We start from the raw sequence: 570807 nt of genomic DNA on the forward strand, positions 1-570807 counted from the left end.
AAACAAAGTGCAACGTCACTATGACGCACCGTGACCCGCCTGTTTTGGTTCCTAAACATTCATTCATTGCCTTAACCAGTTCAAGCTTGTCCTCCTTAAATGAATGTCACAGATAGATTCTCCGTAGTTCGCTGTTTCGCGTCATTTTCATTTACGTCATGGGAAATGCCTTTTATCTGTTTTTAGGGTCAAACGAACACTTAGTAGGTACCTACAATAACAAACTTTGTACTTCTTATTAAAAAGTTTTCAATGATATCTATAAATATAATAAAACAGTAAAAAAATGGCATGTCTACCTGTTCATTTAATATAATTACAAAATAATCAATCAGGAGGGTTTAAGAATTTGTAATAAGTGAAATATCAGAGCTGAGAAAATTATATCATATCCTAAGGCTTATTTTGTACAGTATGTATTGTAGCCACATCAGAAGTGATTAATATTTGATATGCCGTGAAATCATAATCCGATTGATATGTACCAATTACACGAACTCGATATCCGCAAACACAAGCTTAACATATTCAACTTGAATAACTACACTTAGAAATAGGCAATACAGAATACAGTTGAACAGAATCTTTTCAGCGAACTATCAAAACAGAAAAAATAGTTTTATCAGATTTTACTATTCAATATTATGTAATGAAATCATTCGGACAGCAGTGTCAAGAGTACGCAATCCGCAGGTCGCAAATCCAATCTAAGCGAAGTGCACATCAATGGATCTGATTATCGATTGGTGAGAGGAAATGAGCGTGGTGAGTGGCGGCCACTTGACTACTTCACTGCACCGACGTCAGTGTACAAACGGTACAAACTGTACAAGTGTACAACTACAGGCAAGGGTTTTCATGCTTACATATACCATTAGAACACTAATAAATAAAAAGTCATGTATGTGTTCTATTAATTAATTCTATCTTATTAATTAATCCAATTAATATCATGAATGAAAAAGTTTATGTATGTTAGAATACTCTTTTTCTAAAAATATTTACTGAAATAAAAATAAAAATATTTATTTGAATGAAATTTTATACACAGATAGTTTACAATCTAGATCAAGACAGAGGATACTATTTACCGCGGGAAATATTTGCTAGAACGAATTATATCATACTTTCAGCTTTAGTATCATATCACTATCAGTACCAATCTATACCTATGATATTATGACACACCTATGGTAAAAAAGTTCACTAAATATGAATCACTTACATGTGGAACATATGTAATAGTGAATCATTCGATTATTTCTGTATCGTTTAGTTTGTACAAAATAAAGTATCTAATACCACATAATATACGAATCTCTAAATTACAAATTTTGCTTACCTACATTATACCTCTTAATTATGAATTACTAATCGACCATTAAACGCCACATAATCTTCTTTAGCGATTAGCAATATTAACAGTACACTTAAACTACACATTGAACTATAATATGCTTCAAAGTAACTAGAAGTGAAACATTCAATTAACACTGCAATTAACGTCTCCAACTAAGTCTATAATGTGTTCTTAATCCGCTAGAGCTAATATCCCAGTTATAACTTAAGCTAACAGTCCTTCGACTTGAACAATCTTCTTGCAAACACTCGAATCTCACTTCTCTTTTAAAGGCAAAACTATCTATTGAATTGTTATTGTTTGAGTGGTGAAATTTATTGAGAATAATTTATTTATTTAAAAGTACATAAGCTTGTTTATCAGATATCTGGTTAGCATAGTACAAGTACTGCATAGTTTAGAATCAGATAACCGTGTGTGAGTTGTCCAATGATGTTTTTTTTAAGATTCAAATCGGAGCGATTTTTTGTGAAATACTACAATTTTAATGTACAGTGTGCATTAAATAGCTCTAGCCCGTGACTCTGCCTCCGTGTACTATATTAATATAGCGGATATAGAAATATAGACCTATGTACTATTCGTGTACGCTACAACACAGCCAAGTTTCATCAAAAACCTTTCAGTAGTCATGACGTGATAGAGTTACATACAAACATCTATCCAAACGCATTTCTAATATTATAATATTTTAGTTTTAATTAGTTTTGTTATAGATATGTCGAAGTGTGTGCACATGAAGCATCAACAACGCACAGGTAAGTACAGCAGGACTCGCAACAACTGAGCTTGACCCATATTTTAAACCTATTGATCGCGGGAGGTTTCGCAAAGGCCCTCACACACTGAGCAATTTCCCGTATGTTTATCTGACTCAGTTAGCGGTCTTCTCCGGGAAAAGTACCTAGTTCAAAACTCTATACAAGTTATTTCAATTGTGAACGTCCACTTCTATCAAATGTTTGGTGCAATATTTTACGAAAACTTCTTTTTAACACGAGATAAAAATATTTTTAAGAGACTTTCAAGTTTTTGTATTCACTTCTGAATTTTTGGATGTCAATTAATATAACTTAAGAAATTAAAATCCTTCGTTTACTAACAATTAGCTAGCGTCAAGATTAGATAAAATATTAAAAAATAAATTACATTAAGACAACTTTAACGTCAGACCAAAATTATAATTTAATTGGTGGTACACACTACAACTGTGTCTGGCTATAAACACTAAAACCTCTTGTTAGTATAAAAGATATATCAATCTGACTGTAGTGGTATTCCTACTAGAGCAAGGCAAATATGAAATAAGCATCTAATATCATGATATGAGTATCAAAGGCAACTCGTGGGATATTAAATTCCAAGCAATAGAAAATAACTTTCTTTGGTTGCTTTCACGTGATATAAACTCCTAGACCGTAAGTAAGTGTTGTACAGCATAAAATATATTGTAGAACATATTGTTCTGAAAGAAAAACTATTAAAGAAGAATAGCCGTAGCCAACGCACGGGTAATTTGCAAACACCGCCGCGGCGGCTATGACGTCCTCAAACCGCAAATTCCAATAACTTGTATGTATCATTTACCTATGAATAATGAGTATGTTAGTAATTATTTCCCGTTTCTTGTTACAGAGTTAGGCTTAAATCAGTCTGTCCGGCGACATCGAGCCATACACAACGTGTTTATAAGTGAATTAAACTGTAAAATAGTGTAAATTATAAATGTGCTCAAAATGTCAACGGACGTCACGGAACCCGGTGTCGACGTCGACAACAATGCTGTTCCTGCGACCGAAGCCGTGGATGCTTCAGGGGCGCAACTTAATGAAAGTGAATTAATACCAACACCGAGTTACTCTGAAGAGCTGTTTGCGAGCGGAGCGAGTGTTCTCAACAGTACAAATGTTGAAAATACTCTCGAAAGTGAATATCAGTTGTTTGAAAATTTTGTCATAATTGAAATTGTTATGACAACTTTGGAACTAATTATATCGGTTCTGGCAGCTACCAAATTGCCAAGGTGGAGGAAAAATTACAGAAATCAAATGTTAATGCAGTTGACGTTTGCAAGATTTTTGAAGAGAGTGGTACTTATATTTAAGTTTTTGGAACAGTACGGTAAAATACCGTCGTACAGCTGTGTTACTAATATCTTAAGTTGTTGTCAGATTTATATAGATTTTGTTATCGTTATCCTAGTGTTCTTCTTTATCAAACATATGTATAATAGTTTGATCATTGTACTCGTAAAAATAAGTCAGAACAAATTCTACAGGGTGTTGACATGTTCGTGGTTGATACCGGTGCCGATAAGTGCCGTGTGTACGACAGTGATTGCGACGGGCGTGATGGACGAGTGGCTCGTCTATTTACTTATCTGCAGTATATTCCGGTGGCCTTTAATATTTGTGGGCACAGGTCTCTACATCACAATAGTGTACAGAGTTGTAGTAGAGAAAATAAGACAATTCGCTCGAAGCTTAGCAATTGTTACGTTTTTACTTTGTTTAATTATAAACGTACACTTATTTTCTAAGGACATCATAGAGCTTTGGTGTATACAATCATTTTCTACGAAACTGATCGGTTATGCATCTGGTTTTCTTCTGAATCTCCTGATACTTTGTTTGTATGTAATTTTAATAATATTAAATTTCAAAAACAAAGCACAGTTGTCAAGAGCTGATTTACCTGATTATAGCATAGCAGAAGCTAAATGTTAAAACTATATTTTTTACGTATATGTAAAAATGTTGACTGAATAAAAATAAACATTGTACAGAGTAATATGATGTACAGATATTTTTAAGATATAAATCGAACTTATTGTCGGCCTTCGTTGCGCAGTGGCTGAGGTGGTTGCCACGCCACTAACAGTGTTTCGGAAGGTCGTGGGTTTGATTCTCAAACGGAGCAAATGAGCAAAATATTTGTACCTCCCACGAATAGTTGTTTCGAGTTTGATTGTACCTACGTTGTGTCCGTTGCTTGTATGTTTGTAAAAATCAGCGCGACACAATAGCAATACTTAGTGCATAAGTTGTCTTTTTAAAGCAAATAAGTGATAATTTATTTTGTAATATACGTGTAAATATATTATTTCAATGCATAATGACTTTGTTTATATGTTTTACCCGCGGAAAATTATTCCAACAAATAATGCCTATACACTCTATACAGGTATTTAGGTTTAATTGAAACTTTTCCTTAATATTGTTATTGCGTACATATTGACGTCAATCTTAGACATTTTAAAACAATAATTAATAATGTTATAAACAATGATACCTCCGCCCAGTAACCCGATCCTTGTGTACAGTCTACGTGTGCATCAGTTCACTGGGGTTATTATGTATCATTCGTATAACGTAACAGGAAATATTGTTGAATATACACAAGTAAATACCAAGTAAACCTGTACATTTCATTAAAAATCCATACCCGTAGCCTGTCGAATAAAACGAGAACGATTAAGATAACCTCCTTAAAATATTCAATCATCGGTTTGAGGCGATAATGGTTGGGAGTGAATATATTTTTTCCAATAAAAACTCGAGGGGCTACCTTCCTCCTGGTAATTTTCTCACACAACAACACAATTAGGCAGGGAACTTAAACGTGAGCCGTGGAACGGCCTCTCTGGGGAAAAAGGGCAATAATCTTTGTTTGAACATCGGAAATAAGCCCTGGGAAAAATGATGCTATATTACAGCGTCTTTTCTGTAAGCACAAAATTGAGAGATTTCCTACAATTTCAAGACTCCGTTTAAGAAAAGATCTTTTAAATCATTTTATTTTGTCTCATAAAGAGGCTTTAATGTTTTACTTAAAGATCATACTTAATAATGTAACTGCGTCACTGGAAGGACGGACGCAAAAGGGGCGAGTGGTTGTTTCTTTTTTAATTAAGCGTTTAATGTCTAGATGCTATCTATGTAAATTCTCAGTCGTTTCGAACCAGAGTTTTTACCGTACTCTGCAAATGGTACACTTGTCTTTTCATATTTGCGCTCGACCATACGGAAATACGGCCGTGGTCCCTGTTTAACACGTCATTCTTGTAACACAGTTTTCCTAAATAACATAGCTATCAAACATACTCATACATTTTCAATCAGCCTCGTTATTTCCTCAGTGGTGGAGCAGCTCGCACTTGACGGTGTTATTCATGTCGGTTGCAACGTCGCTGCGATGCTGATGTAATAAAGCTAATGAAATCACTCGGGTAACAACATTGGCCATCAATACGACGTTGTTCTGCTTTATGTTGGTGCTTACATTCAATTATACTAGAGATGCTACGTAAACACAACAAATAACTACCTGATAATATAATGTAGTGGAAACATATCAGTTTTTGTACTGTACCTAGTTTGAAACGTAGAAACATACTAGTCTATGTATTTCAATTCGAAAAGTCAACAGGCTAAATAAATTTTACTACTATGATCCTCTTTTTTTGTTATTTGTGAGTAACTCAAGTTTTGTTAAGGTTTAACTTAATTACCAGTGAATTGTGAGTGAGTGATTTCATTTATTTAAATACCATTATTTTATTTTTACTTGTCGTCAGTGCTAAATATTTATCAAAAATCTATTGAATTATTTCAATTTATCAGAGTTAAGACGCAAAACGTATGTGCGCGCGTAAATTTTATTTCGACGCCCGATTATGTGACGATAGGCTATATCAATAGCGTTCATCGACCTTATTTAACTAAAAGGTGACCTGACTATGAACTTTTGACAACAAAGACATTTTGTAGAACCTATTACTTAAACTTTAGCCAAAACAATAGTTTCAAAAACAAAATAAGACAACAGTCTCAGTTTTCTTTTCTCGTATTTCCGTCAAACAAACTCGATAACATGAGTTTTATTTTCTGAGAAAATCTCGACATGTTCGAACAAATACTTAAAAGTGGACACGAATACAACATCCGAATACTTAATACTAACTTACGAACTTTTTATTTTACAAGTTTCTCTTACCCCCGGTTTCTGAGTACATTTAGCGGTAGTTTATCTATTCAATAGCTTTTTTTTGTATGAGTTTTAACGCTATTGAATAGATTCAACCTCAGAAACCGAGGGTGAATCTTGTACCTAGTTTTCTATGATTCGTGAAATAAAATGTCATCAAATATTGAAGTGTGTTTTATAACCTTTTCCTATTCTGTTTTGAAAGGAAATAAGCAGTATAGGATAATCTTGCCTAATATTTTTGTACCATAGATCGACCGACGTTTTATAACGAATAAAATTGTGATAGGAAACAAACGAAGTTTCACCGAAAAATCGAGATTGTTGATTGTATAGTAAGGCCTCAGTAGCGCAATTCTCCACAGTCGGTACTGTAGAGAATCGAAAGTTTGACATTTAAAATGTACTGCCAAACTAGTTCTTACGACGCCCGTCAGAGGCGCTTATCAGATTTTCATACAAAATTTATCGATAGCTAGCCGTTTCTCGGTAGTCGATAGTAGTAGAGAATTGAGCTACAGTAAAGTTGGCGATACTCCCATGTTCCACGAATATTGTGTCATGTTGAGATTTGTGCGAACATGTCCACTTGAACTGTTCCGAACACTTCGTCATTAGTGGTTAGAGCAACAACCACGAGCGTTCAATTAAAATCTAATAGACACTTTTCAATCACACCGACGCAATTATTTTAATGAACTGTTAATTGTTTTATATAGAGACTAAATAAATACGTTATCATACGATCATTATTTAACTTTATGTGTACTCAATTACAATTGGTTTCATTTCATTCACAATTTTCATTTGATTTTGTTATAGCTATCAGATCGCGACCACCCGAGTGCAATCCTTTATCCAATCAGGCAAACGTCTGGCAGATTTACAATTTCTTTATTTGACACTTTCTTATTTATAAATATAAAATTCTCTGCTTCAAAAATTGCTCTGTATATTTGACATTTATCTTACTGTACAGAGGCTGGCAATATTCATCGATCACTAATACCTTGTCACAGTTCGTGATATTTTACAAGCCCTACGGATTATATCCATCTCAGTTTGATTGGACAATAACTGGTCGCCAGTGCGTATACTATTTAACTGCAGTAATAAATCCCGAGATCAAACGTTACATTACTCTGTGTACGACGTATGTTATGCTTCAAATATTTTGTCTCGCAATATACGAATAAAACGGATTTTGGACGTAGAGCAATATTCTGGCAGCGGCCTCTATTTAGGTTGACTGAGCATTCTAGGCAGTCCATACGATTTCTATACGACGACACATTTGTTTTAGTACTAGTACAACTGTCTGTATGCCTGATGACACTGGACTGGACATTTTATTTGAAAAATACTACGACTAGTCAATCTTTCTGTCTATTTTTTTTTTCCTTGAAACTCTGAGTAGAAGAATGCTTCATCTCATAAGGCTTTCCAGAAGATTGAACGAGTTTATCAGGGCTTACACCATGTAGAAGTACATATGGATACAACAATCAGTCACGTGAAACGTCAAAGAGTTAATCAATCACCGCCCACTCGTACCTCGATGTTATTCACTATAACAATGCTAACACGCGTTCATATCAACACGTGGGAAGAAAGAGTGAAATAAGTAGTTACTTTAGTTCCAAAGTTTCAATCCTTTTACTGTCAATGTCTAAATGATAAAGGCGACATTTTGAATTTATTTTTGTTATACATAATATAAAACTGATGAAACTATGATTTTTTAATGAGACTAATATTCAAACGACACTCAAATTACAACTTACACTTAAGTTTTATGACTCTACCGTGTGTTGAAGCAATAACTATTGTTATAATTTTCAGCACCACTTAAGAGGCGCCCATAGCCAGTTGCGCTCACCGGTCGGTAAACGATCTGCGGGTTAAGCAACCTTTGGCGCGGTCACTACATAGATGGGTGACCGCATAGTGGTATTTCAACAGGGCGTCTCCGTGCTTCGGAGGGCACGTAAAAAGTCGGTCCCGGTTGTTGTCAATTAAGACAACAATCGTTAAGCCATGTCAAAGGCCTTCGGGCGGCTTGAACAACTTTGACACTAGGTTGCCCACTAACCATACGATAAGAAGAAGAAGCATCACTTAAAATTTGATTTATTTCCAGTTTATGACCATTAAATAAGGATTGAGGAAAACACTGAGGACACAAATTTTGACAGATAAAAGTGCAGTACAAATTTCTGACTACTACAAAACGTTGACAGTGTAAAGTAATATCAAGGTATCGACTATAGTCGTTGTGTTCCTTATTAATCACCTTATAAAGAGTAAGTCGCCTTTAAGCTTCATCGCTTTATTTTGAAGTAACTGTTGTTATGAGATAGTTTAATTATTTATATTAATCACTGGATATCACCAATGTTATGTTTTTCCTCAGTTTGTCATATTTTCGTCTTGATAACAGGGTTTTTGCGTTATTGTGTAGATGTGAATCATTTGATGTAGGGCAGGCAGGTCATGGACAAATACTTGTATGACAAATCAATCGTATCAACCATTATCTTTATCATTCACTTTATCAGATAACACGCTGTTTAGATTGTACCTCTTCTGCGTACATTATAATTAAAAGAGTCAATCTAGATAATAAAACATATTGAAGCCGATGACACATTTATCTAAAACAAAAATAATCCGCACCTGTAGTGGAAAAAACGGTTTACATAACGTTACGAAATGAAACCAACGGCAAATTAAAACTAGTAAAAATTTAATTTAGGATCACAATAATAGAATACATGTATGATTTAATTTTACAATATCACCACTCGTTATTAAAGGAGCAAGATGTGCCTAAGATAGAATTAACTCCTGTTATAAATGCATTTATTATTTAAACCCAAACAAATGCAGAACAGTATATTCTTATCTTAACAAATCAGTGTTATTTTCTCTAAGACCAATATACCACAAACAGAACTGGAATGTGTTCGATGTTGTGAATTTAATCTTGCAGATGGATATTGCATCGCCGACCTCCTCCTCCCTCTGACCCACACAATTACAACATGCACGTATGCTCCTATACATACGTATCTAATGTTACAACTATTATTATACCTTACATATTGCATTCTGGAAACGTAAACAGTCGATAGTTAAATCCGTTGGTACATTGAAACAGGAAAACGAACTATAAAATTTATAATTATTTAACAAACATAAAAATTTCCCATAAATACAACCTCTATGAAGCGACGGGTAATCAAAGACCATCATCGGAAGCTCATGGATTAACAACTTTATTTACAGAAATGTTAGAGACAAGCCGTAATTATGTTAACTAACAAGTTTCTTAAAATGTTACAAAATATTGAGATTGAAACTGGACGGAGAGCGGCGCGTGGTGCGCATGCGCATGGGCATGCATCGCGGCGCCTTCACTGCGCCTTCTCTAATCGCAGCTGCATGCGCAGCGCTTCACACGCTTCTGGCTGTTCACCAGCGCGTCCACGCTGCGGACCGAGCGAGGCTGCAGGTCTGCAAACAACAACAATCACGTCAAAACTTACCCATGCACAAAATATTACGACAAAACTTAAACATCTACTATCACCAATTCACAGTATTATGACTTAAATACTATGAAATTACCGCATGTTTTTTCGACTCATTTTCAATGACGAATGTCAGGCTAATATTTCGTCACTTAGTCGTGATTTTGTGACTAATTTACAACGTAAAATACATTAAACATTCAACTGGGGACTGAATTCATAATACAATAAGTAGGGAGTAACATTATAAATTCATGGACACACTTTGCTGATTTTCTTTAGGCGCCATTTGTCTCTACAACCGGTTAGGCAGTTTATAATCCTAAGGGCAGTTGCGATATGTCGCTGTCGAGAACCGAACTCGATAGTGTGCTATAGTCATAATAATACATCTATCCTGTAGCAATGTCAACGATCGACAATGACATACACATGCCGTTCAGTCATAACCTGAGCATCCATTCATATCAACGAGGCTCAGTACGGACATACTCGTAACATATAGTCATTGATGATATTGTAAGCCGATATTGTCATCCCATAACTGACTTGCCGGTGAATTGTTAAAGCATAGACACAAAATATGGTGGATATGTATGCAACATAATAATATTATTATGCATAAAACTTTTTTTTTACCCATTACTGTCCCACTGCAAGGCAAGGGTCTCCTCCCAAACTAGGGAGGGATTAAATTAGGTCTTGAGTCCACCACGCTGGCCTAGTGCGGGTTGGGGACTTTGCATGCCCTCAATAAATTAATAAAACATATTTTGGATATAAATAATCTTAACCTATAATATGGCTTTCGTCTTTTTCAGCTGTGAAAACTTGTAAGAGATGACAAACTAGTTCTTAACATCTAATTATGCGCGAGTGGGTGTTGTTCGTAGCGTTCTCATGAACTTAATACAAGTTCGCTGATAAAGTTTCAAAGCAAACTAGCGTTACCTTCTGTTACGTGTACTCAACTGTACTCGTGTACTGAGTGCTCGTCGTGTCGATGTGCGACATTGATTTATTGGAATTGTGACGAATCACTTGCGTTGTTCTGCGGTAGACAACTTGTCTACTCATTCATTTTATATAAGGAAACTATGACTTTAACAATCATTCTATTAAATTCTAGTCCTAGATAAATTATTACCAATAAATAAATTCCTGCTTTTTAACCTATTATTTTAATAAATGAATGAATGAATTATATTTGTGTTGCAATTTGCATTTTTCACACGAGTTACAATTTCATCTTGTTTGATAAACTTATTAAAAATGCTGTGAATGTTCGTGCATTTTTTAACAAACTTACAAACATGTTCAATGTGCAACGTAGAAGGTGAATAGACGTGTTTACTAAGTCAGATGGTATAAACAAGACGCGGTTTATAATTAATGAACCATAAATTAAAATCTTCTTTTATGTTATTTGTCTTTGTTCTCTTTACATTGTGTTTTGTTTAAGCTTGTCATGTCTGATACTCTGTATTCGTAACAATTAGATTCTGTAACTTAATATCTTGAAGCAAACTTAACTTTATAATTAATCTTTAAAATAAATAGTCTGCGTTCGCGAGTGCTTTCAAATCATTTTACATTTTCAGAAATGTTACGAGTAGAATGCAGAATTTAATTAAAGTTATAAATTTAATTTCAGTTTCTAGATATCATATTATAAAAATAGAGTTACATGACACTGATTGATTAAACAGAGCAAGGACTTTTGACATTTAAAATGAACTGTAAAAATAGGACATACGGCGCTCGCTAGAAGCGCTAATTAGAGTTTCATACAAAACTTATCGATGGCTATCCGATTATTGATAGATCATAGTGACAGAGAATCGCACAACAGAAGACAGAATCTCATCGATAACTTGATTGACTTAACGATCTATTTGAACTGTAACTTGATTCTCTACTACTATCGACTACCGACGACCGGCTAACTATCGAGAAATTTTGCACGAAAATATGATCAGCGCCTCTAACGGGCTCCGTAAGAACTATTTGGCCGTACATTTTAAATATTCTCGATACTCGATGGTACCGACTGTAGTGAATGGCGCTACTGTACCTCGATTCTCTACCACTGTCGACTACCGGCAACCTGCTAGCTATCGAAATTTTTATATATAGAATGTACTGCCATAAAAGTTTCTGCGACGCCCGTCAGAAGCGCTGATCAGATTTTCATGCAAAATTTCTCGATGACAGGTCGGTTGTCGGTAGTCGATATCAGAAGAGAATCGAGCTGCTTTAGCGGTTTCTTAGCACTCTGTACAATGTGGTACTTACAATGCGGCCTCTCGTCGACGGGCATGTCCTGCGGCAGCAGCAGGGTGCGCGGCGCTCGCGGCGCATGCGCCATGTCTTGACGCACGTCCTCGGGCTGCTGCTGCTCCTCGGCCTGCGCGCGAGCCTCCGCCTCCGCCTCAGCCTCCGCCGCGGCCGCCAGCGTGTTCACAATCGTCTTAACCTGCAATAATAGTAACTTAGTTTTACTTGTTTACTATGCATTCTTTATTGTACTAATATCCGTTCAAAAAGGTTTGGTAAAGAGTAGGATTGAGTCTGGTGCCTGTACGACAAAATGTATGAATGTGAATGGAGCAAAAGATGTTAGTTTGATCCCTGCATGTGCCGTTCTTTGGTCTCCTCTTACCGTCATGTGAAAAGAGTGATTTTTTGCAATTATCTGACGAATCAGTCAGAAATATCTGTGAGATAAATTTAAAGCCTGCCGACGGCATTTAATCAGATAAAAATTAGGTATTGTACATACGTAAATGAATTGTCACATGTTGACCGCGAAAGGGTTAATGACTAAGTTATTTGGTCATAAACATGTCTATATAATAAGTATTAACCTTCTACGATGTGAATATAATAATATGTACCTTGGATATTTTGTGAATGTCAACTGATAAGACAGTAACGTGCTGGCCCACATTAATTACATTATATATCGAAATAAAACTATATACAAAGGTAAATTACAAACAACAACTTTATATGACGCCATGTAGTTTGTGAGGGAAACCGGAACGAAGTAATGTCAAATCGATACAATACTAACTATATTTTACCTGTATTTTAATGTACCGTCAAGAGTACATGCTACTTAATCTGGGTATGGTTCAGCCATCCTTGACACACGGCTGGAGTAAGTACACCGTACAACATACGCTCTATACATTTAACTAATACGTGTCTTAATAATCTCCCACGCACATTTACAGGTGCTATAATTCCTTAAAGGAAATGGCCATATGAATATTTTATAGATCTCGGGAGACATCGGACCACAGAAAAGCAATAACCTTTTTAAGCCCAGCGACAAGTCCAAATAGCACAAAATTTTACTTTGACTTAACCGATCCCTTAAGTTTTTATTGACTTTTTACTTATACCCCTTCTTATTCAAAAGATCGTCTCGCGCTCGCTTTAGTTTCTATTTACGAGAAAATGTATCAAGTCTTGAAAATATAGAATTTTATCTAGCATAAAATATTTTGTAAATCCTAAAGTGACATTGAAAAGCTAAATTTACACACGTGAGTGAATACATGACTTGATATAGAAGATAATCAATAAATATAGTGATAGTTTTCACCTTCAGAAACAAAGTAACTGCTGAATACAAAGTACATTACAGGCGGTATATTGGTCGCTATCCCACGAGAATAGACAGGCTGGATCTACTTAATGTAATACCGGCGAATATTGAAGTATAAACCGCACTGATATTATAAATATATTTTGATAAAGTTATACAATAAATAAGCAACCTGTTGTGTACCACGTTAAAGGTCACGAGTAAGGAGTACCTCAATATTGAAATGTTACGCTAACATTGTTTTGAGTTCACTGCGCAATTGAACGGAAATGGAAAACGTTGCCATGTAAACAAAACCGTTTTTTCTAAACACACCCAGTAAACCAGTTTTCTCTCTCTTTGCCAGAACAAAATCCATTCGTCGGATTCATTTCAAGTGTTATGCCAACTCTTAGAATATAAATTACATTAAAGATCGATTCAATCTGTTATAAATTACTTTATAGCCGTGAAGAAAATATTTTAGAATGAAAAAGCGATCGATTACGACACTTATCGTGGTGTGTTTGTTTCGCTGTATTAGTAAAATGGTCAAATGAAGCACTTTCCACTTTCACTTAGTAAGATTTTTTATCGGCTGTTATTTAACGTGTCATGTTGAGCGAGAGCAGCACATAGTATGATCCGGGTCCGGTCGTAACGCGCTCCCTGAGGCATGTATAGGGTTAAGTGTTATAAATACTTCTACTACGTTCTACTGTTACTCTGCCTACATACTACATTGTCTGATACGTTTGTAATACTAACACAGTTATATATACATCGTACGCACGTTATTCTGTTGTCAAGCTAATGTCTATTTGATTTTATCCGTACAAATCCAGAATATGATATTTTTCCTAGAAACACGAGTTGCTAAATTTAAATTCGTACATGAATGGATAAAATCCGGATTTTTTGTTTGACAACGTTTTATCCACTCACCCCAAAGTTGATATTTAAAAGGGATAGGATGAATATACAAGAAGCTTATGTTTAATTTACTAATTTCATACATCGCAGAATAAAATGTACCCAATGGAAATATCTATAAGAATATAACGGTGTTAATTGAAAACGTATGCAATAAAGTGAGTGCAAACTCTGCTCTTATGGATAGTAATGTAAATAAGAGATTCAAGTTAAAGTTAACACAGACGTTAGAGCTATATTATTTAGTATACAGCGTTGATTGACCCAACAACCTTCGTATGAAGTCGCTTTGCGAGTACGTTAGCACTTTCCAACTTTCTCGTTAATTACTTGCACAACAAATATCTAGTTTCTATTAGTGAATAAGATAATCCATACTAATATTATAAATGCGAAAGTAACTCTGTCTGTCTGTCTGCTACTCAATCACGCCTAAACTACTGAACCAATTTGCATGAAATTTGGTATGGAGATATTTTGATACCCGAGAAAGGACATAGGCAATATATCAACACGCTACGACCAAAAGGAGCAGAGTACCAGTAATTAATGTTACAAAAACGGGGAAAAAGTTCACCCATTCTCTCTTATTGGACACAAGCGAAGTTGCGCGGGTCAGCTAGTAGTTTATAACGTGACGTCATCACGTTGATTCAAATGTTTGTGTCGGTTCATTTTCCTCTTTATTAAATCTGTATCAAACGGCGCGCGTTCATTTAGTTTAATTAATCAATAGTAGCTGCGGTTACTGTCATGTGTTCGCTTGTTTTCAATTAGTCTGCGCGATATTGTTATTAATTTATATTTTTATGAATCAATATTTTAAAATTTGGTTCCAAATGTTGATTTATTTATGTGACATAAGTGTAGGTGTATTTTATATACACATATGACTCATTGACTTAAAGCGCGTATAGAGACTACTTACATACACGATCACGACATCTTTTTGTGAAATACATCCACAATTTTAAGTGAATTTTACCGCAGTTATTCCACATCTATTTCTAGTTTTTATATCCACGAGCTGACCCGCAACTCGCTTGTGTCACATAAGAGAGAATGAGTCATTTCTTCACCCGTTTTTTGTAAAAATAATTACTGGTACTCTGCTCTTGTTGGTCGCAGCGTGATGTTGTATAGCTTATAGCCTTCCTTTATAAATACGCTATCCAATCGGGAAATAATTAACAAATCGCAACAGTAGTTCCTGAGATTAGCGCGTTCAAACAAACGAACTCTACAATTTTATAATATTAGTATAGATTAAGTACTAACCCCCGGTTTCAGAGGTACATTTAGCGGTAGTTTATCTATTCAATAGCGTTTAAACTCATATAAAAAAACGCTATTGAATAGATAAACTACCGTAAATGTACTCGGACACCGGGCATAAGTAAATAATTTAATTGTCGTTTACCTCCTGCATGTCATTGTCGATCTGTTGGTCACGGCGCTGGTTGGCGGCGACATCCTCGGCGGTGCGGTGGATGGCGTGCAGCTCCTCAGGGCTCAGGCCCCATGGCATGTTCATGTTCATCTGGATGGGAGTGCTGTCCATGGGGATCTTCTGTACTTGCATGCCCTGAACACATACCACGGTATTAGTCAAGCTTAGCTTTAGGAAAAACGTAGCAGGACTTGATCATCAGATCAGCCTTAGATCACTAAGGCATGTCTCATTCCTGTGCCCAGCAGTAGATGAATGGGTAAAGTGAAACTTCATTCGCATTTCATATCACGTGAAAGATTCGGATGAATAAAGTAGCCAATTTCCTTCACAGACACTTTTCGTGGAGCCAATTTTTTTTTTCTTAGTTTTAAGAACAGTCAAAAGAAGTTTAATAAACGATTCCGTTTACTATATAGTTAGCTAGAATAGAATATGAAGTAAAAATGACAAAAGCTAAAATTTCTGACTTCTGACTGTACTGTCTGAAGGACAGGATATAGTTTGTACTAATCTATTTTTCCCAGCAAATTGTAAACCGATTATATGATATTATCTAACACGTGTTAAAATCGTTTTATTTTAGAACCGGTCAGTATGACCTGTGACTAATCGAAATAACGAAAACCGATTGATAATAAGAATTTTGAAACATGTCCACTAAGTTTTGGTCTTTATTTTACCAAGATAGCACTGAATAGAATCTCAAGCACTGAATACCTTCTATTTCATCTACCATGTTTCCATATATCTAATATGAAAAATACATTTGCTTTATTATACAACATTACAAGGTCAACGACAATAAGCAAAGTTCAAAATCAAAATGTCAATTTACTGTTTTTCAAACAAATAAGTGCTAATAATGTTATTTTCATCTCGGCTACGTATAAATACTATGTTGAACTCAAATAAGTGTTAATGGAGTATTAAATTGTTATAAAGGTGTAAAGTAAACAAAGAGAAACGTATTAACAATTTCGCGGAAGACTTCAGCTGTTTGAACATGTTGTTAAATACGAATTGCTAAATGAACATGTCAATAATACATTTTCATGTGGATTAATATAAGACGATTTGATCTAATTATATTAACAATGGTTTATTAATTCACAAATAATTAATTATTGAACGAATTAAATTATACGCACTGGAACAATAGACCATCTTACTTTTAAACAATGAAAAATGTTAACAGAATCAAGTCTGTTAAACACAATACAATCCTTAAAAGTTGTCTAATTAAAACTGCTAAAAAGCTTATTACCTTGAGTTGTACAAAGAAAGTAATAATTAGCCTCAAACCAAAATTGCGGAAGGTTTTTCTTTTTTAAATGATGCATTTACTGAAGTTGTGTGGGAAAACCCACGTCTTTACAATATGTCGTCTATTTCAACCTGTTACCCAGCTATAAAACTGAATATCCTTAACCCATATCGGTGATAAAACAACACAATAGAATTCCCATATTACAATGTCATAATTGCTCACTAATTAGCAAACGGGAATTTATTATTTTATTTATAAATACCTCGGGCTGTTCGAGCTCTTGTGTGGGGGCAGACTGAGGCACAAATTGGTGGAGCATGGTTTGTTGCTGAAATAAGAAAATATATATTTGATTTTGTTAATCACATTGTCGGAAGTTTTTGGCTCTTCTTATCGTATGGTAAGTGGTCAACCTAATGTCAAAGTTGTTCAAGCCGCCCGAAGGCCTTTGATATGGCTTAACGACTGTTATCTTAATTGATAACAACCGAGACCGACTTTTTACGTGCCCTCCGAAGCACGGAATCGCCCAACTCAAATACCACTATGCGGTCACCCATCTATTTAATGACCCGCAGATCGTTTACCGGCTGGTGAGCACAAGTGGCTATGGGCGCCTTAAGTTTTTGGTAAAACAAATACAAGATGGTTGACAACAATGCAGGTAGGTAAGGAACAATCGTCGGGCACACATTGACCGCGCCGGTATGCTAACAACTTGCGAGTTCTTTAACCTTTACAAAGAAAACGCTTCAGTGATTTCAATGTAAGGTTTTTGTGAACATCCACCATATCCACATTACTTTGTAATGTACTCACTCATTTACAGACACTATAAAATAACTATGTAAATTGTTAGTAATAACTTAGTCTTTACTTCTCATTTATGAAAAGGTTAAGTCAGTATTCGTAAGAATTTTCTACATAACTTTAATTTAGGATTCGTGGCAGTGACTCTGAGTAATTTATCACTGCAACTTAAATTTTAATTTGAAGGTGGATAAATTGCGAAGTGCAATTAGTTTCATAAAAAAAATGTTTTTAATAATCACATTTTTTTAGTTTCTTGATTTCTCCGTGACTTTTGTTCTATGCATTCAATCATTCGTAAAAATAATATATGACTCCACGGCAATAACAAGAGACTAATATGTAAGCTGAGTAATTATTTGTGAACTACTTATTATCTCACAATACTGTCCTATTTATAAACACCTAATAAAGATGTACCGATATTATAAACACATTTTCAAGCATTGCATAAGCATGATTTTCACGTGATATTTATATTTATTTAAAATATCCAGTATTATTGGCAAGTGTTATTATCGAGACACGTCCATAAATAATGTTATACATTAAACTTCCGTATAAAAATAACGTCTGCAATTTAAGCTTGTTACTGAACTTGTAAATTGCCTGCTAACGGAATATTTTTTGTATGGTCTCCATAGTTTTTCGACATCGGACAACTCGCTTGGACTCGCTGTATTGGCATGCCGAATCACTCATCGCACCAACGCCTTCGACGCATGCACGCATACTTCAGTTTAAAACAAAATAACCAACCTTACTGTACTTTAAATATGGTAAAGTTCCCAAGACAATAATACCACTAAAAGATATGAAGTAAACCAGGCCACGTACATACGTAGTTGACTACATTAAATAATTCTTTATACATTTATGCTGGACGTGTTTTAACGGATAACTGCGCTAATTATGTGAAGGTAACCAGTAAAGCAGTTAATTTATGCTTATCTGTGTATCCTACGCCTCTTAAACGATATGAAAACCAAACCATTCTGTACTCACGTCCATTTTACAAAACTACTTACAATCCTAGAATCATAACAGGACAGTGCATCTTGTTGCAATATCAGATTTTTATAGGACTGCTACAAAATGATCTTGAATTCCATTTTTCTTACAATTTAATGCAATCAATGTTGATTGCATTTCGCATCAAATTGTTTTGGCAACAAACATAAAGTAAGTTTGTACCTAAATAATTTAACATTTATAAACAAAAAAAAATAAAATACCTCGTTCTGGTCATGGTTCTGTTGCGGTAGTGGTGGAGGCTGGAAGGGGCTCATGTTCTCAGGTGGGGGCGGCATGTTGTGGGGCGCGGGGATGGCGATCACTCGCTGGACGTGGATGCGCATCTCGCGGGGAGCTCCCATCTGCTCCTCCGAAGAGTCCCATGGCATCTGCAAAAATCGCGATTGTGAAATCCAACGCTCATGTTAAAACATAATGACGTTATACATATTCTTACATATTTTAATCTAATTTTAATTAACCTAGTGAACTCTATCACGGTGAAGGTCGTTGTATACAAAAATGAGACCTCTAAATATAATCTCGGCGACGCAAATCTATTCATACGCAGCCACCTAATAAAAGCACACAGAATAATGTGATAAATGCATTAGCATAGTAATATGAAATTACTAGAGAACAAAGGATAATGGAGGCTGGATCGTGTTTGTGATGAATAATGCATGCGAGTATCATTGCGCAAACGCAGCAGGAGAGTCACATGCGCATGTGAGTGAGATAAACACGGGCGCGGGCGATCAGGAAGCAATGACCGCTGACACCCGAGGACACGCGCGGACGCACTCCGCCGCGGCCCGCGATCCACCACCGCGGCACCGTGCGCAAAATAAAGCCGACGAACTTTGCCTCAGGCTCTCATATGTCAAAGCTAATAAACGTCCCGTATAATTTAAATGACAAATCAACGACCCGAAGCACAGCTCGAATAAATCTATCAGCCCATGTGTAAGTGTGAGTACTTTGTTTACTCATATAATGCAAAAATCAAACCGTAATAAGTTTTTGTCGAATCTTGAAAGTGGAGTTTAATGTTTATTTACCCATGAATGAAAAATCATGTAAGCATGAGTAATAATCATTAAAAGCAAAGGGAACAAAGAAGCTGAGCGCGCGATGAATGAATTAGGATAACGAATATTAATATTCTAACGATGATGCCGCGCTTGATGCGGAACGAAACAAAAACACGGAAGCGGCGACGAGCACAGTATTGTCCATTCATCCTTGGACGTTTGCTCATCACTAGTTTGTAACAGAAGTATGGAGACGAGCCATTACTCTGTCGACAACACATTGTCAGATAATTGATCAAACAGAACCGGCGGCCACCGCTCCAACACCGTATATCAACAATAATTGAATTAATTAACGTCATTAGTTTTGCTGACAGTTACTTTTAAACAGGCTTTACCTATTCAATAACTAGATAATCCCTAAAGCGACTTTTTTTGTTCAACTTCTTCGCTGCTCAGTTTAAGTTTATAAAAAGGATTTAAGCTGATTTTTCTTCCCATATGATTATATTTTTTATTTTTATCTCTTACGGAAGCAAATGTTCTGAAAAAAATGTACATCATAATATTGCACAGCTCTTAATCATGTTTTTATGTACCCCTGAACATGATAATTAAATAGTTAGAAACTCGATCCTTATAATATTGCAGATGCAAATAATATTGCTTTTTTCGTGTTGAACGATGACTTGACATTTTCAATGTTGTGTATTTAATATTCTTTCTTAATTTCAACGCGTTCTGGCCTGTGCTTAAAAAGGACTACACATAATACATGGTTATACCTCACAATACTTTACAAGTAACGAAATGTATATAAATCGAAACCAGAACTACTATCTGGGGATCAACCAAATTATTGTTGCGGATGTGAAACGAACATGATACCCGCGGCTTTATTGGCTTTTCACACACATTTATTGCTTGTATAAATGCATGAAACAGCTTAAATTCTATTAAATGGAAAACTTAATATGCCGAGTCTATAACGAATATAAATATAATGTCCATCCTTGTGTTTCACGTTACATATTAGTAAATAATATGCAAATATAACATATCAATGTCAACGCTATATCTTATACCCTTCTAATTACTCGGCTACGTATTAATATAATTAGGTAACTGTTAAAAATAAACAGTTTTAACGGGTTAATTGTTATGTCGCAACCGGTGTGCCGGTAACAATCCGAGGTGCCTCTGTTCATAAGTTCTCGCCTTGGCTACTTCCACTCCTTTCAATACATTAGCCCACGAGTTCATACGTAAACTGTACTTCCGTTTCAATAAAAATATTTCCGTACTAACCAAATTCAAAACCTGTTCCCTCGCTCATTACCGTTTAATATAAATAGACCAGATTTTTAACGCGTTATAAATGCTAAACAAGTTTACTTGACTTACGCCATAAATAATAACTGGCTATTTAATCGTGCTCAATTAATTATACTATGATGTAAGAACTTCTGTACATATGTTTGAAACATAACTGCTGTTCCGATTGAGGTGCCCTCAGACTGAAATATACTTTTAGCGTTTATTTGTGCGATGTTTGACGGGAAGTTAAGCCATAATTTGAAGAAATCCAAACCAACACTATCAACATTTTTATTAATAGTCGTAGAGCCTATTAATGGATAAAATTGCTCGTAATATCAAAACTTTGGAAGGAATATAGTAAGTATAACTGTACCAATATGAAGCACATTGGAACAGCTATATCTAAAATGAATTCAGTAACTAGTATTAAGTACTTGACTTTAAATCCTTCACATACGAAGTGTTGTAAAGGTAAAAATAAAATTAATGAATAAGAAATAAAAAAAATAATTTAAATCTATGAATATCGAAAGTATTTCGACAAAAACATTTGACAGTAAACATTTGCATCGTTTATTTCCAAATATATCGTCCAATTAACATAATCATTTGGCTGCATTCTAATAAAATATCATAAAGAGACACACCTAAGCGGTATAACCACTTTCGTCCGAATATAAACATTTCAATGTGAGCGATGAATATTTTAAGATTTCCCACAAACCGTGGAAAATGAATTCTGTTTACCGTAAGTATTTACATTATCATTATTTTTTATCTCTATTCATTATTATGTAATCAACGGAGCAAGACTGATCTCGGAAGGTCGACAGCTTGCTCTGTGCTTCCTGCACACGGCACACGGTACAGTGTTAGCACAGACAAACAAACGAGACGTCTACACAGAAATTCGGATACGACCTCGGATATATGATTCCGGATGCTTTCTATTTTGATATATCAGTATAATTAATGCTTCATTAGTTCACTGCCATAAAAGGATGAAGAAACGAATTTTTAATAAATATGTGTCAGGCAGAAGGACATTTTTAATTACAAAGTCAAATCAACACAGCACGAAGCGATCAAGTTCGATGCACGTAAATAAATAGTCGCCTCACCCTGTCCTTCTTAATTATAGACATTTATGATGTACTAGCTGACCCGCCAACTTCGCTTGCGTCACATAAGAGAGAATGGGTCAAAATTTTCCCCGTTTTGTAACATTTTTTACTGGTACTCTGCTCCTATTGGTCGTAGCGTGATGATATATAGCCTATAACCTTTCTCGATAAATGGGCTATCTAACACTGAAAGAATTTTTGAAATCGGACCAGTAGCTCCTGAGATTAGCGCGTTCAAACATACAAACAATCAAACAAACTCTTCAGCTTTATAATATTAGTATAGATTTACGAAAAATAGACTACACGATGTCATCGTATTCCAACGGACACAACTGCCAATTACAAGGTATTGGATTCGATTCCTGGGTGTGGAAGGATGTGTCAATAAATTAACCTCTGTCCGTTGAAAAATTCCTACAACAGCCGACAAGTTATACGTTTATAAATTTTAATATGAGTGATGGTAATCATCGAGGCTATATTAATTTAACTCCCAATTCGGAAAATGTATATGACCAGCTTGTAGACAAAGCATGATATGGTCAACCCTTTATTTTTAACATAGTACGTATATTCGTGAGTATTTATATTCCCAAAAACGATTGAATATTTGTATATTTGTCTCTACCTAGGACTCTCTAGTAAATGCTGAACTAATTTTGATGGGACAGTGGGGACAATACAATAACCTGGATACCTGGTTCCCAATAAGTCTTTTACACGGACGGAGCTGCAGACAAAAGCTAGTAGAGTAAACATAACGAAAACACAAACATAACGAACTGTATGTGTTAATCTCGGAACAGTCAAAATAACTTTTTTGTTTGATGGCGTTAAGCTGGTTGCGACTGTTTCTGCGGTCGCGACTAAGTCCTAAAGGTTTGTAAAAACAAAACGTTACTTAAAAACATTTAGCAAATGCTTAAATAACTATTGTGAGTGTTGTCACTTTTTGACATAAATTCGTTCTTACTCTAGCAGTAACTAGAGTGGTAGAAAAGTGGTATTATATTGAAATAAATTGTGTTAAATATTAAAATAAAATTAATGCACATAGTTTTGTATTTTATAAAGCTGGAATTAGGAAATTTCATTCATTACTTTCAAATTGCAAGGATATTTAATAAAACTTTTGTAACCGGGACCTTTTTGTACTTCTACTACTACTGTTAAATCGTTGGTCGAAGTGACTTCAACTTGTAATCGACCACAAACGAATAAATACCAAACAAATTATCTTGATAACTGGCAATAACAATTAATAGCTATTTGTGACAATAAAAACTCAAAATTGTGAGAATAATATGTGATTAATTTATTCTTGTCATAAATCATATTGAAGGTTGGAAAACTCACATATACGCGAATACTTTATACAAAATCATAACATAAATTGTTTGAGATTCCAACAACAACAGAGAAGCTCAAGTAAGATAATATGCGTAAGACAAAGTATGGCGGTGCTTTAAATGTTTAACTGTTGTCTGTGTATTATCCTTGAACAGATCGTGCTTATGTACGTAAATGTGCAATTTGAAGTTGTTGTATGCCCTGTGCACAATTAAACTTTTAAATGTGTAAACATTTTTATAAATAATATTATAATAGATGCCGTGCCGCGGTTAGAACAATGTCTACACAACAATGCTTGTTAATTGTAATTACGAAATACTCCTGACTCACTACTTAATGAGAACGAATAGTTCACAAAAGCTATCTTGGGCCAACATTGACTTTAATCACGATTGATATCACATTTAATGATACCAATCTAAGCACACTTCAACTATGTAACGGTCGCCTTGTGCCGCTGCGAACATCTCTTAATGTTGGTTAATGTAAGTGGAACAAGGTTCATGAGCGTTCGTAGCCACCGGTGCATCAAATTATACGAATAATTGCACCGGCATGGCGGCAGGCGACCGCGCCGAGCTCCCGGCGGAGGCTCCGACTCCCTGAGCCGCCATTGTCGGCCTGCATCTCCGCAATAAACTACCAAGTTCAAGAGCGTCTCGCGCGTAACGATCACAAAAAAATAAATAAGTACCTACACAAATTGGGCACGAATATCGATCGGAGGTAGGTATATATAAAAATGTGTTGGTCGTGCGCGGCTCATACACTCGACACACACCGCATCATGCACGCGTTCCTCGCGCTTGTCATCGCGCTCGCCGCGCCCGCGCTCGCAGCGCCCCGGGACCGCCTCGGCTTCGAGAGGGAAATAGACTCCTCCAGCTTTAACCAAGTGCCTCATCCACACGGTTACGTCCTCGACGCGGAATACCTAGCTTCTCAGAAGAATAAGGCGAAGCTCATCACCAAACCGTTGCCCAATGACGCCGTCATCGCCGATAATGTGATATTAGAATCAAATGTGCTAACGATAGTGAGACCGGCCAAGAGACAAGTAGACAGCGAAGTGAGTCCTCAACTAGTGCGACAACGACGAGGATACAACCTGGAGAACGTGAGGGTGCCGGCGCGGTACCCATATCTGGCAGTGCCGAACTATAACCGCTCCCGTCGCTGGGGCTAGTGGCCGCTGGGCGATTACCCGCGACTCGCCGGCGCGGCGATGCACGCCTCCACCAAATGTCAAGGCTGCACTGATGGTACAATGGGACGCCCGGGCACCGCGCCGCGCGCCGCACCGCGGGCGCATCCCCTGTACATGCGCACACGACGCACGTAGACTGTACTTACACTTTACGTTATTTATATGAAGTGGCTGTGATCGAACTCTCGAGTTATGCCGTTACCTAAACGGTTAGGAGGCAACGATTGACAGAGTATTAGATTTAATATTGATTAAGAGTGTAATTAGAAATTGTAGATTTAAGTAAGATAATATACAAAATATAAACATACAATAACTTTGATTTCATCAACATATCAGTAACGCCTGACGAGAATATCATTAAGAAAGTTCTAAGTGGAGTGATCTACAGGCTCTACATAAATTTCCCCGATTTCCCTAGTTTTCAAGGGATTGTTATTCTAGTTTATGTTTGAAAGGTAAAAAGTAAGTGTTAACTATAGTTATCTTAACTGAACGCGTAGACAGTGTTTTGCAATAATAATATGAAGTTCATCGAAGACCAACAAACAACATATAAACAAAAACAAAATTATCATATTTTTATATTTAAAATATGTATTGCGGAATAAATAATTTCAAATTCAAATTCGTTCACTTCAATGTTCAAACATTCACTAGTTTTATATTAACAAGTATACATAGATTCACGTCGTCATTTTGGTCTATAAGGTCACGTATTCAAATTTTTTGTGTTCGATATCATTTAAAGTATTATAATTGTATAAGAAACGTGCCAAGATATAATATCTGCAGTATAATAGAATGAGTACCTATCAATATTGTAATCAAGGCATCGCGTGTAAATATGAACAGTCTCGCACAGTGCATACCTATTACAGTAATTAGACCCTATCATTTAGTAATGAGGACAATGAAATATAATGTATGCGAGGTTAGAATGCAGTTGTTACAATCGGTGTCAGCGAAGCTGTTCAGACGTAGTACACAAAGACCTGCGAGGTACTGAAGCCATGCTTGAATTGCTGCAGTAATTATCGAAACTATCGTTACCCAACACAAGGCGACTGGATATGATTAGCCTTAATACGATTACCTTCAACCATCAATATAAAATGGCTTTCCAACCGACATATTATTACAACAACTTTAGTTTTTGCCAAATATATGCTAACGAAAAGTACAGAAAACTGGTGCGTCTCGAAGATGACAACTATTTTTAACTTACTTATATTATAGAAGCTCGTCAAACCTGTCTACTGGTTCGTTTGCATAGTACAATATATAGTTAGATTTATACAAAAGTATAAACATATTTATTATAACTCTACATTGTATCTATTCCTTGACACTTGGCTCTTAAACTTACTAAGTTTATAGCATATACAATTGCCTTGCAGGTAAGTCAAAGTCAAGTCAGTCAAACTAGTTGAATACCTAGTTAGTTTTTTACTATTCATATCTTTAAAATAAAATCATTATCGACATATTCGTATCATTTTCAACACACAACAGTGTACGTAAGTGCCATATTATATTATTTCCTTTTCGTTCGTTTTATATTCCAAACATTACTCATATCAGATTTAAACAAAAAAACTCGACAAGTGTCCCGAATAAAAAACAAAAAATACATTATGTTATAATATGTTTTCAAATATAACGTAATAGTTAATATTCTAATGTCAATATACTAAAAAGACACTTCAATAAAAACAAACAGAGATCATAAATATTGCGTGCTTTAACATTACACAATTCAGGAGTTACCGAAGAATAAATGCGGTTTGATACTTTTCATAGTTTAAGATCTATTAAAACTAAACACATACTCAAATTTGATGTTCGTTAATCTTCTATAATAAAAATATATGGATTTCGTAGTTCGTTATTACATAACTAAGACTGCCAAGGTGTTTCTTTTTTTGGTAAAATTCTTGTTAGTAGCTGGATACTTCCGAACGCGCAGGGAACCTTGACGATATAACCTCACATGTAACTAGACTGGAGTTTTACAAAAAGATCTTGTCATATTTGACTGACTCCGTGGCGCAGTGGTTTTGGTTACCACGCCACTACCACTGCGTCGGGAGGACGTGGGTTCGATTCCAACACGCACCAATTATTTGTGCGATCCACAAATAATTGTTTCGGATCTGGTTTGTGTCCGTTGTTTGTATGTTTGTAAAAGTCCCCGCGACACAAGAGCAATTCTTAGTTTGGGAGTTGTCTTTTTCAAAGAACAAAAAAAAATATTTAATGCTAAAAATCGGCACTTGGCACAACGCCTGTGACAATGTTTGTCTAAAGCATATAATTGAAACAGATTTTGAGATAACATTAAGAATGTTATTCGTCGTTTTGGCAGCTTGTTGACAGGCTGTCAGTGTGCAGTGTACTCCGCTCCGGGCGACTCTACCCTCCGCCCTTCAACTCGCAAACAATTACTGTCAGATGCTTGCGCTTAAACGCCCTAATAAAAACATCTTAATATTTTATGAGATGTTAACATACTAAAACCAGTGAAAATATTTAATTAACTGTTAAATGTTTGTTTATTATATTGAGCTGTGTATCGTGGTCAAGTGAAAATAGGCGTAAATATTCTATACAGATACAATATACATAGTACATAGATATGCAGTATTATATAGAGAGAAAACTACTCTAAAATAAGAAATACCTAAAGAAAAATAATCAGTAGGTAATAATTTCATAGTTTTGCCTTCAAAATGATGACCATATGAAAATGTAGGTCTAGGAAAAGTTGCATTTTACTTTCAAACCGTTCGAGAAAGGAAAGTCGTAAACGACAACTTTCTTTCACGAGTACAAAAATATGTTTGTTCTATTCAAATGTCAACATTAGCATTAATTATTCGCTCGAAATAACAACAAATGAGTCTTGGATTAGAAGCTTTTATGTTCAACGCTCTTTCATATAGAAGACACCAACTTTTACCCATTGATCGCAGCGCTGTGACAAAGGTGAATCGATCGATAGTAATGTACCGTGTAATAGCGCTGAGATTACTCCCCTATTAGAATGAGGACTTGAAGCCACAACTTGCCCCACTTGATAGGTACATACATTCTATAGATTTATCTTAATCTTTGAATTGAATGCCACAAATAAGGTAGAGTTTCGGGTATTTCTAGAACTGGGAAGAATTGTAATATGATTCTTAAATTGAGATGTCTGATAAAACGAACATATTACCTATCAATATCGGAGTAATATTTTATCGTATGTAGATTTGTCGAGTTCTTCAGACATCAACAGACTTCTATGTGTGGGTAACAAATGTTTCATGTTTACATTTTAATGAATATTACTAGAATCCATGACACCGTATCGTATTTGTTATTCATTGCAAAGGTAAGTGCTTTTGATTATAATTCAAAGACTGATCAGGAAAACATACAAGAAAGATATGCATATTAATGCGACAACAACTTCTTCCGCGATACATCAGAAAAATACAAATGAAAACAACCCAAAGAATAATAAAAACCTTTGAATCACAACATAACATACATTTATAATTGAACGCGTACAATTTACAAGATGCTCGTCTCCACCGACGTTTCTTTTGAGGTTACATGTCTTTGAAGTATAAAGGCGAGTGCTCATTTCACTTGGGCAATTGTTAAGCTGTCAAACGTGTAAACCGTCAATGTCAAGTACAGTTAACTTTCTTTGAGATGAACGATCAGTCTGTCGGGCGGCCGACTGACACCTAATAATTGTCTTCTGTACCCTCACGATCTAGTCCCGCTATTCTTGATCTGTGCTAGCAAGTCTACGCCCCTTGTTCTCATTTACCCACTCATTTCAATACCTACGTGAAACACGTTCTATTTATTTAACCACAATTTAGTGCGCGCACCGACAACTCTACCAACTGAATAAACACATCGATTAATTAATTATGTACTTCGATTACCTGTCAAGCTAAAACGTTTAGTAAATACCTCATTACGCTTATTCAAATTGGCCTTATTTTTAATCAGTTATCCTCCACCTGTGCTCATTTAAAATTAAAGTAGCCAACAGCTCCCGCGCGCCATCTAAAAACAAATTTGTTTTCATCGCCCCGGGGACGGTAACACGAAACGCCTTAGTAAGAGCTTATATTGAAATCACGCTGTATTTTTAAGGATTATATCTGTAATAACAGTTTATCTAGGCTAGGAATAATAGTTTGCTATGATAGATCCCACGACCGAGTTTCTATTGTAGACCTGTGTATACCTACAGATAACTGTTGGCTTTCATAAGCTTATTCTAGTTCGGAGAAATTCTATAATAGGAATGTACTTGATATATTTAAATTATTCAGCTAAATTATTAGTACGCTTTTTTTACTTGATTGAAATACTACGAGCAAGAATCAGCATAACAGTGTGGGTGACTAAGTGAGATAACAATTACCATCTTTAGGACCATACACCTGAGAATGTGTGCTAGCTGTCTTTGTTTACTTCAATCAATAAATAAATAGAATAGAGCATCTAAAAGAATTTTATATTCGCTAAGTCCAAATAAATTCTTGCGATGAAACTACGAATAGAGTTCAGACAATTGTGTGAGCGGGCGTCGACACAGCAATACATAGCTATCTGAAGGAAATATCGTCCGCGGCGTGCCACGGCGGCGAGCGTGGTACGTGATCTTGTTATAGGTGATACTTTTCTGTGCCAATCTGTTATTTATATCCTAAAAAGACTATATACACACACAAATAACAGTATGAACATAACACTCCTCACACCACTTAGAACACCGCTATGTAAACCTATGACTTGTGAAATCAAACGGAACAAATCTTAGACAAAAACTGTACATGAATAAATAATTTTATTGGTACAACGTACGCTTGCAGTAGAGCCGACCTATTCAAGGCCTAACCTATTAATTTGAAGTACTTTACGTGGATATATTATAAAATAATAGTATTATTATTCATGTTATAAATCAAAATGGAAGTAATCATTTATCAGGTATGAAGATGAGGTCGGGATGTAATTATCGCCGCAGAAATAATCTACATTGAACAGGAAGTCTGTAAGCTATTATGTTGTCCTGTGGATAAAACTCGATTGTTTGGTGTGGTATCAAACTGTCACGAACAACTTTTATACGTGTTGACAGTGAAGAGAATTGTTATATTTTTTTTCTATTTCATTAGGCGTGTTGTAGGAGTGGTGCGGCGTTATATCGAGACAACCCCCGTCGCTCTGTTATTGTAAATGTCACGTCAGTAATGTGATGTCGTGTCGCGACTATTACTTTACCCTTCACAGCAATTTTATGTCGGACTTCAACTCATTATTTACAGTACATAGAACTGTCGGTACACCTACTTACGTCAACAAACACGTACTTAAATAAAGGTTTATTTTATTTCCTATTTTATTTTATAGCGCCAGGTAGTCATTTGAAGGCGTCGCGCGATAAAAAAGCATATCAATTGTATGTTTTACTAATTTCTTGATGATCTGACCTTAAATAATGACGAAGACAATGTATAATGTTGTTCACGATTATATCTCAAGGCTGCTCTACCTGGAACTAATTAAAGGCTCGGCATCCAAATATAACATCCATAGCTAGTACAAAAACACCACAGTCGTTAAGCATATTTACATTGTTTCGTCATAACTGTAGCAATGTACCGAGGCATCGCCTATTCGTTTAATATTCACGATATAACAGAAATATTATATACAGATTCACGAAGCATGTCTACTAGATCAATAATATTCAAACTTAATTTGAAATTTGTATCGTTTTATTGAGCGGCCGTGTTAAGCCTTCAGCGTCGCTGCGAGCGTCTCGAGAGCCCGATTGTTTGTTGTGATCGGAAACGTTTACATTTGTTTACTTTCGCGCCTCCCCCTTCGTGTCCAAATTCTAAATGTCTTGTTCCCCACCCTCACACCACAACGTAGCGTCCCCCACAAGCGCCTGTCACCACACGAGATGTCCAGGAAGAGGCTTCATACATTTGAAACTACGAGACTTGAATCATTTCATTCATACAAAAGTATTTTATCTACGTCTTACTTTAATTTATGTTTTATAGAAGAATATATTATTATTATACTAATTTTACGTGTAAATTCACGTCTACGTATAAGATTACCTTAAAGTATAAAGTTAACGTTGTAATTACGCAAAACTTAAATTTTGTCGGTTCAAGTGAATCAAAACGTTGTAGGCGTGAGACATTTTAAGTTTTAGAACTTTGATCCTTTGCAAAAACATAATTACTTAGCGTAATCTCAAGTAACCGCTAGTTTCTTTACAAAACTATATTTACTTCAGTAATCATAGCAGTAAAATTAATTTGTTTCTTCTAATAATAAACCTGGACATAAAATATTCATTGAAAGCCATTTTCTTTTTTGTTTAGGTTTATAAACAGAACAAGTTTGTTAAGTGGTTTTGAAAGTCGCTACTTGTCGCTAATAACGTATAATCTTTCAATACTTTCTTTTATCTCAATTAACATAGTCGTGGTTATGTATTATACCTATATTTATTAATACATCGATTATCGATTTCGAGAGTCATTTTAAGTTTATTTCCACACGTCAAGGAAATATCGCCAAAAAGTAAACAGGAAAAACGATTATACGAAAACAGTAACGGGAACAAAGAAATCGTTTGTGCTCCAACACGTACGTTTTTCTAACATATACTCTGGAGAGCAATATTTATTCCAACTTACACTTTTTACTTTCCTATAAACGCGTGATTTTTGTATATATTATCCAATCGTGTACAGTAACTAACACTTAGAACAGTTAACCGTTACACAAGCTATTACAAAGCTTTTTGTACTGCAATAATTTTAATGGTAGGTACCAAATGTTCCCTAGATAATAAAGTCAATTTCCGCCGTTTCATAAAATGGTCACACGCAACGATGAAGCAATTTTATCGTGTTTTATGGTTCAGCTATGTTGTTTTTGTTCTTGCGCTCGATAATGATAAATGAAAGGGTAAAACAAGTAAACGCGAACCGAAAACCGGAACGAACGTGATTGCATAAGCCCATGTGCACTGAACAACCGGTGACGGGGTCAATGACCGACCGACACTGATTTTTGCACATTTTTTGACAACTGCAAGTTTAAAACTTGGAATGAATGATTCCAAGTAACTAAATGAAGTGAACAGTCTTCACATACACTACGGCTAATGATACACCGGATTTATAAATATTTATTTATGACGAATTGAACACGATCCGGTTATTACACATCTGCCAATTAACTTTACTATCTATTATTTATAAAATTAATCAAAGAGGAACGACTTCATGTTTGTTTGATCAGTTGCTTCCTGTTTACTTTACATAATCCCGTATCATTGCTATTATAAATTGAAACAAAAAAGTTCACAAAACAATTGGATTCCAATTATTCTCATCGCCGTATTTTTGTTTGCAATAGTGGTTTATGTATTGCAACGTTCTGAAAATAGCCTCGCGATATTTGAACTTAGATGCTTAAATGTGAAAACAACCAGTTTATCATTATTATTTATATATTTGAAAGGAATCCAAATTCCAAAGCGCTAATAATATATAAGTTAATAAGACAAAACAGCTTTGTTCGTTATCCTCGTACTAAATATTTTCTATCGATTTACTGGTACATAGACAAGTTACTCTGCCATTAATACTGTGCTCACAACAGTCACAACTCAACTAATTTCTACATTTACATGTAAATGACATACAAAACTTTAGATGTACAGAACAATGATAATAGACGCTAATGGTAAATGGCTCGTATGATAATTACAGAATATGAAAGGAATATACTCAAGGAATCATCTGATATAATATATGGAAGGCATGTATTGTATTCTCCATTTTTTCAACAAAAATATTCTCGCATTACAGTGTGAAAGTCTATGCGAATGCTCCATTTATGGGAAAGCTCCCGCGAAATAAAAACATTTTCTTACTTTTACTTTGTATCCGCCTTTGGGCATACTAAAAGCATCGTGTGAAATTTCACCATAATCGTTGGCAAATTGAAGAAACTACGTGCCCGTGACAAAGGAGGTATATTACGGAGTTGAGGCTTTCACCCCACACAGTCACACAGCGCGACCTACGTATAAAGTTCACGATGTCGACTTTATATAAATCCTATACTCACGTATGAGTAGAACTTTATCAGATAAGCAGATATTGTTGTTGCGTTTACTTTGTTGACGATATCTATTGTGGAGGGTTGAGAACGAGCGCAACACGCAACGACTTATTTACTGAAATAGACTCTTTTATATTGCACAGCTTACACTTTGTTACTTTATGTTTTCTTTTCTGAACTAAGTGCTTCCATAAAGGAAATATTCAATTATTTGCGCAAAGTGGGAGTTCTAAGACTTTCTATGTATTTAAGCTCATACTTGGAACTTAAAATACGCCAAAATTGTTTTATAACATTATATTGACACACGAAAAGTATAAAAGATTTTTTTTTAAGCTCTAAATTGAACCAAAAATATGGTCATAGATGTGGTGAATGTATAAGGTAGGTGAAATGACAAAAAGCGTTTCTCTTTCACTTTGTGCGGGCGGGGGAAATGGAGACGCGTGGTTGGATTTCAAGGCAGCTTCCTCTTTACATAGCTTTGCCATACTTTCAAATGAACCCGGATGTTCCCGACGTTATTTCACGGAAAATTCATTTCTGACAAGACACTGACTACAAGTGCTTACACAACAATAAACGTGAAAGTTTGGATGAATATTAGTATCTCTATATTGCAAAAGATGAAAGCTTCAAGGAGTTTAGTAGTGCCTGTATAGTACCTCCATGCAATTACTTGACGTCGTCGTATTCCTTGAATACACGCTGTTATCAAAGTAACAAAATGTAAACTTTCATTCCATCTTGCTCGTACTTATGTCTAATGCATTTTAACGCAAGAATTTTAAATTGCACCGCGCACGTATCTTGTTAGAAAAGTGGTAATGATGTAAGTGGCTGTAAAAATATGTCCTTGGTAACCACTTTGTCTCGCACCATAACTTAATTGATTGATCGTTTTCACTATTTTACAAACCAGAACTATATGTACCGTTGCATGATAATCGTAAAATACGGCAGGCGTAGGCGTTAATTTCCTATATGTAGGTGAATAAATTAATTAACTCAGTGTCCAGTGGATCACATGCGAACACGCTAATTGTTTTAACTATTGTGTCTGCTACACTGACAGTTAACCTGTTAATACATTTACAATTAACCAAGCTAGGTAATTTCAACCAAGGCGGTGAACAACGGCGGCAACCTGGGCGGACGGACTATCGCTTACCCAGAACACAATTAAAATGTTTTGGCTGTAAAACTAGCATTTTTTTTTGTTTCCATTATTTTTTAACGTGGCTAACACCGACATCACTGTTGCCCAACCGGCGGTCTGCAATTAACCTCTTATTACTAACAGGCAAAAGGATATAATTATAAACTACACGTAAAACTACAAAATTCTAAAGATAATTATACTAAAAGCTACTATAAAATAACCCTAAAGTGAATTATAACCAGTATTTTCATGCATTAAGCACTTTTATCGATCGATTCCAACGTTAGGTACCTACTAACTTAAGCTATATAAAAACAACAAGTTTCATAAAGTCAACTAATAAAACCGTCTGAGATCTCTTCAATTTGAACAAAACGCCCCTTAAATTTGGAGACGTAATTGGTTACGCATAAAGCTGATTTAAAATGGATCTCAACGGGCAAATCCTTAAGCTGAGTTGAGTCTCACCTGATTAACTACGGAACAGTCAGAAAACTGGCTCGTAAAGAATTCATAAGTATCTACCATCCATTAAACTTCGATCTTAATCTGGAAATGAAACGAGAACGTGGGCTGCTATCAGCTGTTTATATTCTCGCCAAAACTTACTCATTTACATACTTACCTGCCAAGTTTATTCGATGAAACACACAACTTTTTATAAAGTATATCTATCTACCTATAAACTCCATCTTACTTTACTGTGTTACTTTCGTACCAAGTACATAATAAGTAATTAAGAAATATTCTTTTGCTATTCCGCCCACTGGGGCGCCTAATATAATCTATGTTATGAGCGCGGTAACTAGGCGGGACTGTATTTGCCAAAAAAAGAAAAGGTGGAAGTGATTCATCTTCGCGAAATTATTTTTGTAGCGAACACGTGCCCATTCATAATTCTCAGCTTTCACACAATGTCCGATGTTTGTGTTTGTAGATGAAAGCGTGAGACCTACGGATCTTTACACATCGTGGAGGCCAACATTTGTTTAATACACACATTTTTCAGGTTGGAATTTTCTAATTTAAGAAGGGACGTGGTGATAACAATAAGAATATATTTTTATTATTTTATATAACTGTTTTGTTGAGGTCGTTTGCTTTCAACTTGGACGTAATGTTATACAAAAATTGGCTTTACATTTTAGTTATGATAAATCTTACTGAAGACGTCAAAACACAACTATTCTTTAAATATTGGTGTCTTTCTATGTTATCTGTTTCAAAGATTTCCTAGTATCACGCATGAACTGCATTTTATTAAAATACCAATAACGCGAAGAATTAAAAAAAAAAAACTGCACAAATCCATAACGAAACATGACAGGTAGTCGATAAAATCAATCAGTGAGACATATACTAGTTGAAAGTTAATTATCGCATAACGGGGTTGAGATCATTGGAGCATACGTGTTTGTAGTTAGTAGGTAGGTGGCTAGGTGCGCCAACGACCTACGTACGGGTTTGTTCTGTAGATTGGAAAATTGCGCATCGACTTCATTGAATTACATCACCGCAACGAGTAGCCGACCTCATCATCCCGTTATCGTGTTAATCGCAAATTTAATTTCATCTAGTCTAAAATATACATGTTCTATGTACCTGCTTAATTAAAATCGTTTTTGTGCCGATATTATGCTCGCATACGTTATTTGTTTTAATTATACGGTCGATCAATATGATAGTTAGGATTTATGATATTGTAAATGATCATTTGCAAGATTTTAAGTAAATAGTTTTGCAAATAAGTACTGTTAAGCATGAAAGTATGTTATTAATAATCCCTAAGCCCTAACCTTTCAGATCTTGAACATTGTGTTACTTAATTTTATTACATTCCAATATATCGTAGTGCTTAGGAACAAACAAAGCTTAATCATATTATTTACAAAATTGGTCCAAGGAAAATAATAATTGAGTTATTGGGTGGGCGTTACACTAATCCGAGGCGTCTATCATATTGTGACGTGATGTAATTAAATTATTATGGCGGCCGTAACATGGGAGTTTACACGGCACTCGTCATAAACGTTCTTACAATACACATTGCACGGACAAACATTACTTTCATTGTTTATTGCACATCATGTCTACTGACCAGAAGATTCTCTGCTATTAAAATAACAATCAAACTCTCGAAACTCCAATAAAAGCAACTTTCCCTGAATCGCTAACGATCGTCGTCGCCATATTTGTCTTAACATATCTATTTATTTATGTACGTGTGGGAATATCGTGTGTATGAATATTAAGATAGCAACAAGCGGTCAATATAGCCATGTTCCTGTAGGTAGGTACATATCAACAATAACAATAGAAATCATTAGTTCGCCGAAACTACGTCCAAACTCTTAAAGAAACACAATGGGCTTCGTTTTGCCGGTGTATTACAGCGGTCGACATTACACGACTCTAGGGAAGCGTGCCATTAATTTGATGAATTTACTCTTATGTACGTACTTACTGAGAGAATTATGTTGTTCAAAGCTCTATTATATTGTAAATTGTTCGTATTTCCGTATCAATCGTATTGTTAAGAAACGAAGGTAAAATCTGTTTATGGTTGATCTGTAATTTATTGTTATTTAACTGAAACTGCTTATTTTCTTTTTAGACAATTTAGTAACATTAGTAAAGGAATTTCAAATTTCCAAAATAAACGATGTATATAATGTATATTCCTTTTCGAGACATGAAACAGTTTTTGGCTAATTCGGTTTAACATAATTTCTAAGGTTTATTTCGGAAAGCACGTCTCATAAATCTTACTGAATCCAAATTATTGATTGAACATAAATAAAAATGTAACAGCTGTTTTAGTAAAAAAGCATGGCCAAGTGCGTGTCGGACACGCATTAATTTTCGGTTCCGTATCTGTTACCCAACCTATAACTTTTGTAGACATTTTATTTAGCTGAAGAAATTAGTTGTGCAACCGTAAACGTTCACAAATTTCGACAAAAACTTTAATGAGTATTACTTTTTTAACAATGGAAAGTAAAAACAAACAAATTTATGTTAAATTTAATTTAAGAGGGATTAAAGCCTGTGCAAATGAATATTTATGTAAGAATTTGTGGTAATCGATTTTTTAAATTTAAAGTAAAACAACCCTAAAGAGCAATCTGAAAATCTCTAAGAAATATTCGACTATTTCGCTTGACGACATGGTGTAGTTTTTTACCAATAACAATAAATCTTCTTTTTCCGGAATTAAAGTACTCTGAAAGAAAAGTGGACAGCTTCCTTTTTTAAATCAATACTATTTTTAGAAGATTATTTTTATAAAAGTGTACTTGGTGACTGAGAAAATATTTAACATTCCAAAAACATTTTGGTTTACATTATTCTCGTTCAGATTTTCGGTCTAGTTAAAATAAAATATTAAAAGTAAATTATTGGTTCTATTATCGTGTTCGTTTTTCCCTCTCGGGGAGGAAAATTTCTAAAGAAAAGCAATAAATAATGAAAGAACGTCAGGTTGACTGTCGGTATTGTGCATTTCACGGTAAACCTTTGTCTTAAGCCTGATCGATAGTGAAGAACTCACGGCGTTAGAACACTCGGGTAGAATACGACACGACCGAAGGATAATCCTCAGCAATCACGATCTCACTTGACCTAAATACCAATTCATATTATGTACCATTTTCCTACACACACGGGATGAACGTAATGAGTGTACTAAAGAGATACTACTATAACAAAGAAATAACTAAAAGCTTCATAGAATAATACCGGATTAAGATGGCGGGACGAATCATTTGTGAATTGTCGCAATTTACTTCCTGGAACATTAAATATCGCTCCAAGCGTTAATCAAAATTATCAATTTAGCTCGGAGAACCATGATTCTGTACGTCAATCGACTACCACAACCGGCTAGCTATTGAACAATTTTGTATGACAATCGCTTTAGCGCCTCTAGCGGGCGTGATAGAAACTATTTTGGCAGTACATTTTAAATGTCCAACTCTCGATTTTGGATGGTTCCAATTGTAGAGAATCATGCTACAGAAGTCCAACTGTTGCATTCTATATTGTATTGTTGATATTTGCGTGCCGGTACTCTGGCTGCAGCACAATCTTTTATGGTTTACATTCCTTTGTGTAATACAACTTACATGAACGTCAAGTGACATCCATAAAAAACATTACGATTGAAGACATTATCCCGACAATGTATATTTAGTTCAATCGCTTTATACCGTCATCCATTATCTCTACTATGTGCATTAAGAAGTGTTCCTCTGCCATTAATTTAATTACTTATAATGGTCTTATTCTTTATGACACGGAAGACAAGGCAGGTAATGGTCAATTACAAAGTTCTGATCTCCACATTAAGATTCCTCACTCGTTCTAACCGCAAGGTGATTTTAGCTTCCGAGTTTTTATAGTACCTACCTATAAGTACATGTATGCACGTTTGATAGAACATTACGCCTTATAAAGCTCGCGAGTGAAGAGATATGTAAAGTGGAGTATAAAAATTGTTAAACACGACCCTAATTGATAACCCTGTAAGGAAGCTTGAATGGAGACTACCTTAGAACCACGTTAATTACTGTAATTTTATAGCACCTTGTGTGAAAATGTTGATGGTAAATTGGTTCAGTCAGTGTCAATCAATCTTCTTTTTTTAACTATCCTTTTATTCTAGCAATGCGACGTGTTTATGCACTTTTAAAATAATCCTTCGTTAAATCACAAAAAGCTTAATTGAATCCGATAAATCCTGGAATCCATTGTTCACGATTGCCTCTTAAATATGGCTGAGGTAAATCTGAACTGCAGTAAAATAAGAATAAATGTCAATGCATTCAATAAAGTGTACTTACAGGTAGCGGGAAAGGTGCTGGGCGGTGAGAGATGGGCGCGAAGGGTGGCATGCGGGGGCCGGGGGCGGGTGGCGGAGGTCCGGGCCTCTCGGGCTGCGGCCTCAGGGGCAGCCTCACTGGTCCTGTCAGGGGGAACGCGAACACCTGCGACTGAGGCTCCGGGAAGTTCATGGGTCTGAAACAATCACATCCATTTAGTAATTCCACCATAGATTTCAAATTGGATTTAACAATAAGCTTTCAACTGTCCAAATGATGTCCTCATGACTCGATTATGCATATATCTTTATCAGAGTAAATACAGGTATGTCTTTTACCTAGAAAAAGTATTATACCTAAGCTACGTATTTCTTTTTTTTCTAATTGCCCATTGTCAAGGCTACAAAACAAAAGGCAATTATAAATAAATTTTCAGCGATTACGCTTACGTAAATCGATTAGCTAACTATGATTGTATTGTGTGTAATAAACATGAATTGTTATTGCAACCGGCAGATTAAATGCAAATAAATATTTAACATAACATAAATAAAATAGTAAGTCGTAAATACATTTACTTAGGTATGACTAATGACTAATATGGCTATTAGAAAACTACGTCAGAAATTAAATCAATATTGAATTCAATGATTGTCAAGATTTTTTCATAATAGTATTACGTAATAATTGTTTGAGGAACATAACGAGGTAATTGTTCTTTATTCATTGTCTGTTCTAAATCAATCAAATCGAGTTAAGTGTACAAACAACATTCAATTCAAAACAAACACCTTATTTATGAACATTGCACGTGTAATAACAGCGGTACACGTGTACTATTTCAAAGAATTATAATTTTCAAGAATCCTAGAAGCGTAGGACCATTATCATATCACTATTTAAGTTTTTTATACCTCCGGAAAATTTATAGGCTCTATTTCAGTAGCCAAACGTTTATTTAAACTACTTCTAAATATTATATTCTAATGCTTTATACGAATATGACACGATGCTGATATTTTGTGAGCTTTGAATGTTTGTTGCATTGTTGACATTTTGTGAAAAATAAAATATAGAGAAATCACAACAAATTCATGAAAATATGAATTACATAACTTTAACTTAAGGCTACAACGATTAAGAAAATCAAATGCTGTTCCTGCCGTTCCAACGCATAGTTTCCTTTGCGTAAATAATTCCTAATTAAGAAATAACTAGTAAACTACGGGCACTAAATATATTCTACCGTGTCTAATACACCACCTACGAATTAGCGTCACTTAGCTAATTGGCTCGCGTAGGTGTAACATATAAGATGTCACCTCTCTATACTCCTTTGTGTTTTAGTCAAGAGATATATCCGCTTTTACAACCAAAGTCTCAAACTAATAGTTTCTAAACATGTCTTTGGCTTTACAAATTATTCAAAGTTATTTCAGTACTACCGTATAATTAACTTCTTACACTCAAGTAATGCGTCTGCAAATCGTTTTATTTTCTCCTCAACGAGGAATCTTCAAAGCTTTCACTTTGTCATCATCATCGAGGGGACATAATGTTTTGTAATTTGTTTCTTGCGAACTTGTCATTCAGGCGCAATTTACTTAAGAAGTAAACATTCATTATTTATACATTTAACATTGAAACAACGAGTCTCGTAACGAGAATGTTTGTGTGACTCAATTTCATTGTTAGCGCAGTACAGGTATATTTGCGCCAAGTACACTAGGAAAAATCAACTCAATGGTAAATATAATTACAATTATTTATAGAACAAGATTGTTTCAACATCACGTCGATTATATCATGCACGTTGGATATTGGATTATTTCTTGTGCATTATATTACATATAAAACGTCGTTACGTAATATTATGAAGTTCTTTAAGCACCGATTTTGTTTACATAATATTATCTGTTTTAGGAGATCAGTGGTTTTGTTTCATTTTCAGTTTGCTTTTTCTGTTAGCGTTATTTTCCTTTCCAGGCATAATAACGTCACTATAACCATTCAAATGGCAAAAACCGCTGACCAAAATAAATATGGGGTTTCACTCACATAGAACATACGTATTATATTCAAATATAAAGAGAATGGAACTCCAAGCTCTGAACTTCTGAGAAACAGGAATAATCGGTCCACTCCGCCGCATTTCAATGCGAGCCAAGCAAAATACCCAACAAAAGAATTTGATCCCTGTGCTATATGTTTTGTACGCAAAATAGACATTGTAAAAAACCTCCCATACAATATTATTATTCATACTATTTTCTGAAGCTAAAAGTTGTTAAATATATTAATAGCCAGTCGCCCTTGACAACAACATTTTATTTACACGTGACTCACGAATGATCAATATTGGTTATTACGTAATTTTATTTTTAATCTACTTACGAAATGTAAACTAAAGCGAGCAAGCTGTTTGTTTTTACTGCTTATGTAATAAATCAACACGTTACATAAGTTTACAAATATATTACATACGGAAACATTGTTAATTATAGTTTCCATTCACGAAGTTCTGTGATTGAGGAAGCATGTCTAGAAGCTTAAACAGAAATTTCTAACCGGAGACTACACAAAGCTTGTAGCCGATCTTTGATGGAATCAGTAGCACCAATATATTGCGATTGGTAACTATTTATGGCATGTATGTTTCCGTTTGTTGAATATTTTATACAAACGTAATCCAATTTACCTAGGCTCATCTCCTCCGTGGCAGATGATGGCAATGCGTTCAGCCTGAGAGCTGCGAGGTGCGAAGGCTCCGAGAATGTTGAAGGGGAATCGTTTCTCCATGGGGTCTTCACGACGTCTCTCAACCATGCAGTTCATACGACCTCTGAAAAAAAATTACACTCCATTACTTTCCAGTTTGCGAAGCCTCTTTTTTCATTAGTTCCCTTAAATTCTCCGCATCTTTATTTTTCTCTTCCAACGTAAGAGGTTAAGTGAAAAATTTTCCGCACAAAAGCGAGGAAAATTTCAATAAAAATCATTCAACCTTCACCCCAAGACGCTAGAACAAACAACAATAATCAAAACGGCTGATTGGTTGCTACCTTTTATGTACAGTCTATAAAAAAACTCTCTCTTTCTGTGTTCTCAATTAATTGCAGACTTTTCCTTTTGCCGATTTTATTATAATAGACCTACAATTATTAAATTTACTTTCGTGGGGACGTTTTGTGAACCAATGCTACTAAATTGTAATTGGTATTTATATCGATATCTTTTCTTACGTTTGAAATAATGACCGTGTTGTTCAATAATGCGAACAATTAAATTTACAATCAGTATACTTTATTGAAGAAATAAGTGTTTTACAAATAAGACATTAAGAAAAAGTGGAACGATATTATTGAGCTGTGTCTATATTTAGCCCACAATTCGCCGAATAAAAAATAAATAGCGATAGCTAAACAAAAGATGGTTTCACAATAAGTATTTGAACAAAGAGGAGGTACATCGCACATGAGGAGGTATTCATCTAAGCGTGTTAGGTCACACACCTATGCCAGACTACCAATGAACTTTTATGAGCATGTTACACAAGTTTCAAGAATTCCCTTTCGTCTACCTTCGACGGCGGCGTTACGCAACTAGTCAAAGCAACACGGAATAAATACAAAAGGAACTTACTCATTTTTGTTAAATATTCAGTTGGTAACTAATTAAACTGCATAGATGTATAAGTATTATTAAGCCTTAGCTATCAGCACGTACATTTTATTCTCTCACAACTAGTCAGACTTGATGAATAGCTCTAAACCCGGCAGTATTCGGCGAGTCTCCGTTATTACGGTGCTTTCATCGATAAACATTCTTATTGAAATGAGTTCTAGTTGTCTCATTCGCATTCAAATTTCGTTAATTAGGTAAGTAACGGTCGTCTGGAACCACTTCTGCATTTATACATTTATTTAACTAAAACAAGGAATTCATATTTGAACATTTTAGACTAGCTGCATAGTATGTCACGACAAGCAAACTTTAGCTAGCATTTTAAAGTATTTACATAATTCAACGTGTCTCTCGTGTTGCTATTATGTATCTAGAAAGGTGCTTCAACTGGCTGCAATTCATACTTACTGCAGTGAGTCATGACAGTAAAATATTTACAAAGTTATGCGCGTGCTGAGATTCCTCAATCAACTTTAATGTATCTCAAACACAATAATAATATAAAGTGGTAATAAAGTCAGACAACATATCGAATATTCATAAGCACTAGGAATCATCTATTCTGAATGTGATCAACAACCTACATATGTAGAGCAGACTAACATTCAAGGTTTCCCAATCTGTGTTTTTATTATAATTAAATAATATATTCAGCAGCTAATTAAGTAGGCACTCGTTGAATCAAGTCGGTTGGAGACGATAGCAGGATGTTGGGTAACTTACTTCTGATTGTTCGCCAGGAAGGCGCCGGCCAGTTCGTCGAGGTCGAACTGTACTGGCAGCTTGAACATGGGCCTGACCGCATCGAGCTCGTCTTCCTCCTCGGCCGAACTGTCAGACTCCGAGCTTTCGTCGCTCGCTGAGTTCGGGGAGTCATTCCTTTCATCATCGATTTTCTGGAAATACCAACAAAATGTCCATTTAAATATTCAAACTTCAACATGATCTATTTGCAGCGGGAAATAGAAATTCCACTGAGATTAATGTAATCAAGTCAGTAAATCGAAACAGGTGGCACTGCAATCAACGAGGGGTTATAGCGGACTCGATTTCATTTATTTAGAAGTGCTTTAAATAAATATTAACACAGCGATACGCTGAATAAACATTTCTTTATAATCGAATTGGTATGGAATAAACAATCATATGGTGAGTTATGCTAAAGTGGGTAAGCGATGTAATGAGTGCACAAGAAGGTTGGGATGCCGGTCGACCCCGTGTACCTCTGACCCGAGTTCATCCCTAGAAAGGAAACTTTCACTTCGGTTACATCGGAACTGCAAGCGAAAGCGTTGACATTTATAAAATAAGATTAAAGATCTGCTCTCATATTTTACAAAGATAATAAAGAAGAAAGTTTATTTGTTAGAAATTCACATAATTACTGTTTATCCGTTTAAAGTGCATTGTCCTCGCTTTTATCATCTACATAGATTTAGATCATTCGTTTTGGTCTCTTTTTTTAACTTTTGTTAATCCTTGATACAAATTCATAGATTTGCATACAGCGTAATGAATCATTTATGCTGCAAATTTTATGATTAAGGAATTCTATAAACTTTTTGTTAAATCTGAAACAGATATAGACTCATCGTGGCCATATTTACAAAAATCGTTTTGGCTCTATTGCTACGAGATAAATAGTATGCAGGCACATATACCAAACAGCATTTAACACTTAAATAGAAAAAAGTGACGTGTGAAACAAGAACGTTATATATCTCGTTCTGTGCTGTTTAGCCGGTACAATGAGTTCGGACATCCTGCGCGAGACAATGCGCCCGCGCACCATTGTTCCAGCGCCCTACGTTTGTAAATATCACTAACATTCGGATAGATAGCTCATCATTGAATCAGCACGAGTCAATGCAAATTTTATTATTGCATTCAATGAATAAGACACTATGGTATATTGTTTCTTCAACGTTATTACGCAAATGTCATAATATTTAAAATCATTATCCATTTGTGTAATGATGGACGTTAAGTAAACTATTACTGTGCGGGCACCGACCGGTTTTATTAGGTAATCGTTTGAGTACAGTACCACTAGTTTCCTCGGTAACTATTGTTTATTATTGATGACAAGCCCAACATGTTATTCGATACACGTTTGCTCTACAAAAGAAATATAACAAAGGCAATTACATTCCAAATCATTGTATCGTTCAGTAAAACATACGTTGTCAAAGAGGTTGATATCTCGCAAGCGAAATTATTTACTCAACCGTGTGTTATTTGTGACAGATGTATGTAGGTATATAGATCTGCGTGTGATTTCATATGCATGTTCGTTATCTGGGCAATACAAATAATACAAAGTGGGCGCTTTCTCGTGGTGCAACAGTGAAGCGGGGCCGCGACACCGCCGGCCGCAGCGGCCCCACTCACCCGCCAGTGAAAGCTATGAGCTGTGACGTCACCACTTGCACCAGCTCACCAGTGCATACTCAACTGTGTAAAACCCACAACTCATGCATAATCAAACATTCATTATATTCACTACAATAACAAAACTAAATAACGACAACTTCATTGCTTGTGAAATGCTAATATCCAAATTAAGTTAGCCTTATAATTTCATTTTTATATCTACGAAATCAAAATTACTCGCTAAATTTATAATGAAGTAAATTGTGTATAACACAATTTAAATGTTTCTAGCGTTTCACGTGTAAGAGCAACCGAGTGAAACCGTTCAGTTGCAGTGACCTTAACTAATCGGTTACCTATTTGGCAACACTTTTACTATTTCCCACTACAGCTTTGAAAAGATAATTCCAAATTGAGTAGCGTATGTTCTCAAAATCTTTGAAAGACAAACGACAATCGGTGACAAACCACAGTTATGGTGATTAACCACAATTTCTACAAACAATGAGCCTTTCACAATAACTTATCGATAATGCACAAAGACTTTAACATACCATTCATGTCACGGAACTTATTTTATGACAAACCTTATCTGTGTGTAAGCTTCTTGTGTTTTGTCTTTGGCCTGTAGATTGGTATCAAGAAAGCGTGGTCGAAATGTTTCTGGTTTCTAGAAGCTTTGAGTTTGTTTAGATATTCACCTGTAACTTGTCTTCGTCGATCTTGGACTCGGCATGGTTGAGTGCGTCGTCTTTGACGTGGCTGGCGGCGACCGGCGCCGACTGGCTGGGCTGCGCTGGCGTCGACTCAACTGACACCGAGAGAGGAGGCTCGCCGTGCAGGGCGTGCGCGTTGTGGACTGGCAACGGCTCATCCTATAAACAACATTAATTTAAATATTTTTTACCATCCAGTAAAGTTATACGCTTGAGCCGAGGTAAAAAACACACTCAAAAGTAAAAAATATACAAAGCTACACATTAAATTAAAGCTAATGTTCTCTTTATGTTAAGATGGTCTGAGCCGTTTGTGTCCGATTTTTGATTACGACGTCTTAATTTTGATTTCCGTGTTCGGCTGCTATTCGATGAAAAATCCTCAATGGCCAAATAATAAAATTACCCATATCTGAGTTCTTGCACGCAATTCGATATCATAAACAATAATAAGTTCGCCCTGTCTGAAAACCTCTCCTAGCACCTTTGAGTATAACTGGCGTAATATTATAGGGGTAAATAAGAAACACAATTGGACTCATCATCTATTATTATGTGATATTTATATCAATCGTGATATTATTATGTTTAATGTCAATATAAACGACAACACAGTGCTTAAATCATACAAGGACACAGTCTATCTCTAAGTTCTAGAAACTGCATAAAAACCATGACTGATTAGTGTTATTTTCACGTAACAGCTTTTTGTGCATTCATTATTATTTAGGAAATCTTTGATAATGGTAATTTCTAGAACCAATTACGAACTTAAACGATTGCGAACGTCGCCGCTCACTTTTAGCGCAAAAACCACCAGTGTTCATCGCAAAATGGCGGACGCCTTTTGCATGTTGCCTCTTACGTAACCTATGTACGTAGGTATGTTCACGTACCTATTTACCCACACGGTATCGCGTCTCGTCATTGTTCATGTCAATTGCTGTATTCTCATTGGATAATCACAGGAGTTGGCCGATGTCACAGTCATGCAAACCGCTTAAAAACATTCATAGAGCAAAGTGCAAGGCTACCGGCCTACAGTCACACGACACATAATTATTACTGTAATCTGATAGGACACACACTGAAGCCTTTATACCATTGTAGACAAGGTATTAAATATTCTAAGTGGTTGTTTAAAACTGCATCAGTCGAGACAGTAACGATGTCGTCATTTGTAAAAAACATTATCATTATCACGAAGGTTGAACTTGATCAAGCCAAGAGATTACCCTTAAAAGTCTTCAAATATTTATACCGACCCAAATGTTACAAACTTTACGAAAATCATTTATAGAAGGAAAAAAACTAAGTCATTGTAAATTCCTTAAACTTGTTTGTGTATCATTCATCGCCTGAATGTATAATATAAATGTACATAAAAACATTAATTCAAATATATTTTCTCAAACGCTATAATTTCTGTATAAACAAACGTCAGTTGATACTTGTTCGTCATCTACCTGTGCCTCTGCTAATATTATTTGCGTTTCAATTGTCGCTCTTGATTTAGGATCAGAGTATACAAAGTGTTAATGTACACCGACGTAAAGCGACACTTGTCAAGTGATCTCTGACTAAGTAAATAAGAGGATGTTTAATATCGCCAAGTCTCATATGCAACTATATCGTCTATATCTTCATGTGCATATTCTTCAATAATACTTATATGCAATTGCGTCTTTGAGTAGTTTTAATTCGATACGAAAATTATGTACGCCACGAGAGATCGCTTACGCCTACGCCATTTGGTTGAAATCATGTAAAACACAACAATTAGCTTGGATCGCATTGCAACACGCAGTAGAATTTAGTCATCTTTAAAGTTGCGTGCGTCGTTTATATGTTGATAAACGCTGTACAGTGACGTGTCGTGAAAACTAGACAGATGATCGCTATAGATAGTTTTCTTACGGTGCCACTGATGCTCCGTATTGTGTGTATGCTGTCAAGTATCAGGCAGCGATCAGCGGAGCGCAAAGTGTTTGCGACCGCAACTGATAGAAAACGACGATTACGTCGCCAACTATTGTCGCATTGTGCACAACGCCCACCATACTTTTACTGGATTTACGAAACATTTTAAACATTTAATAGTTATTGTTGCCGCCGAGTCGAATGTTGCGTGATAACGAGGAAATTACGTCTCTTGTAAAAGACAGAAAGTAAGCAATACAAGTATTGCGCTACATATAAGCTAGCTCAGATTGATGTGTAGATTGTGTAGGTAGAGTCGACGCTACATTATCCCCGAGACAACTCGAGATCAGGCGAGGATGAGAGTGTAGCAAACACACTTGCCTAGCCTCGGCTTTCTTCTACCGTTAGTCGCTTGTATACAAGCTCGCGTTGCCTAGTTCTCTTCATAGAAAACCGCTGTGGGAATGCAGACTCACTTCAATACTTGATCTATTTAGGTGTTTTGCATGCATAGCCTTGAACATAGTGTTCTCAACATATTCACTTTGTATGAATTTGAATTCTCATTTGGCTTTTGCATTATGAATACAAATAGTGTCCGTGTAAGTACCTATATTTGAATTTGAACAACAATAATAGAATAAAACTGTTTTATCTTTGATTTGAAAATACAGGAGTAAAGTATACAACAAACAAAAATATAAGTACCTAATATTACTACAAATCTACTTAACAGCAATTTTCCATTAAAAACGAATCTATATGTTTGAACCAAAATATTTATTCGTAGATTTATAACGCGCGTCTGTCATGATGAAATAATATTCTAATTAGTATTCATGCCAGCACTATATAACAATATAAGTTATAAACAATTCTTTGATAGACTCGAATAACTTTCACTTTTAAATGCGTTTCAGTTTTTAAAAACCGGGGTCAATGTCCTTAAGCAACTTTAAATTTAGAGGCTTACATTTTTAATTTCAATACGAATATATAAACTTTTTTTGTTTTTCATTTGTTTATTTTACAAACAGCCAAGTATATTTCTGTAGTAAATTGTATTCTCTCATTAAAATAAAGCATCGCATTCATTGAATGTATCCGCACCGGCGCAGAACCACTCCGACTAATCTATTTGCTAGAACTAAGAGCAGATTTACGTCGATAGTGAAATGGCTGTTGTTCGAACTAATGCGTTTGTTCCCAACAACGCACTGAAAGTAGATCTAACCGTTGTAACTGTACAACACCACTAAACATTATAGCACGCATTGTTTAAAACTTTATAGAGAATCTATACTGATATTATAAAGCTGAAGAGTTTGTTTGTTTGAACGCGCTAATCTCAGGAACTACTGGTTCGAATTGAAAAAATATTTTTGTGTTGAATAGACCATTTATCGAGGAAGGCATATATAACATCACGCTACGACCATTAGGAGCGGAGTCGCAACGAAAAATGTTACAAAAACGGGGGAAATCCTCTCTTATTTGCGGGGGTCAACTAGTAATCTATATGGCAAACAGTTTAATTATGTAGGTACTACCCAATTATAAAATACTTTAGTTCTATGTTTATAAAAAATAACTATGTACCAAATACCTAGAACGCAGTGAAGTATTTTGCCGCCGACATTTCGTGTAATTTGTTCACTGAAAGGTCAGTTGGATGTTGCAAAAACATCACTAATGGTCCTATTGAAAGATGAACTTTGATGTCATTAAATCAACTTAATATTATTGAAATATTTGCCAAGTTATTTCAGTAATGATATTTTTTCAACAGAATGTTATTGTTTTTGACAACTGATGCCAATTAAAACTTATATAAGCATTTTTTACCTCAATGTTTATGTTCCTACATGTTATTAAAACTACGAACGGACGTAAAGAGGAACATATAACCATAGATTTCAAACAAACTCTACCGACTTCATCACATCGTCAAGTTCCAAACAAAAACAAAGAAAATATTTTTGATGTACAGAAGCAATAGCGATTGTGTGCCACACCGGAGAAACAAAAAACTCTACAATGGCTTTCCTCGACGCATATGTACAACGTTCACCCATTTCGTTCAGTAATGAGTAAAAGGAAAAATCTACTGCTTTTTTATTCTCAAATAACAACCTTCAAGCACAGCTAGTGTACCCACGCTAGCGCTACTTTTTGTTAGCATATCCTTGTCGATTGTGCTGACATTTAGGTACGCACTCCTTTGTATTTTTGGTTTATAATTATAAACATGGATTATGACAGGGCCGAGCATCCTGAGAGGATAATCGTTGCGTTTGTGCCGGGCACATGAACATTTTATAAATAACGTTGGTATTTATATCAAATAATATTGGAAAAGGTCAACATGACGTCCTAACTGCGGAATAAAACACAAAGGAACACGAAAAGGTCTAGGTACTGTAAGTTGAGTAGTTACAATCAATTTATTTTATTGCCAGCAGCAATCTCTAGAATTATGTGTTCCAAAAAAATCTACGAACGGTTGAACAAAATATGATAAACTAGCTGACCCGCGCTACTTCGCTTGCGTCAAATAAGAGAGAATGGGTCAAAATTTCCCCGTTTTTGTAACATTCTTTACTGGTACTCTGCTCCTATAGGTCGTAGCATGATGATAGCCTTCCTCGATAAATGGGCTATCTATAACTTGAAGAATTTTTCAAACCGCACCAGTAGTTCCTGAGATTAGCGCGTTCAAACCAACATACTTTTCAGCTTTATAATATTAGTATAGAAAATGTAACATTTTCCTAGAATTCTTTTAAATGAAAAGTTGTGTTCACAAAACAAGTAGTTACAATGTGTACATAAGGTTACTCCACTTCTGTAGGTAATTTAGATTAGGTACGAGTTAATTTCTTAGCGAAGTTTCTTGTTGAGTTGTGTGTTTTTGTTTAGTTCTGTTTTGGGTATTTCAAACTGTTATAACTTGCTTGTTTTTAGTTCGAAACAATCTAAGAAAACAAAGTATTATACCTTACAATGTTGTAATAAAATTTAACTATATTATTCAGCTCAAATATAATTTCACTATATGTAGGTATAGCCGTATAATTATACATTGATCAAATATCAATATAATGATAGCTATTATAAAAACTTTTTTCAGATTATAACGATAACTCCAGCTTCACGGATCCCGATGAGTGTATCAAATGAAAATGCATTACGACAAAAACGAAGAACGGATATGAAAACTGTACAGCAATTATAAGCAAAACCATTCATCATAAAATAGAAAACAAGTTATCTAATGAAAGAATATCTTCAGACACTGAAACTGGAGACCTAGTGTAATATTACATTTTGATAATATATGATCAAGTGTCACGTGAAGCCGGTTGAGGGCAGTGAAGCATATAGAATGTTAATTAAACTATGATTGTAAGTCAATAATTAGACGATGACAGCGCTGTGGTGGGCGCGCGGGTGGACGGACGCGCAAGAGCATCATTGTGATGCGCATGCGCGGAAAATCGCCGGCTTCCGTTACACACGCACACTAGCGCAAGACACATGACACACGACAATCGCGCACATGAATTAGGCGTAAGTATACCTATTTTTGTTGGTCAGAAAATTGTTGTAGATAAGCATTTCAGCGAATACTTATTAGTGTTGCATCGTTAACGTGTACTTCAATCTTCAAGTTAATAATTTACATGTTGTTAAGTTGGAAAACCCTTGAATTTACGGTTTCATGTTGGGTTTTTTCTCTTGATTCTGTATTGTCATCGGTAAGGATGTAGTCTTCATCACACCAGCATAACAATTAATAATGTCATCTTTGTATATTAGCAGCTCAATGAATACAGTACGTAGATGGTTTATAAACAACTTATAAAAGTACTTTATTTATTATGATATAGACTAGTTCTTTGAACTCTAACTGGCTGCATTACGTGATCATAATAACAAAGCATAAGCACTTCATAAATAATGCATTATGAAAAGTAAACATCTATATATTGTTCAAATAAGATCTTAATGAAAGAAGAAAAAGAAACCAAATATAACTGTGACATCTGTGATTTGTAAGGTTCATGGTTTCATGGGTATGGGTTCGAATCCCGCTTTGAGCAAAGTGATATTGGTTTTTTTCATTATTCCTTTTATTGCTACCCAAAGTTTAAGCTAGGTTCAGATTCCACATAAATAGTGATATCAAATTCAGCACAATTATATGACCAAATAGAAGTACAGCAAAAGTAAATTATAAAAATGGAAAAAAATAATTAAAGGGAACATGTAACAATCCGCATTCCCATATAGAAACTAAAAGTTTCCCAACAGAAAGGCACCGTATGGCTCGGTAATTGACCTCGTCAATACCACCGCGTCGCCATCTGTATTCTCCATTATATTTCCAACACACAATTAGATTTCGAACCATAACTGTTACAATCAATGCTTTTCTATTTCTAGTGGAACAATTGACTCTTCGTAAAGGCAGCTTGTCGAAAAGTTCTCATTGTAAACAGTAGGCCAAGTACGTGTTAATTTTCAATACAATCGGTCATGGCGACTGACTCAAGGACTTCATGCCTTTTAAATGTTTACACTCCGAGTCACCGGTATTGCCAAAAACATTCATATTAACTATATTTAACTTGGAAATTAACATTTTTTAAAACGTCTCGTCTGTGTTCTTTGTAAAGTGCAAAGATTTATTAATGGCCTCGTGTAAGTCCGTTGAATTGGGGACAAATCTATTGTTGTTGACTAGGTAATTCAGATACTCATAGCGCTACATAGTATGGAAGAAAAAAGCCAACTCACTTAATATTTAGATAAACTCAATACTAAACATTCATCAGATTTAAATGGATTGAATTGGATCGCTATTTTTTTATTATTGACCTCGAAAAGATTGAGCTACAAGTTAAAGAATAAGTAATATACAAATATATTTGCACGAATTGACATTACTTTTAAATATTATGAGTGTTTTATAACCATAAATGAGGCAATTGCATATAAAACAGAACAATAAGATAAAATATTTTAGCGAAACTACAATATTTTACATAAATCGGGCACAACATGCACTAATGTCAAATCAAACGAAAACACAATTAAAATACCCATACTCGTACACAGACGTCTGAAAGAATAATATAGACGGTAATTGCTAGTCATTGTTGCTGAAATTGCAAGAGTCGGGAGAGCGAAATGAGTAATTAACCACTACTGTACCACAAGAGTATACTTTACTTATCTCAAACTTTACGGAACATCTAAATTGAAGAGCGGTTCAAACAAAACATGCAATAACTATTATTTGTTATGTAAAACAGTACATAACCAATATGTTTAATCACTACAAGATCATTTAGAGTATGATATAAGAGAGAAGTGAAATTTAACAGCAGGTATTTAGTGCTAGAGTCGTATCATGAGGAAACTGTAAGTGCGTCTGATCTGTAGTTATTATGCTAATATCTTAGAGGACTAAGTATAATGTAAGCTGTTAGGAACGTAAACATATATTCGGTTCGGGGAAAACAGCGTTGACAGGCTCAAATAAATGTTCTACACGCAAGTTGCTAGAAGTCAAAAGGCTCTTTTGCGTAGATGTTAATTCGATGTATTTTATTACTACAGTATTAGTACAATTTCATAAGTAGCTAGCTGTCGATAATAAATCTGATCAGCGCCTCTAGCGTGCACGGTATGAACTATTATTCAGCATATTTTAAGTGTCAAACTTTCGATACTCGACTGGACTGGACTGCATAAAATTAATTTACTATAGTATAGTTACCACGCAAGTTTCTAACAATTAATTCAGCTTTTATAAATCTATTCTATAAATAGAGCTCGTTTTTATCCCTATCGATAAATCACCTGCGATATGTAATAACAAGTGTTTGAGTGACAGATTACCTTCCTTGATTCTCAATAAAAGATGTGTAATCATCGATGTTATGCAAAGGAAAATATTCTTCCGAGCAGATGCAATATTACTTGGCACATCCAATGATCTGATTCTCAATTTTCTGTGTCGTTGAAATTGTAACAAATTGAGACATTTTATATAATAAGTTCAATGACCTAAGGTAATCAGTGAGGAAAGCATGAAAAATATCACTTAATTCGGTTACAAAAGAGAAGATCACGACTTAAAAATGATATCTATACTAACATTATAATCTATACTAATATTATAAAGCTGAAGAGTTTGTTTGTCACTTTGTTTGTTTGTTTGTTTAAACGCGCTAATCTCAGGAGTCCTGGTCCGATTTAAAAAAATATTTCAGTGTTAGATAGTCCATTTATCGAGGAAGGCTATAGGCTATATAACATCATGCTACGGCTATTAGGAGCGGAGTAGTACTAACGAAAAATGTTTCAAAAACGCGGAAAATTTTGACTCATTCTCTTAAGTGACGCAAGCGAAGTTGCGCGGGTCAGCTAGTTGTTGATAATCGTAAAACAGCCAATAAACAAACGTACGACTTTACGAAAGTCACACTGACATTCTGCAGTTCCGCCATAATGGTAGGTACCTATACCCGATATGTCGACGGACACATGTATATCGCCACTAATAAATAACTAGGCTTATCGATTAGAATATAATTGTCGGTGTAAAAACCCAGGTCTAATTTTAGAATCACGACGGAAGAATCTCTCAGAGGTACTTTACTGACGTCATCCCAACATTGTGAACCCGCGCCACGCTTATATATAACCACATTATGTACAGACATATGTACATACTAACACAAGCTCGTTTAACATAACAATGGTGTATTCTACGAAAAAATAACCATACATAAAAATAGATTTTTCCATAATACATAATATGTCATTATGGTAAACATAAGAATGACTTACATACACAATGTTTACAAAGAGAAAGGAAAGTCCAACTGCGGAAGCGGACCACTATTCAAAGACCTGTGCCAAAATAATGCAGATAACAGTACACACTAGTTTTCTATTCAATAGAGAAAATGTTCTTAACACCTCTATAGGTAACATTTGCTAAACTGTAAACTACAGCGCAACTAGAACATAAAAATCGCGTCTGAACTCGCTTACAACATTTTATAAACAACGACTTGACAAATGAAGACAAAACAAACACTTCACCTCGTAATGGATTTTCTAAAGAAAAACATAAAAACAAAACAAAACTACTAAAATGCTCGTTTATTCTTAAGTAGTTACATTAATTATATTCCTTTTGAAGTTGTTAGTTTAAAAATGACAAAACTGGTAGCTAGTTTAAATGACTAATGTTCCTGCACATTGAATTTCTCGGTCTATTTCTTATATTCCTTTTCTATCTGAAGCCAATTTCTAAACTAGCTAATAAGATATTATTTTCTCTGATTTTAACATCAATAGAGCGTGACAGTTTATTAGACTCTGTATACAATTCTGGTGAGTCAAGAATGCTATGATTGGTTAATTTGATTAATACACAAGACACACGGAACTTAAAGGTCACCAGGCAATTTGAGCTTATTGAAATGAACGCATCTCTTGTTACGTACCTAATACGAGGCTACTTATCCTATTTAAGTTTCGCGTTACACTCTCTAAAAGGTTGTTAAGACAAGTAACGAGTGTATGCGATACTTGAAAGGCACGGTATGACATTTCCATGTGTCACGAAGTGATGCATCGCCGTCAACGGGTCAATGACCGCACCAGCCAGTCGCTTTCGCTACAAATACTTATCTATACAATCCACGAGGTATTTGTGCATTACACATAAATCCTTTAGATGAAGCGCCGACCTTTGACTTAACCTGACTGCAATCCGCTTTGAGCGGTTAAATTATACCCTCTAGCTACAATGAGTACATTGCTTCATACCATATTCTCAGAAACAATTAATCTCAAACGAAATTTCTTATCTGTTTGCTGTGAATTCAGTTGATAGTCATACTTGTTAAATTCTAAGATATTTCAAAGCTATTCCATTTGTCTCATATGCTTTAAAGTTCTACAAAATAAAATCTTTTTACTAAAGTTATGTATGTGGCAATAAATTTATTAGTATTTTGACCTCGGGCTAAACAACGAGAAGTTGAACCGTCACGAGCGGAATCTCGTCCGAATATCCTAATAAGTAGGTACTAGAGATACATCAACTTTCGTAAGAGCACGTTACAGAAAACGTTAGATTAAAAGGCACAAGTCAACTCCACGTTCTGAGTAGAAATTCAAGGTGATCAAGTCGCGACGCAACTCGCTGCGTCCTCAATGCTTCGCGGACTCTTAGATATCAAACGTATGTATATAAACAGTTAGGCCGCCACTCACTGCCGGCGTGCGAAGGGATTTTGAGCGATGAATAACAATGCCGCGGTTCCAAAATAATATCGCGGTGAGATAGAGGTATGCTGAATGTATAACTTTAGGAAGCTTCTGTATAGCTAGGTGTGCTTATGCAACTTTGAAGATGGCTGGGCATTTTCAAGGCGCTTAGGCCCTTTTCAGGATGCCAAAACCAAAAATTAAAGCATAGCATGGCATAGCTGCCGTCTGTGTATGCTTTTATGGATGGATCCCAAAAGATTCCCTAACATGCCTTACCGCCAGTGAGTGCCGAACCTTATATGCCTATGCCTACCTGTGTGTTTGATATATGTATGGTTAAGTCGAGATTCGGCCGCAAAATCCCGCATTCGGTATGAACAAAACATCATGTTGCTCATTATGAAACTTTGACCCAAGCTGATGGTTAAGGGTATTACGTTTCTAATTATTACTCGCATTGTACTTACTTTAATGACCGGTTGAATGAATGCGAAATTAATTCAGATTTGAATAAATAACACCATATCTGTATTTTAGACAATTGTGGTTATGTTAGAACTCTACAATATGCATTATGTAGAGTTGATTGAAATTGGGATAAACTAATTAACTTGTCGTTGTAACGTACCTATCCCCTGATTTATGCAAGCAACAATATTTAATATGCTGATATAAAATAATAACTTTAACTTTATAATTATTATTGTGTCGATTAACAATATTTTTGACGAAAAAATTCGATTAAGTTCTTATTTACTAACAATAAAAATGGCACCTACTGATTTAATTAAAAGAGACTTTACTTTGTTGGCAGAAGTAACATAAAGGGATCGCACTGAATTTAAATATGTATAACAGGCAGTTGTCTGCAAAACCATGAATTCAAACCACAGTCTCTGCCCGGAATGGATAAAAAGCGCATAATAAAATGTTGTTGATCATGCGCATACTAACTTATGTAGGACCGACTGTTTTACTTGTAGCCGTGTCGTGGACGTCGACAGATAATATCAAGAAAAACCCAAGTATATCTTGATAGAACCAGGAAAAAGAGGTTGATACAGTAAAGTAGACACGAATTTATCTTAATTTGTGATTAGGTATACAAAACCTACGCTCGAATACCTTTTTCATCTGCACAAAAAAAAATAATCGTCATAGTTTATGAGTTTGAAAAATATTGGTATAGTTTGTGATTTAATTAGGTAGATAACTAAGGTAATCCAATTAGCTTTGTTCTTTTTTTACAATTCAACTATAACGGACTTATATTTTCTCGCTGATTCGATGCTACTACAGTTCTATTGTAAATACTCATCAACTAAACGGTGTACATTTACGAGCTAAGATTACGAGGATATGATCACCATCTTCACATTGTTATATAGTTTCCCCGCGCAGTAATTACCGCACCTGGGCACCGGCACCGGTCTCAACACGGAACAAGCACTTCTTATCTATACAACGATTACATAACAACTCATGTAAACATTAAATACATAGGTACTAACTACGTGTCACGGTTGATGGACATCGTATACTTATTCACATCATTTTATTGTCTGTAATGTTTTCCACGCTGGAAAATTATACTATATGTCAAATTAGGTATACCTATGTAAAAACTTAATGATATTTTCAAGGTTTCTAGAAATAACTCGCGGTTTTTATTGCACATAAATTAAGTAGTAAATAAAAAGTGTTATTATTGTCGAAGTTTAACGTATTTATGAAACGTGATTAATTGCAAGCACATAAATGCAATGAGTTATTATTGCAGCTGTATTAACGGTGACTAGTATTTATTGTATATAAAGATGTCTTCATACATTTTAATAGGCGTCATATAATCTCCTCACAACTTTCTCGTATTCAGCAATATTGTATATTTAACAACCCAGCAACATGCATTTCTCCAGAGATTGTATTTAAATGGCGCGACGAAAAATAAACAAAAAAGACGGACGCATTAAAAGGAATATACACCAAAAGGACAGTTTTTGAGTATATAGTCATTGTGAAGTAGGTATGTACAGAGCACACAAAGGAAAGTCGTATCACGAAAATACAAAACGTTTGACTTAAGAAACGTGACTTAGCCTGTTTTTTGCGAATTGCAAACTCAATCAATATGTCTCCTTGCGCAACACCGAGTTAAATAAGTTACATACACAATTTACGTTCGTTTCTTACTTCCTATTAATTCAGTCTGATCCGATTCAACGCGCAATAAACATGCCATAAAACTTTCTACTTATCCTTTCCTTTTAAACAATACATAAGTACGTATTATTGAAATTGAGTACTTACAGCAGTTTTATAAAATATTCATAATATATTTTGGTATGGTATTGGTACTCTGATATCACTGAAACGAAAGTCTTTTACTACCAGAATTTATTAAATATTGGAGATTTCCCTTATCGCTTTGCATGCATGAGTCCAATGTAAACGTTTAGTTTAAGTGCTACTAAATAACATGTTATGAGGTGTAAAAACTTACCGCAATCAGTCCATCGTTTCCGTACGATCTTCCTTCGAGCGCGAGTTCCTTGTCGAGCATAGCATCAAGCTGCTCGAGTTGGTGACACGAGGCGCGAGCCGCCACCCAGCTCGAGGCCAGGATGAACGATCCCAGGATAAATGAGGCCGCCACCACCGTCAGCGCTGCTATTCTTGCTATTTGTACTGATGAGGATACCCTTTGCCGGTACGCCTGTGACAAACAATAACACGCAGTAAGTATAATAGCCCTAGAGTACATGAACGAATAAAAACAACATTTATAGAGTTGATTTCATGTCAATGTATGCAAAATATCTTCTATTCTGGTTTAATAAGTGTTCGTGCTATTAGATCATGATTTGTTAATTATGCAAACAATGGTATTTAATATTCAATCGCCGCTATTATATTATAGGTAGGTACCCTGTTTGTAAAATAATTGATTCTATTACGTGGCTACATCTTAAGGAAGGAAAGTTTTTAGAGTTGTTTGAGTGACTCAGTTGAGTGAGCACGAAACACGAACAACTGCGTTATAGAACTAAAAAAGTGTCACCTCGGAAGCAGATTGCCTTTTAATACGCAGTTGTGTAGAGGAGCACCGTTCGTGGTAGTGAGCGACGTTGTCAATTTTAGCCATACTGGCCCTTAGCTGGCGTAAAGTCGTCACCGAATGTTTTGTAATATTGCGCTTCTGCTACGGTTGTTTCGTAACTGTTTACCGTTTCGTAGCTACATGTCACAGATTACGTGTATGGAAAAAGAGGTGCATGCTCTAGATTTGCTAAAAACATCAGATGACAAGCCACGTCTTGAATTAAATGAACCTAGGCTAATATGTAACGAGCTCTGTGTGTGTAAGATTTCATGTGACAAACATTTTCTCTTTTTCTGTTTCAGACAAATGGAACTAGATTTAAGCTAATGCAATTATCGTTTGTTGCCTTAGTTTTGTCAATATGTATATTTAAAACAAAATATATATGTAGGCAAAGTAAATATCTGCAGCAACAAGCATGCGAGAACCATAGCAAGTGGTTTTCTTAAATTTCAATAGGAACTTTATGGCAATGTTTACCTACATTAAATAAGATATCAATTCATACTCAATCATAAAGCTGCTACTGGCAATATTACCACAATACCAGTTCACATGAAAATTAATTACAGTTGAGGTTGCGTATGAGTGGTTTGTCCTTAGCAAGTTGTAGTTAATGAAGCCGAGAGAGATTTACTAACAAACTCAAGTAGCTGTACACAAAAATTACATAACTGTGTGAAGTGTTTGGTAGGGGCGTCGTCAGCGCCGGCGCAGGTCCGCTGAGACCACGGCACGGAGAGGGGGGCCGGGGGAGGGTACCTAGTGAAAGTGCTTCTTACTGTTGCATTTGAGAAATCCATCATATTTATCCAAGTGCGAAATAGCGTTGATTTTTATCTATACAATCAGTACTATATAGGTACTACTTCAGGCTACGTTTCATTTAGGATTAACTTGATTATTGATATTGATCGTATAGCTTAGTGGATAGTGTTAAATATAAAATAACACATATCCGAAAGTAACTTTATCTACATTGTAAAATTATAGTCTATCGTGGATTTTCTTTATATAAAATCTTCAAACCAGCTTTCCGCCGATATCCAATAGGACTAACAATATAAAATAAAGCCCATCCACTTAACATGTACGACACAGTGTTCGAGTCGCTAGTCTGACTCATTCCTGACCACACAGAGCCTTTTTATTATATTCCGAGCATTGCTACGTATTACCTTCGAAGCATTGCTACATCGGTATTATAAAGTTAACTCGAGTACAATTACATAGAACAATAGATTGAGAAAAACTTCTAGAATAGCATTATTAATAGCTCGGTTTAATAACGTTTAAACATAAAAATAATTTATCTATGTTAGTCAATATAATAAATAAACAATAACGGTGCGCTCGACACAAGGTTGACCGCTGACCACACCAAAGTAGGAAAGAATGTCACAGAGCCACGATGTTGCGAATATTCCATTATATAAAACCGTCGAACAGGTTGACAACATAAAATACTCGTCTATTTTAGAGCGATCCGATAAAATATCGTAGCCTAAAAACTATGTGAAGCAGAACTATACACGGCAGACTTTAATACGACGCGAATACAAGTTCAATATTCTAACTTTTTTGGTATTTAGAAGTAATGTTAATCTCACAAAACGGCAGAATTTGAATCTATAATACACAGTTAATAATATACATGCGCTGAATACATTTCTCTAAGTACTATCCGATAGTAAACCTTCATTAAAATAATAAAATCTAACCTTAATCAATTAAACCTATATTTTATTATGTTGTTAAACATTGCTATTATTTTCAATGCTGCAGTTAACAACTGGCAATTGTTCAACTAAGCTTGAACGAGAGCCTAAATGCATACCGCTCAGGTAGGCTTATGTACTTCACAATTTATAGCACGAAAGGATGAACATAATTGGTTTAAAATTTAATATACGCAATAAATTATATGAAGCTACTAATGTGTTAGTAAAACACCGTGAAAATGCATAATTAATTTAAGCTGTTCCCGGTCACGCTTTTTTATACCACTATAAGTCTAGATAGTATATTGTCGTATAATAATAATATGCATGCAAACGATTGCGGTTCCAGTTGCAGGTCAGCACAGTATGATCACATGATTGAGTAATAATTTACTTAATACATGCGGGGCCTACATTATTATGTAGGTAATGCCATCCCCCATCACAATAATGTACTCTACATAGTTACATGTAATACATAAGTGTATTCGTATAGAAGGTTTTAATGCAATAACTGCTGCTGTCCACAAGTTCCGCGTTAATTTTCATGTTTTTTTACAAGGATGTTATTGTATGCAGATATTTTTAAGCAAATATCTATTTGTGCAGAGCTGTCCGGCTCGGATGTGACGCAAGCACCATTGTGTTCATTTTGACCACTGACCAATAACGATTTCACTAAGATTGTGGCACTTTGTGTTTTTTGTTGGTCGGACTTCGTACTCACTCACCTTGCGTAAAACTTAGCTTTGTTATTTACTTTAACACAACTTTTTGAATATTAAATGTTTGTTTTGTAAATTGACTTTATTTACGAACGTTTTTTTTGTTACAACAACAATTTGCCTTTAAACTAAATTAAATTATCTTATCTAGAATTCAATTTGATTCTAAACGATGCGAGATCAAAATTAACCGAGGGGTGAATGAACCTTACAATACCTCTAACCTTTATAGTCTTACTTATCTATCCACATATTTATTCAGAACATTTATTGTGTTCATCTCAATCAGATAAAACGATGCGATGTAGTTATTTGCATCATGTTAGCACAAAATTTAGGTATTTAATCGCTGATATTGCGAAGTAGGCCAGGTGATTATGGTCAATTGTAACTTGTAGGTTGGCAAATGGGGTGCGATTGTGGTCAAACACAAGCCGTAAACAACCTGTGGCCGGCCTGTACCTACCTACATCCAAAATTGCAAGTGTTTTGTACATGTATTGCAACATCATATTTATTTCAGCGACTGTGTGGTCATGTTACCAAATCAAAATTGTACCGATATATTATTTATTAAAACTTAAGCAATTTTACCGTGTTTAACAGAAATGAACATTTTGAATGGATTATTTTTCTGTTTAAGTATTTAGAAGGTATGTAATGACTACATCATAAGCACACATCAATTTAACGGAGCGGTCAAAATTTCAGATGTAAAACCTTCTTCTATTGCCACACTTGGCTACTACTAAGTTTGTTTATCAAGCGAAGTTAGTGAGGTATAGTTAGGTAGGTACCTAACTATTTATTCAAAATAAACATTTCCTTTTTATTAAATACCTATTTACTAGAGCCTGATGAAGTTGCGTGATAACAACGATAAGTAGCGAAGGCTATGTTAATGGATGGCCAGAGACAATAGAACAATGATTTTCCCACATTTTATACATATCACAGTTCTTGGAAAGGGACGTATACCCGGTTGTGTAGGTAGCTATGCGCATGCTTAAGAACCATTTGATTACTTAAATAAACGTGATACAATTATCGGCTACTATGTAATTTGTACGTATAATAAAAGGACAAACAGTCTGATGGAATTTTTTGCTTAAAAACAAACAAATATTCCTAAAATAGCCAACAAAATACAAATTAAATAAATTTACATTTTCAGTTACCATTTACTAAGCTATAAAGAAGGTTTTGACTTGCTTACAAATAAACATTTTTAAGAACTCAATAATAGATTCAAGTCGTCACTATTTTCGTTCATACGACACCGTGATTATGACTGAATAACTAATACAAAATGATGTTATGACTTGAATTGGAGTGGGAAAAGAAAACATTATGCTGTCACACAAGAAGTCATGCTCGAAAAAATATTTACGAAATGAATGAGTATAGAAGATCGAATTAGTAATGGTACGTTTGAGATAATATTTTATCGTAAGATCATCAGACTTGGTAAGGATTCGTAGGGTCTAGGGTGGGGTAACCGATGTCGTAACCATCCAGCTTATCCCGCTGATTTATAGAAAAGTTATTCCTTCGGATGATTTATCACTTTTAAGAGTGTAAAAAGAATTTCTAGAATTAATGCTGTATGCCGCGGTACCCGGTACAATAACTTATGAACTAAACCAAAACATTTTTTTATTTTAATTTAAACGACGCACTGTTTTTAATTAAATACCTTCAATGTACCAGTTGCAGACATGATTTTAAACTATTTTCTTGAAAATATTACTTCGAATAACAAATTGAAGTAGATCATAATGTAAAGAAAGGGTCCATTGAATTATATGGATTGGTAAGAAACTCTAGAAGTAAAACGGATCGACAGGAGCGGATAATTTATCTACTGCTAATTCTGAGTTACAGGATTGTGATACATAAAGAATACTCGTTCTTTGTGCAAGTCGACGAAGTATTGTTTGGTGGTAGCATCCGCGTTAAATACATAATCCCCGTAAAGCTACATGGCATGGTCGGGTAAAAAAGAAAGTTGCGATGTTATGAGATAACAACATAACTACAGTGACATTCTATTGTTACAAGTTAATTTATTTTGCGTTACCGTTTACCGCAATTTTTCCATAACATTCATCATCAAACATTACCATTAGATATTTATTTTATTTACCATAGCAGGAATATTTTTTGTGTATTTCCTGTGCGATCATTATTTTTAATCTACCTAATCAGTTAGTCCATCTTTACATGACCCACTCCAAGGTTAAAAACCATCATTACAACAGGCAAAAATGATTCAAACATCAAACATTTTTGTTTGTTATAAAACCATTTTAGTTTAACTGTTATTAGATACCAGACATAGTAACTTTCCACATTTGACCATGTTCGGAATGCAAATTAAATTAAGCCGGTATCGTACTACAGTGTATTTTGTAATGGTACCTTGAAGGTGATGAATATTAGGGTGCAATTTAATCAGTCCGGTGTATAGCGCGTTGATGTTACTAAACTGTGTTTACAAACAACCCGCTACGCGCCAGCGGCCTCACAGCCACGAAGGCTGAGAGAAAGGCGCTTTCCCGCACTTATATCCCGCACTTAATGGATACTTTACACTCAATTAGTATCACTTTATTACTAAACAACCAGATGAACATCTAGAAAGTTACACGAACACTTTAGAGATCGAGTTAAGTCTACAATTAATAATTCAAGACTTGGATATCTTCAAATAGAGGCAAACATTGGAACAAAGGAGTTCCAAGTAATAAAGCTCTGTATGTAAAACAACAAAGCTTAGAGTTTCCAGTCACGATGGTGACTGGCGACCAGAAAACCTACACGTTACGTGTTTAACATTTATTCAAAGCGAATAACGGATATTATCATACCGGTGGTGGTTCCGACGTGCTGTACACTTCAGAAGGGGGGTACTCCGGTTTCATGGTGATGGTGGCCATGGAGTCTGGTTGATGCTCCTTCTCCATCACGTAAATTACTCTTCACAAAAAAAAATGAGCCTAGCTGTTGCTGCGCGTGTTATGTTTGACGATCGAAGTGGAAGTGCGGCCGAGTGAGCGGTGGAGCCCGGCGACGGCGTAGGCGCACTCACAAAATACAGACGTGGTGTGGTGGGGCCGCGCGACACCAACGCACTCATACGATTGTCAATGCAACTGTACACGTGATTATGGAGACAACAGAGAAAACTCTTCTTCGTAATGCACATACTGTTATTAAATTCATTATATTGTATAGGACTTTGGACTTGGTGCACTACCTTGGAACCAGAATTCAGAAAAAAAACAAAAATAACAAAGATCTGCCTCATGAGCCTGTATTAGAGTGCATGGATCTGTAAATGTAACCAATTTTAGTATTCCCTACATTATTATTTAAGCAGCATATTACTCAAAAATTACTAAGTTTTCAATAGGGAATCTTGCCCCTGAGAATATTCGATCAGAAATTAGAGAAACCCAAAAACAATTTTGCCCACCTCCTAAACAAAATCCAGAATTTTCGTAATCAGTAGCGTCATATTCACATTACTAATAGGACAATAGGAGAGGTATCGTTTGTTTGATTTAACTAAAGATATACTCTATACCGAAACAAGTTTTTCATGAGCTAGTTTAGTCACGACAGCTAGGGATAACAAACGACCAACTGATTTGAGAATCAATGAAGACTTTTCTGGTACGTTTCCCAGCAGCAGGAAACCCAATCAAAAAAATAGTACAAATAAAAGAATTGATTATCTCTCTAGGTCGGTCAGTGTATGCGACCAACCTGTGGACGTGCAAACATTAATTCCTGAGTTTTATTGTCAAGAAATGCTTAGTAGATTTCCCTGTTACAAAGTTGAAGTTGTACACCTTCGAATAGAACGTAAGACCCTCGGTCCTACCAAACAATTACAGTAAGGGAATAGAGAATGAACCTGTGTAATGTACACACACACTTGGTCACTGTAAACAAACACCTAGGCAGATGGCTGGTTTCAATGAAACTGGCCGACCGTCGCAGCCGAAAACGACTACAAATAAAAAAAAGGTTTTTAAATTTACCTAAGCTTTAACCTTGCCTAAGAAACAATACAGATTATCGTATAGAAAAACTACGGATAAATTATGTGAGAAATGCACGTCTTCTTGCAATATTATAATATTTCTTTTGAAATCGTAGCAACGCGTAGTTTTTAGAAAAGATACGGCAACGCCCAGCAATGCCATTACCCGTGACTGATCATTGCAGATACCAAAATTTAGGAGTTTACTAGGTTGCGGAAATCTAATGTCCAATGATTGTTAATAAGATTGAGTATAATGATAAAAATAGTTGACGTGGTTCTATAGTGGTCATCTAGCCAACATTTGCACCTTTGTGAGATGAGCATCTGTAGATGGGGCCAATGAAAAGTTTTGACTAAATAGGTACTGGATGTTTATTAGTTATGTGAATAGTAGAAGTTCTGCTTCATATAGGTAAATACCTTTTAACATGTACCTATGAGTTGTTAAATGAATTTACTCGGCCATTTTTTTTATTGAACCGACGAGTTAAACAAGCGAGTGATGACCTAAAAGGCATGTGTATGTATATAGTAAATAATAATGCATGTTTACGGGAGTCTTTCAAAACTGCTGTGTATAGGTAGGTACCTACCAACCAATAATATTCCTATTTTGGTCTTTAAAATATGTGAGGCCTTTCAGAACTCCTGAAGCTCTCCTAATTGAGACTATTGTAAGTGGCGTTGTTTCATACAGAACAATTTATTAATACTCATATAACCTATGCACCCTGTATATTATTATAGTCATCATCATCACAACACGCGTAACTCTATAAATATACTTACAAACTGCGTATACTTTTCAGTTTTAATATAAATAAAATAATCTTTCCATGTTTATTTATTACTTGCAAGTTAACTAAAATATTAACTGTTACAGGCTCAAAAAGGCTCACAGAGCCGTAAAATGGATTTTTTTAACATCAATGTCAAAGTGAAGCTTTGCAAATGTCAAGTGTCACTTGGATACTGTCAGAAGCCGCAATTCCATTTGAAAAATAATTATAATTTAAGTAAATTTGTCTCAGCAGTTTTGTATAAAAATCTCTAAAATGGCGAATTCAGGAAAAGGTACATTCAAGCCCGTAAGTAGTTCAGACAGTTTTAGCTATTTTGGTAAAATGAGGTTATATTCGTTACTCAGAGCCGAATGCTTTTTCTAGGACTCAGATGTTCATATTTCATTCGAAGATCAACAGAAAATCAACATATTTGCTCGTCTTAATGCGAAAGTTGATGACTATAAAGAAGAACTGAAAGTTAAACAGAATGATATGAAAAATCTAGAGGAAGCTGTGGAAGAACTCAGCCTTGCTGATGATTCCGACAAGATTCCATACTTGATTGGTGAAGTATTTATTTGCCAAGGCTTAGAAGATACACTGGTAAGCTGTAGTTATGTTTTAATTATATTATAGTATAGTATCAAATAGTATGCATTAACTTGTAACATTTTTGTAAATTCCAGATTAAAATTTATTTCTCATAGACAATCATAATTTGATCTTTACTCATGACTGCAGAATAAAAAAACAAGTCTAATTCGTATTTGTTTTTTTTCAGAGTTCTTTGGAGGGTGCTAAAACGAAAAAACAGAATGAAATAAAAGATCTTGAATCCAAATGTGAAGAGCTTAAAGCACAAATGGGTGAATTAAAAGCACACTTGTATGGTAAATTTGGCAGTCACATTAACTTGGAAAATGAGGAAGATTAATAAATAAACTATATTTTAACACTATTGTTAGCAATCTTTTCTGTTATGTGTCTACTAAAATTAACTTATTAGTTTCTTTTTCCTGAAAGATTGAAATATTTAAGTCTTTTCTATAAAATAATAACATTTTCTGAAAACGCTTGTTTTATGGTTAAAACCTGCTTTGTTTTGTATCCTATGTATAGGTAGGAATGTTAAAAAAAAAACAAGTCTGCATCATATAAATATTTAATTCATCAATATTATATTATGTTCAGTATTTTCATTATATTTTAAAACAACTGAAATTCTTAGTGATACCCAAGATTATTTCCAGATAAACAGGCTTAGCCTGGCTTATAAAACAATGCCAATATAATAATATTAATAAAACATAATTCTTTGTATATGGAATCATATGAATTATTCTGTCAATCATTACAAAATAACGTTTTATTTTGCACACATGTATACTACACAAGATTAAACTAATACTATGGCTATAGTGATAATAAGATTTTTACACTGACAGCCTGATTTCATATGGCCAAGAAACAAGCTGTTTAAAAAAAACAAGCAAAAACATTTATCAGCTGAATGAAACAAGTGTAGAAAGAGCCTTGTAACTTGCTTTATAAATAAACATAAATCTAGAATTAAAGCTATAACACAACACTTAAGTATGCAGTTTTATTAAGTACCTATATTTTACACACCCAACTCACATTTTATGTGTATTTAATAATGTACAACATATTGCACCTTCTGAGAAAGAAAGACATAAAATTTTGCCAACATTGAGTCGTTAAAATCTTAATTTTACTAAATGTGTGTTATTATATTAAGACAATATGAGGCAGATTGGCACAGCACCAGAACGTATATGCTGATTTTTGTAACTCATTTCATGTAATTACAAGTAGTGGTAAGGAATATTTACAATAATTGCTGTTCAGAATTTTTTTACATCCATCTGACCAATTAGAAGAAATGTTTTCTGCTAACTTTTTTCAGATTTATTCTTCCTCATACCGACTTAGACAAAAACACTTAAAGTACATTTACTCATCATCATTACAATACATTTGTAGTTTTACCATTTTGCACATCTTTGGCGTGTGTTTATATTATTTTTAATCTATTTACATCACAATACTCGCATTATCACATTTTTCTGACTAAAATGTAATGTGTATTAGGAATCAGAAATAAAATCATTATCACTACACATACTATAAATATTAAACAAGTTATAGTTTCCTTTAGGAAACAACTAAATGTAAAATTTTGCTAAAGCAGTAGGCATAATAACTACTTGTACCATTGTCACTTATTAATCAACGAAATATAATTGTTGTGCATTTAAAATTAAAATATCACAAACATTAATACAAGTTATAAACAACTGGCAACACAGATATTATTTCCAAATTCCAATATTCACAATTTAAATTACATTCATCTAATACCAGTTGAGTTTACTATATGCAGCCAGCACTTAAAAAAATTAGACCCTGCTAATAAACTTGACGAAAACAATGATATGCCAGAATTATCCTAACACTTCTATTAAGAATCAGATAAAATAAAACACACTGAGGTACTTAGATATAAATCTATATGTAGTACCATCTTGTTTTATTTTAGGACAATGAGGGAAAATAATGTTAGAGACTCGAAATGAGACGGTTTTACCATAAAACAAGGGTTAGCATCAGTTTTCTGAAAACAAAATAGAGTGCTATTGATATTATAGGTTTAAAAGATAGAAGAATAAAGATAACTTAACAATTTATGCGATCTAGTTACAATAAATAGTCGAAATAAATACTAAGACCTTTCACCTCTCTTGTACGATATTACGCTTCTGAAGGCTTGAAAACGAATACAATAAAAGTATTTTAATACTATAATATAGGAATAAGTCGTGTACACAAACCAAATTAAAACGTATTGATTCGATCTTCGTACACATACTCGTGTAAAAATACGTTTGCGGTAAAAAGGCCTTTGATTAACATAAATCTGTAGACGAACAACAGAATGTTAAAAAATTAACTAACTAAACTAATATTATGCTCATATTTCACTATTCAACAGCGCGATTCAAGTATAACTATTCAATAACCTATAATACTTTTACACGCCTCTCTGTAGACTGGTGTGAGAGTTCGAGAGAGAACTTTGTTGTAAACTTTCCTCTTCGTCCGTTTCTCGGTCATTTGATATCCTAATGGCTTGATACCATTGGTTAGTGAGATCAGTCATTTGACTCTTACAATCTTTCAGCTCCTGAAATAAAAATGGATAAATGTCATAAAAAAGTTCAAGTGGAACTCATTTCAACTATTATTTAGTGTGAAATCGTGTTTGGATGACAGCTGACTGCAGTATCAGGGGTTTATGTCCTTATAGCCTTTGTCAACATCAATAAGAAGTTTGCTTATTGAAAACAATGATTTTGTAAGCATGTGGTACAGTTCTTAATGTAAAATATTCCTATCAAATTATTCACAAAAAAAAATGTATTACAAGCACTAGAGTTACGGCAAGATCAAAATACCTGGTGCGTGAATCGCCTCGTGAAGAATGGTGTCAGATACTTCATATCTAACCGCACGAAACCGCGCAGTCTTGTTGCGTGAGAGTAATTTACCTGAAATATAATAAAAAATGCATAACCGAGGTATATTTATCAAGTCAAAGTATTAAAATTAGTTGATAATTAACTTTCTTTATAAGCAGAGACATTAAAATTTGTCGCTATGAAAATAATATGCCAATATATTGTTTTCAATTTAAAATTTCTCCCAACATTATTTCAACTGAATGTTTCGTTTAGGGTAGAGACATCATGCGACTTATGTAATGTTGTCTTCATGTCAAGCGAAGTCCAACAACGTCCGTCACCTGACATCATGGCCCATGGGCAATATTTTCTTCGATTTCATATTTACATTGAATCTCTTCTTAGAAAACGATTGCAATGTCATTCCATTATTCATATCTATGTACTAACCTCTAGTTCCTCTTCCGTAATCTCAGACAAATGTTCCGAGTCTATAGCCTGTCCCCATTCTTTAGTTTTGGACAAACTGACTTCCTTTTGTTTACGAAGAGATCTCGATCGTTTAACCTTCTTGTTAGCCTGAAAGCGGAAGATAAATAGAATTAAGAATAAAATTACAGTAAAGAAAACTCTGTTTGGAAAAAATATTATTACTATTGTAAAACACTTTTAATTTTATTAGTGAGATAGTTATCTTCTCTTTCTTGGCAATAAATAAATACAATTTATCTAATGAATATAGAGCGAACCCACCCTTAAAAACTTCAATAAAGGCATTGTCGATCCACCGAAGAACAGAGTGGTAAACAGTACAATAATAAGTGTGGTAGTTATAATAACATGGCGAGTTTCGTCAGAAAAACCAAGATGAAGTGATAGCGCGTAGGAAATCGCTCCTCTTAGACCTGTAACAAGGAAAGTACGCGTTACTTAACAATACATTATTTATTAAAGTTATCGTAATTTTATGAAATTATTAAACATTTTCGTATGCTATTTTCAAAAGTATAGAGCAGAACGTACTGGAATGAAATTTGGACTGGATTTTGTTTAGCAACTCCTCGCCCTTAACATAAATAATTAATTCCTGTCTGTTCTTTCAGGCACAATACTTTTTTATATATTTATGTTGATAATAATGTCTTATTTAACCATTAGGCTTATTGTGCAACACCTGAACCTACACTTAAGCATAATGATCTAGAAATTACGTCTATGTAAAATCGTACATAAACATATTAACAGCATGAAATAGAAAGGTGAAATTGAGGTCAATGATAAAATATAACGCATTATATGCCCTTGGAATTCCCGTCAATGTCACTCGACACGCCTAACAAAAGCTATCGATTATTGATATGCTGTCAATGTATTTACCATCATCGTAATACGAGTGCAGGAACGAATAAGAATATAAAACACTTGACTGACGCTAACAATGGGTTCTTACACAGGATATAGCCTTATTTATGGTCGCGTTTTATAAACAGCCAGGATTCGCGTGAGTCAGGAGGACGAGTCAAGGGAATTTAAAGTATGAGTGGTATACTAACTATATTTTTAAGAACTTCTGCACCAGAAATGACTTGTGTATCGGGGGACTTTATTACTTTATCAATTAAAAAGGTAATAAATTAGAAAGCCATACCAAATATTCTTATTATCATCTAGATAACTCAAGCAGTCGTTTTATATACGAAGCAAACCCACGAAACTGCGTGTTGTAATTGTTTAAAAGCAGCCAGCGTGGACTTGATTGAAATTTAAATAATAAGTTGTTCATGATTATACCTACGTACCTAGTTATATTTTGATATGTTCGTGAATCGTGACACACCATAACAGATATAATCTTAAAAGACTTCGTTGTTAAAGATAAAGTAATTTTAATCTATACTAATATTATAAAGCTGAAGAGTTTGTTTGTTTGTTTGTTTGAACGCGCTAATCTCGGGAACTACTGGTCCGATTTGAAAAATTCTTTCAGTATTAGATAGCCCATTTATTGAGGAAGGTTATAGGCTATATATCATCACGCTACGACCAATAGGAGCAGAGTATCAGTGAAAAATGTTACAAAAACGGGGAAAATTATGATTCTCTTATGTGACGCAAGCGAAGTTGCGCGGGTCAGCTATGAGTAATATACGTTACCACTAAACCACATGATAAACATCATCTTCTTAGTTATCTTGTGTTCACGGAATTTATTGCACAGTAACGCCAAAGGAAAGATATTAGCCGCTCTACCGAGCAAACACATAACGATGCTCCACACCACCAGGGCTGGTTCCACACGGTGTCTGAAGCTGCAATAAAATATAACATTTACAATAAACTACTACGAATCTAGATAGGTACCTAGGCACAAATCTACTTATGATTTCTTGAATCATGACAGTCTTATTTATACAAGCATATTGCCCCTAAATGACAGACGGTCACAAAAGACGACAGAACTCTAAGATTAGGTACAATAACCAACATTTACATTTCCTACATATAATATGAATGGTTAATCCTTTTAATTTTTTCATTTAAAACGCTAAATTTGATAAAGTGGCAATTGGCACGGCGAATATAATGGCTATAGAAATTCAGTATTCGCATAGGTTCACTATCGCTTCGTTAATAAACGTAGAAACTTTATACCTAGGTAGGTACCTATCAATATAACGATACAAGAACGATTTATATTGTTCGCAAACGGATTTTGTTAATTACATTTTCAGCTGCAGCAAAAGTACGGGTGTAACTTTATTTGCATAAAATGTACCCGTACCATACCAGCACTGGATTTTTATTTAGCCTTTGACCATTTAAAAACCTCTACATAACATATTAATTTTCGTAACAATCAAAGCGAATACGCGGTCCCTTGTAAGCGCACACATGCCTCTACATAGGACTTATTTGATAATAATTTGAGGCCTTGTTAAAGTGATCCAAGGTTACGGTTCACTACGGAGTTCATGCGGCCGCACTTAAAGCGTAATTGTGGTGTTGCAATATGCAGACAACCTGTTCGAACGCGGCCTTGAATGTACAAAATACAAAACTAGATCACATTCTATTTACTGCAATAATTTGTCAAATGCTTTCACATTACATATGTCGTAATTATTTAGTTCAATAAAATGATTGTCATAACAAAATAAATACCTACTATGCACTACTTATTTTATTTTAATAAAAATGTTAGGTTTATCCTAGGCATCTAATTGTTGATATTTAGATGGGGTAGAAACAAAAACCTCTATGGCATATAATAACCTAAGTTGTAGTGTAATAGATTACCTGAATATAGCAAGTCCTAAGTAAGCAAACACGCAGGTCTCAGCAATGAAAGCCAATGTTCTCATGGTCTGTTGCATAGTGACCTGAGTCACTGTCGACAAGTTGAAATGAGTGTAGTGAGACATCACAATCCCACAAAACAATATTGCCATGATTCCTGAAACAAATAATGAACAAATTAACTAGTATTCAATCATTAAATATAGTAATCATATTGTAAGTCTTGTTACACACATATCTGGTTCGGCAATATTAAGCAAACAACAAAACCAACTCAGCACTGAGTGAAGCAAGACTAACACTTAATAATAAGTGTTATTTATATTTACCTGATAAATGAATGCCTTCAGCTAGCACATAAGGTGCATATGTAAACACCAACATCATTCCGAATTCAAGAGAAGGATTTTTTCTCAGATCAACATGTTTAAGTAGAAGAGCACTAACAAGAGCAAACAATACACCAATACCAGCTGATGCAAAGAACATCAACCAAAACCTATTAATTGCTGAGAGTATTGCTTCACCAGTAGACATGAGAGGATCATTGGAGTCCAACACAGCAGTTGTCAACACAATGGCAACTGCATCATTCAATATACTCTCTCCAAATACCAACATGTTGAGTACTGGGTCAACATCAAGAGCATGAAAGATGGCCACTGTGGCCACTGGGTCCACTGCAGATATCAATGATCCAAATGCAAATGATTCAACGAAACTCAGCTTATAAACCACTTGTGCCAGACCTAGCAAGTAAATACCTGCACCAATAACAAATGCCGATATAGCTGTCCCCACTATGGCAAACAGTAAGATTGATCCAATATTTTGGAAGAAATTACCCTTGTGAAGATTATAGCCAGATTCAAATATAATAGGTGGCAATAGTACTAAAAAGAACGCAGTTGGAGAGAAGGCTTCCTCTTTCCTCCAATTAGCAATATTTCTGATGGACATTAAGTTGATTAACATTCCAATCAAAGCACCAAGGAAAACAATAACTACACTCTCAGGCAGGTAGGAGAACCCAGTTTGTAGCATGAGATGGATGAGTAGAATACCCAGTGCCAACACACATAGCACAAAGAATATAGCCATTGAACTGTTGTGTTCATCTTCAGCAGAACTTTTTTCGGGTAAAGGAGCAGCATCTGAAGGGCTAACGACAGACGTGTTGGGTGTCGCCGACGATGATATATTCACGAGAACTATAGACAGCAACGATTCGTTTTTTTCAGAAGCGTTGTTGGAAGATTCCGTAGAAGAACTTATATTGGAGTTAAGGATTTGGTTGTTGATAGTAGATTCACTGGAACTGGACACACTTTGTATGCTCGCTCGTTTATATCTTGATATTTCAACTTCACGATCACTGTTATATTTATTGGTAAACACTTCCGCATGCCATGACTTAGACGGCTCAGTAATAATCGATTTATGATTGCTTATTTCATTTGAAGTAGATGAGGATTTCAGATGTTGTCCATAACAGAAACTAATTAAACATATTATGGCTATCCAAAACACATTCTTCCGTATACAAGCCATGTTTTATTGACTTAAAACTTTATTTCGGCACTTCTCATTAGGACTCAGTAATCTATACGTATGACATGGCCACTTGTAATGAGAACCTTGACGTCAAGAGTGACATTAGTGACATAGGTAGTTGTCAGATGACCAAAACGTAAATTGACATTCGAATCTCTTATCATGACTCGACATAGACAACGAGTAGAACCGTAATAAATTGAGTCGATTTTGAGCCGATACAACCGAATTAACTCTCAGGCAAAGTCATCAAAAAATATTCCACAACGTCTAAAAGCGAAATTGTAACTAGGATCTTTTGTAAGCGTGATTAAGATTGTGATATCACTGATTTTATGTTCATCCGCCTGAGATTCGTCTCGAGACTTGTAGTTGGTATTTTTTATATCTGTGTAATTTTGTTGAGTCATAAACAAATTCATAGTCATAGTCACAGAGTAGTCAAAGTCAACATGTGAGTGAATGAACATGACGTAAACAAAATAAAAATATCAAAGTATGTTCCTTCGAGTTATTTAATCCTAAAGCAAATCCGATAATAGCATTACAAACGGACTTAACAAATTGTAATTAGTGTAGTGGTGTGTTAATTATTTTCATGGATCGTTACATAATAAATAACACGAGACCCTGATTTTGTGCTTAAGCCAAACAAAGCGTTGTCATTAAATGCGTTTGTTTTGCTGCTGTAACGTATGACTTACATTGAAAATCTAGGTAAAACTGAGTTTTTATTTTATACTGTACTATAATCATTTGCTACACATATTACTATATATATTTATGGCTATATTATGTATAGGCAAATGTTTGAAAATATATTATCAACAATGTTTTGGCGTCTTCAATCTTGACATTACGTTACTCTGATGTACTGTTTATTGATTACAATACAAACAACTTGAATCAAAGTGTATTTTGATCGCGTGACATTAGGTAAATTAATACATTTTTAAGCTATGCTTTTTACTTTACAGAAAAATTACCATGGAGAAAGACGACCTACTGTTGGGAGTTGAAATGGGGAGGCTTGAAATAGAACCAGTTAAAATAAATAAGAATAGAAATAGCGAAAACCCATTTATAAACCTATTGCAGAAAAGGAATTTCTTCAAAAGTCCTGTACTTCCAAAGGAGTCAAAATGTACTTGTAGTGTACAAAAAAAGACAAAACCTTCTGGAATACACAAAAAGAAACACAACAAGATACTTAAAGAACCAATACTAAAAATATTAAAGAATTGTGGAAATAATAGTATTATTTTGGAAGCCGAGGAATGTCAAGAGTCGTCTAAGAAAAATATTTCAGATATTGTGAGATGTGACCCATTAAATTTATGTACACTTGTTCACAACTGTAATCAATTAACCATATCATCTAACTCAAATGAACAAAACTCGTCGGGTACTGATGTTAATTCTGACAGGTGGTGGAAAGATGAGCCATCATGTTCACAGGAATCTAAAGAAATAAAACCTCAAAGCAGCCGGTCTGGAACATGCTCACAACAGGCTCTCAATCCACCCTGTGATGTCACTATTGATGAACTAGCAAGTTATTTTGAAACATTGGTCCATATACCAAAGAAGATGTCCTCTATGGCTGAAATGATGTATATCTAGCTAAAATTACTGTTCTATCATAAATATATGTGGTTAAGTAATTTCTATAGCATTTTTCTTTTGCATTATGTGTACCATTTGTAGAAGGTTCGCATTACAAATAAGAACAACTCTTAAGTTTTATTTTAGATACTTATGTTTATTATTTCAATGCAAATATAATCCAATGTCCATTTAGCTACATATTTCAATTACAAGAATGAATCCTTTATTGTAGTAAGTTTATTTTTACTTGGTGTCATTTGATTTTATAAGTGGAATGATTTACAAATATTTTTAAGATGATTATTGATTGGTGTAAAGAATACAAATTAATGATTCCAAACAGGTGTTATTTTTTCAAGCCCTGACTGCCCGATAGACCTATAAGCTGTCTACCTTACCTATTTTACGCTTATTTACTTATAACATGGTTTTCAGAAAGTGGTTAGGTTATAGTTAGGTAGTTATAATATTCTCGTATTTGCGCTGACGCTAACTCTATTTGAAACAACTATTTATTTTTTATTTTCCAACCCGGGAATCGAACCTGAGACCTCATTAACAGCAGTCGCATACACTGCCTCCCAGACAACAGGAACAATCAAACCTACTTTTAATATAATTTATTAAGGTTTAGCTGTGCGTAGGTACACACACTATGCAAAGTAACGTGTTGTATACCATCTTACAATGTGTACTCATACAATGAAGTATTGTGGTGTACGCACCATATACTTAAGTTTCACCGGAAAACGTGGCGGCGCAACCGGTCTCCGCTACCAACAAAATGTATAGAGCTCTATAGAGTTACTAACCCTGGTCTCCGCTTGGTAGCGCAACCAATCTGGTAGCGTGACGCGCCCAGCTCGGATGATATGATGTCTCACGCACTCAGCTGCCTGTCCGGCCGCCAGTGATGTCTTTTTCTCTTGAACTCTTATTTTCTACTACTGTACATGAAGCAGTAGGTAGTGCTACCTTTCTAACTTCCCCGTGTACTCTTTGTGTCAGCTCGCCTTGATACTTAACTTTTAAATTAAGGAAATGACCTGCCCCCTTTTTTGGATTACTGAACTTAATAAAACCTATTAAAAACTTTTTCAAATTTTGCTGACTTTCATCATAAAGTTATATACCTAGATACTTTGTCTTTGGCGATTGGCATAGACCATGTTGAGTGGTGTTTTTATTTAGAAAAGTCAAGGGAGTCATATAAAAATATAAACATTTTCCTGTCTGTGTAAAGCGGATTTAGAGAATAGATTCAATGTTAATATCACAATAAATACGTAAATATTTAAATTTCAACATGTTGAGTTCTTGTTGGTATAGTATATTCTTGGACGCGTACACATATTCTTCTAGTTATTTACTTTTTACTATAACTATAATTATTGCATCTATAATAACGGTGTGGCTTTATGAGAAACCTAGATTTTACAAGGTATTTAAGTTACAAGTCGTACAGTGATTAATAATTCCAATGAACTATGTACCAAGTTCGGCGGGACGGCCTACTCAGTGATTAAGGAGGTCGCCACGCCAGTGCATAGGAAGGACGTGGGTTCGATTCCCATCAATATTCGTGCGATCCGCAAATAGTTCTTTCGGGTCTGGTTGTACAGACCTACTTTGTGTCCGTTGTTTGTAAGTTTGTAAAAGTCCCCGCGACCGAAGGGCATTTCCTAGTGCGGAAATTGTATTTTTAAAAAAAATTGTGTGGAATTAAGTACCGTTGTTAGATAGTTCTTGTATTGATCACTAATTATTATCGACGGCTATTTATCAAAATTACATACTTGCTAACTTAAAGAAAATGTTGTTATATAGGTAGTTTTATATTAAAATTGGTTGCAGGAAATGTAATGGAAAGGATTTTTCAAAAAGATTTTTTTTTGTTTTAGTTATTATTCATAAGGAGCAAGCACTCGAATATTTTGAGTTCTACTGAAAGTGAGGATACTATGAATTATAATGGCATAGTAGATCGTGAATTGTCCAATATCCATGAGGAAAAAAAGATAATAGAAGTTGCCCTAGACTCTCAATGTACTCTTAAATGTAAAACTTAAGACATTCAAATATATAATAGAATACCATATTTATCCTTTTTTCTTATTTTATAGCAGTTGGAAGTTAATGTTAATTATTGTATATCGGTATATTTAACATGACCGAATTATTGTCTCGCTTATGGAAGTGGTACCCTCTTTAGTAGACCGAAGGGTGAAGGGCTGGTATTAAATGACATTCTGTGTCATACATACCAAATGGGCACGATCTGAGTGAGCCACTAACATATATTGATTATGTTCAACTGTTCTAGAACAAATTTCATGATTATTTATAAATCCATATTTACATAGGCACTAAATTAACGCTTTGTTATCAAGGGGGTACGCAGAGACCGCCACCGGTTAATATACCTATAAATTAAATTCTGCTTCTCATACATACATGTTAGAACACATGTCCGCCGGTTACAACTGAACTTTTTGAAGAATACCACCAAAATTAACTTGTCGACATGACAATCTATTTGATATATTAACTATATAGTATTTCGTAATCATTATCTTTATTGTGGAGATATTTGAAACACAAGCTATAATACAATCATTTTTATTCGTGACAGCCGAAAAAGCAAATTAGTGTCTTATAAAAGTAAGACAATATGAAATAACACTATAAAATAAAAAATATGTAATATCAACATTGAGAAAACATACAGGTGCAAAATATGCTATGGCTACTAAGGACAGCTCTTTCGTTCTTTTATTATAATGTAGGTAATTTGATACACATAGAGAATTATGGTACATATTTAAGTTTATCTATATAAACAATGCAGTACTTTAACAAGAAAATATAATTAATTTTAATTTATCTATGCATATTCCAGTATCTATGATAAATGTAGGTACATCAAAAATACACCAATCTTATATTGATGTAGAAGTGCAATTTTTTAACAATTTTAATACTTATCTACATAATATTATGGTTACCAGACTAGTATGATTCATTATAACTTTGTAGATTAAAGGATAATCCCAAGTTTTAATTGTTTAAGGATCTATTGTTTCTTCTCAAAATGAATAACACAACCTTGATGTTACAATTGAATTCCATTTTACTATAGACAGTGGTATTAACCACTTTGGTGGCCATTGAAGTGTTTCTTTTATTTTTTTGGTGATGAATGGAGAGTCCCTAATGTAAACAAAATTTTATAATAGATACAAGAATATCACGATATTATTTTCACAATTTATATTATCTGCATAATTTTGCAGCTATTCAAACTGGTACATCTTGAATTCATTATGATAAATTGCCTCTGTCTGTATAATAATATTGTTATTAGACAAAGTCATCTTATCATACTGAGTATAATTGTCTGATTAGCTCTATGATACATGGTTTGTCAACATTATAACATAATGCATTATGCGAATAAGTCTTTACAATTGTTATTAATTATACTTAAAACTATTTTAAAATTTGAAATGGGTCTCATTATTATAAACTGGTTCAACTTCACAAAATGTATAAGGTATTCAAGATACACTTAATAATTAATAAAAAGTATTTTTTACATCATAGGTTTTGATAGAAAATTCTAATTCTGAACTGATGATTGCACAATATTCATGGCCCCAGCAGTCAATTAATAAGTAGCAAATTTAAATGTATTTTCTAACAGTTTTCTAATAGTTATATGTCAAGGGATACACTTTTTAGAATAATGTGTAACTTGTCAAGTGGATTATTCACACTATAGTCATTACTGAGAGATTACCAACACAGTGACAACACCTTTAGAAGCTAAAGCAAAGTTTTCACTCTGTATGTTATTTTATAGTCATGATTATTTATGATTCCATTACAATTTTCGTTACAATATTTTTTTACAATCACATATTAAATTTCGATTACCAAAAACTAACACAATTCGTAGGATTTTTATTGTGCACATTCTGAAACCACTGTATACATATAAACATGTAGAATACGATATTTTGTAATAAATTTAACATGATTGACTACAGTACAGCACCCCAAATATTGTCCAGCAAACCAACGCTGCTATAGGGTGTTTACTAAAGTAATATACAATTTCATACACAATTCCACAGCTCACATTGCGCACCATTAGAAAAATAAATTATAGATGCTCCTAAACTAATACCTTCAAATTTATCTTGGCATATTTTCGCTGCACATCTGAAAAAGAAACAATATTTAGTTTATGTTATTGCACTGTTAAATTTAAATTATAGGTAAAATTTATTATCGATGAGCTATGGTGCAGACTCCAGGCAAATCCATTGTTAACGAGAAAACCGAAAGTCTAGATTTTGATAAGAGTATCAGTTCAAATTGAGTCGGATTGGATGTTTCTTTTATTGTATCGAAAATCACAAAAACTGCGATTATAATAGAAAGTAAGTAAGGTAAGGTAATACATACAGCAGTTGAGCAGGAGATTGATGAATAATTTGTTTGAGAATTTGGGGAGCCCTGAAACATGTTCATCTGAACATGTGGCGGAGGCGGAGGCGGCGGAGGATGCGTCGCGAGCGGTGACACCGGCGGTGCCGCGGCGCCTACGCACCCTCCACCCGCGTTGTTAGGACTCCCCGTTGTCGACAAACGAGAAAATGCCGCTAGCGCATCAGGGAAATTAGGTGGAGTAGCTGGAGTATTGCATGGTGTCATCAATTGCTGAAATAATAACATATTTACTTTTGAAAACAATCATAATAATGTTTTCAGTAGTTTTCTATTCTATTTTTCATAGATTCCTGATACTTTCTTTTTTAATATCAGTCTGGACCCCTTTATACCTAATAATTTGAATGCCTACTACTACATTTACAATGTGGTATATGCAAGGGCACATGCATGTATGAGCAGAAACAATAGTGAACATTTTGCTATTACAATGTGGGTGCTGCATTGTTGTAAGTTTAGGGAAGGCTGTACCCATTCTGTAAGAAGATAATTGTATTATTTCTACTGTAGCAGCAATGACACATTCTTATCATATTGTGTTTTTATTTTAATAATACCTGGCGGTAATGTGGTGCAGCAATTCCATTAGCCCCAGCGGGTATGGCCACTTCTTGAAAAAATATTGATAATGCTGTCTGTAAAAGAAGTTGAGTTGCATTATATACCAAATATTTGTTGGATAAGTAATAGTTGTACTACACATATTTGTAAAGATATATTTTTTTGTTAATTATATCATACATTCAATCTTGACTATGAGCAGATTTGATGTGTTGTTGGTTAGTAGATACAACAACACAACATTACAGATATCTTCCAATTTATTCAGTTCAGCCATCAGCCATGCCATTTGTAAATTATAATTGGTTGATAGAGTTAATCAATAGTAGGTATCATATTATTAATGAAATTTCAAAATATTTTATTCCCTCTGTAATAAAAACAACAGTCAGTAAGTCACACTGTCAGAATTTACTCTAAATATAAATCTCAACTAATCTTGATCTCTATGACTCAAATATTATTTTTGTTTAAGTATGTACTAACACAATTTTGAAATTATGCTAGCTATTTAATTACAGGCCTAAATCATTTTTCTCACCTAATTTTTTTTAGGACTACACATGTGAAGGCTAATTTAAGAATGAATTTAATTAAAATTGAGCAAACCTTTTTGACTTGAACTTTGAGTTTTAGTTTGAGTAACCTTATTTCCTGGCGGGTCATAATAACCCAAAAATAAATATGATACATTCCAAAAAATCTAACTTAACTAATTTTAGCTAAGAATTTGATACACATAGTATGCTTCATGAATACCTGTTTTAGTATTATAAATAATAAATAATTAGGGATGAAGCATACTCTAAGTTAATCCAAGAAAAATACTATATGTGTGCCAAAATCCATTCCGTAGTTTTGGCAAACAGTATTTGACATTATTTAATTATACATATAATTTTATCTGTTATTGTTTTATGTTAGAAGTCAACTCCAAATTGTAATCAATATTGTTGTAGTTCCATCACCCCTTGTCATGTTGTTGATAGAAATACACTGCTCAACAAATAATGTACTATGTACCTACTGACATAACCCTATCAAATCATATAATAACAAACACTAACTAAAGTAAAATTACATTGGTATTGATTTATATTTCAAATCATTAAATGATTTCAACAATAAGTTAACTAGCCTGCATTTATAATAACATGTAAGCATTTCATGGTGTACATAGGACATAATAAGACAATAGACACGACAATAATTAATAAACAATTATTTCACTCTTATCAAGGTTATACAAGTTGCTACATTCGCTTATTGCGTGTTATTTCATCAATATCAATATGTATGTTTACAGATTATCAAAATAATATTTTATCTCATTACACCAACAACCTAAGAACAAAGACTGGGTCATTAATTTGTCCGTAATAAAAAAAAACAACAGTGGCAATTATATTCATTATTCGACTGCGGATTAATAATAACAATGTGTGACAACTAACAACCTATTGTAAATCAAAATAAGTTAGCAGCCATTTCATGATTACATACTGTTTGTTTACATATATTATAAAATTTACCTCGAATTGCCAATGAGCGGCTTGCAATAATTGTTTTGCTTGTTCCTGTGCACATCCTGCGGCTAGCACAAATTGATTTATCATAACTTGTTCACGTAAAGTTGAATCCATTGTAACAAAATTCAACAAAATATAAAAAGAAGTCCTTCGACTATCCAAGAAATAACAAGCAATGAAAATAAAAGCCAAGAATGCGTATCTAATCTACTAATGAGCGCTAGTGGAGCAGGGTAAACGGTGAGTGTAACAGAGAGGTCCGATAAATTTACGTAACAATCACTGTTGTGGACATAGTCACCAAAAACACCATTTTCTTTTCCTTATTTTTCCATCCTGTATTGCCAGAATGATACCTAATTATGCCATATTATTTTATGTCTCTGAAATAAATAGATAGATACATAGATACGTAAGTACTAGTTACCTAACGTATAAAATAGGTACCTACTGTATTTGCTAAGCTTCAGATATGTAAGAAATAAATAAGTATCAAAAGAAATATAGTTATTAGGTATTCCCATTCACTTTAAATGCTACGTTTTTCTATTGATTTCGCCGATTATTCACAACGCGGCTACCATATCTCATGAATAAAATGATGTTTACAGATTTGTGTACCGTAACATGTGTTGTAATTTAACGAGGGTACACTTTGTTAGGACTATTAGGCATTTAGAACTAACAAAATTAATAGGGTGGGTATTGTAATTTGTGTAAAAGAAAAAAATTAATTGTAATTTGTGTAAAAAATAATCTGGCCACGAAAGATAATCACGTAAAATGCGGGACGGAGACTGCAAAAAATATATGTTAAATTAAAAAAAAATATTGCAAGTTGCAATTTGATAAAGTTTTTTTTAGTTTCATCTTTTCCTGGCAAAATGTTGCATTACATGTTACGCTACACCTGTCTGTGGGTACATGCATTATTTATGCAGCTTTTTGATTGTCGAAATTCGACAGGTAAAAAAATAGACAGAAATATGATACGACTTATTGTATTGTGCGTCAAATAACTCATATTTTGCCACTAATTTGAAATGAATGCAGGCGTAAATGAGGCCTATCGCGTTATTGAATTAATTTTCCGAATTAACTAGGTACCTATCTATGATAGAGTAGCGCTTACGGCTAGTCGGATTATTTCACGTCACTCACTGTCATTCGCTATTTCACTTCCCTACTGTAGGGTACGTACTTTGTTGGATTGTAGGAATTTTGTTGCTCATACTGACTGGTACTGTTTTGCGGATAGAAAGTATTGATTTTCACGTAATTGTTTAGATAATGGAACCGAATCCTGTAATTATCGCTGCTACAGCAAAACAAACAGCATCTGTAAGTTGAATTATATATTTCATCTAAGATTAGAAGTGTTTTGAGTTTTTTAATTGTTATTTTTGTTTATTTCAGCTTATATTTCTTCACGGCCTCGGTGACACAGGGTTAGTATAAGATTTCTTTACTATATAATATATCTTATATGTATATCAACATAAAGGTTTAGCTGTCGATGATATTATTTGATATGATTAATTTAATAATTTCAGTCATGGTTGGGCTAGCACTATTGCTGCAATTCGCGGGCCTCACGTTAAGGTGATCTGTCCCACTGCATCGGCGATGCCGGTCACTCTCAATGCAGGCTTCCGTATGCCATCGTGGTTCGATCTAAGAACCCTTGATGCCACTGCTCCTGAGGATGAAGAAGGCATTGTGAGGGCTACTGACTTAGTTCATCGGCTTATCTCTGATGAAATTAAAGTAAGTGGTTTACTTTATCTTTTGTAAAATGCGATAATAATTATTGTTTTAATATTTACAAAAAGTTAGTTCTATAAAATATATTAAATAGTGTATTCATATACAGTTATCTTGTTCATTTTCTATATACCATCTATTGTGAAGTAGATAGAAATATGACCTCATAGATAAAAGTTGTGAGCTTGTTTCTGTGGTCAATAATCATGAAACTTTAAAAAAGTCATGTATAGTTTAAAAAATGTTTGTTATAATGACAATAATTTCTATTTAGGCGGGACAATAATTTTCAAATTAATGGTTAATCAATTAATGATGAGATAACCTTTAAGAATACTTCACACTAATACAATTTCTTATCTCAATATTATTCATTAAGCAGTTTGTTGAGTCTTTGTAAAATATTTAAACATTAGACCTATGCATTAATTTAAGATATAGCTTAGAAATAAAACCTTTTTTCAGGCAGGAATAGCTCCAAACAGGATATTATTGGGAGGATTTTCTCAAGGAGGAGCCCTGGCATTGCATGCTGGGTTGACATTTCCTCAACCGTTGGCGGGCATAATGTCACTGTCCTGTTGGTTGCCTCGGCATGCACACTTTCCTGATGAAATTAAGACCTCTACAGATTTACCTGTATGTATTAACATTTTATTATACAATGCATTTACATTTTATATAAATACTTTACTTAATGTAATTATACTTTATGCAAATGATTTTTATATATCAGATGATATACGCATGTACGCTAAAATTAGGTTTTTTAAAAATGAGAGTGTTTATCTCTTATAGTATTCAAATGATACTATCTTTCTTAGTGTTGACTTACCCATAAGAGATCAACACATCTAGTAATAGTAAGTAGTAGTAGTAATAGCTATAATGGCATGAAGGCCATAAACTCAAATGATAGTTTGAACAATTTCATGGATTGTGGACGTAATGTCTTCAATAAGTTCAGATACTTATGAATGAGTTTAAAATTTTAAAAATACGTACTATACAAATTGATTTATAAATATTAATAGATTACGCATTCAAATGTATGCTTTTCGGCTTAGTATTCTATTTTCCATTTGCGTAGTATAGAACAATTAACATGTTAATTTTCTGAATAATCTAAATAATGTCTGATTATGTAGTTTAATTAAAACAGTTGTTTTACAAAATATTTATTTTTCGCCTTGGGTAAGGCCTCTGTAGCATGATTTGTTGTGTAACTAGGAGTCGGTAGAGTCACAAGGCCTCGGTTTCGATTCCCGGGTCAGGCAAAGTGCTATTTATATTGTAGAATATAATCTCAAAAGAAAACCAAAGTCAAATGGCAATATGCGGGTGTATTTCATACACCTTTGGGTATAACATGTGTAATGTTCTGAATTAATTATTGAACTATTTTTAACTTGTCCTTGCCCTGAGAATTGAAGAATTTGTCGAATCAAGTTTGATTTTTTCTACCACTCCCAAATTTTGTGATCCGTGTCTAGAAGTCTACATGTCTAGAGTCTTAGCAGTTTAACACTGACTAAGGATGAACGCGGATTCCGATTGCGACTTGGGATTCCTTAAGGTGATAGCCGAGTGGTTTAAGTTGGCACCTCCCACGCAAGTGGTCGCAGATTCGAATCCGAGGCAACACACCAATGTCTTTTCGAAGTTATGTGTGTATTAGAAAATTGGCTTTGTAGAAAATGTCTGTGATTGTATCCTCATCAACCCAGACACAGTCACTATGGTCACGCTGCGTATTGACACGAATGGTATACAGAGATGGTCTGTCAACGCTCTGCAGAATGATCAAAATTAAAATCAAATTATTATTCATTTAGGTCAAATATTGACACTTATGATAGTCGTTACAATTACTGAATTTACCACTAGCTCGGAAAGGGGGATCATAAGTACATAAAACGTGCGCAGCTTCGTTGCGCAAGGCATATGTACATAATAATATATACTATGTGGGATTACAGTTTTTATAGTCGTTAGTATTTAGTTACATTGCCCTGCGTTTGACAGTAATAAACTCCTACAGCCAAAATCCCCTTCGTGCTCTTGCACGGAGTACGAAGCGGTGGATCTCCGTTTGAAAATTAGCGCGAGCGGAAAATTATTTCTAAAAGTTGACAACCCTAGTCAAGTGATATATAACAGTAAAAGTATAGGGAAAACATCATGACACGCTTATCACTACTAGAAATAAACAAAATGTACCAAATCAGTTTAAATGAGCCCTAACTCAATACGTTTTTATAATTACGTCCGCGTCGTCTCCTTGCGGTCACTTGAAGGTGGTTTACACAATTTATGATAGGTTCATCTAAGTACATAATTGGATTTCACATTAAAATCTGTTATTTAAATGTACATTGTAATAAGGATGAATGTGGCATTGATTTAGCAAGTATGGCAAGTCATTGTTTTAAACTGGAAATGTTTAACCTTTTCTTAATTTAAAGCTGGATAATTTAATTGATTATTTTAATTTCAATTTTAAGTTACCGCTTCCATTTACATATAAAGTTAACATTAAAGTTACGTTTTGAGTAGGTATATCGAAATAGTTAATATTATTCTAGGACCAAGTAATTAACAATAACCAAACAAATATTTCTAAAACCCAAATAGGATCGAGTGAGTTACATTTCATGATTTGTTTCAGATATTTCAAGCTCATGGCGATTGCGACCCAGTAGTACCTTTCAAATGGGGACAAATGACGGCATCATTTCTGAAGACATTCATGAAGAATGTAGAGTTTACAACATACCAAGGACTCTCTCACAGTTCCTCTGAGGCAGAACTTAAAGATATGAGAGTATTTATAGAAAAGACATTGCCTGCTATAAAATAAATTGATTTAAAAACAAGATGAAATTACCTTAAAAGTACAGATCATTAAATACCTATTTTTGTTTAAAAACTTGTTACTATAGTTACACTAATATTAGTAAATATCCCGGCTATTAAACCTGCAATGCTAACTTCTATTTTCATAGTACCTACCCAGTTGTACTGTATAGTAGCAATAACCATTACATGCCGTAGTCTATTATTGAGAACTTAGTTTGAAAATATTTTTATTGTAATATAAATCTACGTAAATATTAATATAATTCTACGCGTCCAATATCAGCGTTTATTTTCCTTGACAGCAACAATGAAGTAATTAACAATCATCCAAGGGACTTACATTAATGAATGGCGTCAAAGGAAATGAGCGCTTGTTAGATTTTTATTCACACGGCTGGCACTTACGTGATGCGTGCTCTTAGACCATCTACTTATATCTCACCATTAATATCTAGCAGTTTGTTATTCATTTTATTTTGTGGCTGATAACAAGTTTTACCAAAGTGAACATTTTAAAGCACTATTTTATTACGATGAATTGTGTAAATCAAATTATTTTTAAAAGCACCAATATTTTTGATCTCTGAAGTAGGTATTTCATTCACAGTAGAAGGGTTGGGCGACTTCAAGATCAACCAGGGCATGTCTACATTACCTTAATTATGTGTGAACCCGCCTAATAAGTACGGGAACACATTATTGTTGTAGGTACCTATAATGGTATGTGTGTAATTAACTCATGTCTGGCCTAAGCTTAACGTAGGACATTAATTAATGAATTACAATATGGAAATGATGTTAAAAAAATGACAGATTAAGAAAATATATTTATGGTGAAAAGATAGAGCCCCACCTTTGTTATATGAATGTTTTACCAAATGCTCAATTGAATTTGAACTTATTAGCCTTATTAATTTTAATCAATAAATCCGGTTAAAGTACGAGCAAAGAGGAATAAATATTAACATAGTTGTTTTAACACGGATGAGATGCTGTACAAAAATACCTATTAGGTAGGTACATAATATCGCTAGAATTGTCGAAAATATACATTGTGTTCAATTGGTACAGATTCAGGTTCAGATACGAGCAAAAGCTATGTCTAGTAAGTAGTTATATTCCGTGTACCTATCCATTCTTATAGATTATAAATATCTTCTTAAATACATAACTACTATTTTTCGATAAATAAACATAGGACATGTGAAGTTTAATAACTTAACTAAATTTTAATAAATCGTTCATTACATAGTTGGTCGTAGGTACCTAATTATTTGATAGCAGGAGATGTCTATTATGTTATTCTTGAATACAATTGTTAGCTTTGCATTTTCTATCCCTTACTGCTTCCTCCTAACACTTTTAAAATATACTTAATTAAAAGTTGGCGAAATCCGTCTGCGCTGCAAAAGAACTAAAAAGTTAATTTCAGAATGCTGACTGCTAAATTATAGTAGTATTAAAAGCAAATATTGTAATAGAAAAACTGACGTGTTATTATTACATCATATCACATCTTAGTAAATGGTTATGTTTTTGCAAATCACATAGGTAAGTATGTTTAGTTAACGTCTTATATTATTTATTTGTTTGTAAGTTCAATACATATTGTAGAGACATAATTATCTAATGTTAAAGCAGGAAACGCTAATAAATAATTAAAAAATGTTAGAATCTGAAGTTTCATTGTCCTTGGGCTAAGGTGGATTAGAGTGATTGGATTGGAATTAAATGAAGCGCAGGTTTATTTATGTGTGTGTACAAAACCTTCAGACTAAAATTACATCGGGATCATGTAAGAAAATAAACAGGTAAAGACCACCTCAGAAGTCAGGCCTTTATTGACTGAGTAGATAACTAGTTACTTATTCATAAAAATACCATCCAGTAAGAAGAGCAAAATTATGTGAATAGAAAATCCGGCAGGGGGCACTCTGCAAATGAGTTTTTTTAAAAGAGGCAATATCATATGTATTTTATCCCCGCTGTCCCCTACCTGTGCATCCGGGACAGTGTCGAAATTAAAAAATTGACCGACTTCCACTGACCTCCAAGTGTTGGCCAGTAAAGATGATTAATCAATAATCAAATCTCTTTTTTTGATGTGTCCCAAAAAAAAGGACTATATTTTCTAAATACAACAATTATTATAATTTTCATCTTAATGATACGTTAATCAGTAAACCTTAAAGACTTTTCGTGTTTCATTCGAAACCATGCACAATCTTGACTTGACCTTTTTGCATATAAACGTGGTTTCATTAATTGTTACACTTAGCTTCTACCACCTTAAAAATTAAATGTTTAATGTATATTTATTAGGATTTATTTGGTTCACTTGATAGAATTGGAATATATCGTTGGCAACACTCTTAAACTGTCAATGTCAAACGTGTCACTGTCAAATCTTGACGTGCTCTGCCTATGAAAGTGCTGCAAATTCAAACAAGGTTCACGCGTTCGGCGCTCATGCTGCAATTTGTTTGATATGATCAATGTTGTTATTACCAATAAGATGAGCAATAATAAAACTAAAATAAGTTCCTCTAAAAAGCGTCGTCCTTGTAATGAAACCGACAAAAGTAAGTACCTACCTAGAAGTTAATTCACTTTTAGCAGTTCACTACAGTATACAAAGTTCTACAAATAAATTATCCATATCCACATACAGCTGTAAAATTGTTGATTTTGAAAGTTAAGACTACTTGTTTTGAATTTTTACGTAGTTATAGTGATGAATTAGTATGCTATGATGCTTTCCAAACAACATTATAACCTCTAAAAACTGTAGTAAATAGCAGAAAGAAGCAGATTTGTGATTACGAGGTCTAGAGCAGTTATGTTCTCACTATATTTGCTTCGGATTATTTTTCTCTTTCAGATAATATTGTATGGTTAGCAGAAGGCTCATTATGTATAATTGATTTTCTGCTAAGTTCTTTTTTTTTGTTTACTTTCGTGACTCTCCCTGCTTTATGCTGAAATCCACTACATTCGCATTATTTGGACCGTCTATACCTAGCTCCTAAAAATTGCAGTCATGATTAATACAGAATAACATTCTGATTACAGATTCACCACAAGAGAATGACATTCATAGTCAAATTGTAGATGTTGCCTTGAAGAAGCGTAAAAAGGCAGAGCCACAATTTCGTCTAAAAACAAATGGTGAAAATGCATCCTTGTCTATGGGAAGTAATGAAAGAGTTCCTTTAACTCTGACTGATGTCCAATATTTATTGCTTCATTCTCTTCTTGGAAATCTCAATTTAACAGAATCACCAAGATGGTATGTTTTAGATAAATGTGAAGGAATCAAACAGACAGTATGTTTTATCTTAGAAGGTGTATCCATCAAGCAATGGGAAAATTATTGTGATAATTTTGTGTGCACCAAAACTATATTCAGTGATTATGTAGAAGTGCTCACACCTTCAGTGTATGGTGGATCTTTAGTTCAAGAGCTTGCTCTAGTACCATTATCAGAAGCAGAGAAAGAAAGTCTAATACAAAAATATGGCAGCATGAACTTAGCTCTTGAAGCAAGGAAAGATTTGATGGTAATGATGAGAGCTGTGTTTCCTATTGGAGATAACAGTGACAATGAAGTGAATCAATTTACTCAAGATAAGTTTCCAAGAACTCAACTTATTTTGTCAGCTTGGCAATTGATTGAAGAAAATTACCCAGTGCCACTTAAAGGAAAACTGAGCCATGCTTATTCAGATTATGTATTAACTAAAGATGAATATGCTCCTGTTACTGCTAAGTCACCTCTTTTTGGAGTGGACTGTGAGATGTGTTTAACAAGTGCAGGATCTGAGTTAACCAGAGTCTCTGTTGTCAATGAAAAACATGAAGTAGTGTATGAGTCATTGGTGAAACCTTATAATCAGATAACTGATTACTTAACTCGCTTTTCTGGTATCACAAAATCATTGTTAGACAATGTTACAAAAAGGCTTGAAGATGTGCAGAATGATTTAAGAGAATTATTACCTCCAGATGCTATTTTGGTTGGCCAGTCACTAAATACTGATATGCATGCTCTAAAAATGATGCATCCATATATCATTGACACAAGTTTAGTGTTTAACTTTACTGGTCAGAGAACTCGAAAACCAAAATTGCAAACATTAGCTAGAGAGTTTCTTAATGAGAAAATTCAAATGGGTAACAATGGCCACTGCTCCACAGAAGACTCATTAGCAGCACTGAAGTTAGTACAATTAAAATTAAGTAAAAGTTTAGAATATGGTGATGCAGTTCATACAAATAGGCAACAATATAAAGATAATATTACTAAGATGACAAAGACTCCACAATATGCCTTGTCAATATTCAATCGTATGCTGGAGAAGAAGAAATCATCCATGATAGTAGGCTGTGATGATTTGACTGGTGATTATCACACATACTTAATGCAAGCAAAGGAAAGTGTGTCAGTGCAACTGAAGAAAGGAAAGCCTAAAAGAATAAAATTAGTTACTGTTGATGGAGTAGATGAAGTGATTTCCTCATTTACAGACTCTGTTACTGAATTCAATTTTTCCATGGCACATTTAAAACTGAATATTACAAATGAAAATGAATTAGAGCAAATAGGATTGATGGACAGATGGATTAAAACTATCTGGGATAGTCTAGTGTCATCAACTTTGTGTGTGATTCTATTTGGAGGTACTACTGAAGACAATGGCTTAGCTATGATTAAAGTGAAAAACAACTGATATTTGTATGATATTTGTTTGTTAATATTTAAGTAAAAAGAACATTTTATATTTAACTGTTCTTGAATTTTCCACCTTTATTTTATAAGGGATAAGTAAGATCAAATCCAATAAAACAGGTGTATGTAATTGTAAATAGTTACCTGTGCCTACTGCCAGGTCGTCTCACGATGAGCCCAGCCACGAGTCCGCTCATATTAGTAGTCGTCTTAGCTTTGTTAGGCATTATTTGAAAAGGTACGAATGAAAAAAAATATTATCTTAAATATGTGACCTACGTAAATGATCAGTAAGACCGTGTCCACAAGGAGCCAATTCGCTGCGAATTGGTTAGCGGGAATTTGTTAGCGCGTTATCGAAATACTAGGTACCCATACAAGTTTCGTGCGAGTTCAAAACGCGCAAAGCTACGCTGCTTGTGAAAGGAACTTTCGAATAAAATACGCACGAAAGGATCGCGGCAATTTGCCTCTTCTGGACAAGGTCTAAGAGGGTATGAATAAGAGTAGTTAAAATGATCAAAATTTTTATTTCAAAATTATAAGTAAGTTCCAGTTGAGACAATGTTAGAAAAATATAATAAAAAATTACATTTTGTAGGTTACTTATGGTACAAACATTATTTGAATTTATTTTTAAAATTTAGACGATTATCACGTGAACATAGCCAAGATTTTTGCTTGTTAATAAATGTAAATACAAAGGCAGTTCTTTACCTTTCTGAGAAGCGACATATACCTAAATACCTAGATATTTGTCGCACTCGATGAACGCTCCCAAGCCAAATCCTAGCTACGGCCACGATTGTTAACGTGAGTACCCAGTATGAAAATCGAAAGTATCCAAAATTTTGTGCAATAGGTACGTGTATAGAAATACAAGAAGTATGCGAATAAAGGTACCACTAAGAAATTTGCACCACATTCTAATTTCATTAATACGAATCGCACCACACATTAATTCTTTTCTTCATCATGATTATGAAAAGCTATATTTATCTTCTCATAATAGCTCCTTCACACAAGGCGCGCAGAGCTGTCAATGTCTAGCATCACCGCTCGAATGTGGCATTGTGTGTAGGAGCCCTAAGATGTTTTAATCGTACAAACGTGGAATAGAAAATCTATTCAAAGTTCGTCTCAGCTTTATTTTGCTACAAAGATCTGCCCCGTGATTGGATCAACCTTGAGGGAAGGTGGTAACTCTGCAGCAATATCAGCAAGCGCTTCCCATCTAGTTGCACGACTACTCTCCGATTGACTAGGACTTAACTTTTCCTCAGGGGTCTCCTCTCTGTAAATATGTATATACTTTTTACTAATTCTGACAATATATTATGTCTATTTATTAGGTAAGGAGGTACATCCATGTAATTAGAGAAAATCCTAAACCACAAAAAATATGGGGAAACCGTCTTGCAACCACGTAATTTTGCTTTTTGATAATACGATAGATTGGTACAAGTTAAAAATGACATCGGTATAGTTATAGTAGACCTAGTTTCGTGACAATTATGAACGTCTTTATTTTTTAGTTCTTAATTTGGTGTACATTTATTTATCAACTTACTTTTCCGTCTCCTGCCCTTCGGTGGAACTTTGTTTATTTTCATCGGCATCATTGCCATCTTTGCTATGTTTGTCGGTATTTTCTTCAGTTTTAGAATATTCTTCTAGGTTCTTTGATACTGTCGGTGTTTTATCATCTGGTTCTGTTGTCTGATGTTTTTCTACAACTCTTTCAACTAGCTCTTCTAAACTAGAAACCTTAATATTATTATCTTCTTGGTTAATTAAATCGGAAGATTTAACTTTCTTAATACATTCACAAATATTTCCCTCATCTGATTTGTCTGAAAGAATGAAGCACCGTAAAGCTGTATTTTTGCATTAAGTTTTCTTTTACATATGATTAAGTTTCCACGCCACAAAAAAGAAATGAATGCATGTTGGAATGTGCTTATGCATGCACGTAGAGGTTGACTATTTTCATTAATCTAATCTAGTTTGTAGAAGTACTGGCATGGCACTCGCGGGGCGTCTCGGTCTGGACAGTTCCGTTGACAACTTGTCACAGAACTAACCCAAGGTTTCTTAAATGTCACTGAGGTCGCCGTCTCGTCACTAAGGAAGGTAGTTTAACAATGCAAAAACTAAGTTGTGTAGGCACAGGCGCACAACATAGTTAGGAATGAGAGTACATATGAGTGTTAGATAGGTAAGTCGGTAGGTATATCAATCCAAAGTAGGTACCTAGCTTGGTATAATATGTACCACGTACCACTACTACGGTGTACCTACCTACCACTAATGAAACAACAACTTTAAATATCAGTTTGGGTTGTAGGTTAATAACAAATTAGGTATTATCTTACCTTTTTCATTTATAAAACTAGGAGTAGATTTGTTTCTAACTAAGTGGACAGGTTCCGGTAAAGTATCACACGAAGGAAGCACGTTTGTATCATTAGCCGCTCTATAAATAATTTCTTCTACATCTTTGGATTGGTCCTCACTACTTTCGTCCTCAAATTGTATGCTTTTTTCTGGAACAGAAATAAAAACATCAGTTTATTCACGCCTTCTTTCCACAGGGCGAAGCAGAGAGACCTAGACTTAATTGCCACGGTACTGAACGAATATTTTTAATTTTTCACTACCATAGGTTCTCATCAATTTTGGGTTTACCAATACTTATGTGTAGGTATACCTAAGTAGGTACTTAGATGAATTACGTGTGTTTAATAAGAGCTGGTAAGAACACTTTTATTTGTGGACATAACAATGAGTAGGTACGTAGACTGAAAACAGTGATAGTGTCCAAGGCTTCAATAACCAGCTCAAATAGGAAAAGGTTAGTGTCTTAAACTTATTAAGGAAGAAAGGTAGGTATATACCTACCTACCTACTTAAATAAACATAGGTATTAGGTGTAAAGATTTTTTCTTATTTATTACACGAGAAAAACTTGATTTATAACCTACTTTTTGATCTCAGCATCCCGATATAATTTGTTACGCAATACTTAGATACATATTTATATGTTTATTATTGTTCGGTACACAGGTACCTAAACTTTTTACTTCAGCGATAATATTTTTATTAAGTACGTACGTATGCAAACAACCTACATACTTATTGCAAGATAAAATGAATGCCCGAGGTCAATCTTGATATAAAACAAGGTTGTACTGGACTTTTTCAGTAAAAACTTTTTGTTGTTTTAGATTCATCGAAAAATTCAAGAGTTGTAGTGTTCTAAGCACCTAGTAGGACGAAAACTAGGATTTAAAGTAGTCTAGACTAGTGTCTACCCAGCAAAAAAAAACTATAACCTCCTCCTGGAAAAGGATAATGCATTTGTTTAGTATGTATAGACAAGGATTAAATATTTATATACTATACCTATAGCCAAGTAGGTAAGTAAGTTATTCCTACCTTCAACTTTCCATGAACTGTATATGGACCAATTAGCATTCGTATTCCGATTAGGTGCATTAGCTTAATCTCAATTTCTTCCATATTCAAGAAATTTCATTGATTTCCTAACTATTTCCGGGCAACCTCCACTCAGTTTCTGTGTGAGACTGTTAATTGAGGTCTCCGGTTCGTTTTGCATAAATAAATTTGGCTTTATCAATAAATTCCTATTGGAATACTCCCAATAGCAGCGAGTGTTTGCTAGCCCAGCTTTTTTTCCAACTATATCGGAGTCGGCTTCCAGTTTCAATGGAAGCAGCTGAATACCAGTTTTTTATATGGAGCGGCTGCCTATCGGACCTCCACAACCCAGTTACCTCGGTTATAACAAGATACCCTTCGGTAAGACTGGTTGTCAGACTTTCAAGCTAGTGACTACTGTTAACGACAGTCAAAGATCTTTGAAAACGACATCCGGAATCCAATATCTAATGTTCCTTCCGAGACACGGACAAACTCGATATGTATAAGATGGTCACTCATCCATGGAAATAACTCTGCTAGCATATATAGCTTAACCTCAGAGATCGATCTGCGCTGCTTTTGTTAACAAAGCCACGAGCTCATTAATGGCGTAATATTGTAGATGAATTAAAAACCGTTTGCCTTAACAATTTGAATTTTAACAGTTTTTTCTTACATTGACTCTGCCATTATTCTACTAGGAAACCCACCCGACAGGCGACGCCTACTACAAATGAGAATGAAATTAGATTTTTATGATTTTTACTTTATTGATATCAACAGTGGCGGTCTCTGGTGCCTGCCTAGGTATCTCTATGGGAAGAAGGTGTGATTTTAGGCATGTATTGTATGTATTCTCCATAATATCAACTGTAAATAAAAAAAGGAAGGAGGCCGGTAATATATCTAATGTCTAGGAAACCAAACCGTCACACTTTAGTAGGAAGGTACCTACCTACATGTGAGGAGTTTAAATATCTTGAATATCTACTAATGTGCCAATTTTTATGAAAATTTCGTGAAATTCCCGAGACTTAGATAGGTTTAGACCAGGTACTTACAAAAATACATCTATGTTTAAAATACTTTATTTAGAAACTTTTCGAACGATAATTTTAAATGCTATTAAAATTTGTTTTTGCACTAGTGTAAGATCATGTACCTAATCCGCAACAGCGACCGTAACCGCACGCGACTTCTAAACATCCGCACCCCCGGTTGACAAAATTTCTGTATTCGCAGCATCTTTAATAGGTACTCGGTTATCGAGGGCTTCTACTAAGAAAGCTAAACAAAATTAACACTGCTTGTGTCTAGTAGTATATAGCAGGTAACTACAATGTACATACATTGTTAGTACTTACTTAGTTACTGATATAATTTGTTGCTATTCCGTTAATTTATTCCATTTGTAAAGTGAGTTAGTTACTAAGCTTTTCATTTTCATAACCAAGTAAGTAGGTAATTCTGTTAAAATATACTTAAGCAAGTACATTATACTGCCCCTTGAAAAAGCTTATCAGTTAATAAAATGTTAGACGTAAAGGGTTATTGCCCAAATGTCACATTACCATACCTGCTGTACTCGAATTAGCCATGTTTTGAGCGCTGCTGGTACAACCCATGATCGAGGGGATATCGGCTTAGACATTGGCCATGTGTACGATGATCAAGTTAAAAGTGTTTTATGTGATAACTAGCCGCGCTATGTACGTCGTATACGTAGGGTCCGCGAGCCGCGGCGGACACTTGACCAACCGCTCTCGACAACTCCGGTCGACTGCCCGTTACGCGACCACCTCAGATCGTATCATAGCTCTACCTATTATGGAAGGAGGTAGCCCGCTAAACTGACCTCGCACCCCCATCGCGTTTTTCCTATTAAAACGAACGTAGTACATTCTTTGACTCGCAAATGGTTTAGTGAAAGAACTTCTTGGACACAATGACAAGACGTATGAACTAGTAGGTACCTGATGTTTTTGCACTCTGTAAAAATAATTACTTACATATTAAAATGTTGCAATAAAATATTGAGAACTTAGATAAGTACTTATCAAAACAATTATTGATTTAGGTAGCTAATGGTCATGATAGGTAAGGTACCTATATAGTGCACCTACTTTAAAAACTGGTACCTACTTGCACCAAAAATTAATGACAAGAATTGGCAATGAGTAGCAGCCAGAAGCGTTACTTGTTTTATATATCTGTATCTTCTCATTTATGAAGTAGATGAAGGAGGCACTTACTTAAAAAATAGGCATGCTGCTTGCTTTTATTTAATTACTCTCACCTATAGAGGTGCCCAACGCTTCACTTTTGTGAAACGTATTTATAGCATTTATGTAAAACACCTAACGCTTAGTTAGAGCCACCTTGGATTTTAATTGTTCCCGGCTGTTCACCACATGGTCTATTTTTAAATATGTAAATACGTAATTCCTAAGTATAGTTTTTATTGATAGGTACTATAAGTAGGTATTTCTATTAAGCTTGCAGGGAAACGCAGATTTCTTTTCGTTTTCTTCTCTAAATTATAAAGAGTCACGAATGTCCACTTTTCGTCCTTTAGGTAAACTACAGACTGCACATAACCTATGTGCAGTTTACTTTTAAAAAATTAAGATAATGACAATTATTTCTAATCTAACTACGAATAAGGACGCTGATCATTTTAACAGACTCGATTACACTGAGGAAGTTCTCAATTTATTTTTTACTTCGGAATTCTTTTATACTACCTATTTGATGCAGGAAGTATTATCTTTAGATTTTTAGGTGTTGTAGAAGTATTTCATAATACACTTGCACTTAAATCGAGTTTTTTTTTAAATTTATATTGGTCACCAATACATTCACATAAACCTACGTAACTACTTACTACCTACTTACTTGCTACTCCATAAAATGTTGTTAAGCATTATGGTGAGAAATCAAAATAATAATGTAGGGAATAAAGTTTGCTACGATGTATTCTTACAAGTAAAAGACCTTTATATCAAGATAAGAAGAAATATGAGTATAGGCTGTACGTTCGTAATGTAATCGGTCAATTAGCGATTTGACTTACGCCTTAAGCCCGGACTTTTACGGAGGTGAGAGAACTTTACCAACGGTGTCAACGTATTCAAATCAAATAGGTACCTGAGCTACCTACCTACCTACTACATAATTATGTAGTTACCTATATTTATCGCGTTTGAATGCGAATTGTACTTGCTAAGGAGTACCTACGCTGTATATATATAGAATGGAGAAAATATATGTTGTATCTACTTTGACGACCAAATAATGAAGTTTCAGAGAGAGGAATCAATATTTATGTCCTAATTTATTTTCATCACCTACCTACACAATATACGTAGGTACCTATCCCAAATAAATTCGCAGTCAAACTAAAAATCACCAAGTGAAAATAATACACAAATGCAAGTTGACAAATATAGTAACAATAGAAGAACACGTTAAAGTATGTAGTTAATTCTTTTGTTTAAACTGTGATTAGTCTGCTATAAATATGTAAAGTGGGGTGAACTCACACAAATAAAGCTTACTGGCTGGTTAACGGCAAAAGCTCTTTGTTCTTAAATACACGCAATACTTGGCTTACGGCTACTACCCAACATACACGTATAAATTATACCGTCTCCGCCTTACTCGCGCCTTATAATGTGCCATTCTCAGGCCTACAAGTCGACCGCGACTTAGTCCAATTAATAGTTACTCACAATAAAACGATATAGCATTTCGTTTTCGTTATTCAGTTGTATGTTTATGTATTTATCGACTTTTTTCCAGATTTAGACCTTTAAACAATAGTTATTTGAATAATAGCGCTAATAATTAAGACTGCGGTAACTAACAGCCTTTTGTAGAAATAATATTTTATACCTGGAAGCAGTAACCAGGGGCTTTTTCAAAGGTCCAGAAAAAAGGTAGCAGTCCAGCTCGCTATACATGGGATATTTTTAGCTCTGGGAAAAATAAATTCAAATGCATGCATTTATAATGCTTCTTTCAAGTAGACCGTGGGCTAATATCTTTAGTAGCTTGCATTTATAATTAATTGTGCATAAACTCTTGACAGCCAGAAGACATGCTACCTACGTGTCTAGCAGACGAATCGTTACGTGCATGTCTACCTTTATGTAGGTTGGCCGACGAGGCCCTCTGTAACCTACCGTTTTCATGACCACCCACTCTAGGTCACAGATTTAAAAATAGTGTCTTATTTATTTGAATAATAACTAGCCACTTACCTAAACTCGATTATGTAGTGGGTACATAAGTATAAATTAAGCGATAGTGCCTTTGCCTGCTTTAATTGCGTTTACACGAATAGGTACCTACTTAACAAGTCTTCGCCGCGTGCTAAATATAAATATCGCGGCCGAATTATATGTTGATATAACTTATGAACCTATTTATATAAGTAGGTACCTACACCTATGGTCTGCATTTGAAGGAATATTTGTAAATAGTTCATTTAAACTACGATCAGTAAGTTAAGTTGGTGGAGAAACAATAGTAAAGTGCGAGCTCAGATTCAAGACCAGAAAAGGAAGCTGAGATGAGATAAAGTTTTATTGAGATTTTAAGTCCGAGTGACAATGTTCTCTAGGGACGTATAGAGTTCAGGGTCATTACACTAGCAACCTAATCATCACAGAGGGCAAAATGGCTAATGGTTAGGTACTAATTATTTGAGCAGATATACTTAAAGTGATACTTAAGCAACGTACTTACCTACCTAGTACCTACTTATTCTAGACATATTTCTCGGTATCACCATATTATTATCTGAATAAGCATTTATCAGGAGGAATTTTGACAGATTTATCCATACATTTGCAGCAGCTTTATCTGGCGGGTAAGATACCCGATTAACTGTGATGGGATATTTTTATATGGATAACTAAGTCTATTTACAAGTTAACTACATTCGGTTGATTGTTGGTTAGTGTTTTGGTTGCTTCACAGTGCACAGGCACATGCATAATAAAACTTATTTTTTTGTTAGTGCCTGCATTCTCACTTTTTATTTTGAAATGTCAAATATCGTTTCATGAAAAACTCAGGCCGTACTACAAACATTGCTTGATTAACAGTTTGTTAAGTTTATAAAGCAATAAAACACAGGGCGACCTTTTTGTTAAAACACGCATTTACTTTTTCTGTACCAATTATTGTTAAAATTGCGTGCGAGGTCTTCGACCTTTAACACTTCGTCTGATTGCTACCAGGGGCGGAGTCCCGCCGTGTCAGCCGTATTAATAATACACAGACCGCGGGCTACCGTAGGTACGCAAAAATAACTAAAATATTACCCACAATATCAATCAAGTGCTTACATTAATCTAAGGCGTACCACCTACTAGGTACCTACCTGGCGTATCAAAACTCCACAACGATAACCTAAACGCTAGGTAATAGCACCAGTCGTAGATACAATTAATACCTATTGCACCTGTGCAAGCAGACAGTGATAGGTTTCACCCTTCTGTCTGTTTTGTCTTCCACACAATGTCATACTTTTCTATTAAACTTACTACTCTCAATACCTTTGAATACATATTTAAAAAAATATATTCATATTGGTCATTGAGAATCGAACCCACGACCTCCAAACTGTCTTGAAATCACTCTAACGTTGCGGCGACGGTAACCTACACTACGCTATGGTACGCTACGCCTGTCGTAAGTACTTGTACCTGTTTATCTATCTTTCATTTACATTACTAAGATTTTCGGACGATTTCACCATCTAGGAATGTAAGCGCACAAAATAATTGTCAGAAACAGTCATAAAATAAATAATACTTTTTCAATCATAGTTGTATAAATTACATAGTAACATTTATTAAGTCATATCAGTATGTATAACAATCGACATTAAATACAAGTATTAAATTACAATATTTCCTCAGGTAGCTACTATGTGCGTGCACAAGGGCAGGGTCCCGACTCGGCGATAACGAGGTCACCGCTCAGCGCAATAGCTTCGATCTCCACCGCAGCATCCCGGGGTAGCTTAGCCACTTGAAACGTAGCACGAGCGGGATGATCCTTCGTGAAATCTGATTAAAATAACGTCGTTTAAATTTCAATAATGTTTATAATAACCGAGATAATACGTAATGGAGGTGTTTCATAAGTTAATTCAATAGGTGCATAAAAACTCCGTACCTATTGTTTCTGATAAGATAAGCGAAGTAGGTAATTATGATATCGACATAAAGTAGTCTTTCAATGCTTGTTTTAATAACTTTACGAAGGAAATATCAGTTTGCAAATAAACGAGACGCATTAAAAGATATTACTAAAACAAAATGGGTCTTAGCCATAGTAGATCCGAAAGGATAGAGGGCCAATTTATACGATTTTTATGACTTAACACGATATCCGGGAAGAATTCCCAACGTTCCAAAATATCCATCTAAGTGATATTATACTTTTATTAAACTTACATTCAGCATATACTTGATTAACCACTTGAAAATCGTCCATCCTTGCCAGCAAGATGGTGGTCTTTACGACAGACTCGAGGGACGCTCCACCGGCCTCAAGGACATGTCTCAAGTTGTCAAGTGCCTGCTTTGTTTGTGCTTCAGCACCGCCACACACCAATTGTGCATCAGGGTCCATACCAAGGACTCCAGATACATAAAGGGTTTTGTCAGCTAAGATCGCTTGGCTGAAAAATACAAATTCATTTTAATCAAACTGCGTCTGGGGCGCGGACGGTAGTATAACCAACTGCTGATCATGAGAGCTCGGGTTCGATTTCCGGGTTGGGCAATGTACTAAGTAGCTTGGAACTTGGTGACGTGCCCGGTATATGACAAAAGCTCGCCCCCCAATAAATGGAACTTAAGTTGCTAATGGCTAAACGTGAGTGTATTTTGAACACTTTCAACAACCTTTGTCTTCGGATACCTACATATGTATACATACCCAATATGAAAATAAATTATTGATCCGTTGTTGCAGCTCCGTCTAGTTGTAGGTATATGAAAGTGTACAGCAACTTGAACAATTTCACCACCTCATAATTTAGCTAGTTAATTAACGATTTTTAAGTCCGCTGGGCAAGAATTGCAGGGCGCAATGGCGAGGGCTATTGCGCTTCGATCGCCCAATTGGTATAACAGTCCACCGTCAGAGCTAAGCACTGATTCTACGGTCAGTTTGCTTTGTAAAACATTTACTTACTTGTATAAAAATTGTTTGATGATATCTATAGCCTACCCAACTAGCACACAAGCGCTATAACAAGCTGCACAATGGCCGGTTAAAGGATTTTTATAACGCCTTAGGCTCCTTAGTAAGAAGTATAGTGGTTCTATAAGCGGCTACAGATCTCTTGTAGCGTCAAATAGGCCCATACTGTCCAGCTTATAGCTCTAAATTGGATCTACAGTGGTCGTAAATGGTAATTATAATAGTACGTAGTATAGTAGTAATACAGGAGCGCTAAAATAAGATGAAGGTGGTATAATCGCGCTACAAGAGCTTTTTCGCAGCTTCGTGGCGCATACCAGCTGTTGTACAGAGGTGGTTAGCGCCACGAGCGTTCGAAAAAGCTCTTGCAGCGCGATTATACCACCTTTACCTTATTTTAGCGCTACTGTGTAACGGTTATAAATGCTAACGCTCTAAATTAGTAATATGGTCGGTTTATTATGGTGTAAACTAAATATATTGTATTAAAATGAATCATCAGTGACAAATGAGGAGACATTTTATTTTTACGGATTGGATTATTAAAATAACAAGTAGTCTATCGCTTTTATTTCTTTGTGTACGTGATATGAAAGTGCGAGTTCCAGTTTGCTGTCAATATATATGTATATTATCGTCAATATTTTCATGCGCCCTCAAAATATTCAGTTTTAAATGCAAAAATTATATAGATATGTGGATTTGGAAATTGTATTTTGAACATAAATAAGACTTTGAGGGTTACAGATAGTTTAATTAGGGTTATAGGTAATAAAAAATGATTTTAATTATGTTAACGTTACCAGGCTATAGATTTATATGATCTTCAAAAGATCGTAATAACCTCAAAAAATATGTTTACCAAATGCTGTAATGGCGTCTCGATCAAGCACCTCTCAGAGTTGGTTACATCTGCTCTAGCGCCTTAAGCTGTACAAAGGCTCTAGTGTTTGCTGTTGTAGACCTCAAGGTTCTGCAGTTGTGGTATAGGAGTGCTTCAATAATATAATTGTTTTGGTCGCACACCAGCATTTTACTCGTACTTTTAGGGGTCAGTCGTTGAATATTAAAATAGTTTGAAAATCATTTTTTTTTATTTATTTTATTAATTTATTTATTTTATTTATTTTATTTATTTTATTTATTTTATTTATTTTATTTATTTTATTTATTTTATTTATTTTATTTATTTTATTTATTTTATTTATTTTATTTATTTTATTTATTTTATTTATTTTATTTATTTTATTTATTTTATTTATTTTATTTATTTTATTTATTTTATTTATTTTATTTATTTTATTTATTTTATTTATTTTATTTATTTTATTTATTTTATTTATTTTATTTATTTTATTTATTTTATTTATTTTATTTATTTTATTTATTTTATTTATTTTATTTATTTTATTTATTTTATTTATTTTATTTATTTTATTTATTTTATTTATTTTATTTATTTTATTTATTTTATTTATTTTATTTATTTTATTTATTTTATTTATTTTATTTATTTTATTTATTTTATTTATTTTATTTATTTTATTTATTTTATTTATTTTATTTATTTTATTTATTTTATTTATTTTATTTATTTTATTTATTTTATTTATTTTATTTATTTTATTTATTTTATTTATTTTATTTATTTTATTTATTTTATTTATTTTATTTATTTTATTTATTTTATTTATTTTATTTATTTTACTTATTCTTTAAAAACAGTTGACAGACTGAACCACCACTGCACCTATGTAAATATATTATGATAATAATTTTAAGCTTTAGTATAAAGGTATATTACTCGGTTATAGCGCTTTAGGTGCTTAACATAATTCTGTAATCCCCATGGCTGTAAAAATGTTTCGAATGATACCTTATACATCTATTTGCCGTACAGAAGCCATATAAATATCTGATATAACGCTCAAGGCGCTTTTAAAGACCTACGCAACTCTTTTATAGATGAGTAATACACTAGCCCTAAAAAAATCTGTTATAGAACCTAAGGCATTACAAAAAGCTTATTTACGCTCTTGAGCGCTATTAGCGCAACGCATAACTCCGTTTAAACTCCTTTATCTCCTAAAGTCCCCTTATACAGTTAACGGTGTTATAGAAGATTCCATTAACTCAGTTATACTTCCCTAGGCTGTCTAGCGATGCAATTACATGCTCATATATCACTATAAGTCATTAGTTTCCTACTAAACGGCTACTGTCCCGCCTAGCTGTTAAAGGGTTTTTTAAATAGCTAGTATACAACTTGTAGAGAATTGTACAGCATTTGAACGACTCTTATGCAACTATCAGGCTGTATAACGACTGTATAAGCAGCTTGTGTGCTAGTTGGGTAGCTACGCATATATTCAATACACCCAGCACACTTTACAATTAATATCCAGAAGTTAGAATCATTATAATGCTCTTGAACACAACACGGATAATAGACGTAGAAAATAAGGAAAACAAATAATTGTGTGTGTTTTCCTTTTTCTTGTTTTTCTATCAAATAATAATGCGCACAAAATGAACGTACACGAAAGAATAAGTTAAGTTTAATTATATGCTCAAAATATCCATACCTGTAAGGTCCAACAGGCTTATAGATGTCTGGAGAAGTAACAATTGTTTTAGTTACTTTATGAATATTAGTTTTTGAATCTGCCTTTGTATTCATTTTGGAGAGAACGTCGGGCTTGGTCTTCGTCACTAAACCTTCTGAACTCATTGCTAGTCAATTTAGTTAGACACCGGGGTCATAAGTTCAAACGTATGAATAATATTTGATAAGCATTTAAGTAGCTGATATTATTATTCGTGTGTGTTGATAAAATGTTTACATTATTAATATTACACAATAATTTTGAATAACATTTCTTAATTACGTCAAATATAATATTACTTCCAAAAAGGATAAAATTGATAAGTTTTATACAGAACGGTTTGATTTCATATTCTAGTTACGTGGCAACATTGCTGATCGCTGAATATAGAAATATTCAAATAAAATACAATATCTGCCTTCTTGTAGCATCAGTGGTTAATTATAACATATCTATTGATTTCATTTCAAGTTAATATTATCATCTTATATTTTTTGGGCCTTAGGGCTAGATCACAGTTCACAGTACCTACACATAGTGTGAACTGTGATCTAGGAAAACATCAAATAGCCAACTGTGTTATATTTTGCTAAGTTTGCGTCTTCTAAAACCTATACAATCTCAATGCAAATTTTCACCTAAATCGTTACAGCGCTTTATTTTATAATATTACTTAGGCGCTTAACACACTGTCCCGCACCACGCAGCGTAGCGCGTGAATGCGTGTTCGAACGTTGCTTGTAAGTATCTCCGTTTGTATGGAAAACACGCACAGTCTAACACACAGAAAATGCATCCACGCGCGTTCATGCGGATCACGCGCATACACGCGTGTTTCCATACAAACGGAGATACTTACAAGCAACGTTCGAACACGCACTCACGCGCTACGCTGCGTGGTGCGGGGCAGTGTGTTAAGCGCCTTACTAGCTGACTCGCGCAACTTAGCTTGCGCCACATAAGAGAGAATGGGTCAACATATTCCCCGTTTTTGTAACATTTTTTTCGGGTACTCTGCACCTTTTAGTCGTAGCGTAATGATATATAGCATATAGCCTTCCTCAATAAATGGGCAATCTAACACTAAAATAATATTTCAAATCGAACCAGTAGTTCCTGAGATTAGCGCGTTCAAACAAACAAACAAACTCTTCAGCTTGATCATCATATTAATATAGACGATGCTTACTCAAGTACTGGTGCATAGGATATCTGTCTAGGTTTTAACTTTGATTATTTATTTAAATAATATGTTTTTATAACATTTTCTGGAAAAGTAAGACAACTACAAAAAATATTTTCAATTTTTTTTTTACTGATAACACTGTTAAAAACTTCAACAATGTCAAAACTGACAACATTCAATTCAATAAGTGTCAAAACTAAAATCATTGTTTTGAGGTTAGGCCCCTTACAAGAAGAAAAACACATAATATAAATATAGTCTAAGAGGAGCAAAGGACCTAACAGGTAGTTGAAATTCAAGACTCTATTACCCATAATCTATAATTCTAGTTTATAATGCCGACCCTTTCTTTCAGGAAAAATGCAGAGACTCTTCTGTGCTGTTAAAACATTAGCAAGTTTACCGACGAAAAGCTTTCAGTTACCATCGTTAAGTTCACCATTTCAACAATTTGCCAATACACAGTTGTTACAACCCACTCTTCCGGTTGTTAATCCCATTTGTGGGTTTAAAGTGAAAGGAAAGGTTCGGCGGCGATGCAAATCCTGTTACTTTGTTGTTAGAGATGAAAGGTTGTACGTTATTTGTCCTAAGTCACCACGACACAAGCAAATGGCAATGAAACCGAAGCCCTTGAACACATGGGTTCTTACACACGCAAGTCAGAGTCCAGTAAGACCTTGGTAAACTTAATTAATTTAGTCATGTTGTTTAGAATGTAATATCTAGTTATTAAATAAAATGGTTATCATTTAAATGTTTTTACTTTCATTTGAGATGGTGTATGAGGTCTTCAGTGTTGAGAAGCAACTATTTATTTGCTTTTTTTATACAAGACATAATATGCAAGGGTGTTATTTTTAGACAACTGCTAGTTTATTTTTAGGCAAGTAGCTGATTTTATCCTGCATGTGTTATTCCAATAATCCTGCTATGATTAATAAAAAAGCCACAGTAGGTATAACAGATCTATATTTTATGTAACATACAAAAGCATACAATAAATATTATGTAAAGAAAATACATATTACATTATAATCAGGTATCTTCATGGTCTTGAGAAACATTTTGTTCTGCTAGATTAACAGCACTAAAAAAAAAACAAAAAAAAAGTTGAATAAAAAAATTAAGAAGTAAAGTAAGCACCATTATTCGTCAAACAAAATCATACATATTTTACCTCAGACTATCAACAATCTCAATAACATCATCTGGCTGTTGATGTTCCGTTTCCATCACATTATCTTCACTATCCGTAATCTCTATAACTTCACTGACAACTTCAATTATTGCAACATCATCAGATTCATCATCACTCTTTGATTGTCTTATATTTGTATTATCAGTCTTTATTCCAGCTATTCCTGTTAATATACAGTAGTATTAATACATTAGCAGATCATGAACAAAACAAGTACCTGTAGCACAAAATTTTGTATCTATACTAATATTATAAAGCTGAAGAGTTTGTTTGTTTGACGCACTAATCTCAGGACTACTGGGCCGATTTGAAAAATTCTTTCAGTGTTAGATAGTCCAGTTATAGAGGAAGGCTTTAGGCTTTATAACATCACGCTACGACTATTAGCAGCAACAAAAAATGTTACAAAAACGGGGAAGATTATGACCCATTCTCTCTTATGTGATGCAAGTTGAAGTTGTTAAGCAAGAAGAAGTTGCACGGGTCAGCTATATAAAATGCATCATGAGAGTATTTGTACATAAAACAATGTTTTTAACATTAAAGTACACTAATATGGTTATTTCACTTCACTAATATTCCAATTCTATACCTTTGGCCGGGAATGTGGGTGAATCTCGTCGTACACGTCGGCGCCTCGTTTGATCACTTCTCCTGACCTGTGTCATACTTTGGAAATCTATATTATACAAGGTTCCAGCAAGGAGAAGGGTACAAATAGGATCACCAGCATTATATGCTGTTTCTAATTCTGTATTACTACGCTCATCATATTTCCACCAACCTAAAAAAAAAACACTATAAGCAAACAGTCTTTTTGCTAAGTTTGTATGAAAAAAGAATGTTTATAATATGTACCATTTCTTCCTTCATAAAACCACTGATATATTTCTGGAGAGTTATCTGTGGTGACTTCCTCGGGAGTTACTGTTTCTAATAATACTGGATTATCCAAGTAATTTGCAGGTATTTCTGCACGACACATTGCACATTTTTTGCTTTGAAACGCAATGCCCTGTAATATTATAATGTTAACATACAATATTATTTTAAATACATGTGAAACATATGAAATAAGTACTACATATGGTAAAAAAAACCCACATAATATAATATAATAGGTACATAATTAGAATGAGAAAGTTTTATTTTAGTAATTTAGTACCTTAGCCACAGAAAGGTCTGACATTCTGAACTGAGGCCCTACTATAATCATCAAAAGTAAATGGAAGAAATTTTGTTGGTTTCTCTATTAGTCTCAGGATCTCATTCACAAATGTACACAAACTAAATCTTATGTATTCATTAACAATGGCTTTAAGAGGACTGATTACAATGCAATTAGAACAAGTGCTTAAAACACAACTTGGTGATTATTTATACTGCATAGATTAATTAATACTTATTAAAATTACCTTTACACAGAGAAAACAAAAAATATGTCCGCATGGCAGTTGAGTAGGGTGATTACACTTTTGTAAACAAACAGCACAATCTGCATCTGTAATCATTTGAAGAACCAAGTATAAAACATTTTTTTTAAACCCTTTGTTTAATCCAGATCAAATAACTAATATTATGAGTGCAAAGGTTCGTGAAGATATTTATTGTGATTCATATAAAAACATATGTAGTTAATGGATTTTGATCAAATTTGGTTCACAATATAATTTACAACAGGGATCACCCAGGGTTTAGTAATACTATGAGTATACCAATACTTTTATGAATCTTGCTTTACAATTGAAAGTACTAAGTCTGGAAATATAAAAGTATAGCTAATGTTTTTGTTTACGCAACAATTGCCAGCTGTTACTCAGCTTTCTAAAATTGATGGCGAACATGCATCGATATAATATTGGTCGATGGCTGATACGGAAATATAAGAAATATATCTAAGCAATAATTACGCATACATAATAAAAACAGAGTGTATATGTTTACCGAGCTTGATAGTGTCTTCGTCATCATTCATCATAATTACGCTTTCAACAACTCTTTTCTGGACTTTATTCTTAAACGTTATAAGATGAACATCTCTATCAAAGAATAGTTATGAATTTATGATGAAACGAGCTATTTTTTCAATTTTCTGTAATTTTGTAGGACTTCATCAAGTCAATAGATAAACTCTATCAAATGTCAATGTCAAACTCAATGTTGTCAAGATTTGTCAACTTTGTTCTTAATATATTCCGTTTTCCGATTCTGTTACTGTGACTAGTTGTGATTTGACTGCGTAAATTAAATATTATAATACTGTATGCGTAAATTAAATATTATATACTTTTTGTCTGCTATCATTATATTCATAACTACAGCGAAATGTGTCGTCAACTTTTTTTATTAAATGTATTAAAAGCAAAGTTTTTACAATACTATCTCTGTAAATTCCAAAACAAATAATTATACCTTAATAAAATCTTTACTTTTATCAAATATATATAACTAGCTGACCCGCGCAACATCGCTTGCATCACATAAGAGAGAATGGGTCAAAATTTTCCCCGTTTTAGTAACATTTTTCACTGGTACTCTGCTCCTCTTAGTCGTAGCGTAATGATGTATAGCCTATAGCCTTCCTCAATAAATGGGCTATCTAACACTGAAAGAATTTTTCAAATCGGACCAGTAGTTCCCGAGATTAGCGCGTTCAAACAAGAAAACAAACTCTTCAGCTTTAAAATATTAGTATAGATTGATATTTTATAATTTAACACATTAGGGTAAAGTCTAATATAACAAATCAAATATGTGGCTACTGTAATAGGTCCAAAGTACCGGCGGTTGAACTCCACGCCCCAAAGCTAGGAACCTCCAGGAAATCCGCACCATGCCGAGAATAGTCATCTTCTGCAGAGTTCTGCATAAGGCACTTAATTCTGCTGCCCAACGCACGTATCTGGAGATATCGGTCGAGGCTCTTAGTCAATTCTTAGATAACTGACACAACTATCTGAACAAAACCTGTTAGATCCATATTCCAACTATGTCGACAATTTTATTAGTCAGATCAGAATATTTATTATTTTTACTTATTCTACAGTAAGTACACCCATACCTAGACTAAACGAAAGATTTCAGATTGATCGGCGTTAAATAAAAAAGGTAATAGTCGTCTCAATACAATCGCTCTTTATCAGGCTGGCCAGCTGTAGTATGTTTTCCAAGCCTAGGTGTAAATTTATCTGCATAAATCATTATGTGTTTTATATATAGAAGTATATAAGCATGCTTTCACTTATCTGATTACCATAGTACAAGCTTTGCAAAATTTGGAATTATATGCCAACTGCCACGCATGGTTGACTGGCTCGAATCCCGTGTCGAGCCAAAAAATCGTTTTTCTATTCAGAAATGTTTCTTAAATTTATCGTCTTTCCTACCTCTGAGAGCACACCTCGTGGGTACTGCGTCTAACCTCTCACTGGTCGTGGCGGTTGTTTTCTATTATAGCAGGCTAAGAGTCAGGGAATAGCGTTCATTAACTAAGTCCTACCAGTAGATTATTTTGTAAATATTAACACTGAGACTAGTGCCAGCTACCAGAAAATATTGTTGTCTGTTACTTAATCACAATAAAGAATCTTACTAATTTTGATCAAGTTCAACACTTTGATAGCTTTGAATCAATTATGTATTATATTCTTTTGTTTAATCCTAATTCTTTGAATGCAAACTATGTAGGTCAACTAGTACTTTGTCAAGAAAATTTATCAGTAATAAAAATGAAACAAACAATAAAACTATTGTAGAATTGAACATTTAATCCCCAGCTTATAAAATATTACACAAAGAAATCTGGAATGAAATTGAATTACACAAAGTAATCAGGAATTAAAGAAATATTATTAAGTTTACTTTCACTTATCTAATTCAATTAAGTAAAAAACACCATGGATTTACTTGTCCCTTACTCTGATAAGATCATTTAGATCTAATGCTACACATATTTCCTTAGAGTCGGTGCGAGGATTCCTGTCCAGTATCTCAGTGATTGGATAATAATTGTCTCTGTTGTCCACATTCCATCCAGAGTACTGAAATAATACAATATTTAATTAAGTACAAAATGCAAATTATATAAACAATAGATCGAGACATTAGAATTATAGGTTGCACAATATGACTTCATGAATCTGTGATACTAACTAATACTACCCTGCCTCTGTAATAAGGAGATGTTACAATATTTGAATTAAAATACTAAAAGAGATAGTTATATTTAAAATAACTACTGTAAAGATTTTTTTAAGAAATAATACTCCCACATCTTGTCACAATGCTAAAAATCACAAACATACCAAAGTCTGCTGTATATTAGCAAAAAAAAATACCTAACTAAAATCCAGAAATTGCTGAACCAATAAGAAAATGATTCTAATCAAACAAATTAATTAAAAACAGAAGCCTCTAATTTCATAAATATGAATCTTACCACACATGTGCATTTGTGCAATATTTTTCCATTTGATTCCATGGGTATAAACTTCTGAAGTAAAGCTTTTCCATCTATTTTCCACAAATTCAGTTCATCCAGCTTAGATATTACAGTGTCACCATTCCATTTAACATCAGATTTTAATAAGACAAAGTTTCCAGACTGTAAGAGAAAGAATTTGTTGTTATTAGTTTGTTTACAAATAAAAGTATCCATACAAAACAACAGTCTAGCTTTGGGGCACAACATATCTCATTTATATCAATTAATTTATAGAAACTTAATGAAAAATTCTCTATTAGCAGCAATGCCTATTTATTTTATGCCAGAACCTAGTTGTATTTTAACCCCAGTATCCAAAATTGTAGAATTTTCGAGTAACATCAAAGTTGAAGACCTTCTAGTTGAGTATTTTTGCATGGCAAAAATTGTAATAATATTATGAACAAATCAATGACTCACATGGAAATGCTTTGGTACATCTTTAGATTGACTTGAATCAGACTTATTTCCGTCAGAACCATTTTTCTCATCATCTGAACCTTCTTCTTCGTCAAGTTCTCCCTCCTCGTCTTCTGCTTCCTCGTCTTCTTCACCCTCACCTTCACTTTCCTCTGATGACGAGTTTTTACGTTTCTTTTTAGTGTTATTCATAGATGGCTTAGATGTACGTTTACGGGTACCTCGACCCGGCTGTTCGTTCTGTAAACAATATGATAACCATATTAGAATTCACTTTGACTGATAATAAAACTAGTGATACAAACTACAGCTAGGTTATTGCAAACATTTCAAGCCGTAACGCAAAACACTTCAGCGCAACGAAATTATGACGGACAATAATTCAATAAATGAACTAACTCAATCCAGACGACGAATATAATGTTGTGTCTACTAACAAACTGCACTTAACCTCACCCTAGGTATTATCTAGGTGATAAGTAATACATTGAGAGTGCATCAACTGAAATTGTGTCATTTCAGTTGACGGTTTTTATCAAATTCCACATAAAATGCGAAGATTATTTTAATATTGCTTACATTCGTAAGAACAAATGAAATATTCACACATTAGCGATAATTCTACACTTACAGAATCGGCATCCGGCGTCCAATCTTCCCCTGAATCCTGAAATTCTTCTGGTTCACCACCAGGTTCAGAGCCATCAGAGTCTTCGTCAGTTTTCTTTACGGATTTTCGCTTACGCATATTAGATGAAATTATTAAAAATTGACAAGAAACAGAAATTCACAACCCACGCCAAAGCCTCAAATAGGCAAGCAAGCAACAAGCAAACGAAAACGAACGAAAGGCGCTAGTATCGGCACTAGGTAGAGCACCAGCAGACAAACCAAATGAAAAGAAAAAATGTACAACTGAGCGATATTTGACAAATGAAATAGTTATATGGCGGGATACTTTAGTCTTCAAAATTAACAAAACTATTTTGCTATCGTCAACGGTAGATATTTGTGTATATTCAGTGTTTGATTTGTTTAAGTACATAGGTACATAATATTATATTTTACAATATAATATGAAAAGAGACGAGAGGCTTATAAACGAAAACTGTTATCCTGCAACCGATAATGTGTGGCTGGTGGCTTCGAAATAATGGATGCCATCAAAAACATTCTGTAAAAACCTCAAGTCTCGCCGTAAAAAGTGGTGAGATCTATATAATACCAAGTCGATTAATCTATTTAGTCTCTACTTAAAGGACCTTCTGTCTTAAGTTATTACGTATGTTATTATCATGCCAATTTAAAAAAAATACCTTTAAAACAAATAGACCGACCTGGTCATCGCATGATTTGATTATTAGTATGTATCACACTACACAGCACGACGAGAAGTTAATGCTCCTGAAATGTTAATGGCGAATTTGTGTTTTCTTGCGATGACCAAGTCGATCTATTTGTTTTAAAGGTTTTTTTTTTAAATTGGCATGATAATAACATACGTAATAACTTAAGACAGAAGGTCCTTTAAGTAGAGACTAAATAGATTAATCGACTTGGTATTATATAGATCTCACCACTTTTTACGGCGAGACTTGAGGTTTTTACAGAATGTTTTTGATGGCATCTCACTTCTTTTTGTAGAGCGAACATAAGTCCAATTTGTATGGAAAGACGTTTTTTTTTCATAATTCAACATATTTTCCTATGGGAATGTTGTTCAGTTTCATGAGCTAAACACCCTTACCCACCCTATACCCCCCTCCCGTTATGCCTTATATAGTAGGTAGCTATTTATTTTATTTTCTACAGTAATCATAATTCATTAACTGCAAATGTAACCTTGTAATCTTATACATTTATATGGGATTACAAAGTTATTGTTGCAGTTAGTGTATTTAAAAAACTGGATCGAAATTAAAAAATATTTGATTTTTCCCATGATAAAGACACTAAACCCTATTTGTATTCTAAATTTTAAGCTTCTAAGTCTGCTAGAAGTACCTTAGACTTTTGATGATCGGTGAGTCAGTGAGTCAGTGAATCAGTGAGTGACAAAATTCAAAATTTTAACAAGTTGTCATTCTTAAACTACTGGTTCAAATTGACTGAAATTTTAAATATACCGTATTTATACAATTACTGATTAGTTGCTGAAAATCCAGGCTTCTTGTTTTATCCACAACGAAATTATAGGGGTGTCAAAAATAGCCCGAATTGCTTCGAGAAAAGGATGTTACGGCCGTGCCGCTTTTTTTTTGCTCGACTTGCGGGGGCACTTCCGTGCCCCCAGATAATAGGCTATAGCATTGAATGAGTCAAAATACAAAATACCTACTTTATCACTTTTTTTTGTTTCTGACCCATAGAAATGTTATAGGTATTATTGCACCGGGTGGGTATTGAATTTATTTTGTAAACTTCTGAATATTATTATGGTTTTTATGTAGTAAGGCCTATGCTTTTTTAAACATTGAACATTACCAAAATATTACCCTAAACTAAACAAATGGAGAATAAACCACCGAGAGCTTTTTTTGACGAAAAAATCGCAGTTCCTTTATTAGAAAAATAAAATCATAATTAAAATTTAATTGCATAAGCTAATTAGGTACATACCTAAAGCGCTTTAAATAGGTATTCAAGTGCAGAAATCATTCAACGAAAAAAGATAGGTAGGTACTATTAAAAGTAAATGTTTGAACTTCACCTTGACCATCTTGACACAGGCAGTTCTTTCCGTGTTTATTTTTTATAATTTGAATTATAAATTTTATCATCTACTTGGTTGCCAATGTAAAAAAGGTTGAAAAATGCTTTGTGTTGCTTGTCATATCAGCTGATTGCGTCACGGCTCTAGAGTCATAAAACGCAAAAACAAAAAACAAGTCGCAGTAGATATCGGATCCGACTTTGCTGGTGATAGTTTTGCAAATTGTGGAGTGCGCAATAAACCGAAAATGAAATTCCAATACAAAGAAGAACACTCTTTCGAAAAAAGAAAGACGGAAGGCGAGAAAATTCGCAGGAAGTACCCGGACCGTGTCCCGGTCATTGTTGAGAAAGCACCAAAGGCTAGACTCGGAGACCTCGACAAAAAGAAGTATTTGGTGCCGTCTGATTTAACTGTCGGACAATTCTACTTTTTGATCCGAAAACGTATTCACCTACGACCAGAGGATGCGCTGTTCTTCTTCGTCAACAATGTGATTCCTCCTACATCTGCCACAATGGGCTCCCTGTACCAGGAGCATCATGATGAAGATTTCTTCCTCTATATAGCATTTTCCGATGAAAATGTTTATGGATATTAATTATCTTAATCTATTCAAATATTTTCATTATTATTTTAATTGTACTATGATACTGTGTTGAAATATCTGACCATATGGTGGAACTTAATTTTAAGGCTTAGCTTTTAATGATGATGTATTATGTTATAATGGTGATTATTATGATTATTGGCACTTTCACTTTGTGTTAAGATAATATTATCACTAAATATGGAGCAAATATTGCAATGTTTCTAATTCTTTGTTTGGTTTAGGCATGTAATTATTCCTGTATCAAAACAATAAACAAAATAAATACAAATTGTTTTTAATTTCTTTACACATAACACTTTAACCTTGTCTTTGTGGCATCCTCTATAATCAATAGTAATGGAGTAGAAAACGAATTTAAGCTATTAAATTCTCAAGGATAAATGTTCAAACATAATCTCTAAATAGTGAATTGAGATTTTATATGATAAAAACGTTAGAAGACCACTTAATTATTATCATTTTTATTTTTGATACCTACCTACCTGTTTTTGTTATTGTAAAAAAACAAAGACTCATCTATTTTACAATTGAGTCTTGTATGAATCAGCATTGAGCAGATATTGACTTGCAGCATGTAGCAAGAAATCTTGTGCTTACAGCCTAATAAAACTAATGATGTATCATTTTAGTCAATTTGCTATGGATTATGCCATGTTGGTATTTCTTGATATACATATTATGTGTTCTATATCTACCTTGAAAGGAAATACGTAGTTAAAAAGCAGATAGTCTGAGTTTATTCAACAAAAACATGCAACTTATTCCACGGTTAGCAGATTAGTTTGTGGATTTGTTGGAAATAAATATGCACAGGCTCGTCTCATTAGTTGCTCATGAATGAAATAGTGACCGGGGACAGCCCTTAACATTCATAATATGGCCTGGAAGAAGCAGAATACAGTCTTGTGGTGCATTGGGTAGTATAGAAAACTAGGGAAAAAGCATCATCTATAAGGATTTAGACGCAGGACACCGAGCTTCAAGAAATTATGCTTTATATGCTAGCAATGTTATAAGGCAGATCAAGTTTTAATTCCATAAGTCTTTTTATCTATAGTAAGCAGCAATAATAATCTTGTAAGCGGGGTAGTACCCTATAAAAGGTTGGGAACCTACAATTTAATTAAAATGTAGTAAGTAGTACTACAAAGTATGTTCCTGTTTTATGGTAATTGTAATATTATTTTTCATAACATTACAGCTTTCCAAATGATTTTGAAGTTTTTATCTTCCCATGTTTCCAAATATTATACTGCAGTTGATGAAGCAACTTCGAGTTTGTTACCAGGATATATACACCATTCCCATGGGAAACATAATAATATGATTGTTTTGATTTCTTGAGGTGAATAGGTGGGGTAAGGGCAGGATTTTATCAGATCAGGATAAATAAGGCAAAATTTTTATCATTATCTTACATTTATTTCAGTTGAATAATTTTTATTATAAATGGAATTCGTTTCTAAGACTATCATCACTTTCTACCGTTGTTTCAGATGTCACATGCGTTAAGTATATAATAATGTAGCGTCCAGTTATTTTTTTGTAGTAAGAAACTGTATTTACTTAATCATTTTGCTGAGTTGTTTCCATTTACTTTAACCAGGCTTGGGAAATACATCTGCATGTCTTTTTGATTATTATATCAAACAAATTTATGTTTAAATATCTATAAACTCCTTTCAATTATTTAATAAATTAAAACTTATACAAGAAGTAGTGCTACATACTTTAAAATTTTAACAATGACAAAGCAAAATTATATTCATTACACCATATACCAAATGTTAATGAACAACCAATTGTCCAAATAGCCATTACATTTTCACATATCATCACTTGCAATCAATAATGTTTTATTTGTGTATCAAAAAGAATACCTACATATTTATAACTAAGAACATACGTCATAAAATAGGGTTTTGTTTGCACCGCATTACTTTTTTGTAGGGTCAATACATTAAACATAAATTTATTTGCATTACGCTGTGTTACTTAAATCACTTCAAACATTTTACAAGTTTAAGAAAGTATGCGTTACATATCAATGTCGAAAATATTAAGGATAATAATAATATGAAGGAATTGAATTTTTTTGTTACTTTACTCTACTAACAATTAACTATGGAAACTGTATTACTGTATTGTAGTTATTTTAGCACGGAAAAATAATTGCGCTTGCAGTTTTCTTACCTGCAGGTTTATTAAAAAAATGTTTAAAAATAAGTTAATATCTAACTTTAATGTGTAGATGAGTGCCCAAAAAATGAACTAATCGATACGTTTTTACAATCTGACACCACTATACTTATAATTAAATATTAACAATTTATAATTTCTGGTAACCATAATACATAACAAACTTTGAAAACACTGTATGATGGCTACCTATTTTTGATTTTTAAATTCTGTTTAAGAATCTTGTGTCTACAATTTTAAAAGAAGACAACAGTTTTAAATTACCGAAAAAGTTATCTCCACAGTTATAATTTATTTGATCCTTTGTTATCTGTATTTGTTTATACGTTCATTTATTTTTACAAGGTGAAATCAAGTGCGTGGAGGACCAAATCTGTACAATTAACAGCGAATAATAGCTGAAACCGGTTAAAACCCAATATGCGTATCTGCTCTTACTGCATTACACGTGACAAACATTTGTTTTTAGGGTTTCATACCCGAAGGGTAAAATAGGACCCCATTAAGAAGACTCCGATGTCCGTGTTTCTGTTACCAGGTTGTAACCATTAATCAAGATAGTTAGTCAATTTTTAATAGTAATGGGACAAAACCTTTTGTCGGCGAGCCCAACTCGCATTAGGCCGATTTTTTGTGACTGGATAATTAGAGTTTATTTTTCAAATGGCATTTAAAGGGTGCGTGTGGTTACATGGACATGGGGCACCACTACAGTGAAGCTTTTAGGGCTAGGGCCGATTTAGATAAAGCTAATACTGCATATAAATAAAACTTAACCATATTATTACAACATTTGAGTGTCATTATGAAACAGGGGCTACGAAAAACTAACAAACAAAACATTCTTGTTTGTAGTTTATAATATTTTGGTTCGAGATATTGTAAACTTAAATAACATAATGTTAGTAATACCTGAAGCAAATTTATTTTTTCAAGATCGTAGTAGGTAGGGGCCCACCCACTATCTAAGAGAAAAGGCGTGGCTGTATGTATGTTATATCTTTTCTAATATCTGTTTGCGTTGTAACACATAACATTAAAAAAGAAGATCATCAAGAGTCATGAATCAGAATTTTCAGTATGTTATCATCACATAAAAATTACTATAATCCATGTAATACCTAAACACTCGCTTTGAATGACGCAATAATACAGTTATTGTGATCTGGGCGGTTATTGTATATCTCATTTGATAACTATTTGATAGCCGCGATGCTGTACATCGGTTTTTCCTTAAAAAAAGAGTGAATAATACTTGACGTAAAAGCAGCAATGTAATGCATCGTGCCATCAATTAACGTACACTAGGTATTCATTCGGTTACTCAATACGAAAACAGGAGTTCTTTCTATCTAGTTTTATTAATTAAAAGTCAAATGCAGTATTCGTTTTATTAAAATCAGCTCTGGAACTTTAAAGTACGTATAAATTGCCATTTCTAAGCTTTAGATTTGATCGTCACCACACTTGAAATATATTACTTGTACTTTTGCCCAACAAATGTACGTAAGAAACGTTGATTTCCATCAGCACCATTCCAAGTTAGTTTAGGCAATAAAATAGAAAATTATAAAAGTGTTTTATTTCAATATAGAATCTACACACCTTTATTAATAACTTAATATAATATCTGCTTACTGGCCAAAGGGCGGATCATATTTGTTTTAATAACCCGTTAGTGAACCCGGAAAAACCTTAAATTTGAAATCAAATGGACTAGTTGACGAATAAAGTAAATATTTATTTTAATTGCTGAAACCCGTGCCAAAATAACGACAAACAGTTTTTCTTAAGAATGCAGATTACCAATTAGAATTAGAAAATCGAACTATGAAATAGGATTTCGTCTTACATGCTATACAATATTAAAACCTCATATAATTATGGGATCTTCTAGAAGGTCGGCCGCGCGATCGCATGCCACGTCCACGTGTTCCACTCTCGCTGTCTGCAAAAACATTTCAATATTTAACCAGCTGATAGATAATTAACACAAATGTATGGTAGATTTTTTTAGCGTCATCATGCTTCAGCAAATTCTGTATCTTAGCACATTTACATAAATTAGTTGAATTTGGAACTAAGCTAATCTTCATGATAACTATTTTTTTTATTGTTATTAAACAGGTTCTTTTAATATAAGGGTGTTTTTATTTTTGACCAGACCATATTATTATGTTTTTTTATTGTGTTAGAGTAAGTATCAAATAGTGTACGTGAATTATAAGTATGATAAAATACTTAATTGATCTTATTTAATACAATGGTATACTAAAAATGAATCTAATAATAATCAACCATGATGGTGGATCACTGGGATATTTTTTTTATAAAAAAATGGTCATGCAATGAATTATTTAGTAATAAGTTACCAGCAGCACGCATCCATCTTTGATTCTGTGAGTGTGGTGAATGCGGTGAGTGGGCATGTGCCTGTGCGTGGGCTCGACGCGCTACTCCTGTTGGAGCACTCGCTTCTGCTTCGCGTCCTTCTTCTGCCACCTGCTTTATGGTCAAATAATAATATAGTCAGTCATTGAATGATAAAATTATGTAGTATTACCACAAGAATATGTACACAATAATAATGTCCTAGTCTAGCCAACCACGCCAAGTTTCAATAAAAGCAGCTAGCTGGTAAGTTTTCTTATAGCGTCACATTCTGTTACTCTCTCTATTCAAACACAGCCCCATAGGAAATTAACTGCCATGTCCAGCAAAAGGTCAAGCATAGGAATAAGACCAACTTCAATGCGTATTCATGAAGGTATGCAACCTTAAAGTCCTATTTTCGAGTAATGCATAATGTTAATTTTAACATTTTATTCATATCAAAATGTTGCAATATTATCAGATAGTATTTTGTCCATAGAATTTAACTTTTTTATTATGCCCGATTTCTAAGGCTATATTTTGTCATTTAGGTATAAAAAATGTACTTGGTTTATACTAGTAAAAGTTTTTAAATTTAACACTATGAGAAACTGGTCAAAAACCGTAAGTCGAAAGCCCTTAAGTGGAAAGCCTAGGCGCTAGATAACACAAATTCATCGTATAATTACTGACATAATATGACACACTTTTATTCCAAACCTTTAAGTGAATCTCTAGTTATATCGAACATCTTTATTTAAAATAATTTAGTTCACGAACCAGAGATCTATGCGATCATAGGATACTATACTAGTATTTGCAGCACTTCAGTCATACAATCCAATTGAATTAAACCAGTTTCATATAAATTAAAACTGGTTTTTGTAAGACTATGTTACGTAGAAGTACTATGTTGTACATACTTCAACATTTAATTTACGAATTGCAGCGAAAATGTCGTTCGACTTTGAAGTTCTGAGGCTACTTAAGAACTAGAAAAACTAGAGGTCACTGAGGCACTTTGGCAATTACCTTTTTGTAATTTCGGGACTTAACAATATAGTCTTCCCTTTTAAAAAAGAAGTAAAAAGTTTTTTTTTTATTCTAGAACACTATTTATTTTATTAACGCATTGTATGGCCTGTTTTGTGGATGTTAAATAGTAGTTCAATCAAATTTGTACGCCCTAATAACCTAACTTGAACAAATGGATGGAATAGGAGGCTGATTGCAAAATACTATATTTTGGAAACAAGATTTTATCGTTATGGACAATTAATTTATTTAGTTTCAATAGGAATACTAAGAAATCCAAAGATACAATATTCTAGCTAAACTCAGAGAGAGCTAAAAGATAGTGGTCTCAGTAAACGTTAAATTAAATTTTACTTTACATGTTGAACGAAAACATTTTGTTGTCTTCAGTTCAGTTAATCTGACGAAATTGATGTATTATTAGAAATTGTATATTGCCTTTGATATAAAGCATATATCGAACCAAAATTAACATTGTATTAACTGCTAAAAGAAAAAAAGAGAATATAGCAGGTAATGTCTTTTTGCATCATCATTGGTCGCAGTTGGACGCGGCACCTGAGACCAAGCAGAAAATATCATCCTCCCAATTTAAGATCGTCTTTTAGTCCTCAAGTTTCATCTGTAGTTGGTATATTTCACAATTCATATATTTACCGGCGAAAATTAGATTTAAATTACAGCACGAACAATTCTGTCATGAGAAAATGTTGAATACATATTCATTGCATATAAAGTTGTAATGAACAATTTATTTCTACGATAACACACGTCGTGAATATGGCGTCCGCAACGGTAATTATATTTCAAAAAGAGGTTAATTGTTTCATGCGCGTTATACCTACTATTGAACCAAAACGATGATAGGAAGTGTCGAAACAACAAATTATGTAGTAAAACGCGATTATTAAAGAACAAAAACACAATAATCGATACAAACAGGTTTTCTGAGGAGTAACTAATTTTGGCTTCCTTGCAAAACAGGTACTGTTCAGAAAATATAATAAATGGAAGTGGTTCTATTCTCTACTCACAAGATTATCTGAAGCCGTTGTAAACTAACTACTAGGCAAAACAAATGTTCAGTTTACGGCTTATAAGTGTCGGATTACCTATCCCATAGATAATGTGAATACATAATTCCACGTGATAAGCAGACCGATACTAACAGAAATGGTGATATAGGGCGTATAAAGTTGTCTTTACGGAACGTCAAAAATGCTAATTTGTTTGAAAATACTTGAATAATATTATTATGATCTCACAGGTTTGTGTAATCAAATGCCTGGTTGATAAATACAATTGATGTTTTTCCCGTAATATAAGTGTGATATCATTTTTTTGACTGTTTAAGATGATTAAATATTGAAACTACAGGACACGCCTTCTATTGCCGTATTGGAAAACATAGTAAACCGCAACTTCGTAGATAAATCACTCTATAAAATATAGTCTGTATGACATCCACCTAAAAAAATATACAAACAATAGCTATAATATATACGTCTAAAAAACTGAAAACGTCACGCAAAATAATTGTCACAACAAATCAGGTAAATCATCCTGGTTAGAAGTTTTTTTACTCCTCTTCCGCTACCTATTGGCTCCATTGGGTGTTACTGAGTCATAATCTTAGTAGGCGTAGGCTCTTTAATTGAGGGACCCAATAAGTAAATTTTTGGTACAAAAAAAAGTGCTAAGGTATGTGGTTTCAAAAACTGAGTATTTCTGTGTACTAACCACACCGCATGTTCAATACCCTAGGTTTTTTGAACTGTTTTCGGTTTCAGACCTAATGTCGCATATTATTATGTTATCTGTAAACACAAACCTGATGTGGGGACGACGGCTCACTGCCTTGAGAGCTAACCGCCGTAGCCTCCTCCTCGGCTCTAGATTCTTCCCAATCGCGCGTCTCGCCTCCTTCTGCACCTGCGCGTAACAATCGTTTAGATAAAACGTTCGTTGCAGTGTTCGTCTCAATAGAATATCGTTAACATCATAACGACGAAGCGACCCAGTGTAGCGGTCGGTTACAAGTACACAGGAGAGACGGTTCATGTTCCAGCAGTCGCTATAGGAACGCGGCACGAACCGACCGAATGCCCCACGTACGCGTAAATTGAAACGCTCACGAGTCTTCGGTCTGCGCTTTGGGTCATAATATAAGTATGAAATTGCAGTAAGTAGTGTGCAGGGGATACTGACGCTCGTCGGCATGCGGCGCGTGGGGCGCGTGTGCGGGGTGCGTGGGGTGCGGCGGCGCGGCGGGCGGCAGCGCGGCGGCCAGGTCGGCGTGCGTGTCGTGGTGCGCCGCCAGCGCCGCGCCCGCGCCCGCCTCCGCGAACGTGAAGCGCGCGCCCGCGCCCGCGCCCAGCGGCGACACCACCGCCTCGCCGAACCTACGGGCACCATCAAACGTTACGAGTGTACTGCGAATATCGTTTGAAATGATTTTTACGTTCAATAGTAATTATTTTAATTTTCTGTGCCATTTTCATTTATAGATTGGAGATTGGATCGCGCATAGCGCGTTACGTACCCGTCGTTGCGTCTCGGAACATAGAGTGTGGGCGTTGAGGGTACTATACTGTCGTCACCGTCGTCGCCTCCGTTGCCGCCGAGAGATAGTGTTCCACTCGCTAAAAACAAATATATACATCTATAATTAAACCCATTTATGTAATCAAGATTTTTTTATTCAGAATTTATCTTATAAGGGGCATATATATTTTGGGATATATATATTTTGATAAGAATTTATATTCAACTTTGTTAGGGATTTTATAGACTGATCACTACAGAGACCGCCATCATAAGTTATATTGGATGTTTTTAGAGATTTTATCAATTCGATCCAACTCCTCTGCCAGTTGAATAATAACAAGAGGCCACCGCGTGTACGAGACAGTGGCAGTTACGCCGAGTGGATGAGATATGTAACGTACGTTCAGTGCCGCTGCTGATAGCTTCGATCTGCTGGATGGCGGGCGCGGGCTCGCTGTCGGCCTCGGCGGCGGCGGAGGCGCTGGGCCGCAGCTCGCTCTCCTCCACCTCCTCCGCGTCCTCGCCCGCCTCTGGTGACTGCGCCGGAGATTCCTGCCACGCCAAACGTTTACAATCAATATTTCGTACAGTCAAGAAAGTTTCATTTAATTTTCTCATAGACAATGAGAAATTATCTTTAGAGACATAAAGGAGATACGCAACAACCCCATACAACAAAGGCTATGTTATGGACAAAAAAACCAAGCTTGGTTTTATGAAGAGACAATAGTCTGCTATCCTCTAGTGTAATTTTTATTCTGCTAACTAGCAGGGTTTGAAAACAATAGGGAATAAAAATTATCAACATTTCTACAACGTTACGATTGCTAATAAGTAACAGATAGAATTTCGTTCGAATCCAACGGATGTCTTCTTTCACGGTTCTGTCCTCGACTTAGGGCTATGCCACAGTTTATACACCGTTCATAATCCATTATACACGAGCCAAATTCGTTAGTCAGCACTACGTAGCCAAGTTATAATGTAAAGCGTAGATCCAAAGTCCAAGAAAGCCGAAGTCGGGTGGTTAAGCAGTAACAGAAATCCAGAAAAACAGGCACAAATCGTCTATAAGCATAAAAACACCGCAAAAAAAAACAACAACACGAAAGTCGGGAATGATAAATTCTGTTGACAATCGATATCGCGACAGAGGGCAAGTGTTGCAATTTCTTAAAAAAAAAAGCTATTTATAGATTCGTGAAATAATTCAAAATATTGATTAAGGGTTATTGTAGTATTTATTTATTATTTAAATATTATTTTTGTACTTAAATAACTATTTCAATTACATATTCTTGCAGATATATGGTAATTGTACAATTATTTATATACTAACAATACGAAACTGTATGTCTTAACTGACAACACTAAGCTTCTACCGGTTAGCTTCCGGAATCCATTCGAGTCAAAAAATATTAAATAAAATTAACTATGAATAACGGCTTAGTACAATAAAACAAAATATGCGGCAATTAACTATATTTTAAGAGATATTTAACCAATATAATTTCTTTTTTGTCCATCGCAGCATGATTATAGCCGTAGATTTCATATGTCCTTTAGGGCAGTAAAATGATGTCTTTCTAACCGATGTTCGGCTGAAGGTCGGTCGAACACTTTTCTACTTGATTTCAGTTTTGTGTGTTATATTGGCGTGACATGAGTTAACAAAAAGAGCAACCAAATAACAGTTAGTGTATTATGTACCTGGCGAGCTACATTCTCTGCGTCATCACCCTCAACTTCTTCCTCCTCCTCGCCACCTTCCACTTCTTGTTCTTCATCCATGTCTTCTTCGTCCTCTTCGCCCTCCTGTTTAGAATGCGAAGAATTTATTATGGTTTCAACAACTTGTATACATTTTATTGAGCCATAAATGAACATTTTTAAAGATAGTAATTATTACTAAGTACTTATACTATTTGACAATATAATGTTTGGTCAAATAAAACTTCAACCTAAAAACAAATGAATTACCCGATACATAGTGCCGGTACAGCGCTCGTCGTCTTCCTCGGAGTCGACAACTATGACGCCCTCGTCGTCCTGATCGCATCGCGACGACGTCGGCACTTGGTACTCCACTTCGACGGACCGCTCGAATCCCTTCGTGTTTAAAAATTTTGGATATTTATAAAATCCTGAGGTAAGGTAAAATATTTAGGCTTAGATATATTAAATGAAAGGTACCTGTACTCTAGTTCTTTTAGCGGCTAACGGACGTTGTTGAAGCCTGCGTTTGGACGGGCGCGACTCGGGCGGCGCGTGGGAAGTGCTGACGCCGGGCGGCGGGTGAGAAGTGCTGACGCCGGGTGGAGCGTGGGACGTGCTGACGCCGGGCGGCGCCTGTGACGTGCTGACTCCGGGTGGTGCGTGTGATGTGCTGACACCCGCGGGCGCGTGCGACGTGCTGACGCCGGCCGCCGGCTGCGACGTGCTGACTCCCGGCGGCGCGTGCGACGTGCTCACGCTGCCCGACGCCTGCGACCCGGCCACCGACGCTCCCGCGCCCGTGGTACCTGTATCACGAGGAACGAGTTATGAAGTGCTTCAATTGTCATGACATCGGGTAACGAAAAGAACGACTTCCTAGCCGCCATAAGTCACCGGCTTCAACGATATTCGCGCTTATGTATTTTTCGTAAACGGTACTTAGTATTCGTTTTCCTGCAGACATATCTTAAGATTCCTTTCACACTTACCAGTCGAGGGAGGAGCGGAAGCAGCCGGCGTAGGCACACTGGGCGTCGCCGCCGAGCTGGCTGCAGAAACGCCAGATACACTGACGGACGCTGCCGCACTCGGCTGTTCAATGCGAGGCATGACCATTGCGACTGCCTGCACATAAAATCAACATTTAAATTGTAGACAAGAACTCTAATTTTGATAATAAAGACAGTTATTCATGCAACTTATAAAAACATCTATCTCAACGGACCTGTTGTGGTGGCTGAGTATGTGAAGATGGTTGTGCAGTACTATCACTAGAGCCGGAGCTACCCATTCCTGCCTCACTGGTATCCATATCCTGTAATCAAATAATAATATGTCAAAACTAGCTGATCCCACGGCATAGCTTGATAACAAAGTATCCCCTATGACAACCTGTCTTCAACTATCATAAGAAAAGCTTTATCAAAATCCATTTAGTCTTTTTTGCATGAAAGAATAACAAATATACACCCATCCTTACAAAATTTTAAATTTGTTATCCATACTAATATTATAAATGCGAAAGTAACTCTGTCTGTCTGTCTGTCTGTCTGTCTGTCTGTCTGTCTGCTACTCAATCACGCCTAAACTACTGAACCAATTTGCATGAAATTTGGTATGGAGATATTTTGATACCCGAGAAAGGACATAGGCTACTTTTTACCCCGGGAAAATAACGCATTTCCCGGGAAAATTCAGAAAATTCAACGAAGTCGCGAAAAATCAATATTATAATGACATTGAATCAACAAAATTCCGTTGCCATGGCAACTGTTTTAATGGCGGATATGCCTTAGCGCGACTTCGTTATACTAAGAGATATAAATATTTTGAGAATATTTTTCGTGAAAAAAAAGCATATTTTATATCATCACGCTACGACCAATAGGAGCAGAGTAGGTAACAGTAAAAAGTGTTACAAAAACATGGAAAATTCTGACCCATTCTCTCTTATGTAACGCAAGCGAAGTTGCGCGGGTCAGCTAGTGATTAATAAGTCTCCTTACGCACAAGCGGTTAACCGCGGGAGAAACCGCTTGAAATTTCATGGCGGTTAAAGTGCGAAGTCACAGGCGATTTCATTATAAACTGTAAAAGAGGATAACCGACAGAACCGCAAGTGCGAAAGAGGGCTAATAGGATTTAGGATCCCAATATTTTCTTAGCTTTTTTTCAATGTAGATTAACTTAATCATCCTTAATACAAAACAAGTATTTTTGGGTGTAATTCTTAAATCAAATGTTGTTCTGCGAAGGTATTATATGATAGATAATAACCTGAGTGGATTCTGGAGGCGCCGTGGAAGCAGCTAATGCAGCTCGAGGCAGAGGTCGCGACGATGAGGCGGGCATGTACTCCGTGGTGTGAGCGTCGTGCGGCGCAGTGGGCCCGACCTGTGCCATGGGCCTGATAGAGGCCAGCGGCGTCTCACCTCCGCGTCTACTCGCAGTCACACTTTGTTGTGCTACTCCTTACAAATACCACGTTATTTTTTTATTACATTATTACCTATAGAGTACGGAAACGAAAGTATAGCACTGAACTCATAATATTTTTAACAGTGATTGCGAACAGTAATGACTTACGTAAAAGAATTGTTTTGAAATTTTTAGCAACAAAATTGTTAACAACTTACATCGTAAGCTTACAGTAGCATAAAAAAACTTACAAAAGCACATTTTGCATTTTATTTACTAAGGGAACCTTCTATCATATCTACATATTACATGAGTTAGTATAAGCTATAATGTCTCGTGGAGTTTAAACAAACATCAGTATCTTACCTGCCATCGGTTTTATGTTAGCGGTAGGTGGATCTGTGGTTGTCTTCTCTGCTGTCGCTTGCTGTTTAGATGCCGACGCCTGACTGGCTAGTTGTCGCTGAAGCATGGTTACTTTTTGATGCAAAGCCTCTACCTCCCTGGTCTTTTCTGCCTGAGCTTCACTTCGTTCTTTCTCTAGTCGCGATAAACGACCTTCATACTGAGATTTAATGAGTGCTACTCTAACATCCTGCTCATCTCGAGTACTTTGCTCAAGAGCACCTATCTTGTTGCGGGACTCATCTAATTCACGGCTTAGTGAATTCTTTAGCTCAGTCAGTTGAACAATTTTACTTTTAGCTTGTTTCAAAACTTGTTTGGATTTCTCTTCCTTCTCCATATTTGCTGTTCGCAGAGTTTCTAACTCTTGTTTTAATTTTTCAGTATTTACTTTTTCGACTTCTAATTTAGCTTGAAGCTCAGCTATTTGCTCTTCGAATTTCTTATTACTTTCCGTCATCGCGGCATCCGCTGCAGCTATGCTTCCTTCGTTTCTCTTCTTATCTTCGTCAACAGTCTTCATCAACTCTTCATATTGGGCTTTATATTTCTTAGCAATTTTTCGTATTTGATTTTCCTTATTTCTAATATCAATCAATGATGCATCTTTAGTGGCTAGTTCTTCAGTTAATTTGGTGTTTGTTGCACCCATCAAAGAAAGCTCTGCTTTCACTTTAGCTACTTCTTCAGTTACGCGAGCCATATCATCCTTAAGAGTTTGCAACTCTTCATTAAGCTTCTTGTTTTCTTCTGCCAAAGCATTTTGTTGACGGGATACTAGGGTATATTGTTCTTCTAACTTAGATTTTTCAATTTTAATTGCACTGAGTTCTTCATTTAGTTTTCTAACATTTTCTTTTTCATTAGTTAACATTTTGGCTAAAGTTTCCCTTTCATTTTGAAGTCGTTTCCAATCCTCGGGACTTGTCTTGTTAGCACGCTCAACTAAAGCATTTACCCTAGTCCTCCATCTAGCACAGTCTGCTTTAAGGGCACTATTTTCAGACTGCAAGGTTTCGTTCTTCGATGTTAAGTCAGATATTTTATCTTGTAAGGGTGCCAACTGAGACTCTGTAGTTTTAGCTATTGCAGCCAGTTCTTCAACTCGAGCAGTCAATGTGTCACGTTCTTCTCTTAAGATGCGGTTGCTATCCGTCAAAGCATTAAGCGTTTCCACTTTCCTCAAAATATCTGACTGTTTATTGACTGTGACCATGCTTACCTCTGACTTTTCTCTTTCAGCCGCCAGAGATAATTTCGTATCATCCAGCTGTTTCTCAACGATTTCTAACTGCGATTTCAGTCGCATTGTTTCTGCCTGGAGTATATCAAATTTAGCCATTGCTATATCTTTTTCTTTTCTCAAAAATTTAACGATCTGGAATAATTGCTCTGAGGACTTTCCGTCGTCCTCACCAATTGAAATATTCATGCCAGATTCATTTGCAGATTCATTTATGCTTTCTGATCGTGATCTGGACGCATGCGATACTGAAAGTTGTGTACCTAATGCTTGTATCTGATCATGTAAGAGAGAATTCTGATCATTTAAATCTTTCAAACGCTCAGTGAGCTGTTCATTTTCAGTCATCAATATTTTTTGTCTGTCAAGCCAGGATTTTCTCTCAGTTTCGAGCTCTTCTACAGCACGATTTTTCAGTGCTATTAATTCGTTTATTTGGTTCTGTGCTTTTTGCAATTCTTCTTTTACTTGAGATAAGCACTGTATATCTGAAGAATGTAAAATCATTTCGTGTGTGTACTTTTCTTCAGCGCTTTGTAAAGAATGCGACAACTTAGTCATCTCAGAGCGCGCCGTTTCCAGTTCAGTGCGATAACTCTCCATGTTAGCTAAAGCAGCGTTTAATTCTTCACGCACATTAGCTAATTCATTCTTCAGTGTAGTGTTACTGTTTGAATGTTCTCCATTAGCATGGAGAGACAGTTCAGCTTCCAATTCTGAGCACTTGTCTTCCATATTCTGTAGCTTGCTAGTATAAGCAGCCAATTTCGCTTCAGTTTCGGCCTTGTAGGATTCATATTCAGCACTGAGAGATTTTAGTTCTTTTTCAGCGCTTTCCGATATATCGCAATATTGTTTGATATGTTCTTTGGCTACATTCAACTGTTCTTGTAGTGATTTTACTTCTTCTTGCCTGTCAGATAACTTATTCTCCAGATCTCTTATTTTCTTCACAGTGTCAAATGATCCATCTGTATTGGGAGAAAGAGCTATTTTAAGCTTTTTGGCCAATTCCTCATGGGCCTTAGCCTTTTCTGCCAAATCTTGTCGCATTTCGGTAAGTTCTTTTCTGAGATCGTCCGCTGCTTTCTTTTCTTCTTGCATTCGTTCTTTTGCAGTGTTTGTCTGTCGCTCTAGATGAGCTGCTAATTCTCTAAAACGATCCTGTTCTTCTTGCAGTCTTCTTCTCAATGCTGAACATTCTCTAGTGGCTTCATCTAATCTGGATTCAAGTTTGATGCGATTCTCGGCTTCGACACGTTCCAGACTAGCTTTGATCAACTCCAAATTCTTTAGGAGGAGTGATTGACCTTGCCTTTCTCTATTCAACATTTCTTTTTCTGTTTGTAAACGCGCCTCTGCGTCTTTCAGTAGTTTTAACTCCAGTTTCAAGTTATCTAATTGAATTTCTGCTGCAGCTAATTTACTTTGAGCATTCAAAGCTTCATCTCTAAGATGTTGGAGGGATACTTCATGTTTAGCTATTGTTGCATTGTACGCTTTGTTCTTTTCTTCTAAAGAAGTTATTTGCTTCTTGTAAGTTGTTATATTTGTTTGCAAAATTTTTAATCTCTCATTGTTGTATTCCGAAGTTGAAGAGCATTTACTGTTTGCAGCAGTAAGTTTAGCTATTTCCTGTCTCATATTATCTATTTGTTCAAATAACATTCTTTCATTGGTTATTTTCTCTTCTTTATATGTCTTGTATTCTTCTTTCAGAAGTTCAAGCTGCTTTTCCGTTTCTTTGTATTTAATTTCAAACGAAGATGGTTCAGGAATGGCAGGTTTACTAACTATTTCCGGAGACTGGACATCTGTGGGAAACATGCCACTCTTTTCTAATTCTGCAACTTCGAAAGCAGATAATTCATGTCGCTTTCCTTTCATGTGGTCGTGATACAATTTTTTAAACATATCTCTCTGTCTAATCAAGCCATTCACCATTTTAGTTTGACGGTCTTGGGCCTCAGTCAATTCCACTACCCTATTTTTCAAAGATTCAATTTTGTTTTGCATTTCTCCACTTTCAAATTGTTCTTTGTGGCGTTCAAATTCTTCCTGCTTGTCAGTCATTTCGCGAATCATTCTAAGTAGCTTTTGGTTATTCGATTGCAACTCTTGGATATCACTGAATGTCACCAAAGTTTTAGAAATAATACGCGAGGAGTTCAAATCTGATGAGTTGGTGGTATTAGAAGTTGTTTGTGAAGAGTCATGATCGCCATTAGGTATTGCTCCACCACGACTATGCTCAATTTCTTTGAGCAGGAAGCACACTTGCCTGCCTAAATCAGCTAATTCACCTTTCAATTTGCCATTTTCGCGGCTGTAGTGATTGGCAATTTTAGAAGATTCACTATAATCATCCCGAAGTCTGTTACACTCTATAACAAGAGAGTCAATCTGTTGAGACAGAGCAGTGTTGCTTTCTAATGTTTCCTCAAATTCGGCTTTTTGTTTTTGTAACATAGGAGCCTTTTCCTCTAATTCTTGAACAATGGAATTTATAGTAAGATTTAAGCGTCGGTTTTCTTCTTTTTCTTGTGCTAATTCATCAGTAACTTTCACCAGTTGTGAATATATTTGTGTAAGCGACATCCCTGACTTAAGTAACTTACTGGCAGTAGCTGCTGATGGAGCCAAGTCACTCAAAGCCAGGTCAAGATTTTGGGCATTGGCAGCTTTTAATAAATCATTTGCATGGTCTAACTCTGTCTTTAAAGAAGCAATCACCTCGTTTTTCTTTTCCATTAATTCTTCATGATCTAATTCCGCCTGTTTGTACCTCGTCTCTAAGTCACCATACTTTTCGGTAGCTTCATTCAATAATTTTTGTAATTCTGCAATACCTTCTGTCATCTCCAATGTTTTAGATTCAGCATCATCATGCATTGTTTTAAATAAATCAGCTAATTTTGTTTTGGCTTCTAATTCTTTTTTATAATTTTCAGTCATTTTAGTTTCTACTTCTCTCTGTTCCATTAGACGCTGAGAAAGATTCTCAGCTCGATTGTTTAAACTCTTCTTTACCTCGTTCAGCTGACTGATTGTTTCATTTGCAGCATTTAATTCCTCTACCTTCTCAGCTAATTGGGTTTCCAGGCTCACTAATCTACTTGTATTATTAAGCCTTACAGTTTGCAGCTCTGAAGTGAGCCTATTAACCTCTTCAGTTAAACCAGCAATTTGTGAGTTGAGTAAAGTCCTCTCCTGTTCGATACGTTTTTCGCGATACTGTAGTGAAAGTTCTTTACTCTGAATTTCGTCATTTTGTGCTAGCGCTTCGCATTTGGCGTCAATCGCAGCACGTAGCTGTTGAGATAAAGCAGTTTCGCTAGCGGTCAATCTTTCCACTTCGGCGTCGCGCCTTTGCAAAATTCTGGTCAAGTCATTCCTTTCATCAACAGCAGCATCTCTTGAACTTTTAATAGAAATGATGTCATTTTCCAGTCGGCTTATTTTGTCACGAGCCTTTTCAAGTTCCGCATTTAAAGATTTTACTTGCTGGTTTAGTTCAGAGATTGTTTCATCAGTAGTTGAGAGCTTCTTCAAAGCATCTTCATACTTGGCTGTCACATCCAGGAGCTGTGTCTCTAATGTAGTTACTTTGTCGCCTATAAAAACAAAATAATTTATTGTTTAGTCATTTCGGTTTATTTGATAGATTCTGTGCATGCAATATGTTTGTTTGGAAAAATTACATCTAGTTTGGTTAACTATGTACTTTTGGTGGAACCTGGCTTCATTACCTCTATAGTCAACCATATGGACAGTTTAAACAAGAATAACACCATAAAATAACCACTCATGTAATATTGTTATATTTTTAAAACACAATTATTGTTACACTTTCAACACTCATACTCCTTTCTGTGGAAGTACTAACCAATGCAAAATACTATGTATTTTTTATCTAATATGTTGGCTTTCAAAAGTTTTTCCTCAGTGATCTGGGTGGAAGAATATGGGACTGCTAATTTATATTATCTAACTATTCTAAATAGTAGTCTGAAGTTTGATAAGGAAGAATAGAGGACTGCTAATTTATATGAGCTAAATATTCTAAATAGTAGTCTGAAGTTTGATAATGTGAATGGTAAGTAAAGGCTTGCCAGTATTACATAGGACTACCTTGCAAAGGTGATTGAAATACACCCAACACTCCACCATTAGCAATGTTAGTCCCATGTAATAGAAGGCGAGCTTATTGCCACTAGCCGGGCATATCACCAAACTACAGGCTATTATATTGAAATAGAAATTAGAAAAGCCTGAAAACCTGATTGGCAATTATAAACTACTACAGTGGCAGTCATTGCATTATCCTTTTCTGTTATAACAAAACAGTTCTATTTCTAACACACACATCACTAAAAAAAACACAAACATGTTGCATTAGGTTTGAACCCTCAACCACTTGAGCGAGAAGTGAATGGTAAGATTGCTTGGCTATCACTAACACATTTTAGGTAATTGGTTGTATGACATGGGGATACAAACTTACTATTTGCTTAGTAAGTAGGTTAGGTTACTTCCACTTTTGTATTGCAATACTAACAATGAAATTATAAAGTCACATCATTATTAGAATTACAAAAACAGTGTGTATAATTTATGATTTTAAATGTACATAACAAACTTACAATGATCATGTTATTGATCAAATTTAAAGTTTGGATACCTATCCAAACTTTAAATTTGTTCAAAAATTTATACCTAGTCAGCAATAAAAGTTTTGTTTTACTTGAGGATAAACTAATTTCTATTCAACATCCATGTGCAACTTAACAAGTATTAGTCATGCCTTACAGTGTAAAAGTGAATTGTAGCAAGAAGGGACGATACAATGAATATTACTCCCCGCCACACACACCTATTGATAAGTAAAACCTAAACTTACAATGACCCAAAAAGTCCAATTAACCCTGGCAATAATAAATCACTACCAATTTATCGACTACCCCACGTGTTAAATAATATAACAAACACTAAGATCAATCTTATACATCTCACAAATATGACAAATTTGTAAAATTATGAATTTTGTTTATTTCACAAGGTTATGTATGTATAGTCGTTCATTTCAGACTATAAACAATGAGGATATTTGTTAGGTAAATATTGAGCATAAGTCACAAAACTATAGTATATTCAATATTTGTGAAAAGATTGATGAAAATGGGACACAAATTTTCTTTGTTCTATGATAAACGAAAACCAAGCATTGAGTGAAAGCGTCGGAAAACACCGGTTTCATTACCTATCTGAGACTTGTTAGTTTCATGTAAAGCTTTGGCCGTTAAGTATTCTTCGAACTTCTTGTCAATATACGTATTGATCTTCTCTGCAACGGGATTAGGTATAACTGCAAATTCTTCCTCTGACAAAACATTATTTAAATGATTTTTTGCACCGGCTTCAGATTCTGCAGCCTCCATCTTCGACCGATATTCACCGACAGGGTTGCCAATGTCAATTTGCCACACTTGCTTTTGCCTATAGACAAGAAAATACAATAAACCATAGACACAACCTTATAGAGTTTAGCGGAGTTAATATAGGTACTTACCTATACGACTTTACAATTTTTAATGCTTTTTTCCAAACACGGAATACCGAGACCTTAGTGTAAGGATATAGCCCATCATATTTTCCAATTCTGCTTGCTGCGGCATTCATGGCACGGGGTTCGTAGCATCCGTAGCAACTAGCATAGAAAAAGAGCCTGCTCGTGAGCAAGTCATGACCATTAACAAGCGCTGCCCCTTTTTGATAGGCTTGTTGATAAATAAGCTTGATAATACTAAAAACTCAATAGTTTAGTAGTCAATACTTTAGAAATTAATTAGAGTAGATGTGTTAGAGGAGAAGTGACAATAATTATATCTTTAAAAAAAGTAAAAATATACTCTTTATGATATAGAGTGTCACTACTGTCACTGTCATTCTCAGAGTGCCAGCCAAGCCATAGTGAAATGCCAGCGAAAACTGAGCCTTGGTGTAATCAGAAATGTGTCTAAATTAATCGTGCTACGAGTATACTATAATGAAAATTCCATTTGCCAATCACGAGCACTGTTATTGTATAATGACAAATTGACCATTTTATTTTACAACATACATAGATCTGTGCACCAGAAATCAACATAAAAACAATTATTGCGACCCATAAATTGTGATTTTGAATTATTTACAAGTATTTCAGGAGTGTTAATTGAAAAAATGGAAGAAGAGCAATGTTTACATGATTGTGAAAACTACATTCGGAGCCACAATGTCTCGTTATTGCTAAAAGACTGTATCGTGCAATTATGTGTAAACAAACCTGAAAATCCTGTGTCATTTCTTAGACAATATTTTCAAAAATTAGAACGGGTATGTTAGTAGTTCTAAGTAAACAATAATGCCCAAACTTATGTAAATTGACCTTCTATCAGTCAGTCTATTAGTCAACAATGTCTGATGTCTCTTCAGGGACTTTAATATTTTAAATGTGTTTCCTGTATTTAGGCTAGTTGTGATAACTGTAATTCTTTGTATTAGAAGGGTGGTTGCAGTACTATGGTAACTTCTAACAAACATTATTCAATTGCTCAGTAATTGTTTGTATCTCAGTAGTTAGTTTTCCAATCAATCATTTGCCCCTTAATTTAGTAAGTCCAACTAAACAAAATTACCCTGATTTATTTTTAAATATTGATGGCTTGCAATATCTGCAATTTACTCACAGTTTTGTAGAGAAGCTGTCTACACAGTCTAACTTTACTATCAGTACATATAATAAAACCTGCTTATAATAAAAACTGTGTCTACTTTGGTCTTCAAGGCAATAACCCAAAGACTACCAAACAGATTATTATTACATTATATTCATTAATGGACTATGATTCATAAGGAAGGTTTATTGTAGAAACATCATGTACCTGAGAAAATATGATGAGTGGAAAAGGGAAATATATGTTAGTTGGCTATATACAACTCTTTTTTTTAGGAACAAGTTAAGGCAGCAGCAGCAGCTGCTGCCGCTTCTGAAGGTGAAGCTGATGGTGAGCTGTCTCCACTGCCAGTGCCCGGTGTCCAGCCTCCTCGCAGACGTGGTGGTATCAGTGCTGAACCGGTTACTGAAGAAGATGCTACCAGTTATGTTAAGAAGGTTGTTAAGACCTTGTTTGGATGGTGATATTTGATTCTTAATGACAGTGCTATGCACAACAGTTAAAATGATTGTTGTTAATTTCTTGTCATTTATTTATTAATGTTGATGACTACACAGCCCCTTTGGTTTTATTCCAGAGTTTGGTTAAGTGTTATTGGAGAATTCTTAATATATATTGAGATTTTAGTAGTAGCTCATTCTTAAGATGTATTGTGAATAACTATAAAATAATTGGCTGTCTATGCATATGGCATGTCCAACAATATATTTTAAAAATGAAATAATCTACAGTTTTAGTTATAACAGGCATGTTATAATGAATCGTAAATTATATTATTTTTAGGTGGTGCCAAAAGATTACAAAACAATGGGTGCTTTATCTCGAGCTATAGCATCCAATGTGTTGTTCACCCACTTGGATGAGTCTGAGCGTGCTGACATGTTTGATGCAATGTTCCCTGTACAATGCTTGCATGGTGAAACAGTCATCCGACAAGGAGATGAAGGAGACAATTTCTACATTATTGACTCTGGTGAGGTTGAAGTAAGTATATCGTAAAGATAATCAAATAATTATTTAGAGTTACTTCTCATTCAAATGTTGCAGTTTTTAAATTAAACCATTGGCAATTTTACTTATGTGTGATTTGTCCAACAAGTCTCTTTTCCTAGAGGTAGAAAGTGACCAAAGATTTTCCCAATTTATATTACAAACTTTAGTAAATCCAAGTTTTCAAGTTTACCTCTTCCAGTCCAGTGACTAGGTACTTGTGAGAGAATTAAAGACCAAATTCTGTATTATGAATTGTAGCTCACGGCGTATTTAGTAAGGCTGTTATATAATTAAATAAGAATATTTTATATTAGCGTACTAATAAACTAGAATAGTACTTTAAGCTTATTTACTTGCTGATAATATAATAATATAATCCCAGGTTCTAGTAAATGGAGAGCCTGTTACAACTATTGGAGAAGGAGGCAGTTTTGGTGAGCTAGCTCTTATATACGGCACTCCTCGAGCAGCCACTGTCCGCGCGAGGACTCCGCTCAAACTGTGGGGTTTGGACCGTGACTCTTACCGCCGCATACTCATGGGCTCTACTATAAGAAAGCGACGTATGTACGACGAATTCTTGTCGCGCGTATCAATTTTGGGTAAGGATTTTTTTGTTCTATTGTATTATTTCTACCTCATATCATTGGAAGGTTTCATCCATAGTTGAGTTATTATTTTGAAATTTAGTGCGTTTTTTAACCAGTGAAATACAAAGTAAGCTATTCACAATTTAAAAGTTCAGCATTAGGTATAAGCTTACACAATTTAAGTGAATTGGCTAGAATTTTGAAAGCTAAGCTGGTATTAAAGATTTATTGGTAATTTGATTTATTTCAAAAAATGTTTCTCAATTCGATTTTCAAGCTTAAGATTAGAGAGAGTCAATGAATTTTTACATGTTAATTTCTATTGTTCTAATTTCAGAAAGCTTAGAAAAATGGGAACGTCTGACAGTAGCGGATGCCTTAGAACCTGTATCTTTCACTGATGGTGAAACAATAGTACGTCAAGGTGAACCAGGGAATGACTTTTATATAATAGTTGAAGGTAAATAGTTTCATTATATAATACGAATTTCATTCAATCTGTTTTAATTGGTATAAAGTAGTGTTTTTTAAAGCTGTATAACTCAAATGTGTAAGTCAAAACAAATAGGGATTGTTTATTGATTTCAAATCATATAATGTTGTAGAAACTTACATGTAAATTGTACATCAAGTTGTAGATGTGGTCTAACATTATTTTGTTGTTTCAGGAACTGCAGTAGTGCTACAGCAAAGAAATGGTCAAGGTGAAGGCTCCGCTGTGGAGGTGGGGCGCCTCGGGCCATCGGATTATTTCGGCGAGATCGCGTTGCTGCTGGACAGACCGCGAGCTGCAACTGTGCGCGCTGCTGGCTCACTCAAATGTGTTAAACTCGACCGTGCCAGGTACACTTTTTTAATATTTTCTTCTTGATAAGTTAATTATCTTTTGATATTCACCGTGTGAAATATGGCAAGCGCCATCCAACAGCTTATGCAAATAATAATATTTAATTTATTATTACTTCATAATGTTCAACTTTTTTTCTCTTTTTCCAGGTTCGAGAGAGTGCTAGGCTTGTGTGCTGATATTTTGAAACGTAACATAGCGCAGTACAATAGTTTTGTGTCATTATCTGTCTAACATAGTGGTCACGATCGGAGTCGGAACATTTGTGAAACCAGGCAAAGGACGATATTGTGCAGTAGGTACTTAAGTACTTTAATTATATTTATAAAATACCTTTGCTACCATCATTGTAAAATTATACAAGATACTTGCCAACAATAATGTTGATAGTACCTAATATAACGATATGAATATATAGCACTTGCCATATAACTAGAAAATACGGCATTGGCGCATACAAACTTATAATAAAAATCACATAGTTCAGTAGATGTTGGTAACCATTTTCTTATTTCTTTGCATCCCTATCATCGGTTTGAATGAAGAGACGAAAGTATCCATGTAAGAAGAAAAACATACAGTGATACGTAAATAGTATGGAACATAATGGAGCATGAATACTGTTACCAACATTTGTTATCACTACCAAATTTTCAAATCTCTGCGCAATTTCTAGTTATTGGTGAGTAATATATGTTTTTCATACTTCCAAACCTAGTGTACTCACCGTTGCCGCTACACTAGACTTACAAGAATACTTTTGCAAACAAAAGTCCTTATTCATGAATACAATTTACACAGACGATTTTATAATAAGATTTTTTAGGCGATTATTTCTTCAATGAGTACGATTAGAATTTTGTTTGAAGCAGCATTTAGAATCCGAATAAACACAAGGTGATCTATAGAAGGCTTCCATCTCAAAAATGGAACACTTTAATATCTCGACATGCAGATTTGGTCGTCTCAAAATCGCGTCGTAGGTAAAAATATAGGTATAAAATATGGTTATTGTCGAAGATTATGTCATTGTAAGCTATGCGTTTATTCATAGATGGAACAGTATTATGTAATTAATGTTTTGAATACAGTAAATTTGTCAAAATTGTTATGTAAGTTTAGTTATAATAATAACATTACATTTATACTAATGAACCTTGTTAATTACATAATTTGATTTTAAGTATATGATTTATATTATAATGCATGGACATCGGAAAATAGCTGTTCGGATAACTAACTGCCTTGGGTGCATGCTGAAAAATGCTAGAATGTCAGGGGTGGCCGATTTAATTACACCCGAGGTAGACTTATGGACTAGACTTCATACGATCGTCTAATTCCTGTAATATGAAATACCAGTACGTCACATTTTGGTTTGCCTTACGTCATCTTCACCATGAGGTTGGCCACCTCTGCTTATAATATACATATTACGTACTTAACTGACGCAATTCCACAATGCTCCTCACCGTGGATGTGTTGTAGTTCTGGGGACAATTATTTAAAGCATGTCTAATGAATACAGCATCGATCATGCATAGCCATGAATTTTTGACGTTACCACATACAGACTGGAATTAATTATTTTCATCTATGTTATCCTAATAGTACAACATTAAGCTGATATTTTATATTGCATTAATTATTGTCACAAGATATAAGGTACGTATCGGTTCCAGAACAACTACAGATTCACCTTAAAGAATGTATACCTACACTATTTATCTTTATGTTTTACTGGTATACTCGCCAGATGTTTTTAATGTTTTTTTTTGGGAAAATCCATAGATACATCAATACCTGCTATATAATATAACCTTTCGACTGTTCCCAACATCCGATTATTATTTACATACAACTGCTGAGTGCTAACTTTATTGTACAAATTAGTGGTATAATGTAAATTACGAAAGCACAAGCTTTTTTCATTGTTAACACGGCATTATTATTTTTGGTCAGAAATAAAAAAATATTTAATAATTTAATATTGTATTGATGTTGTTTTTGTGTACGCATGCAAAGCTGGTGTATAATTATTATTGTTGTTTTATCATTATGTTAAATGTACCTATTTATTTTAAGTTATAATGTTGTGTTATACTTATATGGAGATTCATTAATAAAAACTTAATTTCGTTTATGAAAGAGATAATATTATATTATATTAGTTTTTTTTAAACCCTTACTTATTTTTCGCAGATATTAGTAAAGTTGTTTTTAACTTAAAATAGGCAATAAAAGTTCAAATCTGTGGTAAAACGTCTTCTTAATTTGTAATGGTTTTATCACTAGGCTTTAACAATTTTGCTTATTAGCAGGTCCAGAAAAAAATTGAAATGGCAAGACGCGTAAGTTTAACGAAGTAGTGGCGACGAATTGCTTTAGAGTTTAGACTATGTTCTCTCACAATAGGAATTTACTGTTTTGATCGGAGTGAAAATTGACGAGCAAGCGATCCAGCTTTTGGCTTACTGGCTCAGTAATACTACACTCAGGATACAAGTGAACAGTTAACATCTAGCAAGACCTCTCTATCTTTCTACTGCTAACGTTTACATACACCTCACCCAAACCTTCCAAATGGCTGAGTCACAAAACTGAACTATAGTCACAAAGAGATGATGATAACATAAATAAATAATAAAAATACAAAAAGAGGCATGAGCATTAGTCTGCGGTTTGTCGTTCATCCAAAATGCAAGTGTGTTATACATGTGAAAGGACTAAGATTCATACTAAGTTGGCAACATTAAGCAACCTGTCAGTTGAATTGTCAAATGGGAGACAGATGTTACGACTTGACAGTTGACATAATAAGTCTACGGAATAAGGCGGGAATGTGAGTTACTGAGGCACAACACATCAAATATCTGGAAAAAGGGCATTATTGTGCGACAAACGCTGAAATAACTGACTTCATACTGCAATATATATACTTTTACTATTGATAACGTTTACCTAATTGCAAGATATGGATATAATTGAAACAATCAAGAAGGACAAAGCCTATGTGAAATGCAAATTGATAGTCAAAACATGGGAAAATGATTTTAAAACAAAGCATAGCAGGACACCATCAAAATTTGATATAAAAGAAGCCCCGGCAAAAATTAAATATGCCTACAAGAAGTACTTTCAACTTAAAAGTAACGCTCTCGAGAACTCTCTGTCAATCTGTGATATCGACGACGGTGCTATTCTGTCGCCGGAACTTGTTCCAATGGAATCCATCGAGACTGAACCTCTCAGCCCTCAAATTGAACTTCCAGCTTTACCCACTGGCAAAGAGTTGCAAAAGTTATTATCAAGTGCAGACACTATTGAACAAAATATAAAGACTTTAACTCCATTTACGGAAAATTTGTCTAAAAAGCTGTTTCAAAGTAGAAAGTTTTCTCTGAGGAATCCAAGAAAGATGACATTGATTAAGTCCCAACCAACATTACCTAACAAATCTGATACTCAACCTGATTACTGTGATATTATGAGCCAAAATTTAAATGAGTATGAAGATGCTCACACATCTAAATCAGCTGACTACAATGAATCTCAAAACTTTAGTCCTGACAATTTTATAAGTCAGAGTATAGGTTGCAATGAAGGCAATGTTTCTACAGGACAGGCTGACATACAGAATACATTTACTGAATCAATCCTTAGTAAATCTATTTCTGTTTCTAATTATACTATTAGCTCATCCGAGTGCTCTTCAAAATCTTCTATAAGACAAGTAGACACAGCTTGGCTTGATCGAGTTAGTGGCATTAATATACCAAAAAAGTCACCTTGTAAAGAACCTAAAAAGTTTGGACTCAGAAATATTACTGTTCAAGACACCACAGAGAAACAAAGTGACTACGTAGAAAATAGTGAATCTGATGATGAAGATACTGTTATTGCGAAATTAAAGCCAGCTCTCAAGAAAAGGAAATTAGATAACACAGCACACAAAATTCCTCAGTCGGGATGTGAAAATGATAATGTAAATCAAAATACGAGTACCAGACCTAGAAAAAACAAAACATCCCGCAGTCCACAATTAATTGACAAGAAAAATGTAAGTAAGTGTGAGAAACAAAACAACTTGAGTGAAGAATTAGAACCCCCTGACATAAGAGAGTATCTTCCTTTTGGATTAGAAAAAGACATCAGGCCCCGTCACACTCAAATTACAAATGTTCTTAAAAACATCACTGTTACTGATAGCCATAATAAGCTTGACGATTCTGGAGAGAGTAAAAGTTTAGAAAACAAAATTAAACATGGAACATTGAATGATAATTTTGTAAAAATTAACATAGAGAAAAAAGTATTTGTAAGGGGTAAGAAAAGTATAAACTTTTCTAAGTATAAGAAACAACAATGGAAGAATAAGAAAAGTCTTCATGGTGGTATGGAGTTCCCAGAATCTGGAAAGATTTCCTGTTTCAAATGTGGTGATACTGGTCATATGGCTAGATACTGCAGAGCACACAAAGGCGAAACACTTCTACCACTGGAGAGCTATAAAGAGGTGGAACCACCAACCTTAGAAGATATGCAAAAATATGCATCAGATCCAAATAGTCAAAATGAGTCTATTACTGAGCAATTACAAATGTCTATATATGAACCAAGTCAAATCCCGGATTCATTTATGAAAATGTTAGCTGAATCATCCAATGGGGAAAGTGATGATAGTTTACAGCCAATATATAAAAATTTTGATGAAGACATATCAAATGATCTCATGAAAACACTGCAAATGTTTGGACATGAATCATTTAGGCCTGGTCAAGAAAATGCTATCAAGCGTATTTTATGTGGTATGTCAACTCTTCTATTATTATCAACAGGAGGTGGGAAGTCCTTGTGCTACCAACTACCTGCATATATATACAGTCAACGTTTCAAATGCATAACATTGGTTATCTCCCCATTAGTCTCCTTGATGGAAGACCAAGTGATGAATGTTCCGGAATTCTTGAAGGCAGGATGTTACCACAACAATCAGTCACAGACCCAACGACGGAAAATCTTGCAGTATTTAAAAGAGGGACTTTTAAATATTCTTCTCATATCACCTGAAGCACTAGTAGCTGGTGATTCCTCAAATGGATTATCTGGTCTATTTAAGTCTCTCCCTCCAATTGCATTCGCTTGTATTGATGAAGCACATTGTGTATCACAGTGGAGCCATAACTTCAGACCCAGTTATCTAATGATTTGTCGTGTTCTAAGAGAAAAATTAAATGTTAAATGCATACTGGGTTTGACTGCTACTGCTAGTCAGACAACCATCAAAAGCATTATAAGTCATATCAATATTCCTGATGGTGTCCAAGGAGTAATAAGAAATCCTGCTTTGCCTGACAACCTGTTTCTATCAGTTTCAAAGGAGAAAGATAAAGATAGGGCTCTTGTATCTTATTTGTTTTCAGAAGAAATAGTATTATTTAACTCAATTATAGTATATTGCATTAGAAGAGATGAATGTGAAAGAATTGCTGCAATACTCAGATCTTGCTTACAAGAAACTGGAAAAGTTAATATGGAAAGTAAAAGTAATAAAAGGAAAAGAATGTCTTATATAGCAGAAGCATACCATGCTGGCATGTCAGCTTCACAAAGAAAAAAAATTCAGAAACATTTTATGGATGGCACTCTTAGAATAATAGTTGCAACTGTTGCATTTGGTATGGGTATCAACAAATCGGATATTAGATGCATTATACACTATAATATGCCAAGTAGTTTTGAATCTTATGTGCAAGAGGTGGGAAGAGCAGGCCGTGATGGAAAACCTGCATATTGTCACTTACTACTAAGTAATAGTCAAAATGATAAGAACGAACTTTTAAAGCATATTTATGCTAATTCTATAGACCGACCAACAATTAGAAAATTACTTGCCAAAGTGTTTGTTTCTTGTGAATGTAGTACATCTCGAGATAATTGCTGCAATGGACATGAAGTTGGGATTCCTATAGATACAACAGTTGAAGAGCTGGATTTGCCGTCTGAAAATATTGCCACATTATTATGTTATGTTGAACTTCATCCTAAACAGTATATAAAGATTCTTAACAATGCTTATATAAATTGTAAAATTTCGTCATATGGAGGATCACAGAAAATTCATGACGCTGCGAAGACTTGTCGTCCACTGGCTATGGCGCTTTTATTAGAAAATAAAAAGGACCCTGACGTAATGACAAAGAGTGTTATAGAATTTAATGTTATAGAAGTTGCAGCCGCTATTGGATGGGAAAGTGGTGTAACAAAATATCAATTAAAAAATTTAGAATGGAACACTGAGACTGGAGTGTCGCAAAGATCCTTTTTAAAAGTGGAATTTAATACATTAGGATTTAGAATAAGAGCTAGGGGAGACTTAAATCCAACAGAACTTGACGGCATTTTGGATGATTTGCATAATACTGTTATCTCTCAAGAAAGAGCAAGATTATATCAATTAGAAGAGTGTAATATGGCTTTTCATCATTTGGGAAACTATTCAATAGAAAATACTCAAATGTCTAAAGAATTACTGCTTAATACTTCAAACAACTTAAAAAGTACTATAAAAAACTACTTTGAAAGAGAAAAATTACCAGATCACATTACATTGGAGGAGAGACCTTTAGACGCAGAACGGGTCGCATCTGATGTTCGTGCCTTGATATGTGCGTATAAAGATTGTAATTTCACTGGTAGAAGTATAGCAAGAATATTCCAGGGTATATCATCTCCTAATTATTCAGCTATAGTATGGGGCAGATGTAAATTTTGGAGATCCCATTTACACGAAGACTTCAATGGACTGGTCAAAATAGCAACGCAGCAAATTATTCAAATGAAATAGAAAATGTGCAGCAAATGAATGTTAATACTCGTATTATGTTGTATGGAATTGAAAAAAAAAATGAGTAGTGCCCAGTAAGGAAAGAAAGTGAAGGGCTTTCGTTTAATTATTACGAATTCCAAATCAGGAGTCAACGTTAGTGGGAATCTCGAAAAATCCTTAAATGTAAACACCCGTGAAAATTAATTCGCGCATGTCATTAATATAATCAGTGTTCTTTTTTAATAAAATATTTATTCTTCATTAAGTGAAGTTTTATTATACCTGTATCGTTAACGTGCATATTAGTATTATGTATATGTCTTTTTATTTTTGAGTCTGCTGATAGAATCCTTGAATAACTAAAATGTTAGAGCTAATTTAAACGGCGTATCTGAATAGTAAATAATACAGCAAGCCACTAAGCGGAAAGCAAAAAACAAATACCTACAACAAGCGGCCTTTTTCTCCCTTCGGGGTAGCACGCAATTAGCGGCCTGCCATGCCATCGCGTATTGTTGTTTTATCCGGTCACACTCACTTAATCCTTTCTCCGATGGGACCTATATTCTCACGTTGCTTGAAAAAAAGTCAGAGTTGCAGGTCCTCTCGTAGAGCTACAAGAGTCCCAGAATATTAAGAAGAATAAGAATCTGCTTATCAGGCAGTTCCTTGGTGTGGGCTGGGTTCTTAAAGGAAAAACAGGAGAAAATGCTCAAATTGTTTCACGTGCTATCAGTCTTTATTAGGTAATGTTCATGGTTGTATTTATAAGCGAAAATACATTTTGATCTGTGCTATCGTTATAGGTAAATATGGCAAAGCTGAGCCAAATTAATAATTTATTCACATAATATACTGTACAGGTAATACCTACTATACGTTATAGGTCGGAGTATTATTATTTAAAGCCTTGTACATACTAACCCCCGGTTTCTGAGGTACATTTAGCGGTAGTTTATCTATTCAATAGCGTTGAAATATCATATTAAAAAAACGCTAAATGTACTCAGAAACCGGGGATAACAGTACCAATGAACGCGTAGCTTTTACTAGCGCTAGACTGCTTCTGCAGTTGTTGTATGTAGGTGCCTACGGACTGGCGATCCAATAACATAACCGACTCTTACCCACTACGCGGACATTGGGAAGCTCGGTTCGTACAAGGCTTACACAAGCGGAGGATTTTGCTAGTCTTAAACAGGTATACCTACTTACCTAAGAATATTAAGTATACAAATTATACAGTCCCAACATGTCTCATAATTCTCAGGCCGTCAGCGCAAAAGTGGTTTTAGCTGTTTAGGCAATTACCTACTTAATTTAAAGAGAGAAAAATAAATGCAAAAATAACTTATACAGCGCCACCTATTAACAATTGTATAAACAAAAAATAGGTTCGTTAGATTTCAAATTAATCAAGATTCAAAACGTGCTTTGCCGTGATGTATGATTCAACTTATTATAAAAAAATTACGGTTAGGCCGCTTTTGCACTGTCAGTGTTTTAACATTCAACAAAATTATTTCTTTTACACAATATGTAGGTAAGCATCTAACTATCAACAATGTGTTTCAGAAACGGTTACTCATAGATACTAGAAGGCAGTGGCGTGGTTAGCTTGCACAGTTACCCGGATTAGTAGTATCACCGGGAGTGTTAAAGAAGACATTTAGAATTGATACCAATATACTTAAATATAGATTACAGGAGGTCACTATCATGAAAAATACTACTGTTTCACTAAAAAGTGAAGTACTTAACTGCCAACATCTGTCTATGATCCTGAAATACTTACGTTGTACTCATTATTTCTAGTTGTTCAACTTTACATTAAAATATTTCTAAATTTGAGTGTTTGACAGAAATTCATCTGCATTATTAGTTAGAAACTGACTAGAGCAGGGCATAGTAAAAACAATTTTGGCTTGTAGGTATACTAGGTATATGTTATGTGTCGTTAATTGTTTATCTATAGCTGCCACGACTGCTAACGACTGCCAATGGCTATTCTTTAGTAAGTTTCTGCGTATGTATAATTTTATATGATTCTTACACAACAATCCTACAATAAGAATATTTGCGCATTAGCAAGAAGTTTTTAGTCTTCTGGTCAAACCTTCCATTACGCACCTACCTATTGTGTAGGTAGGTACCTATGCATTATTATAACCGAAATATATACCTGTGTCATACTCTCTCTAGTCGCCCAGTTACTTTATTTAATTTACCTATTGACCCTTTAGGATCTGGTGACAATGAACTCCATTGAGTAGAAATACAACTTTCAAATGTATGATGGCCACAGGCCAATTTGTTTTCAATATCGCTATTAGACATAATACATGACCCTAAAACATTATAAAAATCTGAACTTAGTCCATCTATCCATTCTCTCAAGTCTTGATTTATTCTTTGAATATTAGAAAAAGATATTTTGTGTAACAATATACTCTCTTGCTGGTCAGGTAAAAAGTTCTTTGGCTTAAGATTTGAATAGTTTTTATAAGAATTTTGAGATCCACTATGAATTATATCAGATTCTTGGTGTGATAACTCTTTACCTGAGAAATACTCTAATGGTGATATTAAAAACTTAGTAGATACTATTAATCTATTTTGTTCAAATAAGCCTACTTTCCACACTCCTGGTAACAGTGGTACTTTTAAATTTGGTTTAATAAAATTAGTAAGGTTGTTTTCGTCTACATGAATGCCATTGACATCACCGATCGCTCCAGCTGGATCTAGCCAAATTATAGTTAAATTTTCGCTTTTCTTATCTATTTGTGATGCGAATTGATAATAAAGCACTGGTTCTGATAAAGGTCCTAGAATATTTGCTAAGTTTCTGAATGTCATTTCCTTCTGATCATATTCAGAACTAACTTTAAACATTTTAATATTGTCTGCATATGGGCTTTCAAAGTTTAATTCCATATGTTTTTTTGGTTTATACCAAGTTTCAATCAATATTTCTATGTGATCATGAATGATTGCCTTGTGCAATATAAGATTTCCTTTATAAACATCTGCATAGTTATAGGAGCTTATTTCAATGATTTCTTCAGGTTCTATCTGACAGCCTTCTTCTAATAAAATCTTAGCATTCAGTCGAACAATACTTCCAGCATGTGTTAGTATGATATCATCTGAACTGGCTGTTAGATCTTCAATATTATAAATGCTCTGCCAATATGCTTCCAAATTATGTACCAAGTAGTGATCCTTAAATCCTATATGTTGTTCTACTCTATTAATTATTTCTTGATTTATAATAGGTTCGAATTTTCTCGCAAAAAACAATTGTCGGTCCTGTGTATTTTGAATCCTGGGCCAGTCTTCAGTTCGAAAGTCGTTAGGAGAACATCCACACCAATCTACTACATGTTTATACTGACATTTGCAACCTAATTTTCTTTTCCAATTTGTGACATGTAAATTATTGTCCACATATGTATTACAAAAGTGTGAATTCCTTAAAGCAGTGTGAAAGAAGGATTCGGCTGGTAATAAAGTGTGCTGAAATATGATATCCAAACCAGCCAATAGCTCATCTTGTTTTCCTGTTACATATGTAACGAATTCTGGCGATAACGCAATCCAATCACTGCCGCCGTCAATTACTATTCCGCGCGGCAACTTTCTTTCGCCGACGCGCCACATATGTGTGTCACACTCAATAAATGTTTTATCTAAACCTTGTTTCTTTATGAATCGCTGCACTTCGCGTCCATGTGACTTCACAAAGTTAAGACCCTTATTTGCAGAAAGAAAGTTTTCTAATTCTTCTAATGACTTAATAGGAAAATCACTTTCACTTAAGTTAATTACGAAATCCCATTGCCAGCCAAGTGACATGAAGTCTTTCATAGAGGTCAGTAACATTTTCAACAATGATGCTCCACCCCATATTGTGGAATATCTTTTAGTTGCTAGCTTGATGTTAGAAAATTGCTTTTCTAACACTGATAGTTTTCTATGTAAATAATCTTGACGCTGAAACAGATAAAAACGTTAATTAAATGCAGTGAAATGGAATTATAGACAGCAGATGTTGCAACTTGCAAAGTAAGGGAAACTTGCACTAGTGCCACTGTGGCTACTGAGTTGAGTTGACTGTAATTATGAATAAACTTATCGTTTTTCAGGGGTTTAAGATGAGTTATCATGAGAGCAATGCTTCCCAGACATATAGTTAGTGAATGCAACTATCGTACAAGGTCTTCTGGTCGAATGACCAAGCTGTCAGAGCCGAATCTCGGGTAGGAAGGAGTCAAAGCAAGATTGCGGGAGTTTGTCTATTTTTAAATACAAAATGTATGAGTAGTTAAAGTTACCAATTAACTTGACAAAAAAGTAATATTAAGAAAAATAAATGTTGACATCACCCACCTTATCTACATGAATATAAAAGTAGTGATTACTCTTATACAAAGTGTTAATTAATCTATGAACTTGTCTTAATGCTCTTCCATTTAAAGTCAACAGGAACACTATTTTTACTGTATCTTTCTGAGTACTTGATGTATTTGGTATCCTTGGTGTGAATTCTGTAAAAATGATAAAAAATTCATATTAATTGATGCAATATACCATAAAAAAGCAGCAACACTAATCAACTATAAATCTGCTTGATTATGATTAGGTACTATATTTTTGTTTTATTTTTAATTAACCCTTGGGTTAATCTAAAACTATATAAATATATATTTTTTCATTGTCTTAAAAGTGTATAATACAATTTTTATAATGCCCTGGTCAAAGCCAGTCATATAAAAAAAGTCAGTCATATAGCAAGTGTGTAATAAATTATAATTAAACTTACTAGCAAGGCCAGTTTCATAGACATTCATAGTAAAATATCCTCCACAATATTGTGTTGAATCTCCAGGACACTTCATATCACATAAGTTTTTTGCAATGGCAGATGATTCTAGAGGCTTATTTTCACCACAAAAGCATTCAGATCTGTAACAGAGAAAAAAAAAATAGGTATACGTTTGTAAAAATCAAATTTTAATATCATAGAGATTGGGATACAAATTTAAATTTTTTTGTTAGGTATTAAACCCCGCATGTATAGTTAATGGGTTTTTTAACTAACTAAACTTACGCATATTGCACTCCGGCATACATGAAACCAGCTTGTATACAAATATCCAAACAAGAAGATGGAGAATTTGTATTTGCATAGTTGCCATAAAATCCTGATAACAGTCTCATCTTCTTCTCATCAGCATAACATCCTAAATGTCGACCATACTTTGTTTCCCCGTGAAGGCAGTAATTAGGTAGAGTCTCAGAATAGAAGTTTCCACTTTGTATAAGACAAGTTTTATTTACAATTTGTTGTTTGCAATTTTGCGTTTTAGCTCGATGTATCGCAGATATAGCCTCTCTACTTTTTATTTCACACGGAGGTTTGAAATCCAATTCTTCCAATCTTAGATGTGCTGATACTTTATTTATATTTCGAGTATTTATAGACTGTAGGTCTTCATCATCACCAAACCCAAAATTATTTTTTCGAGCTGATACTTCACTATCTGCTTGTCGCACGTTCGATGCATAGTGACTATTTTTTAGTAAATTATCATTTACAGATGGAAAAAAACTTAATGCAATAAAGATATGTATAAAAAAAGCAAGTAATACTGTTATCACCAAGCACTTTGTATACTTGTAATATATTCTTCGGAAAGAAATCGCCATCTCAATTTTATATGTCTATGAATATAAAATATTGTAGTAATATAGCTACATAATCTTACTTCAGCAGATTATTTAAACAAAATTAATAAATGCCTACATTGTCTATTTTTAGGTTATAAACATATCCACTGATAACCGTGTCACTGACAGCTGACACTGACAGTCACTGTCAATCCGACAGTCAAGATCATAGAACTAGTAAACACAAAGATATGCTATACCTAAACATAATATCCTGATAAAGACGTACCTAGCATCTTTGAATTTTTATAAAACACTTACCTTGTTCAAGGACGACAGGAAACTTAATAAGATTTAAATGATTAATGTGTGTTGACGCATAAATCACTTAAATTAAGATTTAGAGAAGTTCAAAACCGAGACATTAATATTTTTATATTAATTTATCAATTCCAGATTAAAAGTATGAAAAGGTTTGAAATCTATAGCACATCTACGCAAAATACCTCTATGGCAAATTCAGCACAGCAGTGCTGCCACTAAAATTAACAAAAATAGGTATACCCAGGGTATCGAACATAATCATAAATAATTCGAAATTCCTAGGTAGGTACCTAAGTTTAAATAAATAGTTTAGAATGTATTAATGTACTAAAGTACGTAAAACAAACCGACGGCTTACAATTTATCCTCTTAAAAAAATGTGGGTTCGGGGAATGCGAAATTAAAATGATGATATGTAAGAAATTCTTAGCTAAGTACACGCGTCTTTATCCATAAAGGCATGATAACGAACGTGCATTTGATGCAGATTTCTTGACGATTCGGCGCAGTGGCCGCAATCTATATTATTTTTTATCAGTATGTGCAGGTGCTTAATGATTGGTTTGGTACATATTGAAATGGTTTTTTTACTGCTCTTATCATAAAAAAATGGTTAGTCAATTGCTATTATCTTGGCAGTTTCATACTTGACACAAGTTGCATTGCAATTAAATTAGGTGTTAAAAACACAGTTGTATTGTTTTTTTTTAATTATAAATAAAATGTTTATGACATCAAAAATGCTCAATTCTACTTCTTTTATGAAGATTACCCCATATGCACATAGTATAAGCGCTCGCAATATTAGCAATGGGAGACTTAAAGGAAAGGTTGCTATTATTACAGCGTCGACCGATGGGTGAGTTAAAATATTTATGTAATGTCATTATTTAGGTAATAGGTATTACGACTTTTATTAAACGTTAAAAGGAGTAAAACCCTGACGTATTTTTTTCTATTATTAGGTAGGTATCTATCTCGCCAAGTTTTATGATAGTTTGTTATCTTGTACCTATTTCATGTTTTGATCAACGAAGTTTGACCGGGTGAACAAAGTTCATCTTTGTTTATTTTCATTTAAGCGGTATTTTTAAGTCTTACGAATTTGAAGTTAACTAAAGTAAACGAAAGGTTTTACTTACTAGAAGTTCATGTTAAGGTTCTCGCTCGAACCCCGCACTTGCATTATTCCAACCGGTAAATGCCACCTCAAACCCGGCAGCTCTAGTAGCCTAAGTACATACCTACTTAATATTAAACGAATATAGGACTATGAATTTCTTGTGTTAAAATAGGTACGCCTGAAATATGTGCCTATAATGTTGTAAAATTATTTGCAGAATTGGTTTTGCCATAGCTCAGAGATTAGGAAATGAAGGAGCGTCGATTGTTATAAGCAGCAGAAAAGAAAATAATGTACAGAAAGCAGTAAAAAGTTTGCGCGATGATGGTATTACCGTGGAAGGAGTTGTATGCCATGTAGGCAATGCTGAACAAAGAAAAAAACTGTTCGATGCTGTAAGTACCTACCTATAAATTTATTTTAATAATAGATGGAAAAACCATGTCCCTTACGGCGATTGAAGTACCTAATTAAAATTCTGATTTTAATTGTAGGCCAACAGCAAATTTGGAGGCCTTGATATTCTCGTGTCTAATGCCGCAGTTAATCCAGGTGTATCGCCAATTCTTGAGGTATGTAGAGGTCATAATTTATTATTATACATAATTGATTGCATATTTTGTTTGGTTTTTAACATAAGCAAACGCTCTGCTTGCAACGATTGTGAGTAGAGCGAGCGCTCCCACCATAGTGCACCCCTGCCTATTTCTAGGAATGCATTAGTAAATATTCAATATTCGAACCTGAATTTTACTCTGAACATAACTTACAAAAATGTTTTTTTTTTAAATTGCGTTTTTCTTTTTGCAGACAGACGAAAATGTTTGGGATAAAATATTCGAGATAAATGTTAAATCCTCCTGGCTCTTAGCGAAGGAAGCGTATCCCGAACTTGTTAAAAGAGGAGGAGGCAATATTGTGTTTATTTCGTCGATAGCTGGCTATCAACCAATGGAAGTAAGTATTTGTACCTAATAATCCGTGTCTTGTATGTAGGCAGTAAACATTTTTAATCCCTCTCAATTTTTATATTCGTTTTGGGAAGTCAAATTAGGCCCCGTACGCTAATGACATCATAGGTACCTAGTTGGGTTTAAAGAACAATCTTAAGCCGAGTGGTCTATACATTGGCCTCCAATGTAAATGGTCGAATGTTTCTGTCCCTAATTGCGGGAGTAGAGGCCGTATTTATTTGTCAAAAATGTATAATGTGTATTAAATTTTTTAGCCTCTAGGTCCTTACAGTGTGAGCAAGACGACTTTGCTGGGACTAACAAGAGCCATAGCTACAGAAGTAGTTCATGATAACATAAGAGTAAATTGTGTAGCTCCTGGAATAGTTGCCACAAAGTTTGCGTCTGCCGTAAGTATATATTATTATTCCGCTATCTATCACTATCTGCTTGAAACAACTTCCCGTAATCTTATCTTAGGAATCGTCTTATTTATGTAGGTATGTCTTCGTCGTAGAATTTAAAATTAATTTTGTTTGATGATTGGAAATTTAAATTCGTAGGTTCTTCGCATCGTATCCTAGGTTTTTCCCAAAAATAATCGATTTTAGATCACTTCCTCCCACAGTTAAATACTTAAATTACTGTCAAAATTTGTGACCTCTTTTACTGTATTTTTAAGATAACAAGCTCCGAAGCCGGCGCAGAAAAAAGTTTGTCAATAGTGCCCATGAAGAGATTTGGAAAACCTTCAGAGATTGCGAGTACTGTGGCTTTCCTCGCTTCGGATGATGCGAGTTACATTACTGGAGAAACCATTGTCACAGCAGGTGGAGCATTCGCTCATCTTTAAACCACACGGATCTTAAGGGATGATTTGTAGAGATCAGGGATTATAGCAAGTAGCGTTCTTTGGTCTCTGCTTACCCCTACGGAATATAAGCGTGAATTTATTATTATTAGGGGTTTTACAGAGAAGATTTTTACAAGTTAGTCTAACGGTGTTTTTGATAACGTTGGACCTTCATGTTCAGCTAAAATGCGTGGGATATTTTTGATTGAGGCTGAGTTAGTAAAAAGCGAAGTTGTATATAAGAGGTGAATGGTAATGGTTAAGGGGTAATTTTTATATGTGAATGTAACTGACTTGAGAGTATAATTATGATACAAAACATAATGGATAAACAGTGATAATAACATGTTAATAATTAAAAACTTTTTGTTAATTTTTTACTTTGTTTTAATAACCTGTTTTTGTTAAAATATTGTTACACTTGCCAAGTGAATAATAGTACCATTATTCTCATTGTTAGCTGTGAGCAGCTTGTGGCTTGTAACAATTTTCATAATACTATTTAAAAACGAGTTATTGTGGGGCCATTGGAAATTATTCTTATTATTACCAATAACTACATAATGTAGATTACTTCTATCGCTCCTAAGAGCATCACTAAATAATTACCTAATAAGTATCCATAAATAACTAATAATTGTGATCAATCAACATCATCATCAGAATCTATTATATCTGCTTTATGTACACCCACTGATTTCAATAAATTACTTGTTGGTCCTGTTGATGCTTTCTCCTCTTTCATACTCTGTATCATATTTGCCATTATAGTTTTACTATCATGCAAGTTTTCTTGACCCTGCAGTTTTTCTCTTAATTCTTCGTCACAATCGTCACTTTCAACCTCATAGTTCATCATGTCGTCCGAGTCTTCATCACTGTCCGCACTGTTAGCATTATGCTCACCCAAGCTTATTATATTCAACATTTTTTCTATACAAGACATAAACTGATCTGATTCAAAGTCTATAACATCATCTTCAGACTTGTCATCGGTACATTCTATACCTTCAAAATCTGATGTTTGTTTCAGAAATGATGATAATTCAGTAGCTACCGCTTGAGATGATATAACATCATTGTTCTTCAACTTGGATGTTTTGCCATAACGAGACAAAAGTAATTCATTTAAATGATCAGGATTTATATTTAACCATTCTTCACTATCTCCTGTGTATTCAGGTTCAGGAACATGTTTATCTCGTACAGATTTCTTTATGGATATGAAGTCATTTGATGACATTAGCTGTGTTATTTCGTGACACAGATATGAATTAATTGGACATTCTGTTATTGTGAAATATTCTTTTGCATTTTCTAACAATTGGCAGTACTCTTTAGACCCTTCTATATTATTTTTGAAATATCCATTCTCTTTCAGATTGCTAACAAATTTCTGATAGTCCTTTGATGAAAATGGGTCAGAAGATGCTTTGTTCATAATCATCTGAAATCCACACATCAACTTCGTGCCCAAAATACTTTTCTTGTCATTTTCAGATACCTGATGTTTAGCCAACTTGATAAGTTTTGAATGCATAAGAGATGCATATAAAAATTTGGTGAATTTTACTTTGATTGTTACACAGTCATCAAACTCAACTGTTTTACAACCCTTTAGATCAATGACATCATGATTACAATATGCATTGACTATCGGTGAAATAAGTGAAGGTTTTAATATCAATAACGCTGCAAGCTTCACTGGCAGGTTCACTAGTGTTGTATGCATCATTTCTGTTAGTTTTTCAGGGTACTTGCCTATTCTGCATAATATTGCCTGTTCTATTTCATAAGAAGCTTGAGTCAGTTCAGGTGACTTAGCTATAATACTCAAGGCAGTACTTATATCTAGTTTCTCCTCTATTGATGCCACTCCTGGTGGAATTATATGTATGTGGTTGTTATAAATAAAAACCTAGAACAGAAAATAATATAAATTAGTTACAAAGAAACTAAATGATAAATCATCATGATACTGTGGTACCAGGATAGATATAAAGGATATTGTTAAATTACCGCCATAACTTTACAACATTGCAAATGACTTGAAAAAAATATGATATTTAGATGGAATATTTAAATATTACAATGAATGCTGGATGTAACTGGACATTGACATAATAATTGTATACAATGGGCTACTGGTCTGTAGGGTGCAAAAATATTACCTAAGTTGCAGAAAGGAAGGTGTTTTAACAAGTAAACTTTAATTCCATTAATGATATTTAAGAACAAACAAGTTACTTACTCTATTTTCAGTATTTTCTGGATTTGCCCAAGCCTGCAAATGATCTGCAGCTTCGATTAGGAGAAAGTCCCCATCATTGTCCGTTATTTGAATAATTACATCTTTGTATATTTTTGATATTTCCAACACAATATGTACAATGAACCACTCATCTTCTATGTTATCACCAAAATTTGTTGCACTGCATAGATGGAATGGGGACTCTAAAAAAATTCATTAATATTATAATACACTAGCTGACCCGCGCAACTTCGCTTGCGTCACATAAGAGAGAATGCGTCATAATTTTCCCCGTTTTTGTAACATTTCTTGTTGCTACTCCGCTCCTGTTGGTCGTAGCGTGACGATATATAGCCTATAGCCTTCCTCAATAAATAGGCTATCTAACACTGTAAGAATTTTTCAAATCGGATCAGTAGTTCCTGAGATTAGCGCGTTCAAACAAACAAACAAACAATCAAACAAACAAACTCTTCAGCTTTATAATATTACTAGCTGACCCGCGCAACTTCGCTTGCGTCACATAATTTTCCCCGTTTTTGTAACATTTTTCGTTGCTACTCCGCTCCTAATGGCCGTAGCGTAATGTTATATAGCCTATAACCTTCCTCGATAAATGGGCTATCTAACACTGAAAGATTTTTTCAAATCGGACCAGTAGAACCTGAGATTAGCGCGTTCAAACAAACAAACAAACAAACAAACAAACAAACTCTTCAGCTTTATAATATTAGTATAGATAAGTAATAAGTATAGATAGAGATTGTACATAGTTACAAATGTAATAGTGTCACAGTCAACAACACAATGGCTTATTTAACTGATTGTTAATTATTAAGTTATTTAGATTTTAAATGGTTATAAAGAACATTGATGTGTTTTATAGTAAATAATGCCATGTGCATAAACGACTGATAAGACCACAGGAGTCGAAACTCACCTGCATCATTGTGCTCCACAGGAATAAACACTTTAAACTCATCTCTTTGCCAAATGTAATCACAAGACAGTTGTTCTATGGTGCTATTAATTTGTAAACACAATTCTTTCCACGCTGAAATATCAGATCCGAGAGACACCGGAAAAAATAAGCACTGAATTGTATCCTCCGATTGTGAAGTTATCTTATTACTTGCCATTTTTGTAATGATTGTCAACAGACTTTTTGGTAATTATTAAACATGCATAAAATCTACATGTCATACAATTTAATATTATAATCGTCGATATACAAATACCGCGTTGGAGTAATATTTATACCAGTTTAAGACAATGTGACAGTTTAACTTGACAGTTTTGAGTTTTGTTTGACATGGATCATAGACAAGACTATTAGACACTCGACATCAGTGTTGCTACCCAAACGCTGTCGTAATGCTTATGGCTTCGCAGCTTAGTAGATAGAATTTAATAATTAAAAATATTTATTAGGTACATTATAGTTAAGTTTATCTGCGGTATTCATGTTTTGTGATAATTCTAGGCGTTTCTAGGTGCCTTTTAATATTTCGGCATCCGTTACCATAGACACCTTTTCGTTGACGCAGGCAGTGACAGTGACATTAGTGTCATTAGTGAGTAGTGACACTGACAGCTGGCAATGACAGATGTTCAATCGTGGATTATTTGTTATCTTGATACAGAAAAATAATTTCTTATGAATATTATTAATCCGACAAATAATTGACTATCACGATCATCTATATATGTACTTTAAATTCCAATGTCAGCTTTGGCTTATATAAGTGAATACGGATCAAACTCGGACGATAGTGACAGTGAATTTGATAACATTGGATGCATGAGGTAGGTAAAAGCAAAAAATCTATTCAAAGTATCGAGTTATTTGTACTAAATACATGATAATTGAAAGGCTTGTAGACCGAAATAAAAAAATACTAATGTCGCCTACTGCAATCACATGATAATTTCATGTTTTCTTATTCAAAACCCATTCGCTCTGAAGCTCACACTTCATCAAATCACTTAGCAATTTTACTAGTGTAGCGATTATATTAGCTGTATGACGATTTTATAATAATAATTTACATCCGTGGTTTAGGCTATGTATTTCTGGAAGTTCCAACTTTAGTAACAATTTGTTTATGTAGGTTTAATTAATTTTGGTTTAATTTTGGCGATTTATTGACACAATTTTTAGTGTCTGAGTTCCAAGTTTCTAATTGTTATTTAAAAAAGTAAATCTATGAAATGGACAACTGAATTTATTTTCGAGATACCCCAACTGTTTAGCATACAGCTTTGATCCAGAATGACTGGGTGTTATAAAAATATATCTCCCAAAATGTATTATTCAGCTGCGGGAGAGTCATCAAGTAGTAGTACAGATTGTGCAAACTTTTAAGTATTTTTATTGACACTTGAAATGTGAAAATTGTATATAGGTATACAGTTCTAGAAAAATATGTGTTGTTACAAATGACAAATATATTTTTTTAAACTAAGTTTATGATTATTTACTTTATTGAGACAGAATTTTATAATTTTTTTGTGTTACAGAACAAAGCTTCCCACACCCAACCTGAGTAAAGTGGCAGTGGTGCCTGTATATGAGCATCAAGATGATCCACAGCTTCATGATGGCAGAATTCGTTCATTTCCTCATGTAAGGGGAAATTGGGCCACATTTGTATTTATACAATGTATGTAACATATTTATCTTTATTTTTACAATTTATATGATTGTTATTGGAAGTTTAATGAAGTTTTTCTGAATATAATCTTTGTTTCAGATTTAGAATCAGATGCCTTACATGATCTTCTTGACAAACTGCAAGAAAAGATACTGTCTGTAGTTGAATCTTGTCAAAAGTGTAATGATTTCCATATCAGTTTGTCTATGACTGTTGTATTGAAGTATCATTTGATATCGTCATTTCGTACATCACTACAATCAAGTTTTAATAATATCAAGAGGTATGTCCCTATCCTATTACTATTATACTTTTCCTATGTCATAATTTTTTCTTACTTACCTTTGTATTATTGTGCACTATGTACAATAAGTAGTACTTCAGGCTATTATAAACTGAAAAAAACAATGCAGGCTCATATAGAATAAGGGGAAACTGAATTTCCAGATTAGTAAGGGTAAATATTCAGTAATGAGTTTCAATCATTGTTAATCATAATAAAAGGGTAATTCAATAGATAGGCAATAGTTGCTTTCACTGACCACAAATCTGCACTGGTATAACCTATTTAAAATGCTTAGCTACCCAAAGTTTTACAATTGTGTCTGCTTTCTGTATCTTAACTTAGACTTTATTTGTTATCATTTCAGTTTTGATCTCGGCTTTGCAGCGGTTAAAGTGTATTGTAACGAGGAAAATTCAAGGACCTTTATTTCTTTAGATGTAGATCCATTCACTCATAAATTTTTGAAAGTTATATCTAAGAAAGTGGATCAAGCTTTTGAAGAATATCAGTTGCCTACATTTTATGAAGTAAGTGTTTAACCCTTTGACTGTTACAATGGTTATACTCGACAAATCAGAAAGTACTCACGACGTTAAAGACCCATGTAAAGCAAACTTTGTGAGTTAACTTGATTTAAAAAAGGTGAAGTTTAACTATCTCTTAATCTAGTTTTATTTTTAGAATATATAAATTAAATTAAATTCAAAGTCAAAATTCCTTCTTCTGTTCCAGGACCCATCTTTTCACATGAGCGTTTTGTGGGTAAAAGGAAATAAAAAAACGGAGCTTAATAATATTATAGAATCTTTGAATGAGATTTTGTTTCAAGAGACTGAAAATTCCCTTAAAAACATCTTTGTTGAGACAATAAGTTGCAAAGTTGGGAACAAATATTTTCAATATACATTAACTTGATATGGCGTCTTATAATAATTTTGTAAGAATGTTAGAGGATAGTGTTGTAGACCAAACAAAGAACAAAGTATATGTCAACCCTAATTTTAATAAACCTCAAGGAAGTAAATATTCTAGTAGTGCAGTAATGCACGTAAATCCTAAATTTTCACATCTCCTATCTAATGTTCAGAGCAACGCCCATAACAAACCTAGAATTTATGTAAATCCTAATTTCGTAAAAACTAATAGTTACCCTGATGAAATGCAAATACCAACTCACAATGATAATTATTTTTTGCAAAACACAGTTGTGAATCAATCTAATGCCTATTCTTGTGAAGACTCCACAACTGAAACTGAGAAAAATCAACTGACAGTGCCATTTGCAAATTCACGTTACAGTTTAGTTAGACAAAGTACAAGTCAAGTAACACGTCAGGTTCCACAAGAAGCAGTGATTGGTCAAGTTAAAAACACCATTCAAATTAACAAATATAAATCTATACCACTAAAAGACATCAAAAAGAATCTCGATAATGTAAAAAAGTTAAATAAGTATCCTTCAATAGATAGTGCCAGATCTAATAATCGAGTAACAAGTAATAAAATATGTGTGAGTTCTTCAACCTTTAGTCGCAGCAGATTGATATATCGTAACAGTGGCGCTAAAGTTGCTGTCGATAAAAGTAAAATAAGATCAAGTATTGATTCGCCTGGAAAGCCTGTGCTCAATCAACTGAGAGGAAAAATTAAAGGAAATTTTAAGAAAAACAACATACCATGTCCATTGTTCCGAAAATTTGGAAGATGTTTGAGAAAAAGTCGTGGAAAATGCGAGTTTCTGCATGATAAAAAACATGTATCCATTTGTCGAAAATTTTTAAAAGGACTTTGTCATGATAAAGATTGTTTGCTTTCACACGATTTAACTACAAAGAAGATGCCTACTTGTTACTTTTATTTACAAGGAAATTGCACAAAATCCGACTGCCCTTACTTGCATGTAAAATTAAGCGAAACGGTTAAAATCTGTCCAGATTTTCTTAAAGGATATTGCGAGAAAGGCAGCAAATGTTCACAACGACACGTTATGCAAAATGAAGAGAGGAAAGGGACTTTAAAACGATCGTCCTTAACATCGAAAAGAAATTACAATAAAGTTCAAAACAAAACTGTAATTTGTGGCGATCATAAAGAAAAAGAAAAGAATACAAGTTCTGCGCCTACGGATAATAATGATAAGTCTGATCATAGATATTATCAAGAAAATGCAAATGACTTGAATGAAACTGAAACCTGTGACATCATTAAACCCACGAGGTGTAAGTTAGGTACATTGCCATCGTTTATCCAACTATAATATATTTTTTTAAGTAATACTTGCCTTTTTTATTTTTCTAAGCCAACCATAATGATTATGAAAAACCTCACCCCAATAATGTTGTCGGTACCATTACAGGAGCCCATAAGAGAGACCGGTACATGCCACCTGGGCAGCTGTAAAGCCAGCGTTAACTTACATGCGTAATCTAGATTTTATAATATAGATGCTTCAATGCCAGTTATCGCCTTACTTAAATCAAACAATGTTTACGAATTGCGAAATATTTATATTTACTACAAATACATATAAAACCAATTAAAATTAAGATGTTATGTACATGTAACGAAAAGTAGTATTAACACAATAAAATTACATTATGTTTCAAGAGGGCATTCTTGTGTAAGTTGACAACAGTTGTTCAATACAATAAATAATCTTTGATATTCTTAGGTGGGTATTTATAAAACGTCGCCCATTGTATGGGACTTCCCGCCAAATTGAAGATGTTGCATAGGTATATTTTCCTCTGCTCCTTGGACAAACATCAAACATAAAAAAATGTAACCTAATATTATAATAATGTCGTGGTATATTTTAGTAAATCTCACAAAATTATCTTATCATTTAAATTTAATAAGGTTAAATGGTTTTTGCACTTTTAACATCATTACATAAAAAATCTAATTAAAGCTTTCCATCTACATACCTTTTGAAACCTGTAATGTTGTTTAATTCTTGAACCACCTGGGTACTTTACTGCCCTTTGAAGTTGACGGTTTGTCAGATTTTTGTGAAGTATTTGTGTCTTCTTGTTTTCTTCTGCTGGGAGCCCTGTTAAATATGATTTTATTTTATGAATAGTCTTTCTTATGTCTAAGTGTCTTATTCTCAATCATAGGATGCTTATGTTTTGTTAAATTGTACAAGAGTATATTGTTATCTTTTTTAAAACAATTTAAATTTAATAAAAATAATGCAACTAAGCAGAGCTTGTACTATGGTACCCAGATAACGAACATAAATACAAGGTAAATAATGATGCATCTAAACTCGTGCTCATCACGGAAATAATCATCCTAAATAGTATCCGAAACCACAACACGCAATGGCGATCATCAAGGCGAGGTAATCAAATTTACGCCAAACTCAGTCAAATGTGCACACGAAAAGAAAAAAAATGTTTAGGTACCTATATTTAGAAGCTAATATGCTGGCAGCATCTGGTGCAGTTTTCTTTGCATAAATCTCTTGTTTAAGATATGGTTCTCTAGTTTTGTCCTCTTGTAACCATTTGAAGTGCATATGAACACATGGCACAAATCTTGCCTCAAGTAAAGTCATTTTAGGTTCCAAAGTTTCTTTTAGAGGTGTGGTAACTGTAACATTAAAGTAACACGTACATTAACGATAATTCTAAATATCATTATCACTATCCTACAAATATCATAAATACGAAAATTTGTTGTGATATTAATTGTTGCAGAATCAGTTAATATATTATAAAACAAAAAAACTGGGTACTGGATGAATTTGCTTGAGATCTTTACCAGTCGACAGAGTAGTTCCTTAGGTAGGTATAATTTATTAAGATTGCCTGAAGTAAGATGATTATTGATGAAGATATCGAATTTTTACTATTTTAAAATCAAACAGCATTATAGTATTGCTTTTTAGTCAGAAGAATCATAAGAAGGTTTTGAGGCAGAACATCTGCTAGATCCCCTAGCATATTAATAATATAGTTATGTAAGCCATACAATAAGATGAGTGCATAAATACTTATGCATCATCATTACTTACATATATGAAAGTCTTTATTTGGTGTCTGCAAATGCTCCTTTATAAAATTTGTAACATCTTCAATGGTGTTGGTTGGTGCAAAAATTCCTTGAAGTATAATATGATCAGGAAACTGAACCCTTACAACAACATTCTTGTATTGATTCAACTTCTTTTCTAGTACCTATAAACACATAGTAAATATTAAATACACATACAAACACATTTACCAGATTAATCAAAGGTAAATGCAGAACAACTGAAGGCTTATTATAATATCATATTTACTTACATCCTTATTTTTATCTTCTCTTTGTGTAGAAGTGGACAGTGGAGTATTTTCTAAGCTTATTCTATTCTGTTGTAAGTCATGGTACAACCGTCGCACTTCCTCAATTGATAATTCATAGAAGTCATCGGGAAGATCTTCAAATACTTCTTCACTACTATCTGGCTGCATAAAAGCTATGGCTTTTTGACTTCCAAGCTAAAATAAATACATGTAATTTTAATATTGGTCATATAATATTAAGAGAATTCCACAACATTAACACCAAATAGAATTATTGATACTCAAGGCTAACATCATTGTAGTGAATAAATTCTTCTTAGTTTTCATTTAAAAAAAAAATGAATTCTTACAAAAGTAACTTCTTCCTCAATTTTGAGCCTTCTTTCTAAATTTTCCTGTGTTGGTGCTGTTACTGAAGTAGTGCTACTATCACAGTCTAATTCCATTGCTTCTTGAATAACTTTTTGTTCTGGCTCTTGTGATGAGCTTTCACCTTGTTCCATGGGTTTCTCCTCTATTGCCTTGTTCATTTGGCGTGCATCTTCTTTGAACTTTGATAGAATATCAGGTTGGTGAGGTTTGTCATGCTTGGTATGACTGTCTCCTGTTGTTGCCCCTGATATTGATGGTTGTTCAGGTCTTGGCTCCTCCATTGCCATATCAGTTTTTGTGTCTGCAACCTTTGTCTCAGTAACTGATTTTCTATAAACAGTTGATACATTTGCCTGTCTAGAAAAAAACATTGTCTGTTAAATATTTTCCTTGTTATTATATAAAGTATAACAAAAGTAGAATATTGACTACCTTGCTTCTTCTTGTTTGTTAAGCAATCTTAAAATTGCTCTACCTTTTATTAATCCTAATTGCCTTAAGGTTTTATCTCTAAGTGCTGTCTCACCAACAACTTCTTGGCGCATATATAAAATCATAGGCTGTTGGATTGAACCTATTTCTAGAGGAGCCAATGATATCACAAGGTCATATAAAGTTGTAGTCGGAGGAAATTCTGCTGTGCGTCTTTCACCTTAAATGAAAAATATGTTTTAAAACTCTATTCCTGACTATAGTGTTAAACATCAATTATTATAATCATGAAGTAAAATTAATTATGACGTGAAACTTCATTTTTAAAACAGAACTATATCTTATTTTAAAGAACAGCTTTCATTGAAAATTGTGATCAATGAGTTCAAGAATTAGTTCTAATGATTTTCAATATTATTATCATTATACTACATATTGAAATAAGGTGTCCATAATATAGTTATTTTAATTTACCATCTTCAAGCTGCAAACCAATAGTAACATTTGATTCTTTTCTTTTTTTCTCTGCCTCTACCATTTCCAACATAGCCTTATTTGGAAGATTGGAAAATCGAATAGTAGTTGTAAGGTCCAGAATATGATTATGATGTTTTAAGTCATAGTCGGAGGCCTGAAAACCTTGTTTATGACATACATCTTCTAAAACCTGAAATTTTATGATATACACATCAATGAAATAAGATTTCATATTTAGTCCAAGAAAAAACCTTTATATTCTTGTTATGTAATTGTTTTTTTATAGAAAATTTATTAATTTAACTGCAGAAAAACTAACTTATATTTATATGTTCAGGAATTATACATAAATAAATACATAGTGACCATTTTATGATATTACCTGCAAAAAGCTTGTATCAGGGGTACATTGTATCTTTTGCCTTCTTCCGTTCGGTGTTAATACGATTATGTCTTTAGACATGATTTTGTTATTATATTTTTAACGTAATAATTCTGTAAACTAACTCGCTACTTCGCAATTTACACGAATCATCAGCCAGATACCGGCACTGTACTTACGTCAAAATCAAATGTCACATGTCATCGATGTCAAAATATTGTATTTGCGTTCCAAAGACAATTCATACCATACCGTACCAAAGAGAAATATATGCCTATTGTTGCTGGCATACTTAATCCTTTTACAGCATGTAACTTGTAGGTAAGACGTGACGATCAAGGGGTTTTGCTAACAAATAGTCGAATAAGCTAATAGTAGAATGCAATTTTACTTGTCATATCTTTATAGTATCCACAATATACAGAGGGAATCGAACCCACAATCCCCACGCATAGTGCTTTGCAGTAGTTTTCTCAACCGCTGCGCCATCGACATTGTCAGTACAAATAAATGAGATGAGACTGATAAACAGATAATTCCATAAGACAATTAGTTTATTATTTGCTTATGAAATAGTTGCTCTACTGAATGATGTCCATGTCACATCGTCACTGTGGTTAAGGTTCTCTTAAGTCCATGCAGCAATTCTCACACGTAACAAATATTAGACGTGCCTGTTCTTAATAATTATGTCCGTAAAATTCCTCGCGATATAAGACAAGTTCTTAGAGTAGGAGTTGTAATATTAACCACAAATAATAAAAAGCTTGATATTGTCCAAAAAATATATTTTATTGTAGTAGACAACACGAGGGCGCGCGCCCGGCACCCAGCCCGCACCGCGCGCGCGTCCCACAACAACGCTTCGCTATCTACGTCCAGCTCTCTGTTTTAATAATTGGAATAGTTTATTTAATAATTACAACGTTTTTTTATCTGTCCGTATTTTAACATTAGGTATAACTAACTTCGTCTTGTATAACTTGGTGTAAGAACAGCCTTCAGGAATTGAAATAGGGTGGCGCAATACACGCCTCACAGCACTGTTTCCATTTCTACTCGTGTCCGCTCCCTAAAACAATAAAAATATACTTATTTTAAAATAAGCGGACAGAAAACGTCCATATCGCACTACAACCCCGCGACACGCCCGCTTTAGATCGCACTCGGGGTGAGTTCTAAACGGCGTGTGCGGTTTCAGGCGGGCGGGAAGGCATTACCTAGCGCGTAAGTCCCCGCAAGAGAGCGGACGGTCGAGGTCGGGCAGCAGGTCGGCGGGCGGGCGCAGCGTGCGCACGTGCGTGGCGTCGTGCGGCCGCCCGCCCGCCAGCAGCGCGCCGGCCGAGGCCAGGCGGCGCGGCGGCGCGCCCAGACCGTGCGCCGCCAGCGCCGCCGCCAGCTGCCGAGCGCGCGCCACCGCCGCGTCGCGCTCGTGCCGCGCTCGCCACACCTGCACACAAACAATGTTCCGATGCTTATTACACTCCTGCTGCAATTTTATAATTACTGATAAACGATGATACATAATATTCTGCTCGACACCTTTAAAAAAGAAAATAGAATTTGTAGACCTAAAGCTGATTATTACGCCGACATTTGTCGGTGATGGGTCCATCGACAGTATGCGGCATGCGCCTAATATTGGATCCGAATGATGACCTGGCTCTTGCTCACGATCTGTTGGCCTGGCTACACATTTCTTTCCATAAGTCGGCATTTACTTACATAGGATAAACACTTTACTGGATTGTGTGAAGAGATCACGACTGTGCATTACCTGTGCAGCGCAGACGGCAGAGCGACAATGACTCCGACCTCCGTAGCCCCGCGCCGCAGCCTCCACTACGGCCCCGTGGAACGTTAAAGATTGTCCTGTTAAAAGAAACACAATGTTGATATTTACCATTGTACTCTTCGATCTGAATAGGAATAAGTATAAATATTTGGTAATCCATACCCATAGATAGAGACACGAGGGCACAACAGGAGCCCGCACTAGAGGCAGCGAGATGTGACCGGAGGTATCGGAAGTATACGTGCTCGAGCAGCAATAGAAGTGCCGCGAGCAAAATGCCAGCCATCAATAGTAGAAATGCTGACAAGAATTGTTCCAAAGCCAGGGGGTCAGATGACTTGTGTTCTTGTTTATTAGGCTTACATGTACCCGTCATCCAGTATCTACGAATTCAACATTGAAATTAGGTACTTAGCGCTTCCTCTAAATTTGCCATTACACCAAGATTGATTGGTGCAATTAGCAAGGGACCTCAAATGTTCGCACCGGCTAGGTTCAAAAAGCTTATAATGCCACACATCAGCCGGGAGGACATTATCATCATTATTCAGTTATTAAAATAGATTTTGTAGGCAGGAATTCTGGCAAACATCCCAGAGAAACCTACCTACATACTGCTGCTACAAATTTGTTACAATTTCAGGTTGTTGAGGGCGTAGGAAAAACAATCGAATATCGGTTTTTAATCTCATACGTACCTCCGTAATCTTTCAAGATCACCATTAGCTCTTAAATCGAGTAATCTTTTATTAAACATACTGACATATTTAGAATTACGTGTAAATGCTAGTCCGTACCCGGACATTGCATACCAAGACCCTACAGTTAAAAGTCTGCAGTCTTCGTCCTGAAACGGAATAATTTAAAATCAACTTATCAATTTCATTAAATCGGGAGTACATAAATTACATTTCGATCAAACTATGCAACTTACTTGTGATACTAAGTAATCTAGTACAGTGCCGTCATAAATGAAGGCATCTAGGTCGCCCGTGAGCACACTTGTCACTCCAGCACTTACTGTACTTCGATTGTATCTGAAAACATTCATCACAACACTCAATATACTTAGCTTATTTTATTTAGAAACAGTCATATTGAAATGTTAAGAAGAGCATAAGTATTACTAGTATTTGACGATAGGATTCTACTCGCCCTTGCGTTAGCGAGGACGGAATACTTACATTTACATTTAAGAGGAAGGTCCCTTTTACTAAAATAATACTTATTTAAAAAGTTTATCATTAACACTTACTGAGCCATATATGCATGGGGTTCAGAGAAGTATTTGGCAAGAGTAGCGTCAGTGTGCGACCACGGCACTGTACCGAACTTCAACGGTGGGCGCTGAGTCAGCGGTCGTGATATCCGAGGATCATCGATTCCACTCAGTTCGTGAAATTCTTCTCTAGTGATCATGAAGGCAGCCAAGTTAGCTGTATAAATGGCAAGAAATACCACTGCGAACATCGCCCACATGTTCGTCATAAACCGCGCTGTGAACCCTCTAGGAGAATCTACGTGGACTGACGCCTGCAAAAGAAATTATTTTAAACATGGAGTAAATTGCAAAACTGGTAAGTAAAAATAAAGGTTATCACTGCATCTTTTTTTTCTTTCTCGCGTCCAATAAAGTAGAAGCACTATTGTAACCGTACCGGACACGTGCGCTTCAATGATAAATTTATGATAACTGCAATTATTTCATTGATATCTTACCTGAAAAAGAACTGCCCAGACAATCCAATAAGTTCGACAAAGAGAAAACCGGTTTTGTGGAACCCGTTTTGAATTATTTCCAGTAGAGCAGTCAAATCCACTGGGTGACAACCACTCAAAGAAGAATATTGAGAAGGTCGCAGCTTGTATCGCGACAGCACCCACGAGCATCCACGACGCAGTATCAAAAGGTTCTAAGAAAGCTGTGGGGGAGATAATACCCGTCCGTTTTGCCACCACTATGGCGACACCCGTTTCCATGAAGGGTACACTAAAATCCACCACAGCTTCTCTGTCTGAATTTATAATTAAAGATGTTAGTACCTGAAAATGAGATAATAATATGACCTAATAACTACTTGCTAAGAAAGTAAGATAGAATCAAGTAACCTGGACATTCTGATGTGGGTAGCTGGTATTATAATAATATGTTAGCACTTAAAGCAAAAGCGAATGCAAATTATAGTTACATTTATCGAGATAAGAAGAAAAATTGGTAAGATGTCTACTAAGAGGGTCTACAAGAAATTCGATTGTACAAAATAATGATATTACTGGTCAAACTAACAACTACTCACCTACAGAAAGTTGGAGGGAATGGATAGAAGGAAGTTGTTTTACTGGGTAGGTTTTTTAAGAGATACAAAACAAATTATCTGAGTCATTGCTTACCATATCAGTTTTTTTGTTGACCAAATCTGCTATAAGTCCATTCCACTTGCCATGGTGGAGAGTGCCCCACCTTCCATCTTCAACGCGCACAAGCTCGTAAGTGAACCCGAGCTGCTCTGCCAGTTGTTGCAGTAAGTCTATGCAGAATCCACTGCAACACTGGTACAGTGAACTGTTCCCATGTGCCGCGCCAGCCTCCAAACTAAACATACATACGAGGTTTACTAAAGCATACTTTTAAAGGTTTGAAGTCGAACGTAAAAGCCAGTTTGAGATAACCAGAACATTAAATTATATTAGTGCAAAGGATTTTGTATTGCATGCTTTTGATACCATGATACGTGGATTTACAAAAAAAGACTCTTCAAGACAAGTGAGCTGCACAAAAACACAGTAGAAACTACTGATTGGGTGAGGAACGTGAATAAATGGAGACTTACCCGGCAACTTCTACTTCGGGCGCCACACGACATATCACCCCCCGGTCTAGTGAACATCGTCCGCTAACCGGATCCGGTGGCGCTAAATTTATGTATGGAGGCTCTTCCAAAAAGGTAATACGCATATGAAATTTTTCCGGCACTCCCTGTGGCGGAGTGTGTAATCCTCCCGGCCACACAATGTCTTTAATTATGAGCCTCTCCCGCGGATAAGAATTCCATGTGCCTATTTCTTCCCACACCAACTGTAAACCATGAAAAATATTTATTGCGAACATTCTGGAAACCCGTCTAAGATAGGCAAACGAGTCAAAGATTGATGTCTATATTGTTTTCCATGAATGTAGTTTTAATCCAAAGCAAATGCCAACAGCCTACTTAAAATATACAAATCAATTAATTACAAATTTGCACATACCTGTTCACCTATAGCAGGTCTGAGATTCATAATTTTTAGTTCTGCCGCTTTTAGTTCACCATCGGGTGTGAACTCTATACTTGGTCGACCCGTTTCTCCGTCTACACTTACATTACGAAGGTGTCGGTAGAACCTCTCTCCAGTCGACCATCGCGCTTCACCCGCCACTGCACCACTACAAGATAGCCGTGTACCGAGGGGGTAGCGAATATTTTCCGGCTCCGATATATACGACTCGACGCCGTATGCGAATACTTTTACTGCGGTAGCAATTTCCGCTATTAATGATGAACTTGATGTATCAAAATGTACACCTAAAAGAGAATTTTAAAATCAGTTTACAGAGAATTTTGGAGATGTCTAGCAGGCAGCATTCACTCTCGAAATTATGTCGCATTCAAGTTACAGACCTAACATTCCAACCGGAAATTTATTCGGTTGTTGGAGTGAACCGAGAACACTTTGTGTGACTATCCAAACGAAATTCTCGCCAGTAAGATGTAAATCCCCAGCTGCAGAAAGAATATCCGCCGCCTCTTCGCGTGTTGCGTATAGCAACATCACGCGCGCTTCACTGGTCACCAACTCGTTGAGATCAGATGACCGTTTTACCACAATGGCATTTAAAATTGTGAATTTGAATCGGTCCTGCAAAATTAAAAATAAACTGTATTATTTATTTCAAACAACTTAAAAAGATAATGGGCAGTATGAAATAAAATGGTAGAGATATGTCATTTTAATAAACAATGTAGGTATTCCTTTCTGCTATAGTAAACAATCTGAAATATTTCTACGTTGTTACATAACTTGAGTACATATGCATCGGGTTTTCAAGTAGGTAAGTATAGTGCAGGAGCTAAGAAGACTTGCGAATAGGTACATGAGAATAGAGATAAAATTAAAGCATGCGAAGTGCAAGCAGTTTAAATAATACATGTAGTAGGTACTTGTATATTATATTAGTATTAAATAAAATAATAACCTTTTATACTTCGTTTCCTGATTTCCTTTTTATGGAACTAGCGCGAAGAGACATGAATTAAGGCGATTAACTAAACATTGCTTCCATTTTTCTTTTCTGAGTTTTAATTTGAATGTTATAAAATTAAATACTTCTATGCAGATTATTCTTTAATGAACGTTAACGATAATTTATTAGGTACCTATACCGAACAGGTATGTACCTACCATTATTGAGGTAGAGCGGTTGTGCTCGTCGATATTGTATCATTTTTCTCAGAAGGTTTGAAGCACACCCTGTGGTGCTTCAAACCTTCTCCATATCGGCATAAAACGCTTATAAATATTTTTGACAAGAATGTTGATATTTAACACATTGCAAGTAAATTAACACAAAAATAGTATTTCTTAAAATATATTTTGTATTGTGCATAATTTGAATACATACTTGAAGGGCAATAACTCTTTCACGCACGGCCTGTATAAAATCATCATGACCCGCTATCGCTGAAGTAACAACACTGAATTGATGCCACTTGTAACGTTCTAGTATGGATAACATGGCAGCCGTTTGGTGTTCAATAGACGGAGCCAATTGAAGACGCAACGATGCATGTGACGCTCGCTTTTCGAGGCCACTGTTGTCTGCGTTCCACGCTATGACCTATGGATAATTTTCATTATCGGCTTAAAATATCTCAAAAAATATGTCACTGTGTCATTTAAGTTCAGATTAATTTTATTTCAATAAACATGCTAGGATATAAATGTTTTACCGGTATGCCAAGATAGCCGGCGAGTTGTAGAAAATACTGTGCAGAGGCAGTAGAGCGCCCGTATTGTTCATGATTCATAAGATAAAGGATAGCAGACACATTGACTGCTAGAAATTCTTTACATAGTGAATCCAGGATAGCTGAAAGCGTTCAGAAATTAGTTAACAAGATACGACAGCGTTCGCAATGACGCGTGTCAGTCTAAAGATAGATAATGAAATAATGACAAGGCACAAAATTCAGAATTCACTTACACATAGGACTAGGCGTCAAGCCTTGCGTAGAAAGCGTTATGTTTAGGCGCACGTGCGAAAAGAGTTTGAGTTTGCGCGGCAATTTGGAAAGTGCTGCCTTCTCGGCCTTAGTGTAATCGCGCGTGCCGAAGGCTTTATGTGGCACGACAAGCGCCGCCGTGATCGAAGAGGGCTGCCTCGGCAGCGGCGGCGCGGGCGAGGTGCGCGGGCGCCGCAGTCCGTCGATGCCGACGCGCACGCCGCCGCCGCGCCCGCCGTCGCGCGCGCCCCCGCCGGCGCCGCCGCCGCCCACCTTGATGCCGCTGCCGCGCTCCGCCGCCGCCGCCGTCGCCGCCGCCGCCAGCGCTCCCAGCGCCGCCAGCGTCATCAGCGCTGTGCGCGTCTGCATCTCCACTCTTGATGCTGTATCAACAAGCACATTTAGCTACATATTTCAAATTCAAATACGCTTTTATAATAAGAAGTTTGTTTAAGAACGTTTTGACCTAAATAAAACATAGGCACAGTTTTTTTTAAACATTTGATACCTATTCATTTAACATGAACATTAACATTTAATTTTAACGTTTGGCGCAGTGGTTAACGCGGTCATCATCTCGCCTTCCGCCGCCGAGGGTTCGAATCACACCCGGGCCAAATATCAAATAGTTATTTGTGTGATGAGCATGAGTAGAGTAGAACCTATCTGTTCTGTGCCTAGTTTTTAAATTATCCATACAAGTGAATATGTATTAGAAATATACACGTCATAGTATGTAGACATATGCGTATGTTTATCAGTTATTTGGTTACTTATAGTACAAGCTCTACTTAATTTGGAATTAGCTGACCGTGTGTGAGTTGTCCAATAATATCAGTTTATATATATTTTTTTAATATGATGGGCGTATTTACAGTGCGTAGGTAAATACCTACCTAACTATGTTGTTTAGATCCTACCTAAGTATGCAGGTAGGTACTATCTAGGTAAGAATTGATAAAGAAATAAAGCACTTTACTTAGCTGCCGCCAAATTTTCCGATAGGGACATATCAAAGAAAACAGTAAACTTGATAATTTCGAACCCTAGCTAGGTAGTACTAGGTACATATCTTTGTTATATAGATACGTGTCCTACTTAGATTTAATTAATAACGAATTTGATCATATAGTAGTTATAAATATTAAAGTAGGTAGGTAGGTATAGGTATATCTGCTACGTGCCTTCTTTTAATATCAAATTCAATGGCAATACAATACGATCAAAATCAAATGATGGCAGTGATTGCTTCGTTAAGCGCCGCTGTTTTTAGTTCTGTTTTGTGTTGTGTATTTTTTGTTTACTACAATAATTGAAGGCATGCAAAGTCCCCAACCCGCAATTGGCCAGCGTGGTGGAATCGAGGCCTAATCCTCCTTCGTTCGGGTCGGGTGGAGAGACTGGAGACCCTTTCCTAGCCTGTATATTAAAATGCGTTGCTTATCCTTAGAAAATTTATTTTTGTCTCAGCCGAAGCAGTTCTTGTTGTTTGTCACCTTATGTAGGTATGATCACCACCAATCAAACATGACAGTATCATCGATGCAGGCAAAGTTACAAGTTAGTGAGTACCTACTTATGAATAACCACATGAGAAGTACGACTTTTTGAATAAAAAAAAGTCAAAATCCAAACAAACACTTAAAAAAATACACGCACAATAAATTCTGTCTCATTTTTTGAAGTTAGGTAGGTAGGTACCTACCTAGTTAAAAATACCAACATAGGTACCATCCGAGTTTACAATTAATTATAGGTCGGAAAGTACCTAACTTATAGGTACCTACTATTTCGTTTCCTACGAATAACTATGTGTTAAAAGGTTGGTATGCAGTGAGTAAATAGTATGGAGGGAAATCACATGCAAAGAATTTAAAATGCCCACATACGTCGGGGATGGAACTCACTAAAATTATTGCTATAACGCAAGCATAGGTACTTATTACAAACTCAACATTACTAGTAGGTAGGTATTAACATCTTGCATTTTCTTAAACGCGTATAAATCACTGCCTAAAAAATGCTTGTCTTAACTGTGCAGTAAAATTATTCTGATACAGATTACCTACTCACTAATCAGTTAAGTAGGTAAATAATATCTATTTAAATCATTTCAACTCTGGAACGACGATTGTTAGGTATTACAATATGCTTTTTATTACGTATATTAGTTACACACCTAGGTGCCTATGGCCGAATTAGGATTGCAATAGGTACACTACGATGATATCCCAGCTCATAAATCCACAAATTCTTACATAGCTAGGGTAGTTATAGGTACCTAATACTCGTACTGTCATACAGTAGGCACTATGTCTACTATTATCTACCCTATGCCGATACACAGCTCTTATGAACACATTATTGTCAAACTGTCTTCATCTAGCTAGGTACTTACTTATGTAGGTACTCCTTATTTGCATTACATTATGTCTAAAGTCTATAGTAAAAGTAGTTACTGTTATGGTAGGTAAGTCATATTTTATTGCCTTGCAGTAGCTAGAGCGGAATTTCAAGTTAGGACCCTGCCATCCAATTTTCCATCAACATTACCGAGGCAGGAGGAAAAGATAGGTGTTCGGATTGGAATACCTCGATTTAAAACAATAAACGATTTAAGTTGCACTGATCTGTTGTGATTAGCAATGAATGCACATGAGTATAGCAGTTTCAGCTATCAGTTAACAAAATATAGATATGTACCTATAAGCGCGTTAATCGGCGATGGTGACAGTGGCAGCGGCGGCCGCACGGCAAGGCGCGTGCTACTATCCACATAAACTTAGGAGGCGGCGCGGGCCAACATGGGGTCGATCTAGGACGGACAGTGGCGCGGCACCGCGCCGCCTGCAACACGAGCTGTGTGCCACGCGTGTTTACGTAAGCGCCACGCCCCGAGCCACGCTCCGGCTGTTTGGGGCGCGGCGCGAAGCGCGAAGCACCTCCAGACGCCGAGCGCCGACTGACGCGCCCTCACCCCGCGCGCGCCTTCTGACCTCGCGCCTGCGCCAGCTACTTACAATATCCACGCCTCCCGAAGTCCCGAATCCTGTTACATAATACCATTAACAATTATTCAAGGATCCCTGTTATCGGGCAGCACAGATCGACTTGATAATAATGCCTCCAAGATTTTATTAGGACAACTACTAGCTGTGCTACTTACCTACCTACTTATTTCATAAAACTGAAATGTACTTAAAGCTAAAACCTAGTAGATATAGATATATTTAATTATTTACAAATTCAAACATTATTCTTTAGGGAACAATAAGTGTATGTACCTACTTGTACTTACATACCTACCCACCTGCTTATTTTCAATAATCTTATTACCTATTTGGCGTGGTTCTTGGTAGCAAGTAGATACCTATGGTATTCCTCATAACGACCCATCCTGCAGTTCAAATAAATCAATCGAGGTACCTACATACCATTAGATACTACGACGCGACTAAGGACATATAAAAGGCTTGGACAGATTCTAAAATTATGGAATTCAACTGAATAGATTGGTTGATTTAAACTATTTACGTACCTACTAATAAGCAATATAATAATATGCTAATTATGCATTATTGAAAACAACAGATGTACCTATAAATTTTAATTAAAATTGGAAACGGATTCATTGAGATACAAATATGCTTTCCTTTCTGTATGTGTTTATGTACTAATGGACCCAGAGATGTGCCAGTGCATGCTTTCTACACAGGTGATAATGATAAGTTACTATGAAGTAGGGGTCATCGGGGCTTTGGCCGTTCACCTACGTGTCAGATCTGTGAAGACTCGGACTGCTGGAAATGGTGACACTTGCTTAGCAGCTCATCATTCTTTCTTACGTATTTGTGTAAAATCGTGCACTGGCAAATTTTCAGCTATTATTAAACGAAGGGTGACGATCCCAGGTTCTGTCTAAAAGGTCGTTCACAGAAATCAGTGAGAATCAAAGTGTTTCCCGCTATACCTACCGAATGGTAATGAAATTATATGCCATGTACGGAAACTACATTAAATATTGAAGACATGAAATTACTGCATTTTGCCTAGTAGGTACCTACCTACTTATAATTATTATTAAAGAATAAATAAAACTACTACCTGCTGTAATTTTTTTTAAGGCGTAAGTGAAATTGTATGATCAAAAAGTTTTTAGATGTCATGTTAGTTCAACTTTATACCCAAATTAGCATAATAATAATATGTCACTACCTAATAGGCACCTTTTTAATTCTTGCTCAGCTATTTAGTTTCCACTGTAAGAAGGTAGGTACCTAGTTATCTAAGTAAATGTAAGCTAAGCACAAAATTAACGTAGGTATGAAATGTAGTGAATTAATTTAAACCAAAAGTAATACTTGCATCTTACAATATGATTTTAAGGATAGGTATGTCAGTTTAGTTAGGTCCTGATTATATTCCTAAGTTATGGAGGTTCAAGCTAAGGACGATAACATACGTACCTGCTATGAATTACGTTCTTCTCGCAGAGTATCGGTACTCAAAGTACGACCAGACTTGTAAGACCTTAACAACTATTTGGTATTAACATAAAAAATATACAGCCTTGGACATAGGTTCCCAAAAAGTCAGTCAAATCCAGAAAAGCATTGAAATTTATTAACTGAATAATTTAAATGCCAAATTAAGCATAACGTATATTTTTAAAGACAATCCTTACACTTAATTTGCTTTAAAAAAGCCATTTGAGCCTGCTTAGGCCCGCTAACAGATACAAAATGCGTACCTGCAACTAAAAATATTTTTCGAGCAGAAATCGAACCCACGATTAATCCAGTCCTACCGCAAAATCTGCTACGAAAGTTTTGCACTTGTCGCTGTCTACCTTCCCGGCAAACTTTCCTGTGTATAAATATTAATGGAAAATAGACCATAATTATTTACATACTACCTGAGCTTTGAATTATCTCGCTTTTAAATCCGGCTACGGCGGCCGGTTTTGTTGAAACCAGCCTACAATGTAAAACTTTATTTTAATTGTTGAAAAATGTGTGCACAATACACAGGTACACTCTCCATCCCGTCACTGTGTAATAGAAAAATTCAGGAAAACATTTTTGGTCCGACCCCGGATTCGAATCTGAAACCTCTGCGCGGCAGTTAGCACGCTTAGCATACAGCTGCCAGCTGTGCTATAGAGACCGTCAGCCTATAATAACACAGCATCAGAAAAAGAGGAAAGGCAATGAAAGCTATCTATGACATAAATAATGATACATGAGCGTCATTACTCGTGCCTTGATAAAATAATAACGATTGAACAGATTGTTTGCGTTGATCAGCCTTAAAACGTTGTCGTACGTCAAAACGTACAAATCTAACCATTAGGTATAAAATAAATGATCTGTCTGCCTGGCAAGACCCAAAGCAAAAGGCGAAGATATCGAGTTGAAATAAAAAAACATATAACTCTACAGTCCTATAAGGCTTTGAGTAAAATGACAATTTTAATAAGTATAAATAGTTAGTTGAAATGGCCGTTTATGCCATAAAAAACGGCACATCAATCAGGGAAAATAAAATTATCTGCTGTAGACAGTTGGGAAAAATTATATCTTTCTACTAAATTACTTACCTCCGTAATAACGAAAGGTGTCGCAAATACACCTATAATAAGCTCTGGTAGCGACATTTTTCTTGGAATTTAGAGTGAACTGATCCTTGGTGCGCATTTTGGATGACGGCCCAGATGCTAACAATCTTTCATCTGATCGGTAAGCCCGAGGTCATACCCTCATAGAGGTCTACCAGGGGAATAAGTTTTATTGCAAGAAAAAACATATTCATCTAGTCAGTGTAGAGGTCGACCTGAAGCAAATTTGACTAAGAAGAATGACGATACCATTTAATCAAAGTCAATCGATGTGAAGGCAGCAGCCGCTTCCATCACAGTGCCGTCAAAAACAAGCCTGGGAGTAGCAGAAGTAAATAATCAGCTCATTTACTTAGCTAGTTCTGAAGCAATATGACCATTACAATGGATAAGAAAGGAGCAACCATCTACCATAATACATTTGCAGTATTAATGTGTTTTGCAGCAGTAATTTAAGCTGTAATATACTTATTAAGACAGACAGTTGCCGATTGCTACATTACCTTCTAATTAAAGAAGAGTAACCATCTTGCAGACTTAGTTATGTGACCAAACAAAAGGTAATGAATGAATTTCTATAAAATATAAACCACAAAACAAAAAATCACATGGAGTTGATGATACCTAATTAATGAGTTATGTGCAACAAGTTTTATCATTAAGCAGTCTAAAGATAATTAAAAATGCCTTAAAATTATTAAAAATGCAATTTTGGGATCTATTTCTTTGGTTAATATAGAATTAGCCACAATGGCCATACATGTTTATATAACACGTAAAATAGGTGGAAATAATATCACAGTTTACACAACCACTGTTCGTTGTACAAAAATTGTCTCAATTTTGTAGCTGTAACCGATCATTAACAAATCTGTAAGAGCAACCAAGACCTAGATTACAACTACAAATAGTATTATTTGGTTAATGTTACAAGTCTTTCAATCAAGAAAATTTACACTTTTATAATATACCCTGTAAAATAATTTTCTTCATAACATAATGTTATATCACTGAAAGTACCTAGTACCACTGGTCCCTTTCGGTTACCTATTTATTTTCATTGTCCAATTTGATAGCATGTCAGAGTTCCGATTTTACAACCATTCTCAAAGTTCACCACAGCACTTAAATTATTTGATTCAATAAAGTTCAAAAGTTCAAACACAATTTTTTATTAGCAATTATTAGATAAATCAATACATTAGGGATTGGTACAGTTTCATCGTCGATCACGGTATGATCTGTGTGATTCACGTTCGCGACTACGACCTCGAGAACGATCTGAAGTACGCCACAGAAATTCATCCACTGATCGCTCATACGACCTTTTGTCATATACTAACACTGAACGAGGATAATCTGCTAAGTCATAATAACGTGGCGGCGGCGGAGGTGGTGGTGGAGGCAGGCCTTCATATGATGACAGTGCTCCACTAAATCCAGGAGGAGGTACATACGGCAACGGTGGCAACTGATGATGCATAGATCTCATATATTCTGCCACATAAGCTTCAGCAGCTGCAGAGCTGCTGCTGCTATATCCTTCACGGTTACGTCCGAGCCAAGCTGGCAATCGTTCTCGTAAAAATGGTGATGGGGATCGACGTTTAAAGGAACCAGATGATATTCTATTTCTAGGCGACATAAAGATCTTTCTTCTATTTCTGGACGTGTTCAGGCGACTTCTGTAGTTCGAGCCTCTTAAAGACAATGGCGCTCTGTATGTTCTATAGTTGCCACCACTTTTCAAGTATCCTTTCTTAGAGGCCTCCTTAGACTTTCTTAAGATTGGAGTCATTTCAATACCCTCATCTTCAGGAAACAGTCGACAAAGTTCTTCTGCAACTTTTGGTTCTATTTCCTGGCCATCCCTTCCAATTTTAACTGGTTTTCCTTCATTCCATGGGTTATAAAGATGGAGAGTGCTGCTGAAAGGAAGTTCTTTTCGGCAAATCCAATCAACTTTGAACACACCATCTAGTACCTTTGCCGAAAGACCAGGTGGGAGCACCCATGATATAGGAGGTACATCTCGTCGAGATTCACTCCCTAATCTAGCAAATCCAGCAAATTTGCCACTTTCTTTTACTGAAAATATAAGCAAAACATTTCTTGATTCTCTATAAGCCTGATTTAAGTTGGCTTCGTTTTGAGGGAGTGTAGACCAAACACCTTTGGCTTTAGACAGTGTTATATTTTCAGCATTATTTGATTTGATTAAAAAGAAACGTGTATCCCTGAACAGATAATTCAACTTGGTCATGTAGTCATACGTCTTTATTTTGATACTGTTTGTACCGCAACGTCGTTTGTTTTGTACAGGTGAATGGCTTGCTGACTTATTTCGTTTACGATTTGCGCGTCTCTCTTTAGATTTAGTGCTATCTGTACTAATACTTGGAGTGCTTGAATCGCTTGAAGATGAGCTAGAAACCTCGCTCCGAGTATCAAAATCTTTCCCTTCTTCTAGTTGTTTTAACTCCTCGCCGATTTCTGCTTCCACTTCACCAACGCCAAGGTTGACGGCGTCGGTGTTGTTTGAGACCTCCATTTTCAGTTCAACGTGTATTATGTATACATAAAGTAAGGATTCAGCCACATGCACCGTAGCAAACACTTAATATAAATATGGTAGCGTTTATTCCTACAATGGAACACGACAACTCTCGATTACAACATTTTCATTATGTGATTATAGAAAACAATCCAAATTCAGACATTTACATGGTACTTCTATCAAGTTCAACATCAAGAGCAACGACAAGTCTTTTTGTGTTTAAATTTTGAATTCGAGTCTTTTAAGAATTTTCCGTGATTATTGTCTATGCTGAAACCAAAAGGGGTCATATCATTATGTGCTCACATATTTCTGTTATTCGGATTATATAGTATCAATGTACATATAATATTTCAATTTAACTAGGTAGGTACTTATTTTACTATCCTAAAGTGAAAAACAGAAAAAAAGACCAAATTTTCTACAGCCACTCACATTATTTATGTATAGTTGATAAAACTGTGGCGAGAATATCAGTCAACATCCGGTTACTGTCAGCTGATTTTTTGTCTCTTATGTTGGTAGCAATAGCTATACGTCGAAAAAACCGCGTAGAAGTTTAAAGATTTCTGTTGTTTTTATGGAGTTTCGGCAGGGTTTTATTTAGCGTAGTTAATTCAGGTAGTTTGTTGGTCATATTTTTTCCATTTAAAATGCATTATGTGCAAAAGTATTTGGAAAAATTGCCATTATCCAAATTAAACAACAATGCAACAACCGGTAACAAATCGAATGTGTATCTTTATTGTAATTACTACAGCTTCTACTCCCAGAAGGTAAGCAGCAAAATAAATAAGATTTAAAATGATTTATGGACTTATTAAGTCCTATTCTGGCGCCAACTACAAATTAAAATGATATTGATAATTCCAGGTTTTAATGGCACTCTACGAAAAAAATATAGACTTCGAGCCATTAATAGTAGATATAACAAAAGGAGAACAGTATTCATCGTGGTTCCTAGACATAAATCCTCGTGGTGAAATACCAGTATTAAAAGTGAAAGACGAAGTTATCCCAGATTCTACAAGGATTTTGGATTATTTGGAATATTATCTGGATTCAGGTTTGTATCACACTTATTTAGTGAATATAATATTTCATTAGGAAGTTACATCAATAATTAAATAAACAATTTGTGTCACGTGAGTATAGTTAATTTATTAAATATTTGTGATATTTTTTTATAGAATTACCACCATTAATAAATGTGTCTACTGACAGTAAAGTGCTGGACAAAATCAATAGATTCCGGGATATGATTGAAGCCCTGCCGGCTGGTCTTATAACAGTGGGATCCTTTTACCAACCACATTTAAGTGGAACACCGAAGTTGCCGTTCATTCTGCCCGTACGAGAAATATTAAAAAGTAAGTAGGTGTGTAGATTATTAAATGTCCTCTGATAAATTATTTCAGTAACTTCATGTTGTTTAGCCGCTGTAATTAAATATGACATTCAGTTCATGAGGCTTTTAAGTGGCTTTTACTAGACTTAGTTTGTTTTGTTGACCACCTCAATTTTCCTTGACAAGGCTACTATACAAATATCATAATATATTAACATTACCCTTGGCCATTACACCAAAACTCATTACACACAGAGACTTACAGAATCTCTAATCAAATTATTCTACCTAGGTTTACACATTTTTTAAGTCTTAACAAAATTATCTTATAATGCTTTCTTAAAACAGCATGATGAAGCTAACATAATGTCTGGCAAACTAAACCTTAATTTATAGTTACAAAAACTTTCAGATCAATTATTATAATCAGAGAAACTTTTATGAGTATGAATGTGTTGGTACCTTTTCACTCCAGTATCCACTCTTATTAGTCATGCACATAAAAAAAATATAAAGACCTAATTTTGTCATGATGTGATGTGTTTTACCCACCTCATATCATGTGAATAAATTGATTATGTATATGGCAGGCAAGGTTTTACATCTGTTTGTATTTCTTCATCTATTTATCTTTGTTTATGTATGTAGGTACCTATATCATGTAGACAGAGATAACCCATCTCAATCTTAAATCAGACAGTTGCTCAGATGAAAATAATGATGATTCATAAAACTGATAAGGCAATGTTGTCTCATGATAAGCCATTTCTAGTTGCCTTGTAATGTTGAATATTTTTTGTTGATTCCTATTTATTTATGTTTCAAATAAAAAGACTAGACTATTCGCGTCATTTATCTCTCGGTTCTGAACTAGATTTTTCCGTAATTTTTATTAACAGGCACAGAACATTTAGACCTGAAACTACTACTTATATTTGTGTACCAAACAAATCATCATTATCCCGTGTGAATAACAAACAGACGACGCTCGAGCGCAGCGACGTAATGAAGGCCACCGGAGCCACTATCAACGTCACGGTTTTTTAAATATTAATAAGGTTACCGATACCGTCGCAACTCCGCTCGCCTGAAACTTATGTAAAATAAAAAACTAGTAGGTAAATTGAATAAAAAATCGTACGTGTCTAGCCTCCGTCTCTTAAAATTACGTCCTCTTTACATCGGTACATTAATTTAACATTTTTAGAAAAACTCCATTGGGGGCTGATATGATCTACTGATGTCAGTTCAGTAGTTATTGCGAGAATAGGCAACAAACGTCCTCTTCCTACAATTAATATAGTTTTGCTTGGCTTTTAAACTTCTTAACTACCAGTATTCCAATATAATATAGTTACTGTCTTGCATTCTTATTAACGATTTCTTTGCCGCCTTCCAGGGCTTAAACGTGACCATCAACTCTTTTTCTCTCCATTTATATGGAAAGTTTTGTAAGATTTTGCTATCTTCGAAACGGAAGGAGTATCTAAATTCTATGTGTACTTTTCTATAATGGAGAATGTTAACAAATTTTGATTATTAGCACTCCATATTCTCTGTTAAAAATAAAAAATACTAGTGAAAGAATTACTTTGATACGTCAATTAGTTTCCGATATATAAGTAAAACAAGTTGTAACCGCACGGTGACGGTGTGACGTCATTGTACATCTCGTTAAGTCTGGCTCACACAGTCCTTAATAATAATATTTACCATTATTACACTATAAATGTAATAAGCGGACGAAAACACAACAAAATGCTGCATAAGCTATTACATCTACGGCTGGAGACTTGATATTAAGCGGGACGCGGCCCGCGCGGCGCGGTGTAGTATGACGTCACGCTGTTAGCGGGACTTGATATTTTTCGAAACTTTGAATGCTTGTAGAATCAAAACTACTTGGTATTTTTGACTGAAACAAAAACTAATTTGCATGTACATGTACAGGCTTTACTGAGTCAAATATTTAGAGCGATTTGGCATACCTAGTAACATTCTCCAATGTTCAAAGCGCGGTGCGGTTATTTTGTAGATTTCCGTCTTTTTACCAGGCCTCATTTCCCGAAAGGTGACAATAATATATCTCTAATTATTCGCAGGTGGAGATTTAAGTAATTCCGCCAATTTAAGAAAATTAGCGGAGGAAAATCCAAAAGCAAAGAGTATCCTTCTGTACAAAGCCGAGATACAAGATCGAAAACATGAAATAATTAGCAACGAGGAAGAATACACTAAGGTTCTAAATGCCATTGACCAAGTATTGACTTATGTTGAAGACCAATTGAAAAGTCAGCCAGAAGGTAAATATACACGTTTACGTATTTAAAATACTTACAGAAGCTTATCTTGCGATTCGTATTTGTTGAGAGTCATTATTCTTGTGTCCATGGGGTAAGAAATACCTCCAGGGTAAAGCTTCGAAACCACAATCTATATATTTTTGTGGAACACACATAATTAATTTCTTCCCACGTTTTCAAGTGTAACGTCGCTTGTCGATGGCACTGTAAAAAATCCTAATTTATTTTCTGGATTCGTGTGCCTCCAAGAATAAATATACGAAAGAGCTGTGAGGGTGACAATCGACGGACAAAATATTTACATAAGAAAAAACGGAATTGTTTTATAAGAGTTCTAAATGATCAAGAGGATCTAAATGTGCGTATATTGTGCAGTGTGAAAACACTTGTCTATAACAAATAAAATGAAAAGAATATTATTAAAATATTAATTACATTGTTCACGATCACGAATGTACTGCGTTCGCATTGATGCATCGTAAGTTTATATTGTCTATGGTCTCGTCGGCAGCGTATACGACTGCTGATCTCGAGATCTCAGGTTCGATTCCCGGGTCGGTAATATGTGCTTTTGGTCTTTTCCGATTAAATTGATTAGCATATTCTAAAGAGTAGCCGGGAATTTGGTTCATTGAATTTGGAACATGCTTGGTTCGTCCCCTATTACCTACGAGACGAAACACAGATGTATTTCCGACACCTCTACCTGCACTTTCGAATATAAGAAGCGTAATGTTATGTATGTCTCTTTTTTCAGGCAATTGGCTATGTTGCGAAAACTTCAGTATAGCAGATATAAGTTTAGCTATTCTTCTTCAACGACTATGGGAACTTGGATTTGAAACAAGATTTTGGGCTGATGGAAAACGTCCGCTGTTAGAAAATTACTATGAACGCGTGAAACAACGTGACTCTTTCAAGCGCACTATCCCCAATTTACCAGTGCATCTGAAAATGATTGTAATGTCACAACCACCCGCCTATCTCGGAGCTGCAGGTGCCGCTTCTATCGGCGTGGTAGTTGCTATTGCATATATCTTTAAAAAAATTATCCATTAAAATTTTGAACCAAATTACAACCACATAAAATACCTATTTACTGTCCATTAATACCTATATTGTTTATGTTCGTTACCTACCTACCTACCCACATATTTATTCAAGGCGTTTAATTTTTATCTTGTTATTGTTACTGTGTACCATTATAATTATTGTTTCTTACTTAACTTTTTGTATGTATGAATCTGCTTTTGTAATAAAAAGCAGGAATTTTTACATACACATCAGGAAAGCTTTCCCTCAAGCTTTTATAAACCTATTTACTGAAGTAAGAATCTTATTGATTATAATGGTAGCATATTTTATTACTATTAAATTTTCAGATTGTTTAACCTGTGAATATTTAAAGTTATTTACTAGTTTAGAAGGCGTTGGAATAAAAGTTTGTTTTTGATCTCGAATGTATCCCATGAAGATATAGTTAACATTATTAATTTTTGACAAAATGTTATATAATTTGACATTTATATAGGTATTTGTTGCATCCAGGTCACTTAAAATGTTTTACTTTACACTCTTATATTGTCATTTAGGAATTGATTTCAATCAAAACATATTATCTGCAAAATAATTGAAACAGCATCTCATTATCTTATTTTAGTAATTGTATTCTCAGTAGTGTCTAATAGTAATAATAAAACAAACAGTATTAATTATTTATGTGAGATATTTATTAAATAAATTGATAGTATGAATTGCAGTTCTTTTACTTACAAAATTATAAGATTAAGGTTCATATTTCTCATTAACAAAGAACCACCTGATTACAAATTTTGTGAATGCAACCATTTTTTCCTTGAAAACACTAATTTAATAAATATTTAGAATTATTTATACAAATCAAACTTAACAATAAGCATCAACAATGATTGTAGCACAAATGTTACAACTAAAACTGTAAGCGGCTCAATAAATGTTCAGCATAGGTAGGAACAAATCTGTAAATATTTTCTCACACAGAAATATAATGTATATTTGATAGTTACCCATGAAATCTATTAAAACTGACTACAGAAATAAGTGCCCATGTATTATTAATATGTGATATAAAGTACAAACATTAATAAGCTGCCAGAGTTCATAGAACATCTAACAATAGTTAAATTATCTAGTTACTTTTAAGGTAAAAAATGACTTGAGTAATTATGAGGCTATATTATATCCTCAATTGTGACTTAAACAATAAGTTCATACTTCAAACACCAGTTAAAATACCCAACAATTTAGTCTACCTTATACACTTGACCAAAATATATCCCAAACCACACAATATCTGATACTCTACACTGTCATGATATAAAAGCAAAAAGTTGTGAGAAATCCTATCTCGTCTCTTCTCTCAAGCCATCTGATTCTTGGTTTGTTCCAATAGGCATACCCATGAAGTGCTTTCCATTTGTAGCACTTCTCTTTCTGTACACAGGTGTCGCAGCTGCCGGTTTGTCTTTATTATAATATTTAAATATACCTTCTCCAGGTAAATTTGGCAGGATGTTAGGTATTGTGTACCAAACTCTGTAGGTCACAAACCAGGTGAGTATTGCAATAACACCACTGATAAACTTTTCTACCATTATATGATAATATAATATTGTAGAAACAAGCATTACATCCCATAGAAGTTGTAATAAGGCAATGCCTATTAAAAATGCTCTCACATATGGTGTGAAATTCTCATAACTCAATTTTAAAATATTCAATTCTTCTGTAGTAATATTTTTCAAAGGATTTATACTTGCTGATTTATCATCAATACTTCTTGCATATTTTTCATCTCTTATAAAGTCTTTTATTCTTTCCCATCCGTTAATTGCCTTAGCTTCTTCAATCATAACCAAGCTAGAATAAATCAAAATAAAGCAATGGCCAGATATATCAAAGCCATTCCAAAAATGACCATTTTTCAAACAGGCTATCTTGTTATCATAAAGTTTTGTATTGCACCGTCCATAGTTGGTCTCTATTGTATTAAATACTGATGTCCAAGTGTACCAGAATATGGTAGCAACCAACAATCTGGCTAAATGAGCTGTAGCTATTAATCTTTTCTTTCCGCAACATGTTGTGTAAGAAGTCAATAGGACATAGGGCACAGTCATAAATAGTGTCCAGAACCATCCAATCTTCACAAAATATTGGTTAAATATATTATCACTCCTTGAAAAATATGTTTTTGGAAATGTCAACACATCGGCTACAATAGATAACAAAAAGAGAGCCCCTAGGTATACTGCTATTTTTAAATTGGTGTCGAAGAATAGAATTTTTTTGCAAACATGCACTATCATCAACACAAATATTTCTAATATTGATGATTCTTCACGTGTAGGCTTCGTTCCTTTAGGTTCAAGTGGCTCATTTTGCACTTTAAAGTTCATTCGGGAACTTTTGAAACTTCCTCGGCTTGTCATGATTCCGAAGTTATTTTCATTTACTCTTATTTTTGTTGAACAAAACTGAGATTTTCATATGATTTCGTTACATTAATAATATTACCGGTTAATTCCAGTAGGTAAGTACACTTATAGAGTAAAATTTATTTCCTGGTTCTGAAAAAGAGGTTGTCTCACCATGATTAGTATATTTTTAGAGACAAAGCTGTTCTGTAATGTTCAGAGAATGTTCTAACGCGTTCAGCGAAAAGTACAGTAGTTTTTTGACAATCAGTGTCAAAATAAACTTATGATTTTGTCTTTGGACGAATCAAAGGTCAAATGATACAATATGTACATCACTATCATACTATGAAATGGGCTATAATCACCCATTATACCTCTGCATACTAAATAACAACAATTTAAAGTCCTCTCATTAATCTGTCTGTCTTTTTACAATAAAATTTATTTATATGTTGAATGTATGAACTCAAAAAGATGGAAATGATTACGAGTAGAAATGAAATTATTCCTAAAGTAATTGTCGGTTTGGTCGCAATGCAATACCGCAAACTCTTTATTTCTTTTTTATATCATAGCTACCTGTTTTATTCTGGCATGTTAACCATTCTTTGATTCTACAGTAGGTACCTACCTAAATAATCCCTAATCTTGAGTACCTAAATAATCGACTGATAAATATTTCTGATTTTAATGTTGGCAATCTTACGAGTATAGTGTTTTGTTAGCAAGCAAGCCGAAAGCGTTCTGTTCTCAAAGTGAAGCCGTAATTATATGTGTTAGATTTTCCCTCCTTTTACGTTTACAAATTCTTATCAAGTGTATTAGCGTGAAAATCCTTATAATCGTAATCTTTACAATGAGGAAGATATCTAAGAGTCGCGCTGAAGATGATGTTGTATCTTCTACCAACGGGTCAGTTGTTAATGAAGAGCCAGCGGCAGAACGCCAAACTGAGCCCGACGAGAAAGAGCTTGAATCTGAATCAAACGAAAATATGGAATTCAATGAAGATGAATCTTCTAGTACTGTAAAAGAATCGCATCCTAAGAAAGGTAAAGCCAAAAATAAGAATAAAAAAAAGAAGTCTGAAAAAGATAAAAATACCAACGAAGAGGAATACGAGGTTGGTAACTCAGTAATTTTAGGTTTGTAAATATTCGGACCTGGAAGTGTTTAGCAAGATTGAGTACATAAATAACCCAGTTGCAAGGGTATTAATAATATTGATTGACACATATTAGATTTATATGTCATATAAATCTAATATTTTGCAGTGCCGCGCTATTCTTCGTGTTGTTTTTTATTGCTCTTATTATTTTGGTAGTGATTTCAAGCCGCTAGCTAGTATTTCAATAGTTTTCATTAAATTTAATTAAGTCAAATTGTTTTCACACATAAAGTGCATGATCAGTCTTATATGAATAGTCAAAATAAACAATACCAAGTATAAAATAAAATCTGTTTACAAGTTTAAAGAATGACCTGTATTCTTTAAAACTTGTAAACAGAAAATTTTATATTGAATACTTTGGATATAAAACATTTTTTGCCATTAAGTGTAAAACAAAGCAACATGATCATAAAACTGATCAAAACATTGCAAACTAAGAATAATCCCTAGGTAAGTAGAGAAAGTTTTCAGTCTGAGAAAAAATAATGAAATTATTTTAATAGACCAATGTAATGAAAATAAGGTCTTATTTGAACTCTATTAAGGTACATTTTTTAAAAGTAATATCAGAAACAAATTAATGAAAGTCTAAAACAACAGCAACATGGTTACAATAATAGTTTTGAATAAATAAAAAGAAACAAATATTTATACCATGTGGAATATAACAGTTTCAAAGTGTTGAGGTAATTTATGTTATTAATTTATTTGAACAGGTGGAAAGAATTATTGATTCAAAGAGGATTAAGGGAAAACTTCATTATCTAATACGCTGGAAAGGATATTCTGCGGACAGTGACACTTGGGAACCAGAAAACACACTATCTTGCCCGGACCTAATTAACAAATTCAATGATGAAGTAAGCATATATTTTGCTGGCAAAAGCATGTGTAATGTCAATTTAAGCTCAGGTTCTGCTTGATGCAATGAATTGCATATTACGGAACCAACATGAAAACTAAGTAGAAAACAAGACTTTCCATATTAACAATCAGAAAACTGCAAAACTAATTAAAGTGTTTTGTGCTTATTCAAGTGCGAGTATGAGCACCAATTGTGTTGCTGTTCTCCATGAATACTTTACTTTACTGTATTGTATTATTATCTAGCATACAGTAAAACTAACCCAATTTTATGAGTCTAGATTTTTTGTAAAGTAATTATTGTATTTTAAGCTGAATACCTCTTCTTCATTCTTCTAATATGGTGGATATTATTATGTGATTTATTTTACTTAGAAAGAAAATTCTAAGAATAAGGATGCTAAACCAGAGAAAAGGAATAATAAAAGGAAAGCTGCAAAAGATAGCAAGGTGACCTCAAAGAGAGCAAAAAGTGACTGGGATGGCAAAACTGCTGATGAAAATGCTGAATATGAGGTAAATAAAGCTTAAAAAATCCACAATGGACACTTTAAAAATATTTTTGGAATCATGTGTTTATGCACTAGCCAAAATGTTTTAATTGTGACTGAAAACTGTACAAAAGCATTTAATTTTTATTGTCAATGATTATATTCTTTAATTTAGTACCTTGACCTTCTCCTTGTACTCTGTGTTGTTATTTACTTTCTGCTTTTGTTATTTCAGGTCGACAGAATTTTAGAAGTTCGCGTCAAAAAAAATGGCAAGAGAGAGTTCTTTATCCATTGGAAGGGATGGTCTAGTAAATTTGATTCCTGGGAACCAGAAAGTAATTTAAGTTGCCCAGAGTTGATTAAGAAATTTATGGATAAGGTAATTATATACACTGAGCTTTAAATACTAATCTATTCTGTAAATATATATATATGTATACTAGATCGCAGTATTATTAGCGAATGTCTTTTTTTTTGGTGTGGTCGTACGTCAGTAGACCTTACTCCCAGCAGAATCTAATTTGAACTTGATCTGGCTTACTCTCGACATTCGAATTCGATTCCAATAGTCGCGGATTCGAGTTTGTGTCGAAAAGTCAGTTCTGGTTGTTGCCCACAAAGATAGCCGCTAAGCCATGTCAAAAAATTTAGTTGACCACCAACTATACGTTAAAAAAAATAACAAAAGTCTATGTCAAGTTCGGTCTTTGTGGCTTTGGCAGCTTTCTGTCTGGCTAGGCCTATATTTGTTTGGTAATGGGTTAAAAATATTACAACTGTCCAGCAGACTCCATGACTAAATAAAAGCGTAATATTTTATTTTCCAACAGGTGAGCAAGGCCCGCTCCGTAGACGCTCGAAACTTAAGAGTGGCACCGGTAACCACCAATCGTTACACGTTACAGGACCCTTCATCTGGACGCCGACTGAGCAAAAGGCGCGGACAGCGTCAGAGGTAATGTTTTTTTAAAAATGAAAATTTATTGCCTGGTTGTATCAATTAATGGGTCACTGGTAGACCTGGATATGCTTTTCATGCACCACTTGTTAGTGTGAACACCAATTTTAAATACATTTCAGTATAAGAGTAGTATTTATGAATTTAACAGATTAATTTAGCTGCTGTGTTAGTTAGACAGTTAAAGAAAAATTACATAAAAGCTGTTCCTTACGATTCTCGCCGTCAGTTTGATAAACTTTTTATTTGTATTATTTACAGAGTACGTTACGACAACGCCGAATAAAGGGGGCTCAGAATAACCTTTTTAAATGGTATTGTTATTACATGTACCATAAACTTATCATATAAGAAAGATTTTGAAAGTGTTGAATTAAACATAAATATTTCAAATATTATTTTATAGTTAAATATTTTTTATTTTCTGTTCAGTGACAGTAGTGTTGAACATATATTATATAAGTATGTTGTGAAGAAATGGCACATATTTGTAGACAAATGACTGTCTCAGATTTTATTTTAAAGAGTTATACAGAAATATAGGTATATGAGGCTCGAAATACATGTCTTATCATATTGTATAGGCATTTACTATCAACTTGTTGCTGTATATACTATAATAAGTATTGCGATTGTGTGTGGATATGGATCATCACGCAGTTTCTCTTCGTTTATGCTATTATTGGTTTAAAATATATCATGTATCAGCCTGCCCTGGCATTGTCCAGGTAACACCATGTTAACCTTAACAAATTGTACTTTGAAATCCGTTAGATTAAAAGTTTATTTGCGAACACTCGGACGCTGTGAAAGGATTTAAATTTTCAATATCTCGCGAATATAGTGAAAGTTATATGTTGGTATTAAATGTAACCCTCTAAAATGCCTATAAATAAATTTTAAAACGGATTGTGGCCTCTGGATCTAACCAATGTATACTATATCATGTAGATATACATGACATGTATTGAATTATAAATATTTGTGTAGAAGTTTCTATTTGAGATAAAAAGGAGGATGTCTGTACTTTGAAGTCCATATAAAAGTATTCTACAATAATAGATAATAATATAACTGTTACAATGTCTGTCCGTATGTGAAGCTTTGACGGCCCAATCGCTAGACAGATTTTGATGAAATTCAGCACGAACATATTGGTATTAGTCCAGAGGCCATTTTCTTCTCGATCTCTTTTTGGCTGCTTATGTGAGTATCATTGTCGAAGTCAAACTGCTTTGTTAAGTTAGTGTATATTTAACTACATATACTGTTTATCTATTAATTGTGCTAAGTGCAATATAGCATAGTTTTTTTTATTAGATTTCTGGCTCTGTAAGTTGTGAATAAAACAGATGATTTGAAGTTATATCATCATTGAAAACTTTTACAGACCCTTTTTATTTTTAAAGAAACCTTACAAATATATCCAAGTCTCGTTTTATAAAAAATCTAATAGATTGAATTGGCCACAGAAGGTGCTATATTTAATCGCTAAACTGCTGCTCTTGTCATCCACATTGTCAGCAAAAACATTCATTGCTTTTCCACTGCTGTGCAGTTGCGTTTTATAACCTATTAAAGCCTTTAGTCCAAAAACACAAGGTTGATTTAAATGTGCACTTTTATGTCATAGTGGTACAGAATTAAAGGAAATGTCTACATCAGATAAGACTACGTTTTAAATTAGGTAATATTACAAAAGTAAGGTTCAATCGAGTAAGAACTAATATCAATAAATTACTATTTTAAGAGTACATGCTATGTTCGTTACCGGTATTGGTAATACCGGTATTGGAGTAGAGTTTTGCGATGGTAAAATTATTTTAGCTAAGTACAATTACCAGTTCTCCTTAAATTATGAACCTCTACTCTGTACAATACCTATCTATAAAATATGTGTTTCGGTATAGGAGTGTTGGCCAAAAGATGAATTCAGTTCCGTTTCTGCGCTAAACATTAATGATTTGCTTTGTTAGTAAATAATTTTTAGAAATGTTAATCGGTTGTTAATACGTCGATATTTTTAAATTTATGCTTATAAGTAGACGATTATAAGTACCTATACGAGTCATTTGTCTACAAAGCTTTCAATATTTTACAGAAACAGATCGTACCTTGTACTAACGTGGTCATTCATAATCAAAGTAGCAAAAGTAATGTAGTGGAATCTCATCGAGTATTAGCCGCCTTTACACACACACTCTATCCCACGTTCTTAGGAGCGTACAGGATTAAGCGCGTGTAAAAAGGCGGTTATTGTCACAGTTTTCCGGAGGGTATTTTGCTCCTATTGTATTATTGATGCAGGTTGTGCATTAGGATTAGTTTTGTTTACTGTAGGTACGTTAGGCACGTAACGCATGAATCATCATGACCAGAAAGTGACGTGTTAATTTAAAATTGACTTTACTACGAGCACGAGTAACAGTAGCTACAAATAGTAAATTGTAAAGAAATGTAATGCATTTCTTGATGACCAAGTCCTCTCGCTGTCCAAAGCGTCTGCAAAAGACAATCGGTAACGTCACAGAAGTAAAGGAAAATATGTAATATTATGTAGGGTAGAGTAAAAATATGTATGTAAAGAACTTGTGGTCAACATTACTATTCCGAAACTGTATGTACCTAGATGTTAAAAAATGTAAACGGTTTTTGTGTGCATTTTACTTTCTAAGTATTCTACGATAGTGAATAAAAATAATAATTAAAGAAAAGATTAATTCAGTGTAATTCTTGTTTTATTTTTAATTCATATTGTTTTTCCCATGGGATATTTAAATGACCTTACCTATTACAGGAAGTTTTCAGTGCGTAGATACGAACGAGTTGTTTAAAAAATTCGGGATGGTCAGGTTTTAGGACTGGGCAGTGTATTAGCAATAGTTTCAGTGGTGGTGGTTTAATAGGAATCCTTTAATGTGGATCTAATTATATTTACTAACGGTAATCTGACTATGTTCCCTGTTGTCGATTGGTCTGCAGTTTAAATACCTGAGCAGTGATAGCCGAGTGGTATAAGTCGGCACCTCTCACGCAAGTGGTTGCAAGTTCGATCCCGAAGTAATACACTAATGACTTTTCGAAGTTATATGTGTAATCACTTGTTCCAACGGTGAAATACATCGTGGGGAAACCTTGCATGCCTAAAAATTTGTATAATACGTTTATTTAAGGCATGCAAAGTCCGCAACCCGCACTTGACCAGCGTGGTGGACTCATGGCCTAACCCCTCCCACATTACGGGAGGAGACCCTTGCCCAGCAGTGGGACATTAATGAGTTAAATTTATTTTGTTTATAATTTATTGTGTCGATATGTTGAACAATTGATTTTGATAGATTTTTCTTACATCTGTTCCTGTGTATCGGAAAAGCTACTTAATACTTTTAAGCCTTGGTGTATGGTCGGCATTGGTCGGTGTTGAATCTCAAAGGAAATGAAACAAACATGTAGGTAGTGTTCAAAATATTTTTTCCTCCGAAATAAATAAATTTAGATTAACAGTTTAACATATCGCTATAATTTGCCGTTAGTTTTATATTTGGATTACAAAACTGGTGATTCAGACAAGCGAGGTTATCATTAAATATATTAACTCGGTCTAAAATAATCTCTTAACATATATCTATAACTTATTTTCTTTCTTACGTTCTTTAGATAGGGAGGATCTCATCATACAGGTATAGACGCATTTAGACGCGTCTGTAATTTTCTACAATATCGTAATTAGGTAACGAGCGTACGTCAAATCGAAGATAATACAGTTTCGTCATCGAGGTCGTCTCGAGGAAAACCGGCCACTAAACTATACCCTCTAGATCGGGTCGCGGCGGGGCTCCCAGCGACAGTTCGAAGTCGAGCGGCGGCGGCTCGCAGCGGCGCGGCGCGCGCGGCGCCAGCGTCACCGTCTCGGCCGGCGCGCGCCGCCCGCACGCGCCGCAGCTCGCCTCCGCGCCCGCCCCCTCGCCCTCCGCCCCGCCCGCGCACTCCGCGTGCGCCGCCCGCGCGCAGTGCCCCGTGCGCACCGGCGCGCGCTCCGCCAGGCGCCGCCCGCAGCGCACGCAGCGCCCGCGCACCGCCAGCCCGCGCGCCGCCGCCGCCAGCGCGCGCGCCAGCCGCTCGTGCACCTCGCGCCGCCCCGCGCGCGCCGCACTGCGCCACGCCGCGCGCCGCCGCGCCGCGCACGCCAGCAGCGCCAGCGCCACGCGCGGGGCCGCGCACGCGCGCCGCAGCGTCTCCTCGGGCGGCAGGTAGGCGGCCGCCTCCAGCAGCAGCGCGGCCGGCGGCGCCGCCGTCCCGCGCAGCAGGCGCGCCCACAGCTCGGCGGCGGCGGTCGGCGGCAGCGCGGGGGCGGCGCGCGCGCACAGCTCGGCGCCGGCGGCGGCGAGGCGGGCCGCGTCGCGCTCGTCGTCGGTCGCGGCGGCGAGTCTCAGGATCGCGTCGAGGGCGGCGCCGGGGTCGCCGACCGCCTCGAGGCACTGGGGCTCCGCCTCCGGCGGCCCCTCCTCGCGCACGATCGCGAGCGCCTCCTCGGGCCGCACGAGACCGACGTTCTCGGCGAGGAAGGCGCGCACGGCGTCCGGTCGCCGCCGACACAGGTTCCGAAGGTGAGCGGCGGCCGCGTCGCCGGCGAGGCGGCCGGCTTCGGCTAGATGTCGGCCGAACTCGACCGCTTCGTCGCCGGAGACGGCCCGAAGGACGGCCGCGCAGCCGTCTGCGAAGCGTTCGCCCGCCAATCCCGCCGCGGCGCCCGGACGCAGTTTGACCAGAGCGGGCAGATACTTTTCGAAATTCTTCATCGCGTCCTCGTCATTGTCGATCAGAGGCCGGAGGTACTCGAAGAGTTCGTCGATGTCGGCGTTAGACGGTACAGAGATTTCGAAGAAATCCTGAAGAGCGCGCTCGTGTTTACCTAAAATTGCGTCGATGCGCCATCGTACGCGCGGACGTTGATCTGCGGCGCCGTATTGCTCTTCGAGGAGTTCTCTTTGAACGCGAGTCCTCGTCAAAAGCGAAAACCAGGCTCGGTCTGCGCGTTCACAATTGGTTATAGCTGCCAATTCTCGTAGACCGATGATCACTTCTTGATCGGTCGGCAGAGCACCTGAGTTCAGCTGTGTCGTCAAAAACTCCAAAATTTCTACTCGATCTTCGGTTTCCTATAATATTTCAATACATCGGCGAATTAGTCACATTGAGACGAATCAATACGTGTAGGAATAAGTAGGAGTAAACAAATAAATTATAATTACCGGTAGTTCTCGCGAAAAAGCTAGTAGCGCCCGAGCGACTCTCAGTCTGTTCTGTTTGCCGAGCGGCCCGACGAACGGAGGATCACGAGCGCTCTGTTCTAGCAGTCGGACGGCCGCCGCCGCATCGTGCTCCACCATCACTCTCAACGGTGAGCGGCCTCCGCCCGTACCGTCCCTCTGTAACGGTCCAATTATACCTTCAATTCATACCGATTGGCATAGCTTATTTAAACGTACAATTCGGTAGAACGATAGTCTCTCTCTCTTTTTCTCTATCTATTCTAAGTGCACGCAGACAAAAAGAATGGTTCTAACGACGATCGAGTCGTCGCCCTTTAAACGATCACTCGTAAAGTCGGATTCAGCAAAGAGGTACCTAATGCTATACTAGCATGGCATTCACATTACGCGATATATCGCAAGCGTTCGTTTTTAACGGCCCAGTCGACCGCGACCGGCCGCGAGGGGGCAGAGGGTGGTGATATGCACGAATTCGACGTGCCCCAATCGGTAACCCGAATATATAATCGTATAGGACAATGTAAACGCGTTCATAACAATGTATGGCGTGCGATACGGTCAATAGATAGATCTCGGCATATACTATATTATCTTGCGCAGTCCGGAAGCAGGTCGAGCTACAAGGTGCAGGCGTACCTCGTCGTTGAGCAGCGCCAGCAGCGCGTCGTGGCGGGCGGAGGGGCGCGCGTGCGGCGGCAGCGCGCGGCCGGCGGCGCCGCGGCCCGCCAGCGCGTCGGCCGCCGCCACCACGAGCGCGCAGCCGGCGCAGGCGCAGCGCCCGCCCGCGCGCCGCGCGCACGCCGCCGACACGTGCGCCGACAGCTCGCGCATGGCGCCGCCGCCGCCGCCTGCCGGACCGCACCGACCGTTAGTTCCGACGGGACTACGTTTTAAAAGTTGCCTCGACAAAAAATGCTAATTAGTAGTTTATTCTGTACGCCGAGAGCCTGTTCCGATTCGATGTTTCTCGATTCTTCGAAATGGACTAGAATAAAATAGTGATAACGTTTCTCCTTTTCGTCGCTCCGACAGACGAGCGGCCTCGGGCTCGAGAACTCGTCGGAGACGCCGATCGAAACGGTGCCCCCTAGCCGTCGACCGGTAGTCGGCGAGCCGCGAGCGTGGCGTCCTCTAGCTCGATGTAGAGAAGCTTCGCATCTAGTTACGATGCGTGCTTACGTTAAGCGGAAGCCTATTCGACGCGAAGGAGAAAAACGAGGCGGGCCGCGGGGACGATCCGTTCCCGAGTCGATGTGACTACTGTCATACATCTGATACATCACACCTACCTAGCATAACGAGTGAGTGAATAAATCGTACCTAAGGCCGCGGCTATCGCACCCACCGCCCTCCACAGGCCCTTCTCTCTGGTGAGAACGCTCGCTCGATGTGGGTCCAGCGACGTCAGAGGCAGTGACGCTATCACTCTTTCCACGAGACCCGGCTCGAACTCGGCCAATTTCTCTAGAAGCGCCTGAAATATTAATAAATCAAATTAGTTAGGCTTCAAATTTAGGAATAAAGTAGCAGTCACCCTGCCTCACACGGCCCTAGAGGTGCAAAAATCGGAATGAATAATTCGATCGACCGATGATCGCGTCTAGTAAATGTTCACTCACTTGGGTACAATCAGGAGACGGAGCCGCATTAGAAAGATCGCCACGAACCGCTGCGTCTCCTAAGGCTTCTACAAATGCTTCTTCATGAGAACATTCTTCCCATAGACGGTTCCAAAGTTCCTCACTAAAACAGAATGCAACATAATTTCTCATATCTAACATAATAATTTATATTCACAAAAAAATTATATAAAATAACTCGCCTTAAATCATATTTCAGGCATAATTTGACAATTTGATCGGAAACTTGTTTATTACTTAAAACCTCTGGACTTTCAGATATAGCGACTATAAACCGATTGGCTACAGCCTTTGCATAAGTTCCTTCTATCGAGCAAAGCAAGCGTAAAGCTTGTAGGTATCGGCCCGATGTCAGAAACGCCGTAGCTCTCTCGAGAATATGTCGAGGTCGTACACGAACTATTCCGCGACGGCCGAGCAAAGAAAGAGCTCCTTCACAAACGCATGCTCCCCCGAGGGCACTCACTCCAGCCGTGCACATTGCCCGGGAAACACGTCCGTCTGTCCAATGACCCTAAAATAGCAATATTTTATAAAACACGTGTGTCGGAAAACTATGTATAACAAAATATAATAAATCTTTAAACCTTTTAACCCGTGCTATCAAACAAATTGTTCCTAAGTAGGGAAGTAAACATTGAAATACTGGTTTGGTGTAAAGGTATGTTCCACATAAATTAATAATTTTACAAATTAAGCTGTAATAAATAAATCAAGTCAAATTATACCTTAAAAAATGCTGATGCGTAAACTGGTTCTGTGTGAGAAAGATCAAGGGGTTTGTCATAATCTTCTCCCCACAAACGTAAATTTTCATCTGCATCAAAAATCGCTAAATTGCCGCCGAGCCAGCCGAGCCACAGAGGACTTGCAGTCAATTCTACACGCTGAATCGGTCTGAGCGATATATTGGCTCCAGTAATGGTTAATGAAAGCCATTGTAACATCCTCGCACGACCGCATACTAATACGCGCTCATCTGTTTCACTCCATTCTAAAACTGGAAGCGTGTCTGGCGGTCCTACGAGACGTAATCCAGCAGCGCGGCCTCCTGCTACAATAATAACTCGGGAGAGTGTCGCTAGTGCCAAAATACGAGCATCTCGAGCAGCCATAGCCACTACCTCTCCACGTGCACCGGAAAACAGGCATGACGTCCGTGCAGAACGTACTCCAAGTGGACGCGAAAACTTTATCAACCAGACAGAGCCGCCGGTGTCCAATGCAAGCCCTGAAGTGCCGGCCCATGTCACACGTAATGTACCCCAGATTTCACCTCCCAGTGTGACCCGTCTTAGAATTGTGCCACGAATACTTTCGTATTGGCATATTAATCCCCTTGCATAGCCTGCTAAGAGTCTTGTGCAATCTTGATTGTATGCTAAGCATGAGACAGCCCCTCTATCAGTATTTGAATCACACACCCATCGTAAAGTTTGTTCATGAAAAGACAGTAGATGGCCATGGGCCGTGCCCACAGTTAATTTTGCTTCTGTTCCAACACTTAGTGCTGTAGCAGCACCGGCTGATGATCTGTCCTAGAAAATAATTAATAATTTGTCGGTACGATTAATGAGACTGTGGCTCCGATCGGACGATTAAAAAGAAGGGGGAAGGCCAACAATCAGCAGTGTAAAACTTAAAATGGTAGAAGGCCAAAATAAAATAAATACAAACTTGTGCTTGTAGGAGCTGCTGAGAAACTTTTTGTAAAAACTCTACTTGTAGTGCTGAGCATGAAGCAGGCTCTTCTTCATGTTTTGTTTCTTTGGTTTTATTTGATTGTTCCTCTTCGTCAGTGGACAAAACTTCAGCTAATGTTGGCGAATCACTTGCAGGCAATGCATATTCAACTTCGTCTAACTGAAACATAAATTATGAAATGTATTTCATCTTGTCTTGAGACTATCCCACTCAAAATAAATTATGTAAGCATTATAAGAATTAGTTTAGTACATAAAAGGTAATTTTGTACACTGAAAGTTCAGTCAGTACAAATATGTGTATTGTATTTACAAATCAAGACAATAGCAATGATTATAATCATCAACACAAACTTATGCAATACATATAATGTACATAACTAACTAAAGTCTTAGACTCTAGCTGAGGAAAGCAAAACTACATGGGATACAATCTGTAAATAGCTTTTGCCATTTTTACCTAATTTGGTTCAGCTGGTTTGATGTGAAAGAGGGACATACAAATGATAACACTTTAATATTTATAATATTATGTTCAAGTAAGAAATTGAATATAATTTATCTTTAGCTGTATTTAGGTATTTCATATCTATGTAATATGTATTTATATTTATTAGATCTTGAAAAAACTTACTGGTTACTGGAATAATATTATTAAAAATGGGCGTAACATACATAACATACAGTGGGAATATGTGTCAACAACTTTGATTATATTAAGAAAAGTAAATAGTTTCATATTAAATACCATACCTCTTCAATATCAAGATATTGTAGGCTTTCAACAGATTCTAAATCAGAATCTAATAGTGACTGTACAGAGGGCGTTTTCAACAGATCCATGGCAGATGGCTTTTAAATTCATTAATCAATGATCAAATCACACCTGCAAGAGAAGAAAAGGTTAAGTCAGTAAGATAATTAGCCGGTATTGTAAGTATCCAAAAGTTTATCACATTTAACGATTCCCAAAACCTATACATATAGTCTCATTCAATCTTAAGCTGATTTGGCTGAGTTTTCAGTGTAAAATATATAACAAAGAATGTAAGATACTTACCCATCTCAGGATCACAATAATAAAAGAGCAGCCAAGGTAGTATATTTATGACCATCAAAATTTGGGTTTAACCGAGGTGACACTGATCGTAGACCAAATTATTACAGATATCATAAATTACAATAACAAGATCAAAATAGTGAATGATACGATATCATTGACAGCTGTCAGCTGTCACTGTTTGTTATGTGAAATTCAGTGCAATAAAATCTCTTGCGTGAGTGGCGGTGCTGCCAACTTTGTAAGTTTATCCGGTTTATTTTTCGATCGGCATACATTGGCTGCAAGCCTCCGCAAACCAACATTTAATTTCACTTCGCTTTGGCTGAGCGTTTCTACCAAATCATTACTTCTCTAGGTTTTCTACTAAACAGAATGAACATGAGTTAAATGTGAATAAATTTTTAATTCTGGTCTGGTAACACTGGCATCTGGCATAAATCGGCATAATGTATTATGAGTTTTGAGTTAAAATAGGCAGGTGTTTTTATGTCGTTACGCACGCTCATATTCGTGCAAAGAACATCTTATTTGGATTAAAAAACTCGGATTGTCGGTCGTAGAAAGTTAACATGTGTATATATAATAAGAAAAGCTGCGAGATTGTCTTCAACAGTGCTTGAATTTCGGCATTTGCAAGAGTACTCTCGGACTGGGATTGTCGCCACCATCGCCATTTTGTTATAAGGTCATCGTAAGTTGCACGATTAATTTCGAACTTGTTTTTGCTGTTGAAAGGAGTTATCTCAAGTAATAAGCAATGTCTGACAATACTTCAAAGCAACCACCGCTTCAAACGATGAATGGCATGCCACCCAACCATAACCCGTGGTTGTATGGCATTTATCCACAATACAATGGTTATCACGGTGGGATGTATCCACCTTATTATAACCAGTACTTCAACCAAATGGGCAATAACTCAGGATTTCCGAACAATACTCACCAATTTCATCAAAATAAAGACCCAAAGCCCGATCTTAGTCATCCTCAATTTTCTAAACCACCACCCACGACCCCATTATTGGGGATGTCTCCTTTGGATACAAATCGCCCGTTCTTCAATCAAACCCCCATAAGGTTTAATCTTAACAATATTAGGAAGCCAGCACCACTCCCTCTCAACGAAAACCCGCTTCTTTCTAACAATGGCCCTAAAAAGAAGCGCAAGAAGTCTAATCCTAATAACAAAGCAAATGAAGGGGACTCTGAATTGAATGATGTACTGCCACCATTGCCAGACCATCCACCACCGCTTCCTCCTCTGCCTCCTCCAGATATCCCAAAACCACCTCCTCCCCCTCCTCTAGATGTACCCTTGCCTCCTCCTCTGGCAACAGAAGATATACCTCAACCACCAGAACCAGAAGGGCATCATGACAATAAAAATTATGCAGAATCAAATGAAAATAATAACTCCTCTAACTTTTTAAAGTCTGCATCCATTCCAAAAAATGCAGGCAATTGGCCTGAAGGTTTGGAGAAATATATCAAAAGATGTTATGAAAAATGTAAATCAGCTTTTGATAGAGATCAAATTGATATATGCCTTAAAGGAAGAATAACTGCTGCTGCAAATAAAGATGAGATTTGGACAAGAAATTGGGATGAGGAACCCATTCCTAGTGTTCACAGTGAACGCAATAATTTAGCAGTTAAACCTGTACGAGGTACTTTGAATTTGTATCAGAAGCCAGACAATGTGATAGAACCTCCTAAAAGTAAAGGTCTTTTAAATGCAAGGGGTTATGTTGCTCACAAAAATTCTCCCCAGAGGAGACGACGCCCCCATTCTAAAAGTAGGTCTCACTCTAGAAGTCCTGTTAGAAAGAGGCTAAGGTAAGATTTATTTTGTACATGAAAGTATTGACTAGCTATATCATACTTGCATTTTTTTTTAATGTGGTCAGTTGTTTCTAATGCTTTTGTTATTTTCTAGTGCATCTTCTGCTTCTGGTGATGAGGTAGAGGAAAAAAAGACACCTAAAGGCAAGGCACGTCTTAAAGTTAAAGACAGACTATCATTAGATCAGAAGAAACCAGAAAAATATCAAAAAGGAGCCAATAAAAAAAAACAGTCTTTTGAACAATTTGTTGTTGAAGATTTTCAGGGTAATGCTGAGAAACTGTTGAAGAGAGCTGAAAGATTTGGTAATAACATATCTAGTGTCCCATCAATAGCTAGTTCTGTTCAGGGAGGTAACAAAAGACAAGAGCCAACTGCTAGGAGACCTATTATTCAAGATGTTGATGGAGATTATGAAATTAACAACATGCACATAGTTGGTACATGCCATGATATTGAAAAGTCATTTTTGAGATTAACTAGGGCTCCGGAAGCGTGTGAGGTTCGCCCTCTCTCAGTTTTAACCAGCTCATTAAAGAATGTCAAACAAAAATGGATAGATAACCAGGATTATAGATATGCATGTGATCAACTAAAATCAATAAGGCAAGATTTAACAGTAAGTACTCTCTCTTGTTTATTTGTAAATACATAATTTTTCTGCTTTATGTACTGGAGCCTGATAAACATTTTTAAATAACTTTATTATAAAATATGTTTTGTATGAGTCACTCTGTTCATACAATAGATTGTAATAAGGAACTGAATGATGTCTTTCATTCCTAATATCATAAATGCGAATTTGTGTTACTCCTTTTCTCTAAAACGACAGAAAAATCTCAATTTTGTGTTATTATTTTTCTTCAGGTACAAGGTATACGCGATGGTTTTACAGTTGAAGTTTATGAGACACATGCACGAATTGCCCTTGAGAAGGGTGACCATGAAGAGTTTAATCAATGTCAAACTCAGCTTAAAATGCTTTATTGTGAATTACCCAATTGTGCGGCTAATATTTCAGAGTTCACAGCATACAGAATATTATACTATATTTTCACGAATAATACCTTAGGTAAGTTAACCCAACTAAAACTTGTATAATATGTAACTAGTGCTGTGCTTGAATAGTTCTTAACAAAACCTTTTAAATGTTTCAGATATAGGCACAATGTGCAAGGTTCTTCCAAATGTTGATGAAGAGACTGATGAATGTATGATACATGCCATGAAAACAAGACACGCATGGGCTTTAGGAAACATGCGAAGTTTTTTCAGATTGTATAAAAATGCACCTAAGATGGCAGGATACCTTATGGACTGGTTTGTGGACAGGGAAAGAAAAAAGTACCTGAAGTACATCATTAAGTCGTACGTCTTTTAATAATTTATTATTTCACATTAGCAACTCATTCTTTTGTATAAAAAAATTACATTCACACACAGCTTATTATCATCAAAATTCTCAAAATCAGAGTAATAAGAATTAGGTTGATAAATAAGAAGTGCTAGTGATTATTTGCTTAAAATATTATAGGAGGTACACCATACACTTTACCTGGAGGTGGATTTTTTTTTAATTTTAATATTTTGATTGGGTTCCTAGTTCGCTTGATAGTTGGCCATGACATGAATTAGCAATAACCATATGGAAGCCATATAAAACCAACTTCATACTTGTACATTACCTCTTACATATCTTTAAAACAGTATTAAATTAAGTTTATAATAGGTCTTATAGTCTTATCCATTTCTCCTTTTTCTTTCAAAATGCCTATAACAATCTTCTGTTAAAAACAAACTAAAACTAAAGGCTACTGATAATCTATTGACTAACAGAATAGTAAATTCAATTTACAGTTCTGGTGTTAGGTCAGAATTAGTATATTAAATCAATAATACATTTCTAACCAATTATATGTTAGGAACTCTATCATCCAAGCTCTAACCACCTGTTTACTTTAAATCCTATCCTGCTATTGTTTATTCATTTTAGTATATAAAATAACACTGCTGAAATTCATCTTAAAAATTAGTTCATCTGTAAAATCATATTTGACAGACAGGTTTACTTTATTTTATTTATTTATTTATTATTTATTCAATGCCCCTATAGCCTATCCTTGTTATATAATTAATTAATAGATAATTATATGAAATTAATATAATTATTCACCTATATATATATTGTTCAGCTGCAGCAGCATTACATACAGAGTTACATTTTTATTTATCATTTTAGTAGGTATATGGGTAAGAAACCGTTTAAAGTTTATTTTTATTAGCCAAGATTAATTATAGCATTATACTCACACATATTTATTAAAAATAGCCTTCGTTCCACAAATGACAGTTTATTTTTATGATAACTACAAGAATTAACTGTTAGGTAATTTATAAGTCCTATTTTTGTTTTACTTAAATCAGACTTATAAATAAGTTTTTTTAATAATTATATTAGGAAGCAATGCCAGCTTTGCTGGTCGTGTTTTTATTAACATTACCTTTTATGCGCAGCTACAGGCAGACTGTTCCTGTGGAGTTCATCGTTCGAGAGTTGGCGTTTGAGTCAAGTTCTAAAGCATTAGAATTCCTTAATCAGTTCTCACTTTCGTACACTGGTGATCAATCTCACATTGATTGCAAAGCCAGTCAGCTGGCTGTTGCGAACCTCTAACACATTCTGGTTGGATGTCCAGTTATATTAGCTTGTTGCGTGGTAATTTAAGGGCTACTACGGTGCTGCAGGTTTACAGCGTGATTACAGATACACTGTGCACAACCACCAGTAGAGGCGTCTTCGTCATTCACTATTGTTAGCATCTTAATTTTAATCAGCTTTGCTAGGATGAGGCGGCCAGAAACTCAATACACAAGTGTACACCAGAAGAGGAGCTGCATTTAAGGGAATTCGTGCTCAGGAGGAAGTTCGACCACAAAAACAAAGCTATACAAACATGGAAGATCAAATATGGACTACTAGTGTGAAATGAAATAAAAAGTGTGAAAGTGAAAAGACTTTATGAGACTTTTGTTAAAGAGGACCGACCTAAGTGTTAACTTATCTTTTAAAATGTTATGTAGATAATAATTTTAATCAATTATGATTGTATAAAGCCACGCAAATGAACATATTTTAGAGTTACTCAATAAATGATTCGTTTTTATTTATTGTTTTATTTGTTCTGTAGTGTCCGTCAGTATAACATGGTATTCAAGTAGTAAGACACTGTAAATCAGTGATTCCCAACCAGTGGTCCGCGGAAGTCAGATCCGAGAGTGATCTTAAAATTTTTAGTTTCCAGGATCTTTCTAGTATAACATCAAGTGGTAAATTTCCTCTGGGTTTAGTTACGATAATTGTTATTTCCCACTGCACAAGATAATATTGTCAGTAGCTGCCTAATTATTTTAATGTGCGTGTGCTCTGAGGGCCACTCTCTCGAATTTCTTTGAAAACATGTTCAGGATTTAGTGAACATTCCCAAAGAATTGTGAAAGTTGGAACCAGATTTTGTGAAAATCAAATAAGGGAATTATGGGCTTTAAAGTTGGACCCTCAATCCGCACATAGAGGATTGAGGGTCCACTTGTACCGGATAAACTAAGGGCACTAAAGAAAAAGTCTTTACGCCAAAATGTAAGATAATGCCAAGCAAAAATTGCGGACACAAGAAATTACAAGAAAAACATTGTATTATTTTCCATACCTGCGTTCAAAATGGACCCTCACGTGGAAAGATTATTACGCTTATAATAACAAAACCATTAACTTTTGGCTACTCTTTGAAACCCTATATTATAGTATATAAATTGTGACATTTTGTGAAAGAAATAACAGATCACGATATCATGTTGGTTAAAAATTATCACCTAGTTAAAATTCGGACCCTCAGTCGTCCACTTTTTGGTTTTCGTTTTGTTTCGCTTAACGTATGATAGCTAACAAAAACACAAAATTGTCTCCTTTTGTGGAAAAAAATGTGCAACAAATTGATATAATTTGTTAATAATAATAATTACGTTAAAACAACAAATTTTAATTTACACTGAATTGACTATTAATGTATGTGGGTAGGGTGACATTAATTTTGTTTTTGCCCACCTTTAATTTTTAATGTAGTGTTAATTCTGAGTGATGTTTTTGTGTTGCACAATAGTCGCTATTAGTTTAGTAAGCAATATCGTTTATCCTCTCGAGCGCCCCAAAGTCAAAATTCAAATACACCGTTAAGCGTCCAGGCCAAAAATGGCGCGCGAAATTGAAATGGCGGTTGGCGTTTAAGCGCCGATTCCGTCATATTTTAATACTAACACCCTAGTCATACCTTATATATTTGAAATCTACATAAAATTTGCTATAGATTAAAACAATAAACCACAAATAATATTTGATAGTGGTAGTACAATAGTCGGTTTAATCTGAATATTGTGTGCTTTAGGCATGTGTTTGAAGAAAGTCTAAAAAATATTTTTAGGCAAAAAAAATAATATGACGAAAGGTCTTATCGTGTAGTTAATGAATAATGACATTAAAATCCAACTGTAAAATATACTCAAATCTTTAAAATTAGTTAAAAAAGGATTTACAATATTGGTCATAGAGGAACATGTCGTTGGGTCAGATGTTTAAGGTGCTCTCTGGCCTACATCAACTACTTATTCAAGTGTGTGCATTAATTAGATCGTCGTCTCGTTTCATCAGCTTCAATGTCAAATATGTTTGAAAGGGATAAACATAGCTTTAGCATTTCTTTTCTACGTTTTTTAAATGTAAGATCGTTTTGCCGTACCACGGTGGCCGGGCGCTTGAGAGGTTATGTGAGTGCATCGGAAGTGATTGGTGATAAGGATTTGTTACGAGTTCTATGTAACAGTGATAATTACGTTAATGCATTTATAAATATTTAATGTGCAATGGTATCTTTGTACAAGCAAGACACTCGCGTTCAAGGAAATCAAACTTTTGATTTAAAGTAAGTCTGATTTCGATATGTACCTACCTAGTCTTATAATTTAACAACTACTATTAGGTACACACTAATTAAATTTCTCCTAAAGTTGAATATACTGCTATGATATTGATTTTTTTCACGTGTATATCTGACCTACACTGATGTCAGATTTTTCTCGCCCAGGTATCTATAATGTTTTAACGCATAAGTGCCTGTTATAGTGTACTATTGTAATTTACCAGATGTATGATGTCTTTATTATGAAATTCGATTACAATCTTTTCTAAATTATTGATAACGTATATTTTATTTAATAATATAATAGGGATTTTTCTCAACAGACCTATAACCATGCCAAGAGGACGCAAACCATCTGTTCCAATAGAAGAACAAATATCATTATTTACAAAATATATAGCTAATCTGCAAGATGTACACATTAAATATAACAATCCAATATTTTTAAAAATGTCTCAAGAAATTAATGGAAGAATGTCTAGTAAAGCTCTGCACATGTCATTCTTGCGGCATCGCTGTTCTATAAGTACAGAAAACCTGTCCAGCGATGTTATCGACACCAACCCTTCAATAGACACCACAACAACTGCTGATACTGTGTCTGCTAAAGAGTCGGTCAATAATTCTTCATCATTCTCGTTTGATATTGATGTACATGAGTGGGAAAAAATTAAACCCGTTCGATCTATCAAGAAACGGTGTGATTCTAACCGCTACAGGACTTATTTAACTTTACCTAAATTTAAATGGTCGACAATGCTAAAAGAAAATATTTGGCTGAATTCAAAATTACCGTGCACATGGGTTCTAAAGACGAGCAAAATTTCAAGTGAACAAGTCGTAGTTAAAGGCCACTGTTCTCAGTGCAATGCACAAATCAATGTTAATATTTTTAAAAGGACTCACAATTTTCATACAGCCTCCTGCAGTGTATCGAACTTTTGTCTCGAAAACAAACACAATGTCTTAAAAAAAACTAAGCTGAGCCCGTATAAGCGACAAAAGTTAGCGAAGATATTAAAACACAGACCGGCTATCGCAGTGCACAAAGATTTAGCTTCTGAGCTATTATCTGAGGGACCTGATGATTTAAAAAATGTATCATCTCCACCGGTATTACCAACTGTTAATGCCCTACGGAAAATTAAGTCAGATGAAAGGATTGGCCGGCAATTTCACAATGATGTAGTTTTATCTTTGTTGACTATGTCTCATGACGACAAATACAAAAATTTATTTCGCCAAATTATTACATTTCCAAATTTTACTGTCCAATTTTGGAGCCAACAACAAGTTGATTTCTACAAAGTGTACTGTGAAACAAGAAATAGGTCAACAATAACTATTGATGCTACAGGCTCAATTTTTAAAGCAGTTTCTCTTCCAAACGGTGCAACTATTACCAAACGTCTGTTTTTGTACCAAGGACTAATCACGTGCGATAAAAATTTGCGTTCCGTCCCAATTTTTCAGATGGTAACTGATTCTCATAGCCATGTATCTATTTGTAATTGGTTAAGGATCTGGAATTATAGTGTAGATGGGATGAAGCCTCAAGAAGTCATAACTGATGATTGTGCAGCATTAATATCAGCTGTGATCACAACTTTTACTGAATTCACTTCTACTAAAACATACATTGAACATTTATTTTATATTTTGAGTGGAACCAATCTAGAAATGCCACCTGTTTATGTTAGACTCGATACGAGCCACTTCATCAAAACGTTGCACAATTTACCATGTCTACAAGGAATTGACAATGAAATCAAATTATTCTATATTAGATGCATATATTATTTTAAAAAATGTGAAGATTTTGATAATTTGAAAAGTACTATTAAGGACATATTAGACATGTGCTACAGTAAAAAAATATCTTTTACAAAAAGAAAACTCGACAGCATTTTAAAAAATAAAGACGTTTGTTCTCCACCATTAGATGATAATGAACACACCGAGAGTATAGATTTTGTAATTGAGGAACATGAAGTTAATAACGATTTCTTTTCTTGGTTTGATAAAGAAGTTCTTTTAAAAAAAAACAATAACGATAATCACGATACTGATGCTAGAGAAGACAATCCATTCTATTTGCCGACAATTGCGGCTACACTGCGTAGGATATTATTCAAACTTCCACTATGGTCTAATATATTAGTTTCTCATTTTAAATCTGACAATCTGACTCCATCGTCTGCGGGTGTGGAAAGCTTTTTTAAAACAATTAAACATTTAATCTTCAAAACTAAAACACAGAAATACAGAATAGATGAGTTCATTCAGATTTTTGCACAATATATAGAAGGTGACCTTAAGTCGTCAAAAGTTGACCTAGAAAATGGAGTTACCAATAAAGTTGTGAAGAAAACAGGTGTTAATAGAAGAAAAAGGAAACATTCTCAGAAAAAACAAATTATAAAAAAGGCCACGTTAGTTAAAGTACTTAATGAGGACTCCGTTTTTTCAGATAAGCCTTCATTAGTTGAAAATTGGAGAGGAGAAGGTAAAGATGACGATACAGCTACTAAAATACTTAAACAAATTAAACATATGCAAAACGGTAACTTATGTTCTACTGTTGAAGTTAATAATAGACAAACAAAAATTATAAATACGTGCGGACTAGATTCAATATTTTTTCTTTTGTGTTTCGGTTATATTCAAAATCAATATATAAATGATTTGATTAACATGTTCAGCTCTGAATTAATCTCAATGTACATTAAATGTTTGGCAGGTACAACAATAAGCTACGATAGATACAAAATCCGAACAGATTTAGCACTCAAACATTACTTTAAAGAATCTTTACTAAAATTAAATAACGACGTCGTTATTGTTGATTGCCAAACTAATGTGGCAAGTTTTCATGAAACTGTTCTTTTGAATCATTTTTATAGTGCCTTATTTTCAAAACGATGTGTTAACGGGTTTTGTACATCGATTTCAATTGAAAGACAATTTGCTTTCTTACCACTCAATTTGGATATGTTATCCATTTTTGGGATTGAGTCTTTGGAGGACGCGATTTGTTTTGACGAATCATCTAAGTTATGTCTTCATTGTGGCTCTAACGTATCTGTAAATTACGAATTACACGTTATATTTACAGTTGACTTAAACGGTACCGGTGAGCATTGCTTATTGAATATTCCATATACAATAAGAATAAAATCAAAGGTATATGAACTCATCGGAGCTATTGAATTTGTTCCTCCACCCTTTTCAGATAGTATTGGTCATTACAAATGTCATGTTTTAATAAATAGTAATTTCCAATGTTATGATGATAATAAGAGAAAAATCGAACCAAGTTTATTAATACCGATAACTCTACATTTATTAATCTATGCTGCAATTTAAAAGGGTAAATGAAGTCCAACGCTGCTTCCATTACAAATTTTAGACATTTAAAAAAAAACATTCTGAAAAAGCTATTTTTAGTAATAATTTTTAGTAAGTTATGCAAAATGTTGTCACCCTATTTCATTATTTTCATACTAAATTAAAATTGATTTTCTTATACAATAAAAGATGTTTTTATTAACCAATGGTACTGTATTTGTAGCACATTTTTTTCTCTACAAAAGGAGATAATTTTGTGTTTTTGTTAGCTATCATACGTTAAGCGAAACAAAACGAAAACCAAAAAGTGGACGACTGAGGGTCCGAATTTTAACTAGGTGATAATTTTTAACCAACATGATATCGTGATCTGTTATTTCTTTCACAAAATGTCACAATTTATATACTATAATATAGGGTTTCAAAGAGTAGCCAAAAGTTAATGGTTTTGTTATTATAAGCGTAATAATCTTTCCACGTGAGGGTCCATTTTGAACGCAGGTATGGAAAATAATACAATGTTTTTCTTGTAATTTCTTGTGCCCGCAATTTTTGCTTGGCATTATCTTACATTTTGGCGTAAAGACTTTTTCTTTAGTGCCCTTAGTTTATCCGGTACAAGTGGACCCTCAATCCTCTATGTGCGGATTGAGGGTCCAACTTTAAAGCCCATAATTCCCTTATTTGATTTTCACAAAATCTGGTTCCAACTTTCACAATTCTTTGGGAATGTTCACTAAATCCTGAACATGTTTTCAAAGAAATTCGAGAGAGTGGCCCTCAGAGCACACGCACATTTATTTTATCTAGGACGCAGATGCTGGTAATGTAAATACATTTTTTTTATCTTACTTATAATAATATTATAATTAACATAAAAAAAAAACAAATTTCGTAGCATGTAACTTTATTACTTATATAGTAACAAACATGTATTGCACAGATCTGTTTCTTGTTAGTTTCTTAACATCAAGGGAATGTAATAAGTATAACAAATAATTGATAGTAAATAGTGGTAAGATGTTAAAAATATTTCAATGTTAAAGGTATTTCTACTATTTTCACATTTTGAGCACAGTAATTAATATTTACCACAAAATTAGTATAACACCTTACAGTTAAGAGAAACTTACAAGCTAATTATAAACTAACTAACATATTATGTTTTACTATTATTAAAGATTCTTCACCTCCTTCATATATTATTTATACAGGTACTCTTATTTTAAAAGTGTGGCAGACACACTTTGCCAGCAAATAACTCAGATATCACAGTGATCCATAGCGATAGAACAAACAATATGTAAGAAATGCCAACTTGGTGGCTATTTGGTAGTTGATATGGCTGCCCTCCTATTTCATCAACATGGAATCCCATAGGGAATATCACTGCCGCAAGACAAAACACAACCACTGAAAAAAAAACACATCAATTATGCAGGCATTTCATAACACCAAATGGTATCAACAAATAAAAATATTTTATCAAATATTATAAAGAAAGAGTTAAGCAGCATGATGACAGAACCAAGCATTAGAGTTAGATAGATAAACTGATAAAATACTGTTGCTTACTTGCTGCAAATCCAACCCATCTGGCGTAAGGTATAACATTGCGGTCAAAGTGACTGGAAGCTAAAAGAATTACAGTAGTGGTGATGCATATACATCCAATAAATATGCATATCAGAGCAAGCAGCCATTCAGGTTGAAGATCAGGTGTAAAGCATACTTGCGGTCTATTGTACAGAGTTACACAAGACCACATTAATCCAAGTCTAGTATCACCTGAAAATAAATTACATAGTTTTAGTCAGCAGAGATAATTATTATGAATATAAAGTTAGGTATATGAATATATTTTGCTATAACTGCCAGTCATCTTAAACTTCGTTTGTCATATAATTTAACTTGTTATCTATTTCTTTTCCTGTTTCAATCATGTTTAAAATGTATGCAGAATAAAAGAGTATTTATTTATGACGTTTCAAGGTCTAATTCTATTAAAATTATTTACCTCCGACTTCAGTAATAATCCAATCTGGCATAGCGAGGCTCACTATAGCAAAAACATCAGCTGCCATAAATAGTGTGCCTGATATTACTGTTAGTTTATCCATTTTGAAAAATTAATAATAACACTTATTTATCCACTTTTCATACGGACATTTTCTTTCTGATGCTGTTCGTTTTGCCTCTACGCAAAAATTGTCGTTTAGATATTAAACATACAATCGGTGTATAGAGATCAGTTATCAGTGTTTTTATTTATTGTATTTTCAAATAATGTTGCGTTATATAAATTTATCGTAAAAGCATCTGCGTTTATAACAATTTCAATATATTTTGTTTAACAACTTTGACAACTATTGACACTTGATGACTTGAGTTGACAGTTGACATTAGTTGACAATCAGTACTACTCAGTGTTGTCAGAGGAGTACTGTCCAACAAGATTAAATATGGTTAATAAAATAAAATAAGGCAGTCTATGTTTTTTTTAAGTGAGCCTGTTAAGTTTACAGTTAAGTCACTGATATTATAATGTGTGGCGCGATAAAGAATCGTTGTGGTTTGAACCAAGATGTCGTCATGTTGAGAGAAAATGTTGGATGACGAATAAAATTACGGACGAAATTTACGAACATAAATGGAAACGCTGCACTAGAAAGACATACACAGATCACAGCGATGATGTCTTGCAAAAAGGCAGGTGCTAAGTACTCGTCGCCGACGGTCCTGTCTGACAAGATGTTTGGATGCGAATGAAGCAAGTGAAAGGGAAGTTTGTAGCCTTGTAGGCATCGTACCAATTGGCGTTTTTACCCTTGTGGAAAAATGAATTTTAATGGACTTTTTTGCATGTACATGCAGAACGTATCTTGTGCCGCGAGTATCTATACACAAGCACGGGCAAAAAATACAACAAGACAAGAAACAATTTACAGCTTCGAAGACAACGGTAAATATTCGTTCCGTACTGGATAAGGGCAATCATAATCGAGTGACCCAAGAAATTGCTTGTTACGAAAGTTGTAGAGAGTTCAACCCTCACAGAGTCTACACAATTATAAGTCGCTTTTCCCCCTAACGTCCACGGCTCCCCACTTCATGCCGACGGCAGCAGAATGGAGGACTTTGGTGTGTAGACTCCACTAGGTAACAAACCATTAAGGAAATAAATAACGCAAGGTTAATTTTCATAATCTATATTTCCAAATTCATGTCAGTATTTAGGAATATATTAAAACAGGATTAAACATATCTCGGTCCATTGGTCATGCCATAGTCGTCGGTTGAAGTTAGTACCTAATAATGAGGTCACTCTGTAGGTAGGCACTTATCTCATTTTGAGCTTCACTGGTGAAGATTTGTCTATTTAAATTAAGCTGGCGTGGCGGCTGGAGCATTACTAACTGTGTTGTTTGTTGCTGTAGACACCGTATCTGCCGGCTCGTTTATCTGAAGCCAAGGCATCCGCTTTTGAAGTTCTTGTCTGAAATATAAAGTAATAATTATTAAAGGTGCTAATCCTGAGTAATTAGGCGCGCAAATTGAGGTCAGACGGACAAAGGAAGTGTCAATATTAGAAAAATAACATAAATAAAATAAACTCTATAAAGCAGTACCTGTATTTTGGATGACTGATTGCATAAACCCATGGATCTATGCATGCGACAGCTTTGCATGCTACAGCCGGTATCATCGTTACCTTTGGATTGAAATAATAAAATGTTATGAATAGTATGTGTGAGAGAAGGTTTACGGTGGACTTCACCATCGACCAGAAGTGGTAAAGACGTCCTTAAGTCACTACTTAGCAAACTAGAAAGCAAATATTAGTTTTTACCTATCTCGTATTTATCTCTACTAACTCTTTACTTTCTAATCTAACCGTCAAGCTTGAGAGGTAAACTCGACATTCGAAGTTTTAAGGTTTTAGCTGCTTATTACCCCGGGTGTAAGAAGTTGTTGATTTCCGAAAGCGCCTATGAGCGCCATAACTCCATATGGAGTCCATGAAGCGACAAAGAGGAAGCACACAGTGAGAGCTGCTTTGGCTATCCTTATTTCAGCAGACTCTGAGCCCGCGGTCTGGTTAGCTCGCAGTGATTCCACGTTCATCTTCTTAGCTTGTTCTCTAAAAATATAATAAAGGATGTATCGAAAAAATAAATTAAGTAATTTTAGCGATTGGCGCCGGGCTGCTGCGGCTTTGAGGCAAATGCCTAAGTGAGCTTTGTTCTAATTGTCAAGGATTAGGCGCAGCGCGATGTTCATGCTTGTCATGTTTCCAATGCCTACTGGGCCATAACTGCAGCAGTCCAAATTAAAGCGTTTATTATTAATTTCATTGAAAATTACCTCAAAGCAGCTTCATGTGCGAAAACTTGTTTGACAATACCACTGTAGAAATAGATAATCATAGACATTGGGAAGACATAGCTGCAAACAAATATGCAAGCTACAAAGAGCTTCGTGTCGAATGTATTGGTTAAGTAATCGAAGGTGCATGAAGTCAAGTATCCCTCTGAAACATAACATAAAAATATATTTTAGTTAAAAATCGTTGAAAATCCTTTCATGAATCTGTAATTGATTTAAATACCGGGAACATATCTGCCCCAAATTTTGAACAATGGAAGAAGTGCCCATGGTGTGCTGTAGATCCAGATAAATGCTATCATCAAAAGAACTTTGCCTCGTGACAGTCGTCCGTCCAAGGGCCGTGTAATAGTCGAGTGCCTGAAAAAGTAACAAATTATTATAATACGCACTTACAATACTAATGCACACGATAGAGATATCACCCATTTACACAACGATAGTTGCGGGCTTGACTACCAGCCGGAACCGGAGCCGGAAGTTTAAATATCAATTCAAAACTTTTAAACTTTGAATAATATCTGCTGGAGTTTAGAATCAAATGGTCGAGGTCAAAGGAAATTTATTTCTAAAGTAGTGTAGCACACTTAGTACTCTACGAAATATAACATATTATTATGCGTAGAGTAGGTTGTGTTGATTACCTGTCATATGCTATGCACGCGTTAGTCATTCCCGCGCCGATGCCACTGTAAGCACCCATCAATGCGAATATTTGACACCCGATGGCTCCACTTGCAAATCCTCGCATCGCGCTATTGTATATGAAAATAGGAGCTTTTGCCATCATGATGAAGTCTAAAATAGCTAGCTGTAGAATTAGTAGATTACTCGACGTTCTTAAACTTTTTGTCCTGAAAGGATATGTTACATAAGTGTTTAGTACTTCAAGTAGTTAAATAAAAAAAAATGTATATTAAAGGTAGATTTACGTGGAAAATATGAAGATAACTAGGCCGTTTCCAACGAGTGCGGCGGCTGTAAAAAATATGTAGAGTAATGCTAGCGCGGTGTGTGCGCTGGCGGGGGGCGCCGGGAACGAGAGCCAGTGTTCTGGCACCGCGGCCAGGTCATCACCCGTCAGCCCCGCACCCAACATCTCCACGTCACCCGACCCACTCGACCTATGAAAACAAGCACGAGTATTTGTAGATATTTCAAAGGTTTTAATTTTTTAAGACAGTTTACACAATGTTGATCAAAAATAATGTGAGATTATGTTAACAATAAAACATTTCATGCTTACATACTAATAAAAGTCCACAGTCGGTGCTGAAGAAGTACAAAAGCATTTTTGACAAAACACTTAAAGCTGAGAAGATCTACAATACTGTTACTTACTTGAAAGGTGCAAAGTGAGCACCATAGTCGGACTTGTCTGTTTGGTTATAAGTGTACATGTTGATTGGTAACGATGTGAGCAGTCCTCGGTAGTGTGCTAGGCTGCCCACTCCACTGACTGACTGCTGAATGTTCCAGCTCGCTCTATAGTTTTATATCACTGAGTCCTAACCAGATTTCACGGATTATCCACTACGAACACCCTTGATAGGATTAACAGAGGTTTTGGAGCACGGATTGATGCTTATTGTGAACGTAATGTGTTTACGTGGATACTAATATATTGCTGATGTTACGAACTTTAAAGGGAATGTAGAAAAGGAAACCATATAGTGAATTGAATTACGTTATTTCAGTACATTGTTAGTCAGAAATTATTGCACGATTGGTTTTTTTTTGGAAAACTCTTAAGGAATGATACCATATCATTTCAGTGATAAGCGTTACCTGCACCAAGTAGGTGTGACCGAAAGAAACTATATACGTTAGTGTAATATAATATTATTGACATGTCCGAGAATCGACCTTGTAATGTTACACAGGCCTGTATTTTTTTTTGGCAAATCCACTTCTCCTATAATGGTTAGTTGTAAGAGAAAGCATCTAATTAAAAGCTCAGTGTCTTCTTATAACTGATAGTTAAAGATCACCTACAGACTTACTGAATTTAAATAATTATAATGATAACTGTATCTTCCTTAAATTCGTTCTCCATTTATCAACACGAAAGAATTTTAAAAAATTTTAAAGCATTTCTAGGTGTTGGCGTAATACGGTTGGATGTATAGTAAAGAATAAAACAAACTTAATAATCAACAATTTTAATAGACATCACAACAACCATTTGGATTGAGTACACATCGCTAATTTACAAAATAATTCTTAATATATACCAGAATTCTATACAATTGCAGGTCGTATAAAACACTTTAGATAATATCATATAAAAGTACAATCAATATTTCCGCGGATCAGTCAGAAGTTGACGCTACTTGCGTCACTTCGTTTTAGATATCCACCGTGCAAATATTCAAAATAAATTAATATCAAAACAATACTAAGTACTACTGGGTGAATTTATGATTACACGTCTACAACAATTTCATCACGCATTTTCTTCACATGATTCTAATCTAACATTTTCATATTACTAAAGTTGGTGATTTGAAATAATTGACTTTGAAATAATATCTGTGCTTGCTCGTTACTATTGCTTAAAAACTACGTTACATGTGTACTTGAATTGATAATTGAAACATTTGAAGGTAGTCAATGCAATTAATTGTAAATTGTTAAACAAAATATTTAATTGGTACTACGGATGTACTAAAAGTAATTGAATTGAAAATGATTTATTGATTTTGAGTATAGAAATATTATTAATCAATATTGCCAAGTTTTTAACTTTCATTTTAGTATGGTTTAGTTTATTATACGCTGTATTTATTTAAAGATTGTTTAGAAACATGATGCGTATATTACCACCTAATTTCTTTGGAACATCACTTGACGTTATCAAGTTACAAAGAAGCATATTATATTAGGTGTAAGGTCAGTTTTTTAAAATAACTTATAGCCAAATTCTGCTCATTGCACTTTGGAAACAAACTACTAAGAAATAACTAATTTTTCCAATAATACGCCATTGAAATAACAGTCGTTTAAGATTACACGTATTGAACAATACAATTTTAGGCCTTGAGCGAGTTCCTCTAATAGAATTTTTTATTAATCTCAAAATAACGTTTCATAAGTTTCTTGTAAGTTACGTGGCTAAAAAAAAATATTTTGTCAAATATTAATTACGTAAAATACCTGTATGGATACATTTTAAAAGGTATAGATTTTTGGACGTTACTCACGTATAAGTTTTATTAATTAAATTATCGAAGTCACACAATTCCTACTTAATGACAATCTATTCGACGATGCGATGGTTTTAAAGTTTGAACAAATGTTCATTTCACAACAGACACTAGCGAATGACAGAATTTAATGTTTTGCAAATATCCATAGTATCGATTATATGTGCAATACTCTACTTATCAACATGTACGTACATTTAGATTATGGAACGAGTTATATGGTGATTGTGCAGTTACGTCGTTAATTTAGTGTTAAAGTCGGTGCCCCCTGTATGTAAATAACTACTAGTTAAGACTATGTGCTTTAATCAATGTAATTTATTAACAACAGATAAGTACAAAGTAACCGAATGATCATAATGAACTGTTCATAAATTATTATTTGTCTTCATCCGCAATTAATTAGTATATGTATGGTTATATGTATTATTATGTGTTTTTTTTTATGAAATTCGCTTTTATCAGTCTTTCAATTTAACGGATGATCAAGTAGTCCAGTCATTATAGTAAGTTCACCTCGGAATTCGAGATACCCAGCTGTAAGTCTGTAAATACTTGTATATTGACACCCTAAAAGTTGTCTCAAAACCTACATATGGTAGGGTGTACGCAACTATAAAATTTCAAGGTCCAAAGTCCCAAAAACCGGTTTTTTGAGCTTTTTTTGTAAATATCTCAATTCCTATGGAATTTTTGCATTCGTATTCATTACCAATATTGTACAGTATAAAATTCTCTACAAATTTTGTTTGAATTTTTTTTTACGGTGAACCGTTTTCGAAATAGAGGGCGGAGAGCGCGCGGTCACAGGATCATTTCAAGTCAACCGGTGCCTCCGGTCGAAGATGCGCCATATATAGTTGATGAACTATCGATAAATCAATGATTATAATAATAAATAAATTTAACCCATTACTGTCCCACTGCTGAGCAAGGGTCTTCTCCCGTAATGAGGGAGGGGTTAGGCCTTGAGTCCACCACGCTGGCCAAGTGCGGGTTGGGGACTTTGCATGCCCTCAATAAATGTATTTAACAAATTTTATTCATGCAAGGTTTCCTCACGATGTTTTCCTTCACCGTTGGAGCATGTGACAATTATTTCTAATACACACATAACTTCGAAAAGTCATTGGTGTCATCATTTTCTTCATAATTATATTAAATCTATATCTTTTCAATAATACTGATTTATTTGTTTTTTTTTCATCATGTAAGAAGTTATTATTATTAATTAGGTTAAAATTCAAATATAGTGCCTATATTTTCATGAAAAATTCTGCAATTACATGGGCAGGTAAGTGTTGATAAGTTAATTAATACTGAATAAAAAGTGGATAGGTTATGAAAAAAATGATAAAAAATAATGTAATAGTTAATAGAAATTGACAAATATTTATTAATCATTGATTTATCGATAGTTCATCAACTATAATATATATGGCGCATCTTCGACCGGAGGCACCGGTTGACTTAAAATGATCCAGTGACCGCGCGCTCTCCCCCCTCTATCTCGAAAACGGTTCACCGTAAAAAAAAATTCAAACAAAGTTTGTAGAGAATTTTATACTGTACAATATTGGTAATTAATGAATACGAATGCAAAAATTCCATAGGAAATGAGATATTTACAAAAAAAGCTCAAAAAACCGGTTTTTGGGACTTTGGACCTTGAAATTTTATAGTTGCGTACACCCTACCATATGTAGGTTTTGAGACAACTTTTAGGGTGTCAATATACAAGTATTTACAGACTTACAGCTGGGTATCTCGAATTCCGAGATTCTTACCTAATTTAAGCTTAATTGACTGCACTAAAGTTTTAAATTGATAAGTAATGACTTCGATTTTTAAACAAATATTAACATTATTGCGGCGGTATAAGATAAGATCGACTTTATAGTAAGTACCCACTTTCATTTAACCTTCTATACATATACTTTACGTTGAATTATTAAGATTACTAGAACATCTCAAGGCGTTTGTTTATATTTATAGATGTAAGTACAGACTAATGAAACAAGTCGTTGGAAATTTACAACATCGTTTTCCATCAATCAACAACAACCATGTATTTCAACATTGGGGTTACGAAAAGCTACGCGTGGCTACGCGCAGCTACAAGTGCTACGGCTACGTACTACGACAACACTACGTAGCATTCGTAGCGTATGTATATTACACATGCTTTATCATTTTAGTATTTTGTATATTATTATATTTTTTACTTCTTACGCTTTTATTCACAATATGTTTTAAGGTGTTTTTGTATAACTGTTATATAATTCGCCGCGTTACTGGTTATAACATTTACCTAGTGACGCCATTAATTATTTTCCGTCGTTAATATCTTTAATGATTTAAAGATCTAGGTCTGTAAGCTTATCTAAACATCGAATAATAATTATTAACATTCATTCACAGTCCTTCTTATCGTCAATACATTGACAAGATCGAAACATGATCTTCGCCAGGCTCGCAATATCTTTTCATTATACTCGTACATACATTTTAAATATTTCACAGTAATGAAAAATTTACGTAAGTTACAATAGTGGGTCTAAAAAAATAGATAATAATTGTCGCCGTTTTCATGAAGACACATCGAAAACTCGGTAAGTGCTTAATTTTATGTACATTTAATTTATATATAGCTAAGTTAAGTCGTACGGTAACCGAAAGTGTTGTATAATTCATATAAAATGTTATTAACAAGAGTCGTTCGGCATCGTGGAACGTTCGTGCGTCTCGTCGGTGCGAGACGGAGGCTGTCCTCAGTGTTCGGGCGCGGGCTCGGGTGCAGGCTCGGGCACGGGCTCCGGCGTGGGCTCGGGGTCAGGCGGCGGGGTCGGCGGCGGCTCGATAGTGATGCAGGTGTGCGCGCGCGGCGAGTGCGGCGGAGACACGCGTGTCGCTGGCGGCGCACTGCTCGCGCGCTGCTCTCGCTCCACACTCAGTTGACTCATCTCTACGTTGTTTTTACTTACCTCGTCATCTTCTCCCCTGTGCAAAAACGTTTTAAAATGTTAACCGTATGCGAATTGTACAACGAAATTATTTTTTATGTTTTTCTTCCAAATATACTTAGTCGATGATTAAAAAACTTGAACTTACCTGTATGTAGGCTCTTCTACTGTATTAATGTTATTGACACTCTCCACCGGTGTAGCTGTGTAACAATTAAAATATTATTATATTCTCTGACAGCGTTCCTAGACTCTTTTTCAGTTTTTGAAGTAGTCTAAAAGTAATTAACACAAAAAATATTTTTAAGTAGTTTTCAGATATTAATGTACCTATTTTATTTCGAAAGTAAGACCTGCTAAACGACTTTGCTTAGAAATATTTTATGTAAAATATAAAAAAGCGCTTTCAAGAGTGACTCACGATGCACGGTGTCGTCCCGCAGGCGCTGCTGCCGCGCGAGCGGGCGACGCCGCGTGTTGTCGCGCACGCGCAGGGTGATGCCGCCGCACGCGCCGCTCGTGTGCAGGTCCAGCGCCAGGGATGACTGCGACCCGCACTCCGATTCGGCAGCACTAGCGCTGAGCGGAAACGAATCGAGCGTTACTTATTTTGATCTGATCCATTACAATTTACAAACATTTTTGTTTCAATTTCCATTTTTAGAGTTAAAAGAAAGAGCGAAGTTCTTTCGAAATAATAGAGGAGGAAAACTAGAAGATATGTAAAGTTTAATAGTTAGTTAGTTAAGTGCTAAATTTTGGAACAATAATTCTACAGTAAAAGCTAGACTAGAATGACAAAATAATATGTAGATGAAGAATAGCGAGGAACACCATGATACGGAACATTACCTAACGGCTGAGTGCGGCGGCTCATCTACGGAGAGTGCGTAGCGTCGCAGCGGGCGGCGCAGTGCGCTTACAGGCAACGCAGCACGCGCGCTGCCGCTATGCAAGTCCGGCGCCGAGCCAAACCGCGCTCGAACCTTGCCTCTTTCACCACCGACTCTGTGTCACATACGCTTACTGCCCTATGCCGTTCGTACTTTATATCGACCTCGCCTTCGATTTATATCGATGAGCAGTGAACTGACGCTATTTTAACGACGCCCCACATCCGCATGTGGCAAAAGCGATGACATGATCGATTCCGTGAAGTGACCAAGGCTTTAAGCGACGAAATAGCTTAACTACGGGGCTGGGCATAACATATCATTATTACTCGAGCAAATATAAAATGTTTGCAATTCATAGGATCTGTAATTAATAAATCGAGCGCAGGTATTGGGGAATTATTGCAGACGACTGACAAATGTTAAGATGGACAAAGTACCTGTTGTGGTGACTCGGTCTGTATCTGTGGGGGGGTGCGAGCGGGAGCGCGTGCGGCAACGGCAGCACGTGCGGCAAGCGATACACGCCGAGCTGGTCGAGGCGCGCGGGCGCGGCGCACACAGGTCCGCGGCGAGGCATCGGTCGTGGCATTGCTTGAGGCCGCGCCGGCGTCACCTTTGCTGCGCTGTCACGAGCCTCAAAAGTCATCACACATGCCGCTACTACAATGAAGCCTGAAAAATTACAAAAGTACTTATCGTACACAGCCGTTTAGTTACCAACTGCCAGAGTCCTGGCTTAGGGAAGCTTTATCTTTTTGTATCGAAGCATAATTATAGTTTCCAGAAAAAAGTTAATCGCACATTTTTTATGTTTTCATTTTGCGTGAGATATTTATTGCTTAGTTCAAACACCACCTGATTAAATGAGCACGACATCGTAGTAAGTATGTCGAGATAACTTCTGTAATATTTGTATGGCTACTGCACTGGGTCGGATGGACAAGGTAAGAGCCAAAATTTTATTCTATACCTCGGAAACAAACACGTAAATGTGAGGAAAGACGTGAACAATCGGGTAGTGTTTTATAAAGTTATGAGAGAAGAAAGATGAATTTATATGAGAATGAGATAAATGATCAAGTATACCTCCGAAACCCATGACGATCGGTCCAGCATAGGACAGGTTGTTAAGATGGAAGCCCCTTGCTTCATCCTTCACTGATATGGTAGCGTTGCCTCGAATTTCTTGCGCCACTGAGAGAGTGTCAGCGTAATATCCTGCAACAGTTCAACACATTTCTGCAATGATAATGTTTAGATAATGCAGCTCACTACATACATAGGTACTTTAAAACAAAGCAATTGTCAAACGTATTGTGATAAACTCCTCCATCATATTCAACAAAATAATAACAATCTGCGTGCGTATTTATTAATTTAATAATTATGATAAAAAAACAGGTATTTTATTTCGATATAATTAATGATTGTTCCTTTTATTCATTAGGATCAGTAATCTCAGTCATCATCAATTTAACTTGCTAGGAGTAAAATCAAATCAATACTATACACTGTAATTAAATAAGTGTATCGATATTTCATCGAATTCTGCAAGTACCTACGTACAATATACGTAGCAATCAGAAAATTGATTTTAGTCTCAACAATAGCGTGGGACAGGGACGTGTGTTCAGTCGTTTCAATGGCGGGTGACAACACGCGCGGCCGGAGGCTGTAAGCCGGAAGCGTCAGCTTCGTAACGTGCAGGAGGAAATGCTTTCCTAGCCACATCTCACACTGAGACCACGAACGTGCAAACTGTCGTATAAACTACATACATGTATATCTATAGGTTATATAATGTAAACCCGTGCTGCTGCAGGGTTAGTAGGATTTTAGTTATGAATTTGAATCAATGGTTGCAAGAGTATTTTCATGAATAAAAGTGTTTTGGTCCCAGTATGACCTGGGTGTATATTACTTTTCCTATTTTTTATTTCTTGTACTGTACATTGAAGTATTTTTTATACTTTTATCTACATCTACCAATAAAAAAACTATTATAGACTTATGAATAACAGTTTGATTACCCAATAATCATATTTTTGATAATTGTTGTAGGTCTCATAAACTTGAATATTATTAACGGTCTTGAGCGCTGAGATAATTGGCACTGAAGTTAGTTTAAGTAGTTAAATTCACACCTAAGTTACGCAAACTTAGTTACTCAGCTTAAAAAGCTTGACCGGATTGTTAACTTATAAGCAATGAAATACGCCCGTAATTTCGACACAAACACAACCACAAAAGTAGGATTAACAAAGTTTAGAGTTAGTTTCGCGGCACTTATAATATTTATTTGGTAAAACAATAATGTATATTTTTCAATTGCGTTTACTGTGTTGCATACGTGATTTCGGTATTTATATGAACTCCCTTAAGTTGAAAAATATCATAATTAGACTTGTTACTGTGTCGTAAAAACAGTATTCATTTTAAAAATCTTTACAAAAAAGCCGTTATGAACACTTTTACTATAAATTAAAGATTGCAATTTAGATGGTTCAGAGTCATTGTCCAACATTTCATTTTTTAATTATTATTTATAGACAAAATATAACGATTTAAATTAGTGAAATAACTGATTTAGGTATGCTTAATACCAAGTTAAGAGAAAGACCTTGCAGTAGGTCTAATTAATAGGCCTACGAAAGTCCCGTAGCTTTCGTAGCACATAACGTAGGCGCGTAGCACATGTCTATCTTAAATATGCTATTGTAATTAAGTTAACTAATATTTCGCTCTGTCATGTCCATGCAGTTAAAATGTATGATAAGTTATAGAAATATTGCAAAATTATATTTGCTATGCGCAATCTACAGAGTTCTGCTACGCGTCTACGCCGTCAACTACGAGTGCTACGAGATCAGCGTAGCTTTCCTTTAAACCTACCGTAAGGAGATTTTCGCTAATATTTGTTTGAAACATATTATTTTCTTTGTAACCACGAATTTGTTTAAATTAATTAACGAATAGTTAAGACAGTTCGATAGCAATCACATATACATTGTCCTGAAATAAGTATTAATAATGTCCGTTGCGTTGAAAACGATGGCCAGTTTTATCGAAACCAGTCAACTGCGTGTGAGTTTACTTAAGATCCGACTTAATTTAATAAAGCACATTAAGAATAGTTTTACCTATAACTGCCATCGCTGCGCCGAGCAACATGAGCAGTAAGCCAGCCGAGAGCGCTCTGCAAGCATGCCACAAACACTGCGAACTCATCTTGCCCCGAACCACCTGCAGTCATTAATATTACAGTTACAACGACACCAACTAGAAGTGCCAACAACCACAGACTATTGGCGCGAAAACAACCAGTAAGTCTGATGGATTTGCAGTTCAATGTTCGCGCGTTATATAGATTAATAGTATTTATATGTATGGATGAACGTATTATGTAGGCTGTGTATATGTAAGTGATTTAGACTATTGAGTTTAATTTAACTAATGGTGTTAAGGAAATAATTATTCGATTTTGCTTATCCTCACGTAGCATCAGGGGGACTTGCATTGACAAATCATTCAGATTAAAAACATACCAATTTAATATTTAAAAAAACAGCGCTCGTAGTAGTTATGTCAAATCTTCTTGCCTCCAAGCTAAGTGAAAGCTAAAGCTTTCGTTAAAATAAATTGCATTTCACTAACTAAGTCTAGATTGAGCCGTAAGATTCTAATCAGTGAAGGTGGTCATTAAAGAACAGATCGACCAACTTTATGATCAAAACTTTACGGACAAATTTGCATAGCCTAGTGTTATACTAAACGTTTTAGTGTGGTAATAAAGTCACAATCAAGTATGAAATGTTTGTTTTGTTTTTAACGGTAGAAGCAATACTTTGTCTCATGCGATATTCGAGAAGATAGTATGTAATGATTTTAATGTATTCAAAGATCAGAATTGTTAGTGCAACAAGTCCTCGCCCAACTGTTGAGTTCCAGTTCCCAGCTACCATATCGACGAGGTGATTACAGTACACTTAATTTCATCGAGAAGACCGAGAGATCAACAATGATCCATACGAAAGAAACTTGATGTGGGATCGAGCGGGCAACAAGACGGGAGGTTATGTCAGATGTTGAAGGGTACCTGGACGTTCCAGGTGGCCCCCGAGGCGGGGTGGGCGCGGCGCAAGGGCCCCGTGACGCTCCGCGCGCGCCTCATGCCGACTGCCGCGCGCTCCGCCGCCCGCTCTCGTGGAGACAGCCGCTGCGCACGCATGCAGCCTCTCTGCTCCAGGCCACCTGCGTCCTAATTCCGTTAATAAAAATTACGATGCTTGAGAATTGTATAGATGATGCTTGAGAGTCGTACTGTGCTTGCTGAAACAGTGATTAATGATTACACGTCTGATCGTTAGACATGCTACGATTCCTTATGTTTTCTTGGAATCGAGGTAAAGCTGGGCACTGAATGTTTTGATGTCATTTGTGGAAACTTTTTAATTCTATTTTATATTTTTTTTAAATCATCGTAGTAGCGATAACATTCAATATAAATGCCATTCTCTACTATTATTCCTTTGATTTGAGATAAGAATGTATTTTTTTCTAGGTAAAAGTAATTAGTAGTAAATAAATAAATTATGTATGGTGACATTTTGTGCGTCGTAAAAAATCCTTAATTTTGTCACTTAAACGTTCCAGCTTATCACCCAAACAAAAGTAATAAAATATAACATCCACAAATAAAAATCGTTATTTGGTTACATTATGTTATTTGCAGAGTGGTCCCAAACTAGGCAAGCCCGGATTGCGGGTGCCAAAATTTACGATTGCCACGGTATTAACTTCGAAGTAACTTAGCCTAGTTAGATATACACACTACGTATAACATTTCAGTTAGTTTACTTTGTCAATTTTTGTCTAGGTCATAGTATCATCATCCTTTGTAAAAATGACTGATGATGGTAGCTCTCCCTCTGCTATTAATAAACTAACAATTTGTTTTAGGCAAGCTTTGATTATTCTCTACACAAATAAATGAAATATAACAGGTAGTAGACCATTTCTGCGCAACGCATTTTTTCATATTAACTCAACCAAGACTGTATCTATGTAATGTGCAGTTATGTTATTTAATGTTACCGCGCTCTGGTTGGTGGTGTGGTGTTGAATGGTTCACGAACTACAAAACCGCAACACAAGATTCTCATTTAACTTTGAAACCACATTAATTTAAAAAGCCGTGGATAACATTTCTTTTTATTTAAAACTTAGGTGCGACGCGTCTGGATTATCCTCGGGTAGAATTTCCATTTTATTTCAAATATGCCTTACGATATTTTATTATTTTCGTGTACTTATAGTTCAGTTCAAGTGTAATTTTTTTCATTATGAAATGAATGCCAAAATGTTACATAGTGTGTAACTATTAATAGTATGTACATATGCATATATAACTGCACTTGAACGAATATGAGAAAATGGGAGTATTAGTACTTGTGCTCCAAATATTTATTAGTTAAAGTTGTTGCAGAATTATACAAGTATCTTTATTTTTATTTATGCATAGAATATAATCTTTCAGTGATATATCACTATATAGGTTTTGTTTTTGTGACCTATTTTTTAACCAATCACTACTATTTTCGATGTACTTATTCTCTTAACCATATTACCCTTGTCATTGTTATAGATGTTAACAGTTGTAAATTAACTATCGCGGTAATCTGCAATTCAATTTCCGACTAATGTACCTACATCGCCGAGTTAATTGATGGTTGACGATTGTGCATCTGAAAGACGTGTCCGGCGGTGAGAGTCGCAGCGGGAGGGCGGCGGGGCTCGGCCCGAGGGCGGGCTGTCACGTGGAGCTCGGGGCGCCGGCGCGGCCGGGCCGCCCGGGTCTCTCGCCCGGCCGAGCTCGCGGCGCGGCATTCCCCAGCCGGCAGGCGGCCGCTACGCTATGCGCGCCGACACGCGAGGAACCGCGCGCGCCGCGGCTCGCCGCTCTCCGGCCGTAGCGCCCAGAGCTCGCTGCGAGGGCCGCGTCGCCGGCGCCGAGCCGCGCTAGCCGCCGGTGTATGGTGGAGCGCGCCGGGCGGGGGGCGGGGACGCAGGTGGCGTCGCGCAGGTGCGGCCCGCGCCCGGCCCGGGGCCGCATTCGCAGCGCGCGGAGGCGCGGGCACGCCGCGGCGCGCGCCCGCCTGCCTCGACGCGCTCATGGAGCCGCCGTGGGAGCTCGAGCTCGAGTTGCGGCGGCATATCGAGAACTGTGCCTGCACCTGCGATCACATGGGCTACGGAAACTATATGGACTACCAGGTGGCGCCGGCGGCGCATGCCTGCCTGTGCCGCGCGATCACCTCGCCGCACGCCCACGTACGTCTCGTTTGTTTGCCCGCGCTGTTCTCTGCACGCTACACGTTGCGCGCTTACTCCGTCCGTCCCGCTCGTGCATGCCTAACCCGGGCCCGCTAGAGGTCGTTTCATCTCACGCTCATTTGTTTGTAGTGTTTGCATCATTATCATCTCAACTCCGTTATGTATTTAGTGTTAACATTCGTAGTTGTCAGAAGTAGCTGTACGTTTTAGAAAATACACGTTCATTCATTACCATTATTTCATACAATGCATTGTAAATATAATTGTCTATCAACTTACTTAGTAGGTATATACTTACACGTACACGTAGCTATTGACTTATGCAAACATTTGTTTTATAATTTAAAGTAAACATAAAGAAATTCATAGATGTTATTTTGAAATTTGAGTAAATTAACTTTACAGTTGTTAAACAATTCTGTTATTGTTTGTTAAAACAAAGCCACCTACATATCTTAACTCGTTTCCGTCGATTATAATATATTATTATGTACCTAATCACTGAATTTCGTCATGTTACAACGTTAATATAATTAAGTCCTAAATAAGTAATACGTAATAATTAAAACTACGACAACCCAAAAAAACACACCTATGATTATTGTTAGGTATTTAGGTCACAAAACAAAAAAAAAATACTTGACTCCCTATAAGATAACGGGGAAACTTGTTTTCCGATCTTGTACATCTTTTGATTTGTTATAGCAGCAAAGTTTTCTTCCTGCGAAAACATCTCGTATTTTAAACGAAGACCGATGCTTCCTGCTGTCGGAAACTCAATTAGAATTCATCTGGTTGCACTATTTTACTAGAGCGGTCTTATTCATAAAACTTCAATCTACAAATCTGAGTAAGAAATTTGATGTATAAGTTTAAACGTATTACATTTATTTTATGTATTTTCACTTATTCATAAATTTGTCTAAACCCGTTTGAACTCTACTGTAGTAGCTACGTATATGTATGTATACAGAAAAGCCTTTGTACCTACATTCTACAAGTAAATGTCTGTCGAGTTACGGAAAAGGGCTTTACGTTTAATTCGCTTAATGACGACACTGAAATCCACTCCGTGAATACATAAATTAAAGATATCGGGTAGCTTGTGTTGCCCTTTGTTTATTTTTTCGGACATATAGGACATAATCGCATAACATATTAAATCTCAGTTATCAAGCTTTATTCGTACGAACTTTAATTTAATGGAGTTCGATTGATATTATTTCAGTATATTTAGTTGTTGATAAATGTATGATTCTATTCCTGGTTCCTTAGAACAACGATGCGATGAATACCGGCTAAATATATGACACACGAACATTCAGTGTATTGGTAAATAACGTAAACCGCACATATATCGATGTAGCTACACCAATTTTAAATTGATTTATAAGTTTAGCTTAGATTAGAACTCGTAATATTAAAAATGTATGTCATGTCGTATATCACAGGTTGAAATATCTCCGAGCACAAAAAAGGAATTGTAAAGAAAGACAATACAAAAGCGCGGTTGAAGCAATGCGTAACTATGACAGCAGCGCCAAGATTCTCAGCAATCTGTCTCCAGTTATATTTTGTTTTCAGTTCGTGCTTCAGCGGAGCTTAACTTTACTCGGTCCCATTACGTCCATTACAAAACCGCTATGATGTACTGTCATCTCGACTAGTCTTTTTGTCTCGTTGTTTCAATAATACTCAGATGCCGTAATCATGGAGGACATTAAACAAATAGTAAAAACTAACAGCCAATGAATAGTTGAACATTTTATTAGAGAACATTAGGTCGAATGGCTATAAAATTTTACACGTGTGAGCTCATTTCGGCCCCGCCATCGCCAGCGCCAGGACACTTTTCTTCTTTACATCTCAATTCAGGCGGCACTCAATTTTATTGCACTAAAAAGATTTACCGTCACAATTCTTTTCAAATTCCCTTATTTTATTCTCGCGAAACACACGCGAGATAGAACATGAACATAAAATTGAATAGATTTGAGGACGCTGTTTAGAGTGTGTAAAACAAGCAGTAATATTTGATGACTTCTATTCACTTATGTTTTAAGCATGTAAGTGAAGTAAATATTGTTCACTTTTACGCGTGTTTTACTATCAGTATATTTTATTGACACGCTTTTTTATCATTATTATAGGAAGATAGAGTTTGAAGTAACATAATATTTATGACACAATTTATGCGGACTATTTGTATATTTACACATTAAGTTTGTTCTGTGCTGTACTAAAGAACCATTAGATTATCGACATCAAAAAGATTTATGTATAATTTTTTTTTTCGTTTCTTTTAAACATTTAAATTACCTAAACTCTGCTCAGCTTGAGATACGAGCTGAGGATTTGAACACCGTGAGCGGTCCGAAGGGGCGCATTACACGAATCTCAATATAGCCTGGGTACTTTCACTAAATTTGTATCTGATAGATTTAAATTCGGATTCCTTAATATATTTTTGTCGCTTACTCCATCTCATTTCCGGTGAGACTGTGGGTATCGCAAAATCTTCTGATTGAATTGCTTACGGACATTTGGAAACATATTATTTAAATTTGTAGCAACTGAAACATTGAGTACTTGCAGTAAGTAGTAGGACACAAACAAAATAAAACTGTTTGTGTCAGTAAACAAACTACACATTGTAAACAAAATACTGCAAATACTGCAATGCCTTGTTTTTAAAATATAATTATTACATGTCAATGTTACTTGCTACTACTACTTAAAATTTTTTTTTTTAAAGTTTTCAATAAAAAATCTATGGCAATAACACCTCAATTTTCCTCGAGCTAGGATCGAGCTTATAGTAAGAACAAACTGCTCGCAGGGAATGATTTTTTATAATGATGGATATAAATATCTATTTCTATATATATTATGTAATAAGAACAGAAAGTTGGACAGTGACATATTGTTTGTATCATACGGTACGCTGCTATTTCTCTTTACGGTGTAAAGTTTTTTCACTACAGACAAATGTTTTATAGTGAAATATAACTCTAACTACATCGATTTATTAAATATACACGTATAAAAATATTAATTTATAACACATAAATACAGGTTTATTTCACAACAGTAAGTACATATTGTACTCTAATATATTGCGTAGCCGACCTATGGCGTGCTACGAAGTGCTACGGCGTAGATGCTAATTTTACATCTTGATCCAATCACGAATGTGTCAGCTGTTAATTAAATACACTGATCAATGATCTAATTGATGTGAGTCTACGTATCTCTTGATGAAGTTGAGAAATAAAAAAAAATGTAAGTATTATTATCTTGTATTAACAGTAAAAATATGCCAGAATTTTTTATAACTCTTCGTAATAATTGTAAAAAATATTTTCATGACGTGAAACCTAAATATTGTTGTCGGTCAACTGTAGAAATACTCGTACATAGGTATTGGACCAACGAGATAAAATGTTCGTGAAGATATTCGGATTGGTTGGCTATTTGTAATAAATTACGTTAGTGGCGAGAAGCGCTTACCTACCTCGTACCTAGTCGTACAGGTAAGAGGTAGGTCCAAAAGGGAAGGAAAACATCAGATATCTCTTCCTTAATCATGGCGGGTAAACGGCGTACCTCGCTCACCGTTTTTAACAAATATTTTCCTGGAACCTTTTTATGAGTTCCTTTTGGTGTACTTAGGTATTAGGGGAAACTTGACGTTGAAAATATCGCCTTGTTCACGCATCGCTGTTTATGTATAGCCGACATCAAAGTGGTCTCGCGGTTTACTTAGAAGTTTTATCTTTTCCGTTGTCAACTCGCTATTTGCACTGTTTGAAACAGACGGTCCATATTGAGATATCGATCTGTGCTATCTTTGTAGAACATTAGAGCAGCCGTGTGCTCATGAGGGTCCGCGTGGACCATCTAATTTTAAGGGATGACCTAGTTGAAAAATTCGGTCATCCAAAAGAGAATTTACTTAAAACAATGACGCCACCATCGGATATTTATACAGGTCCCTGATGTAGCTTTCCGTTTCAATAGTTGGAACAAGATAAAGCGTGTATTGGGATATGCAAATTTAATGTGGGATATAAACAGGTATTTTGTACTACAACATTTCGTAACCTTTCTCTTGAATAACACGTTACTTATATTATTGAACCCTTTGGCATTAATCAATATTCATAAGTTATCTACATCTTCAAAATTATATTAATTAAAGGTATATAACTATTTTAAAGAAATTAGCATCGTTAGCTGAGCTGAAGCTGAAGTGAGCGTTCGATTCCACACAGCATACTTTAAACCACTCACTGTTGTCTTTTCACAGAAATATGCGTATGTAACAAACATATAATGTAAGCATATTATTTCTCGAAACTGTAACGCAGTAGAATAAATTATACCATAGCGAAGTAAAGCATTACCAAATATAGACATTTAAACAATTTTAATGTGATACTTAGAAGTAGATAGTATTTGTCGTTAAAAAGTAGGTAAATCTGTTATCTACTTATTAAATTAGCGTTGGGTCGTTTTCGGCGTAGGAGGCCTAGAGAGCATTAAAATTAAACAAACATAATAAGTTAGTCTAAATTGTATTTAATCAAGTCACTTAACTAAAAAGCCATTAGGCAAACTAAAATAAGAAAAACCCGTTCTACAATGTCGTGATAAAGGAAATGTGAAAACCGTCATTTTCACGAAAATCCGACCCGAGCAACGTTCACCCCAATTTATTTCACTTCCCATTTCACCCCTTATAACTAAGTAACTCTAAAATCATTATAATTTCCCTTCAATCTTCATCTTACGGAAAACATGTTTTTCCTGGCACCTACTGGAATAGAATCATCGATGAAAATCTTTATTTTGTTTAACGCATATCTTGAATTGCATTTGAATAGGATTAAATATTATGCAAAGCTAATAACATTATTTTCAATTTCGAAACCATTTATTAGCATAATCCTAGAGCACAATCAATCAAGCAACATTTAATAAAGCACATTTATTCTACTTAGATAAATCTGGTACTAGTAAGATATGTGATGTCGGCACAGCTGCACACTCACAATGGTCCCGGATTGGCGCACCGCGATCCTGTAACACGACAAATTGAGACGTGATTTGAGAACACGGGTTTTCACTGCTATGCTATTCTTTGTATTCGCAGAAAACCGACAACAACGCTCCGATTGCTGTTGCCGGAACGTGAACCTAAACGCGCTCGAAATGCGGAAATTTTATTTCATTTTATCCATTTATTGTCAATTTTGCGATCATAGGGGAGTAAAGTAGGGTTTTAGAATAGTTCGAGGTTCGGTAATAATAGTAATATGATTCATATTACTTTAAGATGCCGTTTATGCGTTTAAGCAGACATTTTATAGAACAAAACAGGCTTGTCTATATTGTTTATGTATCCGAATGTTTTCTTTTCAATACAAATAGTATTTTATGAGTTACACGAGATTTTTTTGTTTATACTTTTTTTTTCACTAGTACCTATTGAAAATATTATTATCTTTAATAATATATTTTTGTACAAGTCAATCCTATTTAATAAATCGACTGTAATACTACCTTAACCCGCCAATAGTCGCTCATGGGTCGAAAAGACCCAGAGCATAGCACAGAATTTGATCCATATTTTTTATAATATTATTTATTATAAAAAATACGGATCAATTCTGTAGTTCTGGGTCTTTTCGACCCATGCGCGACTACTGGCTGGTTAAACCTAATTACAGAGTGTTATAAACAAGGAAGGTGTATTAATAATACTCAAACACCCTTACACTTAATATTTACGAGTTTTTAACGACGAGCAAAAGTTATTTGACTGTTTCATTAAGCTTTATCAGCCAATGACATTTCACATTCTAATAGAAAGTGAAAAGTCTCTATAAAACAAGCAACTAAAGTGAAATTACGGAAGCCACGGAACACTTAGTTCGAAACGTTTCAAGAATTAATGGACTTAATTGAAATTGATTATGTAGATTCAGTGAGGCTACTCGCTAAACGTCCGTAAGGTACTACTTAGTATGTGTTACCAAGTTTAGTTTGGAGTTGAGGAGCAGCCTGCATTATGTATTGTCATTAGTGTGTTGGCGTATAATAAACATTTATGCTCATTACGTACTTGTCTACCAACTTATTTATTATCTAAATGATTATAGTACATTTTGTTAAATATAAATGAAGCAAAATAAACAATAATATTTAGGGTATTATTAATAACATACAGAAAAATCTATTATGTATAATGTAATTCATAGGCACACAGAGTGGATGATCTCGCGTGATATGATTCGCACTCGGTCCATATAACATCCAGGTCTGTCCATAAAGCGTTACGGACGGACGGATAGTTGTAGGTAAGGTAACAATGGGGGCGCAAATTTCACGCAACATTATGTCGTGGGGGCAACAGCACCGCGTGGGCCGTGGCCTGTGAGTCGTGGGCCGCGGCCGTGCTCCCTGGCTCGCAGGGCCCGGTGTCTGCCATGCAGCGAATCGATGCAGCTCCGCCCCCGCGCCCACCTCGCCCCGCCGACTATGTTTTCACGACTTTCCTCGCCTTTGCCCAATAAACATCCCTTTATCGTACATGTTAATTGTTTACATTTAATTAAATATAATATAACAATGAACATATTTATTTGGGAAAACCGGTTTTGATGTTATCTTAGTTTATTAGTTTAGACTACAGCTACATTCTCTGCACGTAATTGTATCCTCGCTTATTGTTTCGTATAATTAATTAACAATGCGTTTTTATTGTCATTTGTTTTTTTTTTAATTCGTAATTGTTGATTGGTGGGCATAAAGTAATCGCGGGTTTGTGGATTTTTATAACACCAATCGACTCTCTAGTCATACATAAAATTAACTTGTTCGTGCAATTTTTATATTATGATATTCATTAACTGCAAATGTATAGTTCCCTAAGGGGCGCCGAACTAAAAGTTAAGGTTTAGTTCGAGTCGCAACGACACGATCCCTACAACTATGAACAGGGAGTTCAGTTTTACTTGAAATTGACTCCCACAACTTGCTGTTTATATAACCAATTAGGTTGATCATTACAAATTTATATTAGACAGTCGTGTCCCTTAAAAGGAGTTGATTATTTGACAACTCATTATTACAAATATAACTGTTGCTCGTAGACTCGTAGAACCTCGTAGCGGTGCGTAGGCTTTAGTAACCGTGTGCTACAAATTTAATAAAACAAGTCATAAGTCAACGTTACGATTTACGGAGAAATATACTTACAAACATCAATAATAATTTGTTTTTATTTTGCTTTCGTACTCACATGATTACATTGTGTGTAAATGTCACACGTTACTCGTTGAAGCTTTTGTTTTTTATTATTGTATAGCTTTTCTACTGCATTTGGGACTGCTATTTTTTTGTTTATTATAACTCAATCTGTTGTTTTTCACTGTTTATGGAAGTAAAGATTGAATGATTTGATTTGCATGTCATAGTACCGTAGTTTAAATACATTTTAGATGAGGTGTAAGGGACATGTTTAAAATTCAATTATTCTAATGGCTATTTGGTTATATTCTTATTAAAACTTCAAAAAATGGCGGTAGAAACGGCGATGGGCCCGAATGCAAAATATGAGCAACGTAATTTGAATGAAGTTTTTCAGTTAAGACTGAAATCCAGGCGACTGGAGGAGGCTTTCGCGTCAGTTTCCTCTGTAAATGGGTCAGAAGCTATTCAGGCTCACCCTGTGCGCCCCTCCCCCACAGACTCGTCCCCTGACTGTGTGTGCCCCTTGCATAATTGAACACGCGGCAAATTATTGTCACGCCTGAATCGACTGATATGAACGCTTACAATATTCTACGATAACATTACGGTGAAAAAACAAATAACGATATGTTTGCTTTGTTTAACTGTAGTACTGTAGAACTTTGTAAATATTATTATGCTCAGTAGCGGTGTACGTTTGTATTCTTGTAAACTTTTTAATAGTCCGCAACCAAGCAAAAAGTGCCGCGTTAGTTAAGTGCCGCGACTTTTGTACATACTTCTGAATAATTAAATAACACCTAGCTGGTTTTATTATTCCGGTTTAGTTTTGTTTGGATTTTCCGAAAAGCCATGCCAACTAAACAGAATGTAGAATGTAAAGCTTGCATAAATTCGTGCACATTTTCACTCGCCATTTACTGCAGAAGTAGTGTATTCAGCTCAAAAATATTAATAGTAATTTAATCCAGGATAACTACCTAATCAAAATCATTATTTTTACGAATTGAAGCAAAACATACTAGAGAGATAATATGAATGTACATACATACATAATAATACATATATATGTATATAGCTATGGCGTGTGTTCCGTTAATTCACGACGGGAAACATAAATGTGTCAGTCATTTAAATCCATTGTTATATAACCGCTTCGCATCTGCAAGATTATATTTAATCAGGAAACATGATGTGGGATAAAGACGGAGTCGTAATAAGTCACTTGTGTAGGTGTACGCCATGCACAGGTGTTCTCTTACTTGAATCACTTAGTAATGGCTGATAAGCTTGCTACTTTCAGACTATTTTAATGAGATTCTGTTGACCGTATTCAAGGCAAATAACAGTATCATTAAAATGAGTAAAAATATTGAAATTAGAATGGGAATAATTTACACCAATTAAATACCTACTTAAAATAGTAGTAATATGTAAGTAGACAACCAAATTAAAACCTAAATTGGAAAATTTTAACATTTTATTTGTATTGTTTCCAGGCTGCAGTGCCAGAAGGTATGACATTCTCCGGCCCGCTGCCGGATGTAGCCGAGCGATGTGGGCGCTGGGCGCCTGACTCGCTATCGGCTTCGGCATCGGGCAGTTCAGATGAAAAACCGACGCCGCGCCGGCCGCGGTGGCGTATCGCTTTAGCTGCACTCGTCGTGCTGGCCGCGCTCGGTGCCGCTCTAGCGCTACCCCTCGCGCTCGGCGGTGGCGGCCGCGCCACTCCAGAACAGCGACTCACCACTATTCGCCGCATGCTACGAGACTCGCCGCTCGTCGACGGTCACAACGACTTAGCGTGGAACGTCCGGAAATTTTTGCACAATAAAATAGGAGACTTTAACTTGAGCGCCGGTCTCGACGGAATCGAACCTTGGGCGCGGTCGCGCTGGTCGCACACAGATATCCCGCGCTTGAGGCTCGGCCAGGTCGGTGCTCAATTTTGGTCAGCGTATGTTCCATGCGGTGCGAGAGATCGTGATGCTGTTCAACTTGCTCTCGAGCAAATGGACGTTATCAAACGTATTGTAGAACTGAATGCAGCACATTTAGCGTTAGTTACCGATGCGGCAGAACTTATGGAGGCACATCGAGAAGGCCGCATCGCTTCTCTTATTGGTGTAGAGGGCGGACATGCTCTTGGTGACTCGCTGGCGGTGCTTCGTGCGTTTTATCAACTTGGTGCTCGTTATCTCACCGTCACTCACACGTGCGACACTAAATGGGCACGTGCCGCGGGTACATCAGGAGGACTCAGCGAATTTGGACGGGCTGTAGTTCGGGAAATGAACCGTCTCGGAATGATCGTAGATCTTTCGCATGCTGGCGAAGAGACGGCACGCGATGCTTTAGAAATGTCACAGGCGCCTGTAGTTTTTTCGCATTCGGGAGCTGCAGCACTTTGCAACTCGAGTAGAAACGTTCCCGATGAGTTACTACGCATGATTGCAGCGAATGGCGGTGTAGTCATGATCAATTTCTACGCAAAACTTGTCACGTGCGGAGAAAGAGCAACGCTAGAAGATGTGGTTGCGCACATAAACCACGTGCGAAGAGTCGCCGGCGTGGAGCATGTCGGCTTGGGCGCCGGATATGACGGGATCGACGCGCCGCCGGAAGGGTTGGAGGACGTGTCGCGGTATCCGCACTTGCTGGCGGAGCTGCTGCGTGACCCAGACTGGAGCGAGGACGATGTGCGGAAGCTGGCCGGCATGAACGTGGTGCGCGTGTTGCAGCACGTGGAAAGAGTGCGCGACCAGTGGCGGCGCGCCGCCGTGCTGCCGGGCGAGGAGTCAGCGGGCGTGCGCCGCGGCGACTGCGTCTATGGGACTGCGTGACGCAGGCTACGAGCCGCGCGCTCCCGCGGCCCCCCTCGTACTGCTCAATATTGACACTTGTTGAACGTAGTTATACATGTATATTAGTGTCCAAATGTGATTTAGCGATTAAAGTAATCTCTACCTGACCTCGATGCACAAATTGTTTAGCTAAGGACCCGCGCGCGCTGGGCGCTTCGTCTCGGCGTCGGCCGTGGTCTGCCCGCTGAACTCTTCTCCATCCATGCACACGACTTCGTTGACGAAAGCCCAATGCGATCCGCGATTTATAATGATGTGAGCCATTGATGATATAAAAGGAATAATGTGTTTATAGAAAAATAAATATTCTTTATTTATAATACCTGTGATTTTGATTGCTATCATATTTAATTATTGTGAGTCCATATTTTACCCTTAGTTATTATGTAATATGGTAGCTTAAAGTTTATAATGAAAATCAAATTAATGTCATATTTTCGATACCTACTTGCAATTAAGAAAATAAGTGTGTATTATATGACGGTCTGATTAAATTCATTAATAAACGTCACATAATGAGCCAAATGAGTACCCAGATATAATATAAAAATAAAATGGGTAGTACATACTATGTAAAATCTAGATCAAAAAAACTAAAACTGAAAACTTGATCTAAGTATAATAAACTTCTACACTTAGGTATGTAGTTAGCAATAGATACAAAAGACTGGCAGGTAGATATAATGTAATGGTATATTGTTACTAGCAGTTATACATAATATTTGCATAATATGCTTCAATATGAAGTAACAATAAATGTAAGCACGAGTGATTATAATATTTGTAAATATGACACTCGCGGCCCAGGGCTACTACTGAACTAATATTTATTAAATTTAGCATACAGATAATATTATAATAGGTCTCTATCCAAATTTTACCTACGTGATCGGAGCCGCGCATATCAACCAGTACATTAATTAGTAGTTTTTCGCCCAAAAATCTATTTTTTTTAACACGTACCTACTTAGGTAAGTATATCTTTATACATATAATTCTTCTGTAAGTGTGTATGTCACTGAACTTCTCTTAAACGACTGGACCGATTTTGATGAAATTTTTTGTGAATGTTCAAGGGGATCTGAGAATGGTTTAGATTATTAAAAAAAGTTTAAAATTTTCAAATTAAAGACGTGTAGACAGGACAACGTCTGTCGGGTCCGCTAGTATATTATATGTATTAATACAATAGGTAGGTACTTTAATCTGTCCCCCCACTTTCAGTGCAGCAGTGTGATCAGTGCCTCAGTGTAGCAGGAGTAGCCTCCGCTAACAATATAGATACCTAGATCTACGATTATGTTTCATAATCGTCATACCCGCAAAAGACCAAATATAGGAAAAGATTGGTATATGTTTCTAAAATTTTTACACGATTTCAGTAGGCTTTTTTCCAGTTTTTTTTGGGTTTACATTATCTTGCGACGAGGTCTACTTTTCTGTTAATCTATTTCCATTTCGCTCTATCCAGAACATTGTTGTCGTCTCTGAGCTTGTAGTAAATAAACATAACAACGCAGGACTCAACCATAGGCGCTTCGGTACCTACAGCTACCCCTCTTAGTTTAAAATAAAATAAAGTAAATAGCTTTAAAATACTTTTGTGCCTTATCGCGACTTCGTGACTATTCACAACAGAAATCGACCTGTGCGTAGGATATATGTCCTGCACTATATTAATGGAATTATGAAATATTTTTGGAATAGGTAGGTATCTACAAATTGCTATAAAAATATCTCGTCTCAGCATTAATGTTTAATCGACGCTTTTCATTTGGTATACTCATATGGCGATCCCAGTTTAAGCCGAATACAACCAGGTAGTAATTATTATATTTAATTAACTAACGTTTTTTGCCTAATATCGACTGCTAAGCAACGCAGCCGCGCAGGTTTAGATTTCACATTCTCAATATTTTGTTATTTTTAGTCTGGCATCCCTCAAATTACATCTGACAACGCAATGTCACGATTGTCATTTTTAGGGTTGCTAGCTTATAGGTAAATTGTCTGGTGCCAGGGACTTCTGGGCAGAAAGAGTCATAGCTTAAATATTTGTAACTTTTTATTATAATATCTTTGAACTTTAAACCCATAATAAAATGCAGGAGAGTTTGTTTTTACTAATTTAAAAACCAAAGCCTGACATACTTGGATTAAGATGAGCTGCAAAATTATGCTGCTTGGAAAACGTAGGTAACTCACTTATCCTAACTTGTTGGTAACTTGTGAGTACCGATTCTAGCAGCACTGTCTATTAAAATGTCACTTTGGTCCGATTGCATGTAATGTCACTGCTATCAGAACTGCCAATACGTATTTTTATTTCATATCTGTATATTTACCTAAAATATTATAACTAAGACTAAAAAATAAATAGTGCAATAATATAAAAGTGAATATAACAAATGTAGACTTGTTTAGTTGTTCACGACTTGGAATTAGATCTACCTTCCCATCAAGTACAAGGTAAGTCGCGATTTTTTAATAATCTTGTAGTTATTTTCTTTATTTTGGGATATTGTTATAACAAGCGTGTATGTGAGCATCGAACGCATCTTGCACGTCAATTTCATGAACTTCCTCGTATTGCATGCAGCGTTACCTTGATTGAAGATGGATCCTAAACAAGGTTGGTTTTACCAGCTAAATTATGTAGAATTATTATTAGTGTAACATACAAATACCATAAACTAAGATCCGAATCCTTGTGATAATTTTGAGTAACACATCTCATTTGCTTTTTAGCTAGTTCACATTCTGATTTTCTATTTAAATATGTGTTCATAAATGTGTATTATTATACCATATATTTTATTAAATCTGAACAAATATAATTGAAAATATTGATGTGCCTTTTAAAATAAGACTTTTCTACAATATGATATATTAAAGGATTATAGTTAAATAGAACTTAAAAATATTTTTGTAGGTAAGTATATGTTTTAGGCAAATAAAGAAGTGAATTATTTTTGGTTTGCAAGGCATGTGAAGTGGAAATAGTTTATTAGGTTTAAAATTTGTTAATAGAAAAATATTTTGGTTTGAAATGAATAAAAATATTTTTAGATACCTTTAATGAGTCTGTCTCAACAATAATTGAGAGGAAGGTTAGAGGCTGGCTCAGTGGTGTGATCGACGACATGCGGCGCAGTAGTCCAGTGCAACAGTGGTTGGATTCTCTTCCTACTGAACCAGCCGCAGACTTGGAGAACTCAAGTGATCTGAACTCTAATGAAGAAACTCTAGTTAAAACAGCAGAGGTGAAGTCTGATGATAGCAGAGCAGAGGAGACCGTTACTGAGAATACAGTCATTGAACCAATCAAAGAAACTAATACAGAAGACCAAAACTTAGATGTTCCTAATGTTAGTGTAGATGCATGGAAAAGAAAGTCACTTGACAGTGGGCTGTTGACTAGTACTCCTCAGAGAGGAAATATTAAGAGGTTGCAGAGGGACCATTCAGTACAATCAGAGGGCTATACTCCAAAATTTAAAAATCCATTGTTCAGAGATCATTCTCTTCAGGTAATCAAAAAAATTGTAATAAATAGTATTTAACTGTATTGTATGGGTGCATAACTGATGGTTTTCTTTTAGTCTGATGCCAGTGGATCTAGTGGCAGCTCAGTTTTAAATGTACTGGGCGCACGAAAAGTGGATGCAGAATCCGTCTTGCTTGCCTTAGGTTTTGGACCAAGTGAAAAGCAGCAAAAATTGCAGAGGATACCAGACCGGTTTCTGGTTCCGTCTAAAGTTAGTATATATTTAATATTTGTATGAATAAAATATCATATGATAAGCATGAAATTTATTTTGGATGTCTTATTTTAGCTCAAAGGAATCAGTACTGAAGATTTTATCAAAAATGAACACCATTCAATGCGTATGCATGACTGTGGTATTTTTGGATACAGAGGTCTTACAGGTGAGTCCTATCATTGTACAAAAATCTATCCTAACATCATTTATGTATCATTATTTAACAAGTAACAGACAATTGAATAGTTGACTGCTTATCTTTCTGTTGATGATCACTTTACTGTGGGAAGCAAACAGGTCATTTATACCATTAATTCATCAGTCAAAAACAAGTTATTGAGATAACAATGGTGCTAAATTTTGTTTATAGTTTTATGTATTATACTGTGAGGATATCTAACATTTCACATAATCATTTGAGTTAATTAATGGCTTCTATATTACATTAACGCAAATAATATTCATTATTTTCTATAAAAAATATCAAATAAAAGTGATCCTTTTGCATACTAAAATGTATTTTAGAATAAGTATTATTATTTTATGTATGAAAATTAGCATGCTTACTGGTTATTGGTAAAATATATATACGGTATCATGTTCTCGGTATTGTAAGGTGTAAATTAGTAAGGTGTTATCTATCGTCACGATTTATGAATCTGTACATCGCGTTACATGCCCAGCCCACTTCCACTTAAGCCTTTTAGCGGCACTTAAAGTGTCGCCCGTTACAATCATTTGTAATTGTCGTGTACAGTCACAAGCAAAAATATGTGAATAATCTTTACATATTATGTTAAACATAATGATTTTTCAATAAAATCTATAGTTTATCCATTATCCATCATCTTATGTTAAAGTGCTGAAATGTATTTGTGGTAAAATCTTCTGATTTTAGTATTACTATTGACATATATTACTATTGATTTATCTTAGGTTTTATCGAGTCATTATTACTGAAAGCTCATATTCGTTTTCCAAAAAAACAAAACAAACAAACGTCTGTCGAAATTATTTTCTTTATAAGTCGAGGCACGAGAAATTGTTAAGAAAAGTAGCTACCATAATGAGAATACTTTATTAAAAGTTGATAAGCAATCACTCAAGGTGGAACTACGATAACAAATCATCGGTTTACGATGTATAAATTCCAACCTGTCGATGAAACTAAACCTACGTTAAAAATACCATTCAAAGAGGCTTCGATATATTCATATTAAATCTGTAGAGAATCTAGTAGTTGTAAACATTAACATGTTTTTGCTGGTGACTGTACTGACGTGCTTATTATATCCGAATTCCGACTTGCTCGTGCAATTGATTTTGCCGGAGAAGATACTTAAGTGCCAAAGTTTATTACATATTATTAAGCAGTCTTTTACTATATTATGTAAGATAAATAAATAGTAAGCAGGAATACTTAATCGAATTATGTATTTAATACTCTAATAACGGGATAAACATTTGACACGAAAATAACATTATATTCATAAGCTTATTAATTTTCATAAGGTATCTTTATAAAGTTAACTCATATTAACTGGTGTCATCGAACTGGTGAAGGAATACTAACAATTTGAATAAATCACTAACAGAACACTGCACGCCTGTTTGCCGCTTTATGAAACCCGTGTCTTCGGGTTGCCATAGGTCATATCAAGTTCCAGAAATTGCCGTACAGTAAGTATTATACTACTAACAAACTAATTACTTTCATCATATAATCTATCTTTTTCTTCCACAATACTACGCCGTACTAAAATCTCATGCTCGTGTTCCTGGTTTTCTTTAGTAAATAATGGTTTTTACTGAAGCATGTTGCAGCCATATTATTTTCTAAGTGTTATTGCGTTTATAAATTAATATCGCTGGGGTTATAGACAACACATTAATCTTTTTAACGAGCTACATCGGTAAACTCACTTTCCTCTCATACAGTCTAGCTCGAGGCTTAAGAAAAAATACCTATTTGCCTGTCGTATTTCAGGGAATCCTCATGTTCCACCGTCGACAATTGTAGCTAAAATAATCGGATGTATACTACAAGATGAAGTGTGCCGTGAGGAGGCGTTAATAAAAGCTAGACATTCTATAGCCGACATGAGAACTCAACCAAACATAAATGCCATCCTCGCCGCCCGGTTACGCCACAACTAATAAAGAATACACTATATCATTTTACCTAACTACCAAGTTGATTATGCGCCGCGACAATCTTATTTTATCTTTGAACATACATAAAGCTAGGTCTAAATTCATATGACAATATTTTTATCCGATACATTGTAAAGTTTGCCGAGCAGCATAATCAATTTAGTATCTATATACCTACTATTATATAAATAAGCTCATTGCATAATTTAAATAATTATTAAGTATTACGATTTGTTAAATATGTTGTTGTTTATCCAGTACCTAAGTTTTTTAAATTCGCTCAAAATTGTACGCTCAATCAAATTTCGCTAAAGGAAATCTTTAGATTTAAAAAGATTATAATAATATGTAAACAATACGTCGTACGCATTCAACTATAATAATATTATAATAAATAACTGTTTGATAGGTATTATTATCGCAATAACATAACAAAGTGATAATAACAGTACTGCGATGCAACAATTTAAATATATTTTAATGATGTTTTATTTTTTTGACGATTTGAGATTTTTAAACAGATATTTCGTTGGGAAGTTTTGACACAATTTTATGCACCTGATGCGAAATTTTAGATGTAGTATAGAATACTTAGATCCCCAAGGTTATACAAATAAATGTCGAGCTACATGAATGCTTATTTCGTAGTAGCATTTTATTGATGGTGATGTAAAATGATTGAATGAACTAGGTAATCAATTGAACATTTTATTCCCTTACTGAAACATATTTTAATAACTTTTTATTGTATATAGTATGTTTTTATTATCTAAATATTTTATTGAAAATCAAATTATCAATGTTTCCGAGCTTAATGTAAAACACCTACTTTTTGAGTCTACAAATTCTACATTTTATAGATGTTTAGGTCTATTAGGGTAGATGCAAATAATCTTCTAATTAATTGTGTATATTAATGCGTGTGAAGTCTGCATGTACTTATTTGATGTATCTCATACATACCCCGATTAGAACATGCAACACAAAGCTTAGATATTTGTGAACGGCTGATAAGGGGTATGTGTGCTTTATCACTTCAAGACTTTTATGCTTGATATCCTACTAATTGTCATATCAAACTTGCCTGAAAAGTAGAAACAAAATATTTTAAAATTATTTGTCAAAGTATTTATTGTAGAAAATTAATATGTAGTTAGATCTATTTTCATATCATGTCTTTGAAAATTATCTACAGTCTTCATGTTCGAAATAAGTAGATATCGTGGAATGATATTGTAGGATTTTAAATAAATACACTTTATAATAAAAATATGGGTCGTGTCCTGTCTCACTACTCTAATATCAATCTCAATTTTAGTGATAATATAACTTTTCTAGTTACACTTTTTCTTCTTCTCGTAAAGCTGCCAAAGCATAGACTAGCAACAAAACAAATTTATATAATATGTTCTACTGTGAATTTTTGCTTAATATTTACGTGGGGGTCGGAAGTGCCACCGTAGACTTGTAATATATTTAAGGTAAATGGTTACTTTTACTATAACACGTCATTTATATTTGTAGAGTATTGAATCAATCGTTTGTGTTAAAGTTACTTAATTTTAGATTGGCGTTTAAATATTTAAATATTTTACAATAGATTTTTATCTCGTGCCTTATTTAAATGGGTACTTGTGCATAATATAAGAATAGTCAAATCATTCCTATGTGTACAAGCATTTGCCGACAGTGAATACCATTGTTCAGATATGAATATTTATAAAATATATGGTAGTCACTGCTGTAAGTCTGTAATAAACTACAGTTTTTAAAAGTCTCTGGTAGTGATCGACTGTTATTGTGACACTGGTTTAATTATATTTCAGCATTTATTAGCTCATAGATTACTTCGGAGACATTAAAAACAACATTCCTATTGACTATTTGAGGAGTGAACAGGCACAGATATACTCAATATAATTTTGCCATATGCAGCTTGCTTTATATGATGTCAGTGTTTTGCGAATATGTAGTAATTTTATAATTCCAAGTGTAGCCTGGTTACTCCTTGAAATCAAGGTCCGTGAATGTCCTCAACTGACCTTAAACTATTGTGATGTTATTAAAGTGACCTGATTCATATAGTTTTGTTTTTTGCTCATTAAATTAGGTACTTAATAATTGTTTAACTTTATTATTTAAAGATCTGAGTATGTGTGGGAACAAATATATGGAAAATCCAGTAGATAAAAGTTGTATGTCCTGGATAAGTTTGTTTTATTTGTGTTCTGTTACAACCTACCTACGTCTTATAAATGTATTTATCTTAAGGAATTATATCTACCTACGCATGACCCCAGTACTCGGTACGGTCTTAGATACAACGCATTAATGTTGTTTCAAACGTAACATATTTATGTCGTGACATTGTCGACTCTGAAATAATTGGTTAGCTAAAATAATTCGTACTATTTACCTGTCCGAGTAGATACCTTCCTACCGTTTGGTTTTCCGGTTAGTGACATACAATATAATGGAGACATAAATACATACGTACTTATTAATAATATGTTAAATCGTTGAAGAATCCATTAAATAGTTTTCTCCTTATACAATGTTTTCGTAATTCGTCAAATACAAACATCAGGAGACAGAACGGTAGTGCTAAAAACCACCTGAAACAAGTTGAGAACGAAAAACACTGATTTAGATAAAGATGTTTGTGCATGTTTGACTACCTATGCATTTATATAATTCAAAACTTCAAGCACTATAGCATTCACACGTTATTTAACAGCACATCATAGGGCCTATAAATGATGGGCAAAATTATATCAAATCGAAGCCGAAATTCAGTCATACAGTGTGAATACGAGTGATAGTAAAACGCAAATTACGGAGCATAGTATACGCGTCTTATATTATTTAGGATCTTGATTTCGACAGTTAAATAAAAAAGACAATGAACATTCGATGTACCTACCATCGAAGGCGTAGAGGATAACCCCCAAAGAATGTATTGATAGCAGGAATATAACAGATAGCACACGCGAGCAGTAATTCCACCACCAATCCAACGTTGAGGACTTTATTTTTCATTCCTAGAAATGGTACGAAGTGTATAGCCAATAATTATTAAGAAAAATATAAGGATATTCTATTTCGTGTCTAAGTCGAGCCTGAAAGAAATCAGCCTTCAAGTAAATACCTATATACAAGAGATACCTATATACTAATCCTAGTCTTCAAAATGACGGTCCAAGAATAAGTCCGTTTTAAAAAAAAATCGTTAATATTTTCGAGTCTAGAACTATCTATCGACTATAGGTTAGCAGCAGCTTTTAGCGTTCAAAATTAAATGTTTACGTCGCTCTCTTTAGCTTCTCTGTGCTGATATAATTATATTACAACCGCGCATTATAATAGAATTTTGTTTTATGTAATATTTTGTTCCGCTTAAAAGCTTAGGTATTCGTTAGATGCGTAATTTACATTGACGATCTTATCATAACAGGAATTCATCAAACCGGAATGCATTGTTATTTTTATTAATATCATATATATTAATAAATCTATTTTAAATGGCGAATACATTTTATAAATCTATCTGTTTTGGGTACAATAATGTCTTTTTCTTAGACTACATTCGGTACTATCTAGTGGGCCTAAAGAAAGTTCTGGAAGCTCTCGATAGTTTCATTTTTACTTTCATAGTATAGGAAGGCTTCATTTTCGTCAAAAGCCGCGTATAAATAATTACTTACCAACATGAAACAAAGAATTGTATCTTGTCTTACAAATAATGCCATTCGTCATTTGCATAATGACGACTGCTACGAAGTACGCTGCTTGAGACGCTCGCTCTACTTCTTTACGTGCTGCGTATGTCCACTCTTGCCCCAGTGAGTCAGTTAAATCACTCACCGCCTCGTTATCCCATCTTTCTCTGATTCCTTAAAAAAAGTATTACATAAAATATGCTCTGACTGAAGTTTTTTAGGGGTATATGCCCAGTTATCACCCCGGGACACAATGCTAGAGAAATTTACCGTTTTAGGAAGGTGATATAAATGGATTATGTTCTAATCTTACCAAACAAATGTCCCGGATAGAACCCGTGTTCGGCCATAACAATGAAATAAGCGTACATGCCAGCAGCGAATTCCATGGGCCCCAAGTGGCCGTATACGAGTCTCAACATTCTTGGAGACACGAGAGGGTCTCGACGACGAGGAGGCCGGGTCATGACATCGGCCTCCGCGCGCTCGTATGACAGTGCTACAGCCGGCCACATGTCCGTGCCTAGATCCACGCATAGAATTGTCATTACACCTGCAATTATGCTGTACGATTATGTTATGTAGTTCATATCATACCATTACCTATCCAGGAGCAAGTGCAAAGGGTCGGTAAGTTTCAAAAACTCTACGTTTTATGTAAATTGAAGATGCTAATGTACTTCTCAAATATTTTATACTAGCTGACCCGCGCAACTTCGCTTGCGTCACATAAGAGAGAATGGGACATAATTTTCCCCGTTTTTGTAACATTTTTCGTTGCTACTCCGCTCCTAATGGCCGTAGCGTGATGTTATATAGCCTAAAGCCTTCCTCGATAAATGGTCTATCTAACACTGTAAGAATTTTTCAAATCGGACCAGTAGTTCCTGATATTAGCGCGTTCAAACAAACAAACTCTTCAGCTTTATAATATTAGTATAGATTACCAAGTGTACCTACTTAACATTTAAAATGATAGGTACATTTTTTCACGCTTGGTTTTTTTATTTGGAGTTGAGGCTTAATCATATGGCGAAAATAATGTGTCAAGGTCCGGTTGAAGGAGAGCATTAAAGTTGCATGCAATACTTAATTATCTTATTATTAAGCGTCAAAGGATAAATGTGATTCACACAGTTACCGGCACAGATTCAAGGAAAACCATTTATAAGATAGAGAAGGTATGTAGAATTGGAAAAACTGTGGACACAAATCATTGTTCTAGCTCTTCATCAATAAATAATTCTGAGTAGCGGTATTTCGTCTCGTAAGTGGGTAATTTAAATATCTGCGAGAGAGATGTATTTAGCTATTGTGTTGCGAGAATCATTGCACATTTATTATCTCCTTAACTAAAATATAAAAATCTGTAAATAGTTATGTACCTAGGTAAGTACGTGATTAATGATTATTTGTAATAACACTGTAGGTAGCATGCAGAAATTCAGAAACACCTAGAAACTTTACGGTTAGGAATACGTACTTACGTTTATTTAAAGATACGTCACGTACGATTACTAAACGAGAAATTTAATTCATCATAAATAATAATAGGTATCTAAACTAAACCACATTTTATTTATATAATAAACAGGTGAGTTAATGAACTCGCTATAATATCGCGGACAATGAACTGTATGGAAGACTAGAAAATAGTTATTAGTTTTGGCCTACTCTCCGCAAAATTTAGACTTTTCACATACCTAGCGGCAACGGTATAGAGAACAAGATAAACATTAAAACTGGAGCGATTTCTGGGACGTTAGAAATGAGAATATAGCATATAGACTTCTTAAGGTTATCAAAGATTTTCCTTCCTTCCTCGATACCAGTCACGATGGTGGCAAAATTGTCATCCATTAAAATAATATCCGCTGTTTGTTTTGAGACCTAAAAAAAAAAGATCGTAGTCATTGAGTATTTTAATACTTACAATATGTAATTCAACTTTCTCAAACAACGGCATTTTTTTCGGTTGTGTCCGTACAGGGACTTGGGGATTCCCCGAGCGTCGATGTTAAGAATGACGTAGGTTCAAAATGTTATGCATAAAAAAGTAATAATTTTAAAATAAGATTTGTAACCTGCTACATTTACATAGGACCTCATCGTTCGTATTGAACTATTGTACTATTGTACAAGTTTGGCATGGGATCTCGAGATTGAATTTAGCCACTGAAAATATTTTTTATAACTGCTGTCTATGAGTAAGCGAGCAAAACATCCTTCTTTTTATTATATAATCACTGCAAAACATACTTGTGATCCAGTAATTCCCATGGAAATCCCAATATCAGCGCGTCGTAGCGCAGGCGCATCATTAACACCGTCGCCCGTGACCGCCACCACGTCGCCTCGGCGCTGACAAGCTTCTACTATTTGAAGTTTCTGAGTAGGTGAAGTTCTTGCAAACACTACAGAAAATCATTTTATTCACTAATTCCTTTTCTGAGTACATTTAGCGGTAGTTTATCTATTCAATATCGTTTTTTTATTCGAGTTTAAACGCTATTGAATAAGATAAACTACCGCTAAATGTAGCTAGAAACTGGAAGTAAATAATACTCATTTATTTACAATCACTGCACAACATTTTAGGAATGGAACACTTGTTTAGTCTGTACTTATAAAAACTGCATTCAAGTCTCTTCCTTTTGACCTTGACGGAACAAAGCGGGTAGACCGGTAGAGGCTATTAGTGCATAGTGATAGTGACTGTGTTGTTGATGACAAAAATAAATATAATGTGGATTTTCACCTATTTCATAGTGTTTCTCCAGTGTCCAATTTAACAAATCAGGCGTTAATTTTCTCAGTTCGTTTCCAGTAATAACATAACATGATGTATCTGTCGCGATGCCGATTTCGAGAGCGACTGCTCGGGCGGTGGCTGGGTGGTCACCGGTCACCATCAACACTCGTACACCAGCTTCACGCACACGGTGAATAGCTGAGCGCACCTGAGTAATTTATAGTAGGTCTTTAGTGTTAAACCACGATAGGTATCTTTATCTACATAACACATAGGCACAGGGCACGTAAACATGACGTAAGGTGAGATCGGCGCGGACCGACCGTTAAAAGTTGTTTCTACGCAATTTTTTTTTTCTTACAAACTACCTTGTCGACAACGAGTCGTCATCTTACGTCTTTTTGGTTTGGCCTTTGTGTTAGTCTTAGTATTCAGATTAGTTAAAGCTGCCAACCTCTTCGCGAGGTGGGTCCATGAGTCCCATTACTCCGAGAAACCGCAAATTTTGTATCGGAAAGTTAACATCGTCCGCATCAAATTCGTAGTCTAATGGATACTGTTTTGGATCCAAAACTAAATCAGCAAAGGCAAGAACTCTTTCGCCTAAAACAAACAAATATAAAACAAATCTTAATAGCAGTCATCTCTGTAATGATAGCGATGATACTAAGATTAATTAGTTAAGAGTAGGTTCAATAAAGTAATAACAAATAGATAAGTGAGATGAGGTCATAGATTAATGTCTGAGAAAGTTAAAATAGGTATCTGCTTTGACTGATACGTGTACCTAAATGTTTCTACGTACCAGTAGTTGCCAAATTTTCGGCAGCTTTTTCAGCTGTTACTTTCATTTCATTTGTCATAGCAGCGTCTTTTGAACCCGTAGCTAAAGTCGTACACCGCGCAAATATGCATTCCGGTGCTCCTTTCATTACGACTATATACTGCGATGACATAGTATCGAGATGCACGCTGACCTAATAATATAAATAGCCGTTTATGTCACCCACATATTCATTTTTGTTTTGCCGAGACAGGTGCAATCTAGATAGAGCTATATTTTGCGTCACTCCATAACGTGTTAGGTTATCACCTTAGAACGTAACTATTTGCATATCTTATTACCTACAGATATCTACGTAAGAAGTAATTAGGAGCATAATTTTCAACTTTAGATGCTGTTTACAATTTGATTTTAAATCTCTTACTTGGTATTTATTTACGGAGTTAAAGGGTATTTCTGCAACTTTTGGATATCTTTTCCTTATAGCAATCGGATCATCGAGTGTAAAGATGAATTTCAAAATAGCCGTTTCTGAAGCATCTCCATGAATACCTCCTCCAACTTTAACATTAGCAGTACTACATAACGCGCCGCAAATTTTCAACGATTTGAATGCTAAAATGAGAAACTAAATAAGTACTAGGTACGTATATGTGTTTATTTTTAGCACTCAGCCAAAAACGTAACTAAGTACGTAATATATCTACTTATTATGATTAATAGCAATACTTACTTACTCACGTAGGAAAGTCTTTTTTATTTTTGACTCACCTCGGTTATTCAAAACAGCTTCTGCAAATAGATTATTACCTGTACCTATGACACAATTTAATATACATAACACGTTATTCGTAAAGGTTAAAGGTTTTTTCTAGTTGTTTTCGGAAAAAATCTAGTTAGGAGGTCAACATTTGACTTACTATTAATAAAACTTAACTCTTCCGTTAATGTTTAAAAATAGTTGTTCTTATAATTACCAGCAAATTTAGGATCCTTTGTAAACAACGTCGTATTCCACATCCATATGTGACGTACGTTCATTTTATTCTCGGTTAAAGTGCCGGTTTTGTCTGAACATATTGTAGTACAAGCACCTAAAGCCTCAACAGCTTCTAAATTCTTAACGAGGCAATTCTTTTTCACCATGTGTTGAGCAGTTATTGTTAGGGCTGCCGTCACAGTTGGTTGGAGCCCTAAAAATATATTAGATCTATAGTTGCGTTATCTTAAAAGCTCTTTCGTTAACCTGATTTGGTAATTGATAAATTATATTATGGTTGACTAGCGTTGGCGTTATACTTGATTATGAACTTCCGTTCATGGTGATACTAGCTCCATAATAATAAATGAGATATTTATAACTCATTACCACGAAACCGGAAGGTCGTTTTCAATGTTATTCCCGCAATACATTTTTATATTGGGTACAAGATATGACTCGCTCTTTGTGGCTTTGGGAGTTAAGAAATAAATATAGATTATTTCAATGATACCTTCAGGAATATTTGCAACAACCATCCCTATTACGAAGATTGTGGTTTGAATGAACGGATATCCGAGAACTTGAGACGCTACCGCAATGAACACTCCTAGACCTAGCGCCCACGCGCACATGTATCTCATAAACCGTCGTAACTCGCGCGCTAATGGAGACGGTGCCGGTTCAAGCCTGGCTGCTAAACCAGCCACACGACCTAAAGCCGTTACGTCACCGCAGCACAATATCACTCCTGGAACAATTAGAGGACAATCTTTGCAGCAGCTGTTCAGTTTAAGTAAAGTTTGCTTGACTGAAAAATCGTAAGTATTTGGGAAGTTCTGTAGAGCTCAATGTAATACTTGTAATATAAAATGGCCAATAGAGACGGCTATTGCCTTAAATCTCTTGATCATTGTAAATAGTTAAATATATAGGTACCCAATGCCCAGCCTTCGACACATTGTGTAGAAAAGAAAGCAACGTTTGGTGATTCAAGTATGTTCCAAGTTCCATCTGTGTTAGACCGACTGACCGCTATCGATTCACCGGTTAATGACGAGTTATCAACCTGAGAACAGATAACTCAACTGACATGCACGCTTATGTTTATTAATTAGTAGTTATCAAGAGCACGTGTGGTGGCACTCTCAAAGTGCACGTGCAACGGACGATAATACAAGTGATGCGTACTTTGAATCCCTTACTATCGATAATGCGTATGTCAGCTGGCACAATATCTCCTGCATATATGCGGACGATATCACCCTTGACCAGATCCCGCACCGGTGTCTTGTAATTACACACTCCGTCACGAACACAATTCGTGTATGTTGGTATCATGCTATTGAACGTAGTCATTATCTGGAAGTAAGTAGGTAGTATAATTTTTAGTAATCATTAATTTAAGGTGAACTCAGCAATCGTTGCAAAAAGGTACATGTCTGAAGAGAGAAATACTGACCTTGGTACTTTTATAGTTTTGGTAAAAACTGAAAAATCCACATATTATATCGACTCCGATGAGAACACAGCCGAGGTAAAGATTATCTTTGCTAGGATTTGCTTGCGTTGAGGATTCTATAAGGTAAGCTATTATGCACAGTATGGCACCGAACCATATTAATATTGAAAACCCTGAAACAATCGGTAACGTGCACCTATCCATGAGTATCCACCGCGGTAATTTATCTATAATCGTTTAAACTCATATAAAAAAAACTCTATTGAATAGATAAACTACCGCTAAATGTTCTTACTCAGAAACCGGGGATAAAAGTCACCCAGTTACCTACTGCCTGAGTTTTTAGGCACAGTGTTACATACCTGTACACATAGATTGAAAGAGTGCTTTTGGCCATCCATATTTAGTGGAAGGCGTGAGCGCATTAGGGCCGTAATGGTTAAGCAAATCTTGAGCTTTATCATGAGTTAAGCCTTTTACTGGGTCTGTTTGCAGCAGTTCATATAATTCTTCTACAATGAATACACAAGTTGTTCGAACTATAGATAAGTAAAATAAGTACCTACCTACACAAAGTAAGCCAATAAATATGAGTTCTGTGTAAAAATGTTTTGGAAGGTAAATATTTTATCCCGAATCTTGCGGATATTTGATGATGAAAAGAGATTTAAATACAAGCCTTCCTAACGTAAAATATGTTGCCTGGTTGCATTTCGAGGCTGAACTCCATAATTGACCAGATTAAAAGCACAATGTGGCTTCTACATTGACTGATTGACTAAGTAACACAGCAAATCGCAGAGGATTTGGGATCGATTCCCGGGTTCAAAGACTTTTTTTTCTAAATCGTTAAACAAGAAATTCTCAGTAATTGCGCAAAGTACTCCGTCCTGTGTACTTTGCACACTTATCTGTCTATGACTCTATCATGGTACGTATGTAGGTCTCTCTTTTCGAGGAATATTATCAAGGATGGTTACTGGAAGTAAGAAGGAAAAGTACTTACTCAAGGGTATAAGATGCAGTTCAGTCTGAATTTCCTTTTTCAGTAAATTAAGCCTGGCCGAACTCAATGTTTTAGGTGATAGACCTTTTGGTTTCTTCGGACGAAAGAAATCCGATAAAGATCCTGAATTCGTACTTACTGAAGACATTGCAGTTAATATTAATATATCAGTTATTGTATTAAACGAGATCGGATCCAGAAGCCGACTAGAGACCGTAACCACAGTGATTTTGGTACAAGTGCATTGGTAGGTACTACCTTAAGTGCTTGTTCACGTTGGAACTCGCGGGCGCGGTGGCGGTCGCGAGCGCGGGGACGTGGCGATTTGTGTTCACGTTGGCCGCCAGGCGGGCGTTTGGCTCAAACTGGCTCAAACTGGTTGATCTTACTTGACATCGCGCCCGCCACCGCTAGTTCGACGTGAACACACACGAACATCTTCACTTGTTTGATATTGGCGCGAGCGCGCCACGCGGGCCGCGCGCGACGCCGCTAGCTCGCCCGCGACTTAGACCGCGCGAACGGTTTGTACGTGAACACTTCGGTACATCGCCATATGTTTGATATTTCGCGACCGCGCCCGCCACCGCGCCCGCGAGTCAACGTGAATGAGCACTAACGAATCTAGTTGGTTACTAATTACTATTATTTAATAGGTAGGTATGTACTGCGGTTTTGCAGCAGGTTAGTGGTTACCTGCTGGTGTAATTATAATAGACCATGCAAGCTACGCTCTTATAAACCACTTTCTTATAAATGTTGTAATGCATCGCGTGTCTTCGTCACCAATGGCGAATGAAATTACCAAGTAAGTGGCCGTCAGTTATATTTTAATATGTACAGGGGCTTACTGTCGCCTTAGCTCTGCCCCTAATGTTACACGATGCTAACTTTTGTGTGCTACCTAACACAATTAAAACTGCTTAATTTCTGTCTAAGAAATGTAATATGCGGAACATAGGTATGTACTTATGTTTTACCTAAATACCTACACAAGAAATATATACATTAGTACTTAACTTTATATTTATCTTATAAGGTGCATACCTGTATAGCCTATCTGCTAAATCTGATGTTAGGAGTAGGTAGGAATATAATATCTTAAATATACAGCAGTAAGTTAAAGTCAAAGTCAGCCAATGACATTGTCTATTTATAAATACTTCAAGGGCATAAAAATACAATAGATTCAATCTTTGTAACAAAATATAATATTTTATACAGTTATATGAATACTTTTGGTAAGTAGTCTTAGTTACAAATCTCATATTTGAATACAATGTGAAGGTACCAACCCAAATTAGCTTTCTACCTAACAAATGCAACATAAATTATTAAAAATAGCTACTTAATGTACAATTTTTCTACACTATCCCAAACACTAGGGAAAATGCAGAAACCATTAAACCAAAAACAATCTATAAGACAGTAGTTACTTTATGCTTAATTTTATATTTTACTCCTCACTCCAGATGTGCCCATTGTCCAAATAGTATGAAGTTCTTCCATTTCCTTGTCATTTGTTTCTAATAACTCTGATCTAACAGTGTCTCTCAATAACTTCTTGGTGGCTGTCACAGAATGTTTGGGCAGTTTGGACACCTCAACTATTTTGTCCCAAACTTTACTTTGTAGGTCCTCTGGTTTATATAAGTAGTTAACAAACCCACAATCCAGGGCCTCTTTTGCTGACATTTTATGATTACACAGTAACATTTCTGTTGCCTGAAATTTAAACAAAACATTATTAAGACTTTATAAATCTATTTGTAAATAAACTTACTTGTTATTTATTACCTTTCTATCCCCAATCAGTCTGGGAAATGTAAATGTTGAACAACCTTCTGCTACTATACCCAATTTTGTGAATGGTGTATAGAAGTAGGACTGTAACAGTAACATATAGTTTATAAAAAAAGGTGATAGGTAATGTATATATATTTAAAAAATAGAAACAACTTTGTAAACTTACATTCTCTGAAGCAAAGACCAGGTCACAAAGTGCTAATGTTGTGGCAGCAATACCAATAGCAGGTCCATTGACAATAGCTACCAATAGTTTAGGGAATGTAATAAATGCCTTTATATAGTCTTTTAAAATATTTAAATTGTTCTTACTGTCTTCTACAGGCACAGAGAAGTCATTACCACTGCTGTAAAAGTCTCCTGTGCCTGTCAACACTGTCACACTGATACTGTCATCTGCAGCTGCACTGTTCAGAATACTTATCACACGTTGATACATAACAGGATCAATGGCATTTTTCCTATAGGGTTTATTGTACTGTACAACTTGTATTCCTTCTCGGTGAGTCTCTATAATAGTCTCCTTTATATCCATGTTCTAGAAGATAGTTGATTATGGTCCTGGAAATTTATGTCACATTCAAAACAAATTTGTTAAGATTTCATTTGGTGGATAATAACAAAACACCGAAATACTTATTGTAACTAACTAATAAGAAGTTGCAAGAGGTGATTAGCCGAACTAAGTAAATTGTGATAAAAATTATCTACTTTTGCGATCTGTAGGTACTTGTGGTGGTACTGCCGAGAGTAAAGTAATCAAATTTTTATTATCTGAAATTGTAAATACTACTGATAAATGACATTTCGTTTTTTATGAGATAGCTGCTGCTGATGTTATCAAATGTCAAACTCAGCTGCCAATCTGTCAACACAGTTTTGACGTAACTAGTGGTGCTGTCATTTGTTGTAATAACAGAAACCGTAAATGGCGCTTTTCTTGCTTATTTTGTTCTTGATCACATTTTATGTGCCCTTTATTACCTATATTTCTTCGACAGCGCTTTCTGCTAAAAACCCTCCCGCAAATTCGTACTATTCCACATTTATTTTATCTCTTTAGAAATAATGTATAAAATGTTTTCTTTAACAAACGAGAAGAGAAGCTTAGCAGTTATAAATGATAAATTCTTTATATTTAGTAGTCCTAAACGATATCGAAAAACCGATAAAAATAAGTGTACTGACTTGACTATGTAGAGGCAATGACAAATATTGACAAACTCTTCTGTCAATGTCAACTGTTTTGACAAAATTGACCTACCCAGCCCTCTATGGTAAAACGGGAATGTATAAATTGTTATCTCGTTTCCTGCATTCTAATAGGCAATTTGAATTAAAAACACTGAATCTATGTTGCAATAACAGAGTGAATTACAAAGCAAGATATTTGAATACCAGCGGCATAATGTTTAAGTCATCAGTGTTTAATCTACAAGAAGCTTCAAAGGATCAGGTTAAAGAATTCTTGGATTCCTTTGACACAGTTTTAACAGATTGTGATGGTAAGTTAAATAATTAATACTCTTTAATAATGGCCAGTAATAGGGTTATAAAGTCACAACACCGTAATAAACAAACATGATTTATGAAATTGATAAATTTACCAAGACAGCAATTTCTAATATGAATCTAACCTTACTGGAATAATAACATGTTTCCTGGACTGGAGTGTGTTACGTAACTATTAATCTAAGCTTTACCATCATATTATAGTTTAGAGTAATTTTTCATTTCTCTCTACCTAAAGATATTAATCTAATCTCAATCTAACTTATAAATGATGTAAATCCTGTAAACCTTATGCAATATAAACTTAATAAGTGAATAATATTATAGTAGAAGTCATTATTTAATAGTAAATGGATTAACACAGCTTTTAGTAAAGCTACCCATCACTGTAAACTCTGTTATTTAATTCAGTTTAAAACTGCTTAAAGTTACACTGATTATTATGTACATCTATTTGTTAATGAACAAGCTATAGTTTGTAATTTATTCTAGAACTTGACAATACACAGGTCCAGTCACCCTTCAGTAGCCAGAATGTTGTTTTGTAAAACCTAAATTATTTAAAATCTTCCAAGCAGTTCTTTTAATCCTATACCACAAAACCCAATAATTGCAATGTTTAAGCATACATAATCCCTTCCAATTACATTCTACTTTACTCATTATCATTATAAAACCATAAACATTTCATTTTTGTTTTTCAGGGGTCCTCTGGATTGATAACAATGCCATTCCTGGCTCTGCAGATGCTATGAATTATTTCCGCAAGTTGGGGAAGAAAATATTTTATGTGACTAATAACTCAACTAAAATTCGTAGTGAATTTGCTAGCAAAGCTCAACAACTAGGCTTCATAGCATCTCAGGTAACTGTTAACTAACTGTTATAATAATATCTACATGCATACATTTACAGACAAGTTACTAAACTCTTAAAGACCAATAGCTCTTTGCAACACTGGCACTTTGGTAATCAAGCAGCCTGGAGATCGGCAATTGTAAACACTATTTCACAGATCAATAAGACAGTTTACTAAATGTTCCCACTATAAATGTCTTATCCTTTTAATTTTAAATGTTTTCATTAATATGTTTTTTATTGTTACAGGAGGAAATTCTCTCTACTGCATACCTAGTAGCCCATTACCTAAAAGGTATTGGATTTACCAAGAAGGTATATTTACTTGGCTCCAATGGTATTGGGGAGGAGTTGAAGGCTGTTGGTATTAGGCACATTGGTGTAGGTGTAAGTATCTAGTCTACTTCTATTCACCCTGCTACCCCATTTACTCTAATTTCAACTATCAGAAAAGTTTGATTTTTAAACTTTGTCTGACATAACTGAAAGTCGAAACTTTAGTAAACCACTCAGTACCTCGATTCTCTACCACTATCGACTATCGACAACTGGCTAGCTATCGAATTTTGACATTTAGGATGTACTGCCAAAAAAGTCTCTGCGACGCCCGTCAGAGGCGTTGATAAGATTTTCATACAAAATTTCTCGATGGCAGGTCGGTTTTCGGTAGTCGATAGTAATAGAGAATCGAGCTACTGATTAAATACTTTTCTTCCTGCAATTTTTCCATTTGATTGTTTGTTTACAGCCTGACCATGTAAAACCAGATTTTAAGTCAATGAAACCATCAGAGTTGGATCCTGAAGTTGGTGCTGTAGTCGTAGGTTTTGATGAACACGTCAGCTACCCTAAGTTCATGAAAGCTGCCTCGTACCTTGCTTCAGAAGAATGTTTGTTCATAGGAACAAACACAGATGAAAGGTTCCCTAAAGGAGGGTCTATTGTTATACCTGGTACTGGCACTTTAGTTAGAGCTGTGGAGACTTGCTCTGAGAGGAAGGCTTTAGTGCTCGGAAAGCCACATGATTATGTCCGGAAATATCTTGAGTCTTGTGGCCTGAATCCAGCACGAACTTTGATGATTGGAGACAGGTGTGTATTTGTATAACAATTAAATCTTATTTGAGAGGTTTTATTCGGTTACTTAAGCCCATGTGCCAGCACAGATTACTTAATAGTTACTACGGTGCCAGTAAGCACATAGAATGTATATGTCCCTACGCAATAGCACTAGCTGCCGCGCACGTCACTTCTTAGTTCTTTTAAAGTGGACCAAAAAATAAATTAATGCCTAAACACCTCTACTCAACTCCTAAAAACCTCTTATAGTTCAAAAGCAAAAATTTAGTTTATTCAGACACAGGATGTTAACTATGTTATTGATTATGTTTTCGTTTTATTTTCAGATGTAACACGGACATAGAGTTGGGCGTACGATGTGGTTTCCAAACCCTGCTCGTCCTAACCGGTGTTACTTCACCCAAAGACGTAGAGAAGCTTCGCAGCGAGAAGACACCGCCGGTGCCCGACGTAGTATTACCGAAGCTAGGAGATCTGCTCTCTCTCGTACCTTCATAGTGCAACTTTACAATCACGCAACTGTAATGAGTCAAACGACACGTCACCTGCCACTCGTTTAATTAGTAGCACACTTGTCATCGCAGGTGAATAAAATACATTTTCTTGAAGACATTAGACTCATTAGCCAGCTTTGCACACGCACTCTATCGCACGTTCTTAGCAGTGCACAGGATTGCGCGCGGGAAAGCCTGCGCGGTCTTCGCTCGCCGCTTTCTTCACGAGCTTGACAGATGAGCGCAGCGCGTGGTCTTACCTTTCCCCTCGCACCCCTTTTAGGGTTGGTTCGTATCTGATGGATCATACGTCGCATATTATCGTTCGCGTAACACCAGATCAGAAAAACACTCGACTTTTCACATTCAACCGATTATGCGTCGGTGCGAAGCCGGTACAAATTAAGCTACGCCCAACGCATCTTCCGTCAGATGTAAACGGACCCTTAAACGCGCGTTCTTTCACGCGCGATTGTTGTTTCATACGCGATAGAGTGTGTGTGTGTAAAGGTGGCTATTATTGTTGTTATATTACATTCGTAAATAATGTTATAAGTAGTCACAGTAGAATGTGCAAATTATAGGTCAATTCTAAACTAAAAGTAGGAATTCAATTAAATAACAGTGTATCTCCATGTTATGTATAGTGTTATACATTTTTAATTAGCATAATTGCCTAATACTAGATTGCAAAAATGTGTAGTGAGCTAATGATGATTCATAGTAGTGAATTTGTGCAATGCTCTGATCGATCATCTAACAATTTATCAATCATTTATTTGTCATATTATTATGAATGGATAATGTTCAAAAATGTCTAATGTTAAGTATATGGACAAAACGAAAATGTTGAAGGAAATTTTCAGTTATTTTTCAATAGGTTTTCTATATGTGTAATCGCTGTGAAAGTTTTTTACTGCCTGTGATTTTTTAATAGCTGTGTAACTAAAATAAGTACTTAGTACAATTTTAGGTAGTAAAAGTGATCGCCTAATTTGTTGTTTATAAGCATAAATGAGGCAATCCTATTTCTATTTATAATGTGGTTGTTATTATTATTTATTGATGCTTATACTAGACAATGTAATATATTGAATGTGGTCAATATACAATAGATGAGTGACATAATATATATATAAAATCAAGCTTCTAAAAAGCATTTTATCTTTTAAAAAGTATAAAATGTTACCAACGTTTTTGTTAATAGAATTACATATTTATTTTTTAAACAATACATACAATTAAAAACTGCTTTTAATGAAAAGCTAATAGTATGTTGCTCATCTATGACAATAGACAATATTAGTTAAATATACCTTTGAATAGCTAAATAAACAACATTACAGTATTACATGTGACAGTTATCAACATACTTGAAGTCTGTTGTGTATGTAACATTGTGTAATGTACCTACCTATAAAAGTATCCAATATCCATGTATGCAAACATTTTTTCCGATTAGCTATTTTGTCAATCACTCCTAGTGACCTTAGTCTTGTATCGTAAATTATTATTTAAAACATGGTGTTATAGGTATTTTCTTAAAAAATATTCTCAATGGTCATCATAAAATTTTGGCGTAACCATGTCCATTAGATTCCTATCTACGTATAAACCTTCTAATTATTATTTGAACTGCGCCACTCCGGCCGTAAGACATATGCTTTAACCATTAAGTTACTGCTGCTTCTAAATTGGCGGCTGCCGATATATTCTTATAAATTAATGTTTATTTTTTTACTATTATTGATGACCTCGTTACGAATATTTCCGATAAGTATGCGTGACAAGTACTCAGGGAATAATAAAACGGAGCGATCGATGACAAAAATTGCATTTTTATGGTTGTCGCCTGCATTTGTATCCCAGTAACCTTATTGACCCAATTATTTTTAGGTCAATGAACCCCCATTGGCTCTGATAGCTATTTTATAGAAAAAAGCGGATCTGTCTTGATTCGGTATGGATCGAAGTAATCAATTTGTTGATTATAATAGCTTGTAGCACGACTGTTGTGTATATAAATAAATTAAATTAATGTTAAACTTGGGTCTAAAAGTGCAGGCATTTTTTTCATTTGACTTGTCACTATGTGTTCATTCGTATACAGAGGAGAATAATATTTTATTACATTGTGAAATATATAATATGTACAATGTTGCTTTTAATAAAATATTTACATGGTTCAAGAAGAATTTGTTTTTATTACGTGTATTTACCTTGCCTTTCGTAAGTAGGCAACCTACTTTGGTAACTCTATGTCTCTATTAGATAAAATGTACTTATGTATAATCGAAATGTCGAATGGCAAACTCGTATTTGTGTAATTTTTTGTCCAGAGTATGGCGCCTTACTTTCCTAGCTTACAGCAATACTGGTTTTACGATTAGTAAGCTGAAATAAGAACAGATCCGCATGCACTATAAAACATCTTCTCAAGACATATTTAGGGCAACTAGGCCATGTGGTACGTAACAACTGTTATAGATTAAAATATGGCATTCGCTAGTCTGATGGGGAACGAGGCGTATATTGGACACAAACCATTGAGACGTCGGACCCGGTAGTCCGAAGAGGAGCTAGTAGATGTGAAGCGCATGCGTCGTGTAGTATCGCATTTCGCGCCGCGCATCTCTAGCTGGGCTTGTCAACATTAGCTTCCCTACATACGCGTATATTTCGCGCCAGTATCGGTGCAACCGCGATAGACGCGCGTCGCCACAAATAGCGCATGCTCCGGACACGCTAATTCATGTGATCTCATCATTTCGCTCATATCCTGCCTGATTGATGTGAGTTATTATTATTGTTTCCTTTTTTATTAGTCAAATAATTTTTACAGGTTTTTTAAATGAAATTATGACATAATGGGATACATCATCTTAAAATTTTATAAATAAATATTTTTGTAAATCCTGGTAGTATTATAGTAACATAACAAAATACTGATTGTTTCTAAACAAATAATAATTTTATATTTCTAAGATGTTCAGAAGGTATTGTATCCTTTTTCATCTAGATCGACAGCTACACTCCCTTCACATCAGTTTTAGGAAAACAAAGAAAGGGAGCGAGGGGTGAAATATTACCCGGCACTTTCCGCGTCTGGTCCCCTACTTATACAATGTTCATGACATTGAAGTAGGAAAACGTTTTCCGTTTATTACCTACACTGTATATATATCGAGACTTGCATGCACTTGTAAAACACATAAAAATATAATTTGAATGGCTCCAATTCGTTACAAATGGAATCCATTGCGTGCGTTATGAGGTACCTATTGTACCTACCTATATTTTTAATACCAGACGTCACTAGCTACCTATTTATTAAAAATAGGTAAGTCTGGATATCGTTAATGCATCCACGATAAACGTAACAAGTGATTAACAATGAAAAGTTTCCTGACTAAGATAAAACGTTATCTGAAGTATCGACGCACTCAAAATACGTATATCTTGCAATTATGCTGATAACAGTAACAGTTACGGTAGCTGATACAACCTTCGTCGCCATATAACGTAAACAATTTCTCATAATAGAATCAAACATTGATGTGTTATTTTTATCTAGATAACCACGCGCATAGATTAAGGTGGTCTAGGATTATCTGTTCCTAGAAAATGTAAAGGAACTTTTGGGTACCTACGCCAAATAGTCGATGTATTTATTTATTTTTATAATATTGATAACGAATTAAATAAAATACCTAGCTAGATAAATGTAATCCATTGGATTCAACCAAGGTAAGTATTTATATCTTAGTTATTGCCACTTATCGACTTGGTTACGGTTATGACACCACCAATATCGTTGTAATAATTTGTTAAATAGCTGTAATATATCAGCTAAGGTATTGCAAATCGTACAGTCCTACAAATAAGTATATGTTGCCATGGTAATTTTCACGATATTAGTAACAAATCGAAGCTGTCGTTCAAATCCTGTTTGAAATCAGTTAGGAGATGAGATCATCTCTGATTTAAAAGGCCAATCGCATTACGTAGAAAACCAACAAAAACTTGGTTATTTAATAATTTTCTGTTAAGGTTTTTGCTGTGTCACCTGTTAAATAATTTTAAGGTAGGTAAAAATCTATATTATTGCTTCCTATGTAATGCTCATTCAGAGTATGGTAACTCAGCCATAATTATCAAAATTTATCTTGGTTATAAGCTATCTGCAAGTTCTACTCGCATCTAGACGATTTCCGGTTTAACATAGCATTCGAAAACTGTAACTATGCATTGGGCATTTAGCAAATATTCAGCTTGTAAATTTTCGTCAGTTCAGTCTAGAATTTGGTTGAAGTTTGTTCTCCTTTAAACACTTATACACAAGTAATTTTTAGAAAAAAATACCACTATTAACATTCGATGTCCTATTCTTAAACATCCTCGCGCGGCTAGGTTTCAGTGTGGCAGAATAAATAAACGCCGGTAACTCAACAATCTACATAAACCTACGTTCATTTAACATGTCACGTCGTCTGTGAACACAAACACACGTGAGATTGTTTACTGTCCATTGTGTTAAATACCCGTAGATGTATATTTCTATAGATTATGTTTTACGCTAAATTATCCTCATTAGAGTAATGAGTTAGATTGTTTACCTACTTTTGTGTCTCTAACATTGATTTCCATTTAGCATTTAGGTATAAGTAATACATTTCGGCTTTAGCTTTAAAAGTACTTAATGCCTACTAAGTAAATGGTGATCGAGTCTTTAAAATATATTTCTTGTAAACGTCCAAACAAAATTTGTCATCAGTTCTTAGCATTCATCTGAAACTTTACGAGATTTATAAAAGCACGCACAAAATAGAAAATCGCTAAAGCATCAAACATTTAGATTTCATTTATTTATACCGAGTGTATTTTAGGATCTCCAGCTAGTTTGTCGATGATGTCAACTTCTCAATGCCAAGACAATACGTGCATAAGGTGCTAGGTTCAAAGATCAATATTGTTAATAACACAAGTTGTGAGTATAGATACTCTACAGTTTGGCTATTACGGAAAAACCTTGAGCATTAAAGATTTATTTGCACAAAGCAGTTGCAGCAGACATGACTAGATATTTACTTGAAAAATATTCGTTGTTTTCAGAAATAAGTAGAGGTAACTATGGTAACGCGATCATGAGATACTTGATTGAGAACTAACCCTCACGGCTTGGATTATCTAAAGCTCAGATTGATCACTAGTGTTTATTAATAAAATAGCTGCGGATGTCGCATTTTGTAGTTTCTATGTACTTACATATATTAAGTAAAACTACTCAGGCACAACAAACTACTGTAGAAATCCTTCCAAACTAAACGCAACCTAAGAGTGAAACCCCTTTGGTATAAGTGTTAATAAGTCTAAAAGTAAACACCATAGCCCATACTGGGTTCGAAGAACAAGTTTAGTATTGTAGCCAGCAGGGAAAGTTTATGCAGAACATTTAGCTATTAACTCCAATATAGAAACTTGCGAGGCCGTTCACATTCTGTCTGGTTTTTCGCACGCTACCTCACTTTCCCGATTTCCCTCCATTTGTAGTTTAAAGCGTAGATAGTTCGCTCAACTCAAACAAAACTATTGACTTGTTACATAACGTTTTCAATAAAAGATTGTAAAATGTGTTCTGCTAAAGTTTGCCGAGGTTCAAATGAAAATGTAATAAATAGGTATTAGTTACTTTAACATTCTGGTTGTTTTTTGTCATTATTTTACTTCTACGTAGGGCGGTGGTAAAATTTAATTAACGACTTGAATGTGTAATGTGACACCTACTTAATTATAGTCCCTATATATAGGCGCCTATGTTTTTATATAGGTACATCTAGCCGAGGGTGGGCGCGGTGTCAGTCACGTCGCTCGTAGAACGCAAATTTTCAGCATTTGAGCATAATTAAATAATTCACAATGTTCGCATCTCATTACTTTACTTATTAAACACTTTAGTCGGGCTGAAATTGATCAAGAACTTACGTACTCCGCAAAGTTGAAAACCACATTACCTACAGTAGCTCCCAATAATATCTACTTACTTTTAGGTAAAGGCATGAATTGTCAGAGTTGTTTGTTACATAATGCATATGAGACTAATATTTGTAACCGCAAGTGCGACACTAATATATGAAAATGAAATAGTCACGACATTACAAAAATACTTTTAAGCTATTAATAATTTTCTGGCAGTTGCATTATTGGGTTTTATATCTTTACGTGGGCACCGAGAGGTACGAAGTTATAATGTATTTCTACCCCATTACTCGGCTAATTGCTGGTGGGTGTGCCGCGCGTGTCATTTGAGTTCTCATTTTACAATTTTAATGAGGATTGTATATTATTTCCATAGCCTGGACCAAATTGAACATCTCATCTCAAGTTTATTAGAATTTTTGCCGTTTGACATGAGTAAAATGACAATCTTGTTCTTAATTCCTAAAGCTTTTCCAAAGTCTTTAGATTTAATGATTTAAGTAGTGCATCAAATGCATAAAATGATTTGATATGAACTGAAGCCGACCTCCGACCCGCTGCCGCACTAGACTGACATCGCGTTTCCTACTCTGGTTTTTGTTTTATGATAGTTTTCAAATTAAAAGTAACGAAATACGAAGGAATAAAATTCATTTTTTGTGAAACTAACATCTCTAAAATAACAAGTAGGTACCTATTACTCAATTCATAACAATCACTATGATCATTTTTAAATGCCTGATGATACATAACCCATATCATTAGCAAAACATATCACGTTTCAAGATGAGGACGCAATGAGTTACCTACTATTGTACCATTTTTGAATAGCATAATTTATTAGGTTCGTTAAGGACGTTTGTTAGAGTATGAGACTTGTAGTTCTTAAAAGATAATATAAGACACATTCCGAAGGAAAAGGTTAAGACTGGGGGTCTGAAACAAGTAGAGCCTTTGCGAAGTCTGCCTGTTATAAACGTAGATGTAACGTCTGTTAACTGAGAGGGTAGAGTCATTGCAAATCAAAGATATAATAAATATTTAAACTTGAACTATTTATTTACCCACTGTGAGGGGTACCTACCTAGTATTACCTACCTAAAAAAGCTTTCTGTTCCACTGGTTATTTGCCAACATGTTACCTTGATTTGTTCTAGTCACGCGAAACTAGTCCAAAGAAAGCGGGGTAGTTTTGTTAATTTAACTGTCTGCGAGGCCAAACTTTAATAATGTAAGCTAATATTAACACGTTATATTTTTATAGGAATGACTCATCCCTAGAGGGGAAATGTATGAATGGTGATGGGAATGACGTAAGCCTCGGTCACTGGGGCATGGCTACTCTGTTGGAACCATCATAATATTGCGTAGTACAACAAATAATTATACAAACTCTCCGGAATTACATATGTACTGCGGCTTTAAACTGAAGTGAATTTATGTGAAAAATAACATAATAATATTGTTAGACGAGTCTCTATTAATACTTAATCCTAGTATGAAATATTAATTATGTAGAGTCGCGAGGCGTTTAACATTTAGTTGATTACGAAATGCGAGTGATTGTTGGTAAAAGCCAAAATATCAATGTCAAATATTCTTATTTCCTTTCTTTCGTGTCCTTACGTGGACTTCAAATTTAGTCGGATAAGATAAGATAAGAACCGCATTTATTATTGTTTATCAAAATGCGATATCACGATGGCTTTCTAGATATCTCAGGTACATATTCTATGTGCAGCTGCAGTTTGTAAAGGCGTCAGTGTTATTACCTGAGCATAAATACTGTGACCTGACCGTAAAGCGACAACGCACATACAAGCGAGAGCTATGGCCGGAATTGTATAAATATGGGTTAAAGCTAGAACTGGGTCGGAGAGTGAGAGCACGGCGAACGACCTCATCACGCCAGCCGTGAATATGCCTAGGTGCAGTTAGCACCTACTTGCATTGCACGTAAAGCTGAGGAGAAATGTCGTGTACGGCTAGTTACATTATACACAAGCAAATCTCTTTCTAAATCGATATTTTTAACAGCGAAAAGAAAATTTTGCGCCCGTCTATTAATGTTGTTTTAGATATAGTTACTTCGAATAGACATTTCTTGTCCTTGTAGTTTTGAAATACGCACTGCGCCTTTTAGCACTCCAATAGCCAACAATAGTTACGATGAATATATGTATTTATGAAGGACGTCTTTTTATATCTGGCGAACTACCAACGAATGTTTGTTTATGTCTTCAAGTTATATTACAATCTATAATAGTACCCACAACAGGGTGAAGCAAACAAAGAATCATATGTCTATAGTTTGCTATGATGCCACTGATTCCGAACTCGCTGCTAATTGAAATAATTGATACCTAGGCTATAACCAAATTGAATGAATCATTGACTTCTATAACGAGTCAACTTATATGATCAACCTTGATCTGTAGGTCATAAAACGTGGTCTAGACCTTAAAACTTGTCAGGGCACCCACAGCTTTAAATCTCCTGAACTGTAATAGCGCAGCATAATCATTGTTATTGCCTAACCCCCCACACACATGTCAAGAGAATTGATAAATGAATGTGCTTATATTTCCACATTGTCTCTAGGATTAGACCAACTTCCAAGGTTAGTTAGGATATCCAAATCAGTGTTGGTCATATCCTTATTTGAATGATACATCTAGGTAATACTTTAAATTGTGTTGCCTACACACATAACGGTTACAGTGGGAGGCATCAATCTTATTTAAGCACTTTTGTTTAGTACGAAACAAATGACTATAATGTAGGTAGCAAGTTTAGAATCTCAGCTGATGTTTACAGCAAGTTGCCGGCAAATCTTTTGGTTAACAAGGTCGCTTATGTAATTGCCGCATTTAGCGCTCGAACGTGAGCCACTACGATCTACGTTATCCTACGATGTTGCGATAGGTATAGAATATGCAGCTACAATTAAGTCAGCTCTCTGTTATGAGCATTTAGTTGGTTTAACGTGACATCATCCTCTACGATTAATAATTTACAATGATAACATGACATTGTCATATTTTGTTTACATCGTTGTAGTTCGATCTAGCTGCTGTTAATACCTACCTAATAACTGAGTTTAATGCATTATCGCAAACTATTATAAAAACAGAGTTAAAGATACGACAGAAAGACTTAAACGAGAGAAAGATTTAAAATTCGTGTTGTAAATTTACTTACAAGCTTTAAAATAAGGTTGATACATCCACCTTCTTTATTGTCCTACTAATGTCTATTGGCAAAGAACAGCATCGTGAGGAAACTTCGCATGTTTGGAATACTTTCTTCGAAATGTATTATGTAGAGTTTGACGAGGTAGCCAACCCTAACTCTGTCAACCTTATAGGCCTGCATAAGGTTAGTGAAACTGTGCATTTGTTGCAGTAAATTGAAGAAAAAATGTCTGACGCCGTAGAACAGGTGACGCAGGAAGTGAAGGACGTCAAGCTGGAGAACGGCAGCGCGTCGGGAGCGGTCAATGGAACGTCAAACAAAGAAGAGGGAGCGATACCATTCAAGGTACGTCCAACAGCTTTTGTTAAATGTTTGTCCCGACACAGATACGATGGGGAGACTGACCTAAGTGTACCGGATTATAAAATCCCGACCAGATATTTTGCGATACTACCTATTTTGCGATATAACCTACCAGTAATGAGACATATTCAAGCAAGGACTGTTGTGCGTAACAAGTGTACTTACTAAGTTTCATTTCACGCTCATTGCGTATATAACTACCTACTTGTAAGTACTTAATGTCATGCACAAGTGGATTACATCCCATATGTTACGATCACATTAATTTATATACATTTCTATAGTCACTACCTATTAACAAAGTAAAACCCATTTCCAGGACGCGTTCAAAGCCTTTTCAAAGTTTGGAGACCCTAAATCTGATGGCAAGACTATAACACTCTCCCAGAGCGATAAATGGATGAAGCAAGCGAAGGTGATCGATGGCAAGAAGATCACAACCACAGACACCGCCATCCACTTCAAGAAACTGAAGTCATTGAAACTTGGCATTGACGATTACCAGAAATTCCTTGACGATTTGGCTAAAAGTAAAAAGATTGAACTTGATGAGATCAAGAAGAAGCTCACTAGTTGCGGACAACCTGGAGTTTCGACACACGTAAGATTAATTTAACTTACTTTACTTGTATGGGTAGCACTTACTAAGATATACAGGGTGTCCCAAAACTCAACGATAATCCGAGATTATATGGTTTTTTTTTCCTAGAACCGGTATGACTTGGCCTTTCATCCTGTCTCGGATTATCGTTGAGTTTTGGGACACCCCGTATATGTAATTCTACTTACTGATACTCAATATCTATGTAGGTAGGTAGCGCATAGTCAATCCACCATCAGAATTCACTTGTAAGTAGTGCAATCCGTATCCATGACCTTCTCAAGGTAGGAAGGTTGTACCATTAGATTACTAAAGGTAAATAAAATTATTCCACTCACTCATGTGATTATCAGCTATACGATAATTTTAAAGGTTTATTTATAGTTTAAAAACAATACCTGTTTGGTGACTATAAACAGTCACTGCTTTCCTGTCCATGTATTATCTAGTGTTGTGTTAGTCATCGAGATAATTGAGCGTACCTATCGTGAATAATGTCATGTACATTGTATTAGTACACCCACCTAGCGTAACACCTACTTGTAGTTAGGTATTTAACGAATCTAATACCTATTTTGCCTGTAAAACAAGTCATAACTGCGGTGAACATTGCCGTTTGATTTTGTAGATCGAATTTTTTTCTACTTATTTAATGTATGGTATATGTGCAATGGTTAACGTGGTCACTTCTTCTCTTTTCGCCATTCAGTACTTATATTTGTGTGATGGACACGACTAGCCCCCAGTTTCTGAGGTACATTTAGCGGTAGTTTATCTATTCAATAGCCTTAAAACTCATACAAAAAAAACGCTATTGAATAGATAAACTACCGTTAAATTTACTCAGAAACCGGGGGTAGGTAAAATTGTGGGAGTTTCCTATGTAATTACTTTTTGCACTTTCGATTATTTACCTTTTGGATTGTCTGGTTTTAGGTGACCAAATCGCCAGCAGCTGCGGCAGCTGTTGATCGTCTTACGGACACCAGCAAGTACACGGGATCACACAAGCAGAGGTTTGACGAAACTGGCAAGGGTAAGGGCATCGCGGGCAGGAAGGACCTCGTCGATGCCTCGGGTTACGTCTCAGGGTACCAACACAAGGATACATACAACAAATCCCATTAATTGTATAAAGCACCAATATTAAAAACACGTCGGAGATGTCTATGAGGCGATTATCACGTATGGGACTTTCCCGTTTCGCGCCTAAGAGGTCCAAAGGTTCACTGATATTCCGACGTGTTATCCTTTAGCGAGACAAACATTATTTTATTATATCTACTCCAGGCTTATAAATTTGAATATAACAGACCAGTAAAACTGAAAAATATAAATTAAATATACCCTAACGTTTTCGTATAACTGCCTTCAATCATGAAAGAAAATATAAAGCTTATTTTGCACTTATACCTTTCGCATTTGAAAACAAAATATATCCAGTATATAATACTAAATTGTAGCATTTATCGACCTCTGCCTATATATTGTGCAGAAAGACATTCCTTCCCAAGTAGTATAATAATATTATGAAACTAGAAATAAGGTCCAACGTTTTCCAATTATTTATCACTGATAATTTTGTGTATCTGTACGTCTAGTCGTGTGTAGATTTAGATTTTTAACAAACTATTTAAAATTTTACTGTGATTTTAACATTTTTAATAATTATCGGTTCAATCTTTCATAGCAACTTTGTTACTGTATTTTAAACTTAACCTTATAAATGTTATAATTACCTAAATATAGTACAAAAAAACCCTTTTAATGTACAAAGGATTGAGCTACCCACAAAGCCTGTAAAGGAGGTAAAAAATATATTATTTTAAAATGTATTTTCAAAACAAATGTGTCATAATATAACGTAAGCGCACGCATTACTTTTAAGTTCATTTTTAATGGTTCTCAATAATAAAATAGGTAGGTACTAACGCCTAAATTTATTATCCCTTAGGCTCTGTATCTATCTTTAAATTATTTTGTTATTAATAAAATACACTAAATCCGCTTCTGAATTTCATTTAATACTTACTGCCCGAAAATGCCTTTAAGCTTAGAATTAAATAAAGGGTGAGAGAAATGATTCAATGAGATGTATATTGGTACAATTTATTTGACTTATAACTACAAATACATGTGTAAAGCACTATTTTTTTATGAAATAATTAATAATCAATTATACATGGTATTATTATATGGTGGTACTATTAATTTTATGCACTGAAAGCAAATAATCTAAGACTTAACTCATACATCTGTTGGATTATTATAGTTAAACTATACAATATAATTATAATAACACAAACATAGATTGCTAGCCCTTTCTACCTTCCATTTTATAATATTTTAAAGATAACAAAGTAAAAAGATCGCAGGCGATTAAAAAAAAGGTACTGTTACTTGTGCACGTCGGTATAAACGCCGTAAACGATAACCTGACTCTCCTGCCGGACGTGTTGTAAACATACAAAATAAAACACGTTTCAAATGTCAATAATTTAAAGCAAAATTTATATAGAAACAACAGTATCCACCAGTAAACACGAAATGCAGAAAAATATAACATAGTTTTAATGTGACCCATTTGAGTAATGTCAAATTAATTTATATAACATGTTAGTTTTTAAAATATATTAAAATCTCTAATTTTAACTAAGATACAAACATATTTAGATATACATAATTACGTAGATCAGCTAGGCCTGGTGGTCGGCCTCGTTATACGGCTATATGTTTATAAAACGAAGTTTGAGTTAGAAACACGCCATGTATTATGAAGGAATGACCAAAACATTTTAAGACTAAAATATTAATATTGTTATTAATTTTAATATCGAGTAATTCGAGTACAGAATAGAATGTTACAGTTTTATTTTTTTAACACAGGCTTCCAGCACATATACTTAACCTTTGCAATGGCAAAGTGCGACATATTGCGTGTCTTTTTTTAATAACTGCCAGTCCGTTTATATTTCAGACTAATTTCGCGGTGTATGGGGGTTTAAACTTAGAACATTAAACATGGTGGATCAAATAAATTGATATCGAAAAGTAATTAGTTACTGCAAGCCGTTACAGTACAGACACGAATTATATCGGGAATATTAATAGATAGTAATTCGTGCTAACATGCATTTATCACAATTGGTATAGTAAAGACTGATCATTACTTAGGAATATTTAATTCAGTTTCGCTATTTTGTATGACAGATCATGATTATTTAACTAAACTTGGAATATTATTAGGTCCCTTTCAGTTATTTTTATAAACAGTTTCTCACAAGTATCCTCTGATATACTGAGGGAATGGCAATAGTTACAATCAAGCCAACTGCCAAGGTCGATTTCACGGTATGATTGAAGGTGCGATTTAAATAAAAGGAATTACTCAAACTTGACGTATGATGCATTTTTAACACATATGATGATGTGGTGTTTCATCAAAAAATAATTATTATAATATTCCAATAATATCCATCAGGTGTAAACAACCCATAATAGTAATTAGTAATTTAAAAATAATCACATTCTCCCATACAATTCGTTTAAATATCGTTGTATAGCAAAACAGTAATTGTTTTTAAGCTTGTCAGTTGTTATTTACGATCGAGACTATTGCAGACTACATGGACTCAATTAAAATGCTGAATGAGAGATGATTATTGTCATATTAAATATCAATTGCATTCGATACAGTACAAAAGCAAGGTAGGTACAACAGATTTTATAAAAGTAGGTACTTAATAACAGTAACTTTTGTTTTATTGAACAAAACATGTATATTCTATTTTTCCTTGACATTTTGTTCCACTTTATTGTAACATATGGGTAGGTACTTCAATCCACAACCAGTACTTATGTTGTTGAAAGTTATCATATTTCTTTATATATTCATCGTATAAACGTCGATCTATTACAATATTTTCACGTCCATCATACTTAGTCAGTTTTTTTAGAAAATATAAATATTTACAATTTGCTACATGTAGTTACAAATCTATATAGAAAGCTAAGGTCATGATCGCTTTACACAGCAATTATTAAAAGCTTTACAAGTGAAGATCATAAATGGTAAATATATATATTCACCCTGTGTTAAATAATACCCTTTTAAAAATTTTGAACATATCTAACATAAAGTAGGTACTAAATAAAAATTAGACAAGAATTAATTATAATCTCATGGCATTAAATTGAGTTTATTGTTGCACTTTGTTATAGAGCAATGCTTGTGACGATGCGCTGTTACAATCAGCTGGTCTACTGTACAATGCATGCACATCTGATTATGGCAGGTTGAACATCATCAAGGCTTCTGAGATTCTTCCTGACATCGTACAGATCGATTAAATGTCAAGCGACTTATTTAAGCCAAACTCGCCATTCCGTGTTTGATCAAACACGTCATTAAATAACATCGTCCATGCATTGCTAGAAATGTCAAGGTGTAACTTAGGTACAATTTATTCAATTTACATATTTGTCCTAATATTACTCGGTATATTTATCGCAATATAATAACTCGCCAACTCATCATCAAATAGAACAAACTCGGCTCTATTTCGGTTAGACGGTTTATATCCGGCGAAACTGAGCTCTTACAACAACGCTATATGGAATTGAGAATTTCTCTATATATATTTTCTAGTCGTACAAACGTTATCACAAGACCGAGCGACGTCGCATATCTACATCGGGCCCTCGATCATACTCACTTTCATAGCAAAATAGTAGACGGCTCGACTGCCGAGGATGAAGGCGAGCAAGAAGCCCCCGACGTAGGCGACGTAGATGCCGCCGCCGTGACTCTTGGCGGCCGACAGCGTGCCCAGCGTCACGCCCAGCGCGATGGCCAGGAACACGAGCGCCAGCACCGCGAACACCGTGCCGCGCACGCGCGCCATGCGCGGGCCCACCGACGACACCTTGCGGCAGTGCGGGCAGCGCACCGGCGCGTTCTTCAACAGCTGATACTGGAAATCGTACAACCATCAATGACTACAAAGTTCACTGACCTTAATCTATAATACAATTATAAGTTCATTCTGATAGTCATGATAATATTAGTTTTATCTAACTCGGAACGGACAATAAAAACATTATATTAGCTCCAAATAATTAAATACATTGTTTAAGTTCATGAAATTAATATCGAAAAATATGTTGATATCAGGCCACTAAATAAAGACTTAATTGTGTACACTTTTTGTATCTATAAATATGATAAAATAATAATATAATATGTACATATTTACCTACACCAATGTAATATAATCATTGATATAACAAGAGATAAGGTTTAATATGATCTCAGATTGTGACACATCCTTTATAGAGTCAGGTTTTATATTGTGTATTAAGAGAGGTGGTCATGATTGGAAATAAAATGAATAACCATTATACAAAAAATCTTATGTACTGTGTATTGTTGTGAAGCATTGACTCCTTAACCTCATGAACTTACATGCTTTAAAGATATAAACTTGTTAACAAACATGTAAATGTAAACTATGCAAATATCAACAACACAGCACTTTATCCCTTGTTAAAAACATTAGGGAACCCTGGGAACCCAATGTAATTAGATCTAGTGTTAAGGACATGCAGTAAAAATTAATCTTAACAATCACTTCATATAAAAAATACAACTTTAAACAAATATTAAGACAGGAAAAGGTTTTTGAGATTTCTTATGCAAACTTCATAGATGTATTGCAAAAATTGATTGCTTTGAACTTTTCTATACAAGGCTAGATATTTTAAAACATTTTAGATACCAAGATCCTACTGACCTCTGATTAGAATATTTCTATTTCCAAACATCATTAAAATGTATAAATATTCAAGTGGAGACTTTCTGTTTTTTACAAAGTTTCTTATTTGATTAATGTACTATTTAGATCAACCTACTCAAAAGACTAGTCTGTGTAGTAACATAATAATATTGACATTTCATGGTAATAAAGCTTTATACTTTAAGTAGGTACTTTAGGTGATTTGGTCTAAGATTATATTAGGTAATACATAATTGATTGCATCAAGATCTGATATGTAACTTAGTTGCATAATAATTTGCACAAATACAAGTAATACAACATTAGACCTGGGTGTGGTGTCCTGATTTTTTTAAAACACTCTTGTTGCTTAATCTAAATGATCTTGTTTTAGAAATGTGCACACATTCACACACAAAAGAAATATAAATTCAGTGCTATAGTTGATAAGACTGATTGTGACTAATGACTATCATTAGTTGAATGCTTGTAAACTACACAAGGTGTTTATTGTGTTTAAACAAATTCAACTTATTTATTTCTATTACTAGAACTCTAGAAAGTAATTAGCTCATTTCTTTAAATAAATTACAAATAAAAGAGTACTATACTCATAAAAACAGAGTATAAAAATCATAGTTTTATTTGTGTATTTGAACAGAAAGGTTGTGAAGCATATTGATAAGAAACTTTTAAATTGATGTTTAATTAATGCATTAGTCATAGAATGTGCCATACAAACCCAACCTGTCTTTATATTTAAAACATACTACTATTTACCTATACCAGTGGAAAAGCAAGGTCTCCTGGAGGTTAAAATGTATAATAATATGCATTTATAAATATTATTGAAATCACACAACAGATGTAGTGTGTTTCTTTGACTACACCAATATTTGAACAACTAAATAAAGGTGTTTAATTGCTGGAAAGTACATAAACAATATGTAAAAGCATTGATATAATATTGTTAAACAAAAGTAATATTTACATTAGGTATAAAGGAATAAAATAATAATTTACCAGAAATGTGTCTTGGCAATGGGCACAGATAACTCTACACATGCCAGGCAAGGTGGGCACAGGAGGGGTAACTGGCGATGGTGCCAAGTTAATGATCCTCTTGCAGTCAGCGCGAGGACACGCAATACGCTGTGAGGATGACTTGCAGATCAACAAGCAGTTGCATGGGCAGCGCACATACTTCTTGCCTGGTGGAGCATTTCTTATTGGCTGAAAATATTATAATCAATACAATTCTTATGAGTCATCATAAATACTCAGACTAAGTGTATAATCATACAATAACAACAGTGTAGTAAATAATACTGACAAAAGAAAAAGTACTTATAAAATGTTTCTGTCGGTAATTAAAGCCAGAGATTTTACTTATTTAATTACAGTAGTTAACATACCGTGGCTTCATTGCATTCTGAACACTTGACAACATGCTGTTCCCTCTTCCCCGATATATCGATCATGGCCTGGCACACGCGGCATGTTACCATTGGCATTCCCGCTTGCTGGTAGGGTGGAGGAAGCTCATCAGGTCCAATTGGGGATATGGTGCTGACATTTACCTCCTCTGTCATACAAAAACATATTTGCGTGTTAGGTACGAAGTAAGAAGTACGTAACCAAACATGTAATAACTGGAAAATCTGTTGCACAACATGGAATATTCAATCGACTAATGTTTCTTCGGATTGGATTAGGTCGAGCTATCTTATTGCTTTGTTTAGCAACAGAAATCATAGGGATTGTATTCGTCCTATCAGTTGAATCATCAGCTGTCAAAACAATAAAGACAATTATCTAATTGTACTTACCATCCCTTAGCAAAGGCTTATTTTCACTTTGACCGTCCCCCATTGTAATACACTGCAACTTTTAAAACACACTATGCAAATGTGAAACAATTAAATTACGACTTTTGAAGAAATTATGAATGTAGGGACTGACTGGTACTACAATCCTCAAAACTTGATTTTCTTTTTTTTTTAATTAGAGATTGATATTTGAACACAATGATTTTAAGCAATTATCTACGTTCGTATATCTTAAAAGTACACTGATTTCTGCTTAAAGTATAAATTGGTTTTTAAATCAAACAAATGCACTTAACGCTACTTTATTACAAACAATTAGTTTGTTGAGTATTCCCATGCATGACTATTTATTTTTTTATAAAGTTGACATTCTCTTTATCATATTTGAAGCCTGACATGAATGACAAATGTCATATTGTATGCTAAGTTTCAGTGTACACGCATTGCATATTTTGAGCATAAAATTTTTTTTTTTCTTTATCACTCATACCAAAATGAGTAGTTTAGAGAGATTCATAGACAAATGTCAGTTTCCTCTGCTGTGTTTACCTATTAGTTAGAGGTTAGGTTGTAATAACCTACATGCGTGTTTATTAATAATTGTTAAAAAGTAATTCGTCTATACAAATGGCTAGTAAAGTACACCGAGTTCGTTACTATAATCCTAAACCGGAACCTATCAACTGTGTTTCATTCAACAAAACAAGTAAACAAATCGCTGTAGCGAGGTTTGTTATTCTTAGTATTTCTTAGGGAAATAGTGGTTTTGTATAAATTGTTTTGTTTTTCAAAAACTATTTATAAATTATTGTTGCAGAGGTGATGCGTCTATTGAGATATGGGATTTAAACTATGCTCCGTGCCTTGTAAAGTTTATACCTGGCGTGGAGAATGGTTCCGTGGAAGCACTTGGTTGGGTCAACGAGAGATTGTTGTCGACCGGTCTCGGTGGTGCTCTGATCGAGTGGGACCTTGATACGCTGACGTTAAAAACAACAGTGCTGCTCACAGGTTATGCTGCCTGGTGCCTAGATGTAAATACCGACAACACTCTAGCAGCGGTAGGCACTGAACAGGGATATGTAAACTTGTATAGTGTAGACAACGATGAAATTGTTTACAAGAAGCTGTTTGATAAACAAGAAGGCAGGATTTTATGTTGTAAATTTAATAACACAGGAAATATCCTAGTAACAGGTATAGGTTTTTCAATATTTTTTTTTCTATCTATATTTGGACTGTATATTATTTTGTACATCTAAATCTATCTAACTCATGTAATAAAATATGGTTTTCGCGTTTTCAGGTTCAGTGAACACAATAAGGGTGTGGAACGTAGAGACTGGTCAAGCAATAAGTCGCATGTCTGTGAGTCGACGTGGCAGGGAGGTCATAGTTTGGTGCCTCGGAGTGCTCTCCGATAATACTGTTGTATCTGGGGACAGTTTAGGCAGACTTATATTTTGGGACAGTGCTGTTGGTGATCAGGTAAATTACTTTATTATATTTTTATATTAATTTTTCATTGGCTTTTTATTTTTTGTCATTAGTATTATCAAATACATTAACTTTCCTCTAACATATACTAGTATTAGAAATGTAAGTAATAGTGATGGCTATTAAAGTCATCTCCTAGCTCATTAGAGCTAGTCTGATAAGGGGTCGAAGAAGTTGCCATGATTGAAATCAGTTGGATATTTACAACAAAATTTAATAAAAGTAGTTTGATGCTTTTTAAAGTAGGTATATCAATGCCATGTCGACTGTAGCACAGGCTAAATGCCAGTGATATTTTTTTTTATTTACAATATATTTTTTCAGATTGAGTCATACTCAACTCACAAAGCCGATATACTGTCAATAGCAATATCAGATGATGAGAACAGTTTGTTCTGCAGTGGAGTGGATCCTGTCATTATGAACTTTATTAAAGTCAGTAAAGGTGTGGGCAAACAAACTGAAGCACAGTGGGTGAAAAATGTTCAAAGAAATATACATGAACATGATGTCAGGTGAGGAATTTAAAAATGATATAAACTTTCCACTGTTTAACATTATAATGAAAAATAAATTTCATTATAATGCATTTAAACCAAAAAAGTGAATTGATAAAAATATCCTTGTAAATATAAAAACAAATAGAGAAGAAAAAAGGTTTTTCCAGTGAAAGTCTGGACTAATTCATATATTGATTTTTGTTCATAGTTGACAGGCATGATCAATAAATTATTGTGTAATAAAACAGAGTTCTACAATTCTAATAGTTCATATTTTTATTTTTCAGAGGCCTAATAATCCATGGAGAGAAATTAATATCAGTTGGTGTAGACGGGTACCTGACATTCTCAAGCTACCCTCCTAAGTGGGTGATGAGAGTCCCACCAATGATATCAGCACCTAGGTCATCAGTCTGTGGGCGAAAGAAATTGTTACTGCTAAGGTAATTTGTAAGCTACACTTTAATAATCTATTGTTAACTAATTTGATTAAACTTATCAATACGTCACTTTTGCACCAGAATCTACTTAAAACTGGAGTCAATTGCTGTACAAATTTTAGCAAATTGTGCTCTGTAGGCAATTTCTACTACTACTTCAACTAACTGTTGTATCTGCATGAAAGCACAATGCTTCCGAAATACTACTAAGTGTTGTGTACTAAGTGATGAAATAAATATTAATATGATATTGTAATAACCCATTTATGTTCCTCCACAGATACAGCAATCACTTAGAAGTATGGAAACTAGGTTCGTATGCTACCAACGACAGTGGTAACGTCCTAGTTACGAATGTGAGCTCAATACAAGACCCGAACCACACAGACAAGAATGAAATAGAACAGGACTCCACAATAGACATCATTAACAAGGCGCAAGCAGAAAACACACGCAAACAGAGCCTTAAACTCACAGAGAAGCCCGTGAAGTTGGTCTCAATAAATACTAAAGGGAAGAAACAGTTGCGGTGCTGTGCTATGTCGCCTAATGGACAGCTAGTCGTGTACTCCACAGCCAGTGATGTTAGAATGTTAAAATTAGACGCAGTAAGTACTCAATACATTAGTTTTCAAGATACTACCAAAAACCGGCCTAGTGAGAGTAGGTTTAAAAAAAACGGCAAATGTCACATTTGCATTATGGGAGCTCCCTTTTTTTTTATTCAATTTATTTTTTGTCAGAGTAGCAACAGAAACACATCGTCTGTGAATATTTCAACTATCTAACTACTGATCTAGTGATATAGGCCTGTTGACAGACAGATAGTGAAGTCACAGTGATAAAGTCCTAGTAAATAATTGGATAATGCATTAAGATCTCTAAAGGTAATAGAGATCTTAATGCATAATCCAATTATTCTATTATAAAAAACTAATTTCTCATTAGAGCTGTCAACAATTGTATTGTAGATTTGATGCCTATATAATTTGTTTTGTCGTTACAGGATGAGGACCAGTCTAACATATCGTTGTCGAAAGTGTCAATAAACGGTCTCCCAGCGGGCGGGTGTGACCGTGTCGCGTTCACAGAAGACTCGTGCACGATGGTAGCGCACTGCGTCGGCGTGCTGCACGTGTTGCAAGTCGACCCTGAAGCAGGAGCCGCGCCTATACAGACTATAGCTTTAAACAAATGTAAGTATGCAATACTATACTATACGAGCTGTATCTTAAACTGGTTTCAGACTGCGTCATATTAATTAAATCATTTATTAATTTAGGACGAATATTGTCTCTTATGATAGTCAATGATACAAAGAGTGATTTTACCGCCATTTCGGAAGTTAGGGCCAATGTGAAGAGCTGGCAAGAAAGTTCTCGCCACTTTTTAAATTTAATATTGTGCTGTATAGTATAGGAAAGAGCGACTTAATGCTATATCATATGGCATGGCATTCAAATCACGTGATTTTATCACTCAATTCGTTTGGAACGGTTAGGGGTGAGTTAGGAGGAAGAGGGTGACGTGTGATATAGGATAAACTCAGCATTTTATATTATAGTAAGCAGATAATATAGTATAGTACAATGTGAACGTGTCCATAACAATTATGTATAGTGAGTGATATGGTTGTGCTATGAGCTATTGTATGTTGACTGAAACCAGCTTGGCTCTTTTACAGTCGAAGTTTTTAATATCATAATATGCAACTAAACATTTCCGTACGGATATAAAAGTAGTGACGTAGTTTTAAGCATGAAATTAAACTATCCTGTCACATAAAAATACTTAGCAGTAAATGTATTTAATAATTCGCAAATTAAAATATGTCGTGCGTCATACTATGTATATTATTATGTTTACCTTGATATTTATTTTGTTTATTAGAATATATAATAATATGTAGTGGAAAATAATAGTAACAAAATTATTATTTCTGTTGCAGATTTCAAGGCGAAGTCAATTTTACATCTTCATATTTCCAAGAAAAGTCCGACAGGTGTGACGTATTTAGTTGTAGCAGACACACAAGGATCTATTGCGATTTGGACTCAGAGCAGCAAAAAGTTTGAATTCCACGTGATATTGCCGAAGTATCAATGTTTGCCGTCAGCCTTGACCGTCGACAGCGAGCGAGAGAATCTCATCGTTACGTACGTTGATCAAAAGGTAATGTCTTGATGTTTAAGAAGCATTTTGTTATTTTTTAAATAAGGATAACGTTTGAAATACATAGCGTCCATCGGTCTACTAACTAGCCACAACTCTCCTATATGACTGTCAACATGTCCCCTCGAAACCTTCTCTCCTAATTAATTGTCTGCGTTCTGTTGCATGCATAATTAAGATACCATAAGAAACGAAGTAAAAAGTCAGAAGTGCTTTTCTCTTTGAATCGTCTGAGGTCGACCTAATATCAGTTATTCAAGCTTTTTTGACAAAATTCTGTACCTTGCGAAGCCTTAAATCGTTCCCTTCAGATATAACAAGCGGTCCTTGAGAAATGACGCTGTAGAAACGAAAACTAATATTGATGGTAAAATGTTTGTTGTCAGATAGTAGAATACGAGTTGAAAGAGAAGAGGTTCACGAAGTGGCCGGGCGCGGCGCTGCCCCCCGAGTGGGTGTCGCGGCGCAGCGCCGTGACGTCAGTGCGCGTGCACCCCGCGCGCGCCGCCCTGCTGCTGCACGACGACACCGCGCTCTGGGTCATGGAGAAGAATGCTGCACAGGTACCGCATTATTATAACATCCATACTTAATATTATAAATGCGAAAGTAACCCTGTATGTCTGTCTGTCTGTCTGTTACTCATTCACGCCTAAACTTCTGAACCAATTTCCATGAAATTTGGTATGGAGATATTTTGATACCCGAGAAAGGACATAGGCTACTTTTTACCCCGGGAAAATGACGCATTCCCATGGGAAAATTCAGGTGGCGACGAAGTCACGGGTAAAAGCGAGTTAAATATAATAATAAGGAGTAAGGCACCTTAGACTTGGCACGACTTTATCTAGATTTCATCACTTTTTAAAGACAGACAAGCAGCTCCATCGAGACATAACACCTACTATCATTGGATTCCAGACAAAATTTTTAGTAATACTGTGATTTCGCTGCCTCAAAAGTTGTTAAACTTGCATGTATCTTGCAAAAGATTTTTTGACCGAGTGTAGGAAAAAAAATAAGCTGCTATTTACAATGTTTTGGATAATGATCACTGAAGCAAATTTTAATTTTTTTAGGAAAATGTTGAACCATTAGCAAAGAGGACATCGAAGCCTGGCAGTAGGAACGTTGGTCTTCGCATCGTACCTATAAAGGTAGGCTAATTAAATCCTTACTAACCATGATTTGAGACTGAAAATATTTCATAACTAGCTGACTCGCGCAGCTATGCCCACGCTTTCTTGTTTTTATTTAATACCGCGCATTCTCAAGTTTATTCACCTTTTACACCTTCTCTGGACTTCCACAAATAATTCAAGACCAAAATTGGCCAAATCGGTCCAGCCGTTCACGAGTTTTAGCGAGACTAACGAACAGCAATTCATTTTTTTATATATAGATAGTCGTTAATTCCCATAATTTATTTTTTCCCAGTATCTGGCAGATTTCCATTGGCTTGACAACGATGAAGCGGTGACAATAGAAGTACTACCAGAAAATATAGTCTCCCAATTACCACCAATAGCTGCGACGAAAAGACACTGACATTATTATAAGTTAATTAATAAATGAAACCAGTTTTAAAACATTTATTTTTATTTTGTAAATTGAAACTACCTATTAATAAAATATCAGTCGTCCTACTTACCCCGTTGTTCGTATTTCGACGTATGATTAAGTATGTTTGTGCCGTAAAATGTTAGATAGTGACACTGAATTCGTTTTTCACCAAAATATCAGGATATAGGTATTATAATAAAAACAGGTTTTAGTATAAATTGGTGATAGTGTTGGTGTGTTTAATAAGTTTATAAAAGTGTGAAAAATTGTATTAAGAGACGTGTGGAATTTTGCACCTTGACAAAACTGATTAATCTTTCTGCGTCGCGGCCCCATTGTTACTTTATTACCTCTTCATCGTTCTTATAGGGAAAGTGTTTATTGTCTGGATGTACGAAGATACAAGAATATAAATAACAATTCACAATAAGAAAGTTTGCAAATGTGTTATTATGATTGTAGTTGTTCGCTTTCTCGTAGTACGCGCTGTAAGTTGTCCCAGCCGAGCGGCGAGACGGTCAGCTGATGCGGGCGCGCCCACATCTCATCCGTCACCTCGCACCTCGACGGCGGAAGCTTGTACGATATCGGGTCACCGTCCACGCTTCTGCAACATTGTTGCAATTGTATAACAGCTTTAAAGAAAGTGGCTTTGGTGAAAGGCGCCTTATATAGCTTTTAAAGGAAATGATGTTTCTGTAGGTTTCTACCGATTCATGCAGTTTACCTACTGCATGGAGAGAATCACAGTTATCCACAGGTCGCATAATTTAATTACCTCAAAAGACATCATTATGTAACGAAAATTAATCCTAGACGTGATTCGAAAATGGTTTAATCTTAAGTTTTTCTTGTAAAATCGTATAAAATTCTCGTGTTATATTAGGTTCCCATACTACTAAGATACCTACTACATATAAAAATTATGTTGAAAGTAGCGACGTCTGGCCTCAGTAACTTTAGTTTTACAACCTGAATGAATAAATAAATTAAGTTCATCTAGGTACACATGTTCGCTAAGAATAAGTACGCACCCTAAGAACACAATTGTCTGCTTGTAAGGGTCGTAAATTTGTCCGTGTCTTAATGGTGGGCGGGGCGGATAATCTCGGGCGGTTTTCACCAGACGTCCGTACCGCTCTAGAGGGCACTGCGCGCGTCGTCCGATCATAGCTGAAAAAGAAATCTCGCGTAACTTTTAATTGAAAAAAATAGGTCAGCGTTCTAATTGACTGTAATAAACTTTTTTAAAGTAATCTGTTCTGATATAGCCGGTTTTACATTTTTATAACTTTCTACGAGATCCCTAAATAAATATTCTCCTGTTAGCATAACGATTTAGTTTTCCGGTTATGTTTTCGATTACCTAGTTGACGAGGATCCTTTATTGAAACAATTTTGTTGGTCTATAGATAGTCTCTCCCTTCAATTAACACAACAAAAGCTTGTCAGCATTGATACTTATTTTCTTTCATCATTTGTAAACTATAAGTGTCATTGTAAACTAGTTTATAGGCAATAAAAAAGTTACATCAGTTAGCAATCATGATCGTGGTTTGATCATGTTCCTAAGTACGTCTACATGTCGTCGGCTGATCGAGATTTTGATTGGATGTTTTAGGAAGCAGGCAGAAAGTTGGTCCTGGTTTTTATTGAAAGTCCTTTTCTATAGTACGAAGATTTCAGGTGGCAGGAACAAGTGTGACACTATTAACTATTCAGGAAACAAATACTTAATACTTGAATTAAAACCATTGTTAAGATTTCAGATATCGCTTATCATTTCCGTAACTGACCTTTTACGAAGTCGATATGTTAAACAGTAGCTTTGAATATGTAAATATTTGTCATTATTACATAACGGAATACGTGCAGAGTGCATTTAACAGACACTTTGACCTCCAAATTTTTGAATTGATTACAAGGTAGATACGATCTACAATCTCAAGTAGGTACCTACATACCGATTTAATGTCATTATCATGCCCTTTTGTCATGGAAGTAGAAACCTTAAAGTAGGTACTTGTACGTATTGCTGCTTTACATGCACTCCTTATTTTTACATGCATTTGTTATATTTATTTGAATGTCACAGAGTAGGCGTATTGTAGAGATAGTTGCTAACTCAATAGTCCCATCAGGCGATAGCGTAAACGACTGTACGACACGAGGTCCTAGGTTCAATTCCCGTACGATTTAGTCATGAATCACAATACATTTTCATGGTCCATAAACAGGTAAACTTACCCCCGGTTTCTAAGGTACAATTAGCGGTATTAGTTTATCTATTCAATAGCGTTTGAGCCCATATAAAAATGACCGTTTGAGTAATAGTGAGACCAGGGGGGCTATCACGTATCTCAGTTGATATTTACTTGAAAGCCACCGTACATTGTTTTTTCTCTTAGAATATAGTGATTAACACATTACGTCAAAGCAGCAATGTACTAAAGAGTGACCATCAATTTGACGTACCTACACTGGCTGTCAACAGAGATACGTGATAAGCCCGCAGGTGGATTAACTGAAGATGAACGAATCTGTGTGGTAACAGGCAAGTATTGAGTAGCAAGCCTAAAAAAAGGAACGTTGTGTACAAAAGTTACCTGCAGAGGTAAGCGGCAAAGGCGTTGGCGACGGGTCTACTACCACTGGGTACTGTTTGGGTTCAGGCTGACTGCTGTGGGACTGTACCGCTGCACGATATTCCTCCACTGTCATACCTGTAATATACCAATGGGAGTAATAACTGCGTACAAAAAAAACATTCATGTCATATGTCAACGGACTCTTAAGCTACTATCAACTCTACCGACGAACCGGTAACTTGGCCAGCGTGGTGGACCGTTTATGCTCCTAGCACCAGCACTTAACAGTAAGTAAGAATGATTGTTTATATTACCTCACTTAGTATGTTTTTGGTGCTTCTTAACTTATTTCTACAATACGCAACATATCTATTGACGGCAAACGGCGACGACAATCATCAGTAATACAGACAGTCCGTCAGTCTTTAACGTGTAAAAAGCTTAAGCATTAAAATATTCATTAGTACCTATTTTCTCAGCTTCTTCTTCTTGAATCTCTCGAATTTTGCTGTAGAAGTACCATCGTTGTGGCCACAGCTTCGCCGCATAATTGCTTTTGCGAGTAACAGCATTTCTGTAATGGTAGATAAGTGTGTTCTTCAGAATTCCGAAATAAAGACTTTTTATGATTCTAAGCAGCTACCTAATTTCTGTGTGTACTTCTTTTATCGTGAAGATTTTTTTCATTGTTGACCTTCACAATATTTTTTTGTACATAATTTACAGTGTAGGTATCTTTCCTATAAAATCAATTTACTGCAAGTGAAGTTAACTCAGAAGAAAAGGGTTTTAATTTAACAAATAATTTTGACTTAACTTAAACTTTGACTACGTACCTAATACTAATATGACTACATAATTTATTTGCGAATGGTGTAAAAGTAATTAAGACTCTAATTTAAAATAGGTATTGTGAGTAAGTACATGGACGTATTAAACTACCTGTAATGTTCATGCCACATTTGCCGCAACTAATATATGTGCTGATATTATTATCATTGTATTTATATACCATGTAATATCATAAACAAACTCACAATATTCCTTGAGCCTTCACAGGATCGGTGGAAGGTTCACGACGACCTCCTATATTAGCGGGTGCTGGTGCGGTGTTCTCCATTTTAAAGCCGAAGCAAAGAAAATAGTTCTACAGTGGACTATATCCTAACAGAAACGGAAATCTACTAGGCAGATAGTTAGTTCCACTCCCTTCGTCCCCTCGTGCACAATGTTGCTTTGACGATGGAAGCAATCGATCAAGCAATAAAAAGGAATAAACAATTTACAATCAAATGTCACGGTTAAGGATCCTTTGAATTTTAATATCATGCAACCGAGAATATTAGTTGCACGATATCGACTTTTGTCAGTTATAAAACTTAGTTCGACGTCTTTTCGAATCAAGATGAAAATTGTTTACGCTCCCTGCACTAAAGGTAACATATAAAAGCTTTGAATACTCACCCTAAATGCTAGAATATATAGACGTTACTTACGGACCTATTGAAATAAGTTACATAAGTGTGATATGAAATCTTTTGAATGTTATGTAGGTAGCAAGTCTACCAAAATTTAAGAGAAATAAGTATAAATAAGCATCTTGCTAAAACTTAAGTCCACCTAGCAAAGTCGTTAAAGAGTAAGTAAGTACTGAGCAAGGTACTGAGTATGTCACCGTAGCTTCATTTCGGGTCTTGAACAACGTCAATTAAAATTCAAAGTTTCGTTGCCGACGTGTTGCGCCGAGCGAGACGATGTCGGTCGGGACGTCTAGACCAGACAGCCTATAAAGTTTCTCAAGCATATTACTTTTATTTACCTACAGTATTTTAGAATAGAAAAGCTTATTCTCTTCAAGGAGGTCAAAAGAAGTGACCTACGGCGTCCTAAATATAGAGCGATTGTCTACAGACATACTTATATTGTTTATTACCTATGTAGTACATACACTTAACTATTCAACCCATATTAAAAAGAAAAATTTAAACGCATTTTCATATTTATTCTATTTAAAGTTAACCGTTGGTATGTCTTTCACGTTAGTTATTTCAATAAAATAACAGAAATGACGATTCATAACAATAACGTGCACGTGACGCATTTAAGTAATATTTTTCGACCTAAATGTTAGTTATGGATTCATTCTCTACTGAGTTTTAAAGTAAATCGTTCATTGTGTTTGTAGGCTTCGAAGGTGCGTGTGCCAGTTGCAGTAGTGTGCGTATACCTAGAACATCGCGATAGCCTAGACAGACAGACAAAGGGCGACGGAAGGGCAGACAGTTTGCACTGCGAACGACTTACTTTGCTCTGAATGTTTTGCTTTAGAAAAGTAAACAATGAAATATTTATTACGTACTTTTATATCGTGATGTTGGTAGATGATAGATATTTTATCATTGAAAAAGGAAATTTAATTGGCGAGGTAGATATTTTACTTTCGCAATGGTTGATGAATAGCGACGAAGAACAGAAGGGAGATTTTTAAAATGTTAATTTAAGACCTAGAGAGATCTAGAGATAAAATTTTCTGAATCAGACAAATGACGCCACTTTCTGACTCAACCTGTTTGCTTCGTTAAAAGATTTTATCATTAGGTACATGTAAAGTAATCATTACCTGTGAACTAGTCAACTTACGGTCATGTTATTTTATTATTGTAGGCAGGTACACTACGGATTTCAATTAGTTTCGTATTTATTTTAAAAAGCATGTTTCAATGAGGTAGTTTTATGATGGCAGGCATGAAAGAATAATTCAGACGAACACATTTACAATTCTATTGAATATAATAAACCACTAATTTGCCCTATTGAATACAATTCGTTGTAAACAGATTTAGCAAGTTTACACCGGCTTGACCCGAGCGACCTTCTGTCAAAGTTAACACTATTTATACGAGCATGTACTGTTTAATATCTATACAGTCAAGCTCGTGTTAAACGAAGTCTAGACGCTATTAGTAACACATATTAGATCTATACACACGTTTCAGATACATCATAAAACGCTAGCAGACGTTTTTCATTATTGGCACCGTCTGGCTATTTGATTTAACTCTATGCTTTTCGACCTAGTTGACACAATAGGAATATTATTATCTAATCAACATTAATCTAAGAAATTGTACCAATAAGACACATTTATAAAAACTTGTAATAATGTAACATTTTTTACGCATGCCGCGCAGGTGGAATCAATTTGGTGACTTGCGGAACATTTTCGATGTTGATTAAATTCAAATGTTCATAGTCAGTGGACTGGCCTATAAGCGGTAACACTGAGGTTTTATTTTACAACGCTATAAAATCGCAACCGGAACTAAACACGCCTGTCTGTATCGCTGCTCTGTCACAGTTAGGCATATTAAAAAATTGTCTGCTCTCTGTCTGGACATTGCCACTGTACTTTTCATATCTAAGTACCGATTTTATTTGTACCTTCATAGCTTTCACTTATTTTCGCTAATTTAACCGCTACGCTTAAATGAACACTTGCTGCAAATTAAATCTCAGTCACTAAACAAAATCTTTTCAGACTTTCATTCGTTTCTGTACCAACTGAAAAATCTAGGTTTGTGTGTGTGACCCAATTCCGCATACAGCGGCACTGAAGGGTCGTGAAAGGAAAGGGCCCGTGGCGTACCTATCTAACCTCTGCGTACGTCCGCCCCCGCGTCTAGACGCTAGTTCAATATAAACATAGACTGTATACCGCTGCACGCAACTCACTGATCATTCTGAATACTAATACGGTCTTTTTACTTTAATTAAGATTGCAAAATTAAAGGTGCCATTCCAATTTATTTTATCGATCTCTATATTTTATAGTCAATCGCGATTCTCACTCTATGACCCCTGTAACTTTGTCGATATAGATTTATACAATTTATGCGTGTTAAGTATTACTTGCGTAACTAGTCTGCAGTTATGGGCAAGGTTACATTGGCGCCGGTAATTCAAAGGTATTGGTTTATTTTCCGAATGATATAAGTTGGTATTTCAATCCATGACTCCGTGAGTCACACTTGTATATGTCAAAACATTAACATGTTGCTCACAAATGTTTGCATTGAGTTTTTGTGTCGATGTGTCTGGGCTAGATAGTCGTACTTAAATTCAGCTATTTTTTAGCTCTTGTCTGGTGCACTCGTAACTCGTAGGTATATAACATTGTAGATACTTATCATCGCCAAACCGTCGCGCCTGTAATCCGTCGAACGAGATTTGTATACAGTTACATATAGACGACGAGTGCCCAATTTTGATACTCATATTCATATGTAGCTACAGTCTTACATAGCTCTATTAATAAGTCTGATAGACTTGATCATTAGATTTTAGGTAGTATTAGTTATTACACCAGTTATATTTTCCTTTATCTACAAAGAGGTGGACCTACACCCATCCTCCACTCATAATGTAGGGTTCGATGATTTAAAGGACAAGCCTTTGTTCATATTTAAAGTAGAGTAGGTACCGATTTAACCGAAACATGACAGATAAAACCTCAATCTAGCCTTGCGTGCCCCGAGAATCTAATCTAGATCCAAGATTGGGCTAACGTGTCTGAACGATAATAGTTTATGCTTTGTGTACTTACTATGAGTGGCTTCCTGTTGTCTTGCCCACTTCCATATTAGCTCTTGGTACAAAGGTCCGATGATATGGATCATCTAGCCATTAGCGATCGATTTGTATGATTCATGTAAGTATGTGTATCCCATCCTGCTAAAAAAAAATCCCTGTAAGTTTAACCACACAATAAGTCCTTAATATAAGTATCTGTGAATAATGTAGAGTCGATCATGGCTTGGTAACAAAGTCACAGTTAGGGTTGAGACTAAGTAAAATGTACAAACGAACAGCAACAAAGGGGTGCGTTTCCAGTGCACACGCGGGCCCCGGTGTGCGGGTGCTGGGGGGGGGGGAGTGGCGGGGAGGGACGTAGGCTGTCTAGACGATCGCGCTGGCCACCGCCGCGCCCGTCTGCCTCCTGCCTAGCGCCTACACGACACTAATTAATATTACCGTCTATTCCACAAGTGTGTACTGTGCTCGCTAATTGCCCTTAAGCCTTCGATTAAGTACGTTTACCTATAGCTAGGTACGCGTAAGCCGGGAATGGAAATTTAATGAAGCAATTATTTACGAGCCTGTAATGTAAGGTGCTTTTAGTATCGTCATTTAAATGAAACGTATTTACGCTCAAGTGCCTATAAAATATTGTCTGGATCGATCGCTTTTCCCGTCTCTATACTTTAAAAGTTCTGATACTTAAAATATTTTTTGTGCCAATGTATTTAAACGATCAAGATTTTAAGTTATTTAGGTTTACCTAAGCCGTATTCGTAATTCTTATTTCAAACACGTATCTTTAAAGAATCGATAAAATCAGCATAAACTAAAGACAAGCAAGCAGTTTTATTCGTACAAGATGTCGATAAGTGCGAGTGGCAAATATAACACAGTTTCTTGAATTTGCAATAGTCTAGGATCTAGTTGGCTAGACGGTCCAGAATGCACTTAGTTGTAAAAGGCATTGAGGCCTTCGCTTCACCTCCAGACGCTCGGCACGCTTCGTCTGTTGTCCTCCGTCACTTGGCGCTGCTCACAGTGCTCACTCGCCGTCTACACTAGACAAACATCTATCGCTCTATCGCTCTATCGCTCACGACGACACGTCACATGATCGACACACAAAAAAGAAAAGGTATCATTGTAGACATAAACACTATTAGAATTTCTTATTGACACAAATTATATTCTCTACGTCCATCTGATAAACTATATAGATTAAGAAATTTTAATTAAAAGCTACTTGATTGATGATAAATCTGTTCAAATTTAAAAAAATATGTTTTTATTAAATTACCTAAAAGAGATTATTCGATGTCAGTCACATAAATTAGTAGCATTGACATTTAGATGTTATCCGTTATCATTTGCGAAAAATATTGTTCTACTAGAAGTACAAACAAAACAAAGACAAAATAAAACGGGGGATAAGCGGATAAGATAGAGTAACAGTTTTTGTAACTACCTACAATATAGATATTTTATCAGTGAATGTAACTAATGGATATCAAATACAACTCAGTATCTATTGCTCTACATCTTCAATAATATGCCTATTTTGTCATTTATAAATTTAAATTATGTTAATAATAATATATCGAATGTATTCATATAACCTTTTAATAATCCTAATATTTTCAAATTCAATGAAAAGTCTGGAGACGATTATTTTAAATGTTCTATTTATTGATCTGAAGTGTTATTAAGAGTTAAGGTGCGCGCACTCGAGTGGGTACTCGTCTAGTCGTACGTTGATGTGCGTTAGTTTTTTCAATAAGTGCACAGTGCATTGCGTCTCGTCTCTCGAGTCACCTCTAGACGGTGCTGTCTCGGTCGGCACGCGCCGGCGAGCGCACTGTCTAGCCTCAGACGAATTGCATTATGTAAATTTATATATTTATATATACACATCACATTTAACGGGATATTTACTTTATGACTGCTTTCTCGACTATATATAAAATGATGTGCTTATGAGTTTTCAATATTTCTAAGTCATAACTATTAAGATAATTAAAAGTTAACTGCGCGTTCCATGTGCCATAATAAATATATCAGTAAAGGTGAGATGAACTGTAAAAGTTATATATTGAAAAAACTTTTTTAGTTACTAATGTCTACACATCAGTAAAAAGTAAGGTAATCGCTTTAATTAGTTAGAGTAAAATTATGTAGTAAAAAAACCCGCATGCTACGAAGGCTACGGAGGTTTCTCTAAGAAATTCTTAGTAGCAGTCTGCAGCATGAAATGCTTACTTGTACCCTGTTGAATATAATTTGTTACTTTAATATCTACTACATAGATCTCATAACATTTTATTACATTGCACCAAATTCATCAAAAGTTATTTTCTGAAAAGGGTGCTAAGGGAGTCTTTTCCAAATTAAGTAGAGACCTCCAGTTGGTACTAATTTACCCATATATTTAAAGTACATGTCTAGAGAGGGTATTTATCTCGTCTGCTGTAGCATGGTGAAGCGCAATGTGATTTGGTTAGGTCCGTAATCGGCAGGAGGCAGGTTGAGTGACGCGGCGAGGGAGCGCGACCCCACGCGTCGCGCCGCCGCGTCGTGCCCGCCGCGTCCTATTTTCTACCGCGTGGCAGATTGTCGCAATCGTGCACAGACGTCGCCGCGCCAACCGTTAGTTACGACCGCTCCACTTTAAACCTCATCCATTTTAATTTAACAAAAGTGCCGGCCGATAGCTCGGAGGAAGGACTCATATCCGTCGGCCACCGGTTCACAACTGACTCACGACTCTCCAAAATCTTGCCCCGATTGCTTTTTTTCATTAAACACCAAATTTAATATTGTGGATGACCGTGTTAATGTTACCTATTAATATGCAGCTGGACACGTTGCCTGATCTTAATTATTCCTTTAAGTAATATCGGTTTAGGTAAGCCTAGATGAAACTTAGTTTCAAAAACTTTCCTAATTAAGTAACGATAATCCTACGTGATCTTTTAAGTTATAATTGAATGAAATAAAAACATTTTCATGAATAAAAGGATACCTATAATTTTAAAACAATTTGCAAAGAATCTATTTAAAGCTATCTGTTTAAATAACTTTTTCAATGTCATATCTTTCAGTCTCACAGCCCTTAGCATAATATATAATTAGCTGAATCATCCTAGTGTTAATTTACCTATTTCGTAATGAAATAATCAGCCGGCAACTGGGAGCCGGAGCTCACTAATTTTATTGTCAGTCACTACAATGGCTGCCGGGCTATTGTCGCGACAATGCATAGTGACACAAACATCTATCTGTATGTGTAATTGAAAACTAACAATGGTGCTATTAATCTGTTATTTGATGCGTACTTACATAAACAACGATTGATGTCGCGCGGCGGCGGCCGACACTGCGATTATGCCCTGTCCCCTCATACAAGGTAGCCTGTGACGTCATTTAATAGCATTTCGTCTGCGACGGCGGACAGTCTGCCAGAGCCAAGTTGCTCACACCTATTACGACAAAGCTTCCTACGTCCTGATAGTCGATTGTTTTGTCTTCTCTCACTTATTTATAAATACACAGGTACGAGAGAGAGGGTAATTCTGGCAATACCAATGTAGCACAGCTTTATAGAACGCTGATTAAGAATACGTTATGCTCGACACCGTCTTTTTCGCATTTCTTATTGTCGTGTTGGATCCATCAGTTTGTTACACCTGTGTAACAACCAAGATGATATCTTTTCTGTTTCTTAGTTAAAAAAGACTTGCAGCATTGATCACTACTTTATTTCATTCTAAAACAGAAATGTACGAACTACTTTAATTTTACATTAACATGGATTTTCATAGAATTTTCAGTCGTCAGATTTTTTTATGATTTCTTGAGATATAATTACAACGTTTTGATGCACTTATCTAATTTATTTTTAGAAGCCACGTATTATTCATCTTTAATACATAATTTACTGCCATACCTAAAAAGTAAGAACAAAACTGTTTATCGGCTTCCAAATATAATATAACATTACTCAGAGTGGAGGTGCCAATACTCTAATGACTGCTCTATCGGTCATTTCGGGATGACGAAATTATAAGGAAGTATGACGTCACGACTGAACATTACATATTTATTGGAAGGATGTGGGGATATAACATTTTCAGGAGCAGTGTTCGGTCGTGAAGCTCGATGCACCTGCGTCAGTGTTGTGTATAAGTATGATTACGACATGCGTGCGGCGGGTGGGCGGCCTTAACCTTGAACGACGCCGTCTGACCCCAGCTCGGCGTCATCGCGACCCCCTCGCCACCCTTGCGACCCCTTCCTTTCTCGTCTCGACACTCGATAAATGAAGCTGAAAGTCGTGTTAAATACACGCAATAACGTCTAGTCACTGTATTGATTATAAAAGCAAAGTTATACACACATAAACTATACATACATGGTACGAGATGTCTACTGGTGCTGGCAGTTTAATTTACACTCTATCTACAGTTGTAAGGTTAAATTTTCCCTTTTGTGCCCTGTTAGTTTCGAAACTAAAGGGAACTTTTTATAGTTTTATTTGAAGAACTTTCGCCTCTTGAATTTATGACGGATTTACCCATTCGAGGAAATTAGATTTCGCTCTCTGAGTAGATCTTTAGAATTCAATTTCACTTGTAATTTTGTTTCAGTTGGGAAGGAGTATCAAAATATATTGTGATCTGATTTAGGTCAATGTGGGCTTTAATTCATTAGTAAGTGTCCACTACTTCGTTGATGAAATTAAAAGACCACACCTAAGTAATGTGCTAATACCGTCATTCGACGTTAGTTTTTGTGTGGGATGATTGCTTTTTGTGTAGGTTAACAGTCATGTGGGCGGGAAAACCCAACATTACATAATGTAAGTGGTGTCAGGAGGCGGAAAAACCCGATACAAGGAGAAAATCTATTGTATCTGAATACAATTTCTCTAAATGCAATCTACTTACTCTGAAGGCTAAAAGACATATGTAATTAATCCTGTGAGATTTAATTCTATACTTTGATTGACTACATAAACTTTACGTTCTTATTTTGTGGAAAATCTATAGTTTTAAGGTTAGATATTATAAGTTTAACAAAGCGAAGAAGGAAAATTAACAGAGAGGCAGGAACCCAAAAAATAAAATAATCAACTTTTAGTACAAATAAAATACCTTTTCATTAATTGTTTTAAATAATTAAGAGGTATTCAATAATCACGACAAACTTCCAACAAACCTAACAGCCTGTTAAAATGAACATCTAAGTATCGGATTTCGATAAATCTCCTGGGATTTCGGTCTTTCCTGCAAAGGGTGACACCGAGGGGACGCAGAGAGTATCGGGATATTATTAATGACCAAGCACTAAGCAAGTGAAACATTTATTAGTGCTTTTAATACTGATATGGTCTTTAACATTGATATCACTGATATTGGTTAAGTCAACTAGTTAAAGCTGATCATAGATGCAATGATAATCTAGTGTAATTTCAGCAATGGGCACAACAAAATAAATTTTAAAGAAGCACCAGTAATTTATCAAATGGTCAACGATGGACTTAACCAATACATGCATTTTCCGCAACATAACATTCGAGAATATATAGGACGTTGTACTTAATCCTCATTGAATGGCTAAAAGAGATACAATGTGTTTACTGTCTGTGCGTCTCGATTTTTTGGTCGAGACTCGAGACGGCGAAATGTTTACAAACTGTCATGTTTATTTAGTCTACAACTCCGAGCTTCACTCGCTCATTGAAACAGAATAACTGAATGAGATGTCTCAATCCGACTTTATAGTGTTAAGCTGAATTAGTATTAGATATTTAAAATTACGTACTTCTGAACTATAGCTAATTGGTTGCTTAGTATAATGAACAAAAGTTCCTAACACAGTATCTCATATTAGTAGGTATGTTATAGGTTTTCGAAAAACGTATTTGTTTTATTATAAAGTAAGTTTTATCCCAATAGCCCTATGAAGGAGTTCATAGGAGGGAAAACTCACTAATTAGGTACTGAGTGAATATTGCATACATGTAACTATAGTTACTTAGTATATACCATACAGCAGCGAAAGAATAGTATAAATTGCTAGCATTAATGAAAATTGGCGATTTAAAAACACAAATCCAATTTCTAGTGCCACCCGTATCAGCAAAGCGGTTTACAGCGCCACCCGTTCCAGCAAAAGGTTACGTTTTTTCATATCGCGAAAATCAAAATAACAGGTGGCTAACGGTATCCTTAGTAGGATATTTTTTTGTAGGCGGGATCAAATTTGATGGTGAATGGTATCACAAATGATGTCAATCGAATAAAGTACGTTGTTAAACGACAGGTTCAAGCCACTATACATATCGATGTGTCCATGGTGGATACTTTAATTGATAAGGGATAGAGACATCGCGTCCTATCGCATAAGTTTTCAATGCGTCGAAGTGAGTAACGTCTAATGTGAATTGATGGGCGAGCTGACCGCGTGTCCTCTAGACGGCAGACGGCATGGCGACCATTGAGGTCGACTGCAGCCACCTGACACCGTGTTACTCAAACATAGGCACAATGACGTGCGTTGCATTCATTTGACTAACAAACCTTTGTACTTTAGGTCACACTGTGACTGTCCTTTAAATTGTACGATCTCGCAGTGCAATCACGCAACTCGATAGACGTTTAAACGATGATTAATTCACTTCGTTATCTGATTAAACTTTCAAATATAATTGCAGTTAATTTTATTGCACATAAATTATGTAATAATATAAAGTATTTTGTTTATGGTGTATTTCATGTTTATTACTTATGCAATCATTAAAGTATGTGCAGTATGACACCGATAAACTTGGCACAAATAATAAAATTAGTTATTAAATTGAATTCTTTAAATGGAATGTTGCATTCTTGATACTATTTTAACGGTACACACTTAATTCCTTGGTATATATAAGTCAAAGTCACTAAAACATTTCATTCAATTTTAAAGGTAGCAGTTAGTGGTAATAATTACATAATGACAAATATAAAAGTGTTTTTGTTAATTTTTGTGTTACATCATTCATTTTCATCGTCGCGATCTGAGGGATTATCACATGAGGATTGGGAAAATATCTTGGATTATTTGGAATCAATTTTAGAGAAACTTGTTCCAAATAACGAATCAAACGAAGCTGGTAAACCTTTTAGTTAGTTTATTTTAATATTTAGTTAATGATTTAACACCTTCAACCTTCAATACATTTTAACTGAATATTTTTTAGAACAATGTCCACCAGGCCAGAGCTCACTAAGCGAGGAAGATGTGGCCGAGTTAATTGTTCATGTCGCCAATGAACAACACATTCATGAAAATATTGTAAATAGCTATCATCAGAAAGCGATGGATGTGAATAATAAATATTTGGAACAATTACAATACATACAAAAGGAGGTAGAACATCCACCTTCACATATAAAAGACCTGCTCGAAGATATCCAGATCGACAGGCTTAAAGCAGAGCCTATAATTAACCAGCTTGCAGAAAAACTTCAAGAAATTGATGCTCATGAAAATAAATTGAGTGAAGTAGCGGAACGCTCGAACAAATTGTTGGGAAAATTCGAAAATTACAAGGAAATTTGTCGACTCAATTGTGGCTACTCAGAATTTGTTGATAGTAAGATTTTATTATAAATATTTCAGTGTATTTAAGAGTGGTTTGCAGTCATTAGTCTACACAGATTGCTGTAATCAAATATTAACAAAAAAACATTAAGCCCGGTTCCATTGCGAGCGGAGTGGACCCATTAATGACTCCGTTAAACTCGCAACCCCAAACTGCATACTTATGTTCCCACCAACACGTGGTCGCTCGCAGTGGGAACCGGGCTTAAGATTATGTTATCAACGGCTTGAATAGCATTTTTAAAATCTGTTATTTCTTTGTTTTCAGAAATTGCACGAAAAAAAGAAGTAAATGTTTATAGTCATTGTTGGAGACTCCTAGATCTTTTGAAAGTAGTTGATGAAAATTTAACAGGTTTTCAAAATAATTATATCGCAGCATTAAAAAATAAGATTGACAATATAGACAGTTCCTTTAGCTCTAAAATGTCCGATTTCAAAACTGATTTAATGAGTTCAGCAATGCAATTATTTGGTGAGACTATGTACAATCTGTTGAAATTGCAAGATGACTATCACCACTCTATTAAAGATATAAGTCAGTTAAACGTTACATCAGAATTGAACAATGTCAAGCAGAACACTTTAAAAATAGAGTTCATGCTAGTGACGCTGGAACAAGACGTAGAAAAGTATCGGGAGTATTGTTTAAGCTGTCACAAGAACAGAGTTAAACACGGTGAGTAATTTTTTCAGCTAAAGTAGTATATTACCAAAATCAGTAGCATGTTTCTCTACTACTGGAACAATCGAGTATCAAGAGTTTGACATTTAAATTGTACTGAAAAAATAGTTTCTACGACGTCCGCTAGAGACGCTGATCGGATTTTCATACAAAATTTTACGATTGTCGATACTCGATAGTAGTAGAGGATCGAGCTGCAGATTGTATTTTTTGCTTTTGTTTTGTGTTTATGACGCAATGCAACTGCCATACGGTGAGAAACTCCCTACTCAGATATGGAGAAATAATTGGGATAAATTTAATTTGGTAAGTACTGCCTTGCGGTAGCCGTACCTATTATATAACGAAACAAATTACAGGTCATCCTGATGAATCATTTACAGATATCATTATGTCTTAATTAATTTATCTAATCAAATTATTTTTGTAGGTAATGATTTCTCACATACTTTGACTCGTTTATTGGCAAAACTAGCAGTTTTAGAGGAACATATTGCTAAACAAGAGTTCAGTGAAAATATGAAAACCGTAAATGATATAATCTATGACGTAATCGAAGTGATTAAACAAGACATTGACAGTAACATTACTGAAATATTTAGTACATTAAATGAACATTTGAATGATCCTAATCTTGTTGAATCATATTTAAAGAAACTGGAACCTATAAAGGATGAAGCTAATGCTGATATTGAAAGTGAACAAAGAGCTTTAGACTCGCTGAAAAGCAGAATACCTAAAACATCGCTCGATAAAATGTTGTCTTTGGTAAATAAATCAAATGAGGTTTTGGTGACTTTGAAGAGTGTTCAAGATTTCATAGATAATGTTATACCATAAACACACAAAGTATAATTACAAGTGCATATTCTTTGTATTAGGGTTCACATATTTTTTTCAAAATTAAATTTTCACGGCACATATACTTTGTTTATTCCCTGTAATTATGTTTTTGATTAAAGTCTATTTTCAAACCTAAGCTTGCCATATTTACAATTGCTATAATCTTGTTAATCAGCGATCTGTTTTATTTGTAAACAATAAAGTAATGATCATTTGGTCGTTTGACCCTTACGAGTCCTCCGATTCATTTGAATACAAGCTAACCTCCATTTTTATTCTCTTTAGAGCTTCAATGATACCCATTGAGAGACCATTAATAATGAAGGGTTACCGACCAGACAGATAGCCGATTACCGATTCAGCTCTTCAATAAATCTGAATAGGTATTGTGCACGGGTGCATACAAAAGTGTTGTTACTTATTGTGAATTAAATTCGTGAAGCGAGGGTTCACGGAGGCGTTGACATCAATTTGCTGGACGTGTTGTGTTTGGCACACGATTGTCGCGCGCCGCACGTGCCCCTGCGCACCTCTCCTCGACACAGAGACGTCTTTTGACTTAACTTGTTTACAGCCCGCCCTTGCTCTCACCATTAATTTTGTCCTGTATAGTGTCAAACTGGTAAGGATAAAAACTTGTTTTAAGTTTTTTAAAGACGATCTTCCAGCTAAAAATCAACAAACAAGTGCTTACTTTGTTTTTCAATTATTTTGTTATATTTTTCTCTAGTAATTTAGCGTAGACACTAGAAGGGACTGAACTCTACATTCTGTACAAGCAGTGTAATATTTTTACCAAATGTCTGAAAATTCCGATATTGTTGGTATCTATTTTTCTTATTAACCAGTAGGTATTGGAATTAGATTGAAAATGCATACATACAAACGTATATCTACTCAGAAACATTGCATTACTTCAACTTTTCGATAGAGCTACGCAAAGATCACTTGTTAAGTTGCAAACTTGTAACAATTCAATTAATCGCTCAGATATCCTCATCGACAGAATCAGTTGCTAATACACTAACATAATAAGCATGTGCGTTATGCAAGCTGTAATACAGCACTTTGTTGCTCCTGTCTAGATTACATTGTTACTTAGTCGTGCAAAAACACAGCATATAGGTAGATACAATTTAAAAAAATACATAAATGTGGTTAGATACATCTGGCAGCATTAATTACCTGTCAGCCTGTCTGGCAGTTCGTAATAGGGTGCAATGCAAGTACCCACACCTGCGATCGCTTGACGTTTATTTTTACACATGTGCATATATTAAACAGTCTGATGAATACACACTTTGTGCACTTTATACAAAGAAAATATAAAATAAACAAGCAAAACAACGAATCTATGCGCTACGTACAGATACACTATCAGACAGACGCGTCTGATACAGACAGGTAGCTGGAAAGTCCCATTAATCAATACAACCCACTCAAATTTAACAAAAACTTTCAATGTTAATGCTTTGGACTGCATCAAAGCAATATCGAGCTCAATAATATCAGTGCAGTTTCAATATAACATTTGATCTGAAATAAGAAAAATAAGAGTTTTCCCGTCGCAGCTGGACATGTAAGTCAAAAACGTTATTAAAATGCAGCATCACGGCGCACCCGTGCGGGCCGAGAGGGGCGGGGAGCCAGCGGTGCAGGGGTAGGGGCCGATGCAGGGCCAACAACAAGGCAACTCAGTAGGACAACTACGATTTTTACCATAAACATCCTTAACGCATGGATACGTGATGGAATGGAGACGAGACGACCTTTTGGCACACCTTCAGGAAAGTAGATGATTAAATATGTCGCCAAACAACATACCTAGAGATTTAATACTCAAGGAAGATTTATAAATTAATTAATTAAAGATAGTAGTAGTCGTTTCGTATCGTGCAGACATTTCAACAATTAAGGGCCATACTAAAACGCATTATTGAAATCTTACTAATATATTCCGTAAATAAGGGAAATGTGTGCTCTAGTCGTTGGTACTGAAAGAAAGTCCAAAAACTGAGTATTTGTGCCATTACGTACGAAATTCCTACTACAAATTAAAGGTTATAATGTACCTATTTAAACTTTTTCTTCGTATTTTAATATACACGTATGTATTATTGTGATCTTGTATAAATAAATCACAATCGATTTTGTACCTGCATCATCTTGTCCAAATGACACTTATTTACAAAGAAAAAAGTTTTCGTCTTGGCATTGTAAAAATAAGTAGTCAAATTTTTTTCTTGTTACGAACTAACTCGTGTGATGAGCACGATTGTTTGTTCTGAGCCTGGATGTTAATCTTATAAAGTATCTATATAAGTATGTATTTAGAAGTATATAAGTATGTTTATCAGTTATTTGAATACCATAGTACAAGCTCTGCTTAGTTTGGAATCAAATGACCGTGTGTGAGTTGTCCAATAATATTTATTTTATTTATTTATTTAGATGGCAAATTATCCTGAACTGAAAAATCGCTGAGAAAATCTTCTGTATCATTTATTGAATCATCGTGTGATCCAAATCATTAAATTGTTACCTTATTGAAAAAGGATAATTGTAGGTAATGATACTTCTGTGTCGGTGTGCGCTACCTGTAACAGGGTGCATGCACCGCACGTCGGCAAGGGCACAGGGGGCGCTGCAAGCGATGCGCCCTCGCGCCCGCGGCGACCCGCTCGACCTCCGCGCGTCGCCGCCTCTGCGCTGCACCCGATACTACCAATGACAACGGACCTGCTACTTTTAATACTGTATTTCCAACTTAAAAACGAACATTAATATCATATATGTTTTTGTAAAAAAATACAAGTTAAAACAAAATTCGGACCTTTCAGTCTTTGAATTCAGATTTTTTCGGACATTGTTGGCTAAGGTAGCTACGAGAAAACTGATGGTTATTCATATCACGGCTAACTTGCTGATGATAGTGAGACATCATGAAACAATCAAAGCAATTACGTTATTCGACCCTTTAGAAGTTACACTTGTAGCTACTAAAGTTAAACAATTAGCGCACATTATTATGTGATGCACAGGACAATGGGCATTTACGCTATTCTTATGGAGTGGGATTACAAGAACTTTATATTTTGCAAAGTATCGATATTATACAAAATTACTACACTACATTAAAAAATATATATTGTCTCCAATCTTCAGACTTCTTACCGAGTGAATATAGTTATAAATATATTAGACCTTACGTTACCATAGGACAAACTATTCAATAACCTTTTGAAAATGATTCATAAATCATAGAATCGTCTATCGCATATAATGGTTGATATATAATTTAGTTAAAGTTGGGACTAATCAAAAGTAGCGATTAGACGTGTCGACGTAGTGAGTTGGTGACGGAGTGTCACAGCAAGGACAATTACGGTCGTCGTCTCGCGAGTCGTTGCAGCCACGTCAGTACTGCGGCCACGACCGTCTGCACTCAATAACATTGACCACTTTTTGCAACACTGCATGCAACTGACATTCAGTTTTTAATTGTGTTTGTCAATCGAGCTTCACTCATTGTACTCATTTGTTTGCGGTCGTTTAATCATGTTTCGTTGTATTTATTTTTGTCTCTTTATAAATTCTGTTTATCTCAATAAATGATGTCGTTTGAAAGGTATTATCATAACTGACTTTTTTCAAATACTAATTAACGTAGTACGTAACATCACGCCTGTCACACTCGAAAGTGTAGGCAGAGGTGTATGAAATACACACGCGTAGAATAATTTTGTTTTGCAAATGGAGATTTCTTTAATATGCACTTAAACTTGAATTTTTCTGTTAAATAGTAAATAATATCTTTCTCTGTATATAGAAACATAGAGCTGTTCATATTGTTGTCACCTTGGTGAAAAAAATAGTAAATTCAAAGAAAACAAAATAGGATATTTTTCAATTCAAAATAATGTATAGGTCCCAAGGAGTGTAAACCTAATTTTACCGGATAAAGTTACGCCTAGTATTGTATATAAAAGTTTGTGGAAACAACCCCAGGTGCCTGTCCAAGTTCGACGTATTTCCAGTAATCTGACTGTGTTTATAGGCATCCCAATATCGCGTAATCCAGTCGATACCGTACAATGAGTATATTCGATACAGTTACGTGAAAATCGATCAATTACATTATTAAACGAGTTCGTAGCACTAGTTAGAAGAAGATGATAACAGCATTCAGCTACAACCACCAAAACCTTCTTGAATTATACTGTTCAAATTAGAACATTAAATCATCATTGCTTTAATACCCCGATATTAAAATAACCCGACAATTGAATTTAGATATAACAGCTTCCAAATGAAGATATTTACTTGCTGTAAAATAAAGACTTTCTAGATATAACGTTAGATGTACCTGATTGTTTTTTATACATTCGAAACTCACGTCTTTATTTCACTTTTTGAGTGATATTGCTCTTAAATCGTCTCGTCGTTTACAATCTAAGTCAATCAAATGTGTTGCAGACAAAAGTTTATTGTCGTATTCATTCGATTTTAGCTTCAATGACAGGCTGTCGGTCGGCTCAAAGTCAAACATTATTTTTATCATTTTAAGTTATGCCTGATTCAACGAAATGAGTCACTATGGTGAATGATCATTATCGAAAATTTATGTGGGCCTGTGACGATTTACTTATAAAGTTATAAGTGATTGATCATGCGACAACGAAAGTAAGCAGACGATCGAATGATAACCCTATTCATAAATAAATACGAGTACTTTGCTACAAATGGTACGAAATAATTACAAAATTTAATTAATTTGATGTTCTCTATACCACATTAATCTACTTATCCTTCTTAAAACTTGAATGCAACGTTTTGACTAACTATACACTAGTTAGTGTCTTTCAGGATTCCTCGTAGGATACAATGTATGTATATATAAGGGTAATTTTTTGTGCTTTCAATGTTCAGGACACCAACAAAATAAATGTTCAATCTGACAATACAGTCGGCGTTGTAATAAAACAAAAAAGTTGGCAGACACATCGTTGCTAACTACTGCACGATTAACAAAAGGTGTCTACAGTACTTTTGAGTGCAAATGCAAAATTGACGGCACTAGAGGCGGGTGCCGGCTGACTGCTAAGTGTGGATGCTACAAGACTGGTGTTTTAGCTCGCATCCGGACAACCGCGTGGTGTTTCACGCGGCGCTGCCCAAACAGGACTTCCAACTTACCGCTCTGACAACATACTTCCTTCAAAAGTATTCACTACAAACGACTGCCTCTTTGTTCGTAAAAGTAATGCGTATAAAACATCAGTTCTCAATTACATAACTAAGACTAAAAAGGGAGGATTGTGAGTATCTTATCGAAGATTTTTAACTATAGGTATAAAATCCTGGTCCATTAAAACTGATATTTATGAACCACTCACAAGTGTATAATAATATATTCATTGTAATAAGAAAATCATGATTGGCCATAAATTTTCAAGCTACTGAATCCGGTGGCTAAATTAAAAAACTCATTGGTAGAGTTTTTGTGATGAAGACTGCGAGTAAATTGTTTTATAATCAAGTCAATTTGGTTACCTGCTAGCACGTACTAAATTATTATCGGCTTACATATTATAAAGCAGCCGCCTATTTTATGAACTCCTTGACGCGCACCCAAACAATAAAAACTAGACAAAGGATGAATTCTTAATTAAATTCTGGCAATTGTTCTCCTTTTTTATTATGGATTTAAGCTGTCTGTGTTAACCAAAGCATTTAAACATATGTATTATATATACTTAGTGATGCCTAACAATTGTTAGAACTTACTTACTACAACAGACTATTTCTGTTACAACTAACTCGTAATGTGAGGCTAATGAGAACAGAAACTTTCGTACTAAGTTTTTATTTTAACTTGAGTAACAAATCAGACGCACGCATCATAAAGTCTCAAGTGCTTAATTCATTTGGCAATAAATTTAGTTTAAAATGCTATACGTGCAGGAGACATGCAGTCACGTAATTTATTTAACGTCAAATATTTTATACATCTTCCATAAGGACGGGGCTCAATAAATTGAGCCTTTTTATTGCCCAACATAATCATGCACGAAGTGCATCGCAACCTGCAAGCTTTGTCAAATATGCACAAAAATGTTCTGAGGTTTTTAAAAGTGTCTTTAACAATTTGTGAGTCTGCATGCGCCGGGCGCTGACCTCAGGTTTTACAATTTGTCCACAACATTCACTGACATGAAAGAAAGATATTATTATAATAAGCTGGTCGTTTTACGAACAGTTCACACAAAGACTTGTTGTTTAAGTAAGCCTAGAATAATTTACTTTAATGTAACATAGGTACAAAGTAAACATGTTTAAGAGTTGATTTAAATGAACTATTTAGCATTATGTTATTATGTGCATAGGTAAATAACTTATTCAAAGTATTTAAGTTAATAAATTATCAAGGTTTTCACGGAAACTACTGTAAGAAAAACTATGAAAGTAATTAAGAGCGCGAGGAGTTAGACGCTTAAGTAGATACTTTCAGTAGCAGTCTTAATAAATCAGTGGAGCAGGAATTGCCTTATGACAGGTGCTTGTGAGAATGTAGGTTTTATTTGGATTTCCTACCTTCGCAAATGGCTCTACCATCGTGTGTTTCACGAGTGATATATTGCCGCAACCTAAGTGCTGTTTCCTTAACTACACCTAACTACAATGTGTTTCGTAAAAACCCTTGTGCATTTCAACGAGTTAAAGAAAAATCACCAAGCTGTTTGAAGAAGTAACGCTTTGCCACGAAGTGATATAATGAAAACCTTTTTGTAGTAATTATATGAACAAGTAACCTCCAAAATCGTCCCTGATCTTCTGTCGTTGAAATGATTCACGTGATTTATGGCAAAAAGTGTACCACGCATTTTGTAAAAAAATTACACAATAAAATTATGACGCTATTAACTCCATATGCATTATTTTGCTAATCAAGTTGCGATCGTTATCAAAAAGATGTAAATAATAATATATTCTACGATGAATGACGTAACATTATTGAAGTGCAGGTATTAGCTAGTTAATAGTATATTTCATTCAATGGTTCGATCTTATCTATCTATCTCTATAAATCGTATTATTTATACAGTATGTTTCTTTTCGTTTGTTAAAGGAAACTTTGAACATTGTTTAAGATTATAGTCTGGATGTTCTAGATTACTACGTAGAAATTTTATTTTAATAAATTATTACTGTTCTTGTCTCAGGCACTACAAAGAGCTAATATTTTTTTTTAATCAGAAGGTAATTAAATTTCAATTATAGGTTTTTATTTACTTTCGTAGTGTTGGCAGGCCCCCCACAAGATGGACCGACGACCTGGTAAGGGTTGCCGGAGTCCGATGGATGAGGGCGGCCCAGGACCGGTCCTATTGGCGCTCGATGGGGGAGGCCTTTGTCCAGCAGTGGACGGTTCCCGGCTGAGATGATGATGATGATGATGATTTACTTTCGTGTTTAATAAAACTGCCCTAAAGATGGCATGCCTTTTTTATAAAAGTCTTGGATTGGTAATGGTTCTTTTTCAACTTTTGCAATGACAAAACGAGTGAATATGAATAAGATAATAAAAACAACAACCTGTATGAAAAGATAATACAATTCACATCAGATAATTAAATTCTCTGCATTCCTCTTTACATATCGTCGGATAACATAATGTGAAGATTTCGTAAGTGCTGGTGAAATCGGTGGCAATGGCCAGCAGGGGCGCCGGGCGACGCCCCGGGTGCATTGTACACTGTGGTGCATCGAATGCATCGTGCAGCTCTCCCCCCGCGCCCCTCACCCCGCGCACCGCCCCCTCTCACCCCACACTCGGTACATCAATTCACTCTTCGCGAATAATCCGTGCATTGACGTCGCACTCATAATCTCAAAGTTTGTACATCGACGTGCAATGTGCACTCAGTGCCAATACTCGCAATATGCACAGGGGGAACTAAACCGACGTTGACCATCTCATTCGAAACTTTTACGAGCTCTCAAACGAAACGACAACACATAACTGGATGAATTTTAAGAATAAAATATCGGACAACAGTGAGACGAATTCGCAAAGCAAACCACTATAGTAGATGGATGCATTGTAAAAAACCCTTTTTGATAAATTTAAAACATTGTACAGGTAATGCATCTTAACATTTTGTACATAAAAGCAGTAATTCTGTGATTGTCTGACAGCGTTCTAGAATTTGCAAAACTTAACGCATGTACCTACACCAAGGACTTTTTTAATTGTTATTTAGCTAATCATGGTGAAGCCCTTACTTTGTTTATCAGAGGGATATGGGACCATGTCCTTAATTTAACTATAACAAAACTACCAGTAAATAAAAACAACAATAATTTATTTATTTTCTAAGTCCTTACAATATTATCCGCAACTTTTGATTACGAAAGAACAGAAGCATAGCTAGTTGAACTTTTTATTATTATGTTTACGAAGTGTGAGGTTGTGGGCCATTAAATTCGCGACTACAATGGTGCGTGAATAGTACGTGCCGTAAGCGAAGCATTCGCGCTTCACATTCGGACCGGAGACGCGGCCTTCCTGAAGAGCCTTCAGTCTGACGCGACACCCATCTAGACGTCTGGCCTACCGCCTGGCGCAATATTAACCTGCCCGAGACTGGTTCCGATGCAACTTTTATTTTCCTTATACAATGTTGTAAATGTCGAAATGATATTTAACGTATGCCACTTTTACATTTACACAGCAATACAGCTTTTAAAGTAAAACCATATTAGGTATTAAGCAAACTTAAACGGATGTATGTTTTGTCAATCACCTTGAGACATTCTCTTTCTTAAAAATAATATAAATCTCTGTTCATAATTAATTTTTAATAATAATATAATACTTAATATGAGTGCTGACTTTTTACAGAAGGTAGAGCTCTATGCTGATAGCTCTATTGGCTAGATTTATATTTTAATTGATTACTATATTGCGTCATCGCATGTCTGCATATCTTTACCTAGGTACATGTGTGTAGAACGATTTGTGAAATCTGTAGTTCTTATTTGTAACAATGCAAACTAGTAGGTCACGCCAATTTATGCCAGACAATAATGATAGCATTATATGAATTATCTCACAAATTGTATAGTCCATTGTCAACCTTCTGTAACAAGTGTAACGTAATTCAAATAATTGCGAACGTTTGAATAGTATAATCTACGTGGAACGAATCGGTGGACCGCTAACTGAAATCGGTACCGCTGTGCAAACTCGCACGTAGATCGGTTTATGACAGTAGAGTGAAGCGTGCGCCGTGTTTCGTGGTGACGCATCAATAAATCCGTGTCGAGACAAGGTCGGGGCGAGGGCGCGGGCCTAGTTCACGCCGCAGCCGCCGCCGCCAGCGCCACACAGCAGACAGACAGCGAGCGCGTGAGTCAGCGAGAGTCGCGCGTCGTGTCGCGCTACCACCGTCTGCGCCGCCACCGCGCCGCGTCGGCCGCTGTCCTCCACATCGTTGCACAAAGCACCAAATCACCAAATTGACTCGACCTCTGACACCGGAGAACCACCTGACTGCAACGTAGTCACATGATCATCACTCACGACTACACGCATCGCCCACGAAGCCAAATTCTATATTTTCTATCTTGCCTTATTAATTACAATCATAAAGATAACAAACTCATTATGTAAGGTTATTATTAGGTTGCCTTGACCTCGAAATACATATTCCTCATTAACGTAAAAAGTACGGTCGAAAATCTGTCTACATACTTATCTCAGAAACAATTTCAAAGGTTTGAAGCCTGAAAACCAGGAAGCTGTCGACATTCAGTTTCAACCATAAATATATTATATGATATATTATAGAAACATATGTATATTACACGTGTTATCTCCCATGCAATCTTCTGCTGTTGTTATACTTAGTTGGGTTACCTTGTTTCCTATTCAAAATCTTGCCTTTCATATCAGTGACAACGGTTGACAGTCACGAATCTCTCTGATAAACGTTGAAACTTGGCATAAAAGATAAATAAATGTATATTTCTGCAAATTATTATGAAGTGCAGCATACAAAGTATTATTTTATCAAATCTTGATACTTTTAAGTACAATATAGAAAAAGATAGAACAGTTGTTAAAGTGAACAATGATTAAAAGTAATAAATTAAATGCATTTTTTAATTACTAAGGCCTCTTGCTCTACGTATGATGACTGAGAAGAATGCGACAAACAAGGTGCAGTGCACTAGTAATTTGATCAAGCTTGCATTCTAGTAGTGAATATTAGACAGACAATTCTACTAATTTTGTAACTGAAAATTATAATTCGCCAAAATGAGATGGATGTGCCTGCATTAATGTTTGGAAGAAGTCACGAGATCCACTCTAGGTCGAGATGATATTCAATCGTATTTAATTATGACTCTCATTGACCCTCAGATAAGCTCAGAGTTTTAGACAAATTTAGTATTTTAATTATTGCACAATTGCTCATATGTACAAGGCAGAAATCTATGATAAGTTATGTACATTTAAACAAACGATCGTAATTCGTAAATTACTAACATCTATTATTAACTACGGTTTGGAATAACTTCATGAAAGTTTAAACCCTCAAGTGTGTAATAAATTAGACATATTCATCACACAAGGCTTCGCGGTGAAACTTTCCATAGCCACATCACGTAATATTTATGACAAATCTCATATTTGTCTAACAACATTTACAGTTTACCGCAAAAACATTAATTTAACATTTAAACTGCTTGAAATCGTACACTCATCATGCTGTGGAAGTTGGCAAATAAAACGTGCTGACCTTTGATTTATTAATACATGTTTTATCAATGTAAGGTACCGGTGATTACCCAAATATTTAATATTAACTTAATAATGTAACGAACTTTAATAATTGCGTAGTACATCAGTATAATCGCTAAGTCTGCTGACATTAATTACAATGTCTAATAGGAAACGAATTGGGTCATATTTTGACGTCTTCGACACAAAATAACCTTCGACGTTGTTCATCACGGCTAAAGTCGGCTACGTCGATAAATGTCGTTACTGCAATTCATGTAAATGAATCGACAACTAATCATATTTTATAGTACGAATAGTACTACTCTAATTTCTGCATTTATTTGTCGTCATATTATTAACATAAATGAAGTGTATCGAGGCAGACATTAAAGAAAGTTATCTATAAACTCACACGAACCTTACGACTCTACACAGATCGTAAGATAAAAAATATTGATCGATAAATTCGGTTTAATGAGAATTTATTATATCGAATAAATATAGATGAGCCACGACATTCTATAAATAATAACAGTAGGTACGCGTTCTGCGCGACACATATACATAGCGTTTGTCGGGCGATACGTGATTATCTTGTACACCAGTACTGCTGTTATCTGCAAAAGCGCCGATAGCACTTGATACGCTTCGTTTGCACACTGTTTCAGCTTGTCTGGGCAAATGTTTGTTTAGTTATGTTATGCTCTGTCTATTCGCTAATGAGGTCAGCGTCACCTTTTGTAATAGCTAGTGGAAAAATTGGAACCTATCCTGTTACTTTACCCGACTACATTTTTTACTTACAATGACAAGATAATGCAATAGTGTATCAACGATTTTTTATATGTAAAAGGATAAAATGTCATTATTAGAATAAATGATTAAAAAGTCAATATTCAAATGTTTTACATTAATTAAAAAATATGTGTATTAACTGCATCTATTAACAGCTGCTCCTGCATAAATACAACATTTTTTATATTTATGAGCTTGCTATTACTTTGTGTCTTGAATATTTATATGCAAACGTGTATCATCGTATGTAATAGTGGGATATTAATATACATTCTGTCAGTTATACAGTGGGTAAATCAGTTAGTAGGCATTGGAATTAACAAAATCAACTATAGAAAGCAGTAACGCCTGTAGACAAGATATTATTTGTCAATACTTGACTTGTAATGTTCTGTTTATGTACTTTTGGATATGAAATAATATTGGATGGCACCAGATTAGATATGAGCAGTCTTTCACGTTCCAATGTGACATACAAGATAAGAATACTTCAAGTTGTCTAGGTATGTAGTGTTGTTTTCATACTAAAAGGACTTTGGATATCGTCAACACTTCATGAATTTCGCGAACTCAGGTATATTGGTGATGTTAAACTTGTTATAAAAGTCAGCTATATTTACACCTAGAATTTCGTCTTGTATATTTCTATGACATGTAGGATATGGTTTACCCTAGTTATATATATTTGTGTCGTATATTCCATGTCTGGTTTAATGAATGCTGAAGTAGTCATTCTGTGATTGTAATATGACGTTAACAGAATATAGATGACATGCATCTGTTGTTTGTTGCACAAGTTGGAACTAGGGCATTGCATCATCGTAATCCGCTTGTCGCTTACGACACCCAAGGGAAATGATAGGATGGCATAAGTACGTGAACCTACTTGTACTGTACACATCGTTTGCGCAATGTTTAATGCAATACAATACGACATATTGTACGAGATACCGATCAAGGATGCAACCGGTTATTTAATTTGTCGAGACTTAATGGTAAACGTACCATTATTTTTAATTAAATCAAGTAGACTTGGCTGTAGAGTATGCAAATATTTGTAGTCGCTACTTGTTCACGCAAGTAAAAAATAACCGCTTTTGCGTAAAAGTATGTAAATGAACCAGACTGACAGCCGTTATTGATTATCATGATGCAATTTGTGACCACTACAAATACAAATGCTCGGTTAGTATTGTAAGTGAATTTGCACAAGAAGTATTTTTTAATAACATTCAATAAAACTTTTGCAGCAATCTTTTATTCAGAAGATTATTTATGTGATAACAATCTGTCTTCTCATCGGACCAACGTTTAAAACTTGTATAAACCCACTTTATTGCTCTGCTGTAAGTCGGCTGCTGATTCAACAGCTCCTCAAAAGTCTAACGTAAAAAATAGTTTGACCTAATTAAAGAGGTGAAGTTTTATATACTTTAAGGTCGACTGCCTGACTACTGACAAGCATATTTTAGATATAATCATTTTTATAATAAATTGCGTTCTAAGTTATATTTGTACACCAAATATGAGATTTTTATTTCGAAAACGTTACACAACGTAACTGAGGAGGGATACGTAATGAGATTATATTTTTATTGTACGCTTAGTTAGGTAGATCATATTATGTGTGTGAAGTGTACCGTATATAGGCAAGTTCGGGAGGGCGCGGGCGGCGGCAGCGATGGGGAGAGGAATTTTGGCGGCCTTCCTGAAGAGCCTTCAGGTGACGCGACGGGCCGTCTAGACGTCTGGCGCCTACCATGTGTCGCAAGCCGCATATTCGCATTCACGTGACTTAATTGTCACGACACTTGATGTCGATCTCCGATCAAATGTGTATAACAATTCATTTCCACTGCGACGTCCAATTGTAATTTAGGTTAGTATTGTTGTTCTGGAAATAGGAATAGCTTCAACAAGTACCTAACTAAATGTCATCGAAAGAACTTAAATAAATATCTACGAAAAAAGTTCAGAGACAATTATCATAGGCAGCCTGTAAATATTTTTCATAAAAAAAATTTTATTATATACTTACAGAATTTCTAACCCTGCTTACTTTAGTAATTGAAACAAAATCTACTGTTATAACCCGTTTACTTAATTCAAAACAAAATAATGTCATGATATTAAATAGTAGTTACCTGAAACCGTAAGCTGAGCTAATCTCGCAGTTGGGAGTTCAACGTAGAGGCTTTCAGCAAAACAGGCAGTTGAAGATTTAGCATAAGTCAATGCCTTTGGGAGGCAGCCTTCCGACTATGGGGTTTACACTGCGAAAGTTACCTGTAATTATGTTTTCTAGGCGAATCAAATTATTATGTTATTGGAAAGCAATCAGATATTTCTGTGTGACAAAAAAAATACCGTTTTTACACACAGACGGCACATTAAAGTAAAAGTAATGAATAAAGTTTTCGAAGTCACGTTGAAAATATATTTTTATGTAATGGTAATGATGAATGTAGACATCAATTTAAAAGTAATTATTTATGAAATTTAGTATGCCATAGAGCTATTAACGGAATGTGATTTCGACTGGTATTTCTATTGTAACTATTATGTTGGTAGACACATTTTTCTCAGGCAACGAAGCGTATCGTCTGGCTAGATTCTCTACGGCGAGCGAGGGCGAAAGCGGATACTCCACAGTCTCTGCAGGAAGTAGATTATTTAGACAAAGGTGGGACTAAACCACTGTTTTATTGCACTCTGTATTCAAATTTAGACCATAAACCAAGTTTATTTATTGTTTTTCATGCAACACGAAGTTTCAATTGAATGTTAAAAACCAAAATCCTATTTATATTTTGATATTACCTATCTTACTTTTTCGTAGTCGTCGTTAAGTCCGCGATGTCTTAGTAAAATTTATGCAAAGCTACTCCTAAAATCTTTTTAATAAGCAATTAGGGCATTAGGATCTTAAAAGGCTTCAATGGAACTTGAAACCGTTATCTGGGATTTAAATAAAAAACTTAACAAACTAGAAAAGTGAGAGACTACATAATGTGATATCGATGGTTTCATATTGATAATATTTGTACAGAATGTATGAGGACACACACACACTTTTTTCGGAATATTCCTTTTTTCGCCATGTTGACTCAATTGTTATCATTTCCGTTGTTTCGAAATCAACGTATGCTAATTATCTCAACGCATGCAGTCTTATTTACTAATGAGTTCTACCTACTGTTCATAGATACCATTATACTACAAAAGACGCGAGTGTCGTTGTAAATTGATACCCATTCTTTTTGGCAAGTGAATATGAATGAAGGAACGCGGGACGTTATCTCGGCCAGGGCCGTCTCTGCTTCCTTACCTATTCACCAGCTGGTCACAATGACCGTGACACTACAGAATGAGACAACGGTTTAGTGAAGCTCTGCACTCGATGTCCGTACACGCGTCAATTTGTAAATGTTACTTACCTGACATTGAAATGTTGTCATGCCTGTTTCTAGTTTTATAAACTACATTTTCAGTGTTTAGTCTTTTGTTATTGTTACATTTCTTTCATTTCCGGAAATTGTCTTTGGTATAAAATAATCTGTCTAGACATGAGGACTTTATTAATAACCATAAACATTGATTAATATTCGCCGAAATACTTCAAGCTATAGCATGCATATTTGAAATGAAAACAAGAGCGTTCAGCCTGACATCCGCGTTTTGATTGATTAATAACAATAGTCCATCCAAAGTGCAAACTTTCGCATTATGATTTGGAGAGTTAGTGGCGAGGTGCATTCGTAGAGTGCATTGTAATGCTCAGCCTTGTATCGTTTACTATTTCGCGGTGAAGTCAGCACGTCTAGACAGGTGCGGCGGTTTCTTCGAGCGGCCACCATTGCGCGCCAGCCGCAAGGTAATGTGAATGTTAAATTGACCGCGACGCATTATTTATGTGAAGAGCGCCTCGTTTGTCTCTAATTGTGCAATCATTTATTCTAACTGCCTACAAATGTGTTATGGTAAGCAAATGAAAGTAAGTCAGCGTAAACGTGCTCATGTACACACGATACTGTATCATGGAAGGTTTTTACATTGATTGAAAACCGTGTGTAACCGACACCACACACCCCTGGTAGCAAACGGTGATAGGTCTAGGGAATAAGACATGGTGGCAAACGCCAGTGACTAAACCCAGGTCTATGAATAGAATGGAACATAGACGACCATCGATGCCAACAAAGAACGGACATGTGCGTAATAGGGGACGGACGGACGATGTTGAAATCGCTTGATTCTATGCAACACAGTGAGGAGAGTAAGTTACGAAAATGGTCACCTCGCTGTCGGCCTATGCATTGGGTACAATGCATAAAGCGGCTCTAAATAAGAATCTGAATTCATTTTATTATGTCTTGTTGTACGATGTCGAAGGGTGTAAGATATTTGAGTAGCAAAAGGATACGTCACACAATAAAAAATAAATTTAACTCATTACCATTACATGTCCCACTGCTGGGCAAGGGTCTCCTCCCGTAATGAGGGAGGGGTTAGGCCTTGAGTCCACTACGCTGGCCAAGTGCGGGTTGGGGACTTTGCATGCCCTCAATAATTGTACGTCACACAAAGCTTTGTAAAATAAACATATTTTTAAATACATGTGCTTTAATGAAGACAAATAATATATCAAAGGAACCGACCGACTGGATATGTCTCGCGTAGTAATCGTTTCTAGTAACCAAGACATTTAAGGTGAAACACTGGTAATGTCTGCATGTAATGTTTGCATCGTACAGTGGCAACACGGTTTTAAACTTTTGCAAAGCGATTCTCGTGTGATATGATTTTTTTATTCTTGTAGAGATAGGTAGAGATTGTTTACCGGGTAGTTTTAAAGTTCTACAAAACAGTTCGTATTTTTTTTTGTTATTGTAGCAACTATCTGTAGCAACTGATATCTGAAATCATGTAACATCTTACATGATCCTACAAAGCGACAAATAAATGCAGATAACATCAGTTGACACAGCTATATTTACCAAGTACTCGAGGATTTAATAGCATGTTTATACATAAATGCAGTAGAAAATTGTAAAACGAGGTCACTGCAATCGCGATGACGTTAGTTAAAATGTCAACAATAAGCTGACTACTATTTTTTTACATTATGCGTCCAAATTAAAGGTAATATTTAATTTATTCTGTTAACAAAATAACGGATGTTTAAATGCGCAGATGAGTTATTTGACATCGTCTGCAGTTTGTTTGTTATATTCACAACTTTTTGTTCAAAATGATGTCAAGAGATCCGATGCTGCATATTTTTTGCATTATTAAATATGACCGTATTCGACGTCTGTGTCCCTTCGATGTTCTGTATGACCTGCAATTAAAACCTCATTAGTTTTGATATTGTTATTTATTTCTGTACCCATATAAGAATGCGAACCATTTGAGTACGTCACGCGTTCGAGCAATATTATGTGCAGCATCATCATCTACTCGCCACCATGTTATTATGTCCCAGACGTGCTAAATTCAAGAAGGAAGTCGCTGTTTAAGTGTTTTATGTAACTAATACTTTTACAACCAGACACAGCAAAAAAACTGTTTAGTTTCTCAGGTGTTTAACCTCACAGTCTTTGGTGTTTATAGAGATAAAAAGATTTTATATAAATATTTGAGAACGGTTTTCCAACATTGATATGATATCAGGATAATACACGTCACTCCAGTTTGGGGAATATCCACTGACAGTTACAAAGCAGAAGTTTCCTCAAATATAAAGCAGATAAATGATGGGCGTATGAATAATTAATTATTAATATTGCAAGAGCCGCGCGTAGTGTGGCATATGTATTATAGGTTTTTGAAACTAACACTATAATAAATGTGGTAGAGCATTCATGTAGTTCAATTACTAATTGGGGATATTCAAAAAAATGGCACATCGATAATTTAGGCATGTCCCTCGACTTGCTAAATTTTTTCTCGAAGTTGTATAATATGATTAATTTTTATTTTATTTTTAACGGAAAATGCATTTTATATTCTTCTTTTCTATGTTTCATTTATTTGAATAGAGTAAAAACTGAATTTTTTACACTAGATTTTATCACACCAGACCCCTCGATTTCGACCTGTCCCCAGTGCAATCTACAACTTAAAAATTAAATTTTGAAGTAAAATTTCCTCGAATACCTCAAAATATTTTTGTGAATTCGGTTAAAATTACCTTTTTCTTCATTCGAATGAAGTAGAAATGTAATAAAATGTTATATTTATTGAATAAAAAAAAAATTATTGTTGTCCCCGAAATTCGATCTTTCCGGACATGTCGGGTTTGTTACCACGATTTCTTGCGGAAATCTCTTACTAAAACGTACTTCGTTTTATTTTTCTAATATTGCAACACATGTGAAAAGGATCGGCAATTTTTAAAACTAGAATTTCGGTGTTATTTGTCGCCAGTGGAAGTGAGTTGTGTGCGCAGCCGCAGTGAAGCAAAATTTACTGTCAGGTTTGTAACTAATTCATTTGTAACTGTACCATACATGTTTTATATGGTTGCATTCATGTAAAAGAACTAGTTTTAATAAACAATTTGGTGCTGATAATTTAACCATAAGATAAATAGAATTACTAATTTATTTTTTTGAAAGTGCGACGGGCTAATTATGTTACTTCGGTTTTGTTACTATACGTAAGGTAACATATAGTCGGACCGAAAAAGTAACAAAACCGACGTCAAAAAGCTAGTCTTACATGCTGGTGTTTCGATATTGATATTTTACTTGTTAATTACAAAATACGTTAAAATTACATTAGAGATTAGAATTATTTGTATGTTTATAATTGTTTAATCATTATTTATTTGAGATATGTGTATATTTATAATTAATAAATTCTTTTTTTTATTTACAGCTAAACTATTCTGCAACTTCTGGAGCAATCTGTGATAAAAAAAATATATAAAATAAATAATTGTGATATAAAAACAATAAAAATATATTATGTTGAATAATTTGTAAGTGTTAAGAAGTAAATAATGCATGTATGTTTAATTCGTAGAAACATACAATTAGTTGTGCTTTAATATTATGCCATAGGATCATGTAAACTGAACCTTACGATTTTGTTACTTTCGGTTTTGTTACTGTCCCTCAAATATTTCTAAGATTTTTATCGATTTTACGAAAAACTCCTCAACCTATGAAAAAATATGGGCTCTGGTTCCAAAGTTATTGATATTTAACGTTTTTTTTACAAGTTTCTGATGGGATCTGGAGCATTTTATGGTAATAGCATAAAAAATAATTGTCGTTTTGGACCCCATGGTAACAAAACCGAGATAAAATTGATTGCATTTAATTATAATATCATCTTTTTCGCCATTGTAATTCGCCAATAATTAAAAGATATTTTTTCTATCCAGGAAAAAATATTAAATTTATGGAATTCGGTGTTGTTTCATTTATACTCAATTTTAAGTTTAGTATCAAAATGGACACTTCCTGCTTCCCTACCCCCAATTTTTAGCATTTTTCTCCTTTAATCTTAATGAGTATGAAAAAAAAACTTTGTTTTTATAAACTAGATACTATGATTATTTAAATTTAATCCAAAATAATATCCTAGAGTATCATTAAAATTTTGAATACGAAATTCAAGCAGTGTACCATTTTTTTGAATATCCCCAATTGTATTCGTCTGTCGACGTCTGCATAACCGGTCGACGGTAACCGAAGGGGGACACCCTCTTTAATTAACATTGTCCCTTTATGAGCGCGTGCCCCATTTATCCCATACGCATACACGTAATATTATAATACACAGATCCCCTTTGATCTCTGATAGGGCTGCTGATTCCACGTCAAAGAGGTCCAACGGCAAATATGTTGTGTACCGATGGTGCCTTTTACATTCATTGCAAGCTTGTTTTTATATTTCTATGACACGTCGTCTCACATTAACGTTATAAGCAAGAAATACTATTTTGTGACCTGGCAATACGTAGATATTTATAAAGGTTCGACGATAGGTGTTACAGAAACTATAGATAGCACCAGGTTTTGTAGCAAACGTTAAGCTCCGAAAATACTAAAATATAATTATAGTAGGAAATAACGCAAATAACAAACAGACGATGACGCAAATAGGCTTGAAAATAATAACACATGACTGAGAGATGCATCGGTTTATCGTATTATTTTACTTGCAGGTTAAACAATCCTTATCTATATTTTGTCTACGAGTGTATTAAGTCTGCGCATGTAGCAGTAAATACTCGTGCAAAAAATGTTAAACATCACAAAATCGCACTATCATGTTGAATATCACGATGCACTTCCTGCTAACGGTCTGACATGAACCAGACACAGACTAGAATAGTCGATTGTTAGACAATGTGAAAGTTGAAAGAAATTGGCAAGGATCACTTCACTACATCACATTGAGCAACATTGAAGAGAAACTTAATACCTAATTGGTAGAGTTGAAGCTGCAGTGTAACAAATACTGGTACTCAGACTCGCTGGCCCGGGGCTTGCGTGGAATTCGCAAAATCTGGTATATAACTGCATCGTCAATCTAGTATTGACATGATTGAGAACGTTGACCAATTGTAAAGTGCTGACAAGATCGATGTTAAACATAAATATGGCCAGTTCTCATTCCTCAGACTGTCCATTGCATAGGTCCATGCAATCAAACAAAGTTATCAATCGTTATATGTTTTGTTATATTCATTCAAGTTAAATTAGTTTGTTATATTTATCTATTTTGGCCTGTGATAGAGCGGTGACCGCGCATTCAATTCAATTACCGATGATAAGCAACATTACCCAGGTCAAGAATTAGATGTGAAGCTATCACATACAAGAATAATAGCGGCTATAATTATGCATTTTAAAAAATTTATACTTTCTTTATTATTACATGTATAAAAGGTAGGTAAGATTCATATATTTTCTTGTTAGCGAATATGTAAATAGAAACAAGAAGCCTACAATCGTAGGTACTGGGGTTTTCATTACTGTAGTCTTTAATGGAGTTTGTATGGAAAGCAGGCTCTGTGATAAGCGTATGTGAGTATACAACGTCACGTTCCTTGCCCTTACGAGGTGACCGTAAGCCTTTGCCAACACAAAGTGTGTCGGTGGCATATACAGACATATATGTACTACATTATATGTACGTACATCACAGACACAACAGAATTCATTTACAGATTGTAGGACTATCTTGCCATGTTTTATATCGCGCACCAAATTTGGGTCAGCCGGGTTTTCAGGCCGTAGATTAGGGTTAGTATATCTGAAATCTTTTGTGTATTCAAGTGCTTTGTTATGGGTATTGAATGCAGTGAATATTTAGAGTATTTCATTGTTCATAAATTGTTTACAAGTAGTATAATATCTTCCAAAGCTATGCCCAGATAAGTCGATTGCTTTTCTAAGATTAAAATACATATTGTTAGAAAATTACTAATTCTAAGCCAAATGTAGCTCGTGTGAGGTCGCTCACCGCATTTGTAATATAATGTACAGTGGCTACGCTGCGAGTGCAAAACGACGCTATTGTCACACACTAGTAGGTAATATATTTGTGCGGCCTACATTCTGACACATGTTTTGTTAAATAATAATCTGCATTGTTACGTAAATCTTGGCTAAGTATAACGAAAACCTGCTGTGATAGAATTTATGCTGTTTTGACCGACATTTTACGAGAAGGAATATTTATTTGAAATTGTAGTAGAGAAGGACTATAATGACATAGGCTCTGAATCTTTATCATCAACATATTAGAGTTCCCTCTCAATTACGAGACAGCAGAGCGGTTATGTACATCGGGGTTATCTAGAGGGGAGTGTTGCTAGCTGGTAACAAAGTGCGTTAGTATCGAAGCCACGTACAAACATAAACAAGTTAATTTATAGAACATAATCGTGCTAATATTATAAAGTGGGAAGATTTGTATGAAATGCTTCCGTAAAACTGCCTATTGATCGTCATGAAGTACAAATTACGCGTTATTGCGAATGCCTCGCACGACCTCATCCGCCCAAGCATTTAGTTTATTGGCGCATACTTAAATAGACGATGTATTTACGTAAACACTACTTAAGTAGGTGTAGTCATTCCGACAAATTGAATGCAGGAAAATAAGCGGAGTGTGAAACAAAACCCCGACACGAACATAACACAAACAATATATTATTTTGTTATCGGTTAAATTGTGGTAATCCAAAAATAGAATGAGTGTAGAAACTTTATTATTGTGTCCGAATCTTGCAACAAATACGGTCATTTAGTCGTTAGTTAAGTAAATAAACAACTAAACTAGTTTAACGTTACGATTCTTGTTGCATCGTATTCTAATGTATGAGGCTGGTGAACCATATAATTAATATCTATAATTCACGATTTCCATATCGTAAACTGAAACAATTGTTTAGTATATAGACAACTGACCATAGTTAATTAAGCCATAACTAGGCGAATAAGATTTAAAGGAGCAATTTACGTCGAAGAAGCGAATGTTTATCGTACTTATAGACGCAACATACTCGTATATCTTTACATACGACCAATGAAAATATATAACATATATCACCTGCACTAGAATATATGACATAACGTCCAGTGTGCTCTGAAAACGACAGAGCGCATAACATAAACTAGCAGAGACTGTCCTTAGATGTGAACTACCGATTCATAGAACACAGCCCAGTGAATTTACATCACGTTACCTGCTCAATGTAAATTCACATTCATTGAGCATTCTATGAAAGGAATTGCGTACTAATATTGTGCCTCCGTGTTACGTGTTTTATGCTCAATAAAGTGTATCAAACGGGGTCTTTCGCATCGAATTACCATGTGTTAATTCGGTTGCAGTATAAGTTGCTGTTTAATTAGCTATTATTGATGATCAAAATCATGCTATGATGACTGGTAAACTCTGATACCTACTTGTTTAGAATAACACGTACACAATCATTTATTGCAACAGACACGTCTGGCTTTAAATGTCGCAAAAAAGCCGGATTAAATCAACATGACTGCATGCACTGTTAACTGCCGTTATACTCCAACAAGGTGTCAACAGCGGTTCATTTAGACTCACTTTCAGCAATCAAGTTTTATGACCTGGAAAATATAACTACAATGTAGTAGCCGTGCGCTGATGAGCTTATTATGTTATTGTTATTAAGTTAAATTGCATTATAAACACGAACAGAAAAAATGTTGATGAAGACTAATGTACGAATATTATGACTATAGTTAACTTTAATAAGTTGGAAATATTCACACGTAGAGAGTTGAGACTGATATTTTCAACTATATGCATAAAAGGACAGTGTTATTGCTTAAAAGCCTGACCTTCTTCAGGAGTATTGTTAGTTAATTCTTACGAGATACAGCTGGAAATATCATACGAGTGATGTAGTGCTAGTAACAGATGCTTCTTGGTATGAAATGACTTATACTCTAGTACGACTGCTCATTTACATCGTTAAGCCGGTCACCTGAAATACAGAGACATCTTGATGACCTCGAGCGTCTATCGCATCATTTCACAACTTGACTCATTAGCGATGCGTCTATTGACACGACATTGACTTACACAGTGCCGCACGTACGGGGTTCATTCATTCATTAATGCACTAACAAATTGTTATTTGTTTTGTTAACAGACATAACAAAGCTCGAACTCGTAACAAAGTCTTTGAATAAGTGTATGCATGTCGGAATGTTTGAAAAATAGCTTGTTACGTTTGTAAGCACTTTCAATATACGAGTTTATATTAAGTCATGAATGAATTGAATGTATCTACATAGATATTGCGGGTCGCAGCTGTGACTACAGGTGGCATATGCCGGGCGGGGTGGAGTGATGCCGCACCTGTGTCCTGCGGTGCGTGTCACCAAGCATGCATTGTGTTCGCTGCAGCCGAGGAGAGTCCGGGATGTGGTTCAACGTCGTCGGCAGTGGGCCGGAGCAGGGTGACCGGTGACCGCTTCGGCGTGCCGGGTGCCATATTCGGTCAGTGCACATTGTTGTTTACCGGCGCGGTATCGCGAGGCCGCGTGACGTAGCGTCTAGACGGGCGCCTGCCCCGCGCCCCGCGCCCCGCACCCCCCCACGCCCCACGTCTGCCACCCGACAGCTATGCACTGACTGTTTCGATCACCAGCTTATCTTTTCAAACGGTAATGCTGCACTGTACCGATGCACTCACCGATAACGACCAACGGTCACCATAAACGACACATGCCACCCGAGACCACGGCGACATACACATTTCTTTCTAGTTTGTCCTTAGCTAGTCCTAGCTTTTATAAAAGCAGTTTCCCATCTTCACTACTTATTGGTAGAGGTCAAGAATAAAATAGATTACTTTTATTATTTAAGGCCGACCATTACTAACGACTAGTAACAATAGACAAGCCCCTTACAAAGTGCTCACAATAATGATGGCCATTTAGTGTTGACGCCCAAATCGCTTTGTGAATGACACCAGTACACGAGTTGGCTTTAGTCTTCTAATAGAGAGTAAAACTAATTTGTTAAGTCGTATAATATGATGTATCTCTTAAAAGTACATTAATATTCATAATATGAAAAGACTTGAATTAGTCGAACTCAGTGAGACTAAAGAAATAAAACAAGCAAGTACACCTATGTATCTTTATGAGAAAATATAATAATAGTTAAGTATAAACAAAGTCAAAATATAAACGTATTACAACTTCTGCATAATTAAATAACTATTATGCATAAGATTTCGCTTTAAATGGTCGCATTATATGTTAAAACAAGCACTGTCAAGATTGACGAGGCTGTAATAAATTCAATCAGGTGTAACAAACGTAGTAATTAAAAAAATGATTTAAGTGTAAAATAACCGGACCGGTACAGAAGCTGTTCATTAATTATTTTAAAAGTTATCTATTGTATAAATAACATACACTGTGGCAATTAAAAAGTCATATGATGGGATGCGTCACTGTAAATGTAAAAAGTGTGCGCTTAGTTGATTCATACAGTAATTTTTATTCGAAGATTCACCGATTCGCGGTAGTCATTGATTTCCAACTAGCTGGTACGTGGGACTCTGTTCGCTTGATTTTGAATTTTTATAAAATATTTTGTATCCATTTTTTTAATACAACAAAACAAAGTTAAAAAATCAGGGATTTCATTTCATTTCACCTTAGCGAGATTATTTAACTTTTTGCACCATGATTTTTTGTCAAATTTGCTTACGTGAACCCCTGCACTTTAACTGTAAAATTTGAGGTCTATAGTTTGCGATGAACTCCGAAGACCTAAATAGAGCAGCACTTTTGTAGCGAAGTTGATTATTATCATGGAATGCGAATCCGATCTGACGAAGCATGGTATGACATTAATTTACCTAAAAACAGAAGGTATTTATTATTGTTATTTTATCTCTGATTATTCACTATCTACGTAGTTAGTTATTTACTTACTTTGATGGTTATAGTTTTGTACTAACCCAGTCATTTGTCAAATCGTTATTAATTAATACTGCGATTAATTCCATGATAACTATTATAGCATAAAAATACCTATTCATTTAGTTGTTATACTATCAAAGTGCTTAATTAAGAAAAGTTTTCGCAATACTACGTATTTTTTAATACAGTTTGGCATCTTGATTCTTGTATAAAGTTACTACTCTGAATACGTTACAGAGAAATGTGACCTGATTGATTATATTTTCTCACATATTTTATTAAAAAGTTACAACACTGGCCAACTTTTGTGAAAAACATGATAATAAAATTTACCGCACGTATAAAATATTCATACTGCTTAGACTAAAGTTGATGAAACATAAAAGTTATGTGACATAATAAATTGTAAGGCATACATTAATCAAACTAGGACTGCTTTTAGGTCATTGAACTGGCCTTCGTTAATGTTATAAATTTCTCATAAATTGTTCTCCTTAGTTTCTCATACGTAAAAGAGCTTAATCAATTATCTTTGTTTGGCATATAAGCTTTTAAAAACAAACAACTTCTATTTTTTTCGAAAAAGCAAATTATTGTCTTCATAATAGAGATGTTGGTCAAGAATCAACTGCGTATAAAAGTACATAGGTAGGTCCGTAGCGATAATAAAACGTAAGTAGACGTACCTACAACGCGCAAATTATTTTAGCTCTCATTGTACAAACGAACAAATGACCTAGACAGAGTTATCACGTCTGTCTGGCGCATAATTGTCTGCTATGTAATTAAACTCTGTCTATGAAACTGTACTGTACCTACCTAATTTTAAGCTGTCTCCGGCTGAGTTTCCGCTAGCTGTCGCCACTGGCCACGCGCTGCGGGAAATTCCGATTCATTCATATTTTATTTAGATACTTTCAAAGGCATTTCAAGGATACCTAACTTATTTAATAAACAAAATTATAGGTCCACATACTATAATTTAAACGTCAATAACTAACGTAAGCGAAGCAAAAAATTGCGCTTGTAGTCGATGCAAAATAACAATTTTAATATTATTATAACACCATCATTATTATCCTCTGTCAGTATGTAAACTTATTGAATATTTTTTTTGCAATATAATGTGCTATTTGTAAGAGCTGGACAATGGACATCACTGAAAGAATTAGTTTTGATTAATAACTTCTATAGAGATTGTTTGTTGACTTTTGTGCAATGCAATTATTGAAGGGCTCTATGTTTCGTTGTATATAATAGTAACAATTTGAATTAAGTAGTTTAGAGTGCCTAATATTTTTTAGACTAAATAATTATCCAATATGATTTCTTGCACCATGAAAGAGGCCGATCTACTGCTGAAGTTTCTTTGATAATAACGTACTATATACTTTATCAATAGTATCAGTCTGCGTTATATCATCGAATATTCCATGAAATTATCAGCGTGCAGATACGTATGCAAAAACACTAGATTGATTTATAAACGGCGCCAGTTATATAATCTAGTATACAATAACATTTCTAGCAATGACGTATAAGTCTTCAGACCTTTCAAGCACAAACATATCCACCAATCATAACTGGTGCAGATGAGCAGATTGTCCACACAAACAATGGCTGCCAGTGCGCCCCCGAGGCCCTCTTGCCCCCGGGTTCTGAGGTACATTTAACGGTAGTTTATCTATTCAATAGCGTCAAGACTCATACAAAAAAAAACGCAATTGAATAGATAAACTACCGTTAAATGTACTCTGTCCATCATACTTACCCGATACCTGAGCACAACCTTAGCTATACATTATATGGATATGTTAAGCAAACCTCCGCTACTGGTTCACGTCATCAGCCAGTTGTAAAACTAATAAGCCTACTAAAAAGCGGTAAAAACATAGAGTTAACTTGTATGACTTAACATGTTAGCGAGGTTATTGTCAGCAATTCAAGCCAGTTTTAGAGAAAGCAGTGGAAAGCGACCGTGCGTTTGCTTAAATCGTAAATATTTACCAACAGATGTTTACCAATTATACAAGCTGCATACTTACTGTACTCGTAATAATTTATTATTTCGCGTATTGCTATCGTAGTCCATTGAAATGTTACATGAGATTTACATTTATTAGAGGACGCAATTTTATTTTTGGAACATGTAGGGGGGGTCAATAGAAGCTTAACTTGAAGTTTGTGGGGTCGCCGCCCTTGTCCCCCGGCCGCCATCTTGGAAAAGGGGGTGGAAACACTTTTTTCGCTATATCTCGGAAACTATGCGTCTTACAATAAAATTGTAAAAGCATAATTTGTAGCAAATTATTTTGTCTACAAATATGTTTCATAACTTTTTGCCCTAAATTAATTATTAAAGAAGTTATAAGCAAAAAAGAGCATTTTTTTTATAACTATTTTCTTGATTGCTCTATAACTTTTTTTAGCGACAGCCGCGCGGATTGGTCTCTGAGTTTAAGCCACGCTTGCCGAGGTTGTTTGGTGGATGGGTGACCATCTTACACATATCGAGTTCCTCCCTGTTTCGAAAGGCACGTTAAATTGTGGGTCCCGGCTGTCATTTTCGAAGATATTTGACAGTCGTTAACAGTAGTCAGAAGCTTGAAAGTCTGACAACCAGTCTTAACGAGGGGTATCGTTTTATATCCCAGGTAAATGGGTTGAGGAGGTCAGATAGGCAGTCGCTCCATGTAAAACACTGGTATTCAGCTGCATCTGGTGAGACTGGCAGCCGACTCCAACATAGTTTGGAAAAAAGGCTAAGCTGATATGAATATATTAAAAAAATTAACTCAGACCAATCTTGTAGAGTATTTTTCAAGGAAAAATTTGCCCTATATTTTTTTTTTATTTCATTAATTAGAAACTCAGTTACAGCGCTCCGAAATAGACCGGATTCTGAAGGAAAATTTTTACTTAAAAAAAATTCACTATTTTGCTTATAACTTTTTTAATTGTTAATTTAGGACAAAAAATTATTAACATATTTGTAGGCAAAATAATTTGCTACCAATTATGCTTTTACAATTTTATTGTAAGACGCATAGTTTCCGAGATATAGCGAAAAAAGTGTTTCCACCCCCTTTTCCAAGATGGCGGCCGGGGGACAAGGGCGGCGACCCCACAAACTTCAAGTTAAGCTTCTATTGACCCCCCCTACATGTTCCAAAAATAAAATTGCGTCCTCTAAGAAATGCAATATTCGGCCCTCAAATTGTAACATTTCAATGGACTATCGTCTACAGTGAACAACTGAAGCGATGAATTTGTATTTACTTTATTTTGATATATTGTTTACTTTTGATAATGACGTCTAGGTTTAAGTGAACACATATCAAAGATAGACAGTCAAACTATATATCTAACATATATCTATAAAAAGATATAATCGCTGAAAGTAAGACCTTTATCACAAAGTAGAATTTTAAAATTTACGTAATTCCGTATGATTTAAGGTTCTATTCCCGTTATTCTAGTTTTATTTAAATACATGTCTATTTTACCTAAATAACATAATAAACAAAGTATAGATTAATGAGTTATTTGGAACTTACGCAATCGTAAAACACATTCTTCCACAAAGGCCAGCGGAAATCAAAAGATTAAATAGTGATAATGTTGTCCAGATTCTGTGTGATTATGTTATCAGTTAGTCTTTGCCTCGATGGATAGCTTTATCTGGAATCGATACAAAAGTAAGTGAACCAATCGACTTGATATACGGGTCTCGAACATATTTAGAAACGATTCAATAGAATCTGTTTGTCTCTTGTCCTGACATAATTCATGATAACTCGTATACGACACAATATGTGTTTGGATAAATCGTATGACAGAAGTTGATTGTCTACATTTCAACAACTCTCAATATGAGTTCAATGAAGTTGAACTAATGTACTTTTATGTAGACACATTGAAACTTGTCTGTATTATTACTTTTGTCGATATCAATCTGCTTATTTATGTGTAGACACAATACATTTCACCACAGAATAGAAACTCTTTTTATCAATAAATAACCAAAATGTTTGTATTAGGATTTGTATTTATATATCTTTCAGTATACCGGTTATTCAACATCGATTTTATCACTAGATTAGACTATTTTATCGAAAGTTATTTGACCTATTATCTTTCGAAACTATTACCGAATAGCCATCGTTATTATATAAAACTTTGTGCCGCTCCCACGGGTTAAAAAAATATATTGCGAACGACTAAACCCAAAACTCCACCGAAAACCTTACATCTAAACCTACACGGGAGGAAGAGAAAAAACGATGGTATGGGTATCTCCACTATTTAACAACATTTTCAGGATATTGCTTGAGTTTTTGGCCGATTCCGATAACAATCTCTCTACAGATACTTATTTTAATAGCTTTATCAATGATTCTGGTTATTGATAACAGTAAGAAATATTCTAGATAAAAATTACTATTGTGTATAATTTGTATTTATTGTCTACTCGATTTCGTTATGAGTGTAGCACGTTCTTAACGTTATATCATATCGACGCGACATATCGGTATCGTCTACACTTCACGGCTACAACATACGCGTATTATCAGTCTGCTCTCTAGATAAACAATATCTACAATATTTTAATAAGTATTTCCCAACTAAAAGGTATTCACATAGATACCGGTTCCACTAATTAGTCACGAATACAAAGCTCCGTTGTCTTCGTGATCGCAGTAGATATGTAATAGTAGGTATGTACATGGCATATGTGAAGCGCAGTCATTCTATAGACAGGTGTCAGAGTGATAGTATACGATCTCATAAGTTTCAGATATTGCATTAGAAAAGTCAATGAACTATTCCGTTGCTCTAGACGTTTAAGAACCTAGTTGATTAACCCTGATATTCCGATTGGCATTATATCGATTTATATTTTACGGATATCCAATACATATTTTTACCGAAAAAAAGGAGCTGCTGCTATCATAATAGTATTATAAAAATGGACAGGATTTTTACGGAGATATTAGACTTCTAAACCTATAGTGAATGTACAAATGGGCTAGAAATTAGATAATTTTACGTTTTCACATTACAACGAAGTGCTTTGTACCTACATATTTAGGTACCTAGTTTCTTCCCAAATAAGTGCGTAAAATGTCGCTTACATTTCAGTAAAATTATCATATTAAGACGCAACTAATTTGCAGACAGCAGAACAGCTAACGATAATGAAAATCATGCTGAACAAAAAGAATTATTATTATTTTATGATAACCTAATCCCCTTTACCAACCACTTAACATAATCAAGTTTAATCTATATTAAAACATCTTTTAATCCTCGTAATACGAATGACAGCAAAAAAAGGTTATAGCTTTTGATCGGTAGCAGATTATGTATGTTCCTAGCTATTATCAATCACATAAACGTCTACACAGACACTTGAAGATAAATGATAACCCCGTTCTTCTCTGAACCGTAACGCATCTGCAAATATCACAAAACAATCATATTTATAACAATTATTGAGAGTTAGTCATAGAACGATGGTAATTCCTGGAAAATAAACCTGTGTCACGTTTTATCTGTCTGCGAAATATGTCCAAAACGTGCGTGTCACAGATAACGTTATCGTTTAGATATTGAATACCTATATGCTGATTAACGGGAGTTTAAGGTTTACACTCACCATTTTACTCATCCAGATTTACGCATCAACAACTTTTTCCACAATAATAAATAAAAATTTAACTATCTCGGTTTTTGAGGTACATTTAGCGGTAGTTTATGTATTCAATAGCGTTTAAATTCAAATAAAAATGCTATTGAATAGATAAACCATTAACATTATATACTTATTATGCCAAAGGACGTCATTAAATTTAGGCCTGATTAAAGTACTGGCCACATATCGAACTAGCCATTTGGAGAAGTAGTTAGTATGACACAAAAGTTGTAGGATCGCTTTGAACCAAGTTATACAAGATTGATGATACATCACCAAAGAAAAGCATCAAGAAGCAACATCAACACTTTTTTAGCATTTACATGTAAAACTGAAAGAGTTTAAATTTAAAGTGAACTTTACAGGTCATTGTGGAACTTACCTTACTACGGAATTATATTTTTTTACTTTTTACAGGTATTGATTTTGATAAAACCTTGTAAAACGTAAGATAAAACACATATATTATGATTTCTAGCAATGTTTGATAAGAGACCGAATGACAACCGGAAACGTGATACATAACGAACGTGACATGCTAATATTAATGATTTAATTCTATCAAATAAGTCTTAATTCAATATTTAAGATTTATTAGCGATGGTAATATAAATAATGTGAAATAAGAGCATCTACAGGCCCTAAGGAGCTATATAGTCCAGGTAAATAAACAGGTAACACATATATACCTAAATGACACCTACTCGTCTCTACATTTTATATTAAGTGCCACTACTGCACTCTTATTGTAACGTTTTTTTTCTTTAAAGCTCGATATTTATCATGTTTTCATAAGTTACGTTTGTATTGCATTTATGTAATACAATTTGACAGGTACTTTACAAAAATATTGTGTTTCGCCGCACACGCAATGTCACATTATTTTTCATGAACATTGACGACAATCGTATAGTGAAGTGTAGTACTCTTGAAAACACGATTAACCTTTTTGAATATCAGGATATCCATTTCAGTTTCGAATACCTGACAGCAGGTGCTTCGTGGAATAACAGATTTTTTGCATAACACATAATTTGAATAGTACATGTTTTAAACTGTCTTTGTCACGAAGTATCAATCTTTTTCTTCATTTTTGAGAAGTCTTTCTAAACAAGGTACCTATCCAACAACCTCCAAAGAGATCAGATATAAATTTGCAACGAGTGATGACATGCATAATCTTTGTAAGAGAAAAAGAAATAAATAGGTACCTAGAGTGTATGCTTGGTTAGTATTTCGCAAAGAATTGGCCATAGGAAAGGGAAGCGACAAAAAGTTAGTATGATAAATAGCATAAAGTTTTTATTTGTCACCCCACGTACGACAGTTGACGGACAAAAGTGTGACACGAGCGTGACTAACCGGCCGATTAAAGTCAGTGGTGGTCAGTACGCATGCGCGGAGCGCACGCGTGCCGATTACATACAGCTAAATTGCTGCGCCCGCGACCCAAGACGCTGACGACGGGAGAGATCACGCCAGACGGCTACCGAAATTTGGGTTAGGCGCTTTTTTGTGCGACGCGGGCGCCGCTGTGGAAGCGCTCGCGCCGTGAGGTCGATGAGCCCCGAGCTCGCCTCGCCCCGCACCACCCCCACCGACCAGTTCCAACAAGGTGCAGCGGCCGCTGCGACCAACCGACCAACCCTACATACCTACCACCTGCCAGACACTAAGCGAGTATAACGTGCGGTCACTTTCCAAATGTACCCGAAAACTGGACTCACACCGATTTATTTCTGTAACATAACAAATAATATTGTTTTAACAATAAGGGATGGAGCTTTATGTAAATTCATTATTTTGAATCCACAAGTTTATCTACCATAAAAACCATAATTTCCACCGATCGTTATGAAACCATTAAAGTTGGCCTCTATTTTCAGGGTGCTTTTATTTCCATCTAGATAATGTTTATGTTGTAATTACGTCTGTGTTATTAATATAGATATTTTGTTTAGTCTACAATTATTACTTGGTTCTATTAGGTCAGGATAAATGTTACCATAATTAAGTTACTAAAAGCAGATAGGTATCTACGGCACAAAATATGATTTGCGCTTGTTTGATAATTAGGGAAAAACAAATGTAAGGTCACAATGAATTTTGTTTGCTTTCTGTATACTTTCATCTAAACTAGCTTTTTCCGGAAAATTAACAAGCAGCTTAAACACGAGTATAGTTGAAACATTGGTAAGTCCTTTCATAACACGAGATACAGTAAGCGCAATTCTGGTAAGTATGGTATGTACTTGCAGACATTAATTATTATTGACGTGTATATTTTCCACAGCTCAACGAGACTGTAATATTTTTTACGGGCGCCGATCGAGATCAGTCTGGGGATAGTGGGGATAGATGTATATGAATGGTGTGTCTAGACGTGGTATCCGCCTCGACACATGCTCTTGTTGTTTGTGTACCGCACAAAAAGCCAGCAGTCAAATGTGCATTGAATATTATAATGATTGGCACACCATATATTTTGCACCTTATGCCATTGGCTTTTTGCAATCGTCGACTCTGCACGACGCTTTGAATAAAAATGAATGTAATCATGTCTGGAGATTCGTATCGGACACAAACCATAACGATTTTAAATTAGATTTTAATAGGTTCGAATGCACCCATGTCGGGAACACACACACATACGCTTCCACACACATACCATATGAAACAAGAAATGTTAGCAGTACATATTTATATGCCCATTTGAATGTTTCGACGATAATGGAATTTAAAATGAAGAAACTTCAGGCGCATCTAGGATTCGGTGCTCAGGTGAAGGTCTCCTATCGTCCAATGACTTTTAAATCAACAGTGTATAAAATACCTATCAAGTGTCGAAAAACATATTGTTTTGTTTTATTTATGGAACCTGTTTTTACCGGTAATCGAGAGTGTATTAATCAAAGCTTCAGAGCATGAAATTTTTTATTGAAGTCCATTTTTGAGACTCTGGTCTGAGCAACAGAAACGCGAAAAATAAAATACCTGGTAATTAGACTCAAATTATGTTTACTTTAAAGTGCTTAACATATTTTATGTTACATTCTATAAAAGTGAATAGTAGCTAAAGGTTAAGGCTAACAATGCAATTTGAGCAGAGGTGGATGGCAGCACTCGACACGACGCGACGCAGAGAAAGCGACCACTGAGAGACGAAAGGCGCCTAGAGAGTTTAAATTTGTAAATAACATACTAACTTATCACACCTTGTAAATTCGACACTGAATGTACTCATATAATAAAGGTATAGGTACCTTATTGATACTCAGAAGGTAGAATGAGATGAAATTTTCATAACATTCACTCAGTTAACTCGATTTCAACAACTTGTCGTTTATTTAGTAGAAGATTAGAAAACTCTATTAATGACCTGTCTAACTTTATATTATGAAAAATAATTTAAAATTTCTCTTTTACCAATATATCATGAAAAACTAATACCTATATTCAAAAAAAATATTTCGCAGACTCATGAGGATGCTTCACATATCCCCGTAGGAAGTCAACTTCGTGTCCCGTAAAACGCATCAATAGAGCCTACACAGTTAAATAAAATAATTTCAATATTTTCAGTCTATTCTTTAACACCAAGATTGAAACCAGACGTTTTCAGGAATTGTAAAAGTTTTATTATGAAGTTAAACGTTTAGTTAAAGTTTACGAATTTATAAATATAATTACAAAGAAATATAGAGCAAGTTTTATGAATCATGCCAAATTCAAAACACCAATCTACATCTACACATTTTATTAATTGCACCCTTTTAAAACTATATATTCAAATGTGAAAACAAAACTGAGAAAATCCAATGTTGTATCAATGTCATACGGGTAACATTCAGATAGAACAATCGCTCCAATCTGCTGCTAAAAATCAATCGCTACATGAGAACTAGATGCATAAGTTAACTAGATGTTTGTGGTTGCACGTCACAATGTAAACGGAGCGCGTCTAGACAGGCCGCAGACGAATTTTTAATACAGGCACGAGCGCCGAGCGGGGCCTCGGGCGCGCCATACCTACTCCAGCGTACATAACTACGTAACGACGGCCACGTGATCCGCGCTGTCCCGCGAACGCGACACACTCCATGCTCAATCATTCAATAAATTGACTCTATATGTTCCACTATCAATAAAACGTCATCCCATAACACTCTGAAGGTAGAGGTGACTCAGGTTGTGCTTAATCTCTAGTGCTTCAGACGAATTGAGCACCCTGTTTGAAATTCGATATCTGAAATATTATTTACTGCAGTATCTTTTGATCACTGATATTAATGATGATTAAACTTATTGATGAATATTAAATTTTTCCAAAAAATATGCGTAAGTATCGTAAGTTTCAGTAATAATTTATTTCTTTTTCTTCCCGTTTGAACCGAATCGGTTGGTAGTTGGTACAAACAATACAATTAGCGTTGTACAAAATAATTTAGGTACCCAACTCTAAATTAGATGAATATTTTGAATTGTGTTTAATTTAATTGTCAAATTATTATTTTTAAGCGAATATTGCATGCCACCAAGTTTTTCACGGTATTAATATAGTAAAATCCAATTTCAGTACACAGCGATGCTTAGTCTCAAAAGTCCTTCATACAATCTGCACACAAAAGCTTAAATCTTCATTAGCAGCTGCGGTACACTAACCTCATCGTTTACATATTTAATAGAACATTTTGTGCATGAGTAATCGGACATCTCTACGATTTTCATATGTAGTTACATGCATAAAATCAAACCATTTTCCCAAGGGGTAGACAGATAAAAAACACCACTGGCTACGATCCCTAAATCTTTCCTCGCTTCATTCACATCCATACACCTTGTCGAACAGGACAAGAAATAAATTAAGTATATCAAATCTTTTTCAAACATTATCTAATCGTAGTCGAAAAAAATGTTTAATAAGATGCACCGGCCGTTCGGGACTATTGATTTTGTAAAGTTCAGTGAATAAGGACAGCGTATGTTGACGGCTATTAGTAATAGTGGTCAAGTGCGTCGCACAAGGTCGTGATTACGCCACGTCTGGAGGACAATCATTAAACCCGCGCCGCCACTTACCACTAATCCAAAACAATAGGTTACATTGCGAAAAATACTGCGCTCTACCAGACCAGCAACTATTTGGACAATTTTATATCACATAAGCATTGTATACACATACCTACAGGTTTTTTACTATGTGAAATTTTAATCATAATGATTTTTTGAGTTTGTTCACGTATATAATATTTCCGAATATATCTGTTATTTATCCGAGTCACTGGTAATATTTTGAGGCTCGTTTATTTCCCAAACCAACATTTTGGGGTTAAATGTATGTATATGATATGTATGTATGTGCTACCTAGTGTCGGAGTTTAGAAATTCTCAGGTAAACGAAGTAAACAGGTTCACCTTTAAGTCGACCCTTGCGTACAGTGAGCAACATAAACAATCATCACACCTGCAATCGTTATAAATAACTTATTTCTCTGCGTTTTATTATGATTCTTAAAGCCCTCGATTTATATTCCAGAACTTACCCATCAAAACTTTGAAAGCACTTTGCCCAGTTAACTGTATTGTGGAGGCCATAGGCAGTCGCTCCATGTATATTGGTATTCATCTGCATCCAGTAAGACTGGAAGCCGACGCCAACATAGTTGGTAGAAAAGCCTGACTGCTGAATGGTTTACCCATTAACGAATTTTACTACTGGATTTGGTCGGATTCAATTAGGTACCAATTAGTGACGTTAGGTTCTAAATTATACTTTAGGCCGAACAGTGCGAGTTCTACATTGCTGAAAATACGTTATTTTACTATTTGCTACATACGATTACATGTATGAACATTATTTATAATATTGGACTTGAAATACATAATATTCAGTTATCGTATACAAAACGTTTCAGGAAACGGGAAACAGAGCTATACAATACACAAAAGTATGCATTTAATTCGAGCACAGAATGATCCATTAAATTTTTCTATTGTCTAGACAGAATTTCATAGTTCAGATGCACAGACACCATTACGCAATCAGTCCAATTAGATTTAGTTACAACTAGGAAGTTTTATTAGTTGGTGCAATGAAATGACGCACGCGTCCGATCATCAACGTTTTTGCGTGGAGGGGAAAGCCCGCCTATTTAACAAGCACGTATCTAGACTATGAGTATGTGTCTAGACGTCTGTTCCAGGAGGTCGTGAGCTAACCGACCGCTTTCACATATTTATTCAGACACCGAAACGGGGCTCCCGACACAATCGACGATTACGTGACGTAATTTAGAATTAGTAGTCGTCTGTGACTATTTTCATTGAATCACCCGCGCCGCAGGTATTTTACGTTTAGTCTAGCTCCACGGTGATGTGTATTTTATTTTAAACTTCCCAGAAATTGATGTCAGACGGCCCGTCTTATTCTCTTGGGCGCTATAAATTAGTCAATCCAAGCACTTTTCTACGAAAACACTAGATGCGCGCCCAAATTCAATCATCATTTCTTTCCTGGTACAACCGATCAAAAGTTTAGTTTTCCTTGTGCCAATCGATTTTGACTTTTTTCGTCAGCATTAGTCGTTAATTCTGTTTACGCGGTATAATAGGTACCTAAAACTATACAGGAAAATTAAAAATACCCATTATAAATTGGTGTTACGTACGCAATTAATATGTATAACGTTGATTATCAAATGTCTTTTTTATATTAAGCATATTTGTAAATTAAGGGCTATGGTGTTTTATTTTCAAGCAGTCATAATAAAGTATCGGACAACTGATGCATTGGAAAACATTATGAATGGAAACGGACGAACAGTGCAGTTCTCAATTTTTTTTCACTATTGTTTCAACGACTACTCGCTAAATATCGGTAAGCCTCGTTTCGAAAGCACTAGCCTTTATTATTGGGTGCAGGGGCGAGTTAGTTACGTTATATGGAACAGGGTGTTTCGGGCGTTAATCCGTCCTGTCTGCAGGCTCAGGCGCGGCCGGCCGCCCCCGGCAGGTGGTCACACATACCTTCGCGCTATTTATAGCTGCCTAGTGAGTACACATACAGTATAGAGTGGTGTGTTGCACCGCAACATTGTATCGACGCTTCTTATTTATTACGTTGCTCGGAGCGGGCGGATGGCGCGATGGCGGCCGGTCGCCGCTCGTACTTCGCAAAGCCGGCCCGAGACTAATCTCATTCTACGCTCACTTCAACCTTTTTGCCCGTCTGCACCCTGCAGAGCTTGAAAATAAAGAATTAACCGTATAAGGGTGGCTGACACATACGAGCAACAATTAAAAACAGGATTTAAACGAATGCAATAACATCGTTCTGTTTATCATTATCTACATAGAGTCTCAAATAGGTACTTCATGTAATCAGAACCTTAAAGTAATGCAAAATGTTTCTACTACTTTTAAGCCACATGATATTTTTACTTATTTACTGATTTTGATAACTCCCAAAATTTAGATAGTTGTGGAAAATGGATAAAATATTTGATCAAACCGGTATTAAGTATGACTGCGCGCGAATATGTTCATCATCAAATTAGATTCAATACATCAGTCCGAAAGAATCACATGGAGCTAAACTTTACAGCGCAATTCCTACAAATAACTATGATATGACCAATTGCCTAACTCTATGTTATTGAATTAAAAAATGTGAAAAGTAATATAATTATTTTCTTTAAAGATTTAACTCACATTGCAGAATTTCACACAATTTTAGAATAGCTCAGTGTTAAAAGCAATTAATGCAATCTCTTGACAAGATTCTCGTCTGAACTTAACCTAATTCATACATCTAAAGCTTATTGAAATTACAAAAACAAAAACAAAATTAAATTACTCCACAGCCTTTAAAAAGAAGTAAGTCATAACGTCCTTTTCCTATCATAGTTTTAAATTATACGTTAATGCCTGAAATTATACGTTATTGTCCTAGATATCACCGAACCCACCCCGGGATATACAAAGAAAAGCATCATCGTAAATGGTGGAAAATCAAGCTACAATTTATTGATAGAAAAAATGACATCATCATCTATACCATGTAAATGTAACATTGGCTCGTTAACATCTACTTTAGATGATTTTAGTGGCGCCAGTCATGATCTACAGTTTCTTTTATTGCTAAAAAGCGTATGCGTGAGTGGAAAACACGATAATAAGACTTTATTACCTATTATAATCTCTGATCTTTAAAATTATATTATCGACGTTTCTTCTATGACTCTACCACTTGACACTCGCTTAGACAATAAAGCATTTTGTTGTTGTGTGAATGTTTTTCATAACAAGTGGTTTTGTTCTATTCGTCACAATAAAATATTTTATTTGTTTGACGTCGTGCGAGTCAGTTTATAAATATACGATAAAGGTGAAGAGAACAACAGTGGAAACAATGCTAATTAATCTTATCGTATGATATCGTATGTCTGTCTACAGTCAACAAAAATACTTGGTATTGTCTTTCAGACGCTCATTGTTACGTGAACACAAACAAATTATAAACAATAATAATGTTATTGTGTAGTAAGTCTAGGCATGCAACAGCATTCGCTTTTGGTAAACATCAACAAGGTTACGAACTTATTCCGCATACGATAATAATTATGCTATTTGTATACTGTTTCAGGGCGACTGAAATGAGTAAATAACTTGGCTTATAACTGAAAGTCGCACCATTAATGCATTGTTTCTGCTTAAAAATATGATATCTGGGCTGTCCTAAATTGTATTCATTAATCAAAGACATTTGAATCAAATGAATTCATAATGTGATTTAATTTATCACATAGACGACGCTGTTGTTAAAACAATCAAAACCTTACATGCTATTTTGCATTCGTACGTACATACGAATTCTGGAATATAATAAGTAAAATAGATATTTATTTGGACATCAAATGTTACGTTACAAAGACTCATAGGTATTTCATAATAAATAATGATAAGTGATTACGATGTAAATAATTTAGGAGTAAATTGAAGGCTGTGACCAAATGAAACTGTTACCAAGTAGTCGTAACCACAAGGGGCGGGTGTGGGGCGCGCGGTGCGCGGCGCGCGGGGAGCGGGGAGGGTGTCTAGACAGGCCGCAGACGCATGGAGGCTGCGCCGCGCGACCGGCACTCACGCACACAGCCGCGCGGTGCATCGCCCGATTTCACTTAAACTAACACACATACACACCGGTGCAGTCTCACGCTGACCTCTACCACTCGGACGGACGTTGCATTACCTACGTATTTCTAATGTTCCTTTTTCATATGTTTATTAAATCCCAATAAGGTTTTATCCAAACATAAGGCTAGTTTCAGAATGGTACTTTGTTTACTAAAACATTTTTTTATTGTACTTCACCAAACCTGTGTTACAAGATACAAATGCAGTATGCACCATGATAGTTATTACCAAACGAAAAAAATCTGATCAGCTTTTCGAGTTCAAAGATCGGATTCGCTCAGAATATCACACTATTCTCCTCTAACTAGAAAAACAAACACGAGTATCTCATTGGTAAAATAAATAAAAATGCTTTTTTTAAAATAACATTCCGTTGATACAGACGGGCGAGAGGTCGGTAATCTTTTGAAATAAGAATAAAAGTAATATGTAGAGATATGGAAGAGGTATATGTATGTATGTAGAATTAAGTACATTGTATCAAGTTGCGAAGTCGGATGATCGTTCGAGTCTGAGCAGGAAGTCGGGTAGTTTTTTTCTTGTCGGTCGCGGTCGTGGCTTGATGGCGTCGGGTTGCGAATGCAACGCGACCCGCAAGGTGTATGCCACTGTAAACCTACACATAAGTGATATGTGCACCTTTTAACTGCTTACTTAGCTGAACAATAATGTCTTATTAAAGTGTGAAGATTACAAGCCGCGGCATTGAGACGCGTCACGAGGTTGTTGCACTTTTGTCTGATGTGCATACGTAAACTATTCTTCTACTTTATCACTTCATCTATTATGCTCCTCTAACAAAACATTTTATGAAATTACTAAATGTTGGAGGTCACTTTGTAAAATCATGTTTATTTTAATATCAGTACACATTTATATTTATTTAAGAGCAAGTTAGATACTTGTCATTGCGACGTAAAACGTTTATTTTCTGTGAAGAAAGATATATCCACAATACTGAATGTTTACTTCGGTGTTGTCGACTGCTACCAGTACAATATAAGTAGCTAGTACAAATAGAACTAGAAAGTTAAAACAGTCAGACATCGCTAAATATTGTTGATCGTTGAAAGATCGTCGAGTCGTTTACCTTCAGCGCTTCGTAAATTAGCGATATCTCGCTTCACCGACTCATTTAATAGTTTTACTGCTATTAGGACAATACATTTAATAAATAATTACTAAAACCTCATGTAATAAAGAAGTCTTTCCAACAACTTCTTTTTACTTTACATATATTTCACGAATCAAATTCAAATGAATATATTTGAAATAAGTAAGCCTGACCAACGCTACTCCTGAATATTTTTTTACAAATAATTCCCCATGTGTAATATGTGGAATATTGTGGAATTATTTGTAAACAATATGAAGCGAAAGAGGTTAGATAACATTGGTTGTAGTATCGTAGCATATAATGTTTTTTATTGTCTCTGGTTACTTATCCCTTGTGAACAAAGCGTGATTGTAGACATTTAGCCAATCAATAGCTTTGCGTTTGTAACCCTCCTGTTTTAAAGTCAATAACCACTTTCGACTGTAATTAAACATTTCATCACTACATTGTCGTGTTTGCAAATTGATATTCTAATGAATGCATCAGACAACTTTGTAAATAAGGACAAAGAACACAAAACGCATTAAAGAGTCTCATGTAAACTTTCGTCGTGTCTATGTATAGAATGACAAGATAGACTGAACAACATAATTTGTATTTTAAGATATTCATTTTGACGAGCTCGAATTTGCCCGATAATTTAATATGTATGGAAACAAAGCGACTCTACACTACATAAAGTGCATATATATGATTAATACATGAAATAACTTTAAACGTAAATCGATTCTCTGATGTGGTAAAGTGATTATATTGACTTGTTCAATTTGCACTACGGTTTGGATAATACATGGCTCCAAATTGCCGTTTCATTAATCTTCATAACGACTCTACATCAGTATATCGTAAGGGAAATAGAATTAGCGTGCGTTATTAATTAAGTGGTAGTTAATTTTATTATGAGTATAGGAACGTTGGCATGAAAACGAGAACAAAGCGGAACACCGGGTGCAAAGTGAGCGATAAGCGCGGCAATGGGACCGCGGCGGCGCTCGGGCAGGCGCGCGGCGGGCGGGGCGCGCGAGGTCGACGCTCCACACGTAAACAGATAACTCCGATTGATTACACGACACTGCCCACTCTTTAATGCAACTCGTTCGATACACCTCATATACTTATAAACAAAAGGCTAGACTTCCTTTTCGGTCAAAGCACTGCGAGATTCTCACGCACAATACACTTACCTACGTGTTATAGTACTACTAGCTCGGAGACGTCTCAAGTAAACGCACACAGACATTGTTACTTGTTTTTACTTCTTTCCAAGAAAAAAACATGTTCGTAACACAAAATATTTTGATAAGGAATCATAAACTGTCTTAAAGTCACGCTGCATAAACAACGGAAATTATCATAGCACACATACTCACTTATATTTCATGTCATTTACCCTAAAATGGTACTGATAGTTTACAAATATACAGGACACGAAAATGTACTTCAGAAAAAGAAAGCATAAAATATGTGTCCAGGGACTCGTCGAAATAGAGCCAGCTAATTCTGCGCTACCGTGAAAATGTGTGAATTCACAAAATGAGCCGAGGGCGTACAGTGGCACATGACAAAGGTGTAAAAAGCTGTAAGGCGGTAAGCCGGCTTTAGTAGCGCGGCGCTGGAGACACAGGCGCTCTTTGTGTTCGCGCCAAGAACACGCTGCATCGAGCCGTCCTGCGCCAGTCGGAGATGCACTCGCCGTGAACTGCAACGAACGGAAAGAGCTGTTACCTAACCTGCCAACATAATATATCACTCCAGGATGAGTAGGTATTATTTTCTTATTTCAGACTAGTGGAAAACTGTTATACCCACAGTCTAAAAGTATTCGTTTCAAGGAGTCTTAACTGTTGACTGTTGTTGTTATTATACTTTTAGGAAAAAGGATTCAATCGAAACTCGTTTTAAGCTTGCTACTTAGTGGAATTCGTGCAAAGTATTTGATAAAATCATCACCCAAACCAAATCAGAACAAAATAGCCAATAATGGTAATCATAATGGTGAATTTAAATGTACAAGATACTTTGCACCCGGTGTTCCGCTTTGTTCTCGTTTTCATGCCAACGTTCCTATACTCATAATAAAATTAACTACCACTTACTTTACTGACGTACTTAATATTTGCATACCTAGTAGTGCGCGTTTCTTATCTTTACGTGAATACATAACAACTTAAATAGTGCAATGAAACGACTGAAACTTTTACAAACAATTACAATTAAAAATAAACAATTACTTAAAAGTTATCTTAAACTCATCGTAATTATTTTATCTGCCTCGCACGTTATCTCATTATACTCAGTATTATTTTTGTTTTCATGATGAAAATAAGAGTTTCGCGACCATATTTTCACTTTAATGTGCTATTAAAATGTAAAAAAAAACAACAAAACAAACTATTTAAGTATACAGACTTCTTTCACACCATTAATATACAGTCTGGATTATTTTTTTTTTCTACCGTAGACTAACAAAAGCAATACAATTTAAAAAATCTGTTTTACCATCATAATTATGTTCGAAACACTAACAACTCGCAGTTCATATACTTTTTAATTCATTCCTAGCCTTTGTTTTTAAATTTTTGTTAATTTTTATACCTATTGTTGTAATTATAATCAAAATTCAACAAAACTCGTAAATATCAAGTCTACCTAATAATCTATTTTCAGCAACTTACGTTACCAAGTGACACCCACACACATGTTTAGACACTAATGCTATTTTTTCATAAACAGTTGGAAGCCAACAAAACAACAGTTGTCAGTGGTTTAAAAACCAGCTCGGATACAGGTTCTGATCCACAACACATTGTGGCAGACGTGCTTATTATGTCTGATGATGGCGCACTCGCCTCTCCGGCTACTTTACAATCCACCGGCGTGGGTTGCGGTTTTCTAATAGCCTTCCAATACCACTTTAATACACACGCCAAGCATCTCTTATTATTCCTAAACAATAGAAACTTTTGATACAATGACACTCGCTCTTTGTATTATACTCACTAACGCATTTAATTTCGAGGTTCCAATAAAAAAAAACTACACGTTTTAAAGGCTGTTAACCAAAATGCTAATTAGTCTATGTATGTCGTCACATTTTTATCTATTTCGATATAGATAACAAAATAATGAATAGAACAAAAGACATCAACGCGTAGACAAAAAATGTAATGAACAGAGTTCATGAATATTAGATGTCTTAAAAATGTATATTATTCTATGTGTAAAGTACTATTGTGTATAAAATAAACATGTGTCTTTAGAATAATTTATTAGTTTAAGTAAAATAATTGATTAACTATAAAATTTTTAAAATCCGCGCTTCTGTGGTATCATTACAAAATGTTCAAATCGAACTAATTCTTGTTACGCCGCTTGTCGACGTCAAAATCAAAGAATTAAAGAATAAGACAAGTATTCGAGAAATCATACATCGTAAATAAAAAGACAATTTGTAAATTGCGAAGTGTAATTGCAGACGGCGCGCAGCAGCGGCGGGCGGCGAGTGGCGGGCGGCGGCGGCGCGACGCGGCGAGGCTTTCGGGCGGACCGCCACTGCTAATGAAAATTTAAAGTAACCGGTGCAAGGCTGCAAGCGGACACCGCGCCGGTCCCGCTCACATCCGACAGCGGATTTTTCAGCTGACGAGATTTTTTGCGAAACTGATCCTAATTATGTTCTTTTAAAATTTGGATGTCTGAATTAAAAATAAAGGGACCACCACGTCATATATTATATTCTTGAAATATTTATAAAAATATTCACAATCCTTCAGCTATATAATGGACTTACACGACCTGTCTTTAACTACACACACTCCGTTCAATCTGCCAGTACAAAATGCTTCGCAAAACCTTTTTCTAAGTAACCTCACTATAATGTAAATAATATTCGTTATCCAACGAATCCCTCTCAGAAGAATAAGTTTTGTTTAGCAGGACAGCAGCTTCAGTAGATAATCGCTATGTTCTCGTAGCTTAGGTGGAAGGCTCGCGTGGCGGGGGTGAGGCGCGGCGCGAAGTGGCCACATGCTCCGGTGCATCGCGACCTCAGTGCAGTGACCCGCCCCAGCGCCCGCGCGCCGCCCCATCCCCCCCTCGCCTAGCACAGCCTGATGTCACATGCTTGCACATTGCACCTACACAGCCATCCGCACAATTCTTCTGCTGCTTTCATGCCTTGCCGCCAAGTTCCGCATATTCTAAATGCTCTCTACAAATCCCCGTGTACAGCTCCACAGATTTATGGCCGGGACTCAAAATGCAGTTTCTTGAGATACAACTTCCTCGTAAATAAATGGTAGCGGGATAAATGCTACTGTAGCATCTTTAATTTAAAACGAAACTTTATAAAATTTTCATGCATAAGGCTAACGTTATGAAAACGATAAGAAACGGGATAAATATCCTGGTGATACTTGCAGGATACCCTGATATAACCGGGAGACAGAGCACTCCTGAAAGTGAGTGAATAATGTTCAAACTATTTTAAAGACAAAGAGTATTTGGAACTCGTAAATAACATTATGTTAATAGTTTTAAAACATGAAAACGCTATTTTTAGTTTTAACATATTCATTATTCATGTATAACTTAGTGCTATCACTATATTTATGCATTTATGTAAAAATAGATACAGGAATTTACATACGTATGTCAAATATTTGTATTTTTCACTGATCGGTTATTGATTAAAAGTAAGTTCACCTATTTCTCTCATTATATTTTGTTTATAACATTACGCCCGTTAAAACTGAAGGTTTTTACAGAGGTGAAGATGCAGCTAACGCATTCCGCATTATGTAATGTTTGGCCTATTTAACACGTGGCCAGTATCACCCCATGTGTAAAAGGGAGCTGCCATATATCGGGCACTTTACCAAACTAAGGGCTAATATTAGGATCTAATAATAAAAAAAAAATCCTAGAATCTACATCCCACCGAAAACACTTCATGAAAATGTTGCCAAGACGACCACATAAGGTTTGCTCGTAAAAAAAAATCAGATCTCGTGTAGAACTAAGCTTCTGAATCTACACTGCCTAACTATACCGACCCTCACTTAACAAATTCTACATATCAGCGAAATGTACCCAGGACCTCGTGATCATCAGTCGGAAATACTACCGACCTTGCGACAGAAGCTTATCTTATTGAAATATAAGAAACCGAGTACTTCTTTGCCCAACCTGAGAATCAAACTTAAGGCACTGTGATAGTAGTAGTACGGATCACGAGTAGGTACTGCTCAGAGGCATTCCAAAGTACACCCAGTCTGTCTATAGTAATAAAATAATTAAGTTGTCGGACTATACTAACTATATTTTCCAGTAAGATAAAATAATTTACCTGAACTGCACCTAAAAAATCCCTTAGCCTGAAACCTCATATTTTTTCTTATCTTCTCATCCAGATACGAATAGTTGACTTTTTCATATCGTAGTGCAGTCAATTAAGCTTAAATTAGGTAAGAATCTCGGAATTCGAGATACCCAGCTGTAAGTCTGTAAATACTTGTATATTGACACCCTAAAAGTTGTCTCAAAACCTACATATGGTAGGGTGTACGCAACTATAAAATTTCAAGGTCCAAAGTCCCAAAAACCGGTTTTTTGAGCTTTTTTGTAAATATCTCATTTCCTATGGAATTTTTGCATTCGTATTCATAACCAATATTGTACAGTATAAAATTCTCTACAAATTTTGTTTGAATGATTTTTTTTACGGTGAACCGTTTTCGAGATAGAGGGGGGAGAGCGCGCGGTCACAGGATCATTTCAAGTCAACCGGTGCCTCCGGTCGAAGATGCGCCATATATATTATAGTTGATGAACTATCGATAAATCAATGATTAATAAATATTTGTCAATTTCTATTAACTATTACATTATTTTTTATCATTTTTTTCATAACCTATCCACTTTTTATTCAGTATTAATTAACTTATCAACACTTACCTGCCCATGTAATTGCAGAATTTTTCATGAAAATATAGGCACTATATTTGAATTTTAACCTAATTAATATTAATAACTTATTACATGATGAAAAAAAAACAAATAAATCAGTATTATTGAAAAGATATAGATTAAATATAATTTTGAAGAAAATGATGACACCAATGACTTTTCGAAGTTATGTGTGTATTAGAAATAATTGTCACATGCTCCAACGGTGAAGGAAAACATCGTGAGGAAACCTTGCATGAATAAAATTTGTTAAATACATTTATTGAGGGCATGCAAAGTCCCCAACCGGCACTTGGCCAGCGTGGTGGACTCAAGGCCTAACCCCTCCCTCATTACGGGAGAAGACCCTTGCTCAGCAGTGGGACAGTAATGGGTTAAATTTATTTATTATTATAATCATTGATTTATCGATAGTTCATCAACTATATATGGCGCATCTTCGACCGGAGGCACCGGTTGACTTGAAATGATCCTGTGACCGCGCGCTCTCCGCCCTCTATCTCGAAAACGGTTCACCGTAAAAATAAAAATTCAAACAAAATTTGTAGAGAATTTTATACTGTACAATATCGGTAATGAATACGAATGCAAAAATTCCATAGGAAATGAGATATTTACAAAAAAAGCTCAAAAAACCGGTTTTTGGGACTTTGGACCTTGAAATTTTATAGTTGCGTACACCCTACCATATGTAGGTTTTGAGACAACTTTTAGGGTGTCAATATACAAGTATTTACAGACTTACAGCTGGGTATCTCGAATTCCGAGGTGAACTTACTATAATGACTGGACTAATCGGTAAAATTTACAAAATGACGAATGCATGTGGGTCATGCATTCGTCTTTTTGTTGATGTACTTAACCTTTAATGAATATACCTTACGTATCAAAACTTCGTTGTTTTAAAGAGTGCGTCAAGGATTATCATCTGAACTTCCTTCCCGGTTATTGAATCCCAAGCAATCAATGCATCAGACGAACTAAAAAACTATTTACTGAAAAAAACCTCTATGCGAATCTTTATCGACTAGTACTGCTTCACAGACGCAGATTTATAAATTACTTAATAAAAAATCACTAGTCCTAGAGCAACTGAAAATAATTCATGAAAACAACATGAAACTCTCAATCATAACAAGCTGTGCTCACCGGCGTCGCCTCCCCTTTTAGTTCGATAGAAGACTCCCGCCGTGATACAGTTATATCTTGTTTGGGAAATAGATGTTACACATTGTTATTAATAAGATTTTATATTTGTTGTAACATATAAACATCAAACTATGCTTAAATTATTTTGTTAAAAACTTTTTTATTACTTTCTTCATAAATACAGTACTTGAAGGTTTTTTTAATCGTACCTATAGTTAGTGGTAAACCTAGTGTCAAAGTTGTTTCAGCCGCCCGAACGGCCTTTGACGTGGCTTAACGACTATCGAGTAACAACCAGGACCGACTTTTGAGTCCTCCGAAGCACAGAGATGCACAGTTCAAAGACCACTATGCGGTCACCCATCTATGGAATAACCGCGCCAAGGGTTGCTTAAAACACAGATCGTTTACCGACCGATGAGCGCAACTGGCTATTTATGGAGAATATTCCCTAATTAATCAGTCACACAATAATTAATTCACTGTTTATATGACTACCTATTTACAACAAAGCAGAAACAGAAAATAAAGAAATTACTCTGGCGATCACAATTTAATGTATAGGCAAAAGCCTGAGTTAGCTTCATCATAGATGTACTAATCGATATTTTTATTTTTAGAAAGGGTGAAGGTTGTAATACCTATCCTTTGGTACACTTACTAGGGATTAAGGACATCGAAAACATTTTATTCTTTACATATTTTTTTTACAAAAGCATTCTTTAGTTAGACAACTCGTGAAAGTATGTGATAGTGAAGAGTTTTCCTTTGTTTTGCTTTCGATACATATATTTTAAAAGGTTTCTGGTATTATGAATTCCATTATAACATTTTATCTTACCCAGGAATAATCTGAGTTTGTAAGAGAGAGGTTTTTACGTCTAAATTGTTGAAGTACATTTCACAAGTTTTGTTAATACTTTGGACTTTCAAGACTAATCTTTTTTAATATATTATCAACATGAAAAGTTTCCCTACACCGATAACCAAACTATTCATCGCAATAATAATACTACATTAAACCTGTTTGATAACTTTAAATGAGCAAAAGAGAGACTACTATTATACATTCATCATTTCAGTGTAGGTGGTCGCTAAAACTAAAATTGTGTTAATAAATGACTAACAAAAGGCATTGTACCAAAAGTCTACATTTTGTAACTATAATAAACGAACAGAATTTAGATTTCAAACAAGAAACATTTTGTATTCGGTACTTCGTAGTAATTCAAACTTTAGCCTTTTAGTTTATAAGCTTTGTATCAGAACAATAAGAATTTTAATTAGTTAAACTCAATTACAGTATTAGATAACGAAAATTTTGTTAGTTTTCACTGAAATAATTGGATAGTAGGTGCGCAGTAAGAGTTTTTTAGTTAGGATACTTAACATTTTTGATTAATTCTCTGACCAACTAACCTTTGCCAGACCTTTTATTTTAAAAGGTATTACAAAAACATAATGTCTTTTTATTGTAAAAAATAGAAAGAAAGAATTACTCTCTAAATGCTCTATTGCAAAAATACTACGGATTACTTGAAGAAATAGTTCTGCTAACTGACGCTAGAGGCGCTGTTCCAGATTTTCCTATTTTACAACGGCTATTGATACTTTGTAATATACAAAGGTTTATTTCTTCATTGTGTCCAAATTCCGAATTTATTTAAAAAAACGATATAAAAAAGTGTTATAAGGCACTATTTTTTTCGATTACCATTAAATTCGTAACAAAGGTTCTAATGTAAATGTATTATTAATCGATTGCATGCCAAATCCTTAGACTGGCCATAACTTTTAATTATATCAGCCATAAATAAAAAAAAAATTTTTCAAACATAATCTTTAAAAAATCTTTCATCGCACTTAATGCTGCTACCTAAAAAAGAAAATTATTGACGACTGTAAAAGGAAGTTGTATATTGTTTAGTACAACCAATATTATTATGTTCATTACTCTCAAGACTCGTTAGCAGTATAAGTACATAATAATATATGGCTTTCGAGAGTGCTCAGCCAGCCACCGCAGAATGTAAGTATTTTATCTAAAGAACTGTTGATGAAACTCGCCAATCGTGTACCTATTGTTTGTGTATGTCAACATTGGGACACTTACTGAAACTGAAATGCGTAAACAATTCAAAAGAAAATCCTTTAAAAAATATGACCAACATAGACCAATGTTGCTCTTATTTTTCTTTTTATGAGCAAGAAATGTATTTGAAGTCCTCTAAATGATAATATAACTCTATTGCAAATAAAAAATAGTGGAGATTTTTTTCAGAATTGGTATTCACAAAAAAGCGGAAGGTTCATAATATTCATGTTTTAATATGAATCTGGTAATATAACTAATCCAATTTTTATAGGATTATTTTTATCAGCAAATAGAAAATGTATCCTTCATGAATATTATTCTATGGAATATCTTAATTGTTTGGAATATACGTATTTTAGAAACATAAACTCATGCAGATTTGATTAAAACACGAAAACTTGAGCAACTTCACTCTAATGACAGCAGTTTGACGTGAGATGTGGTCCCTTGTGTAATATTTACATAGAAGATTTGTTAACTAACGTTTCATATATTACGCTCCTGTGGCACAGAATATTTATACAGGTGGAGCTTCCCGACGTATGAGAGTTCAACGTAATGTCAAACACCTATCTATATCAGAAATAATTTTACGTCTAAATATAAACCGTGCATAAGAATTCACAACACAGAGAGCGCGAGACAGTGAGATAGTGCGAGTCTCTGTTTCCTTGCCAATAGCTGCGACATTGTATCTATTGACACGGGCCAGCAGCACGTTCGCCGCCGACTATTTTGAGTAGACGTGGCGCACGTGTCGAGCGGCGGCGGCGGCGGCAGCGGTGGCGGCAGCGGCGGCGGCTCTGGGTCCGCGCCCTCACCACCGACCTCGCAAAAAAACCCTCTCAATGAAAAAGGCAAATCCCTACAGAATGTTATTGAGCAGCGCACCGGTGGCGCAGATGCAGGTGGCCACGGCGTGGTACATATCGCATCACCGCCCGCCCGCAATTTCGCGTAAAATTGGCAGCGTGCGGCGGGCGGGCGGCGGCAGCGGCGCGGAGCGTCGCTCCCGAAATAGTGTTCGGGCGCGGTCGTACGCTCTCGGGAGCGGCGCCCCAGTCGCCGAGTGGCCGCGCGCGCGCACCCGCGTCGCCTCGCCAGCCGTCCCGCAGCACAGCCCGCCGGGAGACGCAGCGAGCTCGCCGGTGCACGAGTACACGGTGCGCGTATTTCGGTCGCGAGAGGGCCCCGGGCCGCGTCGGGCGCGCTGCCCGCGCGCTGGCCGCCGTGCTCTGGTGGTGGTGCGTGGCGCTGCTGCGGCTGGTCGCGCTCTGCGCGCCTCCCCCCGGCCCGTCCGCGCCCTCCGCCCGCGCCGCGGAAGATGCGCCGGCGGCGCCCGCCTGCGCGAGCGCGCCGTCCAACACCACCGAGTCGTCGCCGCCGCCCGAGCCGCCCGACCCGCCCGCGCACTCCGGTCAGTACACCCGGGACACCTGCCGCGCCCCGCGCCCGCGCCACGCGCGCCTCCTTCTATGTTACCGCCTCACCGCGACACCGCCTCACCACCTCGCCGCCGCACCGCGGAGCCGGTGCACCGCGAAACCGCCTTCCGATGTTTTTCCTGACAGCTCTTTGATGTATATCGATTTATAAAACCGACCACGTGGTGCGAAGGCTAATAAATGCACCACAACAAAAAACAAATACAAAGACTCGACGAGCGTTATATTTTCAAAGTTGACACATCTTAAACTTTAAACTATAAATGATAAATCACTCGGTTTTCGCTGCAATCCGATCTACTTTAATTTGAATAAATAACAGAGATTCACCAAATTTTCAATGAAGAAAAAATAGCGCGCGTTATATGCCACCTACTCATTCGTTCCCACCGGGCCACCGTACACCTACAAACCGCATTTCACAAGGAATGTACACATATACCATGCAGACATAAAATTGAAGTCACGGAGTCGCGGTCGGTGTGGTGAACTAATAACTGTGATAACATTGTTATCTGTTGGTAGACAACAAACAATGCTTTGGATGTTGCTTACATAAATATTTACGATACGATATTTTAATTAGGTAAGTACTTCAATATACAATAAGTTTATTTTATTGTAGAGCGAACTATTACATTACGGTAGCATTCATTGCACTAAAATATTCTTAAAACATATTGTCCCAATGAAATGTATTTATGCGTTAAATAAGTTCACACTTTTAGTAAACGTCAAACTTGTGCCCTATATTATACGTCTTCAGCCTTGAATTCAAGGGTTACAATATTGTGCGAAGGGACAAACTGCAGGACCCAATTTCACCCAGTTCAATACTATAACCTATCTTAAAGGAGTAATATTATTCGACCTCTTTTTTTACTTCCGACAAATGTCAATCACATCCACTAGACTGCATTTGCATGTCATTCAATGAGTCCTTCCCAAAACGTACTTTTTATTTATTATTTTTTATAATTTTTTACTATAAAAACTACATTACAAAATATTTTTTATGACTGAAAGATTCTCAAGGCATTTTAATTAATATTTCTTTAAATGCTGCGCCCATTCCTACTACCGCAAAATCAATACCAACCTTCGCCGCCACCCTTTACACTTTGCGCGGCCGAGTTTTCAGGATATTTTAATGAGCAAAGGAAAACTGTAAATAATGATCTGATGTATCTCAAAAGCATCAGAATGGAATAGTATAAACAAAGTGATGAAACCGAAGAATGTTTTCATTGAGATGGTGAAGGTAGAGTGAAATGCGACAGAGGGCGCGGCGCCGGCGGCGGCGGGGCGCGCGGATGTGGGTTATCAGGGCGAAGGTTCCGCCGCCGCTCGCTGACATCCCTCGCCCTCGAATCACCCTGCCTCCCCACCTCAGACGCCTCTCGCCAAATTTGCGACACGCACTGCGCAACCACTGACGCCTCTAAACACATTATCACTGAGCGTACACTTATTTATACATGTAGGTATAAAGTGAACCATGATATCAACAAAGACAAAACAATTGAACCGCGTTTCTCGGAATTACAACCATAAAGAGAAGATATGTCCAACGGACAGGTCATAAAGGCAATTAAGAAACGATAAGTAAACGTACACACATGCAAATAACGTTGATAGGTATACATATTGTAGCGTGCGTGATTCAATTTGCTAATTAGGACGCTCACTAATAGGACTATGTCTAAGGTCTTGGAACAATGATAATATTATCAATTTATTGTACTATGTTTATCATATTTCTGTATATAAAGTAACAAGTACTTACTTGTATCAAAACATTTCATATCAGCGAGCCGTGTGGTACAGCGATGTGTGTTTCATAGTTATTTATACCAGACAATTTACTTTCGTTGAATTTTACTTAAATATTAAGTTCAGATAATGGTATAACACGAATAGATTCGCACTTATTATGTAGAGTGATGCAGATTTAATCATAAAATATTATGCCTTAAGTTTAATACACGGTACCGTACCTCACATAGCTCCTTCCACGTCTTTATCTAAATTTCCTATAATTTTATAATACTTAGAGACTGGTAAAAAGACAGGATGGCACTCATAAAAATGACAATCTTTATCAATGTCGTTATTAATTGTTTCTTTAACTAATTAACATTATAAATAATATGAAGACAATTCATCTCTAATTGAGTTGATATTTTGTTCAGAGTGTCCCCAATCAATGACCTCTTTGCTCACTAGAAAAATCCATTTCAGTGACATTTTGAAAATATTCTAATATATTAAGTTAGGTTTAGCAACTTTAGACAATAAGGTGCCGAAGGTATATGGCCATAAAGAAGCTTAAAAAAATAATGACACTAATTATTGCAACCTGTCAAAAATGTATATGTATGTAATGCAATGACGACCACCATACGTTTAGTTTATTTAGTATCCTCAAATACTAATAAATATCTGGACGCGGCTATTAACGACATACATTTATAATCGATAATGGACTATTGCTTATAAATGCATTCTACTTGCAGAAAGTCAGCACCTGCAATGTCCATAGTTTGACAATTGAAACGCGCAAGCACCCATTCATGCTTAAAAATAGAGGCTATTAATTAACTATAGTTAAAGACATATTGAAATTAACTACATTATAAATATAACCGCCATAAAATGACCGGCAGATCAATAATGACAATGTAGTTATAGCTTATCGACTATGGTTACGGGGCATCGAGTAAATGTCAGTAAGCGTCATTATCTACTCATGTGGTCATATTTCCGGCTTATTACAGACGCATCAGCTGACTGACTAGTGTATTCCAAATGTCAGTGGTTTTTAAAGGTTATGACATCAGTCATTTGTCTGAAAAATAAAACTTTACATTTTACAAATTCTTTATTATTGGCCTTTTTTCTTGTTAGTGTTTTCACCTTCGAATGTTTTCTTTAGTCATGTTCCAAATTGACTGTAGCAGTAGAGTATTTTTATATATGTAATCGCATATATTCATTCCGTCCTTTTTTATAAATATAAACGCACTTCGTATCTATGTAGATTTGCTTGTTACTCGAATTGTTCATAATCACGTTGTCACTGCGATTCTCTGAAAGGACGCTCAACGTAATAACGTGTTATCGAGCTTTAAACCTACTATTAGATCACTACTGTAAGCGTGACTAATCACTTCGAATTGAAGATCATGTAAACAGACGGTTAATTAGCTGTCAAATTTGCTCAGTAAATTATATTTTTTGACAGTTTGATAGTTTCAATGAACAAACCTTTCATGAACAAAAATCGAACTGACCTCATTTAAAACAATATCAGTGTCAAATAATACACTTGATTTTTTTTTCTTTAAACAGCCTTTTAGAAACTTTGTTTGTTTATTCTCTCTCTGTCCGTTTATTATAGTTCGGAAGTTGTGTTTGTTTAACAATCATTGATCAGGCTTTTACATACCAAGTAACATTTTCAAAGACATATGAGCAAAATGGAAAATTACGACGATTTTCCAATTAAAATTATTTTCGTAATATTATAATTTTGGTTTATGCAATCCTAATTAAATTTCATATGAGGCTCCAGCTTTTTGAATACAATTTATTTTTGTATGTATTGTGTTGTGTCATATAGTAATGTATAATGTAAATAAGGAATAAACATTTATAATTTTACAGCATAATAGCACACTAAACGTAACACTTACAGAGTGTACCTCTACAATAAACGACAATGTGTTGATACACCCTTGCGAGTACATCTTCATCAAGGTCAGATTGCTATTTTATAGATTTACAAAATACTACGTATAGTATGAACACATACGACAAATTCCTTGCGACAAACGCGTTCTTCTGTTAGGGTATAAACTTAGTGCGCGGGCTGTTCACTTCAACGCATAACATGCATTTACAAAGTTTCAAACGATCCCAATTTTAGCAGCTATCTACTTGCAGCCTCTCTTTGAAGTTTGTTCTTCGAATGTGTATTCTGTTACGCTATGCGCATTGCTCCTGATTGATGTGCCTACTATCTACTTCGAACAGTACGTTATATCTGAAACATGCGATGTATACGCATTACTTGTTTACTATGAACTCATTTCGGTAATTATTTGCATCTTCGACTTTCTATATCAGCCAGTCCGCCAGTATCATTATTAGGTACGTATTTGAGCAAACGTATCTAGTCTTCTTAAATATAATGATGCCGGGTCTATCCTATCAGTCAGTTATATTACGGTAATATAATAGCTTCAACGAAAATTAACAAATTGTAGGAAGATTCCTATTTTAAGCTATTTTACAAAATTAAATATAATGGTGTCCCACTTAGAAGACTTTATAAACATATTTGTGAGCCTCAATATTATATTTATCGACATCAACAAAATGGTGTTAAAGATAACTTTTGGAAGTTCACGAGAGTAAATCGGTGCTCTCAATAAAAACCCACCCTGCTTACTTAACACCTACATACTAATAATATATGACTTGATTCGCTCTTGCCAATTATTTCCCAGCAAAACTATGTCTTGATTCTGCTAACAGAAGAGTTCCAAATTTCATTGGAAATACAAAGCAAATATTTAAGGGTTAAGAGATTTCCTGATAAGTCTTAATGCGGACGAGTAACTTGTTAGTCTTTGGGAAACCAAATTAAAATATTCGGGATCCTTGTATCACCCATTTTTCATAGATGAATTCGTCTAACATCTTTTTGTACATGCATACACATATTATATGAAATCACGCCTTATCACGTGGGATAGAGCAGACACCAAAGAACGCTAATAGCTACGATTTCTAAAAATCTTTATTCACATTAATACATCTTGTCATCTCTTCATTGTAGGTAAACTGCTTCACATAATTAAGGAAGTTGTTTACGTAAATAAGAAGGCACCCTACTTATAACCAAAACAAATAAACAATTGTGTACAAACTTGTATGTAAATGAGATGTCTCTTACTTTGCGAGGATCAGGAATGGCCATGACATGCCAACATAATCATATTTTTTCAGTTTAATATCATCGCGGTATTAAGGTCAAGCATTTATCAACGTTAATGTGTGAATGATATGGTTAAAAGATACATGTTTTAAGTTCTTCGTTGTTTTAGAATGTGCCACTCAACAATACTTTGTACTTGATAACAGATTCAAATTTAAAATCGTGAAATGTAAACCAAAGTTTCATAAACGATACTGAATTACGCACAGATAATATACTAACTTCCCCTATAAAGGTACATATCATCATATAACCATGTCAGTAACGGCATCAGAAGATTAACAATCAATGAGGTGCATAGGTCGCAACCTGTTTGTCGATGTCAACCTAGATGTCCTTTGGTTCAGCTTAAGCCCTTCTATGCTGAACAGTAGCTCGATTCTCTACTACTATCGAGTTTCGACAACCGGCTAAATACCAAAAAGAAATTATGAAAATCTGATCTAGCGGACGTCTCTATTTTTGCGGTACACTTGTAATGTCAAACTCTCGATACTCAATGGTATGTAATATACCAATTGTAGAGAATCGCGCGCTTTTTTCAATTAAGCCAGAAATCATTAAGCCAAAGCAAGCCCTCCGAGTTCCTTAATTCAACAAATTTGAACATTAGCCTGTACATTAACTACACAAAGATGACTCTACATTAAAATATTGATAACTTGAACCCTGTAACTTCGTAAAGCAGAAATTACGAAATAAAGTTGAAATTGAGGTCAAACGGGTGTTAATGAACTTAAACTTACCCCTTCAGTCTCTTCAGTTCAGAAAAGCTAACTCAGTAATCAAGCAAGACTGCTTATTTTTTAAACACATCAGAATATAGAGCTAGATACTAGCTTTTACCTGCGACTTGAATTTTCCCCATGGGAATGCGTCATTTTCCCGGGGTATAAAGTGGCATATATCCTTTTTCGGGTATCGAAATATCTCCATACCAAATTTCATGCAAATTGGTTCAGTAGTTTAGGCGTGATTTAGTAACAGACAGACAGAGTTACTTTCGCATTTATAATATTAAGTATGGATTACCGATAAACAATAAGACTTGGTGCTAAAGGAATTGATTTTGAACCTCAGAAAATATAGTTCTGGCTCTGATACTCTACTTCTAGCACGTCCTTCAAGTAAATAGTACTGTCATAGTTATCCAGCTCATCTCAAAAGTCTCTGTGCAATATAAAGAAGTACTTATCTTACAGTTTGTATGTCAATAGATTGTTGCGTTTGCAGTTTGTTAGGATTTTTACGAACAAAATGACTAAGCAAGGAAGGAGGAAGAAATGTCAAAGTATATTAAATGTCAAGCATAATTCACGCGATTTATAGCACCAACATGTTAACGTCTATTCGAGGATGTTTCTGTAACAATACTACGTAATGTGCTAGCTTTTAACTTAATAATGGTTGAGGATAGCGTAATATCCCTTCATTAGAATGTAGGGAATACTATTTAAAACATTATGTAAGTAGGTATATCAAAAAACAAATGCGATTTACTTTTTTTTTAACGTGTTAATCCGCGAACAACCAGTTTGCAAGTGATACTCGTATATAATATTGTTGCATCCAACGTGTTTGTACTGACTCACGTGTACTTATTCCGAACGTGTGAGCTCTATTGTTATGTAACAACCGATACTATCTCTCGTAAGACGTTTCCTCGAGAATAATTATGAAATTGTACGTAAGTACGTATTGATCCACAACTCAAAACTAAATTTCGAAGAATTTCAAGACATATTAAATCGTTTGGATGATAACAGCTCTGGGAAGGACCTCTTCTGAGAATCAAGGATTTAGTCCCAGCCCAGCGCGTAGGATGGGATGGGTGAGAGGGTGTGAGGCGGGGAGAGATTTGTTATGGCGGCGGCAGGAAGCGCCCGGTGGCACGACTGGCACGTGTAAGAGCGGCCTTGAGACGGTAGGTCGTCGAACGCGACGCGCCGCCGCCGACAGACACAGCCGCCTGTCGCCCTCTGGCCAACCGCGACACCATAGCCTTTGTCGCATCGCCATCAGCTCTCGCCACCTTACTCACCAATTACACCACTCGATATATCATTACAGGCTCAGTAAGTAAACACGGCCGGGCAGTAAGTGCGCCACATACGGCCGCCATTGTTTTATCTATCGATTATTGCCAGCTCTCTGATCATAATTATATTATGTATGTAAAGCTTGTTGTGTCGCGGCGCGGGGCTCCCGATCCGCGTAAAGGTCAGCCGCGTTGCACTATTACATCGTTTATTTGGTGAATTATGCATTTCGAATATCGTTTGAATCCTATTATCCAAGACAGGTTTTGTTCGCTTGCTTAGATATATATTAGTTTATATTCGACACGAGTAAAAAATCTGGTAACCCCACTTCGACTCTGGGTCATCGCAACAATACACCGTATTATTATATTAAATTTGACGTCATCGTATTCTCGATGCGATTGCGCTTTACGGAATATAGAGACGGGTTTTCCTAGCGTACAGATGTTTTGTGTTTAGAGATTTAAATGAATAAGTATACTTATCGTGGAATATAATTACAAAGATAGCGCTGAGTGCTCGTGCACCGATGCTGCGCGCCGCGGCTGGTGCAGCGTCGACTTGTTGTTATCACGCTGATAAAGTAGTGTGGGACAAGGGAGGGCGCACTCGCGGGGCGCGGCGAGGGAGGAAGTGGGTCGCGGGGCCGTCGCCCGGCCCGGCCTCAGCTGACGACCTACGACCGCCTCTACCCCTCAGCTCAACGATTCGCATTCACACTCAAGAGATGCTAATACATACAACTCGGAACACTTGTATCACTCTAGCGTTTACATAACTTACATAATTAGGTAGTTACTGAGCGTACTCGCAGATTAGGCGTCATGAATAAGTTGTTATCTAACAACTTAGTATACACAAGCCTACTAACAATCAATACCACATTACAAAAAATCTGATGCAATTATCAATATTTGTTTATTTTGTGCTACTCAAGTGATATTTTTGCATACCCTTTCAGCTACGCATAAGGTTTCAACTCCTTAGGAATTCATTTTGAAAAAGTAACCAACGTTTGATTCCTAGTACTATACCCATGCTAAATTTCATCAACATTTATTCAGTGTTTCAAGCGTAAAACCCCTAGCAGACAGCCTATTAAACCCTTATGTTTATTAATGTGAAAAAAAAACTTTATATTAAATCCTTCTGTTCTTACTTAGTCGCAATTAAGGAGCTTAGAGCAGATTTATAGGGAAAGACTCTCTACCTTTAGTATCAAGGTGAGAGTAAAATACACTTATCGTAGAGGTATAGATGTAGAGTCATTAAGTCCTAATATCCAAATCGGAATTTAGTACATCAGTGACCTACAGGGGTATGCCGCTGATGCAACGGTAGCCTGCTTGATACTGCTTCTTTATTTTGAAGATACACAAGATTGTGAATTACAATCTAAATAAATCGCGTATGCTAAGGCTCTTTTGTATGTTGTCGGACTATAATTTAAACGTCTATTAAATGTATACAAGGTTAATCATATATGTGCAGATCTTACTACATTCTTTTCTTTTCTTACATAGTACCTGGGCTGCAAGTTGCAACCCGTATGTTGCAAATAGGTCAAATATCAATAAGCTTGAAAGTTTGTAAAATTATGTATTACTTTTCGTAAAAGTATATAATGTACTAATCTTAAATGATTATGATCTGATAGGTCTATCATAATATAGTAGATCGACGATCGAATATCAAGTGTTGTAGTGGTAACGTTTGTGGACAGTCTGACGTGCGCGAGTGGCTTGCAGTGCCGCGCCGCACACGCCCGAAATAACCCGCGAAACACGACGAAAACAATCGAGACCGCGCTTGCGGCCTCACGCGCGCGCAAAAATTACGGCGAAATATGCACGAGAGTGTCCACTTCAACGAGCATCCATGCACGGAGACAGTACAGCGTCCGCGCGCCGCCAACCCGCCACACCACGCGCGCCGCCACCGACTCACGCACCGCCTTCATCACACTACCACCTCTCTGTACACACTTACTGCTTGATGAACTTGATCACCATCAAACAACATCTCTCCACTTTCATGAAGTTTCTAAGTACGTAGTTTCTATGCAACGAAATAAAACCCGTCGTTAAAGCAATCAAAACAATGCCCCACTAGTTAGTTAGAATACACATAGCATGATAGACGCACTCTTTGCCGGATAAAATCGCGTTGGCAAAAAGAACTAGGTGCTAGTTAAGCCAAGAATTGCTTTTCTAAGTATGTAGTTTTCCAGTTTCTGGTTATACCAGCGAGTAGGGGGCATCGGCCAGAGCGAGCGCGCACCGGCCATGTCGCATTCTTGCTGCATCCCTACATCAGCCAGCGCTACGCGAGTCGCGCTACGCCGCCGCACGCCGGCGCCCGTACACAACTACTCACCACCGCAGTCGCCGCGTCACACATAATCGATAATGCATACTCGACCTCAAACTGATTTTGGTACACCCACGCACCTGAACTAAACAGATTACGAATATCTATATCGGTGATTCCACAGAGCAAACAAATAGGTGTTATTGTAAGACTAGCTAAAATACGTTTACAAAGAACTGTGTAGATCTGTACATTTACAGTGTACTCATTATAAAAAACTTTAAATTCACTTTTTATACGGGCTTAAGTTTAAATTATCAACAACTACGTAGTAATATAAGTATTTACTCCTTACAACAATGTTGCCGTACCTACTCTAAGGATATTTTATTGGAGGGCGCGGGATCGATAGAAATAACCGGCTATTTATCGCCAGCACTGAGTCGCGACTCACGACTTACACCCGTCTATAGACTAACTTGGCCGTTAATTTACAGTCTTCCAGGTGGACGCTACTGAAACCGCTCATGCGTTCATACATTTAAACGTTTGAATACAAGTACTTATTTATTATTTACAATTGAAAGGGGCCTCCAAAATGAAACTAATGTATTTCTTGAAAGGCTTGCACTGATAACCTTGAGGTAACTGTTGACATAATAATATTAACATTTAAACATTATCAGAGATCAGAAAAATAACAAACATTTTTATATCATCAAAAGACATACGAAGTATCGCAGTAAAAACGTGTCGCCAACTCAACGTGATAAACGTTACGCCACACGCCATTCATCCTAAATGCATTTACGTCACTGAATAAGAAGTGGCGTTGCATTCACATAGACAATAGCAATTGTTTGCGCGAGCGTATATCGTGCGAGCTGACGGCGATGACGCGGCGCGCTGCTTGTGTTATTTATTTATAGCGGACGACCGGCGGCAGTCAGCAGTCGGCACCACTCGACGTTGACAAACAACTCGTATTAGCACCAGCGGGCGTCGCACGCGTAACCGCAGAGGAACACGACTATTACTACACACTCACATCCTCTGTTATAACGACCTTCAAGATAGTGTCATTCGCAGCGTCCCCAATGACAATGACACTCGCGCGTGTATCTTCTATACGCATATAACAACAACATTATTAAATACCTCCTCCCCCGTCTTAATTATTATCTATGATCAATATTATTAGGGCCTAGTGTTCATCATAACGTGTTTCCACATCCAATACGTCTAGGTATGCTTCGCTTACAACCCTACAATTTCATGTAAATAACTTATAATTGTCCTTTTAATATAGGTAGCCTACATTCATATAAAACGTTAAGAATTTTCGTTACATAAAGTTTATTTACTTACGCGCAAATAGGTATAGTAGATTTGCCAGAGAAAGAGTGAGATAAACAAGATGAAATCCGCGGACACGTCATTGAACCATTTCGGGGACAGAGACCGATATAACAACAAGTGTACAGACAAATAAAATTTCCTCAACGCGAACGCTGCCGTGAAGCTTTAGCTAGACTAGAAAATAGGCGATATTGATGTATCCCCGGAGATGCACGCTATCAGACAATGGTCTATTATTCAGGATATTCCGATAAAGGAATCCAGTTGGCATCCAACATGAATGATTTACCTGTTAGTATTAATGATGTGAGACAAGGCGAGCGGCTGGACCTCGGCGCTCGTCTCTGCTCGTCCGCACCGTCAGTGGGAGCTGCCTACGCGCTCACCTTCCTAATTACGCTACGTCTAGACGTCCCGCCAGCCTCCTCCCAAACCCCCTCACCACCCTCTTATCAAATTCGGCTTACAATTTTGCACATATTTGTATTTATTCGTCGCACTGTTCATAAGCTTATTCCATCACTACGGGCAAAGTAAAATAAAAGTTGGGCTGTTAAATAAAAATATTATTAAGAGAGAACACGTTTTTAAGATACATGTATCGTCATAAAATATTAGCAAATTAAAAAAACACCACATCATACTCATACAAGTACTTGATTCTAAACGGTGTCACAGACCTACACACTAAATTAAGACGTTTTTGTACTGATAAATACCGCCCGGAGAGGTGCCCATACTAAATTGTATTATGTGCTTAACACTGTTATGCTTATGACCATTTCGTGTAATAGTAACACTTGATCATGTTTCTGTCTGCCATCCTGTTTTACAAAGACTCGCGAATATAAAGCAAACGAATGCCTGGAAAACCTATATTTTCTTAGCACATATCTTCTTCGGTTAAGTTCTTTTCCTACAGATCCAATCTTGAAAGTGTCATAAAAGATCCTTCTATGTTTTTACCCTTTTATTACACCAAGTCGTTAGATTGTCCTCTACCAAAACATATTATTCATATTGAAAATTTCACTTTCCTTGATGAGCATATTGAACATACTTTAAATAAGTGCGTAGCATGTATTTTTAATAAAAAATATATTGCTTATATTTGTAAGAAAACTGTTTGAACTTTATTAACTTTATCTCCTTTGCAAAAATAAGGCGGGCGCCAGACAACTAAGAAGGATGAACTAATTTACGTATTCAATTACACAACATTGTAAAGTACCTAGGTAGAGAAGTTTTACTTTTTCGTGGCTTCGTATATCCTGCAGTATGTATGATTAAGCACATCAATTCATGATTAAAATTTAAAAAACATCATTTACTAAAGTCGAGTCGAGATACACACATTTAGGCATAATTACCACTTTATGACCGATAATGGCACCTTATTCCGAGGTTAAAGTCAAAAAATTAAACATCCATTCGATACAGTCTAGCATATTAGTGTTCCGAATGTGTAAGTCTATCCTACCAAACAATTATTATATTCGTAATTTAATGTCTTTCATACTGTCTGAAAGTGACGTAATATATTCAAAGACGTAAAGACCCCTCACCTCAAGGATAGTCAGCTCTACAAGTCTTTGGTTATGATTATCCAGTTCTTTAAATGAAATTGTCGCCTCGTGGCTGGGTAGTTAGATCGATGTATGCGTATCGTGGAACTAGCTGAATCGTGGCAGGTCTTCAGCGTCGACAAGGCTGAAGGCAGGTAAGCCAGCACTCGGCGACCGAGTTCGCGCCACGTGGCCAGGTACCGCCAGCTGGAGAAGCTATTTCGGTGATCGGCGGCAGGCCCCGGCAGACCGACACCAGACGTCGCCGCCGCCCCCGCGCTCCTCTCGACCTCTATAAATAACCGCACTGTGCATTCTTGGGCGAACGATGTCGAATTTTTGTCGAGTACGCGCGACCACATGCCGTTTGTTTTGGACTCTACCGTCGACCGACGACGGTAACCCACGAGCGCGCTAACTTTTACTCTACGAGCTCAAGCTGTGCCACACCCGCGTCGAGCGAGACACATAGGTCGTAGTTAACATTGTATCTTGTATGTATAATTCCACATATCCATCCACATGTCCATGAATTTCATGAATCACATCTGATTTCGTAAGATGTTATATGTTCTAAAACTATTTTCCTATGAATTGATTTATATGTATTATATAATCTTGGATGTTGCAATAAACAAGTAAAACGTTTTCATCTTATTCATGCATATTATGTAGAAATTCTGAAAAAGCCGGAATTAGTTCGTTGGATGTTGAAAATCACATTACACATCACATTTATATATGGATATAATAACCGGATTATTTCATTGCGAATTCGTATTCTGAAATACATAACAATAGCTACCACAAGAAAACAATTAAAATGTCGACGAATTAAGGGTCTTTTCCCGAACAAGGAATATAATAGGCCTTGAGTCTACCACGCTGGTCAGGTGCGGGTTAAGGACTTTGCATGCTCCCAAGAAATATAGCTATATAAATGCCACGGCTAATGGCTATAATAAATAAAAATACATCATTTGATTGTCTATTTTTGCTATGCTGAAAAGAGGTTCAACAGAGAAGCTCGGTAAACAGAGGTCAAACAAGCTTCTCTGAAAATTAAGTAGGCTTAGACCACGAGTGCACCACATTGGCAATGCATGTTGGTGACTGTGCATTACTTTGAGAACTATTAAAAAAATCTTATAGAGGTAAAGTGGGCGTTTATCTCTAAAACAGCATCGTAAAACCAATTGACTATAATTTGTTATACACCCGTACTTTCTCAGAATCGGTTTGTTGCTTTTGGTTTGAGCCTTCGTCCACCTGTGAGACTCATCATTACGTTATCACTGTTATTACTCTCTATTATTATCCTAAACAATAATCGAAAATGGCTCTGTTATTTGACTGACTGTTAAGAATCAGTCCAAAAAATATCAAAAAATTATCTATCAATATAGTAAACAGAAATACTAATTTATGAAAACGTATGCTCGCTTCACTTACTTCGGTCGACCGTCAAGAGAGATATTCCGATTAAGGTTTGCTAAATTTAGCCCAACCACGCAAACAAACTCTCTTACAAAAATAGAACGGCACATAATGCACAATTGCATTAACTCTCAGGAATTTATAGTTTGTATTTTGACGTGAATCTCACATCAGAATAAGCAAAGCTGCTTCAAATTTATGAATAAAACACGTAAACTTTATTTATATGTACACACTAACATGTACACACTCACTTAATAATATACATAAAGTTAAGATATTTCGTGATCTACGGTGCTACGACGAGACGACTACGCACATGCTACGTAACGAGCTACGAAAAAATAATCATCTAGCAAAACATAACAATTACTTTTTAAAATTACATTTTAATGTTACTTGCGTCTCATTTATTTACATTGAATAATATGTTATTAGCTAAGCCCATGATGCATTACAAAGATGACGATCGTAGTATTCCCTAGTACCGAAAATTTTAAACAACTTTGTCTTATGAACGAGAAGGATACTTGCATGATATTTCATTTTTATCCTACAATGCTAGAAAACTAAAGTGGTTTCCAAAGCATCACTAATTTATTCGTATTTTGGCTTATTTTTAATTATTGAAACTTAATCAAAACCAACTCCTATGTGCATGATAGCGTAGTTATATTTTCAATCTTCTATCATTGAATAACTAGGCTATGTTCAATGACTAGTCTTTTATTTGAAAATAAAATAGCAGATATTTGAATGAGTGAGATTCTAGCCGTGTTAATAGAGAATATCCGGCAACGGATTGTATTATTACTTACAAAGAATTCGCTACCGGAATTCACGATATAATAAAACTGACTAACTGAAAAAATGAATGAAATAAATAATAAACTCAGCGGAAATATTACAAATCTGGTGCAAATGAGTACGAGATATTTTTAGCAGTGTGTCGGATTATTTATTCTCGGCTTTGTAAGACGGATTTTTATCATTCCATTCAATTTGGTCAATGAACCAACGAGTCTTTAACTTCAAGTTTGAGTATCGGTTCTTATACTTCACTGTTAACAAGGACCGCTACTGCTCTAATCACAGTTCAGGGTTCAAATAGGATATATTTATATTTATGTTTTTTTATTTTATTATAACGTACATACTTGTACATACTTGTATTTTACTTTTACCCTGGCTTTATTACGAATTAATGTATCGATACATTCGTTCACGTTTAGACATCACATTGTAAAAGTTTTAAGGACTTGTTTGAAGTTGTTAGTTTTAATCGTAAGGTATTAATTGGGGAGTGGAGCCAATAATATTTATTTCGGTATATTTTTTTCAACATGTTAGTTATAATATAAGCACGGAATGGAATTTGATGTGATAATTTATTATGTCACGTCCGACAGATAAACTGATTTATTTACGAAAAGTAATTTTCATCCAAACGAATCTTTTCGTGCGAATGAAGCCCCGGATAAGATCCAGTCCGTTAATTTGACCCTCATAATTGACAGAAACCGTATCTTTTTAAGATATTTTTATAACAATTGCGTTCAAATATTTCTGTATAGCACTATTTTAATCAGGATATAACCGAATTGACCTTTGAGATCGACCTAGCAGATCGACACAATTTACGTGTTTTGGTTAAAACGTGAAATCACCAATATATACTTACTTATACACTACAGTGAATGTATACATAGGTTTGTGTGCAGCTGATTTTGATAATGGTTTTTTTTAGAACTGATATGAATAAAAAGATTTCTTTTATCAACGTTACGTTGTAAAACTGAATTTAGATAAAGATTTGTTCGCGTTTTTCAGAGTACGGCATACATGAGTCAGACACGTGTCGGTTATTGTAACTCTGTTTCCTTCTATTTTCTTTCATCCCACATACCTACTCATGCCATCTAAATAAAAATACAATTGAGTATTGAATGCCAAACAACTCCCTCTGCTACTATACAGGTTGTGTCGTAAATAATGAATAACCTTGGAACTTTAAATAGGTACCTATGTAGTACAATGTAAAAATATTTGTTACTTCTGTGAACTAATTATTAGTGGCCACCACAAACATGTACAACCCAATAATATCAATATTGTTCTTAAAAATAACCAGATAATTCTGACCGGTTTTTCTGTCAATTTACATAAGAATAGAGGATGATGAAATGATTTAAGATTGTTTAGATATTAATCTCATAAAAAGTTAAATATACATCGGTAAAGTGGTTTTTTTTGCGATATATTTGCTGTTTTTGGACTAATGAGGGTTAGTTTCTGTGTGTGCATGTGTTTCGTTGTATTATCTGGATGGGTAAACAAATAACAAAAAATCTGAAGACTTGTACGTTTCTATCATACTGATTCATTCAAAACTATGTGATAAACAATTAGTTTTGTTACAAAACAAGCCGCCATTGCGCAAATCTATGGCAAATATTGACTTCCTCGTTACTGTCGTCGTACCTAGACGCCCGGTATCGCACATCTTAACCGTAATATAAACTGAACGGATGTGATAGGTGGAAGCTGAATGATATTACTGATAGTATTATATTTTAAAAAGAAAGACCTGTATAAACCATTAGTTTTTTAAACAATAACTTAGTATTGTACCTTACTGTGTTAACTAAGGTCATGATTTCAGATAACAAGTAAAAGTTTAATAAGCAAGTATTAGGTGATATGCCCTCTTACGGTTGCTACTTGACTATCAAAACGCCTAACCCAGTACTGTCCCTCTATAGATCTAAATCACAGGTCCCCAACCTGTTCTTAGTCCGGGACCACATTTATTATATTATTCTTGTCAGCAGAGACCACTATGAAACTATATTAAAAATAAAGTGTAATAATCATCCTGAAAATTTTAAATTTTAAAATCCTTCACTGACCATATTTTGTCTTGCACGGACCACTGGTTGTCCGCGGACCACTGGTTGTGGACCACTGATCTAGATGATCAAATGTTATCTCTCAGTAAATATCGGTCCATAAAACTTATGTAACTAGGCCTTTACGGCTTTCTCTGGACAAATTGTCCACGACGTATCCTTCATCCAAAGCTACTACTCCTACTACAGATAGCTAAGACGTGTTTACCAAAAGCTGAATGGAACAAAACTCTACTATGTAGTGGTTCCAACACTGTAGCATCGCTCGGTCATCAAACCACCTTTAACGACTCCGACCTGAAAATTTCTTATACCATACCTTAAAATACCATAGATAATTTAATCAAATAAAAAAGTACGTCTTTTCTAGCAGTTTAAAAATTATACTGTAACTTACTCCAATCATCTATTTAAAATCTTTGATTCCAGGGTTGGGGTATCAATCCCCAAGTACACTTACAGTCAACTCCAAAAATCGCTGAACAGAATCTAATTTACAAAATACATGATGAGTGACTTTTGAAAAACTCGTGTACAGCGATTTTTGGAAATGCCTGGTGTACCTTTAGATTATTTTGTTTCTTAGTCGCGACTTTAACATTTTGTTGTGTACAAGTATTTTGTAAATTTAACTCTGCTCAGCAACTCTTGGAGCTGACTGCAGTACGTATGTTAACAAACGTTGCCACATATTTAACTTGTATATTGTATGTTTTTCCAGAGTGGTGGTGGGCGGGCGCATGCGTTGGTGCCGCAGTGTTGCTGTGCGCGGCCGCGGGTGCGCTGGCCCGCCCGCACCTGCGCCGCCGCCACGCTGCCGCCGCGGCCGCCGCCGCCAACCCCGTGAGTCGTTGTCAGCACAATACATTATTCCCCATCATAAATATAATAATTCATTAATTCTTGCCTCACGCCCCTCAAAACGCCCGTAGTATAAAATATCGTGAACTAAAACTGAAAATTAACCCATCCACAACTGAAATTAACACATCTGCCAATGATAACCGCTTTGGGTCGTAATAAATAAATAAATAAACATATTAATTAGGTAACCCATACCTATATCGAATGCTATTAATAGTAATGAATTAACATATCAACCCTTCAATATATACTTGTTCTTGAAGGGAACGTAACCTGTTTTTTTATGAAATTTGGCCCAATTTTCATTGAAAAACGTGAAATGATAGAAAATAGCTCTGTGACAGCTGGAGAGATCTTTTACCTTGATTGTCGTTAGGGTCGCTTGTTTTTATTGTTATGACATTAGAATTACATACATACTTGCATTATGTGCGTTTCGTCTAAGTGGTAGACAGTGACGGATACCCTTGTAAGCTACGAAACCTAACTGCTGCGAAACATATTTCATCCCATGAAGTAAAATAGCAATACATTTGCTAGGCACGCAACCAAAGACTAGAAATGTTTTAAAGAAAATGCCTATTATGCACCATCCAAAAAATAAGTGTCCGGGTAAAGTGGAGAGCAGAATCGTCATCCAGTATCTGCAGTTTCATAATAAATCCAGTTCGAAGCGACCCAACATGTATGATGGGCTGAATTTCCCATTATTGAGGTGAACCGCTTATGGCCAAGATGTCATTTTGTTGAGTTTATAGGTGGGTACGTAGGTAGTTGATATGTCGACTAGGACAGCTTTTACTTATATTATTGATTTTGATTATTTGCAAAAAAAAAAGTATCGTGATCAAGACCGCTCGTCTAAAGAAAAAGGATGGCCTTCTCATTACTTTGAACCGCTAAAACATTTTAGTAACGATTATTGATATGTAAAAATATTCATATAATTCATGCATTAGGTACATACCTATCCAAGTACTCGCAAGTATATCAAAGGTTTGTTTGTACCTAGTAAGAAAATAAAAATAATATTTATAGGTAGGTTATTAAATAAATCTACCTGTATACTTCAGGAGACGATGTGTCCAATCAAAGAAACGACTAAATTATCGTGCACCTATGATTATTGGTTACGTACATTCTATGACTACAACTCGATCATTGAGCAATGCCAACCGTCTCGTCTCGCGAGCCGACAAACGCGTCATCGCTCACTATTACAGTTATAGGTGCGCATATATAACAACTACGACGACGGTAGCAGCAATCGAGCTTTACTTGCATGTGTGCCAGCTCATATGCACACACACGTTACGCTCACTATAATCTAACAAACACACTCACTAGCAATAGCTACATCGTATCATCGCACCTACCGAAGTACCGATTGAGCACACAAAGTGAACTAGACAGATTATTTATATGTGTGCGAGAACAACGTTACACACAACAATCGCACTAGTGTGCGGCGACATCGGGGCAGCCGGTGCACCGCCCGCCCGCCCGTCCTCCCCGCTACGCGACTGCGAACACCGCGCCGCGTCCGTCCGCGTCATTGAACAACAAGACTCGCTCGATGGCAGCCGTCTTTCTGCCAATATGAAAAAAGGAGTTAAAAAACTCCATCACAAAACACGCGATAGTGGAATTTATACGTTATCCTTAATTAATAAATAATTTTATTTTTATAGTGTTAATGCCTTAAATAACATATTTTTATTTATTAGTGAATGATAGTTAATTATTGTAAATGCGCTAATCTCTCTACAGTGCTCTGTGATTGTTTTGTTTAAAATATTTACAGCTTCAACAAAACAAATGCAAATGTCAGTGACTGTGTAGTGTAATTTTTACCAAAAACATTTCTTTTGTGATCGATTCCCTTATTTGTGTGTCGATTAGTGTGCTATCGAAATTGGATTTAAGCACATCACTAACTGTCATCCATAGGTGGAAAACCTACGGGAATTGTGGACGACACTGTTTCAAATAGTAAGTAGTGTTGATAACGTCATATAATTATTATTTCGACCCCATAAAAGTTCAATGAAAATCCAACACAGCTAGTCAAGTCTGTGAAGAGATACGCGTTTACATTATTTCCACACGAATAATAACCGAGTACATGTAACGAGATCAAGTAAATAAATCTGGGATATGAGTAGAATAGAAGAATGTTTGTACTGGAATCGAGTGAGGCCCGAGGCGACTCGGATGGCCGCGAGACGGCGGGAGCGTGCCAAGTGATAAGAGGCGCGCCGATAGCGACGTCACACCCAGACGTTGTTTGTGTGAATTTAAATAAATTTTCATGACAGACAGTTCCGTAATCACCTCTTGCTGTATCATAGTCGTGACATGCCAACTCTGTGTTATGTGCACAACTTGAGAATATGCTCATCCAAAACAGTAGGTATACTCAAAATTTACTCAAATTATGATAATTCATCCTAAACTATGATATCACAAATCCTGACATTCACATGCTTGATAATATAGCCAAGATACCTACACCAGCTATTCAAAATGATTTGTCAATACTGATTTGGAAGGAAAGTACTTGTCCCTGGATAGTTTATGACATTTTTTATTGATGCAATGTCATTAACCTAGTTGATGTATTCTGTTGTTATTCAGATAAACATGAAATTTTAGCTAAAATATGTTCTTATGAGAATCATTACAAAAAATACAACACTTTGAACGCAAGTAAGGCAGATATGAATTACAATAAAAGCTACAGTGCTTATGTTTCCTATATCTATAGTATTTTCATGATTAAATTCATCACTCCTTTTATATGTTATCAGATAATTACATCACAAATATCAAATTATATGATACTACTAAAGATACAACATAAATCTTTTATTCTGAATCATCTTTAGTTTGTTGCATTCAAATAGACTACTTAAATATGTATTGTAATCAATAAAAATGCCCACAGCAGGAGAAAAAGATGATAAAGTCCTTTGTAAATGCTTTTTGATTGCAACTTCAAGCTGTAACGTCAATGTCTTGTCGCTATTTATTGATTCTTGCAGTATTTTTTGTTTATGGTTATGTTAGGATGTTTTAGATGGCTTTCTACAACATAAACACTGGCAACAATAATATTCCCAAAAATCATCCTTCAATTAGTACCTAAAAGTGCTAAACACACCAAGAAACTGTATACTTTACTTGATTTGATTGATATAATAATATAATCAAATTATAATGCATTCCTACCATGTACAAAATGTATGTATGTATTTCTATATAGATAGATAATACTGCCCGTAGACAATACTAACAGTGAACTGCAATTGATTGCTATGTAGGTTGTTATTATAAACAAACATAGTTTACAAAAGCTAAATCAAAACAAACTTACTCATAGCAGCTGTGTTTAATAATTCAATAGCATTTTTGTACATCTACACTCTTATATTCTGGCCTTATAAAATCTTTCCTATGTGTGTTTCAAATAGATAAGTGAGAAAACTTAAACATTTCTACAAAATCATGAATATTACCCCATTTAATAACTGATATGCCACAGTTTATGTCAAATAAGCCTATTTTATTTTATCATAAGGTTAGTCGTCAACCTAGTATCAAAGTTAATCTTAGGTAACATGGTGTTATGCAGGATTCCTTACTTTTCTTATTTTATAAGAAAGAAGAAAGTCCATACACTTCACTTTATACATGCTCAGCTTATAGTGAAATGACATTGTTTAGTTCCATCACATGATCATTTTAAAATAATGATTATAAATGCTATAAATGTTTCTCATATTCACAATAGTATTATTCTTTTAGTGAAACATAATTCTAAGCTCTTTCTTGATGCAACGGTATTAAGAATCCTAATGTGACAAAGTTGTAAATCAGGCCTAACTTTCATTTTTTAAGGCTTTCTAAATGCCTCACAAAAATTTCATACTATTCAATTTGCTAGGAGGTATATATTTATGCTATATCTTAATTTATTCCTAAAATGGAGAGCTATAATAGTATGTAAAAAATCTATAATGTATCATACCGTTGAATACATAACTGATCCTTATATTTTTCTGATTTAGTATTCTATGTTATTTACCTGTGTAATCCCTTCAGATACATTTGCTAAACCAAGTTGAGATACATCATTATTTTATTTTTAAGGGTCACTGCATAAAAGTGATACTTTTGCCACCAGTATTCAATAACATTAAACACTATTGTTGTAAAATAATACACATGAACCATGTGGATAATATCAACATAACAGGCCTAGATTCTTACATATTTTCATTATAACTATATTGTCTTGTTTCTGTGAATACCTGTATGAAGTCTCTTCCTCATTTATTGTATGATGGAGTACATAGTAGTATAGTGATATAATATTGACACTGAGGATAACAACATAAGTGAGAGTAGTGTGTTGTGATTTGCAGATGCTCTCGGTACAAGTGCCGGGGTGCGCGGGCATGGAGCGGCTGGGCGCGCCGGGGGGACCGCGCCTACGGCACGATCACAGACATCACCATTCCACATTGTGAGTATTAGAAATATGTCATTTTATTATTAATAGTCCATCGCTCTGCTACCGGTTTGTGTGTTTAAAATATGGTTTTTAATAAATATTCAAAATAAATAAGTTGTAAGCATTTTGACTAGTTATTTTACCAGTTACCTACAACTTATCTTGCCCGAATGTGCCTTTCTTTTTCCTCAATTTCTGTTGTACTCATTTTTGTATGTCATATGTTCCAGGGAATGGGAGAAGCAGCAAAGGTTGCAGGCAATGGTGGGAAGGCTCCAAGAGATGGTGGAGCAGGAGACGCGAGCGCGGTCCGCCGCGGCGGCCGAGCGCCTCGGCCTGCCGCCCAGCATACAGCTGCCGGACGGCGAGTACGGACAGGACGTGCATCTACAGTTACGAGTCCCTTATCAGGTGTGCATCTCCTAAGTCTACTGCTCTGTCGACTCGACAACAATCTGTTGTATGACTTTAAATGCATTTCATATGTTTAACAATAACATATAATATTACGTTCCCTTAACCATAGAGCGTATCGACATATCGATACTAAAACTATTCATGTTTGATCAACAAAAAGTCATAAAGAAACAAAGTAGACATATAACCCGTGACACCGTAGAGTGGCGTCGACGTAGAGTACATGAGCCGTCCGTTGCAGCAAGCCGAGCTGACGAGAAGCAGCTTCCAGCCGCCACCCAACAAGTGCGTGAGCGACGTGCCGGAGTGGGCGGGCGGCGCGGAGGCGGGCGGCGCGCGGCGCGGCAAGAAGGACGGGCTGCTGCAGAAGGCCACGCGCTGGTGGGTGCGCATGGGCGCGCGCCCCGTGCTGCCGGCGCCGCCGCCGCCCTGCGTCATGGTGCCGCGCCGCGCGCCCGGCCCGCCGCCCGACGCGTGACGGCCCGCGCCGCGCCCGTCTCTACCATATCACGCTTACATTCCATTATCGGGACGGTCGGACTCGCCGGAGTGCACGCGCGTCCCGGAGTATTATAGACTTGGTATTTATTTATTCGGGAGCGGCGGCGGGCGGGCGGAGTGTTCGGCGTCCGCGTTCCTCGCGCCGTCTTTGAGTTTCGCGAAAACTAAGACTGAGATAAAGTAAAAAGATATAACGTTATAAAGTCTACGTTGAAGTATGTTGTCTTAGGTGAAATTGATTCAGATAGAAACGATTAAAGGTATATTATAATATTTAATGAATCTTTCGGCCGCGACCCCCGGCGACGCGGAGTCGCGCGGGGGTCGGTCGACGGTGAGCTGATGTCTTGCAGTGTACAGTTTCATGTTTAAGTGACCTATTTTAAAGTTTAATTTCTATCCAGCAGCTATAAATCTGTGTTTAAACAACTTTTATATTTATTTATAATTGTATATGTAAAAGGATGCATATCAGTACAGTAAAAGCAAGGAATATTAATTTACGTTGCATAGTTACTATTTTATTGTAAATATTGTCTCTAATTTAATATTATTAGATTAATTATGGCCGATCGCCAGAACCCGGGGTCTTTTCAATTGAGTGTTTGCTACATTCCATATTTATGTTGAAATATTCTCGATAATACTTACTGTACTAGTTGCTTCCACTGTCCCCGTAGTCCCGCACGCTGCACATGACGCATCACGCGGATCCACGCGTGCCGCGTGCCGTGCTGACAATAATTGACAACTTGACTAGTGACTGATATTTAAAATGCAGATGAATAGAAATCTCATTAGAAAATAGACAAAAAGAAAAATATTAATTGAATTAGTTTTAAATTAGCTGTTTATTATTTATATTATAAAATCGGCAATTCATATTTTGCATTGTTTATGGAACCGATTCGCTAAGTCAAATTTAATGGTGTAAAGTTTAATGTAAGGTAAATGCAAAATATGTACTGCTGACTGTTGGTTCTTTCAAGTATCACGACCGTCATTAACTTATGTTTACTATCCATAAGCTCATCAAGAAATTATGTTCAACTTTGTATTATCATAACCATAGTTATACACAAATATTATACAAAAAAACTGTTTGTTAGTCCATTGATTAGTAAAGGCATTCGCCTACTCATTCATAAATTTGTTGATAGTTTGCAGTGAACACTTGTATTTGTTTTTCCTGAATGTATAATACATCAAAAACTGTTTTGGTTTTAATACAATTACGGGTCTTAAGCCTAACACTTGCCGCGAGTCAGCTACAACGCTGGACGTTCAAGTATTTTTACAATAAAATTGCGCAATACGTGTACTTTATTTAAAACTTATAAATATGCAACACTCACAAGCTTATCAACAATTACTGTGTTGATTCAGATATTAACTATTTGTAGCTCAGACATGAGGTGTACATGTCATGTTAAATATAATGTTTGAGAGTGTTCATATATTTACTACTACAATTATTGTACAAATTACAATACAAACAAAGGAAATTTATTGATATGAGTCCTATTCCTAAATACCTATGGCATAAGTACCTTTTTGTCATTTAAGAGATAGTGTAGTGCATTATTATCGCGAGTGCGTGTGAGCGTGTGCGTTATCTCTACCTTTAGATAATTTAAATGAAACTAAACAATCCTTTGTCTGTATCGTTAGTAGATAGCACAAAATTTGCGCATATTTTATTGAATGTATTGCGTAAACAGCATTGGATTGCTAAGCGCGGCCATTTTAACGGACTGAAACATTATAATGTTCAAAATATTAAAGTAATTATTACTACATAGAGCTGATTTGTTTTGTATATTTATTGTTTGTCTTCGATGTTTAATATGGCGATTGATAAACTATAATTGAAAGACAATTAGTATTTATTAAATTAAACTATTTGTATATACTTAAATATGTATAAGGAGCAACTGTTGTGGCCTACACCTGGGTGATTGTTATCTGTCTGACATCTCTGATGATCACTCTTGTAATGAAATGAAAGGAATCTCTCTAAAACTGCCCTAAATGTGATGTATGGGAGAGAAATGTAGTGAACCATCTATAAATGATTGAGTTACAGTATTTCACTTGCAGATCAAAAAGACGAATGTTCTCTTGCTGATTTCTGCATTTGGTTTTCTCTTTAGTGGTCACAAGTATTTTAATACTTATATATTATGTACCAGCTTAAAATTTTATGTCCCGCCATGTTTTCTATTGCCTTAAAATTATTATTAGTGTCAAAATGCTAATTAAGCAATAATAATTTATTGTTGTACAAAATGCTGATGGAAATATAAAAGTTGTTTAAAATAGTATCACAGATTAGATATTTAATCTAGATATCAAACAATATTCCATTTGTCATATTAATAAGTAAAAGCAGAAGCAAATGTTTAATAATAAAAGAAAACTGCATTAAATTATGACCTACCAATAATGAACAATGATTTTTATTTATCCTGTTGATGTGTATTCATTGATTTGTTGAATAGAAGGATGAACAATCGCCGGCGGCATTCAGTGGAAATAATAGATCGCGTGTAGCTGATTGATGCCATCCTTTTATTCCTACCTTTAATATATATGTATTTATTGTAATTATTGTACCTAGTTGATATTATATTTATGATGGCGTTCATTCGCCTTTGAAAACTACATGGACGCATATCCTTGCATATTTATCTTTGTATGAATCCGTCGAGCTTCTTGCGAAGGTAATATAATTGTTAAGTATCATAGGTGCTTGGTAACTCATTTGTGCATTTCTGACATGATTTTCGATTTTGTAAAACTACTATTGGGCTTAACTTATTTACATTAGAATATCCTTAATAGTACCCAGACTTTAGTAACATGCTTTGGCTTCTGGCAATAAGCGCCTCCCCTGTAATCATTGTATATAATTTTCATACAATAGGTCTTCATATACCTCTGGCTACATCTTTGAGAGTGTAATATTGTTAATTTTAAAAATAAAATAGGTACATCGTAAGGGGTAGGTGTGGGTTTTTCGGTTTTATGTAAATAGGTACTTATTATTCTCTTTTGATCGTATCCCAAAAATCCCACATTTCGATTATATCAACTTGAATCGGTACCAATCAGTTCAGATAATCGAGAATAGGTAATATTATATTTCATTTAACACGAGCATCTCCCCAATATAATCGCAAAAGCGTAACAAATACTTGTGTGGTGAAATAAATACTCGTATTCTTGCCCTTTGAATAACACAAACCTTGAATAAGAACAATGCATTAACAATAACTCGGAGGTTTTATTACAAACGCTAGTTTTTATTTTGACGAACGATATTTTAATCCTCTGCCAAATGTATTTAGCAGAGATAGTAGATATTCGACCTATCTAAAACTAGAATACTAATGTTGACAAAGATCTAACAATGCGTCGCTTGCACATATGAATATCAGATATCGAACACACAAATGCATAAGTTTGCATATTTCTTACACTATTATGCCTAAACTACGATATGAAGACTACAGCAGAAGCTAGTTTTTAATATTTACAAAGGTGGGTGATTTAGAATAAACGGAAATAGGTTAAATACCTAAACCCCTTATCAGTTACTTGGTTTGGAATTAAATTAAGGATTGATAATTTTATTTTCTAACTTACACTATTAAATTGTCTGGTCAAAAATGTGTACTTTTGATGACGACCAGTAGAAGATGCAGAAACTTCAGAAGGATGGTTTTTTAAATCATGGCTTCTTTAAATAAAAATGACGATGTTCGAATTGTGATAGGTATCTGATGCTTTTTTATGAAAAAGAAGAAATTCCTGATTGTAACTCAGTTATACGTACACAATAACACGCTTTTATACGCGAAGGCCTAAGCAGAGGTGTATGTAAATTATGTTATAATTATATGTATAACCAGAAAGTGACCATTCAATAGTCCCAGTAATAGACTGCGGGCCTATAGCCACTTTGCCAAACTCCAGACTGCTAATTGATAGATATTCTAAATTAAATTTAAAAAGACCAAAAGCCCTTTGTCTGACCAGGGAATCGAACCTGGGACCTCGTGTTTATAGCAACCGCTTATACTACCCACAGCGCTACCGAGGCAGTGAATAGGTAGGTAGTAGGTACTCTAACACCAATATCTATCCTTCTACACTTTTTTCTATTTTGCAAAATGTTTTATCCATGGATTACAAGGGTTGCATTATTTTCGAACTTCGTAGGCTTAAATACTCGATTCGCCACCCACCCGAGTTTTGAACCTATGAAAGTGTGCTCGGAATTAAAGCCATTACAAGTTGATAACGCGAAGATAATTGTTATTTATATTATTACGAAGAGGCAGATACTTGGCTATTGTTTTGCGTATTCTTATTGTTATCTAAAACTCAACTTATTTAAAAATATTGGTCAGGGCACTAGGAACTATCCCTACTACTTCTATAAACCTGGATGCCCATGTTGTATGACGCGTAAATATGCAATTAATTATACATCCGACCAAATAATAACAATAAATTTAGCTTTGGATATAAAGAGAAAAGCAAAAAATTGCAGACATGATCCAGTAAGATTGAAGATAAATAAATTCATAAATGAAATTAAGTTTTTTTTTCTTTTATTACGCAAAATTGATTTTATAATTAATTAATTATGCTTAGTTAAAATTAATCTGCCGTGGTAAAGGTTAGAGGGCCCGCGGAAACTTGCAAAGCGTATGCGTCTTTTGTAAATTGACTTCGGAGTGGCAGATTTTTTGAGTAAGCATTTTTTTTTTTTTTGAGTAAGATATAAAATAAGTATGAGTGAATTTCAAAATTGCCGCAGCACGCTTGCTCCCCCACATAGCTAATTAATTGCCAAGTATAAAATAATACTTATCACAACACATAAAATATATATTACCTGATTGATTTTGTATTATCATGAATATCACAAAAATAAACTTTGATAAAATCTCATATAATTTAAAACATTAATACCATAGAGCCATAAATAATGTACTCGTTTACCTAGTCGAATTGTGTGACTGATATAATACTAAATATTATTTAGTGTAAATGTATCTGAGGTGGGCCGCGTTTCTCACGAGGGGCAGCTCTATAATATTCGCTACTGTCAACTTATGTTTTTGCGTCTTTTGTAACAGTTTTACGTTTTATAATACAGCATTAGGTGCCTGTGCCTGAATAGAATATCAAATAAAGTCACAATTTATTTGTGAAATGCAAATATACGTCGATTGGTGAGTATTTAATAATAGATATTAACACATAGTGTCGACGCGGTACAACTTCTTTTCACGTGCAAAAACAGAAATAGAGATGTACTTGTTTATGTGTTTACATGATTTATATCGAATTACGACAACGTACTACGAAGTCGAATTATGATTTTAAATCCGTTTTGTTTTGAATTTTTTTTTATAAAAGTTTGAAAAGATTTTACAAACCCACAATGCTCTGAACTTATAATGCTGTTGCCGAGCGCTTGCCAAGACCGTAATAAGGTAGGTCGCACTGCATGTTGTTAAATAACAATGCGTACACGAGATACCCTCGGGAAAGTCAATTAGGTAACAAAAATTAAAAATTGGTTCGATAGCTCAATCTGAAAGCATTTTGGGTTGTACCGAATTTTGTTGTTTAAATTGTTGTACATGGTACATTTTCTTATGTAGGTATTTTGCATTGGAACATGTAGCGACTATGTCGTACATATTAGCACGTACATAAATATTAGCACGTAGGTATACAGATAGGGCACAAGCATTCACACAGCAACATTCTCACGTATTTGTTAGTATATAAGCACTTGTTATACTCGCAATAAATCAGACTAAAACCATCTCTTGTCTCCTTGTATCCCTTGCCAAATCATCTGGCAAAGAACACTTATTTTACTATTTTCTTTTTCCATTCTGTTTACGATTTACGAAAAAAATCGACTAAACCGTTAATAAATATCGCAAACGATTGTCGGAATTTATAGAAATGCAACTAACATCCGACTTGTCAGTTGACTGACACACACACTGTCAGAGTGTCAGACGACAACTGCAAGCAGAAAAGCCTGCTCGGAAGTCGTAAAACGGTATATTACGATATAAAGAACTAAATTAAGTCTGTGGACTGTAATTTGGTTTCAAAATTAATCTTCCTCAATGAAAATACATTTAATTCAATAATTACGTTAATAGCAGAGAGTAGAACGTCGTTTAGTGCTCGGAATAAAGAAGAACAAACCAAAGATTTCTTGACTCAACAAAACATTGAGAAATAATTAATAATCCCTGCGACACACTTATATTATTTCTACAGAGGTAATTTACAGGTAAGTGCAGCTTGAACTAAGTTTGGTAATAACATTAATAAAATCAGTGATTACTTGTTTTACTAAATTCTTGAATGAACAAAATCTAATTTATTATTATTTTTAGGATAAGTGGGACTACACTAAGTGGTTTATGTGTACTTAAGCAAGGCTTTTAAATAATAGTTTTAAAATGGGACCACCTAAGAAGTTTAAAAAATATGATTCAAGTCGTGGAAGTGACCGTTCAGGTAAGATATTTTTTGGACACTTTTAGGCAACAAAAAATTTAATGTCATTACAAACGTGCGAACTACATTATAATCAATAGAAACAATGAAAGTCTCATATCACACATGACTAGTTTGCATATGTGTAATGGCTTGAGATTAGTATAATATTGAACTACGAGTATATGAGACTAATATAAAAACAGGTAAAAAGAAGAAAGTTGATGAGGAAACAACTATAGACCTAGTAGATGATGACAACACTGAGAATGTTGGGGTGCCGGGGGCGGCCATGCAGGATGCTGAGAAGAATGACCAAGTGCCTGAAGATGAATTTGGTGCCAAAGATTACAGGTACAATTTTTCTCTTAATTAATTTAGACCACTAACTTGCACCATACAAGTGTTGGTGGCATAGGTTTTTTTACTTTCATTGATCGTATTTAGCACATACTGATATATAGTTTAAATTCTGTGGACAATGTACCTAATATATTACATTGTAATTCTTATGCTCTTACAAAAATAATCTAAATTTGGATTAAGGTACTTTACTCAAAATGAACTTGTAATGATTAGAGACTTCATCAGTTGTATTAAAGGTTTTTCTTTTTTATGCATATTAGGAGTCAAATGGCCTTGAAACCTGACAATTCAAGTCGACCACTGTGGGTGGCTCCCAACGGACACATATTCTTGGAAGCCTTCTCACCTGTCTATAAACATGCACATGACTTCTTGATTGCTATATCAGAGCCAGTGTGTCGGTAAGTGTCATCATTATAAAGCTTTTTATAGTACATTTAAAAAAAACACTCAAACTGATGACAATAATCAATCTTTAAACAAAGTGTAAGGATAAATTTTGCTGAGAATAGAATTTGATTATGTATTTTAATTATATTTGAAATAATGCAGTTATAAAAATAATATATAATGGGAGACAAATGATCTGATGAAAAATCTGAATAAAAAGATGAAGAATTTCAAGATGCTAATAAACACACTATAGACATAAAATAATGCTATTATAGACAAAGTCATAGTAAAGGTATTTGTGAAATAATAATACATATGTTTTCAGCCCCCAGCACATCCATGAGTACAAGCTAACAGCTTACAGTTTATATGCGGCCGTATCTGTGGGCCTACAGACCAACGACATCATAGAATACCTGCAGAGACTGAGCAAGTGTGCTGTTCCGGCCGGCATTATAGAGTTCATTCAACTGTGTACACTGTCTTATGGCAAAGTCAAACTGGTGCTAAAACATAACAGGTACATTAAACATTTTTTTTCTAATTGAAAATCTTTTTGGAGTGCAACAATTTGGTACCTATCTGCTGGACACTATCTGCTTTACATCTACATCTACACCTTTAGGTATAACAGGCATGATAAATAAGATTTACGAAAGAATACAAGACATTCAGAAAAGCTGTAATTGACTTAATCATGCATGGTCATTTTGTTACATTAAAAAATCTTATAACAGCTTTACTTTATGTCAATTATAATTAATCTGTTTATCAGGACAAAAAAACGTAATACCTTTCCCTTTTGCTACAGCTAAAGTTCTAAATACATTTAGCCAGGGCTGAAGGGAAAGGTCTAATGTAACAAAGTTGATATAATAATATATTGTTGACAGATACCTTGTAGAGAGCAAGCATGTAGAGGTGCTACAGAAGCTGCTGAAAGACCCAGTGATCCAACAGTGCAGACTGCGGCGCGACGGAGACGATGACCTGCTCGCCTCCGCGCTGCCCAACAAACCTGCTACTACATCCAGACCAGGTAAATACAATATCACTTGTAATATTCACTGGTTTTTACAATGTGCGTCTTTCAACTTTGTGTCTGTCTGCTACTGCTGGTACTTATAATTAGTATTCGGCAAAAACAAATACCTATCCAATTATTTAGATAAATGTAATTAACTTTATATCTAATATAAAATTTTTATTGAAAGTACTGGATCATTGATAGTTTGTAATCTGTCTTCTATGCATGTTGTGTTTGCCGATTAATATTGTACACATATATCCTATTTTTCCTGTGTATGTTTACCTATGTAAGAAAAGTGTAACAATTGTAGGCGAACCATAAATAAATAAATAAATAAGTAAGAGGTATGGATTGACTATTCGATCTAAAAAGAAGGAAATGGGTATGATTTTAATCAGTCTCAGGCATTCTAACAGCACTGTTTAAACAATTAGAGATTCAAATATTTTTTACGTTTAGTGACTCTCACTTATCTAGTCGATGTATGTAGTCGTCGATAAACATTCGATCAAACAATTTCTTTTCTATCTCTGTTCATGTCATGCAAAACAGAATATTAATACCCCAAACAGCACAGATTTAAAATGTATTATTATATGTATAACTTGCAGGCGAGAGCAGCGAGAAGCCAGCGGCTCCGAACGGCAGCGTGCCGGACGACATCAGCCAGTTCTACCAGCAGCTGGACAAGGAGGACGACGACGACGAGGCCACCGACATCACCGCCAACACCGCTGTCGCCTTCGAGGTCGACCCGGACAAGATTGAGGTAAACACATACAAATAAAATGTGGTGTACAATTTAAGGTTACAATGGGTACTATAATTTATCATATCATACTCATAATACATCTTAAGGTACTGTCTCTCGCAGGGTGTCTATATTAGATAATTGTTATTTTCCTTACGAGTGTGGTCCTCCCGGAAAAAGTAATGGCAGGCGTTAAAAAAAATGTGGTATACATATAACACACACCTATTTAAGCTGCAAGTTGTTACTTGAAATTAACAAATAATGTACTACTTACAGGTGATACAAAAACGTTGCATAGAATTGGAACACCCGCTGCTAGCCGAGTACGACTTCCGCAACGATTCGATCAATCCCGACATCAACATAGACTTGAAGCCCACCGCCGTGCTGAGACCCTACCAGGAGAAGAGCCTCAGGAAAATGTTCGGAAACGGACGAGCGCGGTACGTCACTATAACTGGAAACGTATTTTTGACAGATTTTTCTTTAAGAAAGTATTCACACTTTGACTAGTTTTAAGGGCTTCATAGCCAAAGGGAAAAACGGAACCCTATTACTAAGCTTCGCTGTCTGTCTGTCACCAGGCTGTATCTTATCAGCCCTAATATTTAGAAAGCTGATATTTTCACAATTTATGTGTTTTCGCTGTCGCAATAACAACTTATTTTATTATAATTTTTTTTTTGTTTTTCGGTTTTTTGGTACGGAACCCTTCGTACGTGTGTCCGACTCGTATTTGGCCGTTTTTTTATTACGATATTATTTATCGATTTAAACTATTTTGCAGTCAAAAAAGGGTCGTAACATCGTGTAATGTGTGCAGGTCTGGTGTGATCGTGCTGCCGTGCGGCGCGGGCAAGTCGCTGGTGGGCGTGACGGCGGTGTGCACGGTGCGCAAGCGCGCGCTCGTGCTGTGCAACTCCGGCGTGTCCGTGGAGCAGTGGAAGCAGCAGTTCAAGTGCTGGTCCACCGCCGACGACAGCATGATCTGCCGGTACTCGACGACACTTCACTTCCCATAACACGTCCCATAAAACAAAAGCTATAACTTAAGCATGATATTAATTATCTGCAGTTTCTTCGAGTATATTATTATATCAAAAGTAGCACACTGTCAGTTTTAGTATTTAATTTCGTGTGTGCAGATTCACGTCAGAGGCGAAGGACAAGCCGATGGGCGCGGGCATCCTCATCACGACGTACTCCATGATCACGCACGGCCAGCGTCGCTCGTGGGAGGCCGAGCAGACCATGAAGTGGCTGCAGGCGCAGGAGTGGGGGCTCGTGGTGCTGGACGAGGTGCACACCATCCCCGCCAAGATGTTCCGGCGCGTGCTCACCATCGTGCACTCGCACGCTAAGCTCGGTAGGTGCCGAATACTTCTTACGACCATACTGAAAAATAATCTTTAAATTAGACTATACTTGGGTCATTTTAAACGTACGATCTACGTCATACCATATTATCGGATTCTCTCGCTCACACTGAAACACTGTCCCATTCCTTTCATTCTTTTAGTTATGACATAGTTCGCACGTTTGTAATGACCCGTATACGTGCGTTACTAAACGATTCAACGGTAATATAAAAACAATCGTTGATAGTTTGTGTTTGTGATGGTCAGGTCTGACGGCGACGCTGCTGCGAGAGGACGACAAGATCGCGGACCTGAACTTCCTGATCGGACCCAAGCTGTACGAGGCCAACTGGCTGGAGCTGCAGGCGGCCGGATACATCGCGCGCGTGCAGTGCGCCGAGGTCTGGTGCCCCATGACGCCTGAGTTCTACCGCGAGTACCTCATACAAAAGTACGCGTTACATTATATTACTATTACTATTTTATCTATTGCTGGTTAATTTTTTATAAACTTAAATATATTTTTGTCATATATAACATGTAACGTATTCTTATGTTGTGTTTTTCTATTTTCAGAATTAACAAGAAAATGTTACTGTACGTAATGAATCCATCAAAATTCCGCGCGTGTCAGTTTTTAGTGCGATACCACGAGCGACGCGGAGACAAGACCATCGTATTCTCAGACAACGTGTTCGCTCTTAGACACTACGCAGTTAAAATGAACAAGCCATACATCTACGGTCCCACGTCACAGAGTGAACGAATTCAAATTCTGCAAAATTTCAAATTTAATCCAAAGGTCAATACAATATTTGTGAGCAAAGTAGCCGACACGAGTTTCGATTTGCCGGAAGCGAACGTGTTAATTCAGATCTCCTCACACGGTGGTTCGCGAAGACAGGAAGCTCAACGTCTAGGTAATATTGAAATAATGTTTTAAATAGCGTACCTGTACTAACTGTTTCATGGTATTTCGGCGTATAAAACTGTCAGTCAGCAGCATACTTTATTTTTATTCAAGTTAAGTAGTTTTTTTTATTCCTGTATATGTAACTTTTTTGTTGTAGGTCGTATTCTACGAGCGAAAAAAGGTGCACTTGCAGAGGAATACAACGCGTTCTTCTACACCTTAGTATCTCAAGACACGTTGGAAATGGCGTACAGCCGCAAGCGACAACGGTTCCTTGTCAACCAAGGTTACAGCTACAAGGCGAGACATCCGTTTAATATTTTCTAGGGGCATTCGCTGCGTTAAGCGGGTGTCCGTCGCGGATGCCCGCCGCGGACGACCGCGCTGTGCGCCCGCTTGCTCCGTCGTGGGCGTCCGCGACGGTCGGCCGTCTATCGCAGCACCGCCAGTATAATTTGTAACTATGGATTATGCTCCGTCGCGCATACGCGCGGCGCGTATTCCGTGGCCGGCGCCGCGCGTCCCGCCACCCACGCCGCGTGTAACGGCTACCCGCCTCACGCAGCGCTGCGACGTCAAATGACATGAATCAAGTACGCGGAGCGGCCGCACGCGCCGTGCGTCCGATTAATGTAGCGAATGCCCTAATTATTATTTTTTTAAATTAATATGTAAGAATTAAATCTTGTAATGCTATTCTTTTGCAGGTTATCACTGAGCTAAAAGGCATGGATCAAGAGCCAGACATGTTTTATGGCACGCGTGAGGAGCAGGGTATGCTGCTTCAGCAGGTTATAACCGTTTATTTATTTGAATGTCGAGTGTATACTTTTCGCATAGTACCTAAAGTCGTGTGTGGGTGCAGGTGCTGGCGGCGTCGGAGACGGACTGCGAGGACGAGCGCGAGGGAGGCGCGGGCGGCGGCGTGCTGCGGCGCGGCGCGGGGCTGGCGTCGCTGGCGGGCGCCGACGACGCGCTGTACCTGGAGCATCGCCGCGCGCTCGCGCTCAACAAGCACCCGCTCTTCAAGAAGTTCCGCTACTAGCTGCGCGACCGGACAGTGCGTGCTCGGTTATTCGAAATTGTCTCGTCCTCCGTTCTACTGAACTCTCGGCCCTGTAGCCGAGAACGGTTTTCCTCATCTCGAATTAAAATTGGACCACTGGGAGGACCGCAAGAAAAAAACAGAATCATCGATTTCTTTTTGTTTTATTTTATTCCCGTCCCATGTCGATCGCCCGTCGGTCAGATGAAAAATAACCGTTTCGATAACCTCTTACAGTAAGACTGAAAATGAGAACGGCGTACCTGAGTGGGCGATCGTGGAGCTCCAGGGACTGGTTCAGATGAAGAAGGAGGGAGCGACGAGCACCACGGTCATCGGCGACTTGCACTATTACTCGAGAAACCGGGTGCCGGTTCTCGTTCTCGGACATCACATTCTAACCGGGAAAGAGACTAAATTGGAGCAGCCGATGGCGGTCATCGAAAAAACTAATTTGGAAGATAAAACGAATTATAGAGTGAAGGCTATTGTTAAAAAGAAATTGTTATTCAAATCTAGACCTAAGCCTATTATTTCCAATGTTGCCGAAAAAGTGTGATCGTAACTTGCAAATAAAAATGTTTTTTTAATCATTGTTTTTTATTTACCGTTATGTCGACTTGCAGCGAGCTTTTTTCGCTCATTAGAGCGGAATAAATCTCTATTATATTTAACGACGATGCCGTGGGAAATGCATAAATAAAAGACATTTAGTACTTAGTTAGTTATAATTTTTATTACATTATTCACATTCTATGATGTGTCATAATTCTGTATCTTAAAACTATTTAACCCCAAATTTAAATAAACTATGAACATATAGGTAGTTAGATTTAAAGTAAGAATGGTGTGTTTAAAAGACTGTGGCGTTCTGGATAGCATGAATATAATAATATGTAAAAACAATTAACTAAACTGTTTACATGTAAAAAGTATAAAGAATAAAATTACAGACAGATCACATACTATAGTGTAAGCAATGTTGTCGCTTCGTCAGTTACATTATTTGATTCTCGTCTAAATAGTAAATATTGAGAAATGAAATAGAAATATTGTTACTAATATACACATCCAATCTAAAGGTCACGTTAAACACTTTTAATTTGTGACCAAATTAATAATATTTAATCGTTATAGGTAAACGATACAAAGAATGATCAAATGAAAACAGGTGTAAACTACAAATTAAAAAAGGCGTAAGTAATACTTCCTTATAAAATATTTAACATGTTGCGTAAAGCCATTTTATGTTTTTATTTATTATCTACACATGTATGCAAATTTGAATTAAAAAATAAATCCTGTTTTGTGGTTAACACTTTATAGTTTTTATTAATGACGTAACTATAATAACACTTATCTCACATTTACACATCTTTACCAATGAACCAAATCAAACGATGCTATACGACTGGAATAACATACCAACAGAATACTAGTGACAATACTCATCTACCACACAAATATAAAATTTGTACTATGTGGTGAAGTGCAACACTTCTACTGCATCCTATGCATACATCTTGCTTTGCTTTTTACACCTGTGTTTAATTTGTTCCATTTATAAATGTATATCATGCCGGAGCGCACTAAACACATATTACCTGTGTTGTCAATTGCACCAATATTTGTTATTTATCAAACCATACAATTTATAGGGTCTGCATTCTATATTAATTACTCTTTTTTTTCATAGTACATGGAAACTAATTAATAGAATACAGTACGACATTATATTAAATATATATCATGTCAGATAAAAGGCACTTTTTATTAACAAAAAAGAAAATTACCTCTAGGTATTTATTTATATAAAAATTTATAAAACATATTGAAGGATTGTTATCAACAAAAATATTTATGGAATATAGAAATAGAAATTAATTTGATTTTCGTACAAAAGGCGAATAGGTCCCATTCTTTGAATTATTTGAGACAGTGATAACAAAAAAGAAAACATACATTTATTAAGAAGTAGCAAGTACTTCGACTGTTTCACTTATCAACGTCATATTTACCTGTATAACCCTAGCCGAACCACAAATATTTCCAACAATGTGAATACATTCACACATTTTAAACGATTTTTAAATAAAGCCGTTAATACGAACTTTGGCTGAAAAGAGAAAATTATGCTAATACTTAAATTATAAACTCATAATAATCTAAAACAAAGACATAAACAATTTCATCTATAACATAACATAATGAACTATGACTAAAATCTAATTAACACCAAATATCTAAAACCGCTCTAAACTTGCACAATGCACTAAACCGTCCAATGTTAATTTTGAATGAGTTACATTCACAGTTGTTTCCCACATACACTCTCTTGGTTATACAGCAGTCTTTACAATACCTAAAGCCCTAATCAAGAATTGCGGACATATCTAATATACTCCTTAAAGTAATTTTGATGTCAGTCTGACGAAATTGTCAATATATTATTAAATCTTCACCCTTTCAACATTGTTTCACTGAATTATTTTTAACATTTCATTTTCAAGTCATGTGTAACATAACACTATAATTGTTTTGTACACTGATTTTACCACAATAGAATAAATACATTTTACTCATTCAACATTCGATGATAAGAATTAATTTTAATCAGAATCATTAATTACGAAATCAACAAAAGATACATCACTTCAGAAGTAGTTTAATGTTTCCAATACCTTTAATATTAATATTTAGGCGGTGATGTGTATAGCGCGTAGTAGCTCCTGTCCCTCCACGGAGGTCCAATACTCCACAAATAAGTCACGCTCCTTCTCCAGACGCGTCAGGAATGTAAGTTCAGAGTCACTCTTATTCAAACGTAATAATTGTTTCTTCATCCGTATATTCTGAAAAGAGACCACAACTAATTATTAAGAAGTAACCCTTACTTTGTAATTACTAAATATAATGATTTCTAAAGTAAGTTTAGACATTAATATATTATTATGTTTATGTTAGAGTAAAACATGTAGTTACAATTATTTGAAACAATAATTTATTTTTCTCATAAAATAGATATTTAGGTGTACTTATTGTAGGGCTAAAGATCATCTTAAAAAGACGAAACGCTAGGACGTCCAAGTATCTGCCTATCCTAGCCGGGATATTGAATTGAAATAACAGGTACCTAAGCAAAGTGTACGGATAGAATTCATGTCAGCAATTCACGTCCACTCAAGTTAATAATAGCGTCACAAAGTTATCTTATCGAAATGGGTCGCGACCCATTATACAGTTATAAGTAAAGTGTACATTTCAGTGAGTGCCGTAATTAGTGATGCGGTTCAACGTACTGTTGCTGTTCGTTACGCTATGTACTCGTGCGCATTCCAGAGACGACAGTGACGAGCCTGTCTTGTATTACTATGGTCGCGTAAGTATGCCGTTCATCGTAAGTCATACCGAAGATAAGCGAAAAAGGATAAAGTATAGGTACATTTTACGGTATTCAGGAGATGCGTTTGCGTGGCCACGTTACCGTCTCCAGTGTCGTTAATTTTATGACGATCATGACCCACGTGACGTCGTCATATTATAATAATTATCTTTACAGAAAATCTTCCTTCTTATTTTTTTTTAATGTCTGCATTGCATTGCATTCCACTGCCATTAAGTTCCGCAGACAGTGCCATTCGATCGCGTCCAGTATATAACTGATCGGAATCCGCCAGTCACGATAACATAATGTCGGACAGGAGGAGAGCGAGCGCAGCCTGGCGGCGTGCGGCGCGCGGCAGGCGTGCGGGGCGCTGCTGCGGCGCTACTGGCGCCGGCCCGCGCTCGTGCGCCTGTGTCGCTGTCCGCGGCGCCGCCGCTGCGACGTGCCGGCGCCGCCACGCGCCGCCCTCGACCTCAACAACGCCGCCTCGCTGCAGGTACCCGCGTGATTCCTCCGTACGAATGAGCACGCGTTGACGGGATTATTTCTACTAATATTTCCTCACATGTTTCAAATGGCACGTATTACGTTTCAGTTCTGTCGGCCCGTAGACGATTGGCCGGAGTGTTCGGCGAACGAGAACGCTCTCACCGTGGTCTCGTCCTCTGGACGTATGAACCCCGACGAACTGGAAGAGATGCATCACCGGAACGTGCAACTGGCGCCGCCCGAATTGATATTCAAATGTCGCTGTCGTAGCCCTAACTATTGGAAAATGGCGTCGACTGACGACGCGAACGTCCGCGTTTACCGTTGTTCGTCGCTCCACTTGTGCAAGACCGGGGAACATTGCGGGAATGTCAGTAACGATCTGAACGCTTTATACCAGTCGTGCCTGTGCCCTAAGCACCACATATGCGTCCATAATGGAGGTCTACCGCACACTCATATTTCAGAACTACTCTACGAAGGGATAGGCTGGAAAGCATATTGCCAACGAGTGGGAGACGAATACAGTTACGAAGAATATTAGCTCACCTCAGCCGGTTGAGCGGCGATGTCCTTGGCGACGGTGAGGACCTGTTCGTTGTATTTCTCGGGCCATAAAACACGACTGACTAGTCCGCACTGTAAGGCCTCCGCCGCGGGCAATCGACGCCCCAACACTAGTAAATCGTTTAACTGCAATAAAACCAAAACATATTATTTACCTCCTGCTGAAATAACAGTAAAAGTAAAACAAACAAGGAGCTCCGTATATAAATTGTTAATTTTACATTAATAACTTACCACTTGTCGAGAAAAATGTCGATGGGCAGTGAGCACTCCAACACCTGGTTCTATGGGTGCCGGCGTGTGTGATTTGGCGCTGATGGCGAAGCTGGTACGTTCTGAAGCCAGAGCGACGTCACTGAGCGCAACGAGCGCCAGCCCCACGCCCGAGCACCTGCCGCTCGCCGCCGTGCACAATAACTTACTATGTTGCTCCACTGCTTGTAATACACATCTGAAAACCATTTAAATTCTCTAATTCTAATACTCTATTATATAATCATATATTATATTGAAAGTTAAGGAATATTTTGTAGCTATTTTATAGATATTAAATATAAGCATTATAGAAATACAACCTTCGATAATTAAGAAGAAAATGATTAGAATTAAAACATGTGATATTGAAAATTTTCTTTACTTACCTAACTGCCTCAGCCAGTTCATATGCGTAATTTGTCCTTTTCTCCATATTGTCATCCAACAATGGTCTTAAATCTAAATCTGAACATGTTATGCCACATTCAGGCATAAACAAAGTAACTGATATGTCTTTCTTTGATTCAATGAATTTTAACGCATTTTCTAGCTCTTTTAGTACCTGAAATGTAAGAAATGAACATTTAATAGAGGCACACATGATTTTCACAATCATGTGAAATTATTCTCAATTAACATTTCCTTACATACTCTACTTTCGATTAATATTATAAATAAGAGTTTATGAAGATGTTTGTTACCCTATCAAAAATTACTGAACAGATTTAGAAGAAATTTTTATACTATGGTGTGAAATATTATCTTAATTTTACAAAGTTCCATTTTAAAATAATAATGGTGCTCCTATGATTAACTTAATTTAATTAATTTAAAAATACAGCTTACGTACCTCAATGTTACATATGGACCCTGGTTTTTGAACACATACTACAGCTAATTTTGCATCAAATCTTACAGTTAAATATTTAAAATCTTTACTAATTAATATGTTCTCGTCAACTTTTATTACTTTTTTTTGCTTAGGTGGTTTGTCAACTTTAGAATTTTCTCGTTTTCTCTTGTTTAGGGCAAGATTTAACTTGGAATTCAATTTCTCTTTTATCGACAAACAGTCATCCTTATTAATAGTTTCAGTCCTTGTTACTTCTGGACTGCCCGACATAAACATGTCCACTGTTGGCCGGTCAATGCTTACTTCATCATTTGTTAGATTCTGAACATCCTGTTGAGCATTCCGTGAGCTACTCTGGCTACTCATCTCCACATCACTCAGCCGTCGAGGACTCATACAAGAGCTAGAATAAGAACTTGATGAGTGGCGTCTATATATAATAGAGTCATCAGCACTGTGTGCTTCAAAATCTTCCGAAACAGATGGAGACTTCACTGAACCACCTATTGATGATCTCTGCTTGCCACACAAAATTTTTCTAGCTTCACCCTCTTCATACCTGCATTCTTTTTTTCGCTCCCTAAATTTCATTTCTTTAGTATCAGGTGTTGACGAACTTTGAATCTTTTTAATGAATTCAGCTTTAGTTTTCATGTTTTTTTTACCCTTTGGAGCTTCTGGGGTGAGTTGATAGATCATATTGACTGCTCCTTCATCCATTAATAATTTATCAACCTCTGTCAATCTCTTATTTTGTTTGCTATTTTTTGTAGAGGAAGGCTTTTTCCACTGCAGTTTTGTTAAAGGTGATTTTGATGTTGTGAGTGGTGAAAGGAGAGTTTGTTCAAGCTTAATTTTTTTAGCTGGCAGATCTTTTTCCTGTCCTTGCTCTTTACTCTTCATAATAATTTTACTTTTGGTGAATGTATCTGGATTATCAGGATCAAATATTACTTTTTTCTTAATTACTCTTCCATGTCTTCTTTGTGGTTGACTTTCATCATTACTCTTATTAGTAGCAGTGTTGCCATCAGTTGATTGGGAGTCAATAGATGTCCTTACTGAGTCTTCATCTTGTTTAACTACTTCATTGGAACTCTTTGACAAGTCCTCACTCTCGTCTAGTTGCTTGTTACTTTTGTCTGCCTCTACTCCTTCTTCGTCATCCCACTCTTTCACAAGATCACTAACTATATTTTCTTCACTTTTCAATTCAGGAGTGCTTACTTTTTCTGCAATTTTAACTTCAGGAATTGGTTCTGTTATTGTTTCTACTTTAATCATTTTCTTTTCACTACGTTTTGCTCTAGGAAACTTTTCAATAATGCGTGACTTTCTAGCCTTCTTCTTTAGTCGTGAAAGCTGCTGCAGAGCCACCTGAGCTTCTAGCATTTTATCATTATGTAATGATTTATGAGGTACAGCAATTTGGATCACAGGATGATCTTCATTATTACCTTCCAAAATATCGAGTAGTTCTTCTTTATTAAACACTTCCTGTCTTGCAGCACAGTTATTATTTTCTGCATTATCAGGGACATTAGAAGAGCGGAGTGCTTCACTTAACTCAATACTTTCTCCAAGTTCACTGAGGATATTGGTGTTCTGTTCATCTATTTTATTTTCATCACCCACAGTTTCTATGATGTCACTATCATTTGATTCAATCAATATTTCAGTTTGGAAAGTAACTCTATCCACAGTGGATTCAACAATACTTTCAACTTCCACAACAGGGTCTTCTGTTTTCACATCATCAGAAGCACCTTCTTTGCTTATTTCTTTATCGTCGCCTTTGAGTGCTTCACCAGTATCTGGTGAGGATTCTTCCACATTCACTATGGTCTCCATGATTGTAGTAGTCTCAGTAGTTTGAACCGAAGCGGTTTCGGGCTCCAATGACGGTGATTCTTCTTGTTCTATCATATTATTGTCAGTTTGCACTACCACTTCTGCAACTTCGGCGTTGTTTTTTGCTGCTTCACTTTTACTTTCTTCTGCATTTATAATTTTCGTTTCTACTGCTGATGCCTCTGTAGTTTCGGGCAACTCAGAGACACCATTGGATTTGTGACATACATCCATTTCTATCGAAGACACTACATTCTCATCACTTTCATCGCAAGTAACAGTTATTTTCACAGTATCCACTGAAGGATTATTGAGTGGAGGCTCTTCAACAGCTTCCATTTCACGTTGTAAGTCACTAAAATAACGAATAAGATTTATTATTGCATTTCGGATAACCTAAATCGTGTTGACGACTACAACTAAATTAATAATAATAGAGGTAAATTATTAAGCCCATATCAAATAGTTTCTGTAAGTATGATAGAACCGAATAATTACCTAATAAAAAACTAAATATATGAATTCAATCAAGACAAAGTTTGCTTTGCGTTGCGTCTCTACCAAAGACTAAAATTAAGTTTAAGTTTATGGTACAACAATATAGAATTCACAGATAAGTCAAGCAAAGCGCCATAAACTAACAACAAACATGGTTTCATGAACAATAAGAATTATCTACCTACATTTATGCAAAAATTTAGATAAAGAATTTGATTGGAAATAATAGTGTGTTTGTCGAAGATCATGCATACGAACCTAAATTATATAAACTAAGAACTTTTTGACTCGCCTAACCCGTAAAAGCACCGGAAGTACAACAACCCTTTGCGTGAGTTTGACATATTTGCAACCGTTTGCAACACAGCTCGATACTATCAAAGTTGACACACTGTGACTGTAGTGTTTGACAGAGATCAGAAAGAACTTGTTATTGTTTGCTTTATTATTTATTTCAATTTACAGTTTTAGATTACACCAACAGCACATTAAAATGAACATTTTACCCAAAAAAAGGTACTACATGCATCAATAATAGTAGTTAAAATTTTGATTTATGTATCCTTAGCCTACATAGGTATACCTGCAACAAAATTGCTTACCAATAATGAATACTGAATTGCTATAATCATACTGTTAAAATTAAGAAAAACCATTTGTCGATAATTAATTAAAGTTTCAATTATTTTGATTTTTTACAGGTGGCATGTAAGAACTAAAGAAAATATAGCCAGGGTAAGAAAAGATGAAGCAGAAGCTGCTGAAAAAGAGAAGCAAGAAAGACTGAGAGTTGAAAAGGCAGATCGTGAAGCACGCCTCAGTGTGCTAAAGCATAAAAGCAAACAAAAATTATTAGGTGTCACAGAACCAGAGGAAGAATCTGTACCCACTGAACATATCAACCTATTTACTGATATTGAAGATGCTGTGAAAACTACAAATAAAGAACATGATAAAGAAGTGCAGGACAAAAAAGAAGAATATGAAAAGAAAATTGGTTACTTAACATATCTTGGACAAGACACTAATGAAGCTCTTGGCAAAAAAAACTGGTATGAAGTCTTGCCATCACAAGCTTCAAGGTCTACTGACATCAAAGATACTTATGATAAACTGGTTTTAAAAGATCAAGATGGTAAGCCTAAGATAAAACAACTTGATGAGAAAGATGGTGAGGTATGTTGGAAAAAGAAACAAATGCTGGACCCTATAAATGCCTTTAAACATCTTCATCATTCTTATAAAGAGAAGAAAAAGACTTCTTCAAGTAACCGCAATGACTGCGATGAAAGTGTTATAAAAATCAACAGCAAAGATAAGAACAGACATAAGAAAAAGAAAAATAAAAAAGAAAAAGATAATGAAAAAGAAATAAAGCTGCAGAAATTAAGAGAAGCCAGGTTGCGACGTGAACAACAAGAGAAATATAAAACAGAAAAGTTTTTAACATGTCTTAATAAACCAACAAACACAGAACCTGAAAAGATTACAAAAGTAAAACCAGTTTATAATTCACAATTTAATCCTGAACTTGCAAGACAAAATTATAGATAACATCAATTTGTATATCATTTCTGTAAAATATTAGTCATTTATAAACAAGACAAGTAATTAACATAGAAATAGCATGATTTTATATTAAACTGTTTAGGTATTAATATTAAATATAGTCCAATAAAATGTTAAGTATATTTATCATTACACTATAGTTTTATTTCAAAAGAGTATGAGTAAGTATCATTAATGGAAGTTTATCTTCCAGTTTATCGAAGGAGTAGTTGAAAGTTTCACAAAACAGCTGTAGTATTCTCACAATGCTAGCCACATCTGATGGAGATTCTGAATATTTTAGTCTGAAAAGAGATAAAATACATTTTATTATTTTTTAAAGACAAGAACACTCCAACATGTATATCTCAAAGTCATAGTTAGCACACTGGTTTTAAAAAGTTATTTCGTGTTTACTATTATAATATCGTTCGTATTATTGTTTTCCCTAATTTTGAAAAAGATATATATGAATGCGACTTAAAACCCTTGTCTATAGAAAAAAAACAGAATAGGACCTGAGAACAACAGTAACTGTGAATTGAACCCCACAGAAACTATCTACTCTCATGCACCTTTGCACCTGTTCCCAACTACAATGTGGAGCCATGATGTAGTAGTACAAGTGTGAAAATTTGAAATTTGGATATAGACACCACACATGCTGGGAATGCCATTATATTACGATAAAAAAGTAGTTAAAAACAATACAAAATGTACTGACCTCACATACAAACATAAGTTGTCTACAAAGTTATCAATATTTTCACTTTTACTTTGACGCAGTAAAGAATAGATTCCAACTAACAATGGATAACCATCAATATTATCACCAGCTTTCCTAGTGATTAGGTCGCCTAAAAAATAAAAAAGAATGAACATATTAAGAGGTCCAATAAAAATGTGTCTGGGCATTGGTAATATAATACAAATTACTGTACCTGTAGTGTAACATATTTGCAATTTGGGTAGCTGTGATATCAAAAATACAACAAGTATAAGTCCCATATCAACATTCAATAACTCTGGTGCATTTTTCACGTATATTTTTTCATATGGTTCATAAATACCACATCTCACCAAATGTTCCTCAAGATTGTGCATCAGTAATGATGATACTTTAGGTTTAGTTTCGCTGTGAACTGAAGTTTTAAGTTCACTGATAATTGACCTGAAAAATAATAAAATTTAAAATATTGTAATATATTATAAGACCTCAATTAATTTGCTAATACACAACACATTACTTACTCATTCATTGTCCTCAATGAAGCCTCTAGTTGAGCAGAATCGAATTTGCAACTAGTATTCAACTGGTAAGCAAGATGTTTTCTGATTATTTGCAGAGTTCCTATTAAGACAAGCACATCTGACAACTGTTGAAATACTTTCTGCCCTCTACTAAGAATGTGCTCCAAATCTTTCATATCTGAACTTATATTCCCTACAGCTATTTTGTCTGGGTTGTTTCTGAATATATCTTGGATATTTTGCATTTGATTTTTTATCATGAACCCGTACAAAGTATCTAAGCCATGAAGCCCTACAACTCCAACTGCATCATTCAGTTTCGCGAACGTTTTGTTATTTATAATTTCATTCTGAGATTTTGTGTCGTACCAAGCTCCACAAATGTTGATGTATGTACAAATTCTGGAAATAATATAATAATTATTAAATATCGATATAACTATAGTTTTATAGCTCTGTTTACGCACGCTGCTTCATTACCTCGCATCCAGCAGTTGGGGAATCTGTCGAGCAAGACTGCCCATAAAACCAGCAGAAGGGCTATATAATGTTACTCCTTTGCGGTAACTGATTTCTTTGGCCACACTCTCATTTATAATTGCAGATATCTAGAAAAGAAGACGACAAACCACTGTAAAATATACTACTTACTAAATTGCAAGTCAAATATGTAATGATTAATTAAGTAGTAGGTAGGTACATAATAATATTAGAATAGAAAGTACCTGTTTTTGCCAAATTCTTAATCCATGAATGTTAATGTAATCCTGAATATATTCCAACGATCTTCTATAACCATCCATGCTCTCTGCTAATTTCTGCAGGCGTGCCAGTAAGTTAGCAGCTGTCGGTTGATATTTCTTGCCTTGAGGCTCTAAAAATTCTACGAATTTCTTACTGATGTGTCTTTCTAGTTCTTTCAATAAACCTTCTTCTAACAATTCTGCAGGATCAACTCTTATGACTCCTACTAAAGTTGATCTCATATCCAAGATTCCTGTAAGTGATTTAAAAATTACGATTTGCACTTTTAAGTTTCTCTTTTAACCATTTTTGGAAGACTAGCTGACCCGCGCAACTTCGCTTGCGTCACATAAGAGAGAATGAGTCAAAATTTTCCCCGTTTTTGTAACATTTTTTACTGGTACTCTGCTCCTATTGGTCGTAGCGTGATGATATATAGCCTATAACCTTCCTCGATAAATGGGCTATCTAACACTGAAAGAATTTTTCAAATCGGACCAGTAGTTCCTGAGATTAGCGCGTTCAAACAAACAAACAAACAAACAAACTCTTCAGCTTTATAATATTTTTGGAAGATGTCGGGATTACTTAATTTTTAGTAGGTACCATAAAGGTATTCAATAATTTTATTATCATTAAAGTTGTACTTAGCGGTGAAGTAACATTCGTTGCAGCTCTTGCTTTGGCTGAGGATAAGCAAAAAACGTAGATATATTTAAATAGGCATACCTGTAGTAAAGGTGGAAGCAGAATGAGTGAGTTTGGCAACTTCCATCCTATGATCCAACTGTGCATACTCCCTCAGTTTTTCTTTCTCTAACCTAGTAGGGACTTCTTTGATTGCCCAGGTTTGTAAGTCAATTATTTTCTCTACAATATTAAATACCATCTCTGGAATGATTTGTAATACTTTCTGAATATATTTGATAAGTTCATTACTGTAATATTGGGAGACCGAAACTAAATCATCACTGTGAGCTTGATTTATTCTCAGCAGTGGTATTTCCATGGCACTGGCCAGCTTTAGGAAAAGTGCTCTAAGGCGACTTGTCACTGCTGGATTCTCTTTGATGCTGTCTTGCATATATTTAGTGTATGTGTCAATTGTACACCATGCATAACTAACATCAGCAATTGTCTCCAAGTTAACCAAGGAGTCCTCTTTTAATGATGCAGCCCTCAAAAGGTTTTTCAAAGCTTCTTTGCTGTCACATAAAAACTGGACAATAGTTGAGGTGCTTTTTATTCCATGAAATTCCTCTACTTCATCTAAGGCTTGTAATAGTTGAGTTACTTTTTTGATGGACTTTGAAGACGTGGGTTCCCCTAATGATGCTATTTGCTTAGCAATATTGTCAAACCAAAGCTTCAACTGTTCATTTTCCTGTATCTTGGTAACAGGTTTAGCCCCAGAAAATAGTTCTGATAAACTATTGATCGCCTCTATTGCAAGGGATTTATTCATGTTCCATGATTCAATCCTATTTTCCAACAATTTGTTTAAAATCTCCCTCACTTTCAACTCCAACTCAGCAGTACTAATCAAAAGCTCCAAAATTTTCAAAGGATCATAATTAGTTTCTTTTAACACAAGATCTTTGAGTTGTTTACTCTTTTTGTTATTATCATAAAATGTTACTTCAGAGTTGTGCAAAAGAAGCCATCTCAAAACTAAATTGGAATTTAAAAGGAGACTCAGAATTTTATTAATATTATCCAAGACAAAGTCATCAGTTAATGTTCCTTCTTTTAATAGCTGATGTGTTTTATTTGTTAGCATGATGATTGATCCACCTCTCTTAGAAAATACTTCTTTAACCATTTTGCCATTGCATGTATTATTCAAAGCAGACTTAGCTGCTTTAAAATTGTCCCAGTAATCAATTATATTAATAGTTACACCCATGTATACTGGTATTACCCAATTGCTAGGGAAGAATTTATCAACTATTTCTCTCATTTTAGTTGTGTCTGTGTGAAGATAATGTGGTATGAAAAACAGACACACCATGAGCATGCTGGCCTGTGTAGCTAGTGCCGATGCTTGATGCTCTGGGATTGTATACACTGCCAGTTGGTTATAAATGTCCTCAGATCTTAATTTTCCAACTACTTTTTCAATAAACTCTGGCCTTATGTGGACACGACTGAAATGACGACAACATGAGATCAATGCTATTAAAAAACTGTGTTCATGTTCTTATACAAAGAAAAATACACATTTTACCTAAAGTACTCAACAGGATAATCAGCAGGTCTTTTTCCATTTATCTGGTCATATCCAGTGTCTCTAAGTAGTTTGCAAACATCGTCAATATTGGACTGGGATTGACTTGTACTGTAGCGGTAAAATGCTACTAACAGCCTTTCTCTCATTGGACCAGGAATATAGAGATCGCATAATAAAAGCATTGCACCATATAAGTACAAGCTTTCACACTGAAAAAAACATAAAATGTTTTATTTATTAGTTATCGATTTTTGGTCAATTGTTTATACCTACATACTATGTAATGAGGATCCTTACAAAACATTCTAATAAAATTAATCAAAGATTAGCTTTGTGCTTTTTTAATATGATATCAGATTTTTTACTATTGAACAACATGGAGAAGAATTCAGGGGCAGGGACTGTTAAAGAGTCACACCTAAAAGAGTAGGCACAAGCTAGTTGCCTATGAATATAATTATAATTTATCAACAAGAAAGGTTACAAGAAATTCCCACATTTTATTTTTCTTCTAAATCATGTCTGAAATGTGTCCTACAATGAAGGTTGAATACAAATAACAAGTTATAATTTAATAACTTACCAGTAGTTGTTTGCCTTCTACATCTTTTAACACTGTTTCTATATTTTGTTGTATAAAAGTATTATCATTCAGCTGTTCAACAAATGCATTTAAATCACCTATGTACTGATATATATTTTCGAAAAGCAAATAAAATCTATTTATTAGTTCCAAGTATTTCTCTTTAAGCTCATCATCCAGATCTTGTAATTTCTGTAAAATGTAATGCACATGTTATTATGAGATTTTTTATTAATTTGCAAGAGAATTTGTTCAGTCAAGGAACATAATATTCTGATTTAAATCCATAATCCTTTTTTTATTTTTTTCAGTAAATTATTTTATTGATAATAGTTTATGTTTTATAATAAGCTCTACAGCTTTAAATACTTACTGAGTTCATATTAATTTTCTTTTCTTGAATGTCTGAAATCTTAAAATAACTAAAATCCATGATAACATCTTGATACTTTTGTTGTGCTTCCTTACTATCAAGTCTGCAATATAGTAAAACATATTTCAATAAAATAGGTCAGATAACAATAAAAAATAGTATAAGCCAAATTTAAATATGATTCATATTGATGATAGTGAAGTAAATGTATTTACATTCAAAAAATCTGTAAGCATATACCTACCTATTTAATTAAAATAAATTAGTGGTTCAACAAAACGTAAAAACTAAAATTCATACCTCGGTTAGGAGAATAAGATTGGAGGTTTCAAAATAAACATACTTGAAAAAGATGTTTGCATAAATTATTCTATGTATATAAAAACAGAAGCATATTATTATGAGCTTGGCTAAACAGACAAGTGATTACACTTACTGATAAGCCGAGGGTTTATGATCCTTAAGTCTAAGGATTTCAGCAACTATCGCATTCCCATGAGACACTAATCTCAATAAATTTTGAGCGCATAGATTGTCTTCCGACATAAATAACTTCATTTTTATAACTTATCTCTAAAACACTAAAACACAAACTTGGAAACCTTGGACTGTCAAATCTGTAATGTTATTAAACCAGTTAATGTCATAAGTGTCAATAGCGACATCTGTCAAAGTCAAACATAATATTAGTGGTGCACCATGGATTAATAATCCATTATCAACAATGCTAAAATACCATTTAATAAAATATCTTTCTTTCTAAAGTTTGTTAATTCAAACAACTCTATATGTTTTATCAGTGATATTTTAAATGATTACTAGACACTTATTCACTGTTTTGTTCACCAGTATGTTGCTAAATCATTGCACTATTATCATTATGCGTCATAATTTAATTCATTCAATCGTTCTTTCAGACTCTCAATCTAAACGTACCGAGTCCCATCACTAGTCAACTAGTGTGAATCGTGATGGTCCTCGCCGCACAGTGTAATTATTTTTTCCTCATAGCAGTCGCGTAAATATAATCTAACTCATCTCTATCGAGGACAGGGTCAAAGTGCGACGAATTTTAGATGATTATTGTGCTGTCCTGACGATAATACGAGCTGGGGAAAATGGCACCTTCATTATTTAGCTATGAAACTCTAGTGCACGCTGTTGCAGGAGCTACGGTACGTAATAATTGTATGAGAGATTAGATTAAAATATAACATTATAGGATTTATATTAAGTATGGTTAATAATATAAATTGAGGATATAATATCGTATTGATTTTTCAGGGCAGCGTCGTGGGGATGGCTGTATTTTATCCGCTGGATACATTGAGATCAAGATTACAAGGTAAATAAATATTTTAAATATTATACGAACATAAGTGGAAATCAATATTTAAATTCCAAGTACATACATCTATAATTAGAAAATATGTTACCGTGAAAACGAACCATCGCTCAAGTTACAATAGTATACATTTTAATAATGATGAATATTACTGTTGCGCCGTTACTGCGCGCCGGTGGCCTGATGTATGCAGCTAAGCTTTGAACGGATGACCTCTGTTTACATATTGATGCAGTATACCTACCTAACATAATCATGTCGGCAGACCTAATGGCATGTTCTACTTACCAGAGAAAAATAAATAATTTCGGGTGTAAAAATCTGCGGCGTGCGTGTGTATTTTACGCAAGTACTTATAGTCCAATAAATAAGTAAAGAGCTTAGCACGCAGTATGTGTCTAGATTATAACAAAAAAAACTGTGTATGTCCAATATGAAGTAGGTAGCTGTAGCAAATATCGGCCGTCTGCTGCATGTGAGCGGTGACTCACGTGTGAATTCTAAATTATTTAGGAAATGGACCCACCTCCCTGACCCTGCACACCTTGCACACGGAGTTTTACGAAGTTGTTAGATTACACCTACTTATCATCGATATTTTCATTGCATTTATTTAGGATGCTAGGGGGCTTTAAATAAAAGCTAACATGATAAGCCAATTTCGCCACTATGGTTGGTCTATTAAACGAAATATTGCAATGTCGCCGCCACAACGTCATGAACCAAAAAAAGGTGCCTGTCTTCTCGATAAAGTGAAGTCTTATAATCGCACATGAAAACTATTTGGTGAAATGTAGTTTTTTTGGAGCTCATAAAGTTCTGGCCAGTTCTGAAAAATAGGTATGAGTGATTTTCCGACCACCTGTAGTCTCTTTCCGTTTAACCAACAAACGGATCTATTCAATGAATCGCTAGTTCGCGACTGATTAAAAAGGAATGAGGTCACGTTAATGTTAAGTAGTTAAAACTTACTATATTATTATATGAACAAAAGATAACTCATTTACATTATTCTTTGTTTTTTTTACAGTTGAAGATTCAAATAAACTTCAAGGATCGACATTCGAACTTTTAGTAAAGTTAGCTACAGAAGAAGGACTGGATTCCCTTTATCGTGGTTTATCACCTGTTTTGCAATCGATTTCTGTGTCGAATTTTGTTTATTTTTATACATTTCACGGTTTACGTAGATTGGCATCAAAAGATACATCTGCTTTAAAAGACTTAACATTTGGTATAATTGCTGGGAGTATTAACGTTCTGTTGACGTCTCCTCTCTGGGTTGTCAATACTCGGATGAAGCTCGAGAAGGCGTCTTATAACAGTCTCGTAGAAGGACTGTTCGATCTCTTTCAAAAAGAAGGAGCCAAAGGCCTGTGGTCTGGTACTCTGCCCTCTCTGCTATTGGTTTCCAATCCAGCTATTCAGTTTATGGTTTATGAGTCTCTGAAGAGACAACTAGTAGCTCGGGGTTCGTTTGATACTTTCTCAGCATTCCTAGTAGGCGCTGTAGCGAAAGCCGTTGCTACGACTTTAACGTACCCTCTGCAGCTGGTACAGTCAAGGCTTCGCGCAGGTACCAGTTTAAAACCCTTATACAGAGATGTGAAATCTAAACCTCTTGTAGCATTCCGTGGTCTTGAAGCCAAATTATTACAAACAGTCATGACAGCCGCTCTCATGTTTATTATTTACGAAAAACTTGTCCGTTTAGTATTAACGATAATGCGAGTTAGGCTAGCGAAACGTTAATTTATTTTTAGTGTAACTGTTATTTAATGTATGAACAGATAGTTGGGAGTAAAATAAAACCAAAAACCTGTTTTGTTAATTCACCTCAAAGTAAGTAATAAAGAAGGTCGCTTAGAACGGCATGATTGTCATTGTATCTTTGACTTGCAAACAACATAGTCAAGGCTTCCGAGTAAGGTTAATCACTTATGATAAACTTAAAAACGAGTATTGGAACAAGATGTGCCAAACTAAGAACGCTTTATTTGCATATATGTAGCAACGTTTTAAATCATTCATAGATTTGGTTTTTACGACTTACCCCAGCATTGTATACTTATGTGATTATCGCGTTTTTAACCAAACATTTCTGTCCGCGTAGAACAAGTAACCTTGACAGTATTATTAAGCTGAGGTCGTCGTCATTTAATTTATACACATATTTAATAAATACACAATAATACTATGCTACTTTATTTTTTATGACCGACATGGATAATTATGAATTATTTATATTTGTACGTAGGTAAAGGTGACGCTCCTCTTATTATAAGTAGTGGATATTATTTATTTTGACATGAATTCTTTTTTAAAAAAAACCCAGTAAGACGTATTTACGATGATTTTCGAGATACGCTTATGTATTTTATTTTCAATGGTGGTACTGGCGGTGACGGAATAAATGTGTATTATTTCGTAAATAAAAAAATGTTAAAAAAAAGTATTTTGTTTATTATTACATATTACACTAAGTTAATGCTTATTTCTAACAAACCAGCTTCAAATCTTCTGAGGTCCTTATCACGACTTTCGTGTATTCTTCAACGTGAGACTCTAAGTCCTTGTAAACCTGAAAAACATACAAAGGTATCTAAGGAACTGTTCAACTAATCATGTATTAGTCCAGTCACTTTTAGATGAGTTGTCTCTTGGAAAATTGCACTTATCATATTAACGCAACTCTTAAGTCAGTTTATTCATACATAGTAATGTTTGAGGTAACGCCTCACTGTTTTCAAGTACCAAAACGATAAATATCATAGATATTGATTTACGAAAGTTACCTCAAATTCTAACAAAAATAGTTAGTTCCGGGAATTCTAGTAAAATCGCGGACACAAAAGTTAATTCTGATACTCAAGAGTAAATGGTAATTCTAACTGATGGGTAAATAGTGACTGAGCTAATAATGACGTAATGTATCTATGTACGGATTTCAGAACAAAAAATATTTAGCACTTATATGACATAGGAGTTGCAAAGTATTGAATCAATTACCTTACTTTAATATCAAAATACTTATTTCTTCAGTGATTAAGGTATATAATGTGTTGCATTTAATTAAATCTTTCGTAGTAATGAATTTTGATATTAAGATCACGTTTCAAGATATTTTCTTTTGTTTTTCTTCTTCTCCACATTAAATGCAAAAAATGTACACTATAGTTACGTATAATTTGAATTGATTTAGTTTAGTGGCAGAAAACAAAATAAATCAAGAACAAGAATTTAGTTTTCCTGCCAAGTAGTAGGATATCTTTTGAGTTCTACCGAAACACCTTTGGAGATCTCTCATCATAGACAAAACGTCACGCATGATCACAGATGTATAGCGAAAAGGGTGCATTATATCGAGATATTAGATTTTCGGATTCGACACCGAAATTGACATCGACATGCGGGCCGGGGCGGTACCTGTTCGACGTAGCGGTCGGCGGGTACGTGCGGGCGCAGCTCGGCCAGCACGAGGTCGGCGAGCGCCAGCGGCGCGGCGCGCGGCGCGGCGGGGCAGCGCGGCAGCAGGGCGGCGGCGGCGCGCCGCAGCGCCGCGCACAGCGCCACGCCCGCCTCGGCCGCGCGCCCGCCGCGCAGCAGCGCGCGCACCAGCCCCGCGCCGTCCACCTCCTGCACCACACCACCGTCACCATCGTTCTCTGGGCCCCGCTGCCACGCTCGAAAGAAGCGGGGCACAGAGTACGGCCATTCAATTATACGATTTCCAATTGCATAAAAAAAAACGCACAAGAAAGAAATATTTTTTTTGGGTCTTTAAGGAAACGATGGAACGATTCTATCGCTTCGAACCGATGCCAAATTCAGAAAGGATAATTTTTGACTGCCTCCGTGGCGCAGTGGTTTAGGTCGCCACGCCGATACCACGGCAACGGGAGAGGTCGTGGGTTCGATTCCCACACGGGACAATTATTTGTGCGATCCACAAATAATTGTTTCGGGTCTGGTTGTGCTTTGTGTCCGTTGTTTGTATGTTTGTAAAAGTCCCCGCGACACAAGAGCAATTCTTAGTGCGGGAGTTGTCTTTTTTAAAATAAAAAAAATAAAATAAATAATCCGTATCTAACGTTCATACTGATGGATATATAATAAACAACTCAAGAGTGACGACTACGTTTTAATTCTTATTAGGAACCTCTACGAAAACGATCAGTATTATAGTCGAAAATAAAAAAATATGCACAAAAAGAAACACAAAACCGAGTATCACATATCCTATAGAGTTTTTGAATATGTAACAAATACTATTCAGATCATTATGAGATTAATTTAACAGCTGAGATAAAGCTTACTCCGCTACACAAAATAGTTGTATTCATTTAAACTAACATCTTATGAATACCCATTAGGTACATAGAAGTTAAAAGCTCACCATATATCTCTGAAGGAACCAATGCGGTAGAAACTGTTCAGTGCTAATTGCTCTCTTTATCACCGCCAGTAGTGTTTCTGGATCAGCATCTTTCAAGCTTGGATATAAAGCACCAAAGTCTAGATTTCCACCTCCTAAAATAAAATAATATTTACAATTACATAAAAATACACACATGAATACGAAAACCTTACAAGTAGTGAATGCAATCCCGATCTCGCGAGATCCCGTGTATTTTTTCGGGATCAATCCCGAAGCATAATATGACGAGATCCCGTTCGGGATTGTCGGAGACGGCATTTTCAGCAGCTGGCTACATTGCTATAGACTTAAGATGCCGATAGAAGCTCGTACTATATTGATACACTTTGTATTTTAAGAGGCTACTTTCAAAATGCCATGTGATTACTTTTTATTTTGATCTCCTGGAGCTACACCTACTTTTTTGATTATGTTCATGTTATTACACCTGTTAATTATGTTACGTTGTTAGTAATATTCAAAAATAAAGGCTTTTATTTTCTTTCAAATAATAATTTATTGCATTCACCACACTATCACACGCATATTACATTAAACAAGCCGTTCGAATTGTATTATTTTTACTAACTAGACGGGATCCCGAAAATCTCGGGATCCCGCGGGATTGATATTTCTGATCGCGAGGGATCTCGAGTTGACGATCTCGACTCGGGATTGCATTCCCTACTTACAAGCATTGGTTCTGCGTAGTATAATATAGCCTTGGCTTCGAACCGTCAACTACTTGAGAAGTGCAAGTTTGGACTACTATCGCTGCTCTTCATAACTTAGGAAATAAAATTTCATCGCGCAATGTTACTACACATAGAAATCATATAGTTTTCAATTTGCACACTATGTCTAAATGGCTGTTAGCGCTTAAGGGTTTAAAAGTAATAGTAAAATCTTACTGAGTAACGCCTGTTGTACTGGACCTAAAGAGTCGGGATCTTCTTCTCTCAACTCGGCAGCTAACTCGTCTGGCCCGATCACCTGCGTCGAAATTAATCATAACAGTCTTATTTTTTTACATTTTGGTGAGAATATTCTTACACTTTTAAGAAAGGAATACCTTATTTTATGAACTAATAGTAGATAAACAATACTGGACGGTTAACTTGAGACAATAGAGCCAGAAAATAGTGATTCGCTTATCAATTTCAATATCATTGTTTACTGAAACCTGAGGGCGAATTTCGGCCCTATCGTATTCGAAACCTTCGCAAGAATAGACAAGAGTTGTTTTACAAATGCAGTGTGGAGTGTACCTGCACGGGGGCGGAGGCGCGGTCGGGCGCGGGGCGCAGGATGTAGGCGTGGTCGGGGCGCGCCAGGCGCAGGCACGTGAGCGCCGCCGCCACGCAGCGCCGCCGCACCGCCGCCGCGCCCGGCCCGCGCTCCGCGCCGCACCGCGCCGCGCGCTCGTACATCACCGACGCCGCTGTCGCATTCATTACATTTATTAGTTACCGATATTAACCCGAACATCCTGACTGTAGCGCGAATCTGTACAGTCGGTACTGTCGAGTATCGAAAGTTTGACATTTACCTTCTCATTCATAAAAATATATGAAGTTATGAAAGGCTTATAAAGTGTTTTGTTTCTTTCACTCCTTAGCGAAATGAAAGAGAGAAAACATATTGAAGTTACTTTTTAACTAAAATAGGTTTATAGTGTGTTTATGAATAAGAGGGTTAGAATGTACTGCCAAAATAGTTTCTACGACGCCCAACAGAGGCGCCGATCAGATTGTCATATAAAATTTCTCGATGACAAGCCAGTTGTCGGTAGTCGATATTATTAGTAGAGAATCGAGCTACTATTGTCACCGTTGAGGAGCTACACATCGTCAAGGTATCGACTCACCTTTTCGGTAATGCTGACGGGAGATGTGCAGCGCGTAGAGGAAATCATAGTATGGGTTGTGCGCGTGCGCGTCGTGCAACTTGGCGCGGTCGGCGGCGGCGCGCTCCGCCTCGCTCGCCAGCGCGCTGCACTTCACCAGCTCACTTAGCTCGCGCCGAGATGCTGCAGCAACGATAAGGTTTGATTTTGATACACACATTTTCTTTGATATGCGAACATGTTCGTATACTACATCATTAACCTTTTACTGGTACTCAAATCAAGTTTACTTTTTGAGTGCTATTAGAACAGTAAAACATAGTGACGTACCTAGTGTGGTGAGCAGTGTGGCGGCGGCAGTCTGGCGGGCGTGCGGCGAGGGGCTGGCGGCCGCGGCGCTCAGCGCTCGCGCCGTGCGCCCGCCCGATAGGTGCCACTTGAACACCACCCACTGGAACATCGCCTGCGAATACGCCATACAATCAATATATCCAATGCACAAGCTCTATGGTTAATATAAGTAATTCATTATGAATAATTATGCTACATCCGTATACAGTTCAATATCTTAACCGATTCGTTGCGGATGGCACGACAGGCGTGCCATTCAATTATTTTATATATGGCGTATGACACGAGAGGCGTGTCTTTTTTAAATATCATATAACTCGCTCAAATTGAGTCATCAACTTCTATGGCGGTTGGCCCGACAGGCGTGTCACGAAATATTTGTTTGCCGCCACAGCTAGAAGTTTACGAAAACGCAAGTCGCAACGAATCGGTTAACTCGTAAAAGTACATTAATTTAACTTCACGACAGGATCCAGTACACATAGTTTCATTCCTAGGTATAGAAAAATTAGCTTAAAATGTTAATATGTTACAGATTATATCAGGCAGAACCGAAACGTTCAGAAAATAGTTTCAGTTTAGTGATGAATATGGTAAATAATTTAAACTTCAAAAGTAGTACAACATAGTTCATAGGTAACGATAACTCACCAAATTCGAGTCGTCCTTGTCGGCAATACTGATGGCAGTCTCCGCGAGCCGCACCACGCACGCTCCCGCGTCGTGTATTTCAAACAATTTGATGACCTGTGATCGAGAAATACGTAAGCCTCATGATTAATATTGGCTATTAGGAGCTAGATAAAGAACAATAAACTAATTGAATTAAATATGTACCTTCATATAATAATAAACTAGTGCTTGATGTTGAGTGAGGCGAGCGTCCGGTGCAGCCACAAGTTTTCTCAAAAACGGTTCTGTACTGACGCCCTTTGCCGCCTTGCAGAATGCTGTGTACGCATTCTCTGCATCTTCCAAGTCTAGTAACGCCAATCCGAGGATAAATTGACCTGTAAATAAGGGACTATCAGAACGGAATCGGAGAATAATGCACGGCAGATGAATAAAATAGTAAAAAAGGAGACCTTATTTATTCTTTTTTACACTATTAAAAAAATATAACACATCTTTACAATTAGGTTTGATTTTACACGAATAATTATAAATAAATTTAACCCATTACTGTCCCACTCCTGGGCAAGGGTCTCCTCCCGTAATGAGGGAGGGGTTTGGCTTTGAGTCCACAACTTGGACACAAATAATTAACTAAAATAATATTCGTTAATATTTAGAGACACGGTAAAAGAATCAGTCAATCAATATTGAAGTACTTACGGGAGCATGCGTTCCACTCGCACCAGGGCTCGAGCATCGTGACGTAGTTCTGCACCAAGCGAGGCTGGTCGATCGAAGCCAACCACCAACTAAACTCAAAGCCACCGCTCACCGCCCAGCTGATTAGATGCTCAGGAAATTGATTTTGTTTAAAAAATTGATCATCTCTCGTCTCTTCCTCCGAGCGTTCTTAAAAGATGAAGTCTTTCAGTTTACGTATCAAGATCAAAATAGAGGAGTAATGCAGTCGCATTCAACTAAATAGATAACGGTTAAAGTAAAATATGCTGGATCTTAAAACGTTTCATGAAATAATATGAAGACCGAAACGTTTCGGCGCGGAAAAAACAATAAAGGATACAGTTGGTGAGCCAGGTGGTAGGCGAGTAGTGGCAGCGCCTGATGCCAGGCCGTGGGAGCGCGTGCAGCCGCCAGGTGGTCGCGGGCCCGCGCACCGCCCGCGCCCCCCACGTAGGCCGCCACGCAGCCGCGCCCCGCCGCGCCCGCCGCGCCGCCCGCCGCCGCACCGCCCAGTGCGCTCAGCTTTAGCCGGAATGTTTCAGATGGACCTCCCACCGTCCTGCCGGCACATCCATACGATCAGTGTATACCGAGACGCTAGCGATGCATCGAGGCATAGTATATGCTCGACGTGGCAAAACGTGAGCGGCGAACGTAATACATCAATATGTGTTCTGTAGTTCAGTAAAATGTAGCAGATAGACTTGCATATGCATGCAAATAATGTGTCTGCGTCCATATGCAAGTCTATCTTCCACTTGGATCAATTATCAAAAAATCAGTGTACGCTTCACACATACACACACACTACACATAGGCCGGCATTATATCGAGGCGCCGAGCGAGACAGATACACAGCTGACGCCCGCTTCGAGCGTTCGAGCGCTAACAAACGATCCATGTAAAAGGAACCAACTCCAGAGCTTCAAAAGGGCGGGCCTCGACGACGAGGTTTGCGCTCGTGGCGTCGTCTTTTAGAATAAAACAAAAAAAATAGTGTATAGTTAACAAGACGTAGACTGCTACTGACTGCGTGAGCGTGGCGGCGCGCAGCCACAGCAGCGCGCGGTAGGCCTGCCAGTGCACGGCGCAGTGGCCGGCGCCCGGCACGTCGCCCGCGCCGCGGCACGCGCCCAGCGCCATCACCGCGCCGCGCACCACGCGCGACCTGACGGCGTACGTAATAATATACTGGTTAACGACACCAAGGCTTGACAATTACATACTTTAACCGAGTTTTTGTAACGTAAGGACCTGACGAGGAGGAGGCAGATTAAAAATAAGTAAGTATTAAGTTCTGAGGATATAGCTTAGGATTTAAATTCGAGAATAATAGTCTTTTTGGGCTCCCTGCTTTATCTAAAAAAGTAATTTGTTACTATTTAACGGTCAATTTAATGAAAACAGAATTTGAATTTATCAATTAGAGTCCTGAAAAACAAAAAATCATTGTATCATGAATAATAACATCACTTTGCTGCAGTATGATTGTAAATAATATTGATATATTTACAAGTCGAAACAAAATATGTTACCTCATCTCCGCCATCTGTCGTATCGCTTCGGTAACAATGGCGACTCCAAGATCACTGGCCAGTAGACAATCGTATTCATCGGTCTCTTCTTCCACATCTTATAAAAGAAACGATAAATATATTTAGAAGAAAGACACAAAAAACATCGCATTACAAATAAAACTAGAAAAATACTAAGTCCATAACAAATTCAATATTCAATGTGCCGACTTACTATTTGCAGTATCAATTTCCGGAACGTCCAATCTCAACGCATCATTTAGTTCGAGAACCGCATTCTGTAAGTCTTTTATGGGTTCGAGTATTGAAGTTAACTCATCGATTTGCTGAGGAGCGAGGATCTGAAAATACACAAGAATATCATTGATCAATCAAGCGGGCTAGCAACCGCCCGCGCCCGGTTACGATGATATATCTTTTGATAAAGCTTGCAAAAGTACAAATTACGGAGGCCCCACGGTAATCAAAAGATCGCATACGACACTATCCTTTTGCGGACATCGAAGTATAATAGTACTTACCTCCCAGCTGACGTTCAGCTACAACAATTCTTAACTTATAAAAGATTAGAAACATATCTTTGGCCCGACCGCAATGCCTTCGCGTACATCGCCGTCACGCGACAAAGGCGGATAAACATCAAAGCGTAGATGGCTATCGAAAAAAAGAGAAATATAACGTGTGTGTATAGTTACGGGCGCGGGCGGCTCGGACAGCAGCACGTGCAGGCGCGGCAGCAGGCGGTGCTGCGGCCCGGCGCACGCGAACAGGCGCCGCTCCAGCTCGGCCGCGCCCGCGCCCGCCGCGCGCTCCCAGCGCGCGCCCGCCAGCACCACGCGCACCGCGTCGCGCGACAGCTCGCCCGCCTCCGCGCCTGCCCGACACCACGGTTACAGTCACAATAGCTCCATTCCAAAGTTACATTTAATTTTGTGTTTTTCAGAGGACGCAGTTATATATTTCCAATGTGTAGGGGGTGTCAATGGTAGCTTAAGTACAAGTACCTCCTGCCGCCATCTTAAAAACTTAGGAACGGCTCCGGGGACAAGCTAAGGCCTAAAAAACGTAATATTTCAATGGACTTAACAGAACGACTCGTTTTACAGCGAACATTCCATCGTACCGGTTCCGTCGAGCGATATAGCGTCCGGCGACAGCATCATTTTTTCCAGAGCTTCCAGTTCGCAGACGAGCGATATTCCGGCGCGACGGACGACCGCACACCACCAACCGCTTTCGACGTCTGATTCCTGCTATCGTAAAAAAAATATTTAAAACGTTAAACGTGTTTTTTTAGGCACTATAATTGTTTGAAACACTGAATATACCTGCTTCGGTACCATAAGACCTAGTGGTTTCTGTAAACCTTCCATGTACTGCATGCACCAACTGTACAAATCTGACCAGCATCTAAAACAAAGAAAAGTCGTAGAGTGAATTATTTTATACACGTAAATGATAATTTTTTAGCTAATGATTACGTTCTGTCTAATGTGAACGTTGTAACCACTTATAATATTCACTAACTTGTGCATGAGATGCGCGTGGTCCGGCGTGGCGGTGCGGGCGGTGAGGTGGCGGAGCCGCGCCTGCACGGCGTTCATGGCCGCCTCGCCCAAGTCGCCCTCTACGCCCGACTCGCTGTTGCCCCATGTACGATTGTATATCTAAAAAACACAAAACATATTATAAACAAATTTCTGGCTGAATATACCGGCAAGACGCTACCAGGAAGTGAAATAATATATTAAAACATGGGATTGGACTTGTGCGACATATTATCTGCAGTCGAGTCAGTTTTGTTATACAAAAAAGAATAAAGCGTCCTACCTGGTGACGCATAATTGGTTGGCTTCAAAAACTTAACTTCTATTTAACATACATCACATAATTAAGGATTCAACTTATGATTTCTACCTTACAACGTGACTGATCGATAGGTTTATAAAAGCAAAAACAAAGGTAATTGTAAAGTAATTACCACTAGAGCCTTCCTGATGACTGAGGGCGGGAAGAGGCCGGGCGCCAGCAGCCGATCGCGGTACTGCTGGTGCGAGCTCAGCGCCGGCAGCGCCGCGCCCGCCTCGCGCCCCGCCACCGCGCGCCAGCACGCCTCCGCGCCCGCCGACACACCTGCCCGCGACATACACGCTTAGTAAAATAACCATCTATAGTCATTTTAATAACATATGAACCAAAGATAATTTTAAGTTAAATAAAAGACAAATTTGTCTTTTATTCTCTTCTTGTGCTGGTATAATTAATGTAGTTTGTTTTGTGTATAAATTATGCATTCAACTCACTTGTTATAATAGTTTCACCATCAGGTTGACTCCACAGGGCCCAGATGACATGACTTCCTTCTCCGTATCCAATAGCGTAGTCTAATAGATCCAGCTGAAATAAAACACTTTAATGTAAAAAAAATTACCAACACTCATTTAACTAATCAACATCAAATTGTTTATTATGACATGAATCTATCACTAGCTTGGAAAGGCGTGCAAAATTGTAGAGCCTTATCAGAATATCTAGACAAAAAGTAATAGGAAAACTTTAAAATTACAAAATACTTTATCATCAGGTACAAAAAATTGACATCTTGAGAGAAGCTGCCAACCATTAGTGATGTAATCAAAATATTACCTGAGGTCCAAAAATTCGGCAGATGTGAGAAAATCGTAGACCTCCGGGAGCACCGTCATGCATTTTCATAACAACAAATTCACATTCATTAGGGAAAGACAAATATGCCACCAATATAACACTGCCATCTGATCCTATTGTCCTTTGCAGCATGTGTCCGTGTGCTGAAAGACGAGATTTAATAAGTACAAACCTTTTTCATAGACATATATTTATTTCATCATAAAGATTTGAACAAGACCATCAATCTCAGTGATCAGGCTACTTACGTGGTGGTTTTGGTCTGACTAAGGTTTGTGATAGGGGAGTTGAGACAGCAATAGGTGCACCACCCTCATCCAACTGCCAGGCGCGGAGGCAAGTATCGCCGCATATTGCCACTGCGAGACCATTAGTAAGAACTACTCCATAGGTTTCCACACCATCTGTGTTACTTTTCCCTCTGTAATAGTTTATTCATATAAAATTGGGGATTAAAGTACACTGATACCTATTCATTATTTTATGTTCTCTGCCTTCCCCTTTCGGTAAAAAGGCGTGTATGTAGAAACTACTGAATGAATTTAACTGGGTATGTGAAACTTTACAATAATAATGCTTAGATATTAGATATATCATAAGACATAGGCTCCTATAGTTCCAAAATTCAACCTCTTTTATTTAACTGCTGCATATGCAGCACAAACGAAGCGGCACAACTCAAAAATAAAGAATTTATACAAAGTTTATCTAGTAAATTTAAATATCAGCTATGATAAATATACATATGGCCTTTAGTATAAATTTAATGTGTTGTACAACCATAATGTATTATGTTTGAGTATATTGCAGATTGTAGAACAAGAAAGCTTACATTTCTAATCTCAAATAATTAACTTACCATGTGATAGATAATCTACAAAAGATAAGAAAATAACATACCTTAGTGCTCCTGTGATGCCTGACAGGAATCTTGGTACAGTTGATTCTCGTTTTAACAAAGTGGTCACAGCTGTTCCAGTTACTGGCAGTTTCACTAACAGTAAACCTCCTTCACCGCCATGCCCAAATGCTAGTGCAAAAACTGCTTCACCATTTTCTCTTAATAGAGACGAACATGTATGAGCCACTCCGATTGCTGAAATAATTAGGTATGTAAACTAAAGTAATGATAATGACAAGTGATGAATATATTGTAATCATATATGACACCCAAAACTATTGGAAGTTGGAAACCTTTTTATGATGCTGCACTTCTTTTTCAAAGTTTTTCAGATCTTGTGAAAGGTGGTCTACATAATAATATGTAATAAGCAAAGGTGGGTCTGAGGTAGTTAGGGAGGCACTCAACTCTATCTAGTACAACAGTAAGGACGTAATAAGTATAAATTAAAATGACTTACTTGCATTAGAATACTGATTCAGAATGTAGTAATTGTTTGGATTGTTGATAGCATTTGTGTCATGAAATATTGATGGTGATGTACTGCTCAGAGATCCAAAAGTTGACTGAAAACCAAACATATAATTTCAATTCATTACCTATTTACAACAAATAATAACAAAATAATAAACAGTTTACTATTTATTAATAAAATTATGGAAGCTTTTGGTCTTGTCTTTAACAATTTGATTTGTTAGAGTAGAAAACTTGTATCATCTAGAAACATAGTAACTATATACCTAGAAGCTTATCAACATGTTGAGTTCCTGTGTATGCTATGCTGTATCTTGGGTCTTCTACTGGTCAAAGTTCAGACATTTTATTGAAATAAAGCCTACTTATTATTTACCATTACAATATTTACCTTTCTGTCTAATATTCCTGGATGTGGGAATATCATTCTATGTACAGATGAAACAGTAGCAGCCAATATAACAACATCACGAGACGCACTTCTCTCATACACTGTAATACTGCTCAAAGGAGGAGTACCAGGTGCCACTTTGCATCTTAAGTTTGCAGATGACAAGTTAATGTCCAAAGATGCTTCAGAAAGTTCTATAGCATCTGAAGTTGTTTGCCTGCAATAAAGAAAAGATAAAAATCACTCTTAATACACTAGTCACTTCTTCTCTCTCTTTTCTTAATGTTTTTTTTTTATCTCCATTGCAATAATACAAATACTCTTACCAAAAAATAAAACGATTCCTCGTGTATACTTTTTTGGAGTCCTTGTACCAGTATCCACCTGCCTTTTGCGGCAATTTTATATCTTGCAACGTACTGTGCGTGCCGCCTGCGAAGTGCATAGATAGATCAGTACTTATTACATTCTAAAAAGTGGAGAACTTCCTTAAAATACTACATACCTGTGTTCAATATCACTTCTTTCCATTTTTCGGGTAAATTATAATTTGGTGTTATTTCCTTGAAAGTAACCGGCATAGCCTCTAAGAATTCCATTTCAAAGAAATTATGTATAAGAAAGATATAATATTGCTTATCCGGTTATTTTTCACTGTATAAACACATTCAAATACACTTTGTTGTTAGTGATAATATTATTTAGGTTATTTTCTGCTGCAAGTTTCAAGCAATCCGAGGCGATTAAACAAACGATCAAATCTGTCACCTGCCGGCTGTCAATGTCAGTTTCAATTAGGGATGCGCTAACAGCAATTACAACCAAATCGATTATAATGAATATCAAACGTTAGTCATTTTCATTGGGCGTTAGATACTTATTGTTGCTTAACTTAATTTCGAATTAATTCTATGCATATGTGACAATCACTTATACACCCACTTTAACTATGTAGGTATACCACATAGGTACCTGACCCCTTACATACCAGAAAGTAGACCAAGAGACGAACCTAGAATATTAACTTAGTAAATGACCAGACGCTGTTATATTCAGCCACCCTAAGATAAATAGTGATAATAAATAGGTAGGTACCTATCAGAAGAAGGGAGACGTAGTGACGTAGATCAGTTTATGAATTATTTTAGGGCTACAGTTATTATATACCTACGTGTTTTATGTGCAAGAAAAGTAGAACGCTAGATGTAAGAATTTTTGTTATATTTATTACAATTAATTTAAATAAAAGTAAAATCTTAATTGACTTTCGCAGATACCTTCTTATCTACCACTGCGTGCGTAAAAATGTACGCATAGGTACTCTCTTGGTTGGTATTGGTAACATTATTGACGTTTCTTGACAACACTGGCACAGCAGTTTCTGAGAGCGTTTTTTTGTACGAATTTTTCATAATCCGCAAATTTTAACTGGATTTTCCAATGTTCACAAAATCTTATATGCTAAATAAACCCTAACAAACGTATAACAGTTATTAAAAGTGGTGGCAATCTACGATGGTATTTCTTTGGTCAGAAATAAAACTAAAGGTAACCCAAACCCCATCGATTTTTGTATTTATTTTCGTGTTATAAGTTCTTCTAACAAATCTTGATTTTTTCCACATTTTATTTACAATATATTATTAAATTTAAGGTTATTACGACGTTTTTCTTTATCTTCTTTGTCATATTTTATGTGTACGCTTTCAAAGCTGATGGGAAAACTAAGCAGAAATGCCGTTCTGTGTATCTGAATATTTAGATTCAGTTCTTACAGTTACAGTAGCTTTGTATTGTAGTTAGCGGTAATTTTCTTTTATTAGTTGTAACGTTTTCACGGGTATTAATCTATATAAAATTTTATTTTATTGGACATGTACAAACTGTAGATTTTATAAACATTTCTATAAAATTAATTTCATATTTATTTGAATAGGTATTTTATTTAAATAGACTAAACAGTTGACGACAAGACGGCTGCTTTGTTTTAAATATCTACAGATGCAATATTTAATAATTAAAAATGTGTTATGTGTATTGTGTACAGTAGCGCGGTGGCGGGTTGTGAGCACGGTGCTGGCGGCGCAGGGTCGGGTGGCGGCCGACCAGCGGACACCATTCGCCGCGTCAAAGTGAAGATGTCTTCAGTGTCGGCGCAAGGAGTAGTGGAGCGAGCATCTGCCGAGCTGTCGCGTCGGATCACCGGGCTCGGGCTGCGCGGCCGCAAGCGCTCTCCCGGCGTCGTGGAGCGCGTCGCCAACGCACTTTGCGGCCCCGCCACCGCAGCCGCAGCTCCACGGGTACCGCGCCGCCGTAGACCTTCGCCCAGACCTCTGTCTTGGAATCAGTTTATATTAGAAGAGAGATTTCTAGAAAAGTTTTTTCTTTATTTCAATGCAAATGATAGAAGATCACTGGCACAAGTCTGTACCAGATGGCGTGACATATTATACTCATCCCCAAGGTGGTGGACAGGCCTAGTTGCAGTCCTTGATTGCCGAGAACTACGCTCAGCAACTGGTTGCTGTATGCAAAGATTTTATAATTCTTTAATCAGAAGGGGTATAAGAGGAGTGGTGTTAGTCTCAGCATCTGATGATGATATAAATGAATTTATAAGACAATTCCCATTGTCAGCACACCATATTCATGCTATTAGTTTAAAAGGATGTACAATAACAGATAGAGGTTTGGAAGCTATATTGGATCATTTGCAGGTAATTTTTTGATATTGTATGTAGCTGATATTATTAATAATTGCGTGTATTATTTTTTTATTAAGTCAAATGTAAGTATAAATCGGAAATATTTTTAGAATGATTAGAAACAAAAATATTATTTTGTGAATTTTATTAACCATCAAAATTGATGAGCTTGTGATATTTCAGTGTCCTGAAACTCAGAAAGCCAGCACCAGGCAGAGGGCCAGAATATAAGAAATTTTTCATACTTATTATTGCAACATTTCACTCATCTAAAAAGGGATTTATTCCTCATTTCAAGCTACAATATGACTTAGGCTAGATTTTTTGTGTTTTAACTTCAACTAGTATTTCTTTTTTCATTTGAACACACCCTTCTATATATGCCTGTCTGATACTGAGTTTCAGGACATTATATATTTAACAAGTATGAGTATATCATAGCTTTTCTTAAACAATCATCATAATCTTTTTTAGGTTCTATTTGAGCTAGAACTAACTGGATGCAATGAAATAACAGAGGCTGGTTTGTGGGCATGTCTAACTCCACGAATTGTCTCTCTCACGCTTACTGATTGCATTAACATTGCCGATGAAGCTGTAAGTATATAATACATATGAGACAAATATTAACCAAAACAAGTAATGACTATAACAATACATAATTTTTCAGTCAGTTACTTTAGAAGAGCTGAATAGCTTGTGACAAAATTGATATGATGACATTTTCAAGTTGTCTAGTCACAAAATATTAACACCTTTCTTGATTTTTTAATCTATATTATTCTTGGACAAGTTTTATTAAAACTAGCTGCAACGTGAATTGTTTATGCCCTATTTCTTTAACTTTTTCTTCATCACTTTTACAAGGCAATATAATTTGATGTTCTCTGTCACCCAAAGTCTATAGGTCTCAACTTTGTGGATCAATAAAATTATGGATGTTAATCACTGAGAATGTGTTAATAAAAATAAGAGTCAAATTTAATAAGCTATAACATTTTTATATGTTAATTTTACAGGTTGGTGCTGTTGCTCAGCTTCTGCCATCACTATACGAGTTTTCTTTACAAGCCTATCATGTTACTGACGCAGCTCTAGGATACTTCTCGCCGAAACAGAGTGCTTCGCTAAGCGTGTTGCGTCTTCACAGTTGTTGGGAGCTGACCAATCATGGTGTTGTTAACATAGGTAAGAAGCATAATAATTCAGACCTCCTGCTTTTCGATACAGGTATTTCGTTATTTTTTACCCACAATGTTATAAGATTTTTGCAGATATTTTAAACCTACTATTTCGAGTAAATTCGTGTGGTGATTAAAGACAGCCCTTGAATTTCTTTTTCTACTTTCACAGCTATCCAAAATAGATACGCGACACAAGTTATAACATAAACATGAAACATGTATTGTTAGCGTCTATTTTTAGAAAGACTCCCAATTATTTCAAGTCAATTTTCCGTTCTCGCGTGGGTTGGAATCGGGTCAAGAGGGTATCACACGAAGGGAGGAAGTACTTTGCTTTGTAGAGGGTTTAATACTTAGCTTGTCGCTAGTGATGAATTACATGTCGATGTTGCGATATATAGATATTTGATGAAATACGAAAAGTAAAAGAAAACACTACGAATTAATATTTGCAGAAACAAATTGAAACCTCAGATTTTTCCGAATTACGAAATTGTATACTCTTTATTTACTCGGATTTATGTACCCACAATTAAATAGGTAAAAAAACGCCTGCGTGCACGTATACGTGCTTGGTTCATACAATTCACATGCTTGTTATTTTAAGTTGGAATATAGTGTGATGTTTGTTCCCAGTCCACTCTCTGCCGAACCTGACGGTGCTGTCTCTGAGCGGCTGCAGCAAGGTGACGGACGAGGGCGTGGAGCTGCTGGCCGAGAACCTGCCGCGCCTGCGCAGCCTCGACCTCAGCTGGTGCCCGCGCGTCACGGACAACGCGCTCGAGTACATCGCCTGCGACCTCAACCATCTCGAGGAACTCACACTCGACAGGTCACTAGCACATGTATATTGTAGTTTCATATTATATGAGTCGGTTTAAGGCACCCGTGCAAAAGTTCTGTTTTCTCTCTTTGCTGAGACTCCCACACTAAGACCTGGAGTTGACTCTCTGACACTTTACAAATATACGCACTACTGAATATACGAACACTTTACAAACATACAGTACCAGAATGAGTGGGGATGTTGCCGGTAATATTTGTGGGATCGATAAGTTATTGTTTTGATTATAGATCATTCTGATACGTCTTGTACTAGTAGGCGTAACCTTTAAATTTTCACTCGCCTCTTGCACTAAAGATTACTGTGTTCTTATTAATGTTTTTTTGTATCAATTGACAGATGTGTGCACATCACCGACATTGGCGTGGGTTACATAAGTACCATGCAGTCGCTGGTGGCACTGTTCCTGCGTTGGTGCTCTCAAGTGCGAGACTTCGGCGTTCAGCATCTGTGTGGCATGCGCTCGCTACAACTCTTGTCTTTAGCTGGTGAGTATTTTTATAATTTTTCTAATGTTATAAACCTAAAAATAAGTTAGTGCCAGATTACAAAATAACAATAGTGTATAGATTCCGATAAAAACTTGATTAAGCTAGAATGTTTTAAGACAGAACCTTTCTTTAAGAATATGATAAATCTTAATAACCGTTTTACGATATGTTACGTTGTGTAACATTGTTGAACAATCAATTCCTAACTGGTAAAAAAGGGTGGAAATAAATTGTATTACCAGGACTACTATTTTCACTTTACAAAACAAGCACTGGTAAAAATCGGAGTTAACTATATTATTTTTAAATTTCCAGGGTGTCCTTTATTGACGTCCGGCGGTCTTTCTAGTCTTATACAACTGAGACAACTTCGTGAATTGGAGCTAACGAACTGTCCTGGCGCGTCGCCCGAACTCTTCGACTACCTCCACGAACATTTACCGAGATGCCTCATCATAGAATAAGGTACAAAAGTGATGTGATATAAAATACAAATGTATTTTTTAAAATCGTACCCTGCGCCCGGAAACGTTATTTTGCAGGAAAAACTTCTAGGCTCTTGTGTTATATGCGCAAAAACGACACATATTATCTTTGTCTAGATTATAATAATAATTACGATCGACAATCAATATCGAGATTTACGTTTACAAGTTTCAAGTATACAATGATATTTTTCATAATGATTAATTAGTATTTAATTGTACTTACTTATTTTGTCTATTAGACAATGATAGTTGTTATAGTTGTATGTATCACATACACGGAAATGACATAGAGTTTGCGGGCGCAATGTACACTTAACACTAACATACTACAAAACTTGCATATTGTCAACTCTCATATTTTTTACCTTTAGTTATGCTTATCATATAATGTACCCTTGTTTAGTCGAAAATAAAAATAAAGGATGGTTTCGCGGCTGTACGAGAGAACCTTATGGGCTCTCATGGTGACTGAAACAATGATATGTATTTGTTCATACTAAAAAATATTATTTCAATATGTTAATTTCGTAGTATGTTTGTGCTAAGAATATCCTTCACCAAATACTTGTTTTGTAGCAGCCTCTTTCGTCTCTCGATGCCGAGACAAGTTATTATTTCCTAAGACTTGGTCTTCACGCTTCTAGTCCTAGTTTCAAATCTATTTTGAACCAAGCTGTAGATGTAGTTATCCCCACCAATGTACACATTCCTTAAATATAACTTTTTCAATTTTCCTCAGATAGATTCTATTGATCTTATGTAGTGTAACTTGAAAAAGATCTTTGTTGCATTTTTTTTGTACTTTTATGACCTTATTTAATAAATCTCTATACACTTGTGTATATATCGTTTCCTAAACACTTGCTCAAATTGGAAGATGTCACGTCGATATTTCTCTGGCAACTATGTATAATACTTATAAACTAAGTTGCTGTAACACTCACTTGTCTCATTAAACAATAATTAGCTGCAGCTGTGTGTTGTCGACGTGACTTCGTTCATAAACCACGAGTAATTAAGATTAAAGTGTAATAAACCTTACTTGTGACCAGATGTATCCTCTAGGTGTGGTATCACATTATATTGATACCCTACCCTAATGTGTGTAATTAAATGTATTATCTTTAAATTACATACTCCTCCAGATGTAATATAACAAGGTTGAATACTTGAAATAAGTTGTGGATTATATATGTACATTTAAAAAGTCTTAATAAAAGAGAGTTATTAGATAAAATTGAGTGATTTTACGTATAGTGTAATTCGTTTCAAACCAAATCATATGATTTGGTGATGTCCATTAGTTAAATGTAATTAAAATAGATTGCTAATTATAATAAGCATTCTCGTGAATTAGAAAAATGGAAAATATTTTTTTTAACAGTCATTTGTTCAGAGGCTCGTTAATATTGTAAATAAGTAATAACATTGTATATTTTACTGTCATGCAATTGCTATACAGGTGTAATGAATTTATGTAAAGCATTATCATAATACTATTATCTGTTACATGCTTGTAAATGCAAATTCAATTTAAGACTATTACATGTTATAAATAAGAAAAACATTCATATTTATAATAAATATATTACCGCGAGCGACAGACAGTGTATGGAAATGGATTTTTATAATAGCATGTTCAGATCATCTCAAATGCTGAAACTATTATAATTTCGTAAATATACATTATATTGAATAATTTCACAATCAGTTAGATGTATCTATTAGGTCTATATTCAAATATACAAACAAAAAAACGTAAATAACAAAATCTTACGATGTTTACAAGATAAATAATTGTTATCTACAAACTGAACGATAAAGCGGCGCAAGGCATTTTTTTAAATTAAATTTTACCTTTTATGAATCCTTTCATAACTTTCTAGTCATTATTTAATTTAAGATTAGTATTGGTTTTCGTTTTTTCTCGCCCGTTTAATTATTCCTTAAATCAATAATGACAGCTAATCGATAATAATATATAAGTAGTTATGTAGTATGGAAATTGCTTACTAATCGCAGAATAAAATACCTGTTGTTGTTATGTATTATTTATACTATTAGTCTGTACCCGCAAAATATGTACAATAGTGGGCAAAATAACTAGGTATCGTATTTAATATTAATAACGTAATTCAGAATAAGTATGCTCATTGCTCAGAATAACGATATTAGGAAAGCAACGCAGTCTCATAATAATTTGGATATACATTGGTACATAACATATTTCATGATATTTTTGCGAATGTTGAGAAATAGTAGATATCTTGTCTTACATAAGTATAAAACGTTTTAACTTGATAAAATAAGGTTTTTATCTGAATATACACAATAATCGACTGCATATTCGAATATAATGTGCTTGTGGCGTCAAATTAAAGCAATGTTATGAATTGAATTCAGTTAATCACCCCTACCGAATTTTTGTCTCTATATTATCTTTAACTTATTATGTTGTACCAAAACACTTATATTTACTTCATAAAAAATCTAATTTGCCATAACTTGAGAACCGGTTTTCTACCAATATAAAGATACTAGGATATTAATTATTTTCTACTTATCTAATTTTCCCGGTCATTCATTCTTACTTTATAAAATAGCTCTGCTTATTTTGATACTGGTTCTACGAATTAAATTATTATAATACCGTCCGAAATAATATTAACGTTTTATATTCTTTTTTTTTGCATAAAATGCAGTCAACACTTAATTATTTTAAAATTACGTTATTCAACGTCAATAAAATATTCAAAGTTATTGATTGGTTAGCAGTTATTATTGCTGAATTGCAATTTTCTTTCAACGATTTATAAGAAAACAATATAGTTTAGTAGCAAGTATTAAATAGATTACCTGGTTTTAAGCTGGCCTAATACTAAAGCAATACAGCTTCAGATGAGTAACCAGGATTTTATCTCAGAGTGGCTTAAAAATTTAATCTGTGGCTGGACTAGACGTTGCGTAAGAGTACTTTAGAAAGGTAGATAGACCAGCGCTCTGAGCCTTATGAGCCTGAGGTGAAGGGGTTTCTAGTTAAGCTTTTGAAAACGTCGAATATCAATACAAACTTAGATTCATTATGTTTTTTGTATTAACTGACAGTGATCCTTTTTAGGGCGACTGTCAGCCCCTCTTCAAAATACAAACCTCTATCCAACAGTAGTTACGTTGATCTCTTTAAAAAGATATAAGGAAAGTGATCTCCAATTTATTTTACTTTCATCATCATATGAATAGCAAGAAACATTTTTTTTTTTGTAAGAAAGCCAGAGAGTGTCATGCATGGTTAATTTTTACAAAACCTTGTCTTATTACCCTCAAATAACTTTGTTTTATATGTCAGCATTACACATCTTACCACAAAAAGATAAACGCAGGCTTTGTTTTGGCATATTGTTGTTTTCAGAACATGTGACAGTTGTTCATTTATTTTGTGGTAAGACTTTGGACACAATATTGTTCCCGAAATAATTATTATGACAGGGCAATGTTTTAAAGCTGTTGGGGCGATCAATATTGATTATTTTGCCCGCCTGGTAAAATATTGAAAGATATAATTAATTTGAATTTTATTATTATTTCCCTGTCATTATCCTTATTAATAAACAAGGCAGCGTCCAAAGATATATCTTAGAGTGGAATAGGATTTCGATAAAAAATACTGTACCTATTAAATAATATTTAAAGATGCCTTCTATTCCTAGGAGATTATGTGGTAATGATGCTGAATTCGTCAATTCATGATAATCTACTGCATCAGCAGTAATTTATTATATTACCTATAAAGCAATAAATAATCCGTGGCGCGACCACATAATTGAAATAAGTACATAAGAAATATCTGTATAATAGAAAAATAAATTTGCCTGAAAATATTTTGTTACAAAACATTAAATATGGTTGGCGCTGCGGTTCTAAAGACTTGTAATATTCACATGTAATAAACTAATGTTAATAATGGTATTACTTCACTTTGCGTATTTTATTCGAATCATAATTTAATATAAATCTGTTTTTGTATAGTGAATAATTATAATTAATAAATGTCGTATAAAAGTAGATTAGAATTAGGGGAACTAGTTCGAGGCTTTACTAATTACTTATTGTTTCAAGACTTCAGGAAGAGTATTAAAATTACCACAAAGCTTGCTAGTATCAAGTTGTTTCACCGTAACTTATTTTTTTTCGTATAAGGTATAATAGTTCACCTAATTCAGATCTACGCAAATTGAGTGTAATATTATTTTATATAAATATGTATTTAATGCTATTGAAAGTAATAAAATATGTATTTAATGATATCGAATTCTAATATTGTTGAAAATCTGTCTACTGCATTATAGGTATAAAGGTTGTAATTAAATGATACGTAACAAGCAATACCTACATTAAAACTATATATCGTTCTCGCTATACATCTGCGAAAAGTACCAATTAATCTTAGCTCATATTGATGAACTAGGAACAATGTAAATCCATAGGAGACTAGATACATAATAATAGTTATTTATTTTCTGAGTATGAATACAAATTCGACTAGCGCAGAAATAAAACTAACCATTTAGTTTGGTTTTGAAGTATTATGACTTATGAGAGTTTGCATACAACTTGGGAGACAAAAGGTACCTATTTTATTTTACCATCTTGCTCAATCAGTGGGCACGTTTCCTTGACGAATTATTTAATTCTTTTTATAAATAAACGGCAGCTCCTTTATTTGAGTAATCTAGTAATTAAGGTATTATTAGTTTTTATGCGCTAAACGTAAATTTCATTCGAATTACGCACCAAATTATGTAAATCTATAAATATAGCGGTGCGAGCCGTACAGTTATTTTAATGTGTTATGAGCTACTGCCACTCATGTATTTATACAAGTTTTATTGTGGAACCTAATTTATAACACAAAATGCTATCCTCAAAATAACAAGTGTACCTATTGTATTCAAATTGTAGCGAATTATCAATAGGATTCAGTTCTACTTTCAGTGGTAAAAAAATATGTAATATAGTTTGTGTTGTGACAATTGCACCCGCTAGATATTTAATTGGATGGCATCATTGCAAATCTTTATATTTTAGTATAATCAGTCTTGGTAATAATGATACACAATTTGTACAATACTCAGTGAGATGTTATAGTGCAATATAGATGTACTGTTTTAATACCGTGTTTCATTTAATTCCTTTATTCTGCACATAGTGTACCAAAAGTATTTGGGCAAAGGTGAACGATCTCGCCCTTCAACATGGCCTTAATAGGCCATCATTAATTGTTTAACAAAGAGTTGAACACTTGTACTGTGGTTGCAAAAAATTAATATTTTCGTAACATGACTGATGGGAATGATAAATAAAAAATTATGTTCTTTTGTACGATTTATTGCGATAACACAGTCTTACAAAACAAACAAGTGGTGACAACGTATGCGATACTAATGGTAACTTTAATTTGTTATAGCCCCCAAAATCACAATTTTGACTAAGCTTGCACGTCAACAAAATAAATAATGGATGATTTACACGCGCATCATTTAACACACAATATTACAAAATAAATGTTATAGCTCTTTCATAATTACAAATAAAACGTTATATAACCATCGTAATAACTAAACAATTCTACTTTTTATTACTATATAGAAATAATACGCGTTAAAAACAACCAATAATAAATTACATTTTATAAAATGCAATTAGTATAGTAATAAGAATTGCACATTGTTGTAAATTCAAGTAGCTAAATCGTCACATAGTGTCTGTAAGTATCTATAAGAAGTGTTACTTCTACAGAAATTAAACAAAATAAAATGCACTCAGCACCAGCAGTAAAACATTTAACATAAATTAAAACAATATTTATACACATTTACAAAATACATACGCAATAAACCTGTAAGATTTCTATGGCTTCTCTGTATCGCAAATATTATAATATTTAAATACCAATATCATGAGATGCAGAGTATACACACAGTCACAGTCTGTTGATTTTGAATGGTGTTGTTTCTTATCAATATTAACAGCTTTAACTTGCATGGCCAAAAATTTAACAATACACATCTGTTTAATAGTAGGAACCCCTTACGCATTAAGGCCATAAAATTATCGCCAAATTACCGCCATGATGACAATACTACATCTTTAAATAAAATAGCATACTTTGCTACATTTATTAGTATAATTACTATGTTTCATGCGGTGGAGTTATAAAATCTTAGTAATAAAAATGCATATAAAATATTAAAGGTTAACGGGGCTCTTATTGACCGGCAACTAAATCAGTAATCTAGCTGTTTACTTAAGGAATCGAAAATAATTATGGTCTAGCTTTTAAGGTTGCTATTTTATGTGTCTGAATCTTTAACGAAACTTTATCCAATTAATTAAATAAAAAAAAACTACGTCTTCACCAAAGTTTAAATAGATACCAAATATAACCAATCAATTAAAATGACATCGGCTCGACATTAAGTCGACATTTCTATGTCGTCATATGACGACATAGAAATAAATAACGCTAGGTGATCAGATATAACCGTAGAGTTCGTTGTAGTTTTCAGTCTTGTGTCATTTGGTCCTGCAAATAATTTTCTATCGGTAAAAACAAAGCAATCGTAACGTCGTCCGGCAGGCTGTTAAACGTACAGAGTAAGGTCAGAGCGGCGAGGCGGCGGGGCGGCGGGCGGTCAGTGGTAGGGCTGCAGGTAGGCCGTGGTGGAGGCCAGGTCGCGGCGCAGCCACGCCGCGTTGAGGCGCACGGTCTCCAGCGCCTGCTGCACCGAGCGCTCCGTGCCCGGCGACTGGTGCGCGCGGAAGAACTGCTCGATCTCCGCCGCGCTCGCTTCCGACGCGAAGTTCTCCGTCGTGGACTTCACCAGCCGCGCCAGCAGGAACCCGCCCTGTGGACCGACACCCCTTGTAGTAACCACGCGTACGTGCATCAGGCGACGGTGAGTGTCGATTTACAGTGAACGTATAATTACCTGATATCGGTCCATAAATTGTTGCCAATGATCCTTGAAAAATTCCCAGGCGAGATCGCGTCCATTTTTGCTGACGGCTACCGACACGATCACAAAAACGGTGTCTTGAGCCCGAACTTCGTCCTGAAAAATGGTTAATAATGGATAGCGATGGTTTATTGGCGACGGTCGAAAAGGTGCCAAGTACATTCCGTTTCCAAGGAAGATGAGCTCGGCACAGCAGACAGTAGCAGAACTAATATAAGATGAAGGATCTTACAGATATAGCGAAGTCCAGCACTCTCTTGAGTAGCGCGGGGTCGCGCACGGCGCCCAGCGCCCGGCTGATGCGGTCCTTCTCCTCGTGCAGGTCGGCGGCGCGGTACAGCGACAGGAAGCGCAGGAACGTGGCCTCGTCCGCCTCCGCCAGCACCGCGCGGTAGCACGCTGAGCGCAGGTCCGCCGCTAGCGGGCACGCGCCCGACAGGTGCTTCTCAAACCTGTTGCCAACCCATCATATAATATATATAATATTCTACATCATTGTTCAATATGAGCGCATAAACAGCATTAATTTATGCATGCAGAAACACGTGAGAACAAAGCAATAATTTCTGTCTCTACTTACCTAGTTTTAGCTTCTTTAATAGTTTCTGGATCTTCGAAACTAATCATTTTGTTGAGTACTAAACTGCGTAGCAAAGTATCCAAGTGGCTTTCTTTTTCTTCCGCGTCCCATCCTAGCCGCCGTGTAATATTAGAAAACAGTTTGCGACCGTAGTTCTTCAGCGGCTTGTCGAGAGGTGTATGTGAGAATAAGGCACTCAACTTTGACATACAATTAGATATCGAAGACCACACTGTAAAGTTGTTTTCATTGCTAAAGGCTTCCATGAGTTTTAATGACTGAAATTAAATAAAGTCATTATTAGTTAAAAGAATTAGGTAATTTAGAAGGCATTAATAACTCTTAAGCTGTTATTTATACATTTTCATAATATTTATATTCATATACCTCAGCAGTTTGCGTGTGTCCAGCTTGTACTAGCGCGAAGCAGTCGTCAAGGAGTCCGAGTCGGTCGAGCGGCGGCAACGAGCCGTCGCGGATAGCCGTCACCAACTGAGCCAACATCGACGCGGGGTAGCGAGTACGGTAGTACCCAACCTACGTAAATACATACAACCACACGAATTAAAAACATTCAAAAGAGATTGAAACATATTACAACTATATTTTATGTGTTTATAATAATTATAAATATTCTGAGCGATCACAAGTACTCTATACAATCGGTGACACAATGATACGAAGTGATTATTAGTCACATTAATATCATGTGTCATTTTATACTCCTACTATTTCCGGAACTGTCTACATGAGGCTTGTGTAGGCACTTAGATGAAACTTATCGCTACTAGTGGCAATGCTCACAGTTTGTCTCTTCTGTCATCAAGATCAGAGCTTCAGCAATCTTCAAACTTCGAGATCTTAGTTTTAACGAGCGATCTCTACTCCCTATGGTTTGATGCCTTTACAATTTGTGTCTTACTATAATACAATTCAAATTGTGAACTTACAGTGCCTGGATTGAGTTTAACCCATGAACTCTCAGCAACATTCTTCAAAACAACTTCCTGAGTTCTATTTTCCAACACAGTAGATAGTGCTATCTGTAATTAAATGATATCATGTCAGAATGGAGCTAACAATTTGTTTAAAATAAAGCTTCTTTGTGAAACTACATTAAAAACAACTAGGGTGAAGGTATCTTTATTATTAATATCAATGTTAGAGATAGCTATACTAATTATGATAAATAATAATGATTAATAATTGTGGCCTAGATTTACATACTATCTGTCTTACTTTACTATGTACTAGACAAAATGACAGTGAGATTGTCAATATCATATAAGTATGTTGGAACAATGACTTCTATATTCCATATCAGATTTAAAACAAATAGACTTTTACATGAGAGTCTTCTTTTCCAATATCTTCTGTGAGGCAATCTCTTTCTTGCACTCCACAGCAAGTGGCCATTATATTATTGCATAGCTGTTTATTAAAATCAGATCTATTTTACTATCTTATAACTTATTGTTGTTAAAGTGCTTATAGTGATAATCTATGATAACATTTTGTTACCTTTGAAGGTTGTTCTTGAGTGGAGATAGTGATGGGCACCATCCAAAGTGTGTCATCTCCTTGGCTACCATCAGCACAGAACTTTTGTTGTGTCAGCTTTAATAATCTATCAGTACCCTTCTGCTCAGAGCTCACCTACAAGACAAATAAGTAACATTGTTATATTATTATATAAAAATAAATATTTATAAATAACAAACATTTACTAACATAGTTTATATAAGATTAAATTTTGATATCTATACGAATATTATAAAGCTGAAGAGTTTGTTTGTTTGTTTGTTTGAACGCGCTAATCTCAGGAACTACTGGCCCGATTTGAAAAATTCTTCGAGTGTTAGATAGCCCATTTATCGAGGAAGGCTATAGGCTATATATCATGACGCTACGACTAATAGAAGCAGAGTACAAGTAAAAAATGTTACAAGAACGGGGAAAATTTAGACCCGTTCTCTTTTATGTGACGCAAGCGAAGTTGCGCGGGTTGGCTAGTGTAATATAAATATAAACTTATTTCAAGGGTCATAGCCAAAGTGTATGAAAGAAAAACCCAAGACATAAATGAAATTGTGATGTTAATTATAATTATATTCATACTATGTATCTGTATATATATCTTTATTTAAGTTATGATAAGTGTCACTGCTGACATAATTGATTCAGAGCATGATAAGTATGTTATAAGTAGGTTAGTATTCAATTGCAAGTAGTATTTCATAAGCTTGTTAAGTTATTAGCCTTTACATGATTAGAAAAAAATAAAACATTAAAGTATTTAAAGAATAATACAAATATTATAAGAGTCAAATTAATTTTCAGACTTGACAAAATCACACACATATAATCCCAAAAACTATACAAACCTCAACCATTGGGAATCCCATCTGTTTTGTCCATGTTGACATAACAGCTCCAACAGGCTTGTTAGATGCTTCTTCCAAAGCAGCCCATAAATCCTCTGTAAATGTATTTTTGTACTGAAAATAATTTTATAAAATAATTTAATTATGTGTGCTTGTGTTATTGAATTATCTTCATGTAATTAATCTTCAGCACTCGTAGATAAGATAGAAACATACAATGTAAACAGAAAAGTTGTCAATTTGTAAAAGTATGGTTTTTACCTGATGTCTAGTTAGATAAATGTTCATGCCTTTACGGAAGTCATCATCACCAATGTATCTATGCAACATGCGGATTACAGATGCTCCTTTGTTATAAGAGATATCATCAAATATTTCGTCAATCTCTGATGGATGCCCCACAGGTACTTCTATAGGGTGAGAATTTTTCAAACAATCCAATTCTAAGGCTCTGGAAATTGAATACATACAAAGGAATCTTAATAATACATTATGAATAAGCAGTTTTGTAGGTGTGAGTGATTAAACAAATTCCATTGTTCTCTTGTGTTTACTGGGTGAATGACTTTATAGTACACTTAGCTGGCAAACATCCAAACCTTACTAATAAACATTCTATCATACAAAGAGATGTAAACATCTCTTTAAGCCTCTAAAGGATTAAACTGTCTTCAGTAAATTATATACACTACAATACAATAATAATTCAAACAATAAATGTTTAAGACCCATACCTGATATAATTTTCAGTTACAAATTGTGTCCAAATGTCATATTCAGGGAACAGGTGATTAACACAGAGGAACTCAACAAATGATGCATAACCTTCATTTAGCCAAAGATGAGTCCACCACTCCATGGTGACAAGATTACCAAACCACTGATGGGCCAGTTCATGCCCTACTACTAGAGCTATCCACTGTCTTCTCACAGCTGATGTATGCTCCTCATCCACAAGTAGGCAAGTCTCTCTGTAAGTAACCAACCCCCAGTTTTCCATAGCTCCAGCAGAAAAATCTGCAATAGCTATCAAGTCAATTTTGGGCAGAGGGTATGCTATATCAAAATATTCTTTGTAGTAGGGTAGAACTCTAGCAGCCACCTCCAGGGCAAACAATCCTTGTTTACTTTTTCCTACAGGTGTATAGACTCTCACTAAGACACCGTCACGGGATTTTTTTTCAACATAGTCATATTCCCCAACAACAACTGCTACAAGATAAGTAGACATTATGGGTGTTGTATCAAAATGTATGATCTTTTTGCCACTGTTTAGTTTCTCCTCTTTCACTGGCATATTGGATAGAGCAACGCGGTCTTCCGGCACTTCAAGTGTGATGTCGAAAGTGGCTTTAATCGCGGGCTCATCCCAACATGGAAAACATCGGCGAGCATCTGTCGCTTCGAACTGCGTGACGGCTGCGTAACGTTCTTCGCCACCCGGCGTAAGGTACTTGCTGCGGTACAGACCCTTCATTTTATCGTTTATCTCCCCATTGAATTCGCAATGCAACGTCGCTTCCCCCTCATTGAGTGGTTTATCAAATATAATGGTGGCAGTTTCGTCAGCCGTACTGAGCCGGACTTCGGACGGAATTAATGCTGAACTCCCATCGGCGTATTGAAGTTTCACATTCGATAGTTCTAAATCTAAACAGTTTAGTACTATTTCACTCGTGGCATTCACGATCTAAAATGTAATACGATAGCTTTAGCGGGACACATTGAAACATTTTTTGCAGCGTCGATGATGAAATTTTCACTTACCAATACTTTCACTGCTGTTTTTCCCTTGAATGTAAATCTTTCAAGATTAGGCACCAGTTCTAAATCATAATGTTTTGGTACCACATGTTTTGGGAGACGCTGAAACGGTTTGTTTTCGGGCATTGTCACTTTTTCTTTCAAGATCGTAAATGTAGGACGCGCTGCACAGAAATACCGTAATGACCGAGTGACAGAGTGAACTCGCGCTCCAACGGCGCTGCTGATACGTGCCCCCCTCGCGCGTCTCAGCCCCCACTCCGAATAACGGTATTCGCTACGTAAGAACCTGCAATGGCGACCAAGATAATGCGAATAATTTTCAGATGGAATGACAAAGGTGTTACGTATGACGCGTAGCAGTTGCAGCGTCATGGAAAATAGTTAACCGACGCTGTAAATAAGTGAAAGTAAGTGTTTTTGTCCATGCGATAAACAAAAGGAAATTTAATTTGGAGGTTATAATAATGACAGATCTAGAGTTGTACCACCACGAATACGTTTTCGGTTATTATTGATTTAGTAACTTGTTCAAGAATACATGGGGCCATATTTCGGCACACAAAACTATTTGGAGATGATAAATTTAATTACATAGGTAGGTACCTTCCTAAGAATCACAAAATATAACAATGAAACACTAGTAAGACTTCGTGATACAAGTGGTAATTTTTTCTTATGCTTGCAACATTTGTAAAATAGGTATCAAAGTAGGTGCTCATGACCATAGACCAATTAAGATCATGTCATTAATAATAATATTGTGCGTTAAATTACCGAAATCGTAGTCGACTTTATTCAATAGACGTTTGATTTTTTAATTTATATAAAGCTCTTGTAGGTAAACTTATTTGAGGAAGGTAATAACAAAAAAAACATTTGATAAAAAAGTAACGCATTTCGGAAATAAACACAGACTAAGCTGTTCTCGGCATAGAGCAAAGAGCTATGACATTTGTCAAAGTCAACAAAAAATTGCTAACCTTCCTTTTTTCCTCTTTGAGTGAAAAACCTAGGGATTAAATGGGAATAAATTTTGTGATTATTTTTTAAATATTGAACGCGTAGTTGTACAGAGTGAATAAGCAATTTGTATGGTATATGCTCGGATAATTAAACTAAAACTATACGTTTTTTTCGCTAGGTAGTGCGCGCCGGTGAAACTGTGATCATGGCGAATCCGTCATCAGGCGTTGGTAAGATTTTGTTGTATTTCGATGCTTATATTTTTATATTCTGCTTTTCTATACATTTAACTCCTTAAAATAATTATTAATAGTAATAATGATACATTTATTTTCATCCGAACAGTGGTGCCTCGAAACTTTCGTCTTCTAGAAGAACTTGAGCAAGGCCAAAAGGGAGTGGGCGATGGAACAATATCTTGGGGCCTCGAGAGTGACGATGACATGACCCTCACTCATTGGACTGGAATGATCATTGGACCCCCTAGAGTAAATAGTTGCTAATACTCTTATTTTTCTTTGATATGTAATAGCCACAATAGCTAACAGTTTTTTTATCCTTTTCAGACTCCTTATGAAAATAGGATGTACTCTCTTAAAATTGAGTGTGGCACTAGATACCCAGATGAACCACCAACTGCTCGCTTTATATCTAGGATCAACATGAACTGTGTAAACAGTCAGACTGGACTTGTGAGTATACCTTGTGATGTAATTTAATTGGGTGATTATATAAAGGAATGTACAACTAAATGATTGGTACAGGTGGATAACAGACAAGTTCCAATTCTTGCAAGATGGCAGCGTGATTACACTATCAAGACAGTTCTGCAGGAACTGAGACGTCTCATGACATTGAAGGAAAACATGAAGCTGTCACAGCCACCAGAGGGAAGCACTTTTTAGTTTCTCTCCCTGATACTTTTCTCAATAGACCCAATCTATCTATTTTGCACATGGATTCCTCAACATACTTTATTTCAAGATGATTTTATACACAGTGACACTTCATGGTAATTCATTTGAACTTCATTTAAGTAATGCTATGCTAGTGTGTATCTTAGATTTTTGTGTATTGCATTTATTGTGCTCTGAGTCAGTCTTGTGCTAAATACAGAATTACATTATTTTACAATAATTGTAGATTGGGTAAATAAGTAAGAATTCATTTTTAATAGCTCTTTTATTACCCATTTAGAGGGTAACACCCTTTTATTTATCATATTACCTAAATTATTGTGGCCTTTAAAAGTTAAACTTGCTTTTGGTATTATTATTAAGGCTAGTTTTACTGATGTCTTGGTTTTAGGTAAGTGGTTTTATGCCCACATCACCCAACATCTTTGACTACTTAATTAATTGAGAGACATCTTGGTTTTAATTAATATTCACTATGGGCATAATGTATTTTTGTCAAAACTTGTATCTCATGTTTAAAATGTAAAGATAACTAATTTTTATTTCAAGGGAGTCAGCACCAATTTCTGGCAACAGAAATTGATATTTTTTTTAATAATTTAACATGTTCAAGTGTAAAATAATGTAGGAAATTTTTATTTCTTAGAAACATAAGATAAAGTACTACTGGTTCATTTTGAAGCTTTGCAGGTTAAATGTTTCTCTCAACACACTTAATGCATATAATGCAATTTCTAAATGGCTACAATCTATCATGTAGCTTGTCAATTTTGGGAACTACACATTAAATTAGTTTCCAGGCATCTGTTATGCATGATTTTATTGTTACAAACCAAATGCTAAGTCAAATTGTTTCATAGCATTAAATATTTTTACCAATGTATAACTAGCAAAAATAAATAAATCAAATAACACTGTCACAAGGAATTTCTTTTAAGTCTTCACCCAGACCTGCGCTAATAGCAGACTACTGTTACCACAGAATAGATTATAGCTGTTGTAACTGGCATAAAACCTCAAATAATTCGTTCTAAATAATAGTGTCGAAGTTTGTCGTATCTGGGGAATGCTGGAGTGGCATAATTATAGTTCATATACTATCTTTGTTACAACGTCAAAACGTTGGCAACAGCTTCACGGTAAGTAACAAGAATAGGGTCCTGTTTTCGGGTTTGTCACGGTATTGGAACTGAAACGTGATGGCGTAACTATATAGTCACAATTATAGTAAAAGAATGGACTTTAAAATATTTTACTTACTTGCTGCCACTGAGTGCAAAGATACAAGGTTTTCTGTCGTTCACTTTGTGATTAAATTCAATTTTTCATATACAAGTAGGTATCTTTTTGAAATCTTCGTGGGGTTAAGGTCTAAGCTGCACCATTTCCGATTAGCTAGAGTTAGAAAGTTGATGTCGCAGATCTCCATATCTTTATGCCTCGGCGAACATGTAAACCATGTACCTGGATTCTGACCAGTCATAGTGATAGGATAAACTGTAGGCATCAAGTGTATTATGGCACTTGAACACTATAAGTAAACCAAAGCTGTGCAGTAGGCTGGTTTCTATGAAATTGACCGCCCCGTAGCCGAACATCGCATCGGTAAGGAAGACGTATGTAATACTCTGTAGGATCCTATCGGCCAAAGCATGTTCGAGACATCGAATCAAACGGTTTTTTGTTCTTACTGAGCGCCCAAGTTATAAGAAAGGTACCTATACCTACCTATTGACAATCCTGCGCCACTATAAGCTGTAATTCTTATCACAAGTAGGTACTTATTTCATATGCTTAAAATACTTACAAAATACTATTACACTCACTGGTTGTGCATTGCCTCTCGGGGGTTCCCGTAGTTGAAGTAGGTAAAATACATAATTAAACGCATTACAGCCTCGATGCTGGCAACAATCTTTTCCCGGAATGAGGGATAGGGCGAGGCCTCATCAATGCGTGGCGTCGGCACATTGCAAACAAGATAAACGTAATGTTTGCGATGGGACGAAGCGCGGTGTTGTGTCTTTGCCCAAAGGTCGGTCCTCGAGTCCATCACCGCTCAATGCGAGTTGGAGAATTTTCCTTCACAATTTTTTTTATTACGCAACTATAAAGATTACTTTAAACTCTGAAGAGTACCAGGTGGTGGCATTAAAACTTTATACATTTTGGAAATTAATTGCCTAATATTCTGTTCTTGCCTTATAATGATTCTGACTAGTCTACGCTCAACCTAAGAGCACTTGTAGGTACACACACCTATGTGTACCTAATGCAAAATATTATGCCATCAAAAACATTCTGTAAAAACCTCAAGTCTCGCCGTAAATAGTTGTGAGATCTATATAATACCAAGTCGATTAATCTATTTAGTCTCTACTTAAAGGACCTTCTGTCTTAAGTTATTACGTATGTTATTATCATGCCAATTAAAAAAAAAATACCTTTAAAACAAATAGACCGACCTGGCCATCGCATGATTTGATTATTAGTATGTATCACACTACACAGCACGACAAGAAGTTAATGCTCCTGAAATGTTATTAATGGCGAATTTGTGTTTTCTTGCGATGACCAAGTCGATCTATTTGTTTTAATGGTTTTTTTTTTTTAAATTGGCATGATAATAACATACGTAATAACTTAAGACAGAAGGTCCTTTAAGTAGAGACTAAATAGATTAATCGACTTGGTATTATATAGATCTCACAACTATTTACGGCGAGACTTGAGGTTTTTACAGAATGTTTTTGATGGCATCTCACTTCTTTTTGTAGAGCGAATAGAGCAAACATAAGTCCAATTTGTATGGAAAGCCGTATTTTTTTCATAATACAACATATTTTCCTATGGGAATGTTGTTCAGTTTCATGGGCTAAACACCCTTACCCACCCTATATCCCCTCCCGTTATGTCTCATATAGTAGATACATATTTACACCTATTTATTTTATTCATTATAGAAATAATAATAATTTAATTCATTAACTGCAAATGTAACCTTGTAATCTTATACATTTATATGGGATTACAAAGTTATTGTTGCAGTTGGTGTATTTAGAAAACTTGACCGAAATTAGAAAATATTGAATTTTTCCCATGATTAAGACACTAAACCCTATTTGTATTCTAAATTTTAAGCTTCTAAGTCTGCTAGAAGTACCTTAGACTTTTGATGATCGGTGAGTCAGTGAGTCAGTGAATCAGTGAGTGACAAAATTCAAAATTTTAACAAGTTGTCATTCTTAAACTACTGGTTCAAATTGACTGAAATTTTAAATATACCGTGTTTATACAATGACTGATTAGTTGCTGAAAATCCAGGCTCCTTGTTTTATCCACTACGAAATTATAGGGGTGTCAAAAATAGCCCGAATTGCTTCGAGAAAAGGATGTTACGGCCGTGCCGCTTTTTTTTTGCTCGACTTGCGGGGGCACTTCCGTGCCCCCAGATTTACAATTCATAACTAAAATCTTCTTCTTCGTGCCAAGTTTTTAAAGTTTGTAACTAAAATAAGTATGTGGGTGGGTAAAATTAAAATATAAAATTCGTCTTCACGCATTCCCTAGATAAAAGGTTGATTGTGTTGACTCTGCGGAGTACGTAGGTACCCACTTACAGAAGTCTAAAAACTAAATCTACATCTACACAACTTTTTATAACTAACATGATTCTTTTTATATCAAACTTTACCTACCTAATTACTTAGTAAGTAGGTACTAACTTTGCAAGCTCAGAGACTCGACTCGGTGCGCACATTTTTAAAAGAAACGCTTGTGTCACTACGCCGCGAGGCTTTGGGCGGCGCAGCGCTGCACCCATCGCTTGAAATTATTCCGAATTCTCGCAAAGAAAATATGTGTATCTTTTCGAGCACAGAAAGGTTACATTTTGAATCGCTCTTTAAAAGTGTGCGCGCCCGTCTCCGTGTGAGCTGACCCTAACTGGCTTTAAAAATCAGGTTTTCCTAATCTCTACATTCTTAGTTGCTACAGTAGAAAGCACCATTTTTAACAACCTTAATTATAAAAATATTTAAGTGTGATACCAGGGATTTTCGTGCTCATTCAATTGATTGTTTTAACGAATGCTATTTTAACAGCAGAATATAAATGATATAAATAATCTTTAGCGGTTTTTATATCTATATTTTAATAATATCTTCCAATAGTAATCTCGACCATTAATTAAATAACAAGCACCGACACAAAATATACTAGGGAAACATAGGTACACACACATCTGTATTTTACCATTATTATACAATTTATACTTAAGTTGGCACCGAACAGCACAAGAGTAGGAAATGCATAAACACACAATTTCTTTTAATCTTTGGTCTGGGATAATTATTGCAAAACTTAGAGCACCACAAGAGTGCATAAATGATCCAACATTTAAGTGTTATATCCATATTTTAAACAATGTCAACCTAGTAAAATATTGTATTCGACATTGTTTTATGTAATAACTAAAAGTTTCTAATTATGTAAATATTTGAGATAGACTATTTATTTACAACAATTTAATTATGTACATAGATTTTTAAATACACAACATTAACTTACTTAAAAAATGTAACCGTTCTAGAGATGCATACAATCTACAAAATTATTAAATATTTTTTATTCCACATTCTATTACAGCTAACATTTGCGAAATGCGTTATGTGACGCTTTTCTGATACAGGAGATAAGCGGCGTACATTAGGAATATATAATTATAATATACAGGTAGCACTCAGCCGAATACGCCCAACTATGAAACGTGTTAGGTAATAATATAGTGTGCTGGTACGAACGACATCAAGGATGGACCCAGCGAAGGAGGGCAAAGATATACGCGACCCCGCCCCTCCAACGGTCAATTAAAACAGAATATGCGAAAATAATATAATATATGATATCTGTGGATTTTATTTACAAGCAATAAGTCCTGAATCCACCCTTGAACGACACTCTAAATCGTTATGCAATAAATGAGCGCCGGCGGTTCTTCTAGCTATAGAGTTATACTCTACTATTCGCGTTTATAACAATAATAAACATTTATTACAAACTTATGTATATCGTACAGATATTTAAAACAAATTTTAAATAATATGCAATAATATTGCGATACAGTCGAAACAGAGGTAGAAAATATCTAGAAATATGTATCTAATTACCAGTCTGATTTTTTGGAGTTGATGTTCAATGTTATTGGACAAGATGCAGAATATTTATATTCGTATTGACTCTTTAAGTCGTAAAATGTACACGATCATATTCATAGAAAAACCTTGCAATGACAATCGTCAATGTATCAACAGTGATCAACTGTACATTCTCAGTCGAGAACATGATAATCGCCCAGGATGTATAATATATTTTGAAAATTAAATTGAAATAAAATACGTAAAAATGTATAACAAGTATTTTTATCCTTCTAATCATCCATATAAATTACCTTACGACTTAACGCATCACACATCAATACAAAGCTGGTCTAAGTTTTAATATTGGCCTTAATTACATTCATAGAAAGCAAAGTAGGTATAGATTAAGACAACATCAATTTCTTTGAATTATAAGAGAAAAATACACAACACATACCTAAGGGACGCTAATTGATCTCATTAAATGATAAGATGCTTTAGAACTAACATTTTAGAAACACAAAAGTTCTTATTGCACAACTTCTAGAATACAGAACTTAAAAGAGAATGATCGTGAAAACTAAAGTGATTTTGTTATTATAAAAATAAGTTTTGTCGAAGATAAGTGTGAAAATGTACTTTTGCCGGTGTAAGGAAGTAAGTATAATAAAAAATAGTAATGCACGGTTTTATCTAAACCATTTTTTCTTATTTCTCTAGTGATATTTTAGTTCCACGAAATTTTGCCGTCCATATCGATGAAAAGAAACAAAGGGCCGAAGAGGTAAACTACTTTATATATTGAGCGTACCTTTACTGAAATATTTTTGCTTGTTTTTTTATATTTTTTAAAAGATAATTAGGTATAAAAGTAATAACGAGATATTTTAAGGGGAGGGGCGTGAGACGTAGAAACGACGATTATTTTTACTTAATCTACCTAAGCTAATTCACTGTGAACTAAGAAAACTTCTAGTCAATTTTAAGCACCATAGGTCAACAAACATATTAAAAGCATTTTTAACGTAAGTAAAAATTCGTACATTACGTAGGTATTTAAAGTTCACTCAAAGTTTAATTTAGTTAGGTGAATTAGCTCAGGTGATTACAAGTTTGTGGAGCCACAACGACGGCTTCAATATGTTTCGACTAAGGTCTTTTGTTTTTTTCTTTTCACAAAATTATTAACCTCAACACTATAAGATAGGTATACGTTAAGTATCGCCAGGCGACAAACTTCTAAGTATATAATAGTATAGAAGTACTTTACCAAAATTTTCAATTCTATTAGATTGTCTGTGAGGTGAGTTTTACAATCTGAATACTGCTCACATACTTTTATGTAATGAAATATACATTATAAGCGGTTATACAAGTTTGTTTTAGTTTTATCCAATAATTTTATCCCGAAAGGCATGATTAATGAAATTACAGGAATTTCACACAAGTGTTACCGACAAAACTTTTTGTAGCGATTTAGAAAATTCATAGTAGGGATTAAAACATACTTAAACATAATAGTATTCCTAGGGACACTTAACGATACCAGCCTGAGATTTTTCTTGAGAGTTCATTATACTGGTTGTTTTCCTTTGCCAAGCTTAGTTGTAAGTTAGGTTAATAGATCATTGTTTTTTTTTACGCGATGCATTTAACATTAGGTCGTTAATTCTCGCATAATATAAGATAATGTTAGTAATGCGAAAGCTTAAGCTTCGTTTTTTTTCAAAGGCCTCTGACATGCCGTGGACTGCTCAAGTAGGCTTGACCAATGTCATCTACTACATGGGTACTACGCACAAATTGCTGTGCGAAATTCATATCATTATCGTGATACTCGTAAGTTACATTCATAAACATCCTGCTAGGTACATATACCATAATATAATGGTTGAAAAAACCGTTTATAAATATACATATTATAATGAACATTAATATATAAGATTTAAGATATCGTAAGAAAAATAAATTTTCATCTGAATGATCGATATTTGCTCTAATGCGACCTTACAGTCGGTGTGTTAAAACAATGTTTTGAAGCACATTAAAATATTTTGGGATGATGACTACTTTTTAATTTTCCGTTCGTATGATAGAATTTTCAACACAATAGGTATACCTATTCTTTCTTTTTGTTACCTAAACAAAAACTTTCCAAACTTTAATGTGATTCTTCAAAGTCAATTTAGAGAAAAATCTAAATGAATAATTTGTCTAGCAGACTAATGAGAATGAGAATTTACTTTTGATTACCCCGTCATCATCCCTTTTCCCACAAAATTGTAGTTAAAAATAACATCTCCTGTAAGTAAATGTTGTATGATTCTAGGAGTAAGAATTAGTGTCAGTGCGCCATTGCATAAATAAATAATATTTTTACTACAAAACCTTATTACTTGCCTGCGAGGATCGGAATCCTAGTCAATTATATACCTAAATGGAAAACATATTTTTGGTAGGTACATATTATTAGGGAGTTTTGGACGGGCATTTATAACCGAAACCAATAATGTGAAATATGTATATTAAATATTCATATTCATGTAATATATGTATTGAGATTTAAAACAAGTTAGTAAAATATATAATAATGATCGATTGTGTGTTATAGTATTCCAATTATATTGTGTAACTATTGTTTGGAACCCTAGGGATTAATAATATTGCAAGGGATTGCACATTTTTTAAATGATCTGTCGTGTGACATGCGAAGTAGTCGTTATAACAGGTCTGATCGCTGCCGTCTAGGGTCTGCAAATATATGCGCGATCCTAATTTTACATTTTTATTACGCGTGATTTCTGAATGTTTACTTAGTTACACAAAAAAATATTTGGTAATCACATTAGAACCCTTATTTACTAGCCTTTTCTCGAGTGTACCCGTCGTACAGTGTAATCGTCCCGTGAAAGTGTTAAGCTCCGTCCTTATCCAGAGAAACTAATCGTGATCAACACGTAACAGTACATGTCCGAACACACACCGGCTGTGAAACGTGAATGAAAAAGCCAGTTTTTGTTTGTGCTGCCGTACGGAAGTCATACAGAAAAAAACGTAAGGAAGGATAATGATGTGATCTCCTTTAAAAGTATCGCCTGCGCCTATTCCTCCTGGTATCATTTACATTGCGGTCTTCTTTAAATATTGGACAAAAGTTCATTTCATAAAGTCCTTGTCGTCCCTTGTCCCGGCCTTGCTGGCTCAATACGTGGACTAACGTTGCCACGTGACTTGCCTGTATGAACGGAGGTCAAATCGCAGGGACTCAGCTACAGCATGTGGCTATGCGATACGTTATTTTAAAACGCACGCAGGATATATCATGACGCATATCGCTTCATCCGCATAGCGTGCATGTCCAACGAATTCCAAAATTTAAGAAATGTTTGAACCCTGTTTAACCAACGCAATTAGGGTGTTAGGAGATAATACAATGTGAGTCAGTCAATATAAGCTACGATGAGGCAAGTAAAAAGTAAATTTTAAATACCCTCCTTTTAGATGTCACCATACTGAGAATTTGACTTTTACACTTAAACTGAGTCATTTTAGAAACCCTGTTTACCTGTTAGGATTTTCTTTATAAAAATATGATAGGTAGAAACATTTCAAATACCAGACAGCATAAAATCGACAAACGGCCACGCGCGTTAAAGTTACATAAATTCCACTAAGGATTAGGAGTTCGACGGCGAGCTTCAGTCGTCATCGTCCGGCGGTAATATACCGTACCTAGGAGTCAAGAGACATCCGTGATAAAAAAAGCCGTAAACGAAATCATAGACGGCCGCACGAGGAATTAACGCGGGACCGTCGCCGCAATAAATAATCTCCAAAACCACCCACAACGTTAGACTAGGCGAGGAGCGCGGCGACGGCTCAGGGTCCGCCACGTTGACCTGCACCTGGCGGCCGGAGGTCGGCGGCTCCGCGCCGAGACGGTCGCGCTTAGCACACCCCGCACTGCAGCCGCGAGCCGCTCCTCCCCGCGCCGCGCCCCGCCCGCGCGGCTAGCACAGGCCGTGCAGGCGCCGCGTGGACGGGGGCGGCCGCGCCGCCGCCAGCAGCCTCATCAGCGGCCGGCCGCACAGCGCCACCAGCCCGCCGCCCCCCCACCGCGCCCCCGCTCCCGCCTCCTCCACTTCTGCGATGCGGTTCAGCGAGCGCGACTCCCTCAGGCGGCTCTCTTTCCTCGCGGCTCGGCGGCGACGACCCCCGGCGGCTCCGGCCGGGCCGCCGGCGCGCCCGTCCCCCGCCGCTCCTCCCGTCCCTCGCTCGGCGGGCGCGGCCGCCGGTGGCGCCGCTCGGCCCGCGCCGCGCCCGCCCCCCAGGGCGCCGGCGCCGCCGCCCCTCTCCTGACTGTCACTGGAATCGTCGTGGGAGTCGCGACGCGCGCGTTCCGGCGGTCCGTCCGCGTGCTCGGCGGCGCGTTTCTTCTTTTCCGAATCGTCGTCCGACAAGTCGGACGAGGAGCAGGAGCCGGCGCGGGCCCGACGGCGCCGGCACTCGAGACGCTGGCGGCGAGCGGGCGGCGGGGCCGGCGGCGGCGCCCCACGCGCCACCGTCTCCGGGCTCGTCTCGTCGTCGAGATTCACCTGTAACCGGCCAAAATAGAGTCACTTCGGTCACGCCGGCTGACGGGCGACCCGCGCGGAACACAGACCGACCTTAGTGAGGTTATCCGCGAGGTGGGCGGGGCGCTGCGCGGCGGGAGGCGGGTGGTGCGCGGCGCGCGCGGCGAGGTGCAGGCGGCCCTCGGAGCGCGAGCCGCGGCGCGCGTCCACGTGTCGCGCGGCGCCCGCCACCGCGGCCTCCTCGTCGTCCTCCTCCTCGCGGACGATGCTGCACTTCCGCGAGCGCTGTGGGGGGACGGGCAGAGTGAGAGCGGATCTCGGCGCGGCGGGGCGCGGGGTGAGGCGCGAGGCGGGTCTCACCGGTGGCACGTCCTGCGGGGTGCGCGGCGCGGCGGCGAGCGGCGGCGGTGCCAGCAGCGCGCGGGCGGCGGGCGCGGGAGCGGCGGCGGGAGCGGGCCCGCGCGCTACACTCAGCACCTCGGGCCGGCGTGCGCCGCGTGTGGCCTCCTGCCTGCGGAACGAGACGTGATCGGAGAGCGTTATGATGCGATTGAAAAAATATTAACCGAATGCTTTTAAGAAACAAGCGCTCGACTCACCTTTTCGCTCTGAGTTTCCTCTCCGCCAGTAGATAGTAAGTGGCCGTTATGTGATTGTATTCGTTTTTCTCCAGAGATTCCAGAATGAGTTCTTTCGTGGCTATGGAGCCGTTGACCATTCTCTGCACTATTGCGGTGCGGTCCTCTTCCGAGAGCTGCTCTTTGGCGACCAGCGGAGTGTCGAAGTCTTCTATAGTGACTCCCTCGCCGGCCGTGACCCACGGATCTGTAGCTATTTCCGAAAGCGTCGCACGTTTTTCGGGTTCTCTTACCAACATTCTTCCGATAAGCCTAAAATTTCACAAAAGCGATGTTTAAAATTAAATATTTTTGCAATTAAGGCTGGTACTTTTTATTGCACTTAAGACTTTAGACAGGGTTAGTCTTAGAAGTCTTATTTTTTATTACATAATAAGTAGTAAGTAAATTTGATTTTAAGATTAAAATAAAATGTACCTTTTACAAGAATTTGATATATGTTGTGGTATGGTGTATTTACAATCCATAATCATAGTCAAAGTTTCACTGTCATTGGCTTCTTGAAATGGAGCTTGACCACACACCAGCATGTAGAGGATGACTCCTAGGGACCACACATCAACAGCAGGTGCGTCATATGAATCACCAAGAAGTATTTCTGGAGCTGAATAAGCTAAAGAACCACAGGATGTCTCCAGTTTCTGACCAGGACAGAATTTGTTGCTAAACCCAAAGTCAGTTAATTTCACTACACCTAGTTTTTCAAAGAATACGACATTTTCAGGTTTTAGATCTCGGTGTACAACATGTAACCTGTAATACAAAACAAATTTAATGTGACAACTAATATTTCATTACTATACTCTTCGATCATACGAAATTATAGTATTATTACCTATGGCAATATGAGATAGCTCGTACAATTTGGCGAAAATAATCACGAGCCAGAGATTCCGATAAACCGGATTCGTGTCTCATAATATAATCGTACAAATCGCCACCATCACCTAATTCTAATATTAAATATAATTTAGTTTGTGTGTCTATAACTTCGTAAAGTCGCACGACATTGGGATGCTGCACCAACTTCATACAGCGAACCTGAAAACATCACAATTCCATTTAACTAATTGTTTACAAGAAAATTAAATAAAATTATTTTTATATTACTCAAAGATATGTTTACCTCTTGGAATAAATGTGACTTAGAGACATCATCCAATTTACTTTTGTCAATCACTTTAACTGCTACTTTTTCACCAGTGAAGACATGACGAGCTAATTTGACTACAGCAAAATGTCCTGATCCAAGTGTGTCCAAGAGATCATACAAGCCTGCTATCTTAGCATCATAGGCACCTCCTCCTGCACCCACCGCCCCACCGCCAACACCACAGTTGTTGTTCATATTTGTAGCCTGTAGGAGCATGTAGTTCAATATAAATATATTACAAACATCGCCACCAGAAAGGCGATGTCATAAAATACCTGAACAGGTAATGATTTTACCATATCACTAATGAAATGAAAAGCCTGAAAAACCAGATATTTTTCTCTCACATAGAGATGTGAAAACACTTGAGAGTGCAGATATATACTTTCTTTTTCATTAAATATGTTTATTATGCACATAGAGGAAAGCTAAATTCTATTATGAACCTGGTTTGTATTATAATGACATTAACAACTATTTCATCCTTTATATTTGGTAAATATTTCCCTTGAAATTGATTTTTTTTCTTCCTTACCTTATAACAAATTATATTTATATGTTCTTGAACTTAAATAAAGTAGTTTATGTAGTAATACAATCAAATTTTATTAATTAAGATCAAATGCGAATGAACAAAAACTGTGTAAGATTTGCACATATTTTTTAGTAAATATTTACAATATACCTGATCTAAATTACAAAAATTACATACTATCATATTGATCTTTACACAGTATAGATTTTAATACTAGAACACTTTCTTTAAAATTTTTAAATTAATATAAATTATTTAATTCTACTAAATGTCGAACATAGAAATAAGTATAAACCCCATAAAGCCTGTCTTTGGTTCAACACGAAAGAATATAGACAGGTTAATTGATAGACGTCGAAGAATTAAACGGAAGAATAGTGATCGGCCAGAACCTAGGAACTGTTTATAACTAATTTAGTAAAAACATACTACTCAGACATTAAGGTATATACACTTTATTTGTGTATTTTCATGACCTACATAATAAATCAGAAGGAATTTAACGACATATTCTACATGCGAAATTAACATATTTATCAGGCACACTATGAAACATATACTGTACTTTCAATGATAACATCAAAGAACTGGACGTCTCACAAACAGAAACTCAATATAAAACTCTACTTACCAATGTAAATTTTGTTTAGTGAGGAAACTTAACACCCGACAAAAATGCAATCAACTGGTTTCATATAACATATTAAGAAGTCAATACAAGTCAAACATATTTTCAGATATGATTTAAGGAGTTAAATGTCTCACAATACCGCATATTTTCCTTTAAATATTATTATATTTAGTAAAATTGATCCACAAGAATCACAAATTCGCCATTTCACAAAAATCGTTCAAAAACCACATCCAAAATTATTGTTTCCATTCTTCGGTTTAGATAGTCATTGACAGTAGCTACTGCGGGTTACTTTAATCTTATTGTTAATGCTAAATATTTTAGTTAAGCTATTAATATTATTCAATCGTTGTATGTACATAGGCATGGGTTAAATTGGTATTTTATATCAATCTTGATGAAAAAATACTCAATACCTATTCGAATGTAAACGTTTTTTTAAATGTTTTACCTGGTTGCATCTTACAGCTGTTCAGGCTAGGGCCGTTAATCCCGCACCCAATTTAAATCACAGAATTTACTGGATCATTTTAACCATTTTTAAATGGCATATATTTTCTTCGCAGTTTTTCAATTGAATATTGGCAAATTATCAAACAATATAAAAAAAATACATTATTCAAAATTTTTCGACAACGCTTGCATATTAAATGATTTTTCTTTTAAAATATTTTAAATAAGTAGAACAAAGTTAGGTACCTACCTACATATTTTGCATTAATATTTTTTCGGTCGTTTTTATTCGGTTTTTATCGGTTCGTTTCTACGGAATCAAAACTTCATTTTGTTTTATCATGTCAATAATGAAACTTAATTGAATTGAATACCATAAAACTACTTTTGTAACTGCAGACGTAGAAAATCGGAGGTAGGTCTACGTTTTTAACTACCTATTTTTAACCCATTCTGCCTAAGTTATTAGGATGTCAATACTAACAATTTTAACTGTCAACTGTCAGACAAGTGGACCGAGTTATGCCACAATGTACCAATTGCATAAAATTGATTTCGAGAAAATGGTGTTTAAAGTTAGATTTGTAATTACTAATGGTTAAACTATCTGTATTAATTTGTTATTATTACCAATTTGTGCCTTTGCTAAAGAGCTTGGGTACACATATAAGTAGATTCTGTATAAACTCATTTTAATTTATTTATTTGTAAATATGAAAATTTAGATATTGGACCAATGACGACTGTATGCCGATATTGTAATGCGTTAAAGTTTAAAAGAGAAACGGCTGGATTGTGTTGCGCAAGTGGAAAAGTCAAACTGGATCCATTACTTACACCACCACAGCCACTGAAACAATTGTTCGATGGAAGTGATCACGATTCCTACCATTTTCTTCAACACATCCTTGAATACAATAACTGCTTTCGCATGACTTCCTTTGGAGCTAATATCATTCGAGAAGGCGGCTTTATGCCGACTTGCAAGGTAAAAGATACAACACACAGAACCAATCACTCACACTAACAAAATGAATTGCAACAATAAAAACTACATATACACCAAACACTACACCATCACACGATCAGAAGTTACACCGTATTCTTCAACAAATGATTGTTTGCAATTACAGATACAAGGACAAATATATCATTTGCATGGTTCAATGGTGCCATCACCGGATGAGCCGCATCAATTTCTGCAAATATATTTTATTTCGTCGATGGTGGATCAGCTGAATGTGCGTTGCAATATACAGGGAACACAACAGTTAAAGAGACGAATTATAGAACAGTTGCAAGCATTTTTTCACGCTAATAACGCTGTGGTTAATATGTTCAAAACAGCATTGGAACAAATGCCATCGGATACGCACAAATTTGTCATAAGAGCGGATTGTACCCCAACAGGTGAACACGTGCGAAGATTCAATGCACCCACCGTTAATGATGTTGCTGCAATTATTGTTGGCGATCCAACTAAATCGCGAGACATTGTCGTTCAGCGAAGAAGCAATATCATGCATCGTGTAAACGAGACACATCGTTTGTACGATGCGTTACAATATCCAATCATTTATTGGCAAGGGCAAGACGGATACGACATCACGTTGAAGATGGTCGATCCAATTACAGGTAAAATATTCACACACTAATTATATTGCTATTATTGGTTTCTATTAACAATTCATTTAATTTTGCATTTTCAGGTGTATCAACGAATAAAAATCTAAGCGCAATGAATTACTATGCGTATCGTTTGATGATTCGTACACATGAGGAGAATGTCATTCTGAAGTGCCGTCGGCTATTCCAGCAATTCGCTGTCGACATGTATGTCAAAGTCGAGACCGAACGTTTAGCGTTCATCCGATACAATCAGGCAAAGCTACGATCTGAGGACTATATACACTTGCGTGATGCTATTCATTCAGATGGCGATGTTCAGAATGTTGGACGTCTGACGATTCTTCCATCATCATATATCGGAAGCCCACGCCACATGCACGAATACGCTCAAGACGCTATGACGTACGTGCGAAATTATGGAACTCCGGATTTGTTTATTACGTTCACTTGCAATCCGAAGTGGATGGAAATTGAACGTGAGATGGAACCGGGACAAAAACCGCAAGATCGCCATGACATAATCGCCAGAGTATTTCAGCAAAAACTCAAGGTTATGATGGATGTGCTTACTAAGTATCGAGTTTTTGGTGACACACGTTGTTATATGTACTCGGTGGAATGGCAGAAGCGTGGACTACCGCATGCTCATATCCTAATTTGGTTGCTGAACAAATTACATTCAAATGAAGTGGATGACATCATATCAGCTGAAATTCCTGATCCAGTCACTGATCCCCATCTACACGACATTGTGACGACGCAGATGGTGCATGGACCGTGCGGTGCTTTGAATCCATTATCGCCTTGCATGGCTGATGGAAAGTGCACAAAACGATATCCGCGACCGTTAGTTGCTGAAACAGTCACAGGGCACGATGGATATCCAGTTTATCGTCGGCGTTCAAAAGAAGATAATGGTCGAACTATTAAAGTCAAAGTTCAAAATCAAGAGATTGAGATCGGAAATGAATTCATTGTACCATATTGCCCGCTGCTATCACGAATTTTCGAAACACATGCAAACGTTGAGAGTTGTCATTCGGCCAAATCAATCAAATATTTGTGCAAGTACGTCACAAAAGGCAGCGACATGGCTGTGTTTGGTATTGCGTCGGAAAATGCGAATGACGAAATCAGCAACTTCCAAATGGGCAGATACGTCAGTACTAATGAAGCACTGTGGCGATTATTGTCATTTCAAATTCATGAAAGATATTTGTTCATTACTGTTGTGAAATGCAATATTTTTTTCCTTTTCAAATATAAAACATAAAAAAATGTTTCTTCATCTCTTAATCACAAAACGAAATGTTACATAAAACGAAGCCATTTGGTGGCGAAACGGAGTTCGCCGGGTTTTCTACTATATAAAAATAAGTCGGGTTTTCCTTCCTGACGCTATAACTCCAGAACGCACGAACCGATTTCCACGGTTTTGGATTCGTTGGAAAGGTCTCGAGCTCCGCGAGGTTTATAGCAAAGAAAATTCAGGAAAAAATTCAACAGAAAGGCGAAAAAACAGAGAAAATCATTTTTCTCATACAGCGCCATCTCTGATACATAGCATGTACTACATACCAATATTTGTATCGTATTTCTTTTAATATTTTTATTTGACAGCTACTCATTGTAGATGGTGCCGGTGCGTGATATATTGTTTGACAGAGAATTTCATGTGAAAAAACGGTATTGTGTTCAAAAAAGTAAAAAATATAAGTTATTCGTTTCCTAACATTTTAATTGGAAACCAACAAATCAATTACGTGTATTGTGCAGATTTTTATTCGATTTCAACAGCAGGCATTTTTTACTGTAGTTCGCAGTGGGATCATATTGGAATGCCAAGCGATTGTATGATGCCAATGATCTTCGTGTGCTCACGCGCTGTCTTAATCGGGCATTTTCTCTTATTATATTTTGTCTTACTTCGCTTAAGTTCTGTGAATACACTTGTTGCTGGCTTGCATGTCTTGTGCGGCGGCCGATGTTCGCACGTCGTCCTCTAGGCATTTTGGACTATGGACAGAGTAGTGAATTTAACCTCAAATGCACGATCCACATAATTTACACAGTTTAACTTACCACCTTAAAGACTAGCAAACCCGGCGAACTCCGTTTCGCCACCAAATGGCTTCGTTTTATGTAACATTTCGTTTTGTGATTAAGAGATGAAGAAACATTTTTTTATGTTTTATATTTGAAAAGGAAAAAAATATTGCATTTCACAACAGTAATGAACAAATATCTTTCATGAATTTGAAATGACAATAATCGCCACAGTGCTTCATTAGTACTGACGTATCTGCCCATTTGGAAGTTGCTGATTTCGTCATTCGCATTTTCCGACGCAATACCAAACACAGCCATGTCGCTGCCTTTTGTGACGTACTTGCACAAATATTTGATTGATTTGGCCGAATGACAACTCTCAACGTTTGCATGTGTTTCGAAAATTCGTGATAGCAGCGGGCAATATGGTACAATGAATTCATTTCCGATCTCAATCTCTTGATTTTGAACTTTGACTTTAATAGTTCGACCATTATCTTCTTTTGAACGCCGACGATAAACTGGATATCCATCGTGCCCTGTGACTGTTTCAGCAACTAACGGTCGCGGATATCGTTTTGTGCACTTTCCATCAGCCATGCAAGGCGATAATGGATTCAAAGCACCGCACGGTCCATGCACCATCTGCGTCGTCACAATGTCGTGTAGATGGGGATCAGTGACTGGATCAGGAATTTCAGCTGATATGATGTCATCCACTTCATTTGAATGTAATTTGTTCAGCAACCAAATTAGGATATGAGCATGCGGTAGTCCACGCTTCTGCCATTCCACCGAGTACATATAACAACGTGTGTCACCAAAAACTCGATACTTAGTAAGCACATCCATCATAACCTTGAGTTTTTGCTGAAATACTCTGGCGATTATGTCATGGCGATCTTGCGGTTTTTGTCCCGGTTCCATCTCACGTTCAATTTCCATCCACTTCGGATTGCAAGTGAACGTAATAAACAAATCCGGAGTTCCATAATTTCGCACGTACGTCATAGCGTCTTGAGCGTATTCGTGCATGTGGCGTGGGCTTCCGATATATGATGATGGAAGAATCGTCAGACGTCCAACATTCTGAACATCGCCATCTGAATGAATAGCATCACGCAAGTGTATATAGTCCTCAGATCGTAGCTTTGCCTGATTGTATCGGATGAACGCTAAACGTTCGGTCTCGACTTTGACATACATGTCGACAGCGAATTGCTGGAATAGCCGACGGCACTTCAGAATGACATTCTCCTCATGTGTACGAATCATCAAACGATACGCATAGTAATTCATTGCGCTTAGATTTTTATTCGTTGATACACCTGAAAATGCAAAATTAAATGAATTGTTAATAGAAACCAATAATAGCAATATAATTAGTGTGTGAATATTTTACCTGTAATTGGATCGACCATCTTCAACGTGATGTCGTATCCGTCTTGCCCTTGCCAATAAATGATTGGATATTGTAACGCATCGTACAAACGATGTGTCTCGTTTACACGATGCATGATATTGCTTCTTCGCTGAACGACAATGTCTCGCGATTTAGTTGGATCGCCAACAATAATTGCAGCAACATCATTAACGGTGGGTGCATTGAATCTTCGCACGTGTTCACCTGTTGGGGTACAATCCGCTCTTATGACAAATTTGTGCGTATCCGATGGCATTTGTTCCAATGCTGTTTTGAACATATTAACCACAGCGTTATTAGCGTGAAAAAATGCTTGCAACTGTTCTATAATTCGTCTCTTTAACTGTTGTGTTCCCTGTATATTGCAACGCACATTCAGCTGATCCACCATCGACGAAATAAAATATATTTGCAGAAATTGATGCGGCTCATCCGGTGATGGCACCATTGAACCATGCAAATGATATATTTGTCCTTGTATCTGTAATTGCAAACAATCATTTGTTGAAGAATACGGTGTAACTTCTGATCGTGTGATGGTGTAGTGTTTGGTGTATATGTAGTTTTTATTGTTGCAATTCATTTTGTTAGTGTGAGTGATTGGTTCTGTGTGTTGTATCTTTTACCTTGCAAGTCGGCATAAAGCCGCCTTCTCGAATGATATTAGCTCCAAAGGAAGTCATGCGAAAGCAGTTATTGTATTCAAGGATGTGTTGAAGAAAATGGTAGGAATCGTGATCACTTCCATCGAACAATTGTTTCAGTGGCTGTGGTGGTGTAAGTAATGGATCCAGTTTGACTTTTCCACTTGCGCAACACAATCCAGCCGTTTCTCTTTTAAACTTTAACGCATTACAATATCGGCATACAGTCGTCATTGGTCCAATATCTAAATTTTCATCATTACTGTAGTTCGCAGTGGGATCATATTGGAATGCCAAGCGATTGTATGATGCCAATGATCTTCGTGTGCTCACGCGCTGTCTTAATCGGGCATTTTCTCTTATTATATTTTGTCTTACTTCGCTTAAGTTCTGTGAATACACTTGTTGCTGGCTTGCATGTCTTGTGCGGCGGCCGATGTTCGCACGTCGTCCTCTAGGCATTTTGGACTATGGACAGAGTAGTGAATTTAACCTCAAATGCACGATCCACATAATTTACACAGTTTAACTTACCACCTTAAAGACAAAATGCCTGCTGTTGAAATCGAATAAAAATCTGCACAATACACGTAATTGATTTGTTGGTTTCCAATTAAAATGTTAGGAAACGAATAACTTATATTTTTTACTTTTTTGAACACAATACCGTTTTTTCACATGAAATTCTCTGTCAAACAATATATCACGCACCGGCACCATCTACAATGAGTAGCTGTCAAATAAAAATATTAAAAGAAATACGATACAAATATTGGTATGTAGTACATGCTATGTATCAGAGATGGCGCTGTATGAGAAAAATGATTTTCTCTGTTTTTTCGCCTTTCTGTTGAATTTTTTCCTGAATTTTCTTTGCTATAAACCTCGCGGAGCTCGAGACCTTTCCAACGAATCCAAAACCGTGGAAATCGGTTCGTGCGTTCTGGAGTTATAGCGTCAGGAAGGAAAACCCGACTTATTTTTATATAGTAGATGTACTTGGTATGTTTTGGCAAAAATGGATTTTTCATGTAATCGGACATAAATCAGATATGCCAAAATGTACCATATTTATTTTGTTTAAGAATAATACAAAAAGAGCATTTATTTTTAATGAACTATCATACATATTTTATTTAACGAAGAGGATGAAGTATTTTTAATGATTCTGTAATAAAAATGAAACAATAATAATGCAAAAGAAACATATATTTACTCCTTAAACATTCACTCAAGTTGACTCAACTCCATATCAAAATCGAGTCTATCAAACCCATCAATGTTCATTTTGGTTGACTTGGATAATTCAATTTAAAATTGCTTACAAGAACCAAAACGGTTTGAGACATTTATACAAAATATATTTTATTTAATTAATTGAACCAGAGTCATTTGGTTTATATTTATATTATCACATATGCATCATATGTTTTTGGATCATTATAGTAGAATTGTTTTAAACATAGTCCATATGTGTGGCTTGGTTCATACATACTTTTTTTCTGTCAAATGTGAATGTAGGATGGACTGTTTTGGCTGAGTAGTAATATCTCACATTCTGATTACTTTGGTGTCAATAACTCATTTTTTGACAATTTGTGGGTTGGTACATTTTGGCATAACTCGGTCCAAGTGTCAACCGAAACCAAACCACTAAAAATTCATTTGATTGTAGGTACACATACATAATTATATTAAAGTTTAAATAAATTACAATAACACCTTGCCTTGGTGCGGTCGTTACAGAGTACTTTAATATACCGTGGAACTCAAGTTTATACTCATGACAAAATCTCTGGCCTCTCTTTGAGTCTACAATATAATCGTCCTTTGTCGGCTTTTCTTCATTTTCAAGTTTACAGCTAATATTGCCAAGTGTGGCAATAAGATCTGCAAGAATGGTTTTGGCACATGATCTGAATCAGGGAAAGAGAACTCGAGATATTCAATCATCTGTAGACGTGACATTCGACTCGATGCTACTATCTAACAAAACATTAGAGGGTCTTGTAAATTCTGGCTTTTACAGACCCTCCCCAATACAACTGCATGGAATTCCTTTAGGAAAATGCGGCTTTGGTAAGTTGCATCTGCTATTTCTTTATAGAAAGTTATGTCCATTCCAATCAAATGTCTTGGACAGGTTGTTGAGAAATCAATGAAGGAGGTTACATCCAGCCATGGCTGCTTTTTTGCTTACATGTCTTTTCCTTACAGTTTTCAATATTTCTTGTCCTCTGTTGCCTATTTTTTTTATGTTCATACACAATGTTGAGGATTATACCTATTTTTATTTTTATTTACAGATCTTTTTCTTGAAGCCAAGTCTGGAACAGGAAAGACTGCAGTATTTACTGTTATTGCTTTAGAAAAATTAAATTTAAACAATGGTTTACAAGCCATTATCTTGGCACCAACAAGAGAAATTGCAGCTCAAATAAGTGATGTTATTAAGCAGTTAGGCTCGAGTTATGGAGGTAAGTGTTTACAATCCATAACCTCATAGGTACTATTACGATTGCTTCAGTCTGTGGCTGGAATAATATACTTTTTTTACTCAATAGCATCCAAAGCTGGCATTAATGGAATCATTTCTGATTTCAAATAACACATTTATGAATCAGACTAGTCTTTCTTTGCACACTGTACCTATAGATGTTTTTATAAAATTTTATTATATACTATTTCAGATTTAACTGTTGAAGTTGTCATGGGAGGTCTACCATTAGCAGAAGATATAGAAAAACTCCAAAAAAATGTACACATTCTTGTAGGCAGTCCAGGAAGAATGAGACATTTAATTCAAGACCAACATATAAAAGTATCAACTGTGCGGTTGTTCATTCTTGATGAATGTGATAAGTTAATGGATAAGAGTTTTCAGGCAGATATAAATTACATATTTTCAGCATTGCCTAAACAGAAACAAGTTATTATGAGTAGTGCTACATACCCAAGTGAATTAAAGTCTGTGTTGCAAAATTATGTTAAAAAAGTCCAACACATATGTCCAGATAGCACAAGTGTTCTACTGGGGATAAAACAGTTTGTTACTACTGTAAAATGTAATATTAACATTGTAAGACAAACCCAAAACAGATTCCAAGAATTGCTAAAAATATTATCATCAAGAGAATTCAAACAGTGCTTGATTTTCTGCAATTATCAAGTTAGAGTTGGAGAATTGTGCAAGATGCTGATAAGGGACAAATGGCCTGCTGAAAAGTTACATGGACAGCTGGAACAAACTGAACGCTTAGGTGCATTAAGAATATTGCAGGAATATAAATGTAGGATTTTAGTCTCAACTGATTTAGCTGCAAGAGGTATAGATGCATCAAATGTAGACCTTGTTATAAATTTTGAACCTCCCGGTGACTGGCAAACATATTTGCATAGAATTGGGAGAGCAGGTAGATTTGGATCATATGGAATTGCTATTACTATTCTTAGTGAAGGAAAAGAGAAATCTAGTTTTATAAAACTGATTAAAAATATCAGTTCTCTTACTTTGAATAATCTATGGGATGATAGCACCTTTGAGTTAAACTCAGATACAGATAACTATGTAAGCCCAAAACATGAAGAATCTAAAGAAGAAGAAATTTCAGAGATCCAAGTGGAGCAACCAGATGCTGATAAAGAATTGTTAGATTCAAAAACACATAATGTAATTGAAAATATTGGAAGTGGTCCCTTACTTACCAAATTATTTGATTCATTTGACAAACCTAAAGAATGTAAAATTGAGTCTTTTGGTGACTTGATAGCATCTTTTCAAGCTCATGAGCCCGATAATAATAATGAAATAACTGAAGTTAAAGATGTTACATTCAGGAAATATTTTGATACAGTATTAAATGTAGCAACTGAAAATGAAATGTCAAAAGAAAATGTCTTAGATTCTAATAGCAACAGCAACAATGAGCAAGATAGACAGAGACACACAAGTAAAGAGCTCAAAAGCACTGAGGGCTATCTGCCTTCTCAAAGTCATTCAGAAATTTGCAAAGATTCTGAAGTAAATAAAGAAACCACCTTGCCAAAGAGTAATGATGTAAAAAGCTCGTCAATCGAACCGCAAGTGAATTGTCATGAATCTAATTATATCTCAGATACAGAATGCCACAAGGCATTAATCGAAGCTGGTCTTCCAACATCTTTTAGCTCTAGCAAATATTGTAACAGAAGTAATGTTCCAAAACACAAAAACAATAACTCAATGAAAAACAAAAGAAGAAATAATATTCAGCCCACCAAAGAAACACATTTAAAACAATCTTATAAAAGCAGCAGTGAAGAAAGCCAGATTTATATAGATGATGATGGTTATAACACTCAGTCATGTCTTCTTAGCAGATCAGTCAAATCTAATAATAATCATAAGCCAATGCAAAGCATTGGTAGTCTGAAAACTAGAAGTAATGTACTGAGCAGTTATAGTGAAAGTAGCCATGATAGTGATTCAGATATCCATAACGATTACATGATCTGGTATAACCAGTTAAAGTCTCATGTAAAACAAGTTGAAATGTATTTGTATATAGATGAGTTATCAAAAGTGTAGTTTTTAAATTAATGTTCCTCAACATATGATTCTCGATTGTGATCTTAATAAATTATGTGAAATAAAACCATGATTATTTTTAATTATTTTTATTGAAAATCCACTGTACCGCCATTTAATTTAATTGAGGTATGTTTTGTTTGACATAAATATATAGGTAATGAACAGTTAACTTGAAGTTATTTAATTACCTATTCCAGTTATAGAACTATATTTGTTATCAGTAGACAGGCTTATACGAGGACCGTTGGCACGACAAATACGTGAGATCATTTCTTTACATACCAAATACTTAAATTAATAAATAGACTTTCACATGTTTTCATTTCACAAGAGATCTTAGGATGGTCACAATACAGCAGGCATTCTGGTCATCAGTCTGCAATGATCTCTTTCTGTTCTTTAAAATACGATTTATTACTTATTTTTTGTCGAAACACTCATGATTACTTGGTATTTTTATTATATATGTATAGATAAAGGTTTACGAACTTTCTCGGCACAGCTACGGGATCAAAAGTGGGCAACCGAAATATGACAGGCCTAATTTAATAAAAGATAAATAAAGACACCGTGACATCGCCGAGCAATGGGTTACTGCGCTCACATTGGATATGAGCGTTCTTTGCGGTAACCAAGGCTAACCGAGCCGGCAATAAATAATGACTGCAGTTCAGTGACAAATAAGACGTACACTTTATCGGCTTGTTCTGTTCTGAAAGGTCTCGTTGAGGGCCGTGGACTATTGGTTCTTTCCCGCCTAAAGGTCCTCCTTTGAATTTTGATATTACTGCTACAAATGATATCTTTAAATAATAATATTTTGAAAAATACAGTAGCACTCTGAGGCTAGTTTCCTTGTTAATATATTTTTATGAAGGACAAAAACTGTTTAAGTTATATTATAACTATTTAAATACAATTTAGTATTGATAAATTTTAATTCAGTCAATATCTAGAGAATAGTTATTTTTTCAAAATGCAAATCTGTTTATAAGTAAAAATTGCAATGCTTTATGTATAGTACAAGTAATATATTTATTATTCCTATTTATATCTCTATTGCTTAAATTACCACAATTTATACTTATGGTCTAAACTTTAAATGTAAGACTAGCATTCCCAAACCAAAATATATAACATAAGGCAAGGGTTTATTAAAATAGTCATGATGAGTAATTCATCTTTATGACTGACTAATTACAGTGGATAACTCAAACCAACCACACATTTAGTACAACAGATAAAATATTAACATGGTGGGATGGTTAATGGTAATCTAGTCACAATTCATTGTCTACTACAGCCATGACACACAGAACTAATACTGATAACATCGGAATAGAATGGCGATGACAATAAAAGATTACAATGAAAGATACAACAAAAATAACAGTATTGTGTTTAGCCCCTCAACAATGTAGTAACACATAGTAGCACAACGATATTACAATACTTCCTTCTTCATTATGTAACAACACAAATATGTTACTTCTGGAGTGTTCACACTAAACCACACAAACAAGTTAAGTCTTATAAATGCCGCGAAAAACAATTAAGCAGACTGCATTTGGTGATATAATGACATCTAGTCCTTCTTTTCGTGTGTTTCTGAAAATAAAAGGCAAAACAGATAAATATATAATTCCATTTTTTTTATATTATTTGGAAAAAATCACGTCAAAAGTACTTACCAGCAGGTTCTTCTTCTTCTGCATCAAGTATATCGGCACAACATACTGAATAACATATGAGTGATAGGAATCCAAGAGGCAGACCAAACACAAGTGCCGTTAATACTGGGTTCCCGCGCCACATATTTGTCAATGTAGTTCTTGCTTCGAAAAAGCTTCTGTATAGACGTACCGGCCATCCGTTGCCGCCATATGTCTAAAAATAGAAAAAAATAAAACATTTTTATTTCATCCTATCTGATTACTATAAGTCAATATTAAGAAGTTGTTTTCTTAAGTACATTATTTCTGTAATTAAATAGTTACCGGTGCAATTTGATTGTGTATTTGGTCCAGGAATATAGAGACAGCCTCTGGTGTCATTAGCACGGGGTCGTCATCAGGCATATGGTGATGGCCTGTAGTTGAGTTCAAAACAATTAAATGGGGCACTGTCAGTTCAGACATGGCAATTGAATTTGCTAGTTCCGGAGATCCCATCCAACCAAATTGGAATCTATCATGTAGGTCTCTTTTTCTTTTCCTGAAAACAAAGACGACAGAAATTTTTGTTAAGATATGTATATGTTTTATTAAAGAATATTAAGCCTTATTTATCTCATCATACTGGACCACCAGTAATAAGTACACTGCACTATTTTTTTTTCACAGTACATAATCAATACCAAAATTAGTATCTTATATTATGTATGTATAATAATTTAAAACACTGAGCCACTTACTTGATAATACTTTCAATCATGTCTTTGAAGTCTCTCTCAGTTTGAGTTATTTCATTCAACTTATTTTCAGAAACAACAGCAATCACAATATATTTCTCCACATCCATCAGTTCATTTATATTGGCTCTAGATATTCTGGGGAAAAATCCAAATCTCTCTGCATTGATCCATTTGTCTAATGAAACATTTAAAGCTTCCTTATCTTCAATTATTGGCTGATTGACTGAAAGTAAAAAATAACAGTTTGTAAATTACATAATAGATTTCAGGTGTTACTCTAATGCACAAAAAAGGCCAGTTTCACAGTTATGAAATAAGTGTTAGATACTAGAGAACTATCTGCTAGATTTTCATCTGTTAAGCTATCTAATAGTTTTCCAAAAATGGTGACACCAGGCTTTTATTTCATAATGCATAAATGCATATAAGCTGTTAAAATATAATTCAAAAGAAAATATAATGCTAACAAAAAAGAGAATACTACTAAAACATCTCCACTTGTCCACTACTAAGATATCTGAATAATTAATCAGGACTTACCATCAAAAAAGAAGGCTTCATCTTCTTTATAAACAAACACAGCAGTTTCATTGGGCAACTTCAGATCATTCTTGATAATATCATGCGTCATTGCATAGAACCATGAGTGTGGTTGATACTTCTCAGCATGTAACGTAAACATTTCCTGGAATTATATAAGGAAAAAATATTTTTTAATTTTCTAGACATTTATTTATATATTGGATGCTTTATATTATGTACATATCTTCCTGTTACTAACAATGCTATTCATCTCAGTATTTCAACACTTTAGCTGCACATTCAATTATTTACTCATAAATGGCCAAATAGACATAAAAGAATAGGAAAAATATTTACAAGTGATCCTACAGAAGTCCATTTATATGTTGCAGTGTTTCTGTTTCCTAAATGTCAACCAATTTTTTATTTTATCTTTGCAATACAAAAGTTTCACTACTATCAATAAAAGAGTAATATATTGAACACACAAATTTTGAACACTTAAGTCTTGTAAACAAAGAACAACAGTTAAGTAGGTAGGTAGGTAGTAGTAAATAATTATCTCACCCATAGTGGACCTTGTAGTTTTCCTACATAACCAAAGAAGACTGGATGAGATTCCTTCAAATATCCAATACTGTCAGCCTGTGATAGCCGTTGTACTGCTGGCTGAGACATGCGCATGGCATAGTTCACCATTTCTTCCTTCTGTCTCTCCCCTGCATACTCATGGTGGTAAGAACCTTTGATACTGTTGAACAGAGATACAGATCTATGAACACTAACAGTAACTACAAAATTTAAGTAATGCAGGAGCAATAAACAAAATTATAAACACTGAATCATGTTTTTCTATTGGAAACCAAATCATGACTGTCTTCCATATAATATCACCCCCTGTTTCTCCCCCCATATAGGGCGAATTACCATAAAACCATTCTAAATGTTCACTAATATAATTCAAATTCTACGAGTTTGGGCTGTCCATTTATCTGCCAGTCAGTTATTAGGTATCTGGGGGCACGGAAGTGCCCCCGCAAGTCGAGCAAAAAAAAGCGGCACGGCCGTAACATCCTTTTCTCGAAGCAATTCGGGCTATTTTTGACACCCCTATAATTTCGTTGTGGATAAAACAAGAAGCCTGGATTTTCAGCAACTAATCAGTCATTGTATAAACACGGTATATTTAAAATTTCAGTCAATTTGAACCAGTAGTTTAAGAATGACAACTTGTTAAAATTTTGAATTTTGTCACTCACTGATTCACTGACTCACTGACTCACTGACTCACCGATCATCAAAAGTCTAAGGTACTTCTAGCAGACTTAGAAGCTTAAAATTTAGAATACAAATAGGGTTTAGTGTCTTAATCATGGGAAAAATTTAATATTTTCTAATTTCGGTCCAGTTTTCTAAATACACCAACTGCAACAATAACTTTGTAATCTCATATAAATGTATAAGATTACAAGGTTACATTTACAGTTAATGAATTATTATTACTGTAGAAAATAAAATAAATAGGTGTAAATAGGTACCTACTATATGAGGCATAACGGGAAGGGGGAAAGGGTGGGTAAGGGTGTTTAGCCCATGAAACTGAACAACATTCCCATAAGAAAATATGTTGAATTATGAAAAAACGTCTTTCCATACAAATTGGACTTATGTTCGCTCTACAAAAAGAAGTGAGATGCCATCAAAAACATTCTGTAAAAACCTCAAGTCTCGCCGTAAAAAGTTGTGAGATCTATATAATACCAAGTCGATTAATCTATTTAGTCTCTACTTAAAGGACCTTCTGTCTTAAGTTATTACGTATGTTATTATCATGCCAATTTTAAAAAAATACCTTTAAAACAAATAGATCGACTTGGTCATCGCAAGAAAACACAAATTCGCCATTATTAACATTTCAGGAGCATTAACTTCTAGTCGTGCTGTGTAGTGTGATACATACTAATAATCAAATCATGCGATGGCCAGGTCGGTCTATTTGTTTTAAAGGTATTTCTTTAAAATTGGCATGATAATAACATACGTAATAACTTAAGACAGAAGGTCCTTTAAGTAGAGACTAAATAGATTAATCGACTTGGTATTATATAGATCTCACAACTTTTTACGGCGAGACTTGAGGTTTTTACAGAATGTTTTTGATGGCATATTTTTCTCTGATAGAAGTGAACTTAAAGAATTCTCCTACATGCTATTATTATAGAATACTTACAACATAATTGTAGGATAAGCTCTAACTTTGAAATGTGTAGCAACCGCTTGGAAACGTGTACAGTCGACTTTGGCCACTTTAATAGGGCTGTTGTACAGTGCTTGAGCTACATGCGCCCAGATCGGTTCTATCCTGCGACAATGGGCACACCATGGTGCATAAAACTTGACAAACCACATGCCTTCATTGCTTATGTCGATAAATTTGTCACTTAACTCTAAAACCCTTGATGAAGACACTACACAAAATGCTGAAAAAGATTAAGAAATTAATAAAGAATTTAAATACGCAATCAACGTACGCACACAATAAGAAGATCTTAATTAAATCAGACATGCAAATAAACTTAGACAAAGAGGACAAAAAATGTTTAGAACAGCAAATTTATAAACAATCGCACCTGTTAAAAACAGAAACCCCTGCACGGTTAAGTGATTCATTTTTACTGTAATTTACTTGTATTTGTGTATGAAATAAATTAAAAAATACTATGCCATGATTTCAAAAAAATGCCGAAATGCCTTTTTGTGAAGTTAAATGAGTAAAATCGATAGGAATGGAAGGAATACGAACAGATTTTGACGTTGACAGACAGATGTGACAAATGACTTTTTCTAATGGTATGGTAAGTAAAAAAAAGGCAATGCCGCGATTTTGTTCAATACCTACCAATAGTTTACCTATGTAGGTACCTATCTTGATAAAGTCTTAGTTAGGTACGACGACTCATCATTTTTTATAATATTTAGCTAGGTAGGTACTAGTTGCAATCAAATCAGGTGATTATCTTTAGGATAATCACATAATATAGTAAGTTGATTCAATTCTGAAATATATGTTAACTAAACAAATAGGCAGTGCTTAACTCAAAATTTCTAAAATATTATTTATCTATAAAACATGCACAATTATGATGTCTTTACCAGTAAATATTAATATTTAGATAATAAATTTTAAAATCTATTACAAAAAGTAATTTTTAGTACGTCCCTATTCGTCATATTGGGTTGTCGACTTGTCGTGCGTGGTGGAGCAGCAGTAGAGCTCAAACTGATATCGTTTTGCTTTGCTTCTATAGAGATATCTAAAATACACATGTTTACGAAATACACCCAGTAAATTTCGTACAATTCTTAAGTTAATAAACGTACGTATTTGTAAGCAGAAATATGAAGTGCTTTGTGATTTGATATCGTGATAGTGCAATTTTGGAGGTAAAATGCCCGCTTCCATTTGCGACCCAGTAACAAGCGCATTGCGTTTATCTCTTACACCTGATGAATCCCAAAGTTCTTCTTTGTTGGATAGTAGACTGTATTCATCAGCTAAAAGTGTGCTGTTATCGAAGATTGAGTTTGAAGAATCAGGTGATTATCAAAGCAATGTTCTCGATGGACTGAAGTCTAAGTACGTGGTGATCCGACCTAAAAAACCTGTACACGATAGTAAACTACTCAAGAAAGAGTGTATTTCGGCAAACCAGACATCAGGTAATCTATTACACAACTCTTATAATGAAAATAATATAGGTTTGTTTGTTATCTACATGCGCGATAAGATCAATTTATAGGTTATAATTTTATAGTCACTTGTCAATAAATGTCATGAAATAACTAAGAAATAATTTAATTATACTCATATTATGACGCTATTTATGACTAAACACAACTTACGTATCATCTGGAGTATACTTATTTGTAATAATTTGTGTCATATACAAGAAACAATGCATATTGATTACATGTAGTCAACAAACATTCACAGACAGTTATAACGTTGAATGGTTAGAAACCATAATCCACAGTAGCTAGTTAGCTGTCTAAATGTGTTCTAAATTACAGCAAATAATCAGTATCTATTACTTTATTAGTCATTATTATATATTGTGCCATAGTATTGAATAATTTCAAGGTCTATACTCTTATTTTATTACCCCAGCTTTTGCCTGAACCCTCATCCACTAGAACACAATTTCATAAAAAGTGAAAGGTTGTCCAATTATATGATGGAAAACTAGAATATACAAACTTTCACATTTATTATTGTAGTAGTATATTAACAATAGTTTTATTTTGTTTCAGAGAATAATAAGAATGGAGATGAAGGTTTGCCAAAGCCTAAAAGAGTGTTATTCCCTCTTGAAAAGGTTAATTTGGGGTGGCAGAGTGCATGGGCAGCTGGTGCTGGAATGCAAAATGTTGGCAATACTTGCTACTTGAATTCTACTCTGCAGGCTCTCTTTCATGTTCCTGCTTTTGCTAATTGGCTAGTTACAGAGGTAACACATGCTGAGAAATGTAATCAGCAAGGTGAGCTTATAATATTATTTACACAATTGATTTGTTGTTATACATTCATGCAATAATGTGCCTAAATCAAAATTTTACACAAATAGTGCTTAGAGTTCTTACAGTTTTTTGTTTTTGTGCATTACAGAAGCTTGTGTGATCTGTGGAATGCGTGCTACACTGATGGCAACACAGAAGAGTGGTGGTGCACCAATCAAACCCTGGCAGGTGTATTCTAAGCTACGTCTTATATGCAGACATCTGACTCCTGGAAGACAAGAGGATGCACATGAGTTCCTAAGGTACATAGTACTATTAAATATACGAAATATTTTGTAATTAACCACTACTATGTAGGCCTGGTAGATCTCATAGAAAATAAATATACCTTGAAACTGAATTATTTAATTATAAAAATATAAATTAAATGAAGAGAAATGTATAAATTCTTCATTTCTGTTCTGTTTGTGGACATACTAAATGACACTGCGGTGTTGAGAATAATCATTATGTTATTTTTTCAGGTACCTTGTAGAAGCAATGGAGAAGTGTTATCTCAATCGGTTTGTAAACTCTGACAAATTGGACCAGTACAGTAAAGAAACAACTCCTATGAATCAAATATTAGGTGGCTATTTGCGTTCGACTGTAAGGTGTCTAGCTTGCCATCACCTATCTACTACTTACCAGCATTTTCAGGTAACTTCTCACTACAATATTAACCTCATATTCAGTTTTTTCTATAAAGTTGTCTTGTAAGATGTATTATAAAATAATTTTAACTTATTATTTTTTTCAGGATTTGCTGTTAGATATAAGAAAACATTCTACTTTAGATGAAGCTCTGGATTCCTTTTTTTCACGTGAAAGATTAGAAGATTTAGGTTACAAATGTGAAGCATGCAATAAAAAGGTAACTTTATAATATTATTATGTCAAATACATTTGGAACAATTTTTGACTAGATTCATAAATCAGCTAACTTATTTCTAATTTCTATTTTATGTACAAAATTCAAGTAAATAATTGTAAATGTTTTAATTTCCAGGTGTCTGCTACTAAGCAATTTTTTGTTGAACGGGCACCAATGGTTCTTTGTATAGCTTTGAAGAGATTTTCGTTAGCTGGTGGCAAACTTTCAAAACATGTGCAATTCAGGAAAAAGATCAGTCTTAATAAATACATGTATAACAAGAACAATCATCAACAACTGGTGAGTTTCACTTGAAATAATTTATTTGTAAATATGTATTTTTATGTATGTTTCTAATTTAGTTTTCTGATTAAAATTTTAGTTTGTGATTAATAGCTTCAGGCTGGTTTATTTTATTGTGGATTGTTTGTTTCAGTCATATAAACTCGTGAGCTTAGTGACTCATCTGGGACCCTCTCAGAACTGTGGTCATTATACTGCAATAGGACAAGCACCAAACAGCAATTACTATCAGTTTGATGACAACTGCGTCCGACCTCTACCCCTTTCTGCAGTGCTGGGCACCAATGCGTACATAATGTTCTTTGAGAAAGATAATATGACTGAGGATATGTCAACATCCACTGCTTCTACATCGAGTGTAGTGTATGGCCCACAGCTGCCCGATAATATATTGAACAGAGAGAAGAGCCCACTCAAATTAACTTTCTACAGAAGTGATGACAGAAAACCCATTATTCTCAATAGTACCTCTGTAGAAACTTCAAAGCCTGATGTTAAACCAATTATACTCAACAGTACACTCGGAAAGTCCACTGAGTCGAATAATTTAAATCCTGAGCCGTGGGTCGTTAAACAAAACGGCGAGGTAGAGAAAATGGTTCAACCACCTAAAATCCTGAATGGTGTTGAGAAAATAGAAGATAAAAAAATCAGTTTCGTAATTAAAAGACAAAACGGCGACGATTGTAATATCAAGCCCAAACTGTCAAAGAGTGAATCTGATCTTAGATCTATCACAAGCAACGCAAAGTCTCTCGAAAAGTCGGCTTCCACCGGGAAGCTGGTAAAAGTACCTAAATCACCTCTAGAAAAGTTAGAGGAGCAAATGAACAGAAGCGACTCGTCGGGTCAGTCCCCTCGGAACGGCTGCACGGGGTCGCGGCTGGTGCCGTACGACTCGGAGTCCAGCGGCGACGAGCGCGGCGAGCGGCCCGACGAGCCGCGGGACGAGGCGCGCCGCCCCAAGCCCAGCCGCTGCGAGTCGCCGCGCGGGCTCGTCGTCACCACCAAGGGCATGCACCACGCCTGGACCGTCTCCAGCGAAAAGAGCGGTCCGCTCCTCAGTCCGAGCTTGAATGGGGTCACTAATAAAAAGTAAGTTTCTACTTTTTTACAATCTTTAATTTGTGCATCCAGAGATGACGTAACTTAACACTTTTCGTTATTAATATTCAGAGTGAAGGAGAAGGAAGAAAGAAGGGATAATGAACAGAGTCCTAATACGAGTGTCAGTAGTATGTCGCCTCTCAGTGACCGAAGTGGCGCAGGGGGCACGGCTGCAGTGACTCCCGCAGGCACTGCGCCTAGCGCGGGTGTCTCGGGAAGTCCCGTGGCCGATGGAGGTACCGCGCCGCCCGCCACCACCACCGCCACGGCTCCGCTCGAGACAATGCGGCACCTACAAGCCGTGTCACATCGCGGCTACGGTGCTCCCGTGGCCTCTTGGAATGGAAACCATAGTGCTCTTTCAAGACAGGTCAGTATTGGTTTCAAAATATTAACCTTGTATTGCGTATTGTAATCTCATTACAGTGGTTTTATTTTTATTTTATCATCATTCGTATAGGTGTTTGAAGAGCGTCGTGATGAACGTAAACGAGCTCTGGACGCAGCAGACGAGATGGACCGCGGTCGAAGTAAGAAACTGAAAAAGTTTCACCACTACAACCGCTTCAATAATAGCCGAAATGGATACAATCCCTTTCAGGTAAGGCAAAAAGTAGTGACAAGTATCTTACAACTATGTTTTCCTACAAGCTTGATTTCATGGTTGAATTATTTACAATTCAACCATGAAATCAAGCTTGTATTGCTGTGTATTTGTGTATAATCAATTGATTCGTGGTGCCTATAGCAAAAGATTTGAAATATAAAATACTTTTGGTTTTCAGGAAAAGCAAAATAAGCCACATTGGGGTGGCAATTTCAAATATCGCAATGAGCGACGCCCGTCCCACCACTTCAATAAGCATCATAGCAATAAGTACAAACGTTTTAACAGGTGAGTGAAAATAACAAAACAGTGGACACTTCTACAGTTAAAAGACTTAATAATATTGATAATATAAATCTGGATTCACTAAAAATGCAGATTTTCCCGAAATATAGCTAGACTGTAACGAAAGTTAAGAAATAACATTTGTTTTAACGAAAACGCAAGAATGTTCAATATTAGTCAAATCATCCTTGTATTTTCATAGATTAATTTGCATGACCAGTTCCATAATGAGGACTCTTAAAACCCGGTAGGGCAGTATACAGATAGCATTCGCATATATACTACCACCGATGTGTAGCTACTCAATACTTTTTGCATAGAATTAACCCTACAAAACATTGTTTCAGATACAGTAATAATGGTCACCACTACCCAAGGCACCATTGACCCCGGCTGGGTCGTGCCCACATGTTTGTGTATATAGATAGAATATGGACTTAAACATTTAGTTAAATAAGTCTTATTAATACAATATATAGATACAGTCACGACGTTCTTGAAGACATTGCTTCGCTGCCGCCATACAGTCCAATGTAAGCAATGAATAAGAGTTAGTATTATTATTTTTTGTAGTGAATGAATATTGTATAAAAAAGGGAAAATATTTACTGCCAGTATCAGCCTTTGAGTTATAAACGCAAATAGTGACCTCAGAAGATGTTAGTTATTTACCGTAATTGTAGCCAAATTATGTACTTTGTGATTTAAGCAATAACAATATTAGCCAGCATGATTTTCTACTGAATCTAAATGAGTAATTTGTGCAAATAGTTAGTGAATTATATTAATATCCATTGTATTAAAATGTATAAACATAGGTGCGACATTGTGTAAAGGTAAAGATTGTTTAAGGTACACAATTACACTTAAAAAACATATAGTTAGCCAGTTAAGTGAGGCTTTTCAAAACGTCTTGCAAATAAACTATTACGATGATCTTGAGTGTGGACCCGGTTTTTTATGAACTGTGCCCTCGAGTTGTATTTAATTTATACTACATATATTTCTATTAAATAAAATATATTTAAGGCAGATGTAAAATATGAATTTAATGAACACTTAAGTGTTATATTATTGGGTGACTTCCATATTTGTTTTGTTGACCCTACAGTAGTTTCTGTGTGATGATATGACTGAATATATGTTTAGTTCAATTGCTGTTACCTTATTATGTAATTTATCTTCATGGTATAAATAGGTACCCATTGGCATGCATATTTACTATATTTATGTAATTTTAATTAAGTACCTACTCTCTTATTCCGCATATTAGTATAAAGTCATTGCCAACATTGTATTTATGCTTAATATTTTATGATATAAAGAAAGGTAAGACGGTTGATGATGACTCTATTACATATGGGACTAGTTTACTATTAGAGGACGAAATTACTTTATTTGTACGATAATTGTAATTATTAAGTTTTATTTAATAAATAGTGCTTAAATGTTCTGTCTGCACTATTTATTTGTTAAAAGTTGTAAATTGGAATACTGTGTTACTTTAAACTTTGGGTCGTTAGAGATATTCAGGATGTTGTTTAAGTTGGTGGCAATAATATATTTTCTCATTGTAACATTTAACACGTTGATAGTTAGGACCAGTTGTTCTTCCAGTTTTCATACTTTCAGCGTGATAGTGACGATTCTATGGAACAATACATTCTTAATGTTAATACAAGCAAATGTAATTAGAACTATTTATGAAATTATTGCAGATCGATGAAGAGTATCGTTTCTTAGAATGTTACCGCGGTTGTGAAGTTCGGGTTTTCCCAAATGAAGTAATTTAGAAAATAAATAAAGTGCATTTTGCAATCCAGGCTGAAGTGTAGGGCGACTCATATATCAGCGCTGTGCCCTACACCCGTATACTTACTTTAAATTACTAGTGAAATACTACGGCGCAATTTATAATTGAACAAACGAAAGATTATCACAGAACTAGATGTTTTATTTAATGACCCACATCACCACACCTATTTAAAACATTAAAATTGAGGCAGATAATAATATTAGGGCAAGGTTCGTAAAAAGATCTAGTTATTTATTTATTTATCATCGCTTTTAGTAATAACTATAACATTACGTGCGACTGTACCCATCACATTAATATTAAATGCGTGAAAGTTTAGATTGATGTATCTTTTTAGCTCTGACGCAAAGACTATTAAACAGATTATATATTTACCACATGGTCAATAAAATAACATAGAATATTAAGTAACATAATTTTTGACCAGAAGAATCTTTATAAGCAGACGAGTCGCGAGTATGATATGATTATCTTGTCATTACCAAAGAAAATAATAAACTGGGCACCTAAATTTCTTGGCCGGAAAAAAATAATAATAAAGGAATCGAATGAAATAAAAACCATATGTGCAATAACAATATAAAAAATATTTATTGACTTTGTAAAAGCAGTACATTTAAATCTAACTTTGCCATATTATGTACAATGAGAAGCTTGAACTGATTACTACATAGACGTTTATAGTGAATAATATAATGGAAGTTAGTAACGTCATTAACAATATTTTTAAGAATAAAAACACGTATCCTTGTCCTTAAATAAGTTTAGCTTATTTATTATTGCGTAACTTGGTATATTACCATTAACAAAAACAAATGAAGAAGATTGGTGGTTATATGAGAATTCTAGAAGATTAAGCTTCTCCTAACTCATAATATTTTTTCGTAACATGTTTCCTACAATTATTTTAATTAATAAAAAAAATAGAATCACTAATTAAAATTAAATAAAGAGCTAGTCAATGCATTCATGCACTATACGAAAAATGCTTATTGGAAAGAGACTTACAAAAATGACTACATAAACACAATAATGATACCATTAATAGGGGCATATTCACTGAAGCGGAGCTCGGAAGAGCGGCCCGTGAGACACCCCAATCACAGTTGATTTTTCCAATCTTTAGTGTCATGAGATACTCTCACAGAGAAAAGCACTGTTCACATTTCTGGACCCTGTACTTGTCGTGTGCCGACAGGAACAGAATATAACACTACCCCGAAATAAACAACTCAGAACTCCAATAACTTTGATATCGAAATGTGTTTACAGAGCTTAAATTGTATATCTCAGTGCAAAACACAACAGTAATATTGAGGAACTTTAAATCGCACTAGATGCCTTCACTGAAAATACTACACACCTAGATTTTTATGGATTTCATATTGACATATACCAGAAAGCGGGGTATACTAAATAGATAGGCGGACAAATAAATTGTTCACTTAAATTACATAATCGTTCACATTTAGGTACAAAAAGAAAACAAGCAACATCCTTCGATGTTTATCGACTATAAGAACAATGACTAACATCTGTTCAACTTATAGAGTTGAACGAATATTCGAACGTCACAACATTTTAAGTGAGTGAGATCACTTGGCTTACTAAAATTGAGTAACGTTTTAGTATTTGGCAATAGTTTATGTGTTATTATACAAGTTATCGCGGTCGAACACTAATTCAGCATTGTACTTACAGTACTTATTTAAAAATTGGAAACCGCAAACTACAAAGGCACGCAAGTAAGTTTATTCGAGTTATTATTTCGGAAACAACACTTAACAAAGAATTGACTAACGTTTAGTTTTAAAGTTCTTATAGTATGGCTAGACTTCATAAACTGGCTTCAGTCTTAACTGCACTGTCAACACGGAGCAATATTCACAATTCTCTTTGGTACTACCCTCTTACGATGTTACTATGAGATGGTATAAACAACCACGACTTGCACAAGTAAACGCGACTAATACGAACTGTGTTGCCGGGGCATTTAAGGTAATCTTATGGTTCCAACATGCTATATAAAAATGTATGACTATTATAAATCAATGTTTTATAATATGTAGTTATATATTGAAGTGCTATAATAACATTTTTGGCCACATAGTGTGTACTATATGGCCAAAAATGTTATTATATGTGTACACACCATTATAAACAACTAAGCAGCAAGTTTAGTAATTCCGTCGTGTTGAGACCACAAGTATTATAATACTAGCGATTGATTCATACAGTAACGTGCATGTGCATGCGAGCACGCAACGCACGATACTTAGATCATCGGTGAGATGAATTGCCAGATTTCTTATTAACAATGTACTTCAGAATATCATCGTTAGGAACCTGTGCTGCAGATATTGGCTGGCACATTTTGTTAGGTAGCGTCTTATATAAGTTTCTGTTTTGTGCGTCTTCCACCAGCGTCCTCCATTGGGGATGTTTCTGAAAGATAAAGCAAGGTATCATGTTGTAGAGATAACAATTCGTTATTATTTTAAAAGAATTTCCGCATTAAAGCGTTAAAATCCGCTATTGCCTGCCAAAGCGTAAAATAAGTATGTCAAATTACCAGCAGGGCGTGTGGGTTGAGACAGATGAGCAGCGCGTGTCGGGCGCGGGTGAGCAGCACGTTCATGCGGCCCGCGTCCGTCAGGAAGCCCACGCCCTGGCTCCGCGCCAGCGACACCACCACCACGTCGCGCTCTTGGCCTTGGAAGCTGTCCACCGTGTTGACTTCCACTTGCGAATCACCCCTGTTACAATAACAAATTGATTATTAGGTATAGTAAACTCGAAAGTCGGAGAATCCAAATATTCTCCGGTCGTTGTCGCCGGAAATAAACTTACTGGCTATGTAACGTCTTGATGAGTTTCTTGATAAGTTCTTTGTGCGCGTTATAGGGAGTGATGACCGCGAGATTGAGGTTTAGGGGCCGCAACATTGAGTCCAGCGCTAGCACCAGTCTTGTCACGCCCCATGCTTCCATTTCATTAGCGCCAGACGTACCTGTGGTGTTAGAAATCGACGTTTTGTTAACAGTCATCAACAATAACAAAAAGAGGAATAAGAAACTTATTTATAGAATAGGGTATGTGGTAGATACTCATTAGTCAGGCCGACTACTAAACAGTAAGTTTTGGGTCAGTTATAGTCTATCTCTATAGCTTTATCTAGTCTGATATTTCTGCAGTTAGCTACTCTTACCTTGGCCTTTATCGCCACTGGCTATAGTGATGATGCTGTAGGGTGGTATGTGTAGTGCAGGTCTGGCGGGCGGGATACTTTCTACCATGCCCCCGTAGAAGGCTCGGCTGGGATAATCTGCGATGTCAGGGTGCATGCGGTATTGCTGATTGAGAAGTATCACAGGACTGCCGCCGGGCCAGTTGTCCGTGCACGATGTTAGACGAGAAAACAAACTCTCGCTCAGCCCGTGCTGTTTTGCTCTCTGGAAATAATATGGAATAAGAGTGATTACGTACTAGTTAAAGTTGTACGACGTACATTTTTTATGATTACATGACGGTAAGTTGTGCTTGGTAGTGTTTTGTGTGCTAGGAAATCTCTTTGAAACATACCTATCATCACATTAGATAGATATAGGTGACCTATTTTATAATGTTTTCGATACATTGCAAGAATCGGGAAGAATTTAAGAGTTAAATATAAATAAATAACAATTCACTGCTTTGTACAATTTATTGTGCGTACCTGTGAACAAATAAAGCCGGGTAGCTGCTGCGGGTCTCCGATGAGCGTGAGGCGCGTGACGTCGAGCGTCAGCGGGATCAGCGTCTCCGGCTCGATGACCTGCCCCGCCTCGTCGATGATACACAGCGCTATGCGACGCTTCAGCCTTCAAAACCAAACATAACGTTTAGTTTTATCAAGAAGAGCATCATGTGAAATTAAGTCAGATTTCATAAAAGTAAAAATAGACTGAATAATTGAAAGCGCACTACGAATGGACATCCACTTCGCTTATATATTGGATATGTCAGTATAAAACAAGTGTACCCTCTCATCTTGTAGTTGTGTGCGCTGGCGAGCGTGGTGACGACGATGTCGGCGCCCTCGATGATGCGGCGCTCCACGGCCGCCAGCTGCTCGGGCCGGGGGGCCTCGCCCCGCGCCCCGCACCCGCCCCCGCCGCGCACCTGCACCAACACACACACGAACGCTTGTATTTAGATGATTTTACACGAGGAACTGAAGTATATAGTGCTTTTTTATTTTGTGAAATGTAACATTAAGCATTAGTTGTATTCACCAGATTGATCCTTTTGACGAGGTCTGCGACGCGGCCCTGGCAGTAAGCGACGCGTACTGGATCCTTCGCATCCTGAGCGGCGGTCTTCCACATGTTAATCTTGGCCTCCAAGTGTAAAATCTGTCAATGGAATATTTCGTTTTAGTCAAGTAAAAACGTAAGCACACATACATTCCCTCGAGGAAAAATAGAGCCGCCTTCATCACACCGGATTATAAAATAATCGCTGCAATGTAATTTCCGCCGATATTCGTAAGAACGAGCGCAGCACCGGATATATGGACCAGTTTCGTTGGGAGAGGAATCAATCTACCTTTTAAAGATAATGTGTCAAGTTTTCTCGTGTAACGTGATTATTTCATGTTAAATTGCATCGGTACCTCGTCCCCGCGGCCGGCGGCGCTGGGCTGGTCGTGCGCGCGCGCCAGGTCCCGCAGCGCCAGCTGCTGGGAGCTGACGTCGGCGGCCACGGCGTGCATGGCCTCGGCGCGCCCCACGCGCACCATGCGGAACCGCTCCGCTGGAACATCACCGAACTACGTCACACTGGGGTCTTTGGGGCAAGGCAAACCGTGCTCCACACACGAACGACATATCTTTATAATTTATTAATATAATGAAATAATACAAAATTTTTAAGTGTCTGGTTTTTTCAAAGTGTTTACATAATCATTATTTATGTGTTTGTTATCTATGCTGTTATTACTATGTTCTATATATTTGATTAAGATAATATAATTCGAATCGACCTATACCTTAGATGATTAGTGGATACTGTTAATGTAAGGTGGTAATAAATAAATAAAATTTAGTAGAGTCGTTCCTACTTACGTTTAGGTAAGCTTTGCCTCAAGTTAAGTAATCTAATGACTAGTCCATCGACGGCGGCGTTGCTCGTCGCACAGATTAATATTTTGCCTCTGTTCTGCTGCTTCTTGCCTTGTGCGTTGTAGAAGTATGTCATCACGATAGCGCATATTACACTCGACTTTCCTGTCAAATTGTAAAAAAACTGTATGATGACATAAATTCAACCTTTACAACGTCTTTTAATGATTTTACGAGCTACTTACTATGTAACTTAAGTAATTAATTATTATTTACCTGTGCCAGGAGGTCCTTGTACCATTTGTATAAAGGGCTTGTCGCTGAGCGCGGCGGACACGGAAGAATTTACAGCCCTCAGCTGACTGGGGTTCAGAGTCATTGTCCACTGTAACAAATATTAATAGTATTTATGTTATCAATGAAATATAAGTTGATATGCAAAAGTTATTGTCGCTTAAACACTTGCGATACATTCACGACAACCGTTCATTTCAATTTTTCGACGCACATGGACTGGTTGGTCGGGGAGGTCTCATCTCTACCCGTGCGTCTGACCTTACATAGAATACAACACAACACAAAGTGTCGTAATTGATAAAATCGTTTTGACTAGCGATTCCTCCGCGTCAACTTGATTTTTGCATGGACTTCATGGGCACAGTATGTTTTCAACAGCTACTACTTATTATTATTTTTATGTTCGATAAAACGAATGGCCGTGTGAAAGTAGCCTAAGATATAAAGAAAATACATTTACCTGTGATTTTAAATTTATAGTGTTTTGATGGTTACTCATAAAATGATGTGGTTCTGGCCGCAATATAGCGTCACTGAGGGGCGAGCCGGCTAAGTACTCCATGGCCTCAAACAACATCAGCTCTTTGTTAATGTAGGCTAAACTCTTGCCTATTATCACTTCACCTGGTCGTAACAACATCATCTTCTCCGTAAACGTCGCGTGTAGAGATATACTGTACAAGTATTTTGTTTGACCTGCAAAATTCATTTAATGATAAAGTTTATTTTAGTGACCAAATATGCTTATCTGAGGGATTACAAGACGCATATGAAGAAATATTTTTGTGTCTGTTAACCTCTAGACAATGTTTAAGTTATCAGTCACCAAAAACGAGAGTTATTTTTGTTATATGTACATAGAAACAAGTATACCATAAACAAGTTTGATTAATTATAGAATATTTCAGACTTCAGTATAACTTGAACCAACACTAACCTGATACTTGTGGCAAGTGTCTTATATTGTGGACAAAGAAAAATCTTTGTGTTCTTGCATTATCTGGTCCAAACATAATCAGCATAATTTCTCCAACCCTTGGAAGGAACTTTGTTTCTGAAGGAGCCAATGCAACTGAAAGTATATTTAAGAATTTAGATTATTGCACATAATATATGAACAGTTAGTCAAAATAACTGCAATTTATTTCATAAATTTGTCATACCTTTGACACTCAGATTGAAAATCTCAAAGAACCTCTCTTGTGAAGGTATTGGAGGCAGTGACTCTATTGTCATTTGTAATCCATTACTCTGATTACGAATTTTCATGTATGCTATAGTTAAGCATTCCCAGATTTCCATTAGAAGCAAATCTCCCACCAACCTGTGAAAACAAACGAAAATGAAACAGCCTCTGAGAATAGGTAAGGAATAATAATTTTATGGGTCCATTGTTTGAAACTTACTGTACATATTGATTGTGGTTAACAAAGGAATGAAATAAAGCCATTGGTGTGTTATTATGTCCCAATATGGGTGGTGGATCATTATTGCGTAGTTGTTCTTCTAACCAATGAGGATTCCACCTCAATATTTTCATCAAAGTTATTTTCTCCAATGAAAATACAGGAGTTTGACGTATGTCAACTAATGTTGTCTTGACTAGACTTGTTTTCTTCATCCTATTACCAGGCTCTATTTCGAATTCTCGCACTTGTGGTGGAGCTTCTGAGAAGCGGACTTTCTTCTTAAGTTGACCAGTCGGCATAGGACCTACTTTTGAAACTGGTTTTCCAGAAAATGATTCCTCACTGTCAGTTAAAGGCTTCAAATTTTTGAGAGGTACCCTTGACTCCTGGTCAGCAAGATTTTTAGAATTATTGTAAGACCTATTTTCTGTACTTTCCAACCGGTCTTTATGCTTGGCCGTTCTACTTTTTCCTCTACCAGCCTTCTCAGAATCTTTCCTTCTGTTTTCAATGTTTTCTTCAATAATCTGTGTTTCTTTTTGTTTTGGTGAAGGGTCCTTAATTTTCTCTTTACTCACATTAAGATTTTCTTTTCGTTTCAATGGTTTTACCACTGCTTGTGCAACATCAGTTAAAAATGCTCCTCTGTTGTTAGATGTAACTTTTACATTTGTGATTGGTTTACTGCTTCCGATGGAATCTCTATTTGTTTTAGTTTCACTAGCCTTGTCCTTCACAGCAAGTTCCTTAAGCTTTTTTCTCCGTTCTTCTTTATTAGACTCAGCTGTTGATTTTTTACAACTAACTTTCTCAACCTTACTACTGCTACTACTGCTGTTATGTTTTGATGATGAACTTTTTAACTTACCTGAAAACAAAAATAAAATAATTTGAGCATTATGTAGAATAACAATATTGTATTTTACCTGTAACAGTATGAGTTGTAAATAATTATGTGTGCTATAAAGACTTACTTTCAGTAACGGTGCGCTGTGCTCTACCTTTAGGTAGCTGTGCAAGAGGTTCAATCATTTGAGCTTTTTTATGTATTTCATTAACAGGTGATTTCATAAGACTTTCAGGTTTCTTTAAAGTAACATTACTAAATGCATCAACTACATCTCTGCCTATTTCTTCACTAGCTTTAAGAGACACAGGCGGTTCACGAATAGAAATGATATCATCAGAAAATTCATCTTCTTCATCAACTTGATCTTTTCTCTGTGGAAGTTCATTGGACTGTTTACTTATTTCATCTTTGTCCTGCAGATCAGGTACAGTAATAATGTCAGCACCATATTCCTCATCGTCTTCAAACAATAAATTATTGCAAATAAAATCATCATCTATCTGACTGTAGGAGCCATCCTCAGGTTTCACTTCCGGTTTGATGATTTTAGAAATTTTAGTAAAAGGTTTTCCTGGAGAATTTTGTGATAGCCTCAGCAACCATTGTTCAGACTCACTATCACTTTCACTGTCAATCTCAATAGGCTCATCATCATATCCCAAGTATTCTTGTTTAACATTAAATGCATCATATTCTATTAAGTCATTTTCATGTTTGATTTCATTCTCTTTGAGCAGGTTGTTTAGGGGCTCTTCATTGATAACTTGAAGTTTTGGCTTCTTAGAGCCTGTGTCTGCTGGTTTAATATAAACATCACTGTCGCTATCAGATATATTAATGATACTACTGTCTATTGTATCTTTATTTAAATCTTTTTTTATTGCTGCCTTTCCATTTTCATCAATTTTTCGCTTCAATGACAGTTTGGCACTCAGTACAGGTGATGTTGGTTCATGTTTAATAGAAGACTGATTTTTATTTGCATTTCCATCAATTTTAGCAACTTCTGCTTCAATATCATCCATTTCAACATCACTTTGAAAGTGTAATCTGGTATTAATAGGCCTAGTTTCTTTGATAAGTTTAAACACATATTTTTCACTGTCTTTAATATTTACAAGTGGAGCTCCTATAGTCCAGCCTAGCCCTATGACATCAGAGTCCTGTACAACATATGGCTTGTTCGGTGGTATTTTGGTGGTACCAACATATATTCCATTAGAGCTCTGGAAAAAATAACTGGTTATTAATTTATGAAGGACAGTCATAACCAAATAAATAATGTAAACATTTTAAAATCGGATGGATTTATCCAATTGACCAATATTGACCAAAATAATATACAATAAAACTTATTAAATTACCTGCAAGTCTGTAATAAGTGCATTATTATTCTGGACGTCGATAATACAGTGATTTCTTGATATAACTGCGCTTGAAAGAGTTATTTTATTATTATTTCCTCTGCCGACAGTTACTATATCACCTTCGGAAAGTGTGAACTCTTCAGAGCCGAATTCTTGACGACTTAACTTCCATTTAGACATTTTAACTAAATAAGTCGCTAAAATAACTGATTAAAAACATATATACAACAAAGCAATAGTCAAATATTCTCCATGACACCGTAATTATTTGAAAATTAAATCTAAACAAAGTAGCAGTTACGATAACGAAAACGAGCGAGCGAAAATTTGACAATTTGACATTTTCAAGGGTTTTGTGTTGCCAGATGGTTTTTTTAGTCGAGTTGCAGGAACGTTAAACGAAACAACACCAAATTATAAGTAAATGTGTTGACTTTGGAAGTCGAACACATGATCATTTCAATAAGTTTTGCTAAATTTTGCTCAATCTACAGGCAAATATTTATGGTAAAATTTAAAAAAATAATTAATAAAATCAATGCTTGCAGTTCGCTGTTGACAATGTTAATTTCATGTGTGGCGAGCCTATTGCCATGTACCGAGCCCGTTACCATATTCCGGGCTACTTGCTATTTAATTTAATATATTCAATAGCCAAATACGATATACCTAGTATATGAAATGTAGATAGTGAAATCAGAATATGTTTCTTTAAACGTCTAATAGTCCATTGAAATGTTACAATTTGAGGGCCGAATATTGCATTTATTAGAGGACGCAATTTTATTTTTGGGACATGTAGGGGGGGTCAATAGAAGCTTAACTTGAAGTTTGTGGGGTCGCCACCCTTGTCCCCCGGCCGCCATCTTAGAAAAGGGGTGGAAATACTTTTTTCGCTATATCTTGGAAACTATGCGTTTTACAATAACATTGTAAAAGCATAATTTGTAGCAAATTATTTTGCCTACAAATATGTTTAAAAACTTTTAGTCCTAAATTAACAATTAAAGAAGTTATAAGCAAAATAGTGAATTTTTTTTACAAAAATTTTCTTTCCGAATCCGGTCTATTTCGGAGCGCTATTACTGAGTTTCTAATTAATGAAATAAAAAAAAATATAGGGCAAAATTTTCCTCGCAAAATTCTCTACAAGATTGGTCTGAGTAATTTTTTTTTCATATATTCATATCAGCTTAGCCTTTTTTCCAAACTATGTTGGAGTCGGCTTCCAGTCTCACCAGATGCAGCTGAATACCAGTGTTTTATTTGGTGTGACTGCCTGTCTGACCTCCACAACCCATTTACCTGGGATATAAAACGATACCCCTCGTTAAGACTGGTTGTCAGACTTTCAAGCTTCTGAGTACTGTTAACGACTGTCAAATATCTTCCAAAATGACAGCTGGGACCCACAATTTAACGTCCCTTCCGAAATAGGGAGGAACTAGATATGTGTAAGATGGTCACCCATCCATCAAACAACCTCGGCAAGCGTAGCTTAACCTCAGAGACCCATCCGAGCGGCTGTCGCTAAAAAAAGTTATAGAGCAATAAAGAAAATAACTATAAAAAAAATTGCACATTTTTGCTTATAACTTCTTTAAATGTTAATTTAGGACAAAAAGTTATTATACATTTTTGTAGACAAAATAATTTGCTACAAATTATGCTTTAACAATTTCATTGTAAGACGCATAGTTTCCGAGATATAGCGAAAAAAGTGTTTCCACCCCCTTTTCCAAGATGGCGGCCAGGGGACAAGAGTGGCGACCCCACAAACTTCAAGTTAAGCTTCTATTGACCCCCCCTACATGTTCCAAAAATAAAATTGCGTCCTCTAATAAATGTAAATCTCATGTAACATTTCAATGGACTATAAAGCTGCCTGTCCTTTCCATTCGAAAAACGAATTTTCAACCAATAGGATAGGTAAATATCTGCTCCTATTCAGTGGTTATTATTTCCTCATTACCTTGTACTGCACCCACGTTCCGCTCTGAGCAGAGGTCAAAGACAGGTCCGCACAGAGTGACTACCGAACATAGCAACCAGTGGTAGTCGCGCGCTACTTCCTTTGGGACCGCACTTGAGTAAAAACTAAGGTAGTCAGTGGCCGCTTCAATTGGCGTATTGAGCACATTGAGCTGACTCCTTGCGAGTGGACCGATTACATAATAAACGCGTGAAAATATCTCAACAGCATTTATTCATTAAAACAACTAAAATAAATAAATTAATTAATATTTTTGGACAAGTCACACACGGTCATCCGATTCCAAACTAAGCAGAGCTTGTACTATGGTAACCAGACAACTGATAAACATACTTGTATACTTCTAAATACATACTTATAACATCCAGGCTCAGAACAAATACTCGTGCTCATCACACAAATATTTGTCCCGGGTGGGATTCGAACCCGCCACACGCTACGGTTATTGCGGCGAGGTGACCGCTTAAACCACTGCGCCAAACGTGCAGTTAAAAGAAGTTAATTCATGTCAGTAACGCAATGGGTGGGAATGGAATCTGACCCGAGACCTGTCAAGTCGTAGGAAAAGTAGGTATAGACTTAACACTGGTTCAATTCAGTCCAGTTACTGGTATATTACATAAATAGGTACAAAACAATTAAATTACGAAGGCAGAAGAAAATCATAGTATCTAGAAATAGATCTACCGATCCGTACAAGTTGATTATTTATCTGTTTTATTTTAATACCATTACGCCTCTAATTCCCGGATGCGTAAGTAGAGGTGTATGAATTTAGAAAATTAACCATTCTTTCTTTCTGTGTATGTAATAGATGATATTGTCGGTCATAAAAGGGCACGTTACCGTACCAATACTTTGCTCAACCGAAGACTTCGATCAGTCCCATATGATAGTGGACCACCGCTTAGACCAAATTGACATTCACGTACATTCAAAGACTTAAAAGCACGCAAGCAGGAGATAACACATCATTACATTACTAGCCTCGTTAACATCACTACAACATTCAGTAAACTACGTGAACGACTAATTCTCCAAAATCGGCGAAACTCTGGCTAAAAATATTAAGTCCTCATTGGTACAGAGGGTGAACACTGTTAGTTCATCTTAATCTATAGTAATGAATAAATATGGACGATGAAGAGGTAGCCATAATACTTAGATCCCTCCGTAATAACTGTTCTGCAGGCTGGGATGGCATATCTAGTGATTTACTGAAAAACACATGAGACTACGATCGTACCACGACTAACCTACGTATCCGAACGTTTTTAAAAGGCCATAATTCATCCAGATCCACAAGGATGTTGACAATTACAGACTTAGCTGTGCTCACTTCTTTTTCTAAAGTCTTGGAGCCTGTTATAATATATAAAATAATTACTTGTCAGTTATTGAGAAAAGAAAGAAAAGAAAACTATTCGCTTCGACGCAGTATGGTTTTCACATAAATTATAATTAAATTATAATTCTAATAACTGTTTCTTTGTAAACGCTTTTGCGCTTTATGTTATTAATGAAATATTATTACTGTAAGAGGTTTCAGAACACCAGGACCCAAGTCGTGGTGTTCTGAAACCAGGCTACGAGCCTACCTTAGGCACCAGTCTCCCACAATATGCCTTTTTCATTGTCTCAAAACTACATTCTATTTTTGTATATGGTGAAGCAAAAGATTAAACAATAAATAAATATCATTGGACAACTCACACACGGTCATTTGATACCAAACTAAGCAGAGCTTGTACTATTGTAACCAAATAACTGACTGAAAAACCAGGCTCAGATAAAATACTCGTGCCCGTCACACAAAGATTTGGTGCCTGGTGGGATTCGAACCCACCACACGCGGCGCTACGATTATTGCGGCGAGGTGACCACTTTAACTACTGCGCCAAGTGTGCAGTAATTATTTAATACTTTATTTTAAAATTCTGAATTAGCTTACGCTAACGCTAGCGAAATACGTCTTTCGCCCTTTACGCCTTTCAAGTCTGCATCAGACGTAGTTCGGCTTGCAGTTAACTTGACGGCGTAGATATGGCTACGTTGACGAGTTGTTCCACCAATCCCTACTAAGTGGAATTAATTTTATTTTTCGTCAGCCCGTCACTGGTTAGGATGAGTGGAATTTCATGGCTACCACTGATGCTGTTTGGCGCTTTATATCCACTGCAAGTTGACTGTTATCTGTATCGTGCATTTATGTGAATCATACAGGTATTTAAACGAATTAATTATCGTACAAGATGTATCTAGTACACTTAAATATTATTTAGGTACCTACATTAATAAGTTTGCCTCTTCTCTTCCTAAGCATGGTGCATAATGCAGGAACCGTTAAAAAGATAAGCAGTCAATACGGAAACGAAAGATGTAAAATTGCTCGTACAGCTAGAAATTTTGCTTTGAATTTTCTGCCGCGGTAAATACAAGCAATACTTATTTAGATGACTCCAAGAACGATATACGTACTTAAAATGTAATTATGTTAATATGTGTGTATTATGACGAATCGAAAACAGTTACAGGTGGAATAAAGAAATGTTTTGTTGTTGCGTTGCGCAGAGAAAGCTCTGGGCGGGCGGCTGCGTGCGGGGCGGGCGGCGAGCGGGCGCAGTGGGCGCAAATAGCGGCAGCGCGCGGCCGAGCACTCGCCTCGGGCAGTCCGCGCCCGTGCGCTCCTCCGCTCACCGCACGCAGCACCGCGCGCCACCCTCGCGCGACTCCGCCGCCGCGCGCCGCTACCCGCACTGTGCAACCGATCACCGACCCCTCTTCAGTGACGTTCTCCCTGTAACATTACTACTGTTGTTGTGCCTCCACTTGTGAAACCGTCGCGACACCCTGGCCTCATCACAAGTTCTGGTGATCCGTCTCCTGGCAGCAGGCACGTGCCTTCGGAATCGATAGCGGAGATACTACCCTTCTCGTCGTACCCTACACATCAAGGTCACGACGGCAGGTAAACACACTCGACTTTCATTCATAATTAATATGTCTACCGATATCGTAATGAATGAGAGCTGTCGACGTAGATAATGGTATATATCGTAATCACTGGAAAAAACATTCGAATAATGAACTGATAAACTTTTAGGTTTGTGTTTAAGAAATCTAGAAAGAAGACAAGAATGCGACTATGAATAAAACTAAAACAAAAATAATCGTATGTGCACAACGTTGCCAGTATCTGGGGACGTAATTGTTAGTAAGGTAAAATTGCATTGATTGTCGTACACATTGCACAGCATTTATCCTATCCGGTGACCCATTTTCGCAACTTTGACATTCGACTTCTCAACAAACGGTTGGCAATAGGTAGATGGATCATTTGGTTTCACTATTTTTTCCAGATATTTTGGGAAAACAAGGCTTGTGCAACTTCACAATGGCACTGAACTCAATATTTTGACAATTCCTAAGACTATCGAAATAACTTGTTAACACCACAATGCATGTGAGAGTTAATTATTGTATAATTTTAGCTGTATTTTTTTGGCTACTTACCAATCTAGTACAAAATGATATTACTGCTTGTCTCACTGATATTGTGGTGTTTGTATTTATTCTTTACTGCATTTAAATGAATTGAAAGCTTAGATCGTAAGGTTTATTTATACATCGATAAGCAACTAGTTTATCTTACTTATCATATTTTTGTACAAGTACTATAAGGAATCATATTTTTGTACAAGTACTATTTATTCATTTGTACCTATTGGTGATTCATTCGGAAAAATAAGCAAGCACTTCAATTAAATGTTTAGGTAATTATTTACATTCTCGTCAACACATACGGAATGAAAAACGGAATTTTCTATCTTGCCTTTCTGATATTTAGACAATTCGTAAGTAAGCTTTAGTTCAATCAACGAATTCTGTTAGATAAATACTGTCGGCAACAATAGTAGAGCCCATTGTTTGCGGGTTGCGTTCTCCATGTTATATAAGATTAGTGAATAATGCATTTAGTGCTATCTTCCAATGGTAAGTTTTAATTTTGAACCAATGCGTTTAAAACGTTAGCACACCTCCCTACAGCATATATGATTTAAAGTTTCTATGAATCGAATGTACTGATTTTGTGTATTTCTTATCTGATATATAGAAATGGCTCCCATGTGGAGTATTGCCAAAAGCAATTTATGTAATTTATCTGCAATGTTATGTTTTAAAGATTTTAACATCGACTAATTATGATGAAAGCTTTGAAAGGTTTACTTGGCGTTCTTTGTTTATATTATTTTAAAATCATCGGCAATGATAGTTATGTCGCTAGAAGCATATAATCGGTTCTAAAATATATAATACAACCTTGAGGTAAGCCCACGTAGCTTTGAATTGTTTTGATTGATTGGTTGATAAGGGATATGCTTACTCACAAATTCTATACAGCTTAAGTACGATATCCATCATTTACGACGTCTTTTTCATATTGTCACCTGACACTGACAACATGAATACATACTTATAAACCGTTTCAAAATGAATAGAATACTTAAGAAAGTACGACAAACATTCTATAACAGTGAAACTAGCGATAGTTTTAAAGTGCAATTTCTATCTAACTTGCATCATTCTACTTTCTTTGCAATTCAATACTTTGCAAACGAGGAGAAACTTTTAAAGCTCTAAATATCTATGAAGGTGAGATCTCCCGTACAGATGAGATCTCCTTTCTCACTGAAAGCTTGTTATTAATTATTTATTATGTATTTACAACTGACTATAATTATTTTATGGTAATTTCGTTGATTTAGCCGATATCCGGATACAATGGTGCAGCATTTTGTATATAGTGTTCAAGTGTGTGTACAATACACAAGTACTGTCTTTATTCCTTCACTCTCGTAGTCCGGTGGGACGCATAACCGACCACTGAGAGACACGTCCACTGAGAGGAGCAATCTCTGAGATATTAACAGAAACTCTTATTAAATACTTTTTAGACTGAACCAGGATTCGAACCCGATACCTATAGCGCGGCAGTCGCATACACATCCGAAAGAAGTGTATGCGACTGCCTCACTGTAGGTATCGAAAGTAGCTAAGGAAAGTATCTATGTCTATGTCAATATATTTGTAATGGCTCTTTAGAAACAGGATGAAAAGCACCATTAAAGAACTCGGGACATAATAAAAAAGATTGACTGGGTGTCGGAGGAATAAGATGTCTGAATAGACGAGTGTTATCTCTAAATATTGATTTTGAATACAAAGTATTCGGACTATAGGCAGTTGAAAATGTAATAATGTCTTATTTACTTTTTGTTCGACGTGATAAATAATATATCAGTCAGCCATTTCTATGATAAAATAAAATGAATATTTTAGGAAGTCACACTATAAATAAAGGCTACTAAGGATTAAACCAAAGGACCCTTATTAGGCATTTTTTAGGCAGTTTTAGGGATATGCATCGAATAATCTACTCGAAAGATAGCAAAAGTATGCAAACAACTATGAAAATTCCACCTAATAAGGTAACCGACATGCAGTTATTCGGAAGTTGTGAAACGGGCTATAACCTTTATAGATTTTTATAAAATAGGGCCTGCGTGTTAACAATATTACCGACAATGTTATTTTGGTAGGTAATCTGACCTTCTTGAAAATATTGTACCGTTTTAACCCCCGGTTTCTGAGGTTTTTTTATATGAGTTTAAGCGCTATTTAATAGATAAATTACCGCTAAATGTATTCAGAAACCGGGGGTTAAGGTTAACGCAGCAGCAGTCTCTTATTCCTAAAAGATTTGTAAGGGATTGGTTCTAATCAATAGTGCAATGGATTTCAAACTTCCGACCTCTTGGTCACACGTCCTACGTCTTAACCATAGTGTTGCTGTTTGTTCAGATAGCTGTTAAGTTTAAAAAAATATTATAAATATGGTCCAGTAGCGCGATTCTGTACATTCGCTACTGTCGGGTATCGAAAGTATGACATTTTAAATGTAGGGCTAAAATATTTCCTACGACGCCCGTTGGAAGCGCTAATCAGATTTTCATACATAGAGGTAGAGAATCGAGCTACAGCTTTACTTAAAAAGCGAACACTAACTACTCAATGCGTGTAAGACTTATAAAAATACCACACGAATTCTTTGTTTAGATTGCAGTACAGACTTTTATTATTTTCATTTCATCATTTTACAAGTCCTCATCTACAGTAGAATACACAAATAGAAAAGAAAAATAAACACAGCAGGAATAAATAAAACCGATGAATATAAAAAAGCTCACGTATTCGTACGTCAAGGAACCGTGCAAGTTACACGAAGTGAACGTCGTATACCAATATTGATCCAATGTCTTACGACGCCGTACTGCCTCTATCTATTATTGATTAGTTTCATTAAGTACACACTCACCTGTGTATAAACCATTGTCTTCAATTAACAAAGGATATTACAGCTTACAGTCTGAAAGAGATAAGTATGTTGTAGTATTATATGTAGTACATTGTATTCAACAACTGAAGACTTAGAGTCGTACTAAGTAGCGATCTCTGGACTCTGCCTATCCCTATGGGAAGATAGCGTGATTTTATATAGTAAGGGAACCTGTTGTACCTAGGCCGGTTTTTTAGAAATATATTTTTTATTGTGATTTGACGTGCAGCACACAAATCATATTTGCATAGTTTGAAATGTCAATTATTTGGGTACTCACCAAAAAAATTTCAGAAATGTATATTTAATATTTACATAATATTTTTAAATTTAAAAAAAAATGGGAAATGTGGCCAAGGTACAACATACCCTATGTACCTAGGCCAGTAGTACGTTGTACCTAGGCCACATTGAAATTTGGGGGTAATTTAAGCAAATTATCAAGTTTTGTTAACTAAAATCATTTTATTTGATTTATTACAGTACACAGTATTATTACAGTATACAGTATTTAACAAAAAAATTAAAAAATTCTCAAATGATCAAAATTTAAAAATGATAAAAATTAAAATAATATTCATAGCTTTTTTTATGCTTTTCAAACAAAATATTTAAACAAAAACAACTAACTTTGGCCACCGTTTCGTTACATTACATCGCTGCGCCTGCCAAACTCCATATGTGTATTTTGATGTTAAAAAAAATGAATATTGTGTGGTTTTAATCTCCTCTTTTTCAGGCCATTTCCAGTTTTTAAGTGATTTTTGCATCGATTTCTGAAATAATAAAGATATTTAATTAGGAATATTATTACGTAAATGTGAAATAATTTAATAAAACATTCTCCTGGCCAAAGTATAACATCCAGGTTGTACCTTGGCCAGTGGCCAAGGTACAACTGATCGACAGTGACCGAGGTACAACACTACTCCAACTTCACTAAAACGGTGATTTTATATAGTTTAGAATTTAAGTATCTCGTAAGTTTTTTATTGTGTTGAGACTTGTAAAATCAAAGAACCGATAGCATATAACAGTTAAGTGACTATTAGAAAACTTTTAAAACTATTAGACTTCAAAATATATTAGAAATACTTACTTTTTCACACAAAAAAGTTTCAGCGTCGATAACACCAAACACCGGCTTGAAGGCGGTATGTGACTAACTGCACATTGAATAGTCTTTAGTGACGTATCAAATACCATAAACAGTAGAATTTAGTATCGCGCGAATATTTGAAAACGAGCCCAGTGGCCTAGGTACACATAGTGCCAAGGTACAACAGGTTCCCCTATGTAAATAATGTGAATGTAGCATATTGTATTCAACAACTGAAGAGTCGCACCAAGTGGCGTTTTTTGGTCTCTGCCTACAACTGTGGGGAGATGGCGTGATTTTATATATGTATGTATATATTTAGCATGTAGCATGTAGTATTGATAATTTAATATCGTCGTCACTGGCTGACTGACTGATGACTGACGGTCGATGTAATTCGATCGAAACGTCGTGTAAATAAGGTATTCTAACCTTTAATTTTTAATTGCGTTTAAGACCCGTTACATTACAATATTATGTGTACAAGTCGCGAGAGTTAGTTAGTTTATTGATAGTTTAAAGTATACAACAATTAATAGCTTAAAGTATATAGATATAAGACAAGGATCACGTCTTTTCCCAGTTAGGTAGTAAGTTATTGCAACTTATATATAGTTACTCAGGTCAGGACACAAGTAATAAAGACCTTTTATGTTTATTGCCTATCGGGTATAGTTTACTGCTTCGGGTTGCAAAGAAGTATTTCAGAGTCAAGTACAGACGACATATTCAGCAATGACATCTATTTTGAGGATACTTTAATGTTGGGACCGAGAAAAACAGAGATAGAGACCAAAATCATGGAGAGAGGGCCTTGCCTAGCTGTAGGATGACGTAGACCAGCAGTAACAAATAAAGGCATATTAATGCCATAATGAGTATGTATTGTTTATAACATATTTCATGTGGGTTTCCTTACGAAAATGGAATAAAGTTTTCTGCTGTCTCTCTTTTACAGTTGATATACCTACATTATATTAAGCTTTACTCTAGCCTTACTAGACATAGCCTAACTTAACTAGCATAGCACAATTAATAACATAGTATAAAGTAGTAATAAAATAAATATAGGCTGCTAATTTCCACTCAAGCTTTTGTTTTGTTTAATATTTTACCTATCATTTCAATAATAATAGTTTGTTCTTCATATAAAGTACAGTCTTCACTGTAAATGTCGTCCATAGGCAAAAATATTCTAGCTAAAATATAGGACAGCCTGCATAGGAAGATATCGAGGTCCCGCTAAAAGCCAATACTTTCGAATTCACGACTGAAACATGTATGTTGTAGCAGGTGAATATGCAATAGCTTTGATCTCAATTTCAATTTACCTCTAACAGCCAATACTCATAATGTAAGTACATATATCAGAATTGGTATTTTATAGTAGGTTGGTAGGTATATAATATAATTATGCGTTTAAAACTTATTAGTATTACTTACTAGTGCAAAATCTTGTTAAGATTATAATAAACAGAACAGTTGCTAAGCAAAAAGATTAGAAATATGATCCTAACGTCATAATCTGTTTTCTTAGATTATGACGCGGTAATTTTAGCCACGAGAAGTTCCAAAGTTATGTATAAATCAATTGCCTCAAGTAATCCGGTAAGCCAAAGTACATAACGTATAATTTTCTTTAGACGTATTTGTAATATTCTTGGACGGGAAGGCTTCGCTGGCAAAAGTCCAGCAAGTCAGCCATGACATAATATGTTGTTTGCCAAAAGGCTTTATTTTAGGAGATTTTGTATGAAATAAGTTGTTGTTTATCTGTGTCAGTGGGTCTCCTTTGTAGTGGAGAATGTGCCAGTGATAACGGACATAATCTCCCCGCACGAATGTATCATTCGGATTTACACGAATGGACAGCTCTCTTGTCATCGTTTCGTACTTATGCTTAGCATATACAGGATTACGCAACATATAAATGGAATAGTTTCAGTAAAAATAGTACGAGTAACTAAAAATACACGCTTAGAATTATAAATACATTCTGTGAGTGAGGTTCCATTCATTAATTTAAATAGTCTATGTAACTTTAGGGAAATATGTGTACATATTAGTAGTAAGCATGTTGTTGTAGTAATATATTAGGTCACAACGATGCCGTTACAAGTGCCCACCGCGGCGCTCATGTTCGTGTGGCATGTCAGTATATAAAATATATATAATATTTTACGAGCACATCAGAATATCAACGCCCAAATAAAGACACAAAATTAACTAATTTGAGAACCATGTCTTGATAAAATAATTCTGAAATAATCGATTAGTATACTGTATACATTATACGAGTCACAGTTGGACTGTAGGCTGTAAATTGTAAGCTGGTAAAGTGTGATACTGCAGTTATTGCAATGTGGCTTGCGGTTGCAGTTTTCCACCGATCTCGGACTTGCACCCTAAGTGTTAACATACAAAAGTTTAGTAATATCAAATAAATTATAATAATTAGGTCTTAAACAAACTGAAATCGCGTCCCGTTATGGTTTAAAATTCTCTCTGCTTTATGTACTATACGCTCTGCTACTGCTAAGCCTTGGGGAGTTTAAAATGATATATGCATTGTCCAAATTAGGTTAATGAGCCTCAACGGTACCCGACTCCCGCAACTCGTACATTGGACTTGAGTAGGACTTTCACGTAATTATACAAAAATATATATTTTTTGAAAATATCTTCCGATTTCTGTATTACTACTCAATAATAAATTATTAAGCTTTGCGCAAAAGTAACGCAGAATCCTTATGCATTATTCACATTTTGAGTCGGTAAGAGAGATGCTACTTTTTAGGCAATAATATATTAAGACCAGTTTATCACTTCTTCTTTACTTCTAACAATATATGCACTTGCAGGTGTATATACGAGTACAACTACATGCTCGTATAATGTGAACCAGCCAAAATATACTACAAACAGATTATAGTGTTTACATTAGTCCATAATATTTAATAAAAAAACATAGGAGTTGTTGTAAAACATGCAATTAATCATTAAAATAACAGTGATGTGTACTTCCTCCGCAATGTTTACACTACGCCATGATTTGTGGCTCATCGGTAAATATCTGTCATATAAAATTTGAATGTATTTGCATAAATGTAGAGTTGCTATATAAATATTACTAACGCATGCGAAACTGTTATTCAATTTACCATAGTTAGTTCGATGCTGCAAATCTTAGTCATGTAATAAGTTAAAACTGTGCATTCCGTGAATTATCTCTTAAAACGACTCTTCGCGTTCATTGCAGCAATAACGTAGTTATATCAAAGTTCCTAGAAACATCTTGATGAAGTTTAAGTTAGAAAATGTCAATACGTATTGTACAGAGACTAGAGCATGCTCCGAGAAAACTCGAGGTCTGTTATTTCCCGGTATTCGAGAAAATAACTAGTTCCAAGGAAGCTTGATTTCTTTCAGTTAATTAACAAATATCTTCGGTGCAGTTTCAACAATTTATAAGGAGTATTATTTTCTTTCGAAGAATAAAATTTTCATGTCGGGAATTGAGATTCTTTGTTTCTATGAATGCTTAGAAAATATGCATTCTTGTTTTAACAAATGTTGTAACTGCAAAGTGCACAACTATGTTTGTTAAGTTAAAGTTAGGCGAAGAGAATTCTAGTCTATTTCTGTCTTTAATAGTTTTGGTGTATAATTATAATAAATCAGTTAAGTATGTATGTAGGTGACCTACTCCCTGTATGGTTACATGATCTCTACCGTGCCAAACCGAACTCGTTTCAAAATGTCAAGGTGTGATTTCAGTCCGTGGTCACTAGATAAAATGGCTTGAGCCACGTTTGGCTGTCTTCCAGCCAACAATGTAACGTGCCGGGAATTTCCGTGGTCATCCGGAGCTTGGGAGAAACACATGCGATGACTAACAACATTTTAATACAAAATAATGACAAGAATTCAATGACCGCTATGACGTAGTTCTAGAATTTCTTGTTTGTTAACTTTGTTAAGAATTTGTTTTTATACGGAAAAGGCCTTCAACTGAAAATTTTATTTAACTTACCTACTTAGTTTTGAGGTTCGTGGTTGATCAATTTTAAAAAGGGACCTTTAGGTAAACATGGTAAATTAGAAAAACACATTTACTCATAGAGTTTTAGTCGAATGACAGTTACACCGGAAAACAAAATCTTATAACATCGCTACCTTCTGGCCGCAATATCATCCACGTGAAAAGATTTTCCGGGATAAAAAATATCCCGTAAATCCAGGCATATAAAATATTAACTATCAAATATTATCAAGAACTATTCAGTAGTTTTCGCGCGATTTGGTAACCAAAATCCATTTAAACATTCGCATTCACAATATAAATACGATTAAAGTATGATAAATGATGACATGTAGTCATAATATTACTGTTTCCATATAACCTATATTTGAAGTGTTTTATAGCAAAATGATAAATTAAATGATACTGTTTGTAATTGCAAAATATTTTAGTTTTTCTTTACGTTAAATGTAAACACGTTATAATGTTTTGACAGATTTGATATGAATAGATTTCATGCAATCCATCTGTGCTTTAACGTAAATATAAAATAAACTTAACATTTACATAGACAGACTTATGAATGAATGTTCACGTTCTTTTTGTTGGGAGCTAAACAAAGGTTAAACTTAGACGCCAAACTAATTTATACGTTTATTTGCACACGTAACTGACAATAAACAACTTTCACTAATTAGGAACTTAAATTAGAGTTTGTTTATTTATGGAGGACGCTCAACCGCTCAGTGAAAATCAATCTAGCTAATTTACCTTCCAAATGAGGTTTCCCTGCCTAAGTTGAGAGAAAGCTAAATCGCTTTTTCCAATTTCACTGTCGGCCAACTGTGTGTTAGTAAATACTAATCTCAATGAAAGCAGTAGATACGTAATCATTTTTACTGGATATAATGAAACCAAGAGTAAATTATTAACCGGTGTAACATTTGGATAGGTCAATTAAAAGTTTGTAAGCTGACGATGAGTGTATCTTGGAGTTGGAACGAATATTGATCGCGTGTCGGTTGTGAGCGGCGAGAACAAAGGGCGGGCGGCTTTGTGCGGCCCACGCTCGCTCGCGCTCGTCACCCTGTGCCGAGGAACGCGTCGCCCTCGACAAGCTGCCTCGGTCTACCTCGTCACCCCAGCTGCCAGCCCCAGCGCACGTTCACTCACAATACGCTGAATTTTCCCAATTTACTATGAACAAAATTAAAAATATTTAATGTTTCTTTTATATATTTAGATACATATACGTGCTTACTCATTAAAAAACGATCTGCTGAAAATAAAACCGATATAAAAATTGATGATTGTGATGTAGGAAACCTGTCCGGAATGGAGAGTTCTAAGACAATGTAAAGCTATAAAATCGATTGCCAATAATTTACGGCTAGATCCGTAGAGATATAAAACAGACACGGATCGTTGCACCGGTCAAACAGTTTAATAAGGAACTTGTGCCACGTACACAGATACTCTGATGTTTGTTGGCAATACTACATACATACAGACGATCAGTCTCAATTAGACGTTGTAGTTGGTAAGAAGGTGGTCCAAAACGTTGTCTACAATTTTAAATAGGTGTACATGTACTAATAAGTTATAGGGAACACCACAGTCGCTCCCATAATAGTTTTTAGAGAGTATATTCCGCTTTCGCAAATTCCTTCGCCTTCAACGACATTGGTCTCTCAATAATGATTATGTATTAATATCTGAAGCCAGAACCGTGTCAACGTCAGTTCAATATCCTCTAGAGTCTTAGTTATTTGAAATACACCTAAATAACTGCTAATCTAATTATAACACTTTTGGTGACAACTATAATCTGTATACTATAAAACTATCTGATAACGATGATGCTAATCTAATGCACGAATTGATGGGACAACAAATAAACATAACTTTCCTTTTTATGATATCCGTTGATATCATTTTCGATTATGATGTAAAGTTTGAGTGTGTTATTATAGCACGATACGCGAACATTACAGGCCCATCAGCGATGTACCTACACTCGCGTTAGACGTATTTCCACATGAAGCTTTCGACGCCGACCTCGTATGCGTATCACCTTGTTTATTATGAGGGCTCAATGTTTATTTTTCAATGTTTTGTGAGGGACGGCCGCTCAACATTTAGAGAGTAGGTGTCAGTCGGTGATTGTTGTATTGTTTAGTTGTTACAAGATTGTAAGTGTACATGTGTTTGTACGTTTGAAATTAATTTCGTATTTCGTTGAATTGATTCTTAAGAAAAGTTTTAGTAAAACGTGAGGAAGTAAAACTTTTAATGACGCCGATATTTGATTCGAAGTTTTCGTCGTATTTATATGAGATAGTATTTTTACCCGACTGCACGGCGCAGAGCAGGGTAATGTGTTTTGTAAGAGGCTATTAATGACTTCATCAAACAAGCTCTAGTATCTAGTTAATTGTCGTAGAGAGCGTTGAGTGAGGTATTCTTGTTAATATTCTACCGGAGATGACTGCCAAATAGCTGTTTATACGTAATCATCAAGGTTGGATTTTTAATCGTACTCAATACAACAAACCGCTGGTCGTTTCTATTGTACTTATTCAAATAAGAGTGTTCCGACCATTCCATTCTTATTGATTTTATTTCTTACGGAATCAGAGATGTAGTTTTGTTTATTTCATAACCATCCCTGAAAATGTATTGTTACGTTTGAACACTAATTATATGAGAATTAAAATTATATTTTGCTTTGCCAAGGAGCTAACGATATAATAATAAACATCAGATTCAGATAGACTAGTCGATATCAGATTGGCAGTCTGTGAAAAGCTCTCGTTATCACGCTATTAACGGGTGATAAACTGATAACAAAGCAATCTTTGTACATATCTAATTAATCGATAGGACTATTCCACCCAAGTGCTATTTATTCATGTCCCAATGATTGATTAATGCAAAAGTAATTAATATTATTCCCGCAGCTGCCAATAATCGAGTTTTGATTGCTCTGCGAATGTCACTTTCCCTATTTAATAAATTATGTGAAAACCATACCAATATATTACAAAGTTAAATGTGATAGTGTTTGTTGAGTTGTCTTCTTTAACGCCTTCGCGGCCACATTGCTGATATCTTTGTTATTTGGCGTCAGAAAATGGAAAATATTAATTCAGCGATGAAACGGATCCTTATTAAGTTTCAAACCAGATTGTAGCAAGCGATGCCGGTTGTGGTGAGGCAGATTGCCGCGGGCACCCAGAGCTCTGTGTGTAACAATAACAGAACGAGGAAGTTCAAGCGCGAGAGTTCGAGCTCCACTTAATTAGTTTTATTAAAAGCGAGGCCTCGCTCGACAAGCCAAGGTAGTTTTTCTTCGTACCTACAGTTAGTAAGGTAAGATATTTGTTATTCACTGGCGCCAGTCCCTCAGTCCCTGACCCATTTCAGAAAGCCTTCGGTGATGTTTCACTTCAGATACGAGCCAAACAATTTATTACCCTTTTCCGTAGCCGTGCAACGTTTACCACTCGTCAAAATATGTTTTTCCGTGTGACGTTCACATATCTCTGCCAACGGATAGACATAAACTTTTATGTGTCAGCTATTGTATTTACTTTGTCCAAGGGATCTAGGGGGTTGTTTTCTTTGGGTACAATAGATTTGGCTAGCTGGGTTACATTAAGGTGTGCACCAATATCATAAAGAGTATGTGTAGGTCTGTTTTGTTGAATTATACGCTTTTTGTAGGTTATGTAATAAGTCGAATAGGTAAAGCACAAACGTTCCGTTTCTCGCTTCTATATGTGTTAAGTTGAAGATATTCTCATTTCGATTTAAAGTTTGTTCATACAATCTCAAGCTCGTATTCTGTACATGAGACGCTATATCCACGCAATTTAGGATCATTATTGCGCTCGAAGTTACACAACATACCATACGTAGTTGAACTACTTACACTTAAAAGTTTAAATGTGAATGTCGTGTTCGGTTTCGGTGAAACCCAGCTATGGTTTGAACATTTTTAGAAGTTCCTCTTGAATTGAAGTTCTTGTGGGCCTTATCATTTAAATTAAGTAGCCTTATAATGTCACATTGTCTTCTTTATAGCACATTTAAACAGTTACCAAACACCTATACGCTTTCTTTGTCTGTACACAATTTTAGTCATGTTTATTGTCATTTCATTAATAACTTACTGAACTAGTTTCGTGACTACTCTTCTTTATAAAAGAAAGTTTCCTGGTCGGAAGTAGTCATAACTAAAGAATACTGACTTTGAAATAGTCGTGAACAAAAAAACAATTTAACTACAGTCGCCATGCAAAATCGAAGTAATAGCAACTACAAAGAGCTTCAAAAGTTTTTATGCTTTGATAAAGTACCTAATAAAAACTTAAACCATGAAATCGGTTTTACGGAAGTATATCAATAATGATTGTATTACTTGAAATGTGAGGTTTTGTAATGTCACTGGGACATGTTTGCAAGAGTACGTATAATTTATAGTAATGTTTCATAGCCATAAGCTATAAGTCATGTAAGCAATGGAGTGGAGAGGAGTCGGGTGCTCACCCAGTTGGCAGCGGCGGCCTGGCAGAGCACCAGGTTGCTCTCGAAGCCCGGGGTTGATTCACTTTGCTTACGGTGTATTTCTGTTAGTACACGTCACCACTAACTGTAATGCGGTTACGCTAGGGCACGCGGTGCATTACGACCTCACATTTGGCTCTGATGCGTCCGTTGCGTCATATACTGTTGTCAGAGCACTAATTACAGTTCAGACTAGCATCGTAAGCGGGCGACGCGCAGTCGGTCGTCGCTCGTTTGTATTATAGTTTAAAATATGCTCACACCTCTATTGTTAGCGCGCTCATATATTATGTTTATGTAATAAATACAGACATTGTTATATTTAGATATCTATTGGTTTAGTCTTTACGTCTGATTTGCTTACGCTTCCTTTTGCAGAATAAAAACTAGTCTACTCATGTCAATCTAGTATTAAAAACAGTGTGGAATATTAACTTAATTACATATTTCATTATTCAGTATTCAGTTAAGCTGTGCTGCGGTATAAACATAAATTTTGGGGAAACGATGTAGATAAAGCGGTGAAAACAAATTAGTAGAGTCGGGGCCTCATAATAAGTACGTGCTACATGAGTCACTGAACCCGAATAAATTTACTGTGAACAACAGTTCTGTAGAGCCAAGTGAGGCGTGACTATTCACATATAACATTTTATATCACGTCAGAGAGCCACTCATTACTGTCAACCAAACACTATAATAAGTATATCGAGACGGTAATTAGGTGACGAAATAAATGGTCACCGTATTCGTATTCGTGCGGCGCCTGTAGCGATAGGTACTATGAGCGACTGCCTGTTAAAAGTTCAGTTCGTGTTTGAACTTTCGCTTTCATCTGCACCTATTAAACATTGAAATCGCAAAACAAAGTTAATTCGTGACACTGAAAAGCGGCCACCACTTCATTTAACTTTCAAATACCCCTTTGAGCTGTGGCTTTATGAAAGGGAATTCCTTTTTCCGGCCACGGTCCCCCACAAATGGAAAGCCACGATCATTGGAGTGGAAAGCTTCCTACATTTGTTTCTCGTTTGTGAAACTGAGAACAAAGAATTTGCATTATGTTAATCTAGCTAAAATAATGATTAATGTAGATAAGTGCAACATATAATTACAGCAAATACAAATATCAGTCAGGCTCTATTGTTAACCGTCGATAGATTAAAACGTTACGGTACTTTAAGGAAACCAATTTTGGAAATAAGTACCGCAGTTTTCGGTGTTATTCAAGCACTTCATTTACCTTTATCTTATCTTGAGTTATGCAAGCCTTTGTGTGCAGTAGAACAAATGTAGAGACATGTAAAAGTTCCAATGTGCTTTGAAGTGAGTGTGACAGGAACCGTACAAGATCTGGCCAACTGCCAGTCGGAGCATGCTCACTTCCGACGATACTTCCCTAATATTTCTTTCAAAATGTACTCAACTCGCACTCCAGTGATTTGTGAAAATAAACTCAAGCTTTATTAAACTTTGGTACAAATTACGAGTACACAGCAGTATTTCGTATTTATACAAAAAAACCAGGGTAACTAGGTACGTATTTTGTTCTGATCGTTTAAATCGTAGAAGACAAATGAAAATCTGTTTTTAATAGTATGTTGTTTGTTGTCGCATTGTTTGATGTGGGGCTTTCCTTCACGTTTAGAGGTTTCCGTATACAAAGATAATTATTTTGTTCCGTTCAAGTTCTACGCACTTGGCAAGGCTTCTACTTTATGTGCTGTTTGATCGTAAAATACGAGGAATCTAATGAAGTATCGTTTCTTTAAGACTAAGTGTTCTATAGAAATTTTCACCCTGTTTCGTAACTAAAGTCTGATGTAGGTATTATTATGCATTCGAATTATTAGCGTACTTTTCGAGGTATTGCCTGAGTATACGAGAATTAAGTTGAGTTTTATTGGCGAATGTGTCGTGGACTGTTTTACAAATTATTTCGACTTGAAAGTTGGTCACAATTTGAAGCTATACGGTCATCGAATTTTATAAATGGTACTGTGTATATATTCATCATATTATTATTATTTGATAAATTATAATATAAGACAGACCTACATAGCTTCATTTCAAACATTCTGATAAAATTGGCATAAATTTATCTCACTCTTAACTTTTCATTTTACACTCCGTGAATTTTGTGATTCATTCGCTATAAAATTATATTTAGATTGCAGAAATCGATGTTATAGGTGTCTTTATGTTGCGTGGAGTAAATCCACATTTAAACAGAATATAAAAATATCAGATATGAAGAAGTTCCTAAAAAAAATATAGAAGTACTTTTACGGAAGTTACCAAAATAAATAAAATCCTTTGTTTGTGGATGGAGTGTGTTTTTAGTGTATATTATGTTGAGCAGATGTATCAAAGATTTTAGGTATCTATAAAACGATTTTAATAATTTATTATGAATCAATAAAGCAAATAACACAAACAATGCTGGCAGGAACGAGCGCTAACTCATTTACGTGGAATACGGGATAATTGTAATGTTTATAACCGTGAATGTTTCTAATTTGAGTTAGTAATAGTCAAGTTGTGGTTTGGACGATAAATTTTCATTAACGACTTACATAGTAGCGATTGTACGAGCAGTAACGTGCGCCACGTTCCCATGACACTCAACACTCACACTCTTTTAATACTGCTTACATTACTTAAACACGCATGTCAAAAATACTTAACCACAACATTACATGTTAAAAATACAACAAAGTGTAAAAACAAACATTTTTAAAGAAACGAAATTTGTTTGTTATGAAATGCCAAGAATTCAGAACGTTTTCGTATGCCAAGCCTGAGAAATTGTAGCGGAACGCGCGCAATACAAAGAGGGAGTAAAAACATGTATTTTACTACCATGTTAATAAGTGCAGCTAATTAATGGCGGTAGAATAACACTTTTATTCCAAGTAATCGACCTTCTGTTACAGTTGGTTTATAATTCATACATGTAGTACTAATATACTCCTCGTGACTCGTCGCTTATTGTGTTCATACTTAATTAGTTTTGTAGCGCCAGATTATAATATTACCTACCACCCCAAAGTTTTTTAAATAGAAGTATCAAAATGAATAGGAAAGGAAAACCTCATTTGTAATTTTAAATAAAATAAAGCTATAGATTTTGGTAACCGGACGGTTACCAAAATCTATAGCTTCTTCTATATGAACTAGACAGCATCCTGCAAGAGAACATTAACAAGAAAGTTTTGTATCTTTTCTAAACACACCTAAACTTTAAATGGATAAAAAGCGCACAGACGGTAACTGGCAGATTTAATTGTATGTCTTTTAAATATACGCCAAGTGACTAAATTACTCGTCTAAATTTGGAAATAACGATTAGTTCGATTCAGTGTATACTCACACATTCATAGACTAACGAAGGAACGATCTATCTTCAAAACCCATCAAACAGCATGACATTTAATTAACGTGCGATTGGCTGTTGCTCGCTCTATTTAGGTTAAATTCCGTACCTCGTACCTACGATGTACCTTCTCTTTCAGACCTTTGTGGAATAGAACCTTTGAAGTTCGAAGACAAGGGATGTTTACAAGAATATCCACATATCTATAATTACGAGCACTTTGAAAGATACGAATTCTGAAAGACATTTGCGACTACTTAACATACTTTTAAGTGTAGCTACATCATAATAATACCTACATTGTATTGTACGTGCAGAACCTGTGGTTTTGAATAATAAAATACCTGTACCCGTTAAACGTAGACATTTTAGCGTCTAAATGCATAATGGGCTTGCAATCGATATGCTGCTCTAGTTGGTTCACCACAGAAGTGCCTTGGGCAGAGAGTTGAACCCACGACCTTTTGATTGACAATCAATGCCTTTCACTGTTATTTCCGTGGGGTTGCTCGGGTTACTCTAACAATGACAACGTGTTTCATATCTCTATCTACATGTTTTATTGTTGTACTTATGATAATATAATCTTGTATGGAATACTCGTAAACACGACCGTTTTGGTCAAAAGAAGATTTGTAGCGACACAATCATTTTTCATGCGTGGACACCGAGCTTAGACCCCTATTTGACATAGATCTTTGTGTTGCGTCAACTTTATACTGTATACAGAAACGCTTCGACGTGCTTGGATTTTAAAGAAGGCAGTGACAGCGACATGATCTATTTTTATATACTAATTGGAACTTAAAATTAGAAGACATTCACACTGGCCATCGTAAACCCTGATATAAATATTTACGACTGTCAAGGTCGGCTCTATTAGCGTCGGATTAACAGTGAGACGGTTAATTTTGTATTAGAACGGAACAGGGAACTAGCCAGTTCATATTCTGAGAAAATGTGCTCTCCGTGGCACTCGCTGTGGGAAGCCGATGTTGTGTTTACAATGTCGGAGTGATCGAGTTTCTTTGATGTTAAGGAGCGAATGTGGCGCACTTTATAATACAGGATGCATTATAATTAAACTACATCTTGGATGTTAGAATCACGTGTTTTACACGTGAGCTCTCCGTAAGTATATGTACCATATTAGTCTTATAAACCATAACATCGATTACTCAGTTGTGAGTTTGAAATATTTCGTATATGAATGGTCGGCACGTCGGGTTCCAATGACCTTTAACACGCTGACGTCAAAACATTCGTTAATGATGTTATTTCTTTAAACAGTTATAGATCTGTTTCTATTTATGTGAGAAAAGTTATGGAATTCCTTAACATTCAGCACAATATACATAAATAAAGTGTTATCTGATCTTTCAAAATACTATCTGATTCTTTATTTATTAAAACTAGGTAATTTTATATTGACGTTTTATTATTATCCATGACTCAATTGCCGTCACCGTAAGCTATCCGTTAAATCTAATATTCAGGAAATTACAAGTTCCTTTGAAGTAAACGTTCACGAGGGAACAAAATTTGTGGACTGTATTTTATAGAGTTGAGAGCATCGGTACATTAGATGCAGATCACTGACGTGAACGTAAGCAAACACACTGAAGTGTGCGCGTGATACGTTTACTTCGATAGCTTCTGACGTAGACTGTCGTCGACCGGTCGCTTTACACGTAACCGAAACTTTGTGCCATTCGCTTCCAACACAATACATCGCAGCTTTTTGTAGTCAGTAGGTAGAATCTGTAAGCGAAATCCAGTAATGAATTGGTAACCAGCAAAAGGTTGTCTCTGCTCCGCGCAACATAGTAAACTCCATTCGCCCATGCCAGTAATTCATCAATAATGTGCTTGAACTGGTCGAGCCTCAAACACACGTCAATAAAAGATACGAAGCGTATCATATCATTTAACTGTATATAATTTATTGCTTACTTTGAACTGGCACAACGCTCTACTCACAAGTTCATTATTTCAGTAATTAACAAAGTTTATACATGTTTGTACATTTCTGACAAACGAATAGCCATAAACATGTTGTTTAGTGAGAGTAGAAACGCTAGTTTGTGTAAACATATATATTACGTAGTACCTACGTGTGTCGACGTTTTATCTTTTGTATACGAAGTTTCTTTATGGTGGGAATTTGTTCTGTGTTTGCTCTTTGACACATATAAATTTTATCATGCTTCGAATTACACCTTAATCAAATAAAAAAAGATAAACGGCACATTTGGTGATTCAACTCCCAGAAAGGAAAAATATTACGTTTTACTCATCTGAATAATAATGCAGGACCTTGCGCTAGATAACAATGTGACATTTTCCGTCTAATAAATCAGAAATGAATTACGGTGCACGCTATTTATAACAAATTACTTCACATTAATTAAATCAAACTAGAAGATCAGCATTTATTTTAATGTTCACAAAGACACCGACTATACGGGACATATTTTTAAATTAATTTGACATTAACAGTGTGTTTTAAATAGGTTAATGGGGATTATAATCGTGACTCTTACTTCTTACAAATGAAGAGTAATATTTAAAGTACCGTTTATCGTTTGACAATGAACACGCACTATATCGGCTGCTTGCCAATATGCCGTAAATTGGTAGGATGGCTCGTAAACTTGGCCATTATTGACAGCCATTAAATTGGAGTCTTTATGAGTCGCGCGGTGACGGCAGCCCATGGGCCGACTCTCTAACCCTCAGATTACAAGTTATCTTTTTCAATGTTAACCGGTTTATGGATAGGTTATTTTTTTGGCTAGACAATTTGTCACATTTATTACCATACAGTCTGCGGCAAGATATTTCCCTCCAATATTTACCATTTCTTGTCATACGTAGGTACTTGGCCTTTAGCTAACCCAATTTTCTTAAAAGAAAAGCTTGTATAAGCTTATTTCGATAGAGGCTGTTATGATCCCGACGTTAATTGCCAGCAACATTTTAAATGAACGACGGATAATCACACTCCCAACAGTTGAACGTCAATCGTAAAAAGTACGAAAACAATTTGGTTGAACCAACAGGCCTACGTTAATTTTAATTTCTCAACGAGTCTGCGTATGTTTTCCTTATTTTCCAATAATTTGCTTACACATGGCGTTGAAAACATTCTGACGTCTCACAAATATAATTTACGAGTAGCACGAACACTTAACGTGATTCAAATTGCCGGAAGCTTTTCCACGAAGGACTCATTTTTTACCACTCAGCTGGAATTAGGAGTTTTCTGTGGGCACAAGATATGAATCTATTTACATAACTGCCTCACCTACTAAGTATTAACTACTTTGTTTTCTTCATGGCTTTGCACCAGTACAAACATTAGCGTCGTTTTTCTTTGTATGGAAAACTTAAAAAAAGTGTAGCTACATTTTGAAAAACTTTGCTTCTATTTTCTAGCGTGATAAATAATTACATTATTAGCATGTCTTAAAGCAAATAAATTCAATTACGGTCATACAATTGTTTACGACCGGATGGTGTTAAATCTATTTTATAGTGTTATAAATACAGTTGTAATTTATTGGAAAATCATATTCGACGACCACAAATTGTTTACAACAAAATTATATTCGTATTACCTAACTAACTCCCTTTTTGCTATCCCGGACTACATTTCGACTGTTTCTCGTAGATTGCGGCACCTAGGCATTTTCGCTGACTTGTATAGGTTTATTATATTTATTACCTGCATAGCATAGTGCTGTTTCGCTTACGTTCTGAATGAAAATACGTCCCTAATTATTGTTAATATCTCACCATTTTCATTACAAACATTCGAATAATACATGAAAGTTGCTTACACACCACACGGACGTTTTCGTGAGTCGAAAATGGATATAAACAAAAGTTTGTTGTTTTATGTTCAAGCCTCTAGGATGGCACAGGGTCGGCTACATATCAATTTGTCTAACTCTAAGTCCCTATTCAAATGTGTATTCATAACTGCGTTGACTTTTTCAAACCTTGTTTATTAAATAGGGTCTCGCGGTTACATTCTACACATGAAATGCTCATGGGATTTGAATTGATAAAGTGCTTCCATATCACAAAGTTGACATTCTCTTCGGACTGCGAAATATTTATATGCAGAATTAAATATAGTACTGTATTTTTTATTTTACTACCTCACTCTACAACTCCAACTTTGCCCAACATCACAATGTTTAAGTGTAGGTAGGTTCTTTTGATTGTATTTTGTTACTGCGCCATTGAGCAAAAAAGTATCCATAATGTAGTGCAATATTTAACGTTCGAATCTTTTTAAGTAAGTATTATTGTTCCATAGATTGCACTGATCAATAATAATGTATGACAACTGATTTGAATATTTGGATTCGAGTATGCCTATACCCAGATGGAAAGTTCTACTTAATTATAATAAAATGCTGTTTAAATTTTCTACCTCAAGATAGAGCGGTAATTAAGACATTATTACGCTCCCCTGCAATATGATCGCGAGGAATCGTTCCATTAACTGTGAAGTAATTACGTGTAAGCCGGTATATTTGTTCGACCTTAAACTGTTTACATATCAGAAGATATATTTAATATCGTTATATTAACGTGTGCGGCCATTGAATTTACAAGAGAATTCCTCCTCTTTATGATAATTTTGTGTATACTACTGTTTCTCAATATTTACATTGAGAACGCCCATTTCCACTCGCACTCACAATCATTAAACAAAACATTTAGGCTAAACATTTAGGTAATCCGAATAAAAACGTTGTACAGCTCTGTTATTTCCCAGAATTGTTGCAATAGGAATTAAGTAGGCGTGTTAAGGTGCCGGGATACAAAACTGCACTTATATTTGTCAAACAATGGAATGTGTTACACACGCATTGTTTACACGGAAAGTATGCATGATCTGTGCAGATGTGAGCATGTCGATCGATGTGCCAGATGAGTCGCGGTCGCATCCTACAGCTGCTTCGGCAAAAATATCTCCACTCGGCATATATTCGTAATAGCGTCGTTGTACGTGTACGTGTACGTATGTATGTATCGAGCGGTACGCGCTTCTAATACTGATACTAGTCGGACAAATAGATAGGTCAATGTCTCGAGCCAGAACGAGCGCGCTCCGCCCACCCTTACCGTTATCTGTCACGATGGAAATCCTCATTTCATTATATCATTTTATTCACTGAACTAATATTTATAGATACACTGAAAAAATCAACATTCATGAAGATTAATAATTTGATGATATAAGAAGTAGAAGTTGTACGATGCGTGAAGCATGACGCGTAGCTTTTTATAAGTGGGCATTACTTGTCTGGAAGATGTCAGTGTGATCTGTGTTCGAATAGAAATCGGAATATCGGCATGTTCTGCGAGTGACGGTATCGTTAATATTAAACTGACGCGTATGATATGCGGTAGCCCTGTATCAAGGCGAGGACGAAAATACTCGTCTTGACCTACGTCGCCGGCGCCACACGTATCCATGTTATTTTGGAGCCCAACATGTCGTAACACGGTGTCGATGGACTTGCTGCTACTATCACTGTCCAATTAGTTGTCCTAACATCATAACATATACATACATGACATTTACGAGTATATTCATCGAACAAATTTTATTTATTTATTATGGTTTATGACGTTGACTGGTATGTCAAATACAATTTTGTAATGACCGAATTATTTTATGTACGGTTGTAAGCTATTTTTGAAACATCAGATCCAAAGATTAGGGTAATGACGATCAAAGTCTAGCTATAAAATAGTTTAAAAATATGCGCTGCGCGTTTATAAAGGCTTATAAAACATCTTACCCTCATTATTAAAGCTGAACCTTAGTTTAATGTAAATCAGCAGATAATATTTAAGATATTTAAGTATGTTAAATAAATGGACAGGTCGTTGGCTCATTAGTGTCAAATACAATAACCTGTTGAAGCTAACTACGGCGGCGAGCGCGCCCTGGCTGCCACGTTTTTGCTTAATAGATAATTTGTCTGTTTCCCTTGTGCGACTACGAGTTAGAGTTAAAAAAGCTCCCTTCAGCGAATACGAGCAGTGACGATCACGCAACGCGGCTACATGCAATCGTAAATTCCACCCTCGGGACTGTCACGATCTCCGCCTGGAACATTATAAGGGTCGACATTTTATACACTACTTACTTTTGCAAAATTAATGTACAGAACCCTAATATTTCATGTAAGCACACTCGTAAATAAAGTACTACTACCGTTTTAAAAGCGGGCATGCCTACAGTCATTCAAAAAGAAAAGAAATAGCATTAATGGGATTAAATTTGCCTATGATGTATGTTCGTGGAGAATTCCACTTGAGTCATCGTTTGAAACTCTTCTAACGATGTTTTGATTGTTTTCATTGTCATTTTACGTAGTAATCGCATTTCAGGAGCGTAGTTGTTCAGTGAGTAGCGGGAGACAAGCGGGAAGAACTCGTAAGTCGTGCCAAAAACAGTGTTCGTGCTAAATGTGGCGGGCCACGTCACGCGTGAGTCGCGCGCGAACTGTCACGCGTCGCACAGCGCACTTCTTTCTGTTAATTTCTTAATTATTTTTGTGTTTATTCTTGTCATTAGTGTGACATTGTTCATTAAGTATGTTCTATCAGAACACGATTGGTTTGCCGGAAATAGACGTCGAGCTAAGTGGTGTTTTATAATTGTATATGACTAAGGGATTTTTTTCCGTTTGTAGTTATGAAGATACAAATAGAATATTGTAAGTGGTATGTAGGTAGATATAAACAAAGTTTTGAAACACCACGGAACCAAGTGCACTGACAGGGACTGCGACAGCCGCGGCTTAAGTGGGAGTCATTATTTGCTCGCGCGTCGAAGGTTTCGTAGATCGTATCATGCAAGGCGCAAGGGTGGGAAGTTTGAACGCCTCTTTGAAGGAAAATATCCCAAATAATACCAAAGATAACAAACCCTCAAACGAAAGCCAAAAACGTAGACGCAGTGTTTGTGGAAGAGACGCTGTATACTTATACTAAGTTACAGTTCAGTAAATACTATAATACCGAATCATTCATTCAACAGTAATAAGATTCCTCGAATTCTCATTTTCAACTGATAACATACAAACAAAAATAATAAAAAACATTGTAAACTTTTTACTTTTTTTTTCTACTATTGCAGTATGTACTTAGTTTTCATCTAGGATTCAGCTATTTCTTAAGAATGTTCAATTCTTGAATAGTTATATTCTGTACAAAGGAAACAGCAAATATTAATAAAGCTGTTGCAAAGAAACCTACACGCTTCAAAGAGAACTTATACTGTAAAGGAAACCTACGCTGGAATAAAAATAAATGCCTTTTTCCTTTAGTACCGTAATATGAAAGTCTAATTAAAAATTCCAAGCCAGTTTAATGAGTTTATACAACATTGGAGAATGTTCCACACTGAGATCTCATTGTGTGTAATACTAACGTATGTAAAAGTTTAAAGATATTGAGTATTAGAAGATTGATATGGATTTTTGATTTTGAATCAACGCATACGATTGTACGGGCACTATAAAGTACGCCCTATGAGTAAAAGCTTCGAGAGTTCGAACATTTCGAATACAGTATAGGTTTAGTATCTATTCTATAGATGTAAGTTAGTATTTGCGTGCTCGTATCTCTACTTGATGGGCTTGACATTTTCGTGTTGTACGATCAAGATGTAGGTACATAGTGGCGTGGTAGTGGTAGTTATGTGGCCCGCTTCACGTATGCACACGTGACATTTAGGGTCCTCGGTGGCACGGTGCCCTAGGTATTAAACTGGGTCAGTTGCCTGAGCGCCGCGGTCGCTTGTAAGCCCCGGAAAGCGGGCACTTCCCGGGAATTCTACCGCACAGGGATTTCTTTTTAATATTATACGTTACGGCACGTCGGCGTCCGACGCTCCTTCCGAGAACGCTTTATGACTATGCTTAAAGAGAAAAGTAAGGAAAATAAAAGTTGCAAGTTTGTATTATTTATAGTTAACGACTTAGAATAAGATTATTTTCGCACAGCTATGAGCTCTGAGGCTAGGTAAGTAAAGTTTATATCGCATACTATATTTATCTACAAGAATATTATAGGAAAATGGTAATTACCTTTAATATACAAGCCTGACAGCCTTTTATTATATTATAAATATTCAAATATACATAACTCCATCCATCCATGCGTGGATATAATAAACATTAAACATTTAAAACCAATAGAAATTTTTACCTTTTTTTAGGTGGTTATCACATCCTTAGTTGGATCTGTTGAATACCATCAGTTGTATGGAGCGATTTTTATAACGTGCCGACGTTCATAGTACAAACTTACATGCTTTCATTTAGATCCGAAAACAATATCGTATAATATGGTAGTATTTGTTATGTCGATGGCGTCGTAAAAGTACAGATAAACAATGTCGTAATTGCCGTCATTAGTTCTTCAGCCACTCACTCTAATTCGGCTCAATTTAATCGACTAGAAAATTTATTCTATTGCCTTCGGAATTTTACGAAACAAATATTCTAACCGAAATAAGCGGTCTGTGGAAACTGTATTAAATATTTTATACAATTTTGTTTACTTGCATGGAATATTCGAGTAATAATGTAGAACTTAGATGTGCCTGATAATGAACGAATTATATTCTAAATGCTTTTATTTGTATTAACATGCAATGCTTTTACGTTTAGGTATTTCCATTACATTAGCATTACAACTGGTTTCATTACTTTATAAATGTTTTAATACACAACTGGACCCTAAATTCATATAATTACAAAAGTGAGCATCGAACACACGACCATGATAATAATACAACCATCCTTCAACCATTGTATCCGCTACACGCAACGCGCTACTCGTTTATATAAACCTAATAATGAATTGTAAACAAATAACGTGGAAATTCCTGAAACATATAAATTAACCGACCCGAAATAATGATAGTATACAACGGGACCAATTTAGATTTACGACTAATTTAAACATGATGTATAGTCCGAAATAATGGGTGGTCGATCGTTATTCATTATATTCCCATTATGCGCTGAACACTAATAACCCCACTACATTCTGCGTGATCGTTCCACTTATCCGAATGGCTAATCATCGGCGCAGTAACATTGATAGTATGATCTCGCGGTAACGGCAGACGCCGCCGCGCCGCCACCGTGCACGGTTATTACAGGTTGTAGTCAGGTATTATGCTGGTGTCGTTCAAAGGCTGGTATTAAAATGGTTTATTCATGCACACGTGCTCTGGATTCAATTACTGTAAGCTCAGTGTAGAGGGGCCGTGGAGGCTACATTAACCGGAGCGGGCCGGTGGGCGGCGCGGGCGCGTCGATAAAGGTCAGAGGTTAGCTGAGCTCGTAGCGGCTTGCTACAAATCGGTTGCGCTCTACGGCTCGTAGCACCCCGCGTAACGACTATGCTACAGGGGCCAATGATTGCGCTCATGGAGAGTCTGAATAAAACAGAACATGCTTTTGTACAATTGTTATTGACGTGTTTATTTCCATACGTGCATTTTATACATCGTTGTTATATGAGTTTTGTTTTTTTGGTTTCAAAACAAATGCTCTTTTAAAAAGTGCTCAAACGAGTGCTCATATAATTTTTTGAGAGGCTGGATGTGTGTTTGTAACTATTTTATGCGAATTACAAAAAAGATTTAGGTGTTTAAAATGAAAATAGTTAAAAGCTCGGCTTAACGAGGGACATAGGGGTTGAAACGTGGTTCGCAAACCGAGCGGACCAAGCGGGTTAACTAGTTATTATATAAACGTGTAAAATTATAATTAAATTAGTTCCCATAGTCCTTAAGATTGACATTTCCTTACGAGATAACAGTAAAATGTTGGATGATTTAGTATATTTAGCAGTACTTATGCTCTTATACATATATTTGGGTTTCACATAAATATAACGCTCAGCGATGTTATCTACCCTACATACATAAGGTTGGCAAGCTTGCTCATCTAATAATGTGCGACATTATATAACGTTATCGTGCATAATGCTGCCGTCTTGTATAAAGAGTTCGAGAGAGTAGCGCGCGCCTGGCAGATAATGTATGTGGCTGGTGACTCGCGTATAAATAAAATACTAGGACGCTGATAAAAGTTTGCGAAGCAGCTTTGGCTTATTTACTAGTGGCGGCGGCTCGCCTGTCCCGTTCACGACTTGAGATCAATACGGAGGCTGTCTCCACCCTCGTCCCAAGCAAGCCTATTAAGCAGTTTCGTAGTTCCGTCTCTCTCTTGCTTCACATTGTAAAGTATAGAAAGTTACCAAATTGACGACACTTTGTGAAGAGTTTATTTGTATTCGGCTATAAGTAGCGTTGGTATAGTTTAAAGTAGACGGTGTGATGGGACGAGCCGCGTCGGGAGGCCTCGTCGAGACGGAGTGGCGCCGCGGGTAATGGCTGGCTCCGAATGTAGGGACGTCACGTGACCTATATTCTCATACTACGTATATAGGACAATAAGAACTTTCGCCCGCAATTCCAACCATTACCAGTATAAAGAAAGACACTACTTACTTTGTTCCTATTGGATGGAACTCGTCTTGTGTGTTCGCTTGTGATAAAAGACGTATCTTGCAGCCGCAACCGCAGCGAGGCGGCAGGTCCAATACCATTACAGTACAGTGTTATGTATATTATATAACATGTTCAACGTCGAAGCAGACGTGACCACGAAAGAATCAATAGCACATGTTTAGTATGTATTGTTTACAGCTGTGTTACCTGACGGTAGGGAGAGTGGGTCGCACGTACAATATAATAACACACATATAAGAAAAATGTTTACGATCCTGCGCTCCCCACTATAAATATTACTTTGATATTTATGCTTCATATATGTGAATAAAAATGTTGATGTAAACACTTGGCCGCATATATCTTGTTTTCTTTATATGGATTAAAATGAAAGTGACTGGAATTCTCCGAGCAAAATGTAATATTCAGGTGTTTTTCTGTTTGTACTTAATTTGAGGTAGCTTTCCCATTTACTACTTTCCCCGACAAGTTTAATAATTAATTTTAAATGAGGCTTTCACGAGTTCCGCAGTTTAATGTTTGCGAAACCTTACAAAAGAGAGTGTGCTATAAATAGCAAGCTTTCGTTGTAAACTTCTGACTTTTAAAGAAATGGTGAATAGGTGTATTTAGAAATTATTTTTTCAACGTTCTTTTAAATAAGCCAAGCTTAACTTCTCTTGGCGGAAATTTATTATACAACTATAATCGAGGAGGGAACCAACCCCGCGGCAAGTCAGCCCTATGATAACAACAGAAATAGGTTGGCTAAACAATATTTACGTAGTTAGTTAGGTGCCTTATGAAGTCATGGCAGTCGACACGGTTAGTTACAATGATAACAAATAACTGTGCACGGAAACATTCACACAAATTTAGTGTAGATAGTTTTCATTTTGTTCTATAAATACAATGAATTGCAGGAATTAACTACTCATGACATTATATTTATAGTTAAACAAAACATTTTTATCACGGATAAATACGACAAATAGAATTTTATAAGCGACATTTGATCACTTAAAGGTACAGTAAGCATAAATTTCTACCTATTCCTACGTAGAATGCTTATCAAACGTGTAAAAAGTAATTACAATACGTGTTTAGTTCAAGGCGCGCGTTTATTTAATCAATTGTAAACTAACACGAGGGCGAGGGGTGAGCTTTCCTTTCCAATTATCAAGTTATTTGTAAAAGACGCTACTATATTATAGCTTAGTAACTGTAAGCGAACTGTAACGAAGGAGACAAAGGTTGCCATGGCGATGAGGGCAAAGGGATTCCTATTATTATAACAACTTCGTATTTTGAATAAGACCGGTTTTTGTTGTAGAAGGAGCGTAAATAGCTGGCTTCCAGGTTTTATTCTGTTCTAAATTATTGTTTGTGTAAAATATTTACCTCTTTATAAAAGGAAATTAGTTAAGCCTGTTATTATTATTGACAAAACATACCATATTTTTAATGAAACGAAATCAACTAACGTACTTTATGTTGTTGGGCTTATGTACGGTTCTATATAAAGACTTTAAAACATTGCCTAGTCCGAGACCTGAAATCATCTGAAAGAAGAGAAGTTGTATAAGCAACTTCAACATTTACTTTTTGAATATAGCTAATAAAATCTAAAATCTACTTAATGAAAGTAATTCGTCACTATCCGTATGCTTATCTATAACATACAATAAATACTAAATAAATATGGTAAACGTATGACCATGCAATGAACAATTCATTAGAATAGATTTGAATACATTCATTATTTACTGTAGTGAATTACGCTAACCTAGACAAATAACAACTTTGTTTAATTCAATGAAATATGTATTGCAATTATAACAATTACCTTCACGTTTCATAACATGGAGTCCATGATAACAAAATGAAATAAAGTTAGAATGAAATTGTAGAGGTCGTTGACTTATTACGACCAATTAACCAAGGGTTGGACTGAAGGTTTAGCGTATAATTTCTAATGTTTTTTATCCAATTTTATATATAACTTTATCAACATAACCGCCTATTAGTATGTGACTGTGACTAGACCGATCCAATTCCAACAGGTCTCTTTAAATATTATCAAATTCTCAATCCATTTATTTGATAGGCTTTTCGTAAATCCGCGTAGGCGTCTCTAGTACTATTAATACACACCTAAAAGCCTAACGTGCCGATTTCCCGACGATAATTTACAGAAATAACGGTGAAACAGCCACTTTTAGTTGTAAATAAACTTGCCTCCGGCGCCATATTCTATAAAGGGTAGTTAAAATTGCATTAGCCAGGTATCGCATTTATGCTCAGGTGTTAAGCAAATGCCACGCTACTGTTGTGCTACTTTAAACTAGGTTACCCATTTTGTATAAAAGCGTACTATTTCTCAAACACATTACGTACAGCCTAATTCTCTTTATGCGATTCATTTTTCAAGTTAAAGTGTGTGGTAAGACATTTATATTGGGTTCTTTTTTCCGTGAAACTAGTTGTAGTACTAGTGGCAAACTTTCCAAGTTTTAATTATTTTGTTTTGGGTGCAAGATCAGAATCGGAATGAACTTTTAACTGAGTAATAAAGACATCTTTACACGATGATATTAAAATAAATTTGGTGTTAAATTAATAAGTCTTAAAGATGTTTTCTAGTAATTTCTTGAACGCTCATTTATTGAGTTAAATATGTGAATCAGAGACTATTGAATAATCGTAATGTTGAATACCTGAATTCAAGGAAAAAAGTAATAAATAAAGAGCAGTAATGATTATAATTTGAAAAGCAATAACATGCAAACAAAGGGTTAACAAATAAACGTTGCGCCGAGGCCGGTATGGTACTCCGGTGTCTATTATTAGATTAGGGTCGATCCATCAGAAGCTTGATAAGCTGGGGTCGCGGGGCGCGCCACGCAATCCAGTAATCGATTGCTGACCACCTCTGACCACCCACCGGCTCTCTCGATGCTCTCCCACAAATATCCACCCACATTCTATTTATTTTACTTCGGTAGTTTTATGACGGCTCCGATTGAATAGTAAATTAGGATTTGGACTTGTTTATGCTAGGCCGGTCCCCTGTTATGTGACCCGTAATGATTTTGTTTTCGATATCAACTTGTTATTCAAAGTTCTAGGAGGGTTAGAATATCTTAAGAAAGTACATAATTCTTACTATTTGTTACTGTTCAACAATAATATTAACACAATGGCAAACACATAAAGCTTGGATATTATGTAATAATAGCTATAAAAATGTTGAGGAATATTGCAATGAATTATGGAACGAGTGATTTATGGGACGCTAGAGAAAATGCAGCTGTATTTTACTTCTAATATTTATGAGTTTGATTATTTTTGTTAACTAATATCCCTTTTTCCGAAAGTACCAGACTGTTTTTTGTATAGAAAGCGCTTCTGGCTTTAAAGTTCTAATCCCGAGCAATTTTTTGTCGGACCCGTGTCTCATGATTACAAGCAAAAAAGTTTGCCTTTCCGTGCGCAATGGCAACATTTTATTATACCTTGATAAAAAATGGAAACTTCTACATTTTCGAGAGTTATTTGAGTCACACGTACGTTGTTTATCTGTCAAAAGAATTTATTATCTTGTGAGTACGATCGTAACAAAGTCGCATTACTCATTTATTTGATTTGTTTCAATTTTCGATGCCGTTTATAGCCGTCGCAGGGCATTCCCCTAACTACATATTTAAATGTGGTTGTACTATACACGATATTTCAGGGAACACTTAACGTTCAGTAACGAACGATCGATTCCACTGGACTGTTACAAATTTATTATTTAGTAGCATCGACTTCCATCCAACTACTTTGACTACAAGCTATGGAAGGATATATTTAACTAGCGGACCCGCGCAACTTCGCTTGCGTCACATAAGATAGAAAGGGCCAAAATTTTCCCCGTTTTTGTAACATTTTTTGTTGCTACTCTGCTCCTATTGGTCGTAGCGTAATGATATATAGCCTATAGCCTTCCTCGATAAATGGACTATCTAACGCTGAAAGATTTTTTAAAATGGGACCAGTAGTTCCTGAGATTAGCGCGTTCAAACAAACAAACAAACTCTTCAGCTTTATAATATTAGTATAGATGTTATGTATCAGGATTTGAGAGAACTAATCCTTTTGTATTACTAAAAAAAGGTGAACTAAAATAATATCATGTAAAATTTTAAGAAATCCGAATAGTTTTAAAAACGGGAGTATAACGCAGTGAAAATTGAAAAGAATTTTATTCGTACCCTATTTGTTACACAATGTCGAGACTTTTTTGACTGAGTTACGTATTGATATTGAGCGCGGGCGGAAAGCTTGTTTTTTCTTCTTCTTTTCTTAAGCTTTTTGCATTTTGGTGTTCGAAGTTTTTTTTATTTTAATAATGTCTAATTATTTATTGAGAATCTTAATAAATGTTTTGAATCAAAAACATTGATACCAGCAGCGAAATATATACGAAAGTTTTAAAGTATGTAAAACAATTGTACTGATGTTTGTCCTCTCCATTTGTGCTTAAATTACAATTGTATGGTATAAAATCGATACCCATGGTGTCAATGTCCCTTACTTGAATGGATCGATTTATATTACTGCAGAGATATATATTTTTTCAATAGGGGACGTTATTACTTGGTTTCGTAGCACTTTAGCTACGAGACTGCTACGGCGTAGACAGTACGAGTTACGAGTTACCCTTAGCACTTGACGTAGCAAAGAACGTGATTGAGGAATCCTCATTTAGGTTGGTTATAAGTAATCTATTATTAAATAATCCAGAAATATCTGATTTACGGTTATAACTTATAATGTAATAATGCAAGTTTGTAGGGTGAATAGAATTAGAAACGGGGTTTTTGAAATAATAATTGATTATGGAAAAATAGTTTCGGTTCTTTGGGTAATAGTATTTTTTCATTGTTTTCAGGACCCGTCGGATTAAACGTGCATATACTGTGGTGGGCCGATGAGGCGACGGCGCTTGGCGCCATGAGCTAGCGGGAATGGGGGGCGAGGGGGCGGGCCGCGGCGCCGCGCGCTGGCACGTGGGCGACTCGCCCCCGCGCGCGCCCATGGGCTTCGCGGCGCCCGCGCAGGATGCGCCGCTCGACCGCGGGCTGGCGCCTGCGCCCGCGCCCGCGCCACCCGGCAATGCCGTGCTGCAGCGGGCGCACTCCAGGTACATACATTTTATATTCATCTTATACCTACTCTTAAAAACAAATTGAACAAACTTAAGTTGTATTTACTGTTGCTGATAACTAAATTTTGATATCAAATAAAGTGAGCATTTACGAGTTATATTGCGATGTTGCAGATCGATGTCGTCACTGCCGCCCGAGCCGTTTATGATGCTCCGCGCCAAGGCGCTGAGCAAGCGAGTGATCATCAACGTGGGCGGCGTGAGGCACGAGGTGTTGTGGCGCACGCTGGAGCGGCTGCCGCACACGAGGCTCGGCCGACTGCGCGACTGTAACACGCACGAGGCCATCACAGAACTCTGTGATGACTACTCACTACAAGACAACGAGTATTTTTTTGATAGGTACGCTTTCATTTGTTAAAACATGTGGCACTGCAATTTTAAAAGATTTTCGTGTTTACATGATCTATTACTCTTTCAGGCACCCGAAAAGCTTCAGTTCAATACTCAACTTCTATCGGACTGGAAAGTTACATTTAGTTGATGAAATGTGTGTGTTGGCGTTCAGTGATGATCTCGAATATTGGGGTGTGGACGAGTTGTACCTGGAGTCGTGTTGCCAGCACAAGTATCACCAGCGCAAGGAGCACGTGCACGAGGAGATGAGGAAGGAGGCGGAGAGCTTGCGACAGCGCGAGGAGGAGGAGTTCGGACAGGGCACCTGTGCTCAGTACCAGAAGTGGCTGTGGGACTTGCTCGAGAAGCCGACCACCAGCATAGCAGCCAGGGTAACGTATCGTGACGCTCCGACCCGCAGTTGTAACAAGTTACCGATATTATTAACCTTGCCACTTTAGCAACGCTGCCCGGGATAGTTTAGTGTAAGCCAGAGGTACCTAAGGATTCGACATTTTTTATCATATTTATTATTTACCTATCTACTTAGTTAAAATTAGTTAGTTGCTTCTGTGAATTGTGAGCAGAGTTTCATCATGACTCTTAAATTGTCTATGTGCTCAATGAATTTGTACCCCTATCACAAGTAGACACGTATATTGCAAATGTAGTTACTTTATACAGAGATAAGACAAGTATTTAAACAAGTATTGCACCGATCTAAGTAATACATACCAGTTTCTCACATACGTTCAGGTACACCAAGCACTGTCACATTACCTACGTTACTGTACATTCATTAACATAAAACATTTTGTAACTAATGTTCACTTTCATTTCACTACTGTAAGTCTATCCTTTATACACATACAATATTAAGTACTTATTTATGTAGGAATACAAACACGTACCTCTTTTATGTACTACACAAAGGCTTGTTTCGTAATCTTACACATTTTTGTTTGCCACACTTGAAAGACATTACTTATATACTGAATTGAATACTGAGCTTTAAAAAGTATGCATTTAAGAAACAAGCTTGGTATACACGTATACAGATAGATATATGATATATAATGTGTACTGGTATATGTTGTGAATGTGGTGCATGAATAACATCTATCGCTGGCTCCTTCTTCGTGTTGCAAGTCAGTTGGTCTGTTGTGCCGTGTTGTGGAATGTGGTGTTGTGTTCCCTTGTTGTATCGTGATCTTTGATCGTAACATTTGATCGCTTTTGTCGAATCGATATTGTGTTGTGTACTACGTTTGTTTGAGCACCTTCCAGCTTACTTCGTAGCGTTTTTACTCTACAATATCATTTTTAATTTCGACAACAGCGGTGCAACCTAATGAGTATGTAAGTACAAACTTAATATAGTTCGATTATTTGTTTTCATTCTTACAATACGTATCTAATTATAACATTTTTGTTGTTTATATTCCCTTATTTATCTTACACGAGAATTTGGCAACACACTGCTTAAGTTATGAATATATATAATATTAAATCATATATTATGAATGGTTATAAAAGTATAGTAATTATTGGTCTTATTGCCTTGAAATATCTCTTAGGTTTTGTGAGATATTTAAAGATGAAAAGCCTTCTACAACACAAGGGAAAGAATCCAAACATACGAGTACATATATTGTAGTAATTGTAATTATTTGAAACAAAATAACATTATCTTAAACTTTATTTACAATCACAAAGATTAAAAAATACCTATTTGTGTTGTACAATGCTGACCAATACATAGATTTGAAGAAGAGTAAAATTTTCATGACATTTAATGTGATTATGTCAAACGTTGGACTGTTATATTTAACCAACTAATAAATAATGACATCCATGTTTAAAAGTATGATTCTTCTTTGAATCACTGATGATAACTAATGTATGCTTTACTTCGAGTTAACTGTTTCGATACATAGAAGCCGTCAGGATTGTACATAATTATCTTTACAATAAATTTTTATAAATGTTCACAGCCGCGTCGATAGTTCTCGATAGGGAGAACTTTAAATAAACAAAGCTTAATTGTTGTCGCAAAGTTGCAAACATGGGATGGGCTTACGCGATGTGACCAGCCGCCGCCGGGGCGGCGCTGTGCGGGCCGGTGTGCGGGGTCGCACGGGACGAGCCGCGCGCCCGCCGGACACGTGTCCGGCGTGCGCCGCCCGCGCCCGCGCCGCCTCCCACCCCGGCCGCGCGCCCCCGCCGGCGTCCCCACACCCCTCCGCCGCCTGCGTTCCCGGCTCCCGCGTCTCCCTCCCCCCCGACACCATCAATCCACCAGCGCTTCCGCTTCGTGATACTGATCCGACTAACCGAGCGATGCGGGCGATGGACGGACGAGCGTCTGCCTCGTTCTGCCTTTACCCTCGTGGCGCATATCTGTACCTACGCTGTTAAGTACGGACGCGCGTCCGTTCACCCACACTATTTAATTTAAAATACCTACTTAACTACACCGAAACCACACAACACTACTAACATAGTCACACGAATAGATGTTATTTCTACACCAAAATTTATAATTAATATTAAGACATTTGTTACATACGATATTGGCTTTAACCATGTCTGTAAATACATATATTACATAATTATATATATACTTACGACTGTTAAGTAGTTACTACCGATGTACAAACATGTAGGAGGAGTAGTTCTGTATAAACACTGGCATAATTACTTACCGATCTGACACATGTGGCTAATCACTAGGTACCGACTTACCGAGCTAGTCGAACCGAATGAGTGGTGGCAGCGCGGTGGCGGGCAGCGTCGCTCCCATGCGGCGACGCTCGGCCGCTCACTGGTGCATGCTTGCAGGTGATTGCGGTCATCTCGATCCTCTTCATCGTGCTGTCCACGATAGGGCTCACTCTCAACACGATACCCCAGATGCAAGTGTACGACGAGAAGGGCGCGCCCATGGATAACCCGCAGCTGGCCATGGTCGAGGCCGTCTGCATCACATGGTTCACGCTAGAGTACGTGCTGCGGTTCAGTGCCTCGCCGGATAAATGGAAGTTCTTCAAGGGTGGACTCAACGTGATAGACTTACTGGCTATATTGCCCTATTTTGTATCTCTATTCTTGCTCGAAACCAATAAGAATGCCACTGACCAGTTTCAAGATGTGCGTCGTGTTGTGCAAATCTTCCGTATAATGCGAATATTGCGCATTCTCAAACTCGCCCGTCATTCGACCGGGCTGCAGTCGCTCGGCTTCACGCTCAGAAACTCCTACAAGGAGCTAGGATTGCTCATGTTGTTTCTCGCGATGGGAGTACTCATATTCTCCTCATTGGCATATTTCGCTGAGAAAGAAGAGCCGAACACTAAATTTATTTCCATTCCGGAAACGTTTTGGTGGGCCGGCATCACCATGACCACAGTCGGATACGGTGACATTTACCCCACGACCCCGTTGGGCAAGGTCATCGGCTCAGTTTGCTGTATTTGCGGCGTGTTGGTAATTGCGTTACCCATCCCCATTATCGTCAACAATTTCGCCGAGTTTTACAAGAACCAGATGCGGCGCGAAAAGGCGCTTAAGCGGCGGGAGGCGCTCGAGCGCGCCAAACGCGAGGGCTCCATCGTTTCGTTCCACCATATTAACTTACGCGACGCGTTCGCCAAGAGCATGGACCTCATCGACGTCATCGTAGACACAGGTCAGTATCGAGTAGGCCACCCGCTTCGCTGCTTGCTCATGTCATGTCCGCTCGTGAATGCACTTAACTATTCTGTCACTGTGCACGCATGCCTTCCATGCTCAAACAGTGTATGTACTAATTGGACGCAATGAATGTTGAATGTGTGCACGTCGCATCGATGGCTCTCCGGACTCGCAGACATCTTCAAAATCAAACAAACAGTTCACGTTACATCGCAGCTACAGCTATGTTCACTCGTTGGTTGCGGCGAGGTGCACTCAGAGTGTTTTATTCCTTGTCTTCAGGTGACAAGTGCGTCCTCATTGAGGCGAGAGACGACGCCAGATGAGCATCTTGCTACTCTCACACAGTCGTCACATTCGACCCCTTATTATTAAGTCGTTACTAGGGGTCGAACTCGCGCCGCGTGTAGCTTGCGATGTGCGACGAAGACACTATAATCTAAGGTCGATTACATTGTCAGCGTAAGCCTAACGCTTCTTAGAACTAACTCTTCTCTTCTGTGGACTGTCTGATGTGTGTATCCGGAGGACGCTGGATTCTGTGTACTGTCCGTGTGGAATGAGTGTTGTGTAGTTCACGCCGTTATTTTATGTCATGTTTAAATGTTCATTCATGTTATTAACAAAGTTATTCAATTATTCTAAAAATACTAATGACAACTATGGAATGCGTTGCTACTCAAAGTGGTATGTGTCTCCAGGACACAACTTGTCGCAGGCGGACGCCACTAGTCTGGAGGGCGAAGCCCCCGCCACCACAGGCTGCTACAAACAGTACGAGCACTCCCTCAACAATAAGATGCCGCAAACTACTGAACCCAACCAGGTAATACTTACTACCTATTGCCAAGGGGACGTCCAACTGTCGTATTATCTAACGTAGGGTGTGTGTTAGTAGATAATTAGCTGAATTTGCAACTTCATTTATTAACAATATGTTTATGCTTTTAAAGCAAAATATTCCACCACGCTCTGAAGTAACACAGCCGAAGTAATACTTAGGCCTCGCTCTGGACGGACCCTGTTTGAGCTATATTAGCCTTTGGCTTTTCGCTAACAATATAGGTAATAGTTTCAGAGCAGCCCTAAGAAAGAGCGTCGTTACTCGAACGAGGGCCCGGAAACACCGGAGAAACGCTTGCTCATAAATCCTGAACCTACACCAGTAAGCTATCATTAATTTCATGTATTTAACTAACATTAGTTGCCGACTTGGTCAATAATCATATTTCATAATAGTGGTAATTGCTTGTTTTGTTATTTAAAAGCTTGACATGTAGGAACGCTACAGTTACAAACTGTAGAGACTGTAACAAATCGTCGGCGACTACCGACTCCATCGATTGATGTCAATGTGCTCGATACTTCGTCGAAGGTTTGGCTTCATTCAGCACTTCTGTTCTAACATGTCTAGGCTAGGAGTCACGAGTAACTAGATACTAATGATTTCTCTTTTTCTAGGAAAAGAAGATGGCTGACAAACAGCTTGACTTGGATCAGCTGCCTTCTGAGTTTGAATGTTGTTTTTGCACGTTCAAGGTACTAAGATACTAACGCATATCACGATATAATGTAGACACTTCATTATTAATTATCTAATTATACGATTATTTTATTATGATTTGATATATGAAAATCCGTTACTAATAATAATGTTTTCATCTAGCATTAACCTGTAAGTATTTACTTACCTATTATTTTAGATTAGCTAACGATTATTTCCGTCTGTAGGTATGCCTATGTTTATATTATTTTTTGGGTTCAGTGTTTGCAGCTAATCATTATATTAACATAGGATAAAGGTAACTTCCGTAAATCATTTTTCTGTCGCCGGTTATATAGTCAATACAACTGGGTTTCAATGGTTCGTAAACCTACTCAGGTACAATTAATTGAATGACACTGATGTGTTATTGAAGCACCAGAGCACAATCAGTACTAATAAATGGACGCACCTTGGTGTAGGGTTATAAGGAGTTCATAGACGCGGAACAGCTGATGCCGATGTCGACGTCGGACCTTCGGCAGCCGGTGTGCGTGGAGCTGGCGTGTCTGCAGCGGCACCCTGCGCCCAAAGCTCTTCCCGAGGCCACGCCCAACAGCCTCGACAGCCCAGGTACAAGCCTTCATGCCTCACACTCGAACAACTGTAAACAACTACTTATCATTCCTTTTCAATTGAGTGCTGTTCTCTATCTACACCTTATTTAGGTTCGGATTTCGTTTTAAGAGCTACTGAATGATATATCTACCTACTAAGTTGTTTACAAGTGTTCTTAAAATATTTTTTTTTAATCAATGGGATTTATTTAACATCCATGTGTTTTGATCTGTATGTATTAATATTTGTGTAAAGACCCGTAGATTCAGATCAAATGTCACTTTTGTACGTTGCATTCATTCACCGTTGTCCCGTCGATGTCCTTTTCGGCACAATCGTGTTCACACATTGTCCCTTTGATTAACCGTGCATTTAGTCCGTAAGAGCGGCATACACCGTACTTTGTGAAGTCGTGTGCGGCTCCATGTGCGTATTATGTCTTACGTTACAGATACATTTGCATCATGCCTTACGCACCCTTTTCCTTCAGAGGGCGACATCGCATGCGAGATCGACTCTTCAAACTTATATGTGAACCCTCTGGACGGTAGCGGAGGCGGCGGCGCGGGTGGGGGTGGGGGCGGGGTGTCCGCCGACTTTAACGCAGTGCGCAGGAGTGCATCTGGGGACGGAAGCGTGTTGTGTGCCAAAGGTTCGCAGGGCGAAGGTTCGCCGCGAGGGTCGCGGGTGAGCCTGGCGGGCGCCATGCCGGCCGCGGCGGCGAGCGCGGCGCCGGGGGCGGGCCCAGCGCTGGGCCTCGCTGCGGGCCTGGGCCTGGGCCAGGCCGCGGGGCCGGGCGCCGCGCCGGCCGCAAAGGCGCTGGACGCGTCGCGCAGCAGCCTGCCGGCGCCGCTCGACGACGCGCCCGCCGCGGACGACGCCAAGCCCAAACACAGAAAGGCCCGCTTCCAACAGGTGAGGCTCGCCAGTGCGACTTCGCGCCTCACCGCCTCAGGGAACACTGTGGTTCGAGTTCAGTATTTGTAATTGAGTTTGTATCCGTATTTAAAATCTTGTCCCCGCCATGTGTGCATGATGTAGCCACCGTTTGTCTAATACTTCAAACTTGTGTATTGGAGATTGCATGTGTTGTGCCTCTTCATGTGTTGATAAGCTTACGTTAGGTATCTGTCACGTGGGTAACGCGTCGTGGTCGTTTGTCCCACAGGACTGGACGGAGGAAGAGAGGAGGCCGCCGAGGGGGATAGCCACGAGGATCATTAACCATCACATCCTTTTTGGTTTGTCTCATTTTGAATACGTACCTACATACCCCGCGAATGCATCATACCTAATAACTACTAAATTTGCTACATATCTAATAGTACCAGATAATGCGTGCAAGAGTTGACAAGTTCAAAGCTATGCCATATTTATGATAATAAGAAATGTATTCCTACAAAGTTATCAAGTAAGTGTACCTCAAGAAGAATTTATAAAGTCTAAAACATAGTTACTGTTGTCTAAAAGGTGAATATGAATTACAAATCTTTGATGATAGTAAATATCTACCTAATACAACATTCTTTGTACCTTAACATGACATGTGTAGGCAAGAACGGGAACAAACGTGGCGGCGGTTGGCCGCTAGAGGGCGACTCTCGCTCGAGATCTATCCTCAAGAACAAGGAGTCCCGAGGCACCGACAGCGAGCTATTACTACAGGAGACTACCTCGCTGGGTGCTAACGTGAGTTTAAACTACTTTTTTCCTAAACGACAATCAGTTGCTAGTAAAACAAAAAAATAGCAACAGTTCTCAATGAAAAGATAGGAAGCGTGGATTTAAAACAAAATTTACAGCAATGGGTAACATCAGAAAGATCTATTAACATTGTAGGTAGGTAGGTACTTAATAAACAACGCAGCAAACGGTATTTAAGAGCTACGGTATAATGCTAACTAACTCACAATACAAATTTCCATGTTTAGTCCATGGGATGTAGACTTGCGTAAGATATATAAAGTAAATTATAACACAGTGGTGTTTCAGGGTGATTCCGGCAGCGAGTCGTCGCCGATCAGATTGAAAGACTTCAAGGGCCAGAACCACAAGGGCGGAGCGACGGAGCGGGACAACCTCGTCACGTAGTGTAGCGCTTCAGCTTGAGGCACCGCTCCCCCCCCCACCCCGCGCCGCGCCGCCCCGCGACCCCACGCCTCGCCCCGCACGACTGCGACATGACTACTTAATAATTAGAATGCAATAACATACAAATTATATAATAATTTTAACATATCATTGGGCGATTGTGACTGCTTGTTGAATAGATTTTCATTTCGTAGATATAAATATTGTAAAATATTACTTAATGTAATAATCGTTCATTCCAATCGAAAAGTTGAAGAAACCTATTTGTTAAGTTTTTTTACGTGCAATTATTAATTGCTAATTCTAATGTAAGCGATATAGTTTGTACAGCATAGTTGATGAAAAAAGAAGCAATTATTAAAATTAAACATTTTCTGAAATTGTTACGGATTCTTTCTTTTTTATTTATCCTCTGAGGTCGATTTCGCACGGTGGTAAATGAAAATACAATTAGTCAACAATGATATTTATTTGGAAGCTAAAATCTTTTCCTATTATAGAGTATTAAACATAGAATTATAACGTAAAAATTTTCATTAACATTAGGAACGTGCTATATTAGAGAAAGGACAATTTAACACACAAATGTCGACCTTATTATTACATTTTTGCAAATATATTTAAAAATAAATTGAATTTTTTATCTAAATCATGATAATATCACATATTACAAAACGTAACCGACTATCATGACTGCTTTTGGAATTTACAAATAATTTAAGAGTGGTCCAAAATATAATACTTAATTCACATTAACGATTTACATTAATTTTATTAATACTTAAATAAAAAAAACATCCATTTGCATGAGTGATAACAAAATTAAGATATTAAATACTTTGGTTCATGTGAGTACATTTATAAAACTACATACACTGGTTGAATTCAATGCAGAAATAAATCATTTTGAAGTGCCCAAAATATACAGGTTGGAAAAAAGCCTTATAGTGAACCCGATCATCGGCTATAACCCACTCCCGGTGACGACGGAGAATAGCCTCCGCACACCTTACACGTAATTTGTATCAACATCGTCTCAAGTATGTTCGACTCTTCTTTATATTTAATTGTGTACTTTGTATCAAAACTTCTACTAACTTATAAAGTTTTCACTTTAACATTGCACTATTCCATGTATAATTTTCTTGCAAATATTTTTCGGTGAATACACTGTAATACGTACCCCCCTCTTAATAATACATTTTAATACATAAAAATACTTAAATAGACCCTTCGAATATTACAGTGCGTTGTGAGACATCCACATTATTTGCAATATTAAAGTAAAACCAGCTACAAGAGACCCTCATGGTCATGTCCGTATTAGTTGTCATAGAGCCGACACAGAATGTCCACGGGTAATGTATATTATTACAATATTATTGTTTTATCCATAACTATGTCTTACATTGAACACACAGGCACCTTACTTTAATATAATCTTGGCAGTATATCATGGCACGCGACACTTTTGTATTTCTGCAGCATTCGATGCCCTTCTCATTACTCAAACAAACACAATGACTCAATCAAATTATATTCCCATATGTATAAAACGTGTCAATTCTTTGTTCGTAAAATATGATAAATACAATCAATTATTAAATTTAAAGCTTTCAGTAATAAAAAATATCACAAATAACTTTGTCAGTTGAATGAAGCCAAATCGATGCACCAATTGTTCGTTAAGTGATGAAAGTGAAACACGTCGCGTCGTGCTGTACTTGTGTGACGTGATTGACATGACTGACATGAATGAATGATCGCAACACCCTACTGACGCTCTCTATGTACAATATAAAAATATGTATATCGACACCATCGACACAATACTTGCGATGCTTGAGCTAAATACTTTATCAAATTTGGCTTCACGTCAGTATATAAAAAACAATTCTACAGAGTGACTATATAAAATATCTATTAACGTAGTGATATTAAAAAAATCTCTCTCGTTCAATCACCGCACACACACGCTTGCTTTACGTTTTGTAGAAACGTCTGAAAACGTAACAAAATTGTAAAAACTAAATCAATAATGTGTCCCGATTAATTGTTCAAACATAGTCTCACGGAATGCGTCAGTTTGCAAATCATAATAAAGCATCACTTAACTTAACAACTAAAACACAAACATAACAACATGTTTCACACGCAGTCGTACACTTGTTACATTTAGTTACTAAACAAAACGTGTCGTGAGTACATTTAACAACAAACCATGCTTGGAAAAGTAAGTGACGAAAATATCTTATTTATAAACTGCCATAGATATAATGCATTATTTGCAGCAATTTACAAAATAGTTAATAGCTTCTGAAGCTGTGATCCGTGAACGTATACGGGTCGTGAGACGGACCTCTATTGCCGCACATGCATGATAAATACATGTCTTAGTAAAAGAGTACTGACATTAAAATACAATAAAACGGACTAGGTTCAAACACCAATGTTATGGGCTGCGACATAATCCAAATACATCTAATGTTACACTGATAAATCCAACAAACTAATTAGCACGAACGCATCAGAAATTGACTGATTTCACACACAGGTATATACAATATGCTTAATGAGTGCACGTAAACACGTTAGTATCTTTAAGTCACTGGCACAACACTGCGAGCACAGATCTCAAGGCAGTAGATGACGCAAGCTCTCCGTCACTGCATCAGACTTGGGAACATGCTTTTGTCTTGACCGAGCCATTCTAGTAGTGACCAATATGCAAGCATTGATAATAAATATATCCATAGATGTTTTTACATTTAAACCTGTTTTATTTTGACTATCGTACATTAATCGTTACAATTGTAATTAAATTCGATATTTGTGTAAACATTAAAACTATTTTCTGGTAGGTAGGGATGAACAGTTTATATTCTAAGAATTGTAACAGATATTTTAAACTAGTTAATATTGGTCACTCCTAAAACAGTTTCACAAAAGCATTTGAGTATCGTACAACACTACGACTGTGAATACACAGCCAATCAGCGTTGACTGTTTATAAGACAGGTTTAATTAGCTTGCGTCATTTACATGGTCTGTGCTAAGGGTGTGTGTCGACTACCTGTGCCATGCGATGGTGAGTGCGGTGCGCAGCTTGCCCCATATCCAGGGGTAGAGGCCGCCGCCGCGCCACGCCGCGCGCGCCACGTACTTCACGTAGTCGTAGATGCCCCAGGGCGCGTGGCCACCGTTGACGTAGTACACGTATGTGAACCCGTCTTTACATCGCCCCTTTATTGAGTAGTAGTAAGGCAGAAATGAGTGAAGACGGAATCTGAAATGAAAAAACTCTGTTTAAAGAATCTTTCATTACTTACTTATAAAATAGTTTGTACGAAATGTTCTGTATTTTAAAGTTCATCGGGAGATTTGTATAAAAAAAAATAGTTATAAAATTAATAGGTCCTACATTGTAAATTAAATAAAACCAAGAAAAATATATGTGAGGATGTAAAGTCAATGCAGTTTCAAGCTAATTCTCAATTATCTATACCTATTGAAATAAAAACCTTTAAAAAGTAAATAATCATAGTCTAAAAGTAATTCACCATCATGTTACGTTTGCATGTCGTTTTTACCATCAGTTTTCAAGGCAACTCGACTCTATCTACAGATAGTTGATAAGATATAAAAATTCTCAAATAATTGTTTGCTAAAGATTCAATTCAGTGAATATGACACATATTATGATAGTGAGGCCTTATCTCTGCTGTTAGATACAAATCTCTCAATAGAAGTAATTTTATATTAATATAGGGCATGGCACATATTTAGCTAATAGTAGGTTATAAAGATACTAGTTTATGTCCTGGCTCTGTTCATAATTTTCAGTTTACGACATTGATAAGTTTTATCAAACCTGACTTGTCAGATTTAAAAATAACAATGATTTTTGAAGACTCTGACCTGCACTTGGTGGGAGCACAAGCCCAGGCTTATACCAGAAAGAGATCACGAGCTCAGCAGTAGGATAGCAATGGGTTAAATGAGATTTGCTAGTGGTGGTACGGCATGGTGACGAAAAATCCTCTAAGGTCATCCTCCAGATGACTGACTAAAGTATCCCATATACAACTTGTTGCATTCAAGCTAGATCTTAAATAAAACTAGGATAAAAAGTATGGGAACTGGAAATAGTACTTACTACTAGTATTGACTATTGATAATAACAAGGATATATAGAGCGACATTTTAATAGATACAAGTTACCAACCTTCTGTGTTCATAAAAAAGTATAGCTTCAGTGTTAGTGGTGAGTACGTGGAGGAATATAGCCTTGACGCGGTGTTCGTGCGGCGGCTGCGGCACAGGGCCCGACAGGTGGTTGATCAGCACGTCCAACAACATCGTCGCCACGCCTGACCGCCGGTACGACCGCGCTACACCTGAAATGTTCATTAGCTTCATAAAGCTTGACAACTCTAGAGAGCCTTGGAATTCACACAATTTGTCCAGATTTTAAATAAAAATACTGTGTAATTCCAAAATAAAGTAGCTTTTTTAAATGGGTTATTGCTAGTTTCATAAGTTAATGGGTCACTGATGTCTGAAATTCTGAATATCAAATTTCTCTATCAGCTGCAAATCTTGCATACAAGGCTTTCTACTTAGCTATTGGACCATATTTGTAGTTGTTACTTTACTGGCTGCATAGTAAATACGAATTATTCGCCAGTTCGTATACTCGGCCTTAATTCAATTAAGAGTGATTGATATAATTAAATGAGCGAATGGTTGTAGTATGCTGTATAAAGGCGATTTATAGACGGTTCACTGCCTAGTCGTATTTGCATAGGTAGTCATTAATTAAATTAGGTTAAAGATCTCAAGTTACCTGAAACACTTTTTAAAGGGAAGAAAGAATGTATCTGGCAAGCTTACCTAAAGAGAGTATATAAGCCACAAGTGTGTCTTTTGAAGCAAACCATCTTGATAGTATCCCTCTGTCCTCTGCATTTAGTTTTAAATAAGGCTTTATTTCAGCCACAATTAGGCCTATTATCTGGCTCTTATGTACTGCAGCTAGGGCAAAAAACCTTTCCGATGATGTTATGTCCTCATACCATGACTGTGGGTACTCTATTGGAAACCAATCTCTACAGAGAGATCTCACCTGAAAGTTTACAATTACGTAAAATGTTTTAGTGCATAAGCACATACGAATGACCTCATATATTAACAGAAACAGTTAGGTAACAATTAAATTTAGTTCAAGGTGGATGCCACACAATTACATTATATATCATACAAATTACATACTTAACTAACATAAATGCAAATTACAGAACAATGTTGTGTCAAATAGTTTCTGTGGAACATTGTAATATGATCCAAGTACTTTTTTAATTCAATGTGAACCAACATTTGTTATCAGTGAAGTCAGTCAAAAACAAGTACCTATCCACTATCTATAATACTATATACAATATTTGTTTTGAGTTAAACTTATCTAGTTTAACTGCTTTGAAATCAATTGAAGTAGTTAGTACATTGCATCATTATTTAAAATTCAGTGAGGATATTACAAGTCCTTGTAATGTAAGAACTTCCACAAAAGCAGGCAATTAAAAACAATTATGTATGAAATAAAGTCATATGGTTATTCCAATGACGTATTTGAACAAATACATTATTCACTGAGGTCTATGATTCATTCATTAATTTTGTCATGTACTGGCATAAGGATAAAGCAATATAAATTCAATAAAATGTGTAGTCTATACAAGAGCTTTGTCTCTCTGTTACAGTATTAATAATTTAACTTGGTACTCATAATAAGACCCTGGTAAAGGGTAACTATCAATCTTGTTATAAATCACTTTGAGTAGATTTTTTCAACAAAATTACTTTACCTTAGTTCCAAACTACTAGTTATACCTATGAAACTGTTTGAAAGACCAGAAATTAATTAATAATCAATAAATAAATCTCTGAATTGTCTAGACTTGCAACAAGTCAACATTGAGCAATCAGTTTTTGGTAAAAGACAAACAGATTCACAAATCCATAAGTTATTCAATGTCAGTGTATGTGTTAATTAATACATACCTCCTCTAGGTCATCAGGGCACAAGAAACGTAACTGAACATCTTTTAGAGAGCATTTTGCTTCTTTCGACTTTTCAATTATCACTTGGAAGCCTTCAGAAAGATACCTGCAATTAATATTACAGTTTTGGCATATAATTATTGTTAATGAATCACTCAAAATATTACATTTCACAAATAAAGACTCCAAAAACTAGAATATTTAAATCTATTTCACAAGAACAGTAACAATGATTTCGGGATTTGTGTGCTTTTAATGCACTTTATATGTGCAATAACTTTTGTTTTCTTATTCCTGTGCACAATTGCAACTTTCGAATGTCAATAAAACACCGAGTATATTGTCCGTTCAATTGAACAATTCATCCAATTAAAGAGTTCAAGGAAGAGTATACAGACACACAAACAACTGTAAAACACGATGAATTGAATACCGATAAATAAATATTTAGAACATATCCTCTACTCACCAGCTGAACCCAGCCATTCGGTAAATCGGCCATTAATACTGTCACTTAATAATCTTCATGAGTAAACATGTTATCATTCCCGAAAACTTTACTTTTGCAATATGAGAACTAATAATCACAAGCCCGATAACATTTTCCTTTTGACTAAAATTCGATATGTCAATTTAATTATTTGACAGTTTTGACAATTCCGAGCCAAGCCTGTCAGTTGATTCTGCAACTTTTTACACAAAAAGCAATTATCCACATTTCAAAGAAGTAATTTAGCATGAAAAAGCTTTCAAGTATTATGTACCGTAAATAATAATTTGAAACTAATTTATTTTTATATTATGGGAGTTTTATCCTATATCTTTTGTATATTAATGTAGTTTATATTAATATTTACGTACGTGGAATGTTTTTAGTGTGTGTCGAAGTACCAACATAATATTACTATAAATTAATTTATTTTCTGTGGTAATACCAATAATATAAAGGAGTCTCTTTGGTTTGTATTGCATCCGGGACACAGTTTTTAATTCTGATATGATTGTTTGATTTCTAGGGATCTTGACCTCCATAGACCAGAATGTCATAATTGGTTCTTAAAAAGATTATATTAAAAAAAATGCACATCTCTCACACAAAGTCCCTCTTATATCTTCCCTCGTGTATGAAAATACAAATTACACAGGCCTTGTAGATCACACAATACACAATTTGTTTTATCCAGGATTGTAACCATTGGAGTTACGAGTAACTATAGTATGAGATTTAAAACCTACGAGCAGCTATAGCTTTTGAATTTCACCATAGACGTCGATGAAAATCATTGCTGTATGTGGCTCCAATTAAATTCAATGTTTAACATCGTACTTAGCATCATACAGGTTGTAATACAGATTGTTATTAAGACTACGCTACCATTGCCTCGGGAGGTCGTGGGTTCGATTCCCACACGTTATTTGTGCGATCCACAAATAATTGTTTCGAGTCTGGTTGTACTTTGTGTCCGTTGTTTGTATGTTTGTAAAAGCAATGCTTAGTGTGGGAGTTGTCTTTTAAAAATAAAAAAATAAAGATAAAAAAAAGCTATTTCTCCAACGTCCATCGTGATACGAAATATCAGAAACGTTTATATTATTTTGCTGATGCACTTATATTATAATTCATAATTCCGGTGATTGACAGCAACACTACGTATATGTCATCATTTATATATTTACTATTTACTCTCATTTGTACTGCCCTCCTTCATTCTACTGCTTTTATATCTCTCCATCCAATGGTTGCCTGGAAGAGATTGCCACTGTGCGATAAGGCCGCCAATTGTACCTACTTTTATTTATTTTATGTTTATTCGTGTTTCTTTATGTACAATAAAGAGTATTCATTTCATTTCATTTCATTTCAACACTAAAAAAACACTCTAAGGACTCTTGACTCGGGAATCAAACCAGCGACTCCTTCGCAGTAGTGGCAATCTTATCGAAGCTGAGCGACGCAAGTTAAGGTAAATAAGTAAAAGTTGAATAAACTAAAGTTGCATATACCTAATAATTTAACTCAAACAATTTTGTACTTAAAAACATTTAGATCTTGTATCACAGTATCTGTGTTTCAGTGATATATCAACTTACCGTTATCTACTTACTACTAAAGAATTAAATGAAAACCACACGAAGCATTTGTCTTGTATAAATACTTAATTGCGTAGAATTATTCCACACGTGTTGGTTCAAAGGGAGCAAGTACCTACTTGATATTGTAGCGTTGGATTTGATTCCTCGATGTTCACCAGACGCCGTGGTATCGCCTTACACTGAACATGCTACCGCGGGGAGACGACATTCACACGAAATGTCTCGCGGTCAGACCACTTGAGAGACTTGACTAAGCACTCACAATACATATCTACTACTGCAGTCACTATCTACTTAGCTATTTAGTCATCTCAACAATACACATTGTAATTTTATTAATTTCAGATTTCACGTTTAATAAATAATAGAATACGGGAAATAACGCAAACACGCATATTTTACCTTTGAATGCTTAACGTTTCGGCGCAGGTAACTCTCGCCGTGGTCGCAGGCTGACTCCACCTTGCATCTGCATCCCAAGGAATACTAAGCTCTGAACCGCTCTTTACTAACTAAAAGAAGGTTTACATAAAAAGTTGGTATTGGTAATCCGTACAGCGGATAAGAGAACAAAAAATAATAAAGATTAAAGCGTAAAATTGAGCATGGTGCTCTCCGCCTCTGTAATTAATATCTTATGTGTTGGCGCACAAAAAGTGTGTTAGTCAAAGTATACGATATCAGTCCGTCGGTCGGTCCATGTGTATCGTATGTGAAACGCGAGCCGCCGCCATGCGCACGCGCCTCGCGCATCATTTGCACTCAATCTTAATATTGCAGCCACGATGCACCATTACAAATTCATAACAGCCTTTTTGTATAATGTTTTTGTTTCTCTGGAAGTTTTGAATCTCAGAAATGTGGCACCACGCGTGCGTTGATAACTTGACGGATGTTCAACAATTTAGCTGGGTGTTGATGACAAGTCTACTCGCGTTTTCTTTTTGGACTTCATAAAAGGACGTAGTATATAAGTTTAAAGTATTATACATAATATATCTCAAAGGGGTTTTAATTTAGATCATAGTGAGGTGATCCAATATTGACTTAGGTACTTTTACGCTCTATGTTTCCGGCCCTATTCGGCGTGCTATTACATAAATAAACAATTTGGCTTTGTTTGACTTGGTATTCAAACTTGCGGTTTTGGTGATAGATAGTTTTCAAGTACAGTATAGAAAATCATGTAGATAAAGACAATAATCATAGTTATCACCCTGCGAGGCCTGCGGTAACATCATAAACCCCTCGAGCAATAAATCAGCCATACTTCGCATAAATTCTCATAAAGTAACATAATTACATAATTTGCTGATATACTTATTGGCCTCATTAGTGTCGGTCGCGAAAAATGTGAGAGTGATAAGATAGGGGTGAGAACAAGAGAGGCGTTGTGTTCGTGCGGCGGGGCGGCGCGGGGCGGGCGCGATCTCGCTCCACTCGCTCAACGGAAGCGCGCGGACGGGTAGGGGTCGCCGCCTATCTCGCGCACCATCCGACCACGACCTTATTATAGTGACGATAATCATTCCAAGAAATGCCGACGAATCAGCTCACTTTTTGTATAAAATGTTTTTGACAAATTAATCATCTATGTCTGTATGAAGCTACAGAACATCTTTCAAAAAATTAAATGTATTAAGTAGTTCAAAAATGTATCAGTAGAATAGTGACAAACATGTAGATATTGTAAAATAAGGTATATCGATTTCAAATGCAAAAATATTGTAGAACATAGAAAAATATATTCATAAAACAACATATTTGTTATGCAATTAAAACTAATTAATCACAACAATAACTTATTAATTAATAGTCACTATTTCACTTATGTTTAACTTAGCTTATTCTTAACTTAGCTTTGGTACTCGAGGAATTTGATAAAGTACCATTATAGTTTAAACTACATATTATAATAAGTATAATATATTTATAACAGTATTTGATTACTTTTTGCGTGAACATTATTGTATTTGATGTGAAATTTTCCCAATATCCACTTGGACAAATATTATATTATTTCTTCTGTCATTACTTGACATGTTAATTAATATTGAAGTATCAAATGTACAGCGTACTAATCGCCATCTGAATAATTATCTTTTTTAACTGGTTTTTAACTTATAACAATTATTAGGTAAGTACCATGAAATTTTAGAAAGTGACATTTCCTTATGTACGTATATAAACGAAGAAAAGACTGGACTTTTTTGCAACATTCCAAAATCATCAACGACATTAAAGTAAAAGACAACATTTTAATCACCTTCTACACACTAATGTCGAAATATTGGCATCATCGATACTTAATAAAAATAATAATTTATGCAAACTTAACCTAATAAATATTTATTCAGCTTACACAAATTAAACGCACGTGCGCGCCGTTTCGCACAGAGCTTACATATCTACTCATTTATTTACAACAGCTTTGTGACCTATTTTTATAAGTCACAAAAAACATGAGCGGCTTTGAAATCAATAAGTTTTATCTTTCGATACAATTTTAAAAGCTTATCTATAACTAAAAAGTCTTTAGGGCGCAAATGTAATATCACGGCACTTTTAACAATTACGGTTGGCTGGTCCCGTACGGCGGCCAGTCTGCACATGACGCGTGGAAATGTGAAGGCATCGGAGCATACAGGGATGGAGGTGGGTGGTGCGCCAGACTGTGGGTGGCATATCGCGGCTGTAACTCATGGTAGTCAGGGGTAGGTTTCAAATACTGGTCCAGTTCAACCTTGTCTGGTGGTCCGTCGGGCAGCAGCGCGGGCGAGATGTCCGCCATGCCGGCGAAGTCGAGGTGATCCCGGTCCGGAGACGGTTCTCGTTTAGGTCTGACTGAAGACGCCGGCGGAACTTTGCGTCGCCGTGGCTGATATTTGTAATTCGGATACATCTTTTTATGTTGAGTCCTTAGATTGTTCGCTTCCTTGATGAAAGGAAACTTTTCGTCTTCGCCTAAGCTCCTGAAAAGGAATGAAGGTATTATTGGTTGTAATTATGAAGATAATCTAAAAGGATGCGATTGTACTGAGTCATTGTAGTTTTTGTAGCACGTTGCGGCGGCGGCGGCGCGATACCATCGACGCGACTATTTCCAGATGCCGGCGGTCACTACCAATGTACCGTGAGCCTCGTTTAGTTGCATACATTGCATGGTTTACGTGACCCTACTAGCTATCTGCCAGATTTAAAGCAGAGCTTAAAATTTAAGTTTAGTATATTTTCTACTAGTCTACTACACATTAAAATATTTTCTTTTAAGTATCATAATAATTTATTTAAATAAATCGCTAAAATATGAAGACCGTCCTAAGGCATTTTTACGTCTTTATGCATTTTGTGGGTACATATAAAAACCTATTTAGCATGCCCTTAGGCGATCAATGACTGAAGCACCGTTTGAAGGTAATCGAGAGCATTTCTTGTAACCTTTGACCTTGCTAATCTATTTGATCGAGATCTGCATGTTGAGCGTGCTGACAGTGTAAGAGAGCCCACCAATCACAACAGAGCAATCAGGCTCACTTCACCGACTGTTTTCTTTGATGATTCGAGAGTTTGGTGCGCGTCATGTCACTCTCGTGTCATTCGACGCGGCCGCATCGTGCGGGTGGGCTATGACAACTTGCTTTTACGACCAAACCACTAACCACCATGTTATAGTCTATTTAAATCTGTTAAAATCTAGCGATTTTGAGTATTGAGCCATTTACCTATGGAAAGGTAGAGTACGCTCTACATTTCCCATCGCGTTAAAACTTCAATAACTAGTCAGAAAGTTAACCAGTTGACAGCCGAGCTTTTACCCGTATATTAAACTAGATTTAAAACAAAAGCACAGGTGTATTCTTACCTCCTATCACTGAAGAAAACCTTAAATTCAGAGATATTTATTAACTTTTATCCTAGTTGGACATAATTTCTTTCGTGCAGCAAGAGGTTTATCAAATCTATCATAAGAATGTACAAAATGATGAGTCATATTGTTTTATTTACTCTCGGGACGATTTCTTATCATAAGACTTAAAAAATGATCAAGTTTTACTCTAATGTTGAAGTTCAAAAGACTGTCAATAGTATACCGACGAAAGGTATATATAGTTTAAAACAAATCTTGGTTGATTCTCCGCGAATTAGTTCCACAATTTTCTATTTGAGCGAGCCGAAACAGTTAGAGATGTTATCGGGACAGTTAGCGGCGATAGCATTTTAATGAGTAAACAATCGATGCACGCCGCGCGGTGGGGAGCCGCACGCGCTCACCAGACAGACCACAGAAATATTTCATATCTACCTCACTGCTTATTCACTCACATTGTGAGCTTCTGTGATATTGTCGTTATAAATGAAAAGAAATGGGAAACGAAAATCAACGAGAAAAAAAACACACACATAACCTGATTGTAATCTATATACTTTTACAAAAAAAAGTAAGGCTCTATATCATAGGGTCTGCTATTCTATTCTATATCCTATGGATGTAGTATTATATCATAGGTTTCCAACCTCGCGTGGACTTCCACGAGAGAGACTTTCCCCTTTTCCATGAAAAATAAATTCTAGCGTCTCCCCTTTACATATTAGTAACTTATATTCATTTTGTTGACCACGAAAAGCTCCTGCGACTCCCACCCAACTAAGTATTCTTGGTAAGACCAAACTTAACTTCGTACTTTTTATTGAGGAGTAAAAGTATTTTTTGTCTGCTTGTTGATAAAACTAGAAGTCGCTTGCAGATATCCATGCTTGCTTTACATTTTCCGCTGGCATCCAGCGTCACTTCTCAAAAGCCGCCCGTTTCAACTAAACTGACTTCTATGTTTGATTTTTACACAGTTAGTTAGTACACTTGATTATTTCTGATATGTATAATGTAATTTCTTTTACTTACTTCCACATTAGTCCTAAAGACTTGCTGAGCTCTGCGTTGTGCAGCGCCGGCCGTTGCTCGGAGAGGCGCTTGCGCATCGCCTGCGCGAACACCATGAATGCGTTCATTGGACGTTTCACGTGTGTTCCTCGCATACAGCCGCCGCCTCTGCAGGGATGCAATGATAAACGTCAATAATTTTACTGATTATAGCCAAAGAACTATTAGATTTAACTTTTGAATAGCGTTGTATGGGAACTGGCAGGACGAAGGCCTGGCGTCCCATGGTAAGATAAAAATTAATTATTTAAGTATTCGATTATTTTTTCATTACAGATAAGTCCGAACCTCAACCAAACTAAAATAAAATCTTTATACGTTTTGTAGTCATTAAAATAATCCAATGCATTTCTAGGTTTGCATATTAAAAAGCGTTGTAATGAACTTGTTCACTAACCAACATTCAAAAGCCACAATAAAACTTTGGTAATAATTAGTAAAATAAGCTCAGCGACTGGATCACAGTGTATTGTTTGGAACCTGCTATAAATAGTCAAAGTTTAAAGGCGCACGAACAAAAAGTTCATATTGACATAAACAATATGAAATGCGCACTTGAGCCGGCACGGTCCGACTCTACCCAAATTGGTTTAGCTTTCGGCGCGCGCCCGATAATTACTAGGTAACCAAACCCATCAAGCGACGAGTCGATGACTATAAAGAAAATAAATTACGAGTTTACCCTTTATGTAGTGGCGCAGTAAACAGTGGTGCTACAGCGCATGTGACGTTTGTAAACAGGCGAAGTGGCGCGGGCTCACGTCATTTTACGCTCGTAAACATCTCTTATTTTATTACTTTTTTATTTTCTAATGCCGCGTTCGGGTTTCCTTGCGATCTGAATGCTGACAATAAATTATGTTTTTTTCTTCAAACACTGACACGCCACTAAAAGTCGATCGATTTCTAACGGATTACTCTCGGGAAGTAACATGAGGAGAAATAATCACCTACCGCTTCGGCGAACTTCAGCGGTTTCCTTGTTTATTACTCAGAACCACTTCTTCTAACGTTTAACCATTTTATTACACTAATACTAAACTCGAAATAAAATAAGTGCCTAATTTTGATATTTCTATAGAGTTTGACGAGTCCTTTGTGTAGCTAAATTTATTAGGTAGAGAGAGCTTTTGAGTAATCGTTCCATGTCTTAGTGAAGTTGTATGTATTTATCTATCTCCTATGGACCGATGGATACAATGTTAAAGTATATCTTAATAACTACTGAACATAGAAATTGTAGGCATGAAATTTAGCAAGCTGCACTGTATAATGTTGAAGAATTGTTCATATGGCTCGAAGATCTTGCAAACACTAAGTAGAAAGTCTCACCAGCGAATAACAAAAGTCTGGACAATTATGAGTAGTGCACAACAGCACATGGACAAACAGTACAAATACCAGTCGCTTCCTTTTGTAGATTGTATTACAGATTGAGCACTAGCAGTTTTTGTAGCGCGACATAAGACCCACCGCGCGACGCCATCTGGTTAGTAACATCGACTCCTGACAATCACAGATAGTAACTACTCCTGCTTTAATTGCTACAAACATTTGTAGCTGTTTAAAGGGCTACTTATAGTTGCCTGTCATTTTATTTGTAACAAGAACAAACATAAATCTTTGGCATTTATTCAGACTAGTGTTTTCAACTCGCTCGCGAATATTTAGTTATTAATGTAGTACCTACACATGGCTTTGTAGTTTGTTGTAATATTGAAATGAAAACTTTAGTGAATATTATTTTAGAAAAAAGTATGCATAAAACATACTCTTTTCGATATAAATGTTGGTAGTTTTTAAAGATTGGGAGTCGTTGAAATAGTTGGTTAATGATACTTCATAAAAACAAATGCAAAAACAGCCACGAGTTACAGACATCGTGAAAGTAGTTGTAGAAAGTTACAAAATTAAATTTTGTATTTCAGCAAAATTATTGAAAGAAGTGTTTTATTGTCTGACATAGAAAAAGTACGACTATAGACTAACTGACAAGAAGGACCATAAAGCAGTGACGAACAAAAAGTCTGCTGCAAGAATGAATAATATTAGAATTTCACAACATTTTTCAACTCAATTCGTAATCTCGAAATTCATAACAGCTTATAATATACAAAACGATTTGCCATTAAATTTTAATTAAAAAACTCAATAGAACAACGTGTTGTAGCGACAAAAAGTTTTATAGTCTTGCACGGAATGATTTACTGCCAGATTTCACAGTCATCCGACGGCCATACATCTGTATACGGTTAAGATTTCTTATAAGTGCCATAAGTATTAGTTAACTATACCTATAATATGTTTATCTACAAGTGCTCTGCATGTATAGGGCACGTGTTTATTATATCCGTGTTACTCAATCTTATTTTAAGTATGTTTTGTCTCGAACTGTTTCGGTGTTGATGTTTATTTCAACTTTGAGTAATGATAAGGAATCGAGCTTTGGAATCGGTTGGTTTTTTGAAAGCGACATTCGTTTTATACGTTCCTTGACGTTAATAGGTAGAAAAATATTTGCCTAGGTTTAATGTGCCGATAAAGTTAGAGTATCTGTATTAGTAAGTAAGAGTATGTCTGTTATGTACTTATTTAATTAAGATTGATGTTATTCTTCTATCCACGAGCTTTAGTTTGTTTTAATGCAGCACAGTTCGCTAAGAATACTCTTAACCCCGGTTTCTGAGGTACATTTAGCGGTAGTTTATCTATTCAATAGCGTTTTTTTTTATATGAGTTTAAACGCTATGAATAGATTAACAGTCTCACAGATTTGTTTTTTAAGTAAGGATAGTTCCAACCAAATTCGAGCTTCTCAAACTAATAAGTAGTTATAATGGTAAGGTCATCTATGTTTATATGCATCTAAAATGTATTTCCCATCTGTTCTGACTCGGGTCATCGCCGCATATTCCGCCATCTTGGGAAAACAGCGAAATATCAACATGGCCATTTTCGAACTGTTTCCAGGTAAAACTACCAAATGACTGTGCTATAAATAAAACAAGTATTAAACAAACCAAGGTTGAATGTGACCAAATTGTTACACGTGTTAAGTTTGGCCAGTAGCCACTAACTACCTAGTTTAATTTGTGCTTATGCGTGCCAACATACGAGTTATTAGGCTATTGTTTAAAAAGTGTGCTGTGCCAATGATCGATAGTTGCAAACAAAGCTATGGTAACACGAAATAAAGCCTACTAGCTTTATAGTGTTAAATACTTTGCTGACGTCTTATCCCATGTATTATGGCCATAACTCATTCGAATAATTGTTGAACAATAATTGTGTACGTTACATTAACTAGTAGGTTATTGTGGGCCGAAAGAGTACTGGTAATAGTTTTAAGAATGTGTAGGTAAAACTTTACTGATATAGTTTTCCTATAGCATAAACATACTTATATACTTCTAAATATATGCTTAAGTATATAGATAATTTGACAACCAGGCTCAGAACAAATACTCGTGCTCATCACACAAAGATTTGTCCCAAATATGCTTTTGAGAAATTGTGTTGCAGCCAATTAGTTATCTATTTTTGAATTTAATTCCGTTAACTGCAGAGTAATTTAAGTATACATAGAATATGTATATTGTTTGCTTACATAGTGACATTCTTGCAGTCCGCCTAGGTGAAGTTATATGCGCTTAGAGGCCATTGGCTGAGGAAGTCATAAACAGAGCAGATAGCTGTCATCTGTAACAGTCCCGCCCACGCTATTTCTGCTTTTCAGTACTGAGCCGACGTGGCCGCCCATCATACTTAGCTATTAGTGTATTACTACACATAAATTTACTAAGAGACTTATACGTCGGACAGTTTGTTGCCCAAAGTACATTCGTTGCAACTCGCACCGTTTGTTCTTTGCTGTGACTTGCTAACGCTGTATGTGTTTATACTTCGGTGGAGAAAATGAATAGAAAACTTGGTCTGGCTTGCTTGGTCTCGAATGGTTATGTACCTACTTAATGTAAAAGTTAAGGAAAGCTGAACTTAGGGCAATTTATTAATTCTATTGAAAAGAGTTTAGTAGTAAACGGTTGGCTTGACAATAATCCTGAAATTATGCAAATCGTGGTCACGAAGTAGGTATCTGCACATTTATAAGAATTAGACGACAGGAGATGGTGGATAAAGTAATAAATTTCACCACGCTGAAAACTTGCAATTGACTAATAGCATTTGTTTTTCATTTCTTTGTATATAGATATGTTATTAGATCTATACCGAAAGCTTATAAAATAATTGGTATTTATACAGGTTGTAGCTAAGATAAATGCCTACGAAAGTAAAATGTGATGATGATTTGAAAGCGTTTCTACACACATATCGGTTCTCTTAAACCAATATACAAGGTAAATTAAGAAAAGAATTAAAAAATAAATTTGGAATTCTGGGTCAGGCGCGATATGGACATAAGTTGTAGTCGAAATAATCGGTAGAGATTTTCCATTCTATGTTATAACGTGATTTTCCATTCTACGTACTAACTCAAGATGCCACTAAACCATTACAACTACAACCCTATATCAAAAAGCACGAAGCAAGCCAAGTCACATGTCAAAGTGTTTACATTTAATCCGATACTAAACTTCTCCCCCAGCAGGCAGTCTTGAAATTTTATAAACATCCCTACGACCGCACTTATCTTTACAGTCGATGTAACAACGGCAATAAAACAATTAATGGCGCTGTAAAACGAGACGGTAGCCAAAAGATCACTTTCAAAATCATTATTTTACCACTCGACCGTGTTTTATCATCAGCCGAACGAATAATTACCCAGTGATTAGATTAAAAGTACCACCTGCTACAATATCCCTGGGAATTTTACTATCAATTTATGACATTAGGGGTGCTGTCGATAGGAATCGATATCTATTGGAATCCAATGTTTGAAGAAAAGGGGGAAAATGTTCTCACAGACTTTCCTGTCACGTAGATAGTGACGTCGGATTTATCGTGTTCTGCTTTGAATTCTTATGTAGGCTTAGGGTTCCTGTGTAGGTATTTGTGCGTGGGGAAATACGCGTTATAGGCAGGGCTAGGGTGCTCGGTACAAGGAAATTGTCTTTGATACTGTTGTATTGAATGATTAGAACTTGGTGAATATGTTGTTTAATGTGGTATATGGAAGAAGTACATATTTTAATTATCATTCATACAAAAACGCTATTTATGAAGAGTTTGTTTATATTGTCGCTCACAGCAGTCAGAACGAAAATACAATCCTAATCTATTCCGAGATTCGATCGGATTTCTTACAGGATTAATATTTATTACTTAGTTACAAATAATATGACCATATTTTTCTGAAAGTCGTTTACATACAAAGATCGCCTTCTTCCTATAGGGGTAGTCAGAGATCAGATAATGAAAGTAGTATTTGCGTTATAAATTTTCAACACGTGTGAGTTTGAGTTTGTATGTAGAGAGAATTGAAGGACTCTTACGTCTCTTTCTGCCTTACGGGCTTACGTCATTGTTCGCCATTGTACATATCCATGATTATTATACTTATAGAAATTAGATCTCTTATAATATAATCTTATAGGTTAGGTATAAATGTAGTAGAGACAGGGCGTGTCTACGTTACAGATGCGCCCTGTTTATAGATGATAAGCGGCGCGCGTTCTGCGAATGCAATCCGATTGGCCCTCACATCCCGGAAGCTCCATAATTCTATCATTCGTTATAAATAAACATGATTTTCTAAAATATCTCGGTTTTATTTTAGTACGTAGGTATGTACTGCAATGTTATGTAAACATAGGAATTATTAGTGTCCTCCACGAGATGCGGTTGAGCGACAAAAGTATAGAAGTAGATTTTTGCAAAGATTGATCCTCGTTTTTATCTTAAGCTTTAAACTTAAATGGTCTAGTATAATCTGGTATATTTTTTGGTAATGTCTACTTAGAGGATATTGGCGGCTAAATGTAAGGAAGGATTTTTATGAATAAAATTTAATTTTATCCTGAACCAAAAGTGCACAACTAGTCAGTCCGCTGAAAAGTAAAGTATACCGTTATTACAGCCTTAAAACTTAAAAGAGAGCCTTGAATCGAGGTCTACGGCTGGCCGAGGTTTACAAAATACAGATATTTCTTCATCGTTGACCCATAGGCCTATGCAGTTTACTGTAGGATGTTTTATAGATCTACATTATTATAGAATTACATAGAATTATTAATGAGTATCCAGATAAATTGTACACGCCAAGGTTCTTAACTAAGTTGTCGGACTTATCTGTCATTGAAAAAAAAACATTTAAGCTTCTCAAATTGAAAATATTTATCAGTATCTAGAAGTCCTTGACTTACATCAGACTCCATCAATTACGTGCCTACTGGCTACCATTAGAGGGCCGAGGGTGACAAGATGCATGGGAACATGAAGTACACATCTGTGTCCACAACGCACTGATAACGTCCACTTTGACGCGATATCTTTGTCAATAAATATGTTGGGTATTGTACAGCTTAGTCAACTCACCTATTTATTAAGTAATTGAAGTCGAAGTGCGGAATTACTATTTAAACAATACACGGACATCTACCACCGAATATTTTTTTAAACTAAATGCTTAGTAGAACAAAGAATTAAAGGTTGAAATGCACTAGATTAATGCGTGATACCTTATAAATTGATATTGTTATTAAGATTAAATGCAAAAGTCTATCTGCCTTTTATGCTTTCGCAGCTGACTTCCGAAAGCCTTGAGACCGGAAAATCTGAACAGGACGAAAATAGCCTAATTGCTTCAAAAATAATTTCTTAAAAGACTAGTACACGGGGAGAAAGCTCCTATGCGAGCAATGGTCAGCAAATATACAACACAAAATTTACTTAGATTTATGCAAAGTAAGACAATATTTTAAGTTTATGTGACTTTCATAACTTTGACACTATTATTGCAACTAACTCTACGTCAAGACGCATGCATTCCCAGATGTACCGATATTCACACAACATCATCCAATTAAAAAGGCAAACATCGCAGGAGTGCATCGCGAATAACGTTTAGTTTCTAGTGTACCAGATAGTATGTTCGGTAATGAACCGGTACAGTACCATGTACCATGTACCCTGTACAGTCAGCTCCAAAAGTAGCTGATCATACTCAATCTTTTGAAACCCTATATACTGAAGTGTGCATGCACATTATTCCATGGCAAAAACATTTGCCATTGATTGAAATGTTTAATTTTAACTCATTGTATAGGGGCCGCCAAACAACTTGAACAATTTCGCTACATCTTAGTGAACGATTTTTAGGTCAGTTTAGGTATAATAGTTTTGCGCAAAGGCGAGGGCGTTTCAGCTTAGACAACCCGACTGGTATAACAGCCAACCAAGTGTCCTCTGCACTGGGTCTACATTCTGTTTACTTTCTTATACAGAAAATTATGTTCAAGTTGTTTGGCGACGTCTATACCTGATTTTGATCAGTTATTTATTAAAGTTACGTAACACAGAGGTTTTGAAAATATGAAGTTGTTCAGCTACTTTTGGAGCTGACAGTACGATGTACCATGGAGCATGGTGTCGGTGTTAACCGTGCACATTACCGAACCTATGCTAACCACACACTCGGTGCCGGCCAGATTACACTCTGTCAATATTTGAAACTAGCTTGCGCGTACAACACTCGCCAACATTAAGATGTTGAGAATACGTGAATGGAAATAATTGAATTCTATTCTTGGATTGGAATTTTGTTGTAATGAAATTAGAAGAGTGAAGACGATTACTTTCATGACAACTAAGTACCTACCTAAATTATTTGAGTGGTATCTAAAAGTGGGTTAGTCAATCAAAACTATATACCTATCATTTACTTTTTAATTGATAAAAATACTAAAGTAGATTTGGTTTACTTTGGTAGAAAATTTAGCTAGCTAGCTAAGCTAAGAGTAACTATGCCTGACAATTGGAAAGTAATGTGCAATTGTTGGATGGGTAGGTACCTATATCTTCTGAACTTGAACTAAACTCTCTCAATTTTCTGTATATTGATGACAGTTACGAATTTGCCGATAAAAAAATCAATCCGTTTTAAAACATCGCTCCTAAAGTTTTGCTCTTGAGTCAATTCAAAACTCATGCCGACGACTTACTTTGGAAACTTCAAGTGTGCTTTTCATTTTATAACAATGCTTTAACCTCTCGATGAATTCATTCATAAGTGCGGTTTGACAGAATTACTGACTGCAATAAAACACTCGTGTTACCCAAAAGTGCGCGCGCGATCAAAGTGGAAACTTTGATGATGAGTTCAAATGTCAAGAAGTAACAAGTGCGAGGTGCAAAGGGCGCGAAGTGGCCTGTTCAAACAGGGGTTGTGTTCCGGCGGCACCTGTGTGAGTTGTTTGCGCCCCCACTTACACGCCAGGCTACAATCACTCCGCAAACCGACGGGATGTTTGCCCGCACCGGTGCGAGATCAACATAGGCGAGGAAATCTTAATCTCACTCGGAGCTTTGAACTCACTAAATGTGTAAAAAGGACATAAACTGTACAAATTGATCGGGGAATTTTATTTGCTTGTGAATCCAATCTAAAGGCAGAAGATGGTCAGGCTTATGATATCGAAAATGGAGCCTGATTCTAAGATAGTGTTTCAATATTTTCTGAGACAATAATAGGTATGCAAATAAATGTATTTTGCTAAAAGTTAAGGTGGAGCCAATCAAGGGAGTGCATATTTTACTAAAACAAATAATAAATAAATAATAAGAAAGTTTTGTAGCCCCAGTCTATGAAGACTTAAACGAAGATACAGTAGTCGTGTGTGGTCCAATTTGTCTGTGAAATATGAAGTTAATTTATACGCAGTCGATACTGATAAACCTCGGCGTTAGACGGGAATGAGGTTCGGCCGGGGACTCCCTCACCAAAGAGATAAGGGCCCCATAATAAGAATGTTTGCGCAGGCACATTTATCGCTACGCCTCGCGGAAATAAATTGGTTCCATACAGGAAGGGAACTAGACAAATATTGCACGTTATAAAGTCATGGATAGGCGTTGGTAGAGTAGATAATATATTATATTACCTACACTTCATCAACAAACAAGGGGGTAAGAAAAGGGTTCGTCCTGGCTAAAAACTAGTACCTAGATACTCCTATCCTTTGAAGATTACGGTTCTTCTGTTACTAACGAGTTTAGATTCCAAACACATCTCAGTAACAGTAACTAGTGTCTAAGATTAGACTAAGTGTGATCGGTGGGATTAAAACAAAAGATTGAAAGTCCGATATCTTAACCTAGGCTATCATGATCATAAGTATTGTAAATGTGAACTAGAAAACTTCGGAAAAGTCTAGCTCTAGTATGGTTTCAAGGTTCATACTTGCGTATGTAACAGTTATATGCTAATAACGTTGTTATTTATACGGAAAACAGTAAATTGCAACGATCGGCAATACAAATAACTCGCAGATCCAAACGAAACTTTATTGCAGTTATTGATAAAGAATAATAATGAGGACGTTTATATTGTCAACATTTAATTTAATGAATTGATGGGATTGACGAAATACTGGAAAAGAAAGAAAATGCGTAGAATATCAATGATCTTTCGGAACGCAATTAATTTATTTGCAAATAAGTGCTATCATGTCGTCATATTTGCTGAAATTGAAAGCTTCCGTCAATATTTAACGAATTAAAAGTCGAGGTATATTTTGGAAAAATCATTAAATTTAATTGGAAAAATTCTAAGAAAATTCAGCTACTATATCTTCTTCTGAAATGCCGGCCAGGACATGATGTGAAGTGCCGACGCGGTTGATAGGAAATTAATAAACGAGAACAGATAACGGATAACATAGTGCCTATTCAATTAGGAGCGGTGGATACCGTGGCGGTTTCATGTGCACCGCCCTGTGCTGCCCCTCTGACCTCGCCTCGACATCGGCTAGATACACTCTATCTCATTTAGGTATTAACCATCACTAATTACGGAATAATTCATGCCATACGGGGTCACATGAGCAATAAATAATATTAAGATAAACGAACGCTTAAAGCCCCATTGTTGAGTCTTTATTATTTTCTTTTCAACTTACCGATTATTTAAATTAATTTTGCAAGATTTATGTCATTGTTTATCATGAATGGGTATTGTATTTTTATAATAACGCATTTTACTGTTTTGCTATCCATATCTTAACTTATATTTTTTTAGTACATTAAGATGTTTGCGATGTTCATAGTAGGTAAGTACAAAGGTTTTCTCGCGACGTTGCAAGGTATAATCAGGAAATGTAAATAGTCAAGTTAAGTAGTAATAATACAGTAGAGATATTGAATAAGAACTCTACAATCAATCGATATACATATAATAGTATATTTTTTTATCGATTATAACGTGGTTGATAGCAATAAGTATGTTATTTTTGTTATTTATCATAATTGTTTTGATATCAAATATAAATGATAGAAAAAAACAAATAAAAAGAAGGTTTTAATGTGTACCCAGGCCATATCTCTCTTTAGTTATTTGTTAATCACAGACTTAAATAAGTATTATGTGAAGGAATGAAATTAAGGCTACTGTATGCAACTAATGCTCATTCGATTCAATGGTAGAGCAAAAATTACATTTAAATTTTAGTTGAAGCTTATTTATTTTTTTAAGATTATAGGATCTTCGTAGGGATGTCTTGTAGAGAAAAATACGTCAATTGGTAAGCTTATATTGGAAGGTTATGTATGTACATATTTCTTTGTACCAGCAAAAGGCTATTGAATTAATTACATTATTTAAGTTAATTATACGGTATCCCATTGGAAATTGGATAATGTTTTTGCAGAGGATATTTCAAATGTTTCCCATGACACACCATAAATGCCTCTTGGTATGATTCAGCAAAACAAATACTAGCGTAAGTGCAAGAAATACCGCTAGTTAGCCAACAGCCGCGGACTATGACTGTAGTACTCTAAATTTTTGTTGATTTTGTTTATAGGCGAAAAATAAATACAAAACTATTAATAGAAACATAGCGTTGTTAGGACAATGGCTAAGACTGGATTGTGATGGAGATGTTTTAGGTTTTATCGTACCTATTTCATTACCTGCGTAATGCTGTTGCTAACACAAACTCTTTGTATCTAACAAATTTCTTTAACACGAACCATTTTCTTTTAAAAAAATCTGTTAAGAAAAAGAATACCTATGAATTTAGAGTTACAGGAACATAATAACTATTAGATATTTTAATAAAGCGAACTTTTAAACGTATTTGATGATTTATTAATAAAACGCTAAAATCTAAATATTTACAGTATAGGTATACAAATAACTAGCCTGTATCATAAAATCCGATTCACAACGAATTCGAAAATTTAGGTTTTATAAAGGGTCATTAATTAAATGGAATGAGAGCCAAATTTAAATATACCCGTTAAGTGCTACGTAGCGACGTTTAGTGCTACGACAAAGCTCTATCATACATTTTGCGAATTTCATCATAATAGCAAAAGTTTCAAATGAAAATAAATGCAGTGCTTAACAAATTACTTAAATATTATTTAAAATTTAGTTATATACTTATTCGAAATAACCAAAATGAAACCAAATTAAGTACATTTTCTTACTCTTACTAAGATAAACCTAAAGTGGTTGCATACTAAATTAACAGAAGCAGCGATAATATCTCGAAATTATTGTTTTTAATTATCACCTTTTTTAATTTCAATATTATTTCGTAGTAGGTATATGTAAACAATAACTCACTTGCTAGGTTGCGGGACGATGCTGTCATAATTGAAACTCTGCAGTAATTTTCCCACAGCTTCGTTAATTTCCGCCGTGTCAGCCTGCGGAGGACGATCACGATCTTGATCCCAACTCATTATTACCACTAACTTTGTTAATTAAATATTTCAAAAGTTCGATGTCACGAAGAATTTTTTAAACGCAAGATGAACAGTACGCGTGCGGTCGACTCGCGCGCATACACTATAAAGAGTTCCTTATACTCCGCGCATAACTATAAAAATGTTTGACAGAAGGGGCGCGCGCGCAGACCGCTGATACGTCGCTCTCGTATTTGTTTACTTATCCATTACTCATATTATTAATGGCTTTAAAGCGTGTCAATAGAAAAAATATCATAGGTATGTATTAGTAAAAGCGAAACTGTTTTGCAAGTAGATGATCTAAGGAGAGTTTTATACGTTCAACAATATTATAAACGTGATTTTAGATTTGACTTTGTTTAAAGTCAAATCTAAAATCACGTTTAGTTAAGTTGGCCGTCGCTTGATAATCTCTTCTTTTTATATTTATTTAAATCCAAAAGCAAGCGTATTACGGATGTTATAGAGTTATAAACCGCTCTACTTCAAGGCCTACTATCAGACGGACACATTACAGCAAAATGTTTTGTTTACATTTGGACGCTAAAACGGTGGAAGTTTTCCGAGTTTTCCGCGCAGCTGCGAGTGGGCGGTGCGCGAGCGCATTGTGGCGCCGCCTCGCATCGTCATTGGCGCACGTCGCCGGCCGCTCTGACGTCACAGTGCCCGTGCCTTTATCTACGTGCCTACTGGAGAAGCTCGCCCGACCCGTGATATCGAAGTTCACATTCAGTGTGCATATAGCTTGCCCCGTGCACGTCCAATATACCTACTCATTAATTACTCCCATAATATTGAAATATCACCCAACTTCCGTGCAATTCACTTCTCGCTCTTCTTGGTAGAGTCGTATTACATTCAAACAAATTTAAACGCGTTATTTTTATACTTACTTCAGTACAGCTTATTAAACATAAAATTTAATATTGGATACATATTTAATTAGGATTAGGTAGGTACCTACCATAGCATTATTGTACTGTAGCTATGAAAAGGAACTACCGTTGCCTGGTAAAACGTAATGTAAAGCAATGAGCTTCACACTAGGGAATGCAATCCCGACTCGAGATCGTCAACTCGAGATCCCTCGCGATCAGAAATATCAATCCCGCGGGATCCCGAGATTTTCGGGATCCCGTCTAGTTAGTAAAAATAATACAATTCGAACGGCTTGTTTAATGTAATATGTGTGTGATAGTGTGGTGAATGCAATAAATTATTATTTGAAAGAAAATAAAAGCCTTTATTTTTTGAATATTACTAACAACTAATCAACAGGTGTAATAACATGAACATAATCAAAAAAGTAGGTGTAGCTCCAGGAGATCAAAACAAAAAGTAATCACATGGCATTTTGAAAGTAGCCTCTTAGAGTCCCCGCAGACTACAGACTTAAAATCGGCCGATAGTTTAGTCGGGTTGGCCTGTTCGTGCGCACACTGTGCCAACAAAACAGTTGGGTTGGTCGCGAGTGTGCAGACTAGCCAACAAATGGTTTGGCCGATTAATTAAATTTACTAGAGTTGGTGAAGAGATCGGTCGCGTGAAATGTTTCCCAAAAATATTATTATTGCTTTATACTTGATACAAAGGAGAAAAAGAATGAAGAAGAGAAAGCGAGAGTATTGGGTACATCCCATTTACAGTAACAGATTATTGCAAGGGAAGTTTTACACTATTCATTCTAAATTACTAGACTTCCCGGAAAAAATTTTCTCCTTTTATCGAATGAGCGTAACTAGTTTCAACGAACTTGTTAAATTAATTGGACCTTCAATATCAAAGCAAGATACACATTTAAGACTTGCTATACCTGCACAGGAGAGATTGAGCGTTACAATACGATGAAACAATCGCCAAGTGCGCGGGCGGCGCTTGAGCGCCATACTGATCAAGCGGTCGGCCGATAGTTCGCCGATGGTTCAGTTTGAAGGCAATCGTGAAGCCCATCAAACTTTTTTATCGGCCGATACTGAATGACTATAATGTGCGCATCTGCATACATCTTCATACTGATTAAGAAGCCGACCAAACTATCGGCCGATAGAAAGTTCGTAGTTTGCGGGGGCTCTTAAAATACAAAGTGTATCAATAGTACGAGCTTCTAATCGGCATCTTAAGTCTATTGCAATGTAGCCAGCTGCTGAAAATGCCCTCTCCGACAATCCCGAACGGGATCTCGTCATATTATGCTTCGGGATTGATCCCGAAAGAATACACGGGATCTCGCGAGATCGGGATCCCGCGAGATCGGGATTGCATTCACTACTTCACACTCTAACTGCATTTTAGATACTTAAATGAAGTATAAATAAAATAACGGGCGTAATTTTTTTTTTTGTCAAGATCTTGCAAAGTCATACGATGTGTTACTATGGCGTTGTTACATGATCGACGGTCCACTAACACATGCAATTAGTTGCTTTTTATTAAACCTTCTAGTTCGTGGTTATTAGCGCGATCTAATTTCGCGCCACTTCTCGCAATGGACCCGCTAATTGAGTTGTCAAGGTATGCGGTAGGTAAACCATAGGTCGAGTTAGCGATACGTACCTACCTATCTATCTACGTGATACTAGAACTAAGTACTAGGGAAAGATAACATACTTACCTACCTACCGACTATTTACAAAGTCCTTTCTTGTAGGACTATTATTTATTCGCCAAGCTATTTGGTAATAAGATACCTATCTTAAACAAAACCAGCCTGTGCTTGTGATTTCAGATTTGGTAGAACCTAAGTGTTACATTTTATAAAACACTAGCTGACCCGCGCAACTTCGCTTGCGTCACCTAAGAGTTTCCCCGTTTTTGTAACATTTTTCGTTGCTACTCCGCTCCTAATGACCGTAGCGTGATGTTATATAGCCTATAACCTTCCTCGATAAATGGGCTATCTAACACTGAAAGAATTTTTCAAATCGGACCAGTAGTTCCTGAGATTAGCGCGTTCAAACAAACAAACAATCAAACAAACAAACTCTTCAGCTTTATAATATTAGTATAGATATTGATTAGGAAGTAAAAAACATATTGGTGATGGTTACAGATGGTGTGAGTTTTTACAACTTCCAACGGTAAAATTTGCAGTGAAATTGTACAACCATTTACAGTTGTAGATATGCAATAGCAAACAATAGTTTCTTGCTAGCTCTTCTCATAAGGCTCTAACCTCTTTCCGAGCTAGTGGTAGATTCAGTAATTAAAACGACTATCATAAGTGTCAATATTCGACCTACGCGAATAAATGATTTGATTTTGAATAACAAAATACATTTTTTATTTTTGTAGGAACATAGCTTAGATATTAATAGTTTAGAAAAACATGCAGGAAGACGAGAATATTTTTAAAACAACTCTGTAGGAGACCCTTATCCTTCAGAGTAGGATGATAATAAGTGAAAAAATATTTTGATTAACTTAGCATATGGGATCAAACAATTCTTATGAGTAGGTAGTATCTAATTAAATGATACTGCAATTTAAAACAACATTCTGGGGACACGAAAAGATCGCAGTAACCAATAACGTTTTGACTGGATAAAAATTAATTCCAATTTAGTCATCAAAATATTATTAATTGTGTACGACATTTTTTGCCACAGTCTAACCCAAACATCATAACCAAACATACAATACACACAGAACCGAGACAATTAGGTGGCGCATCAGGAGTCAGCAGTACAGATAAATACTTACCGTTGATGCCCGTGTGTTCGTGCCCATTAAATATCTTTTTGGTCAAAAGGTGTTACATAATGTAATAACTAAAACACCTCTCTGGGATATTTTAGCAAAATCATAGTATTCGTTTTGCGTAAAAGAGTTACGAACATAAATCTTTGCACACCGCTTAACTAAGACTCATTAATCAACATTAATTTGAAATAAAAAAAATAGAAAACAAAAATAAATGCACGCGTGTTAGCATACAATAACATTTATTCATTCCCGCCAAAAATAAACGGAAGTGCCGGATATGCTACCAACTTAATTTCCTATTTATACTTTGGCAGCACAGTTTAATTCATCACACGTCTATGGTAAATTATTTAGTCGAGTATGAAAATGAAAACATTTATGTTTTCATTTTCAAAATATAGATATATAGACAAATAAAAACTTTCCTATCTAGAGATAGATATACCCGATATAAATTTGTCTCGTATTGTATGTGGCTACTTAAACCATAGGTATTAGTTTGCTACTTTAAAAAACCTACAAAACTGTAACAAGAAATAATTTAGTCTGTGCTATCGACTGACAGGAGCTGATGTTTATGACAGCTCGATTCATAGCGGCATCATGTCAATATTGTCAAATGGCGTATGTTTGTGATTAAAATACACTGATTTGAAAAGCACATTTATATATTTTTAAAATTTGCTTATTCAAGAATATATGTACTTAAACCAAGGAATCACCGTTTATTATTAACCCATCGTCTTCATTTACAATTAAAATGAAAATCGCTGTAGAAGGCTGTGCTCACGGCGAACTCGAAAAGATATACGAATGCATTCAAACTATACAAGAAAGAGAGAATATTAAACTAGATCTATTGATATGCTGCGGCGATTTTCAATCTGTCCGTAATCATGAAGATCTTCGAGCAATGGCTGTGCCTGAAAAGTATCAAAGGATGTGTTCATTTTATAAGTAAGTAAATGTTGTTCATATAATCTTAGGCCGGCCAAATTGGATCTAGGACCGATATTTATATGATTGCTTGTACAATTACAGATACTACAGTGGAGAATTGAGAGCACCTATCCTCACAATATTTATAGGTGGTAACCATGAAGCATCAAACTACTTGCAAGAACTTCCCTATGGAGGTTGGGTGGCACCTAACATCTACTATTTGGGTAGAGCAGGAGTTGTCAAATTTGGAAACTTGAGAATAGGAGGTGACTAACTGAACAACACTTATTAATATTTACAAATGCCTGTGTTGGTTCAACCATACTATGTATCTATGAAATGCTTGTATTTATGTTATACTTATCAAAGAAAAGATTATCTGCAGAAAAACTAATATTACATAACTTTTTAGGAGATTGTGTTCCTCTAAAAGTGTCAGTTCTTGTTGATATTGTATTATATTATTAATATTGGTCAGCACTACCTAAATCAATACTTATTTTACTTACTTCATGTTTCAGGTATGTCAGGAATTTTCAAAGCTCATGATTACCGTCAAGGGCTCTGGGAGATAGTGCCTTACACACAGAACTCATTAAGAAGTGTGTATCATGTGAGGTCCCTGGATGTCTTCAGACTGTCACAGTTGAAGACTAAGGTTCATGTTATGTTGTCCCATGACTGGCCGAGGGGCATCACAGAGTATGGGGACAAACATGCATTGTTGAAGCGAAAACCTTTCTTTAGGTATTGTGAAGATATTTACAGTCAACTTATCCTACTAATCCAGGTATCCTTGGAGGTACATTAAGTTGCAGCTTATCTATTCAATAGCATTAAAACTAATAAAAAAAAAACAATTTGAAAAGATAAACTACCACTAAATGTACTTACCTCAGAAACTGGGCATAACAGTGATCAAATAATGTTCACATGTATTGAAATTGTCCAATACTAAATAATACCTTTTATTGCAGGGAAGACATAGAATCTAACCAGCTAGGCAGTGCACCAGCTGAAACATTACTGCATGCTATGAAGCCCGATTATTGGTTTGCAGCCCATTTGCACTGCCAGTTTGCAGCACTTGTCACACACAACGAAACCAATACGGAAACAAAGTTCTTAGCATTGGACAAATGTTTGCCCAAACGTAGACATTTACAAGTGCTTGACTTGCCTTCAGAATATGACGGTGACAAATGTCTGAAGTATGACGTAGAATGGCTTGCAATATTGAAGAACACCAACCATCTTTTAAATGTTAAAAATATTACTTGTCATATGCCAGGACCTGGTGGTAATGAAAGGTAAGCTTTTTATGAAAGAGAATGCTACTATATCCACTATACACTCTACATAATACTTAATTCAAATAGCTAAGTGTTTTTTTTTAAGAACATATGAATTGCTTAGTTAACCATCCTAACTCTCTTTCTAGGTATGACTTTACACCAACAGAAGAAGAAAAAGACAATGTTATTGCATCACTTGACAGTCTACATATAAAAGAAGAATATTTTGTAAAAACAGCACCAGTTTTTAACAAAAATGCTCCTAAGTCCTTTCCAAGACAACCCATAAGGAATCCACAAACAGTAGTATTGTGTGAGAAATTGGGTATCGATGATCCTGTACAAGTAGTGATGGCTAGAATGGGGAACAATATGAAAATGCCTTATGTAGAACCTGAACCTAGCAATGAGGAAGAACCAGTCGAACAAGAAGTTGTAGAAAGCACTCCAATTAAAACTCAATTGACCAAGCTCTCTTTACCAGCTCCAGTTACACCATCAGAGAATGATAGTGAAGTCTCCCCATCAAGACTGATTTCACCCGAGACTGACACCACAACTATATCGGACAGTACTAATAATGCATCTGAATGTATAACTCCAATGTCAGCCGGTCCTAAGAAAACTTTCAAAAGACGAAACATATCAATATACAATACTCCTGATGCTGATTTCAGTTGTAGCACTGATGCCAGTTCTGTGCTTGACTCTGACAGTCCTCATAGTAATAAAGTAGTATGCAGAGAAAACTTGTAACTAACCACAGCTAGCTCAATTCAGAAAATTTGTACACACAAATGACAGTCCATGACTAATATGATTATTATATATAGCAGGTTTGCATACCAAAGTATCATATATACTTTGTAGTTTTCAGTAAGCTTTATAAACTTTGACAAATATGTGATAGGTTTTAATATATAAAAAAAAAACTTGTATCAAGTTTGAACATTATTATTCAAGAAACATTATAAAATCGTAGTCCTTATAGTGTAAAGTTCAAATTAACTTTTAAATTTAATGTAGACATTAAATTAATACTATAGGTACATATTTTTCTAGGTACATTTTATAGATTTTTGTGTATGTGACAAGGGTCACTTTAGCGCTAGTCACTTGGACATTTGAATCATGTATAATATTCTGAATTAGTAGTAAGTGAATTATAAAATCAGTAACAAAACTGATTTGTTTTGATATTAATTTGGGCAATATAACATAATGTGCAATGTAGGGAACTAATAATATTATGTAGAGATAGAGTTGATTGAGTTGAGTGAAATGATTACAAGAGCTAGATAGCTGTCTTTAAGCATAATAGTTATTAATTATAGCTCAAGTTTTACTGCAGCAAAGATAATAAGATGTGTAATGCCAACTTTATGGTTTATGGTCATCCATAAGATTGAATGACAGTAAATGTATGAATGTGACTCAAAAAACTGTTATTTATACAGATGTGATTGAAACTGCAGCTTAAAGTCATGTAGCTATGCCAAAAGGCGGCATATTAAATGCATGGGAAATATAAAAGATCATTTTATTTCATTTATGAATAATTTCCTTTTTATTCAATTACTTAACATGAGTAAGTAGATGTTGTTTAAGTTGCGGCATGGTTTTAGGTTTGAATGAACACTGATTGCATTGTAGTTCAGATGACATTAGACTCTTGTGTTGTTCCGGTGATATTTTCTTAATAGAACCATTCTCTTTCAGTTCTTGTAAGATTTCTGTAACAAGAACATTCAAACAATAAATTGTCTATCAATGTAGCAATAAAGACATTTTTATTGAGATTTGTATTTTATTTATTGAAGTTGTCAGCTGTGACACACACATGCACAGCTAAATGTACATTTTTTATTTTTTTTGATTACCTACCCATATAAATGGGTGTTTTTAATTGAACCCTCATTAAAAATGTTAATTTATTATCACATACTGGCTCCTTTTAAGCCACATCAACAACAATAGTATAGAATAAGAGTCACAGATTACAAATGCTTCACAACCTACCTTCATAAGGCCTAAAAAAATCTGTGGTAAAACTATTCCAATGCACTTTAGTTTTCAAACAAGGTGATATCATATCTTTACTTATTACATGCATGTGAAGCCTCATCATACTTGGAACGGCGTGGAAACCCGCTCTCAACGGTAAGTTTACTTCCTCTTGCATTTCCTTGAACAATTTGTTGAACTCTTCTAAGAGATTTACATGAGAACTATTTAACTTATAAATGCTATTTATATCACTTAATGGTAGTATTAAATAATGTATTTTGGCCTTAGGATATTTATCTTTGATAACAACACATTGATCTGTCTTTTTGACTATAGATTCCGGATCTTTCATAGATTCAAGCAAGCCTAGGGACCAATGCTTTGGTTTCTTCGAATCAGTGCTTTCAGCTACAGACGTCGGACTTCTTTTGCTCATTTTTGTAAATTTCTTCACGGCTTGATATAATAATACGTTCATAAATATCCCATTAGAAAAAGTGTTTTACTATCTTATATGCCACACCGGTAAGCAAAACATAACAATAATCAGCTGTATAATTTGAATGAACTGACATTATAGACAGCGTCAGTGTCAATAAATTGTCAACTGTCAATCCGTTCTAAAATAAAGGTGTTTAATGGTATAATTAAAGTAGAATATAAATAATACATCATGTTATTATTTTATAAAAAAAATCGTTTCAATTATATCAAATAATTAAAATTGAGAAAGCTAAATAACTATATATAAATTTGGTACAATACGTCTGAAAAAATCCGCAGTGGCTAAAATTACTTATACCAAACGGTACCTACCAATAAAATAAGCCACATTAATTTATTATGTCTCATATCTTTCTTGGTTGATTTGCTACTAGAAGAGTTCAATCTGACTTGATCACGGAATAACTACTTGTGTTAATTATTTCGTGGACGCGATCAATATCAAATTCGAACCTATTGGGAGTAAGCCAGCTGTTCCTGTTTCGGATTGAATGAATTATTATTTTAACGAACTATTCAAACTTATTAGTTTTAATAGGTCGTAGAAGGAAAGGTTCCAGCCCCTGTGTTTCCCCATGGATCCACCCTGATCCACCTGTGCAAGTAATTGTTCCTTAATTTTACAGAGTTTGACCTTTGGAGGTACACTTACCTTTGCTAAGGCAATAACATTTTGGGTAGCGGCTAACGGTTCTCAAACAAGTAAAATAAAAGGCGATGCTAATAGGCGGAACATGTTCGGATGTTCACAACACACGTGATGTCAGGTGTTACATCTATGGCAGTACTACTACTTGTCTGCGCCGAGTAATTTTTTTAGTTTTTTATTTATACTAGGGCGGTCTCATACTAGGAAATCTATTCCTCAACCAGTTAGCCGTCTATGCCCGTAGCTAATTAGGCCAGATAATCAAATCGATCTCATATTTCAATAAGCGGCTCATGTACATTACCGCTACTGGGCTCCCATGGGATTAAGTATAATTAAAAAATATTAATTATGTTATCGGAACAGATTGCGAAGAGGAAAGTGGGAGTGCCGGTAGGTTTGTTTCAAGCCTGCATCCATACCATAACCATACATACTGATGTAGGTATCTCCATCGGTCAGAATTCGGCTGTATTTTTTTACATAGGTATTGTTTATTATGATGTACTGCTTTATCTATGTGCAGTAGGAAGAAACGCCGTGTGCTTGAGGGGATCCGGCACGGTTCGATGGCGGTCTTATTAAAGTGGGTATGGCCAATGACCTTTACCAGTACTAATCGACCAACTGCAACACCGTTCTTAACTTTTTATTACAACATTTGCTCATAATAGACATTAAATAAAAATGCGTTACAAGTTTTAAAGGTATCTTTATTACTAACTTATATTGAAGAAATAAATTAGGCTTACTGATAATAATATCTGTGTCTTAACATAAATATACTTGTGACAGTCATGACTGAAAAATAACCAAGTTTTCTGCATGTAGTAGGACTTGCGAATTTTCAGTCATAAGTTTATATTCAACTAAGTATTTGTAATATCTTATAATGAATCCTTTAAGATTCGTAAAGGTAATTTAATCTAAAAGGCTTTTTGTATCTAAAAGTACAAATGTTACCTATGTAGTTTGGGACGTTTAGAGAGCACCTTAGAGTTTGGTATTTGAATGATCGTGTCATAAACGTACTTATATCGTAGTAATAGCCTCAAAAGTACGATTAAGAATCACATCAGATAGAGATTTTTACAACATGAGTTAGACTCATATATAAACAAAAGTCTAGTGCTTCTTACTAAATATGAAAAAAACATATATCACTGAACAGTTGGGCGTCCCGTGTACCCCGTGTCTGGGAGAGAGTGGTGAGCCAACTCTCTCAGTATCTGTTCGAAGCCCTTTCCTGACGGTGCCTGTAGACTGCTGTTCTTTAGCATTGTGGAGTTTAGCTTTGTAGCTAAATAGCACATCTGTAATGAAAGATAAAGCATTTCTTTACTATAGGTTCGTCTTAAAGTAGGAGCTTGTGAAAATTCCTGTGGGATACTCACTAGTAACGCAGACATGAACAGCAGTGCTCCTAAAGCGACAGCTACCATCATGGACGTAGCACACGTGGCCTCTATCGGTGTCCGATGGAACAGTTCTCCAGGCATTACCACCGAGTACTCCAGGTTCTCCTTGAATCTTGTGAAGGGAGTCGTTGAGTTGTCAGCGTCAGCCACTAACGCAGCACTCGTAATGTTGTGACTTTGGGAAGTCCCTGCCAGCGATCGACGGCGACGTCCGTGTCCTATAAATCATATAAAAACGTATTAAAATGTCAGATAAACATGTTTATGATTTTGTTTATTTTATTTTATTTAAGTATTTTCTGTGGTCATTGCGTAGCCTTAAAACAAACCGGTTCAAGAATGCATGTGCAAAAACTAGATGAATATCTGTGTTTATTTTCCTTTTCGACATCATAATTTGATTTTGGTATTATGTAATCCAAAAATGGCATTCGGTAAAATTTATTGATATATTTAAATTGAGGAAGCAGTTTTACGGAAAAATGTATGCAGTTTTTGATAGACAAAAAACAGACATCGTTTTTTTCCTTGTAATTTATTTCTTTATAACAATTTAAGGAGGAGAATTTTGATGATACCAACCTGAAGGTTCAAACAAGTCTAAGCAGTAGTCTGGTTGACAGTCGCCGGCGTCCATGCAGGCTTTGATCTGCGAGTGGATCCATAGTGTGGAGCGTTCCTTCATCGAGGCCAGGAGGAAGGCTTCGAAATCCAAGAATACTTCATTGTGCCTCTCACGATATCTCGCTGGCTGGTGAGGGATGATCGAAGCGAAGTCGCGGTTCCGACAACTATATTGTTTTTTAATATAAAGTTAGAACTAAGGTGCCTTTCTATCAAAGATAAAGGTACTATGCACGCAGCTATGCTGCGAGGATGTAATAGCTATGCTTTGAAAACTATGTGACCGTTTCCGCCAATAATATGTTAAGTAGCGGTGCGAGAAAGATTTGCTATGAGGATGCAACTCGAGCCATGCGATGCATCGATAGAAGGGAAGTGGCGCACGCGTGACGCATAGCACGCATCTTTCCAAATAAAAATCTTATATGAATATGTTATATCTATCTTAGCTGAATCCGTTTCCACCAAGGGCATCGAAATATGATTGGTGGATATGAAACGCATCCACATCACCGTAGCATAGCACATGTTTGGTGGATGGGCACCCTTATGTCAATATCTTCTTACTAGTATAATTTCAAACTAATTGTGGAATAAATATCCAAACAAATTTAATGCTTATTCATTAAAAATAATAATATCCAATTACAAGCAAACAAATTAATTAAGTGGATAATAATTATCATCAGGATACTTCGTTAAAAAGGTACTGTCCTATGTACCTACAATTCATTTATTAATAGTTGCTTAGGTTTGTACTGCTCATGGCTATATAGCAGCTGCTGTTCTAAAGTTCATCCACACGAAAAAAAAAACATATTATAGCGTGCAACCTTTTTGCAATTTAATTTTAATAGAAGTTATTAATAATAGGTATAACACAAGAATAACTGGCCCTATTTGATCAAATTAATACAAAATTGCCATAAAATATTTATTTTTTAACATTTTTTTTTCTAATTAATGGTTTTTGATATCTTTTCCTACATATAGTCGGCCTGAAAATCAACTACACTTGCAACCTTAACTTATAATATAATCTACATAAAGATTATATTTCTTTATAATGTAAACCGACCTGTGTGTGGAAACGTATTATTCTTTTAAATAATTTATTTCAAATGTCTTTATTGTAGTTTTGTGCTATTATCATTAATTTTATGCAAACTTAAATCTTACTGTAAGTAGCATTGTGCATTGTGCATTGATAAATATTGTAAATATATTTTTTTTAAATTGCTCAGGCACCCTGCGATGCAGGATTATCTTAGTACAGGCTATAATTTATCATGCTTTTTTATTTCTCAGATTGAAAAAGTACCTACTTATTTTACCAATGTTTTTTGAATATTAATTATAAATTATTTATCATTGTTTAAAAACTGTATGCTAAGTATGTAATAGTTTCAGGTTTTTTTTCGGCAGACCTAACAAACCTTATATTTTGTTAGGTATTAGGCGTCACTCACCCATCTTTGACTAGCAGCACGGCGCCGGGCGCGTGTGGTCGATCAGGGTCAGGCGAGACGGCCACCTCCAGCAGTTTGATGTGCCGCCACGCTGAGTCCGGGTTGATGCGCGCACGCAGCTGAAGCTTTGTACCGATTGGCACCGCCTAAACGATTAACGGTTCAATTATCTATCTATGACAACGGAATATTTTTTCATCCACGAGGCAGTTTCTTTTATTTTTGGTTACACTTGACGGTGAATGCGTGCAGTGGATTCGTTCTGGCAAACATTACTTCGAATAGGTAGACTGTCTAAAAGTATAATGACGCGATATACCTAATACATTGTTCGTTTCTTCATATTTTAATGATTTTGGTAATGATATTGAATTAATAGACATTGTTTAAATAACATTTGACTATTTTTAATTATTAGTATTGTGACGAACCCCTATGAACTCTATGTTTTTTTAAGATAGTGCACCACTTATTGTACTAGATTTGTGCGATGTTGATAGATTTCATGACATAATTTTTTTGGAGATCTCGATCGATCTAGTCACTTAGCCAGAATAATATTGATGAATGGTATTGAATGGAGATAATTGAGCACTCACACATAACTAATAGCTGTAGTAGTGGAAGTATTTAAAAAGCGCCACTACATAACAATAATATTAGTAGATAGGGTTTGTAAAACGCCTCTACATTGCAAGAAATTACTATGAAAACAACGTTCTTTGTAGCTGTAGTATCTAAGAGTGAAACGTACAGCAGTTACCTGGTCGACAGGTAAGTCCACCGAGTGGTTGTTGTGTCGGGACACGGGGGGTGCTTCCTTGTACAGCGCCACTTCATACTCCAGCCGGCCTGGCGTCTCCTCCACTACTCCTGACACCCTCGCGCCGTGAGGACTAAAGGGGAAAAACGAAGTATATCAAGGTAAACGAATGATTACAATAAATCATTCAACTAAATGACGTACATACTGAAGAGTCTGATTATCAGAAGAACTTGACCTGAGCAATTTGCAGACTAAATAGGTATTATTTCGTTTTAGCCTAAATTCGTGTTGGTAGGTGATTGTTGATAGGTATGGTGATAAATGAGGACTTGTAAATAATAAAATCAGAATATCCAGAGCAAATCATTAAGATGTGTACGTTTATTAACCTTATCAAATGATTTTGTTTCATTGGGCATTACAAAAGAATAAGATTGTCTCAAAAAATAAAGCGAGACGAGCCCAATGTCCTAACTTCCTGACAGTCGTAGAGGTAATTATGCATTAACATACGTACTCGTAGCTTTATGGGTATGACATAACTTGAAATCTACTATATTATTACACTCTCCGTTTTATAGGACAATAACTATGTTAATAACAATGTATTAATCATAATTAAGTTAGATAGGTTTCAATTAAATGTAATGTGTAAGTCTATACGAGTTCCTGGTATCTCAGTATACTCTCAAATGAAATTAGATGGAAACAAGTATACTGTTGTCTGTAATAATAATAATAATGTCCTAGCTGATATCCAACTACGGCGGTCAGTCACATTGACACTAGCCGACGATGCAGGACTTTGTTTATAGTGTACAAGTGTGTACACAATACAGGTACACTCAACTACACTCTCTCTCTGAGAGTTCAGGCGCAGGATCGACAGCTTTACGTGCTCTCTGAGGCACGGAGATCAGCGACCAGACCAGACACGATCAGAAATTCTTAACAGAAAATTCCAGACAAAACTTCTTCCCCCGACCTAGGATTCGAACCCAGGACCTATTGCGCGGCAGTAGCCTACACTACAGACCGCGCCACAGAGGCAGTCATTGTTGTTTGTAATATAAATATGTATATAATATAATATAATATAACAGATTTGACACACTTATGATTCGTGTTGAGCAGTAAAATGAGCCTATATACATTCTTGTCCACAAATAGTATTGTATTCTAATAATAATAAACATGAAATTGCAAATAGCCTTTATCAGATAGTGGTGTTTATAATAATGATTGGTTTTCGTTAGCGCAGCGACGTGCATACATATACACATGCTTACTCACATAGATGATGAGTGGTCTACCTATGTGGTCTTAACATAACATATTAACGGCTTTATTAATTAAGATATGAGTTTAAATTGACATTCTGTAACCTTCGTATAAGTTTAAAATTATTCTAAATGAAAACCAAACTAATTAATTATGACCATGTAGTTTTTTAATCCATTGCTGTCTGTCTCACTGCCGAGCAAGGGTCTCCTTCCTGAATGAGGGAGAGGTTAAAAATTAGAAATGAATGAATGTTACTTACAAGCTTCCAGCGAACCCCGCCGCCTTGTTCTCAATGATGGTAGGTTCTGGCGGCTTGCACATGATGATCAGCTCCTGGTCCGACTGCATCACCACGCCCGGGAATTGCGGGAACCATACTCGCACGTGGACGAAACCCTACATGCAACATTTTCTATTAGCCTTTGCTGACCAATGGGAAACCCAAATTGACTTAAAAAAATCGTTTAAAAAAATTGGATAGGGTAATCAGCCTTAATCAGGTATAGGCAAAATGGGAAAGCTATGGTATATAATATAGTTTAAGCTGCATTTCAAAATAGACCTTCGGCGAGCTATAAAAAATTGCGGAGGATTGTAGAAATGATAACTTAAAAATTAACTACCTACCCAACTAGCACACAAGCTGCTTATACAGTCGTCATACAGCCTGATAGTTGCATAAGAGTCGCACAAATGCTGTACAATTCTCTATAAATTGTATACTAGCTATTTAAAAAACCCTTTAACAGCTAGGCGGGACAGTAGCCGTTTAGTAGGAAACTAATGACTTATAGTGATATATGAGCATGTAATTGCATCGCTAGACAGCCTAGGGAAGTATAACTGAGTTAATGGAATCTTCTATAACACCGTTAACTGTATAAGGGGACTTTAGGAGATAAAGGAGTTTAAACGGAGTTATGCGTTGCGCTTATAGCGCTCAAGAGCGTAAATAAGCTTTTTGTAATGCCTTAGGTTCTATAACAGATTTTTTTAGGGCTAGTGTATTACTCATCTATAAAAGAGTTGCGTAGGTCTTTAATAGCGCCTTGAGCGTTATATCAGATATTTATATGGCTTCTGTACGGCAAATAGATGTATAAGGTATCATTCGAAACATTTTTACAGCCATGGGGATTACAGAATTATGTTAAGCACCTAAAGCGCTATAACCGAGTAATATACCTTTATACTAAAGCTTAAAATTATTATCATAATATATTTACATAGGTGCAGTGGTGGTTCAGTATGTCAACTGTTTTTAAAGAATAAATAAAATAAATAAAATAAATAAAATAAATAAAATAAATAAAATAAATAAAATAAATAAAATAAATAAAATAAATAAAATAAATAAAATAAATAAAATAAATAAAATAAATAAAATAAATAAAATAAATAAAATAAATAAAATAAATAAAATAAATAAAATAAATAAAATAAATAAAATAAATAAAATAAATAAAATAAATAAAATAAATAAAATAAATAAAATAAATAAAATAAATAAAATAAATAAAATAAATAAAATAAATAAAATAAATAAAATAAATAAAATAAATAAAATAAATAAAATAAATAAAATAAATAAAATAAATAAAATAAATAAAATAAATAAAATAAATAAAATAAATAAAATAACATACAGCTTAAGCCGCTAGAGCAGATGTAACCAACTCTGAGAGGTGCTTGATCGAGACGCCATTACAGCATTTGGTAAACATATTTTTTGAGGTTATTACGATCTTTTGAAGATCATATAAATCTATAGCCTGGTAACGTTAACATAATTAAAATCATTTTTTATTACCTATAACCCTAATTAAACTATCTGTAACCCTCAAAGTCTTATTTATGTTCAAAATACAATTTCCAAATCCACATATCTATATAATTTTTGCATTTAAAACTGAATATTTTGAGGGCGCATGAAAATATTGACGATAATATACATATATATTGACAGCAAACTGGCACTCGCACTTTCATATCACGTACACAAAGAAATAAAAGC

General features: G+C 35.8%; 65 protein-coding genes across 100 annotated transcripts in view; 32 read left to right on the forward strand and 33 right to left on the reverse strand.

Moving 5' to 3' along the window:
- Positions 1–9075: 9075 nt before the first annotated feature.
- Msr-110 lies at positions 9076–64767 on the reverse strand. 3 transcript variants are annotated; one of them, XM_076122419.1, is made up of 11 exons: positions 64563–64766; positions 58647–58859; positions 45908–46081; positions 43557–43729; positions 41848–41991; positions 39171–39345; positions 19173–19340; positions 17390–17455; positions 15828–15992; positions 12175–12349; positions 9076–9862 (listed from the first exon to the last, which is right to left on the reverse strand). In XM_076122419.1, the coding sequence occupies exons 1-11, from the start codon at positions 64656–64658 to the stop codon at positions 9777–9779; spliced, it is 1635 nt and encodes a 544-aa protein (XP_075978534.1). In that variant the 5' UTR covers positions 64659–64766; the 3' UTR covers positions 9076–9776. The 3 variants fall into 3 exon arrangements, with proteins under 3 accessions (XP_075978534.1, XP_075978533.1, XP_075978535.1); XM_076122418.1 differs by having other exon boundaries at positions 12175–12355; positions 64563–64765; XM_076122420.1 differs by lacking the exon at positions 17390–17455 and having other exon boundaries at positions 12175–12355; positions 64563–64767.
- On the forward strand, positions 24403–25308 carry LOC142978478 (uncharacterized). Its single transcript, XM_076122947.1, has one exon. The coding sequence runs from the start codon at positions 24528–24530 to the stop codon at positions 24969–24971; it is 444 nt and encodes a 147-aa protein (XP_075979062.1). The 5' UTR covers positions 24403–24527; the 3' UTR covers positions 24972–25308.
- A 1907-nt stretch (positions 64768–66674) lies between the features above and the next one.
- On the forward strand, positions 66675–68124 carry Pfdn4 (prefoldin subunit 4). Its single transcript, XM_076122424.1, has 3 exons — positions 66675–66834; positions 66913–67134; positions 67313–68124. The coding sequence occupies exons 1-3, from the start codon at positions 66802–66804 to the stop codon at positions 67463–67465; spliced, it is 408 nt and encodes a 135-aa protein (XP_075978539.1). The 5' UTR covers positions 66675–66801; the 3' UTR covers positions 67466–68124.
- Nhe1 (Na[+]/H[+] hydrogen exchanger 1) lies at positions 67676–74949 on the reverse strand. The gene is made up of 7 exons (XM_076122417.1): positions 73640–74949; positions 73311–73467; positions 72168–72322; positions 70767–70918; positions 70464–70592; positions 70008–70100; positions 67676–69736 (listed from the first exon to the last, which is right to left on the reverse strand). The coding sequence occupies exons 1-7, from the start codon at positions 74859–74861 to the stop codon at positions 69584–69586; spliced, it is 2061 nt and encodes a 686-aa protein (XP_075978532.1). The 5' UTR covers positions 74862–74949; the 3' UTR covers positions 67676–69583.
- A 288-nt stretch (positions 74950–75237) lies between these two features.
- LOC142978123 (uncharacterized) lies at positions 75238–76812 on the forward strand. Of its 2 annotated transcripts, none has more exons than XM_076122422.1 (2): positions 75238–75360; positions 75842–76812. In XM_076122422.1, exon 2 carries the CDS (start codon positions 75852–75854, stop codon positions 76485–76487), a length of 636 nt encoding a protein of 211 aa, XP_075978537.1. In that variant the 5' UTR covers positions 75238–75360; positions 75842–75851; the 3' UTR covers positions 76488–76812. The 2 variants fall into 2 exon arrangements, with proteins under 2 accessions (XP_075978537.1, XP_075978536.1); XM_076122421.1 differs by having other exon boundaries at positions 75292–75581.
- A 2263-nt stretch (positions 76813–79075) lies between these two features.
- Positions 79076–83376, reverse strand: LOC142978124 (UBA-like domain-containing protein 2-A). Its single transcript, XM_076122423.1, has 4 exons — positions 83081–83376; positions 81545–81622; positions 80943–81197; positions 79076–80696 (listed from the first exon to the last, which is right to left on the reverse strand). The coding sequence occupies exons 1-4, from the start codon at positions 83189–83191 to the stop codon at positions 80670–80672; spliced, it is 471 nt and encodes a 156-aa protein (XP_075978538.1). The 5' UTR covers positions 83192–83376; the 3' UTR covers positions 79076–80669.
- Positions 83377–84241: 865 nt separating this feature from the next.
- Positions 84242–89374, forward strand: Apt1 (Acyl-protein thioesterase 1). Its single transcript, XM_076122726.1, has 5 exons — positions 84242–84418; positions 84494–84525; positions 84631–84844; positions 85307–85480; positions 87510–89374. The coding sequence occupies exons 1-5, from the start codon at positions 84368–84370 to the stop codon at positions 87699–87701; spliced, it is 663 nt and encodes a 220-aa protein (XP_075978841.1). The 5' UTR covers positions 84242–84367; the 3' UTR covers positions 87702–89374.
- A 729-nt stretch (positions 89375–90103) lies between these two features.
- On the forward strand, positions 90104–92486 carry Rexo5 (RNA exonuclease 5). The gene is made up of 2 exons (XM_076122940.1): positions 90104–90282; positions 90773–92486. Exons 1-2 carry the CDS (start codon positions 90189–90191, stop codon positions 92428–92430), a joined length of 1752 nt encoding a protein of 583 aa, XP_075979055.1. The 5' UTR covers positions 90104–90188; the 3' UTR covers positions 92431–92486.
- A 498-nt stretch (positions 92487–92984) lies between these two features.
- On the reverse strand, positions 92985–97643 carry LOC142978475 (uncharacterized). Its single transcript, XM_076122941.1, has 4 exons — positions 97450–97643; positions 94805–94975; positions 94000–94282; positions 92985–93723 (listed from the first exon to the last, which is right to left on the reverse strand). Exons 1-4 carry the CDS (start codon positions 97496–97498, stop codon positions 93576–93578), a joined length of 651 nt encoding a protein of 216 aa, XP_075979056.1. The 5' UTR covers positions 97499–97643; the 3' UTR covers positions 92985–93575.
- Positions 97644–101704: 4061 nt separating this feature from the next.
- Positions 101705–105979, reverse strand: UK114 (reactive intermediate imine deaminase A homolog UK114). The gene is made up of 3 exons (XM_076123004.1): positions 105683–105979; positions 102344–102570; positions 101705–101953 (listed from the first exon to the last, which is right to left on the reverse strand). The coding sequence occupies exons 1-3, from the start codon at positions 105826–105828 to the stop codon at positions 101811–101813; spliced, it is 516 nt and encodes a 171-aa protein (XP_075979119.1). The 5' UTR covers positions 105829–105979; the 3' UTR covers positions 101705–101810.
- A 1864-nt stretch (positions 105980–107843) lies between these two features.
- On the reverse strand, positions 107844–110240 carry Rnf146 (Ring finger protein 146). Its single transcript, XM_076122996.1, has 6 exons — positions 110035–110240; positions 109506–109591; positions 108949–109105; positions 108683–108874; positions 108070–108253; positions 107844–107979 (listed from the first exon to the last, which is right to left on the reverse strand). The coding sequence occupies exons 1-6, from the start codon at positions 110066–110068 to the stop codon at positions 107928–107930; spliced, it is 705 nt and encodes a 234-aa protein (XP_075979111.1). The 5' UTR covers positions 110069–110240; the 3' UTR covers positions 107844–107927.
- Positions 110241–111831: 1591 nt separating this feature from the next.
- On the reverse strand, positions 111832–113869 carry LOC142978499 (uncharacterized). The gene is made up of 4 exons (XM_076122971.1): positions 113625–113869; positions 112994–113233; positions 112529–112693; positions 111832–112130 (listed from the first exon to the last, which is right to left on the reverse strand). Exons 1-4 carry the CDS (start codon positions 113739–113741, stop codon positions 111993–111995), a joined length of 660 nt encoding a protein of 219 aa, XP_075979086.1. The 5' UTR covers positions 113742–113869; the 3' UTR covers positions 111832–111992.
- A 1951-nt stretch (positions 113870–115820) lies between these two features.
- LOC142978450 (gamma-aminobutyric acid receptor-associated protein) lies at positions 115821–116587 on the forward strand. The gene has a single exon (XM_076122912.1). The coding sequence runs from the start codon at positions 115954–115956 to the stop codon at positions 116305–116307; it is 354 nt and encodes a 117-aa protein (XP_075979027.1). The 5' UTR covers positions 115821–115953; the 3' UTR covers positions 116308–116587.
- A 1140-nt stretch (positions 116588–117727) lies between these two features.
- Mgtor (nuclear basket protein megator) lies at positions 117728–135725 on the reverse strand. 5 transcript variants are annotated; one of them, XM_076123110.1, is made up of 14 exons: positions 135516–135725; positions 128974–133869; positions 128467–128654; positions 127415–127504; positions 127179–127314; positions 126667–126995; positions 126454–126582; positions 126184–126288; positions 124875–125025; positions 124469–124568; positions 124135–124328; positions 123758–123858; positions 120891–121023; positions 117728–120466 (listed from the first exon to the last, which is right to left on the reverse strand). In XM_076123110.1, exons 1-14 carry the CDS (start codon positions 135691–135693, stop codon positions 120384–120386), a joined length of 6813 nt encoding a protein of 2270 aa, XP_075979225.1. In that variant the 5' UTR covers positions 135694–135725; the 3' UTR covers positions 117728–120383. The 5 variants fall into 5 exon arrangements, with proteins under 5 accessions (XP_075979225.1, XP_075979226.1, XP_075979224.1 ...); XM_076123111.1 differs by having other exon boundaries at positions 120891–121020; positions 123758–123852; positions 128467–128660; XM_076123109.1 differs by having other exon boundaries at positions 123758–123852; positions 128467–128660.
- Positions 135726–136210: 485 nt separating this feature from the next.
- Positions 136211–141561, forward strand: Pka-R1 (protein kinase, cAMP-dependent, regulatory subunit type 1). Its single transcript, XM_076122839.1, has 7 exons — positions 136211–136630; positions 137247–137408; positions 137755–137955; positions 138347–138566; positions 138892–139014; positions 139223–139397; positions 139551–141561. The coding sequence occupies exons 1-7, from the start codon at positions 136478–136480 to the stop codon at positions 139633–139635; spliced, it is 1119 nt and encodes a 372-aa protein (XP_075978954.1). The 5' UTR covers positions 136211–136477; the 3' UTR covers positions 139636–141561.
- Positions 141562–142200: 639 nt separating this feature from the next.
- On the forward strand, positions 142201–146495 carry RecQ4 (RecQ4 helicase). Its single transcript, XM_076122889.1, has one exon. The coding sequence runs from the start codon at positions 142376–142378 to the stop codon at positions 146246–146248; it is 3873 nt and encodes a 1290-aa protein (XP_075979004.1). The 5' UTR covers positions 142201–142375; the 3' UTR covers positions 146249–146495.
- Positions 146496–146935: 440 nt separating this feature from the next.
- oxt (Xylosyltransferase oxt) lies at positions 146936–152126 on the reverse strand. Its single transcript, XM_076123138.1, has 4 exons — positions 151344–152126; positions 151056–151198; positions 150623–150780; positions 146936–150226 (listed from the first exon to the last, which is right to left on the reverse strand). The coding sequence occupies exons 1-4, from the start codon at positions 151940–151942 to the stop codon at positions 148418–148420; spliced, it is 2709 nt and encodes a 902-aa protein (XP_075979253.1). The 5' UTR covers positions 151943–152126; the 3' UTR covers positions 146936–148417.
- A 725-nt stretch (positions 152127–152851) lies between these two features.
- Positions 152852–155533, forward strand: Dhrs4 (Dehydrogenase/reductase 4). The gene is made up of 6 exons (XM_076123143.1): positions 152852–153086; positions 153568–153745; positions 153845–153922; positions 154161–154307; positions 154579–154713; positions 154986–155533. The coding sequence occupies exons 1-6, from the start codon at positions 152950–152952 to the stop codon at positions 155154–155156; spliced, it is 846 nt and encodes a 281-aa protein (XP_075979258.1). The 5' UTR covers positions 152852–152949; the 3' UTR covers positions 155157–155533.
- A 156-nt stretch (positions 155534–155689) lies between these two features.
- On the reverse strand, positions 155690–158729 carry ecd (ecdysoneless cell cycle regulator). Its single transcript, XM_076123139.1, has 3 exons — positions 158348–158729; positions 157408–157610; positions 155690–157074 (listed from the first exon to the last, which is right to left on the reverse strand). Exons 1-3 carry the CDS (start codon positions 158544–158546, stop codon positions 155800–155802), a joined length of 1677 nt encoding a protein of 558 aa, XP_075979254.1. The 5' UTR covers positions 158547–158729; the 3' UTR covers positions 155690–155799.
- Positions 158730–158975: 246 nt separating this feature from the next.
- LOC142978505 (U6 snRNA phosphodiesterase 1) lies at positions 158976–161264 on the forward strand. Its single transcript, XM_076122980.1, has 5 exons — positions 158976–159213; positions 159928–160070; positions 160161–160344; positions 160712–160874; positions 161080–161264. Exons 1-5 carry the CDS (start codon positions 159131–159133, stop codon positions 161260–161262), a joined length of 756 nt encoding a protein of 251 aa, XP_075979095.1. The 5' UTR covers positions 158976–159130; the 3' UTR covers positions 161263–161264.
- ZC3H3 (Zinc finger CCCH domain-containing protein 3) lies at positions 161264–162623 on the forward strand. Its single transcript, XM_076122979.1, has one exon. It carries the CDS (start codon positions 161264–161266, stop codon positions 162602–162604), a length of 1341 nt encoding a protein of 446 aa, XP_075979094.1. The 3' UTR covers positions 162605–162623.
- Positions 162624–162833: 210 nt separating this feature from the next.
- Positions 162834–166482, reverse strand: LOC142978620 (tether containing UBX domain for GLUT4). Of its 3 annotated transcripts, none has more exons than XM_076123141.1 (9): positions 166303–166482; positions 165918–166110; positions 165444–165663; positions 164990–165368; positions 164640–164834; positions 164369–164531; positions 163758–163944; positions 163275–163399; positions 162834–163094 (listed from the first exon to the last, which is right to left on the reverse strand). In XM_076123141.1, the coding sequence occupies exons 1-8, from the start codon at positions 166381–166383 to the stop codon at positions 163297–163299; spliced, it is 1521 nt and encodes a 506-aa protein (XP_075979256.1). In that variant the 5' UTR covers positions 166384–166482; the 3' UTR covers positions 162834–163094; positions 163275–163296. The 3 variants fall into 3 exon arrangements, with proteins under 3 accessions (XP_075979256.1, XP_075979257.1, XP_075979255.1); XM_076123142.1 differs by having other exon boundaries at positions 162834–163097; XM_076123140.1 differs by having other exon boundaries at positions 162834–163100.
- A 591-nt stretch (positions 166483–167073) lies between these two features.
- Positions 167074–176357, reverse strand: Nmdar2 (glutamate ionotropic receptor NMDA type subunit 2). 2 transcript variants are annotated; one of them, XR_012959760.1, is made up of 17 exons: positions 176062–176357; positions 173340–173741; positions 173086–173225; positions 172758–172973; positions 171757–171994; positions 171347–171660; positions 170929–171173; positions 170489–170690; positions 169817–170140; positions 169353–169630; positions 169032–169134; positions 168796–168944; positions 168260–168480; positions 168080–168174; positions 167523–167752; positions 167271–167374; positions 167074–167188 (listed from the first exon to the last, which is right to left on the reverse strand). XR_012959760.1 is itself a non-coding variant. In XM_076122961.1 (16 exons), the coding sequence occupies exons 2-16, from the start codon at positions 173725–173727 to the stop codon at positions 167338–167340; spliced, it is 3180 nt and encodes a 1059-aa protein (XP_075979076.1). In that variant the 5' UTR covers positions 173728–173741; positions 176062–176357; the 3' UTR covers positions 167074–167337. The 2 variants fall into 2 exon arrangements, 1 of the variants encoding a protein (XP_075979076.1); XM_076122961.1 differs by having other exon boundaries at positions 167074–167374.
- A 3774-nt stretch (positions 176358–180131) lies between these two features.
- LOC142978490 (YTH domain-containing protein 1-like) lies at positions 180132–181743 on the reverse strand. Its single transcript, XM_076122962.1, has one exon. The coding sequence runs from the start codon at positions 181524–181526 to the stop codon at positions 180195–180197; it is 1332 nt and encodes a 443-aa protein (XP_075979077.1). The 5' UTR covers positions 181527–181743; the 3' UTR covers positions 180132–180194.
- A 299-nt stretch (positions 181744–182042) lies between these two features.
- Positions 182043–186937, forward strand: Gdap1 (ganglioside induced differentiation associated protein 1). The gene is made up of 5 exons (XM_076122964.1): positions 182043–182308; positions 182406–182598; positions 182723–182902; positions 184983–185183; positions 185941–186937. Exons 1-5 carry the CDS (start codon positions 182186–182188, stop codon positions 186240–186242), a joined length of 999 nt encoding a protein of 332 aa, XP_075979079.1. The 5' UTR covers positions 182043–182185; the 3' UTR covers positions 186243–186937.
- Positions 186892–188907, reverse strand: Fitm (acyl-coenzyme A diphosphatase Fitm). The gene has a single exon (XM_076122963.1). The coding sequence runs from the start codon at positions 188651–188653 to the stop codon at positions 187565–187567; it is 1089 nt and encodes a 362-aa protein (XP_075979078.1). The 5' UTR covers positions 188654–188907; the 3' UTR covers positions 186892–187564.
- Positions 188908–189352: 445 nt separating this feature from the next.
- LOC142978576 (chromobox protein homolog 3-like) lies at positions 189353–194858 on the forward strand. Its single transcript, XM_076123072.1, has 6 exons — positions 189353–189764; positions 190529–190672; positions 191052–191192; positions 191403–191549; positions 192001–192125; positions 192390–194858. The coding sequence occupies exons 1-6, from the start codon at positions 189498–189500 to the stop codon at positions 192412–192414; spliced, it is 849 nt and encodes a 282-aa protein (XP_075979187.1). The 5' UTR covers positions 189353–189497; the 3' UTR covers positions 192415–194858.
- A 720-nt stretch (positions 194859–195578) lies between these two features.
- Vps8 (vacuolar protein sorting 8) lies at positions 195579–201998 on the reverse strand. The gene is made up of 10 exons (XM_076123068.1): positions 201805–201998; positions 201498–201630; positions 200719–200904; positions 199770–200579; positions 199224–199555; positions 199021–199144; positions 198722–198875; positions 198038–198249; positions 197381–197557; positions 195579–197287 (listed from the first exon to the last, which is right to left on the reverse strand). Exons 2-10 carry the CDS (start codon positions 201585–201587, stop codon positions 195929–195931), a joined length of 3444 nt encoding a protein of 1147 aa, XP_075979183.1. The 5' UTR covers positions 201588–201630; positions 201805–201998; the 3' UTR covers positions 195579–195928.
- Positions 201999–202240: 242 nt separating this feature from the next.
- LOC142978573 (leukocyte receptor cluster member 8) lies at positions 202241–206814 on the forward strand. The gene is made up of 5 exons (XM_076123069.1): positions 202241–203643; positions 203744–204269; positions 204518–204722; positions 204808–205018; positions 206165–206814. Exons 1-5 carry the CDS (start codon positions 202565–202567, stop codon positions 206322–206324), a joined length of 2181 nt encoding a protein of 726 aa, XP_075979184.1. The 5' UTR covers positions 202241–202564; the 3' UTR covers positions 206325–206814.
- A 6044-nt stretch (positions 206815–212858) lies between these two features.
- LOC142978577 (uncharacterized protein C16orf52 homolog A) lies at positions 212859–214369 on the reverse strand. The gene is made up of 3 exons (XM_076123073.1): positions 213986–214369; positions 213544–213756; positions 212859–213381 (listed from the first exon to the last, which is right to left on the reverse strand). Exons 1-3 carry the CDS (start codon positions 214086–214088, stop codon positions 213194–213196), a joined length of 504 nt encoding a protein of 167 aa, XP_075979188.1. The 5' UTR covers positions 214089–214369; the 3' UTR covers positions 212859–213193.
- Positions 214370–215161: 792 nt separating this feature from the next.
- On the reverse strand, positions 215162–217816 carry LOC142978574 (opsin-2). The gene is made up of 8 exons (XM_076123070.1): positions 217696–217816; positions 217287–217478; positions 216999–217208; positions 216578–216714; positions 216334–216499; positions 215923–216109; positions 215598–215680; positions 215162–215464 (listed from the first exon to the last, which is right to left on the reverse strand). The coding sequence occupies exons 1-8, from the start codon at positions 217752–217754 to the stop codon at positions 215353–215355; spliced, it is 1146 nt and encodes a 381-aa protein (XP_075979185.1). The 5' UTR covers positions 217755–217816; the 3' UTR covers positions 215162–215352.
- Positions 217817–221213: 3397 nt separating this feature from the next.
- LOC142978575 (uncharacterized) lies at positions 221214–227599 on the reverse strand. Its single transcript, XM_076123071.1, has 8 exons — positions 227516–227599; positions 226560–226662; positions 224506–224637; positions 223857–224091; positions 223376–223531; positions 222945–223102; positions 222672–222726; positions 221214–222560 (listed from the first exon to the last, which is right to left on the reverse strand). Exons 1-8 carry the CDS (start codon positions 227588–227590, stop codon positions 222332–222334), a joined length of 1143 nt encoding a protein of 380 aa, XP_075979186.1. The 5' UTR covers positions 227591–227599; the 3' UTR covers positions 221214–222331.
- Positions 227600–229296: 1697 nt separating this feature from the next.
- Positions 229297–240195, forward strand: LOC142978613 (dipeptidase 1-like). Its single transcript, XM_076123128.1, has 2 exons — positions 229297–229749; positions 238509–240195. The coding sequence occupies exons 1-2, from the start codon at positions 229591–229593 to the stop codon at positions 239850–239852; spliced, it is 1503 nt and encodes a 500-aa protein (XP_075979243.1). The 5' UTR covers positions 229297–229590; the 3' UTR covers positions 239853–240195.
- LOC142978612 (sodium/potassium-transporting ATPase subunit alpha-like) lies at positions 234588–257189 on the reverse strand. Of its 3 annotated transcripts, XR_012959771.1 has the most exons (20): positions 256494–257189; positions 255850–255999; positions 255488–255660; positions 255217–255387; positions 254965–255094; positions 254540–254776; positions 254024–254239; positions 253818–253838; positions 253471–253661; positions 253068–253239; positions 252717–252865; positions 252269–252470; positions 251770–251924; positions 251214–251400; positions 249824–250063; positions 249496–249684; positions 248715–248832; positions 248289–248406; positions 246755–246875; positions 234588–234834 (listed from the first exon to the last, which is right to left on the reverse strand). XR_012959771.1 is itself a non-coding variant. In XM_076123127.1 (19 exons), the coding sequence occupies exons 1-18, from the start codon at positions 256639–256641 to the stop codon at positions 248292–248294; spliced, it is 2964 nt and encodes a 987-aa protein (XP_075979242.1). In that variant the 5' UTR covers positions 256642–257189; the 3' UTR covers positions 234588–234834; positions 248289–248291. The 3 variants fall into 3 exon arrangements, 2 of the variants coding, with proteins under 2 accessions (XP_075979242.1, XP_075979241.1); XM_076123127.1 differs by lacking the exon at positions 246755–246875; XM_076123126.1 differs by lacking the exon at positions 234588–234834 and having other exon boundaries at positions 246751–246875.
- olf186-M (Ki-ras-induced actin-interacting protein-IP3R-interacting domain olf186-M) lies at positions 242137–248001 on the forward strand. 3 transcript variants are annotated; one of them, XM_076123131.1, is made up of 7 exons: positions 242137–242342; positions 242473–242505; positions 242943–243403; positions 243476–243631; positions 243710–243803; positions 245233–245317; positions 245625–248001. In XM_076123131.1, the coding sequence occupies exons 2-7, from the start codon at positions 242490–242492 to the stop codon at positions 245659–245661; spliced, it is 849 nt and encodes a 282-aa protein (XP_075979246.1). In that variant the 5' UTR covers positions 242137–242342; positions 242473–242489; the 3' UTR covers positions 245662–248001. The 3 variants fall into 3 exon arrangements, with proteins under 3 accessions (XP_075979246.1, XP_075979245.1, XP_075979247.1); XM_076123130.1 differs by lacking the exon at positions 245233–245317; XM_076123132.1 differs by lacking the exons at positions 242473–242505; positions 245233–245317.
- A 436-nt stretch (positions 257190–257625) lies between the features above and the next one.
- Dci (Dodecenoyl-CoA delta-isomerase) lies at positions 257626–259160 on the reverse strand. 2 transcript variants are annotated; one of them, XM_076123135.1, is made up of 4 exons: positions 259011–259160; positions 258466–258860; positions 258291–258380; positions 257626–258218 (listed from the first exon to the last, which is right to left on the reverse strand). In XM_076123135.1, the coding sequence occupies exons 2-4, from the start codon at positions 258832–258834 to the stop codon at positions 257943–257945; spliced, it is 735 nt and encodes a 244-aa protein (XP_075979250.1). In that variant the 5' UTR covers positions 258835–258860; positions 259011–259160; the 3' UTR covers positions 257626–257942. The 2 variants fall into 2 exon arrangements, with proteins under 2 accessions (XP_075979250.1, XP_075979248.1); XM_076123133.1 differs by having other exon boundaries at positions 258950–259153.
- A 360-nt stretch (positions 259161–259520) lies between these two features.
- On the forward strand, positions 259521–264432 carry LOC142978395 (glycerol-3-phosphate phosphatase-like). Its single transcript, XM_076122833.1, has 5 exons — positions 259521–259804; positions 260516–260676; positions 260919–261056; positions 261418–261761; positions 262076–264432. Exons 1-5 carry the CDS (start codon positions 259534–259536, stop codon positions 262245–262247), a joined length of 1086 nt encoding a protein of 361 aa, XP_075978948.1. The 5' UTR covers positions 259521–259533; the 3' UTR covers positions 262248–264432.
- A 397-nt stretch (positions 264433–264829) lies between these two features.
- LOC142978469 (tubulin polymerization-promoting protein homolog) lies at positions 264830–274386 on the forward strand. The gene is made up of 4 exons (XM_076122935.1): positions 264830–265035; positions 271625–271759; positions 272097–272378; positions 273315–274386. The coding sequence occupies exons 2-4, from the start codon at positions 271640–271642 to the stop codon at positions 273504–273506; spliced, it is 594 nt and encodes a 197-aa protein (XP_075979050.1). The 5' UTR covers positions 264830–265035; positions 271625–271639; the 3' UTR covers positions 273507–274386.
- An 87-nt stretch (positions 274387–274473) lies between these two features.
- Positions 274474–280158, reverse strand: LOC142978467 (type 1 phosphatidylinositol 4,5-bisphosphate 4-phosphatase). The gene is made up of 4 exons (XM_076122933.1): positions 279982–280158; positions 279568–279737; positions 279176–279385; positions 274474–277351 (listed from the first exon to the last, which is right to left on the reverse strand). The coding sequence occupies exons 1-4, from the start codon at positions 280022–280024 to the stop codon at positions 277067–277069; spliced, it is 708 nt and encodes a 235-aa protein (XP_075979048.1). The 5' UTR covers positions 280025–280158; the 3' UTR covers positions 274474–277066.
- A 347-nt stretch (positions 280159–280505) lies between these two features.
- l(3)72Dn (UTP4 small subunit processome component l(3)72Dn) lies at positions 280506–286181 on the forward strand. Its single transcript, XM_076122932.1, has 11 exons — positions 280506–280709; positions 280799–281178; positions 281288–281469; positions 281803–281993; positions 282266–282421; positions 282699–283026; positions 283425–283614; positions 284367–284590; positions 284977–285153; positions 285670–285747; positions 286028–286181. Exons 1-11 carry the CDS (start codon positions 280609–280611, stop codon positions 286136–286138), a joined length of 2118 nt encoding a protein of 705 aa, XP_075979047.1. The 5' UTR covers positions 280506–280608; the 3' UTR covers positions 286139–286181.
- A 44-nt stretch (positions 286182–286225) lies between these two features.
- Positions 286226–290009, reverse strand: LOC142978468 (uncharacterized). The gene is made up of 5 exons (XM_076122934.1): positions 289779–290009; positions 289209–289315; positions 288760–288876; positions 287188–287326; positions 286226–286760 (listed from the first exon to the last, which is right to left on the reverse strand). The coding sequence occupies exons 1-5, from the start codon at positions 289859–289861 to the stop codon at positions 286604–286606; spliced, it is 603 nt and encodes a 200-aa protein (XP_075979049.1). The 5' UTR covers positions 289862–290009; the 3' UTR covers positions 286226–286603.
- Positions 290010–300267: 10258 nt separating this feature from the next.
- On the forward strand, positions 300268–302569 carry LOC142978425 (uncharacterized). 2 transcript variants are annotated; one of them, XM_076122876.1, is made up of 4 exons: positions 300268–300484; positions 300560–300955; positions 301232–301642; positions 302079–302569. In XM_076122876.1, exons 1-4 carry the CDS (start codon positions 300313–300315, stop codon positions 302486–302488), a joined length of 1389 nt encoding a protein of 462 aa, XP_075978991.1. In that variant the 5' UTR covers positions 300268–300312; the 3' UTR covers positions 302489–302569. The 2 variants fall into 2 exon arrangements, with proteins under 2 accessions (XP_075978991.1, XP_075978992.1); XM_076122877.1 differs by having other exon boundaries at positions 300268–300472.
- A 51234-nt stretch (positions 302570–353803) lies between these two features.
- On the forward strand, positions 353804–379564 carry LOC142978257 (uncharacterized). Of its 7 annotated transcripts, none has more exons than XM_076122629.1 (5): positions 353804–354161; positions 371535–371656; positions 376105–376205; positions 376424–376604; positions 376852–379564. In XM_076122629.1, exons 3-5 carry the CDS (start codon positions 376105–376107, stop codon positions 377086–377088), a joined length of 519 nt encoding a protein of 172 aa, XP_075978744.1. In that variant the 5' UTR covers positions 353804–354161; positions 371535–371656; the 3' UTR covers positions 377089–379564. The 7 variants fall into 7 exon arrangements, with proteins under 7 accessions (XP_075978744.1, XP_075978738.1, XP_075978741.1 ...); XM_076122623.1 differs by having other exon boundaries at positions 354062–354161; positions 376088–376205; XM_076122626.1 differs by lacking the exons at positions 353804–354161; positions 371535–371656 and adding an exon at positions 373195–373669 and having other exon boundaries at positions 376088–376205.
- A 2655-nt stretch (positions 379565–382219) lies between these two features.
- On the forward strand, positions 382220–390103 carry LOC142978547 (chromosome transmission fidelity protein 8 homolog). The gene is made up of 2 exons (XM_076123032.1): positions 382220–382357; positions 389751–390103. Exons 1-2 carry the CDS (start codon positions 382338–382340, stop codon positions 390070–390072), a joined length of 342 nt encoding a protein of 113 aa, XP_075979147.1. The 5' UTR covers positions 382220–382337; the 3' UTR covers positions 390073–390103.
- On the forward strand, positions 382840–389891 carry hay (ATP-dependent DNA helicase hay). 2 transcript variants are annotated; one of them, XM_076123028.1, is made up of 16 exons: positions 382845–383445; positions 383552–383675; positions 383861–384008; positions 384281–384421; positions 384739–384933; positions 385307–385452; positions 386055–386212; positions 386474–386640; positions 387021–387191; positions 387343–387563; positions 387823–388006; positions 388132–388475; positions 388626–388768; positions 389176–389259; positions 389334–389528; positions 389751–389891. In XM_076123028.1, the coding sequence occupies exons 2-15, from the start codon at positions 383618–383620 to the stop codon at positions 389511–389513; spliced, it is 2340 nt and encodes a 779-aa protein (XP_075979143.1). In that variant the 5' UTR covers positions 382845–383445; positions 383552–383617; the 3' UTR covers positions 389514–389528; positions 389751–389891. The 2 variants fall into 2 exon arrangements, with proteins under 2 accessions (XP_075979145.1, XP_075979143.1); XM_076123030.1 differs by lacking the exon at positions 389751–389891 and having other exon boundaries at positions 382840–383445; positions 389334–389658.
- A 130-nt stretch (positions 390104–390233) lies between the features above and the next one.
- On the reverse strand, positions 390234–397491 carry HIPP1 (HP1 and insulator partner protein 1). Its single transcript, XM_076123027.1, has 6 exons — positions 397412–397491; positions 395060–397268; positions 394596–394771; positions 394189–394405; positions 393937–394080; positions 390234–392365 (listed from the first exon to the last, which is right to left on the reverse strand). Exons 2-6 carry the CDS (start codon positions 397250–397252, stop codon positions 392210–392212), a joined length of 2886 nt encoding a protein of 961 aa, XP_075979142.1. The 5' UTR covers positions 397253–397268; positions 397412–397491; the 3' UTR covers positions 390234–392209.
- On the forward strand, positions 392763–393943 carry LOC142978546 (uncharacterized). Its single transcript, XM_076123031.1, has 3 exons — positions 392763–392892; positions 393215–393394; positions 393494–393943. The coding sequence occupies exons 1-3, from the start codon at positions 392797–392799 to the stop codon at positions 393929–393931; spliced, it is 714 nt and encodes a 237-aa protein (XP_075979146.1). The 5' UTR covers positions 392763–392796; the 3' UTR covers positions 393932–393943.
- A 283-nt stretch (positions 397492–397774) lies between the features above and the next one.
- On the forward strand, positions 397775–399112 carry LOC142978354 (leukocyte receptor cluster member 1 homolog). Its single transcript, XM_076122766.1, has 2 exons — positions 397775–397927; positions 398113–399112. Exons 1-2 carry the CDS (start codon positions 397905–397907, stop codon positions 398963–398965), a joined length of 876 nt encoding a protein of 291 aa, XP_075978881.1. The 5' UTR covers positions 397775–397904; the 3' UTR covers positions 398966–399112.
- On the reverse strand, positions 398930–404783 carry Strump (WASH complex subunit strump). The gene is made up of 11 exons (XM_076122764.1): positions 404577–404783; positions 404141–404243; positions 403768–403959; positions 403182–403393; positions 401684–403101; positions 400936–401207; positions 400691–400818; positions 400211–400612; positions 399901–400130; positions 399684–399816; positions 398930–399264 (listed from the first exon to the last, which is right to left on the reverse strand). Exons 1-11 carry the CDS (start codon positions 404696–404698, stop codon positions 399123–399125), a joined length of 3354 nt encoding a protein of 1117 aa, XP_075978879.1. The 5' UTR covers positions 404699–404783; the 3' UTR covers positions 398930–399122.
- Positions 404784–405081: 298 nt separating this feature from the next.
- On the forward strand, positions 405082–407889 carry PMP34 (Peroxisomal Membrane Protein 34). Its single transcript, XM_076122608.1, has 3 exons — positions 405082–405315; positions 405425–405485; positions 406516–407889. Exons 1-3 carry the CDS (start codon positions 405259–405261, stop codon positions 407235–407237), a joined length of 840 nt encoding a protein of 279 aa, XP_075978723.1. The 5' UTR covers positions 405082–405258; the 3' UTR covers positions 407238–407889.
- Positions 407890–407927: 38 nt separating this feature from the next.
- Nup160 (nuclear pore complex protein Nup160) lies at positions 407928–420191 on the reverse strand. 2 transcript variants are annotated; one of them, XM_076122607.1, is made up of 27 exons: positions 419929–420191; positions 419750–419855; positions 419424–419640; positions 419019–419124; positions 418558–418753; positions 417906–418078; positions 417637–417800; positions 417294–417387; positions 416972–417123; positions 416518–416657; positions 416319–416400; positions 416114–416240; positions 415686–415864; positions 415205–415331; positions 414991–415087; positions 414486–414623; positions 413796–414014; positions 413435–413553; positions 412937–413109; positions 412751–412846; positions 412079–412211; positions 411770–411931; positions 411171–411343; positions 410814–410895; positions 409882–410015; positions 408912–409121; positions 407928–408066 (listed from the first exon to the last, which is right to left on the reverse strand). In XM_076122607.1, exons 1-27 carry the CDS (start codon positions 420020–420022, stop codon positions 407983–407985), a joined length of 3777 nt encoding a protein of 1258 aa, XP_075978722.1. In that variant the 5' UTR covers positions 420023–420191; the 3' UTR covers positions 407928–407982. The 2 variants fall into 2 exon arrangements, with proteins under 2 accessions (XP_075978722.1, XP_075978721.1); XM_076122606.1 differs by having other exon boundaries at positions 416114–416243.
- Positions 420192–420785: 594 nt separating this feature from the next.
- On the forward strand, positions 420786–430304 carry LOC142978402 (F-box/LRR-repeat protein 16). The gene is made up of 7 exons (XM_076122843.1): positions 420786–420971; positions 421471–422140; positions 422603–422725; positions 423148–423316; positions 423949–424144; positions 424496–424644; positions 424963–430304. The coding sequence occupies exons 2-7, from the start codon at positions 421562–421564 to the stop codon at positions 425109–425111; spliced, it is 1365 nt and encodes a 454-aa protein (XP_075978958.1). The 5' UTR covers positions 420786–420971; positions 421471–421561; the 3' UTR covers positions 425112–430304.
- A 195-nt stretch (positions 430305–430499) lies between these two features.
- On the reverse strand, positions 430500–437340 carry Psa (puromycin-sensitive aminopeptidase). The gene is made up of 11 exons (XM_076122425.1): positions 436883–437340; positions 435850–436805; positions 435377–435566; positions 435116–435229; positions 434253–434387; positions 433682–433774; positions 433119–433268; positions 432732–433009; positions 432384–432603; positions 432125–432247; positions 430500–432040 (listed from the first exon to the last, which is right to left on the reverse strand). Exons 1-11 carry the CDS (start codon positions 437252–437254, stop codon positions 431828–431830), a joined length of 2844 nt encoding a protein of 947 aa, XP_075978540.1. The 5' UTR covers positions 437255–437340; the 3' UTR covers positions 430500–431827.
- A 480-nt stretch (positions 437341–437820) lies between these two features.
- Uev1A (Ubiquitin-conjugating enzyme variant 1A) lies at positions 437821–439685 on the forward strand. Its single transcript, XM_076122851.1, has 4 exons — positions 437821–438075; positions 438191–438333; positions 438412–438537; positions 438610–439685. Exons 1-4 carry the CDS (start codon positions 438051–438053, stop codon positions 438748–438750), a joined length of 435 nt encoding a protein of 144 aa, XP_075978966.1. The 5' UTR covers positions 437821–438050; the 3' UTR covers positions 438751–439685.
- A 3205-nt stretch (positions 439686–442890) lies between these two features.
- LOC142978181 (SNF-related serine/threonine-protein kinase-like) lies at positions 442891–451647 on the reverse strand. Its single transcript, XM_076122511.1, has 8 exons — positions 451432–451647; positions 450239–450469; positions 449948–450153; positions 449530–449865; positions 449074–449364; positions 448835–448985; positions 448568–448759; positions 442891–448495 (listed from the first exon to the last, which is right to left on the reverse strand). The coding sequence occupies exons 2-8, from the start codon at positions 450458–450460 to the stop codon at positions 447911–447913; spliced, it is 1983 nt and encodes a 660-aa protein (XP_075978626.1). The 5' UTR covers positions 450461–450469; positions 451432–451647; the 3' UTR covers positions 442891–447910.
- Positions 451648–452453: 806 nt separating this feature from the next.
- LOC142978371 (putative ATP-dependent RNA helicase DDX20) lies at positions 452454–462282 on the forward strand. 3 transcript variants are annotated; one of them, XM_076122794.1, is made up of 4 exons: positions 452454–452471; positions 459488–459711; positions 459939–460109; positions 460323–462282. In XM_076122794.1, the coding sequence occupies exons 2-4, from the start codon at positions 459531–459533 to the stop codon at positions 462197–462199; spliced, it is 2229 nt and encodes a 742-aa protein (XP_075978909.1). In that variant the 5' UTR covers positions 452454–452471; positions 459488–459530; the 3' UTR covers positions 462200–462282. The 3 variants fall into 3 exon arrangements, with proteins under 3 accessions (XP_075978909.1, XP_075978908.1, XP_075978907.1); XM_076122793.1 differs by lacking the exon at positions 452454–452471 and adding an exon at positions 456722–456829; XM_076122792.1 differs by lacking the exon at positions 452454–452471 and having other exon boundaries at positions 459194–459711.
- Positions 462283–463179: 897 nt separating this feature from the next.
- LOC142978372 (protein disulfide-isomerase TMX3-like) lies at positions 463180–467963 on the reverse strand. The gene is made up of 8 exons (XM_076122795.1): positions 467768–467963; positions 467368–467617; positions 465705–465888; positions 465156–465300; positions 464616–464838; positions 464200–464416; positions 463894–464089; positions 463180–463810 (listed from the first exon to the last, which is right to left on the reverse strand). The coding sequence occupies exons 1-8, from the start codon at positions 467805–467807 to the stop codon at positions 463788–463790; spliced, it is 1278 nt and encodes a 425-aa protein (XP_075978910.1). The 5' UTR covers positions 467808–467963; the 3' UTR covers positions 463180–463787.
- Positions 467964–468369: 406 nt separating this feature from the next.
- scny (ubiquitin specific peptidase 36) lies at positions 468370–474814 on the forward strand. Its single transcript, XM_076122791.1, has 11 exons — positions 468370–468857; positions 469449–469676; positions 469804–469957; positions 470180–470354; positions 470455–470568; positions 470704–470868; positions 471005–471966; positions 472048–472348; positions 472439–472579; positions 472764–472873; positions 473218–474814. Exons 1-11 carry the CDS (start codon positions 468587–468589, stop codon positions 473255–473257), a joined length of 2661 nt encoding a protein of 886 aa, XP_075978906.1. The 5' UTR covers positions 468370–468586; the 3' UTR covers positions 473258–474814.
- Positions 474815–475253: 439 nt separating this feature from the next.
- Setx (probable helicase senataxin) lies at positions 475254–484023 on the reverse strand. Its single transcript, XM_076122790.1, has 16 exons — positions 483709–484023; positions 482469–483570; positions 481492–482362; positions 481249–481409; positions 481023–481157; positions 480546–480781; positions 480065–480173; positions 479792–479953; positions 479341–479480; positions 478961–479080; positions 478708–478847; positions 478402–478546; positions 477895–478138; positions 477537–477696; positions 477259–477442; positions 475254–477131 (listed from the first exon to the last, which is right to left on the reverse strand). Exons 1-16 carry the CDS (start codon positions 483889–483891, stop codon positions 476967–476969), a joined length of 4257 nt encoding a protein of 1418 aa, XP_075978905.1. The 5' UTR covers positions 483892–484023; the 3' UTR covers positions 475254–476966.
- Positions 484024–488320: 4297 nt separating this feature from the next.
- On the forward strand, positions 488321–529500 carry Shab (potassium voltage-gated channel shaker cognate b). 9 transcript variants are annotated; one of them, XM_076123021.1, is made up of 13 exons: positions 488321–488672; positions 520667–520918; positions 521057–521284; positions 521364–521670; positions 524120–524966; positions 525673–525797; positions 526044–526136; positions 526433–526510; positions 526937–527087; positions 527524–527987; positions 528241–528313; positions 528625–528761; positions 529054–529500. In XM_076123021.1, the coding sequence occupies exons 2-13, from the start codon at positions 520743–520745 to the stop codon at positions 529099–529101; spliced, it is 2727 nt and encodes a 908-aa protein (XP_075979136.1). In that variant the 5' UTR covers positions 488321–488672; positions 520667–520742; the 3' UTR covers positions 529102–529500. The 9 variants fall into 9 exon arrangements, 7 of the variants coding, with proteins under 7 accessions (XP_075979136.1, XP_075979138.1, XP_075979134.1 ...); XM_076123019.1 differs by having other exon boundaries at positions 488323–488672; positions 529065–529497; XM_076123020.1 differs by having other exon boundaries at positions 488323–488672; positions 527563–527987; positions 529065–529497.
- A 157-nt stretch (positions 529501–529657) lies between these two features.
- Positions 529658–535855, reverse strand: Naa60 (N-alpha-acetyltransferase 60). The gene is made up of 6 exons (XM_076123026.1): positions 535693–535855; positions 535224–535329; positions 534057–534288; positions 533389–533560; positions 532237–532449; positions 529658–531164 (listed from the first exon to the last, which is right to left on the reverse strand). Exons 1-6 carry the CDS (start codon positions 535707–535709, stop codon positions 531146–531148), a joined length of 759 nt encoding a protein of 252 aa, XP_075979141.1. The 5' UTR covers positions 535710–535855; the 3' UTR covers positions 529658–531145.
- Positions 535856–539140: 3285 nt separating this feature from the next.
- Positions 539141–554291, reverse strand: LOC142978396 (transcription factor Sox-8-like). Its single transcript, XM_076122834.1, has 3 exons — positions 554009–554291; positions 542218–542364; positions 539141–540289 (listed from the first exon to the last, which is right to left on the reverse strand). The coding sequence occupies exons 1-3, from the start codon at positions 554125–554127 to the stop codon at positions 539890–539892; spliced, it is 666 nt and encodes a 221-aa protein (XP_075978949.1). The 5' UTR covers positions 554128–554291; the 3' UTR covers positions 539141–539889.
- A 4145-nt stretch (positions 554292–558436) lies between these two features.
- On the forward strand, positions 558437–561071 carry ldbr (lariat debranching enzyme). Its single transcript, XM_076122910.1, has 5 exons — positions 558437–558792; positions 558877–559043; positions 559299–559524; positions 559755–560087; positions 560219–561071. Exons 1-5 carry the CDS (start codon positions 558596–558598, stop codon positions 560826–560828), a joined length of 1533 nt encoding a protein of 510 aa, XP_075979025.1. The 5' UTR covers positions 558437–558595; the 3' UTR covers positions 560829–561071.
- Positions 561072–561647: 576 nt separating this feature from the next.
- Aptx (aprataxin) lies at positions 561648–562635 on the reverse strand. The gene is made up of 2 exons (XM_076122911.1): positions 562092–562635; positions 561648–561805 (listed from the first exon to the last, which is right to left on the reverse strand). The coding sequence occupies exons 1-2, from the start codon at positions 562555–562557 to the stop codon at positions 561648–561650; spliced, it is 624 nt and encodes a 207-aa protein (XP_075979026.1). The 5' UTR covers positions 562558–562635.
- A 1299-nt stretch (positions 562636–563934) lies between these two features.
- The window catches only part of LOC142978222 (uncharacterized), a 17996-nt gene continuing 11123 nt past the window's right edge, over positions 563935–570807 (reverse strand). Inside the window, exons 4-9 of one of the 2 annotated variants that reach the window (XM_076122566.1) lie at positions 569053–569189; positions 567507–567639; positions 566744–566889; positions 565233–565441; positions 564627–564868; positions 563935–564545 (exon numbers count right to left, since the gene is read on the reverse strand). In XM_076122566.1, coding sequence (XP_075978681.1) covers positions 564393–564545; positions 564627–564868; positions 565233–565441; positions 566744–566889; positions 567507–567639; positions 569053–569189 — 1020 coding nt within the window. In that variant the 3' untranslated portion in view covers positions 563935–564392. Of the gene's footprint in view, positions 564546–564626; positions 564869–565232; positions 565442–566743; positions 566890–567497; positions 567640–569052; positions 569190–570807 lie in introns of both variants that reach the window. The other variant, XM_076122565.1, reaches the window with a different exon arrangement.

This window comes from Anticarsia gemmatalis, chromosome 14, assembly GCF_050436995.1.
Source record: "Anticarsia gemmatalis isolate Benzon Research Colony breed Stoneville strain chromosome 14, ilAntGemm2 primary, whole genome shotgun sequence".
Lineage (NCBI taxonomy): Eukaryota > Metazoa > Arthropoda > Insecta > Lepidoptera > Erebidae > Anticarsia > Anticarsia gemmatalis.

Excerpts from the sequence above, each read along its gene's own strand:
- LOC142978478 (XM_076122947.1), top strand. The coding sequence starts at position 24,528 with ATGTGTTGGTCGTGCGCGGCTCATACACTCGACACACACCGCATCATG.
- Msr-110 (XM_076122418.1), bottom strand. The coding sequence starts at position 64,658 with ATGGAGAAGGAGCATCAACCAGACTCCATGGCCACCATCACCATGAAA. Across the intron at positions 43,730-45,907 it reads TCGACGAAGACAAGTTACAG|AAAATCGATGATGAAAGGAA; the intron begins GTGAATATCTAA and ends TGGTATTTCCAG. Across the intron at positions 41,992-43,556 it reads TTCCTGGCGAACAATCAGAA|AGGTCGTATGAACTGCATGG; the intron begins GTAAGTTACCCA and ends ATTTTTTTTCAG.
- Pfdn4 (XM_076122424.1), top strand. The coding sequence starts at position 66,802 with ATGGCGAATTCAGGAAAAGGTACATTCAAGCCC. Across the intron at positions 66,835-66,912 it reads GAAAAGGTACATTCAAGCCC|GACTCAGATGTTCATATTTC; the intron begins GTAAGTAGTTCA and ends TGCTTTTTCTAG. Across the intron at positions 67,135-67,312 it reads AAGGCTTAGAAGATACACTG|AGTTCTTTGGAGGGTGCTAA; the intron begins GTAAGCTGTAGT and ends GTTTTTTTTCAG.
- Nhe1 (XM_076122417.1), bottom strand. The coding sequence starts at position 74,861 with ATGGCTTGTATACGGAAGAATGTGTTTTGGATAGCCATAATATGTTTA. Across the intron at positions 72,323-73,310 it reads TTAGGACTTGCTATATTCAG|CTTCAGACACCGTGTGGAAC; the intron begins GTAATCTATTAC and ends ATTTTATTGCAG. Across the intron at positions 69,737-70,007 it reads CGAGGCGATTCACGCACCAG|GAGCTGAAAGATTGTAAGAG; the intron begins GTATTTTGATCT and ends TTTTTATTTCAG.
- LOC142978123 (XM_076122422.1), top strand. The coding sequence starts at position 75,852 with ATGGAGAAAGACGACCTACTGTTGGGAGTTGAAATGGGGAGGCTTGAA.
- LOC142978124 (XM_076122423.1), bottom strand. The coding sequence starts at position 83,191 with ATGGATTCAACTTTACGTGAACAAGTTATGATAAATCAATTTGTGCTA. Across the intron at positions 81,198-81,544 it reads CTGCACCACATTACCGCCAG|CAATTGATGACACCATGCAA; the intron begins GTATTATTAAAA and ends TTATTATTTCAG. Across the intron at positions 80,697-80,942 it reads CAATCTCCTGCTCAACTGCT|ATGTGCAGCGAAAATATGCC; the intron begins GTATGTATTACC and ends TTTCTTTTTCAG.
- Apt1 (XM_076122726.1), top strand. The coding sequence starts at position 84,368 with ATGGAACCGAATCCTGTAATTATCGCTGCTACAGCAAAACAAACAGCA. Across the intron at positions 84,526-84,630 it reads CACGGCCTCGGTGACACAGG|TCATGGTTGGGCTAGCACTA; the intron begins GTTAGTATAAGA and ends TAATAATTTCAG. Across the intron at positions 84,845-85,306 it reads TTATCTCTGATGAAATTAAA|GCAGGAATAGCTCCAAACAG; the intron begins GTAAGTGGTTTA and ends ACCTTTTTTCAG.
- Rexo5 (XM_076122940.1), top strand. The coding sequence starts at position 90,189 with ATGATCAATGTTGTTATTACCAATAAGATGAGCAATAATAAAACTAAA. Across the intron at positions 90,283-90,772 it reads TTGTAATGAAACCGACAAAA|ATTCACCACAAGAGAATGAC; the intron begins GTAAGTACCTAC and ends TTCTGATTACAG.
- LOC142978475 (XM_076122941.1), bottom strand. The coding sequence starts at position 97,498 with ATGGGTTGTACCAGCAGCGCTCAAAACATGGCTAATTCGAGTACAGCA. Across the intron at positions 94,976-97,449 it reads GGCTAATTCGAGTACAGCAG|AAAAAAGCATACAATTTGAG; the intron begins GTATGGTAATGT and ends TTTCTGTTCCAG. Across the intron at positions 94,283-94,804 it reads TAGTTTTATAAATGAAAAAG|ACAAATCAGATGAGGGAAAT; the intron begins GTAAGATAATAC and ends TCATTCTTTCAG.
- UK114 (XM_076123004.1), bottom strand. The coding sequence starts at position 105,828 with ATGAGTTCAGAAGGTTTAGTGACGAAGACCAAGCCCGACGTTCTCTCC. Across the intron at positions 102,571-105,682 it reads AAGCCTGTTGGACCTTACAG|CCAAGCGATCTTAGCTGACA; the intron begins GTATGGATATTT and ends TGTATTTTTCAG. Across the intron at positions 101,954-102,343 it reads TAATCAAGTATATGCTGAAT|ATTTCACGAAGGATCATCCC; the intron begins GTAAGTTTAATA and ends TATTTTAATCAG.
- Rnf146 (XM_076122996.1), bottom strand. The coding sequence starts at position 110,068 with ATGATGAATGATGACGAAGACACTATCAAGCTCG. Across the intron at positions 109,592-110,034 it reads CGAAGACACTATCAAGCTCG|ATGCAGATTGTGCTGTTTGT; the intron begins GTAAACATATAC and ends AAATGATTACAG. Across the intron at positions 107,980-108,069 it reads GAGATTGTTGATAGTCTGAG|TGCTGTTAATCTAGCAGAAC; the intron begins GTAAAATATGTA and ends TTTTTTTTTTAG.
- LOC142978499 (XM_076122971.1), bottom strand. The coding sequence starts at position 113,741 with ATGCGTAAGCGAAAATCCGTAAAGAAAACTGACGAAGACTCTGATGGC. Across the intron at positions 113,234-113,624 it reads GGACGCCGGATGCCGATTCT|AACGAACAGCCGGGTCGAGG; the intron begins GTAAGTGTAGAA and ends TATTGTTTACAG. Across the intron at positions 112,694-112,993 it reads ATGTACCAAAGCATTTCCAT|TCTGGAAACTTTGTCTTATT; the intron begins GTGAGTCATTGA and ends TTTCTCTTACAG.
- LOC142978450 (XM_076122912.1), top strand. The coding sequence starts at position 115,954 with ATGAAATTCCAATACAAAGAAGAACACTCTTTCGAAAAAAGAAAGACG.
- Mgtor (XM_076123106.1), bottom strand. The coding sequence starts at position 135,693 with ATGGAGGCTGCAGAATCTGAAGCCGGTGCAAAAAATCATTTAAATAAT. Across the intron at positions 128,661-128,973 it reads TAACATAAAACCGATGGCAG|GAGTAGCACAACAAAGTGTG; the intron begins GTAAGATACTGA and ends GGTATTTGTAAG. Across the intron at positions 125,026-126,183 it reads CAGAGAATGTAGCTCGCCAG|GAATCTCCGGCGCAGTCACC; the intron begins GTACATAATACA and ends TTGGCGTGGCAG.
- Pka-R1 (XM_076122839.1), top strand. The coding sequence starts at position 136,478 with ATGGAAGAAGAGCAATGTTTACATGATTGTGAAAACTACATTCGGAGC. Across the intron at positions 137,409-137,754 it reads CTACCAGTTATGTTAAGAAG|GTGGTGCCAAAAGATTACAA; the intron begins GTTGTTAAGACC and ends TATTATTTTTAG. Across the intron at positions 138,567-138,891 it reads GTCGCGCGTATCAATTTTGG|AAAGCTTAGAAAAATGGGAA; the intron begins GTAAGGATTTTT and ends TTCTAATTTCAG.
- RecQ4 (XM_076122889.1), top strand. The coding sequence starts at position 142,376 with ATGGATATAATTGAAACAATCAAGAAGGACAAAGCCTATGTGAAATGC.
- oxt (XM_076123138.1), bottom strand. The coding sequence starts at position 151,942 with ATGGCGATTTCTTTCCGAAGAATATATTACAAGTATACAAAGTGCTTG. Across the intron at positions 151,199-151,343 it reads TATGCCGGAGTGCAATATGC|ATCTGAATGCTTTTGTGGTG; the intron begins GTAAGTTTAGTT and ends TCTCTGTTACAG. Across the intron at positions 150,781-151,055 it reads CTATGAAACTGGCCTTGCTA|AATTCACACCAAGGATACCA; the intron begins GTAAGTTTAATT and ends TCATTTTTACAG.
- Dhrs4 (XM_076123143.1), top strand. The coding sequence starts at position 152,950 with ATGTTTATGACATCAAAAATGCTCAATTCTACTTCTTTTATGAAGATT. Across the intron at positions 153,746-153,844 it reads GAAAAAAACTGTTCGATGCT|GCCAACAGCAAATTTGGAGG; the intron begins GTAAGTACCTAC and ends TTTTAATTGTAG. Across the intron at positions 154,308-154,578 it reads CTGGCTATCAACCAATGGAA|CCTCTAGGTCCTTACAGTGT; the intron begins GTAAGTATTTGT and ends TAAATTTTTTAG.
- ecd (XM_076123139.1), bottom strand. The coding sequence starts at position 158,546 with ATGGCAAGTAATAAGATAACTTCACAATCGGAGGATACAATTCAGTGC. Across the intron at positions 157,611-158,347 it reads TGTGGAGCACAATGATGCAG|AGTCCCCATTCCATCTATGC; the intron begins GTGAGTTTCGAC and ends GAATTTTTTTAG. Across the intron at positions 157,075-157,407 it reads CAGAAAATACTGAAAATAGA|GTTTTTATTTATAACAACCA; the intron begins GTAAGTAACTTG and ends TTTCTGTTCTAG.
- LOC142978505 (XM_076122980.1), top strand. The coding sequence starts at position 159,131 with ATGTCAGCTTTGGCTTATATAAGTGAATACGGATCAAACTCGGACGAT. Across the intron at positions 160,071-160,160 it reads CACATTTGTATTTATACAAT|ATTTAGAATCAGATGCCTTA; the intron begins GTATGTAACATA and ends TCTTTGTTTCAG. Across the intron at positions 160,875-161,079 it reads AGTTGCCTACATTTTATGAA|GACCCATCTTTTCACATGAG; the intron begins GTAAGTGTTTAA and ends CTTCTGTTCCAG.
- ZC3H3 (XM_076122979.1), top strand. The coding sequence starts at position 161,264 with ATGGCGTCTTATAATAATTTTGTAAGAATGTTAGAGGATAGTGTTGTA.
- LOC142978620 (XM_076123141.1), bottom strand. The coding sequence starts at position 166,383 with ATGTCTAAAGACATAATCGTATTAACACCGAACGGAAGAAGGCAAAAG. Across the intron at positions 166,111-166,302 it reads CTGATACAAGCTTTTTGCAG|GTTTTAGAAGATGTATGTCA; the intron begins GTAATATCATAA and ends ATAAAATTTCAG. Across the intron at positions 163,400-163,757 it reads ATATTAGCTTCTAAATATAG|GGCTCCCAGCAGAAGAAAAC; the intron begins GTACCTAAACAT and ends CATATTTAACAG.
- Nmdar2 (XM_076122961.1), bottom strand. The coding sequence starts at position 173,727 with ATGCAGACGCGCACAGCGCTGATGACGCTGGCGGCGCTGGGAGCGCTG. Across the intron at positions 170,691-170,928 it reads CCCGAAGTAGAAGTTGCCGG|TTTGGAGGCTGGCGCGGCAC; the intron begins GTAAGTCTCCAT and ends ATGTATGTTTAG. Across the intron at positions 168,481-168,795 it reads GATCTTGAAAGATTACGGAG|ATACTGGATGACGGGTACAT; the intron begins GTACGTATGAGA and ends TTGAATTCGTAG.
- LOC142978490 (XM_076122962.1), bottom strand. The coding sequence starts at position 181,526 with ATGGAGGTCTCAAACAACACCGACGCCGTCAACCTTGGCGTTGGTGAA.
- Gdap1 (XM_076122964.1), top strand. The coding sequence starts at position 182,186 with ATGCATTATGTGCAAAAGTATTTGGAAAAATTGCCATTATCCAAATTA. Across the intron at positions 182,309-182,405 it reads ACAGCTTCTACTCCCAGAAG|GTTTTAATGGCACTCTACGA; the intron begins GTAAGCAGCAAA and ends TGATAATTCCAG. Across the intron at positions 182,903-184,982 it reads CGTACGAGAAATATTAAAAA|GTGGAGATTTAAGTAATTCC; the intron begins GTAAGTAGGTGT and ends AATTATTCGCAG.
- Fitm (XM_076122963.1), bottom strand. The coding sequence starts at position 188,653 with ATGACAAGCCGAGGAAGTTTCAAAAGTTCCCGAATGAACTTTAAAGTG.
- LOC142978576 (XM_076123072.1), top strand. The coding sequence starts at position 189,498 with ATGAGGAAGATATCTAAGAGTCGCGCTGAAGATGATGTTGTATCTTCT. Across the intron at positions 191,193-191,402 it reads ATGAAAATGCTGAATATGAG|GTCGACAGAATTTTAGAAGT; the intron begins GTAAATAAAGCT and ends TTGTTATTTCAG. Across the intron at positions 191,550-192,000 it reads TTAAGAAATTTATGGATAAG|GTGAGCAAGGCCCGCTCCGT; the intron begins GTAATTATATAC and ends ATTTTCCAACAG.
- Vps8 (XM_076123068.1), bottom strand. The coding sequence starts at position 201,587 with ATGGATCTGTTGAAAACGCCCTCTGTACAGTCACTATTAGATTCTGAT. Across the intron at positions 199,556-199,769 it reads ACGCATCAGCATTTTTTAAG|GGTCATTGGACAGACGGACG; the intron begins GTATAATTTGAC and ends TTGCTATTTTAG. Across the intron at positions 197,288-197,380 it reads CTTTTTCGCGAGAACTACCG|GAAACCGAAGATCGAGTAGA; the intron begins GTAATTATAATT and ends GAAATATTATAG.
- LOC142978573 (XM_076123069.1), top strand. The coding sequence starts at position 202,565 with ATGTCTGACAATACTTCAAAGCAACCACCGCTTCAAACGATGAATGGC. Across the intron at positions 204,270-204,517 it reads CAATAAGGCAAGATTTAACA|GTACAAGGTATACGCGATGG; the intron begins GTAAGTACTCTC and ends ATTTTTCTTCAG. Across the intron at positions 204,723-204,807 it reads TTTCACGAATAATACCTTAG|ATATAGGCACAATGTGCAAG; the intron begins GTAAGTTAACCC and ends TAAATGTTTCAG.
- LOC142978577 (XM_076123073.1), bottom strand. The coding sequence starts at position 214,088 with ATGGATAAACTAACAGTAATATCAGGCACACTATTTATGGCAGCTGAT. Across the intron at positions 213,757-213,985 it reads GATTATTACTGAAGTCGGAG|GTGATACTAGACTTGGATTA; the intron begins GTAAATAATTTT and ends ATTTATTTTCAG. Across the intron at positions 213,382-213,543 it reads ATGGGTTGGATTTGCAGCAA|TGGTTGTGTTTTGTCTTGCG; the intron begins GTAAGCAACAGT and ends TTTTTTTTTCAG.
- LOC142978574 (XM_076123070.1), bottom strand. The coding sequence starts at position 217,754 with ATGTACACTTATAACCAAACAGACAAGTCCGACTATGGTGCTCACTTT. Across the intron at positions 215,681-215,922 it reads AACAACTTCTTACACCCGGG|GTAACGATGATACCGGCTGT; the intron begins GTAATAAGCAGC and ends TTCAATCCAAAG. Across the intron at positions 215,465-215,597 it reads ATCAGTCATCCAAAATACAG|ACAAGAACTTCAAAAGCGGA; the intron begins GTACTGCTTTAT and ends TTTATATTTCAG.
- LOC142978575 (XM_076123071.1), bottom strand. The coding sequence starts at position 227,590 with ATGAGGCGCGCGCGGAGCGTCACGGGGCCCTTGCGCCGCGCCCACCCC. Across the intron at positions 226,663-227,515 it reads GGGCCACCTGGAACGTCCAG|GTGGTTCGGGGCAAGATGAG; the intron begins GTACCCTTCAAC and ends TAATGACTGCAG. Across the intron at positions 223,103-223,375 it reads CCGCCGCACTCAGCCGTTAG|CGCTAGTGCTGCCGAATCGG; the intron begins GTAATGTTCCGT and ends GTTTCCGCTCAG.
- LOC142978613 (XM_076123128.1), top strand. The coding sequence starts at position 229,591 with ATGGAGCCGCCGTGGGAGCTCGAGCTCGAGTTGCGGCGGCATATCGAG. Across the intron at positions 229,750-238,508 it reads TCACCTCGCCGCACGCCCAC|GCTGCAGTGCCAGAAGGTAT; the intron begins GTACGTCTCGTT and ends TATTGTTTCCAG.
- olf186-M (XM_076123130.1), top strand. Across the intron at positions 243,404-243,475 it reads TCAGAGATCATTCTCTTCAG|TCTGATGCCAGTGGATCTAG; the intron begins GTAATCAAAAAA and ends GTTTTCTTTTAG. Across the intron at positions 243,632-243,709 it reads GGTTTCTGGTTCCGTCTAAA|CTCAAAGGAATCAGTACTGA; the intron begins GTTAGTATATAT and ends GTCTTATTTTAG.
- LOC142978612 (XM_076123127.1), bottom strand. The coding sequence starts at position 256,641 with ATGTCTTCAGTAAGTACGAATTCAGGATCTTTATCGGATTTCTTTCGT. Across the intron at positions 249,685-249,823 it reads CTATCCGGGACATTTGTTTG|GAATCAGAGAAAGATGGGAT; the intron begins GTAAGATTAGAA and ends ACTTTTTTTAAG. Across the intron at positions 248,407-248,714 it reads TATCCTCTACGCCTTCGATG|GTGGTTTTTAGCACTACCGT; the intron begins GTAGGTACATCG and ends AACTTGTTTCAG.
- Dci (XM_076123135.1), bottom strand. The coding sequence starts at position 258,834 with ATGGATATAAAGGAGACTATTATAGAGACTCACCGAGAAGGAATACAA. Across the intron at positions 258,381-258,465 it reads TGGTCTTTGCTTCAGAGAAT|TCCTACTTCTATACACCATT; the intron begins GTAAGTTTACAA and ends TTACTGTTACAG. Across the intron at positions 258,219-258,290 it reads GACTGATTGGGGATAGAAAG|GCAACAGAAATGTTACTGTG; the intron begins GTAATAAATAAC and ends TTTAAATTTCAG.
- LOC142978395 (XM_076122833.1), top strand. The coding sequence starts at position 259,534 with ATGTCAACTGTTTTGACAAAATTGACCTACCCAGCCCTCTATGGTAAA. Across the intron at positions 260,677-260,918 it reads TAGGCTTCATAGCATCTCAG|GAGGAAATTCTCTCTACTGC; the intron begins GTAACTGTTAAC and ends TTATTGTTACAG. Across the intron at positions 261,762-262,075 it reads ACTTTGATGATTGGAGACAG|ATGTAACACGGACATAGAGT; the intron begins GTGTGTATTTGT and ends TTTTATTTTCAG.
- LOC142978469 (XM_076122935.1), top strand. The coding sequence starts at position 271,640 with ATGTCTGACGCCGTAGAACAGGTGACGCAGGAAGTGAAGGACGTCAAG. Across the intron at positions 271,760-272,096 it reads AGGGAGCGATACCATTCAAG|GACGCGTTCAAAGCCTTTTC; the intron begins GTACGTCCAACA and ends ACCCATTTCCAG. Across the intron at positions 272,379-273,314 it reads AACCTGGAGTTTCGACACAC|GTGACCAAATCGCCAGCAGC; the intron begins GTAAGATTAATT and ends GTCTGGTTTTAG.
- LOC142978467 (XM_076122933.1), bottom strand. The coding sequence starts at position 280,024 with ATGGGGGACGGTCAAAGTGAAAATAAGCCTTTGCTAAGGGATG. Across the intron at positions 279,738-279,981 it reads TAAGCCTTTGCTAAGGGATG|AGGAGGTAAATGTCAGCACC; the intron begins GTAAGTACAATT and ends TTTGTATGACAG. Across the intron at positions 277,352-279,175 it reads ATTGCCAAGACACATTTCTG|TATCAGCTGTTGAAGAACGC; the intron begins GTAAATTATTAT and ends TACGATTTCCAG.
- LOC142978468 (XM_076122934.1), bottom strand. The coding sequence starts at position 289,861 with ATGGAGAACACCGCACCAGCACCCGCTAATATAGGAGGTCGTCGTGAA. Across the intron at positions 289,316-289,778 it reads GTGAAGGCTCAAGGAATATT|AAATGCTGTTACTCGCAAAA; the intron begins GTGAGTTTGTTT and ends CTACCATTACAG. Across the intron at positions 288,877-289,208 it reads AGAAGAAGCTGAGAAAATAG|GTATGACAGTGGAGGAATAT; the intron begins GTACTAATGAAT and ends GGTATATTACAG.
- LOC142978425 (XM_076122876.1), top strand. The coding sequence starts at position 300,313 with ATGACAAATATAAAAGTGTTTTTGTTAATTTTTGTGTTACATCATTCA. Across the intron at positions 300,485-300,559 it reads CGAAGCTGGTAAACCTTTTA|AACAATGTCCACCAGGCCAG; the intron begins GTTAGTTTATTT and ends AATATTTTTTAG. Across the intron at positions 301,643-302,078 it reads CAAGAACAGAGTTAAACACG|GTAATGATTTCTCACATACT; the intron begins GTGAGTAATTTT and ends TTATTTTTGTAG.
- LOC142978257 (XM_076122623.1), top strand. The coding sequence starts at position 371,554 with ATGCGTTGGTGCCGCAGTGTTGCTGTGCGCGGCCGCGGGTGCGCTGGC. Across the intron at positions 371,657-376,087 it reads CGGCCGCCGCCGCCAACCCC|TGTGTTGTGATTTGCAGATG; the intron begins GTGAGTCGTTGT and ends AAGTGAGAGTAG. Across the intron at positions 376,206-376,423 it reads AGACATCACCATTCCACATT|GGAATGGGAGAAGCAGCAAA; the intron begins GTGAGTATTAGA and ends CATATGTTCCAG.
- LOC142978547 (XM_076123032.1), top strand. The coding sequence starts at position 382,338 with ATGCAAATATACGTCGATTG. Across the intron at positions 382,358-389,750 it reads ATGCAAATATACGTCGATTG|TAAGACTGAAAATGAGAACG; the intron begins GTGAGTATTTAA and ends AACCTCTTACAG.
- hay (XM_076123030.1), top strand. The coding sequence starts at position 383,618 with ATGGGACCACCTAAGAAGTTTAAAAAATATGATTCAAGTCGTGGAAGT. Across the intron at positions 383,676-383,860 it reads TCGTGGAAGTGACCGTTCAG|GTAAAAAGAAGAAAGTTGAT; the intron begins GTAAGATATTTT and ends ATATAAAAACAG. Across the intron at positions 384,934-385,306 it reads CTGGTGCTAAAACATAACAG|ATACCTTGTAGAGAGCAAGC; the intron begins GTACATTAAACA and ends TATTGTTGACAG.
- LOC142978546 (XM_076123031.1), top strand. The coding sequence starts at position 392,797 with ATGCGGTTCAACGTACTGTTGCTGTTCGTTACGCTATGTACTCGTGCG. Across the intron at positions 392,893-393,214 it reads TCTTGTATTACTATGGTCGC|GAGGAGAGCGAGCGCAGCCT; the intron begins GTAAGTATGCCG and ends AATGTCGGACAG. Across the intron at positions 393,395-393,493 it reads ACAACGCCGCCTCGCTGCAG|TTCTGTCGGCCCGTAGACGA; the intron begins GTACCCGCGTGA and ends ATTACGTTTCAG.
- HIPP1 (XM_076123027.1), bottom strand. The coding sequence starts at position 397,252 with ATGGAAGCTGTTGAAGAGCCTCCACTCAATAATCCTTCAGTGGATACT. Across the intron at positions 394,406-394,595 it reads GAACTGGCTGAGGCAGTTAG|ATGTGTATTACAAGCAGTGG; the intron begins GTAAGTAAAGAA and ends AATGGTTTTCAG. Across the intron at positions 394,081-394,188 it reads GACATTTTTCTCGACAAGTG|TTAAACGATTTACTAGTGTT; the intron begins GTAAGTTATTAA and ends GTTTTATTGCAG.
- LOC142978354 (XM_076122766.1), top strand. The coding sequence starts at position 397,905 with ATGAACATTTTACCCAAAAAAAG. Across the intron at positions 397,928-398,112 it reads AACATTTTACCCAAAAAAAG|GTGGCATGTAAGAACTAAAG; the intron begins GTACTACATGCA and ends GATTTTTTACAG.
- Strump (XM_076122764.1), bottom strand. The coding sequence starts at position 404,698 with ATGAAGTTATTTATGTCGGAAGACAATCTATGCGCTCAAAATTTATTG. Across the intron at positions 404,244-404,576 it reads CATAAACCCTCGGCTTATCA|ACTTGATAGTAAGGAAGCAC; the intron begins GTAAGTGTAATC and ends ACTATATTGCAG. Across the intron at positions 400,819-400,935 it reads TAAGAATTTGGCAAAAACAG|ATATCTGCAATTATAAATGA; the intron begins GTACTTTCTATT and ends CTTCTTTTCTAG.
- PMP34 (XM_076122608.1), top strand. The coding sequence starts at position 405,259 with ATGGCACCTTCATTATTTAGCTATGAAACTCTAGTGCACGCTGTTGCA. Across the intron at positions 405,316-405,424 it reads ACGCTGTTGCAGGAGCTACG|GGCAGCGTCGTGGGGATGGC; the intron begins GTACGTAATAAT and ends TTGATTTTTCAG. Across the intron at positions 405,486-406,515 it reads ATTGAGATCAAGATTACAAG|TTGAAGATTCAAATAAACTT; the intron begins GTAAATAAATAT and ends TTTTTTTTACAG.
- Nup160 (XM_076122606.1), bottom strand. The coding sequence starts at position 420,022 with ATGGAATTCTTAGAGGCTATGCCGGTTACTTTCAAGGAAATAACACCA. Across the intron at positions 410,016-410,813 it reads AGTACAACAGGCGTTACTCA|GAGGTGGAAATCTAGACTTT; the intron begins GTAAGATTTTAC and ends ATTTTATTTTAG. Across the intron at positions 409,122-409,881 it reads GGTTCCTTCAGAGATATATG|GAGGTGGACGGCGCGGGGCT; the intron begins GTGAGCTTTTAA and ends GGTGTGGTGCAG.
- LOC142978402 (XM_076122843.1), top strand. The coding sequence starts at position 421,562 with ATGTCTTCAGTGTCGGCGCAAGGAGTAGTGGAGCGAGCATCTGCCGAG. Across the intron at positions 422,726-423,147 it reads TTAACATTGCCGATGAAGCT|GTTGGTGCTGTTGCTCAGCT; the intron begins GTAAGTATATAA and ends TTAATTTTACAG. Across the intron at positions 424,145-424,495 it reads GAGGAACTCACACTCGACAG|ATGTGTGCACATCACCGACA; the intron begins GTCACTAGCACA and ends ATCAATTGACAG.
- Psa (XM_076122425.1), bottom strand. The coding sequence starts at position 437,254 with ATGACGCTGCAACTGCTACGCGTCATACGTAACACCTTTGTCATTCCA. Across the intron at positions 435,230-435,376 it reads TTTATCTAACTAGACATCAG|TACAAAAATACATTTACAGA; the intron begins GTAAAAACCATA and ends AATTATTTTCAG. Across the intron at positions 434,388-435,115 it reads TGGGATTCCCAATGGTTGAG|GTGAGCTCTGAGCAGAAGGG; the intron begins GTTTGTATAGTT and ends TTTGTCTTGTAG.
- Uev1A (XM_076122851.1), top strand. The coding sequence starts at position 438,051 with ATGGCGAATCCGTCATCAGGCGTTG. Across the intron at positions 438,334-438,411 it reads TGATCATTGGACCCCCTAGA|ACTCCTTATGAAAATAGGAT; the intron begins GTAAATAGTTGC and ends TATCCTTTTCAG. Across the intron at positions 438,538-438,609 it reads TAAACAGTCAGACTGGACTT|GTGGATAACAGACAAGTTCC; the intron begins GTGAGTATACCT and ends TGATTGGTACAG.
- LOC142978181 (XM_076122511.1), bottom strand. The coding sequence starts at position 450,460 with ATGAACAACAACTGTGGTGTTGGCGGTGGGGCGGTGGGTGCAGGAGGA. Across the intron at positions 449,866-449,947 it reads GCTATCTCATATTGCCATAG|GTTACATGTTGTACACCGAG; the intron begins GTAATAATACTA and ends TTTGTATTACAG. Across the intron at positions 448,496-448,567 it reads TCGCGGATAACCTCACTAAG|GTGAATCTCGACGACGAGAC; the intron begins GTCGGTCTGTGT and ends GGCCGGTTACAG.
- LOC142978371 (XM_076122794.1), top strand. The coding sequence starts at position 459,531 with ATGGTTTTGGCACATGATCTGAATCAGGGAAAGAGAACTCGAGATATT. Across the intron at positions 459,712-459,938 it reads TTTAGGAAAATGCGGCTTTG|ATCTTTTTCTTGAAGCCAAG; the intron begins GTAAGTTGCATC and ends TTTTATTTACAG. Across the intron at positions 460,110-460,322 it reads GTTAGGCTCGAGTTATGGAG|ATTTAACTGTTGAAGTTGTC; the intron begins GTAAGTGTTTAC and ends ATACTATTTCAG.
- LOC142978372 (XM_076122795.1), bottom strand. The coding sequence starts at position 467,807 with ATGAATCACTTAACCGTGCAGGGGTTTCTGTTTTTAACAG. Across the intron at positions 467,618-467,767 it reads GGGGTTTCTGTTTTTAACAG|CATTTTGTGTAGTGTCTTCA; the intron begins GTGCGATTGTTT and ends AATCTTTTTCAG. Across the intron at positions 464,839-465,155 it reads TGAAGCCTTCTTTTTTGATG|TCAATCAGCCAATAATTGAA; the intron begins GTAAGTCCTGAT and ends TTTTACTTTCAG.
- scny (XM_076122791.1), top strand. The coding sequence starts at position 468,587 with ATGCCCGCTTCCATTTGCGACCCAGTAACAAGCGCATTGCGTTTATCT. Across the intron at positions 472,349-472,438 it reads ATAGTGCTCTTTCAAGACAG|GTGTTTGAAGAGCGTCGTGA; the intron begins GTCAGTATTGGT and ends TCATTCGTATAG. Across the intron at positions 472,580-472,763 it reads ATGGATACAATCCCTTTCAG|GAAAAGCAAAATAAGCCACA; the intron begins GTAAGGCAAAAA and ends TTTGGTTTTCAG.
- Setx (XM_076122790.1), bottom strand. The coding sequence starts at position 483,891 with ATGTCTAAATGGAAGTTAAGTCGTCAAGAATTCGGCTCTGAAGAGTTC. Across the intron at positions 480,174-480,545 it reads CTATAAATTTAAAATCACAG|TGGACAATGACTCTGAACCC; the intron begins GTAAATGTATTT and ends TATTTGTTACAG. Across the intron at positions 479,954-480,064 it reads ACAAGGACCTCCTGGCACAG|GAAAGTCGAGTGTAATATGC; the intron begins GTAAATAATAAT and ends ACAATTTGACAG.
- Shab (XM_076123019.1), top strand. The coding sequence starts at position 520,743 with ATGGGGGGCGAGGGGGCGGGCCGCGGCGCCGCGCGCTGGCACGTGGGC. Across the intron at positions 525,798-526,043 it reads AAACTACTGAACCCAACCAG|TTTCAGAGCAGCCCTAAGAA; the intron begins GTAATACTTACT and ends TATAGGTAATAG. Across the intron at positions 528,762-529,064 it reads CTACCTCGCTGGGTGCTAAC|GGTGATTCCGGCAGCGAGTC; the intron begins GTGAGTTTAAAC and ends GTGGTGTTTCAG.
- Naa60 (XM_076123026.1), bottom strand. Across the intron at positions 533,561-534,056 it reads GGCTTATATACTCTCTTTAG|GTGTAGCGCGGTCGTACCGG; the intron begins GTAAGCTTGCCA and ends TGAACATTTCAG. Across the intron at positions 532,450-533,388 it reads CTTTTTTATGAACACAGAAG|ATTCCGTCTTCACTCATTTC; the intron begins GTTGGTAACTTG and ends TTTTCATTTCAG.
- LOC142978396 (XM_076122834.1), bottom strand. The coding sequence starts at position 554,127 with ATGAGTTGGGATCAAGATCGTGATCGTCCTCCGCAGGCTGACACGGCG. Across the intron at positions 542,365-554,008 it reads ATCGTCCCGCAACCTAGCAA|AGGCGGCGGCTGTATGCGAG; the intron begins GTGAGTTATTGT and ends GCATCCCTGCAG. Across the intron at positions 540,290-542,217 it reads TCTTTAGGACTAATGTGGAA|GAGCTTAGGCGAAGACGAAA; the intron begins GTAAGTAAAAGA and ends ATTCCTTTTCAG.
- ldbr (XM_076122910.1), top strand. The coding sequence starts at position 558,596 with ATGAAAATCGCTGTAGAAGGCTGTGCTCACGGCGAACTCGAAAAGATA. Across the intron at positions 559,044-559,298 it reads TGGAAACTTGAGAATAGGAG|GTATGTCAGGAATTTTCAAA; the intron begins GTGACTAACTGA and ends TTCATGTTTCAG. Across the intron at positions 559,525-559,754 it reads AAGCGAAAACCTTTCTTTAG|GGAAGACATAGAATCTAACC; the intron begins GTATTGTGAAGA and ends CTTTTATTGCAG.
- Aptx (XM_076122911.1), bottom strand. The coding sequence starts at position 562,557 with ATGAACGTATTATTATATCAAGCCGTGAAGAAATTTACAAAAATGAGC. Across the intron at positions 561,806-562,091 it reads TTTTTTTAGGCCTTATGAAG|AAATCTTACAAGAACTGAAA; the intron begins GTAGGTTGTGAA and ends TTCTTGTTACAG.